At 40.9% G+C, this 552737-nt stretch overlaps 2 protein-coding genes and 2 pseudogenes across 3 annotated transcripts; 3 read left to right on the forward strand and 1 right to left on the reverse strand.

The window, feature by feature from the left end:
* Nucleotides 1–4880: 4880 nt before the first annotated feature.
* On the forward strand, nucleotides 4881–286792 carry LOC126175863 (E3 ubiquitin-protein ligase Ubr3). Of its 2 annotated transcripts, XM_049922876.1 has the most exons (31): nucleotides 4881–5485; nucleotides 7132–7345; nucleotides 23940–24068; nucleotides 49112–49244; nucleotides 53515–53644; nucleotides 65614–65747; nucleotides 72559–72787; nucleotides 86228–86407; nucleotides 86531–86757; nucleotides 93769–93924; nucleotides 154409–154590; nucleotides 155394–155533; nucleotides 162329–162471; nucleotides 162648–162814; nucleotides 166698–166947; nucleotides 174808–174964; nucleotides 175376–175519; nucleotides 210533–210703; nucleotides 223804–223997; nucleotides 230413–230627; nucleotides 231432–231619; nucleotides 248752–248894; nucleotides 251808–251960; nucleotides 254661–254806; nucleotides 255496–255661; nucleotides 257598–257880; nucleotides 260962–261171; nucleotides 264976–265262; nucleotides 266358–266702; nucleotides 266981–267112; nucleotides 284973–286792. In XM_049922876.1, the coding sequence occupies exons 1-31, from the start codon at nucleotides 5260–5262 to the stop codon at nucleotides 285228–285230; spliced, it is 5832 nt and encodes a 1943-aa protein (XP_049778833.1). In that variant the 5' UTR covers nucleotides 4881–5259; the 3' UTR covers nucleotides 285231–286792. The 2 variants fall into 2 exon arrangements, with proteins under 2 accessions (XP_049778833.1, XP_049778834.1); XM_049922877.1 differs by lacking the exon at nucleotides 210533–210703 and having other exon boundaries at nucleotides 4882–5485.
* On the reverse strand, nucleotides 107974–113342 carry LOC126175864 (uncharacterized). The gene is made up of 8 exons (XM_049922878.1): nucleotides 113196–113342; nucleotides 110665–111228; nucleotides 110256–110397; nucleotides 109737–110092; nucleotides 109382–109605; nucleotides 108980–109218; nucleotides 108750–108894; nucleotides 107974–108665 (listed from the first exon to the last, which is right to left on the reverse strand). The coding sequence occupies exons 2-8, from the start codon at nucleotides 111163–111165 to the stop codon at nucleotides 108374–108376; spliced, it is 1899 nt and encodes a 632-aa protein (XP_049778835.1). The 5' UTR covers nucleotides 111166–111228; nucleotides 113196–113342; the 3' UTR covers nucleotides 107974–108373.
* Nucleotides 137876–137993, forward strand: LOC126177704 (5S ribosomal RNA; annotated as a pseudogene).
* Nucleotides 286793–460337: 173545 nt separating the features above from the next.
* LOC126177660 (5S ribosomal RNA) lies at nucleotides 460338–460455 on the forward strand (annotated as a pseudogene).
* The last annotated feature ends 92282 nt before the right edge of the window (nucleotides 460456–552737 follow it).

Below are 552737 nucleotides of genomic sequence, written 5' to 3' on the forward strand. Positions count from 1 at the left end.
ACTGATGACCTCAGAAGCTAATACCCATAGTGCTCAGAGCCATTTTTTTCTTCAAACCTCCATCTCAGATACTGTGCAATGATCTCATGCGAAATCGAAATAATGGAAATTAGTCCCGGCTGACAGACTTCTTGCTATCCTACAGCAACGACGATACATAGGAGTGACAGATAACAATGACCACTGCCAGTGCATTCCTGGTGCTGCCCGCAGCCACAAACGGCCCAAGTCACCTGAGATTGCAAGGGTGACGTCACTAGCACTCCATGCGTGGGCAGTGACCTTCGACCAGCTGCGACAACCACACACACAGCTGACAACACAACACTCACACAGGCGAGCTGATGAAACCATGTGTTTTGATCTCGCACTTGGTTTGGCGACGGAGCGTACAACTACTCCACACTGTACAGTTGCCCAAATGCAAATACGCGATCTGCAATGGGTGCTTCAGTTTGCTGCAGTCACTTAAGTCGCCTATGGCTAAAAAACATGGGCCAAACTAGTTTGGACACAATTCTGAGTGACAGTGGTTGGCTGTATGTGATAGACAACTCAATAAATCAGTACTTCCTGATCGACTCCATCTCATAAGCGAGCCTGTCATACAACTATAATCCATAAGGAATACTCATATAAAACTTATCAGAACTGTCACACACACCGTGAACCTCAAAATACATGAGAAATTTTCATGGCAGTTTCAGGTCGCAGATGTTTGAGAATGGATCTTGGGCACAAATTTTCTCTGTCGATTTCTTTCTCCGTGGACCTGAGACATGGCATCCTCAAGCAAACCAACAGTGGAGAGTCAGTACCTGCTACCACCGGCTGTCCTCCACTACACCAACAGGCTGTTGCGAAGAAGACTATTCCAAGAATGTCTCCCAAACTCTCTACACATGACACCTGTCGATCAGGAAGTACTCGTTTATCGAGCCGAGCGAACAGGCATAAAAGTCTGCCGCAGTGTGCTTCCACCTGGTGGCACTGACGTAAATTTCTAGTTGAGTGGCAAAGGCTAGCTGACCATATCGTGAATTGTAACCGTTGTTTACCAAATCCGTTGGTACACTCCTGGAAATTGAAATAAGAACACCGTGAATTCATTGTCCCAGGAAGGGGAAACTTTATTGACACATTACTGGGGTCAGATACATCACATGATCACACTGACAGAACCACAGGCACATAGACACAGGCAACAGAGCATGCACAATGTCGGCACTAGTACAGTGTATATCCACCTTTCGCAGCAATGCAGGCTGCTATTCTCCCATGGAGACGATCGTACAGATGCTGGATGTAGTCCTGTGGAACGGCTTGCCATGCCATTTCCACCTGGCGCCTCAGTTGGACCAGCGTTCGTGCTGGACGTGCAGACCGCGTGAGACGACGCTTCATCCAGTCCCAAACATGCTCAATGGGGGACAGATCCGGAGATCTTGCTGGCCAGGGTAGTTGACTTACACCTTCTAGAGCACGTTGGGTGGCACGGGATACATGCGGACGTGCATTGTCCTGTTGGAACAGCAAGTTCCCTTGCCGGTCTAGGAATGGTAGAACGATGGGTTCGATGACGGTTTGGATGTACCGTGCACTATTCAGTGTCCCCCCGACGATCACCAGTGGTGTACGGCCAGTGTAGGAGATCGCTCCCCACACCATGATGCCGGGTGTTGGCCCTGTGTGCCTCGGTCGTATGCAGTCCTGATTGTGGCGCTCACCTGCACGGCGCCAAACACGCATACGACCATCATTGGCACCAAGGCAGAAGCGACTCTCATCGCTGAAGATGACACGTCTCCATTCATCCCTCCATTCACGCCTGTCGCGACACCACTGGAGGCGGGCTGCACGATGTTGGGGCGTGAGCGGAAGACGGCCTAACGGTGTGCGGGACCGTAGCCCAGCTTCATGGAGACGGTTGCGAATGGTCCTCGCCGATACCCCAGGAGCAACAGTGTCCCTAATTTGCTGGGAAGTGGCGGTGCGGTCCTCTACGGCACTGCTTAGGATCCTACGGTCTTGGCGTGCATCCGTGCGTCGCTGCGGTCCGGTCCCAGGTTGACGGGCACGTGCACCTTCCGCCGACCACTGGCGACAACATCGATGTACTGTGGAGACCTCACGCCCCACGTGTTGAGCAATTCGGCGGTACGTCCACCTGGCCTCCCGCATGCCCACTATACGCCCTCGCTCAAAGTCCGTCAACTGCACATACGGTTCACGTCCACGCTGTCGCGGCATGCTACCAGTGTTAAAGACTGCGATGGAGCTCCGTATGCCACGGGGTACTGGCTGACACTGACGGCGACGGTGCACAAATGCTGCGCAGCTAGCGCCATTCGACGGCCAACACCGCGGTTCCTGGTGTGTCCGCTGTGCCGTGCGTGTGATCATTGCTTGTACAGCCCTCTCGCAGTGTCCGGAGCAAGTATGGTGGGTCTGACACACCGGTGTCAATGTGTTCTTTTTTCCATTTCCAGGAGTGTATTTAGCCCGTAGGCCAATTATGTCACACGAACTGCGCATGCGCAAAAGCTCTTTAAAATGTGCACAACTTAGAGGCCTGTTGCCAAGTTTCTCGTAGTCAAAGGGGAGCAGTAGCACCGGAGATTCAAGTTCCCTATCTTTCAAATTGCAAGCATCTATGTTATGTTTAACAGCATTCAAAGGAAAAGAACCAATAAATCCGCAAGGCATCGAAAGCTTGGTTATTCACACGCTAATGTGTTCTTACAAAACAGCCGCCACTGATTGGGACGGCTACTGTTCAAGTTGTATATTAATACATGGCAGACAACATTAATAGTTACCTCAAACATTTTTGTTGTCGATGCAGTTATCTACAATGAGGTACTATCTGGAAAAAGCTGCAAAAATATTCAATCAGATTTCACTGGACTTCAAACTGTTGCAAAATTGGCAGCTTGCTTTAAATATTCAGAAAAATTGGTATCCTATGACGATAACGAACTCAAAACAATACGTGGGTGTAAAAATGTGTGGGAATATAAAATGGAATAATCACATAGGTTCCATCACAGGTAAAACAGGTGGCAAACCTCTGTTCATTGGAAAGATCCAGTCAATCTACAAAAGAGATTGTGTGCAAAACTCTCGTCCAACCCACTCTAGTATGTTTCTCAAGTATGTTGGACCCGTAAAAATAGGACTACGGGGGATATTGAAATATTTAAAGAAGGGCATCATGAATTATTGTCAGAGGTCTGCCTGACCCATGGGAATGTGTCACGGTAATTCTGGATCACGCGAACTAGCAGATACTTGAAGACAGGTATAGTTATCATCCAAAAGCCTATTTACTAAAGTTGCGAGAACCAGTATTACTCAAGAAAATTAAGAATTACTACAGCCACTAGCTATCTCTCTCGTAGGAAGCACGAAGTCAAGATTAGACCAACTACAACATGTGCACAAGAATTTCAGCTGTCGGTCTTGCAACGCTCCATATGTAAATGGAATAGGAAGAAATCCTAACGTGTGATACAACTGAAAACCTCTCCTATGCACTTTGCAGCGGTTTGCAGAGCATGGGTGCAGATGGCGTGAAGCTAACATTCATCTGAAAAAATCAGATGCAGTCTTTTTTAGAAACGTATTGGGAATAACAAAATGCAGTTTGAGTGAGTAGGCTGTAATAGTACACTATAACGCATCCGAATGTGAAATTTTATGTCAAAATATTAATAACTCTCATTTTTTTAGCCAACCATCTACCATATTGTTCAATGTAACAGGCTAACGGGGAATGTAATAAGACAAGACTTCAGTTCCACGTGACAGTTTTTGGCAACATGCGCGAGTAAATCAGTATTGTGTGTCACGTATAAAATGCGAGTAGTGACATGAGACTGTAATACAACCCTTTTATGTATCGTGAAATTCTTCTATATTGCGTGTATTTGTTTGCGGTTCCTGAATATTTGTATGATGACATGTTCTACAGCATCTAACTGATAGGCCTACAGTATATTATTTAAAAATAAAAAAATTCACGTCAAATTGAATGAGTCACAAGCCAGTCAAAGAATACACATTCATTGATGACAGTACAGATACGTCGTTTTGGAATTAATGAGAATGCATGCTACACTAAAGCGCCGATACCACTGACTATAGCCGGCCGCGGTGCGCTGCTGCTACGGTCGCAGGTTCGAATCCTGCCTCGGGCATGGGTGTGTGTGATGTCGTTAGGTTAGTTAGGTTTAAGTAGTTCTAAGTTCTAGGGGACTGATGACCACAGCAGTTGAGTCCCATAGTGCTCAGAGCCATTTGAACCACTGACTATAATTAGCTACAAAGGTAAATATGACAGGTAGGTCTGTGATATTTTCTAACAAAGTAGTCCAGAAGCAACTATATGCCCACAATATTTCCGAATTACTTAACGAGCGGTTGTTGATTTTCTAAAAATTCCTCTTCTACAGTGCAGTAAGTGCCTTATTCTTTACTTTAGGCTAATGTTCTTATGAACAGGCTGTGTGTACGTTAAAAGATACGTCATGATAATGTTCGAGCTCTAGTTAACTGTGGGTTCTCCAATAACTAACTTAATCAGATTGTTCTCATATCGATTCATGCCGGGTAGTTTAGCTGTGATAATCGACTTAACCAGTCGTGCTCGCAGAACAACAAGAAAGGCCGTACTTTTTCTACTGAACTGTTGTCTATACGCCAAAGATACTACTTTTGTTTTGTCTAACTAGGGAAACGTTTTGAGTTGATATCTTTGGGTTGCCACGAATCACAGACAGTATAGTCTGTGACTTGTTTCTGTTTTGATTGGAATTTAGAGGGCGCTTTCGCAGCTGTAGACAGTTGACTTTCATTTGTCTTGTCCGTATCGTACGTACTGCCATCTAGTATGATTGAAGTTCATTTGTCCTTGATAGTTAGGATTGTTGATGGGAAATGGTGCAATATTTTTAAGAATCTGTTTTTATCATCCATCCCATAATGCTCTATCGTTCACAACAAATATTTTTTTGACCTTATATCGAATTGATCGTCGCGGCTTAACCTTCAAAATTGCTTAGTCTACTGATGTCAAGGCTTAATTTGTTGCTGATGCCATCGACCGTTTAGTCTGTTTCTTTTATTCCCAATATATTTTCATGGTGTATCATTGCCTATACGTCGCTTTGACAGATCGTTCTACTACAATAAGTCGTATGGGTTGGGCGTTAATGGAATTACTTGTTTGGCGAAAGAAGTTTTACGATTAGTTCAAGAATGGCATCCAATAGTAATGCTGCCCATGTGTTAATGAAAAAGGGTAAACGAGGTGCAGCAGCGTACGTCCATGCAGATTGTTCGAATTCTTCATCTCCGCAGCATCTGAGTGAACTATTGGATATAATATTAAATCCTGGAAAACCCATAGAAGAATGGGAGACTATAGACTGGATCAAGTGGTTGATGGCTGGAGGAAAGACGCCTGATGAATTCGCAAGTATAGGTAAGTCCTGCCAGTGTACTAAATGACTATTAACCGTGCTTACATGCTTAATAAAGAAAACCCAGTTTTGTCGTAAAAATGCTGTCTCGTTCTGGATGATAATGTACTTGACATGACGTGTGTTTACATATCAGCTGTGAGACGTACTATGCATCACACACTTATTCACGAAGTATGCGCGTAAAACTAGCTTTTGTGTAATAGCTGATTAATAAAATTGTGAAAATAATTTCACTTTAGTGAAAGCTGCCAGGATAATTGCTTACATTTAATCATCTTTTGCGCAGACGTGTGTACCGAGATGAAAATAAAAAGAAATAAAACTTTATTTTCAATTTGATGTGTTCAAAGAAGTGTTAAGTTTAGAGTGTTATTAATCAGAAATGCCGAATGAAAAAAATTATACATATGTATCTGTTTGATGGAAGTTGTCGTCTGTTCGTTATGTAATATGATTTTGGCACATCATAACATTATTTCTTGTTGATTACAACTAATCACTTACCCTATGCACTATTTGTTACGTTAGAGATATTGCTTTAAACTCGCTGACGGATTCAAGTCACCAAAAGTTCAATCGGTATAATTCTTTTATATAACTATTTAATAACCACGATTTTTCCTTCTCGCATATATAAGTAGCAAATACAGTGTATTTCGTGAAATTGTTGCGTGTGGTACAGTGAGGCAAGTTTCCTTCTTTGTAAGAACTTGCAGCCTAGTTTGTGGTTGGCCAGAAATAGTGTAGTTGTTCATAAGATTGAGAAATTCAGAGAGTTGTGTCGTAGGGCCTCTGTAAAATGTGCGACTCTGTGGGTGATTAAATGACTTTTTCTTGAGTAGTGTTAATATCATATATTTAATATTAAGTCTATTTTACATACATCTGATTAATTTCCTATATTGATATAGAATGTGTCCAGATGATGTTTTGTTTATGAACTTGACTGGTAATATTTCTAAGTATAGGTATTCAGATTTTGTAATTTTAAAGCTCCACAGAAATGTATGTTTTTCAGTTGTCCAGTTAAATTGGTGACCCCATTGAGCCTTTAATAACCACCACATATAAGGTGTCAGCAGATAAATGATTGAAATGAATCACATGGTGGCCCCACTTTGCATTTTTCTTAATTTATGTACTTAGTAAGCAGCAAAATGCTCCTCAGACGTTTTTCTAATTGTAATACACTTTTTCTGTATTTACTTTGCAGTTTTCATCATTTATAATGAAAAGTGCATTAATTAATGAATTAAATAGGGCTTTGGACTACACTACAGAACAATCTATTACCACAAGCTTTAATTTATTCAGTTATTGGCGTTGACAACTTGGTACAAATTATCATCTTCCAATCAAGATTTTGATGAGATGTGGTCAGTTTCACACTGTTACCTGCCCTGTGTTAGCTGTGTTTTTAACTTCTACCTCACTTCTAGAAAGTTAGCAACAATTAGCAAATTATCTGGTTTCACACATTTATGGGTTCTTGCATGCCTATATGGAAGAGATGATTTTTGTCCCAAACCAGTGATAGGCTACCCCCTTTGTATGTAACTTTTTTTTTTTTTTTTTTTTTTTTGATAAGTAGTTAAACATGTAGTCATATTATTAAAATTAAAATTTATGTTGAAACATCTTCCAGTTCGTAGGTATGACAATGCAACAACATGCGGATTAGTGTGGACTGCCAACTTTGTGGCATATCGCTGTCGCACATGTGGCATTTCTCCATGTATGTCACTTTGTGCTGAGTGCTTCCAAAAGGGGAACCATGTGGGACATGACTTCAATATGTTTCGTAGTCAAGCAGGAGGTGCTTGTGATTGTGGGGACACATCTGTCATGAAGGAAATGGGGTAAGTGTAATAATTGTTGATTAAGTTTCTGTTCCCAGATTTTTAACTTAATTAAGTTGGGTTTATTATTTAGTAATAGGTGGTTATATCATTGCAAAAGACTAAAAAAAGACATGTGATGCGTATCTTCAATTACTGTATAAAGTTTGTTAGCAGTGGAAAAAGAAATATTGTTTTAGGCATTGTCAATGTAATGGAATATGAAGCATTACTTTCTTTAATTGGCAAAGGTTGCTAATGTGACCATATGAATCATTTACTGATTAAAGTTAAGACTGCATAAGATGGAGAGAACAACAAAAACTGAGGAAGAGCATCATATGCGAGCTGTTTAATTGGCAGCTGTAAATAAGTGTTAGAGTTAGATTTTAAAGAGTGGATGGAAAGCTACCAGCAATCAAAAGTAATGACACTGGCTGATGATGTAGTTGGCAGCCACTACTAACCCCCTCAGCAGCAAACTTTGTGGCGCAGATGTGCATCTGATACAATACTTTCTGTTATCAGAAGGCACACATGGAAGAAGATGTACTGTGAGATATTAATCATAGAATTGAGGGAAATGTTATGACTTTGCTGAAGGCCTATGTTACTATAAATGTAATGAAAACATGGCTAATATGAAAAGTAGCGAGCAGCTAGATCAGACTCTAGGGTTGATGACTATTGATGTTAAAGGTTGGCACCAAGCAAAACCCAGATTGCATCCCATAATTTTGTAGCTTTGTTTGGAATGTTCATGTGGACATCAGATGCCTAATCCATTGTAGAAGATGCAGTGGTAACTCTTATGCCCACACCTCTATCATCCAAAAGAAGGCACACTGATTCCCACTCAAAAACATTTAGGCCTACACCTATGGTGTCAATCTGAATCTTTCATAGCACAATGTTTTTGCAGCTAGAGATTGCAGCAACCACTGTCATTGGCATTTCAGCACCAATTCTAATGTAGATGTTTGCTTGTATCTCAGTTTAATAAGGATAATTAGCATGGAACTTCTTCACTATTATCAGTTAGATGTGCTTCTGCCATTATGCAGTAATGGGTGTTGTTTTTGGAATTGTATCACACATCACATTGGCTTAGATATTTCACAACCACAAGGTATATCTGCAAGTCCACATTGATTGTATATCTTATTGGGATAACGGAAGTATCCAATTCCATCCCTCTGCTTTGACCAATGGCGTCACCGATATGGCAGAAACGACCATTCACAACAACTCCCATACCACTCCTATGACGTCATCATGTAAACATGACAACAAACACCAAAATAGATTGAAAAACCACCAAACAGATATTCCTCCAAAAATATAATTAAACTAATGGGACCAGCAGGGAAAATTGGGGGTTATTGGGTGGGGACAAATTAAATATAAACACACGCCACTACCCCAAATGACAAAAAAACACTAAAATAACAAGACCCCACAACCTTCCCAAATTCCACCACACAAAATTCACTGGAATCAGTCACTTCCCTTGACCTATATAGGTCAACAGAAACAACCAATACCACACTATAAATTTAAAAACTTTCACCACCACCACCACCACCACCACCACACTTAATCCTACCACAAAAAAACAGCACCTTGAAAATCAAAATTGGAATTGAGCACTTCCCTTGACCTGTTATCCTTACGACATCTCCACATATATCCGTCCCTGGTCCAAGACGCCGGAACTTTAGTAATCCTCATTTCTTCACGACATACTGGACACTTCACGACTTCAGCCAACAGGCTGAATAGTTGAAGAAATTTTATTAGAGACAACGCGCTGTCCCCCATCATTGCTGACAACCTAAAACTTTTGAGCTTGTCAGTCATATCCATACCTACCAAAGACATAAACAAAGCAATTTACCAAAATTCATACACGACAAACAGAAAAAAAAACTACAATAATGTCTACATAACAAAACCAAAATCGTTAACTCACTGAATAATGTTCTGCTGAAAGCACCGTCTCCACCAGTACCACAGACATGCAATGCTACTACACAAATGAACCCCATACGCCACATAACGCGCTACCCATAAACACACCACCAGAGAGAACCACCGACCGCAACTATACGCCACCTATAAACACGCCACACATGCAGACTAAACCTAAAACGCGCGCGCGCGCGCGCGCACACACACACACACACACACACACACACACACACACACACACACACACACTACTAGAGGGCACCACCGATCACATCAAAACGACACCTACAAACACACCACTCTCACAAACTAAACTCCGCGCTGTCGTGATGTCACACACTACAACAGCCTTATGTCGTATGTCAAAGCTGGCGGGTGGAATTGGACTTGTCCGTTGACCCATATTATTTCAATTGCATTAGAAAAACTGTATTTGAGCATACCATTCTATAACTCCCATATGAACTGCAAATCTTTTTTGTATCCTCATACTGATTTTGTGCCCCTCTGCTTGTCATTTTCATTTGCTCTAAGTAAAAGTCATTAAACAGTACAGTGTGTTTCTTTATTATAACTAATTTTCATCTGTACTCTCCTTGTTCTATTGAGTTTCTGAAATTGTTTTTTTGGGAGAAGAAAATATACCTGTGCCCTAAGCAAATAAAAAAAATGTTTGGCTAAATAGTCACCTTATCTAGCTCATTTTTATATTTTAATTTTCCTGTCTACAGGTAATCTAATTAAGGAAGGGCTCTTACAGTATATCTGGTAAAATGGTGTAACCTTATTTAATTTATTAATCGTTCCTGGCCTTCCCACACCCGTATTGTTGTCTAATTGAAACAACTGTTACAGAATTTTTTTTTTACATAGATTTGATTGTTTATGAGCTTTTGGCAGATATTTGGTCAAAATCTTTCACAGAATCTGTAATTACTGTTGAAATGATAACTCGTGTATTTCATAACCTCCTTTCATGTTGGCACCAATTTCTAAAACCTGCACTGTTAATTTCTTAGGATGATTGCACATTGCAAAAGGTTTGCAAAATTTTTAATACAAATCATTGCAAGGCATCATAAAACACTGTGGGGTTTGTAGCTCTCTACAAATTCTCTGTCCTTCCTTATATATAAAACTGTTGCAGTTAATGTTTGTTAAACCAAATATTAGGCATCCGTTATCCATCTCTGTAATACATTTGTTAGTTTCACTTTCCCCCAACATTCCCATTTTCATTGATAGTATTGTAATCTTGTCTTTTCAGGACTTTTTACATATATCAGATGATTTTCATCTACTCTTTTGTAACAGTCTTCTAGGAATGCGTGTATCCTCCTAAGAAGATTCTTAATGTACTGTAGCTTTGCATTTTTCTTGTGATGATATCCAATACAGGGCTGCCACAAGCTCTGGAAATCAGGCAATTTCAAACGTGTTGGGGAAATCAGTGTAATATCAGAGAAATTTTAAAAGAACACTGGAAAACGCAGTAGATGCAATGGTTTGTTTACTGAGATATCATGCATTGTCGCTGGCTGGCCGCAGCCGAGTACATGCACTGCTTCCCTACTCTCTCATTCTTACTGCTTCTCCCCGTCCTACCATTGCCCTCACCTTGCAGCCAGTGCTGCCACCACTTCTTGCTGCTAGCCTAGCAGCTGCCAGCAAGAGGCAGGGAGGCGTGAGGAGTGGTTTGTTTGGATCTGATTCTCAGGGACTGTTGACACAGCAGACAGAGGCGGCGGCTGTGTGTGCATGAGTTGAGTCTGAGTAATTATGTGAAAGTGTTTGTGCTCTTGTTTTCTGACAGGTCTATGGCCTAAAATTTAGTTGGGAGAGTATGATTGTCTCTTCTATGTGCCTGTTTGGCTCAGCGAACATCTTCATGTTGAGTTGTTACCTATCCTCATTCGTATTAATTCTCAGGGTATTCACACAAGTTATCTGTTGCATGGATTGATCACTGCAATTTGCTTGCATCAATATGGTGTCCATGACACATAAATAGCTGCCCTCATGAGTGGAATTCCAAGACGGGTGAAAACTGCAGGCCATTTCTGCAGGTATCTCATAGAGATCGGGCCTGCCGACGAATTTCAGGAACTGCAACTGTCTCACTGCAAGCACATTGTACAGTGCAGCGTTTTACAGACATTTGATTTATTGTAGTACATTTTGGCTCTTAGAAAGTATGTTTGGCCACCGGGTTGCAACTCTTCATTCAGGTGATGCCACATTGGGCGACCTGTGAGTCTGTGATCATGAAATGATGACGAGGTAACACAATACCAGGTCCATGAGTGGAGAAAATCTCCACTCTGGCTGGGAATCGAACCCGGGCACGCTGCAAGGTAGGCAAACACGTTACCACTTAGCTAAGCAGGCGGACACACAATACCTCTAAAGTAATAGACATAACACAGTGGGTAATAACTGACAATAACGAATGTAATAGAACCAACATTTTATTGGCGGTTGTCTATAGTGTTGGTTTAGGCAACTCATCCCCACCTTATATGCTTCTTTCAAAAGGCCGAATTTTTTATGAGGTTATTTCTGAAATCAGTGAAGATATTTTAAATCTGTCTTGCAACTCCAAGGAAATGCGCATTTTTGTCACCAAATGTGTTTTGTTTTATTGATATAAAATAACATCAGTAGTCTTAATGAAACACACATACCACTTGGCTTGCTTTCTCCATCTGAAAACAGTTCATTACAATAGATGTTGATGTGAGTACTTAACATTTTTGCTCATGTCAATCTCAAAATTTGTCAGGCAAAAATGCTAAAACTTGTCAGGAAATCAGGGAAATATCAGGGAATTTTACTTGGGGAAACTTGTGGCAACCCTGCGACATCTTGGCTAAGGAGATACAATGCCTATTCCATTCCTTAGCATTCATGTTACCACAGTCTCTTTGTCTCCATTAACTTTATCATTATGATTGCACTGTCTCACTTGTTTACCAAGAAAGTGCTAGTTATATTGTTTGCTCTCATATTTAACTTTGATTGTCTTGTTTGCTAGAGTCATAAACGTGTATATTAATTTTGTTTGATGCCTCTTAAGTTTAATTTATCCTTAAAAGATAATTTTCTGTATATTTATTCTTTAAGTGTTACCTGTTGATTCGGTTGTTCACCAAGAATTCCAATAGTATATCACATCCTATCATTTCTGACATTGTCTCAAATTTCATATTTTACAGTCATCTATCAGTGTCGTTTTTACTCATTAGATAACAAAGAAAAGGTAATGTTTGGATGTTTCTGTTGGATAAAGAGAGACAATATGTTTAGAAAAACATTGATGATTTGCAGTTAAACAATAATTTATGCAAAGATTGACAATTGACATCCAATGTAAGAAAATATTTTGCATATGGACAGAAGGGAAAAAATCTATATTTTTTTCCAAACACTTATTTCTTAATTTAGCCATCACCAAAATATGTAGACATAAACGACTTACCATCAGTTCAAAGAGAAATATCAGTAAAAATGCAGTTACGGTATAGCACTGTTTTTCTGTTACATGCTGCTGTTGGTAACTGTTAGCTCAATGAATGATGATAAGTGAACACGAAAATTTATGAGTTTGTTTGTTGGTACCCAATCAGAATGTTCATTCATAATTTTCTATGCTTCTTATATAAAGATAGCTGTAATTTTTTTTTAGGGTAGTGTTTAAATACATCATCAGACTTTTTGGGGAAATTGGGAATAAAACATAAAAGCAGGTTACTGTAATGAAGAACATATATCTTGGGCTACACTACATCTTCATACACACTCTGCAAGGTACTGTACAGTGCGTGGTAGAGGGTATTCTGTACCACTGTTTGTCATTTCCTTTCCTGCTCCACTCACAAATAAAGCAAGGGATAGACTGCCAGTGTGTCTCCACATGAGCCCTCATTTCTCTTATCGTCGTGGTCCTTACGTGAAATATATGTTGGTGGCAGTAGGGTTGTTCAGAAAGTCAGCTTCAAATGTCGGTTCTCTTAAATTTTCTCAATATTGTTCCTCGAAAAGAACATCACCTTTCCTCTAGGGATTCCCATTTGAGTTCCCAAAGCATCTCTATAACACTTGCATGTTGTTTGAACTTATTGGTAACAAGTCTATCAGCCTGATTCTGAATTACTTTGATGGTTTTTGCCATCCAATCTGATGCAGATCTCAAACACCTGAGAGTACTCAAGAATAGGTAACACTAGCATTGTATATGCAATCTCCTTTGCAGGTGAACCAAACTTCCCAAAATTCTCCCAATTGCCTTTCCTACCACAGTCCTCATTTGCTCATTCCATTTCATTTCTCGTTGCAGTGTTACATTCAGATTTGTAAATAACCTGACTGTGTCAAGCAGCACATTACCAATGCTCTATTTCAACATTATGAATTTGTTTTTCCTAGACATTCACATTAATGTACATTTTTCTGCATGTTGAGCTAGCTGCCATTCACTTTTATATGTATAAAAACTATCTGTCGGACAGGGTGGGCAGCAATCTGTGATTGTTTATCGATGATACTTGTGTGTGTGTGTGTGTGTGTGTGTGTGTGTGTGTGTGTGTGTGTGTGTGTGTGTGTACGTTCTTCCCTGGGGCACTCCAAATGATACCCTTGTCTTTGATGAAACCTCACCTTCGAGGACAGTGTACTGGTATTTATTACTAAGAAGTCTTCAAGCCATTCATATCTGGGGACGTATACCATATGCTCACATCATCATTACCAGTCTGTAGTGCTTTTCAGAATCTAGAATTTTGCCCCACATCCATAGTTTGCAGTATATAATGTGAAAAAAGGACAAATTGGGTTTTGCATGAGTGTTGCACTCTAAAACATGGACAGAAGCTTTTCACTGTCTAACAAATCTCTTATTTTCGAAGTCAGAATGTGATAAAGAATTCTGCTGCAAACTAATGATATTGGTCTGTAATTTTGCGGGTCCATTCTTTTATCATTCTGGTATTCAGGAGTTACCTGCGCTTTTTTCCAGTTGCTTGGGACTTTCCACCGGGTGAGAGATTCACAATAAATGCAAGATGGATGAGAGATTAATAATAAATGCAAGCTATGTAAGGAACCAGTGCCATAGAATTCTTTGTAAAACTGAATTGGGATTCCATCTGGGCCTTGTGACATATTTGTTTCCACTCTTTCACTCGTTTCTCTATGCCAGGGATGACTATTATTATGTAGTCCACACGGAAGTCTTTGAGATGGTCAAACAATGGTATGTTTGTACGATTATCCTGGGTGAACGAATTCTTAAACACAAAGTTTAAACATTTCTGCTTTTCTTTTGCTAGCTTATACTACCACTACCACTACCATGAGACTGGTCAGTGAGTTACTGATTGGTAACCTTAGACCCCCTTAGTGGCTTTACATTGGACCAGAATTTTCTCGGATTCTCAGCCAGGTCTTTTGCTAAGGTATGACAATGAGAGTTGTATGCTTCATGGATAGTTTTTTTCGCAGATGCATGAATCTCCGCTCCTATGTCAGTCATTATTTGCTTGCTCTCTTTTGAGCTGAGAATGCAACAGTGTTTGCTTCCTCAGCATTTTCTGAATTTTGTTACTAAGCGCTTACTTCTCCAGGGCAAAATTTATAGTCTATTTAAACTTTGCCCATAATTCCTCTATGTCTGTCATACTGGAACTAAATAATATCAATTCATTGTCTAAGTGTGATACTAACAACTGCTTTTCTGCTCTTTCTAGCAGTCTTATTTCACTATCTGCATACTGTCTGACTGTCTGATGACTGTTCATCACGTTACCTCAAACTAGCCTTCTTGACTGATTTATTATCTTAAGTAACTGCTGTTGCTATATCATCATCATCATCATCAATAATATTGACGCCATCAATAATATCTGCTGTGTTTGTAGCTGCAGGGTCTAAAATATTTCCATTGCTTGTGAGCTGCCGAATTACAAGTACTCAACAAGACTGCCTGCCTGTCTGTCTGTCCCCCCCCCCTCCCCCCCCCCCCCCTTGCAGTGAATCCACAGATGTCGCAACATATACTCTGTATGTTGTTAAAGTCACCTCCAACTACTATTGCATGATATGGGTATTTATGCGCTACTGCCTGTAGACTTCCTTTGAGTGACTCGAAAACTGTCACAGCAAAATCAGGTGGCCAGTAAAAACATCCAACAATTATCTTGTTTTCACCTAGACCTGTTATAGGTGACTGGATAACTTCACTGGCACAGTCAATTTCAATCTCAGTAGAGACAATATTCTTGTCAACTGCAATGAGCAGCCCCCCTCCACCTCCTGTGGTGCTTAATCTATCTTTCTGATATTTGTTCTATGAGTTCCTAATCATTTCAGAGCTTTATACTTCAGGTTTCAGCCAGCTCTTGGTCCCAATAATAATTTGAGCACAAGAATTTTTGTGGGCAGCAGTAAAGTCTGGTACTTTGTTATGAATGCTTCAACAATTTGCTGATAAAATTTTAACAGTCAAAGAGTCTTTAATCTAAGTGCAGTCTTATTTCACTATCTGCATACTGTTTGATGACTGTTCATCACATTATCTCAAACTACCGCCTAGCCCAATAAAACCCTACATGCATTCCACAAGTATTCTGCTACCTGAGTACCTGCTTCATTGGTGTTTTGCACCCCTGACCTATCAAGGGAAGTCCTACAATTCCCCACCCAATAATACAGTTCAAGAAATCTGCAGCCAAGATCGTCACAGAGTTGATGAAGTTTTTGGTTGAGGTCCTTCACATGGCACCAAACCAGAGGACCCTAATCAACTCTGGAAACAATGCTGCAAATTGTTAGCTCCCATGCGGAAGGCATTGTTCGTGCCGATGTGATACACAACTTGCAAATGACTGCTTCCTGCACTCTGCAGGCAAGGCCTCCCCCACATTGTGAATGAGCTCCCCCCCCCCCCCCCCCCCCCCCTCCTGGCAGATGTACTTAGTGCACATTGGCTTTCTTTCCAGCCCTGAATGCTATCTCCATAAGGGGCTCCATAATGTGCCTAATGTTGGAGCTCCTGATAAATAGCATACCCCTGCCTGCGTGTCCCTGCTTGGACCTGTTCACTCAAAGGGCAATAGGCGAAGCCAGGCGGCCCTGCTGTGAGAACGGATTCATCACGTTGGATACACTAGGAGGTGCCTTGGCAGCAGAGCCCATGGATGAAACAAGTGACACCTGAGTTGACCCATGTGACATGCCAAATTCTACGCAATTACTAAACTTCGAGGCAACTGCCTGAAGGTGGCTGATCATAGCCAAAAGCAGCATTCAGCCGTTCCTGAACAGCTGCCAGCTCCTTCTGCATCTGCACACAGCATGTTCTCATCCTAACCACCACAGCAAGATTGACTAAGAGTTAAAGTATAAACGCAGACACACACCTAGATATGCAACTAGCTACCCTCCTGATGTCACAAACAGATGCTGATCCCTTAATGAATTGTATAGCTAGCTGTTCAGAAGAAATGAAAACTGTGCTGCAGACTTCCTAAATATACACTTGCAGTTCGAAAACATGAGATTAAACTTCTTAGACAGAAAAGCATGCAAAGAATTTAAGAAGTATACTACTAGAAAAATTGCAGGGAAAGCTAAATAGCAACTTGTAACTCTGTAGATGTGTAACAGGCATCAGCTGGGGCCTAACTGAGTGTCTTACTAGGCTGAACTGAACTTACACTACACATTTATCTACTACACCAATCATATTTTTGCGTTGAGAGTCATTAGTGTCACCATCTCACAACCAAACTCACATTCCAGTGTAATCTTAGGGCTCGTGATATGCTACAGGTCAGTCTTATCAGCACATCTAGTTTAGTTCTTGCTTTCCATATCAGAAATGAATAATTTGTCATATTCTGCTGAAGTAAATATTTAGATGTCGTGATTCTCACTGAGTTCCGTCGACAATCACCTGACTGACTGTGACTAAATGGAAACAAACTGCCAACAGCAGAAAGCAGCGGAAGAGCCTTGTACACCGTAAGAGCACTATTTTTGAGAAAAAATCTCTTATGAGTTGTTAGGAATAGAGCTCTTTCCACGTAGAGGACTTTGGTGTCGCCTTTTCATGACTGCTGTTGCTGTTTGATCTTTGCAGAACAGGCTTTGCAAAATAGAAAGGAAATGTTTATAAGAAATCTGCATAATCTGTTAGTGAGTGCATCACAGATATGTTTAATAGGTGGCACTGCAACAGCTGTGTATCACAAAAATTTGAAATGTCATCTTTTGGGAGCTGTTGACCACATTAGTAATAAGAAACAATAAGATTCCTGAAGTTAGTTAAATTAGTTTAATACAGTAAACATATGAACTGTGGACATAGCCTGGATGGGGTTGCTTGTGTGCTTCTACGTGGTCCAGTCACATTAGTACGATCATTTGTCAGAAGCCTGAGAATAACCATCTTTTGCAGCAGGGATGTGCAGGAAGGCAGTCCATAAGGTTCTGGAAGGTGCCAATAGGGATATGGAACTATTCCGACTTGAGTACCACAGCCAGCTGCACTAGGTTTTTCAGTTGAGGATACATGACATGAAAAGCCCGACCGAGGTGGTCCTACAAATTCTCCATTGGGTTTAAATCCAGGGGGAGTGTATGGTAAAGTGGTGCTGTTTGAACCACACATGTACACCTCAAGGTGTGTGCCACGTAGCATTGTCCTACTGGTAGATGACAGTAGATGCCATCATTCCAAGGACAAAACAAACTGCATACTTGTGTTGATCCACAGCACCTTTCAGAATGATGGGATCAACCAGGGAATGCCACTAAAACATTAGCTAGACCATAACTCTCCCTCCTCCAGCCAGGACCCTTCAGATGATTGTTGCAGTGCCATACATGCCAATGCCCATCTGTCCCATGGAGCGTAAAGCACGATTCATCTGAAGAGGGCATCTATCGTTACTAAGTGGCATCCAGTTGCAATATTGGCAAGCAGATTCCAGCCTCCATCGCCCATGAAGAGCAGTCAACATGGGTGCATGAACCAGTTGCCTTCTGTGAAAGCCTGCACGCAGCAACTTTCACTGTATGGTTGTTAAGAGGACACTGTTGTTAACCCCCTTGGTTCACCTGAATGATTAGTTGCTGAACAGTTGCACATCTGTTCGCCTGTACACATTTCCACAGCTGTCATTCACCCCAGTCACCTAGGGCGCATGATGCACCACAGTTGCTTCAGCACCAGTTTTGGATAGTGGCATTTTGCCATTCACAGTGTACCTTAATCATAGCGACATGCAAACTGTTTACAAACTTAGCCGTTTGGGAAATGCTTCCATCCTTGGGCTGAAAGCCAATGATCAGATAAATTACTCCATTTCTGTATTATGATGATGACTGCACTATTTTCGCATAAACCCCCCCCCCCCCCCACACACACACACACATTTCATAGAGCCTCCACGCTAGTTCTGCCACCTGCCTGCCACCTGCCTGCCATCTACGAGTCATTATTGGACATTGATGTTGAACATAGGCAGTGGTTACTTTAACGTGATGGTTACTTTCATGTGACTCAGTGGTCACATTAATGTAACTGGATCATGTACAATACAAATAGCTGTAGCATACTGAACAGGTATCTGTGGGGAGGCCATACAAACCTATGGTTGCTGAAGAGGCGCAGCAGCCATTTCAGTAGTAGCAAGGGGACGATAGTCTGGATAATGGACTGTACTGGACTTGTGACATTAGTCAATATAGTGTTGCTATGCTGGCTCTATGAACAGTTGAAAACAAGGAGAAATGACAGCCTTTATATATCGAGAGGATGTGCACCATTACTTTGTGGTTTAATGATGATGGCATCCTCTTGGGTAAAATTGTTCCTCATTCGGAGCTTTGGGTTGGGATTATTCAGAAAGATGTCATCAGGAAAAGCAAAACTGGAATTCTGCGAGTTTGAGTGTGTGCTGTTACATCCCTTAATTGGTTAAGTAGGCTATAGATTTAAAATGAGAGATGGGTAGGTTGAAGTTAGATACAGTGGGAATTAGTGAAGTGACATGGTAGGATGAACAGGACTCCCAGTCATCTGAGTGCAGCGTTATCAGAAAAATTCAAACAGGAGTCGGTCTAATAATGAAAAAGGACATAGCAATGTGGGTAATCTATTATGAATAACATAGTGACTATATTACCATGGCTGAGGTAGATACATAGGCAACACCTACAACAGTAGCAGTTTACATGCTGACTAGCTCTGTGTTTTACAGAGACTGAAAGAAAGTATAGTGAGATAAAAGAAATTATTCAGTAGTTCAGAAAAATGAAAATTTCATTTTGTTGGGAATCTGGATTTTGATAGTAAGAAAAAGACAAGATGGAGAAACAGTAGGAGAAGATTGATGGAAGGAGGGACTGAAAGGGGTAGCCGCCTGTTAGAGCTTTACACAAAACATAATTTAATCATTGCTAACACTTTGTTTAAGATTCAAATAAGAAGGTTTTATACATGGAAGAAACATAGAGAAGCTAGAATATTTCACGTAGATTACATGATGCTGAGGCAGAGATTTTGAAACTAAATGTGAATGTATGCTTTCCCGGCGTATACAGCTGGCGAAGAGTTCTCGGCCAGAAGATGATGATGTATGTCACTCGTCGAAACGTCGCAGTTTGAAGACACCGCCACCCGGCTGGAAGCCCGAGAACTCTTCGCCATTTTGAAACTAGATTACAAGCGGCAAAACTTTCCCATTGGCAGATGTGGATTCTGACCATAATGTTTTGGTTATGACCTATGGATTAAAGCTGAAGAAATTGCAGAAAGATCGAACATGGATAAATTGAATCAACCAGAGGTTGTTGAGAATTTCAAAGATACCGTTAAGCAACTATTCATAGAAATGGGGTAAAAGAATACAACAGAAGACAAATGGGTAATTTTGAGAGATGAAATAGTAAAGGCAACACAGCATCAAGAAACCAAAAAGACAAGATCCAGTAGAACTCCTTGAATAACTCACAAGGTATTGAACCTAACTAATGTAAGATGAAAATATAAAAACTTAGCAGATGAAGCAGGACAAAGGGAATACAAATGTCTAAAAACTATATTGACAGGAAGTGCAAAATGGTGAAGCACTGATCGCTGAATGAAAACTGCATGCATGTTTAGGAGAAAGACCAATGCTGATGATAGGGAAACTAAACAGACCTTTGGAAAAAATAGAACCAAATGTATGAATATTAAGAGCTCAAATGCCAAGCTTGTATTGAGCAAAGAAGGGAAGACAAAGTTGGAAGAAATAAGTAGCAAGTCTAAATAAGGGAAACCAACTTGAAGAAAATATTGTATTAGGGGAAGAAGTAGTAGGTGAAGATGAGATGGGAGATTTGATACTGCAAGAATAATTTGACAGAGTACTGAAGGACTTACGTTGAAACAAAACCCCAGGAGTATATGAAATTCCATCAGAATTACTGAGATCCTTCAGAGAGCCAGTCATGACAAAATTATTCCACCTAGTGTGCAAGATAAATGAGATCTGCAAATTATACTAATATATCAGAAAGAATATAATAATACCAATTCAAAAGAAGGCTGGTGCTGACAGATGTGAATGCTGGCAAATCGTCAATTTAATAAGTTGTAGCCTTAAAATATTGACACTTATTATTTACATAAGAATGGCGAAACTGGTAGAAGCCATTCGCAGGGATGGTCAGTTTGGGTTCTGGAGAAATGAAGGAACATGTAAGGCAGTACTAACCCTAAGAATGATCTTAGAAGATAGGTTGAAGAAAGGAAAATCTGCCTTTATACCATTTGTAGATTTAGAGAAAGCTTTTGGCAGTGTTGATTGGAATGCACTCTTGGGGATTCTGAGGATATTGAGGATAAAATGCAGGGAACAGTAAGTTATCACTAGTCTAGAAACCAGACTGTAGTTCTAAGACTTGAAGGGCATAGAAGGGAGGCAGTGGCTAACAAGGAAGTGAGACAGCATGGGGCTCTGTGTTGGGCAAGCTCAGGAAGAACAAATAATTCATTGAGATTTGCTGAGGACATTGCAGAGGTTGCAAGGGATTTTGCAGCGTAGTTGAACAAAATGAACAGTGTCTTGAAAAGAAGATACAAGCTTTTGATACTTGGTGTTACAGAAGAATGCAGAAGATTAGATGGGTTGATAGAGTTACCAATGAGAAGGTAGTGAATTGATTTGAGGGGAGAAGAGATTTATCGCAAAACTTGATTAAAAGTGGAGATTGGTTAATATGACACACCCTAAGGTGCCAAGGAATAGCTGATTTCGTAATAGAAAGAAGTATGGGGTGAAAATTGTAGAGGGAGACCAAGGCTCGGATGCAAGAAAATGGTTTCAGACAAATATAGGTTGGAATAATTGTTCACATTACATTAGCGTGTAGAGCTGCATCAAACCACACTTAGGGCTGAAGATCACAACAACATGGTAAACCAATTTTGTTTGTCACCAACCGGGAACATTAGTAGTTTCCCTGATAAGTGTATAACACTCATATCTTTTGTCAATATTTGATTGATCATCATTACATCTGAAGCTCATGGCTGGGGTATACCATAAACAATAGCATTTCCAATCTTGACAAATTTTATGTTTCTGTTTAACTTTCCAAAAATTTGATTGGGAAAGCATTTATTGTAACAAACTCAAAATAAGTTACTTTTTTATATATTTATAAATAGTACAGATAACAACTGTTTCAAAGTGGAGTCGGCTGTAGAAAGTGCTAACCCACAAGACCGGTTTTTGTGGTATACCTCCAGTGAAAAACAAAAACTTAATATAATAAGACAAAACAGTTTATGTAGTAAAGTGTTTTCTAACAGTGCATGTGGAGCTACATGTGACTTGGTGTGTGGTGTATTAAAAAAACAGCAGATAAAACAATCATTCTAACCATGCCTAATTTGAGAGTTAACACTTTCTTCTGCCAGCCCATTCAATGAATCCCAGTGCATTAATTTCAGCTTGTTCCCATTTATGTTTTTAGTTATATATATGTTTATATCAGTCAGTACACTTTGCATTCACAACAACTGAAAGATAAGCCTGAATAGCTTTTCCATTGGTACCCATTTAGCTTCATTTTCACCTACTTAATATAAAAGTGCAAAACTTCCCTTAGTTATTATCAATGTGTGCATACTGTTTCTTTACTATTCCCAACATAAAAGAAAGACAGTGGTAGAAATCTATATTCCGTGCAGCCTGTGCCTAGAAATTCAACATTACTATTTGTTGAAAACAGTAGACCAGTTGTCTAATTATTTGAATGGTGTTTCAAGTTGTGTGTAGTTAATCTCTCATTTTTTTGTGCTGTGGCACTGATAACAATGGACTAGAAAAACCCCCTCACCACCTCATCATAATTATGTAGAAGTTACAGTTTCATAGCTTGTTTGTTGATATGCGGAAAATGTCCTTTTGAGGTGTATACTGTTCAAAAAATCACCAGCGGAGTGTGTATTGTTAACACAGTCAAAAGTGTGCTGGAAAGGTGTGTTTGAGATACAAGAAACATGACTAGAAACCTATTTTCCTTCAATTCACTAAGAACCTTTTAAAAATTGAGAGCAGTTGACGTATTGATATCACAAGCCTTCTTTATGACATCTAAAATTTTATTTTGCAATGATAGACATGTCTTAAGACGACATAAGTGATCATGGAGCTAGTTTTCAGTTAAATAAATAAATCTAATTGATTTCCGCCTTGACTGATATCTCTGCCCAAACTCTTTGTCTTTACGTATGTCTGCTTGTGTCTGTATATGTGCGGATGGATATATGTGTGTGCGAGTGTATACCTGTCCCTTTTTCCCCCTAAGGTAAGTCTTTCTGCTCCCGGGATTGGAATGACTCCTTACCCTCTCCCTTAAAACTCACATCCTTTCGTCTTTCCCTCTCCTTCCCTCTTTCCTGATGAAGCAACCGTGGGTTGCGAAAGCTTGAATTTTGTGTTTGTGTTCGTTAGTGTCTCTATAAACACACCAATGCTTTCGTTTGGTAAGTTACATCATCTTTGTTTTTAGATATACTTTTCCCACGTGGAATGTTTCCCTCTATTATAATCTAATTGAAAGCATATATATATAACATTGTCATGTTTTTTTATTGGTTCCAGTAGCTTAGAGAATCCTGTAGAAAGCACACACATAAAATATGACTGTTTGTGGTAAAATTGTGTTGTTAATGTGCTTCCAAGTGATTGTAGAGTAGAATTATATGATATTAGTTGGTGTTTTGTTTGTTTGTTGAAACCTGCCGTCATGATCCAGGTTTTTGAAGATTTTAAATGCAGAAAACCAAAAACAAGATTGTACACTTGGTTTTGAGCCATTATTCCTAAGTAAAAAAGGTTTTCAAGTGATGGTTCAATTGCAGTGAATTTCGAGGTCAAACCACAAACAGGGCCGTAGCTGTTGTTCCTCTAAATCCATTTTTACCTAAGCAATTAGACAATGGTTAAAAAACATGTTAAACCCAAATAAAAGCGATAACTTTTTCCAATCAGTCACAGCTTAAGTATTGAAACTTGTTACACTTTTACAAATTAATATTAACTACATTCAAAACGTTTCATATTTAATATCTCATTCAATTGCACAGGTTTTGTGATCGACATGGACCAAAGGCACAAGTCAACAAACCATCTGCTCCTACTGATCTGATGTGTGTAGCAGAAGCTATAATGCCACGTATTATACTGAGACTGCTTCAACATCTCCGCGAACACAGGTACTGCAATCTGCAGTGTGTGTGTGTGTGTGTGTGTGTGTGTGTGTGTGTGTGTGTGTGTGTGTGTAAAAAGTAACTCTACATGGATTTGTACATTAGTATGGTTTTTTTACCTTATTAATCGAGCTACTACCTCCTCTTTGTTATTTGTGAATATAGCTGCCTTTGCAGTTAGTGTCTACTGTCATGATGATGTACTTATATTTGTTGTTGTGCACAGCACCACTTCATAAGGCTTGGTAATATTGAAATTTTGTTGCAACCTGCCACCATGTGTAAGCAAACTGCATCCTCTCCGTACTTACCGTATAACTCTTTCCCTGTGCAAAGGTGCCCTTTGATGTGACACTTACAATAATAGCTGTAACTGCTGCCACTATTTAATAGTATGTTCAGATTCATTAATGACAAAAGTAAAAATCAACTCATTCCTTGTTTGTACAGAGCTGTTCCTTGTCTAATCTGTCATTTAGTGTATGCTTTATGAAAATGACAGTACATTCGAGATTTAGTGTTTGTAATGATTCTGTAAATAAGACTATTTCGAACTTGATTACACGCAATATTTTAGCGAGTCTTAACTCTGTGTATGCTTTCTGCTTTCATAGATATACATGTACTAAACACTGTGTTTCTTAGCTAAAGTTGGCAACACAGTCAATACTAAACAATCCTGTTTGGTTGCTTCTTAGAATGCACACATAGTATATGCCATTACATATTTCTTTTCTTCGTATTGGCATAAGTTATTATTGGAAGTGCTTCATTAGCACTGTTCACTCTCCATGTAGATGTGAAGTTTGAGAATTTGCTAGCTATAGGCATAGTGAAATACTTGAGTCAATTTGCATTCTTTATGAATACTTCACTCTGTGAGGTTCCATTGATTTGTTATATTTGTGGCCAGATAAATGATTGACTATAACTTTCATACCTACAGGGTGTAACAAAATGTATGGCCAAACTTTCAGGCAAGTTTAGTCATATGTTATATGACCGTGGGTCCGCAAATGCTTCATTTCCATATTAAAAATAAGCACAGTCTCAACAATTGAAGACATGCGTGGAAAAATAGGCTAACCCTAAAATGTAAGTGTTGCCATCTGTTGCTGGGTACGAGAACTATCAAAACTTACGTTGGTCTCACCCCTAAATACCCTAATGTAATATTTATCGGTCAGACCAATATCAATTTTGATAGTTCCCGTATGCAGCAGCAGATGGCAACACTTACCAGTAAGCTTTTACATTTGAGGTTTAGCCCATTTTTCTGTGCACGTTTTCAGTTCTTCCACACATTAATTGTGGGAAACACATAGGAAATGAGCCTATCAGCACAGTATGAAACAATGAAACACTTCCCACGGTTGAGGGTTGACACAATGTTGAATGAACCATTCACAGATGTGTACCCATGCAGGAGAATCAGCTGCTGATAGTGCCTGCACGTACTGTATGTGGTACGGATACAGCAGTTTCTCATGTGGCTCACCCCAGACAACTCGCCCCAGACAATCAAGTGGTCAGCATTAACTGTTGCAGCTAATTGACTTATGCTGACCCTAGGGGTGTCACCAGCTGCACAAAGAAGTTCCTGTTCCAGCTCTAATATGGAAATAAAGCTTTTCAATGTGCGTGAGGAATATTTCCTGAAAGTTTGGCCATACCTTTTTGTTATATTGCTTATATCACTGAAGGTAGCAGGGTCTACAAACAAATTCTGAACAGCTGTTGCATTACACACTTCAGTCCTAATTGGGAACTGTTCTGTGGCTAATAATCCAAATCTGGACCTCAAAAACTCTATATGCCCTCAATCAGTACTGTCGGAAAGAAAAATAATGTTAATCTCCACAAACTATGGTTTGCCAGTTAAGTCTGCATAACCCTATGAAAACTGCAATTCTTCAGCTTCTCCTGATGTACTTCATGATGAAATAGTTCACAGATGAATGGCCGGATTTCTGTGTCCAATGTGCACAATATTTTGGCAAGTGATGACATTACCATCATCATGTGCGCTGACGAACAGACTGCTTGGAGGCTGGCGTGGCACTCCCTTCCCTAAGATATGCCATTCTATTTGCCGCCCCTGCCCAGCATCTCTTCCCTCACTCCTCCAGCTGACACATTGCTCCATCCAAGGTTTGTACCCAAGTATGCATGCTAGTGGCACGTCTATTGTTCTTCCATCTGCTCCCGAAGTTAGTTTGTTGTAGTATAGAACCTTGCTCTTTCAAGGAGAAAGCCTTGGAATCAGCCCAATGGAAAGCTGCCTGTTTCTTCCAGTATGTAAACAACAGCTTCGTCATATTGCCACTTTCTCATAAATCTCACTTCCATACAACAGACCATTTTATCACAAAAGTGTGTGGGTAGAGCATTCCTCTTCCTGGATGTCCTGTTAAAAATAAAAGTGGCAGCATGTTGGGCCACACCATGTACAGGAAGAAGATGATGCACACCACATGGCACAGACCACCACCCAGTGCGGAGGGATGGTGTGCTCAGAACATTGGTACATAGGTCTCACTCTGACAATGGAAGTCTCAACCAAAAACTTTAACATCTGAGGATGGTGTTCCGGAAGAATTGCTGCAAGAAGGGGCAAATTTGGAGAGTTCTACTTCCTACACACCCTGTACAACTATCTGGAAATACCAAGTGAAGACACTCTTTCACGTACCGGCGTAGACGTAGAATCTTCTTGATGGTGTTAAAGACAACTTCGATCTTTGGAAATCGAGAGTCTATTGGGTACCCTGCTAAAGTGGCAAGATATACTGCATACTATCAAAGATCATTGCTGGGAATACTAACGGCACATCAGATTGATACAGACTAACTAGTTGGCAGTCACAGAATGTTGTGTATAAGAATTACACACAATGGATTATGATCATGAGGCGACACCACAGTGGTGTCATCTGCAAAATAGTGGTCAACTGCCAGCGACACCATAGTGGTGTCGTGTGCATAGTATCACTCACTGGCTGGCGACACCACAGTGGAGTCATGAGCATAGCATTGCGCAGTGGCCGGCGACAGCATTCTAGTATATTTTGCATTCTGTTGGTGTTTTTTTTTTTTTTTTTAGGTAACAGTAAGTTACACATGTCAAGAAGTTTTTTGTTTTTATAAGTATTTGTGCCCCTTCATCATGGAAGACGAAAGAGACAATACTATTTAGTTACAGTGAATGCATGGACATCTTGTCTGATGTTCCGGACGACTTGGCCGATTGGGAAGAAGACATTGGACATCAAAATGAAAGCGAAGCAGAATCGTCAGAAGATAGTGAAATTTTCCCAAGAATAATTTGGTGAACGCTACGGTTGCAAACTGATTAGGATGAATCAGACGAAGAAGACAGTGCACAGTGATCAGATTTAGATTTACCAAGGACCAATAATAAATTTGAAGGATCTCTGGATCCAAATATATTTCCCAGAGATACACAGAGCATCAAGGATATCATAGAATTATATATTGGGAATGATCTATTTGAATATATTAGCAACAAAACCAACAAGTACTACAGTAAAAAATGCAGTAGAAGGAAACTGGATAAAAAAAATGCCAAATTTGTCGACGTTATGGGACTGGAACTTAGAAACTGGTTTGGGCTTGCTATCCTTATGGGGATCGTAAAAAGGATCAGTGATAACTGGTTAATGAATCCGTTGAAAGACACATCGATATTCCACAAAACAATGTCCCACAACTGATTCAGACAAATATTATCATTTTTACATTTTTTTGATAACAACAATAAATCGGATAATGATGACTGTCTTTTCAAATTGCAATTTGTAGTTGAACATTTTTCCAAAAAGTTTAAAGAAACTTTTGATCTAATTCAAAACATCTCAATTGATGAAGGAATGATCCCGTGGCTTGGATGGTTAAATTTTAAAGTTTACAATCTGTCCAAAATTACGAAATATGACATACTCATTTGGATTCTGTGTGATTAGAGTATGGGATACATTTCCTCATTCTAGATATATTCTGGCACTGGACAGCCTTTAGCAAAAACAGTGATGGAAATATTGACACCTTCTTATGGAAAGTGGAATCACCTCTACGTGGATAATTATTGTAACTGTGTAGAACATGCAGAGAAATTACGTGAAAAGAAAATTTGAGTTTGTAGAATGATATGCCAGAATAGAGGATTCTGGAGAAATTAAAACACGCAAAAGTCAATGTGTTCGAAGCTTGTCATCATTGGAAAGGTGAAGTACTCCTACAGGTATGGAGAGCATCAAAAACTAAAACAATACGAATGATCTCTCCAATATATAATTCCACTACGACGACACTCAAAGAAAATGTAGAAAAACCAATAACACGATTTTAAAAAACCTGAAAGTATTAGACAACAACAAACTCATGAAAGGAGTGGATCGGGCAGACCAACATTTGAGTTATTACCCTATATACAGAAAAAACTATAAAATGGTCAAAAAAAGTTTGCATGAGCCTCTTTAATTGTGTATTATTTAATGCATTCGATACATGTCAATATTTCAATACAGAACACAAGAGTCTCCGAATTCACAATTTTTTATTGAAAGTGTCGGATTCATGGATAAAAAACCATGTATCTGCTTCTGAGCAAAACTTGGAGGTTGCCACTACATCGCGTACATCTCATCATGATCTGGTTGACAGGCTTTCTGGTCATAAAGCAACACCAATTAATACTTATTTCCGAAATGAATAAACAAAAACAAAGAAACTGCCATGTATGTTCCAGAAACAACTTAATGTGCTCTTCCTGAAACACTCTACAACCTCTGGTTCTTTTAGTTTATCCAGGTCCCATCTCCTCAAATTCCCACCTTTTTTGCAGTTTCTTCAGTTTTAATCTATAGTTCATAACCAATAGATTGTGGTCAGAGTCCACATCTGCCCCTGGAAATGTCTTACAATTTAAAACCTGATTCCTAAATCTCTTGTTTTACCATTATATAATCTATCTTAAACCTGTCAGTATCTCCAGGCTTCTTCCATGTATACAACCTCCTTTTATGATTCTTGAACCAAGTGTTAGCTATGATTAAGTTGTGTTCTGTGCAAAATTCTACCAGGTGGCTTCCTCTTTCATTCCTGACCCCCATTCCATATTCACCTACTATGTTTCCTTCTCTTCCTTTTCGTAATATTGAATTCCAGTCACCCATGACTATTAAATTTTCGTCTCCCTTCACTACCTGAATAATTTCTTTTATCTCATTATACATTTCATCAATCTCTTCATCATCTGTGGAGCTAGTCGGCATATAAACATGTACTACTGTGGTAGGTGTGGGCTTCGTTTCTATCTTGGGCACAATAATGTGTTCACTATGCTGTTTGTAGTAGCTTACCCACATTCCTATTTTTTTTATTCATTATTAAACCTACTCCTGCATTACCCCTGTTTGATTTTGTATTTTTAACCCTGTATTCACCTGACCAAAAGTCTTGTTCCTCCTGCCACTGAACTTCACTAATTCCCACTATATGTAACTTTAACCTATCCATTTCCCTTTTTATATTTTCTAACCTACCATCCCGATTAAGTGATCTGACATTCCACGATCTGACTCATAGAACGCCAGTTTTCTTTCTCCTGATAACAGCGTCCTCCTGACCCCCCAGGGGGTTCAGAACTCTTTAGTGGACACGTGCGTAGCGAGCACGGGACCCCGAGCTAATGTGGCCCTCCTTCCTTTCCGGGCTGCATACCTTCCCTTTCCTCATCCTTCCCCCTCCCCCATCTTCGCCCCCCCCTCACCTCTGGCTCTTTCCTTCCCTTTCTCCCCCTCTGGGAGTATGGTTTGTGCCTACGTCCGGAGACGGACGCTCTAAACTGTTACAAATTCCTTGCTTTTTATACTTGCAAGTCTTCGTCCTTCCTCTGTCCTTCTCTTTTCCTTCCCGCTTCTCTCTGCACTTTTCTCCGCTGCGGCGTTTGAGACCCCTCTTCTTTCCTTTCCCTTTCTCTTTTTTTTTCCTCCCTGTGCGTGTCTGAAGGCTGACCCACGCACTTCCATGCGTAGCCGGGGACGGGGTAACGCGTAATTCCCCGCCCCGGGTAGACAGGTAGGACACGTACGTACCCCCTGGTAACGGCCAGGCCCAGGGAGGGGGTGATTACCTGAGCTGATACCTTCCGAAAGTGCCAATACCTTCCGAAAGTGCCGATTGGTCCCTCCGTCCGTTTGTCGGGAGGTGTGACCTGAGTTGTGAACAATCACCTAAGGCGGGAGTGCCCTCAGTGAGGGCCCCCACAAGGGAGGAGCGCGCCATCGGAGACGCTGGTAATCATGGGGGATTCTTCCGCAATGGTTTCCTCACTTTCCACTATGGCTGCTCACAAACGTTAGTTCACTGAGTCTCAGCCACAGACAGTTCTTCCATCGTTGCCACAGTTCCTTGTTGTTTCTCGGTCTGACGAAGGTCACGACTTCTCCACGGTCAACCCTTTCATTATTCAGAAAGGTGTCGACGCAATTGCAGGTCCTGTAAAGTCTTGTTCCAGATTACGGAATGGCACCCTGTTGTTAGAAACAGTCAGTGCCCTCCAGGCACAAAAATTGCTGCGTACTTCTCTGCTCCACACCTTCTTTGTCCGGGTGGAACCGCACCGTACCTTAAATTCCTCGCGTGGGGTCGTTTATACACGCTCCCTCGATGGATTGTCTGATGAAGAAATTCAGCACTACCTGTCTGACCAGGGCGTAACGGCTGTTCATAGAGTTATGACAAGGGTTGACACGAACATCATTCCAACCCGCACTGTCTTCTTGACATTTGACAAAGTTCAACTCCCATCGAAAATCAAAGCAGGCTATGAGATAATTTCCGTTCGCCCTTATGTCCCAAACCCTACGCGTTGCTATCGGTGTCAGCGGTTCAATCACACCGGCCAGTCCTTTTCCAATCCGGCCAAATGTGTTACGTGTGGCAAGGATGCCCATGAGGGTGCTTGTCCACCTCCATCCCCTCGCTGCATCAACTGTATGGGTGACCACGCTGCTTCCTCTCGAGATTGCCCCGTTTTTAAGGACGAAAAGCTCATCCAGGAAATAAGAGTGAAGGAAAAGGTGTCGACCTTTGCTGCTCGAAAATTATTCGCCAGTCGCCAGCCCACCGTGCCTCAGACAGGAAAATACAGCACTGTCCTTGCTTCTCCTCGGCCAACAAAGGAGGCGGCCACGCAGACTTGCGACCTCACCTTTAGTGCCACGGTCGTCAGATCGGCCAGCGCAAAGATCGCCCGTTCAACCTCACCACTTTCTCCTGCCCACTCTATGGCTCACCCTTCATCGGGTTCTGCTAAATCTTGAGCCCCAAAGTCCGACACCAAGCCTTCCAAAAAAGAGCATACTCGTGAAGAGTTTTTACGTACTGCAACTTCCCAACCATCGGTTCCTCCTTCATCTAAACATCATACTTCTAAGAAGGCTACAAAGAAACCCAGTTCCTCTCCTTCTCCACCAAGGCGTGTCCCATCCACAGCACCACCTGGCGGAAATTGCCCTCGGCCGTCTTCTGTGTCGCCGAGGCGCAATGCTGGTGGTCGATCAACCGGTCGATCGCTGGTGGCAGGAGCTGCTCCTGACCAACCTATGGATCAGGATCTTCTGCCTTTGGCTGACTGCCATTCCATGCTGTCGGTTGCTAGCTCCGAGCAGTCTTTGAGTTGACAGCAACTTTGGTCACATTCCTCCATTTTCTGTTCACCCCATGTCCATTATCCACTGGAATATCCGCGGCATTCGAGCCAATAGGGATGAATTGTCGATCCTCTTACGATCTTACTCGCCGGTCATCTTCTGTCTTCAGGAAACAAAGCTGCGTCCCCATGACCGCTTTGTTCTCCCTCATTTTCAGTCCGTCCGATATGATCTCCCCTCTGTTGAAGGCTCTCCAGCCCATGGAGGACTCATGATTCTTCTCCGTGATACTCTCCATTATCAACCAATCCCCTTAAACACTTCCTTCCAAGCTGTCGCCGTCCGTCTTTCCCTTTCTGGATACACATTCTCTCTTTGTGCTGTCTACATTCCATCGTCCACACCAATGGCACAAGCTGATCTCCTTCATCTTCTTGGTCAGCTTCCACCCCCCTATTTGCTGGTTGGGGACTTCAATGCCCACCACCCGCTTTGGGGATCTCCACATCCTTGTCCACGTGGCTCCATATTGCTAGACGTCTTCCACCAAGAGGATCTAGTTTGCCTCAACACTGGGGTCCCCACATTTTTGTCTGCCTCCACGACAAATTTATCTCATTTGGACCTTGCGGTCGGTACTGTTCCGCTAGCTCGGCGCTTCGAATGGTTCGCCCTAGATGATACACACTCGAGTGACCACTTTCCATGTGTCCTTAGACTGCAGCCTCAACTGCCATATATGCGCCCGCGACGCTGGAAGTTTGCCCAAGCCGATTGGACACTTTTTTCATCTCTAGCGACATTCGATGACCGTCGCTTTCCCAGCGTCGACGATGAGGTCACACATATTACCGACGTTATTCTTACAGCTGCGGAACGTTCAATACCACGCACCTCCGAATTGCCCCGGCGCCCCCCAGTTCATTGGTGGAACGAGGCATGCCGTGACGCACTACGTGAGCGGCGACGTGCTCTTCGCATTTTCCGTCACCATCCTACTTTGGCCAACTGTATCCGCTATAAGCAGCTCCGTGCGCGATGCCGTTGCGTCATCCGCGATAGCAAGAAGGCAAGCTGGAAATTCTTTATTAGCTCATTTAACACCTTCACTCCCTCGTCGGAAGTTTGGAGTCAGCTTCGACGGTTCTCAGGTGCGCCTAGTTTCTCCCCGGTCTCTGGGCTCACTGTTGCGCATGATACATTAGTGGACCCCATCGCAATTTCTAACTCATTGGGTCAGCACTTTGCTGAGATTTCGAGCTCTTCCAATTACCCGCCAGTGTTTCTCCCGAAGAAACGTGCAGCGGAAGCGCGACCTCTTGCTTTCTCCTCTCCAAATTGCGAAAGCTACAATACTGTTTTCTCCATGCGGGAACTCCAACATGCACTCTCTTCTTCTCGCTCCTCCGCCCCAGGACCGGATGGTATCCACGTCCAAATGTTGCTGCATTTATCAACCCATAGTCTGCGTTACCTCCTTCGCCTTTATAATCGAATTTGGACCGACAGTACTTTTCCCCGACGATGGCGGGAAGCTGTCGTCGTTCCTGTTCCGAAACCTGGAAAGGACAAACATCTCCCCTCTAGCTATCGCCCCATTTCTCTCACGAGTATTGTCTGTAAGGTTTTGGAGCGTATGGTGAATTACCGTTTAGCTTGGTGGCTGGAATCCCGCAGTCTTTTAACACCTGCCCAATGCGGATTCCGAAAGCATCGTTCTGCAGTTGACCATCTAGTTGCTCTCTCCACTTATATCATGAATAATTTTCTCCGGAAACGCCAAACAGTAGCAATATTTTTTGATCTGGAGAGAGCATACGATACCTGTTGGAGGACAGGTATCCTCCGCACACTGTTCTCTTGGGGCTTTCGAGGTCGGCTGCCCCTTTTTCTTCGCGAATTTATGGCAGAGCGCACATTTAGGGTGCGGGTGAACACTACTCTCTCCCGTACTTTCTCCCAAGAAAACGGGGTACCCCAGGGCTCCGTGCTGAGTGTTGTACTGTTTGCCATTGCCATCAATCCAATTATGGATTGTCTCCTTCCTGATGTCTCGGGCTCCCTCTTTGTGGACGATTTTGCGATCTACTACAGCTCTCAACGGACCAGCCTTCTTGAACGACGTCTTCAAGGACGTCTCGATTGCCTCCACTCTTGGAGCATCGAAACCGGCTTCCATTTTTCTCCCAGTAAGACCGTTTGTGTTAATTTTTGGCGACGTAAGGAGTTTCTTCCACCCTCCTTACATCTAGGACCTGTCAACCTTCCGTTTTCAGACGTCGCTAAATTCTTGGGTCTTATGTTTGACAGAAAACTATGCTGGTCCTCCCACATTTCGTATCGTTCGGCTCGCTGTCTGCGATCCCTCAACACCCTCCGTGTCCTGAATGGTACCTCCTGGGGAGCGGACCGAGTGGTCCTTCTCCGCCTCTATCGCGCCTTAGTGCGCTCGAAATTGGACTATGGAAGCATAGTCTACTCCTCTGCTCGGCCGTCTACTCTTCGGCGTCCCAACTCTATCCACCACCGTGGATTACGTTTAGTGTCTGGAGCTTTTTACACCAGCCCTGTGGAAAGCCTTTATGCTGAGACTGCTGAACCTCCGCTGTCCAATCGGTGAGCAGTCCTTCTGAGTCGTTATGCCAGCCATCTGTCTTCCATGCCTGCTAATCCAGCCCATGACATATTTTTCGATGCCTCCTTTGATGTAGGGTATGCAGGCCGTCCCTACTACCACCGGGAGTCCGCTTCCGTCAATTGCTCCATTCTCTTTCCTTCCGCTTTCCTAAAACCTTCTTGACAACTTGGGGTACAGCACCGCCTTGGCTCCGTCCCCGGATCTGCCTGCTCCGTGACCTTTGTCGATTTCCCAAGGATGGTAGCCCCTCACTTGTTTATCATCGGGCATTTGCTGCTCTATGTGCACAAATGACGGACGCCACATTTATTTACACCGACGGCTCGAAAACATCGTTAGGTGTAGGGAGTGCCTATATTGTTGGCGACACCCCAAATCGCTTTCGGCTTCCCGACCAGTGTTCGGTTTATACTGCGGAGCTTTACGCTGTTCTCCAGGCTGTCCACTACATCCGCCGCCATCAGCGGATACAGTACGTTATCTGCTCCGATTCTCTCAGCTCTCTCCTCAGTCTCCAAGCTCTTTACCCTGTGCACCCTCTGGTCCACCGGATTCAGGACTGTCTGCGCTTGCTCCACCTGGGGGGCGTCTCGGTGGCGTTCCTCTGGCTCCCGGGACACGTTGGTATCTGCGGAAATGAGGCGGCCGATATTGCAGCCAAGGCTGCAGTCTCTCTTCTTCGACCAGCTATTCCATCGATTCCCGTCGCTGATCTACGGAGCGTTTTATGTCGTCGTGTTGTTCATTTATGGCACGCGCACTGGTCGACACTTCCCCAAAATAAATTGCGGGACATAAAAACTCTTCCTTGTGCTTGGACCTCTTCCTCCTGAGCGCGTCGTCGGGAGGAGGTAATTTTAACTAGACTCCGGATAGGGCACTGTCTTTTTAGCCATCGACATCTTTTAAGTGGCGATCCTCCCCCACTCTGTCCCCACTGCTCTCAGCTGTGGACGGTAAGACACCTTTTAATTGAGTGCCCCTATTTTAATCCGTTACGCGCCTGTCTACAGCTGTCGCCTGATATATCGTCAATTTTAGCAGATGACACGCGATCGGCCGATCGCGTTCTAGAGTTCATTCGTGCCAGTGAAATGACGTCAGTCATTTGATTTTTTATTTTTTTTTGGGATACCCAACCCCTTTCTGTAGTGGATTTTTAAGCCTTCCTTCTGCTTTTAGTTTCTCCAATTTTATGACTTTCGTTCCCACTGCTGCTGGTTTCTATTTTAGATTTTTTACTGTTTCTTAAGTCCTGGACCGGTCGCTAATGACCAAAGCAGTTTTGCGCCCTAAAAAAAAAAAAAAAAAAAAAAAAAAAAAGGGGAACTATTTTACCTCTGGAATATTTTACCCAAGAGGAAGCCATCATCATTAAACCATACAGTAAAACTGCATGCCCTCGGGAAAAATTACGGCTGTAGTTTCCCCTTGTTTTCAGCCGTTCGCAGTACCAGCACAGCAAGGCCGTTTTGGTTAGTGTTACAAGGCCAGGTCAGTCAATCATCTAGACTGTTGCCCCTGCAACTACTGAAAAGGCTGCTGCCCCTCTTCAGGAACCACACGTTTGTCTGGCCTCTCAACAGATACCCCTCCGTTGTGGTTGCACCTACGGTACAGCTATCTGTATCGTTGAGGCACGCAAGCCTCCCCACCAACGGCAAGGTTCATGGGGGGATATATGAAACAAATAAATTTTATATTTATTTACATATGTATGTCTTCGAAATTCCCTGAAAGTAGGGGAACAGAGTTGAAAAGTTACGAGAACTAATGATGAGATTAGTAAAACTTAAGAATTTATAATCTCCCAATAATGTCAAGAATGGCCGGCGACAAGCCAAGTAATCAGAGTTTGTGCTGCCGGAGCCAAGCAAATAAATTTGTGTGAGACGTGCGGGCGGCAGGGAACTGCTAATCAATCATCATAATGACTACATCCTTCGTAAGGCCTAGGAACCCACAGTTAGTCTGATTATGAAGAGGAAGGAGATACCCACAAAGAACTGGCTTAGATGGGAGGCGGAGGAACAGCAGAGATGTTGCCAGCACACATACCTGGGTGTGAACGTAGGACAGAGCAGGTGGAGTAGTGCGGGAAGAGATGCTGGGCACTGTCGGGGAATAGGAGGGCAGATTAGAGGGAAGGCAGGAAGTGATAAAAGTGCTGTGCGGGCCCCTAAACAGTCAGGTCATCAGTTGCTCAATGATGGCAACTTGGTCACTTGCCAAAATGTTGAGCACAATGCTCGCTGACATCTGACTACTCACTCGTGAGCTATTTCACCTATGAAAATTGTCTCTTAACTGCTTTTATGAAGCATAAGTTATTTCCTACAAATTGTCTGTAAATTGTTAGTTATTAGCTTGTGTTTTTTGTAGTCTATTATTTAGCATAACTTTCAAGGAGCTGTTAGTAATCTGAATGCGTTGAGACTTCACTCCATTTTTGCACTCCATATTTCTTCGTACTGAATGTGCACTTGGGCAGTGACAGGCATCCAGGAACATGAATTTTGGTGGTTGCATTGTGCTGTAACCACTATGCTGAGGTCAGTGTTGCAGAATAGTCACTTCTGCCTCCAAAGTTGCATGTGCGGGTCACTATGGGATACAAACTCCATACCACGGTGAACACGGAGCCAAGAATGATCAGTCAACAGTACCCAATGGGTGGCCCAAGTGGTTGATCCAGATCAAAGCCTTGAACCATCAGGGCTATCCAACGGCTTGTGGACTACAGGCTTCACCTAGGTGATCTACATTTACATACATACTCCCGAGCCACCGTATGGTGCAAGCCAGAGGATACCGTGTCCCACTATTGGTAATTTCCATTCCTGTTCCACTTGTGAATAGAGCGAGGGAAAAATGACTGTATATATATCTCCACCACAAAATGTACATTGGCAGTAGTAGAATTGTTCTTCAGCCACCCTCAAATGCCAGTCCTCTAAATTTTCTCAGTGGTGCCCCTCGAAAAGAGTTCCAGAAGCATCTTTATAATACTTGCATGTTGTTGGAACCAACCAGTAATGAACCTAGCAGCCCACCTCTGACCTGGTGCGCATCCCACGCCACACACACTCAACAATGGGTTGCACCAGCATTCTATATGTGGTCTCCTTTACAGATGACTCACACTTTCCTCAAATTCTCCTGATAAACTGTATTCGACTTTTCACCTTCCCTACAACAACCCTTACAAGCTCATTCCATTTTATACTGCTTTGCAACATTATGCCTAGATAATCAATCAGTATGATCGTCAAGCAGCACAATACTAATGCTGTACTCTAACATTGTGGCTTTGTTTTTCCTACTCATCTGCATTAACTTACATTTTTCTACATTTAGAGCTAGCTGCCATTCATCACACGAACTAGAAATTTTGTCCAAGTCATCTTGTATCCTCCTACTGCCACTCAATGATGATACCTTCCCATATATCATGGCATTTTCAGCAAACCACTGCACACTGCTGGTAACACTGTCCAACAGATCGTTTATGTATTTACAAAATAACAGTGGCCGTGTCACACTTCTCCGGGGCACTCGTGATGATACTGTTGTCTCTGATCTTGAGAACAACATACTGGGTTATGTTACTTAAGAAGTTTTCAAGCCAACCACATACCTGGGAACCTGTTTTGTATGCTTGTGCTTTGGTTAATTGTCGGCAATGTGGTAGCATGTCAAATGCTTTGCCGATATCTAGGAATCTGCCTGTTGCTATTCATCCATTGTTCGCAGGATCTCATATGAGAAAAGGGCAAACTGAGTTTCACACAAGTGATGCTACCTAAAACCATGCTGATTTATACGAATCGGCTGGTTCTTTTTTGCTCCCCAGTCGCTTGAAGCTTTTTACTGGGAGAGAGATATGTTATTGCAAGCTAAGTAAGAGGCCAGTGTTGCAGAGAACTCATTGTAAAATTGGGATTCCATCAGGACTTGGTGACTTATTTGCTTTCAGTTGTTTCTCTACACCAGGGATGTTTATTACTATATCCTCCGTACAGGAATCTGTGGGTTAGTCAAGTGCCAGTATGTTTGTATTCTTCTCCTGCATGAACAATTTTTTAAATGTGAATTTAATGCTTTGGCTTTACTTTTGCTATCTGCTTCTGCCAAACCAGAGTTGTCAACTTAGTGGTCAACACTTGACTGGATAGAAGCCTTAGCCCCAAAGAGTGATTTTATGTAGACCCAGAATTTTCTCGGATTCTTGACTAAATCTGTTGCTTAAGTGTGAGGTGGAAGTTGTTGCATGCTTCCCACATCAATCGTGTTACAACTGCACAAATTTCTGTTAACCATTGCCTCTTGCCATTTGTACACTTTTTTGAACCAGAGAGCAACAGCCTTTGCTTCCTCAGTATTTTTCGAAATTTGTTACACCACTGTGAGTCTTTCCCATCCTTAATCCACTTACTTGGCACAGACTTCTCCATAGTATGAATTACAGTTCATTAAAACTGTTCCCAAGTTGTTCTATGCCCATTGTAGTGGAACTAAATCATGATATAAGTGGGATGTTAGCAACTGTCTATCTGCTATTTCTAGCAGAAAGACTCTCCTAGCTTTCTTGATTGTTCATTAACATTAGTAACCAAAGTCACGATGATGACATTGAAACTAATCCTTGTCTCTCTACTGATGCTGTTGATTAGGTCAGTCCTGTTTGTAGCTACAAAGTCTAAAATATTTCTTTTGTGTGTGGGTTGTTGAACTAGCTGCCAAAGACAGGTTTTGGAAAACATGTTCAAAAGAACTTTGCAAGACTGTCTGTCCGTATCTATGGCAGTGTATCAATAGATGTCCCTGTCTATATGTTACAGTCGTTTCCAACTAGTATTGCAGGATCTGGGTATTTTTGCGCTACTGACTGTAGACTTTCTGTCAGTGGCTTTAAAACCATCACAACGGAAACAGGTAGCTGGTAAAACATCCAAAAATGTACTTGATTTCACCTAGACCTGTTATACACAACTAGATAACTTCACTGTCACACACAAATTCAACCTCAGTAGAGATAATATTTTTGTCTACTGCAACAAACACACCCTGTCCTATGGCATCTAATCTGTCTTTTAGATATATGTTCCGCAAATTGCTAAATAACTCAGAGCTTTCTATTTCAAGTTTCAGCCAGTTATTGGTCCCATGAGTAATTTGAGTGTGACAAGTTTCCTAATGGGCACTAAGCTCAGGAACTTTGTTATGAATGCTTTGACAGTTTAGTGATAAAATTTTGACAGTCAACGTGCCTTTACTGTGAACACAGTCTGATTTCACTATCTGTGAGTTGTCTGCCAACCTTAGCCTAAAAAAGCCCATGTGCACTTCACAAGTATTCTGCAACCAGATTAGCTGCTCCCTTTGTGTAGTGCACCTGTGCCCTATCAAGGGCAGTCCCTCCACATGGCTCCAAACCAATGGACACCAACCGACTCAAATTGCGAATTGCGAGCTTTGCTTGCACAATGCATGTGAGGCCAGCAGCCTTTACAGGATGGCCTCAGAACCCAAGTGACAGGCATTGTTGTCACCAACATGAGCCACAGTTTGCAGAAAACTGTCTGCTCAGTTGCCTCAGGCAAGGCCTCCTCCACATCTCAAATGAGTGACCCTGCCAGACATACCAAATACACATTGGCTTTCTTTCCAGCCCTGAACGCTATCTGCCTAAGGGGCTCCATAACATGCCTAATGTTGGAGCTCCCGATAACTAGTAAACACCCCCCCCCCCCCCCCCCCAATGTGCCTTCTCGGACACTGCCACATAGAGCGTGAACTATGTTTCAACAAAGGAATTCAAGGGTCAAAACCTCCAAAACTTAACAAAGAGTCATAACATGTAGTACTTGTGTAGAACAAATAGAATATATGTACGTCTGGAGGTCCCTTCCTTACACCTCACTGTTGCAGATGGACATTACATCTTGAGCATGGACATTCACTATTTCTATTTTGGTTCTTTTTTCACACTTCAATACACCTTCTCCTGTTTTCATGCTTGATCTGTGTTCAGTTTTTGACGGGCTGTCCACTGGTCATTTTACCACTAAATCTGAGGGAAGAATGGTGCAGAGTTTCCCTTGTAAGTTACTTTATCAGCTCTGATATGAAGTTAGTACATTGGTCTGTAAAAATCATCTGACCTAGCGAGGTAGTGCAGTGGCTAACACACTGGACTCCCATTCGGGAGGATGGTAGTTCAAACCCGCATTCGGCCATCCTGATTTAGGTTTTCCGTGATTTCCCTAAATCGATTTAGGCCAATGCTAGGATGGTTCTTTGAAAGGGTACAGACAACTTCCTTCCCCATCCTTCCCTAATCTGATAGGACCGATGACCTCAGTGACCTCGCTGTTTGGTTCCCTCCCCCAAATCAACCGACCAACGAAAAAGCGTCTGTGGTGCACCAAACTTTAGTTCATAATTATTAACCATGGCTTTCGCCACTGTGTCACTGTGTTGATTTGAAATAGTATTTCTTTGTAACATAATAACTGATGTATTATTGGTAACATAGAATGTTTCCCTGCTAGTATCTGCCCTATAGGACCATGGTATGCTGGCCTCTGGTAATCTCTGAAGTTGAACATGTGTATGACTTAATTCAGCGTATTGTGTGTATGATACACAGTTCTTTACATACTGCTCTAAATGCTGCCTGCATGTTTGCTACCAATATTGTTTGGCTACATGTCTTTCGTACGGCATATGGTGGTACTCATAATCTCCTGATGACATCGTAAATGCTGTCTTTGGGCAATATTCTGGTGCTACCTCTGACTAGTGATGGTCATTACACAGATTATTATTAGAAAAATGTCTGTGTTGCCCAGATTAGCCAAAGTTTCCCTTATAATCATAACTGAATAAGCATCTGTTATGATATGCTTGTTTAGTTGCTATTTGTCAAAAGAAAAGCAATATGCGTTCTTCCCGTCTGCACTTCTCTTTGGGACAATTACCACTGGTGCTTTCCAGGGTCTGGTACTGTTCTCAATAATACCATCTCGTAACTATTGATTAATCATTTTTTCCATCACTGGTTGCAGGTGATGTGATGTACAATACAGTTTACAATACACAAGCAGTCCCTTCACAATCGGGATGTTATGTTGTTACCGGGGATGCATGCTATGACCCTTGAGGATTAAACATAACCTAATATTATAACAAAAACCGCTCCATTGCTATCTTCTGCTGCTTCCAGTTGTGGTATCTTCCTTCACAATACAGCTAAACTGGCAGCTTGCTTAAGCTTGGGTCTGAATTTGTTCTGTCTAGATCAGCTGAAGCAATATCTCCAAATCCGTTGAACAATTCCATGTGTGCACTCGTAAAATTATCTGACACTAAAAGCAAGTTTTTCACCATTGTAACACCTCTCCGTGTATAACACTCCTGAAAATGAAGCCCTTTGCATTATCAAATTTTTCATTGTAGTTTAATGGCTCTAAAACACACAGTACCTTTACCTGAAAACTAATTCCCACATCCAGCACAGTATTTTCCCTGTATCTTGTAGTATTTATCTCAGCGAGTTGATTCTAAAGAACTGTGAATGCAGTTATGTCATCTAAATTACATTGCCTAGATTTCAGTCCCTGCAAAGTTCCATGTAAGAGGCTTTGAAAAATGGCCACTGCGCCCCACATCTGAGGACTTGCGTTACAGCAGTTCAGTATTCTCAGCAGTAGTACCGTAACAGAATGCTGCCCTGTCCAAATCTACTGTGCGCCAATCTTAATTGACTTTTGCGTGATGTTTAAGCTATAACTCTAACATCAAGACTGTGCAGCAACCATCGCCTCTGAGACAAAACTTCCCTACAAATGCGGAAATCTTTTCCCCCAACACAGAAGCTCTACAATGCTGAACCCAGTGAATGCAGGTCATTTCCATCCACTTCTTAACCTACATCATGGTAGGCCAAACCTCCTATTCCCCACGGGTCCAAGCTTGGCAGGAACATTTGCACACCCATGCCCAAAAAAAACCTCACCTTCCATCCACTAAGCTGTCAAAGTAAAATTCTGCCACAGCATATGTTGGGACTGTGTTGATATTTACTGGGAACACCATACAGTAAATCTGGAGCCCCTGTTGCCATTTGACAGTGGTTTACTATTCCCACTTCATGTCCACCTATCATGGCCCTGTTAGGCTTTTACCTGCAATATCATTTTGGATGTCCTATTTGCCCACATTTCATACATTGTGGTTCATGGCACCTTGCCGTATGTGATCTGTTCATCCTCACTTGTAACATTTAATACTTGTGGTGAAAATTCATTTTGTATCCCAAACTCGGGTCACAGTGTCAATCTCTTCCAATGCCATTGCAGTTGCTACGGCTTTGGCTAAGTTCTTAAGGAACTCTGCCTGTACTTTCCTTGATACATCAGGTACTAACCTCTGCAAAAATGTGTGTAACACTGTTTTTCTGCCTCTTGTGGGAAGGACTGTGTAGTTATCACTTTGTGTAAACTCGTGTGTTGACATTGAGCTTTTTAATTCTGTCCACAAAGTTTTCTATTGACTACCCCAGTTTCTGAAACACATTGTTCAGTTTCTCTCTAGAATACCAACTGCTATTTTTCCTTCCATGTCACTGCACCATACGCATCCCCAGAATTTCAAATGTTGGTGTGTTCCATAACTCACCATTATACATTAAGTATGTTTTAGCAAATCACACCAAATGCAATTGAACCATATGTAAAGCATGTTCCTTTGATCAGCATCTCAGCTTAGTGGCTGCTAACAAGTTGTCTATGAATGGTAACACATCATCCGCTGCTATTCCCGAAATAGGATAAACTAGGGCAGCAGTACTAGCATGAGTATGGGCATAATGGCTGAAAGTCATTAAAATATTTTGATAAGAGTTCCAACAGTCATGAAGCGGCCATAAATGAACTGGGGAAGATCCACTTTGTCTCTGATTTTATTTTATTTGCACATTTTTGGCATCAAGCATTAACTGCCTTGTAGAACAGTGAAGAAGTTATTTTTGTTGTTTTGCTAAATAAATGAGGCTTTTACTAATCTTTTCCCCAGAGGCAGGTGCACATTTTCACCTTCTGGCACTTGTGGCATTATGCCATAATAAAGAACCAAACTTGAGATAATACAGTACTGGTACACCAAGAAAATTTGCTTCATGAAAATTGTACCGAAAAGCTTAATATGAGGTTGGGGCCTACTTCATTGTGAATCTGGACGAATGTGCACTTTAAGTCAAATTATGCATTTTAGTATGGTTTACGAAATTCCGGTGCTCTTAAGAGTATCCTCCAATGTCCTGTTTCCTTTATGATGTAATGTAAGATCTCTTAATACTATATGTATATATACAAGCATATGGGCTTCCTACATCATCGTAGCTGCCCATGCACAGTGACACCTTTTTACTGGCGCGCTCTGGCAACTGCTGAAAGTAAGTTTTTTCTAACAGGTCATGGGAAAATACTGTGAATAGGGCTTTGAAAAGCATTAGTTTCAAAGTAAATTTCCCTTTACATGAGATGAATTATGTTATGTGTACAAATGTGCAATGAATTTCTTAAATCACAGAGCGTTTGGCTCTTAAAACTTAACACATTGATGACTAGCCGCTTAGACGGCTTTACGGCACAGAAGACCAAACATTAATGTCGTTATTTAAAATTTTACTGGCACACTTATGTGATGTATCGTAAAGAGCAAAACTCTCAAAGACAATATTATATGTGAAATCTTAGTTTTTCTTGTAGCTACACTATGTACATTAAATTAAACCATTAACTTTTCCTATTTGTGTGTTCACACTACTTAACAGTGATGTTGCTATTGGCTGTCTACATCAAGTTTCCTATGCTCTGAATATCTGCTGTCATTGGCTGGTGAAATTACATGACATAATCTATGATTGGATTATGAAAGCATTTGTCATTCTAGCTTTCAGTGCTTCAGAAACTAACGTGCAATTTTTAGTGGAATTCGAATCTATATTTTCATAATACGAATACAAAAGTATGCAGCGTATTGTAATATGAAAATATGCCGCGTAAATGTTGCTGCACATCAAAGATCTTTCCAAATTTTTTTCAGAGTTTTTTTGTTCTCTGAAGTTCCTTACTGGTGTATAAAACCTTTACCATTCAAAGGATTGATATTTTTACAGCTCCGAGGGAAAGTATACTGCCACTTATTGTGAAAAAGTTTATTTTTCACCTTGGAAGAAATGAATTTTCCTGTTGGGGGGGAGGGGGGGGGGAGTGTGTGTTTTTAACTGGGAAATCCGTGAATTTTTTTTTCTTGACCATGTATACATCCTGAGGTAAGATGATCTTCATTGCCATTGAGAGTGTTACTTCTTGAAAAAATGTAACAATAATGTCTTCTTGCACTCTAGATCATGACTGTTTATCCACAGACATCCTTGTTTTATTGTAGGTATTTTAAAGCACGCTTTGCTGTGAATTCATGTCGAGTTCATCCATCATCATTCATTTGTTACATTCCTGTCTCATATACACTTTAAATGGTTTATTTATCAAGACATCAACAGGTTGCAATTGTGAAGTAAGAAACCACCTTTCCTTCTCTACCACACACTGTTAATCCATAATTTCATAGCATCATCATCCATCCAACCATTTTCATGTACGTAATCGACATCTGGCGACATTTCAGAAGATTTTGGCATTGTTTTGTGCTTGGTAATGATTATTGGATTAAGTTTAGTGCTTGGAGCACAACAAGAAAGGACAACAGTGTAGTGCATTTTTGCATGTCCACTTGTTTTTATAGTTACAGGTTAGCACTTTTCTTGGCGACAGTTCTGTTACTCGCCACATGAAATGTCAGAGGAGCTTCATCCATATTTGTTATTGGCTTAGTTCCACACTGGTTTTCTTTTTGTGTTGAATAATAAAACAAAGAAAAGATAATATTTTCTCTTCACACTATCGTGATATTTTCTGATGTATTTTGGCTTTGGTTTGCAACTAAGTCCTTGAACCGATTTCAGTATGTCATCTCTCTCTCTCTCTCTCTCTCTCTCTCTCTCTCTCTCTCTCTCTCTCTCTCCCTCTCGCTCACTCCCCCCCCCCCCCTCCCCCCCTCCCCCCAATCACTCACTCACTCGTTCGCTCGCTCGCTCGCTCGCTCACTCCCATTAGCCCACTGTTGGCAGAGGGCCATAACACCGTTCAGCTGCACTGTTTCCATGTTCTTTTGCATATGCTATTACTTTCAATTTATAGCCCACGCCATATGAACACCTTTTCTTTTTTTCCATTAGGAAACTAGCTACTAGCAAAAATATTGTACCATTACTGATAACACAAATCACTTTCTATTCAAGTTCACTGACACTGTAGACTGCAGTGAAGCATCATAGGCTAGACAGTGTTCTATGTTTGTGATGGCCTGGCAGGTGGGTGACACTGCTAGCAAGTTTGTGAATATCCACAACTCATGTTGCTTTGGTTCACCACTGTTGCCGGTTGCATCCATTGTTGTCAGATGGAGATAGATTTCCCACGGCATCGAACATAGGGACATTTTTAAGACTGGTGGGAATTTTAAATCAAACACTGGACATTTTTATATTAATTTCGAGTATGACACACACCTGAATGTTGGAGGCAAGTTTTCAAGGAAACAAGTGCTTCTCATTGTCTCTAAAATATGGTACATAGCTGTGATGTACATTTCTTCTTTAATAGTGATGGAGTCTCTGTTGCCAAGTCCAAGATGAACTTGTATAAATTTATTTTCTGATAGGTCACACTTTATTAGCATCCTGTTTTCATTTAGTGGTTTGAAAAAATGATTGACTCTTGTCCCTGGAATGGTAAAACCAGTTTCATTCTGTTTTTGTAATGTAATTGTGAATTTTGTTATCTACTCTGTCATAACATAAAATGTTTGTCTTGCTGGAACAAGGGTTGTGCCAAACGTCAATAGCTCTTTTCGAATTAAAATCACATAGTCACTGTAAATGTTTAATAGTACCATCAACTCCATCACATGCTTTTCCACCATGATTAGTGGAAATTCCATTCTGTAGTTATCCGTGGTCTTGCTTGTAATGGCACAAATTTACGAAATTATTAAATTTCTATATTGTCCAGAACTGCCATCATTGAAGTAAATGACATGTTGAATGTGTTGTATGTGTTCCAGGGTAAGATCAATTTTATGGAAAACATAGAATATTTTTGTACCATGTTGCAAACAACCTTTTATAAAACACAACATTCATTTAAAGCAGTCCTCTGTTTTATTGTACGCAACAAAAGGGTAAAGGTTAACATGAATGTTCTACCATCCCGAAGCAAACAAGGATAGTTTTCTGCAAAATCCACTGTAGTGGTGCATGAAGTATCAGGGAGTCTTTCGTTGCTTGTTTTTCAGTAGCAACCCTGAGATTTCAATATTTAGTTATGTTGTGCCAAGTTTTAAAGTTTTTGGAGTAAATACTGAACGAATTTGTTGACTTTCTTCATTAATGTGTCCAGTGTAGGTGGATCAATTAGGATCCAGTCCTTGAAAATGACTTTTTTTAGAATCTTGTAAGGATTACAGCTTGAGTTTTTCACATTCTTCAGGACAATGAGAAGACAATGCAGCATACACTCTTCACTTTCTAGAATCTAAATACATTTCCACAATAGTTCAGTGTATGGTTCTTTTACATGTGCAGTATGCATAATCAATTTTACATTTTGGTGATAAATGTAACACATTTTTTGGGTAAAGTTCACAAATATTTTATCGGAAAGAAGTACAGATCTTCCAGTTTATGCAAAAGTATTACACATTTTGCCATTTTCTGAAGGGACAGATAGTCACTCTTTTATTAGCAGGAATTCGAATTATATTGTCAGGCATAGTAACAAGAAAGGCCATAGAAACAACTGTCATTGTTGATTTGTAGATATTTGTATGCTTAATTCCAGCATTTTAATAATTTTATATCATAATTGTTCCTTATGTGTTTCCATTGGCACCAAATTGAATAAATTAGATTGATAAATAAAAAAGTTATAGTGGTTACAGACTTATGAACCATCCAGTCTCTGCACACCAATTTGTGAAAATGACCCACATTTCAAAATGCTCTCCTAAGTGTTGATAAAAAAATTGTGGAAAAATTATTTATTTTGTTTTCATTACGTGGTTTCTTACACCAATTTTTCACAAACATCTGTTATATGAGGTCAGTGATCACTGTGATTTGACATGAAATATGGCGGTTGTGTTGCACTGTGATCGGTATGCTGACACCAGTGTTGTAGGTTGGCCACTTCTGCTCTGCAAAGTGATACGTGCAGGGAGGTGTGGGTTGGGAGTTCCAGAACCGCTTCGTGTGCAGAGGCAGTAATGCTCACTCAACAGCAACGTTCTTTATTAATCGGTACTTCTGTACAGTTGGTAGACGACAGTGGCCTGGGAACTAGCCAGGGTGGTGGACAGTGAGAGTATACGCTGAGGCAGTAGGCTGCTATGGCAGCACGACAGTGGCTGGCGATGATGGTGGCCTTGCTGACGTGTCAGATGCCAGCTTCACACTACAGTGAGCTTAAGACTGTACTGGTGTACTGCTTGTGTAGTGGATAGCAGAGTTGCGCTGGTGGCCTGTCAAACCCTGGACTTTCAAAAGACTAGGTGGAGTGTTAGGTGATGGCACCCAATGGGTGGCCTTAACTCGGTGGTTCCAGATCAGAGCCTGGAACCATCAGGGCTAGCTGACAGCTTGTAGACCAGTGACTCCAGCGACTTCACCTCGTTGATGAGAATGTAGCGTCTTGGCCACACATTTAACCGATGACTGATGCAGAGACTGTACAGATTGAATGCACAGTGCTGACGTAATGACGTTAACAGCTGAGTTGGTAGGATATGTACTTGCTCCAGTTTGGCTCCCTTCATGTATCTAGTGACAGAAACACAGTATTGTGCTACAGCAAGTAGCAACACAGTCCGCTACTGATGTAGAACACTGTGTTGTTGGACATTACACAAAAATTTTTGCAGTGCACAGCTACAGAGTTATGTAGGTGCCTGCATATCTGTTTGCAATGGTCTGTGAGGATGATATTGCAACAGTATCTTTTGGATTTCAGTAATTTTTACATTATGTACAGATTAGGACAACATGTCTGTAGACATTCCCACTGCCCTTCCAGTATCCAGTATCAGTATTAAAATACGTCCTTTTTTTTATTAGTTAGGATTCTGATGTTTTGATGGAAATAAGTGTTCTTTACAACCCATAACTTTGTCCAAGTTCCAGTATTTTGTTTTGGTGGTAAGTGTTTCATTTGTAATTATATTTTTTCTGCAGCTCTCTGTTTCGGCTGAATGTACCCTAGAAATGTAATATAAATCAGAGAGATAGAATGAGTATTCCTTTGATTAGACAGTATGTTTCTGATAATGGGCAGTGCAAGTAGCTTCTTACAAGGAGCTTTCAGATACCACCATGCCATATATAACACAGTACAGTAATGGCCAATGCATTACGCACAATCATGTGAGAGTACCTCCATCTCCTTAATGATTACGTAATTTCAAGTGATTGTGTTGCTGATGCATACATTTTGGGGCTAGGTTTTTATTAATTTTAGCATTTATTATTCCAGTTCTCATTGTCATCCATTTTATAACACCCAGATAAACTTGTTTAAACTTAATTATTAACTTATTTTTCTTTTGAACTTCAGCAAATCGGGGATACAAGATGCGTACCTAGTTGCCATTCAAGATGCTGACTTATATCTTACAATGCTCCATGACTTCAGTGCAATGGGTGCTGCAATGAGAAGAGTCATGACAGGTGCTCTCACAAACCCACAGGTAAAATAATTTTTCTGTGATTCTTTTGTTTATGTTCTTTTAATATATTGTTTTTATACAATTAATTACATAAGAAAGAATTTATGATTTTTGCATCACACAAATTTTAAATTTTCTCACCCTTTTTTGGTAAACAGCGCATTTTTAATTCCATCTTTCTTAATGTGTAAACAGGTAGGCTATTTTTCATCTATTCTGTTGCAATAAAACTATCAGGTGTCTTGGTTTAGAACTCTCTTTGGGCATTCCTATATCCTGTAACATTGCGTGTGTGTGGAAAATGCTTCTCATGTCTGTGGCATTTTATAAGCCACATTTACGACTTGGGTCATACTAAATGGGTAGCACCTCAGAAAGCTCAGTTCTTGAGCTGTAGATGGCGAGTGCTGCCAATCCTCTGTAATCACAGACTCTGTAGATGCTTTGCTTCACAATCATTAAATGTTGTGCATCACAGAGAGTATGGATCTAGGCTTAAGCATTGAAAGTTTGAGGGTGGTATAAACCTCTAAAAAAAAGTCCCTCAGACTGATGGAATGGACGACTGTAAAGGCAAAACAGTTGTTGGTGAGTATCCTCTGTGACATCTGCCTTGTCCCAACTGTTGTAAGTCTTGTCCAGGTCAGTGGAGCTCTGTCTACATTGTCCTTTATGTCCCCTGTTTCTAATGAAAGATCATTGCATCCCATTTTGTACATAAAAATTCTTCCATCTGCATAGATGTACCATATGACAGTAACAATACCTGCTCAACAGAAAGTGCTTGAAATAGCTCACTTCATTAGTCAGCTTAGAAAAGAGTGCCAGTGAGTAGCAGCCCACTTAACATAACACACATAATTGCCAGGGAAGAGGGAAATTTCAGTAAGGAGTCATCTTACTATGATAGGAACGATGATTTGAAACAAAACTTCCTATGGACACATGCCATATTCTGAATGGTTTCGGAGATAGAATACATTTAATGAACTTTGCTATTTATTTCCTGTGTTGTTCAGTACATCGTCAACTCACAAGTTTAGCAGAGAGCGTTAATGCACTGCTTCCTGGACTCGGATAGGCGCACTGGCCCCAGATCAAATCTGCCTGGCGGATTACCGACTTTGGCTGGTGTGCTGGCCAGCCTGGATGTGGTTTTTAGGCAGTTTTCCACATCCTGCTAGGTGAATATCGGGCTGGTCCCCACTTTCTGCCTCAGTTACACAACTCGCAGACATCTGAAAATGTTCACACTGTTCCATGGATTACACTAGACGCAGACAGCTGGGATACACTCATTCCGTCCCAGGGGGTATGGGTGGCAGCTGGAAGGGCATCTGGTCACCCTTAAACATTAACCTTGCCATATTCGTCCTAATCATGCGAAACTGTGGGACAAAGCACCAGTAAAAGAAAGAAAGAATTCAGTACATTGTCAGGCGTACACAAGTAGAACAGTTGTTAAACATTGCAGTATGTGTTTCACAAAGATTCAGTTGAAAAAGGTGCATTTTTAACAACCCACTTCTAAGCAGGATCATACACATCACATTACAGCTGTTGTGCAGTTCATGATAAATGGCATAACTACGTAGGCTTCTGCAGTCAATGTCATGATGATTAAAATTCTTCTAGGTTTGTACCATGTTGTTGTATAAAATACAATAATTATAATAAAATACAATAATTATAAGCTGCAAAACGTATGTTTCGATTGTATTACAATGGCCTTCCTCAGGAAAGACTGATTTCGGCGGAGCCTGAGATGTTGTGTAATGCCATAGATTTACATCTGTAGAGGCAAGTGATGGAATTCAGCACTTTGGCCACTCACAATACTACTACTGTCCCCTTTCCAACCCAACGTGTTGCATGAACTCCCTATTGCTGCCTGTGTCTTGTGTGTATTTAAGATAATCTCATCTTATCCCCTTCCTTTCCTGATAAAACAGATATCCCAGATAGTCTTTCTTACTTCACACAAATGTTGTGACAATTCCTTAACAAACACTATAGCTGGTATTTTTTCACTATCTGTCTCCAGTGTGACCTATTATGATTCTGTTAAGTTCAGTATTGGTATGGCGTTAAAATCTAATTTTCCTGTTTCAGTTATTACACTGATATTTATCTCATCCAGAGTTGCTTGTGATTTAATGTTGCTCCTGATGGATCCCACAGCTGAATTCTTTTATTCCCTTTCCTTCTTCTTCTTCTTCTTCTTCTTCTTCTTGAAATAAAGAGGTCTATTATTCCACACTGGGTAAAAAATTATTACTAACTGTTACAGTCAGTTTTGGCATTTTGCCATGTAAAAGCTTTTGGAGTGCTTACCAGGGATTATCATTGTCGCATGTGAACCACATGGACAGGATTTAGCCTTTTCTTGAGTGGCCATTCTGATGTTCAACCAATCTCCATAAACACATGCTATAACAATATTATGAAAAGGAAAGTTGCTATTCACCATGTAGCAAAGATGCTGAGCTGACTGAGCATTTCCGCTATATAGTGAGTAGCAACTTTCCTTTCCATAATATTGTTACATTCCATCCCAGATTTTCCATTGTTTAAACACATGCTATTTTATGCAGTACCCCAGTACCCTTGTGGTCATAGTGGAAAGTTTGTTGGGTGTATCATATGGTCAGTGTTGTCAAAGATATTAGCATAGTGTGTAAAGTCCTTTTTACATTTCCTTGCTCTTTCACTGTTCGTGACATGGTGAAGACTGGTTAGATAGCCTCTTGTGCTCTCTTATGTACAGAACCGTAATTATTACCTTGACATTTCTGTGAATGTACATTTATTTATTTATTTATTTATTTATTTATTTATTTATTTATTTACTCCATAACAATAACAGTGAACAGGGTAATTACTTCTAGAAAACATCACAAATTTCCCCAGAAGTAATTATAGAACACTTTGTCTCAGTTCATACTTAATTCAAGGTCACTACGTGTCTTGTTACTCTAGTGTCAGCCATTGAAGCGTATTAATGAAAAACAGAGGAAGTGTTTTCTAAAATTTCCCTCTAAACTTACAATCTTATAGTGCTCTTAAAACCAGGTAGTGTGGACTTTTCTAAGAGTGAATTCCAAGAAGCCACAAATCAGGAAATGATTGCATTTAGTGCGGAACTTTATGCAGTTCTGGATTGCATTTAGTGCGAACTTTATGCAGTTCTGAAGATGATTGTGTAGATGAGATGTGGTAGGCTGTGAAAATTTCTTGACTTTAGATTCCTGGAGTATTGGGCAGGCTGTTCAGCTTCTGTACTGCAAGGAAAAATTAGTCCAAAGCATCCAGCATGCCTTACAAGATGAGATTGTCTTTTTCAGCAGTGTAATAGACCATGTGGGAATAAAAACAGGGAAAAATGAAATGTTAAATAAAGCAACTAAAAGGATCAAATTGTGTAATAAAGTGTGCTGTAGCCCTACACACTATGGTATTGCTGTTGAGAAGATATGATATGTATCATTGAGAATATATTTATTTGTAGGTCACAGGCAACAAGCTGCAATGTTTCCATAGCCATGGTGTACTTTTCAGCAAAGAGATATGTTGAAGAAACTCTTGCAGTGTGTTAACTGTAAGTTGACCACTAGACTCCCTAGACATGCATCTGTAGAAGTCAAAAGACTATGGCCAATAGTCATTTTGTTTTGATTGCAGCCAATTTTAAATGTGTCAGCAAGTAAGGTTATTTTTGTTTCAATTACAAACAACATTTAAATGATCTTTACTTCCATGTGTGACTTCTAGTTTTGCAGAAGCACAAAGTACATTGTAAGGTGCGTGCACTGTGGTAGGCAGTTGTTACCCCTGCATGGCTCCTCACTCTTTGGGTGTCTGTAAATGCCAGACTAGCTTCCTCCAACTATCCACAATCCCTTCTGGTAACTGGGTAACTTACAGTTAACACACTGTAGCAGACTTTGTGCAAGGGGCGCCTTGTGACAAGTGAGATATCTCTCTGGAGAGAGGCATTGTTTGTGACATACCTCTCTTATTTGACCATAAAAATATGGAAAAACAGTTAATTTTGTATATTTCGAGGAGTTATTTTAAATACTTGAAACTGAAAAATTTAGGATGTTGTAATTAGATGAAATGACTTTGAGACTTTTACTTCCATGACAGTCACTGTAATACGAAGAAATTTGGTTATGTTGTTACAGTGTGTGTGTGGGGGGGAGGGGGGGGGGGAATAACATACAATGTGTATGGCTGGCAGGACATTCAGTACAGTCATTTTAAGTCCTCTTCTTATATTTTTTTCCAGATATATAAGCACCTTACTGAATGCTTTTCAGAGGATTCTGAATACTATAGCTATATGTTAGAGAGCCAGCGTGTTTATCATGAAGCTTTGAAGTCTCTTCCTAATCCAGAACCACCCGAAGAGTACAAAGGTATGGAAACACTGTTTTGATTCTTGTTTGTTACCTATTGTTAGTCTTTAATATGACCATAAGTAATTGAACTATGTTATAAGACTTTGCAGGTGCTGTTTTGTGTTTTAATATTCTGTTGTCTGTGAAATGTTGTTCACTATATTCTTCCTTACTTCCGGGCGGGGACTACTCAGGAGGACGTCGTTATCAGGAGAAAGAAAACTGGCGTCCTTCGGATCGGAGCGTGGAATGTCAGATCTCTTAATCGGGCAGGTAGATCAGAAAATTTAAAAAGGGAAATGGATAGGTTAAAGTTAGATATAGTGGGAATTAGTGAAGTTCGGTGGCAGGAGGAACAAGACTTTTGGTCAGGTGAATACAGGGTTATAAATACAAAATCAAATAGGGGTAATGCAGGAGTGGGTTTAATAATGAATAAAAAAGTAGGAGTTTGGGTAAGCTACTACAAACAACATAGTGAACACATTATTGTGGCCAAGATGGACACGAGGCCCATGCCTACAACATTAGTACAAGTCTATATGCCAATTAGCTCTGCAGATGATGAAGAAATTGAAGAAATGTATGATGACATAAAAGAAATTATTCAGATAGTGAAGGGGGACGAAAATTTAATAGTCATGGGTGACTGGAATTTGGTAGAAGAAAAAGGAAGAGAAGGAAATGTAGTAGGTGAATATGGATTGGGGGTAAGAAATGAAAGAGGAAGCCGCCTGGTAGAATTTTGCACAGAGCACAACTTAATCATAGCTAACACTTCGTTCAAGAATCTTAAAAGGAGGTTGTATACATGGAAGAAGCCTGGAGATACTGGAAGGTGTCAGATAGATTATATAATGGTAAGACAGAGATTTAGGAACCAGGTTTTAAATTGTAAGACATTTCCAGGGGCAGATGTGGACTCTGACCACAATCTATTGGTTATGAACTGTAGATTAAAACTGAAGAAACTGCAAAAAGATGGGAATTTGAGGAGATGAGACCTGGATAAACTGAAAGAACCAGAGGTTGGAGAGAGTTTCAGGAAGAGCATAAAGGAACAATTGACAAGAATGGGGGAAAGAAATACAGTAGAAGAAGAATGGATAGCTTTGAGGGATGAAGTGGTGAAAGCAGCAGAGGATCAAGTAGGTAAAAAGACGAGGGCTAGTAGAAATCCTTGGGTGACAGAAGAAATACTGAATTTAATAGATGAAAGGAGAAAATACAAAAATGCAGTAAAGAAGCAGGCAAAAAGGAATACAAACATCTCAAAAATGAGATCAACAGGAAGTGCAAAATGGCTAAGCAGGCATGGCTAGAGGACAAATGTAAGGATGTAGAGGCTTACCTCACTAGGGGTAAGATAGATACTGCCTACAGGAAAATGAAAGCGACCTTTGGAGAAAAGAGAACCACTTGTATGAATATCAAGGGCTCAGATGGAAACCCAGTTCTAAGCAAAGAAGGGAAACCAGTAAGGTGGAAGGAGTATATAGAGGGTCTATACAAGGGCGATGTTCTTGAGGACAGTATTATGGAAATGGAAGAGGATGTAGATGAAGATGAAATGGGAGATATGATACTGCGTGAAGAGTTTTACAGAGCACTGAAAGACCTAAGTCGAAACAAGTCCCCGGGAGTAGACAACATTCCATTAGAACTACTGACAGCCTTGGTAGAGCCATTCCTGACAAAACTCTACCATTTGGTGAGCAAAATATATGAGACAGGCGAAATACCCTCAGACTTCAAAAAGAATATAATAATTGCAATCCCAAAGAATGCAGGCGTTGACGTGTGAAAATTACCGAACTACTAATTTAATAAGTCACGGTTGCAAAATACTAACGCGAATTCTGTGCAGACAAATGGAAAAACTGGTAGAAGCCGACCTCAGGGAAGATCAGTTTGGATTCCGTAGAAATATGGGAACACGTGAGGCAATACTGACCCTACGACTTATCTTAGAAGCTAGGTTAAGAAAAGGCAAACGTATGTTGCTAGCATTTGTAGACTTGGAGAAAACGCTTGACAATGTTGACTGGAATAATCTCTTTCAAATTCTGAAGGTGGCAGGGGTAAAATACAGGGAGTGAAAGACTATTTACAATTTGTACAGAAAGCAGATGGCAGTCGAGGGACGTGAAGGGGAAGCAGTGGTTGGGAAGGGAGTGAGACAGGGTTGTAGCCTCTCCCCGATGTTATTCAATCTGTATATTGAGCAAGCAGTAAAGGAAACAAAAGAAAAATTCAGAGTAGGTATTAAAATCCATGGAGAAGAAATAAAAACTTTGAGGTTCGCCGATGACATTGTAATTCTGTCAGAGACAGCAAAGGACTTGGAAGAGCAGTTGAACGGAATGGACAGTGCCTTGAAAGGAGGATATAAAATGAACATCAACAAAAGCAAAACGAGGATAATGGAATGTAGTCGAACTAAGTCGGGCGATGCTGAGGGAATTAGATTACGAAATGAGACACTTAAAGTAGTAAAGGAGTTTTGCTATTTGGGGAGCAAAATAACTGATGATAGTTGAAGTAGAGAGGATATAAAATGTAGACTGGCAATAGCAAGGAAAGCATTTCTGAAGAAGAGAAATTTGTTAACATCGAGTATAGATCTAAATGTCAGGAAATCGTTTTTGAAAGTATTTGTATGGAGTGTAGCCATGTATGGAAGTGAAACATGGATGATAAATAGTTTGGACAAGAAGAGAATAGAAGCCTTTGAAATGTGGTGCTACAGAAGAATGCTGAAGATTAGATGGGTAGATCACGTAACTAATGAGGAAGTATTGAATAGGATTGGAGAGAAGTGGAGTTTGTGGCACAACTTGACAAGAAGAAGGGATCAGTTGGTAGGACATGTTCTGAGGCATCAAGGGATCACCAATTTATTATTGGAGGGCAGCGTGGAGGGTAAAAATCGTAGAGGGAGACCAAGAGATGACTACACTAAGCAGATTCAGAAGGATGTAGGCTGCAGTACGTATTGGGAGATGAAGAAGCTTGCACAGGATAGAGTAGCATGGAGAGCTGCATCAAACCAGTTTCTGGACTGAAGACCACAACAACAACACTTAAAAAAAGGGAAAGTGTCATTCTTTACACAACTAAAGCTGACAAATACCACACATTCCACATCTAATCTATGAATTTTCTATATTTGATGACATATCCGCTTTCTTCTGATGCCATATATAAAGCTATGATTTTATTTCTATTTTTTATGCTGGTAAGCTATGGTCAGAATTTTCTTTTAATTGAAGAGGGAAGCTCAGAACAAAAATATTAAAGGTTTAATTATTGTAGAAAGTATTGATCCTGACAGAAACATAATAGAGTTATATGTATTGTACCAAGGGATTTGAAATTGCATCTTGTGTAAAACTCTGAAGGAACTGTTATATTGTTCTGTTTGAATCCGATCCTTGATAAAGCCAACAAAATTGTAATTGTTGGGGGGGGATTGCAAGTGCTATAGGTTTTCTCGCCATACGTGTTCCTTCAACAATATGGTATCCAATGACAAAAAGAAAAAAAAAAAATCTTGAAATCTTAACTCTTGAACAGCTCTGTTTTACAGTAAGAATACACTATTCCTATTAACAGAAAATACTGATCAGTTCCGGAATTGCCATTTTAAAAATATTTTATCTCATCTCCTTACACAACTTGCAGCCTATGATGATTACTATATCGATTCTGTCATTGGTGATGAATCTTGTATTGGCTGCAGGAACTCCCTGATTTAAATTAAATTCTGTCATTATTTGGTATGAAAATGATGTGACACCGAAGCCCATTATGCAACGTGTTTTGTATAAGTCTTCGTAAGTCTATCTTTATACGGGATGGTTGAGGGACTTAAGCTGTTCAATATAAAATGTCAAATCAAAAACACCTTCAGCCATCCATATTTCTAATTTTATTTTATTTTTGCAATGAGTTTTGGGGTTTCACTACACCACCTTCAGGCCTCCTCACTGTGTAGGAAAATAATCCCCACTCTCTTGCATCATTGAAATAGAGGCCAGCAATTCAGTAAATGGTATCTGTAGACTTCTTTTGTAGCAACGCAAGCCCTTTATTCATCAGTTACAGACTGACTCTTGTAAAAAAAATTAGTAACTTAATTATAATTTCATTTCATATGATTTGGTTTTTCTGAATGATAGTGATAGTGCAGGATCACCACCTTTCCATGGAAGCTTTCAAGTTCTTTCACTTAACGTTACACAGCTGACACTATTGTACAATGGATGAAGTCTGTGCCTGATGAATGAAGGAATCATGTTGTAAAAAACGAAGTCTACTGATAAGTTACTGAATGCTGGTGCCTATTTTGTTCACACACTCTTCCTACACATTGGTCGGGGGGCATGAAGAATGGTTAGTGAAATGCCGAAACTGGTCACAGAAATTGTAGGTATAGATGGCTGAAAGTGTTTTTGTTCTGATTTTTTTGTTTTTTATAAAGTCTGTCTTTCGAAGTGCCCAATGCAGATAGTACAAAGTAAGTTCAACTGTAGTCAAACATGGCTAGGGAACTAAAGGTCAGTCATGACCTTCAATTGAATCCCTGTGTTTCAGTTTCTGAAATGGAAGGATACTCACATTAGCAGGTCTACAGTTTTGTATTGATTGTTCTCATTTGTTATGATTTATGATTCAAAATACAGCTCCTACAGATTGTCTGAACTTTTGTCCCTTTGGCACAATCTGGTATTGCAGACTCTTTTAATTTACTTAAACTTTCTATGATTTCTCCCTTTGTAAGTAGTGTAGTTAATAATTGCAGTAAGTAATTTGAGTGAATTCCTTTTTTTTACTACATTTACGTATCACCTTAATCTAAAGAAGAAATGTCTTGTGGATGGAGGGGATACCACAGAAAACTTATATAAAGTTCCTGAATGATGTAAATTGAAATCAACAGCTGTATTGTAATTCAGACATCATTTATTTAAAACATGCTACCATTTTCACCATAACCAAGCATCATCTTCAGACCCAAAGTTTAATCTGCCATCAACGTACAAACCACAATGACAAAGCCCAAGAGTTTTCAAATGGAGATAGTACAACTTATTAAGCAAGTTACACCAGCATGTACAACCAAAAATGTCATGTGCAGCAGAGCCAAAATCAGTTGAATTCTGTAACTTCCAGTAACAAGCCTACCAATGGTCAGATGAAAACTGAGATGATGCTTTTTCACTTCAAAACTTGTAGCATGTTTTGAATAAATGGTGTCTGAATTACAATACATCCATTGGTTTCAATTTTCATTATTCAGGTACTTCATGCCTAGCTACTGTCCTTGATGGGTTACATGAGACTAATATCAGGTTGTGGTGATACGGCATTTGAGTGCTTCTTCTCCCAACTATGTATTGAACACGAGACACTCCACAGCCTTGTTAGTTACTTACATATCCCATGGTACTGAAAACAAACATAGTAATACTCATTGTGTTCATGCCAACTACCAGTTTGTGTCAGGTGTTTGTGCTTTAGCACTGAGCTGAAAAATTGCAGTAAACTGGTAAAAACTTATCAACTCAGTTGTAATTTTGTCATCATATGATTTGATTTTTCTGCGTGGTACGATAGTGCAGCGGGAGTAACATGTTTCCGTGCCAGTTTTCATGTTCTTGCTCTTAACATTACACAACTGACATTGGTGTATGATGGAGTATTCATTTTTGGTTATCTCTCTTCATTTTCAAATCTTTCATTGAATATGATGGATTCCATTTGCTTATAAGATCTAAATTATTTGTGAGGAGCTGCCTCTACCTTTTTGAACTCAATGTGTTGTTGACTATTTGTCATTTGGCACCTGTAATGAGGTTGTAACTAGTTTAAGTAATACACTACCACCTATTAATTTCAGCACATGCTGGTATTTCAGATTTACAACACAAATCAAACATTATTTCTCACAAAATAAAATTATATTAGCTTCCACGTATATAATACAATCACAATCATAATCATTATATTTTACTTTCATCAAAGTATCCTCCTTTGGATTTAATGACTGCCTCACAAACTCGAGGCATGCGGTCAGTTAGTTTTTTTAGGTATCGTGAATCTATATGATTCCACACATCCTTAACAATATTCCAGAGATGTTCTTTGCTGTATATATTAACTTCCATGATATTTCTGTCCACTTCATCCCAACCCATTTCAGTGGGATTACAATCGGAGCTTTGGGATGGCCGTTGCATATCATTCAGTACTGTCTGTTTTTCCTTTGGTGCAGTGCAGTTCGTTCAGTATGCCGACCAATGTTTTGGGTCATTATCCTGTTGTACGGTGAAGCCTTTTCGTACTAAGTGCAATCCACTTCGTATTGCATAATACTGAAGTATGCGATGGTACTGCTTCTGATCCATACATCCTTCTATTTTCACATTGTCGCCAGCTCTATCTCCAGCAAAACATCCCCAAACCGTAATAGAACCTTCACTGTTTTTAACTCTAGGTAGAACACACTGATGAGCTACCCTTTCCCCTACAAATGGCAAACAAATATTCTCCTTCTGGTTCCAAAAATCTCTAACTTCAATTCATCGGTGAATAACACCTTTGTCCACTCTTCCTATGTCCAATTATGATGTTTTCTAGCCCACTCAAGTCTCTTCTGTTTATTTACGGGCATTAGAAGACGTTTTCTTGCTGTGACACGTCCTTTCAAGCTGGCTACAGTCAGTCTCCTCCTTCCTGTTGTAATAGATATTGTTGTCGTATTCATTTCTACCAATTCTGCACGAATTTGGGACACTCTTTTGAATCTATTTCTCGTACTGGTAATTCTAATATATTTATCATCATTTTTAGTTGTTTTATGAGGTCATCCTGGTCGTGGTAAGTCCTTATTGCTACGTGTTGTCTTCTGGCGGTGAAGGTTGTAGATAAACCTGCTTGGCTAAGTGCTACAATTGCAGCACGTTTTTCTGTGGATATCTCCACTCGGGGAGCCATACTAGCGATGTGCACACTTCAGTGTCATGAAGGAACTGACGTGCAGGAACCACGTGTTATGTATCACAGCAATGCTTGCTGTTTGCTGTGGACGTCACGTAACTACAGGGAACAACACAGGTGCACCAAATCTGGCGTCCATTGGCAAATAGGTAAATAAACGTATCAGATAGGTACATAACGTTAATGCACACAACATTGTTTGTTGGATACTATTGTATCTCAGTGACCACAAACAAAAATCATGACGTGATACAACTGTTGTACTATTCCTTTGCTTCCTCAACTGTACCCAAGGTATTAGACCTTATCTACAGAGAACTAGATATCATTTATTGGGTGTACTGAAATTAATGAGCGGTAGTGTATGTGCACTGAAAAGAAAATGAAAATAAGGGGGAAAAGCTTCCTTCTTCATCCCGGCTGCTGCAGATTTACTGTATGTCCTATTGTGCACTACTTTCTTATTGCTTTACGTGAATACCTGCACCGAGTCCCTCGCCTTCTGGCTGCTACCTAGTGGTGAATTGTCCATGCTGTCTTCATTGCACTACACCGAGTTTTTGTAGCTCTAATGCTAATAACTTAGTCTCAGTCTGAATTTACTCACCATGACTAGAGAACAAATATTGTATGTGTACTTATTCTTATTACTACATGTAGTGCAGTATTTTTGTTGTGCCTGTCTGTGCTGCAACATCTGCTCTGTATGGTGAGCTGCAATCTGTCATTTTCATAATATTGTTGTTATTCCATCCTGGATTTTCCATAGTTTAAGAACTATTCTGTAACATAAAGTTTGATGCTTCAATGGACATGGATTTTTCCTCCTCAAAATATGAAATGTCCCCCTTTCCTGTTCATGCAAGATAGTACAAGAACGTGTGTGCAAACTACCCAAAAAGATAAAGTATGTATGTCGGAACACTCATTGAAAACTTACCAGTACTTACAGTGCACATAATATCTACACTTGTTTCCTAGGAAAACTTCAAAATGAAGTGACAAAAGTATCTGAATACCTTTTGTTAGTACCAGGTGAGATGGTGCAATAGCTGAAGACCTAGACTCACATTTGGAATGAGTGGGTCCTGATTCACCATCCAGCCATTTAGATTAAGGTTTTCCCTGGTTTTCCTAAATTAAGGAAAGTTCCCACACGGGCTAAGCACAGCCAGTTTCTTGCCCATCCTTTCCTTATCAATGATTGTGCTCTGTGTAATTCCCTTGTAGCCAGCAGGATGTTAAACCATAACCATCCTTCTTTCATTGTTTGTGTTGTGGGCATGTCCAAGTAATTTTAGCACATTGGAGAAAATAGAAGATTACATTTACATCTTTTATGTAGAATAGTGTAAACTTTCTTTATATAAATATATGTTACAGCAGTTGAAATCTGCAGCCTGTGTGTTTGGCAGCCCAGTATTTCATCTGGAGAGAACCCTCTAAGCCATGAAGTAAATGCGAAGAGTACAATTGACACCCCATTGCATTTCAGTTACCCAACATCTATAATGATCTATGCTTTTGACTGGCACTGACAAAGTAAATTTGTAATACGTATAATCGTAATTATCAGCTATGTGATGTCCATTGTCTGTTGATGATGACTGCCGATGGACTTTACCATGTGTTAATGATCTTCAGTGATACGCATTATGCTACACACGCATGTTTTCTGATGGCTTATATATATTAATACGTCAGAGATCCGCCTTAGTTGCGAAAAATTACTGGTCTTTACCCAGGTTTCAGCGAGAGTAATCTAGCCTTCTTCAGAAGTATAAAATAATCTAATACATGCCAGAATAAGGCATGCTCAAACATAAAAAGCTAAAGTACCATGGTACCATGTCAAGCTACGTTGCTTAGCTGAGGAACAGCCCTGACCCCACTTCATGGAAAGCAGATGGTTAGCTGTGGACACTGTGTTGGAACTAACTGAGGGGGGGGGGGGGGGGCTGACTTACAAGTTCAGTTCCTGACGATGGTTTGTAATGCCAAAGCAGGGCACAAGTTAAAATAGCACATTGCAAGTTCTGCTTTTCTTCTTATTTCTCAATGCGCAACTCAGAAAGTGGAAAAAGACCTCCTTACATCATTTCACTATCTTCTGTATTGATTCTACTAAATGCAACAGAGTGCCGTATCATGTTTACCCGATTAGAGGACGAGGTATTTCTCCCAAATGTCATTCAAGAAATACAGGGTCATCTTATATTCACAGATTAAACTATTGCTGCTGAGGTCAGCACTATTATGTTGTTTAGAAGATGAATACAGGGGTCATCTTACGTTTACAGATGAAGCATTGGCTATTGAGGTTGCATGCAGATTTATTTTGAAGAATTCAGAAGGGTAGGGCTGGACAAACAATACTCACATTCAAACAGGCTTGAGATTTCCTGACATGCCAGAACATTCAATACAGTATTGACCTTGCTCTAACAATCACGTGGCTTTTGACTCCTAATTGTCTGGAATAGAGTAGGAAATAACGTTACATTCTATCGTCTTACAAACTCTTTTTGTATTTGAACAGGTTTCTAATGAAAGTTTTCTTGCAGTATGAATAGTGTGTATGAACATTTATGAAGCTTTTTAAGTAAAGGTAACATTAAAAAGGCAAAAAATGTTGTCCTTTAAAAAAAAAAGTTACTTGATTCTGAACCCAAGTCAGTATTTAATTTGGTTGTGAGAGACTGTAAGGATTTACAAAAAGGGTTGTAAAGGAGAAATTCGGCCACTGTTCACATATTAGAATACCAGGCAAAAACAATACCAGCTGTTTAAAATAGCTTTAGAACAAGATGATGATGATGATGATGATGATGATGAAAATTAATTTAGAATTAGAAGTCCAACAAATGAAATAATCATATTAAACTGACTGTAATTGTTATCGTGAGAATAAATTACAGCAATAAGGCCCATCATGGAGATAGTTCTAACAGTTGTCACTAGATCACAGGACAAGTGAAAGTTCAAGAATTGGACGTAATCCGGATTGCGATAGTTAATAATATGATCCATGGCAATAAAAAATTTATAAATGGCGTAATCATTAGAGCACGGAAGCACTGCAATAAATATGCCTGAAAAGGCCGTGTGCAGAATCAAGTTTTGAAGGGCTTGGTGCTTAGTTCCTATGTGAGCTGGAAACATCAGGTAAAAGATTTTTGGCTTAGTCTGGACCAACTACCATTTTTGTAGCCATTCGGACATGTCTTAATGTAGCTATGTTGCAGTGCATTAAGCAAGGTTTGAACAATGAACTGGAGCTGGTGCCCAGGCAAATTGTGGAAATCAATTAATTCCTTTTGCAAAAGATTTTAATTGGGCTGAAATTTATGCTCAGCTAAGAGCACCATTTGTGTTGTATGTGCAAAGTCATGCAAAAAACATGTATTGTGGGAGGTTTTTTAAGTATGCTACTTCTATTCTTTAACCGTGTACTAATTGGCTCAAACTTTGCACGAAGGTAGATAAATGAAAAAAGTCGAATCAAATGTTTTTTTATTCCATTGTTAAATACAACGGTTTAAAGTTGAGCTAAATGTAGCACGTAAAATTCGTTCTTGCATGAATTGAATGCATGGAAAAGGTTCAGAGTGAATCACATAAATAAAAAAAATGCATTCTTACAATAAAATTGAAATTTTGCTTTCAAAAATCTAGCTTCACTCTGATTTTACCTGCAAAAACACATTTTTTGGTGATGTTTTTACGTATGCCACTTCTATGTTTCAAAGGTGTGCATAATGGTACAAATTTTGTAAGAAGGTAGGCAAACATATGTAATTAATGGTCATCCTGTTTTGTGAAAGCTTTATTCTTTGCCATGATATAACGGTCAATAGCTGAACATAAAAACATTTCCAAACTTCAGCTCTGTCTATGAGAGTTAATAACTGTTTCTTTCTGCATGTGTACCTTAATACTAAAGTGCATGAGAGAGTACAACTTTATGACGAGTATATTGTAGAAGTGCGTACTTAGGATATTTGACCGACAAATTTATATTTTGTGACATTTCTTTCCCTGCCAAGACGGTTGTTACTGTAGTCATCCCAGGAGTATAAGAAGTGTAAACAACAACCAGTGAAAGCTTGTGGGGTTTCAGCAGATGCCAGTGTAGCTTTGTGAAATAGTATGTGGATGGGGACTCTTTCATTAATGTAATGCTCTCTTTGAAACAGTGAGTTGAGTTTCATTCATTGTATTTATTTAGCCTCTTTTATATGGCCTACCAAATTGCTGTACATTGTTTCCATGTAGAACTCTCCATTCCAGTTAACAAGACAATGAGATAGTCCTTAAATTTGAATTTCTCAGTAATTACCTTGTTGTTGTGAAACATATGTGAAAACTTAAAATTACAAAACTTTGAAATAAAAAGACTAATTGTTGGAGATATTAAAGAATGGCTCCTTGTGAATTATCATAACAGGAACTATTTGAGTAGATATGATTGACTTACAAATAAAATGAAAGAGACTTGTGATCTGGATATTTCAGAATGTTATAAGAGAGAAAACATGAAAGGAGGAAGGAAAAGATAAATAAAACTGTTCTGATTATGATGAAGGAGAAGTTTATGTCTTATGACCAACTCTTTAGTTGGAGTAATACTTTTGTTCCTTTTCATCATCAGAGAATCAGCCATTCAACTTGCTAACTGTGTGTCTTAAATGGTAAATGAAGGAACTGCCTTCAAAGTTTTGGGTATTCGATATTGAACTCCTATTATAATTTATTTGTGTGTCTTATCCCTGCCACAGTTATGTTTTTTTATCCAGACAATTCCCCACTCTTGGAGATGTTAAATCTGTCAGTGATCTTTCTATTTTTTTAAAATTTTGAAATAATATGTTTAACTCCTCTACTTGTACCTGCAAGAACAAGTTATAACTGTCTATTGTAATCACAAAGTGCTGTTTCATAAATTGCTGATTCCATAATAGATATATTGCATTTATTTTTTTCAGACTGCCCATCGCTGCAAGAGCAACTAATACATCGTACCTTCCTTGAAGAACTTGTGTTTTGGACAGTTAAGTTCGAATTCCCCCAGAAAGTTGTTTGCCTCCTCCTCAACATGTTACCTGACCCAGATTACAAGGTACTTTATGGTGTACTTACTACTCTGCACTTTATACAAGCTTAAAATTTTTGTATAAATATGTAGTATATATGCCTTATGTGTCAGCAGCAACATTGAATTGAGTGGGGGATGACGGGAGGGGGGGGGGGGGGGGGAGGGAAGGAGGCAGGTGCAAGTCTTTCCGCTCCTGGGATTTGAATGACTCCTTACCCTCTCCCTTAAAACACACATCCTTTCGTCTTTCCCTCGTCTTCCCTCTTTCCTGATGAAGCAACTGTTGGTTGCGAAAGCTTGAATTTTGTGTGTATGTTTGTGTTTGTTTGTGTGTCTATCAACCTGCCAGCGCTTTCGTATGGTAAGTCATATCATCTTTGTTTTTAGATATATTTTTCCCACGTGGAATGTTTCCCTCTATTATATATATTTTTCACCCCTATGAAATCCCCAAACCACCTTCCCTACCCTCTGGCTCCTACCCTTGTAACCGCCCCCGATGTAAAACCTGTCCCATGCACCCTCCCACCGCCACCTAATCCGGTCCTGTAACCCGGAAGGTGTACACGATCAAAGGCAGAGCCACGTGTGAAAGCACCCACGTGATTTACCAACTGACCTGCCTACACTGTGATGCATTCTATGTGGGAATGGCCAGCAACAAACTGTCCACTGGCATGAGTGGACACAGGCAGACAGTGTTTCTTGGTAATGAGGATCACTCTGTGGCTAAACATTCCTTGGTGCACGGCCAACACATCTTGGCACAGTGTTACACTGTCCGGGTTATCTGGATACTTCCCACTAACACCAACCTATCGGAACTCCGGAGATGGGAACTTGCTCTTCAATATATCCTCTCTTCCCGTTATCCACCAGGCCTCAATCTCCGCTAATTTCAAATTGCCGCCACTCATACCTCACCTGTCATTCAACAACATCTTTTCCTCTGCACTTCCGCCTTGACTGACATCTCTGCCCAAACTCTTTGCCTCTGTATATGTCTGCTTGTGTCTGTGTATATGCGGATGGATATGTGTGTGTGTGTGTGCGCACGCGCGAGTGTATACCTGTCCTTTTTTCCCCCCTAAGGTAAGTCTTTCCGCTCCCGGGATTGGAATGACTCCTTACCCTCTCCCTTAAAACCCACATCCTTTCGTCTTTCCCTCTTCTTCCCTCTTTCCTGATGAAGCAACCGTTGGTTGCGAAAGCTTGAATTTTGTGTGTATGTTTGTGTTTGTTTGTGTGTCTATCGACATGCCAGTGCTTTCGTTTGGTAAGTCAGATCATCTTTGTTTTTAGATTTATTTTTCCCACGTGGAATGTTTCCCTCTATTATATTCATATCATTAATTTGAACCCAACAATTACGTTTGTTATTGTCACTGTTGCATTTCGAAATCTTTTCTGTCGTCTTATAAAATCCACCGTTTCTAGTTCACAAACAGTTCCTTTCACCTATTAAACAACCATTTCGGCTAGTTCTGATAACTTTCGCTTTATTTCCATTTCTGTTTTTCCCACATCACTGATAATTTTTAGCCGCTTCCCACAGGCTTTAACGTCATTATTTCTTTGCCAGACAATTGTTAGCCTCATTTTCATAATCTGCCACCACAAAACCACTCCTTTTAATACATTTACACGCAGTTTTTTCGAAATTTTCCCGAATTTCTCCATCCTTTGTGCACATCGTTGTCTACCAACCCAAGTTCACCACAGGATCAACATAGCCCAGCTTTAACCAACACTTTTTCGCCTTTTTTCACAACAGATCTCCAGTTACTTTCTAGTTCACCTTTATCTCTCCCCATATATTTTTATTTTCATTTTCATTTCAACCTCATGTTACACTTTCCACCTTCTAATAACATGTCACCCTCACAACACCCCCACAACGACCCCATTAAGTTTTATTTACATTCCCTACGTAAACATGCCTTCACCCTAGCCAGATTATGCTCGCATATTTTATTTTCTCAGGCTTGTCTGACATTTGGCATCACCCCCAAAGGCCTCACACTTAAAGTTCCCATCTCTGGCTGCAACCCTTCTTTCCATCAGTCCCTATACCAGTTCCAAACTGAACAATCCATTGCCCTCACCCACCTAATCCTTCACCTACACATCAACTCAGCCAATGAACACACCCGTCAACTCCTATCCTTAATAAAAGGCCTCAATCTTTCCTCTCCCACATCCACACCGGCTGTTCAGAGCATCCTCCTACAGGCCAACCGCAAATTAGAACAGCATGCCACCCTTCACCTAAAAAAACTATCCAATCTCCTGGTTTCCCACCTCCGGAAAGGCAACTCACTCACCCTTCACAACATTTCCAGCAAACCTCAACCTCCTCTCATTGCACACAAACCCAGTCTCTCCCATCTACTCAATCTCCCACTTCCAGCTCCACTCCCTCCAAAACCTCAAAATTCCAATCAACATAATCTGGAACCACAACACCCTAATTCAGTAGTTAACCTTTTCTCTAAACCTCTCTCCCAATCCGAAACCTCTGTCCTATCCAAAGGCCTCACCTTCATCCCCACTCCCAGATTCAACCATCAGCCCTTGTCAAAGATTTACTGTCCTACACTCGTACTCTCTGCTGGAAATATCACTTTGCCACGAAGAAAAATGATCCTAATCCTACTCCTAATGATCCAACTCCCCAAGACACTACCCAAATTGAATCCTGCCTGGAACAGTTCCGTCCTCCGTCACAGCGGGACCCACCTCCTCTTCCTCAAAATCACGCTCTCCAAACCTTCCAGGAATTTCTGACTTCCAGCCTTGCCTCCCAATCCTTCTTAAAAAACCTTAATCCTACTCCCAACATCACCACTGCTGAAGCCCAGGCTATCCGTGATCTGAAGGCTGACCGATCCATTGTCATCCTTCCGGCGGACAAGGGTTCCACGACCGTGGTACTTGATCGTCAGGAGTATGTGCCTGAGGGACTGCGTCAGCTTTCAGACAACACCACATACAAAGTTTGCCAAGGTAATCCCATTCCTGATGTCCAGGTGGAGCTTCAAGGAATCCTCAGAGCCTTAGGCCCCCTACAAAACCTTTCACCTGACTCCATCAACCTCCTGACCCCACCGACACCCCGCAACCCTACCTTCTACCTTCTTCCTAAAATTCACAAACCCAATCATCCCGGCCACCCCATTGTAGCTGGTTACCAAGCCCCCACAGAACGTATCTCTGCCTATGTAGATCAACACCTTCAACCCATTACATGCAATCTCCCATCCTTCATCAAAGACACCAACCACTTTCTCGAACGCCTGGAATCCTTACCCAGTCTGTTACCCCCAGAAACCATCCTTGTAACCATTGATGCCACTTCCTTATACACCAATACCCGCACGTCCAGGGCCTCGCTGCGATGGAGCACTTCCTTTCACGCCGGTCACCTGCCACCCTATCTAAAACCTATTTCTTCATTACCTTAGCCAGCTTCAGCCTGACCCACAACTTCTTCACTTTTGAAGGCCAGACATACCAACAATTAAAGGGAACAGCCATGGGTACTAGGATGGCCCCCTCGTACGCCAACCTATTCATGGGTCGCTTAGAGGAAGCCTTCTTGGTTACCCAGGCCTGCCAACCCAAAGTTTGGCACGGATTTATTGATGACATCTTCATGATCTGGACTCACAGTGAAGAAGAACTCCAGAATTTCCTCTCCAACCTCAACTCCTTTGGTTCCATCAGATTCACCTGGTCCTATTCCCAATCCCATGCCACTTTCCTTGATGTTGACCTCCACCTGTCCAATGGCCAGCTCCACATGTCCGTCCACATCAAACCCACCAACAAGCAACAGTACCTCCATTATGACAGATGCCACCCATTCCACATCAAACGGTCCCTTCCCTACAGCCTAGGTCTTCGTGGCAAACGAATCTGCTCCAGTCCGGAATCCCTGAACCATTACACCAACAACCTGACAACAGCTTTCGCATCCCGCAACTACCCTCCCGACCTGGTACAGAAGCAAATAACCAGAGCCACTTCCTCATCCTCTCAAACCCAGAACCTCCGACAGAAGAACCACAAAAGTGCCCCACTTGTAACAGGATACTTTCCGGGACTGGATCAGATTCTGAATGTGGCTCTCCAGCAGGGATACGACTTCCTCAAATCCTGCCCTGAAATGAGATCCATCCTTCATGAAATCCTCCCCACTCCACCTAGAGTGTCTTTCGCCGTCCACCTAACCTTCGTAACCTCTTAGTTCACCCCTATGAAATCCCCAAATCACCTTCCCTACCCTCTGGCTCCTACCCTTGTAACCGCCCCCGGTGTAAAACCTGTCCCATGCACCCTCCCACCACCACCTACTCCAGTCCTGTAACCCGGAAGGTGTACACGATCAAAGGCAGAGCCACGTGTGAAAGCACCCACGTGATTTACCAACTGACCTGCCTACACTGTGATGCATTCTATGTGGGAATGACCAGCAACAAACTGTCCATTCGCATGAATGGACACAGGCAGACAGTGTTTCTTGGTAATGAGGATCACCCTGTGGCTAAACATTCCTTGGTGCACGGCCAGCACATCTTGGCACAGTGTTACACCGTCCGGGTTATCTGGATACTTCCCACTAACACCAACCTATCGGAACTCCGGAGATGGGAACTTGCTCTTCAATATATCCTCTCTTCCCGTTATCCACCAGGCCTCAATCTCCGCTAATTCCAAGTTGCCGCCACTCATACCTCACCTGTCATTCAACAACATCTTTTCCTCTGCACTTCCGCCTTGACTGACATCTCTGCCCAAACTCTTTGCCTCTGTATATGTCTGCTTGTGTCTGTATACGTGTGGATGGATGTGTGTGTGTGTGTGTGTGTGTGTGTGTGTGTGTGTGTGTGTGTGTATACCCGTCCTTTTCCCCCCTAAGGTAAGTCTTTCCGCTCCCGGGATTGGAATGACTCCTTACCCTCTCCCTTAAAACCCACATCCTTTCGTCTTTCCCTCTCCTTCCCTCTTTCCTGATGAAGCAACCGTTGATTGCGAAAGCTAGAATTTTGTGTGTATGTTTGTGTTTGTTTGTGTGTCTAATGACCTGCCAGCACTTTTGTTTGGTATGTCTCATCATCTTTGTTTATATATATATAAAAACAAAAATGTCTGCTTGTGTCTTGTATGTGTGGATGGATATGTGTGTGTGTGCGAGTGTATACCTGTCCTTTTTTCCCCCTAAGGTAAGTCTTTCCGCTCTCGGGATTGGAATGACTCCTTACCCTCTCCCTTAAAACCCATATCCTTTTGTCTTTCCTTCTCCTTCCCTCTTTCCTGAAGAGGCAACCATTGGTTGCGAATGCTAGAATTTTGTGTGTATGTTTGTGTTTGTTTGTGTGTCTATCGACCTGCCAGCGCTTTTGTTTGGTAAGTCTCATCATCTTTCTTTTTAAATATATTTTTTCCCACGTGGAATGTTTCTATTATATATATATATATATATATATATATATATATATATATATATATATATATATATACGAACACAAGCAGACATATTTAAAGACCAATATGTCTGCTTGTGTCTGTATATGTGTGGATGGATATGTGTGTGTGTGTGCGAGTGTACACCCGTCCCTTTTTCCCCCTAAGGTAAGTCTTTCCGCTCCCGGGACTGGAATGACTCCTTACCCTCTCCCTTAAAACCCACATCCTTTCGTCTTTCCCTCTCCTTCCCTCTTTCCTGATGAGGCAACAGTTTGTTGCGAAAGCTTGAATTTTGTGTGTATGTTTGTGTTCGTTTGTGTGTCTGTCGACCTGTCAGCACTTTCATTTGGTAAGTCACATCATCTTTGTTTTTAGGTATATTTTTCCTGCGTGGAATGTTTCCTTCTATTATAACTATATTTTCCCAGACACAAGCACACTTCATGCATTCGAGACCCCTCTCTCCAGCCACAGTTCTGACTGCAGCAGCCAAAAGGAGTGATCATGTATGTGTGAGGTGTGCTTGGTTGTGTGAATATGTGTGTGTTCTCTTTTCTTCCTTGAAGAGGGCTTTGGCCGAATGCTCAGTGTAGCTGTCTCTTCATTGTGCTTGTCTGCAACTCAGTGTGTCATCTTTATGGTGTGTAACCATCTATCCTTTTTGTAGTATTATAAGCATTGTTTATTGTAACTTTTGCCATGAACTGCAACTGGTTGAACATTATTCTCTAAATGGGTGTGGAACACACTCTTTAATAATCTTTGCAGAAAAAATAATGAGAATGTATTTGTTAAACCATTGGTTGTTATGGTGAATCATAGGCTAAGCAAAAATGTAGTGGATAAGTGTAGTATAGATTTTATTGTCACCACTGATAATGATTTCACTGTAGTGTTATATTTACCATTGTGTTTGATTAATTGTTCAATGTATCTGTAAGTGCTTATAAGTATACCAACAATGGAAATTCCTGGATGGAATAATACACAAAATAAAGGAAAGGTAACCACTTACCTATAGCTGACTGAAGTATGATACACAGAAACACTCGAAAGAAAACTGTGTTTACTTTTGCTTTCTCTAGCAAAAGTACATACATTCACCTACAAATGATGTCACAGATCCCAAATGTATGCCATGGGTGCGAGTGTGTACATTGGGTGGCTGTGTGTGTACTTTTGCTAGAGAGCTCAAAAGCTAGCGTAAATACTGTTTTCTTTTGTGTATTTCTATGCGCATCACTCATCAGTCAGCTATAGGTAAGTGGCAACCAGTTCTTATAAGTAGCTAGATACTGCCATGTGAAGTCTTTTAGGAGAGTAAGGAACATTTACTTGTGAAAGTAATATTTCCTTTTGTTTGCAGGAAGCTCTGACTGAAGCCTTCGTCCTTCACTATAGTCGAATCTCTATGATGCTGGAACGTTCAGCAGATCCTGATACTTTATCAAACAGAGTTGTTCATGTTAGTGTGCAGTTGTTCTCTAATGAATGCCTAGCATTCCATATGGCAGAGAATCTGAATCTGTTGCATGTCATGGTTATTAGTTTGAAGTACATGATGGCAAAGATACTTATACCAAATACTTTGCATGGTAAGTTAATAAATTTGTTTAATGTTGTAAGATAACACTTTTGAATAGAAAATAAATAATAATCTACTTAGGACAGCATTTTATCAGAAATTTGGATTTGTTGATGTGTACTGTTTTATAAATAATGGTTAAGAGAGGGGGAGGGTGGAGGCGGAGGCAAGTAGACTAGCTACAGCTGGATGGAACAATGAAGGACTTTCTGAGCAAGATATAACTGAAAAATAAAAACCCATCTTAAAATATAACTCATGTGACTGAAAGAAGAGGACATAAGTACCTGTAAGAAAACTGATGAATTGAATTCTGTTGGTGCAGTAGAAGAAAATTAGGAGAAAGAATCTCATTAACTAATTTTAACTCTGAAATTTTCTCTTGGGTATCTATGTTATGCAGATGAGAATTAATGTTGCAGGCTGAATTTCCCTTTTCTTAACCTTAGTTTTCAGTAGTGTGCAGCAAATTAAATGCTTTTGAGCATACAAATCCCAGTCTGAGTAAGTGAAACTGTGTACACACAGGGAAGTGATTGTCTTGGTGATTCACGAAATTTTTTTCGTAGTATTACTAAATTGAATCACAATGCATTATGGTCATAAGTATAGGACATGAATTTTTGTGATGTTACTGACTTATTCTGCCTTGTCATTCTGGTAAATTATTGTGGAGAAAATGTTTCAAGCACATTTTGTAAAAAAAATATTCCCCTCCACATTCAAATTTTCTTCACCATTTGAAAAATATTTGCCTTCCTGAATGTGTTCGGAGGAAATGCATACAAAATTAACAAATATCTTACAAATATATTTTCTCTGAACACATTCAAGAAATCAGATTATGTTCTTCACAGTGCAGAGCATTTTGAATGCGTGAGGAAGTACGATTAGCCATAAAGATCCACTGCAATTTCTGCATAACTGATGCTGTGGTATTTGAACTTTGCATATGATTTCACAAATTACTTATCCTTTTTCTCTTTTGTACTGATTAAACAATACATTCCAGCTACTGAAAGAGTTAAAAGTTTAGTAGCACTCATTAACAGTGATTCCAAAACACAGTTGACTTACTAACTTTTGTGGTTGTCAAGATTTGCATCATCTGGATCAAGAAAGGAAACAGAGAATGAAAAAGGTAACTATATAGGTTCTTTAGGAAATCAAGAAAAGCAGGGAAGTCATAAATTTGTTAAGAAGTAACAATGGGTTGACAGTCAAGACTTAATTTCAGAATGATAATGAGTTGCTGGTATTTTATAGAGCAAAGGTGAACGCTTAACTGAGAGAAAGTTAATAGGAAATAAATGAGAAATTGCAATTGAAAGAAAAATTAATATAACAAAGATGAAAAGAAAAAAAAGAGGGGTTTCAAGGGTCGGAGGAGGAGAGGGAGCTGGAAAAATAAATGAAAGTTAGGAAAATTGTATAGAAATTAATATTTACAGCTATATCAATACTCCACAAACACTGTGAAGTGTTTACCAGAGAGTACTTCCCACTGTGTTCACGGTGTCACACATTAAGATTTCTTCCCATCAAAATTCATTAATAGACTACAGAGAGATTGACTGCTTAAATGCCACTGTGCTCGCTGTGATTAACCTAATTTTGTCTTCACTGTCTCTGTAGGAGCAATACGTATGATATCACTGTTGGTACAAAAGCTTCATTGTCACTGATACCAGTTTTAGTATGGATATCCTCAAAGAGATCAAGTCTACTTGTTGCTATTATATCTACCATTACCATCAATAGTGAGCTTCTAAACTATCTGTTCTAAGTAGCTTTCGGAGGAAGCATTTAGCATTGTTTTGTATGATGTCTTTTCTTACCCACTACTTACTAAATGGTAATTATCCCAGTCAATTCTCAGATGATGCCTGGATAGCCATGAGTGTTAAAGCGCTGCTTTCAGGCCGGAGAGATGCGCCAACCCCAGATTGAACCGGCCTGTCATTTTAATGACAACGGTCAGTGTGCTGGCCGGTCTGGAAGTGGTTTTTAGTCACTTTTCTCACATCCCACTTGTAATGTCCTGGGGTCGGTAGGAAAGACCTAACAGTCAATTTGAATACACTTTATTACAATTAAAGAAAAGATGCCTCCTTGGCATACACTAAGTGTTAAACGTGGAACAAATAGAAAGAAACCCACAACTCTGCGGTAGCAAAACAGATAAGGAAACAAGACAATGGACGAAAATACTAACCACAAACTACTCTACAAAATACAACGTGCTACTTAAATACTACGGTGAGTGAATACAAGGCGAGGGCCAGCATAAGTACTGGTCAGAGCTGTTCCTAGTGGTTGGTAAATACTGCTGATCTGTCGGTCTAGGCGTGCCTATAAAGCCAGGTTGGCAGAGTGCTGCATCAGTCATACGAGTTCAGATTGGTGGAACACTGTTACATATTGTCTGGCAAAGTAGTTCTGTGTTTATTTGGAAAGTCTGTTATTGTTTCTGTCCGCTGGTGATGTTTCTCTCCGTGCTGTTGAAAGGGGGTTAGCAACCCATCTTGCATTTATGTTCTGCGGGCCCTCTAACAATAAGGGGCCACTATGACATTTCTCGCTCTAGGGAAAAAAAAGGCACAGCACCATAAACATCCATAGGAGTAGGGGCATCCTGCTTGACGTCCATGGGTTCATGGCAGGCAGGGGTGGGAGGCGGTGACGCAGCACGGCAGCTGGCGGTGGAGGCAGAGGTTCCGCCACAGGGTGGTCAGCGATAGGCACTGGCAACTTCCCTTGGGTGCCGTGGTCCACCAGATGGGAGCGGAGCTGGTTGAAGTGCCAGCGGGCGGTGGAACTGTCGGCGCACCTGAGAGATGCCATCGCCTGGCTGCAGAGTTGGGTGATGACGGCAGGTGCCCAGCGCATCCGTAGTTGAGAGAAGGTCCGCACCCAGACCTGTCTGACGAGAAAGGAGTGCTTTGGCATACGGGCGGGAGGGTGAGAAGCCTCAGGAACTAGGACAGATAAGGAGGAGCAGAATGGTTGACTGTGAAGTATCTCTGCTGGACTTTACCAGCATTGGGGGTGCCGCAGTACGTAGCCAAGAAAAGAAGCATGGCCTCCTCCAGCGGGTGATGGCTCAGCAGCTCATCGAGCTGGGTCTTGAATGTCCACACAAAACGCACCACCCAGCCATTTGATGCAGAGTGAAATAGGGTTGTTTGGACAAGAGAAATTCCATTGACAGTACAGAATTGCTTAAATTCGGTCAAAGTAAACTGTGGACCGTTATCCATAATAATCGTTTTGGGGAGTCCCTCGATAGCAAAGGGGCACCATAGAACTTTGATAGTCTCAGCAGAAATGGTGTTCATCATGCGGGAGACGTAAGGGTATCCCAAGCTGGGGTCAATCAGTATGAGCCACTGGGAACCATGAAACGGCTCTGCAAAATCCAAATGGAGACATTCCCACAGAGCAACTGCATCTGGCCACGAAAAATACTGGTGCGGGGGTGCTGCCTGACATGTTTGGCACGTGGTGCAGGCTGACATGAGGGAGGCACCAATAAAGATGTCAGCACACCAGCTGTGTGGAAAGGACTATGCCCCAATGGCCAGCTTGGAGAAGGTAGAGGACACGGCCGCGCAACGCATGTGATATGACCATCCAGGAAACATCAGAATCACTATGCAAAAGAATAATGCCTCAGTGGAAAAATAGACTGTGCCAATGATCCCAAAAGTGCTGGACCTCTGCATTGTGGACGCTACGACAGTTGCTCGGCCACAGCGATTTGGCAGTGGAGAGCTTGCAGTGTCTGATCATGGGCGGTGGCCCGCCAGACCGCATCTGTTTGTTCTATGTTTCCACTTTGTGTATGCCAAGAAGGTGTCTTTTCTTTAATTGTAATAAAGAGTGTTCAAATTGACTGGTAATTCTTTCCTACCAACCGGAGGGGCTTCTTCAGTCCTTGGTGGATACTCTACAGCAGATTCAGGCAACACTCGCACATCCTCACTCTCACTCACCAGCGTTGCATGAAGTAGCCCATAGGGTTGTTTCCATCACAGATAAATTGAACACGTTGCACGTGGCTCCACCAACATTTCCGGCTTTTGATAGGTAAAATCGAAGTCTGTTCTCTTTTATTTTTATTTTTTTTATTTTAGCGGCAGTCAGTCCACAGGTGCATCATTTATTTCAACAATTGAACCCTGAGCAGTCCCCTTGAGATCTCTCGTTTACTCACATTAAGGGCTGCCTTTTTGAGTACTGTGATGCAAAAATACACATCACCTTTGCCTGTCAGACTTATTCTTATCGAAAGTTTCCAGGTCAGACTTATTGGTAATGGATTATGATGCTCCATGTCTCTCCCGCGATTGTAAATTCGGGTGCGCCAACATTGCGTGCAAGCAGTCTTATGCCTCTTCATTGATCCACGATATGGTGGTGTTCTACGCACCAGATGAGGGTCTTTGGGCAGATGTTTTGAAGTTACAGGACTTATCCCTCGACACCTGTCTGCTGATCATTTGTGCGTTTGAACAGTCTCACCGGCTACAACAACCGTGTCTTGATCCAGCTGTTTTAGCAGCTCGCCAGTTGCCTAGCAGTGAGCAGAAGCCTCATCAATCCATTGGCCCACTCCATGACAGGGAGTCTTTCAACATCCTGTCCGGACTGTTTCCAGACTCACCAAAACTAAGAGTGCCCCCACCAGCGAGCAAGATGCACAAACCCAGCCGAGCGAGCCATATCGCCTTGGTATGTCAGGCTTACAGAAACATCGTGTCGATGCCACGCTTCCTGCGGATGCATAGGCTGGTTACAAATCATCATCTCACGCCCTGGATGCCTCACATTCCATTGATGGCCAAGTATTCTCCATCATTCCCCAATTGGGTGCCAGTTTTCTCGTTACCTTGGAGTTTGTGCATATTCCGGTGGTCTTTCAAATTGACACAGCATCATGTGTCTCTTCTTGTGAATGGTGCCACATACCAACATTTGGGCTCGCCGCTTTATCCTTGTACACTCGCACCCTGTGCAGTTTCAGTAATCACTCGATATCTGGCGGTAGCGTTTTTTCCACACACATCTCTTACAACGGCTCTTCCTCAGTGCTGTTTTTGGTGGTCGCATCCCCTGGCGCTACTAATCTTCTGGGTGTGGACATTTTTGGTCGTCTGAGTTTATCAGTGCAGAACGCAGTACAGGTGGTGCTGATTCCCTCATCCTCCTTGCCCCATTACTCAGAAAATACGACACGTTGTTCTCATCCTCCACACCAGGGGTGAAGGGTTTCACTGCGCATGTTCAGCTTCTTCCCTCTGCTGTTCCTCGTTTTTCTAATGCCTACCCAGTCCGCTTTGCTCTCCAAGACAGGTTCCAGGGGGGAATTTTGATGCTTACAGGATGAAGGCACCCTTTCTCCCGATGCGCAGTCACCGGGAGACTCCTGTCATAATAGTCGAGAAGCCGTATGGTACTTTACACATCTGTGGCGATTTTAAGGTCACGGTCAATTCTCAGTCCGCCATCGATGCCTATCCTTTCCAATCAGTGGATGACATACTCACACATCTTGCGGGCTCAACCATTTTTGCCACAATTGATTTGTATGAAACTTATTTGCAGCTGCCATTGGGATGAGGAATTGCATCAGATTCTAGTCATCAATACCCCGTGTGGCATTTCCCGGTACAACCGCCTCCCGTTTGGCATTGCCAGCTTTCCCACCATTTTTCAACGTCAGGCACCTGAGGCGGCCAATTATTTGGACGGTGCCATCGTCGGTGGCTCTTCCACGGCGGACAAGGTGAATAGGCTGTTTCAGGTTTTTTCCGAGGCTAACCTGCGTTGCGGAAAAGAAAAGTGACTTTTTTTGCGTGAGAGGTCAGCTATCTTGGATTCACGATTGATGCCCACCTCCTACACGCCTCTAAGGAGTGTGTCGAGGTGATTAAAAACCTGCCTTCTCCCACCAACGTGAAGCAACTGCAGTCCGTTGTCGGTCAAATCGACTATTATCGGTGCTCCATACCCCACGCTGCTGAGATTTCGGCGGCTTGACTGGGTTATTGTGTAAGGGTGTGCGTTGGGTTTGGGTCACAGCGTGTGAGAAGTCTTTCACACGTCTCAAGTCAGCTCTCTCCCACCCTCCTTATCTGGCCACTTACAATCCTTCCCTACCCCTCATTGTCACCGCCAATGCCTCGGACTATGGCCTGGGTGCGGTCCTCTTGCAAGTTGTCGACATTGTTGAGAGGCCAGTGGTTTTTGCATCCAAAATATTAACCTATGCTGAAGCCAAATATAGTCAAATTGGGACGGAAGCTTTGGCACTGGTTTTTGGCCTGACGAAATTCTAAGATTTCGTGTATGGTTGTCCTTTCATGCTGCAGACCGATCACTAACCTTTAGTTTATTTGTTTCTCCTGGGTGCTACAGTGCCCACCCGGGTGACGTGCCGCTTCCAGCATTGGGTGCTCTTCCTGGCGACATTCGACTTCGATATTGTTTACCACACCTCTGAACGGCACGCAAACGCCGATTTTCTGTCCCGGCTGCCTGCCGGGGCAGATCGTGGGTTTGATGCTCCCCCCTTAGTTTATTTCCATGTTGACCCAGACATGGACGAAACAAGACAATGGAAGAAAATACTGACCGCAAACTACTCTACAAAATACAATGTGCTACTACAAGACTACGGTGAGTGAATCAAGGCTAGGGCCGGCGTAAGTACTGGCCAGTGCTGTTCCTAGTTGTTGGCAAACCCTGCCGGTCTGATGGGCTAAGCGTGCTTATAAAGCCAGGTCGGCAGAGTGCTACATCAGTCATATGAGTTCCGAGTGGTGGAACACTGTCACGTGTTGCCTGACAAAGTAATTACATGTTTATTTGGAAAGTCTGTTATTGTTTCTGTCCGCTGGCGATGTTTCTCTCCGCGCTGCTGATAGGGACTTAGCAACCCATATTAAGTGTCAGTTGTGCAGGCCCTCTATCAATAAGGGGCTTCCGGGCCTTCTAACAATAAGGGGCCGCTACAACACCACTAAGTGAATGCTGGGCTGGTACCCCAGTCTCACCTCAGTTACACAATTTGCAAACATTTAGAAAACTTTCACCCACTTTCACATGTATCACACTGCATGCATATTGCTGTGATAAACACATTACGTCCCAGAGGGTAATGGGGTGGTGACAGGAAGAGCATCTGGCCACCCCTTAAATTATGCTAAGTCCTTTAATTATTGTGCTGAACCTGCGCCAATGCGAGACAAAAGCACAAGAAGAAGAATTCTGGCATTATTAAGGTCTTCTCAAATGATGACATTATGATTAACTATCACATGTATGTGAACTGAAGTTTTCTCAAAGTTTTTGTGTTACATCAAGAGATGAGTCTGATATTCAAAAAAAGAGCCAATTGCAAGACTACGACCCCTCTTGATGCTGCACACAAACCTAAAAATGAAGTAAAGTAAAATGAAAGCGAATGAAAAATAAATATACTGACAATATGACAACACAGACAGTAAGTAGGAAGAGGATAGAGAGAAAAATGTGGAATAAAAACAAGGGATGGAGAAATCAGCATGTGTAAAGACCAGGAAGATGATGAGAACCTAAATTAGTTAGCAAATAACAGTGCTGTCGGTAGGATTAATCTCTGTGTACTGCATGTCACAGTATGCAATAATATCATTCTTGCCATTCCTATTTTGTGGAATTTTCTGTATGTTTTTATCATTTAGAATTGATTTCTGTGATTGTGCAGGCATGATGTATACTATTCAGGTATTGTAGTTTTATTACAGGTGGTGTAAAGGAAACAACGAATATTGCATGAACAAATGACACATTTATGAACTTCACAAGAGAGGATAGTAATCTGAGTCTTCAAATTGAGTATGCTTCAGCTGCCAGGAGAGCAAACAGCAGGAGCACAGAGAGTGGCACAGATAGAGGGCAAATTTTTGAGTCCACGATGTATTCTTTGCCTTTCCCTGCTCATAATTTACCAAATACCTGCTTTCGTAATTGCTCTCCAGTACGTTTTATGTTGGCTATTTCCCACAGTGGTTTTAGGATTATTGTATGTCCTAACGTGTAAAGTAAAGAATATGGGTATATGATAATCATTCTGTAGGATGAGGAGAGAATTTGTAGGAAGTATTGATCTCATTGGGTACACAACTGAAAGAAGTCATGTACTTCACTTAGAAACTGGTTAATAGATACTGTGAACAAAACATGACCTATATAACATTTTTTAATTGCAGTTACCAGTTTTGGCCAAATTAGACCACCTTTTGATAAGAAATAGAATAAGGAAAACCAAAAACATTATTACATATTGTCATCTAATTCATTTATAGTAATAGATGAAGAAATTATATTAGTAAATGTATCAGGCTATGTAAAATACAGGACAACTGTAGCCCCTGTAACTGTCAGCTAGTGTACGTTGGTACCACAGAAATCATCAAAAGTGCCACAGTTATACATGAAAGGTTTATTATAACGCTCACTTAGGGCCTGCAGCATTTATTGAACACAAGTAACTTTGGCAACAAAAAATTACAGTTGCTGTCTGTCCATGAGCCAAAGAGTGGTAGTTGTCATTGGCATATTCATTTGAGCCGCAAAAGAAAATAATGTGAGACAGTTTCTGATTAAGTTGAATAGTCCAGTTACTACTTAGCCAAAAAATGCTTGTTTTGTAATCAACTTTTCATATACCGTATTTACTCGAATCTAAGCTGCACTTTTTTTCCGGTTTTTGTAATCCAAAAAACCGCATGCGGCTTAGAACCGAGTGCAAAGTAAGTGGAAGCCTTTCAAATATTCATAGCAACAAAAATAAATTTCTTTACACAAAAATACCAACAATGCACAAGGCTTTAGGATTGTTGCATGAGTTGATACGCTGTGGCTCATTAAGATTTCACGTAGCGTCACCTATTGCTTCATGGAATTTTGTGAAGTCCTTGTTGGTGTTAGTGAACCATAATGAAGCACTTTCATTATAGTGCCAAATTCAAGAGGGGAGTTATTTCTTTTGAGGAACAGAGTTCTAATTGTGCTGCAGGTCTGCGATATTGGATTGATGAGAGCAAAGTCAGGCGATGGCAACTGCAGAGAGACAAATTATTTGAATTTTCAAGTAGCAGGAAAGCATTTAGTAGGCCAAAGTGTGGCTGGTATCATGCACTAGAAGTGATTTTAAATGAATTTGTTAAGGAACAGTATGGGAAATTTCTGCCTGTGAATGCTGAAATTTTAAAAATTAAGGCACATGAAATTGCTAGAGATCAAAAAGTCAAAAATTTTAAGGCTAGTTGCAGCTGAATTGATCTGTTTATGAAGCACTGGGGTTTTCACTTCAGAGGAGAATTTCAGTTGCACAGAAGCTGCTGAAAAATTATGAAGAAAAACTTGCAACTGTGGCGGCGGTGGTGGTCGTGGTCCCACTTTCTTCAAAATTTGCTGCTTAACTTTCATACCATGCATTCTGATTCTTCATTGGAGGACAGGTGTAATGATGAACTAAGAAGACGTTTTTGCCATTGAACGTGCAGAAGCAGTCGAAAGCTGTTGCCATGAATTGGAGCCCATTGTCTGATGCAACGATTCAGGGATGCAATGGTTCAGGGAAGCCCATTGATGCCTATAATCTGGATGAGTGCACTAATTTTCGCATCTGTTGTGGTTCACCGAACACATATAGGTAATTAGAGTAAGTGTTCATGACTGTTAACCACATAGAGCCCAGAAGCGTGCCAACACAGTTAAAATGAATGTGGTCCAGGCACAGTGGAGAGTGGACCAAGGGGTGAAAGATTGAGGTGGAGAGGCCTGTGCCAAGCACAAGCTAGGCAGCTGTACAGTCTCTTGCACACCCTCATTTGTACCAGGCCAGTAAGCATGTCACTGTGCTTGTGCTTTGATTCATGACATTTTCTAGTGCCCATGATGGAGTAGTAGTAAAACCTGAGGGCAGGTTGGGATGATAATACAGAGTGCATCTGCATCCTGCAGGAGACTATTGTTGGTGACTGACTGGCGGTAGTAATGACAGCACAGGCCCGGAACTCAGGATTGATATTCTTGGAAAAGAATGTGGGCCCCTGTAGAGCGCATGATGCATGACCTGCTGTAAGTTTGGCCCATGGCGCATGTGTTTAGAGGTTCATGCACCTGTATTGGGCAACTGAACCAGGATTTTCCCCCCAATCCGTGTGTATATGGAAACATGAGATTTCCTGCCGATCAAATCCTAGTTGTGGCCCTGTGGGTAAGTGACATAGAGCTTCCACATTTTTGTGTTGCACTGTGGACTGGTATTTAATGGTATAATAGTATAAATGTATCAGCTGAGAAAAAGCACCCAATGGCGGAGCCTTCATGCTGTCCATTTTGGAAGACTGTTGTGGTGCCCAAAAAGTGCTACCATCAGTTTTGGGTGTGTAATTAAAGTGAACTTGGTCCAGAATATGTACATATGGAATGTTCTAATAGCAAAAACAATTGCTAAAGCTTCATCTTCAATCTGTGAGTAGTTCTTTTGGGTGGGTGTCAGTATCTTTGGATGTGTAGGCAATTGATTGCTAAGGTCCATTGTCATTCCAGTGTGCCAACGCTGTACCAGTTGCATACAGTTAGACATTTACAGCCATAATGAGTGAACGCAATGGTGAAAAGGATATAAGATAGGGCGCCAAGCTCAGCATATGCATTAGCAGTATAAAAGCAAACTTGCAAGCAGTCATCCACCTGTACTGAACACCTTTCTTCCACAAATGATTTAGTGGATTCATGTTAAGGACCACCTATGGGAGGAACTTAAATTAATAATTCATCTTTCCCAAAAAGCTATGGGGGCGAGGTAGCATGTCGATAGCCGGGTGTTATGGTCATTGAGTTGGATCTCTTGTTTGTTTAGCAAGCGCCTGTTGTATTCGACTTGTTCCTGGATAAACTGGCATTTGTCTAAGCAGTTCTTTGTCTTATCATCACATAAGATTGTGAAGAGGGTGCAGAAGGCTCACAGGTGGTCCCAACACGTAGCACCAGTAACAGTAAAGTAGTTGACATAGTTAGTGCAAATGGGTAATGGACATGGTTAACTGTTCCAGATATCTGTGGAAGATTGCCTGACTGGAAGAGATCCCTAAAGACAAACATTTGTATTTGTATAAACCATATGTAGTGTTGGTAATCACAGTACTTTGTGACCCCCTCATCCAATTTGTGTCTGGGCATTGATTGTTGATTTAAAGTCTCTGCATGACCAGAGGGAGTCGTTGGGGTTTCTTCATCATTAACAGAGGTGTGGCCTAAGCACTCATTTTAAATTTTTCAATGACCTCAGCCTCATAGAGCCAGTGAGTCTTTGGTTAATGGCGATTTGTAAGGAGCCAGGAATGGGCCGTGCTTGGCAGAAACAAGGCACCACATCAGGATGCAAGGAGATATGAGCCTGGAAATTACAGGTGTATCGCAGGCCAGATTCAAAAATAAAGGCAAAAGTGGTACAAAGGTTGTAGAGTTTCTGGAAGGGAACCATTTCAGAGACAACCTGAACCTTGTCAGTGATGAAGAAGCCAAGCGGCAAGAAGGCATCCATACTGAAAATGTTTCCAGCTGAATGATTATCGACAATAACCAGCATTATCAGTCATATGACCTGCTTGTAGGCTGTGGCTATTGTGAATTGATCCCAGATGGGAACTGATCTGTTACCATATGATACCAGTTTGCAGGAGGCGGGGACTTATACTGGGGAACCCACAAGATCATACATTTGGAGGTTTACCAAGCAAAGTGTAGTTCTTGGGTCCACTGGAAAGGGGTGACTGTGTTCACAGTTTTGAAGTTTATAATAAACTTGTGAGAGAAATGATCACATTGGGAACTATTGTCTGAGATTCATGCACTATTCCTTGATGCATGCAAGGAGCTGTTTATGATTGTCATACCGGCTTCTGGCAGGCTGTTTGGAGGTGCTCATCTTTTCCAAAAATGGGTGAAATGCACACAGTAATCCAGACAATCCACCCACACGTGTGCTGTGAAGCAGTCTAGGCATGATGAAATACCCTATTGGCCATGGTGGCAGGGATTGACTGGCTGTTCAGAGGCCATTGATGCATCTGAAGTGATGAATCACGATTACACCATCTGGGAAGTAGTTTACAGGCATTTCACAATCCCGGGGCACAAGGCAGTGTTTGGACTGCATGCTACTCATAGTCAATCTTTTCAAAAGTGTATGCCATTATCAGAATAGTTTGCGATGACGGGTTGTCTAGCTTAAGGGCTGGCATGCGTATTTCTCGGTTGGGGGCCAGTTGGACCACTACATCTAGAATTAGAGCTTGTATTTGTAGTTTTGCATTCTGGCTTCACACAAATGAAACCACAGTGATGACTCATCCCCTGTAAATCAGTCACGCAAGAGCAATAAGACTAACCAGGTAGCTTGTGGTATTGATGAAATTTGAATTTTGATGTGAGCACATGGAATTGTTGCGAGTAATAGATCAAAACTAACATTCACAATTACTTGAAAGTAAGGGTGACTGGATTTGAGAGAGGAGCAGACTTCTTCTATAAGAAAAAAATCTCCGGCATTAGATAGGAAGAGCGATTGTTAGTCATTAGTGACCTGACAGATGCAAAGTCTGCTTCAGGTGCTGTAAATTAGTGTTCCAGAAAGTAAATTAGTGTCCAGAAAGTAATCAACAAGAGACATCAAGACATAGTAAAACGGAAACCAAGGAACAGTGGTGCTTTATGGCTAGAGACATGATTGCGAGACGAATACGCCAGTGAGAGCATAACCATGGTACAGCGAGCTTTTTAGTGCTGCATCAAGTGCTTATTGGCTGTTGAGATGGGTGTGGCATTGCAGTACAGAGCAGCCAGTGCTGCACCATGACAGTGCTAGTGTTCGTACCTGTAGAAGTTCCACCTATCGGCTGAGATCAATATTCATGCCGTCTGCTGAACTTTGAGTCACCGGGCCTGGATACCAGAAACAGAAGAGGAGCTGAGCTGTTTCATAAAATTAAGATGTTCATGGTCACTGTGAGACCTACATGTTATCTATGAAACTAAAAGACAATGGGGACTCCCCATTCTCTGTCTCAGAGAAAGACATTTTTAGACAACCAGTTAATAAAATTCTTAAGAAGTAACCAATGTTGCTCTGATTGAATGTATTTACAGCCTGGTTCAAAGTTGAACCCTCAAAAGTGAAATAATTTTTTTGAGAATTAAGTTTGATGGAGTGGTAAATATTTTTGAGTGAGGCACTTAGAGCAGTTATGGAAAAGAAAGTGTATAGTATCACACGTGCAGATGTGTTATATTGTATATATATTATTACTGCCATGTTATCTTCATTTCCAGGTACCTTCTCAGTAGCAAATTAAAAATGATTGTAATATGATTTAATGTTTTTATTTACCAGATCCAAGCAAGAATTCTCACTTTGTTGTGGACTGTGGTCGCCATGTAATGAAGGAACACTGCTATTGGCCACTTGTTTCGGATCTGAATAATGTTCTTTCACACCGCCCAGTCGCTATTAAGTTTATGAGTGATGACAACTTACTAGAAATGTGGTTTGGTTTTCTTTCCATGTTTCAAGGTAATTATTCATGCTCTGTGTTTACATTATGGGGTGGCATATACTAATGACTACTAATGATGTAAATTATTTGCTTCACCAGTTTCAAATTTTCTTTGTGCTATTGTACTATTATTTTTTCAGGCATGAATGTAAACCAGCGAGAACTTACACAACATGTTGAATTTGAGCCCAATACTTACTATGCAGCATTCTCAGCTGAACTAGAAGCTAGTGCATACCCCATGTGGGCTTTAGCATGTCATCTTGTTGACTGTTCTACCGTGGAACTGACAAGAAATGTACTATCAATATGCCGGAATGCTCTTCAGGAGTGGCTGGATGCTGTTGGCTTTACTAGTCCAAAATCGGTGGGTTTTTAAAACACTTAAAATTAGTTACATATACCACATTTTAAACTATAAAACATTTTCAGGATCAGATGTGGAATCTGGCCAAAAGGTATTGGCATGAATTGCAGATTAAAACTGAAGGAACTTCCGAAAGGTAGGAAATTAAGATGATAAGACTGGAATAAGTACTAAGAACGAGAGGTTTTTAAGAGTTTTATAGGGAACGTTAGGCAACAGTTGACTGAAATAGAGGTGAGGAACACAATAGAAGATGAATTGGATAGTCCTGAGAGATGAGGTAGTGAAGGCAGCAGAGGATCAAATGAGCTAAAAGATAAAGGCCAAAAAAACAAAGCCCAGTAGAAATACTTGGATGAAGAATGAGATACTGAATCAATTGAGGAAAGGCTGATATATCATAATGTGGCAAATGAAGCAGCCAAAAGGAAATAGTTGTTTGCAAAATAAAAAATGAGATTGACAGGAAGTGCAAACTGGCAAAAGCAGGAATGACTAGATGAGAATGGAATACTGTAGAAGCGTACAAGATTATGGGAAAGATAGAGGCAGGAAAGTTAGAGAGACCTTCTAGCAGGAAAAGAAACAAATGTATGAATGTCAAGAGCTCAAATGGCAAACCATTACAAAGCAAATAAGGGAAGGCTGAAAGGTGGAAGGACTATATAGTTAGCCTGTATAAGGGAAATAAACTTGCAGACATATTAGAGAAGGAGAGTAGGAAGTGAATAAAGATGAAATGAGAGGTATGATATTATGAGAATAATTTGACAGAACTTGGCACGACTGAAGTTGGAACAAGACTCCTGTAGTAGACAAAATACTGTCGGAATTATTGAGATCCTTGGGATAATCCACTGTGGCAAAACTATTCCATCAGTGTGCAAGATACATTAGACAGGACAAAAACCATCAGACTTAATGGAGAATTTAAAAATCCCAAAGAAGGCAGGTGATGACAGGTGTGAATATTACAGAGTCATCAGTTTAAGATGTTATGGTTGCAAAATATTGACACGAATTACTTAAAGAGGAATGGAGAAACTAGTAGAAGCCGATCTTTGGGAGGATCATTTTGTGTTCGGAGAAATGTAGCAACATGTGAAGAAATACTGACCCTTTGACGTATCTTATAAGATTGAACGAAGAAAGGAGAATCTACACTTATAACATTTTTAGATTTAGAGAAACCTATGACAGTGTTGACTAAAATACACTCTTTGAAATTCTGAAAGTGGCAGGGGTAGAATATGGGGAGAGAAAAGTCATCTGCATTTCGTACAGAAAACACACTGGAGTTGTAAGAGTCGAGGGAAAGGAAAAGGGGACAGTAGTTGAGAAAGGAGTGAGAAGGGCTGTGGGATCACCCCAATGCTATTCAACCAGTACATTACACAAGCAGTAAAGGAAACCAAGGAGAAATTTGAAAAGGTAATTAAAAGTTCAGGGGGAAGAAATAAAAACTTTGAGGTTTGCTGGTGACATTGCAATTCCATCAGAGATGGCTAGTGAGTTGCAGTTGAATGAAATGAATAGTGACTTGAAAAGAGATTGTAAAATAAATATCAACAATAGTAAAACACAGCTAATGGATTGTAGTCAATTTAAATCAGCAAGGGAATTTGATTAAGAAATAGGACACTAAAAGTAGTCAATGAGTTTTGCTGTTTGGGCAGCGACATAACTGATGATGCATTAATCATACGTGAGATATCTTTCTTACATCCATCTACGTTTCTGGTAGAGGGGACACTTTTCTATTTTACTTGTAAAGGCAAAACTGTTTTACACTAGTGAAGAAAGTGTTCTTGACATCATGGAATTCATACTTGATGCAATTTATTGCTTACATATCATATATTAGTGCTCAACATTATACGGACAGGCAGAAAGGATGGTTAATTACTTAATGGTCTGGTAATCTTTCTCTCTCTCTCTCTCTCTCTCTCTCTCTCTCTCTCTCTCTCTCTCTCATATGATAGAAATATATTAGTAAGGATTGTGATCAAGAGCTGACAAGTTAGTGTGCGCAATCAAGATAGGTAACTGTTAAGAATCAACCCTCACCACACCACACCACTTCCATTTTCTCCGAACCCACTTCATCAAAGATTGCTACCCACACCTATCAGGCAGCAGAGTCAGGAGGTAACCATGGATTTCTCTCTCATATCAGTTTTCTGTCCTTTTTCTGTGCCTGTTTATTGCTAAGTGCCCTTTCTATTTGCTGAGTAATGATGTGTCCTTATTTAAATATTACTTCCCATTCGTTGACACTGATGATGATACGAGAAACTTGACTGGCACTGCAGCATAAGTAGCGTATTGTGCAATTTCTGTCCATGGGCAACAAACCAAATACTTTCATGTTCAGTTTCAGAATTATTTTTGTTCCAGATTATCTCAATAATGGGAGCTAGATATCACTTTTGGCCAAAAAAAAGGGGGGGGGGGGCAGTTGAAATATGAGAGTGGATTGCATTTGCATTCGGATTTATGTATGTTGGACTACAAATTATCACATTGAAAGGCATGGTAGCATTCCAATAACTAATTGATCTAATTCAGCGGAGTTATGGTTTGAGTCTCACCCTGATATACATGGTCTGAATTTCTCACAGTTTTGCACACTGTCTATAACGCAAATGTGAGAATTGTCCAGAATCATGACCATTTCAATCTGTAGTATTCTTGCTATTAAACCCTAGCCAGAAAATGTTCCATGGTTTTTGTGTGTCAAATAAGCACATCTTCCACTGTGGAAAACATTTTTTATAGTTACATGGTGAGCATAAGTGAATTTATTTGCTTGCTGCCTTCTGAGTGAGTGCTCTCAACAAAATGTTTTAATGTTAATGACAGGTGGCATTATGACCAGGACAAGATATTCAAAACAGTGGGCCAACCATCCACCTTCTATTTACAGTATATCTGTAAGGTATTCAGATCTGTCTGTGATAGGTAATAGAGAGAGTCGGAAGATTGAGCAAGAAGCTGAAGTGCAGCATTTAAAGCTCCTAGACAGAATTTTTTGTGAAAATGTTGGCATAGAAAATGAATTTTCGAGACTGTAATGAGTGAACAATAACGATATAGGGGAAATCTTGTCTCTTGCACATGATTTTATTGCATTTTCTTGGGGTCTGCATCAGCTTTTCAAGTCCTGCTTGGTTTGCAGTGTATATTTGTGGGATACACGAAGAATAATTGGGATGCACTTGATTATGTTGTTCTCTGGGTTTAAGTACAGTAGACGTTAAGGTACAAAGTTACATAAACTTATTAAAGGACACATTTAACATAAACAATGGATAAGGTGAAAAATATGATACAGAATATACTGGACAGGCTCTCAAATAGCTTGGTATAAATTGAAAAATTTCTGTTTTTATGTTGTGCAGGTGCACTTACAAGGAAACATTGCCAACTTAACCTCATATTTTAAGGAGAGAAAAGGTATTAACCCCAATAATTGATACCACACAGAAATATGGCCCAGAATTCTGCTAGTACACACTTATGGTCTTCTGAAAGCACAGTTTTTAAACATTCGTGCTAGGCTATTGTCACTCGCTCCACTTCCCTGCAGCCACTTAATGAAGTACTGTAAAGTGAAATGAGGAAGAGGCTTGTGTTCACAATGTCTGTGAACAAACAAATGATAGTGCTGTGTTCATTGTGCCAAGGAGGTGGTACCAGGGATCTCTTGGCTTTAATCACCTTTATGTTGCAATTCACAAGTACATAGTGAACTAATGAAATGAATGAGTATGTCATTATAGTAGTAGTATAGCAGTGTTTAATTATCATCATCATTATAATCATCATCATCATCACTGTTATGCGTTATCTTCTTTGCATTGTAAAGTTGACACTGTTGAAGTGAACTAAATTTGTGCGAGTTGCACTATTCTTCTTTGTGGCTGGCATAATTAAATTGTAAATGAAAAATACTGAATTTCATAATAATTTTTCAGTTGCTTTGGTTTATTTATTTTGATTTTGAGGACTAGATATATATTTATAAACTCCTACAGAATATCACTAGGAGAATATTGTTAAAATAATATTGATCACATATGTGTGTGATATTGACATACTTCATACTCGTATTACTTATTGGGTTCTTGTGCAAAATAATGTGTTCTTGAACGAGATTTTGAAAAACCTTTGCCTATGTGAACCCATTCCCCGTCCTCTTCCCTTGTGAATAGGAGAGCTTCAGTTATCACTCTGCTGTACAGTACTTTGTGCTTTGGCATTAGATGGCTGCAGTGGGGCAGAGTCAGGTAATAAACAAATGATGAATGCAAACATTTGAAACCTGTGCTTTCAGGTCGTCTTATCTGTGTACTCTCAGAATTATGGCCTAAATTTTTGCATTGGTTTGATTTTCAAGGCTGATATCTTGCAATTGTGCTTTTTTCTCCTTGAAATATGAGGTCAAGTTAGTGATATTTCCTTCTTAGTCTACATTAATCGGAAAGTATGAGCTGACATAAAATAGCAGCAGGAATGGATATTTGGGTTCCGCTTCTAAAGCTGTTACAAATGTTGAAGGCATAGTACAAGTTGTCTTAGTTTAATAGTAGTTTCCTATAACAAGATGTTTGTGTTAGTTACAAACTTACAAAATAGTCTGAATGAATGTTGCTTTGTGATTAGTAGCTAAACAAGGTTTAGTAACTGATGGCAAAGTTCCCAAATATCACAGTTCAAATGGCTAAAACTGAATAAAAATTATTTTAATATTTGAGTATGTGTCTGTTTTAACACACATTGTCATTCCATCACTAAAACATTGCATTTTTGTTCATTGATATGTTGCAAAAGCTGTGGTTTTGAAATTTGAAGCTCATCCTAACTTCACTTTGCACATTTGGTTGTCTGTATGGCCTGTCATAGTTCATTATGGGTGGAGCTTTTCGTACTCTTTTTCATTAATTTCTGCATCTCTCTATATTCAGTTGCTACTGTTGCAAGGTGCTTATTTACCCAGTTCTTTCTTGTCATGCGGCCAATGTCATTGCCGCAGTGGTAACACCAGTTCCCGTTAGATCACCAAAGTTCAGTACTGTCGGGCTGAGCTAGCACTTGGATGGGTGACCATCTGTTCTGCCAAGCACTATTGGCAAGCGGAGTGTACTCAGCGCTTGTGAGGCAAACTGAAGAGCTACTTGATTGAGAAGTAGTGGCTCCAGTCTTGTAAACTGACATATGGCCGGGAGAGTGGTATGCTGACCACATGCCCCTCCATATCTGCATCCAGTGACGCCTGTGAGCTGAGGAAGACAAGGCGGCTGGTTGGTACCATTAGGTCTTCCAGGACCTGTTCGAATGGAGTTTAGTTTTTAGTTTCATTTCTAGTCATACAGCATTTTATTGTCTAAAGATATAAACACTATTTGATCAAAAGTATCAGGACAACTATTAGTGGACATTTATATAGGGTGTGTCCACCATTTGTCTTAAACAATAGAGGAACCAAGATGATCCCCGTGGAAATCCTGTGCTAGTTTCACCTGATCCCAATGTATTTCTGTTTTACATAAAGTGGTCAGGTGATTGGGTGTCACTTGTCATACATCTGTACGTGTTTTTCATGGAGGGGGCTTGCACCTCTTTTTATTTTGCGTGGCAATATCACAGTACAGGCCTACATTGATGCTTTAAGCACCTTCTTGCTTCACGCTGTTGAAGAGCAATTCGGGGATGGCGATTGCATCTTTCAGCACAATCGAGCACCTGTTCATAATGCACAGCCTGTGGTTGAGTGGTTACACAACTATAAGATCCCTGTAATGGACTGGCCTGCACAGTGCCCTGGCCTGAATCCTACAGAACACCTTTGGGATGTTTTGGAACACCGATTTTGTGCCAGGCCCCACCGACTGACATTGATACCTCTCCTCAGTTCAGCACTCCATGAAGAATGGGCTGCCATTCCCCAAGAAACCTTTCACCACCTGATTGAATGTATGCCTGTGAGAGTGGAAGCTATCATCGAGGCTAAGGGTAGACCAACACCATATTGAATTCCAGCATTACCGATGGAGGGCACCACGAACTTGTAAGTCATTTTCAGCCAGGTGTCTGGATACTTTTGATCACATAGTGTATCTAAGGAAAACTTCCCAACTTCAGACCACTACTTCTGATAAGATTTTTGTATGGTTTTTGCTTCCTAAGCATTCAATCATCAAAGTCCTGGTGCTTTACGTATTGGCTAGAGTTCTTGAGTCAGTAGCATGTGGTAGGTACCTACTTGCAAATATTATCACAGTTTGGCAAATTTTAGCTATTGGAATGTTTATTATTGCAAACATTATTTGGTTAATATTCTTGGCTGGTGGTAATATTGGCAGCTAGCATGATAATTTCATTACAGCATTGAGAGGGTGTAATATCCAAAATCACTGTGAGGATTTAACATCTGGAAAGGAAGCTATATTCTCATATTTCCTTGTCGGTCTCAGTACTATATATTTATTAAGTGCATTATGTAGATAAAAAATTCCAACTTCTGTGAACAGTCCATGTACAAATGTTTCTTGGATGTCTAATATCTCCAGCTGAAGAACGTGCTCTTATGTCATGTACCACTTCATGAATATCAAATGTAAAAGATGATAATTGTGCGAAGTTTATTGGTACCAACTTTAAAGAGAAAAAACTGTACAGAATTCACTAAGTTGTGAAGTCTTTGAAACAACCTTCACATTGCTAGAAAATATAATATTTTAATACCATTGTGCAACATATCTATACTGTAGCAGTCAAAATTTCAGTGTTTTCTGTACTGCCTTAAAATTAGCTAAATATGACCCACACCCTGTGGTTGCAAAGAAATATGTATATGATAGAAGAAGGTAGAAAACAGAATAAATGAGGGAAATAAAGTTTTGAGATTAGCAACCTTAAGGAAAAAAGAAGGTAGATGTCTCTTGTACGTTATGATGTAAGTGTGTATTTTTATTCATTTTGTAGCACAGATATTTTTTGTTTGAACAGCCTGATGGTCTTCAGGTGTCATTTCACCTTCCACTGCATCGGTACCTATCAGTATTTATGTGCCAAGCAATAAGGCTGCAGGGGCTTACATTGCGAGAGGTTCTGCCGCCACCAGACTTACTTTCACTCATCATGATGCATCCTCTAAGGGTTCAGGTAAGAGACTCCTAAAATTTAATAAGCTTAATTGTGTATGTGGGGTTTTTGCTGTTAGCTGTTCTATGTACTATTTTTGTCATCAGTTAAACAAAAGTAGGATGTGAATGAAAAAAGTGAAGGCCAACAATTACCGCTCATGTGTGTGTGTGTGTGTGTGTGTGTGTGTGTGTGTGTGTGTGTGTTTGTTTCCTTTCTGGAGAAGACTTTGGCTGAAAATTCACATGTGTAATACTCTTTTTTGCCGTGCCTGTATGCAGCTGAACGTGTCATCTTTTAAAATGAAAGTCTCTTCTTTTCAAGATGTAGATGAAATAGTTGAGCTCAACAGAACAATAGACTGTAACATGCAGCCAAAGTTTTCTCCTATTAATTAAAAGAAAAATGCCACAGACAGAGCACTTTTAATCTGGGAAAATATCATAGCACAAGGATTAAATAAGGAAGGAAGATTTGGATCTAACATACCATTAATGAAGGTGTCATGTTGGGTCCTGGCACAGGTCCTGTCACCATATTGGATAAAGCTGTGGCCTGCATAGCACAATCAGGATGCTGACAACAATATTTTTTATCATGTAGTCTACTCAGTTAAATGTAATGGAATGAGAGGACGAGAGACTCCTAGGTTGCTTAGCATGGGAGACTGTGGAACAGGGAAATGGTTGTGGTTTGTAAGAAGTGAATAGGCTTGCAGTCACTTAAGGATTCAATTCAGAATGAATGTATTTTCTCAACAGTTTAACCTTATTCAGAGAGATGTGTTGCAGTGGCTCCATGTCCTTGCGAACCAGTGAGTACATCGTAGTCCTTTGTATTGTAGGCCTTTGGCGCAATCTCTGGTTCCTGTGTCCTGCCTTTCACCATCAGAGAACAACATTCCACTTGCAGCCTGTTCTGAGAATACACAGTCGGTACTTTTTAACCACCACTGGATACAGGTGAATTCCACTCTATATGCTGATAGGCAGAAAATATCTACTACTACTTGTTGAGAGTAGAGACAAACACTACAGTGTTTGGTCTTCTTTAACAGGCAAAAAGAAACTCAGTTGCTCTTACTTGACTGTGTACAGACTTTTCAGTGCCACATTGCAGTTGCATGAATGTGTCACTCCATAGTAACTTTGAGTGATCAGCTGTGATACTGCTCGAGACAATTCGGTGACGGGGACTGTGTACTTGACTAGTACGGCAGTGACTGACTGGTACTGACTGACTTGGCTCTCTGTACTAGCCACTTATATTCCGTGTTTTTTTTATTTTTATTTTTTTATTTTTTTAGAGGCTCTTGGGTGGGTTCGTTGAGTGGCATCGCTTTCCCTGACTCTTCCACAAGTCTTTCCAAGGATTGAAAGTTTTCTAGACTCATTCTAGCTGATGTGAATGCATTTTCTTTTGCAGGTTACAGTCCACATCCTGATGCCCTCCCGAGATCACGTCTATGTGTTGTCTAACATTGTTACTTAATGAAGTTCCTTTCTTTTCTGAGCAGCCATTACATCTTCTTTTCGTAATTTGTGTCTTTAAGTAAACTTTGCCCTCTTCTTCATGAGGGTGCCTCTCATGGATGACTACATCATTTGTCTTTCTTAATCGAATAGATTTGGTTGTGTTATTTACAATAGCCTTACCATATATTGAGTCACAAAAAGTTCCACTACAAAACCCGTCTTTAAAGAACTTATGTATGTATCTACAACATGAGCATTTGTATGTGCCTGTTGAATATCATCGACCCATCTCTCGCAATCCATTTTCTTTTACTGTTTATCATCCAGTTACTCCATATTCTCCAATCTTTTTCCTGCCATCCTTAGTTTGTCAAGCCTAGTAATGTACGTGTTAATCGGACTTTCAGTATCACTAGTAAACATACAGGGTGGAGAAAAATTGTAACAAAAATTTTAACCCTGGATAGCTGATACTAGTAGGAACCAAAATTACAAATGTTGTGTAGGTTGACGACACACCATTTTTAAACTACGGAAATTTGGCACCATGCGCTCCAATTGCCCATTCCTCGGTTGACGGACAGCACTATGGTTGTCAGTTCACACATACAAACGTCCTCACTGCCCCGTGATACGCACACGTGTCAAATAGGTCTTGCTGTTTGTTTCCACCTGATGTCTGGAGCATTCGCACGTGAACATCACTTTGGAGCACACACACGTTATCTGCGATTTAATCATACAGTAAGCATGGCAGCACAGTATTTGTTTGGAGTACAACGAATGGTTTTGTTTATGGACTAGCAGATGATAATGCACATGAAGCTCGACGGATGTATGAGGAATGGTACCCAGCAAGATGATAACCACACCCCAAAATGTTTACAGCAATTCACTGGCGACTTGGCGAAACGGGCCCGTTAGTTGGATATCATAGTGATGCTGGAAGACCTTGAACATGACGGGATGCTGCATTTGAAGAGACTGTTCTCAAGTGCTTCGATGAAGCACCTAACAAAAGTACTCGAGTGGTTGGACATGACATGGGGGTCACTCATCAGTTAGTCTAGGAAGTTTTGAGGGATGACGGCCAGCATCCATTTAGTTTCCACTCTTTCCAAAACCTAAATCCTGTGGCGGACTATGAACACAGGCTAGGGTTTTGCCGGTGTTGCTCGAGATCCTGACTTCCCAGCCATTGTGTTGTTTACTGAAGATTGCACCTTCCATCGGGATGGCCTTTACAACACTCGAAACATTCATTACTGAGCAAGGGGAAATTCTCTCGTCACGTACATCCATGGACACCAGGAACGATTTTCGCTCAACATTTGGGTAGGTATTGTGGTTGATTATCTGATTGGGCTGGTCAGTCTACCTCCTCGACTGACAGGTGGGGGGGATTACCTTCACTTTTTGCAAGAAGCTACCTGGCATGCTGGAAGGTGTTCCTTCGGACATACGGTTACGGGTGTGATTGCAGCATGATGGGGCACCCGCACGTAACAGTCGTGCTGTGCGCTGATATTGAAATGAACTCTTTGACGGCCGGATAATTGGCAGAGGTGCTCGTAGGACGTGGCCCCTGCGATCACCAGGCATCATGCCACCAGACTATTTCCTGTGGTGATTCTTCAGTCGCGTACCACCTAGAAACTAATAACAATTAATGGATCGCATTCAACATGCTGCGAATCACATCAGGGCAATGCCAGGAATCTCTGAAAGAGTTTGACAAAACATCGTTCAACATTACCAAGCTTGTGTCGCATCAGAGTGTCGCCAGTTTGAGAACGTGTAAGTAACCAATGTCATAGCTACAAAAAAAGACCCTTTTCAGGACCGACAAAATTTGTAAATGACTTTCTGTACGGGAACTACCATTTGTTAATGGGTTTGTTCCCAGTACGTCTTGCCATGAAACTGTAATGGATGTGTCGGGACCCTGGTGGATTCGCCCCCAGAGTGGAATGCTGCCGAAAATATACAAGTAAATAAAAACACTTTCTGCACACTGAGCGATCTCCGGCAGGCAAAGCATTCATGGTCGTGCGTTGTCCAGAGCATCCGGCAACACACAATCCTGCAGCCAATTGGAGCACGTGGCGCCAAATTTCCGTAGTTAAAAAATTGTGTGTTGTTGACATTAGTAATTTTGGTTTCTGTTGGCATCGGCTATCCATGGTTAAAATTCTGTGGCACAATTTTCTCCACCCTGTATATACCACACTGGTCTTAAATGCTGTTAGTTACTTTATTTACTACAGTCAATTAAGTTTATTGCCATTAGTATAGCCTCTGTAGTTTCTGTGACTTAGTGCTATTTTTATATTTCTAAGTCAGTTATGATATGAATATTTAATGATGGCCTTTGAGGCACTTGTCCTCAGAGATGGCTTTGTGTTCAGCTAGCATTTGCCACCTATGAATTTATTCTTCTGAGATAGACAACAGTAAATTCAATTAATAGTGATATTTCCTACATTAAAATGTATAAAATCAATACAAGAGACATTTGTAAGCATATTTGCAACTGGTTGTCTTCCATCCTGTACCTAGGAACAAATAGACTATCATGAATTCAGTTCCTAGTTACATCAATTTTTACTGATTATCTGCTGTGAAATGCTGCTTCTAATGAAGAATGAACATTGCAGATAATATTGTTTCCCAGATTATCTGTAAAAGTCAGCTGACGAGGTAATATCAATTACTACTGCTGCCAGTACACATGTAGGTTGGCTACCGAAAATATACAAGTAAATAAAAACACTTTCTGCACACAGTTGTCTGTAATAAGCATATTATTTACTCATTTTGGTTGATTTTTAGTAGGATCATACTGACATCATCCCAGAATATTTCTTTTACATCTACAAGAATGATTTCAGGGAGGTTCTGTAGTTCCATGGGCAATGAAGTTGTGGCTGATCGTGTAATGAACAGCTGAGAAGAGATTGCAGAAGAGCATGCAGGCAATTCAGAATTTGGAGGAGATTCTAAGGCAGATGATGTAATTGCTATTTGTAGAATTTCAAACATTAACAGGGTACAGGGTCGACTATTTGCCTGTGCTTGAAGACACATTTCATGAAAATCATGAAGCTGACTCAGATACTAAAGTGGCTGCAAATGTGGATTTATATGCATGGTATGAAGTTGGCTGTGGGCCCAATCCTTTGAGAAATGCCTTCCTCCTGAGGGCATATGATTACTAATAGAAAATTGACATTGCTAAATTGCTGCAGATTTTTCCAGTCTTTACAGCAGATTTTTTGTGCTCACAATTTATTTGTATGAATAATTACTACCTCATAACTTATGTAGGACTTAGAAACATAATAAATTGAGCAGTTTTATTGGTTACTATTCACAAAGAGTACAAATTGGTATGAATTTCATTGTTATGCTGGAAAAACACTTTGACACTTATAGGATAAATGGTAATTTTAATGGCACCTCTGATAAATTCAAGGTTCCCCCCCCCCCCCCCCCCCCTCAAATGATGGAAAATCCAGGATGGAATGTAACAATATTATGAGAAGGAAAGTTGATACTCACCATATTGCAGAGATGCTGAGTCGCAGATAGGCACAACAAAAAGATTTTCACACTTAAAGCTTTTGACCAATGGCATTTGTCAACAATACACACACATGACTGCAGTCTCAGGCAACTGAGCAACTGAAACCACACTGCAGTGTGTGTGTGTGTGTGGGGGGGGGGGGGGGGGGGGGGGGCACTTGTACGCGCGCAGCCTAGAACGTCTTAGAACTAACTAATAGTAAATCAGTTTTTCTGGCTGTATGTAAATGTTTTTCCCTGTATCATCCATTATTAGTGTTGTTGTTGGGAATGACAACATTCTATATAAGTTGAACTCAGTGTTCTCGACTAGTGGAATGTTAATGACTTACTCTAATACATTATCTGACACAAATACATCTAATACTATCATTTTTAGAAGCACATATCCATATGTTTCTGATAGAGGTACAGGGAATTGTACATTTCTGAGGTCGTCTTAAATATTTTACTATCTAACAAAGAGATAGAGGGGCTGGCCAGTACTTACCTCAGCTCAGTACAGCCGATCGGCTTTGTTAGTATTTGTTTCACATCTTTATATGAGATTTTCCATTAATCATTCATATTTTACTATCTGTATCAGGTTCACGGTATGTGCAACTAGAATACGCTTTTGTGTGTGCAAGATGGTGCTTATTAACTGCTTGTACTTGGTATTTGGTACTTCGTGAAATATATTCTGCCGTGTTATAAAAATGACCATTTGTGCCAAAGCAGTCTCTTTTATTTGGTGTCTATTACAATTGCTGCAATACTAGGCAGGCCTATTTCATTTTATGTGCAAATCAGTGACAAAATACATGTAATCAGATCGAGAAACCACACTGGTCTTGGGTACTATTTATATTAACAGTTTCTTCAGTAGTGACAATGACATTTCATTTTTTCATATAGCAAAACATTTGACAAGCTTTGAGAAAGATTCTTTCCCCAGAAAGGAAAAGGTGCATGTAAAGCTGTGGCAAGATTAGAGAGGAAAAAATGCCAGGGCTTAACGGTTGAAGAAATGTGTACTGTCTCGCTTGTCTCTTGTCTTGACTGGTTTTATGTATCGTATGTTTAATTTTATGTGACACAAAACAGCTAGTTATTAGCTAATAGTCAATAAAGGGTAGCAACTTTCTGAAGAGTTCTTGTTCTCCCAGTTACAAATAATCACATCTAGTAGCAATTGCGAATTTTTTTAAAGAGGGCCAGGATGTGAAACCAGCCGACTGGGAGCAGGAGAGGCACAACAGGACATTTTAATTTTCACTGACCTGAATATAGATTGATGGCATCCACTACAAAATATTATACCTTTGAATTCCACAGAGTGAAATACAGTGACATGCAATAAAAGAATGCTGTATGAAGAGGTGTGGCACTGCTGGTTGGCACACTTACGACCAGATAACATGTCTTACAGTTTCTCGAACACGTTTTATGTATCGAACACTTCAGAAGGATGTACGCTACAAAATGAACATATTTTTGAAAATGCAATTTTTTTAAATTTTTTGCTTCATACCTGACACGCTCATGGGAGCGGGGGGTCCACTATCTAGTATTGCCCATTGCCCCGGTTCGGAAATATCATAGATCTGGGGCTGATCCACAGAGCAGTCTGAGTTGTAGTGGAGAGGTGGTAGTCTCCATGTGACCCGTGTTTACATTTAGTGATTTTGCTGTATCCTCATTGTTTATTGCTCTCACATCAAGGGAAAAAAAAGTGGATTTCTGTGACCGGGAACTGCCAGGTGAATTAAAACCCATTCACGTAATTACTGAAGGCTAAAATATGTTATTAGTTTCACATTTCATTTTATTTCCACCGTTCTGACAGTCAAGCATTAACTGCCTTGCAGAGCAATGAAGTAATTTTTGTCGGTTTGCCAAAGAAATTTTGGCTTTTACTAATCTTTTATGCTGAGGCAGTCAATTTAATTGAAACAGTGTTTAGTTCCACACTGTTGGCTAGTTTCAACAGTTCGCTGCATTTCGAGCATGCTTTCATCTTCTACCACATATGGCATTGTGCCATAATTAAGAACCAAACACGAGATCAAACAGTACTGGTTTTCCTCAAGAAAATTTACATCTGAATCTGGACATACGAATGTGCACTTTAAGCCGAATTATGTATTTTAGTATGGTTCACGAAATTCCGATATTCTTCGAATATCCTCTAGTGTCTTGTTCCCTTTCTGACATAATGAAAGATCTTTTAATGTTTTACCTGTACGAACGTACGGCTTCCTGTGCCATCATAGCTGCACAATCGCGGTGATGCCTGTGTTCGGCACTCTCTGGCAACTCCTGAAACAAACCTATTTCTACCAGATCGCAGGAAAATATTGTGAATGGTTGGCTGAAAAGTGTTACTTTCAAAGTAAATTTCCTTTTACACAAGATGAACTATGTGCGACACTGTACGATGAATTTCTTAAATCACTGAGCAGTTCACTCTCATTTAAAAATCAACTCTTTGAGGACGACCATTTAGAAGAATTTTGAGCCCCCAAGATCAGACATTTATGTCCTTGGTAAAAATTTTACTGGCACATTTGTGTGATGTGTTTTAAACTGTAACACGTGCAAAAAAGATCAACATTATATGTGAAAGCTTAGCTTCTTTTGCAACTTATTAATCTCAGAGACCAATATTATATGTGAAAGCCTTTTTTTCCCTTGTAGCAATACTATGTATATTAATTTAAAGTATTAACTTTTCCTATTTGTGTGTTCGGCTACTTAACAGTGATGTTGCTATTGGCTGACTACATCACGTGTCCTATGCTCTTAATATCCGCTGTCATCGGCTGGTGGGATTACGCGACATGAGCTATGGCTGGCTTACAAAAGTGCATCACAATCTTGATTTCAATGCTTCGGAAAGTAACATGTGGTGTCTGGTGGAATTTGAATTTATACTTTCGTAATATGGAAATATCCAATGTACATGTTGCTGCACATAGATGTGCAGCAAGTGCCGGGAAATTCTACACCTGTATATAAAACCATAACCATTCAAAGGATTGATAAGTTTTACAGTCCCGAGAAAAAATATACTGTCACTTAACACAGAAAAAGTGTATTTTCACCTAGGAGAAAATGTATTTTCAACTGGGAAATCCTGGAATTATGTTTCCTTGTCCATGTATACACCCTGCGGTACCATATTATTTTGTCTTAGATGTAACACGTCACCTCATGACTTGCCTTTCATTTGCATATCCTACTTCTGTGACATATACGAGTTTGTCTTATTTTTATCTCGTGCTGGACACGCTCTCCTATCTTAAGATTTTGTTGCCATCTACTATTCCCGTTCATTTCTTCTTTCTTTGCAGCCTGAGTCAGAGACTGTCTAAAAACATATCTTCTTTCATTACCTGTTGTTAACTGTGGTTGCTACCATGCCCATGAATTTTCTAGAAACTTGAGGTGTTACCCCTGTCTCTTAATAAAATGACAGTTGTTAGTGACACAGTACAGTAAAAGATAGTATGGGGAAATAAATCAACAATCTCTTCTTCACTAGATGGACAGACAAAAATTTGAATCCTGTTGCTCTTGAGTGGAGCTGAAAAGGAGACCCCACTGCAATCAGAGTTTTGTTTTTGTTCATATTTATAGTGCATGGAGCACAGAACTCAAATAGCAATCTCTCAAAAGTAGTTCAATGCAGGTCTCAAAAATTCTCGAAAAAGTTGTCTTTGAAATTGTTTGAGCATCTTTAATACCCTGAAGTAAGGTATATCTTTTGACAGGCAACATGTTTCTGTGGTAGAATGATCACCTGCCATGTTGAAGGCATAGTTTTGATTGCTGGCTGTGGTAAATTTTTAAACAAAGATACCTGTTCTACAAGCATAAAATACGTAAAAATGGAAAAAAAAATCAGTGGCACTTGAGACTGGTAATCGCTAGATGGATGGTTCGAGGCTCTTTTTGGACAGTATTTTTTCTCCATACTGCTCAAATACCTATGTCATTTAAATATAAAATTCCTCAGATGTATCCTAATTAACAAATACAACTCATTTTTATGAGAAGTGCCTGTCTTATTTTTAACTATGTGTCACACACAAAAATCCAGATTTTACTGCAAATATGAACTTGGAATTACTGATCTTTTATAAAAGTTTGACAATAAAGAGTGTTTGACTTTTAAAAAGTGCTAATTAATTTTTCTCCACTCTTTGTATTTTACACTTCATGGAAATGCTCACGGAATATGAACTTTTGTGAAAAAATTTCCCTCGGCCAGGAATCTAACCCCAACCATACACGTGACAGGTGAGCATTCTACAACAGAGGCACATGGTCCATAGTAAAAGATGACCTTACTTTTGCATATTAAAGGAACTCGAGAAACTTCAAAAGCCCATTTCCTCAAGAATTTTTTTGGTGTTGAGTATAACCACTTTGGCAGGTTGATATTTGAGTTCTGATCTTCATTGACTGTAGTCAAGTGCAATCATCACAGTTCAACTTAATATTAGGTCTCCAAGGTTAAGAGGAAGACAGTGGCGAAAAGACCATAATGAAAAATAACTAGAATAATATTTACATCACTAATAATATGTGTAATTTATTGCTAACAGATTCTTAAATAATTGAGCATTTAAAAAAGGTTTTAGTATTAGGAGATGAAAAGGGTGTCTTGACAACACTTTTCAAGTGCCAGAAAAAATTTAAAAAATTGAGTATAATAATAATAATAATAACTGGTTGTATGTAAATATTAGTAGACATCAAATGAAAAAGTTTACTGTTACCAGTCACTGTTTACTTACATGCACAATGCATTTTGAAGATTTAAACCTCCATCAGGTGAATTTATATGGGTTAGTACAATGTGTCTTTTGTGTTAAGACTTTGGGGTAACCTTTGGTCCAGTTTAGCGGAGGAACAAACCACATTTTCATAACATGATATGGAGGAGGTTTTTGTCTAAAACTAAATGTGTATCTAAATGTGAAATGTACATTTAATTTTTAGTTAAAAACCTCCCCAAAACCATGTTCCGAAATAGTGTTTTGCTCCTCCTCTAGACGGTGCCACAGGTTACCCAAAAGTCATAAAACAAAAAACACGTTGCACTAACACATATAAACCCATCTGATGATGGAGGTTTAAACTATCAAAATTTTTGTGGATGTAAACAAGCAGTGACTGGTAACAGTAAACTTGTTGTTTCATTCAATATCAATAAGTCATGGTAAAGCCTAACCTGAAATGCTCGCATGTAAAATTGGTAGACATGTGAAAGTGTAGAAATAGTGAGGCAAACAGTTGAATGAATAATGGACTGACTAAAATGTTATGCAAAGGATAGATTGCTACTCACTATATAGAGGAGACATTAGATAACAAACAGGCACAACAAAAAGACTGCTGCTATACATTCTTCACACACACACACAGAGAGAGAGAGAGAGAGAGAGAGAGAGAGGGTGGGGGGGCAGTGTGTGTGTGTGTGTGTGTGTGTGTGTGTGTGTGTGTGTGTGTGAAAGTTTAGGATGTTCCAGATAAAGTACTGAATGTGATAGAATGGTGGAGGAAGGATTAGTAATGGTAGTAGAGGATGAACAACAGTGAGAGTTCAGATAGGGAGATAAAGGCATTATGAAATAAAATTCCATGTGTAGTTGTCTGTAACAGTGATGGCAGGCAAGTCCCGGATCTGATCTAAGGAAGCTTGCAATGAGTAACAACACTGGCTCTTATGGTGTGAATTCATCATGTGTCTGTCTCAGCTGCTAATGTGAACTCACAAGGTTAAATGGACCCCTTTACAGACGTTCAGTTCGGAAAAAGTCATGTAGCAGTACTTGAAACGTATAGTCTGTGTGTGGAAGCTTAGACTTATCCGGTGCCAGATAAAAGAAAGCAGATGATCTAACAGGTGAAATAGGCATCAGTTACCACTTAGTGACTACTACAGTAATTTCTGTCACATGTATAAATTGCTGCCCTGATGTCATTAACAAATCATACACTGTAAGTACTTAACATTTTCCTATGGATTGCCATACATGTGATTTCGCAGGTGGGACTCAGATGGAGGGGTCACCAGTGGTGGAATCAACTATTTGAAATCTATCTAGTGATGTAGATTAAGGTCCCAAGGACCACACCCTGTAGCCATTGACGCTGGTGAGCCCTAATTTGTGAGTAATTGGAAGAGAGGGGAAAAAAGAAAATGAAATTTTGCATGATGATCTACAGCTGCGAAAGTGTAATAGTAAGCAGATTGGTTCCACAGCATAATGGTTATGATTTTGGCCTCCCATGCAAAAGGTTGTCGGTTTGAAACTCATCAGGTGCTATCTAAATTTTTATTTTAAGTATTTATCGAAAAGACTTTGGTCATTATCTTTATTCAGTTAATTGGCATAAATGTAATTCTTTTATATCGATAGCTTTGCCACACATTTTAATCACCATATTTACTTTTTAAATTGCTCTTATTTTTGTTTCTAATATTTTTTCCCACTTGGAATCTTTGTTCCTGTGTTCGAATTATTTTTTTTATTTATTTTGATTTAATTTCTACGGTTTTATCATCCTATATTTTTGTCAAAGTTACTTCATTCACTCTTTCCATTCCTCATTTTGCTTGAATTTAATTTTATTTTAATCTCTTCTCTCATTTAAGTCTTCATCTATGTTACTTTGTCCACAGTGCAACAGGAATTTGTTTTTGCTGTTTCTTTGATGATTACCATCCAAAAAGAGTACATATTGTAAGGAAAAATACAATTTTTGACACAATTGCGCAGTCAATAAAAATAGATTATTTAGTATTTTGTTTTTTAATCAATACACCAGTAGTTTCAAATGTTTAAATATTGTGATAGACAAATGAGAAAGAATTAAATTAACATTCAAAGTGGACAAAGAATGATAGGAAGAAAAAATGCAATTAATTGGAAAAAAAGGTAACACAGTGATGAAAATAATGTGATAGAGGAATAGAAATAAAAAAACTACATTCAACCTAATTAACTGGATAAAAATAATGACCAAAGTCATTTTGATAAAGACATAAAATAAAAATTTAAGTAGCACCGGATGAGTTTCGAACTGACAACCTTTTGCGCGGGAGGACAAAACCGTAACCATTATGCTGTGCAACTGATCAGCTGAATATAAGTTTCTCACAGCTGTAGTACATAATGCAAAACTCCAAAATATTTTTTCATAGATTACCCACAAATGAGGGCCCACCGTGTTGAATGGCTGCAGGGTGTGATACCTGAGACCTTAACCTATATCATTGTATAGAAGATTTAAAAAAGTTGATTCCACTGCTGGGTCCTCTTCTTGTCAGTAGACACTTGCAGATGATCCAAAAAGTTTATGTAGGCCTAATCTGAATTCTTTTCTATCTGCCATGGCCTCCAATTCATTGAAGCATATATATTAATCTTACCAACACTATCAGGATGTGTTACTTGTCGCTTTGTGATCCACCCTTCACTGATTCAGTAGTTTTTAAAAGATAGTTGTGACGGGCAAATGCCATAAAGCCACACTTTAACACATGCCAGTCACTCAACCTAAGCCTGTTGTGCTGAGAAACTAATTTTGTTAGAACCTGACAAGCCTGCACTCACCTAGAATAATAAAACTCTTCACCATTAATTTTTTCTCAGTAGTGTTATGTAACATACATATGATGGCAAATAATGTTTTGCGAGTGCAGCCGGTTATTTTCTACCACACATTTATATTATCTGGGCACCTGCAATACATCTTCAGGTGAGCTATTGAAGGCTTTTTTGGCACCCAGTGCATTTTTAATGAGAATGGGCTCCTCACTCCACCATCTCATGTGCCTTGGCATCAGCTATGTTCTCACCTTCCATCTGACAGTCAGTTGCAGGTTGGGTAGTGCCCAGCACAGCAAGTGTTATAATTACACATCCCCAGTTGTGTGATATAAGTGCTATTGGAGATTGTCTTATTATCCAGATTTAAAAATGGAAAATTTCGTTTATCAAAATGCCAAGTAACAAAATTTGTTGTAAAGAGGTTCTCTAAGCAGTTATATAGTACAACAGAAAATTTCCCCTCTCCAAAACAACATCTTTAGTGCTAATTTTAGCCTCCATGAGAGCACAAATTGTACATAGCAATTTTACAACTGTCAGTGCTCTACACTCCACAAGATTTATTTCTTAATATACAATTGGACTCATCCCACAGTCCATGATATTGTCCTTAACATGGATTTAATTAACATGCAGAATTTAATATTAAATCGGATCAATGTAATACCAACACCACTTCCCATAATTTTCTTTTTTAATGCCAGGTGGAATAAGTGTGCTTTAAATCTTTTGTAGACTGCATTATATTTAAACATCATTGAGTGTCAGTTCTTTTTAGGTATGTGATTTGTTGATTGCCCTTCTCATTATCCCAAATTTTGTGTTAATCTTTGGTTGTTAAATCATGAGAAGACTAGACTTAGATTCAGATAAGTAACCTGTAGTGCCTTTATTTTTAAGTTGCTTATGCAAATAAATTTGAAATGCCCTCATCCCCATTAAAAAGTTGTTTTCTCAAACTTTGAAGATTTCAAAATGAATACAGCACAATTCCTCCAAGAAGAAAAATAATGATAGGGCTGTTGGTAGTGTGGTATGAAGTACATAAGATAATGATGGAAATAATTGGTAAATGGAAAGGAGATCAATAATGTTTAAAGTGGACAGAAGTCTGTGTTGGTGGAAGTTATGAAAGTGTCACAGTTGCCCAATCTGTCACAATATAAATTTCCTTCAGGCAAGTAGTTTATAATTTGTATCTGGAGTTCCAAAGTAAAACAAGCTAACTTGTAGTAGCAGATTTTTTAAAACTATATGCATGTTATCGTAAACTAAGAATCTCCCACATTCCATCACCACCCAAAACCAGTATTACAAATTCATTGTACCAAATACTCAGCCTTAAAAGTGTCAGACATCTCCACTATATAAAGTAAGAGGAAATAAGCAAACAAAAACAGTGATTAAAATTTTTATGAAAACTGTATTTACTCTCTGAAAGACATACAAAAATCAGAATTGGTGACATTAAAAGATAATGCAAGAGATCAGATAGGAAGAATGTTCGTATATGCCCACCTGGAATCATTTGCATTGATTAATGTCTATCACTCACAGATTCCACGAATCTCATTTTAAAATCTTTACAGGTAACTTTTATTGCTAAATGTCTCAGTATATGACATTTCACCAGTGCTTAACCTATAAGGGGCCAGCAACTGAAGGGTCAGATTACACAAATATATTTCACTAAACACTTTCTGCACAAAGCACTTTTTGCACATTTCAGAGGACTGTCTTGTTGAGACTATTCACTTTGGAGAGTGAATCACTTCAGTCACGTCATTTGTATCAGTCTTTTCATTAATCTGGAAATTGAATCTTCATGTGTTTGCTGTAATCGTAAGTTATGAGTTTGGGTGCTACAAATCCACCATAACCAACTGTCCCTTTATGATAAATTCCTGCTCCAGCAAGAAGAGCAGGTGGTTGTGGCTCTGTTAGCTGAGCATCAAGAAATGGTATTGTTGTTTGAGCAGCATCGTTGCTTAAATCTGAGTGGTCAAACAAAAGAAACTGGTCCGTGTGGGAATCTGGAACAGATCCCGTAGGTGATTTTACTGGAACATCTGCATTGGGGAGCTCCAGCTGTGTCCTTTAGGGAAAAAAAGTGAGTCAGTGGAGGTTACACATACACAAATCATTCAGTAAAATTACATTTCTAATTCAGCATTGTTACCTTGGCTTATCTGATGCATCTGTATTGTCATTGCCAATCCACATTGCTTGTTCTTGTGGTTTAATGAGATTTCCAGATGTGAAGTTGAATGGGGAAACCATTATCTCCAGATTAAGATGTGTTCCAACTGGACGGAACCTGACACCTGAAACAGTGAGTGATTTTTTTTTTGTCCTGCAGTTTATTGGGATAAACCCACTCCAAAATAAGGATATTTCCTTTCAAATTACCTGTTAGCACATGACCTGGTGGTGCTTCAAGATCATCTAAGTCAATAGCTCTCTGTTCCCAGCTAAGTGTCTTATAGTCTTTTCCATTTTCCACTTTTGGATCTGTTATGCTGTAATTATCAACTGGTCGCCATCTTATGGATGAAGCATTTATCCCTCCAAATGGTTCAAGCTGCCCTTCTCTTATTTGCAGATGAATGACACGTTTTACTTTGGTGAAGCGCATTCCTGTAATTACCCTGAAACAAAAAGAAATTCTTAGACTGAATAACTTCACTGTCAAGTCAAAAGCTAGAAGAAGGAAAATTACTCCACACAATGAAATGTGTTAAAATAATTACAATATTCTTTCTCACATAAATAAATGTCACAAAATTAGGAAATAAAGGAAAAAGCCCTTACATGTTGTTATTTGTGTCTGCAACAATAGGTCGTAGGTTAAAAAAGCGATCAGAATTGGGTCCTTGTTCATCACACAGACAGAAACAATAAGAACAGTGCCAGAAAAGCCATCGCCACCAGCTGTCAACTTTGTATTCACGTTTATTCTGACAGCTGTGATATTGACCAAGTTTCTGCCCATTTTCATAACGAATTCCTTCATAACGCCTACTAGAATTTTTCTCCTGAAATCAAAAAGATAACCTGTTTACAGCTCAAAATCAAATGATGTTATGGCATAATGGAAGCATTTCTTTTGTCTGTTTTTTTCACTCTGTTAATTAAAATAACCCAATATTGTGACTGGTTTACTCACTGCCTCACAAATCCACATGTCAGAGTCAATGTAGCGGCAGTCATGTAATTTTCCCGCACATCGTGGCATACGATTGCACACTCTGCTATCAAAACATCCAGGATCCTTAGCATATGTGTAATATGCACAGTTCTCTCCACAAGAATTTTCAGAATTCAGATCAACTTCATTTTGGATGTGGCCTTGCAGCAAGCGAGTTAGTCGTTCATATGTTTTGCCTTCTTCATGCTCATGTGGGTCACACTGCCACATATGACGACTTGCAAACTTCATGGCAGCTCTTGCTGCTTCCAACTTCACGAGAGCTCGTTCTTTGTATGTCCTGTGCATCATTTCTGCTTCAAGAGTGAAGTTGCCTTAAATATGAAAACAGTTATTTAACAGATTTACTTAGTGTGTGCAGATTTTTTGATATATTCCTGACGATATTTTCTGTTCTATTTTAATTTTAAAGAGATAAGATAGGCAGATTCTGCTTTTCTACTTGATTGGTAGTACTGAGACGGCAAATATTCTTACCTTTTCCATAAAGTCGTAGCAGCATCCATGAAAATTGCATCATAGCATAACCCTTTAGTTCTGTGAGGGTTATAGAGCTGTATAAGTTGTAGATGACTAATTGTGGAGACTGCTGAAAGCTGCAGGTATTTGAATTTATTTCCTGAAATGTACAAATTGCATTTAGAAGAACTTGACAATTACATTGCAGAAATTGAACAGTCTTCCTTGCTATAACAAAGCACTGTTTTAAGAACTATACAAGAATGAGTTTTGTTCTGTCCACCTGACAGATTTCAGTTATTTGATTCTGGAACCATTATGCAATATTTTGTCAAAAGCTGCTGCATATATTTTGTAGAAAATATACAAACTTGACTGAATTGCTAAATGCCTTAAAAAGATTATCTGTTCTGTTGCTGCTACTTACCTCAAGAGCTTGCTGGAAGAGGTCACCATCTGTGGTATCAACAGTTATATTGTGTAGGCTAGTGAGAGCCCGTGGAACAGACCTTGTTGGATCATGCAGTACTGTTGTTGCCATATCTGTCCAAGTTATTTCAGACCTAGGAAGACCCTTCTGATAATGACGGAATGTCCGATACAGTCCCTCGATTGTAACTATGTCTGATTCAGCTCGTGCCCAGGCCCATAACGAGGAGAGAGCTGGGGCCACTTTGGGATGAGGTGATACACCTTCAAGCTTGTCTCCTAAAACTTGGAATGCCCTCAACAATTCCTTGGCTGCACCTCCTAGTCCTTCATCAGCCATAGCCACCCATCGTGGATCACTGACATCTTTCCACAAGTCAGTAACAAGAGAGGTAATGTCAGAACGCAGTTGGTCACTAGCAGATAATGCAGGAGAGAGGTCAGCATTGCACGTGCCCAGCAGCAAAGCGCATACCACCCATAGCCACAATACAGTCATTGTGTATGATATGCTAAGGAGATTCACATAACAGCAGTGTCCTCTACTGGAGAAACTTCAGGCCTGCAATATGAATTAATTTATATTCTGTGAAACTATTATTATTGATGTTGAAATCAAATGTTTTTAACTTGTGGGATTACACACTAAAAGTCGAAATTTTAATGTAAGTATGCTTCAGTCTTTATGTTAATGATGTCCTAACCATAAATAAGTATTTCACAAGTTTTTGTTGTTGGAGGCAACAATACAATTTGGCCTTCCATAAGAAAAAAAAATAGCTAAAGGCCATAACATTGTGTTCCAGACAACAGCTGTTTCATAATACTCTTACTAGATCATGTTGAACAGTATAAATTATTTAGTACCATGGCAACAGTAGCTTCCTAGATCTGCAACTAAAGAGAAGCTGAATAAGTTAGACTTTAATAGTGTTTCTTCCCACGAAATCTTTGTTGTTAAGACAGACTGATCTGCCGTGTTACCCTGAACTATTTTTGCTCCAATTGAATGCAATTTCTATTATAAGTAGCTAAAATTTCAAGGCAAATTCAGGCAAACTGTATTATGTATTAAGCAAATTGTTCAGTATGTATTTTGTCGTATAGTAAATACTATATTGTACATAAAACTAAGAAAAATGTTGTGTGTGTGTGTGGGGGGGGGGGGGGCATGCTGCTACATAACTTTTACCGGCTGAATATAGTGTTTCTGTACTTTGTGATAGAAAAAAAACTTAGGTGGTTGACTTTCATCGCTCTTATGAAATGCAAGACTTCACTAGTGAGCATGCATTTCTTAATAAAAAAAATTGCTTTGCAGAAATATATATTGAACATTAGACCCTGCGAGAAATGAGGCAAAAATCGTTCTTCTCTTTCCTCGCTGTATTGTAAATGCAGCGCATGTACCTACTTATTGTGTGTTTTCCGAGTTGGGTTTACTTAGTTTTTTTTCTAAGCTTTACTCTAAGTAGTTTTCTCAGTTGTTTCTTAAGTCTTTGTTGACTGAAGTATGTGTTGACACTGTAGTATCAGGCAACTTTATCTCCGAATTCAAGTCACATTTTCTAATGTTATACCTAGATTTGCGTCATGTTTATATCCAAATGAGTCCTTGATCAAATGATAACATCTTTTCAGTTATGAAACTGTTTCTCTGACAGACAAATTGTTGATTAAATTAATGCAAGATGAAGCAGCTCAACAGATGGAAGGTCATGATAGTACAGTGCAGGACACTTGTTCTTGATTGTGCCTTGGGTTTTCATTTGGACAAGTATACAGAAGGTATTGATGATGAATTCTTTTGTGCATATTATTATGAATATCACTTTCCATAGAGCAGGGGAAATAATCTGCATGAAAAACGGAGAAAATACAAAATGATTGGCACGTAATTGAAGTTGTTTCTCTACCTATTTGCCAGAATTATTTAGTGAGTTGTTATACATGCAACATACCTTCTTGTGTGTGTGTGTGGGGGGGGGGGGGGGGGAGAATTATGATAAATGCGGTTGATGGTGTACTATTAATATGCAGTTATTGCATTCAGAATGCTACTGCATACAGGCATAGTGGAACGTTTAATTATAAAAAGTTTTGTAACTTGAAAGACGCTCTTAGAGCGAGCGAGCGTTTAACCAAACGGGTGAGAAACAATACGGCGCGGGTGTTGGCAGATTTTCAATGTTTTCGCATTATGTAGCCCGTATTATCGATCTGCGAAACGAACGGATTGGCATAAGTACACTACATAATACGATCACTGTGTTGGAATATCACCAGTTCTTCGGTAGGATTAAATAGTCACGCGAATGCACACTCTACCCGTTGTTGCCGACCTAATAATTGACAATGTAAGCGAATGTTCGACTATTGCGCGTCAGATTGACGGGAAACTTCGTTATTTGGCGCTGCACCCGAAAAGAAACACTCGGCGACGTTATTGATCTAATCGTGTATTCCGGAGCGTGGCTTTGTTTCACTAGGCTTGCCATCTGAACAGCACCTGCCCCTGCACACACGTACCGCTGCACACCTCAGTAGAATTTGCACAAAGCTGACGTACGATGCACTGGCGTAGCCCACTGTACACCCACCACATCCACGGGTTCACGCGTACTCACTGTCTGCAGCAGCTGTTAGCTGGGACTGGTGAGCTCAGGGCTTTCTCCGTCTCCCCCACTCCGCAGCCACTGCGCGCACCGTGCACTGAATTCCGTACCGTATCAAGGCCGCCTGCCCTACGTCATCCTCGGTTAGTAAATTCCTTGACAGCTGAGACATGGGACATCTCAGAAAAATTTTCTGTAGTGAAGGAGGACAATTTATTAACTTAAAGCGGCGGTCATATAATTTGCATCCTGTACCCCCCCCCCCCCCCCCTCCTAAATGCTCTCTTCAAGCCGTCTCTGATTGCATAATTTAAACTTGCTGAAGAACTGCCTGTTAACGCCCAGGTGTTTATTGCCACGCTGGTTTTAGGTGTGCAGTCCTTCAGGAAGGTCACAGAAGATTTCTTTGTGTCTCGAGTAGCCTCGATATGTACAGAATTCGCAAGTACAATTCATAGCTGACAGTTACTGTTCTTTCTGTTATAACGCCAGAGTGTCACTGAAATCTGTTTAAAGCAATGGATTTGTTCGGAAGACTATAAATGATTGTGAAGAGTGGCTGATATTCAGCAGCGGGCGAATATGTTTTCTTGTCATTTTTCCTGCGTTTATATTGTTATGAAGAACATTCTCCTTTTTATTGTATGTATTCTCGAGGCTACTGTGTTTCTACCGCAGGTATGCTACTAGACGGGGATTTGCCGAAGCAAATGTAGAAAACTACCAAAAACTTTGCCTGGTTGAGTGTATCAGACCAAGGAAAGTTAATCAGGCTTGTGCATCCATCCCTGTCTTGAAAGATAGCTCGTTGCTCGTTACGCCAGCAGATCCCAAATTAATATGCTACACAAGCTTACGTTGCTTAGCACTGTCTTGTCTTGGAGTGTTTTAGTGCGAAACGGTTTTCGACGTTGAATTACGTCGTTTCCTCTTCAAAGTTTCTTCCAAATCGATCAACCCGAGTGACAGTGGAAGAGCAATTTATTCACGTCTGGACTGGTATTTCAAATTTGTGCACCTAATAAATACGTTATACTAATTGTGGTCGCCCTCAGACGTGTTTATTCATTCCTTCATCTTGAGAAGTGCAAGATCAAGGCATCTGACCGATTTTTGTGACACATGGAACAGCCTACGGACACAGTGAAAAGTAAACTGCGCGTCTGGCCGACCTTTTTTTTATGACACTTGGCACAGCTTAAGGAGACAGTGCAAGGTCGAAAAACAGTTATGCCCAAATATGCCGCAACAATTAGGTAGTAGTGCTATCTATCTCGTTCCTTTCGTATCAGGGCAGCAATACTAATATTATTACCAGCTTTATTTATACTGGCAGCAGTAAGAGGCGGGATGTGCGTAACGAGAACCGCTAAGTACACTCAGAGTTCTTTCTTCGAGAAGCATGTATCCCGTCCATCAATTAAAAACGACGAAATCATTTACCTGCAAGTAATCAAGATGTATTGAAAAGTTTGCATACGGACAGTAACGTCATTGAACGGTCACGCAGGGATAAAAGTCGGTCAATACGTTAGAAGTCCGTCACTTTCTTAACGGCTACCACCGGGTGGTGACGACGACCTTCACGTACACAGTATTGTGCTGTTATTTTGTGGCCATTATGTTCAAACTGTGAGTCATTCACGTCCATTATTAATGCGCCTCCGCCACTATTGCAGTGAGGTTGATTTCAGCAAAGATGTCACAAAAGTAGTCGTGGAACGCGACCTACCTACACAACGATGACATTTGAGCTACTTTAATTGCAGTTTTTTTTTAAGTATTGTTGCCCATATTTCTCATTCACTTAGGAGCACATCCCATGAAACAGCAGTTTTCTTGGTTTCGTTTCCGTCGGTTATAATAACCTCCACGTCCGTCCTATGTCCCCTCCCAACCTTCCCATTCTGGTAAAAACAAAGTATTTCCTGGAATTCTCGTTTAGAATTGATTGCAAGGGTGCTACGAAAGGCAATTCCGAAAGGAACAACTACTAACCTATTTATGTGCACCGTTTGCAAATGAACTTTTATGGTTTTGCTGGACGACGTTTTCGTCTCTTCCCAGATGAACAGCTGAGGTGATAAATGACGCGAGGGCAAACGGCTCGGACAACTCTGCCTGTTGTAGCCTGCCTTGCGTGCTTAACGGTGCGCCCCCATCCTACGTTCCTTGCCGCCTCCACTCTCTCTCTCTCTCTCTCTCTCTCTCTCTCTCCACTTCACCGTGTGCCTGTTCCACCCATCACCCGCGACGTTGACGTGTTTCAGCGCTCAGAGCTCCTTGTTTTGCAAGATGTTCGTCGCAGATCCCAGTCGCTTCGTTGCTGTATTATTTGTCCAGGTCGGGGAAATTGATGGTACCGCCAGCGACAAATACGTACTGGGATCTCAAACATTTGTAACGTCTGTAAACAGAGCTATTGTCAGTGGTAATTATTCTGAAAGTCTCCTGTCAATGTTTGTAACATAGTAACGCTACCGTTTGGCTGTTAACTTCGGTTGATATCTTCTGAGCCGTATGGCTTTTAAAGAGTTTAGAAGTATTACTGTTTCTTCAAGCGAATGTGGGCACCGAGATGTTTATGTGTAATGTACTATGATTTATGAACATAATACGAGAGTTAGTCAATAATATCTTTACCTCGAAAAAAATCAAGCGGAGAGTACGACACTTCGTGACTGTGTTAGTCTCTCGACACTTTTTGCCAACGATGGATAATCTGACGGAGACTTTGGTTGTAGATGTTGGGCTGTTCATTCTGGCTATGCTTGGCATCCATGGAAAGAGGAATAAGTCACAGGGTACCACGTCAGAAGAAAACGGCGTGCTTCAGAATTTGTAGCCCAAACTAGCAGCATATGTGATTTAGTTCTGTGCAGAATGAATTTAGGCGTTATCAGGATCATCTTGTCTGTTTAGAAGTATTACTGTTTCTTCAAGCGAATGTGGGCACCGAGATGTTTGTGTAATGTACTATGTTTGAGTCTTCGACTCTTTCCGTGGTTTTGAATCCACTAGTTTCCACTGTTTGCGTTCTCCTTTGACTATGGGTCCTAGGGACACACTCAGCTCTCTCCCACGGAGTTAGGGCAGCTTTTTTAAACTGCGCCCTGTAGGTGGTACTCGGCACTTCGTGTCTACAAATATTCAGAGCGGTTCCTCGTAAGAAGAATAATTTTGGAAGACAACTTCTACGGTATGCTTTTCTTGTAACTTTGAAAATAACCTGTTTGCTCCTGTTGAAGGTAACCGTACTTGTGCAGACTCCAGGAAGGACGCGACATAATTTCGATGTTTAGGAAACTTTCTTGAGAACTCTGTAAAAGGTTTTACGAGTCGTCTTCGTACCACACAATCCGTGTTCGCGGCGTAATGTCGTTTTTTTTACGATTCTGTAAACATTTAGGGTTCCCAGCTCTGGCACTGTTAGTACACGTCTCGCAGTTCGAACGACAAATTGCATCGGCCCGTGCAGCGAAAGCCGTTGCGTTTGGCAAGCTGGCCGGCTCGGCGCCTTCCCCTCCAACGCCCCCGCCCCTCCGAGGACGGTCTCATTGTGCGAGCAGGATGTGAGGGATGCTGTGGGAACTGCCGCGCACGCGTCGTCCAGTCGCCCCTGCGGCACAGTCTTCGAGCCCGTAGCACCGTCGTCTCCGCGCGTTCCTGAAGGCTTCGAATTTATTTCGTCTCCAATATCAGCAAACCGGCAACGAAAAGAGTTTACTGACATCTGTAAGCGAAACAATACTGACCGTAGGACTTTCCTCCGTAGGACTTTCCTGGAAGGTAGTTTGAAGAAAGACAAACCCAACTTTCAACAGTGTTGACTCTTAAGTTTGAAATTCCTAAGCTGTGAGAGGTAAAATTAAAGGAACAAAATTTTATTTACAGCTAGTACAGAAATCAGACTTTTAATGAGTCGAAGGCCATGATGGAGAAGTAAGCAGTCTATACGGATAACGGAAATGAAATCCACATCCACAAGCCCCTTGTCTGTATCCACGTATGTTAACATTTTGTAAACCGTTTTTATCCGTTCGATAGCTTGAGCCTTGGCACGTGATTGCCCCTGGGTTTAAGATACTGAACTCTGACTTGTTGTTGTTGTTGTCTTCAGTCCTGAGACTGGTTTGATGCAGCTCTTCATGCTACTCTATCCTGTGCAAGCTTCTTCATCTCCCAGTACCTACTGCAACCTACATTCTTCTGAATCTGTTTAGTGTAGTCATCTCTTGGTCTCCCTCTACGATTTTTAACCTCCACGCTGCCCTCCAATACTAAATTGGTGATCCCTTGATACCTCAGAATGTGTCCTACCAACCGGTCCCCTCTTATAGTTACGTTGTGCCACAAAATCCTCTTCTCCCCAATCCTATTCAATACCTCCTGATTAGTTACGTGATCTACCCATCTAATCTTTCAGCATTCTTCTGTAGCACCACATTTCGAAAGCTTCTATTCCCTCCTTGTCTAAACTATTTATCGTCCACGTTTCACTTCCATGCATGACTACACTCCATACAAATACTTTCAGAAACGACTTCCTGACACTTAAATCTATACTCGATGTTAACAAATTTCTCTTCTTCAGAAACGCTTTCCTTGCCGTTGCCAGTCTACATTTTATATCCTCTCTACTTCGACCATCATCAGTTATTTTGCTCCACAAATAGCAGAACTCCTTTACTACTTTAAGTGTCTCATTTCGTAATCTAATTCCCTCAACATCACCCGACTTAATTCGACTACATTCCATTATCCTCGTTTTGCTTTTGTTGATGTTCATCTTATATCCTCCTTTCAAGACACTGTCCATTCCGTTCAACTGGTCTTCCAAGTCCTTTGCTGTCTCTGACAGAATTACAATGTCATAGGCGAACCTCAAAGTTTTTATTTCTTCTCTATGGATTTTAATACCTACTCCGAATTTTTCTTTTGTTTCCTTCTCTGCTTGCTCAATATACAGATTGAATAACATCGGGGAGAGGCTACAATCTTGTCCCACTCCCTTCTCAACCACTGCTTCCCTTTCATGTCCTTCGACTCAACTGCAATCTGGTTTCTGTACAAATTATAAATAACCTTTCGCTCCCTGTATTTTATCCCTGCCATCCTCAGAATTTGAAAGAGAGTATTCCAGTCAACATTGTCAAAAGCTTTCTCTAAGTCTACAAATGCTAGAAACGTAGGTTTGCCTTTCCTTAATCTAGCTTCTAAGATAAGTCTGTCTTAGTAATTTACAATCTGTTGACCATGCTTAGATGCCGGTCACGACGACATTACAATACCCCATAACCAGATAATGTTCCGCAACGTACAGATTTCTGTCAAAAGTACCGAATCAAATTTTGTGACATTTTCATAGCAACAAATTTCGCAACATTACCAGGTCAAATAAAGCGGTAATGTGCGTATCGTAGACAATGCGCTATATCTATTCGCGGTTCATGTGATGTGACTACGGTCACAATATCCCTAGTCGTGATCGAAATGCAGGTCTTTAATTTTTGGATAAGAGTGGTTAAAGCGTGATGTGCCGTTGTGTCAGGCGTGTTCCTTAGTGCGAGACGCCAGAATTCGTAGTTGACCTTTGAACTGTGACCCTGGGATCATAGGCACGCGGCTTACGTAGCACCCAGACTGTGACGTTACCTCGGTATGTGGCTGGCTACACGGGCAAGAGGAGGACGTCAAGTATCGGGTTGCGGCGAGAAAAGGCATAGACAGTGATAGGGCGCGTCCGGACCGCATCCGCTGCTGATAAGAACAGGGCTTCCTTCTTCTTCGTTGTTGTTATTCTCCTTTTGTTTCAGGGCCCACGTTAAACGTACGAAACAACACACGATCCAAAGCAAAGTATTTTTTCCAGCGACTCTGCAATCTGTAGGCGGCAAGCTATGTAAAGAAATCGGTTGTAGCCGCATCCGTTTATTTCTATTGTGGTACGTCTGTTGCGACTGAAATGTTGTAACCAGTCATATGTATTATGTTTTACTTCTGTTTCGTTAATCAGCTGGTATGAACATCTCATCGGAAATAAAAATGCCCTACCGCATTCAGAATCCACTTGGTGATCATAATTGTATATATCAAGTATTTCCGGAAGTTCGTAACGAGTGGAGACAGGTTTCTCTTCACTGTTATCAGCCGTTTGACACCAACTGCTTGATAAGACTCGGTCTGCTTATACATTAAATTTCAGTCGTACGCATACATGTTCATCTTATAAGTTTTCTTATGCCATCTAATCAACTTAGTTATTTCTTTGTTTCGTGCTATTCGCTGATATGCCAGCGAAGAGTTTCCCATTCGCCGGGGTACATATCCCGCCCATCAAGGGCGTCCATACGATAGTTCGTGGGGGAGGGGGGGGGGAGGGGTTAGACCTGGAAATGTGTTTTTAATATTTTTGAAAGGCGAATGGCGATTCATAAGTAGCCATAAAAAATTTCCAGTTCTGACCTAATTAGAAACCTGTTTGATCATTTTCTTGAGAGGTAAACACCTGGCTACACTATTTTTTCCATCCCCTTAGAACTAGGAAGACTGGGGCGCCTCCCCCCCCCCCCCCCCAATTGCCCTCGGGTATGAGCACTCTTGCCGCCCGTACCCATTTGATGATTGTTACAAAATTAATTACATCTGTTATCCCAGTCTATTTCCTGTTAATTTTGTTTTCCTGTACCTCCTAGTAATTTTCAAATCGCTGCTCTCCGATCCCGAAAAACCTGCAGTTCTTGACGTTGTTCCTAATAAAAGCCTTCGTGTTACTAAATGTAATGACTAACATTGGGAAGAACATATTCTCTATAGTCGGTTGCATAAATATTTGCCGGCCGCGGTGGTCTCGCGGTTAAGGCGCTCAGTCCGGAACCGCGTGACTGCTACGGCCGCAGGTTCGAATCCTGCCTTGGGCTTGATGTGTGTGATGTCCTTAGGTTAGTTAGGTTTAAGTAGTTCTAAATTCTAGGGGACTGATGACCACAGAAGTTAAGTCCCATAGTGCTCAGAGCCATTTGAACCATAAATATTTATAAGTCCTTGATGTCAGTGAAGCCACAGACACAGTTTGATACATGCCATAACACAATCACGTGCACAGCAGATTTTATTGGAGCCTTATTACAATCCACCTCGAGCGATTTTTTAAATTTTTGACTGTGTGACACAGAATTCAACTCAAGCGCCTTAATTTTGGTACCCTTGAAGCTCTTAAGTTTCCAGCCTATGTATTCTCGAGTAAGATTTGAAATGAGTATAATGGTCCTATGAGTTGACTGCTATTTAATGTTTGTAACCTCCATTCAGATACTAGAAAAAATCGTATTACACTCGTCAGAAACTTTTTGAGGCCAGTTGGCAGAAAAAATATAATGTGAACCAGAACTCCATCAACAAACTTTCAGAAGTGGTAGTATGGTCCAAAGCAAGAAAAAAAGTCCAGTAGACAGGAGCTCTAAAGCCCTTGTTCAGTAAATGTTTCTCACAGTAGCGAAGATGAACAGTTGCTCATACTTCTTAAGGTATTCTCTTTCGAGGCAATGTTTAGGACTTTTTCTTCTTGTTTTATCGATACTACCGCCTTAGAAAGTTTGTCGGTGGAGTTGTAGTTCATAGTTCACCCCGTGTAACAGTGAACTATGAATGCAGGGAGATGATTTGGTTACTGAAGAACTGTGACGGAGGGCGATTAATGAATAGGCATAGTACAAAGATGGAACCAGTATAGTGTGTTGAGTGTCCGATTACAACTTCTAATCGCTAAAACTGTAAGAAGTTTAACATGTATGCCTAATACATGTGCCATACTAATTTTAGTGCGTCAAGCGTTCCAAAGCTTAAGTTTTTGTAACGATGCACCCCCCCCCCCTCCTTTTCCCCGCGGCACACACATACATCCGTGGGTCCATTAGCGTGCGGCGATGATACCCGAATACCTTTGTATCTAATGCAATAGGAGAAAAACAATGGGGGAATTTTTGACATTGTTCGCAGCACACATCTGACCATGAAACACATGTGGCCCACGATTACGTTATCAGCTTGACATTGTTTTCACTTGCTTCTTGTATTTAGTCTCTACATTGATTATCAGTGAAGTTCACTCCGTATGTTAACCGTTCTTTTTTTCTTCCTTCTCGAACAGGCTCAGTTTCTTACGTTTGTATTTTTGATATTTTCAGTTTTCACCTCTCCTTCACGTGACTGTTAACCTAACAAACACCTTCAATTGTCTTTTTTTATTTGATGTGTTGCGTTGGAGATAGTGACGAGAAAACAATAGCTGCCGCTAGCATCTGCTGCAGACCGTGTTCTCCATATAGAGGAAGAAAGCAATTTGATGACACCGCAGCCAGTCGCAATTTCGACAAATGACCGTTCAGTTTGGTACTAACTAGTTGTGTCCCTGCTCTCACATCGTACTTCCCATAATTAAACCGAGCAAAACGAGGGAAAACATTTAGTAGTACAAATACAAAGGTACTTCCGAAGATTTTCTCGGCAAACACACATTCCTTCACGAATTGACAACGCTTTCTCCATTGCCTTCCTCTTACTTCAGAGACAAAAATGAAACATCTAAAATTTTTAGTATGTCAGCTATTATCTGCTAATAAGAATTACTTCTTCAGTGTCTGTTGTTTTCCTTATGTTCCACAACAACTCTCAGTAGTTCTTAAATTGCTTCACAGCGCCTTGTTTCAGATTGGCAATTGTAATATACGTAAAAGAAAATTGTAAGAACTATCCAAGACATAATCCCACGAGGTTTACGAAGTCTCAGAATTGTCTAGAAGAGTATCAGGAAGTTTTTTTTGGGGGGGGGGGGGGGAAGAGGGAATTACACAACCGCCGGTAACGTCTTCCGGGCGGCCTTTGCTCACTTTGACTCACTTCCGCTGCTGTGCAGGAACTCGCTTCCTCGACTGATCTGTGTGTGACGCATTTAGCGATAAGGCAAGCACATAGACTGAATCTCACAAGGAATTGAGAAACCGCAAATTTCACAACTTGTGTGCTTTGGCGATCGCCACTGTCAAAACAAATGACGTCAAGTGACCATGAAACACACCAACGAATATTTAACTTACAATGCGCTTGGTTTCCCCTTTGCCGTTGTCAGTCTAATGAACTGTCTTATAAATTGTTTATAGCACACTATTAATCAGTCATGCCGAGAAAACCTGAGAGATCACATAACTTACGATTCATGTCCAACTAGTGCACTCTTATACAGAACAACTTGATTTTTTTCAGTTCCGCCTACGAGAATACTTTCGTGTCGCATGTATCCAGTATTAATCATTACCGTGATTCAGCCAAGACGACTGACTGTATTTGTTTCCTTTCAGCCTTTCTGTGATGTCATACATCGATGGTTGACGCACATTTCACCCTCAGCGTCACTCGCTATAATGACGTTTTTTGTTACAAAAGTGCGATGATGGAAAAAATACACCCATGAGCAGTTTTTCAGATTAAGCACATTTCCAGCCGATAGAATACATACCGCTTTATAAATGCTAACGTAACGTTATGAACTTTGTCCAACCTTCTCTCAAAGCAGGTTAGGCTTTCGGGTATCACTGTATACATCTCCCTAACTTTACTTTTAATTTTTTTAAGCAAAGCCTGAGATGGTATGGTAAGACTGTATATATAAGAATTAAATGCATATATTCACAGTCAGCTGAATACTAGAGAGTGTTAATCAGTCGGCGACTGCGCGTAGTGCATACGGGCCAGGTATCGAAGCTTGTACCTTGTTGCGGAGGCTAGAATCATGCATTCACCGTTTACAGCAGGCTCGATCGCGGCGTTCAAAGCTCCTTACCACTCCGTCCTGATGTACTGCAGTCTCTTATAGCAGATTTATGGAATATAAATACAGAGTGTTAAGGTTGCTTCACCGTCAGTTCCGTCAGCGTGTGTGGTTTTCATTATAATCTCAGTATTCCAAGTACTGCGTATTGCAGCACTTATTAAAGACAGATAATAATTCTTCTCGGCAGTTAACAAGTCATTGATCTTCAGTCGATAGCAGAGACTCGACAAGATCACGACTTTATCTAAAAACACAGTCTGGATGTCAGAGGATGAGCCTTGTTAAGATTCAGGCGATAAAATGCGACAAGTGATTGCTTCTGATAGCAGATTGTATTCAGATCAGAACTACCTCACGTATGACTTAACAACCATTGGAATGGTCCATAATGTGTTAATTTGATTTCAAATTAGTAAAAAAGAAAATAGATTTCGTATGCCACTGTTAGCTCAGAGACCACGGAGGGTTGCTTAAGCCAATTAATTAGAAAAGTTTCCTTTTTTACGATTTTTTTGAGGGTTTGGGTGGGGAGAGGGGGCGGGGCGAAATATCAGTTTCCTTTTTCCAAGAGTAGAAAATATGCAACGGTAATGTGATAGCACTACGAAAGCAAATTACAGCGTTCATAAAAAGTGGCATTTGGTTCTTCACCTCTCCCCAGTGTTTCTGGCAAAGGTCTGAAGGATTCGTGCAGAGCATAATCCACCGGCTAAGATCAAACTTAGGAATTACTCACACTGATCAGCCAGAACATTATGACCACGTATCTAATAGTCGGTATGTCACGTATAACATCGGCGACTCGTAGTAGCTTGGAAGCAGTGAGGCCGTGGTAGGGATTTGGCACCACATCTGCAAACAAAAGTCACGCGATTCCCGTAAATTCCACGTTCAATCACTTCCCAGATGTATTAGATTGGATTCAAATCTGGCGAGTTGGGGGGCCAGCACATCAATTGGAACTAGCCACTGTGTTCCTCGAACCACTCCATCACACACCTGACCTTGTGACACGACGCACCATTTTGTTGGAAAATACCACTGCCGTCGGGAAACATTATCGTCATCAAGGGTATACGGGTGTCAAGGAGCTGTTCCCCTGGAAGACGACGGATTCGCGTTCTCCCATCGGCATGATGAAGAAGGTATCGAGATTCATCAGACCATGCAAGGCTCTGCCACTGCACCAACGTCCAGTGCCGATGGTTACTTGCCCATTTCAGTCGTAGTTGCCGACGACGTGGTGTTAATATTGGCACATGCATGGCTCGTCGGCTGCGGAGTTCCATCGTTCGGGGTGTTAGGTGAAGTATGTGTTCACACACTCTGATGTTAGTTCCGCCACAGTTCGCCACCTGTCATGTTTTACCAGTCTGCCCAGCCTAAGACGTCCGACATCTGTAATAAGGGCTGGCCGCTCAAACCCGTTTCGCCACAAAGACAGGCACCACAGCACTCCTCGGATACCCGAAAAGTTGCGCAGTTTTCGAAATACTCGTGCTGAGCCCCCGGGACATCAGAATATGCTCTCGGTCAAACTCAGACAGATCGCGAGCCTTCCCCATTCTGCACAGTGGTTGGTATTGTATGCACAGTGCGTGTGTAAGACAAGCAGTCATTCCTCGCCAGGTGATGCTGATATTGCCTAGACGGGTTTATATCGATAGCAAGTCGTTGATCATAACGTTGTGGCTGATCAGTGTATATTTCAGCGGTCTAGCAGCGTTCTAATTCGTATTTTGGCGAACTGATATTTATACTGTAGCATTAGATACTGCTAGTTTCATCTGGTAGGTTATTAGAAAATTTTTATATAATATGAAACACATAATCAGTCTTGATTCCCGTACGTCGTAACACCCGGATATTGCTTCTCTAATTGAAACAGTGTGTGAAATATACCCTTTGTGTAATTGCTACCCGCGAATGTCATCGTGAGGGGAGAATCTTCTTCCGTTCCCGTTCCTCATTTTCTCCCTCAAAAGTAGCGCTAAGTAAGTTTGTAGACAGTACGTCCGAGCGAAAGCTCAAGTAGGGTGCACACCTACTAAAGCATTTATTTGCTGTGGTAGTTGACAGTTTCGCCATTAGAAGACGTAAAGAGGTAAGCGGAAGGAGAGAGGAGTGCAGCCGCTCTACTGCCGGTCCACCGCTTTGTTGGTCTTCCCTCAACCTGGGTTAGATAGCAGACCTGTTTCCGCGACGGAGCTTCCCTGCCTTCGGACCAATGGAGACGAGTTCCCTTCATTTTGTACACAACTTGAGCGAACATCCTCATTTTTTGCGCGGCCATAGCGAGTGGAATTCCCACCAAAGCATTATCACCATTGTAGAAAGAGTCTGCCCATACTTTTTCGTCATTGGACACTGGAGGGGAAGTGCAGGGAGTAAACATTGTAGTGGACACCAAGGCTTGAGAGGATGTAGGGTACTAAAGTTACGCAAGGATGAAGAGACTTGCGTAGGACACTCTGTCCATTGTAAGTTTAATACGGATGTAATCGTTGCAGTAAGGATTTCTCCTAGTTTGTTACCTCATTGGACTATACTTCCTGTAAGCCACATACGATTATTACGGTACGTTTGTGTTGGAGTGTCATAGCTAGCGTATTTTAACCTGCAGTTGCGATGCCCTCGCGGCCGCTTTATATATATTCTCGCAAACGTTAAGCACCATCTGTTTCTATATATTTTCTAAGTTTTCTGCACCTATGTCTTACTACAGGACTTGAAGGAACTCCACACATTTTCGCGTCGCACACGAACGACATGATCACACACGGGGCAGAGAAAGCAGGTTCCAATGAAAAATTCATGTGTTAAACATTGTTTACATTAGGGTTCGATCTACGGTGAATAATGTACATCGTAGAACGCTGTTTTAAACCTGTCTTCGCAATGAAGAACCGACCACGTTTAGTACTCGGACTTTTGGTTGAGAGCTTCATTGTGTCTACTGAAGAAGCACGGTATCCATACTTACACGCATAGAGAGGGCGAGTCTGATAAGAAGCGGGGAACCGTGGAAGGAGCCTTGGAGCAGATCGTCCAGGCGGTCGAGTGCGGCCCGCACGGAACCCTCGCGGTGCGACACGATGCTGAACGCCAAGTCCTCGATTGTGGCCCGCTCGATGATCCAGCCGTTGGTTTCGTTGTCCCAGCCGTTAATTACGTACTCCTGCAGCTGTTCGTCCACCACGCGCACCTTGGACAGCAGCCTGTCGAGCTCAGACAGTTGTAGTTCGAAGCGCAGCTGCTGCGGCAGTGTGCGTATCAGCATAGCAGCCTGGCGTGCCGCCTCCGCACTGTGCATCGCGACGCGGTCCAGCTGGTACTCCACCTGTAACAGTACCCGTCAAAAGGCTCCGTAAATTAAAAAAAAGTCAGTACACATGTTGTATTTGTTAGGGGCAATGTTATCGGCGTACAGCCAGCTACACTTGACAGAGCTTAGCATTTATCCTGGAACATATTCTCAGTTCGAGTATAATAAATTTCCTAGAGACCGAAAAGCGTATGTCTACGAAAAGATTGTTGTTGTTGTGGTCTTCAGTCCTGAGACTGGTTTGATGCAGCTCTCCATGCTACTCTATCCTGTGCAAGCTTCTTCATTTCCCAGTACTTACTGCAACCTACATCCTTTTGTGTCTGTTTAGTGTATTCATCTCTTGGTCTCCCTCTACGATTTTTACCCTCCACGCTGCCCTCCAATACCAAATTGGTGATCCCTTGATGCCTCAGAACATGTCCTACCAACCGATCCCTTCTTGTAGTGAAGTTGTGCCACAGACTTCTCTTCTCCCCAATCCTATTCAATACCTCCTCATTAGTTACGTGATCTACCCATCTAATCTTCAGCATTCTTCTGTAGCACCACATTTCGAAAGCTTCTATTCTCTTCTTGTCCAAACTAGTTATTGTCCATGTTTCACTTCCATACATGTCTACACACCATACAAATACTTTCAGAAACGACTTCCTGACACTTAAATCTATACTCGGTGTTAACAAATTTCTCTTCTTCAGAAACGCTTTCCTTGCCATTGCTAGTCTACATTTAATATCCTCTCTACTTCGACCATCATCAGTTATTTTGCTCCCCAAATAGCAAAACTCCTTTACTACTTTAAGTGTCTCATTTCCTAATCTAATACCGTCAACATCACCCGACTTAATTCGACTACATTCCATTATCCTCGTTTTGCTTTTGTTGATGTTCATCTTATATCCTCCTTTCAAAACACTGTCCATTCCGTTCAACTGCTCTTCCAAGTCCTTTGCTGTCTCTGACAGAATTACAATGTCATCGTCGAACTTCAAAGTTTTTATTTCTTCTCCATGGACTTTAATACCTACTCCGAATTTTTCTTTTGTTTCCTTTACTGCGTGCTCGATATACAGATTGAATAAATCGGGGAGAGGCTACAACCCTGTCTCACTCCCTTCCCAACCACTGCTTCCCTTTCATGTCCCTCGACTCTTATAACTGCCAGAATTTGAAAGAGAGTATTCCAGTCAACATTGTCAAAAGCTTTCTCTAAGTCTACAAATGCTAGAAATGTAGGTTTGCCTTTGCTTAATCTAGCTTCTAAGATAAGTCGTAGGGTCAGTATTGCCTCACGTGTTCCAATATTTCTATGAAATCCGAACTGATCTGCCGCGAGGTCGGCTTCTACCAGTTTTTCCACTCGTCTGTAAAGAATTCGCGTTAGTATTTTGTATCCGTGACTTATTAAACTGATTGTTCAGTAATTTTCACATCTGTCAGCGCCTGCTTTCTTTGGGATTGGAATTATTATATTCTTCTTGAAGTCTGAGGGTATTTCGCCTGTCCACGAATCGGTACAGTTTCAAAAAGCATCGCTCGGGCGAAACTGACCTGCCCTTTTCGTACATGGTTTCGGCAAACTATGGATGTAACAGTATATTTCACACGGTACTCCATTTGTTAACCAGCATACGGAGTATGTGAGCGGCTCAAAGACTAAGTAATAGAATCCACCATGTTGTCCACGACGGCGAGTTTTCAACGGCGACAACGGTATCGCCAGGAGTTTCTCAAGGATATGTGATACGACTGCTACAATTTTCTATACACATAAATGATCGGGTGGACAGGGTAGGCAGCGCTCTGCGGTTATTTGCTGACGATGCTCGAAGGTTTCAAAGATCACTGACTGTAGGATGATAACCAGATGCCTTTGACAAAATTTATAATTGGTGTAATGAACTGTAAGTTAATGTGCCGGAAAAACAAACCTGTGGATACAGCATTAGTGGTGCACAGCTTGACAAAGTGAGGTCGTTTAAAGTGATATGAAATGGAACGAGCATGTGAGAATTGTGGTAGGAAAGGCGAATGAATGATCGACTTCGGGTTATTGGGAGAATTGTAGGGAAGCGTAGATCATCTGTAGAGGAGACTGCATACTGGATGCTTCTACCTATTCTTGAGTACTGCTAGTGTGTTTGTGATCCGCACCAAGTCGGATTAAAGGAAGACACGGAAGCAATTCAGAGGTTGGCTGCTAGATTTGTTACCGGTGGGTTCGACCGACACGCAAGTGTTATGGAGATGCTTCGGGAACTCAAATGCGAATCCCTGGAGGAAAGGCGACGTTCTTTTCGAGGAACACTATTGAGAAAATTTGGAGAGCCAGGCATTTGAATCTGACTGCAGAACGATCCTATTTTTTCGCGTAAGAACCGCGATGATACGATAAATTAGGGTTCGTGCGGAGGCATGTAGACAATCGTTTTTCCCTCGCTCAGTCTGTAATTTCAACTGGCAAGGAAACGACTGATAGTGGTATAGAGTGCCGTCAACTGAGCACCTTGCGGTGGATTGCGGAATATGTTTGTAGATTCCTCTACCCAGCACGTGGCGCTCAAGAAAGAACTAAGATCCACTCACTGAAACGCCAGTCATAAAGTTATTTAAATCAACGTGTACAAACAATTTTTAACTTAAGTTTTACTTTTTTACAGTCTAAGCGTGGTAAAAATTACATATTTTTAATAAGGTGCATTTCGCTTTATTAATAAAGCTTCCTCAGCTGTGATTGGGGTTTCCTATATTCCACAAGTTGCCATCGGGGACGGTTTAAGGCCCAAGCGACACGAGGTGCCACTTGACGGCACCACGTTGGAAAGGTCGCCAGAGGCGCTCAAGTAAAAGATTTGTATACAGTACGTATCACAAGCAGTAGCGAAAACTGACTCTGGCCTTTCATGGAAATTACCCTATAAGGACTAAAATAATCATCAATAATATAACAACATAATAATAGGCGTCCCATTTCCAGTATCTAGGATGTGACAAAAATAAGAAAATCATTACCCATCAACATATGTGGCGTGATAAGAAAACTGAAGGGTAAAACTAGAAGAGAGACCCAGATGAAATTTGATAGTCGTGACACTTCCCACAGTACTAAACGGAGCAGGAAGTTCGACATTAATATTTGGAAGGCTTAACACAACTTGAAGCATCATAAATGGCGTTCCTTAGACCAGTGAAAAGCTGGCAGAATAAGAAATGAAGAAATAAGGAAATCCCTAGTGGTGAAGCCATCGACTGAAAAAGTAATCCAACGAAATATGGTTGGAAAGAGTATGTGTTCCCTATGTCAGCTCAGAGAATCCCCTGACAAGCAATGTAATAAATCTATAATTGTGGGAAGGCCGAGGAAGAGATGGTGATACCGAAAGAGGCCCTAAGGCTAATCCTGGACTGCCACAAGAAAAAGAAGGGCGGGAATTGTGAACGTGTACATGGGAAAACAGGGGAGAGTGGGCACCAAATGATAAGTCGCTTGTGTGGAAAAGCTGATGATGAATAAATGGAAAAACCAGTTGTCATTAAAATTTGTGGAGAAAAATAGTAAACGCTGATCAGGATGCTTTACGTTTAGTTTGGGAAACATAATCTAATACCTGTAACAGTTGCTGTGATGTTACGGGTAGTGATGTAAAATGCCTGGGCATTTATAAGTTGAGGCGAGTGCCCAGGATAAATGCCTGTGCAAATGCTCAAAATTCATAAGTGATGGGCATTTGTGTATTTTAAAGATTGATAAGTGGCGCTTATAAAAAATTTGGAATTGGTATTCTGTATTGGAAAAGGCGTTTTGCAACACAACTTGTATAGTGGTTGAGTAACCAAGTTGAAAAAGTTGCTTTAGAGTTAGGGAGATGTTATTAGGGGAAATAAATTGGACTGTAAACATACCTATACATTTTAATGATGTCAATTCTTGGGAGTACATAATAAAAAAACTCAAGTTTAAAAGTAATTCTTGAAATGATGTATGGTTTATATTAAGTAGGTAGCCTGTAGGTAGTAATTTTACTTATACTATACTACTACAAAAAAATAGTAAAAAAGTTTATCCATAATTATTTTAATTAGTGATGAGTCACGTGCAGATTCCAATTCCACAAGTCCAAAAATCGCAGATTTTCTGCAAACAGTTTAACATTTAACCATACATTTATTGTCAAAAAACACTTGCCGTCTGTTTAGGACAGTGTTATTCTCTTTATACCGACTTTTCACTGCACAGCTGCGTTCGCGGTGCGTTTGATTGGGGGGGGGGGGGGGGAGAAGAAGAAAAGAGTAGAACTGGTAAAAATGCAAAGGGCTTTGTAAAGGATAAGCAGCTGTCAAGAACATGCGCCTTTCCTTGGTACAGCCAGTTGGAATGTTAGTTGAAAAACTCTTCTCTCTTCTTTCTTTTCGTTCTTAGTAATAAAGGCAATCAATGACATTTATATTTAAATGTAAATATTTACTAACTTCTAACATTGTTAAATTATACATTCTAGCAGTAAAAACTTTAAAAAGTACTTTTTTTTAAATGCTTTGGACAAATGCCCATTTATAAATGTCCTGCCCACTGGGCATTTGCCCGGCCCATGTCACTAGTTATGGTCTCCTAAATATTATGTTCTTCATTGTAAGATTCCTGTTTCGTGCGTTATAGTGCGTTCATGAAGAGATGTGGATGACATCATAAAACGCACTACTGTCTGACACTATTTTGTTAAATTTCCATTAACATATACCGTAAAGGAACATTTTAGCAATGAATCTAATAATGTCTTTTGTTTAAAAAAATAAAGTACAGAATTTAATAGCGAAAAATGTAAATTTGTAGGAAGGAACAAACACGCAGAATTCTAGCTGTGTTTCTTCGTAGAAGCCTAGAGCTGTCACAAGCGTATAAAGAAAACCCAGTGAAGACCTAAGACATTTTATCGCCAGTTCACACTGGGAACCTGAGGTATATGGTTGCACGTGCCCAGCAACGCATTTGGCCGCGGTAGTGATTTGGCTTTCATTAAATCTTGAGCGGGTATGTGACCACGTCAAGTTGCCTTCATTGATCAACACTAGTTCGTTGCTGCAAGTGCCGTTCACCAAATGGCCTCATTATTTAAATTCGTGAAAATAACACCCAGATTTTTAATATTTCTTTGGCGTATTGCCCGTTGGCCGGGATCTTAGGCCGACGTTTCATTAACAGTTTTTCGGATGTTTCGTCAGCACGCGTGGTGAGCATTCTTAAAGAAAAAGCATTAAACAAACGACGACCGAGGAACTCGACAAGAGAGCAATGTCTTAATAAGTGGCAACGACAGCATGGACTTTATCAGGGAATTGCCCATCTTCCCTGGTGTTGTGGAGAATAAGCACGTTGTGCTGTTCCTTCTTAATCTTCATTTTCATGATTGTTGTAACGTACTCTGCTCCTTGCAGTCAACTTGGTTCCCTTCTCAGGTTTGGCGTCATCTCTTCGTCAGCAGCGCTTTCGGGTTGTGAGTTTTTGTCTTATTTTGCATGTCCGTTGAATGAATCTATAAAACCCCCCATCTGTCCAGAAAGTTTCGAGATTGGATTAATAAAAAATAGTCAGTGAAGATAGTGGTTTTAATGCTTCACATGTTGTACTGTCTTTCTCACACCCCACACTACACTTGAGTACAACGCACAGAACCATTTGGTACTGTCAGAATAGGCATCCGTTGAGATGTTTTTCCTGTCGCATATGCTATAATGTCGGTTATGTCGTCAAAGCGTTGACCCTTCAGGTTAATTTGTGCACTTTGTCGTTTTTTGGAAGGTTCGCATTTATAACACGGTGTTGCCACCAATGACGATTTTTTTCTAGGAAAGAACTGACCTCGTTTTGGATTTCAGTCAAGTCGAGGCAGACGTCCACGTGTCGCTGTTTTTGTTCGGGAGTCCAGATGTTCAGAACAATCATTGCATATTCTGGATAATGTCTTGAACAGTTGATTTAGGTACGATATTCTTCTGCGATTTGTGACACATCGTTGACGCGTTATGTCTGCACATCCACTACGTAACACTGCCTGCTCACAACTAACTAGCCGAATCCACATATGTTGTGTACAGTTATTGCGCTGATGTAGCTTATATACGCCAAGAATAAAATCTGCCTGAACTTTTGGACGGATGGTGCATTGGTTACATCCCATAAATGGAAAAGTTCTGTCACTATACTTTTGTTAAGATTTTGGGGTACTTCACCTGCTAGATGCATGTGGTAGACTACTGGAAGTCAGGAGATAAATTTACCGTGTTCGTTTGTTAATAACAGCCGAAGATTTTCCTAGCGCCACCTGATAAATCGCTTTACTTGTTAACCAGCTTCTGGTACCCCACAGGACCTTTTCGAAAAACGTAGAGCCAGCATCTTGGCCGGCAGCAGTGACCGAGCGCTTCTAGGCGCTTAAAAAAAAGGTTCAAATGGCTCTGAGCACTATAGGACATCTGAGGTCATCAGTCCCCTAGAACTTAGAACTACTTAAACCTAACTAACCTAAGGACATCACCCACATCCATGCCCGAGGCAGGATTCGAAACTGCCACCGTAGCGGTCGCGCGGTTCCAGACTGAAGTGCCTAGAACCGCTTGGCCACACACGCCGGCTAGGCGCTTCAGTCCGGAACCGCTCTGCTGATATAGTAGCAGGTTCGAATACTGCCTCGAGCATGGAAATGTGTGATGTCCTTAGGTTATTTTAGGTTTAAGTAGTTCTCAGTCGAGGGTACTGATGACTTTAGATGTTAAGTCCCATAGTGCTTAGAGCCATTTGAACCAGCATCTTGTGCTGGAAAGAGGAGTCCCAGAATCATTAAACGGAAGTTACGTACATGGAAGATTTACGCGGCACTGAAGTGAAGAGCTTATTTACGTGTGTGTCGTTTTAACAAGATATCACTGTAGTAGTAGTAGTAGTAGTAGTAGTATTAATGGTGGTGGTGGTGGTGGTGGGGGGGGGGGGGAGGAGGAGGAGGAGGAGGAGGAGGAGGAGGCGGAGAGCAACAGTAATAACAGCATATAGTTTAAAAGGAAGGATATCAGAATTTAATATCCCGTCGACATCGAGGTCATTAGACAAGGATAGAGCAGGAACTCAGGCTTGGCCTTGCCAAAGCAAGCGTTCCGAAATTCGCATTAACTGTTTATAGAATCATCATCATCATCATCATTTAAGACTGATTATGCCTTTCAGCGTTCAGTCTGGAGCATAGCCCCCCTTATACAGTTCCTCCATGATCCCCTATTCAGTGCTAACATTGGTGCCTCTTCTGATGTTAAACCTATTACTTCAAAATCATTCTTAACCGAATCCAGGTACCTTCTCCTCGGTCTGCCCCGACTCCTCCTACCCTCTACTGCTGAATCCATGAGTCTCTTGGGTAACCTTGCTTCTCCCATGCGTGTAACATGACCCCACCATCTAAGCCTGTTCGCCCTGTTTATAGAAAACACGAAAAAATCAAATTTGAGTGGCTGGGCGATGATTTGATCTGGCATTGGGTGTTTGAAGCAGGGAGACTAAATCTGTAAAGAGGACAGTATTTAGGTGCTCTCCAGGCTTACGTTTAGAAAGTAATCCGTTTGAACGCGGCTTCGTTATTGAAATGCTGTGTTTGTGAATTACATGTTTGGTGCTCGTTTGAGGGAGTGTAGGAAATACTGATGAGACCGACGCCAAACTGAAGGAACAATGTGTGCTTACTCCGGAACGACCAATTTTGTTGGAAGCGAACGAAAGCATTAATAGTGTTTTTATGGCGTATTGTACAGGTATTCTCCTGTGCTCTGTCTCACTCCTCTGTAGAGGCATTGCTGCTGGCATATGCTTAGAACATCTCAATGTTGAAGGATGGGCAGAAGCAACCACTGCAGGCTATTTCTGTAAAGTATACTTATTTATTTAATAGTATAGCTAGGACACCCCCCCCCCTACCCCGCCGTCGGGCAGACCGTTTGCCGGGTGCCGGTTTTTCAATTTGACGCCACTACGGTGACTTGCAGTCGATGAGGATGAGGACAGTACAACACCCAGTCCCTGGTCGGAGAAAATTCCCCGATCCAGCCGGGAATCGAACCCGGGCCCAGATGATTGACAATCCATCACGCTGACCATTCATCTACGGGGGGCGGACTAAGGTATACTAACAACAACTTATGACTAGAGCTAATGTACTCCTGTTAATAATGAGAGGTACTTTATGTATATTTTGGATAAACAGCTACTTCTTAAAGATCTTTTGTTTGCCTCACTTCAAACAGAGCATTTATCTAACTTTAAGCAGAACTGTTTATCAGCTGTCTACATACAGGCAATGTCAAGACCCGTTCCATATAAACATTTACATTCATGAGTACAAATATTCTTCTAAGTAAATGGCTTGCCCCAGCATGTTCAGCTCTTGTTGTATGGACGGACATTAACTGTTTATAATAATTACCACAACATTAAGTCGTCTTCATAGCACCTGCACATATCTGACCCCTGCGAATTGATTTCCTTGACATTTTCGGCAGCAAATGGGTCTTATAAAAATCAAGCCTCAGTCCAACTCTTTAAGTTATATTATGCTTTATACCAATTAATCAAGCCAAATTTTCATGAATACTTTTTATGGCCAGAATCATCTCTCAGCCACATGGAAACCATTGGTTCTGTAGACAAAACACTGATTTCACAACTGTCTCTGGAAACAAAAATCCTCATTGCATTATTATGGGAGTGATCGTGTCAAGAAGAGAGCACTCGGTTGAACACGTAGTTTAAATTGCTAATTACGTGCGTCATTTGCGAACCTCAATGAAAATCCCAGGACGCATTTCTTTTTGCTGTGGTAACGTTTTTATAAGAATTCTTCAAGGATTTTAAAGGAATAGACATGAAAAAACAGCAGTATCCTTTGTCTTCATTTAAAGTTGGTTTTGAGCCACTTCTGTTAACGGCGCAGTTTATTCTTATAGCAACCAACGTCTTTTATAGTGACACAGTCATGTATTTCTTAAACTGGGCATACATGAACCTCAAAGATCAAACCACAATTTCAATTTGGCAAATATGTTAATTTTGAAACAAGAACTATTACGTGCCACATGTTCTTATTGTGTATTTAAAATTTTTGATTTGTTATAAGATGGCATCAGGAAGATGGTAACTATCGTTAGCCAGATGAAAGCTTAGAGTGTTTTCCGGCTTTCTTTAACTTTCGTTGTCTCCTAACATCAGGAGAAGAGATTCAGAGTAAGGTACTGTGTCAAATCCTAACAATGTTTGTACATCACTCTACATTAATAAATGGCAAGTCGTTTGCTTCATCATTTAACTGTTCATATTTCGAGTCGACGTCTACATAAAGAATCCAACAAAAGCTTATCTTTCTTAAAACTGGTTTTAAAAAAGCTTTGATGAACCGATCTACTTAATTGAAATACACATTGTGACGTATTCGCTGAGGGCAATCATACACCATTTGTATTTTTGGCGCATGAGTGAGGACTTTCCAAAGTGAATTCGGAACTCTCCCAAATGGCCTAAAATATTCTGAACGGTTCGGGGTAGTCATTAGCATGTCAAATTGATTCGAGTAACATTTATGAAAAATAGACCAGATATCAATTTCTGCATAGAAAAAGATACGCGTACAGTAGTACTCATGGCGAAGTGTATGCCTGAAGCGGCAATGGTGCATTGTTCCAACTAAATATGGCAGATGAACGGATCTGCCGAACTAGGAGAAATGTGTGCAGACAATACAGTTTTATTGAAAAAAGAAGGAAGGAAGAGTGGGTCTAATGTTTCGTCTACATCAAGGTCATTGCAGGTGGAGAACAAGCTCGGATTGTGTCAGTGATGGGGAAGGAAGTTGGCCGTGCTCTTGAAATGAACCATTCCAGCATTTGCCGCAGAAGTTCAGGGAAATTGCGGAAAACCTAAATCTGGATGGCCAGACGCGGGTTTGAACCGTCGTCCGTTGCGCTATCCACTGCGCCACTCCACTCGATAGTTCTATTGAAAGCGATATACTTGACAGCCAAGTTGCCGAAGTGTCGGCAGGTCTAAAGGCTTGCGCCGACAATGAGCAACACTTAATGGTGACCAACTACGATATAGCTAGCATAAATCTCGAACCAGAAAGAAATATTACCTGTTTCAAGCGGCCCATGAGCTCCCTCTCTTCCTTATTGGCCGTCATTGGCATGCTAGGGCCATCTTCCTCGCTGTTGTTGGCTTCAGCCATGTGGATCGCGCCGGGCAGCGCTTTGGTGAGGAAGATCACCAACTCGTTGATGTCGTGGAAGTTGATGCTGCTTGTGGGCCGCAGCGCAGCCAGCAACACAGGCAGCCACAGCAGCTGACGCATATTGCGCGTCGCATACAGTAGAATGGGGCAGCCTGCAACAAAGCCGCTGTCTTTAGTGGGACGTCTTCCGCCCCACTGTTGCCATGTATCTGCTGCGATTTGGCATAAGAGCGTCGTGTTACTGCAGATTTTTCACGGTCGCGGGCTGGTAGAGCGCGAAGCCCAACCACGTAATCGGGTTATACTAATATCACCTATGGAAAGCGATGGCCACTAGACTAGAGGGCCATTAGCAATACACCATACAAAATAAGCACCATAGACCTTGTACAAATCTGCTTTAATGAGAAATAGTCAGGCTGAATTGTTCAAACCCTGGAGAACGAAAGATTCGCAGTGTGTGTGTGTGTGTGTGTGTGTGTGTGTGTGTGTGTGTGTGTGTGGTGGTTTTTTTTATTTTTTTTCTCTCCAAGCAACTAAATTTCTCTAGCATTAGTTTTTAGTAAGTATGCAAAATGAAGAAAGATATTGTGCGGGTTGAAAAATACTGTTTTTTTTTTTTTGGGGGGGGGGGGGGGGGCAACCCACACTGGACCTCCACACCGTATCATGCGGCAGTGCCTAGCACTGAATGGCGAAACTGAGGTTATGCAGGATCGCCGTTGTAGAACACATGAATATTCCCCAAAAGTGATAATATACCCTCAGCTATAAGGCGTCAGTAACAGTAATTGAATTTATGAATGGTTGTTCTTGACAAAGTTGTAGACAAAGTTTACGTACTGATGTGAACAGAATCGCCCTTATGCTTTATCCATATGTCCAAAGTTAATTTTTCGCCAGTAAAACTATTTTACTGTTAAAGCAGTTTAATTAAAAACTGAAAAACTTTATTAGATGTCGGTGCCCTTATTTGTGCACGTTGCAGGCATTTTCAGTTTAATATGTTTTCAAATAATTTTTACCTTTCAGATATTTGGTCTCTTTCGTGAGAGCGCACTACAAAATGTAGCATCAAGACGACATGCAACATCCGCGCTCGCAATGCATCATGAAAGCAAAGAAAACAGTCAATAAAAAGGGAGGCGACACAAAATTCACTACTGTAACAACACTATGTCAACGACCTTGCCGCAGTGGTAACACCGGTTCCCGTCAGATCACCGTAGTTAAGCGCTGTCGGACTGGGTTAGCACCTGGATGGATGACCATCCGGTCTACCGAGCGCTGTTTGCAACGAGGTGCACTCAGCCCATGTGAGGCAAACTGAGAAGCTACTAGATTGAGAAGTAGCGGCTCCGGTCTCAGAAACTGACATACGGTCGGGAGAGCGGTGTGCTGACCCCATGCCCCTCCATATCCGCATCCAGAGACGCCTGCGGGCTGAGGATGACACGGCGGCCGGTCGGTACCGTTAGGACTTCACGGCCTTTTCGGGCGCAGTTTAGTTTTAGTAACAAGACTATCCGCGACAATAGTAGGTTAACTCAAGATGATAGCAGACGACGCATAAGTTCCGTCGGCAGTTGGTGTGAATGCCGCTATTTGAAATACGAGAGCTGGAACTTTAATAGTGTGTTAGCAGACGACGCAAAAGTTCCGTCGGCAGTTGGTGAGTGCCGCTATTTGAAATACTAGAGCTGGAACTTTAATAGTGGCATCTATTTATTTACGATTTATACAAGACAGATACATGTTTGAAAGTTTTACTCTCCTTCGAAGTAGTCACCAGCTTTGTGTATAACCCTTAGCAACTCCAGTTGTGTTGGCAGTACCAGTGGAACGATCTACTACCCGACGAATCTCTGTAACAGTTTTGAAGCGAATACCATGAAGCGCTTCCTTCATCCTAGGAATCAAGTTGAAGCCACAAGGGCATAGTCCGAAGTGTGTGGTGGTTGGTACAGTACTTTCCAGCCCCGTCGATCGAGCAAATCAGACACAGTTTGTGCCATATGCGCCTGGCATTGTCCTGCAAAATGATGGCCGGGTCCTGCAGAAAAGTGTCGTCGCTTCTTTCTGTAAGCTGTTCATTTTTGGAAGAGGCCTGCAACTAGCTTAGAGAAATAAGTGGCGAAGTTTCCTTCAGACCATCATTTTGCAGGACAAAGTTCGGAGGCCCAGGGCGCAATTTCTGGCAGATTTGTTCAATCGAAGAGGCCGGGAAGTGCTGTACCACCTACCCCCCCCCCCCCCCCCCCGGACGTGAGCCCTTGTGAATTCAAGAAGATTCCTATGACGAAGGAAGCACGCTTCATGGCATTCGCTTCAGAACTGTTACATTCATCAGGCAATAGACCACTCCATTCGAACAGTCAAAACAACTGGCGCTGCCAAGGGTATCCCAAGACTTCCACATCGCTGAGTACTTCGAAGGACAGTAAAACTTTGAGACACACATCAATGTTGCGTAAGTTGTAAATAAATAGTCTCCATTATCATTTATCATTTTCTTGGGCCTTTGTCCCACTTCAACGCGGGGTCGGCCCTGTTACTATGGACTTGGCGTCGTTAGTTGCAGAGAGTGGCCGGATGCCCTTCCTGTTGCCACCCCGTCTGGCAGATGTGTCAGAGAAGTTCCACGTATCCCCCTTAAATCTTAAGCCGCCTTTACACCGAAGCAAATATAAGAGAATGAGCAACAGCGAACGAGAATTTTCATGTGTAAACGCTAGCCGCGCCTGAGTGACCTGCGTGCGATCGTGTTCGGTTCGCCTTTCACTTTGTGTTCCACTGGCTCTAGTTCTTTTGGCACTTTTTTTGTCTGCTTCTGTTATTGTCGACGTGGGGCGTGAACGATAAAGATATATAGCAAGCCGAAAGAAAAGATAAATTATTTTAATTCTTTTTATTAAAAAGAAAAAACGCAAATTTTCCTGAAAGTAAACAAATGGCGAATATGCAGGCGTTGTGGTGATTACAATTAAAAAAATATACGGAAAACCTTATCATTCTCGTTGCTTACGTTCTTGGTCTCTGTAATTATATTGCTCATGTATTACTGTTACGTTAAGAGATCATTTTTATGATATATAAAAATGATTATCCGGAATCACACTATCTGTCTTCTAATAAACTATAAGCAAATTTTATAGAGTACTCTATGTGGCAGGTCATTTATATAGACAGGTCGTATGTATGTACATTTCACGTTTCATGAGTAATATTTTTGGCATTACCTTCCTTATACTTACTTTAATAGAATCCTTGGAAGTGCTCCGCACATGTCATTGCAGACATCAAAAACTCTGGTAGATAGCAGCTCATGAAATGCGAAAGAATCACTAACATAAATTCCTCCGGTTGCTAATAATTAGCAAGTAAGTGATAGCCTTTCTTCGGGTAATGTTGGTGATTAGTGATCTTCTTTTATATTTGCTGCTCAGTTGTAATGAGAAGCTTGTGAAAAGCGTGAACCGACATACGTACAAAGTTTTGGACTAATGCTGAGGAAAGCTGAAGCTGCAGTTAAGTGTAAAAATACGTACGCCACACATTTCACGTTTACGTAGAAATTAATTCACCCGAATTCTTCCTTTCCCCCGTTATTGTGCTTACTTTGTCAAAAATTAGTGCGCTTGCCTTGCAAAATACGAGAAATACTCTCTGAATATCAAAGTTTTACTCATCGTGGCTCTAAGTACACAGTGTCTATCTCGTTCGTTCCGGTGTAAAGAGAGCTCTACAGTTCATAATTGCTTATCGGGGTACAAAGGCTCAAGAAGCTGACATTTAAGTCTTTGGAACTCGTGTTGCTTCCGTATGCCACAAGGCAGTGGAGTGAAAGAAACGAACATAAAATGGCGAACAAGTCATTGGGAAAAAAGGGAATGCAGAACTGCTGAGAAAAAAACGAAAGCAGTTTTCGCGTATTGAACGGGATGGCACGAGCCAGCCTTGGATCAGTAAACGAAGCAGAGCTCGCGCAGACTTCCACATATAAATAGCTTTGACCTTCAACCTGGTTGTCACTTATCGACAGGCCATTATTTTGACTTCGATATAGTATCTTATTCCACAGACAGAAAATCTTCAGCATGCTGGTCGAGGTCGTGTGTCATCACGAGACAGTGTTTACGCAGGGTCTCCGTCCTTAAAGGATCGAATGTTTCATGTGAATCAGATCGACGTAACGAAAACTCACTCGAGTTTTTAGTTAGTAAATTTGTATTGCCTTTCTTAGAGTTGTTTTTTTTACATTGGCTTTTGGTCTGTGATTTCGTAACTTCGTTTTCCATATTATCCAAACTATCAAATGCAGTTGTTGCAGTGTTTTGCTTAGAGCCTCCAACAAGAATTTTGTGTTTCAAATTGTTTATTATTGAGTTTCGCACCTTATCATCAGTTTCAGGAAATGGCATTGACCCACTATAACAACGAAGCTAACAGCGAAGCGAAATTACCGTGATTTCCTAATCCTCCTGCTCTTCTTGTGTGTTGTCACACGTTTCACGTTAGTACGCGTGTTCATTGCCTCCCCCCTCCAATTTATGCAATCCCGTACTTGTTTTCCTCATTCTCATCCAAATCTGCATTCCGTTGCTTCAAGCAAATCTTTTCGTTCACATAGTTTTCCAGCTACACATCCTGAGATTAACGCACTGTACGAGGTGTGGCTAGAAAAAAACCGGACTAGTACTGGTGAAACAATAAAACGAATGCAATAAGGCTGAAAGTCGCGTGGCCTGTCAAGTGACTCTCGCTCCGCCTACTGCTCGAGTTTCATCTGCCTCCTGCACTCAGTCTGCCCGTGGCGTCTGTTTTAAGTAGTTGACGTTTTGTCTGTGCGTCGGAAAATGTTGAGTGTACAGAAAGAACAGCGTGTTAACATCAAATTTTGTTTCAAACTAGGAAAATCTGCAGGTGAAACGTTTGTAATGTTACAAAAAGTGTACGGCGATGATTGTTTATCGCGAACACAAGTGTTTGAGCGGTTTAAACGATTTAAAGATGGCCGCGAAGACACCAGTGATGACACTCGCACTGGCAGACCATTGTCAGCAAAAACTGATGCAAACATTGAAAAAATCGGTAAACTTGTTCGACAAGATCGCCGTTTAACAATCAGAGCAGTGTCTCAGTTAACAGGAGTTGACAAGGAAAGTGTTAGGCAGATTCTTCATGAAAGTTTCAACATGAACAAAGTGTGCGAGTGTCATCACTGGTGTCTTCGCGGCCATCTTTAAATCGTTTAAACCACTCAAACACTTGTGTTCGCGATAAACAATCATCGCCGTACACTTGTTGTAACATTACAAACGTTTCACTTGCAGATTTTCCTAGTTTGAAACAAAATTTGATGTTAACACGCTGTTCTTTCTGTACACTCAACATTTTCCGACGCACAGACAAAACGTCAACTACTTAAAACAGACGCCACGGGCAGACTGAGTGCAGGAGGCAGATGAAACTCGAGCAGTAGGCGGAGCGAGAGTCACTTGACAGGCCACGCGACTTTCAGCCTTATTGCATTCGTTTTATTGTTTCATCAGTACTAGTCCGGTTTTTTTCTAGCCACACCTCGTATTCGGACATCACTCGTTAAGTTACCCATTCTTTTTACAGTCTCCAAACGCTTCATTGCTAACCAACTGTTTCATCATTCTTTTGATAGTATTTTATTTTATTGCGTGATTTCCATGGAATCTTGTATTCTGACTTCTGCAGATTTCTCGTGTAATTAGATACAGCGATTTTTCGATTGCAACGAAATTCTGGGAGGACACTGTTGATATATAGTCAGACATTGTCATTGTTGATATATTCTCAAGTCATTTATTTGTGGGAAATGGGCAAACGAAAATTCGTAATTGGGCTGTTTGTGTATCCGGACAAATGCCAAGACCCATTTCTTGAGGTTCTCCAACTGATTATCTCAGAATCGAAATCTGAAGATCCATATTTCAAAATTCAGTTGACCCTAGAGTTTTATGTCACTTTTCCCTCAATAAATACAAATTGTAAGTACTTTGTATTATTATTTTATTATGAACTTTCAGGAGCTTTAAGGAATTAAAAGATAGAAAGACTGACATGACCACAAAAGAAAATAATCACATTCAGTATCTAAGTTCTTTGTTGACTAATCAGTATACGCGAACTTTAGTAACTACAAAATTTGGCCACAATATTATCCCCTTGGCCCCTGAATCCCCATTGTCATTTATTGTATCAATTACTTCACAAAAACAGATTCGTATTTGTCCATCGAAAATGAAAAGTTACAGGACCGTCTTGAAGCCACTAACGTTAGCTACAACGCAACACGTGTACACTTGATGGGAGAGGTTGCCTTAAGCCTTTGAAACAAGTAACACAGAGAGTTTACCGTACTCATAAACAAATGCCACTGAGAAATCACAAGTGACGAACTACTGGCAATCTGTGAGCGCATACAGACGACTCCCCCCCTCACTCCCGACCCCCACCCTCAACAGTGACGATTGCATCCAACACTTTAATGACCGCCACATGAAACATTGATGATTAAAAAAAACTCCATGAAAAATCAAAGGTTAATTATTTTGTAGCAACGAATGACTGTAAGCAACTGCTGTCCTTAGCCTCCACATAAATGTAGCCAATATGACCACTGATCTTAACTCGGAGTAGTTGGCATCCACGAACTAGGATGAGTGGTATCATCCACTTCTTGACAGGGATTCGCCATGTTTTCATCCATCCATCCATCAAGAAAGTCCCACCATAAAAGCAGGTTCTGGGATTGATGTGCATATTTCTCAAATTGGATTATATTGCATTTGCAACTTAACACTTACCGGAACTGAAATCCCTCCCGTTTTCGATGTTGAAAAAGAAGTTACCAGTGTAGGTACATTCAAAGCTAGTTTAGTCTACCTTCAAGGCAATTTCGAATGACGTTTTAAAACATCTATTAAAGTTAATGTGGGTACAGAAAGACGTTAGGAATATTTTCTGCCCCACACTTTGAAACAACGCTATGTGATTCATATAAATGCGTCAGACTGTAATCCTGGTTAGCATAACGGATTAATTATGCCTGTCGGGACAAGACTTGATTTTGAATTACATGCTCGTTCCCCATTCACAACTGTTTCAGCAAGTATCGCAATATGCCCAAGACACCAAAAGATTACCTACTGCTACAATTTACAGTCAATATTCTAGAAGGTAATCAACCTCAGCCGTTTCTCTGTTGGAAGATGATAAATTTGAAAGAGCATTTAAGCAGTATGATGAACTTGAGCGAAATACTTTGTTGTGTGATTGTTTCTTTTTTGTTAATGATTGCAGAAACGTGACGAGTTTTCTGTCGAAATGTTTACAAACATTTCACTCGAAATAACGAAGCAGATGGAAGATTGATGGAAAAGTAAGATAAAAAAATGATAGCGGGAGAAACCAATGTGTTCCGGTGATTTTCTGTAAACATTCCAGCAGTCCATATATAGAAAGTGACATGAGTGTTGCAATTCTACAACTTCTCAGCGTGCGTATTTGAGCTTACATGTCTTACAGGAAGACCTATTTATAAAATCGGGGGTGTTGTGCTACAAGAGTCCCACGGACGATAAGAACAGTGGCTGCCTCTTTGGCCGTTCGTTACAATGGTTTCTTGGTACAAACTTTTTGAAAGCTGCAAACAGTTAGTAGTTCATGTACGAGTAAATTATGTGTGTGTAATAAACAATAGCACAAAACGTCCTGTGAAATAACAGATGAAATTCAACAGAATTTTAAGAAGCAGGCTGGTATTTTCGCCGGAGAATTGACGATGCGGAACAGTTCACACGGGATTGTTCTTTTGGTAATTAAGAGGCCTTTTGCTGTTCTGTTAGTAATTTTTCGCTAGAAAGGTTTGAAAGCTGCATCTAATTATTTTTATAGCGTAACGGCAAAGCAGCTTTTTTTTAGAGAGTAGATGATCGAATAATTCAGCAGTGTAGCATGATTCCCAGTGGGCGTAGGCAAAGCCGGCTGTCCTCGTTTCACGCACAAGTCAGCATTTGAACTCACCTGGACACGCTTCCGGTTGTGCGTCAGCCGGTCTAACTGTAGCTGCTGCGTTGCGGCGCGAACTGAAGAGAGCTGCCCGGCGGCCTGTTGAACTGGCAAGAGTTGACGTAAGTGCTCGTTGCGAGGCGAGGCTCTTGGCAGCAGCAGGATCACGTGCTCCAAGAGGGGGCCTGGAGGGGGGAAGCGAAGGCCTGATACAGCTTACACCAAGATCAGCGTACTGAATGTTGGCCACGGCGGCTAGCGGTGTTGGTGGACCTGGGAGGAAGAAGGGGGAGGGGAGGGGGGGGGGGGGAGAACGACACTTGAAAAGCGAGTGGATACCCGATGACGGGGGTCGGGGGTGGGAGGGGGGGGGGACAATTGCACCAGGGACAATTCTTTAATCGACAGCACAAAAGCGTGCATTGTGCCACAACGCCTGCCGTATCGAAGGGGCCGAAATAAACACACTGCCATAGCACTTCTGGATCCCATCAAAACAGAGGTCCTGGAATCATGAGAATTCGTCTTGAATATGAGGAACTGGGCTGTTTTTTAAACTAAATTTGACGAGCGGTTATTGCTCATTCGAGGAAACTAGCGGTGAACTGCTGAATTTTTTAAATTTGTTTTTATGCATGGTAAGCGAATTGCTGCTGAGGAGCTCAATTTAAATTCTTCCACAAGAATCTGAATTATGGTTTAGAGGTGCTAAGATTTCATGGAAATATTAGCGTTTGTCGTTGATAGAGATTGAAGACGCTTCTAACAAGGTGGTCTTTGCACACTGTGATGCCATGATTGCATGAACCTGTTCAAGAAATAGAGATTAAAAACGCTGGATACTCTTGAATCATTGGAGTGTGCCTGTTAGTTGCAGTGCTACTAACTGCTGTAATACACTGAAGCGCCAAAGAAACTGGTATAGGCATGCGTATTCACATACAGAGATATGTAAACAGGCAGAACACGGCTCTGCGGGCGGCAAAGCCTATGCATGAGAGAAAGTGTCTGGCGCAGTTATTAGATCAGTTACTGCTGCTACAATAGCAGGTTATCAAGATTTGAGTGAGTTTGAACGTGGAGTTGTAGTCGGTGCACGAGCGATGGGACATGGCATCTCCGAGGTAGCGATGAAGTGGGGATTTTCCCGTACGACCATTTCAGGAGTGTAACGTGAATATCAGGAACCCGAAAAAACATCAAATCACCGACAGCGCTGCGGCCGGAAAAAGATCCTGCAAGAACGGACCAACGACGACTGAAGAGAATCGTTCAACGTGACAGAAGTGCGACCCTTTCGCAAGTTGCTGCAGATTTCATTTCTGGGCCATCAAAAAGTATCAGCGTGCGAACCATTCAACGAAACATCATCGATATGGGCTTTCGGAGCCCAAGGTCCACTGGTGCACCATTGATGACCGCACGACACAAAGCTTTACGCCTCATCTGGGCCTGTCTACACCGACATTGGACTGTTGATGATTAGAAACATGTTGCCTGATCGGACGAGTCTCGTTTCAGATTGTATCGAGCGGATGAGCGTGTACAGGTATGGAGACAACCTGTTGAATCCATGGACCCTGCATTGGCAGCGGAGAGGGGACTGTTCAAGCTGGTGGGGGCTCTGTAATGGCGTTTGGCGTGTGCAGTTGGAGTGATATGGGACCCCTGATACAGTACGTCTAAATACGACTCTGACAGGTGACATGTACGTAAGCATCCTGTCTGTTCGCCTACATCCATTTATGTCCATTGTGCATTCCAGCAGGACAATGCGATACCCCACACGTCCATAACTGCTACATAGTGGTTCCAGGAACACTCTTCTGAGTTTAAATACTTCCGCTGTCCACCAAACTTCCCATGCATGAAGATTATTGAGCATATGTCGTATGCCTTGCAACGTGCTGTTCAGAAGTGATCTCCACCTTCTCATATAATAATGGATGTAAGGATAGCCTTGCACGATTCATAGTGTCAATTTCCTCCAGCACTACTTCAGACATTAGTCGAATCCATGCCACGTCGTGTTCTGGCAATTCTGAGTGCTCCCGGCGGCCCTACACGGCATTAGGCAGGTGTACCGGTTTCTTTAGCTCCTCAGTGTACAATTGCTTGGGACAAATCCAGAATGTAAGTAACTTGTTCGAACTTTGCTACTTCCAAAAACTTATTAAATCGGGTGTAGGGCGTACATGAATTGTACAGAGGAATACAAACACGTATCTATTACGATGGAAAAAAAAAAAAAAAATTCGATCAGCATCACGGATTGAATTTTGTATTAAACATTAGATCCCTAAGGAATAGAAGTTCTTCGTAAACTTCCATGTCAAATTTGGATAAAATGCCAATGTTAGTTGGTTCAAATGGCTCTGAGCACTATGGGACTTAACTTCTGAGGTCATCAGTCCCCTAGAACTTTGAACTATCTAAACCTAACTAACCTAAGTACATCACACACATCCATGCCCGAGGTAGGATTCGAACCTGCGACCGTAGCGGTCGCGCGGTTCCACACTGTAGCACCTAGAACCGCTCAGCACTCCGGCCGGCGCCAATGTTAGTCAGATGGAGGTAACCATCGAAAGTACGGCATTTTATCCAAGAACTTCCTCGTGAAAGACTTTGTAGTCATTAGATCCTCCATTAACTGTCTGTTACCGGCATTCTGATTGGAGAAAGGTAGCAGCATATTACCTTGACTAATCCCACTGCTACCTATATTTAAAAAATATCAACGAATATCGATATATCGGGTAAAAGTATTGATATGTCACGGAAAAAATATCGATAGACCTGCCCAGAAAAGTGTCGGCTTCACCTTGTAAATAAATATACTACTGGTTTTAGAGCTGTATACTCCATACATCAACAAGCCAGCAGCCTGCCTAGCTTCCTCTGAGCAAGAATTGAAAGGAAAACGTTGCACGTTCACGCTTGCCGATAACCTCTTTGCTAACAATGGTAATTGCAGGTAAGTGTCACAATAAAAGGTGTCTAATCGGTCCTTTGCTCGGTTTCGTCACATATCGGATTTGTCTGCAAGACTTCATGTCGACTTCCCTGTTTTTTCACATCTGCCAACGCCAGCGACCAAACAGTTGTAGCGTCAAAACTGCGTGGCGAAGCTAAACGTTGCAGTTTCTGTTGGTGGCTCCGAGCGCCGATTACATAAGCGTTTTTTCCGCTCACACGTATCCGCTCACCGCAAAGACTGCTTGTCATTTAGATTGTTGTTCATTTTCAGCAGATGTATTTGAAGAATGCCGACGTTAAGTAGTAGCGTTACAAATTGGCTTTTTAACACATTTGGTGTGCTATTTCTTCACATCGGAAATTTGTTCCATTCACACAGCCACAACTCAGTACAACTGGAATTCTTTCGTGCCACATTATACTTGCTTCACACAGTCAAAAGAAAAAGAGTGGCCCTGATGAAAGCTCAAATTATGTTCGACATTAGTTTCAAAAGAACAAATACGTATCGAAAATTGTGAAAAAATATAACACAAAATAAAAATATCGGCACTCGATATTGCCGTTTTGATATCGATATACCAGGGGGAGAAGTATTGCCAACATATTCGACATTTTTTTTTTTTTTTTTTTAATATTCGATATTATTTCGACAGCCCTATTATAGAACCTATGTAGCGCTCAATTTAATTTCATACAATACACAAAAATTGCGCAATTTATTTCTCGCTGTACAAATGACAGGGACTGAATATTCAGATTTGGTGGTTGTAGAGGCTGCCGAAGAATTGATGTTTCAACTTTACACTTGTCAAAGCAGTATGACACTTCCGACAATACACGTGGGGCATTACCATCTTAAAAGCTGCAAACTTTTAATACTACTGTCTTTCCCGTTGAATAAAATGTAGCTGCGCATAATCGTTTTCTAGATCTTACCATTTATTTTTCCCTCAGTGAAACAGATGAATTCATCCTAAACCCCAGTATCAATGTAATACGCATTACAGAATCTCCACTATGCGTCACAGTTGGCAAGAAAACTTTCTGGGTTGAATTCTTCTCCTGATGTTCTTAAAGGTAAACAAGCCACGTGGCAGAGAGTGCTGCAAATGTAGACCCATCAGGCACATTATATGTTTTCATCAGTCAGTAGTTCAGGTTCGGGTTCTCTGCATCACAGGATGCTCCTTACATTCTGTGGAGTCGGAAAATTATTTTCAGTAACAGCTCTGCCAAAAGTTTTTGTGTCTGATGTTTTCATTGTACATTTTTTTGCTACTGGCACTGGTAACTGTATGTATCTTAATCTGTCATGTTTTATTCTCGTATTAGGGATACCGTATTTTATGGACTATAAGATGCTGCGGACTATAAGATGCACCTTAATTTTTAAGCAGTTTTTTTAAAAAAATATTTTTATCATTTGACTGCAAAGTCAGACAGAAAATTCTTAGTTTCTAAAACGGAACTCACCTTTAAAATCTCTGAAAATCGTCGTTTGAACCTTCTTCTTCTTCTTCATCATCACTGCTTTCGATAGTGTTATTTTTATGTTGCACTTCTTGAAAGTTTTAACAATAATATCGTTTCTCACTCTAGGCCACTGCTGTTTTATCCACTGACACACTTGTCTGATTGTAGGTTGTTTTGAAGCACCCTTCGTCGTGAATTCATGCTGTGTTTCATCCATCATCCGTTTGTTACATTCGTCACACACTTTAAATGGTTTATTTATTGAGACATCAAGAGGTTGCAGTTGTGAAGTAAGTCCTCTCGGAGTAACAGCAAGCTCTGTACGTACTTCTTCCCTGTTTCAGTTTTTCTTTCACAGAATTTTTCAAATGACCACTAAACTGATCTAGCACAAGACGAGAACTCTTATTCGACGATAAAACTTCCCTTCTCTACCACACTCTGTTAATGTCCGCAGCTCGTGGTCTAGTGGCTAGCGTTGCTGCCTCTAGATCACGGGGTCCCGGGTTCGATTCCCGGCCGGGTGACATTGGTGACAGTGACTGGAATTGGATTGTGAATAAAAAACGGACGGTGTCATAATTGGGACTTTGTATGGGTGCTGATGACGACGCAGTTGAGCGCTCCACATACTGAACATAATCATCAACAATACACTGTTAACCCATAATTGCATATCAGCCTCGTCCATACTACCTTTTGTCATGTACGTGAACACCACCTGGTGGTATTTCAGAAGGTTTTGGCATTGTTTCGCGCTTGACAATGATCATTGGATTAAGTTTAGTACCGTCTGCACAATATCAAAGGCCAGCAGTGTAGTGCATTCCTTCGTGTCCACTTGTTTTTATATTTACAGTTTTAGAAGTTTTCGTGGCAACAGTCCTGTTGCTCGGCACGTCAAATGTCGGAAGTGTTTCATACGTATTCGCTGTTTGGCTTAGGTCAACAGTGGTTTTCTTTCGATGTTGAATAATAAAGCGAAGCAAAGATAATATTTTCTCTTCATACTCTTACGGCTTTTTAAGAGCTTTTGGTTTTGAATTGCATGCTAAGCCCATGACACTTCATAAACCTGTAGTACCAACTAAGTCCACCCTTAAAGTCCGTTATGTTATACTGTAGCGCAAGCTTACGAGTGGCGTAATTGAATCCTTTTTGTATTAATTCGACTGCCATTTTGATGCCGTCCTTGAAACCATTTCAGTACGTAATCTTCTAGTTTTGACCATTTTGCATTCAGTCGTCTATTTGCTCATTTAATCTTCCTCTTTTGTTACTAGCCCGCCAGTCGCGAAAGGTTTTTGTGTTTGTGATGGGCCGAAATGCCACTCACCTGTTCTATTACAATGTTCTTCATATGCTCTTACTTTCAATTTATAGCTCATATAGTACGAATACCTTTTATTTTTTTTCAATTACGAAACTAGCTGCTAAAAAAAAATATTGTACTACAACTGATAACACAAAAAACTTTCATTTCAAGTTCACTGGCGCCGTAGATTGCAATGAGGCATCATAAGCTAGATTCTAGGTTTGTGATGCCCCCAGCGACAGGTAGACAGTGTTAGCAAGCTTGTGAATCCCCGCAACTCAGTGTTCGTCGCATCTGTGCACTGCTGTTGCCAGTTGAATCCAGTGTTGCCAGATGGAGAAAGGTTTCTTGCGGCCATTTTTAAGACTGGCTGGAATTTTAAGTCAAACACTGGTTATTTTTATATTAATTTCGAGTATAAGACGCACCTGAATTTTGGAGGCAATTTTTCGAAGAAAAAACTGCGTCTTAAAGTCCCTAAAATATTGTAACAACTGTCTTTAATGTCCTCCAAGCTTTCTGTTTAACCGCTTACTGTCTGCTAGTTGCTTTAATATTTTTTGTACTGATGTGTTTAGCAATCAATATTTTGTGACAAACTGTCACGGCACTGATGCAGTAGGTACCTATACTAATTATAAATTTCTGACAGATGCAACAATTTAGTAAACACCAACAATAGTTCCTTGTCAGATGTATGTTAGGTCTCACATGATACTAAATGTACAAGACACTATACAGCTTATAGCCACAGTGGCAGCCCAGTACATTGCCAGAATTGCTGCTATAAAAGAGGAAAACAAAAGGACCCTAGCACATTGCCTGTATGTCAGAAAACCTCTGAAAATTAGGTTTCTCTTGCTCTCACACATTCTCGTCCCTGCTTCATCAGATTGCTTCCTACTCCCCATTGTATGCGGAGCTCTTAAGAGTACACAGCACCCCATTCACTCTTACCAAGTAATGACTGGAAAAAAATTAGGATATTCTAGTATTGACAGTTGCGACTAAATTGTACTCTGCCATTGATGTTTCCTTCTGTCTGGTCAGTTAGAACCTGTAGTTCTTTATATTCTCACTGAGGCAGCCACAAATTGATTCCGCTGTCTCGAAAGCCATTTCAAAAAGGAAGCAACCACAATGAATTCTTACTATACAACTGCCACTTCTCCCATGTGAGCCAGAACCAACTCTACCTGGAACACATGAACTCATTACAGATACAAGTACCACTTAGTTTGCCATCTCTTTGAAGATCACAAATCTATTTGGTGCTGTTTAAGGCCCTTTTTTACAAAATAGACTGTCTTGAAGCCACATAGATGGTGTTGCTTAATCAGTGTGCTGTTTCAGTGAAGCATCAGTGTATTCTCTTTGCGCTCTAGTGTCAAAATCGTTTTGTCAAGACAAGGGACAGACATTTGTTTCAGTATCGAACACTTTCTGATACAGTGACAAAGACTTTATCTTGTTTTTTGCAATAAAACATGGCATAAAGGAATTTATCCTGATACATAAATGAGACTATTGTGATCCACCTTTCCCTCCACTCTCTATTGAAGGAGGCAATATTTTGTTAATTTTGACAAGATGAAGAATTGGGTATATAGTCCAAAATGGACCTGTGCCATATTTGAATTTTAGTGATAACCCTTGATAACAGGATTCAGGTGAAATAGGGACAGAAAACTATTTCCTACAAAAAGATCTAAGACGCATTTTAAAATATTTAAAAAGCTTCTAATATAACATTTAATACAGCATAACCCCTCCAGAATAATAATACTAGGTCGAGGTTAGTATTTTAATTGGTGTCGTCTGCCTGGGAGTAATGATGGGATGGCACATCCAAACAAAGATACCCCTTTTAAATTATTCTTTGTTTTGTCAGTACCCATAATAAATTGTCAATTGCTGATTGTTATTTGGAGGCAATAGGAATAGGCAGAGAAAGTACTTTTTCCATCTGTAAAGTAAATATATTTTCATTTAACAAACGTTTAAATATCCTGTATTTACCTTTTAACTGACATGGCTGTCATTGTGGGGGCGGGATTCTCAAATTGGACGGTATGCTTCAGTGTTACAGTCCTGGAAAGTCTAGATTCGGTCTGCTTTGACCATTTTGGTACTTTTCAATGGAAAAATGTGCTCCATGTGTCTGAAGGAGTAGGTACAGTCTAGCATAAGGCTATTGGACTGACAGGAGAAGCTTTTGGAAAGAGTCTTTGATTTCTGCACAGAGGCAGGCATACAAACAATATGCTGATGAACAGTTTTTGATGTTGCTGACCAACAGTCATACAATAATTTTTAAATGAACACGGCACCATTTGATTATATTGTTGTTTATTATTAAACTGATGTGTTCCCCGTATTATTTACTGATAGTTTTACAAGATGATGATTTTACATCTCACATTTTGTGGGGAGTGTATATTTTTCTTAATTTATAGCCAATTTTGAGCCTGCTGTCCTGCAATATATGTTAATGACATAAACTCAATCACTTGAAAATTGCATGAAAGACCAAAACCTGGGCCATAGTTAAATAAACAATAATACAGTCAAATGGTGCTGTGTTCATTTAAAAATTTTAAAAATATGCTGCTGATCCCAGAATGCCAAGCTTCTAGGTAGTTGCACCACAAACTTCCAGTGCCTCTGGAAACATATGGTTTCCAAATGAACAGTAGTATCTTGATTTTAAGAGAGAATTTGTATTTATACTAAGTCAAAAGTTAACACCTTCTGTCTGACTTACGGGTGGTCACTTACAAAAAATTATATATTCCAAGTGGCTTCCATTCTCTAGAGTATGATTTTTAACTCCCTGACGTAAGTTAATCACAACTTTGGGCCAACAGACATTAATTAATCAAACCCACTTCTTCTGTAAGGGCAGCTTTCAGCTTCATTAACTTTGAGGTTTTTTTAACGTGGGCATGCTCTCTCAAGTATCCCCCCCCCCCCTCTCTCTCTCTCTCTCTCTCTCTCTCTCTCTCTCTCTCTCTCTCTCTCTCTCTCTCTCATATCCTGCACTCTTCACATGTATCCATTGTCTCTTCAGTTCTGGCAGAAACAATGTGTTCTGCATGTATATGTAAAATTATAAGTTCACGATCACTGTTTCAAAATTATTAGACCTGATTACATCAGTAGCAGCATTGACACACTATACAGTCACACTTGGGAATGAAGAGGTCTTTCATGACTTCACAACACTGTTCGGATGCCAGAAAACAGTAGTTCTCTTTGTTAAGACACATTCAAGGGAATTGCACATCACCACTCATGAATATTATTACTTTGAGGTCATCTTCATAGATCACTTGCATAAACACAGAGAAATCTTCTCATTGTGTTAAGACCTTATTTTTGATCTGCAGAGCCAACATCTTTTTATACAGATGGAATTCTGAATACAAATCTGTAACATGTGCCTCACTGACAGTTCATCTGTAGACAGTATGCGTGTTGACGGGTGCATTGCTGCGGGCTCATGATTGCCTCTCAGAATGGATGTGTTTTCATATGCACTCACTCTATCAGGACTTGGCAGTATCTTCTTTAGAATGCTTCTTGTTGTTCTGAAAGCTGTAAGTTTCATAGATTCTGAAGTGGGTGACAGTTCCTATCGAATGATATAAGCACCCTTTTCCTCTCACTACTGACAGTGGGGTACTTCAGAGTCCGAGATTATCCATTTCCCATAGCTCACTCCTGCAATCCTGAACTGCAGGAAAATGAAAAGGTCGGGGGAGGAGTAATAACTGCTGAGATTCTTGTATGATGTGCTATTTACTTAAAATGTAATTGTTTCAAATTAATGAGCACATTACTGGAATTGATATTTCTTTATGTCTGTTTGCCTAATGGACTTCATAATTTGTTGCAGGTTGCATTTTATGAGATTTTGAGTGGCATGTGGGTTCGTAATGGTCTCCAGATAAAAGGACAAGCAATGACTTACATCCAGTGCAACTTCTGTAATTCCATGGTTGATGCAGACTTGTACCTGTTGCAGATATGTGCAACACAGCTACCACCTGAAAACTTCCTTATGACAGTGTTGGAAAAGTATGTATCTGCCTTTGAATTACCTAGAGACTTTTCCTATTTAAATGCTGTACATTTAGATTATTCCAGAATGAGATTTCCACTTTGCAATGGAGTGTGCACTGATACGAAACTTTGACAGATTAAAACAGTGTGCCAGACTGAGGCTCGAACTAGGGACCTTAAAGCTGTGATGAAGGGTTGTAAGTCATGCCTGGTAGCTCAGACAGTAGAGCACTGCCCACAAAAGGCAAAGGTCCTGTGTTCAAATCTTGATCTGGCACACAGTTCTAATCAGCCAGGAAGTTTCATTTAGATTATGTTGTTGTGCTATATTGTCTGTAAGGGTTAATTTCCTAATTTTATGGAGAGACAAATCTGTTAGAATCTATTTTGCATTCCTGCTTGTAACAATTTCTTAGAAATGTCAGGTGGAGTGGAATCTTTATATTGAACTAGCGACCCCCTCTGCTTCGCATAGATGGCACTAAGTGTCCAGAGCTAGACAACTTCTCTGGCATAGTAGTAATAATTTATATACACAAACCTTCTTTGTTAATCAGTTATCTGTTAGTGAAAACAATATTGAGATACCTATAGTAATTCCTGATATTAGCATACATGTATAGACTGAAAAATGAAGCAGGGGATTTTATAATATATGTTGTTGTTTTGTGAATACCTAGTGTACTCAGTACTATTGACAGTTTTGTTTTATGTACAGAAAGCTGTATCTTTCCATATTGTCATTCAGCTTGGGTTTCGCATGTGAACATTTCATTCTTGTCAATTGCTAACCAGACACTGTTGTCCATCATTTTTAGGTTTCACATTATGGAATGGATGAGCCTAGGACCTTTCCAGGCATGTCATAACAGTTACATTGACGGTGAACATGATGCACCCATGCTAGAAAGTTGCATGACTTTTCTAGCTACTCTGACGAGCATTAGAACTAATTTAGGTAGGTGCTAATAGTTAAAACTCGTGTTGATACATGTAGTGGGAAGTGTAATTTTTTTTAATTAACTAACAGTTATTAAGTAGTTAGTTAATGAGAACAGTATGATAAACTAAACCACTGTATGTGGCAAAATTGGGCAAAATTGTACTGGCCACCAAATAGACAATTATTCAATTATCATGTTTCTGCAAAATAAAACAGTTGTAAGGGATGTGAAGATGTCGGCAGTTTGACTTTAGAGATTGTCAGAGGAGACTATCATATTCATAAATGCTACAGATTAATGTGGCGTCTGACATACAAGACAATTTGGGACAGACCTGGAGCATTGAATTCGTAACTGATGAACAAATTACACCCTGTAATATACATAGGCATTTTTTAAAAAAAATGTATGAAAATTGTAGAGTGTGTGAGTGCTCGATAGAGTGGCAGATTATACACTTAAATAGTAGTGGAAAGAATGTATCTGACAAACCACTTTAAAGGTGTTGCTCTTCAGTTATCACTGTGTGCAGTGTACTGTGTGTTAGCCAACTCATCTGTGGAGATTAGCAGATTACGGCCAAGGATGTGTGTTATCCAGCTCAACCAACTTTGTTTCAGTTTTTCTAACAAATGAATACTGCCAGACAGCCTTATTTATTTTTTATGGGATGTTAATGATACGTGTAATGGTGTGACAGTTTCAAAGAAGGAAGCAGAAAAGTTAATCCTGCCATAAGGCTTTAACATCAGTTGTTTATTACAATAATACTGTAATAACTGTGTTCTTGTGTATGAATATTTTTATATAGTCTTTGTTAAAACAATTTCAACAGACGAAGTCTTAGCTTCCAGCTGCTTGCCATGAGAGACAGAATACTTTTTGTCTTCAACTTTCTTATTTTAATTTTTATTTGTTTATTTAATTTATTGCAATCTGTCATTGACTGGTTTTTATTGAGGGTTATAAAATATACCTGTTCATTCAGACTTCCTAAGCTTGGGATGATGATGGTCTTCCCCTCTTCCTCGAGTTTTTGGTCCTAATGTTACTTGCAAGTTGAATTACAAGACTCCTTCTACAACAAAGATGTGTCCTTCCTTTTATCTTTATCTTATCCAAGGTGCAAAGGAAATAACTGTTCAAAATTTGAAACTTACATAAACTAGAGGAATATTTTTTCTACCATTCGCTGTTTGACATTCTTGTAAATGTAGATCCACAGTAATGACTAATTATGTGCACATTTCCCATGTTGTTGTTGTGGTCTTCAGTCCTGAGACTGGTTTGATGCAGCTCTCCATGCTACTCTATCCTGTACAAGCTGCTTCATCTCCCAGTACCTACTGCAACCTACATCCTTCTGAATCTGCTTAGTGTATTCATCTCTTGGTCAGCCCCTACGATTTTTACCCTCCACGCTGCCCTCCAATACTAAATTGGTGATCCCTTGATGCCTCAGAACATGTCCTACCAACCGATCCCTTTTTCTGGTCAAGTTGTGCCACAAACTTCTCTTCTCCCCAATCCTATTCAATACTTCCTCATTGGTTATTTGATCTACCCATCTAATCTTCAGCATTCTTCTGTAGCACCACATTTCGAAAGCTTCTATTCTCTTCTTGTCCAAACTATTTACCGTCCATGTTTCACTTCCATACAAGGCTACACTTCATACAAATACTTTCAGAAATGACTTCCTGACACTTAAATCTATACTCGATGTTAACAAATTTCTCTTCTTCAGAAACGCTTTCCTTGCCATTGCCAGTCTACATTTTATATCCTCTCTACTTCAACCATCATCAGTTATTTTGCTCCCCAAATAGCAAAACTCCTTTACTACTTTAAGTGTCTCATTTCCTAATCTAATACCCTCAACATCACCCGACTTAATTCGACTCCATTCCATTATCCTCGTTTTGCTTTTGTTGATGTTCATCTTATATCCTCCCTTCAAGACACCATCCATTCCATTCAACTGCTCTTCCAAGTCCTTTACTGTCTCTGACAGAATTACAATGTCATCGGCGAACCTCAAAGTTTTTATTTCTTCTCCATGGACTTTAATACCTACTCCGAATTTTTCTTTTGTTTCCTTTACTGCTTGCTCAATATACAGATTGAATAACATTGGGGAGAGGCTACAACCCTGTCTTACTCCCTTCCCAACCACTGCTTCCCTTTCATGTCCCTCAACTCTTATAACTGCCATCTGGTTTCTGTACAAATTGTAAATAGCCTTTCGCTCCCTATATTTTACCCCTGCCACCTTTAGAATTTGAAAGAGAATATTCTAGTCAACATTGTCAAAAGCTTTCTCTAAGTCTACAAATGCTAGAAACGTAGGTTTGCCTTTCCTTAATCTTTCTTCTAAGATAAGTCTTAAGGTCAGTATTGTCTCACGTGTTCCAGTGTTTCTACGGAATCCAAACTGATCTTCCCCGAGGTCAGCTTCTACTAGTTTTTCCATTCGTCTGTAAAGAATTCGTGTTAGTATTTTGCAGCTGTGGCTTATTAAACTGATTGTTCGGTAATTTTCACATCTGTCAACACCTGCTTTCTTTGGGATTGGAATTATTATATTCTTCTTGAAGTCTGAGGGTATTTTGCCTGTTTCATACATCTTTGCTCACCAGATGGTAGAGTTTTGTCAGGAATGGCTCTCCCAAAGCTGTCAGTAGTTCTGATGGAATGTTGTCTACTCCGGGTCTTGTTTCGACTCAGGTCTTTCAGTGCTCTGTCAAACTCTTCGCGCAGTATTGTATCTCCCATTTCATCTTCATCTACATCCTCTTCCATTTCCATAATATTGTCCTCAAGTACATCGCCCTTGTATAGACCCTCCATATACTCCTTCCACCTTTCTGATTTCCCTTCTTTGCTTAGAACTGGGTTTCCATCTGAGCTCTTGATGTTCATACAAGTGGTTCTCTTATCTCCAAAGGTCTCTTTAATTTTCCTGTAGGCAGTATCTATCTTACCCCTAGTGAGATAAGCCTCTACATCCTTACATTTGTCCTCTAGCCATCCCTGCTTAGCCATTTTGCACTTCCTGTCGATCTAATTTTTGAGACGTTTGTATTCCTTTTTGCCTGCTTCATTTACTGCATTTTTATATTTTCTCCTTTCATCAATTAAATTCAATGTTTCTTCTGTTACCCAAGGATTTCTACTAGCCCTCGTCTTTTTACCTACTTGATCCTCTGCTGCCTTCACTACTTCGTCCCTCAAAGCTACCCATTCTTCTTCTACTGTATTTCTTTCCCCCATTCCTGTCAATTGTTCCCTTATGCTCTCCCTGAAACTCTGTACAACCTCTGGTTCTTTCAGTTTATCCAGGTCCCATCTCCTTAAATTCCAACCTTTTTGCAGTTTCTTCAGTTTTAATCTACAGGTCATAACCAATAGATTGTGGTCAGAGTCCACGTCTGCCCCTGGAAATGTCTTACAATTTAAAACCTGGTTCCTAAATCTCTGTCTTACCATTATATAATCTATCTGATACCTTTTAGTATCTCCAGGGTTCTTCCATGTATACAACCTTCTACCATGATTCTTAAACCAAGTGTTAGCTATGATTAAGTTGTGCTCTGTGCAAAATTCTACCAGGTGGCTTCCTCTTTCATTTCTTAGCCCCAATCCATATTCACCTACTATGTTTCCTTCTTTCCCTTTTCCTACACTCGAATTCCAGTCACCCATCACTATTAAATTTTCATCTCCCTTCACTATCTGAATAATTTCTTTTATTTCATCATACATTTCTTCAATTTCTTCGTCATGTGCAGAGCTAGTTGGCATATAAACTTTTATTACTGTAGTAGGTGTGGGCTTCGTATCTATCTTGGCCACAATAATGCGTTCACTATGCTGTTTGTAGTAGCTAACCCGCATTCCTATTTTCCTATTCATTATTAAACCTACTCCTGCATTACCCCTATTTGATTTTGTATTTATAACCCTGTATTCACCTGCCACCGAACTTCACTAATTCCCACTATATCTAACTTTAACCTATCCATTTCCCTTAAACATTTCCCATAAACATTGTGTTTTCTAAGATAATTGTACGTTGCCCAAACTGGAATGAGAGTTTGTTCATAACCAGGGAGAAAATGTTTGGGGGGATAAAGAATGTATTCAACAGTGTCACTAAATCTCTTTTAAGGGGTGACCAGCATATAATATGCATATTGGATTGATAGATACACTTTTCATAGAGAAAAAGTATTCATCACATTGTAACAGTATCCTTTCTTAATGGTATAACTGTCTATCATATATGCCCTCTCAGTTTATGCAATTAGGGGCAAATTTTGGTCTTCTTTTGAAACCTGTTTGTGTTGATGTAATAGCCTGAATCACCTGTGTATGCCTGCAGAGCTTGTTCCAAATGAATAACTGTTTAATACACTAATGTCAAATCAGTATGAGTAGTACTTTCAAGTGTTGAATTGTTACAAAGGGGAATTAGAAAAATAGCTGCAGCCATTTTGATAATTAAAGAACAGATTTGAAAACCATAATTTTGGGCTACTTTGGATCATATCAGTTGAACAGAGTCCTGTCTTCAAAACCTGTTGTGCTGTCATAAATATTCACATATAAAGCTCTTTGCATTGATAATCAACATATTCACTATCAGTCTTGTTTCCCCTTGGGTAAATGAGTAAATGGATGCAGTATGAAATGTACGTATTAACATTGTTGGAGAATATGATATTCTCCAGCCAATTATTTGTAAAATAGTCAACTAATTGGACCTTCGTTTGTTCCGATAAACCATCATTCAACTTGCCATCTAGTGCTTCACTAGTGGAATCACATTCTGTCTTTTTTCTGTTGTAAATATATTTGCCATTATAACAATTTCTGTAATAAGTTCATTCGCTAACAGAAAGCAAAAAAAAAAAAAATTCCAGTTCCATTGCTAGCTGAGCACTTTGAGCAAGTGTAAATATCTCTTGTCCAATCGAGTTTAGGAACCTCATGAGAGTACAGTCACAATAAACTTTCCAGCAATATTCAAAAGATAGTCTATTAGTGTTACTTTCTTCCTCATCATCACTAACTTATGATTTATTGGGATATACATCACGTAAAATGTGAACAATGTTTTTTGCTCACTCTCGACACTTGACTAGCCTTTACCCTTACTATTCCTCTATAAAATACGCCATGATATCATTATAATTTGCATTTCTTCTCCATGTCATTTTCATACAAGTAAAACAACTCAAACATTTTATTAGTTGCGGGAATCAAAACATGTGGCGTACTGTGAAGTAGGGCATACTGTTTGAGCTACCTGTCTGAATACTTACGTACTACATAAGGAAACATGTTCAACTGGTGACTGCAAAAAACAGTTACAAAGAGAAAGTAAATTTGATGTTATCTGAGTTGAAGGTAAAACCGTTATGTGGGAATGATCTGACAGTGGATTGTAAAAGGGTTAATGAAATGAAATACGTATAGCATTCTGGCCCTGAGTCCATCCTGGGGAATTCAGCTGCCTAGTGCAAGGTTTTTTATTTGATGCCACTTTGGTGACTTGTGTGTTGTTGTTGATGATGATGATGTTGATGATGATGATGTTGATGATGATGATGATGATGATGTTGATGATGATGATGATGATGATAGCTACACATACACCCAGTCACGAGCATAGAAAATCCCCAAACTGGCTGAAACTAGAATCCTGGGCCTGGTGATTGAGTGTTAGCAAAGCTAACTGCAAGACTACAGGGTGCTAATGAAAGGGTTAAAATCAGTTGGAATGCTATGGAAAATATGTTTGAAAAGTGGGATTATTGCAAGGTGGATAATGTAAATACTTATCCAGCAGAAAAATATCCATATGCAGATCTGCCATGGCCTGCTAAACCAACATTAGACACTTAGAATGTTTATAACTATGTTTGCAACAGGAATGAGGAATGTTCCCACCATGAATGAGTCCTTATGAGGTGGCAACATAGGCAGCCCTATCCAAGAAAAACTTAGCCTGTCCATTCAGAAAACTGTATGATGGCACTGACTGGAGTGATAGCTTGAGTCTCAATAAAGAGAAGAAAATAATTTTTCACTTTCAGTGGTATTGTCATGTCACATTACAAATTTGCAAAATTTCTCTTCCCTCTATGTCCACCTTATAGTTCAGATTCAGCACCCTTGTACTTTCATTTCTTTGGAATTTTCAAATCTGTAGTATAGAGGGTAAATTTTTGATGCTTTCTGCTGTAAGGAATTTATTGACACCTGTTGTTTCAGGGAGGACACATTCTGCGTTTTCATTGCTGACAAAAGGGTATAATGACTGGATTCGACAAATGTATTTTTCTTTCTTGTTTAACTTTGTTAATTACACTGCGGCTAGTTGATAACCTTTGGGATCCTCATCAATCTGTTTCTATGGAACACAGTAATCTTCTTATTATTCACTTTGGCACCTTGTAATCCACCATCTTCTATATTTGTGCTAGGAAATAAATTCTTTGTTCTGATAAAATTAATCATCCACCAGAAATGATTTAGCTAGTTCTACTATTGCAGTGAATCTACTTTGTGTAGCTTTAATTAAAGATAGAGGAAGTATTACATTTGAAACTCTGTGAAGTGAGGCTCACAATGCACCTTTGAATTGAGTAATGTATGTATTTAGTATGCACACGGTAAATAAAAAAAGTGTTGCATGAGGATGTGGATGGTACACAACATAAGGGGGGAAGATGAGATATCTTTTTTATTTAATTGTTTTATTCATTTTGTGTAGAAGTTCATCATAAATTCTTTGTTCACAGGTTTGCCTGATGCCTCTCTTTCTCAACTGGAAATGGTAACATTATTGTGCATGGGTGACAAAACTCACAGTCAGTTAATAGAACTCATGCCAGAAAGATGTGGAACTGCTCAGAGCCGTGACTTTGAATCTGTCCTGGCTGAAGTGAGTTTTTATTTTCAGTACTTGAGATAGTGAAAGCCTGATTTGTAAGATTTGGTTTTAATTTAAAATAATTATGGAATGTTTCTGTTGTTTCTAATTTCTCTTTTAAACACATATTAGTAATTTAATCTTGATTAAAAACTTTATAATAAAATTTCAATGCAATGCTTCGATAGGTGGCAGAGTACAAAGCACCCAACTTGGAGGCTAGTGGTCACATGCAACAGGGGATGTACGTACCTAGACCAGTAGTGTGGGAACAATTATACGATCCAATACATGTGTTGCTGCGTGCGGTTCATCGTCGTGATTTTCAGACCTCTATGGATCGATTTGGCGATTAGTAAGTACAACCCTGAGTCTGATATGTTTTATGTGGTTATGTGAAACTATAGTCTTGTTATAACAGCTATTCACTTGACATGCACCATCTTCACATTGTATGTACTAAATAATGAGGTGTTTTAGACACCACTGTTATGATTGAATGCAATTGCATTTGTGCCTTGACACTGTGTTATAGAGAGATGTGGTTGTGGTAGCATCATGTGGCAAATGTTGTGATAATGGTTTGGAATCCAAGAATGTGGCTGCCTGATAAAGATAGAAGGCCTATGTCCATAAATTAAACATTCGTGTCTGTGTAAAAGTTTAAGCAGCTGTCTTAGCAAAATTCCGTGTTTGTACTACATGCATCACACTGTACATGCTGCAGCTCTTCACCGTTCCTCGCTTTGTGAAATGAAGAATTGGTCTGCATCAGAACGCTAAAGTATAACATTATTTTTATAAACACTGAGGAACAGGACTCTGGATTCTTCACTTTGATCAGTTCCGGCTCACTGCTTTGTGACTTTGCTATGTCTGTGTATGAAATGCTAGCTTGTAACATGATGTCCACTACCTCTGGAGCATGTATAAGCAGGAATGTTCTCTCCTCCAAGAAGATATTGAATATCTGTGGTGAAGTGACTGACAGAAATTCCAGGTGGCACAGTTGCCAGGGTGTTATTTTTTCTGGGCGCTGTTTAAAGGCGAATGTTGATGGCTTGTGGTCTCTGAATATTGTGAATTCTATGCCTTCCAAAAGATAACCAAAATGTATGACTTCCGAATATGCTGCCAAAAATTTGTAATCATAAATATTGTAGTTGTGTTGTGTGTTAGTGAAAGATGTGGAGAAAAATGAAAGTGGTTCAGTTGTTCCTTTTCTCAGTTGGTGTAAAGAAGTACCTATAGCATAGTCCAAGCAAGGGAAGATCTTTTGAGGGATGAGCAAGCTGAGTTGCAGTAGATAGTTCTTCTTTAAACTTCTTGAACAATTTGTCTGTTTCATCAGTAACAGGGCAATTATTCTTCCTCTTGGTGTTCTAGCAAAAGTTAAAGGTTGTTGGATTGCTACAGTATGTGGAAGCATGCGTCCGTAAAAATTCACCAGTACTAAAAAAACAACTTAATTCAGTTACTATCTTAGTATGAGAGAAGTCCTTGATTATTTTCACTTTTTCTTCTAATTGTGAAACTCTTTGATAACCCAAGAATGCTATCTTTTCCTCTCCAAAACTGCATTTACGTATGCCAGTGTGAAGGTGGTATTTATCCAGCCATTGAGCTATTGCAGATACATTATATGTTCTTCCTCTGATGCTGAAACAACAAGAATGTCATCTAAACAGGAATACAAAAAAGGCAAATCATTAAAAAAAAACTGTGAATAAAATGCTGGACAGTTTGTGCTGCATTGTGTAGCCCAAGTGGCATCTTCAAATAATTGAAAAATCCAAATGGTGTTATGACATCTATTTTAGGCACACCTTTTGTTGCAACAGAAATGGATAAGGTCAACTTTAGAGAATGTCTTTCTCTTGGAGAGGTGGCGGTTGAAGTGTTTAAATTGGCTAGTGGTCTGACACTGTGACAGCATTTAAAGTTGTATAGTCTCCACAGGGATGCCAAGTTCCATATTTCGTTGGAATGAGATGGAGGGGGCTAGATCAGCAGCTTTCAGACAAACAGCATGTGTCAAGGTTGATCATTGATCATCTCCTGAAAGTTTTTTTTTGCCGGCTGTTGCATACGCCTGGATGTCCCGTTGTGATTGTGTGTTGCACATTAACTTCAGGAGAATTGTAATTTGATTTCTCTGTGAGTGTGTTAGGATATCTCTCTAACAAGTCTTGATATTTATGCTGTGAGTCAATCAAAAACTCTAAACTGTATGTAGGTACATCTACGGAGCCTGTACTAGCAATAAAAATTTCTCAGTTGAGTAACTTTTTTGGCTTAAAACCAAGCAACAGACCATAACCATAATGACTGAAGAAATCAACACCAATAATTTGCTGACAAACATCTGCAAGAAGAAGTGGCCATGGAAACCTTCATGAGAGGCTTATATCGAGGTTCAGTAGTCTTTCACCATATGTGTATATTACAGAACAGTTTGCAATTTAGAGCTGCTGTTTCTGAACTGCTGCTGGAAGTACAGAAACACCTGCTCTGGAGTCTACCAACAATCAAAGATGTGTGTTATGATCTGTTACGAACAGGTGGTTAGATTATTCACCTTCCTCACTTCGTGCCACCGCAAGTGAGTAGCATACTAATTTTCTATCTGATTGTTCTGATTTTCTGTCTGAATGTTCGCAGACTGTTGAGATGTAAAGGAACATGGCAGTGTGCATTTCTTTACGCTGTTTAAATTTGTGATGATACCGGCAAGCTGTTTTAGTCCATGCCGTAGTGATTTCTACATACTCCTTGATCCGTGTTCCAGTTCATAGTTTCTGAATCTGGGTTGTTAGTTCCAGATGGGAAGGTCTCTCATCTTGAGATGGAGACGAAACAGTTACCGTACTATACGCAAACCGACTGGGCATTGTAATCTCTATGATTTTGACCATAGAAACCACTGCGTCAATATTTACATCTTGAGTAGCTGTTAGTATAGAATGTGCGTTGGTTGGTAATAGTTGAAGAAATATAGTTCTTAAAAAAATCGTCAGTTATTTGCGTTCTGGCAAGAGCTCATATCCCTTGGAGCAAAGTAGCAGGCTTTTTGTCTCATATTTCCATTGTGGTTAGCAATTTTTTAACTTTGTGTAACTCTGATTCTTCAAATTCTCTGGTAAGACTTGAAAGTCTGTGTTTGAGAAGCTGTTAAAATTTGGACATGTAATCTGAAATCAGCTCAGCATCTTAGCTATCAAACAATCCCAAAACATAATGATATTTTATCATCTCGTTGTTAATATTTTTGATTATAGAGTGGGACTTCGCTTGCAAAAACCGTATATGTGGTATTTTCATTGGTGCATGTCATATTTCCATAGTGGTGTCGTTCTATGAGTTTGCCATAAAAACAAAAAAAGTATTTAAATTGCTGCAGTAAAATTCAAATAATGATGGGAGTGAGTATTGTGTACTTGCTATCGCATCAATATCACCAGTTGTGGGTTCCAGTAAAAGTAATTATTTATTTTGCACCACACTAATGAAACTACCAAGAATGCATATACAGTATAACATTTTAATAGCAGTTGCAATTAAATTGATAGGCAAAAGTAAGCAAAAGACTAATTACTTCAACATGCATGTATAAATTTTACACAATTTACATTTCACTGTATACCTGACAGCCACACTATGAACCTAAATGTTTGAGTTTTGCAGTATGTATTTGCTGCCTTACTGTTCAGTCCATTTATAGAATGTTATGTGTAGTGTTGGCATTTACCTACTTAGGGACTCAGTATTTGACTTCTTATATGAGTCCCATGTTGTATAAAATGAGGTGATTTGTTTGGTATTTGGCTTAGAAGATTGATCTGATATTAATAGAGCATGTCTGTGATATACTTAGTCACACTGGTAGAAGACCCTCAGTAGTCTATTCTTTGCCATTGCTGTTGCTTATAAGCATCACAAATGAAGATGACAAACAAGTTTTTAGATATTATACCATCATTTAGAGCTTGTAGAGAACCATTTCCCACATGCTGTGTGAAAACCTGAATAATATTGGCAAGATTAAATATTGTGTACAGCTACTAATAGATTTTTTTGTGCATTGCCATTTTCCTTCTATGCAGTACATTTGTATATGCTGTTCTGTGTATTATTATTATTATTATTATTATTATTATTATTATTGAAATTGGAAGTTATGTTTCTACTTAACATAATTCTTGTTTCATTTCTTATTATGTATACACTTTACATTTCAGTGTTCACCAGGCAGGAAAACTGAAGTCTGCAAGTACTCCTTGGCCACCATTTAGAGAACCAGCACCTTGCCATGAAGCATATGAAGATCCCCGCAAAATTTTACGATCACGCGTATTTCATTCTGCAGCATTTGTAGTGTTGCATAAAGCAGTTGTTGGTCACACCGTATCTGAACATGTCATGTCAATTGTAATTTACTTGTTGGAAATGGCAGTTGTCACTGCTGAACATGAAGATCAACAGTCACAGGTATGCTTAAAATCACTTCATAAACCAAATTTGAAATGTGTTTTGCATTAAGCCATGGAGAGCATTGCATGTTGATGGGTGCATTCTAGCCATTAGAGAACAAGTCCTAGTATTCATTGCTAATAATGTTTTCTGTAGCCAACTAAAGGTAGAAAAATATTCTGTCTTGCTAGAAAGCAGAGAGAATACACATACAAAACCGGGCAGTTATCTGCTTATGAAATCTTGATGTTTGTCAGGTAACAACAGGGAGAGGAGAGGGGTTTTTACAGTTTTAAATGCTAAGTTATTATTTAGATACTAATTTTTATGTAGAAAATGTGACTATTAATTATTGTTACTTAAATATATTCAGTTAACTTGGTTAGGAACATAGAAAATAACTAAATTATTAATTTATACAGTTGATTTCAAAGTAAGTGATTTCATAAAATAATGAATTTGTTTCTTGTTGGTTCTTGAGAGGTTCATGTAAATCTGTGATCTTGTAACCATTTTCCTCATGCTCTGCTTGTTGTAATAGATACAGTTTAAGTGCTAAGAGAGAGACTGGAATGAATAGAATTAACCACTCAGCTCACTTAGATAGGCGATCGACTGGTCGTTGGCACACACGACGAGGAAAGTGATTGTTTAGGACCCTGGTAGTGGCAAGAGGAATTGTACATGGTACATATTTAGGTTAAGAAGTGGGTTTGTAAAAGGGGAGATAGATCAGAGGAAGAGGTACAATGTAGAGGGGAAAGTTTGAGAGTGTAGATTTGTGTGCGAGGTGGGAAGGAGGGAACAGGAAAGGGGGAACATGGTGTAAGGCGGGGGCAAGCAAACATTTAGACCCGGAGGATTACAGGATTGAAACCTGTCTTATTGACGTCTATTTAAATAAGAAAAGTTAGTTTTGCAGGGAAGGAAGAGTTAGATGGTTTAAGCAACTATTGAAGTTGAACATGTGCTCAGTGGGATGTTCTGCCTCTGAGTGGTCAGCTTTGCTCTTGATCATTCATTTGGATGGACAATGTGTTGGTAGTCCAGATAAAAGGCTATCCATAAGTTACAGCAGAACTGGCATATGACAATACTTTTCGCTGGAGACACTGCCGCTGATGGGATAGGATGTCTGGACTGGATTAGGAAGTGCCAGGTGGATACATAGTACAGCTGTTGCACCAGGCTCTTCCACTGGGATATGACCAAAGTGATGACGGTCTGAGTGTAGCTATGGCATATAGGTGGGCCAGAATATTTTGTTGAGCGAGTGGGTGGCAGACTACCACTATGGATGGAGTGGGAAGGATGTTTTTTGATGTTTCTTATTCCTGGTGATGATGACCTGGAGCAGAGAGAGTTATTTTGTGCTTAAATGTTTGGTGTACATATTCAGTTAAAAACGTCCTTTATTAGCTCTGTTAATAATAATAGTGATGGTAAACATATGATGTATGCGAAGTACGATGAGATTAAACATGTGCATTTCCAAGTGACTTATTCATGGAAGCAGAAGAAGAAAAGTGCTTTAACTTTGCTGCACTCATCACCTTACAAGGCAGAGACACAGACTTTGAACTGTGCAAAAACTATTTTGAAACATGCCTGCAGAGAAGCACATTGGCAAACTAATAGAGATAATAGGGATTCACTACCCTAACAAATCCAGTCCTTATATGTAGCACAATAAATTGAAAACATTGCTGATGGGAATGAATAAATACAGGAAATTTAGGGTTAAATATCATTACACTTTCTTCCTGATCAGGAAAGACCAGGAAATAGTTTTTGATAGTTTCACAATATTTTCAGGAAAGGAGAATTTGAAATATGTGACAGGTGTTGAATGAACATAGTTCTCTATATTACAATGAAGGGAATGTGTGGGGTAGAGTGTTAAGCTAGCACACACACACACTCACACTCACTCAGAGTACATCTTAAAAGGAAATGAAATCTAAATAGGACTTCGCATCTTCTCAGGTAACTGTGCTTCATCTCCTTGTGTTATGAACTAAAACATCTTGTGGGAGGAATATTGCTATTTATCTATCCATACCCATCGAGCTCTTACCATTAATACCATTCACAGTTAATACAGTTTCTTTTCCTCATCTGAAATCTGCTTACCTCAGTTATTTCCCCGCTTCTTTTATGAGTCAGTCTTGGTCAGTTACCTTCAGTGTCTACTGTTCTACTATAATTTTCTATTTTTAACTCGTAAAGAATTCTGAGTGGATTTGGAAAGTCTTTCAGTTTTTATCATAGTGATCCAGCGTACTCCTCTTGGTTGTATCATTGCAATTTTCCCTCTTAATCATTTGCACTGCATTTTCAAGGTTTATCGTAAATTAGATTTTTATATTTTCTGATTCCTCCACAATCATATCAAATATTGAGTGGTCTTTTGTGTGTGCACAGTGTTTCTTAGTCTCATATTCTGACAAGGGTTTTTGGTGGGCATCAGTATGTGTCTGTTCTACAGAAAGAACCTAATTGCAGAATGTAATAACTAATCACTTAATTTTTATTGAAGATACTTATTGAGGATTCAAATCCTAAGCCATCATTATTTACATTTTGTGGTTATCCACTTCAGGCAAATACTGTGAAGGTTCCTTCACTTGGGTTGTGGCCAATTCTGTTCCTCACCTCTATTAACCCCATAATTTAATAACTTTTTTTTTCAAGTTATGTTCCAAAAATAATATTTTTTATTAATGACAAATATCACATAATGAATGACATTGTATATAGACATTTAAAGGTAACTTTTAAATCTCCAGTAATAAAATCCCGAGTGCACTTGACTTTGACTAAGATATCGTGGAACTTGACGTCTTCTCTTTTTTTAGTGTCTGTGTTGCTATGAAGTATAACCACGTATTTCACAGTAGTTTTCTGTTAACATAAATCTTGGAGGAGTTGGCTGGGACACAGTGAATGTACTTATTTCATACAACTGGCGAGCATGTATCGCTCAACCAATGAACTATCATCACTTAGTCTCTAATGAAGCAACATCACATTCTTCTTCACTTTGAGCCGCTAAGTTCAGTGTCAAACACAGGATTGCTAAAGCAGTCCTGTTTTGGAAGCATTGCCTAAACAACAGTACAGGAGAGAATCTTAAAGCATTAATTTTGTTGTCAAGTACCAAAAGCTGTACACAGTTAATACAATATCCAGTGGCAACCACCTCAACCACAACACAGTGGCCAGGCTACAAATGTAGTACCTGATGCTCTCTAACAGCCAGATACGTAACTATCAGTGTTGGATGGAATTTAAAAAAGAAGTTTAGAACAGTATGCGCCGTCTTTTATTTAACTAATGCATCTGATTACGTTGATCAAAAAATTTTGCCTCAGGATTTGTACCATTATGGAATATGGTGATAGCTCACAATTGGTTCACCCCTTACTTTAAGAGCAGACAGCAAAAGGTCATTTTCCACAGTAATGGGAAATGCTATGATGTGGAGTCCAACTGGGGCACAGCTACATGGGGAGTGTTCTAGGGATCAGTGCTGGGGCTACTCCTGTTCCTTATTTATGTAAATCATATGCCTTCTAGTATTACAGTGGACAGTTCAGACAATAAGTGATGTAAGTTCACGAACCTCTTGTTGACCCTTGTTCATTAGTCAGGGTTTTCTGACATTGATGTTCCAATATAAACATATTCTTTAATGTCATTTCTTGTTAAAAATATCAGCTTACTCTCAAGAATTAGCAGCTTTCATTCAGTGTAAGAAAAACAAAATTTTCAGTTACCGTATTTACTCGAATCTAAGCCGCACTTTTTTTCCGGTTTTCGTAATCCAAAAAACCGCCTGCGGCTTAGAATCGAGTGCAAAGCAAGCGGAAGTTATGAAAAATGTTGGTACGTGCCGCCACAACTAACTTCTGCCGTTGAATATATGTAGCGCGACACAGGCATGCTTTGTAGGCACAAAGATAAATACTGGCGCCAAAACCTCTGCGTCAGTAAATAAATTAAAAAAAAAAAAAAGTGGAAGGCGAGTTTTTTTTCTCCACCGCGAGTTTCGACCACTGCATTTTCATACATTATCCAACGAAGAAAATACAAATTCCGTATTGTTCATCTTCGAATGTAGCACAATTTCAGTGTACTACGAAAATCTGACTGGCAAGACTGTTTGGGATGTTTGTCAATATGGCCAACTCCACGTTCTGAATTTTTTCCTATCTGTGAGAAGAGATGGTTGCTAATAGGAACCTGATGAAATTTGAATCACATACAGTATTCTCTTCACCATAAGAATAATACGAATATAAACATTTTACCATGTATTCTTTCGTGTTTGCTGCTATCTCATTTAAATCCTGTCTGCCTAATAAACTACGAAACTAGAGTAAGACAACAGCAAACGCGGAAGAATATACGTATCGTGTCATGTTTATATTCGTATTATTCTTATGCCTATTAATGATACAGTCTGAAATGAAGCACGGCAAGTGACTAGATTTTTAAATCTAAGATGACTAATTTCTGTGCAGAATTTGATGTAATAAAGAAGCGGCCGCAAAGATTTTCAAACGGAGAAAAATTTTCGCCTAACTCTCGTTCAGAACATGTTCTATCATACGCAGTCTATTATTTGATTCTTGTTGATCATTATCAAAGAAAGCAGAAGTGTAAATAACAACAAATAGCAGTCTCTTGCCATTGTTTCGCTAATGAGACGATTCCTCTCTTTTTTTGTTTTAATTGTACGCGGCGGTACCGCGCACAAAAGCAAGCCATGCCGCGAGCCGCGACAGGCCGTAAACACGCACTATCAGAATGCGACAAACAATGCATGACACAGTGCAGTAATGCATTTTCAGCTTAAGAGTGACGCAAACACCTATAACAAAGAAAACGGCACTTATCAGATCAAAGCAAAATAGGCAATCGATTCAAACCAGACGAAGCACGTGAAAAAGGAAGGGTACCCGTAAAATACGGACGGAGCGCCTGACGCATAGCAATGGCTACGTGGTAAAGCTTAACTGCTAAGCTTACGACTCGAACCAAACTACTGTAGCTGTATTGTCATTCATTCGACCTAAATTGTGTCTCATATTACAATGGACCAACTTTGTTTCGATTTGGAGGTGTGGCCTAAAACTTCTATCTCCCCTTGAATTTCGAGTCTCAAATTTCAGGTGCGGCTTAGATTCGGGAAATTTTTTTTTTCCTTGATTTCGAGTCTCATTTTTCAGGTGCGGCTTAGATTCGAGTGCGGCTTAGATTCGAGTAAATACGGTACTTTCTGATCACACCTCATACATTTCTGGTTTGATGAAGACTTCTCATACATTTCTGGTTTGATGAAGACTTCCTATCACACCATGGTTAGCCTGCTAAATCACCTGATCTTAATCTAGGACTATTTGGAAAAAAGATAAAATATAGCAATCAACATCACTGTGATTTGGTAGCTGTGTGGAATCTAATCATTAATGTGTGGGTTCAGCCAGTTACGGAATACTGAATAAACTCGCAGACTCACTCCCTCACCAAATTCTACAGCCAGTTATACATGCACATCTTACAAAATTACGAAATTGTTTTTAGTAATTGTAAGAAGAATAGAGTCCAAGCACAAACTTCCAAGTATGCAGCAATTAGACATGCAGCCCATGCATCATTAGTGGATGACCTCAGGTTCAGTCACAGACTAACAAAAGGAAATACACGAATGATAATAGAAAAACAGTTATTTTTCCAACTGTGGATGTTAAAGAACAAAAATATTATGCTGACTTGTTGAACTAACTCTTGAGTTCTCTACAGTGATTAGACCTAAGTGTGCCCCATTTTAGACGGGGATATGTGGTATTGTAAACAGTTACATAATTGAAGATGAGGAACATGACTTCTCAACGCATGTATATTTTCAAATCATCTTTCAGTTACTTTTAGAACTAGTAATAAACCCATTTAAGGGTGTACCTAGTTTATCATTCCTTCAGTTTTCTTCTTTAAGAACTACGATTTAGAGAAAATCGTGTTTCACCATGTCGTTCTTGTTCTCGTTGTGGTCTTCAGTCCTGAGACTGGTTTGATGCAGCTCTCCATGCTACTTTATCCTGTGCAAGCTTCTTCATCTCTCAGTACTTACTGCAGCCTACATCCTTCTGAATCTGCTTAGTGTATTCATCTCTTGGTCTCCCTCTACGATTTTTACCCTCTACGCTGCCCTCCAGTAATAAACTGGTGATCCCTCGATGTCTCAGAACATGTCCTACCAACTGATCCCTTCTTCTAGTCAAGTTGTGCCACAAGCTCCTCTTCTCCCCAATTCTATTCAATACCTCCTCATTAGTTACGTGATCTACCCATCTAATCTTCAGCATTCTTCTGTCGCACCACATTTTGAAAGCTTCTATTCTCTTCTTGTCCAAACTATTTATCTTCCACGTTTCACTTCCATACATGGCTACACTCCACAAAAATACTTTCAGAAATGGCTTCCTGACACTTAAATCTATATTCGATGTTAACAAATTACTCTTCTTCAGAAACGCTTTCCTTGCCATTGCCAGTCTACATTTTATATCCTCTCTATTTCGACCATCATCAGTTACTTTGCTCCCCAAATAGCAAAACTCCTTTACTACTTTAAGTGTATCATTTCCTAATCTAATTCCCTCATCACCACCAGACTTAATTTGACTACATTCCATTATCCTTGTTTTTGCTTTTGTTGATGTTCATCTTATATCGTCCTTTCAAGACACTGTCCACACATTCCAAGTCCTTACCTGTCCTTAGCTGTCTCTGACAGAATTACAATGTCATCGGCGAACCTCAATGTTTTTATTTCTTTTCCATGGATTTTAATACCTACTCCGAATTTTTCTTTTGTTTCCTTTACTGCTTTTGCTCAATATACAGACTGAATAACATCGGGGAGAGGCTACAGCCCTGTCTCACTCCCTTCCCAACCGCTGCTTCCCTTTCATGTCCCTCGACTCTTATAACTGCCATCTGGTTTCTGTACAAATTGTAAATAGCCTTTCGCTCCCTGTATTTTACCCCTGCCACCTTCAGAATTTGAAAGAGAGTATTCCAGTCAACATTGTCAAAAGCTTTCTCTAAGTCTACAAATGCTAGAAATGTAGGTTTGCCTTTCCTTAATCTTTCTTCTAAGATAAGTCGTAAGGTCAGTATTGCCTCACGTGTTCCAATATTTCTACGGAATCCAAACTGATCCTCCCCGAGGGCGGTTTCTACTAGTTTTTCCATTTGTCTGTAAAGAATTCGTGTTAGTATTTGGCAGCTGTGTCTTATTAAACTGATTGTTCGGTTATTTTCACATCTGTCAACACCTGCTTTCTTTGGGATTGGAATTATTATATTCCTCTTGAAGTCTGACGGTATTTCACCTGTCTCATACATCTTGCTCACCAGATGGTAGAGTTTTATCAGGACTGGCTCTCCCAAGGCCATCAGTAGTTCTAATGGAATGTTGTCTACTCCCGGGGCCTTGTTTCGACTCAGGTCTTTCAGTGCTCTGTCAGACTCTTCACGCAGTATCATATCTCCCATTTCGTCATCATCTACATTCTCTTCCATTTCCAGAATATTGTCCTCAAGTACGTCACCCTTGTACCATTATATAATCTATCTGATACCTTTTAGCATCTCCAGGGTTCACCATGTCAGAGAATAAAAAGCCATTTACTTTCTCTGTGATCTTGTCGAGACAATTTGTTACGTAGATCATGATGTATTGGTCTCCCTTTTGGTTATAACTGTAGCAGTTAACAAGTTGTAACTTTCATGGAATTTTATTTCAGATATTTGTTGTTAAAATCGGTTCTTACTTCTCAGATAATATTCTATATTTTTGCTGTTTAGGTATGCCAAGCATCGAGAACTTCTCGTAAGAAGACAGTAAAGGACAAAGAACTTGCATCATGGTACGATTCAGATTGGCTATCAGAAAATCTTCGAACTGTTATACACCAAGTCAGGTTTGAACCAGAACCTGCAGTTGTATTTGACAGCTCAGACAGTGAGTTTGTTTTCATTTTTTAAATAAGTGAATTACGTATCTTTAGAAATTTTGACTATACATTGTTTCAGGTTTCTGTGAACATAAGAAATTTTATTATGTTCGATTTTTTGGGAGTGGTTGTGCCCCATGACCATGATGTAATCCAGGACATAAGGAAGGTCAGCGTCAGTCATAATGCCATTTTTTAAAAATTACATTGCAGTTCTAAATTTCAACAGAGATTTCTGTTTACGTGACTATTTATAGGCACAGATGATAGCAACATTGTCTGTTGAACTCTAAATCTGCAATGCAATAAGAGAGACAGATGATGTTGTGACTGATGCTGACCACCTTTCTGTCCTAGAAATTTGATTGTTCTGTATACACTTGTGTGTTTTCAGTTGATGATTGAAAGGCTACTTTCAGGTGAAATAGAGTGGGAATCTTCAGAAATGGATGGAGATCCAGAAATGAATGGGGAGTCCTCTGGCGCTGTACCTGTCCTGGGGAGTGGAGAGGATCTGACAGTCTCTGTGGTCCAAGATCTCAGTGTTGTCACACATCCTATTAGTAAGTGAAGAAAATAATTTCTGTTAGTATTATTAGTATTGCTATTACATTCAAAGTCAACCTATAGGGGGAAAAAATTAATAAAAAACAGGCATTGAAGAATGGCAACAATATTTACATATGGGCTGTCAAAAAATGTGAAGAGATGTAGCTTTCTAAGATCGCAGAAAAGCTTTCACCTGTGACTAACCAATTAATTTTTTAATAGTTGTCTCATTTGCAAATTCTAATCAATTTTTTATGCAGTTTTATCAGTGTTACATGTTCTAGATTTATCTCCCTCCATTAAGTGTAATATCAGATACTCAAATTAATATTGTGTTCAGTAAAATATTGTCCAAATAGAAAAACAGATAAATAAATAAAATATTCGAATGAACTATATATCACAACTGTTCACCACAAGCTTCTTTTTGGGAACTTCAATATACAATTTCATAAAATTTCTGTAGATTGCAAGCAAAACTAAAAAGAGTAAGATAGCTTTAAATGTGTTGCTAATCATGGAAGGCTTTTTAAGTCAGAGAATTCTGCTAAAAGGAGGGGGGGGGGGGGTAATTGACATAATTTTAAAATTCTAGCTGTGCTGAACATGAGGCACATCCATGCCAAGGCGTTTTTTTCCATCCAATGAGTAATAACAATTATATTAAGTTGGTGTCCTTCTTATGTATGTATCACTCGTGTTTTATTAATTGTAGTCAGTAAATATTTGAGTTGGTCATTCTTAGCACTTTTTAGTGAATGGCACATTATTAAATTCCATTAAGAGCTCCATGGTGTTTGGAAGCAAATCGGTCTTTGAGATAATTTGCAAGATAGTGTAGGAATATCTTAGTTACTTTACACATTAAACCTTTGTAGGGATTCCTGTTCTGTGCAGAAAATTGAAAAATGGCATGCAATGGATCAAGAAGACATTGATTAGTCCATGTGGGACCTAAGCTGCATACAGCTGAGATATATAACATATGGAAAACTTAAGTTTCTAATGTTTGTATGATTTTTGTAAGTTGCAAAGGTTAGGTTCGTTTAAGCAGCTACCAGAGCTACTTTCAGGTGACAGAAAATGGGCGTTACTACGCATGCACAGCAATGAACATTTTTCTAGCTGCAGGAACTTTCATTCAGCTTGAATGAATGTCTTGTCTGTTTTGTTGCTTGGTCACCTGTAGTGCTACTTGTAAACCCTAAATTTATTTTTACGCCATGTTGAATTCTGATATTCCAATACAAAAATGCCATATTTGGCAGTTTTTGTATTACAGTTTGTGTGCTGGGAAAATGCCATGCTTGGATATGTCAGTGCTTTAAAGGACTATCAAAAGAATGTCATTTTTGTGCTGCTTGATTAAGTTAAAATTGGGAAATACGATATCAGTATAAACATGTTTACAGTTCCACATCAATTTCATACGTCATTAATCTTATGTTTGCACTTGTACACTAGCCATAAAATACATTTAGAAACTACTTAGCCCAAGTACACTTTTCTAGCAGAGTGGAGGAGTGTTGCTTGTATTTTATGTGTGTTTGCAAGTTTTAAATTTGAATGTTAAAAATGGTATTCCAACAGCCATTTTTATAGCTTTTTATTTAGACTATTAGTTTAGACTCTCAATACTGTCTTCAGGTTCTGTAACATGAATGACAAAAAAACATCTAGTCATATAATTTCTGACATCGAATCAATATCTGCGTCTGGTTTCCATGTAAGACTTCACGAGCAATGTTTACACTTACATGTTTTATATTTGAATCCCCTGATGAAAAGGGCTGTCTTTTATCTAAAAATAATTCTGTTGTATGAACACAGAGACTCATTTTATGTCCTGTATCATAAGTGTGGACATTTAATTTTTTTGCTGTTAATTCTAAGAGATTTTGCTACTCAACATACAGCAGAGATGCTGAGTCGTGATAGGCACAACAAAAGGATTCACACAATTATAGCTTTCGGCCATTAAGGCCTTTGTCAGCAGTAGACAGAGGCACACATGCACGCAAACGCAACTTACACACACATCTGCAGTCTCAGAGAACTGAAGCCACACTGCAAGCAGCAGCACCAGTGTGTGATGGGAGTGGAGACTGGGTGGGGGTAAGGAGGAGGCTGGGGCGGGGAGGGGGAGGGATAGTATGGTGGGACTGGCAGACAGTGAAGTGTTGCAGTTTAGATGGAGAGCAGGAGAGAAGCTGTGGAGGGGGGAGGGGGTAAGTAGTGGAAAGGAGGGAAATAAAAAGAAATTAAGAGACTGGGTGTGGTGATGAAATGGCGACTGTGTCGTGCTGGAATGGGAACAGGGAGGGGGATGGATGGGTGAGGACAGTGACTAACGAAGGTTGAGGCCAGGAGAGTTACAGGAACGTAGGATGTGTTGCATGGAAAGTTCCCACCTGTGCAATTCAAAAAAACTGGTGTTGGTGGAAAGGATCCATATGGCATAGGCTGTGAAGCAGTCATTGAGATGAGGGATATCATGTTTGGCAGCGTATTCAGCAACAGGGTGGTCCACTTGTTTTTTGGCCACAGTTTGTCGGTGGCCGTTCATGCGGACAGACAGCTTGTTGGTTGTCATGCCTACATAGAATGCAGCACAGTGGTTGCAGCTTAGCTTGTAGATCACATGACTGGTTTCACAGGTAGCCCTGCCTTTGATGTGAAAGGTAGTGATAATGACCGTACTGGAGTAGGTGGTGGTAGGAGGATGTATTGGACAGGTCTTGCATCTAGGTCTATTACAGAGGTATGAGCCATGAGGTAGGGGTTTGGAAGCAGGGGCTGTGTAACGAGGGACGTGTATATTGTGTAGGTTCGATGGACGGCAGAGCACCACAGTAGGAGGGGTGGGAAGGATAGTGGGTAGGACATTTCTCATTTCAGGGCACGACGAGAGATAATCGAAACCCTGGCGGCGAATGTAATTCAGTTGCTCCTGGAGGAGAGAACATCTTTAACTAGTCCTGCATGGCTGAATTTGGGAGTGGGGCAAAACGTGAGGCCTTTGGAAAGGACTGATATTTCTGTGGCACTAAGGCTTCTGGAGGAAAGGTTCATAACTGTGTTGCATGTCTGTTTAGGTTCTGGGTTCTGTGTGGTGGCGGGAGGGAGTTTTGGAGGGGGCGGGGGGGGGGGGGTGGTAAGTGTAGTAGGTCAGCGAGACAGGGTTTGTCAGCTATGAGGGGGTGTGGGGGAGGTTTGGAAGTAGTTGTAGGAGTAGTGGACAGTTGTACTCAGAGGCAGGAGTAGGAACTGAGCAGGATGGAGAGCTTTTTGAGGTGCCGTTGTGCATTTTGCTCAAATTCCTGCAGGACAAGAGTTTCAGTGTGTGTATGGGTTCCAGGAATTTGGGATTACATAACACGAGAATTTTGCGGATGGAGAGAAGGTACTGGAAGGAGGATTGGGCTTGGTTGATATGGTTTTGCAATACTATGTTGGTGAGGGCTAAGGATTGGCGGAATCTGAACAGGTGGAGGTCATTGTGGAAGGAGGGGTGGCAACCAGAGATGGGTAATTTGATGGTAAGGCCAGTAGGGGGTTTCATGAGCCAAGCAACAATGCAGGAACAGTATGTGGGACTGGGATCTGGCTGGGGATAAGGAAACTTTTCTGTATTGACACAGGTGGAAGGAGCAAGATCCATGGTGGTGAAAAAAAATATGTAAGAAAGTAGAATTATGTCAGAAAAATACACCCAAATACATGTGAAAATTACGAAAAGGACAAAAAGAATGCATAAGGGGAAAAAAAAGAGATGAAATCTGAGGAAGACGCCGATAGCGGAAGGCAAAAACTCACTAAAATTGGCGAAGAGTCACAAGGGTCAAAGTAGAGAATAAGTAATCACTAATAAGTATATGTATATTACTGTGGGTAGCAGGTTTGAGTCCTTAACCGACTCTCTATAGTTCTTCTCCCCTTTACCACACGGTGCCTTGATTGTCACTATTGATGCCACCTCCCTGTTCACTAACATACCTAATGCCCATGGTCTTACTGCTATTGAACACTACCTGTCCAGATGCCATATGGATTCCAAACTAACAACCTACTTCCTAGTCTCCATGACCAACTATATCCTCACCCACAATTACTTCTCCTTTGAAGGCATTACCTACAAACAAATCCGTGGTATGGCTATGGGCACCCACATGGCACCATCCTATGCTAACCTATTCATGGGCCATCTAGAGGAATCCTTCCTAAAAACCCAGAATCCTAAACCCCTCACCTGGTTCAGATTCATTGATGACATCTTTGGTATCTGGATTGAAGGTGAGGACACCTTATTCACATTCCTCCAGAACTTCAACAACCTCTCCCCCATTTGCTTCACCTGGTCCTACTCAACCCAACAAGCCATCTTCCAAGATGTTGACATCCACCTCAGAGATGGCTACATCAGTACCTCCGTCCATATCAAACCTACTAACCACCAGCAATACCTCCACTTTGACAGCTGCCTCCCATTCCATACCAAGAAGTCCGTTCCGTACAGCCTAGCCACCCATGGTCGTCTCATCTGCAGTGACGAGAATTCCCTCTCAAAATACGCCGAGGGTCTCACTGAAGCCTTCACTGAGCGTAATTATCCTCCCATCCTTGTACAAAGCAAATCTCCTGTGCCTTATCTTTCCAGTCTCCCACCACCTCCCAAAGTCCCACAGTCCGGCCACAGAGGAGTATTCCCCTCGTAACTCAGTACCATCCGGGACTGGAGCAACTGAATTACATTCTCCCCCAGGGTTTCGATTACCTCTCGTCGTGCCCTGTAATAAGAAATGTCCTTCCCACCCCTTGTACCGTGGTATTCTGCCGTCCATCGAACCTACACAATATACTCGTCCATCCTTACACAACCCCTATTCCCAATCCCTTACCTCATGGCTCATGCCCCTGTAATAGACCTAGATGCAAGACCTGTCCCATACACCCTCCTACCACCACCTACTCCAGTCCGCTCACTAACATCACCTATCCTATCAAAGGTAGGGCTACCCGTGAAACCAGTCATGTGATTTACAAGATAAGTTAAAACCACTGTGCTGCATTCTATGTAGGCATGACAGCTGTCTGTCTGCATGAATGGCCACCGGCAAACTGTGGCCAAAAAAGAAGTGGACCACCCTGTTGCTGAACACGCTGCCAAACGTGATATCCCTCATCTCAATGACTGCTTCACAGCGTGTGCCATGTGGATCCTTCCCACCAACACCAGTTTTTCTGAATTGCACAGGTGGGAGCTTTCCATGCATCACATCATACGTTCCTGTAACCCTCCTGGCCTCAACCTTCGTTAGTCACTGTCCTCACCCATCCATCCCCCTCCCTGTTCCCATTCCAGCACGACACAGTCGCCATTTCATCACCACACCCAGTCTCTTAATTTCTTTTTATTTCCCTCCTTTCCACTACTTACCCCCTCCCCCCCTCCACAGCTTCTCTCCTGCTCTCTGTCTAAACTGCAACACTTCACTGTCTGCCAGTCCCACCATACTATCCCTCCCCCTCCCTGTCCCAGCCTCCTCCTTACCCCATCCAGTCTCCACTCCCATCACGTACTAGTGCTGCTGCTCCCAGTGTGGTTTCAGTTCTCTGAGACTGCAGATCTGTGTGCAAGTTTTGTGTGTGTGTGTGTGTGTGTGTGTGTGTGTGTGTGTGTCTACCGCTGACAAAGGCCTTAATGGCCAAAAGTTATAATTGTGTGAATCTTTTTGTTGTGCCTATTGCAACTCAGCCTCTCGACTATATGGTGAGTAGCAACTTTCCTTCTCTGGTATTGTTACATTCCATCCTGGATTTTTCATTGTTTGATTCTAAGAGATTTTGATTTTCTCAGTATGGAGACGGTGTTAAGATGTGAAATAGATGAATACTGGAGAGAGAGGTCTTCTGCATATTTCTGTTGCCTTTGTTCTGTACAATTGTCCTTTTCTGAGTGAGCTAGATGTCTGAGCTAGATGCAGAGAGCAACCACAATAAGTATTATGCTATTAAACCAGGTGCAGTACAGCATCCGCAGTCTCTGTTCTCATGTTGTCTTAAGCACTGAACTGCCCTTAATTCTTGTTGTTGGATACTAAAGTTCAGGAAAGTTGTTGCTCCACTGCCTCATTAAATTTTTGGCATTCCTATGTGATATCAGTCAATTATACAGACCTGCAGTGGTACCGAAATAACTCTTAGAATGTGGTGTCTGAAGTTTACTGTTCTTTTATTGCTGTGCAGTAACAAAACTAAAATCAAAGTGGGCTGTATAAGGTTAAAAAAAAGATTGTTCACAAAATCTATCATACATAGAACCAAGGAAGAAGTATTACAGTGATAAAATATGGTATGCTGCCCGTCTATAATTTACCAAAGTATGGCATTCCCGAAATTTAAGATGGAAGCAACACGAATTAAGAAATAAAGTGAATCCTACAGAATAAAGCATTGTTTTTCATGGAAGGCAGATTTGTAAAAGAAATCATTTATTCTGGTGAAGCTGTAACCATATTTCAAACAAAGTATTTTATTCCGTACTACTGACAAAATTCACCTGCTTCCTCACCTTCTGGCAAATGTTTGTGTGTGTTTCAACATTAACAGTTCTTGCATTATGTTGTAAAAGAAACGAGTCATCAGAGAAACACTAAAGTGCCTTGTATTAAACTTTCCAGTTTGGTTTTCCAGATACTAGTCTTCTTGGAGTATTCTCTCATGTTTGGTTCTTTATTATGACAGAATATGTAATCTGTTACTGCTATATATATATATATGACGAAAGAAAATGTGCACTTAAAATTGTGTGCACAGTTGAAACTAGTGAATAGCTTGCAATGAAACACTTTGTGGCAAATACATTGTCTGCCTAAGTTGAAAAGAGTAGTTCATTTTAGTTGCTTAATAAAAGCCAACTTTCTGTCTGCAGGACACTTAGTGATCGATTGCTCTAATAATGTGGAAATAAAATGAAATTGGAAAACTAAAATTAGTAACATATTATTGTAGTCTTCCTGATTATGTGAACATATTTTAACTCACTTGATAACTTTGTCACAGAATTTTTTTTCATTTTCATTTGATGTGTGAGCTGTACGTGAAGTAAATACAAAAAACAGCAAAATCGTATACTAAACATGGATCATGTAGAGACTGCTACCACTACAAGTTAGACTGCTATGCACAAGTCAGGGAAATTTCAGACATCAGGGAAAGTAATAAAAAAAATAAAAAATAAAAAATAAACAACTTTGTTTTTGTCTCAGTAGATGAAATAGTTTGTTTACTGAGATGTCGTGCTCCGTTGCTGGCTGGGTACAGCTGATAACATGCACTGTTTCCCTACCTCCTCATTCTTAGCAGCTGCCAGCAATAGGCAGGGAGGTGTGAGGAGTGCTTTGTTTGGATCTGATTCTCAGAGACTGCTGATGCAGCAGTCGTACACAGTGGTGATGTGAGAACCAGTTGTGTCTGAGTGATTGTGTGAATGTGTGTGTGTGCGCGCGCTCCCGTGTGTTCTGACAAAGGGTATGGCCAAAAATTTGGTTGTGAATGTGCGATTGTCTTTTCTATGTGCCTGTCTGCAGCTTGGCAATCGTCTTTACAGTGAGTTGATACATATCCTCATTAGTACCGATTCTCAGATTATTCGTGCAAGTTATCTGTTGCAAGGATTGATCACTGTGATCTCATTTCATCAACATGGTGTCTGACATGTGAATAACTGGCCGCACAAGTAGACCTGCATGACCTGCAGGCCATTTTTGTTGGCACCTCCAACAGATAGCCCATCATTTCTCACTAATGCGCAGGCCCTGCCCATTAGATCTAGTCTCAACGATCTGCCTGCAGGCCGGGTCTGTTTGTGTGTGGTGTAATGTGGTGGATTTTCATGGTTTATCCATTGACCCAGGACTGCAGTGCCCCTCGGCAAGTCAAAGGGCACAGGCAATGGATTTCAGGAATTGCGACTGTCTCACTGCAAGTAAATTGTACAGCACAGCATTTCATAGACAGTTTATTTATTCTGGTACATTTTTGACAGTTTGAAAGTAGTTTATATATTAGAAAGTATGGAGGATAAGAAGGATGATATTGTGGCAGTCACTGGCAGTTTGTACACTATGTACTCCCGTATTTTGTGAAAGAAATATCACACAATACCTGTAAAATAATAGACATAACACAGTGGATAATAACGGACAGTAGCAAACATAATAGAACCAACATTTTATTGGCAGTCACTTACAGCGTTGCTTTACACAACTCTTCCCCACCTTATACACTTCTTTCAAGAGACCTACTTTTTCCTGAGTCCTGAGGTTATTTCTGAAATCAGTGAAGGTATTTTAATTTTAAATCTGTCTTGTGACTCCAAGTAAATGCATATTTTTGACACCAAACATGTTACGTTTTATTGAAATAAGATAACATCAGTGGTCTTAATGAAAGATATAGGCCATTTGGCTTGCTTTGTCCATCTGGAAACAGTTTATGCAATAGACGTTGATGTTGGCACTTAATATTTTTGCTCATGCGTTTAGAAATACAGAATTCCTTACATTTTTTTTGTCAACTTATGTCCTTACTTACCCTTGAGATCTCAAAATTTGTCAGGGAAAAATGGTAAAACTCATGTGGAAATTGGGGAATTTCGCATGGGGTAACTTGTGGTAACCCAGACAAGTGTGAATCTTACAGCTCACAATTGCCAGAAAAATGTATCTGGGCAGATTCTAGCTGCTTCTTGCTGTTTGCTGCATAAGCAACTGAAAGCAACACCCCAAATAACCATAAACTGGGAGAAGCCACTGCTTAAATATAACTTGAGCTTTGTGCATGCACCTGCTCGGCAGGTGCTTGAATGAACCTTTTGTCAGTCATTTATTTTCGTTTTTATTCATGGAATCCTTGACTACATATGAACTGATCTCAATTGAGAAATTTTGAAATGGCTATCACTAACTTCAAATAGCCCACACAACAATTTATTTGACCATTCTTTACGTACTTCCTCTTGGGGTACTTTCTTTACACACAGTATTTTTGTGTGGGTGCCCACACAATTAATCAAAAAATGTGTGGGTAATACATCAGTTTTTACATCTATATTGAACAGAGAAATGTAATGTCACTCAAATATAAACTTTCCAAAGGTTACCTAAAATGGTTTTTAAATATTCTGCCAAGTTGTGCTACAAAAGTGCTGGGAGAAGTTTAGATTTTTGCTAATAGATACATTGTTTCAATAATTTAATCTGGTGTGTAGAGACCAATTACACAAACAGTGATAGCCACGATCTAAATAAGATGCAGAACATTCACTTTTATTGTCAACAATAAACTTTTAACAATACAAACATTAGGCAGGTGCATTAAATGTAACATTTGGAGCAGTGTTGCTGATGAAACAGTATGGTCATTTACTCTAAAAACATAGTATTTTTCTGAAACTGGTGGTGAACATGTGGGTGGTCATATGCATTCCTAAAAGCAAGCAGGTCTCTTTAATTTTGAATGTTTCAGGCATTAAATAAAAAACTCAGTGTTTAATCCTTATTCAGTCCTACGATTTGTTTCTTTCACCTCTAGGCAGTAATTAGTATGTATGAAAAAGTTACACATTAAATTACACATTGCTCAGAGTTCACATTAAACTTTAGGTCTCCATACAACTGGTTAAGTAAATCATTTTGAAGGCTGGACGAAGACAAGTGCCTAACACTTCCAAAAGGACTGTGCCAAACAAAGTGATATGGTATTCAAACCAGAGAGAGGACACCTTTTTATGCACTGCTGGACAAAAAAAAGCAAAACATCCAGAAGGCATAGGCAGATGTAAATGTAACTTTGTATATGTACACATTATTAGTGGATAGTAAATGATTAGTGGTGCAATTATCTGTGACAACAAGAACGGCCACAAGAGTGCATTAGCGTTGTTTGTGTTTAATGTTGTTCTCATGCCTGAAAGGGTCTATAAGGGGCATCAACACCATCAGATGTGAAAGACATGGAGATGCAGCGTGCTTTTGTGAGGCAGTGTTATCAGAAACTGACAGAGTTTGATAGAGACATCATTGAAGGTCTCCATCTGGCTGGCTGATCAAATCATGCAATATCCAGATTTGGGGGTACTCGGGTATGAAAGTAGCTCAGTGTTGGACTGCATAGAAATGCGAGGGCAGGAATAATCTTCGTCAGGGTCACAGTTGACCACATCTGACCTCTGCAAGGGAGGATCGCCATATTGTGCACCGAGCACATCGTAGCAGCTTCACATCAGTGCCTGCCATTACCATCCCATGTGTAGGCTGCCATTAACACAACAACACAAATAGATGCTTTTGTGGTGTTAGCTGGTCAGAAAGAATAAATGGTTTTGTACTGGCCTGGATGACTATTGTCTTCCAATGATTTGGAGAGGCACAACAGTGTTACTCCTGGTGTCGTGGTGTGGGGAGCAGTCGGGTACAACTTCAGGTCATGGTTGGTAATGCTCAAGAGAACTCTGATGGCACAATGGTGTATGTTTTGGACTTGACACATCCTCCAATGTTACTTGTCATATGACAGTAAAGTGATGGCATTTCTCAACAAGACAACACTCATCTAGACACAGCACATGTCTGTGTGATGTTGAAGTACTCCTGTGACCATCAAGATTCCCAATCTCTGGTATATCAAAAATCAACTACAACAGTTGAGGCCAGTTTGCCTTAGGAATGGATACATTGGCTTCGACACTCTTCCCAATTGAATTAACTGCATGCATCCAAGCCAGAGAGGGTGCAGTGTCACCCTGATAAGTGGGCTCATACTTCGTAAATTTGTGTTATTGTGTAATCACTGAAACAGCATTACGTGACATGAAGTTTCATTTTGTGTCCCCCTCCTCTTACGCGAGCCTCACTTTTGTTGTCAAGCAGTTATATATCCTGTAGCTATTGGCTGCTGCCGGTATATCATTAAACGAAATGTAGAATTTACATTTACAAATGCAATGCCTATCCTGGCCTTTCATGAAAGCTAACATTTTTTGATTCAATTTAAATTTTGACTGCTTGTGTAACTATGTTCTGTACTACAGCACATTTCAATGGCTTTTTGGTGATGTTATGTGGGATGAATGATCAGTATAGGTGCAGAAACATTAACCTGTGAATTTTGTGCCAGATTCACACACTACAGTGGTGGAAACTGTTTAATTCCTGTGGGTCCGTATAGTTCTGTCTCTTGGTTTGTTAGGGTTCTCTTTGTCACCAAAATAGCGGTTTGAACCTATTACTAGCTAAGGTGCAGTTGTTTTTTTTATGGATATTGCCTCACAGTATAGAATCATCTTGATTAGTTTCTCATGTCACACTCTGTTTATATCTCTGGAATCAATGTTTCATTTTGAAGCTGAGTACATGCTCTTTCAAGGTCATTTAAAACTGTGTCGTACTGGGACTTCAACCAGAAACCTTGCCTAATAACTTGATTTATTAGCAAATGCCTTTATTGTACCTAATCTTTGAACATTTTTCTGCAATTCAGCTGTGTATTGCTCATAACAGTCTTAACCGAACATGTGAATGTGTTCCAATCTGTTCTCCTTTGGATGAGGTGATGGAAACCACACCTGTTGAGATATAGAACTGTGTGTGTTTGATATTGTTAAGTAGAATGCATATGTGTGATCAATAACTTTCACTTGATGAGCGTGTCCACAAATGGCATATATCCGTGTCCAAATCTATTTTGCAGAGTTTTAACTGTTTATTTGGCTGCAAAACTGTTGCTGTGCGTACTATAAGGATAAAGGTGAAGCTCATTTATATTCTGATAAAAATAGATAAGAACAAGATAATTTGAAAGTCACTTCTTTAAAGTTTTTATTGATGCAACCTAAAGTTGCCAACAATGAAAATCCACAAATGCGCCATCAGTCATGTTTTAGTACTTTAAGTGTGCAACACGCAGTTGATTATTAATATATTTTGAACTATTTAAAATCTCAAGTGGAAAGTTGTTGGCAATAAGATAAAGTCTCTTTTCAATTGATAACAGTGTCATTCATTATCTGTTGTGTTCATTGGTGCCCCATATGATAGGTTGTGGAGGGACCGGGGAGGGGTGCTAGACCTGGAGGTATGGGGGTATTTTCAATATTCTGGAAGATGAATGGTGACGTGTAAGGAACCATAAAAACAATTCCAGTTGTGACACAGTTTGAAACCTCTGTAATACTGACTTTAATCATTTTCTTGAAAGGAAACACCTGACTATACTACATTTTTTTTTTCCTTTGCGTGTGAGCTGGGGGAGGGGCAGCCCTTGCCCCCAAGTTTAGGCACACTTGGATGTGTTATACTTCACTAAAAGTGGGATGTAAGTAGAGGTGCAGTATGCTTTCTCACTGATAGCGTCCCTGTGTCAGAAAGTGATCATTAACTTTACAGTGTCTTTTGAGGTCTAAGTCTTAATTTATGTTTATTATATGAGCTTTATTAGTCAGTTAAGTTCTAGTAAATCATATACCTTTATTGAACGTGAAATGTAAATGTGACTGCTTCAGTTGTCTGAACAAAAATTAACTGTGGTGAATGTAGTTTAAATAAGCCACGAGATACTGCTGCACCAGTGCAGTTTTTGTATTCTATGGAGGACAACATCCTTAGATGTCTTGGATACTTAGAGAATTCTGTTCATAAATAAAACAATGAGAGGTAAACTACAACTCCTCAGGTTTCTGTAACTCGTCCGTGATTTCTCTTAAACAAGCTAGTTTTCTCTTGCAGCGTTTTTTGTCATTTCATTAATGGGCTTACAGCATCAGCGTTTTAATCTTTCCACAGTATTGGGTCATTAACCCTAGACAGTTCAATGTGTAAATAAAATATTTTCTTTATGCAGTTTGACACCTCAAGCACGCCTCATGAGTTGATTCATAGTTGAAATATACTGTTGCCACTCTCCTCTCATACATTTTAATTAATTGTAAATGTTGAACCAGTACAGTGCTAGATATAAAATGCCTTAAATCATTAACAACCTTGAGGCTCTGGAAAAGTTCCTACCCTTGCAATATCCGTATTCAAGTGCGAGTTTCTCATGAGCGAATGTATAGACGTGGGATTAAAAATTGGAAAGGTACTGTCTGTGAAAGGAAAATCACCTGGTTCAAATCTGATTCGGGCCCATGTTTTAACCTGGGGGGGGGGGGGGGGGGTCTATGAAAAAACTTGTGTGTGGTGAGTGTAGGAATGTTTCCTTGAGCTTTTCTGCAGCTCCAGTTTTCTCCATTTTGCAAAAAATTTGTTATCATTTCTCTTCACCACATTCTTCGACAGGAACAGATGGCACATTGTGTTTCATTGTTCAAAGAAATGCTCCAGAAATTTCAGATGATACATTTTTCTATGTATGTAGCTTCCTTGTGGCCATAAAGTGGTTTTTTATTACATTGTTCATGTTGAGTTAGAAAACAGGAAGTGGTTGGTTGGAATTGAAAGGGTGTTTTTCACAAAATAAAAATTGAGCTGTCCAGAAGAGAATTGTGTGTCCCCCCTCCCCCCTCTACATACGAGCTTTGTTGAGCGACACGGTGCTCGACTTTCAGAAATAAATCCCAGAAGAATAACTGGCACTAGTAGCAGCTACATGTAAAACCATTCATCAAAGATGAGACCTTTGATCATGACATAGTTCCACTATGTTGGTCAAAAATTGTATCCACTGTTCAACCCCATAGTTCTTGAAGACACTCATGTAACTAACCGTTCCTGGTGTGCCTCCCTTTTTTCCATAGATGAAGACCCAACTAAGCAATTTACACACCAACTGATGTTTTTCCACATTGCATTTGTAGTGTACAGTCCTGTGTTCTGCGTAGAGCCGCATAATTCACTTGTACCTTATCAGTATGGTTGAGAAGCTGCTAATGTTAACAATGTTTCAATGTCTTGCACCTGATTTGCTGCATTATTAAACAATAAAACTTCAGTAAAGAAATTTTCTTTTAAGAGGTAGAAAGGCTGCCCCAGAATATCAGTCTCACAAAGTAAGTTACCAAAATAAAAAGTTGTGAGAACCAGAGTTACTAAGTAAAAAGAGGTAGGGGTTGGGGATAAAATCAATTTTCAAAAAGAATTTATAACACATCATCTGGGGAAAGAATGACACTGCAAGACAGAATGTGAATTAAGATAATGAAGGCAATTGACAATATATGAAGAGCTGTGAGAAGTTGGAAGTGGCTGAGTGACCACACAAGAAGTAACTACACTGCCTGACAAAAAATAAATCACCTGGAAGGCTGAGAGGGTATGTAATGCTATTGCAGAGATTACAAAATCTTGCCATATTTACAGAGACCTTTGCATTATGAGACCACTTACTAGTATGGCATTGAACCCCCTCTGGCCAGGATACATGCACTGATTCAGTTGAGAAGGGTTTCATAAAGACGTTGTCTCCTCTCCTGTGGGAAACTCGCCCACGCGTGTTGTAACTGGGCCTCGATATCTTGGATACTGGAACTGAAATGGAGCTGACGTCTGAGCTGATCTGACAGGTGTTCTATCAGGAAATATCTGATGACCTTGCTGGCCACAGGAGTACCTCAACCTCACGCAGACAGTTCTTAGAGACATGTCATATGTGGATGAATGTTGCCGTGTTAAAAAATGCCATGAAGATACAGTCGCATAAAAGGTAACACAGTAGGGTGTGGCATGTCCGTGGCATATTGCTGTGTTGTCGGTGTTCTCTCTGTCACTACGAGCCATGACCTGAAGTCACGTCCAAGGGCTCTCCACAACATGATACCAGGAGTAACACTACTATGCCCCTCCAGAATACTGGAAGAATGGGACCTATTCACAGATAATGGCCATCCAGTTAATGCAGAACCTCAATTCATTGCTGAACACAGTGCAGTCCCTTTCATTAGTAGTCTGTACTTCTGGGTCACAGCAACACCAGATGCAGCCATTTGTTTTGTGGTGTTAATGGCAGCTTACACATGGGATGCTAATTCCCTAGTTGAGCTGCTGCTAGTCTCCGACCAGTTGTATGAGATGACATAAAAATCTATTACTTGTTCTCGGATGGCAGCTGCAGATGTGAAGGGGTTATCATATGGTTGGTGCATAATATGGCAGTCCTTCCCTGAGGTTGTCAGACGTGGCCGACCAGAACCTTGATGACAAGTATGTCTGCCCTTACACAAATCTGGATATTGCACGATGCGACCAGCTGGCCATGTGAGGACTCGCAATGTGACCCCTTCCAAGCTCTGTAAGGCGCAGATAATGCTGTCTCTCAGAGTACACGGTGTCTCCATATCCTTCACAGTGATCACTCACACTGGAAGCTATTCATGGCCCCCTTATATACTGTACCAGGACTGGTATGGACTCTAATGAATTATGGTAGCTGATCTTCCTGTTACAGAGAATTGAAAACCCTAATCATCTAATATCCACTAATCTTGAGGGTGTGTGTGAAGTCACATTGATGTCTGACTGTGTCTTCTTGTTGCATCACTTGTCAGCAATGTATAAGGGAAAGGAGAGGTATAAATAATATTAACAAACAGGTAGGTGAAGAAACAAAACAAAGGAAACAATTAGTGGCTGTACTGACCTGTAATAAAGACACACAATCTGTAACATGTGGGACAAGGGAATGCAACAGAAAATTAATGTGCAATGAAATTCGTAAGTTGGTGGGGAAGCAATTGAAGGTTAGTAGATGTCAAAAGCAAAGGGAAATAAGGTAACATGAGAAATATGTGGAAATTATGAGAGTGTTTCAGCATTGATATCTTCATTTAACTGTTAATTTATCTCAAAAGGTTTTTGACTGTGTCTTCATTAATGAAGAATCCTGTGTAGATTTCCCAGTATTAAGGGCATTGCCCGTCACCACCTCAAACTCATTCCTCTCTCCTTCAGAAAGCTTGAGCCCCTGGTTCTGAGATTTTTTGCATTTGCTTGTGCGACTGTTATTCTGTTGCCGCCATCCTATGAATAAGATGAAATCAGTGAGATTACTTGTTTCATCCACATACACAAACATCTGAAATTTCTGATATTTTGCTGTGTGTGAACTGTCATTTCCGTTCAACGTAAGCATAGCCATACACCACCATTATCCCTTTGATTACTGAACTCTCTAATGTTCTTTGATATAATTTCTCTCCATACAGGTTTACTAGTACAAGAAACACACAGCAATATTGGGTTACAGCTCTTCCAGTAAGTACTTCTCTAGGTGTCACTGTTTGTGTGTCCTGCTTTACGTGGTCATCTGTGAAAATATTAAATAGGGTTCTTTATTTCATATCCATTTCACCTTATACAGTATTCTGTTATTGTCTGCTCAGTATATTATCAAAGTCGACACAAATATAGGAAAACTTTTCAGTGCCTTGCTTTAAATTGACATTGGTCAAACATTTGTCTTATGTTGATGGAAAGTCCTAAACAGAATGTAAACAATTAACTGTCCTTTCAATCACTGACATTTTCTCATAATGCGAGAACATTTTGGGTAAATGAAAAATAATTAAGGTGTCGGCTAATGAAGACACACAAAGTACATATTTTCAGTGTTCTAATACTTTTCAGCCAACACTTATGGATGCATGGCTATGATTTAGGAACTTTAAAATTGCTTTTTTTCCAGCTCTTATGCTAGCATAAATGATGAACTATTCATTTTAATTCAAACAGATCTTCCATAAATTAAATGTTACAAATCAATAGTATCTATGCAGGAATGAATAACCCAAAAAGAAAACTTAAGTCACTCATAAAATTAGAGCACAGGTATTCTTCATTTACAGTAGCAAAAATAACTTCATGTTATTACATAGAATGTAGGAAAAATTTAAAAGACTTTAAAACCAATTTTCATTTTCTTATTTTTCTTGCCCTTTCTGTGCTTTCTCTGGGTGGAAGCTCCATTGATTTCTGATGTTTCAAATTCTTTTACCTTTCACTGTGTTTATATCTGATTGCTTTTATCTTTCATTATGTGCTGGTGCAGAGTGATGACTGGGAGGACTACCAGGGTAGGGGGCACCCAAAGGGAGTTGTAAATAAGATAGAAAGTCTAAAAGTCAAAAGTGAATACCCAAAATCTGTTGTAGTGAAGGGGGTACAATCAGGTGGACCCTGGGGTTATAGAACCAACCACCTACCAGTCAGAATGGTCATGGCAGGTTTAATTTGGTAGTGGAAATAAGTCCAAAGACAATCAAGAAAGAAAGGAAAGAAAGAGATGTTAAGCTTCACTGAAAACCGGACCTCCACCCGTGTTTTGCAACCAATGTGCGGTTTCCCTCGTATGCTCCTCGTTGGTCACTCTGGTGGTGCACATAGACTTTTGAGTCCGCATATTTATGTGAACAAACATTGCGTGCTGATGCAATGCTTCTGTTTGGCAGATAGGCCACAACAGTCAGTACATGAGTACTGAGAGTGAAAATTTAAGAAGGAATAAATATTTAAAATAACAATAAACATTCCCGATACCCTTGGACCAGTGAGGTGTCTTGTACCTTCCTCCTCCTGTAGAAGAGAGGTGATTCATTTTGGGGACTTCACACTATGAGTGATGTGAATCAAGTTGATCAAAATTTGCCTAATGGGCCTAAAAAAGTAGTTCAGTAATTTTTGTAAGTTTGTAACGACTAGCCTGAACTGCAGCCGCTGAGCTCAAGTGATGATGAAGCTGTATGTTGATGGTGTACATGAGCCAAGGAGCTCTGGGGACAACAAAGCCAAAGGGTGATGGCATTGCTCCCCACAGCAGTTAGGTAACTTGGACAGCAAGTACAGGCATTGGTGTGTAACACTCATACAACTAACATTAACCTAAGTGTTGAGCAGATGTTACACAGTAATGGATGATAATAGATGCCAAGAGGAAAGTGTGCAAAATTCTCGTATGCATGTAATATTCTATAAAGTAATGAACGGTTTTTAAAAATGGAAGAAGAAATCCCATGAGTAGCTTTCAAACTTTCTACATATTTAATTCCATTATTCTGAACAGAAGCTTTGTCACAAACACAATTCTATAAACATGATACCGAAATCATGGTGACATAAAATGAACCTCTTTGTTACAATAATAATAATAATAATAATAATAATAATAATATAGCAAAAGTATAAAGTGTAATATATATTGGGCATCTGTTAATGTCTTTCATGCTGAGGACTGTGTTTGTCCACTGTTTGTGGTGCATATTACACTTAACACAAAGCTCAACCTTACTAACTAGAAAGAATTCACATTAGAGCTGATTAGAAAATATTCCCGTTGTTTTTAAAAATATGTCCATACAAGCCACTCTCCATGCTAGAGTTCCTTTTAGAGGCACAACTTTCAGGTGGTGATAATGGATGTGGTTTTTTTACAGACATTGCAAAAGCTCAAGATTCAGACAACGACGATTTAATTTATGATCTGTATGACACTAGCTTGATTTAACAATACATAAAAATAGAGAAAATTAAGATGTTTTTCAGTTCAGTTAAATATTTTCCAAAAGTTACATACCTACTTTACTCATAAGAACCAGATAAATCTTTCAATAATTGAGTGCACATGCATATTTGGAGAAGTGATGGTATTTGATAATATGTACATGTTTTTATGCCGTATTTACAGAAATAGTCCTAAAATGTCCAAGGCTACTATCTTAAAAGGTCTGGAGCCTCAGTATTCAGTGGAATTCGGTTTTTAGCCTGTTGTGCTTGGTGTGTGCAAGGACTGCAAGTGGGAATGTAATTTTCAAATTGTGTTCTTCCACCAGTATCTTGCTGCTACTGAAGCATTTGTTACCTGCTTTTCACCATGACAAGCTTAAATGCTGTCATGACGTGAGATAATAAAGCATTGGAGTGCTTCCAGTATTACTATCCAACTTCCTTGAGGGGTTTTAAGATAACCTAACATCCTCTTAACACAAATTCTGGAAGAATGTCAAAAATTGCCATTCTGCATCTTGTTCCTGCACCCCCTCAATTCAGCGATAAGTACCTTGTCTGCTTGTAACATGTAAAATTTTCGGCTCAGCACATCAGTGTTTTTTGATGCATTTTCTTGAGTTTGTGGCTGATCTTGTAATCACATTCACTCAGTGTCAATCGACTGCTTGGGTCTTTTAAATTTAAAAGCCACATTAAGGCTGCACCGTGAATGATGACTGAGAAACATTTGTTATAGAACAGTAGTTTCCATAAACTTAATTTCACCCATCTTGGACTGTTCAGTATCAGCTGTTTCTTGTCCACTGCCATTGCTGTCCCATGTGGAACTGTAATGTCTCATATTTTGAAATTATCTAAACAAATGGGAACTTCTCTTTATTCAGTGTTTTTGACCTTATAACGGCACATTTTGTGTGATCCTGGAGATGGTCTAAATCTTCATTCCAGTTGAGTGGATTACCCAGAAAGATAGTTTTGTTAATCTCTCAAGAAGCTTCCTCATTTCACCGCATATCATTTCAGGTGCACTGGCCTTGAACACTAAGATACACAGTTTAGCATAGTGTCATGGAACAGACTTTTGTGCAGTATAACATTTTTTGCAGTAGTGTCTCTGCCAAATTGGTATATTGCCCCACCAAATTGAATAGGTTGGGAGTCATTCTGCATTCACCTTATTGGCCTACTCTTGCAGCCTTAGATTTTCGCCTTATCGAACAGTCTTCAAGAAACTACCTTTCCAGATGTGCTCCAAACACGGCTCGACATGTTTTTCACCTCAAAACCATGTTGTTTCTACAGTTACGGAATAAAAAAGTTACCCAAACATTTGCAGACTGTTGTAAATAGTGGAGAATGTATTATTGATGACTTAAGTATCTGTTATGTTTATCTCTTGTGTTTATTAAACATATGGAAAAACAGTATGAATTTGTGTACCAATCTGATAGTAAGCTCTCCTGAGAGCCTGGGTTAACCAAAATCTTAGCAGGTATGCTCCCAGATTTACCTCTCACAGTCACACTTGCCACCTTGGTTAACCCACAAAAACAGAAGTGACTGATCTTAATGGGACCGTGACACAGTGATGACACCTGCCTTTCAGCTGTTTTCTAGTCTATATCTCCTGTTGCTTCTGGAACTTCAAAGTCCACCTCGGGCTTGCCTGTGTAATGACAGCGTGGCTGTCTCAGTGTGTGTACAGGAGGTAGCAGCAAGGGTTGGCTGACTTGGACTCCGTGGCTTTGTGGATGACTGTACTTGGCTCTGTCGCTCGTAGTGGCAGGTGCCAAAACAGCAATAGGCTGGCCGGCAAGGTAGGGTGCCAGGAGCCACAGCTAGCTTTGACATCTGCTTCATGGCAAAGCTTGCTATGAAAAAATGGCTGCCTCCCATAAGGACTGAATTATAAGGTATCCCCCCCACTTCTGAAACCATTTTTTATGGGTGCAGAGCAATGGAGTATCAGGAGAATGGGCATCCACAGGGAGATGTAAAGACAGAAGGTTTAAAAGTCAGTTCTCGAAATCTATTCCAGTATTTGAAGTACATTCAGGTGAACCTTGGGGTTGGAGCCAGTCAGTACAGTCATGGCAGGTGTCGTTTGATAGCAGAACAAAGTACAAAGACCGTCAAGAGAGAGAGGAGAGGAGGAAAAGACTTAAAGCTTCACTGAAATTGGGGGCCAAAGAGACGTCTACCTTTTGTCTGGTGCTCTAACAACGCATTATTTCCCTGCTACACTCATCATTGGTCACTCTGGCGGAATGTGTAGGGTTGTCAGTAAGTGTATTTAACAGAGCAAACATCCTCCATAAATGAGATGTATCTGTTCATTTTGTAGGGCACAGTGGCCAGTACTTGAGTACAGAGATCAAAAATTTAATTAGGAAAAAATTTAAAATTAACAATAAAAATCCCAGTTTTCACTGTACTAGCAAGGTGACCACCACAGTAGAATGTTTTCTGCCCTATTTGGTAAAAATAACCTTGTGTTTCATTGTATGTAATGTTGGTGCAGTACACTCAAGTGAATAATATGACAGTTTGTGTTTGTTTGTTCTTCTTCATCCTGGAAAATTGCTTATTGAAGTATCATCACAATATATTTACAGCAATATATCTGTGTTTCATCAAAGCATTTATCATTCTGCAGAAAATACATTCTAGTTTGTCACTGCCAACAGCTCAGCATTACAGAATGTTTAGAAGATAGGAGAGGAGGTACTGGTGGAAGTAGGGCTGTAAGGTTGGATCATGAGTCATGCTTGAATAGCTCAGTCAGTAGAGCACTCACTTGTAAAAGACAAAGGTCCCAGTCCAGTGCACAGTTTTAATCTGACAAGAAGTTTCACTTCTCAGTATTCATTGACATAAATATGTGAACATTGAGTTGAACACAACATAATGAATATAATTATGAGAGATTGTTAGTGCAATATTTAAACAGAATTCCTACCTACGAAATACCAGCAGACATTCAGATAATTAAAAAGTAACAAAAATAGCAGCTTTCCAGACCAAGAATTCTGTGACCAAGAAAAATGAAAAGGTTTTAGGAAATGAGATTGTCCAAGTATTAAGCAGAGAAGTTACTTAAGGACTATCATCCTGTACTGTCCTTTTCCTGTGTTAAAGAACATATCCTTCCAAAAGACATCATATTTTTCATCACCTTCAATTATATATGTTCTCTATTGATTAAAAAAAGTGGTACATAGTACAGGGTGTGTAAATAAAGTTTCAAAACTGATTTTTTCATGAGTTGCGGTGCAAGCGCAGACCGTTCTCACCACCTGCACCAGGTGGTGGGGGATATTGGCTAAGCGAGCCAAGCATCGGCATTCGCTGGAAAAATGCTGGAGTGGAAACATCGCAAGTGCATGGAGTGTCTGTTTCAAATGTCATCGAGAAACCGGAGGTCCAAAATGCAACACCTCTTGGAACAGCGGAGTTTGATCAAATTTTGTATAAAACTGAACAAGACCACTATGGAAATATTTGAAATGATTTAAGAGGCCTATGAAGAATACTATGCCGTGTCACGTGCCGCGGTTTTCATGTGTCACAAGAGGTTCAAAGATGGCCGCAAAGACTTGGAGGACGATGAATGCTCTGGAAGACCTTCATCGAGCAGAACTGATGAAAATCTGGCCAAAGTGTGCGAAGCTTTAAACAGTGACCGATGTCTCAGCAGCAGAATGATTGCAGATGAAGTGGGCTTGAATCACCAAGCTGTGTTTCATGTAGTGACAGAAGATCAATGATGAGAAAAGTGTGTGCAAAACTTGTCCCTAAAGTGCTCTCGGATGAACAGAAGGAGCGGTGCCTGGCTGTTTCACAGGAAATACTTGAACATTTACAAACCAAACCTGATTTTTTGGACAAAGTGGTCACTGGTGATGAGACCTGGGTCTTCGTATACGATCCAGAGTCGAAGAGGCAAAGCTTGGAGTGGCACACCTCCGCATCACCAAAGCTGAAGAAAGCCCGCATGAGCAAGTCACATATGAAAAGCATGCTCATTGCTTTCTTTGACTCAGAAGGATTGATCCACAAAGAGTTTGTTCCTGCCGGACAGACTGTCAATGTCAGTATTATACTGGAGTGGTGCATAGTTTGAGGGATTGAGTCCACTTGGAGAAGAAAGACGACTGGGTGCTCCACCATGACAATGCAACCGTTCACACCTGCTTTGCTGTCACTGAAGTTTTGACCCAGTTCAACGTGACAATGCTGCCGCAGCCACCCTATAGCCCTGACCTCACCCCCAGTGACTTCTTTTTGTTCCCCTGGATGAAGAGAGACCTAAAAGGGAAGCGGTTGGACAGTGTCACAGCAGTCCAAAAGGCTTCAACGAGGGTTTTGAACAGCATTCCAGCTAAGGAGTTCCAGGGAGCTTACCAGCAGTGGAAGTCTTGTTGGCAGTGGTGTGCGGATTCTCAAGGCACCTATTTTGAAGAATTTTGGTCCGATGTATGAAAGTATTCAATAAATTTTGTGTTCTGAGACCAGTCTTGAAACTTTATTTACACACCCTGTATTTAATACAACAAAAAAGTCCCTTGCAGTAAAAATTTGAATTTAATCAAGTATGAAGATCAAATTAATGGCCTGAATGCCCATGAGTAAGTAATATATTACAGAAGTTATGACAAACGAAAATGGATGTATGTTATTGATTGTAGTAATTTCAATGGACTCTTGATCACTAATGCAGTGAACATCATCACACGAGGTTGAAGTATCTACATGCAACAACTAAGATGATAGTGAGAATGACTGCAGTGGCTCATGTTGCAGAATGTAGTACCCAAAAGCTGCTGGTTTGATGTAATGTGCTTATATGTGAAAATTTTGCAAGACATTTATTTGAAGCCAGATCCATATCTTTTGGGAACAATTTGGACCAGTAATTCTATCCAGGCATACCTTCCAGACCATCTTGAAGCTTAATTGATTGTATGCTGTCCACAAAAGAGCTTGAATCCCAGTGTAGTAGACAGTGATAACTTGTTACGTATAATCACTGCAGATTCTGATTGCACAAGACAGTGTGTGTTGAGAACAAAAGATTTGAGGAGGGCTCCAATCCTAATTCACAAGTTCACTTTAGTAGAGAAATTTGATTTAGTTTCCAAGTGTGGACTGCTTGCTTTGCTCATTAGCAAGGTTGAGTCTGTTTACATGCTGTTAAATGATTAATGGAAAATCTCATATAAAGATGTGAAACAAATACTAACAAAGAGATAGAGGGGCTGGTCAGTACTTACCTCAGCTCAGTACAGCCGATAGATACACATAAAACAGAACCGAAAGTTTACATTCCTAGCTTTCGGAACAAATGTTACTTCATCAGGGAGGAGAGAGGCGAAAGAAAGGGAAGAAGGGAAAGGAGATTCAGTTACTTACAACCCCGGCTATGAAGCAACAGGGAAAGGAAAATAGGGAGGCTAGCAAGGATGGAGGCATGGTTGTCAGAGGGAAGCCAAAGATATTCTACTATAAGTACTGTGCCAGCTTCAAACCAAAGAGGATGCATACAGAAGTAAAGAGGTGTATAGTATAAAGATAAACACAACTATGTAGGATGAAAAGATGCGTGAATGGCTAAAGAGGAAAGGGAAAGAGGAGAAGACTGAAGAGTAAATGGGAGTGAGGTTGTTTAACGTAGGTTCAGTCCAGGGGGATGGCGGGATGAAAGGATGTGTTGGAGTGCAAGTTCCCATCTCCGCAGTTCAGAGGGACTGCTGTTGGGTGGGAGAAGCCAAATGGCACATACGGTGTAGCAGGTTCCTAGGTCCCTAGAATTATGCTGGAGGGCATGCTCCGCTACTGGGTATTGGGCATCTCCTAGGCGGACAGTTCGTCTGTGTCCGTTCATGCGCTCAGTCAGTTTAGTTGTTGTCATGCCGCTGTAAAAGGCTGTGCAGTGCAGTCATGTCAGTTGATAAATGACATGTGTAGTTTCACACGTGGCCCTGCCTTGAATTGTGTATGTTTTACCAGTAGCGGGGCTGGAGTAGGTGGTTGTGGGGGGATGCATGGGGCAGGTTTTGCAGGGGGGTCGGTTACAGGGGTAGGAACCGCTGGGTAGAGAAGGTAGTCTGGGAATATTGTAGGGTTTAACAAGGATGTTACGGAGGTTAGGGGGGCGACGAAAGGCAACTCTGGGTGGTGTGGGGAGAATTTTGTCAAGGGATGATCTCATTTCAGGGGTTGACTTGAGAAAGTCATATCCCTGGCGGAGTAATTTGTTGATGTTTTCGAGGCCAGGATAATATTGGGTGACAAGGGGGATGCTTCTGTGTGGTCTGGGGGTAGGAACATTGTTGTTGGACGGGGAGGAATGTATTGCTCGGGAGATCTGTTTGTGGACAAGGTCTGCAGGATAGTTGCGGGAGAGGAAAGCACTGGTCAGGTTATTGGTGTAATTGTTGAGGGATTCATCACTGGAGCAGATGCGTTTGCCACGAATACCTAGGCTGTAGGGAAGGGAGCGTTTGATGTGGAATGGATGGCAGCTATCAAAGTGAAGGTACTGTTGTTTGTTTGTGGGTTTGATATGGACAGAGGTGTGGATGTGAGCTTCAACAAGATGAAGGTCAACATCCAGGAAGGTGGCTTGGGTTTTGGAGAAGGACCAGGTGAAATTCAGATTCGAAAAGGAGTTGAGGTTATGGAGGAAATTAAGGAGCGTTTCTTCACCATGAGTCCAGACCACAAAGATGTCATCTATAAACCTATACCAGGCCAGGGGAAGCAGCTGTTGGGTCTTCAGGAAAGCGTCCTCCATGCGGCCCATGAAGAGGTTGGCATAGGACGGAGCCATCCTGGTTCCCATGGCCGTTCCCCTGATTTGTTTGTAGGTCTGGCCTTCAAAAGTGAAGTAGTTATGGGTGAGGATGAAGTTGGTAAGTGTGATAAGGAACGAGGTTTTTGGAAGATCTTCAGGTGGGCGTTGGGAGAGGTAGTGCTCAAGGGCAGAGAGACCATGGGTATGTGGGATGTTTGTGTAAAGGGATGTAGCATCTATGGTGACAAGAAAGGTTTCAGGTGGGAGAGGAGTGGGAATGGATTTGAGGCATTCTAGGAAGTGGTTTGTGTCTTTGATGTAGGATGGGAGTCTGCAGGTGATAGGTTGGAGGTGCTGGTCTACCAGAGCTGAGATACGTTCGGTTGGGGCTTTGAAGCCTGCTACAATGGGACGGCCAGGATGGTTCTCTTTGTGGATTTTGGGTAATAGGTAGAAGGTAGGGGTCCGTGGCTCAGTTGAGGAGTCAGTGTGGAGTATGTGGCAAAAGGACTGCGTCAACTCTCCGACACCTCAACCTACAAAGCTGTTACCCAGGATCCCATTCACTACCCAAACACAGCCCCCAAATACTAGACCCAGTGTTGAACCCTGTCTAGAACAGTTCCGACTGCCTTCCCAAAGGGATCCTCCTCCCCTTCCCCAAAACCATTCCTTGCAGACATTTCAGGAATTCCTCACATCCAGTGTTGCCTCCCAGTCCTTCTTGAAGAACATCCCGACAACCCCCAACATCACCCCAGCTGAATCCCGTGCCATTAAGGAGCTGAAAATAGACCGCTCTATTGTCATCCTCCCGGCGGATAAAGGCTCCACAACTGTCGTACTTGACCGTGTGGAGTATGTGGCAGAAGGACTGCGTCAACTCTCCGACACCTCAACCTACAAAGCTGTTACCCAGGATCCCATTCCCTCCATCCAGACTGAGCTGCAAAAAATCCTAAAAATCCAAGGTCCCTCACAAGGCCTCACAATGGCTTCCATAGACTTACTCATTCCACCTGAGCCACGGACCCCTACCTTCTACCTATTACCCAAAATCCACAAAGAGAACCATCCTGGCCGTCCCATTGTAGCAGGCTTCAAAGCCCCAACCGAACGTATCTCAGCTCTGGTAGACCAGCACCTCCAACCTATCACCTGCAGACTCTCATCCTACATCAAAGACACAAACCACTTCCTAGAACGCCTCAAATCCATTCCCACTCCTCTCCCACCTGAAACCTTTCTTGTCACCATAGATGCTACATCCCTTTACACAAACATCCCACATACCCATGGTCTCTCTGCCCTTGAGCACTACCTCTCCCAACGCCCACCTGAAGATCTTCCAAAAACCTCGTTCCTTATCACACTTACCAACTTCATCCTCACCCATAACTACTTCACTTTTGAAGGCCAGACCTACAAACAAATCAGGGGAACGGCCATGGGAACCAGGATGGCTCCGTCCTATGCCAACCTCTTCATGGGCCGCATGGAGGACGCTTTCCTGAAGACCCAACAGCTGCTTCCCCTGGCCTGGTATAGGTTTATAGATGACATCTTTGTGGTCTGGACTCATGGTGAAGAAACACTCCTTAATTTCCTCCATAACCTCAACTCCTTTTCGAATCTGAATTTCACCTGGTCCTTCTCCAAAACCCAAGCCACCTTCCTGGATGTTGACCTTCATCTTGCTGAAGCTCACATCCACACCTCTGTCCATATCAAACCCACAAACAAACAACAGTACCTTCACTTTGATAGCTGCCATCCATTCCACATCAAACGCTCCCTTCCCTACAGCCTAGGTATTCGTGGCAAACGCATCTGCTCCAGTGATGAATCCCTCAACAATTACACCAATAACCTGACCAGTGCTTTCCTCTCCCGCAACTATCCTGCAGACCTTGTCCACAAACAGATCTCCCGAGCAATACATTCCTCCCCGTCCAACAACAATGTTCCTACCCCCAGACCGCACAGAAGCATCCCCCTTGTCACCCAATATTATCCTGGCCTCGAAAACATCAACAAATTACTCCGCCAGGGATATGACTTTCTCAAGTCAACCCCTGAAATGAGATCATCCCTTGACAAAATTCTCCCCACACCACCCAGAGTTGCCTTTCGTCGCCCCCCAAACCTCCGTAACATCCTTGTTAAACCCTACAATATTCCCAGACTACCTTCTCTACCCAGCGGTTCCTACCCCTGTAACCGACCCCGCTGCAAAACCTGCCCCATGCATCCCCCCACAACCACCTACTCCAGCCCCGCTACTGGTAAAACATGCACAATTCAAGGCAGGGCCACGTGTGAAACTATACATGTCATTTATCAACTGACATGCCTGCACTGCACAGCCTTTTACAGCGGCATGATAACAACTAAACTGGCTGAGCGCATGAACGGACACAGACGAACTGTCCGCCTAGGAGATGCCCAATACCCAGTAGCGGAGCATGCCCTCCAGCATAATTCTAGGGACCTAGGAACCTGCTACACCGTATGTGCCATTTGGCTTCTCCCACCCAACACCAGTCCCTCTGAACTGCGGAGATGGGAACTTGCACTCCAACACATCCTTTCATCCCGCCATCCCCCTGGACTGAACCTACGTTAAACAACCTCACTCCCATTTACTCTTCAGTCTTCTCCTCTTTCCCTTTCCTCTTTAGCCATTCACGCATCTTTTCATCCTACATAGTTGTGTTTATCTTTATACTATATACCTCTTTACTTCTGTATGCATCCTCTTTGGTTTGAAGCTGGCACAGTACTTATAGTAGAATATCTTTGGCTTCCCTCTGACAACCATGCCTCCATCCTTGCTAGCCTCCCTATTTTCCTTTCCCTGTTGCTTCATAGCCGGGGTTGTGAGTAACTGAATCTCCTTTCCCTTCTTCTCTTTCTTTCCCCTCTCTCCTCCCTGATGAAGGAACATTTGTTCCGAAAGCTAGGAATGTAAACTTTCGGTTCTGTTTTATGTGTATCTATCGGCTGTACTGAGCTGAGGTAAGTACATGCTGTTAAAGTCAGATGTGACATCATTATGACATGTACACACAGTCCTGAAGATGACAGAGGCCATGTATTGACTTCTGTTATCATTTGACACACTAAATTGTGGTAGCCAGTCTTGCAGTCGAATCAAAGGAGCAGCTCCTTATCAGTTAGTATATTAGTATGTTCATGGCGATTCTGGAAGCTCTTCGTGTCTTTTTCTTTCTTTGAAAGAGTGGCCTGCCAATTTTTCAAAAAATTACCCCACAAAATGCAACCACGGCTGCCCAATAGCAGCCTTGTACATTGTCCACATTAAACTCTATGCAAGCCGGGAATTACCTTCAGAAATGATTTTTGCTAAAACTGAAGACTGAAATGTCTAATGCCAAAACATAATTTGACAGATATCTTCCATATTGTCTGAAAGTTACACATATCATTGAAGAATTGCATCAGTGTGTCCAAAGATGTCCTATAGGTTATTAGTAACAATTATTGAATCTGATCAATTAGTTTATGTGTACTTGAGTGGTATACCATTTTGCTGAAAATAGGTACCCAAAGAACATTTTTCTCAAATATTAGTTTCAACTGACTACTTGAGCAGACAGTATTTGCTTTAGGAAAAGGGTTAGAATCCGGAAAAGTCGCCCAGAACACCGGGTCGGGGGAGACTTACCGGATGGGGTGGTCTTTCTTTCTCATCCCGCCCGGTAAGTCTCCCATGACCTGGGGTTCTGGGTGACTTTTCCGGATTCTACCCCTTTTCCTAAAGCTCTCCAATTTCTTTTCCTTCACCCCTCTTCCCTATCCTCCAAGTGGCCACAGGCTCTGAAAGCATGCACAAGTAAAACCTTTTTTATAGGTGTATGCTTTTGCCACTGCTTGGTGAGTAGATTTTTATATCTGCCCAATTACATTGTACTGTTAAAAATTGATTATTTTTGCTGAAAAATAATCTGTGACATGCTATGCTCTTGTATGTCTAAGAGCAGTACGATATATTTCATGCATCAGGGCGGACTACTTTGCTGACATGCACTGTTGTTAGTCAAGCTCTAAATTTGGAGGATTGTATTGAATTTTCATACTACCTTTATTATGCAGAAATGAATAATACATATGGTATAAAAATGACAAAAGTGCTCAGTTCACTGCACTGCTTAAAGTGACAGAAAATTTGATTCCCTTTTGAATGTAATATAAAGAAAAATATTGATAACTACTTATATGTTAAAAGTAACACATTTTCAATTAAAATAACTTGCAATTTGCAGTAACTTAACCATGCTGATAAATAAGTAGACATTATTAGCAAATGTATGTTCCATTGTGCTTACAAGCTCACTGTGACATTTGTATTAAGATCCAGCTCATTTTATTTTTAGTTTTGGTAAAAACAGGCCTACTACGATACTGTTGTTTGCGGGTGTCAGATTTGTCGGAATACACTACTCCGCATATTCACTCCATAGTGTGGTACCTATAGTTTGCCCTCGTTGAGTTTAATGTGCACTCCTTACCATGCTGCTACTTGGTGGCATTCTCATAGAAAGGGAAAGGAAAGCAATCAGATTTTCAGTACGTTTGAACCAGCTCGTGTATCACTATACAACTGCATTCAACTGTCGGAACCAAGATGTCATTGCTTTCTAAATTCCTAATTTACCATTCACAATCTTATTGTGAGGTCATTTTTGAAATGTTGGCAAGTTCATACTTTCAAAGGAAGAAAAGACATCAGTAACTTTCAAAATTGCAATGCTGTACTAACTGAAGATACAATGAGCTGCTCCTTTAATTTGTCTGGAAGACTGCCTACCACAGTTCAGCTTCTTGAATGATCACAAATGTTGATACACAGCCTCTGTCATCTTTGGTACAGCTTGTACAAACCATAATGGTGTCACGCCTGACTTTACCGGTGTGCAGACTGACTAACCTCATAAGCACATGACATGTATCTTTTTTCTTCCCCCACTTCTCTTTCACATTTCGCAACATTATTAGCAAATAATTAACAACGACAAAACATGAAAAACTGGAGTGTGGGTGATACAAATTTTTGAAGCAGATGCACCAGATGCTGGGAATTAAGCAAAGAGGACAACATCTCGTGTGTTATACCAGGTGTACCGATATGAAATGAGCGATTTTTGTGAAAATGAAACACTAATTTTGAATTGAAAAGTAAAAACATTTTATTCAAAGTACTGACCATTGCTTTCTATTCATTTTGACCACCTTTCTGGCAATTTGTGGACACCATGCCAATAGAAATATTAGTCTTTTGAAGCAAACCAATCAGACACCCAATTTTTGACTTCTTCGTAGGAATTGAAGTGTTCCTCAGCCAATGCATGTCCCATTGATGAAAACACATGGTAGTCGGAAGGGGCCAAGTCTGGTGAATATGGCAGGTGGGGTAGCAGCTCCCAGCCAAGTGTTTTGATTGTATCCTGAACCAGTTTTGCTTTGTGTGTAGGTGCATTGTCATGTAAAAAAAAATTACTTTGCCATGTCTTCTGGCCCAGTCTGGTCTTTTATTGATCAATGCATAGTTCAAATTGATCATTTGTTGTCTGTAGCGATTATTATTCACAGTTCCATCGGATTTTAGAAGCTCATGATACACCACACCTTTCTGATCCCACCAAGCACAGAGCATTGTCTTCTTGCCGAATCGATCTGGTTTTGCAGTCGATGTTGATGATTGTCCCGGATTAACCCATGATTTTTCCCATTTAGGATTCTTAAAATAAATCCATTTTTCATCACCAGTAACAATTTGATGCAAAATTAATTTTCTTTCATGTCTTTGAAGCAAAATTGTTCAAATGGTTTTTCGGTTTTCCATCTGTCTTTCATTCAGTTCATGTGGCACCGGTTTTCCACACTTTTGGATCGTTCCCATAGCTTTCAAACGGTCAGAAATTGTTTGTTGTGCAACATTTAGCATTGCTGCCATTTGCTTCTGACTCAAAGTATCATCTTCATCCAATATTGCTTGCAATTCGGCATCTTCGAACGTTTTTGGTGGTCTTCCATATCCTTCATTTCTTACATCAAAATCATTATTTCTGAACCGTTGAAACCATCTTTTGCATGTTGCTTCTGATAGAGCATGATCACCATATGCCTTGACCAGCATTTGATGTGACTCTGCAGCACTTTTTTTTCAAATGAAAACAAAAAATTAATGCTTTCCGCAAATCATCACTTTCTGGTACAAAATTCGACATTGTTAACACGATGAAAACATATGATGATGATTGTTCTGTGACTTGATGTATACTAAATATCTTTGACAGATGTCATACCAACCAAACAAAAAAAATTAAGGCTCGTTCACAACAAATGTTCCCTATAGACACATTTGTATCTTAACGCTTATTTCGTACTGGTGCACCTGGTATATTTAGTACTTATGTTTGATTTTGAACAGGTGGTCTTTTTAAAATAATTCATGTTTCATAAACAAATACCAGTGGAACTCTCCCCCCCTCCCAACCCCCACAGGGAAAGCACAGTTTCATTTATTTGCTTATAATCATGAAGATTATCAGCTCTAAGTGCACAAAGGTTAATTAGATGCACTTTTCATTCCGTAAACCAGTTGTGAGAAGATGTAAGAGGGTGTAGATCACATCAGAAAAACAAAAATAAATAATACATACTTACAGAATAACCGGTATGCCAGTGTTACTTCCACAGGTTCTAAATGATACTAGCTTCAAGGATGTGGCGAAAATACCACCCCCCCACCCCCCCCACCCATATCAATTGAAGAGCTTACCACAAACATTTAAAAGTAAATATACTAAAACTCAAGGTAATACCTGTCCTGTTGTAGCCTAACATCAACTGCATTGAAGAAGTGACGAAGTCAGATATTACATAGCATTCATGTGTTATGTGATATAGTTAATAATAAATACATCAGTATCGTTTGCTAAGAAATTCATGAATGGAGTAATTCTTTACACTCATCACAAACTGTACACTACCTGTTAAACTTTTCATAATTTCTGGTGAACTATTGAAAATGGGTAGATATGGATACCTTTCTTCACCAAAGTGACTGCCTTTGTCTTTTCAATGTTCCTTATATTGATTCCATGAAATGAGCTGTTGGTTGTAAGGAGAAAGATCGTAAAATAATTTAAAATCTCTTTTAACATTATGTAGTGTGGTAAGTGATAGATGAGCATCACATAATTGAAATCTCAGGAGAAGAGCCGACAGAGAAATATGCATAAAATGTCAGGAAATAAGTGTATTATGGCCTGATAGATAATTTAAATTCGTGTATCATAAACCTTGTTTTACAAAACCCTGCAACTGTGTCTGTAATGATTCAAATAATCAAGTACTACACCAGTTAGGGTTTTTAATGGATAGTGTGACATGTTTCAGGAAATATTCATGTTCGCAAATGCTGTTGAATATTGGATGTGATACCTGCAACGCACACATGCAGACATCACATACAATCTATATTACTAAACAACTACTAAGCGATCTGGAACGTGGAACCTAGAACCAGTTGCAGGTTGCCTATCTAATGGCTTTCAAAAATTTGATTTTCAGTATTCCATGTAATTCTTGACCAAATTTAAAATTTCCACTCATTAAGAAGTGTAATCTTCATTAAAAATTTTAACACAATAAGACAAGCATTAAAGTTAGAAACTATGTGCTTGTTTTGAAGCAGCGAAAGTGATGGTGTGCAAATACCTGGACTTATTCATTCTCTGTTTGAGAATGAGAGCACTTGGCGACTTCCAGCAAGCTTTGCACATAATTACAAATTATTCGAAACTTTCCTTGCTGACATATCCCACAATGTGATGAAAGGAAAAATGTTTGTCACTTACTACATTTTCACTGTTCTTGCAGTAAAACTGTTACATCAGGCATGACATTTTAATTTCTTACTTCTTTACTACTAAACTATTTGCAAAATTGTGTCATTATATGGCACATAATTCAGGAGACATGACATCATAAACATTGATATATGTGAGAAACTAGTTTTTGCTTATAGTGGAGCACAAATTACCCAGACTACATTCATCCATTGTTTCATAATGAAAGTGTTTAGAGGCTTCCAAAAAACTTTAAGCTTTAATCTTTTCTAAATTTTTTCTCACTTATGTGCTTAACGTCAAAGGAGTTTGTTTAAAGAATCGGGGTTTGCTGGTACTAATATAAACTTCCATACCCCTTGAAAATGGAAATAAATTCCTGAAATGTGTTGTGCCATGCACAAAAAATGTAACTCTGCATTACTTTATTATGAGGGACATTCAATAATTAGAGAGACAAAATGAGATTTTTTACTACTTTTCAACTTAACGTCACCAATATGAATACCCTTGTCGCAATGATGAATTAGATTTGTTTTATACATGATGGAAAAGTCTTTGTTGCTGTTTGAGCCACTTTCCCACAAATTCTTCCATTCCATGCTTTGTCTTTTAGATTCAGGTTCAAAATGATGAACTCGCACATTAAAATCTTGTTCATAAAAGTGTCACATTCCCTTTCATATCCATCTTTCAAGTCTGTAAACACTTTTGAGTCTTGTTTCCTCATGTTGTTACATTAATTCCTTCATAACCCACCCTGAATATGTTTTTGCTATATGTTCAGCTGTAATACATTGGTCTTCATGAATAATGTCAGCAATGCAGGGATCAAGAGCAGGGGCTGACACATCCATGGACTGGCCAGGACATACTCGTCACTGAGTCCCTGAAAGGTTCAACTGTTTTTTTTTTTTAACTATTCTACTCACTTAGAAAAAATTTGCAGTTTATACAACTTTCATCACAATGTAAAAGCATTCGAGAAAAGGTTTTAGCCAGCTTTTACCTTTCAGAAAGCAAATGATGGACCACTCAACATTGTTAAAGTAATGTGGAAACTTCAAGCAGATGTTTCATCATTAAATGCAGTATTGAGGTTATAAACAAAACAGTTTTCATATGCCAGCTGTTCTCAGATCCTCCCATTGGTGCCAGCTTAGTCATGAAACTCCTCTTACAAGCAGTTTCATTTCTGAAACATCCTGGCAGATTAAAACTGTGTGCTGGGCTCCATCGGGGCGTGAGTCGTGCTTGGGTAGCTCTGTAGGTAGAGCACTTGCCCGCGAAAGGCAAAGGTCCCGAGTTCGAGTCTCGGCCTGTCACACAGTTTTAATCTGCCAGGAAGTTTCATGTAAGTGCACACTCCGCTGCAGAGTGAAAATTTCATTCTAGTTTCATTTCTGCTTCACTTTGTCTCTTCAGTTATGGAAAGGCCCTTATATTTAAATTGTACTGATGAATAATTTTGAGAAGAAAAACATTCCGATATATATACCTCGTTTTCAATGGGAGTGAATTTTATAACAAAATGTTTATGAAATTTTCGTTAGTTGTATCTTCACTCACAAGTCTCTCTCTCTCTCTCTCTCTCTCTCTCTCTCTCTCTCTCTCTCACACACACACACACACACACACACACACACACACACACACACACACACAACCTTTATTTATTCTCGTGTTACTCTTTTCTGGCTGGCTGTTTATGTTTGTGAGTGTGCCCAGAAAATAATGATAATATGATGCTAACAATGTCATGGCATAATACTTTAGGGTCCCAGACAGCAGGCCACTTAATAGCTGAACAAAGAAAATGTTACAGTGTTTTTAGTGAATAGTGGTACCAATTGTTTGCAGACATTGCCTTAAGGCATGCTACCCGTACTCCTCGCCCTGCTCGTCCTTCATCATCATCACAGCATGCAGCAGTGCTGTCAGGCACAGAGATAGTTCCATCAGCAGCTGGAACTTCGAGTCAAGCTGTTGTTCCTGCAGGTTCCGTTCATACTCCTGAGTTTGGTCCACATGGTAAGACTACTGATCATCACTAATTGTTGATATGTGAGTAGCAAGATTTGAGATGTTTAGATGAGAGATAAATGATGTAGTCACAAGCTTATTAAAAGTAGGTAAACATGTTCCTGTCATAGAAAGGCCTTATCATGGCAGTACCAACAAGAACATAAAGTTAACAGTAGTGAACTTCAAGCTCTTATTTATCTCTAAAATTAGGAAAAGTAACCAGTCATTTGTAGATGAATGATGGGTGGAGCATCAACACATGAAACAGACCAGAAAATCACACTAGCTTCCTGCACAAGTCTTTTTCCGATATTAGTAATCTCCCCCCCCCCCCTCCCACCCCCCCCCCTCTCTCTCTCTCTCTCTCTCTCTCTCTCTCTCTCTCTCTCTGTCTCGTGTGTGTGTGTGTGTGTGTGTGTGTGTGTGTGTGTGTGTGTGTGTGTGTGTGTCTTTATATTAGAAAAAGAGTGAAATTGTTGGCCAGAGGCTAGTGTGATTTTTTTGGATCGGTTTCATGTGTCTATATGCCATCCATCCATCCATCAATCAATCATTGGTTGCCTTTTCTAATTTTGCTTCACTGTTTCCATCTTGCTTCCGATGCTAGAATATTGCCCTTTCTGACGACTAGACAGCGAGTAGGAGAAAGGGAAATATATGCTCTATTCCAGAAATAACAGGACAGTGGGGAAGAAAAATTGTTGATGTTGCTAGTTCTTAGAATTTAATAGTGAATTGCAGAACTCCATAGCTTTTAAGAGATCATTGGTCATTAGAGAAAATGAACTGAAATTAAATAAATGTGTGGATCCAGAGTACTGAGTATAGAAGAATGTTAAAATTTGTAAAACAAAGTGATACAACATTCAGGTAATGGCTCACTCTTATTTGGGTTAATTCCTTTATTCCTTTTCTCCATTCATTATTTGGTTTTTACGCAGTTGCATCATGAACAGTTAAAATTAAATAATAGGAGCATAAACAGTTGTCAGATGTTCAGGTTCTCTGCCTTCAATGGGTTTTCTATGATTGCCAGGGTAAGGAGGAGTTTTAATGTTTCGACTCCAAAAAAATTTTGAACAAGAGTGAATTCTCATTTTGTGGTGGTGGTGGTACAGATGTTTCTTGAAAGTGACATTAGAAAACATGCTTGTGGAATATGGATGTGTATAGCCAACAGTTAATACATGGGAAAATCGGGATAGGTCTTTCCTCTGGCAGCATATGTCAGAAGGCTGACATATGCATGCTGACAATATTGCATGCCATTGACAGTTTCTGCTAATAAGTAGCGACGTAGGATAATTTTGTGTGTGTGTGTGTGTGTGTGTGTGTGTGTGTGTGTATGTGTGTGTGTGTGTTCCTGTAGTTATTGTTGTATTGTAGCTTCTGTAGTGCCCCAACCGTAGACAGATCTCTCTTGAAATTTTATTTCTTCACACTTGAAAGTATAATATGTAATTACAAATTGCTTGATAGAGATTTTGTTATGCTATTAGTTACTTTTAAGTTTTTCTTCAAGTACAGCTGTTGGTTTGTCTGAGGACATGCTGTCACTTTTATGCATCAGTTGCATGGATGATTTAAAAATTGTATGTCTATGAAGAGAATCCCTAGAATTGCGCAAGCTGAAAATTTAATGTAGAGGCTGCAGTTGTCGAATTAAAAAAAGTTTTTGAACCAGATGTACATAATATCAACAGTTAATATTGTTTGATAAGATACTTACTGATACTTACTCAAAACACACTACTCCACAGTTCAAGATGGTGTACTATTGATCAGGCACAGATGGAATAATTGCTCAATGCTTATGAAATATATTTGGTAAAAAAGTTTCATCACAACTGACTTTTTAGGTTAAGTACACTGCTTGCACCAAATGCTTGTGCTATATGATGACACACTGCAATAAAATTTTATATTGATACTGGTTGAAGTTTAGCTCTAATTTTGCAGAGAACCTACATCTGTGTACGTAAAATATATCAAGAGTATCAGAAAAATATATTACATTTAAATAGCTTTACATGAACTGTGATGATTATTACATTATGATGATGCAGAAATACTTGTCAATCTCAGCCTGAATCACATATCTGGAGTAGAAAATTGAGTTTCAGCTTCATCATGGACAGTGTGCTGTGTTATGCTTATGTAAATACCATGAGTAACTCAATGTGTAGTGCAATGGCTGGTGGTCATATGGTCTTTAGAATTGTAGAAACAATTCTCAAGAAATATTTTTACAAACAAAGATAAAGGAACAAATATAGCAGTGTCTGTGTTATTCTGAAGTACGATGCAATAGATGTACTTGCAGTTGCAAATATGGACAACCATCAGTTGTATAATGTTATGACAGCAATGAAAATTTGTGCAGACTGGGACTCGAACCTGATTTCCCATTTATCACGAGCAGTTGTCTTACCATTTGGCTATCCAAGCATGACTCACTGCCAGATACATGGTTGACAACACATGGAAGTTTGGATCTGGCCATGAGTAATTCTTGGATAGACAAATGGTAAGGCGACTGCTCGCGATAAGTAGGAAATCTGGGTTTGAGTCCTGGTCCAGTACAGGTTTTCATTGTTGTCATTCCACTATACAGCTAATGGTTGTCAATATTTGCAACTGCAAATACATTCCATGGAAAGAAGTTGATGAAATGGGAGGGGGGGGGGATGTGTGTTGGAAAAACAACTCGTATCTACGTAATTCAGAGAAATTGCTGTTGGGGATAAGGAACCAGATGACATGAGTTGTGAACTAGCCATTGAAATTAATAATGTTTTGCTCAAGAGCATGTTGTGCGTCTGTGTAGCCAACTCTGCTCTTTGCCACACTTTGGCGGTGACCATTCGTTTGGGTATATAGTTGGCGGTCATACGCACATAAAACTCTGTGTAGAAATTGCAGCAGAGGTGGTATATGAGATGAGTGTTTTCACAGGTTGCCCTACCTATGATGGGGTACGGTAGACCTATGACGGGACTGGAGTACGATGTGCTGGAAGAACGTATCAACATAGGTCTTGCACCTTGCACTTTCTTAGGGATGTGACACTTGCAGAAGATTGCGATTAAGTGTGACAGAAGGATGGAGTAGGATACTGTGTAGGTTGTGTGGGTGGCTGAGTGCCACTTGGTGTTCCAAAAACTAGCAAAGTTCTAAGCCTTGTTTATGTGCCGTTGAATGAATCAATGTATATACTGTTTGGTGAGTTGTTACTTTTACTCCTTAAATTACTTACGTTCCCCCAGGACTTTCCATTACTTATAGCAGTGTTTTTCCACCTGTGGGTCGTGACCCCGTGGGGGGGTCGCAAAGCCTTGCTCAGGAGGTTGCGGTCACAGGAGAAAGCAGTTGCAGGCTGGCTGAACATATGTTTCATGACGATCATCTGCTATAGTACAAATATCACACAGAAGCGACAAGATTTTGTGAAAGTATCTTGCAAATTCGCTCACGTTCAGATCTAGTACTTACTTATAATAATGAATTTAATTTAAACCTGTTGAAGAGTTCAAATACGCAAACACTTGCAGCAGTGAGAAGCAACATGATGTCTATTGGATCTCTTCCCACTTCTGTGGATTGAAACTAGGGCAGCGAGAGTCACTAAGTCTTGTACAGATAGTATTTACCTCTGAGAGGTTTGCAGGGAGAGGGAATGGACCACATCAACTTCCGGGCTGGGATGGTGGTACAGTGGCTGCATCTTGTGTATTACTGACAACTTAGTTTACATGCCAATCATCTGCTGTGATAAAAATATCAGATGGAACGAGAACAATGTATGAAAACACATTTAAAAGATGCTCACGTTCAAGTGTGATACAAAATGGCTGCAACAATACACACACAGCTCACGTGAAAGATTTGGCGCCATGGTTACTAGAATGCATTTCAGTAACAAGCTTCGAATCAAACAATAGATCTCTAGGATTGGCAGCAGTAAGACAAGGTATGAAGTACAGAAATTTCTATCGAGCGGTTCTAGGATGCCTGAGCTCAACTCAGACTTTAATTCACAAACTGCATGTTGTTGTTATTTGTATTTTTTTAGTTCTGTGTCTTCATCGGGATTCCCACAAAATCGTCGTTGCTGGTCACCTGGTTAATTTGTCATTTCTTTCGTGTAGTTAATGTTGGTGATTGCTGTGAAGAGTTGTAAAATATCTTACAAAAAACTAGTACCATCATTTGTAAAAATATGTACTACATATTCTCGCAATTAATTAAAAAGAAACGTTGTCTTCTTTTGAAACTGAATGAAAGTAAACGAAATAACTATCCTGCTACATGTCTCAAAACTAGGGGCCCTGTAATACAAAAACATAGGCCTATGGAAAATGGTATTTATTTTTTATTAAAGTTACGTAATTCCTTGTTTAACATTAATTCTGAATTGAGCATAATGTAGATCGTTTTGTAATAAATACACCATGTTAACGACAAATAAACGCAACACTGGAAAAGTGTGTTCAGGAACCGATTCATAACTAAATGAAGAAGATCCAGTAAGTAACTGTGAGAAATTCGAATAAAAGATCTTCTTGTTTACAAATTGACTATACAGTGGTACCTCGTTTAGTGATGATAATTCACTTCTGGGTCTTACCTGCACTGCAAAGCATTCGTTATGGTAAACATATTTTTCTGTTGGAATTCACTTAAAAAAAAGGATAATGTATTCCATTCTGATAAAATACTAAAACAGTTTATAAAATGTACATCCTTTTTTACAAGAAGTCGTCAAAAGACATTTGTTTTACCTTCTCTTCAAAATGAGTCATTAACACAGAAGACTGCTAGCTGAATGAAACATCGGCCTACGTATCGGTTAATGCGCAACTTTATTGAATTCGTGTTGGTTAACGATGACATATCTAAAATGGAATTCTTACAGAGGTATTTCAGGGCCATGAAGGAACATGAGTCTATAACAACAACACCGATGTAAAACATTATGCTCGTTTTTCCTCCACATTTTCTGTTATTTCATTGTCATTTCTTTCCCGCGTTGCAGAAACCATACTGTGAAGAATATAGTCAATAACAATAATGATGCGATCCAGCTATTATATGCAAATGCACAGCACTTTATCTGCACAACTGCAATTTGATGCATGATGGCTAATGTCTCTCATTTGTATTATTAAAAAGCATACTTGACACTTATTAAGATTTTATTGTTTTGAACAGTTTTTATTCATAGAGCGACATCAGCGATATTTGCCTCGTGTGCCACTTAGCCAGATGAAATAAAGTACAACCGTATCAATGAGAAGGCTGTGCCTTTATTAATAATTTGTCAAATTGTGGTTCTGCTTTTGAGACACATATCGCCAAATCATTTTCTAGTTGAAGTCTATTTCTCTTCTTAGTTTTTAAGTTCATCATTGAAGAGAACACTAATTCACAAAGGTAGGAAGTGGCAAATGGCACTAACAATTTCAAAGCGTCCTCTGCCAGCTGTGGTTAATCTTCTTTTCTCTTCATCCAGAAGACGTCAGTCTTTTGCGAATTAAATTCCATTTTAAGCATCCCATCAGCTGCTAAATCTGTAAGTGTTTCTTTCGTTCTCGTGCTGAGATCAGTCAGTTTTACTGACATATCTAAAAAAGGATTTAGTGTCCATCTATGACTGTTCTCAGCGTCAGAGTTCAGCTCTGGAAGGTAACTTAACAGTTTCTCTTACAAATTATGCAAGCTCTGTATAAAGCAAGGAATGTGAGAACTCAGTACCACCGACTGGTCCACTGCAATTTCTTCGACAATCATCTGAATACAAGGGAAAGACTCAAACATCATCTTTTGTAAAAATGTTGATCACGAACTAAGTTTGCGTGGAATTCTTTGATTTTATCCTTAGCTGTTATAGTGTTTTCTTCTTGCCCTTGGAGATTTTGATAGAGCGAACTCATGTCTTCACAAATGATCCTAAACAGTCGAGTTTGCAGCACTTTACCTTTAATAGAGTTTACAACTTTGATCACATCTTTAAGCACGTAATTTAAATCAGAAGTTAAAATTGTGGCTGCCAGAGTGTTCGATGAAGAAAGCAGTGTGTCCACGAAAAATTCGGCATTATTGATTTTAATTTCATGACGAGCCCACTTTTACTACCAGTCATAGCTTTAGCACCGTCACTACAAATGGAGATACATTTCCCCAATCAATCTCGTAGTTGTGAGTGCTTTCTAAAAATATGTCATACAAACACTGACCATTAGTGTTCGCAGGGAGTGCTTTGCGAAATAAAATGTCTTCCATAATACTGCAAAGCAAAATGTGGGTTCTTCTTTACTTTTTTGCCTATCTGTTCTCGAATGTCACTGACCATATTGTTTATTCCACGTTCAGTGGTATTATCAGAAAGTGGTACGCTTTGTAGCATGTTTGCCTCTTGCTTACCTAACATAATTTCAACCATATCCAGGGGTGCTGACAAAATAAGATTCTCTGCATTTGTATGTGGCTTCCCTGCTGTAGCAACTTGGTAGCTAGCTAGTAATGTGCTCTCGTTGACACTGGATACCTAAAATAGGATTAAAAAATTGTTAAATCAGAAAAAGAATAAAAATTAGAAACATTAATACTATTTGAAACCAACAACTAACATTACGGTTGTATTACCTGAATCATAGTAGTTTGCTACCAGTTAAGTGTTTTCAGTTTCCTTTAGAAGAAATCCAACGGTTTATCAGCTTCCTTGGAATGTTTAGTTGAGGGGTGATGCAGAAGCTTTGATGGTTTCATACTCTCACGTCGCAATACTTTGCTGCAAACTATAAATTGAGGTTTATTGTTCATGGTTCACAACAGTAAAACCATACTTCAGATAACTGTTGTCATAAAGTCCTCCTCCTCCCCCCCCCCCCCCCTCCAAGTTTTGATTCACTTCCGCCACTGCCACTTGTACCAGACATAGAGGGTTGCACAGATCTTTTAAGAAACTTGTCCATTTTATGCTCACTCAGAGCGAAGCGTGAAGACAATAATCACCCCCATACTTGCTGGCGTACTCGCACAACTGATTGTACTCACCAAAAATGTGTGACTATCCCCCCACTGACCTCTTCTCACCACTACGCCTCTACTGCAGCAAAGAATATTAATTAAATCTCTGCCCGTAGAGCACTGTGACTGCTTTTCACATTGGACTTGATTTCTCGATCAGTATAGTATCAGTAGAAAGAAAATTAAATATGTTGCCTTTGAAATCACTGGCATACTTTTATTATGGTTCTGGAGGTCAACAGAATATTTTTACTTGGAAAGGGGTTGCATATTCAAAAAGGTTGAAAAACACTGCTATATTGTAAAGGTACTTGCTTGAAATAGAGCTATTATCCACAGTGCAACTTTATCATACATTTTTTTCTCCCACAGAGTTGAAATGTCTTGAGTACATTGGGGTAATTGGTAATTATTATTAAAGTGTTGCCATTTGCTGTGCTGGTGGATGTATGATTTATTTTGTTTAGTAATTGGTAGTTATGTATGCACAATATATTTAAGAATATACTCAACTTCTTAAGAGAATAATTCTCAGTTGTTTTGCATTGCTTTAATCTGCCACTATTTATTGTTCTACAGATAATTTTGTTTTGAGGTCTGGGCATGTCTTCAGGTTTGAATTTTGGCCAGTCTGTATTTAGTGGTGATACTAGTATTTTGGATTATCGCCTTGAGTTTCATAAATTATTCTTGGAAAAAGTCACAAGATCCTAGTTGATATCTTTCTTATGCTTCTCACAGCATGTTAGCCATATCGTAACTGCAGCTATTATTATTATTATTATTATTATTATTATTATTGTTGTTGTTGTTATTATTATTATTATTATCATTATTATTATTGTTATTGTTGTTATTATTATTATTATTATTATCATTATTATCATTATTTACTAAGAGGACCAGCTAAGGACCATAATAAACTGATAATCAGTTGGTGTCAGCTTTCCCCCCTTCCATTTCAACCCCACGTTTTTTCATTAATATATTGTGTTAGTCATCATTTATCGGCTTGGCAATAGTTCTTTATTTCTCGTCTCAGTAAGTCCCAAACATCACGTCTTGGCATTTTTATATAAATCCTCTTTTTATTTTTTGAATCCAGTATACTTTGTAAGATTTTTGTCACATTTTCCTTCTGATTTCCCTAACAAACATATCTGAGAAAGGATAAAACATTCAGATGTATATAGGCACATTGGTTTTATGACACAGTTGTAATGATGAATTTTGGTATTTATAGAAAGTTCTTTGTTGTAAATGTAGCATTTGGTTTCAAAACGTATTTCAGTTTTTCTGGTTCTTGTTAAGGATTCTTTATCCAGTCTATTACTGTATTCCATTCACCCAAATATTTGAAGCTATTCACATGTTTCACATTTCTATAGTGGTGTTTAGCTGGCTTGTATTGTTCTTGATATTTGACATGAAGATGGAACCTTGTATTAGTGGAGTCATGTCACCCGGTTGAATGAATTGCATTTTTTTTACAAAAAGTTGATGATTGTGTACGGATATGCCGCCGTGCAGGTGAAAGGCAGTTCCAAACATGCAGTGCGTTATGGACATAGACTAGTGTGGATGGGGACATAATACAGAGATGACAGTCATACACACATTGACAACTGGTGTTGGTATTTGCACTCTGGTGATTTATGAGAAAAAGTTTCTGATGTGGTTATGGGCGGGTGATTCATGTGAAAAGGTTTCTAACGTGATTATGGCTGCTCAACGTTAATTAACAGACTTTGAACGCCGAATGGTAGTTGAAGCTAGACAGATGGCTCATTTCATTTTGGAAATCATTTTGAATTCAATATCCTGAGGTCTACAGTGTCAAGAGTATGCCAAGAATACCAAATTTTCAGGCATTACACAGTGGCTGACGACCCTCACTTAATGACTGAGAGCAGTGGTGTTTGCTTAGAGTTGTCAGTCCAAACAGACAAGCAGCACTGCATTAAATAACCACAGAAATCATTGTGGGACATACGACAAATGTATCCATAAGAACAATGCGAGAAAATTTGGTGTTAATGAGCAATGGCAGCAGACAATGGATGTGAGTACCTTTGCTAACAGCATGACATCTCCTGCACCACCTCTCTGGGCTCATGACCATATCAGTTGGACCCTAGACAACAGGAAAATGGTGAGTTGATCAGGTGAGGCCATCTTTTGCTAGGTAAGAGCTGATGGTAGGGTTCAGAGTGTGCCACAGTCCCATGAAGCCTTGGACCCAAGTTGTTGACAAGTACTGTCCAAGCTGGTGGTGGTTCCAGAATGCTTGTGGGCTGTGTTTACAGGAACTGATGAGTCTTCTGGTCCAAATGAACCGATCATTGACTGGAAATGGTTATGTTGACTAATTGGAGACCATTCACAGCTATTCACGGTCGTCCTGTTCCCAAACAGCGAAGAAATTTTATGGATGACTATGCACCACATCACTGGGCCGCAATTGCTTGTGATTGGTTTGAAGAACACTGTGAACAATTTGAGCAAATGATTTGGCAACCCAGATCGCCCAGTATTAATCCCATCGAACATTTATGGGACATAATCGAGAGGTCAGTTCATGCACAGAATCCTGCACTGGCAGTTCTTTCACAATTATGGAGGGCTATAGAGGCAGCATGGCTTGCAGCATGGCTCAGTGTTTCTGCAGGGGACTTCTAACAACTTGTGGAGTTCATGCTATGTAAAGTTGACCCATTATGCCACGCAAAAGGATGTTCAACATGACAATAAGAGGTATCCCATGAATCTTGTCATCTCAGTGTAGACAACCAGGGACTGCGTGAATCTTATGTTTTACCACTTGTATACCATCTTGATTGACATCCTCTCTGACACCAGTGGCATTTTCCAACAGGATAACTGTCTGCATCACAAAGCCAGCATCATGCACCGTGGTTGGAAGAGCATGGTAGTGAACTCACATTGTTCTGATCCGCACACGAGGGTAATATATGGGGCACAATTGGGTGCCAGCTTCACATCCACAAACCACCAGGCCATAATTTACAAGAATTGAGAGACTGATGCCTAAACATGTGGTGCCATGTACCTCCAGAAACCCACCAAGGACTCGTTGAAGCAATGACATTCAAAATCACTGTCATGTTGCGTTCCAAAAATCAAAGAGGATGTCAGTGTCACATATTGGGGTTAGTTCATCATTTAGGGACAAATCAACAGGGGAAGTAATGAATTTTGTTTTGGTCCAAAATATTTTATTAGGTCCTCTCCCATTTCATCTAAATCCATTACCTTAAGAGTTTTGATTTTATAAGGCCTTTTCAAGGGTAAAAAAAAAAAGTGTTAAGAAACAGTTTAGATGTTCATTGCACTGTACACTGAGGGAATTAGATGAGAAAATGACATTAAAAGCAGTAGACGAATTTTATTTTCTGGGCAACAAGACAACTGATGATGACTGATATAGAGAGTATATAAAATGAAAATTCAAGGTTGCCACAGGTTCTGGAAATCAGGGAATATCAGGGAATTTTCAGATACATCAGGGGAATTTGGGGAAAAAAATTGGAAAAATCTCACTTTTGTCTCGGGAGATGAAATGTTTTGTTTGCAGAGGTGTGGTGCATCGTTGCTGGTGGGTGCAGCTGAGTATATGCACTGCTTCCCTACTCCCTCATTCTTACTGCTTCTCCCCTTCCTACCACTTCCCTCAGCTTGCAGTAAGTGCTGCTACAACTTCTTGCCACCAGCCTAACAGCTGCCAATGAGTGGCAGCGAGGTGTGAGGAGTGGTTTGTTTGGATCTGATTCTCAGAGACAGTAGCTGGAGACACCAGTTGTGTACAAGTAGTGTCTGAGTGATTTGTGAATGTGTGTGTGCTCTCATTTTGTGACAAAAGCTATGGCTGAAAATTTGGCTGTGAGAGCGTGATTGTCTTTTCCGCATGTCTGTCCGTGGCTCAGCAATCATATTTACGGTGAGTTGCTGCCTATCCTCATTACTATTGATTCTCGAAGTGTTTGAACAAGTTATCTGTTGCATGGATTGATGACTGTGGTCTCTCTTCATCAACACGCTGTTTGTGGCTCGTGAATAGCTGGCTGCAAGGGTGGATTTCTGCGATGGGTCAAAATCGCAGGCCGTTTCTGTGGGTATCTGTAATGGATCGGGCCTGCCGATCTGAAGCAATTAGGATCCCACTAATGCGCAGGCCGTGCCCGTTGGATGTAGTCTCACCTATCTGCTCGTTGGCTGGGTCTGTTTGTGTGTGGCATAATGCAGTAGATTTTCATGGTTTAACCATGGGCCCAGGACTGCGGTGCTTCTCAGCAGGCCAGAGGCCATGACTGATGGACTGTCTCACCACAAGTACATTGTACAGTGTGGCGTTTTATAGAAATTTCATTTATATATGTTAGAAAGTGTGGATGATAAAAAGAAGAAGAAAACTGTCAGTCGCTCGTGGTTTGTTTGATATGTACTCATGTATTTCTCAAAAGAAAAATCACACAATACCTGTAAGATAATAGAGATAACACAGTGGGCAATAACCAACAGTAATGAACTTAGTAGAACCAACATTTTATAGGTGGTAACCTACAGTGTTGGTTTACACAATTCTTCTCCGCCTTATTCACTTCTTTCAAGAGGCCTTCTTTTTTCTGAGGCTATTTTTGAAACCAGTGAAGATAGTTTAAATCTGTCTTGTGACTCCAAGGAAATGTGTGTTTTTGCCACACAATGTGTGTGGTTTTATTGAAATAAAATAACATCAGTGGTCTTACTGAAACACACACATCATTTGGCTTGCTTTCTCCATCAAAAAACAGTTCATTACAAAAGATGTTGATGTTAGTACTTAAGATTTCTGCGCACATCAAGAAACGCCATCTGCTTCTAAGTTAAGGAAACATTCCACGTAGGAAAAATATATCTAAAAACAGAGATGATGAGACTTACCAAACAAAAGCGCTGGCAGGTCGATAGACACACAAACGTACACACAAAATTCAAGCTTTCGCAACAAACGGTTACTTCATCAGGAAAGAGGGAATGAGAGGGAAAGACGAAAGGATGTGGGTTTTAAGGGAGAGGGTAAGGAGTCATTCCAATCCTGGGAGCGGAAAGACTTACCTTAGGGGGAAAAAAAGGACAGGTATGCACGCGCGCGTGCGCGCACACACACACACACACACACACACACACACACACACACATATCCATCCACACATATACGGACACAAGCAGACATATTTAAAGGCCGCTTATCTGCTTGTGTCTGTGTATGTGCGGTTGGATATGGGTGTGTGTGCGAATGTATACCTGCCCCTTTTTCCCCCTAAGGTAAGTCTTTCCGCTCCCGGGATTGGAATGACTCCTTACCCTCTCCCTTAAAGCCCACATCCTTTCGTCTTTCCCTCTTTCCTGATGAAGCAACCGTTGGTTGTGAAAGCTTGAATTTTGTGTGTATGTTTGTGTTTGTTTGTGTGTCTATCAACCTGCCAGCGCTTTCGTTTGGTTAAGTCACATCATAATAGAAGGAAACATTCCACGAAGGAAAAATATACCTAAAAACAAAGATGATGTGACTTACCAAATGTTTGTTGCGAAAGCTTGGATTTTGTGTGTATGTTTGTGTTCGTTTGTGTGTCTGTCGACCTGCCAGCACTTTCATTTGGTAAGTCACATCATCTTTGTTTTTAGGTATATATATATATATATATATATATATATATATATATATATATATATATATATATATATATATAAACATTGTTTGCGCTATTGTTTCTTGTACCATAGCTTCAAAGACAGATTGTCAACTTATGTCTTAACCCCTGAGATCTGAAAATTTGTCAGGGAAAGTTTAAAAAAATTGTATGGAAATATCAGGGAATTTCACTTTGGGAAAGTTGTGGCAACCCTGAAATTATCAGCAACAAGAAAAGCATTTCTGCAAAGGACCAAAAATTTTAACATCTAATACAATTCAGACTGAATTTTGTAGTAACAACAATAATGACATCAATAGTAACAAGTAGATTAAACAGTATTTCTTATGCAGCTGTACTTATTTTTAATGTTTTAAATTGCAGGCCCAGTTGAAAGTCAGCCAAGTTTGGAATGGAACCCCAGTATTTCTGGAAATGAAGTTGTACCTGCAGGTACTTCGTTTAATTCTGAAGTTGTTCCTTCAACATCAGGTACACGTAAAGTTCACATGAAGAAAAGGAAACAGGGAAAAGCTGGTGGGAAGTCTTGTGGTGACTGCTTGGACAGGTGCTTGAAAGTAAGTGTCACTTATGTCCTTAACATTTTTTCTATTTCACTTAGCAGTCACAACACAATCTGTAATGAATGGACTTATCTCCACTAGTGAGGTAACCCTTGTTAGATATGATCCAACTTCAGTGTATGCCAGCTACGAAGAATGATGTATATCTGGCATAACCAGGCACATGATAATAAGGTGTCACTCTCAAACTAGTTGTGGGTAAATAAGTAAAGGCATAAAGTGTAACTGTGGAAGAGCTAGTTCCTGAAATAAAGTAATAGTAAATTATTTTCTTGTAATATGGGCCCACAGCTTCTATAAATTTTTTGAAGGGTTTCATCGTGATCAGCTGTTATAATTTTATTTTATGATTGTAGTTCCGGTATTAACCCAATTTCAAGCATCTACAAAACATAATACAATATAATGAGAACAATTTACAGTGGGATTAATGGTGGGTACAACCAGGTTTGTAGTTTTTTAATATTCATTTATTGTTCTTACAAGATTTTGACATAAAGGTTAAGGTAGCAATAACAACGCAATATGCACAAATAGGCTTCAGAGAACAACTGTCGTCCAAATAAAATTCCTTGATAGTTGACGTCTGTTACTTGCCCTATAGTGTTGCCACTTCCGCTGCCGGCTACCGCTTGATTACAAATGACACACAAACACGGCAAGTCACTTCACAAATGCTGTTAATGTGTAATGTGGATCAATGTTGGGATAGGCCACCATATGGTATGACTGTGTGCACACAGTTTTAATCTGCCAGGAAGTTTCATATCAGTGCACACTCCGCTGCAGAGTGAAAACCTCATTCTGGAAACATCGCCCAGGCTGTGGCTAAGTCATGTCTCCACAATATCTTTTCTTCCAGGAGTGCTAGTTCTGCAAGGTTTGCAGGAGAGCTTCTGTGAAGTTTGGAAGGAAGGAGGTGAGGTACTGGTGGAATTGAAGCTGTGATGATGGATCGTGAGTCGTGCTCGGGTAGCTCAGCTGGTAGAACACTTGCTCACGAAAGGCAAAGGTCCCGAGATCGAGTCTTGGTCTGGCACACAGTTTTAATCTGCCAGGAAGTTTCAACTTAATTATTCATATTTGGTTTCAACTGACTATGGTCATAATTTTTTTAAGTAAAACTCAATAATCACTGTTATCATTTGAACTGTTGAGTATCAGAGAGAGCATTTGCAGTCTGTAACAGCCTTAAATTACAATAGAGATGCATATCCTTCAAGAAAGGTAATTATTAGGAGGCATTATATTCACATATGAGACTACAGATATTCTGTTATTTGTAGTTATGTGTATTATTATAGAGAGAAATTCAAAATGAAGCAGTTACAAACTGCTATTTGATGCATAACGATACATAATAAGAATAAATCATTAGAACAACAGAGACTGAAAATCCTTCCAGGGGTCCAGAATTCTTTTGTGTATACATGCGTGGTGAGCATGGGACCCCGAGCTAGTGCAGCTCTCTTTCCTGTCCGGTCTGCATACCTTCCCTTTCCACACCTTCCCTGTCTCCATTCCCTCCCCCCTTCCCTTCCCCTTTTCCCTCTCTTTGGGAGTATGTTTTGTGCCTATGTCCAGAGACAGATGCTTGTGACTGTAAGACATGGTTTCTGTTTTTATCTCTCTACTGGAAAGTCTCTGTCCTTCCTTTGTCCTTCTCTTTTCCTTGATTCTTCTCTTTACCTTCTCCTTCGCTGCAGTGTTTGAGAATTCTTCTCTTCTTTCCTTTTCTTTGTTCCTCCCTTTCTCTTTCTTTCCTTCCTGTGTGTGTCTGAAGGCCGACCCACACGTAGCCATTAATGGGGTAACGTGTAATTCCCTGCACTGGGTAGACAAGTAGGACATGTACATATCCCCTGATAAAAGACAGGCCACGCCCAGGGAAGGGTGATTACCTGAGCTGGTACCTTCCGAACATAGCGATTGGTCCTTCTGTCCTTTTCTCGGGAAGTGTGACCTGAGGTGTGGACAATCACCTAATGCTGGAGTGCGCTTAGAGAGGGCCCCCACTAGGAAGGAGCGCGCCATCGGAGATGCCAGTAATCATGGGGGGGTACTTTCGCATTGGTTTCTTCTACTTCTACAACTTCTGCCCACAAGAGAAAGCTAGATGAGTCTCGGCCAAGGACAATTCTTCCATCAGTGCCGAAGTTCCTAGTTGTTTCTTGGTCTGACAAAGGTCAACACTTCTTCACAGTTAACCCTTTAATTATTTAGAAAGATGTCAACACAATTGCAGGTCCTGTAAAGTCTTGTTCCCGGTTACGAAATGGCACCTTGTTGTTAGAAACAGACAGTGCCCTCCAGGCACATAAATTGCTTCGAACTACACTGCTACACACCTTCCCTGTCTGGATGGAAGCGCACCGTACTTCAAATTCACCGTGCAGGGTGGTTTATACAAGATCACTCGACAGATTATCCAATGAGGATATTCAAAATTACCTGTCTGATCAGAGGATAACGACCATACATAGAGTCATGAAAAGGGTTAAAAAGGAATTGGTACTGATCTGCACTCTCTTCTTTACATTTGACAGAGTTCAACTTCCATCAAACATTAAAGTAGGAGACGAGGTACTGGCAGAAGTAAAGCTGTGAGGACGGGGCGTGAGTTGTGCTTGGGTAGCTCAGTTGGTAGAGCACTTGCCCGCGAAAGGCGAAGGTCCTGAGTTCGAGTCTCGGTCCGGCACGCAGTTTTAATCTGCCAGGAAGTTTCAAGTTTCATTAAAGTGGGATATGAGATAATTTCAGTTCACCCTTATATCCCCAACCATACACGTTTGCTTCAACGGTTTAATCATACCAGCCAGTCGTGTTCCAATACGGCCAAATGCGTTGCCTGTATCAGGGATGCCCATGAGGGTGGTTGTCCACCTCCATCCTCTCATTGCAACAACTGTATGGGAGACCACATTGCTTCCTCTAGAGATTGCCTTATTTTTAAAGATGAGCGAATTACTCAGGAAATATGAGTAAAGGAAAAGGTGTCTACATTTGCTGCTCATAAGTTATTCGCCAGTAGAAAGCTCACTGTGCTCCCAGCGGGTAAATATAGCACTATCGTCGTCTCTCCTCGACCTACTAAGGAGGTAGCCACGCAGACTTGCGAACTCACCTTTAGTGCCATGGTCGTCAGATCGGCCAGCCCAAAGATCACCCGTTCAACCTCCCCACTATCCCCGCTCACTCTAAGGCTCAACCTTCATCGGCTCCTGCTAAATCATGGACCCCAAAATAGACGCCTGGACTTCATAAAGAAAAGAGCCTACTTGTGAAGATTTTTTTCATACTCAGACCTCACAACCATCAAATCCTCCCTCATCTCAATGTCCTGCTTCCAAGAAAGCGAAACAAAGTCCCTCTCCTTCTCCATCATGGCGTGCCTCTCCTACAGCGTCACCCAGAGGTAGCCACCCTCAGCAGTCTTCCGTGTCACCAAGACGCACCTCTGGCAGCCGATCAACCAGCCGATCACTGGTGGCAGGAGCTGCCCCCGAACAACCTACAGATCTGTATTTGGATGGATGCCATTCCACACCCTCGACTGCCGGCTCTCAGCAGTCGTTGAGTTGACTGCAACCATGGTGAGAATTTTCTCTTTTCTGTCCACCTTATGTCAGTTATCCATTGGGATATCTGCAGAATTCGCTCCAATTGTCCCTGGTATTCTTCTGTCTTCAGGCAACAAAGCTCATTTCCAATCAGTCCAGTTTGATCTCCCCTCTGTTGATGGCACTCTGGAACACAGGAGACGTATAATTCTTCTCCATGATACTATCCCTTATCATCCAATCCCCTTAAACAGTTCCTTCCAAGCTGTCGCTTTACATCTTTCCCTTTCTGGTTACACCTTCTCTCTTTGCATCAAGTACATTCCGTCGTCTACACCAGTGGCATGATCAGATCATCTTCATCTGCTTGGTCAGCTCCCACCTCCCTATTTGCTGGTTGGGGACTTCAGTGCCCACCAGCCGCTTTAGGGATCTCCGTTTCCTTGCCCAAGAGGCTCCCTATTGATTGACCTCTTCCACCTAGAGGATCTTGTTTGCTTCAACGCTGGGGAATCTACTTTTCTGTCTGCCTCCACGTCAATCTACTCTCATTTTTACATTCACCTAGCTTGCCGCTTTGAATGGTTTGCTCTTGCTGATATACACTCCAGTGACACATTTTCCATGTGCCCTTAGATTACATCCACAACTGCCATCTATGCGCCCAAGTCGCTTGCAGTTTTCCCAAGCCAATTGGACACTTTTCTCCTCTCTAGTAACATTTGATGGCAGTCAGTTTCCTAGCATCGTCGATCAGGTCACTCATGTTACAAAAATTATTCTTAGAGCTGCAGAATGTTCAATACCTCGTGCCTCCCTTTTTTCCCAGGTGCCCCCCCAGTTCCTTGGTGGAACGAGGCGTGCCGTTTCCCCCCGTCATCCTACGCTGGCCATTTGTATCCGCTATAGCAGTTATATGTGTGATGCTGTCGCATCATCCGCGATAGCACGCAGGCAAGCTGGGACTTCTTTATCAGCTCCTTTAACACCTTCACTCCCTCATCTAGAGTTTGGAGTTGAATTCGACAATTATCCGGCACGTCCAATTTCTCTGCGATCTCTGGGCTAAGTGTCGTGTAAGATACCTCAGTGGACGCTGTCGCAATTTCTATCTCATTGTGCCAACACTTTGCTGAGATTTCGAGCACTTTAAATTATCCGCCAGCGTTTCCCCTGAAGAAACGAGCAGCAGAAGTGTGACGTCTTGCTTTCTCCTCTCAAATTCGTGAAAGCTATAATAACGTTTTTTTTTTTTTTTTTTTTATGGGGGAACTATAACACTCTCGGTCTTCCTCTCGCTCTTCCATCCCAGGAGCAGATGGCTGTTGTTGCATTTATCATACAATAGTCTGTGCTACCTCCTTTGCCTTTATAATCGAATTTAGACTGACAGTACCTTTCCCAGAAGATGCAGGAAGCTATTGTCATTCCTGTCCCAAACCCTGGAAAAGACAAACATCTCCCCTCCAGCTGTCGCCTGATCTAACTTCCCTTTTAGCAGATGACACACGCTCAACCAATTGCGTCCTTGAGTTATCAGTGTCAGTTAGATAACATCGTTCATTTTAAGCACTTTTCGGGGTAAACAACCCCCCTTCAATTGCAGTTTTCTGAGATTTCCTTCCATTTTTTAGTTTCCCTCCTCCTCGAGTTTCGATCCCATTGCTGCTGATTTAAATTTCGGTTTTTTACCCTTTACTAAGCCACAGAATGGGTACTTAAGACCGTAGCAGTTTTGCGCCCAAAATTTCTAAAATTTTTATACGCATTACAGGTGTTCTATGCGAATCACTTTGTCACACAGACAACATCCAAGCAATAATTACTTACAAGCAATACATTCTGAAGCATATGTGAAGTTGCTGATGTGAGCACATTTTGATTTCTGGAATTGTTTTCAGTGAAGAAGGCACATACGCATACACATTGTCTTTCACATAACCCTACAAAAAGAAATCCATGGGTATTTGGTCCACAGATCTAAGTGACCAAAATCAGAACACAGTGTCGTCATGTCTCGTACAAGTGATCCAACAATTTGGAAGAGTTGACTTAAAAGTGTGCACACCTCCATACCACAACATAGTAGTGCTTCATCGTGCTGAAAGGTGTAATCCGTGGAATTCATATCAAGCTGTGACACCAGCCATTGGTAAAGCATGTTCAGGTAAATGTTGAAACACTTAGCTTCAACTATTGCTGAAGCATGTTCACACAACTGAATGTTGAAACACTTGGCTAAAGGAAGAAAAATGTACCACATAATTTTTGTGGTGTGATCCCATAGAACCAACTTTAGGTTAGTAATGCTGTTGTTCAGTTAAACATGAAGGACTTTGCTGTACCCCCTACTTAAATGTTGTGCCCCTCAATCTTGCCAGTCAAGTGGAAGGATGCCCCACTGCTACAAGTGAGATCTACAGCAAATGTTTCTTGTTCCAGAAGCATCCAGTATATGTTGGCTTCCTATTTACTGTGCTTGTGTAACAATTGAAATTTTAAAGTTTCTTTTACATTGTCTATCATTCCTATCTATGTACTGCCTTGCATTAAAACAGCTATAGCTGTTTGTAAGGACTGTATCCATATTGAATTGCCCTGTACTGGATTCAAACATTTCTCATCAAATGTGATTTGTTTGAATTTTTGTGTACCATAGCTAGTTGAAAATAATTGCAGCTGTTTCTGGTTTGTATTTATTTATTTGTGTGCTCTAGTTGTTAGTGTTGTTGAGAGGAACAAAATAATGTATGTTTATTGACCTTTGGTACCCACTGTTTGTTCTAATATTAAGCTGTCTTCTAACATATGCCTCAGAAAATATATTTTTCACTCTCCAATATTCACAGGAGGAGGATGACGGTTATTATCCATCCTATGTTTCTGTCAATGAAAGTATTATCTCATTGCTTCTCAAGCTGCATTCGCAGTTGTCAGGTACTCCTGATAGTTTTAATCCAGATGAAGTGGAAACACCAGAAATGGCAAAGAGCCGTATTGGCGATGGCCCAGTCTTTATTGGGAAACTTTTACGCAGAATAGCAGCATTGGATACTCTATGCAGGTAAGTTCTTGTTACTCTTAACTGCCTTCTGCGATAGTAAAGTTAACACTAGTCAGGGTTGTTCAGTTTGAGAACTCTGAAAAATGAGGTGATGCCTTCACATTCTTATAATTCAGTCATATGATAATCATTGAGAAAACAAATTATGTGGGCGCATGAACCTAGACACTATTTGTCTCACATTAAAACATATTTACGTGAATAGTTAGATACTTTGGGTAGCAGAATAAATTTTACTGTAGTATGTATGAAATGAGGAGAGAAGCTAATTGCCATTTTGAATGATGATGCTGTTCTTATTATTGTTAATTCCAATGAAAATGTTTTCCCTGTCTTGTAATTTGTAATTATTTACCCATATTGTTCATAAATAGGATTTCCACTCTTTGTTATTGAAGCCTAATAGTGTGCATAAGTTGTATTAATGAAGTAATACAATGTATAATGGGGTTAATTTCTTTTCAAACAATCTTCACACTTTAATTTTTATATATTCAAATTTTATATAGCTTCAAGAGCAATTCTGATTACTTCAACAGTTCACATCTCATTTTAATTCCAAAAGATGCTGTGACTGAAAAGGGTCACAACTTTTGAATACACACAATATTTTAATCAGTTTTCTTCAAACAAAGTATTTCTTTCAATTGTTGCTACTTGTGCCTTACAGATGTTGTGTACTACAAATGCAACAAATTTGCAAAAAAATTAGATGCTTCATTTGTCTGTTGATGCTGATTGTGTGTTTGAAATTTGACAAATAGACATCAAGATAAAAATTATAGCTTTATTTTTCCAATGCAGAGAAAATATTAGAGAGACACGTAATCAGATTTGGCCTCAAAAGGAAGAAGAGCGAGAAGCAGCAATAAAAGCACAAGAAGCAAAAGAAAGAGAGGAGAGGAGACGAAGGGCAAAGGAAAGACAGCAGAAGCTGATGGCAGAATTTGCAACAAAACAGAAGCAGTTCATGGAACGTGCAATGGAAACAGGTATGAATTGAAACCAAAATCAGGAAAACATTGTTTATCTTCATACATCTGTACGTGGGTCTCACAACAAATTTTTTTGTTCTTGAAGGTGTCTTCTGAACATTTACCTCAGAAAAGCCAAGACAACTTTTTATTTAATTATGTAGTATAAATAGAATAAAATGTAATCTGGCAATTTTTTTTTTGAGTTTCGTTAGGTGCACGTGATTCAAAATGAGCTAGAAAAACTTTAATTGCCTGTGCTGCATTTCAATTTTTTATTTTTTTATTATTATTCATCTGATGTACAAAATATGGCAGTAATTGAAACATGTTGCGTGAAACGTTCTAAGCAAGTTGGTCAATATAAGAATATCTACAAAATTGTTAAGGCTTATGTGGCCACTTGTTGACAAATTGCCTGTCAGCTTCTGTCTCAGGTTCATTGGCTGATGTTTATTTCATGATTTTTCTGACTTTTCCCATCACAAGTGGACGGCATTGTCAAAATTTCACCCTCCATTGCTGGCCATGGGAGGGAGTTGGGCTCATGTATGGAAATTATATGTATTGGCACACCAATATCCAGCTCTTCATAGTCATTATTACTGTGGTTGTAGCCTCGATGCTTGCAACGGTCATTCACTGCAGTGCAGAATCCAGGATCCATGTACCACGAGGCTTTCTTCTTTCTTTTTGGAGCTACTGTCATGTTTGAATTTTATATAGCTTTCCTGAGCAAGCGTGTGTGACAGCTCTTCTCTTGAGCAAGAACTTCTGTGTCAGCGAATTTTTCTATGTGGTTTGTCTTGCACAGTGCATGCTCTGCCACATTCAATTTCTCCATCTGTCCCAGCGTGCAATGCCCCTTATATTCGGTGATGCTGGTGTTGATTGACCATCCAGTCATTCCAACAAATACTTTTCCACATGTAAATGGTATGCAATATATTCCTAACATTGTAAATAGGTTCCTTTTCTCCTTTGCCGATCTGAGAAGCTCTTTGGCCTTCTTTGTTGGTTTATAAATACCATGACAGAAAAAAAACAACACCAAGGAGTATTTATGCATTGTAAAACTTGGTAGGCATGTTTCTACATCTGAAAGATGTCTACTCAAATTTTGGACCAATCACATAAGAGTGGCGCTAGTAGTGCCACTATGAAGATGAAGATGCAAATCAGGTTTGCTTTAAATACATGCTGTAAAGGTCATGAGTGGTAGTTACCTTTCAGATTGGAAGTGGTGAGTCAAGAATGCCAGTAAGGTGACAGACGCCTTTATCAACACTTCACCGAGTTTGAACCAGATAGTGTAATAGGGCTTCGAGAATCTAGATGTTCCTTCTGGAATAGTGCAGAAAGACTTTACAGCGGTGGTCACAAGAATGTACGGTCACAAGAAAACCGGTCTCTGGACAGCCACATGGCACTATTGAGAGAGAGGACCAACATGTTCAGTGTTTGACTTTGGTGCATTACACCGCATCTGAGGCAGCAATTTTAGCAGCAGTTGGCACCACAGTGTCACTACGAACTGTTACAAATCAGTTACTTCAAGGATCGGCTCTGAGCCAGTAGCCCGGTAGCGTGCATTCCACTAACCCCAAACCACTGCCGTTGCAATTTCAGTGGTGTCAAGCGAGACCTCACTGAGAGCAGAGTGGAGGTCTGTTGTGTTTTCTGATGAAAGCCTCAGTGCCAGTGAGGGCTTTGTGTTGGTTAGGAGAAGGCCAGTTGAGGGCCTGTAATCAACCTGGCCGCATGCTAGACACACTGTATCTACAACTTGCGTTATAGTCAGGGGTGCTATTTCGAATGACAGCAGGAGTGCTCTCATGATTATCCCACACACCCTGACTGCAAATTCGTACATCAGTCTGCTGCGCAGAGTGGCCGCGCGGTTTGAGGCACTGTGTCATGGATTATGTGGCCCCTCCTGCCAGAGTTTGAGTCCTCCCTCAGGCATGGATGTGTGTGTTGTTCTTAGCATAAGTTGGTTCAAGTAGTGTGTAAGTCTTGCAACCTATGACCTCAGCAGTTTGGTCCTTTAGGAATTCACACACATTTGAACATTCGTACATCGGTCTGGTGGTTAGTCACTAGGTCTATCTCCAATTGAGCACATATGGGACATCATCAAACAACTACTCCAAGTATCATCCACAAAGAGCATTAACAGTCCCTGTATTGACTAACCAAGAATGACAGGTATTGCACTCCATCGCACAAACTGACATCTGGAAACTACAAAACAGACTGTGTGCATGTCTGCATACTTGCATTCAAGATTACCAGCTATTAATGTTCCAGCAGTTCACATTTGCAATGACTTATCTGGTACTTCCATTAACCTGTGATACCTTGCAATGTTAATCATTTAAATATGTTACCTAGACAGATGTATTACCAAAATTTCCTTACTCTAAATGAATTATTTTTAGGTCTTACAGTTTTTTTCTGTCAGTGTAATCTTTATGTGGTGTTTGCACAATATGTGGTCAATTTTGTCCATCACTCTGGGAATGTATGGAAGAAAGTCTGTACGTGACATTTATTTTTCCAATGTTTCACTTTGCAGAGTGTTTGATTCTGTGATACTTATTATATAGTAGTGGGAATCCGTTGCTACTTGGATCCCTTTCTAGGTGTTGCATCTCATGTCTGAGGTGCTGCAGCTCACATATACATCTCACTCACTTTATGGGCTTATTAATAATTCCTTTTTTGGCTCAAGTGGTGATTTGACAGTTTGTGCTGGTATAGGTCCGTATGTGTCAGTTTTCAATATACCTTGTGTCTCAGGTTTTCCCCATCCTTTATGACCAGAACTTTTAGAAAGGATAGTTGTTGCTCCTTCTCTACCTCTATTGTAAATTTTATGTTGGCATGGAGGTTGTTCAGGTGTTCTTGGAAGTCTCGGAGCTGTTCTTCACCGTGGTTCCATACAACAAAGGTATCATTAATATATCTGTACCACTCCTTAGGTTTGCAAGGTGCCCAAGTTCAGCACCTGTGCTTTGAAGTGTCCCATGAAGAAGCAGGTAACCACGGGACTGAGTGGACTACTCATGGCGACTCCTTCCCAGTGTTCGTAGAAGTTTCCATTCCACCTGTAGTAGCTCATGGTGAGACATGCATGAAAGAGCTAGGTGATGTTTTGTGGGGCAGATGAAACTGATATACTTCAGTAAATCATTGAGTGGCACTTAAGTAAACAAAGAAACAACATCAAAGCTGACTGGGATGTTGTTTGGTCCAAATTTCAGTTTCTTTGGCTTCTCAATGGAGTGTCCCGAATCCTTTACATATGAGTCAGTCTTTCCCAGGTGGAGCAGAGAGGCCAAGTGTTTGCCAGTTTATATGTTGGTGAAGAGCACTAACAGTCTTAGTGGATCATTAATGAGTCTTTGATAATTCATACAACCAAAATTATAGGTAATCTGTGTTGTGCAGGTGCCTCTGTATGCCGGCCGTGGTGGCTGAGCAGTTCTAGGCGCTACAGTCTGGAACCACGCGACCACTACGGTTGCAGGTTCGAATCCTGCCTTGGGCATGGATGTCCTTAGGTTAGTTAGGTTTAAGTAGTTCTAAGTTCTAGGGGACTGATGACCTCAGAAGTTAAGTCCCATAGTGCTCAGAGCCATTTGAACCTCTGTATGTCCGCCAAGAGAGAAGATACCTTATTTAAACAAATCATCTTCCATGTTATATTCTGCATTAAATTTGCACTTAATTTTCAGTATGTCATCAGATCTAATAGGTCAAGGTCTTCTACCCCTAATTTTCATTCTTCATTATGGTCATATTTCCCGTATCGCCAGGTAGTTCTAATATACTTTTGTCGGCATTGAGACTCGTGATAGCTTGTAACTCTTCTTTCTTCTTGTTGCAAGCAGGTGGTTTTGCTTGGCACAGTATCCGGACAGGTCACGTATGTATTTCCCCAGCCCTTTCGCAAATAAGGGTCAGATAAACACCTTGGTATTAGCAGTGATATCCTCCAGAGATATATTTCTCAGGATGTCAATGAAATTACCTCCTTTTTGAAGAATGTAGACTGCTCCTCTTTGGGCAGTTGGCATTCACTCAGGTTGACCACTGTGTGTGACATGTTGGATATGGCCTTGTCAGCAGTTGAGTTCATTGTGCATGCTGATGTTGTTGATTTATTCCAGTTGTCTCAATGGATGCTGCTACTTAGTAGATTGAAAATGTCCAAAAGTTCCTCATCTTTTATTGCCAAGTATCTCTGTGTTACACGAGTTCGCACAAATAAAAGCTCATTCCAGTCTGCCAGAGATACGATGTGCTAGACCGGTGATGATTAGATGCTTATATTTCAGAAACTTTGATGTGGCCCCTTCATCCCAGCATGTGACCGAAAGCCGAGAGGGCATCAATTATGCTTTCTTCTTCTGTTGTTGGTCAAGGTGTTGGTACAGTCTGCAAATCTTCTCCCTGTAGATTGAGGCTTTCTTGGCCATTTGTTTACAAATTGCCTGTTGGCATTGTTTTCTGGTCAGAAAACTCGTCAAGCAGAGTTAAGCTGAAAAGCCAAAGGCAATTTATCAGAAAATCTGCCTGAAATTGTTTGGTAATTTGAAAATTTGGAGGTGGTGACAGGATGGGGGAAGGGAAAACTGTTTGGTTAAGAGTTTGGGGCCAGTGGGTTACCACAGATTGAGGGTAGGATGATTACAGGAGCGACAGATGTGTTGCAAGGATAACTCCCATCTGAGTAGTTCTGAGAAGCTAGTGGTGGAGGAAAGGATCGAGATAGCCCAGGTTGCGAAGCAGGCATTGAAATTGAGAATGTTATGTTCGGTTGCATGTTGTGCCATTGGATGGTAAATTTTGTTCTTGGTAACAGTTTGATGGTGATCATTCATCCTGGTGGACAGCTTGGTGGGTATTCAATCCAACATAAAGAGCTGTGCAGTGTTTGCAGCAGAGTTGGTAAATGACATGGTTGTTTTCACAGGTAGCCACACCCATGATGAGATAGGATAATCCTGTACAGGACTGGAGTAGGAGGTGCTTGGTGGGTAGATTGGCCAGTTATTGCATCGTGATACAGGATTTGGGGTGGACATAATTAAAATAGAGGCATTTCTCATTGTGCCGGGGTCTTCTCACGAAATTTCAATCACCAGCTTTCTCCTCTGAATATGAAAATATTTTGTTGATGCCAATATACACAGGGAGAAATGGATAATTATAATAAAATAAGGAAAATCAGAGCTCGCACAGAAGAAATTGGTGTTCATTTTTTCTGTGCGTTATTAGAGTGTGGAGTAACAGACGGTTATTGTGAGGGTAGTTCGATGAAATCTCTACCAGACACTCACGTGTGATTTGCAGAGTGGCTATATAGATGTAGATGGGCCTTCCACAGGTATATGATCCTAGCAAGGGGATGATAGTGGAAGTGGTACAGGAATGGCCAAAGATGTGTAGGTTGGGTGGGTGATAGAACACTACCGCTTTAGGAGGGGGCATTCTATTGTGGAGCTATAAGAGCACTTCACGCAAATTGTTCTACAGCATTAACTCGTCATTATTCCTCTCCATGCACAGCATGACAGTTGCCAGCATAAACATTGACCATATCAGGGAGTATATAAGACCTAACATCATATTCAGAATCAGAGATAAGATGTCCGCCGCAACGGTTTCCCTGTGAAACGGCTCCTGACTTAGGTGTCGTTTTCTTCGAGAATAAATTGTTAGTGACTGACAGCATTTGAAGTCCCATAAACTTAAAGCATTTAGTAGTACAATACCTTATGAGTTAGATTCTTAGACTTCGTGAACTACATAAAGAACATCAATAAAATTTTGAGGTGATTTCGCTCACCATATAAGTGAAGCAGCAGCTGATGGTTGAGCATTTGTCACATTCCACAACTTCAACAGCCACTTTGCATCAAATGCTATGCACAGCGGCAGCAGCAGCTAGGACACGTTGGCACTGTGTCAGGATCTGCTGGCCGCCAGCTATCTTTTCTGCCAGTCACGTGCATTGCTGAGGATATCAGCCGGCAGCATCTTATTGAGAAAATTCTAGAGGCAGGCACCAAAAACAGTGTGTTTCCTTGTGGCAAACACTGAAGCCAGAAGACAATGCCATGTCACAGCAAGTGAATGCTAGAGTCTCCACAACTGTGCCAATGTACGATGTAACACGGGATATTCACCTACCATTGGTTATGGTTGTGGAATCACCTGAGGAATTCTACCATGACATCAACAATTTCCTCCAAGAGACAAAGAAAGTTTCTGCTGCCGTAACAAATGAACTGACCCAGAAAGTGTCCAAATTGGCCACATTTTGGTCCAGGTTGCTTGGTCATTTACGAGAACTGTGAGAGAAGACTGAAAGATTACCTCAAGAAACCTCTAAATCAGATTTGTGAGCACTGAAATCCGCTGGTTGAGCTTCTAGAGCAGAAGAACTTCAAGGTGACAGAAAAAGTGAGTAGTCTATTTCTTCGTATGCTGCTGTCGCAGCCTCGCAAAAACCCAAGCTAAGTACAACAGCTAAGATAAAAATTAAAAAAAAAACTCTTTCTTAGGTCCAACAAGAACAAGGATGCCAAAGATATAAAGAAGAAACTTTCTGATGTAGTAAATCCAAAGACAGACAAGATTAGGATCAAATCAATCCAGACAGCCAGTAGTGTTGTCATAGTCTAAACAGAGAATGATGATTAGTGCAAAAACTTCAGGGAAAACTAAATCAGATACACAGTGTTAAATGTGAACCACCAAACAGGAAGAGGTCTCTGCTAATTGTGTGCAGTGTGCCCAAGGAAGTGAACAAGAATGAACTTCTTAAAGAAATTTGAGCTTAACTTGTCTGAGCACATGCAAAAGAAGGAAATTGAAGAAGAGATACAACTGACATTCTGAATCCGACCACAAAAGAGAGCCTATGTCAGTCACATAATGGAAATTACTCCTCTTTTCAAAAGTTTCTGCAGCAAAAAGAAAAGGTGTATATCAGTTTCCATGCTCTAGGAATGAATGATTACGTGGACATGCCAGAATGTTATAAATGCTGTAACTGAGGTCACACAAAGAAATCTGTAAGTGTATGGAGCAAGTATGCTCTCGCTGTAGAGCAGAGGGCCACCAGAAAAGTGCATGCACAACAATCGGTGAGACACGTGTCTGCATCCCTTGTTGCAACAGGAACTGAAAATATGACTCACCTGCAACTCAAACACCTGTTAAAGCTCGGAATAACTAGAACAGACTATGGATACATCTAAAATACAAACAAACATATGATCAACTCATTATTAAATATGTGTAAATCAAGTAACAGAAGACACATTGCACAGGAGATGGAAGCACAAGACCCCATTGATAGTAGCCAAGAACAGGCGTTGTGACGTAGCCTGACGTCTTCAACGTGGGATTATATTGCCTGGAAGAGGAGTGTCACATTGTGACAACAATCCAACAACAGTCACTAAAGACTTTATTGAGAAGCAGCATTTTAACTTCATGAATTCCATAGACATGATACCACAGGAGATATTAGAGACAGCAACAGTAAAGAACTTATTAGACTGTTTCTTAAATGGGTAAAAATCCAGACAAAGTTGTGTTGCATAATAAATGAATTTGAGCTACAGAAATTTTGTGCAAATGAAGCAGAATATTCAGGAAGCTTAAACATAGGCAGTGTAACTCACAATGACCTGTGCTCAAGTCTAGGAGACCCTTCATCACCAGATGAATTTCATAAAATTTGTTTGGGGAGAGACTATGTGGGGAACACCTGTATCAATTCAAGTTGTGGGGGCTGCTGGCAGAAGTGATGTTTCTGATGCCACAATGCGTGCAGTGGGAAACTTTCCATCTAGTCAGCTGATAGACCTGATGCCAAATCTACATGGAGATCCTGCCAAATAGTACGAGATGGAATCCAAACTTTTTGGGACTGGTGCTGCCATCTGGAAAGTAGGAGTAGTAGATCTTTGCACTGTTAGGTGGTGAGAGCTGCATATCTGATGAGTCAGTGTACGGAGTGGCATTCAGCTGGGAGGAAGTATTGCATGTCCACAGTGATTTCTGTAATACTCCGTGTTTGGTGTGTGGCAGTTTTACGATGGATCCACTAACAGAACAGTGCATGTGTATCAAATTCTGTGTGAATCTTGGGAAAAGTGCTACGGAGACCCTTGCAATGATTCAACAAGTGTTTGGGAGACAGAGCATGAGCCGTACGCGTGTGTTTGAGTGACATACTTGGTTCAGGGCCGGCCGTACAGACGTCAAAGATGATGCTCACATTGAAGAGCATGATCATTGTTTCCTTTGATACCAAGGGAATTGTGCACAAAGATTTCATCCTACCCAACCAAACAGTGAATTCCGTATACTACTGTGACGTTTTGCGACGGCTCCATGAAAACGTGCGGTGACGACAGCCCGAACTTGGCGTCAAGGGAACTGGCTGTTGCATCACAACAATGTGCCCTGTCACACGTCCTTGCTCACCAGGACCTTTTTGGCAAAAAACAACATGGCAGTTGTACCCCACTCACTGTACTTGCCAGATTTGGCACCTTACAACTTCGCGCTATTTCAAAAACTAAAATTCAAGTTGAAAGGCCATCGGTTCGACACTCTAGAGAGGATTCAAGAAGCATCGCTGGTGGTGCTGAACACCCTCAAAGAACAGGACTTCCAGAAAACATTTGACCAGTGGCAGAAGTGCTGGGACCTGTGTGTACGTGCAGATGGGAACTAATTCGAGGGTGATGGTGACCATTAGTCCAGAGGTAAGTTTTTCAACAGATGGCAGCACCCATCCTGAAAACGTTGGATAGCACCTCGTATGATAAATATGGTAGTGATGGTGACACTGCACCTGCAGTAGCAGCAGACACCCCTGCAGCTTTGACATCTTCTGCAGATCCTATCCTACCTCTGCGTGAAGTGGACTGTGGTGATTGTGGCAATACCGATGAGTATAAGAATCACAAAACAGTGAATTTCAGTAACAGTCAGGTCTTTCTATCAAATACAAAAAAAATTTTATATCATTTCGAGCCCCACTAAATATTCAGTTACACACAGACAAAGTTTGTAATAATTTAGAAGTTAATGTCCAGTTAAGTCGTTTGGAGGATCCTGTTTTTCTACCGGTTATTCTTAGACATGTTATCAGAGTAGGTCATCCTATAGAGACATCTGTTACATATTCTGCACCTGGGGCATAAAACAGGATTCTTCTGAGAGTAAATAATTATAATTTGTGAACAGAGTTGAAACCATTATATGATCTCCTTCGGCAGACGTTCACGAGAAGAAATGAATCATTCAGTACTGAGCTTTTATATGTTTATTTTGTAAAAGCATATGGATGTGTTGTCTTCCACCCAGCCCTCCCCTGTGCAAAGTGCTTTGTTCACACTCAAAACACATTTAAGGATAAAAATATTATAGATAAATGCTGTGTGAAATAAACTGGCTATGACTGATATATGAAAATTAATCAAGCTTATCCATTACGGATATTTTAGAACCTGTGGCTGTTAATTGAATGTAAATAAGTTACCTAAAACAGCAACCAGTCACTTTTTTGAATAATTATGTTTTATTCCATGAACCAGTTTTCGAACCTTCTCAGGTTCATCTTCAGATGGTTTCTTTAGGTTACATCATTATTTTTAGCATAATACTGGATGCTCACTCTGTGACAAGGAGGAGGAACACACTATAATATATTGCCATGACTATTGTTTATCTGACGATACAGGTGTAAATTTAGTTTTTTACTTACTACGACAATATGGGTGGCTTTGTTAGTGTCCATCTGTCTGCTTCCATTTTGATGGTTAGTTGGTATATCACTTCACGCACTTTGACAGAAAATTTGCCAGCAGGCAGCATGTGTTGTCCAATTGTTGCTTGTAATAAAGATCTTCACAAAAAGATATGGCATAGGCCTACTTTGAACAGAGATGTAATTTGTTCTTTTTTTCATATATTAAAGGCAATATAAGGGCAAATATTTTAATCAGGCTGGTGATAACATAAAAGTACAGAATAAAATAAATAAATAAATGAGTTCAACAAGAACAAACTTCAAGTGATATGATGTCTTATTCCTGTTCATATATTAACGTGTAATATAGTCAGATCCCTTAATTGGACAGGTAGGTTAGTAAATTTAAAGAGGGAAATGGATAGGTTAAAGTTATATATAGTGGGAATTAGTGAAGTTCGGTGGCAGGAGGAACAAGACTTGGTCAGGCGAATACAGGGTTATAAATACAAAATCAAATAGGGGTAATGCAGGAGTAGGTTTAATAATGAATAACAAAATAGGAGTGCGGGTAAGCTACTACAAACAGCATAGTGAACGCATTATTGTGGCCAAAATAGACACGAAGCCCACGCCTACTACAGTAGTACAAGTTTATATGCCAACTAGCTCTGCAGACGATGAAGAAATTGAAGAAATGTATGATGAAATAAAAGAAATTATTCAGATAGTGTAGGGAGACAAAAATTTAATAGTCATGGGTGACTGGAATTCGGTAGTAGGAAAAGGGAGAGAAGGAAACGTAGTAGGTGAATATGGATTGGGGGGAAGAAGAGAAAGAGGAAGCCGCCTGGTAGAATTTTGCACAGAGCACAACTTAATCATAGCTAACACTTGGTTCAAGAATCATAAAAGGAGGTTGTATACATGGAAGAAGCCTGGAGATACTGACAGGCTTCAGATAGATTATATAATGGTAAAACAGAGATTTAGGAACCAGGTTTTAAATTGTAAGACATTTCCAGGGACAGATGTGGACTCTGACCACAATCTATTGGTTATGACCTGTAGATTAAAACTGAAGAAACTGCAAAAAGGTGGGAATTTAAGGAGATGGGACCTGGATAAACTGAAAGAACCAGAGGTTGTACAGAGTTTCAGGGAGAGCGTAAGGGAACAATTGACAGGAATGGGGGAAAGAAATACAGTAGAAGAAGAATGGATAGCTTTGAGGGATGAAGTAGTGAAGGCAGCAGAGGATAAAGTAGGTAAAATGATGAGGGCTGGTAGAAATCCTTGGGTAACAGAAGAAATATTGAACTTAATTGATGAAAGGAGAAAATATAAAAATGCAGTAAATGAAGAAGGCAAAAAGGAATACAAACGTCTAAAAATGAGATCAACAGGAAGTGCAAAATGGCTAAGCAGGGATGGCTAGAGGACAAATGTAAGGATGTAGAGGCTTATCTCACCAGGGGTAAGATAGATACTGCCTACAGGAAAATTAAAGAGACCTTTGGAGAAAAGAGAACCACTTGTATGAATATTAAGAGCTAAGATGGAAACCCAGTTCTAAGCAAAGAAGGGAAAGCAGAAAGGTGGAAGGAGTATATAGAGGGTCTATACAAGGGCGATGTACGTGACGACAATATTATGGAAATGGTAAAGGATGTAGATGAAGATGAAGATGAAGATGAAATGAGAGATACGATACTGCGTGAAGAGTTTGACAGAGCACTGAAAGACCTGAGTCGAAACAAGGCCCCGGGAGTGAAGAACATTCCATTAGAACTACTGACAGCCTTGGGAGAGGCATTCCTGACTAAACTCTACCATCTGGTGAGCAAGATGTATGAGACGGGCGAAATACCCTCAGACTTCAAGAAGAATATAATAATCCCAAAGAAAGCAGGTGTTGACAGATGTGAAAATTACCGAACTATCAGTTTAATAAGTCACAGCTGCAAAATACTAACGCGAATTCTTTACAGACGAATGGAAAAATTAGTAGAAACCGTAGAAATATTGGAACACGTGAGGCAATACTGACCATACGACTTATCTTACAAGCTAGATTAAGGAAAGGCAAACCTACGTTTCTAGCATTTGTAGACTTAGAGAAAGCTTTTGACAATGTTGACTGGAATACTCTCTTTCAAATTCTGAAGGTGGCAGGGGTAAAATACAGGGAGCGAAAGGCTATTTACAATGTGCACAGAAACCAGATGGCAGTTATGAGAGTCGAGGGACATGAAAGGGAAGCAGTGGTTGGGAAGGGAGTGAGACAGAGTTGTAGCCTCTCTCCGATGTTATTCAATCTGTATATTGAGCAAACAGTAAAGGTAACAAAAGAAAAATTTGGAGTAGGTATTAAAATCCATGGAGAAGAAATAAAAACTATGAGGTTCGCCGATGACATTGTAGTTCTGTCAGAGACAGCAAAGGACTTGGAAGAGCAGTTGAACAGAATGGATAGTGTCTTGAAAGGAGGATATAAGATGGACATCAACAAAAGCAAAACAAGGATAATGGAATGTAGTCGAATTAAGTCAGGTGATGCTGAGGGAATTAGATTAGGAAATGAGACACTTAAAGGAGTAAAGGAGTTTTGCTATTTAGGGAGCACAATAACTGATGATGGTCGAAGTAGAGAGGATATAAAATGTAGACTGGCAATAGCAAGGAAAGTGTTTCTGAAGAAGAGAAATTTGTTAACATCGAGTATAGATTTAAGCGCCAGGAAGTCGTTTCTGAAAGTATTTGTATGGAGTGTAGCCATGCATGGAAGTGAAACATGGATGATAAATAGTTTGGACAAGAAGAGAATAGAAGCTTTTGAAATGTGGTGCTACAGAAGAATGCTGAAGATTAGATGGGTAGATCACATAACTAATGAGGAGGTATTGAGTAGGGTTGGGGAGAAGAGAAGTCTGTGGCACAACTCGACTAGAAGAAGGGATCCGTTGGTAGGACATGTTCTGAGGCATCAAGGGATCACCAATTTAGTATTGGAGAGCAGCGTGGAGGGTAAAAATCGTAGAGGGAGACCAAGAGATGAATACACTAAGCAGATTCAGAAGGATATAGGTTGCAGTAGTTACTGGGAGATGAAGAAGCTTGCACAGGATAGAGTAGCATGGAGAGCTGTATCAAACCAGTCTCAGGACTGAAGACCACAACAACATAGTCAATTTATAGCATATATTTTAATCAAGACTGACATTAACATGTATGCCCAAGAGTCAATAATACAGAGTTATCATATTTACAATGAGAGACAGCCATTTGTATGACCATGATCTTATATTTAAGTTTAAAATTTAAATAATAACAAATCAAAAAACTTATTTCTGTTCTTAGGTTAATATAATCTGTAATATTGGTAAGAATGGATTATATTTATTTTAGATAAGGTAATACGTATAAAAGTTACAGTGTTTGTAATGGACTAAAGCTGTTTGTATGACCATACAGTTTATATCTAAAACCAAGAACAAACGTTAAAGTGAACTGTTGACTTATTTTTGTTCTTGCATAATGTGATGTGAAATATTGGTAAAGGCAGATTCTGTTTGTTCCAGCTAGAAGTAACATGTATAAGAGTACTGATTTATTTTGACAGTAGAGGGCATTACCATTTAGAAACATAGCACAGGTTTTATTCTGTGGTAGCATATTTACATTGACACCAGTGTAGTTAGGATGTAAGGTGAGGGATTGGGGGTGGTGGTGGTGGGGGTGGCAAGGTGCTGTAGGGTTGGTTGACTGGATACTTGTTTTGAACTAGTAAATCTTCAAAGTTCTGAAGGAAAATTTTGTTTCTCAGTTCAGTTTGGTCGTTGAGTAAGTAGTCAGGTGCTATATTTGTGTAAATAAATATTTCAATTTCTGCAAGAAGGCCAAGTATAGTGCCTTTGTTGGCAAAATGTAGTATTTGGAGATTTTGTTCTGTGTTGTTTGCAGAATGATTGTGTTGGGCACGATGAGAGGCAAAGCTGGATTTATTCAGGTTGTTAAGATGGATTGCTTCTGTGTGTTCTTTAAATTTTGTTGTGAAGCTTCTACTGGTTTGTCCAAAGTAGAAGCTTGGACATAAGTTGCAAGTGAGCTTGTATACCTGACTTCTGATACTGCTGTATAGTAGTAGTTTGTAATAAGTAGGGACACGAAGATTTGGTGAAAATGATAATGTGAAAAATAATGCAAAATTATCTTTTAGTGAAGTAATGCAAACTCACTGATTTTTAAGAGATATTGCAAAATTTGTAATTTTGCCATATAAAAACGTTATAATTCTGAGGATGGCAGTTTACTAACAGTCATGACTAACAGCTACTGAATATTACAACTGCATTTTGTCTTCAACTCTCCTTAAAGCTGAGGATGTGTATAATTTTGAAATAACAAACTTGATGTGGCGACGAAAATACCATCAAATTTGGTAAAAAAAATCATCACGAAAAAATCAGATCTGTTGCAAAAGCACAAAATTTTGAAAAAAACATCAAATTTTACAAAAAAAAAAAGACACTGAATTTGGCAGTAAATGACAACGAAGAACACCACAGAATTTGGCAAAAATAAATAACACCAAAGTGGGCAAAAAAGTACCAAATTGGCAAAAAATCACAGCAAATTCATAAAAAAGGGTAATAAATATGCAAAACAAAAAATATCAACAAATTTGGCAAAAAATTACTCTGATTTTCCAAAAAAAACACACTTTGTCAAAAACACTGAATTTGACAAAAAATTACACTGAATGTAACAAAAAGTAACACCAAATTTGGCAAAAGTTTCAAATAATTTGGCAAAAATAACAAGTAACATTACAAAAATAACACCAAATTTTACTAAAAATAAAATCGAATTTGGCAAGAAATAACACTGACTTTGGCCACAAAATAAAATGATTTTTTCCTGTCCCTAGTAATAAGCACATACGTAGATAAACTGAGGGTAGTGGATGTATACAGACGAGGTGCATGTCACCTTGGTGCAACAGATTTAAATGCAAAATCCTCTCTGTGGCACAGTAGGCAAACGAACAAATGAAGTGAGATACTAGAGGACATAATACAGGAACTGGACCTCAATGTTTTAAATCTAGAAGGCCAGCCGAATACATTCAAAGGACGAGCAGCTGAAGCCACCAACATACGATGTCACTTTAGCAAACTGCATGGCAGCTCCTGAGATAAACAGTTGGCAAGTGCTCAAGTACGTAACATCCATGACCATAATGCAGTTGTCATTGAAGGGGAAAGTGGCCACAATAGAGGGTCACAAACGGAGGAAAACATTTTTGGGTTAGAAATCAGGGCCGTGCGGGATTAGCTGAGCGGTCTAAGGCGGTGCAGTCATGGACTGTGTGGCTGGTCCCGGCGGAGGTTAGAGTCCTCCCTCGGGCATGGGTGTGTGTGTTTGTCCTTAGGATAATTTAGTCTAAGTAGTGTGTAAGCTTAGGGACTGATGACCTTAGCAGTTAAGTCTCATAAGATTTCACACACAATTGAAGATTTAGAAATCGGGAAAATACACTGGAATGGCTTTGTTACCTATATTTCAGCATTTCTAATGGAATTGCTTCTAGAACATATAGAATTCAGTGCACAGTTACTAACTGAACTGTTGCAAAGAGTACAGGGCATTTAAATTCCTAAGAAAAAGGTAAACAGTCTGGCTACAATCTCTTGGAGCCCAGAATTTTCTATGCTGAGCAGAAAAGTAAGGTCAAGAATAGCAGCGTGTTAATGTACTTCAGGGCAAATGGAGCGCACTGCAAGGCTTCATTAATACAGGACAGTTAAGATGCACTACAAAACATTGCTTCAGGAAATTAAAAGAATACACTGGGAGAAGTTTCTATGAAGGCAACTGCAATTTGGCAAATGGGGCAGGCCATTGTGGGCTCCACTGCCAGTATGTGGGTGCATCACCCAAATATTTGCATCAAGTGGGATGTAGCATCACACCATTCTGTGAATATGGAGAAGACAACTAGACTGCGATCTGCAAGCAGTTGTAAGTGACCAAAACTAGTGGACTGCAGTTAATATCATTTCACATCGAGTATCTAAAAGGCAACTGCTTAACTTTATCTGTAAGATCAAGTGGACACTCTGAATATCAAAATAACATCAACAGGTCACAAGAATTGTTTCCTCCATTATAGATAATGATAGGTACATATGAATGACATTTTAAAAAAGAAAGAATGAATGAATGCTATGGCTAGCCACACAGATATGCATAGACTTAAGGATTGCTGAGGTATGCATGTACCAGTGTGGGCAATACAGAATAGTGTAGCAACTAAAGGTGTAGAAGTAGATACTTGTAGTTAGTCTACAAACTTTAAGTTATTCTGAGACTGCCAGTAGCATATCAAGTAATATGAGCTGGAAATTACTCACTTGGAACTTGGATTAATTTATTTTATTTTATGTTATTTTTAATTGATTATTGTTTTCAGTATTCTGTTTTATTTCTACATTAATGTTACCAGTGGTTACTATTAACATAACTTATTATTATATACATAATACAAAACATTGTAGATCACCAGGCTTGTTGAAAATATAAGACCTGTTTAGAGCTTTCAGATAACAGGTCTAAAATTTGAAGCCATGAATTGAAACTGAATTCAGATCCCACATGAGATAGAGAAGAAGTTGGTGAAAAAACAGTTTTTCTAGATGTCAGGACTCATTCTATGTGATAAAAACTAGTTGTTGCAGGATTAATCTGAGGGCTAATTTATGTAGTTGGCAGTATTAGTCAGGTTCAAATTTATAGATCTGTATGGTCTTTGGGTCCAAAGAAAGTAGGTTATTGAGTTAATAATCACATCAATCATATTCATATTTGTGGGATGGCCACCGATCAGAGATGCTTGAACAGAGTGAAGCACTAGTTAAATAAGTGCATTTTAACCATCGGAACAAAGTAAATGTTCTCTGAGTAAGTGGACTGAAGTTGAGATAGGATGAGAATAATTATACAGCATCTTTTAGAAATATTTACATTGTGCTGAATATTGTTTCTGAAGAAATATATGGACAAAAAATTTGAGTACTGTTAACTGAACCTTAGTAATAATAGGTATGGGTAGTAAAATAGAAAGTTTCTATATGAATAAAATTGAGCATAAGGTTGCTGTTATTCATAGGTAACTCAGTTGTGTATGAGAAGTACAATTGTTTTCAGCACTTGGGACAATATTTTGTATTTTTCAATATTTTCTGTTGTTATAGACGCTGAATAAAATTGTTTCACGTTGAATTCTTCTAGTTTTTATTAACTAAACTTTTGTAGGACCTCTCTAAATTTTGCTGCATCAATTGTTTTGTTTTGTTCCATTCAGATGAGGGAGCTTCGGGAATGGATTGGAATGAGGAAGAATCTACAACGCTTACAACAAGCAAAAAAGAATATGACTGTGTTATTTGCAACCAAACATCACCCAGCACTGAAGAAAAACCAATGGGCCAGGTTGTGCTAGTGCAGGTATGTAAGATGGTGGCAATGGATGTGCATGGCTATCTACGTATCTTGGTGTGATTCACTTCAAAGGAAGTTTGTAAGGAATGAAATGTGCTTCAGAGTTTTGAATAAAATTAGTTGGATGAAAATGTTACATGTAGTGCTAGTGACCCTAAATATGTATACTGGGTGTTACAAAAAGGTACGGCCAAACTTTCAGAAAACATTCCTCACAGACAAAGAAAGAAAATATGTTATGTGGACATGTGTCCGGAAACGCTTACTTTCCATGTTAGGCCTTGGGAGAGCCAGTCCTGACAAAACTCTACCATCTGGTGAGCAAGATGTATGAGACAGGTGAAATGCCATCAGACTTCAAGAAGAATATAATAATTCCAATCCCAAAGAAAGCAGGTCTTGGCAGATGTGAAAATTACCGAACTATCAGTTTAATAAGTCACGGCTGCAAAATACTAACGCGAATTCTTTACAGACGAATGGAAAAACTACTAGAAGCCGACGAAGGGGAAGATCAATTTGGATTCCGTAGAAATATTGGAACACGTGAAGCAATACTGACCCTACGACTTATCTTACAAGCTAGATTAAGGAAAGGCCAACCTACGTTTCTAGCATTTGTAGACTTAGAGAAAGCTTTTGAATGCTCTCTTTCAAATTCTAAAAGTGACAGGGGTAAAATACAGGGAGCGAAAGGCTATTTACAATTTGTATAGAAACCAAATGGCAGTTACAAGAGTTGAGGGGCATGAAAGGGAAGCAGTGGTTGGGAAGGGAGTGAGACAGGGTTGTAGCCTCTCCCCGATGCTATTCAATCTGTATATTGAGCAAGCAGTGAAGGAAACAAAAGAAAAATTCGAAGTAGGTATTAAAATCCATGGAGAAGAAATAAAAACTTTGAAGTTCGCCAGTGACATTGTAATTCTGTCAGAGACAGCAAAGGACTTGGAAGAGCAGTTGAACGGAATGGATAGTGTCTTGGAAGGAGGATATAAGATGGACATCAACAAAAGCAAAACGAGGATAATGGAATGTGTCCGGAAACGTGGACGATAAATAGTTTAGACAAGTCAGGTGATGCTGAGGGGATTAGATTAGGAAATGAGACACTTAAAGTAGTAAAGGAGTTTTGCTATTTGGGGAGCAAAATAACTGATGATGGTCGAAGTAGAGAGGATATAAAATGTAGACTGGCAATGGGAAGGAAAGTGTTTCTGAAGAAGAGAAATTTGTTAACATTGAGTATTGATTTAAGTGTCAGGAAGTCGTTTCTGAAAGTATTTGTATTGAGTGTAGCCATGTATGGAAGTGAAATGTGGACGATAAATAGTTTAGACAAGAAGAGAATAGAAGCTTTCGAAATGTGGTGCTACAGAAGAATACTGAAGATTAGATGGGTAGATCACATAACTAATGAGGAGGTATTGAATAGAACTGGGGAGAAGAGGAGTTCGTGGCACAACTTGACTAGAAGAAGGGATCGGTTGGTAGGACATGTTCTGAGGCATCAAGGGATCACCAATTTAGTATTGGAGGGCAGCGTAGAGGGTAAAAATCATAGAGGGAGACCAAGAGATGAATACACCAAGCAGATTCAGAAGGATGTAGGCTGCAGTAGGTACTGGGAGATGAAGAAGCTTGCACAGGATAGAGTAGCATGGAGAGCTGCATCAAACCAGCCTCAGGACTGAAGACAACAACAACAACAACAACAACAACAACAACAACAACAACAACTTTAAGAGTTCATTACTCTTCATGTATAACACTCATGACGATATTGCTTAACACCAACACTGTTTGACATTACGCTAAGTGTTAGTATACATTATATTTGACAATATTATAGAAAGGATAGATTGCTACTCACCATAATCAAAGATGTTTCGTTGCGGATTGCGGATAGGCCCAACAAAAAGACTGTTAAGCAAGTTAGCTTTCAGCCAAAAGGCCTTCTTCCACAACACACACAAACACACACACACACACACACACACACACACACACACACACACGGCCACTGTCTCTGGCTGCTGAGAACAGCAATTTTTTTACGATCTCAGTTTTGAAGACACATTTATTTTTCAGTACTATTATCTGAGACATTGTGTGTCTAATATCACTCAAACTGTGTCGGGCTCCTCTCAACATTCATAGAATTATTTTATGTCTCATTTTTTATAATTTGAGATATGAGTGAGGAGTTTTTAAAAAATTCTTATGCATAATCATTATTTTTAATGGCCATTAATAATGATTTGTAGTATACTCCGCACTATATAATGTGAGGCACATCATCATTCTACAGAGAGAAATCTGACTTAGTTTGAGTGATAGTAGATGCATGATGTCCCAGATAGTGGTATTGAAAACTAAATGTGAAGCAAAAATCCATCATGTAAACAAATTGTTTTAGAAATTAAACCATTACAGATAAGTAATACAGTTTATACCACTGCAAATGTGATGCAATGTGGCATAAAATAGCAACATCCTAAGTGTTGTAGATTAAGAGTAATGCACTCTGAAGGTATGGGATGTAAATGCTATCTGCTCGTGAGGAGGTCCACTTTAATGTGTAATCACGCACTTTTGTAGCATAGACTACATTAATTTCATGAGACAGGAATAAATGATTAAAAAAAAAGTGTACATGACAAGCTAAAGTTTTTGAGTGTGAATAGTGCTAAACATAAAGATGAATACGTTAAATGAGAGGCCGGCAAACAAAAGGAGAACCAAGAATACAGATGATAAAATAGCACTGGTCAAATGCAGTGTCAAAAATTTTAATATCTACTCTAATTATAATTTTCAGTAATTACATATTCTGTAGCATTTCATTCATTGTTACCTGAGCTCAAGTGTTAATATGTAGTGTAATCCATTATTTTTTAATAATAAGCCAAAATGTTTTAGGCAAGCAGTGTCCTGGCACATAAACGACGAAGTGCGGAACCAGCTTTCTTCCCCACATGTGATGAGGAAAGGCAGAGCTTGCGAAGGGATGACAACTTCCTTGGCAGTGAATTTGATCGTCGTGTTGAAGATCTGAATGCACAATTTGACTGTGTAAGCATCCCAACTATTTTTAGATAGGCAAAAATGTAATATTTCAAATCACTAATTTCTGAGTAGTACACTCTGGCTTTGTGTAGTTATTTCAAAACAGAGAGAGACAATGTGCTGTTATTTGATGTGATCTGTGTTTAGGAATGGCAGAGTTATACATTTGAATGAAACTTGGTTACACATAGTTGTGTTTGAATACTTGTATCTGACCATAATTTATTGGTTATAAACTCGTGGCTGCCAGCTATTACAGTTTGTCTGTAATTGTTATAGCTTTATTGTCTTCATAAAGAGTTAAGGGAAGTTACTAAAAAATAATGAAAATAGACATTTCACAACCTGATGTTTTACAAAAAATCAAAAAAGGTGCTGTTCATAATTTGCTAATCATAGGCTACTAAAATGTTTTATAGATTTTAATGATTTCCTTCCTGAGTACACGGTAAAGCTGTCTACAAATGACTTCCAAAGTAATGTTTGCACTGAGTTTGAAACATGTTCTGCAACATTTTTCACAGCTGGTACAGGACCTACTGATATTTGCAAGATGTTGGCATCATAAAAACAGTGTCCCATGACTGTGTTGGTACAAATTAAAGAAACATTGTCCCTGGCCTGCTGCCACCAATTGCCGCTACGCATCTCTTGTGTTAACTTTTGCTCTGTCTGTAGTGTTACATGTTGTCTTTACATGTGTTCCTTTACAAAATGGAATCGCTCTCGCTCGCCTCTGGAGTTTTCAAGAGTCACAGTTACCAAATATTAAACAGAAGCGTGACTCCATATCAAAAAATGCCGCATTGCTTCGCACCAATGGCAGTGTTGAAGGGGGGGGGGGATTAGTCTCTCATTTTCCGATCCCACAGTGATAACAGGATTTGTTATCTATTTTAGAAAAATTGGTCATCAGCAAGTTGTGTGAGCTGCCATCACATGGAAGGGCGGAGGATTATGATGCTTTTCATTTTTTATGAAGCGGAAATAGAAGTATGCAGAAGATGGCAGTCAGTAGTAGAGGTGGATGTGGCAGGGGGATCATCAACTGCAGATTCCTCAGTCACATTCATTGGAAGTGTGGGTGACATTGAGACTGAAGTAGTTTCCTTCATTGAAAATCATAGTTCGGATTAATTTTAGTATGAAAATTAAAATAAATATAGGGTCAGTTAATATATCTTCTTTATTTGGGGTCAGAAAACGTCTGAAATATAGCATTTAAAGACCTAAATCAGGCTTCTAATTTTTAAATGTTTGTAGCACTGCCGTGGTAAGAGTTGAAGGATAAGAAATGGAAGCCACAATTGAGATGGGAATGAGGCAGGATTGTCACTTATCACCAATGTTAATCAGTCTGTAAATTGAGCAAGCTGTGAAGGAAACCCAAGAGAAATTTTGGAAGGGAAACAAATCTCAGGGATAAGAAATAACCTGTTAGTTTGCAAGTGACATTGTGATCCTGTCAGAGATAACTAAGGAAGAACAGTATAAAGTATGTACTTACTTGTTACTTATTAGGTTGGCTGTACAAACTTGAGTCTGTCTTTGGCCTCCCCAGCCTCCTCCATCTGCCCCAAGATATGTGAACTCTTTTGCCCATTTAAAGATTTGCCATCTACATATAAAGGTCTGTTATCATTCTCTCTGCTCACTGTGATGTATTTGGTCATATCCATATTCACATTCAAGCCTGCTCTCATTGCCACTTCCATTAACACTCTTCATATCTGAAACAGAGCCTGTGCATTCTGTGCTATTAAAACTGCATCTTCTGCTTAGACCTGGGTATTGATCCTTCTACCCAGCTGAGTTCTTGTCTCCAGGCTTATTACCTTTCTCGCTGCTCTATCCAGAACCAGATTAAACAGAAGCAGGGAGAGACACTCTCTCTGTCACACTCTAGGATTTAAAATACAGATGGAAAGTATCACGAAAAGCATTTCTGAAGAAAAGGGATATTTGTTAACATTAAATATGAATTTAAATGTTTAGAAGTCTTTTTTGAAGGTATTTCTGAAGAGTGTAGCCTTGTTTGGAAGTGAAACATGAATGGTAAACTATTCAGACAAGAAGAGAATAGAATCTGTTGAAATATGGTGCTACATAAGACTGCTGAAGATTATATGGGTATATTGAATAATAAATGAGGGAGTATTAAATCAGATTAGGGGAAAAAAGAAAGCTTGAGTAAAGGAAGGTATCAGTTCATAATACGCATCATGAGGCATCAAGGAATTGTCAAATTTGTTAATGGAAGGAAATATGGGAGATAAAAATTGTAAAGGGAGACCAAGACTTGAATGCGGTAAGCAAGTTCAAATTGATGCAGGTTGCAGGAGTTGTGCTTAAATGAAAAGGCCTGCACATGATAGACTAGCATGGAGAGTTGCATCAAACTAATCTTCAGACTGAAGACCATGACAACAACTTATATATTAAAGTACCTTAAAGCTGAAGTTACTTGTATTCAGTAGTTGCATACATTCTACACCCCCCCCCCCCTCTCTCTCTCTCTCTCTCTCTCTCTCTCTCTCTCTCTCTCTCTCTCTCTCTCTCTCTCCTGCTCACTGCTTCCTCACCTATTGTTTCCCTTTTTCCACCTCCAAGTGGAAGGGAAAGTTAAAGTAAGTGATATTGTATGTATGAAATTTGAAGCAAATGTGTATTTTATGTACAAAGTCTGATTCAGTACCTCTTTTACAGAGTTCGTGGCAGTTATCTGTAAATATAGGCTGGGATGGTGGTGTCCATATCCAGACTTGCGGCCACCATCTACATCTCGACTGCCTGAAATCATATCTACAATCTTTACGCAACCAGCAGCGGCAACAAAGTCTTGCAGTAGACAGGTAAACTGGTGTTCATTCTACCATCTAAAATTTGTTGTGGGAAATGGAAAAAAAATTGTTTGAGCATTTTTAATGTGTTTTGTCATTCAAGCATTGAGTAAAAATTATGTGCCAGAGAGATTTGTTTCAGTCTGTATAGTCAACTTTATATTTCCTAAACAAGAGACTCATGCTGCCCTCATATGGCACCCTCATCTGCCAACTTGTTTATGGGCCACTTAAAGGAAACCTTACCTGCAACCAAAACTTCTAAACCAATCATTGGTGATACATTAGTGTTCCAGACATAGGACAAAGACTTCACTCTTCCAGATCTGTAATACTTTCTCTTTTATCTGTTTCACCTGAGCTCCTTTGGCCCAGTGAGCTATTTTCTTGCAGATGTTGAGCTCTACATCTATACCTCCCATCCCTTCCACAACAAAAGTCTCCACTGTTGTCTTCTTGGCTATGGATGGCTGATTTACCATGATGAGCATAACCTCTGCCAGTGTACTTGAAACCTTCCTAAGCAGGCACTAGCCTGTAGACTTGATCATTAACCAGGCACGTACGTGTGTGTGTGTGTGTGTGTGTGTGTGTGTGTGTGTGTGTGTGTGTTTTCAGATAATTATACATAACTTCTTCTTTTTTTCTTTATAACTTGCTTATGTTCATTTTAAAAATACAGAATTTATTATTTTTTGCAGAGGTGAATATTGGTGTCCACTGTGTCGACAGTTAGCTAATTCAGTGCTGCCTCTTTCACCGCAGTTGGGAGAATGTTCAGCAATTGTGCGGTCACGACCTTCTAGTCTTTTGGTGTCAGTGGCAGAACTTACTGTCTTTTTGAAGGATATTCAGCCAATCAATTTAGTATGTATTATTAATAATATATTTTGATATTTGAAGTAGATTTGAAAATCATTTTTGATAACATGTTTTCAAATGTTACATAACTTAACTTGTTTTGATTAGATGTCTCTGGGTTTCCAGCTGAGTTAATGATGCCACTTTTGTTCACAATATTTTGATTACTGACCTACTTGTGTTCTTCACTTGAAGATGACACTTATGCAGGTCACAAAAATATTATACACAAAAGTGAAATCTTCAATTCTGCTGGAAATCTAAAAATATAATGCAGTAAACCATGCTGAGACTACCTCATAACTAGTATTCCTAAAAACAAAGATGATGTGACTTACCAAATGAAAGTGCTGGCAGGTTGACAGACACACAAACGAACACAAACATACACACAAAATTCAAGCTTTCGCAACAAACTGTTGCCTCATCAGGAAAGAGGGAAGGAGAGGGAAAGACGAAAGGTTGTGGGTTTTAAGGGAGAGGGTAAGGAGTCATTCCAGTCCCGGGAGCGGAAAGACTTACCTTAGGGGGAAAAAAGGACGGGTATACACTCGCGCACACACACATATCCATCCACACGTATACAGACACAAGCAGACATATTTAAAGACAAAGAGTTTGGGCAGAGATGTCAGTCGAGGCAGAAGTGCAGAGGCAAAGATGTTGATGAATGACAGGTGAGATATGAGTGGCGGAAATTTGAAATTAGCGGAGATTGAGGCCTGGTGGATAACGGGAAGAGATGATATATTGAAGAGCAAGTTCCCATCTCCGGAGTTCGGATAGGTTGGTGTTAGTAGGAAGTATCCAGATAACCCGGACGGTGTAACACTGCGCCAAGATGTGCTGGTCGTGCACCAAGGCATGTTTAGCCACAGGGTGATCCTCATTACCAACAAACACTGTCTGCCTGTGTCCATTCATGCGAATGGACAGTTTGTTGCTGGTCATTCCCACATAGAATGCATCACAGTGTAGGCAGGTCAGTTGGTAGATCACGTGGGTGCTTTCACACGTGGCTCTGCCTTTGATTGTGTACACCTTCCGGGTTACAGGACTGGAGTAGGTGGTGGTGGGAGGGTGCATGGGACAGGTTTTACACCGGGGGCGGTTACAAGAGTAGGAGCCAGAGGGTAGGGAAGGTGGTTTGGGGATTTCATAGGGATGAACTAAGAGGTTACGAAGGTTAGGTGGACGGCGGAAAGACACTCTTGGTGGAGTGGGGAGGATTTCATGAAGGATGGATCTCATTTCAGGGCAGGATTTGAGGAAGTCGTATCCCTGCTGGAGAGCCACATTCAGAATCTGATCCAGTCCCGGAAAGTATCCTGTCACAAGTGGGGCACTTTTGTGGTTCTTCTGTGAGAGGTTCTGGGTTTGAGAGGATGAGGAAGTGGCTCTTTCGAAATCTTTCATAACTAGTATTGTTTGACATGTGTAGAAATGTCATCTTTGTACTAGAGTCTGTCATCTATAATGAAGATAATACCGTGAAGCAAATTTCGGTTAATAATGATGCATAATTGTAGAGACAGCCATATAACTGTGAAAGGAGTTGGATATTGATAAGCAAACAATTTGTTAGTTTTGAACTGGTACTGACCTTTGACATGGAAAATGTTTCCTTGTGCGGTGTTGCAGATTTCCGCGTGAAATGCTTACCCAAGTCCAGAAAAAAGAGAGAGAGATTCACCATGTATTTTTGTCTAAGATTTCTTTATTTAATTTCCTTGTATTTATAAAGTTGACATAAATGAAAAATTATGCCCCCCTTCCAATAATGTGTGTTATTTGTTGAGAGTTAATGATATTGTTGTGAAATTTATCTGATAGTGCTAAACATAAGCTGTCCCTAATTTTCAAATGTGTACTGTAATGATAATTTGTTTCTTCTATTTTCTTTAAGATGAAATTTTAATAAGCACACTCCTTCTTTCTTTAGAAATCTTCAAATATTATGGAAGCTATGGGAAAGTCTATGGAAGACATGACAAATAGCACACATCACAAATTTAAACAAAAGAGTCATTCTACTACACCAGAAAGTCTGTTTCTTTTTGTTAATTCTGTAGCAAGGACAAATTTAGAAATTGAGCTTGTTCAAAGAGGAGGTTCGTTGGTTTTAAATCCTAACATGCTACCAGGAGCCTCTAACGCAAGTCCGGCAGGTGGTGCACAGTTTCAAGATGTTCTGACAACTCTTATACCAAAGAGATCGTGCGTTGGTGAGTCCTCCTTATATGCTATATTTCACTATTGTATGTAATAGTATGGTTGGTGAACCTCATAGCATGCTGGAGAAAGCAGAAACTGTTGTCACATGATCAAATTTGAAAATTAGTAAGAACTGTGAATTTATGAAATTGGATTCTGTGTTGCTTTTCACTGTTAATGAATTAAGGAACTAATATAGACTCAAGCTAATAATATTTGCCATTAAAAGATTATGAGAGTTTTTACAGTTAGTACATAGAACAATAATGGATAGTGTTCATATCAGTTTATCATTATTTATAGACTCTGATGAACACTTCTTTAAATATTACATTTGTTTAATGTTACTGTTGTTTTGTTGAAATATTTTCATCGTTATCATGTTGAAAACAATCTGCATTAAAGATTGTTGAGTGTCCTACATCTCACTCATTGGTAACAAATGGAAAGTACTTAATTTACGCTGATGCAGTAGTAGTAGCAGCATTAGTAGTAGTAGCAGCATTAGTAGTAGTAGTAGTAGTAGTAGTAGTAGTAGTAGTAGTATTCAGTCCGAAGAACAGTGTGATGTTCTTCACACTAATCCTCTTGAGCAAGATCTGTCTGCATAAGTACTGAATAACTACTGAACCTTATATCCATTTGAACCTGCTAATTGTATTACCATATTTTATCACATAAGCTCCTCTCTCATATATTCCCTTTCCCAACGATTTTTCATCATTAAAAAATTAGTATTGTCACACATAATCCTCTCTCTTGGTTCATTCTTACTGGAGTGGCCTTCAAATGACTTAACAGTGGACGCAGTGATACTTGACATAAAAAATATTTCCATAAATTTGAAAAGAAAAGTTGCAGACATATTTCTAGGTCAGTTTATTGCAAGTCATCATAGTGTTGAAATATTCAAACTACATGGCAAGATTTAAATTACATGTGTTATCTTACGCTGATACAGGTGGAATAAAAGCTGCATGAAGACGTTTCTCCATTGATCCTAATTCAATACGGTATTGGCAGAGACAAAAAATAAACGCATGGCTTCAAAGCCAAGCTCCAAATCTTTCCATGGGCCTAAAACAGGGAAATATCCCAAAACTGATAATGATATAATTGCACATGTCAGTGAACTTCGGAATGATGGTTGGGCTGTCTCTTACGAAATGATTCAGAACAAAGCTGACAGCATAGCTGCCATGCTCAACATTGACAGAAAGGATTTTAAAGCAAGCATTGGTTGGGTGATTTGTTTTATGAGATGACAAAATCTCAGTCTACAAAGGAGAACATCTTTGTGCCAGCGTTTACCCCAAAACTACACAGATAAGGTAATCAAGTTCCATCATTACATAATACAAGTGTGACAGCAATATGACTATTTGCTCTCCCAGGTTGGTAACACTGACCAAATGCCAGTGTTTTTTTATATGCTGTTTAACACCGCTGTTGCTCCAACTGGTTCAAAAAGTGTCCTTGTGAAGACAATTGGAGTGGAGAAACTAAGATGCACAATGATGATGTGCATTACAGCAGATGGTAATAAACTTCCACCATATGCCATCTTTAAAAGGAAGACATTACCAAAGGAGATTACCCCACATGTAATTCACTTATGAGTGCAAGAAAAGGGCTGGATGACAGCAGATTTGATGGTGAATTGGTTGGAGAGTGTCTAGGGGAGACGACCAGGGGCATTATTACAAAAGAAGTCCATTCCTGTCCTAAACTGTTTCTGGGATCACCTTGTGTAAGCTGTAAAGGAGAAAATGAAACAGATGAAGTCACATCTTGTCATCATCCCTGGAGGTTTAATGTCCATTCTTCAACCTTTAGATGTCATTGTCAACAAACCTTTCAAAGAACATCTTAAGACGCCAGTATTGAGAATGGATGGCAGTGGGATCTCATCAGCTAACTCCAGGAGGCACAGGCAAGATAAGGAAGCCATAAATGCTGACAATGTGCAAGTGGATAATCTGATCATGGCAGAAAATTAGTGTCGATATTGTTACAAAAAAGTGGAAAACTGGAATTTCTTGTGCCGTTGACAGTTCTAAGGGCATGTTGTGGACTAGTGAGAATGAAGATGATGATGATGATGATGATGATGATGTGTTATCTGACCCAGAAAATATTGATAATAGTGATGAAAGTGAGGCAGCAGCATAGTGAGAGAAAAGAAACAATGCATTGTTGCTCTTCATTGTAGGCATAATGAAAGCATGCTATGAATCCATTTATTTTGTGTTAATTGAAAATAAATACCTATAGGTACCACTTTTTTCACAAATTACCATAAATATAACTTTCACGCACCTAATACATCATTTCCCTTCCCTTCTGAATTCCTAGAAGTACCACTGTACTACTCACATAATTCTCTCCCTAGTGTTTTAAAGAAAATTTAAGTTTTTTGTAATATCTGACTTGTTCCCTAAAATTTCAAGGCAACAATTTTAATGGGTTTTCAGGATGGCTGGCACATCCATGTATCGTTGGATTTTTCCTCTACCCTCCTCTCTCTTCCCCCATCCGCTCACGTACTCTTGTCAATTTAGTTTAGTTTTTTCTTCTATTTCCTGTGTTTTAATTCACAGTTTTATAACATTTCACCATTTTTCAAGTTATCTTGCTTGGTGTGAACAAATTTGATTGTGCGGGTGATCGTAGGTAAGATTGGGAGAGAGTGAATGCTATTTTATCACAGATTACTTTTCATATATTTGATCGCATTTACATTTTAACCGCATTTGTTTCTACTAATCTTAGTACAGGTGCTGATAACAACATTATTGAGTGCCCTTAACCCACCCCACAAATACTTATTCAATTTGATCCTTGGTCTCCCTCTAGATTACTCCCCCCACCCCCACATGTTCCCTCAGTTACCAGATTAATTTTTGATGCTTCTGGATGTATCGTATCAACCTAACCCTTCCTTTAGCTGAATAGTTTTGTTATATCCCTGGTGCAAGATATATATTTTGTCAGTGAAGTTACTGGTTTGAATTTGGTGAATTACAATACAAGACAAGTGCTATTTAAAATGCAAACAATTTGCTGTTAGTAATACCCTTCTGTATTTTCAGTACCACTCCTACATGTCTTGGCAGTACATTCTAGAGTGTTGGTCTCCTGGCCAACATGGAAAATATGGCAGCAAGTAGCCGGAGTTCCAGATTCAAACAGTGATCCTTTAGCTCTGCTACCAGCTGAAAGGACAGTTCCTTTACTGCTACATGATCCTTCTGCTCTGCTTACTCAGTTTGTCCTCCTCCTTCCACTGCATCTGGATCAAGGTTAGTAGTTTGTCTTTTGTATAACTGAAACTGCATTTTTCATGCTTGTTAGCCAAGTGATGTAGTGCACTTATTTGTATATCAGTTGATAGTATATAAGAGAGGAAGCTCAAGTGAAACATGGAGACCAAAAGCAGCTAATATTGTTGGGATGCTTCATGAAAGTACTAAATGACAGATAATTTTAATTAAGTTTTAAACACAGAATAGAGTAGAATTGCTTAGCTGTGAATGAATATGGGTGTGTGACTCAGAGGGTTTGGGGTTATGGGTGGTGGGAATAGCCAGTGAAATGATTTGCTTTGAACTAAACACCTAATATCAAAGGACTGGATAGGCAAGTGTGGCAACATTTGTTCCTGTAATGCTGCTATTCAAAGTTCCAAATGCTCAAGATGTGCAGTAGTTACCTAGCAGCTACCTCAGTGTGTAAGCCTAGTACGATGTGTGACATAGAAGGTATATGAAAATTGAATTTTGTGCTGTAATTAAATATTTTAATTTGAAATGTTCTACAAGTTGACAGATTGAAACAATGGGTTTAAACAGGGTCCTTGATTCAGAAATATTGGAGGTTAGAGTTCGCATAGAAAATATTTAAGAATAATCATGATGGAATAATGAAAGATCACAAAATTAATGTATCCAAGATAGTAACAGACAACACCTGTTGTGAATACAGCCTTTGTCAGTGTTGAGAGAGGGATGAGTTGTGAACATCGGAAGGGAGGCTGGTTTGAAATGAATAGAGAAGATTAAAAGAAACTCATATATTCTGAAACTTACGGAATACATGAAGGCCTCTCCAGGCTGGACTGCAGGGCCGTCTGGCAGTCTGGGTGTTTGCAAAACGTGAAAGTAGGTAGGAGAAAGGTGGTTCACATTGGAACTAGTTGGGGGCAGTCGGAGAGAGCCGAGATAGATGGAGACAAATGGCACAAGGCCATGTGCTCCAACGAACAGCTGGAAAACAAGAGTGTCTGCTCTTCGTGAAAGCTCATTCGAGAGAGAGGAGAGAGAGACACTTCGCTGTCCTCTCCCTCGCAGGATGCAGCCAATAGCAACCACATATCCCCTTTCTCATGCCTCCCTATCGGCTAGCTGGTGGTGTGTGGACTTTTAGTGCATCCAGCAGAGGTCTGAAAGTTCAATCTGCCAGTGGCTTTGACCAGAATCATTTCTGTCATGAAGGGTAAGGCCAGTTGGTCACATAGACACTGCAAGATTCACGCTATGATCCAGGCCTGTAGAATACATGCAGCTACATGTATGACAGAAAATTTTAAAATGTCAATAAATTATCAACAAATTAGACCTGATAAACCAAACTGGCTATGCACCCTGTGCAGTAGTTCGTACCATTGGCATTTCAGTTTAAGAAGTACCTTATGCATAACAAATATGACATTTACGTCATAATTGCCAAATTTTGACAGCAAAAGTTACAGCGAAGCACATTTCAGTACAGAGTTTAATAGTGTTACATGCAACTGTTTCACTCGGACTCATTATCACAGATGGAAGATTGATCCACCATCACACTAAAGAAACAAATTACTATTCAAAACGTATGAGAGTTCACTAATACAGGTCAAGACTGATTGGTCTGGTTGGAAAGTGACTGACATATTACTTGGGGAAAGGCAGAATCATATCCGGTTCTTATTCTACTTCACTATTATGTCATTTGGAAGAGTTGACCATGGTAGGGAGATTGCTCCCTTTAATTTGATTTGGTTCCTGTTTGAATTGTGTACTGTGAAGTAATATTAGTGAAACAAGAAAGTGACTCTGCCAGTGAAATAACTGGCAAGTTTTGCCACAATATACAGTGCGTACAGTACAAATTGGAATTTTGCTGGTCAAGTATATAGCTATCTGAAGTGAATGCTGGGAAATAATTTTTTCAGCAGTTATTGTGACATTTTTTCCAGGTTTTTCAGTCTACCCTCATATTGGACTTAGAGGACATCCTAAGCTGTTCAAAAATAGTAAGCAAACTCTGTATGAAGTAGCTAAATTCATCTGAGGAGATTACTCCCTTTCAAGCGCAGATAAAAAGTAAAATGCACAATCCTACTCGTTGTGATGCCTGTGAGTTATTTATGCTCATAGTGTGCAAGTACTACTAGCCATTGAAACATAATTTTTGAATGTAGGGAAGCTGCTGCAGAACAATGCACAGTGCCTGTTCTTTTGTGTGTTGCTGCTTGGTGAAAGCCTTGGAAAACACTAGGATAGAATGGATACTAATTTGGTCCAGCTAGATGCTGCTGGTACTTTTTTGAACAAGTAACCTCTTCTCAGAACCATTCAAATACAAGCCATGCCACATATTATGGGATGCATCAATCACGTCCTTGTGTGGACACATCTCTCTCCCAAGAGGCTGTGTTAAGGTCTGCCTTAATTTGTTCTACAGAATGCTCAACGAAGATTTGTCATGCTGCTCGATGAGTGACATATTCTTCTGTTTAGTGCTAGGAGTATTCTTAACAGTGTGCTTGATATCATCCTCTTCTCTGTAACTGCAATTACAGTCAAAAGTGTTGCCTGCACCACTGCCTCCCCCACCTCCACCCCCCTCAAATGTTTATCATATCCTCAAGTTTTTATCACATAATCAGTCTTGCCAACATTTTTCCCCAAAGAGCCTCAATCAATTGTGACGCCACTTGGTTTAAAATTACCACTAGCTAGTAATCATCAGCCAAGGAGTTGTGTAATGATTCTGTCATTTTTCTCCCATGAGTGTTACTTAGAAAGAGATTTTTACACTGGCATATCTCTTGCACCATCCACTTGATCTTTTCACTAATATGATACACTCAGACATAACCTAGTATTCAGATCTGCTAGCCCTAACATTACTGCTGTAAACTGCAGCTCAGCTTTCAGATGTGGTAAATCTGTAATTTAAACATTTGTAAGAAAAGTTGCTTCGAAGTATGAAGACAAAACAGAAGATTAACTCTAAAAAAAAGGGACACTTTGATCATTTTTATTTCTTTGTGTGAAACTGACAAATGCCATGTAAAATTATTTTCAGCATATTGTGCCTTTTCATTTTTGTATGCTTAAGCCATGCTCTAATTGTTCTCATTTTAGTTCTTAGTGACTAGATTTTTCTCCCTTTTATCAAATAGTTGTAACATTTACTTTTTACTTTTTGTTTTGAGTTGAAGGGGTTGATGAAAGTAATTGTTAACCAACAAGAGTGTAATTTTTAGTTATGGCATCTAATGAGTTGTTTACGTTCAAAGACTAGAACATAAATACAAAACACAAGACAGTTTATATAAAATTTTATTTATTAGGAGATCCACAGCCTCAGCCTGTTTTGCAAATGAAACCATCTGATCTTTTTATAATTTGCGCAGTTCGCCATTTTCAACCACGGGTCATTGCCAACCAAGTGTTTTAAGCATGAAGCTTAAAGCATGTGCTTGAAAATGACCAGTTGTTGAAGTTTGTCAAATGCACTGAGAATGAAAAGAGTACTGCCTGCTTGGGTCCTGCTTTCATTCTCAATACAATTTATGTACTAGACACTTCTGTCTAGCACGACAAAGGGATCTGCTTGTTACAAGCATGTGGTGCATTCAAAAACACAGCAGATACTGCGATCAAAGTGGTCCTGCAATATTGAGGGTTAGTAATGTCTTCTGCATACCCCCTTCAACTGTCAGAATGCTTTTAAGCATATAGTTGAAGACATTTAGATTTTGCCAGTTTACTACTCCAAGTTTTAGAGAAGTTAGCTACATTGCCAGAGTTTAATTTTATACAAGTTTACTTTTCCAGCATCGTTTGCATGTGTGGTCAAGATATTTTACAACTTGCTGTACATGCAAGTTGTAGCGCAACTGACATGCAGCATGAAAGAAGCAGAGAGAGCAAGGTGGCGGCGTATTCCAGAACCAACAGATAGGTTAGACTCCCTCGATGCCGCATTTGCCCTCACGGTGCAGCAGTTGGACAGAGGTCGACTGTACCTTGAAGACAGTGTAGAACTTAATCCAGATGAGGGTGATGAAAATAATGCATCAGGACTGATATCAAGTGCACATCGTCAACATCTGGAGTCTCAGGTAATGTCATATATTAAGAGACAAGAAAATCAACTAGGGTAATTCTGTAACATGAAGTTTCAATCGAGAGTAATGCTTAGATGCATGACTCATTTAACAAAGGATGAATTTATTTCCTGTTAAGTCATTACATATGCATTATAGATTAACTGTCAGGCTTTTGGTGACTGTATCTCTTACACTGATCAGTGAGCAGAGCACATCTGATACAAAAATGGGTACTCATTAGTGAAGAATCAGAAACGTTTTGGTAGGAAATTGAGAAGTTACAGTGTAGAAATAATTGAATGTTGAACAGTATTATTTATTGTTGCTTAAGTATTCCACATAACTGAAGACAAAATTGCTGATAAATTTGTGAATCGGGCAATGTATATATGTCATAAGTAACTGAAAGTACACAATGGATGATACTTAATACCATTGTTAGTAGCTCACTGTCCTGTTCCATTACCTAAGGAACAAGGGAAAAATGAATGCTTCCATGGCTTAATACACACCTCAATTTCTCTTATATTATCATTATCCATAGGTGAATAGGCAGTCAGTAGAATTGGCACAGTCACCACCAGATATTCAGAGATGGCGTAAAAATGCAGCAAGAATCCTACGAGCCATTCCGTTATCACTTTATGTGTGAATTGAAAGGTTAAATTGCTAAGTTAAGTAGGTTTGTTTACGACATGTCTAAAAACAAAGTAAAAGCTGAAGCCTTAAAATATGCAATTTTGATTTCTTAGTAATAACATCAAATGCTTTTCTAAAAGGTGGGAATAATTGTACTGAAGCATGGGTATGCATGTGTCGCTTATGCAGTAGATCACCTTGACAACAGTTATGTGCCACACAACGTTGTTTCTCATACACCACGGACAACTTTTTAACTATACACCATTCTTATCGTTCCCATAATCTTGAACTGTCCTGAAAGTGCAGAATTTGAATCTTTTGTCACTTTAATTACAGAGATTGATTTAGTTTTAAGTGTTGCTCTTACAGAATTTATCATATTGCTCATTTCAAAATTGGGCATATTTGTCGATTTAACTCACTTGTGCACCAAGTTTCTTAACTTGAATGTTAATTATGTTTCAGTTGCAAACACTTTGTTTGCCATTTCTGCGCCTAGCAGCTCTTCTGCGACATCATTTATACGAGCAGCCTCTACCTGAGATTACCTCACCACAAGAAGAATTTGTCAGACTTGTCTATTACCTTGAACTTGTCGCTGAGGGTATGGAATGGGGTCGTTTTAGTGCAGCTGTTGCTCTCAATTGGCCCACAAATGGGGCAGCAACAGCACGTGCTTGGTGTGAACAGATGGCTGCCTTTGCAGCACGTTCACAGGTTTCAGCGCGGAACTTCTTAGCTGAACAACATTTGTCATGGCACCAGCCTCGTCTCCTACGGTTGCCACAACTGTATGATAAAATATTCCAGGTAAAAATAACCCTTCAGTTTATTCTTTTTAATGGATGTTTATAAATGTAATGACATTAGTACATAAATATGAAATTTGGATATATATGACTGATACTATTAGCTTCACTTGTATTCTGTGGTGATTGTGTGACCTTTGTGAAGATTTTGACTTACCCTGTTCTTAAAGTGATGGTGTATGTAAACTTCAGCCAACACTTCTATTTTATTTTATTATTATTATTTTTTTTTTTAACTTTAGTCATGAAGTTTGTAGCACTGTATCTCCTTTTTTTCAGTATTATCACAGAAGACAATGTTCTCAGTGCCATTCAGTACCCCGAGAAACAAGCATATGTTTACTCTGTGGTACACTGGTCTGTCTGAAGGAATCTTGCTGCAAGCAGCTTAGCACTTGTGAAGCTGTCCAGGTGGGTCTGTTGTGTGTTGTTTACGAAATAAGAATGTTAATTTCGATTTTTCTTACTGATTATCATTCTGTATGTGGCTAAGAGAGATGGATATGCATTGAAAATTTAATTTTCTGAATATCTTGATATTCAGAGGAAACTGAGTTGTTCCCAGTTAATCAGGTTCCTTATAAATTGATACATAATCACTAGCTAAAATATTTGTATCTTTACTGGGCATTACATAAATTGTTGTGAGGAGATAAGAAAGAATATTTCAAGCGAGTTATAAATAAGTCTTCAGAGGAAGATTGGTAAAAAATGTAGTATCTTCGAGGAGAATTAAAACTGTCGTACATGTTACTTAGCGCACTACTGCAGAACGACTTATAGCATATACAGAACAGAGTTCAGGTTGTTGTGATATGATAAGAAATGGACTTGTGCACAAATATAGAGCTGTGCTGGAAATATACATCCAACAATAATATATTTGCCATCTTAATCCTTTCAACCTGAATTTTTGTGGAGGAAGGAAAAGTTTTCTTTATGTGCTAATGCTCTTAGGTAATTTTTTTAATGATTTCAGATGCAAGATTTATACAAAAATATGTACCAATTTTCAAAACATACTTTTTATGCTTGGCTTCATTTTATAGACTAAAGTAACTAATTACAAAATATTCTCTATTGCAATAAATAGTAAAATCATCATTCAATAATTACCATGCATAATTACGATAATAGTATTCAGTTATACAGTGGAATATAGTGAACCAACCACATCCATATTTTCTGTTGATCAAGAGCTGCTGTGTACTGCTACATTGACTTACTGATATTTTCATAGTGATGCCCAACAGTTGGCAGCACTTGCACATGATGAAAAGGTAGAACGTTCACTAATGTGCACCTCATGTTTCCATTAGAAAAATATACTTCTGTTGTAGCTAAGGCACTGTAAATCTTAATGTGCACAATTGTAGCTGGAGGGTCTGAAACGGTTAATTGTATCGAGAGTCATTGTGAAGTTTTAACAGTATGTGTAACAAAAGTGATATAATGTTCAGCCAAAGTGAAATAGTGCCAGCAGTTTGAGTAAAGTTACGGAAACGTGGGTGATGATCATCAAGGGGAACTAGATATGATGAGCACTGTATGTTGTTGATTAACTTAACAATAAAAGACTGTGTTGAGTTTATAACATTACTTTATTTTCTAAATTATTCACAGTCACAACCAAAGAAGGAAAAGCGTCAAGTATTACATTTCATTTGTTACCGGTGAAATTCAGTAGTGTGTCTTCATATGAAACCAAGAAGTGTTATCATAGCCACTAGTATTTAAGGTTAAAATGAACATGATGTCCAGCCTTACGAACTGCACTGCACGCACTACTTACGAGCCACACACTATCAACGGACCCGGCCGTGCGCAACAGACGGCGTCAAGAAAACACTGATTGTTGGTGCAGCATCTTATGTCCCACATTACTCCCGCCAATATAATTAAGCCTAGACCTTCAAACTGATCACGCTTCCTGTGTCAGTTCCCGTATTTTTGCATGTTATCCCGCACTTTTCCGGTGCCACACGATCTTACATCTCTAACTACAAACCCCTCCCCACCCCACACACTTTCTCTGTTCTATGCCTGTTCGCACCGACTAAATCCACCTCACCCAGTCACATCTGTTGTCTCCCTTATCCGCCCCCAAACCTGCTACTCACAGTAATTTACTTATATTTATTAATGATTAGTTATTCTCTACTTTGACCTTTGTGACTTCTCACCAATTTTAGTGCGTTTTCACCTTCCACTATCCTCGTCTTCATCAGATTTCATCTCTCTTTTTCCCCTTGTGCATCCATTTTGTACTTTTCACACGTATTTGGGTGTATTTTGCACAATTTTTCAGATGCAGGAACTTCAGCAACATGCACAATGCCACCTCTTAAAAGCTCTCCATCCTGCTCACCTCCTACTCCCACCTCGGAGTGCCACTGTTGACCACTTCAACAACCGCCTCCAAACCTCCCCCATGCCCCCTCATAGCTGACAAACCTTGTCTCGCAGGCCTACTACACTTACCCCATCCTCCGAAACTCACTCCCACCACCACACAGAACTCAAATCCTAAACAGACCCACAACACAGTCATGAACCTTTCCTCCAGAAGCCTTAGTCCCACAGAAATATCAGTCCTTTCCAAAGGCCTCACCTTTTGCCCCACTCCGAAATTCAGCCATGCAGGACTAGTTAAAGACCTTCTCTCCTCCCGGTCCCTACAGTGGGAACACTTTTTTGCCACCAACCTGATCAATCAGTCTCAACCAAAGACCAACATTGAACCTTGCCTAACTCAGTTCAGTCCTCCATCCAACCATGATCCACCCCCACTACCTCCAAAACACCCCCTGTTAACTTTCCAGAATTTCTTATCCTCGAACCTTGCCTCTCCATCATTCCCCAAATCCTTCAACATGCATACTAACCTTACATTCGCAGAAAGAACCGCAGTCCACCATCTAAAAACTGATCCTGATCTTATAATTTTACCTGCAGACAAAGGCTCCACCATCGTAGTTTTGAACCGCAAGGATTACGTGGCAGAAGGACTCCGTCAGCTGTCAGATACTTCCACCTACAAACTATGCCACAGTGATCCCATTCCATCAATCCAGCAGGATCTCCAGTCACTACTCAAATCCTTAGGCCCATCCCAGAACCTCTCCCCAGAGTCTGTCTCTCTACTTACCCTTACCACTGCCCGCACTCCCACCTTCTACATGCTTCCTAAAGTCCATAAACCCAACCACCCAGGACGCCCCATTGTGGCCGGGTACTGTGCCCCCACTGAGAGAATCTCTGAACTCGTAGACCAACACCTTCAACCTATTACCCAGAACCTATCCTCCTATATAAAAATACCAACCATTTCCTCAACTGACTCTCCACAGTTCCTCTCCCTTTACCACACGGTGCCCTGCTCATCACTATTGATGCCACCTCCCTGTTCACTAACATACCTAATGCCCATGGTCTTACTGCTATCGAACACTACCTTTCCATACGCCCTATGGATTCCAAACCTACAACCTAATTCCAGTCTCCGTGACCAACTATATCCTCACCCACAATTACTTCTCCTTTGAAGGAATTACCTACAAACAAATCTGCAGTATGGCTATGGGCGTTTGCATGGCACCATCCTATGCTAGCCTATTCATGGGCCTTCTAGAGGAATCCTTCCTAAAAACCCAGAATCCTAAACCCCTCACCTGGTTCAGATTCACCGATGACATCTTTGGTATCTGGATTGAAGGTGAGGACACCTTATTCACATTCCTCCAGAACCTCAACAACTTCTCCCTCCATTTGCTTCACCTGGTCCTACTCAACCCAACAAGCCACCTTCCAAGATGTTGACCTCCACCTCAGAGATGGCTACATCAGTACCTCCGTCCATATCAAACCTACTAACCACCAGCAATACCTCCACTTCGACAGCTGCCACCTGTTTCATAGCAAGAAGTCCCTTCCGTACAGCCTAGCCACCTGTGGTCATCGCATCTGCAATGACGAGCAGTCCCTCTCTAAATATACCGAGGGTCTCACTAAAGCCTTCACTGACTGTAGTTATCCTCCCATACTTGTACAAAAACAAATCTCCCATGCCTCCCACCATCTCCCAAAGTCCCACAGTCCGGCTACAGAGAAGCATTCCCCTCGTAACTCAGTACCATCTGGGACTGGAGCAACTGTATTACATTCTCCGCCAGGGTTTCGATTACCTCTCGTCGTGCCCTGAAATGAGAAATGTCCTACCCACTATCCTTCCCACCTCTCCTACTGTGGTATTCTGCCGTCCACCGAACCCACACAATATACTCGTCCATCCTTACACAACCCCTGCTCCCAATCCTTTACCTCGTGGCTCATACCCCTGTAATAGACCTAGATGCAAGACCTGTCCATACATCCTCTTACCACCACCTACTCCAGTCCGGTCACTAACATTACCTATCGCATCAAAGGCAGGGCTGCCTGTGAAACCAGTCATGTGATCTACAAGCTAAGCTGGAACCACTGTGCTGCATTCTATGTAGGCATGACAACCAACAAGCTGTCTGTCCGCATGAACCGCCACCGACAAACTGTGGCCAAAAAACAAGTTGACCACCCTGTAGCTGAACACACTGCCAAACATGATACCCCTCATCTCAATGACTGCTTCACAGCCTGTGCCATATGGATCCTTCCCACCAACACCATATTTTCTGAATTCTGCATGTGGGAACTTTCCCTGCAATACATCCTATGTTCCAATAACCCTCCTGGCCTCAACCTCTGTTAGTCACTGTCCTCGCTCATCCAGCCCCCTCCCTGTTCCCATTCCAGCACTACACAGCTGTCATTTCACCACCACTCCGTATTTTAATTTCTTTTATTTTTATTTCTCTCCTTTCCGCTACTTACACCCTCCGCACCTTGTCTCCACCCTCCGTCTAAACTGCAACACTTCACTGTCCGCCACTCCTACCATACTACCTGTCCCCCTCCCCGCCCCAGCCTCCTCCTTACCACCATCCAGTCGCCACTCCCATCATGCACTGGTGCTGCAGCTCGCAGTGTAGTTTCAGCTCTCTGAGACTGCAGATGCGTGTGCAAGTTGTGCTTGCACTTGTGTGTGTGTGTGTGTGTGTGTGTGTGTGTGTGTGTGTGTGTACTGCTGACAAAGGCCTTAATGGCCAAAAGCTATGATTGTGTAACTCTTTTTATTGTGCCTATCGCGGCTCAGCCTCTCCGCTATATGGTGAGCAACAACTTCCCTTCTCTCGCATTGTTACATTCCATCCTGGATTTTCCATTGTTTGAAAGTCTACAGATTTGTGTACATAACTATTGTACAATGTCCGATATTCAATTTTTTATATTACAGAGTGTGGTATTAATGAATGTTCCTGGTAGACACAACATTTGTCCATAAACCAGCTTAGCAGTTGCATTCAGGACAGCTTTGAAGGCAGTTCATATGCCAAGCGGGACAGTCAGAAGAGTGTCTGTGCTGCGTTCGAAGGCACAGCATCTTAGACAGGCTTTGAGCAGACAGTGTAAGTGTTTACTGGCCTGTTTGCTGAAGGATGTTAGGCAGCTGTCCAAATTCCCTGAATTCCCAGGAGGACTTATATCACCGTGAATAGACCTTAAGAATATTTTGGCTACAGTCAGGGGTGCGGCATCTTTGGGAGACCTGGTCAGTGTGAAAAGTGGTTGGCTGTCATCAGGCAGAAACTACAGCCTTCTGGTAGCAGGAGGGGTCCATCAATATATACATGTATGCGCTTGAATTGCTGGTTTAGTGGATCGAAAGTGTGAGGTGTAAGACGAGATGATTACTGATTTTATTTTCCTGGCATGCACGCTGTGCATGATATATTTGCGGTTCTTTTCTACCTAATGCCAAACAAATGCTGTATTGACATAACATACCATCGCTTTAACTCCTGGATGGCACAGAGTGTGGAGTGAACAGATGGTCTGATGTTGGACCTCAGCTGTACCAAACAGGCGTGCACACTATGTTGAGATATCGCAGTATTTACTTCGCATTTGTATTTGGTATGTTGATGTGCTGAAGTTGGAAACCAGATAAAGAACCATGTAGCAGCCTCAGTTTATCATCCCCCTGCTGTGAAATGACATCATCATCCTACTGTGCAATGCCAAGAGCTTTGAAATCTAATTGTTGTACAATTATCTTGATTTGTGAAAGACCATGTGGCTAGTATGTTCTGCATGCAACTAACATCTGTGATATCAGTAGTGAAGTGTTGTAGCTGGTGTGATAATGCTTTCTCCATTTTCTTGTGAGTCATTGAAGACTGGAAATGAAAAATGTTCTAAGTGACATTTCTTTCAAAAATGCATTTTCAGCACTAATGTGTTTTTGGTACTCTGTTGCATGCACTCCTAGATTTGCACCAAATGTCAAATTATGGAGAAAATGTTTGAAACATTCATTATTAGAAGATGCATGGTCTTTGTGCCAAGCATTATTTCTTTCAGGAGTTTTGTCAGCTATAGCTTTGAACCCAGTCCATATAATTGTAATGCATTAACTGACTTCTTTGGTTTTAAAGATGCTGCTGAAAGACTATTATCAATTCAGGCATGTAAGATCTCCAAATGTAGTCTGATAAAACTGTCCCATACTCATCCATCTCAAATAGCTATTAAAAATTCTTACTCTGAAACATAAGAATAGAAGAATGTAAATGTATTCAAAAGATAAAAGAAAATGGCAGATGTATGCCATGCTATGCCATACTTCATCTGAAAGACCAGCCATGTTTATCAATTGCAAAACAGAAAGACCTGTTGATGATGCCATCTCTTCAATAGTGCAGATAGTTTTAAAGTAAGCTTTGCAGCATCTCATCCTAAGAATGGAGTTGTACAGGGTTGAGCGAACAAAAGTGGGCCAGAGACAGAGTTCCAGGGTACAAAGATACACAGCAGAGCAAAGGAAATACAGTACTAATGGCCCTGATCAGCAAGTTGCTGAAGGCTGATCGAAGCTGGACTTCTGGAATTGCTGCAGTGTCATCTGAAATGATCTGCTGCAGTTCTTGAAGACTATGATGGTTGTTGTGATACCCCTTAGACCTGAGAGCTCCCCCACACAAAGTAGTCACACATTGACAGATCAGGTGACCTGGGTGGCCAGCAAGGGCTGTGACCAGACTGACCTCAGCTAACAACTCTGTCACGTGTGAAGATGGTGTACATGTGATCCAAGGTTTGGCTGGCTGTATGGGCAGTTGTTTCATCCTGTTGGAAGTAACTGTAGGTCATCTTCTCCTCCATTAATGCTGCGACAAATGGTTTCAAAATGTTGACAATGTAATGCTCTGAAATCTGTGCCTGATGAAAGAAGATGGGACTAATAATGTGGTGCGCACACACTGCGCACCAAATCCCAACCTTCTGATAATGCAGTTGCGTTTCGTAGAAGTTACGCAGAATGTCTGCTGCCCAGAACCTGTGATTCTGTGAGTTGACATAACTCGGGTGAAGCCAGGTTTCATCAGACATAAAGAACAGAGCAGTGTCCAAGCCATTCATTGTTATCCCAGCGAATAGCCACTCACAAAATTGGAGGTGCTGAGGAGCACTTGCTGGTTTTAATTCACAAACAACAGACACTCGGTAGCGATGCATGTGCAGTTCCAGGTGGAGTATTTGTCTGCATGATCGACGTGATATGCCAGTCTTTTGCAACAGGCATTGGGTTGATTTGGTAGGACTCTGAAGCATTTTCTGGTGAACTGCAACCACATTTTCTGGTGTCTGGGCACATTTCAGAATTTTGTTTGACTTATTCAAAACAGATCCTGTCACGCAGTTTTGAGACTAAGCATTGTGTGGCATTCTTTGCTGGTACTTTGATACCATTAAACTTCTTGGCAAACAACTGACCACACCATTTCCTTGACTTTGTTTTCATGTAACTTTCCCCAATGAACACCCACTGCCACTGCCACTGCCACTGTGAGAACCATTGTCCCCTTTGCACTGCTCCACTCACATTTACACAGCCCATACTATGCTGTGAGCCAGTGTGGATCATGTGGCGGGTGAGTGGCGGGCGTACATATGGCGTGCACATAAGCAGGTGTAGTTGTATGCATACATTCACATCCTATTGTATCCCTCATCTGGGTTACTTTTATTTGTCCCCACACTATACAAGAAACAGATGTCAATACTGAGAGATGTTTTATCATGAATTTAGTGTCATTCTCCTATTGCAAAATGATGTAAAAAAATGAGAAATGGTTTTTGTTGAGTACATTTCTTCCAGTTAAAATATTACTGCTGTATTTCTGTACTTTTATGATCCTGAATAAAGCATAAGACATCTTTATTAATGGCACTTGGAACATAAACTTTCTTATTGTCTCTGAGAACCGATCAGTTTCCTGGTGCAGCATTTAGAACAGTCTTAATAAAGTATTTATTTCGTAATTTGTTTCATTATTTTTTGCAGTGATGAGGTGGGGAGCATAATATTTGGAATAGAAATACACTATCTACAATATGAGATACATTGTGTTTTGATTATTCTGACAAATGTAAGGTTTGGCACTTAGAAAGGTTTCCACTTCCATCAATCATATGTTACAGTAAAATTCATGAACAATGGCTGTCTGCACAGATAGAGACACAGAATGGTGACTGGAGCATTGCCAGTCCTAAATGACAGGTGCAGTAAACACATAGAAGTGCTGTTTGTAAGCTAGTGTTTATCGAATTGCAATCAGTAGAGAAAGTTTAGCCACCACCACCACCACCAACAACAACAACAACAACAACGGCACATGATTACCACAGTGAGATGACTTGTGTGAGGGAACAAGCTATGCAATGTGGACTGGCACTGCATGTGTGTTTGGTGCTTTGTCCTAAGCATCTATGTACAAAGTAGTACAAATGCTCGTGCCAAAGGCCTAACTTAAAGTTTTGCAGATAATGATTTTCACACAGTATAAAAAGTTCAGTAACCTGTAACACTCTGATAATGCCACACATGGCTACCCCACTGTAATACATGTTTCATTGTCACTTTGGTTCTTGTGCACTGTCTCATAAGTTACGTGCTTTACATGTATCGTGCTTGTCTACGTGCAATGTATAACTACTGCCAGCTTAGACATAGTGTACCTCACATTACATAACATTCTGAAAGGAACAATTTAAATGCCCCAAAAACATTATATTTAATTTGGTGGGATGTGCCGTCTTTTGGGATTGTAATAAGTGTTATTTAGGCCATTTAAATTCTCCCACTTATGGCCACAGTGCAGCAACCTTAGTTCTGTTTTTCTTACTGAAAATATATCACTGTTTGTTGCAGTGTAGACTGTTTCAGTAGTTATTTAGACCAGAGGCATTTTACTTTACTTTGTTACTTACAAATCCGCAATTCACTTTCAAGTACTTTGTTAACTTTGTTTTGATCAGAGTACACAAAAAAATTTGAATTTATAAAAGCGTGAAAACTAAAATATATTGTGTGTCATTGAAGTGCAGTGTGCTAAAAAATCTAACATCTGTGTAGAAGAAAGCATGTACGAGATGAAACAGTGACCACTGAAAATACTCTAAAATAAAATGAAACGCATCTGGTCTAAATAAGACCTTTATTACAGTCGCAATAAATGAAACATAACCCTATATTACTTGTAAATTGTGACTGTGGAAGAGAGACCACAAAAACGAAGTAGACAACATTACTGTTGTGTGTGTCCCTTACCTTTCATCGTTTTCAGTTGCTGCTATTGTCATCATCTACTTTACTGCAGTCTATGTCAGTGTCTGATTCACTTGGTGATGACGATGGGCTCAAGCAAATTATCAATTAAAATTTCTCTGTTCCTGTTCTCATCCTGTGGCCATTCTGTGTGTCAAAAACAATCAGCTCATGCCGAAGGAGTTATGCAGTCAAGCAATTTGTGCAGAATTCTACTGTGATCATTCAAAGCACTGATAAGTTATACAGTTCCGGGAGAAAGTGTATTTTTAAGAAAGTGTATTTTTAACCGGGAAATCTGACAGAAAATCTAGCAATCTGAACATATTTTACTTGGATGAAACATGGGTAAGCCTGAATCAAACTAGGCAAGAGCGTTGGAAAATGAATGATGGTTCAGATGGCTTGCAAGTACCACATGATAAAGGTCGAAGAATAATTGCTGTTTTAAATGTCTTGTTTCATTTTGTGACATAGCCTTTTACTTGTGCCCATATGAGTTCAATTGTATCACAGTGGCAATGGTACAGTGACAAATTCAAAACTACATGTTTGTATTCCTTTGCAATATTATTGATGTTCTAAATTTTTACATGAGGCTTATGAAGTGCTGTAAAATTCAACAATTCAGTACAAATTTGGTTGCAGTATGCAGTATCTTTTTACTTCCAACGTACAGCATGATATCAGCTTTTTAGTACTTGATGTGGGTGCCTTGCCAACAACAACTTGCATTGTCAAAACAATCACTATTTGCATAACAATCACTATTTGCAGGCGTGTAAGGGAGAAATTGTTTCCTAAACCATAATTTAAATGTCTCCAATTTCATTTCAGAAAGATAACCCCTTGAATTGCTCCTTTTTGCCCAAAACACACATTTGCTTTCTAGAATAAATCTGGAAACAAAACCAGTGCAAAGTGCAATTATTCTTCCACATTTATCACGTGGTACTTGCAAGCCACCCGAACCATCATTCATTTTCCAACGCTCTTGCCAAGTTTGATTCAGGCTTACCCATGTTTCATCCAAGTAAAATATGTTCTGATTGCTAGATTTTCTTATTTCAAGAATACTTCTTAAAAACTATGCCCTTTAAGCAGCAATATAACTATGTTCCATTAACAGGGTGTATACATGGACAAGGAAAAAAATTCTCGGATTTCTCCCAGATTTCCCGGTTAAAAATACACTTTCTCCCGGGTGGAAACATACTTTTTCCCCAGTTAACTGTCAGTTTATTTCCTCTCAGAACTGTATAACTTATCAGTCCTTTGAATGATTAGTTTTATTCACGGGCTTAGAATTTCCCAGTGCTTTAGAAAACTAAACACTGGGGGGGAAAAAAACACATTTTGGAAAGATCTTTGATGAGCAACAACATGTATGCTGCATGTTTTCATGTTACAAAAGTATAAATTCGAATTCCACCAAACACCGCATGTTACTTTCCAAAGCATTGAAATCGAGATTGTGATGCGCTTTTATAAGCCAGTCATAGCTCATGTCATGTGATCTCACCAGCCAAGGACAATAGGTATTCAGAGCTTAGGACACGTGATGTAGTCGGCCAATAGCAACATCACTGTTAAGTAGCGCGAAACCCAAACAGAAAAAGTTAATGGTTTAAATTAATATACATAGTGTTGCTGCATGAAATGCAGCATTGGTCTATAAAATTAATAGGCTGCAAGAGAAGCTAAGCTTTCACATATAATGTTGGTCATCACACAAAAGTGCCAGTAAAATTTTTAATAACGACATAAATGCCTGATCTTCTGGGCTCAAAATTCATCTAAATGGCTCGTCATCAGAGAGTTTATTTTTAAATGAGAGTCAAACACTCTGTGATTTAAGAAATTCATCGTACATTCACACACATAATTCAACTTCCGTAACAGGAAATTTACCTTGATGGTAATGCTTTTCAAACCACCATTCGGAATTTTCCCGCGTTCTGTTAGAAATAGGTTCGTTTCTGCAGTTGCCAGGGAGCGTCAGATGACAGGCGTCACCGCGCTTGCGCAGCTACGATGTCGTAGGATGCCCGTGTGTTTGTACGTGTAAAACATTAAAAGATCTTACATTATGTCATAAGAAAAACAAGACATCAGAGGATACTCCAAGAGCATCGGAATTTTGTGACCCATACTAAAATGTGCACATTTAAAGTGCTCATTAAGAATATGTCCAGATTCCCAGTGAAGTAGGCCACAGCCTGATATTATGCTTTTCAATGTGGTTTTTGGGATGTAAATTTTCTTGGAGTAGCAGTACTGTGTTATCTCATGTTTGGTTCTTTATTATGGCATAATGCCATAGTGCTAGAAGTTGAAAATGTGCACTTAAAATGCAGTGAACAGTGTGTGGAATTAAACACTTCATTTCAAACATATTGTTTGCCTCAGCGGAAAAGATTAATAAAAGAAAATTTTTTTTAGCAAACCGACAAAAATAATTTCATTGTTCTGCAAGGCAATTAATGCTTGACTGTCAGAAAGGTGGAAATAAAATAAAATCTGCAACTAATAACACATTTTAGCCTTCTGTAATTATGTGACAGTATTTTAATTCACTTGATAGCTCCCGGCCACAGAAATCTGTTTTGTTTCCATTTGACGTGAGAGCAGTAAACGAGGAGGAAACAGCAAAATCACTAAATGTATACATGGGTCACGTGGAGACTACCCACTTCCCCACTCTAACTCGGACTGTTCTGCGCACCAACCCCGGATCTATGATATTTCCGAACCAGCCAATACACCGCTAATCTCTTGAGCATTTGAGATAGGATATCAATAATTAGGAAAAAATCGAATTTTCAAAAATATGTTCATTTTGTAGTGCACATCTTTCTGAAGAATCTGATGCATAAAACATATCTGTTCGAGGAAATGTAAGACATGTTATTTGGTGGTAAGTGTGCCAAACTGCAGTGCCTCACCTCATCACACAGCATTCTTCTGTCGCATGTCACTGTATTTTGTTCTGTGGAATTGAAACGTGTATATTTTATAAGGGATGCCATCAAACCATATTCTGGACAGTGGAAATTAAAACATCCTGTGGTGCCTCTCCTGCTTACAGTTGGCCAGTTTGACATCCTGTCCCTCTTTTTTTAAAAAAAAAAAAAAAAAAAAAAAAAAAAAAAAAAAAAAAAAAAAAAATGTTCAGAAAATTTGCACTCTTCACTCCCTATCAGTTAACAACTTGCTGCTTTGTGTGACAAAATTAAATATAGGATACATAAACCCAGTAAAGACATGAGACAAGAAAGACAATACACATTTCTTCAATCCTTAGCTCCTAGAATTTTTTCTCTCTCATCTTGCTACAGCTTTACATGGCATGCTTTCCTTTTTACAAAAGACTCTATTACCTCATCAAAGTTCATCAAACGTTTTGCTACATGAAAAATCGAAATGTTGCTGTCTAATGCTGAAAAAGCTGTTAATACAGTACCCAAGATTGGTGTGGTTTCCCGATCTGATTACGTCTGTTTTGTCACTGTCTGTCAGATAAAACAAAATAGGCCTTTCTAATACTGCAACAATTGCAACACACACCAAATAAACGAGACTGTTTTGCCACAAACAGTCTTTTTTGTAATGACAGAATATAATTCACGAAGTACCAATATCAAATGCCTATTAGGCCTACTACAAGCAAAAAGCTTTACGTTAGGAAATAGTTTCACACGTCATTCATATACTCCAGTTTCTCAAGCATGAGATCGAAAAGTAGTTGTACGAAATTTTTATACAAACTTGGAATCGTCATATTGTTTCATAATTTGTGTGATTTCCCTGTTTCTTCTCCTTCCTCGTTCTAACAAACAGTCTTGTTATCACTAATTCTGTAACTATTCCTGCCAATGTCACAGCTTATTTGCCGGTTAACTTCACTAACTCTGCCAGGATCACCGGTTTAGTTATCCCGCGATTATTCTCCAGTTAGGCATTGTTACATGTTCTTGCAGAATAAAATTTAAAGCGGCTGCTAGCTGGGGACTGTATAACTGACCTTTACTAGTATATCGATCTGGCCAAAAATTTTCTGTCAAAATTTCATTTTCTTGAATACACCGAGAAGGTAATACGTAATCTCTCTTACCTGTTATTCGTTTATTTCCACTCTGGTAGTCTGAATCTATGGATTTCGCTAGTAATTATAACAACGCTGATCATTCGCAAACCCAATCAACCACACAATCAGAAAGCGGTTGGCATTCATTCGTTCGGCCACTCCGCTCAGCTCGTATAGCCCCTTTTGTCTGAAGGAAAGTTTGTTTCTACGTGCGACGAGGATTCCCCTGACTGAGACATCATGTACACTATGCATGCATTCACAAATCAACTTAAGATTCATTCAGAAATCATCTTAGAATGTGTTCAAAAACCGACAGGGATGCGTTTCAAAGTCATATGAATAATCGACTGACTAACGTGCGCTGGATGCTAGTTGCTTTGTGAATATGAATTTGCCCCTTCCCCACATTCTGGGCCTGCTGCGCATGCATGAATCTAGCAGCTTTGGACGCTCCAGTAACATTTTTCCCGGTAGCATCTAGCTGCTTGCTGCGACTGCTTACACAGCCAACAGCCGCATTCCTGTAGCCAGAAGCGGGAGAAGGTACTACGCAACTGTGCATGCGCAAGATCCCGCTCGTAACTGCTAAAACAAATCTAATGTAAACAGTTGTGACATCACGCTCATTGGAGGCAATTTGTTGTTACGAAGCATTTGCATAGTCTTCGTAAATCCTTTAACACATTTTGCTGTTGGCAGATGCTTGTATGAGCACTGTGTTTTGTTGCTGTATATGGTGTGTTTCCTGTTCAATTTAAGTTTTATTTTCGTTTTTTCTCTCGTTCATGTTTTATTGCTGCAGTATTATTCTGCAGTAGTGGGATACTGTAATATCCTCTGTCAGGGTATCGGTTCTTACCAGTCAAAATTACAAAAATTTAACTGAAAACAAAAACAATGAAAAATTCCCGGGTTTTTCCTGGTTATCTCCCAGATGAAAAAAATTCCCAGGTTTTTCCTGCATCTCCTGATTGTCCCGGGTCGTATACACCCTGATTAAAAATTTTCTTCCATCATTTGTATGTACGTATTTGAATCCAGTGTTTTAAAGCAATCTTTGCATTGAAAAATAGTGCCTTTAAAATTTATAGTTTCACAAATTAGCTATGTATTTTTTATTTTATTTTATATTTTTTTTTAACGGTAGGAAATTAGTTTTCATTATGCATACTGAAATTAAAATGTCATACAACATCTTGTAAAAATTGTCTAAATTCATGACAAGCTTCTCACAGCTGTGATGTTTTCCTAGTGATCTGAAAAGTGGGCTTCTTCAGGTCTGAAGAGATAAATTACATTCACTGGCAATCTGTTGAACAGTTCTCAAGCTGACACCACTCGCTTGTGCAGTCTGTTCCTGAGATCTGACAACATCTGTGATATGTCCACCATTTTCTGATTGGCATTTGATTAAAGCGTGTCTGGCAAATTATGTTTCTTGCCTGCCACCACCATCAATCATGACAGCTCGCAACAAATGGAACAGAAATGCCTTAAATAACTCACTACGATCACATTTCAACACATGCATTGCTACAACATTCACAGTGGAGCTTCCTGAAAACTACTGAATGCTCATTGGCTATCAGAGGATGCATGACATCAGGTGTGCAGAACGAGATTAAACTTGGCCACCTTCCTTTGTGACTCGGGACTATAACAGTTCATGGCCTGTGTAAAAGTGAACTGTCAGACTTAAAGTATATGTCAAAATTATTATTTATGGCTGCATTAAGTTTTTTGTCATATGCTGACCAGTTAGCTTGTAAAGGGCTTCGAGCTGAGAAATGTGTGAAGTTGGAATTGCTTGTCAGTTGATTTTTGCAAAGCAGCTTCTATTGCAGTCGATGCTGCATCTACTATGAGTGCTAGATGTACTTGCAATGGTAATAGTATAAGTGTGTTGCATCTGCAGTGGCAGCCATGAGATCAGTAAAGGCAATGTTCACTGCAGTTGCCTATTGTAATGTGTCTCCTGGTTTTAGAGAACCCTTGAGAAATTCATTGAGTGTTGTTGTGATCAGCACATGTATATATGCAGACTGAAGTGATGAAAAAAATCGTACCAAGGTCAGGATTTGAACCCAGGTCACCTGCAGGAGACCTGGTTTCAAAACCCAGCCTTGGTACAAATTTTCATTAATTGCTTCAGTCAGCATATATACATGACAGATGTTTTGAGACTTGAAAATGTTTCTGGAACCAAATAATTTCATTTGAGCTGTACACAGTTTTGAATGACAGCAATGAGTATATCAAGTGGGTATGATCTTCTGACGGTCCAAGGGCATCAGCATGTTTATATTTTGTATTTGTATGTCACTAAAGGAAGAATTTATTCTGAACAAAATGGACAGAGATAAAGTTTAAATTTCCTTGATATAAAAGTATTTCTGAAGCTGCATAATTATAAACCAGGGCCCATGCATGTATTAAATCATTTCACCTCATAATCAGAGAGGAGATCCATGCACAAAGGGCACATACCATTTGTAGGTGCAGTTAAGTTTCATAATGGATTAAAATAAATAAAGTTGGTGCAACTTTAAGTTCCACAGATTGCATAGTATGAAAGAGAACTGTTAGTATTTAAACATTCAACTGTTGTGCGGTTGGTCTAGATAGAAGATCTTTTTAAAAAGAATTTTTTTTATCTGCTGTAATGATTCTCATGGTAATTCTATTATTAAAGAATTTGTAAGCTCTACAGAAATATTTGAATGCATTGAGTTTCATAGTCTGGCGTTATAAATGGTGGCGGCAGAAAAAATAAAACATAAAACACAATACATAGTAAACAGTAATTGAAATCGTAGTGGAATGTAAAAAGTGTGAGAGTGTAAATCACTACTTGTCAGATAGACACAGAAACCAAGGTCTAATTGCCCATAAAACAAAAATCAACATGGACACATGTACTGGCCACGAAAACCTCTGTTCCATTATCAAATAGAGGAACTGTGAACAGCAAACAAACATGTTAAACGACATGTAAAATTCACACACACACACACACACACACACACACACACACACCTATTGTTGCCGCATAACCCTGCAACCTGATGGCCTGATGGGCGAGTAGTGAATCGTAAATAGGGTGGATGCTGCAGAAACTGTGGGTATCTGCAGCAGACAGGGGAAGGCACAGGCCAGAAGCGGATTAGAAAAGATAATGGAACAAGTAATTGAGCCCAGAGGCAGGTTTGGGGATAACTGCTGTGGAGAAATAATACGTAGCAGAGAAAGAGAGATTGAATAGGGAACATGGAAGGGGGGGGGGGGGATAGAGAGAGTCATATGTGGGACCAGGAGGAAGGGAGTGAAAACAGGAAATAAGAGTAAGCTAGGAACAGGTACAAAGGATGTGCCTAGAGGGAGTTCTCTCTTGCGCAGTTCAATTAGAAACCAGTTTCTGTGGAATGCTGAAAACACATGCAGCCAACATTTGTTTGCAGAATCAAAGGTTCTTCTTCATCTGACAAAAAGAAACAAAAAGATTTGGAGGGCAGGAGAGGAAGGGCTGCAAGAGAGAAGACTAGTCAAGAACTGCATTAGGTATAGGACAACGAGGAAAGGCTACGAGGAACAGGTGCAGATAATTATTAAATTCACTAAAAATAATATAATTCAACATCTGTGGTCTCTCAGTTATTCTAAAAAAAATTAGGGAGTACTAATAACATTAAATAATTTAGATGTAAAGAGGACCACTCACTGGATAACAGAAGTGTTGAATTGTCGACAGACATGTGCAAAAGAGAGTGTAAACTTGATAGCTTTCAGAAGAAGTCCTTTGACTTTTTTTTTAAAAAAAAAAAAAAAGAAAGAAAAGCTTAAAATGGATGAATCTATGTGTCTACAATGTTTGCAAGGGACATTTGTGGTATTTCATTTAACATCGATTTTCATTTATATTTTCTTTGCTACATGCTCAGAGCCTGAGGGTTGCACCCTTTACCGATTACCTGGGCTCTGTTTTTCTATGAAGAACACCTAGTTGTGTAACATGTGTTTTATGAAAGTTTTGATTGCTTTATACTTATGCCACAGGACATTGTAATTTAAGATTTGAAGAATCCACTTCTGTGACACTATTTGACAGAAATTTGTACTGAAAATCTAGTGTATCAACCATCCAGTCACTATCATCATTTATTGACACAATATATGTCATAATGAAAACAATACAGGCATTTAAAAAAAGGAAATTAATGATTGTAGGGCACATTTGTCCCTACAATCACAAGCTTCGTGCAGAATGAAATACCGTTTATTTGATATAATAATTTCAAATCAGTTGCCATAAATAATGTCAAATGGAATTTTAACAAAGAATGCTTGTTAAAATAAAATGTAGCATTAGAAATTGAGGATCATAAGGAAATAGAGCAGTCTCATTTGAATGTATATTTAGAAACAATGTATTACATTTACTATTCTCATTTACTAATAGACATTATTCTTCAATACAGCATTCGATAGACTGCGGTGGAGGAACAGCAATGTACTTGGTTGTTACATCATCCTATATCATTGTGATTCGTGGAAAACGTGCCTGTCTATGGGGCTCTGTGTATCTGGACAGCTTTGGTGAAGAAGACAGAGAACTAAAGAGAGGAAAACCACTGTATTTGAGTGATAGTAGATACCAGTTGCTAGAACAGCAGTGGCTGGCTCACCGTTTTGACCACACCAATAAGAAGTGGGTTTGGCATCGTGATGCACTTTAGTTACATCAAAATCTGAAAACAGACGTCTGGCTGGTCGACTGAAAGCATCAGTTATATGCTAAAAATTATTGTGTAATTTATTTCTTATGGACATTCAGAATTCATTAATTGTAAAGAGTAAGACAATAACAATATATGTCGTCGTTTCTTTTAAATGCCTTATTGGTTTGTCAGTTGTAATTGGGCTGTCAAAGTTTATATGGCTCATTAAAATTGGAAATTCAGTAATACTCAGGTGCTTGTTTGGTGTGGCCATGTTCTGTCTTTGACATTTCTACATTATCACATTTTGAATTTGAAAAAATACTTTTCCTTCAGTAGTTGTTTTATAAATTCAAAAAGCTATTTTGTGTGATTATTTTTCCCCACAGCATCTTGAATTGAATGGCTTATAGCTATCAGGAACTTCCAAAACATAGCCACTTTTTTTTACCTCATTTTATGTGACATGGCTGTGTGCACTTGTGTAGTGATGATGAAGTAAGATGAGTTGGAGGGACAATGATATGAGTGTGTGTGTGTAAATCACAACTTGTGGAGTGATAATGAATTGGATACTAATAATGGTGCTGCCTGCACAATCATGTGACCTATTGTTCTGGAAATTGCATCTTTTTATGACTTTTGTTGTTTTTTTTTTTTTTTAATTGGAAATATTGCTGCAACAATTATTTGAGCAGAATGCGAGTTTTAATTGTTTATTAAAGCAATGTCGCGTGTTTTATATTTATTTATAAACAAAATACCTCAAGATCCTTTTTTGTTAGCATCTTTTAAAAACTACAAAAAAGTCAATTTGGATTAAAAATTTAGAACAGATAGCAAATAGCTTCATATCTTTGTGTGTGTGTGGTAACTGATTTGTGCACAGCTGCATCCATCAGGGCCAGAAAAAAATCATATATGAACACACAGGAAAGTGACTCAACTACTATTTTGGTAACCTCATACTCCTGTTTTTTATGACTCTGTACTTTGTGTTCTAAATGTGAATTAGTGCTGAGATATTCCTTCAACTTCTAATGATTAACTTTTGTGTACAGTCACTCACTAATATCTGTTTCAGATAATTTGCCATTCAAATAGAAACTGTAATTGTTGTGTAAATATGTAATTCTGTGTTGTCTGACGTAAAATTATCTTACGACATATACTGACTGTTGAAACAAGAATTTTGAAACACACTTATGCTCCTCAATTATTTCTCTCTCTGTGTCATCCCCAGTTGCTTCATAAATCATAAGTGCAAGTATATTGGTTACCTTATGACAATTTGTTCTGTTAAATGTGACTTTTCTTGTAAAAATAATTGTTATGTAGTTATAGGAATGTTCCAGTCACAGATGATGTAAAGTGATTTATGTAGCACATTTTAGGCAGATACTTTAAATGAGATGTGGTAATTTCTCATGCAGGAGGGCAGAGCTGGGATTTAAAGAGCCTATTTTCATCAGAATCAAGAAAAATTAAAATTACACAATTCTGCTTTGCTCAAATGTATTGTAAAATTGTCTGTAAATATTAAAGTGTAAAATTTATTACTAAAGAACTATGTGAAAATATGTAGTTTATTTTCCTTTATTCCTTAATGTATTTCCTCATAAATAGGCAGACAACACTATTTTGTTTACCAGTTTAATTTTTTGTGCACTACAAATGAGTAAAAACTCAATATTGCAGTAGCAAAATTGCTTGTTTGTGAGGTGAGCGGGCACTGCGAAAACTACTGCTGTTTTCCTACTTTATAAAGGATTTCACTAAACTATGTCAGTGTCATTTTTTGTTGCATTGATCTCCTTGCACCCCTTTCTCTGTATGGGGTAGGAGACCCCTTTCATACCATGTTTGCTGTTGTAATCATCTGTTGGTTACCTTGAATTCTCTCGGATGAATGTCGGGGTGATTACTTTCGAAGACTGAAAGATGAGAATTAAATCTTTTGTAGCAACATTCTTGAATAAATGGAGGCACAGTTTATGCCAGCTGCCAGACACATCTATTTATAATCACTTGGGCTCAAATTGACGTAATCTCTTCTTAAAAGCTCGGGTTCTTTCAAAAAATTCATATCTATTCCATGGAGCATTTTCAGCCAAACAAATAATGACATTCCACCTTTTACTTTCTTCCAGTGATCCACAAATCCAATCATCCTGGCACTGTTTAGTTGTTGGCCTCGAACCATCCACTGAATACATCTCTGCTTTGGGGGATCAAAATCTGCAGCTTATTGTACGAGAACTTTCTAGTACTAAAGACAACAACCATTTCCCTTTATCATCTGATATGTGTGTCTTTCCCACTCCGATCACACGCTTTTCTAATCTACCTCACTTGATTCCATCATTCCTCACACATGGGGTCAGTCTGCCGTTGAACACTATTTGAACTAGTGCCCACTAGATATCAGACTGATGACATGCTTCCTGTTAACATTATTTTCATATTTACCTATATTGATTCCAGCATTGAAGTGACACACAAATAACAGGTGCGATCATAAAAACCAGGATAGTTCCTTCTTATGCCACTGTTTTCTTGGGTCATTCAGATATTACTTTCTTCATGGTCCTTTAGCCCCGGTTTTATAGTTTTCAGATGATATATTTTACCAAGTAGACCCCCGTGCAGAGAGAAACTGCTGTAATTATTAGAATGTTTTAATTCATTTTCAAGGTTTCAAACAGCCTTATGCTAAATCACATTCCAACTTCCTTGAGGAAGACCTCAGCCCCAGTGAAGATCAAATTCACATCTAGTGAACCTCAACAAACACCAATGCTTATATTTTTACAGTTGCCATCCTTTACATAAGAAATGTTTCACCTATAGCATTGGCATATGGGGGCAAACATAAAAGCTCAATTGCTGACTGCTTACAGAATACATTACCAGTCTCACCTCTCCCTTCACTGTCAAAATTACCTCAAAACCTACTCAATAAAATAATTTCCTGCATATGCCTAGCCATCTATAGTACTCCACATTCCTCTCCAAACAGCTAAGAAGTGCACCTCATTATCCAAACTTCTTTGGTAGGTTTTGATTTTCTGAAGTGACATGCAGTCTATTATTCTCTCCACACCACAAAGCTAAGATAATAGGAAACCTAATTCTGGACAGCTGGAGGGGACTTTGAACCCCCACTCCTCAAAAAAGGAAGCTTAGTGTCTTTAATCATTATCCTATATTGCTGGGTTATTTATGAAGCCATGTTGAAAAGTAATTTCTCTGATTTTTTTTATGTGAAAACTCCTAAAGCTTTTTAAATAAAATGAATGTTATTAACATTCTACATTTTTATTAGTCATATCTACATATTTATTACTCAACATAGTCACACTGGCCACAAACACACATCTCCCCATGCGAGATCAGTTTGTGATACTGTCACTGTAGAATTTTTAGTTTTGTTGATGGAGCGACAACCCCACCCCTGCTTACACCACTTTATCAGTGTTGAAGTTAAGTCCTCAAAGGTGTTCTTTAAGTTTTGGAAACAGATGAAAACTGGATGGGGCCAAGTTGGGACTATATGGAGGAGGATGGATAACAGTGAACCCAAAGCATCTGATTATACTGAATTCGAAACTCGATTATAGCACACTGTTTCTCACACACCAGCATAGTGGGGTTACACACCCAACTGCTAATATGTAGATATGAAGAATAAAGATTTAAACTGCCAATAATATTTGTTTTGATGTAAAAAGCTTTGAGTTTTCACATAAAAAATTCAGATGCATTACTTTTCAGCACACCCTCGTAAAATGTTGTAAATTAACATTAGGAAGACTCCTATAAAAGAAATATTATGCACTCTGTTCATTCTCCAGCGCACAGTGTATGTGGCATATTACATCTCTATTAAGAGTTTTTACATAATTTTTCTAGGAGCAATGCTTCAGGAAATTTTGTTGTTCAACAATTACTGCTACGGACCCAAAATGACATAATACAAGATAATGAAAACCACAGTTTCAGACATAGGTATGCTGCTAAACCTGCTGGGCAGAACAGGTAATAGGATTGTGGAAAGGGCCAAAGATTGAGGTCAGTTTCTCCTTCTAATTTACCATTTATTGTAATTCAATAACCTTTACAACCAAACCGGCACACAGCTGGACCTTTACCAAAGCAACTCTTTCATAGCTCAAGGCCTCCAAACAATAAATCTTAAAAAATCAATAAGATAAAAATCCAATTAAGATAGCAATAAAATGATTTAAAAAATGACCAGCAAACATATGCAAAGTGCAATACAAATGGCTGAGGGCCACAATTAAATTTCAAAATTTTAGACTATATTACCATAGACTTTTAAAGGCAGAAGGCCAGAATGTTTAGCAACAAGAAATCTTAAAAAATCAACAAGATTAAAATGCAATTAAAGAGGCAAATCAAATAAATAAAAAAATGTATCACGGCTACGTAGAAAGCCTTAAGGCTAAGCAGATAGAATATACATATGCAAGGTGCAATAACAATGACTGAAGGTCACAATTAAGTTTCAAAATTTTAAAATATATTACCATAATATTTTATAGGCAGAAGGCCGAAATGTTTAAGCTTGAAAGATAAATTTAAAAATTAATTTTGCAAAAAATTTTAAGAAGAAAAAATAAATAACCATAAGCCTAGAATTTAAAGCAGCTGACAACAGATAATTATACACTGGTGGCACTCAGAAGCCTCCAGAGAGGTCGGTCTGCCCTCGTTCACTTAGGCAAGACAGGTGGTGAGCCCAATCGGAACCCAACCAGGGGACAGTCACGGATCGACCAACACGACTTTCTTCCCGTCAATCAGTACATGAGAACTCGGACCAGAAAGGTAAGAAACGTGATAATCCACATTGGAGTACGTATTATCTGTCAAAATTACACACCATGTTGGACAGTGACAATAGGTGAGGAAAGGACACTGCCTGAAATTACGTTAGTGGCCAGGGCAGGTAACTGGAACACTAACGGCCACTAGGCAGAAAATTCCGCTGGTACACTTTAATTTGAAACCCGATAATACAGTTAACTTTACTCACAAGAAAATTGCCTGAATTTTATGTCGGTGCCCAGGCCATGTAACCAGAACACAAACAGCCACAAGACAGAAAATTCCACTGGTGCACTCAAATTGTAGTCGACCAAAATAGTTAATTGCACTGCATGGCGGCTAAATTTCAGCAGTAGAAACGCGGTGTTGCTCACAGGAAAACCTCCCCAACAGCAAACCACCGAAAAGAACCACCACAACATGAATGGACGTGGCTTGGGTAGTTGAAACCACTACTCAACTTTGATGTCCTGGGTCAGTGAACCACGAAGCTCGTAGCGATCGGACAGCTGCACCGCGCGGAGATAACTTCCCTCGTCCGCAACAACCGACCGACTCAGCTGGTCCATCCGCGACTACTGCTCCGTCGCAACTGCACTGCTGGTGCGTCTCCTACTCACTTCCAGACACACGACAGCAGAAATACTGGCTCGGACCCAACCATGCAGAGGAAACACGCTCACTGGCTAAACGACATCCCTGCACCAGGAACGGTGGTGGTGGTGATTGGATTCTGGGGTGCCCAACTGCGCGGTTATCAGCGCCTGTACAAATTCCCAACCTTTCCTCAGTCCAATCTTGTCACTTGCATGAATGATGATGAAATGACGAGGACAACACAAACATCCAGTCATCTCAAGGCAGGTGAAAATCCCTGACCCACCGGGAATCAAACCCAGGACTCCGTGCTCAGGAAGCGAGAACGCGACCGGAAGACCACGAGCTGTGGACTGCACCAAGAAAGGACCGACCCAAGTTCCGCAAGATGGTAATTGAAAGGGCCCAGAAGTGCTCAGAGAACCAGTTACATGTCACCCGATGAGACGACCGACTTCTCAGAGGCAGTACGCCGACAACATTTAAAACGACTTGTCAAAAGAAATAATGTCAACTGCACACACAACCTGACAACACTTGCACTAATCCCTGAATGATACCCAACAGTAACTAAGCACACACAAACACAGAGCCGACTCATGCATGATCAGCGAGCCAAAACGCGTCGTCCGTTAGGACAACCGACCGATGATCGACCAAGACCGCGGCTCGGCTCAAGTGATGCGTGGCAGCAATGGTCGGGTGAGCCATGTCGACGCAGACCACACTGCTCCAAACCGACTGCGCTAGTGCCACATTGCCACTCCCCAGCTGGCAGGTCCGGTCTGTGCTCCAGACACGTTCCAACTCACTGGCCGACCCGAACCCATGACCTGAACTGCGACCAACTAACTTCCAACAGACAATGAGCGGGAAGTAATAGCAGTCGAGCAAAGATACTCCGAGAGGGGATATATTGATATACGCCGCTCACGGTCAGGCAAAGCAGCAACTCACTGACAGTAGTAATTTAATTTAACGTAGTGAGATGGAAGTACGTTAAAAATGGCCGACCCGAACCCATGACCTGAACTGCGACCAACTAACTTCCAACAGACAATGAGCGGGAAGTAATAGCAGTCGAGCAAAGATACTCCGAGAGGGGATATATTGATATACGCCGCTCACGGTCAGGCAAAGCAGCAACTCACTGACAGTAGTAATTTAATTTAACGTAGTGAGATGGAAGTACGTTAAAAATGGGGTGTAAAATATATGATGGTGGGAACAAGAGCCACGCATGGCTCAGTATGCCACAACTGAAAGCACTCCTAGGGATACTAGTCCTTAAAGCCATTCCAGAATACTACCATTACTGATAGTGACTTTCTATGAATGAACACTATACCAGAAAAGAGTTGATGTTTGTAATTTAACAAATTTGAAATCTGAGATACCTTCATTGGAACAGGTGCAGCAATGTACATACCAGAACACACCAAATAAACCAGCTACATGTGGTGAAAAATTGTCATTCTTCGTGACAGACAAAAAAATGCAATTTGAATGAATACTACTGCTTATTCATGGAAAGCATCACAGAATGGAGACAATCCAATGGCTGATTATTTTGTGCTGAAACTGGCAAGCATTACTTCCACTTCAAACAGTAAACCAGCTGTGCTTTTTTTCCACCATTCCACTTCACAATAAAACTCTTGCCTTTTATGAGTAGATAGTGATTGAATATTTTGGAAAAAATGGAGAAGAGCATTCATAATTAAACTTTGAAAATAAGTTTTTTGTGCCAAATTCATCTATCTTTGTATACTACAGGAACACTGGACCCTTTCAAAGTAAGTACAGACAAAAAAAGTCATATTATGCTTCCAATAATGCACATTTCAAGAACAGAAAATTGTGTGTCACAGATATATTGTGTGTCACAGTCAGAAAAGTTTCAGGATAGTTTTTCTTTATTCCTGATTTTGCAATAGTAAAAAGGAACAAATGTTTTCGTGTTACCTGGTATTTCTGTATCATAGATTTGACGTTGGCCATGTCTCCAGCACAAACTCACTAGGTGACTGGGCTGTGCTAAGAAGTACACTGTTTTGGCTCTTGCTGCAAGACCCGATACTGCTTCATCCGTTACCAAGTATCTGGCCAGAAATTCTGTTATTGTCATGCCACATCCACCATACCTGTCCGACCTCTCGCCTTATGAATTTTTTCTTGTTTCTGTGAGTGAAAAGGGATTGAAGGGAAAGTTTCATCAAGATATCACAGACATCCAATGGGCAGTGACAAATGAGCTTACGAGCATCATAGCTGAAAATTTCCCTGCTTACTTCCAAGACATCCAGAAACATTGGCAACTGTGTATAGATAACCAAGGGCTACTTGAATAGGAGATAGGATCATTACTTGTTAAGTGAAATTTTCTATTTTTCAAAAAGGATTGTCCTGGAACTTTTAAGACAAATGGAGTATTTCCAGTTACAGATTGAAGCAGTGGAAAACGTGAGCTGATGATGGTATTCATTCATTTATTCTTTATTGTACTGACATGAAGCTCATACATTACAGTTACTCATGATAAAATAAAGGTTATACACTGAAGTGCCAAAGAAACTGGTATAGGCATGCATATTCAAATACAGAGAGATGTAAAAAATGCAGAATATGGCACTGTGGTCAGCAGTGCCTACAAAGGACAACAAGTGTCTGGCACAGTTGTTGGATTTGTTGGATTGGATACTGCTGTACAACGGCTAGTTACCAAGATTTAATTTTCCCACGCGACCATTTCACGAGTGTACTGTGAATATCAGGAATCCAGAAAACATCAAATCTCTGACATCACTGTGGCCGGAAAAAGATCCTGCAAGAACGGGACCAACAACAACTGGAGAGAATCGTTCAATGTTACAGAAGTGCAACCCTCCTGCAAACTGCTGCAGATTTCAATGCTGGGCCATCAACAAGTGTTAGTATGCGAAAAAATTCAATGAAACAACATTGATATGGACTTCCGGAGCCGAAGGCCCACTCGTGTGCCCTTGATGACTGCACGACACAAAGCTTTACACCTAGCCTGGGCCTGTTAACACCGACATTCAACTGTTTATGACTGGAAACATGTTGCCTGGTCAGATGAATCTCATTTCAAATTGAATCAAGCGGATGGACGTGTATCGGTAAGGAGACAGCCTCATGAATCCATGGATCCTTCATGTCAGCAGGGGACTGTTCAAGCTGATAGAGGCTCTTTAATGGTGTGGAACGTGTGTGCAGTTGGAGTGGTATGAGACCCCTGTCTAGATATGACTCTGATAGGTGACATGTATGTAAGCATCCTGTCTGATCACCTGCATCCACTCACTCACGTTCATTGTGCATTTCGACAGACTTGGGAAATTCCAACAGGACAAAGCAACACCCCACTCGTCCAGAAATGCTACAGAGTGGTTCCAGGAACACTCTTCTGAGTTTAAACATTTCCGCTGGCCACCAAACTCAAGAGTTTCTTTGATTCTTCAGTGTAAGTTGAATCTTATTATAAGATAAATAAGAGGTCAATCAAGGATCAAGTAAAAACTAATAACATTACTTATAATTAGAAGTCATCGAGGCAACAGCGACATTTTAATTTAAGCCAGTTCTGGAACTTGGTTTTAAATTTTGAACCTTCAATATCTTTCAGGTATCTTGGTAATTTATAATAAAATATTGATTCTTTTACATATGAACTGTCTGCAGTACGGGTAACATTTCTTTACATGAGCTTCTTGTATTCACCTTGGCAACCAGACTTATTGCTCGTTTTTGCAACAAGAAAACTCTTATTTGTGTGATTGTGAAAAGTGCCTCTCCAGAATACCAAACCATTACTTTTCACAAAAAATTTTGATGTTGGCTTGGTCAAAGGCCTTTGACAAATCAAGGTACAGACCCGTTACCTTGCAACCAACGTCAAGCTTGTCAAGTACTACTTGCACAAACTCCAAGGCAGTTTGTACCCCAACTCACACAAAAGCTATGTTTAGATCACCCATGAATCCTCTAGATACAAAATGACCATCTATTTTGAGGACTAAAAATTTTTCAATTAATTTACTGAAGACAGATGTGTCATCGACCCATAGATTTGAACATCTATTTTAGGTCCCTTTTATAAATATGTTTCACTATAGTAAACTTGTACATCTGGGAATATATCACTTACAAAGACCAAGTGAATAAGGTGAGGTAAAACAGGAAGCAATCCAATTTTATATTTTTTCCATCAGATTTGGGAAAAATTGTCCCTCCCTGATGGGGATTTATTCTTAAGTATGTCAATGACCTCAAAAACATTTTCAGTAGTAATACCAAGTGGCATACCTATATCGATCATACTGAGGTCTATGTCAATATTTATAGTAGGCCTAAATGCTGTGGGATCATTTTTTACCACATCAATAAAGAAGTCATTAAATTTGTCACAAATAATATTGGGGTCATAAATGATCTCATCGATTATAATTAAAGAAATATTATTTTCCCTTAGGCTGGTTTACACTATCACGGCCTCTAATGTTATTTACAAACGCCCATGAAGGCTTAGGCATATTGTCAGATGAAGCAATCTTAGACTGTATACACTTAGTTTTTGCTCTTTTTACCTATTTGCAAAATAATGATTTATATCTTTTTGCAGCTAATTTCCAGTGTTAAAGAGGTCATACAAGTTACACATGTCAGATCGCAAACTAAGCGCGTAACCATCCGAAAGAATCTTACCACTTTTACTGTTATTTATTTTACTACTTCTACAAATCCCTGTAACAGGACTATTCGTATCTAAATGCCACGTGAGAATATTAAAATAAAGCCTTACAGTGACTGCCCCCCCCCCCCCCACACACACACACACCTTGATTAGATAAAACAGTGCCCCAATTTTCTGTGGGTACGCTACATTTAATAAGTGCAACTTTTGTGTCTGAAAATTTTCCCTTACCTTCCAACTGACTTAAAATAATATTGAGTTGTTAAATTATTGGATTCTGTCAACTGAGCCAAGTGGTCAGCTACAAAACCATGTAGTACTGTAGCTGTAAAACAATCTATACTGGTATTGGTAATTACATGATCAATAGAAGAGGTACTATTATGGGTAATTCTAACTGGCAGATGACCAAGACAGTCAGCCCGAAGTCGTACCATTGTCGTCCCTAAGAGAACATTTAAATCTCCTAATATACATACATAAGCATTTTCATTTAAGACAACTTCTGGGTTATCATTAAAGGCAGAAAAAGTTCCATTTGGGGTGATGCAAACCCCCGAAATGTAGAATAAAAATTTGTAAACCGTTAATTTAATCACAGCTATTTCAAAGTCAGAAATGTGGTACAGAAGACTGGCAGGAATCAATATAAAAGGCCAGGGCTGGTGTTTGTACAAGATGATAAATACCGTTAACCCAAATGCGTTCGTAGTTAACGGCCGTAACGTAATAATCATGGATGCTGCGTGCCAAGGATTGGTGAGCAACTAACGAAACTGACAAATCATTTACTCCATAAATCTGCAAAGCATCAAAAAGGAAATCACGACAGAAACTGCCGAGAAAAGTAAATCTGGGCAAATCAACTAATACAAAAGAACCCTATGCATTGGCCAGTACCGGTAGGCAAGGAAGAGGAAGAAACGTTTTGCGAATCTTGCCATTAAGTAGCCTACATAATATGTGATTAAAGCAGGTAAAAACCGGAAGGATTGTTAACAACTTCAGTACCGAAAATGTGTAACATTATCAAAGATTCTTTTACAATGTTATTTGTAGCAAGTACTACTCAGTGTACAAAAAGTATTTAGGTTATGCGTGTATAATTCTATTCAACACAAAGATCGCCATTTGTCTATTGTGAGTTAAAATTATCTTTTATCTGTTCTAAACAACATTTATAAATACGAACAACAGATTTTAGAAAATAAATCGTATTGCTTTTTTATCTAGTGCTTCGTCTCATCTGTTTTTAATTTTAAAATAATCCCAAAACACTAAACTCTTATTCGTTCCCCCACCCATTGGCAGTAACACTGTTGCTACTAGACATGAGCAAACTGAAACACATAACTGTTTCAAAATAAATGAGACACTACAATATAATGTTTCGAAACAGTGAAACAATTTGTTTCGTGATTGTATAGGCCTACACATTATATCATATTGAGTGTCTACTGTATAAATATTGTCATATAAACACAAATTAGGTGCGAGAGCGCCAATCGCATCGCAGAAAGTATGAAAATTTCACTTAGGTGTCTTGGCAGTTTCGTATTTCCTGCAGTAAATGCGCTGCTTTCATGTCATGTGACATTCATAGTTTCCAATTGGCTGAGGTCAGAGTTTGTATGTTTGACATAGCAGATTTTGCCTAATTTTAATAGGTTTTATGAATGATGATCTGTATGTGCTCTTGAAAGGCATATCATGGGATATAACTTATTGACATAGCATTCTGGGAAGCGAGGCTCTGGATTAACATTTATGAATGTGCCACTCACACTTTTCTAACTCACAGTTAAATTTTCCATTGTTTTCGGTATGTTTCCCGGAAGTATAAAATCCATACTAAAATTTAAAGCAATTCATACAGTGTAATGCCTTTGTGATACCTATATCATGGCAGATCTGGCTCTACACCACTTACAATTCTTGTTAAGGAAGTTTGATGTACAGGTGTGTGGAGTTTCCTCAAGTAGGCACAGCAAGTAGATATATTATCATTTTATTACAAACTTCCCCAGGAAATCAGAGATAAAGTTAAATTGCTATTGAAATGCAATTTTTATCATAGTATTTGGAATCCAAAAACAAAAGTGTCAAAGTACCGTTATTAATTTGCCTGAGAATTATCTATGATACACAAGTGTGTAATAACCAAACATAGCACATTTACAACACACACACATATACATACATAAATCAGATAATTACTCTCGAACACAAATAAATAAACATACTCAAAAAAATTAAACTCACTGAATGGTGGGCTAAAACGTAAGTGTCTTCTGCATGCAACAAATTTGAGAAAAATGTTCTTGTAAGGTAGCTACATGCAAGATTTAGTGGACCAAACAAAATACAGTCAAATACAAATTCAGTGCACATTGGCCAGAGAAGAACAAAACCATCTGAAATTTTACTGTTTCATTTCTGAATAGATCTACTGTATCCATTCTAAGTTGTAGTTAAGAAATATCATTTTTGATACTTTTTAGCATGAAAGACTGGATCGTCTGTTATAGTTTGCCCCTACTTTGAAAATATGCGATCACATGGAACAGAGGTGGCCATAACACAAAGAAGACGTTTCATTATTTCAAACAGCGTAGGAAACAACACAAGATTTTCTTTCCACCATAGCAATGGATCTTGTGATATGTGTATCAGTGGTATCTTCATATACTTATCAAGCTCGACTATAGTTGCAGCACGTGTATGTTATATGAGATGATTTATTTGACTGAATGTTTTTCGCACTTTTATTATTTTGAATGCGAATAGTGTGCGTTATTTTATTGTTTGTTGGTGTTTATAAAGCGTATATTACGCTATTAGGGCAGTCAATTAGAAACGAAGCTTTATTTTCAGAAACCTTAAGCTTCGTGCTGTTGTGCGACAAAAAGATTTCGACACACTTGAAAGTGTTTCATGAAGCGAAATGTTAAAATGTGTTTCAGTATCTCTGTACTGTGCTCGGACCTCGTCCGAAACAGAGCGGAATGAAAAGTCACTGTTTAGATACAATTAGTCCGTTCCAAGCATAAGTGGACTGAAACAGCGTTATTTTGAAACAGCGATACAGTTTCTGTGTCTGGCAAGAGATCGCATCTGGTCCCGGTATCCGAGACACCACTGTTTGGAAACAGTGAAACATAGCCGTTTTGAGGCACTGAAACAGTTCCACGTATCGATACACCGTATCGATACACAGAACAGTGGCCAAGTCCAGTTGCTACAATATTTATGAAGAAATATTTCGAGTTTCAGGGCGTGTTATACATCAATTATAAAATTTAAATATCTTCTTGATAATATTTATCTAAAGGTATGTCCACATGATATCTCTTTCCTAACGCTCAATCGCAAACGCGCTGAAATAAACCTCATGAAGGAAAATTGTGGAAAGAACGCACTTATTCGTGCGTGTTGTGTTCACACGTTGCCTATTGCGTAAGCGGTCTGCTATGCGGTTCCGTTGATCGGCTGTTTGTGCTGCGTTTATTGTGATGAAAAGTCACTGTGGTTACAAAAGTATCGAAGTAACAGAGATACAAGAAATACAAAGTGACGGCGACGTTTCGTTTGCAAATTGCGGGAGGTCGCAGTGAGTTGCTTGAGAAATCGCAGCATTAAGAGTCGCGATAACTTTTCGTTTGCTTATAACAGGCGACTTATAGACCAGTTTGAACTATTTATTTAACATTTCAAAACAAAGAAATGTCAGCGATTATTCGTGAAGCTGAGAAGTACTTAACGGAGATTCTTAGTCGATATGTGAATGTCAATTGATTTTCAATACGCCATTTGTATTTTAATGTACAAAAAAACTCATTTACAATACTTTAGTCATTAAAGAGTGTGTACAGATTAACATACTCGGACTCGACAAATTCGAGAATGTGACATATCTTACAATCCACTAGGGCGGAGGATGCTTTTTCTAATTCTGTATTTTTTGCATCAATGCCCTTCGTTTACATTTCTAGCAGTTTGTTGAACAGCTATACATATCACATCGATTCTTTTTTTTTTTTTTCAAATGTCAGGACCTTCAATTATTCTTTGCTGCTAAGTAGTCACAGCATGAATATTCGTCCATAGTTTTCATGTAAGCTACCCTTTCCATATAGGCTACCCTTTTCATAAATCAGTAGGATGCTGCTTCTCTGTTTTCCTATGCTGAAACTTATCTTTTTCTTTACATTAGTATGAGAGGAGACTAGTACTTGACACTAAGGGAATCACATCAAAATTTTCTATTCAGATACAGTCATGGAAAGAAGTATTCATACAGTAGGTGATGACAAACTACGATGGTGTGTTGGGATAGTAAATCACCCACAGCGCCGATACGAATAAGTACGATGATGTAGCGTCAGATAACCATGTTCTTGGTAATGAAGTTTCCCGTATGCCATGAATCTATTCTGGGAAAATAAAATATGTTACACTCCGCACGGTCTACGACAGGGCAAAATGTATTCATACAGCGGACTACTTTCAACCAAACAAACGGCTGACGTAGACCCGGAGTGCATGCCACACTTGTGTAGTCGTGTGGCGGCCGTGAAGCAACAGCACGTCGGACGTGGGTACTGTGGAACAGCAGAATGGGCCGCAAGGGGAAGAAGTTTCGACCATTGAGGAACGAAACATCGTTGTCGCCCAACATCTTCAACACAAGTCGTATGCCGAAATTGCGAACATCATAGGACGAAGCCAAGCGACTGTGCAATCTGTCATTAAGCGATATAAGGACAGACATGTAGTAATAAACAGTGAACGACACGGTCGTCCGCAGACGCTTACAACAAGGGAGACCAGAATGCTACTAAGAATCATCAAGAAAAACCCGAAAACGACAACGTCGGCACTATCCGCATATGTACATGACCACTTCCGAAAGGACATCACTCCAAGGGCAGCTCGTACTATTCTCAATCGTTCGGACTACAGAGCTATGGTCCCGAGACGAAAGCCCTACATCGGCAAAAAGAACAGGAAGTGGCGGATGGAATTCACGAAACAGCCTGTATCCAAGACAGCAGACTTCTGGGATACTGTATTGTTTAGTGATGAAAGCAAATTTAATATCGTGCCCAATGATGGTAGGACCTTGGTTTGGAGAAGACCGAATACAGACCTCAGTCGAAACAACATTCAACCCACAGTGAAGCACGGAGGTGGTGGTGTGATGATATGGGGCTGTATGTCAGCCTCCGGTGTCGGAAAATTAGTGTTTGTGGAAGGTTCCATGGACAGATTTGTGTATATGAACATTCTCAAACAGAACTTACAACAGAGTGTTGACGGCATGGGTCTTCCTAGAAATTATTACTTCCAACAGCACAATGATCCCAAACAAACGGCGTGGTTGCTCTACAACACTCCATACACTCTTAAAACACCAGCTCAGAGTATGGACCTGAATCCCATCGAACACTTGTGGACTGAGCTGGAAACACGAGTGAGGAAACACGACATCCGTAGTATGGCCTCTTTGAAAGAGGCTCTCCTTCGAGAATGGGAAGGTATCACGTCGGAAACTACAAGAAAATCGGTCCATTCCATGTCACGGAGGTTGCGAGAAGTAATACATCGGACGGGTATGCATACGAAGTATTGAACAGGCTTTGTTAGAAGTGTCATTTCCTGTTGGTGTATGAATATTTAATTCCCAGCGCAGTAGAGAAATTGGCAGACGTTTTTGTAGTTTGTTTTGTAAAGGCTTGTTCATTCTCGTTCTATATACTAGCATAGCTGCATTGGCGACTGGCCAATGTGTATACTGCATATCCAATTAGTGTTTTTGGTTTCGTATTATCAATAAAGGCAGTTTACTTTTCCACGCTCTAGTCTATGAATACTTATTTCCATTACTGTATCTTCAGAGGTGGCGTTCCAGATGAATTCTCTTTAACTGTAATCATCTGCAAATCTCTGCGTGCTTTATTTCGAATCAATAGACATTGTTGCGCATAAATCACCTAAAACATAACCCTGACATACTATTCAATTAAACATACATGTACACCCAGCTAAGTTGTCGTCGTCTGCTAAACAGCGCAAGAGATACCCCATCTGGGCCGAGAAGCAATGCGCAATTACGCACGGCCTCATTTCGAGAAAAATTACGCATGTATGCGCCGCTAGAAATGTAAACGCGTGCGCAAAGTTGAACAGAAAAAGGAATCGCGTGTATGTACCTTAACAGGTATTGAAGGTTTTTCGAAGGAAAGATAATACTGTTTTGCACATCAGTCTCACAAGACTCACAATTAAAAAAAAAAAAAAGTACATGCTGCAAGAACAAATTGTATCAGAGAAAAGTGTATCAACGCAAAGGATAGGTCACGTTCGCTATCCGTATTCAGTAGATCTTACGTGTGTGGACAGGTCGCAGCGATCAATCGCTGATCGCTCGGAATTCTCATGCAGTCCGATCAATCGCATGCAACCATAGGCAACCGCAACAGGGAGCGCTTGCCCGCTCCTGAAATATGAATACAATCTTCTTATCCATTAAAGCATTGTCGTCAAACTACGATCCGAACGGTGCGGGCCGCGGTTCTCATCAGACGTTGTCCTAACATCGCTATCTGTAAACGACATGATGTATTAATTTAGGCCAGAGGCTGATTTTTGCTTGGCAGCCACAGGACACACAGAGCATAACCAAAAGGTAAAGTACATATGTAATTTAAACAACAACAAAATCTAATGAAATATATTTCCTAATGTGAATGAAATCTGTAAGTACGTATTTCAAGGAATCCCACTGAGGACGCCACGTTTGAGTATTAAAAACAGAACAATAATTGTGTAGTTGCTAAACGGAGGACTGTCTGTAATTCATTTTTGTAGTTACAATTACCGTTACTAATCACTTAAATCATCCAGTCGCCCAGACAACACAAAAACACTTAAGAAGGCAATTACAATGTCACAACTTTGAGGTCGCTGAGGGGGCAGAAATATGAAACAGAAAAATTGACACCAAGATCTCCGAATGTTGCCGACTTTCAACGTGGTACTTGGAGGCCGGCGGTCAGCTTATGTGCCCTTACTACAACTTGTCTATTAGGGTTCATAACATATTAATTTATGTATGTTACCAATTAAGAACAAGGTCGGTGCATATACGGCCTGAAGTGCCGCCACACAATGGCAATATTGGCTCTTGAGCAAAAAGTTGCACGACCACTGCATTACAGAATTCTCTCAAATTTCTAGCAATCATTGTATGCGACTCCACTAAACTGCAGATTAAATATCGCCGACGAAAAATGAAACTGATCCTGCTAGATAATTTGAGGATGGTATTGGGTGGTTTTCCACATTCATATACAGTGGCCATGGGCTACACTTCATCTAACCAACCTAAAACAAAGTGGCATCCACTATATATTTTGGATTTTCTTAGTTGTCACTCTGTTCATGGGAAATTATGTCAATTCCTTGGTGTGATTGCAGTGCTGATGTGCTCTCAAGATGGATATGAAACTTAACGTAACCCGTTCTACCACCCTGGGGCACGGATTTCGCCCTAACACAATAAATATGACCAGAGGATATAAGATGAACATCAATAAAACCAAAACGAGGATAATGGAATGTAGTCGAATTAAGTCGGGTGATGCTGAGGGAATTAGATTAGGAAATGAGACACTTAAAGTAGTAACGGAGTTTTGCTATTTGGGGAGCAAAATAACTGATGATGGTCGAAGTAGAGAGGATATAAAATGTAGACTGGCAATGGCAAGGAAAGCGTTTCTGAAGAAGAGAAATTTGTTAACATCGAGTATAGATTTAAGTGTCAGGAAGTCGTTTCTTTAAGTATTTGTGTGGAGTGTTGCCATGTATGGAAGTGAAACATGGACGATAACTAGTTTGGACAAGAAGAGAATAGAAGCTTTCGAAATGTGGTGCTACAGAAGAATGCTGAAGATTAGATGGGTAGATCACATAATTAATGAGGAAGTATTGAATAGGATTGGGGAGAAGAGACGTTTCTGGCACAACTTGACTAGAAGAAGGACTCGGTTGGTAGGACATGTTCTGAGGCATCAAGAGATCACCAGTTTTCACCGGCCGGGGTGGCCGTGCGGTTCTAGGCGCTACAGTCTGGAACCGCGCGACCGCTACGGTCGCAGGTTCGAATCCTGCCTCTGGCATGGATGTGTGTGGTGTCCTTAGGTTAGTTAGGTTTAAGTAGTTCTACGTTCTAGGGGACTGATGACCTCAGCAGTTAAGTCCCATAGTGCTCAGAGCTATTTTTGATCACCAGTTTAGTATTGGAGGGCAGCGTGGAGGGTAAAAATCGTAGAGGGAGACCAAGAGATGAATACAGTAAGCAGATTCAGAAGGATGTAGGTTGCAGTAAGTACTGGGAGATGAAAAAGCTTGCACTGGATAGAGTAGCTTGGAGAGCTGCATCAAACCAGTCTCAGGACTGAAGACCACAACAACAGTATATGTTCCAGTCATTTGCCTCCAATTCCCACAAGAACGCCTTCGCCCCTTGATTCAGAACGAAATCACAACCATAGTTTATCAGTTATCTATGGAAAAGCAACGCCCTGATGTCTTGCTGATTCTGCATTCAGTTTTACACGCCGGTGTCATTATTTTACAATTGGAAGAACACAGCAGTTCTGCATTTTGGGTAATTATACATTTTTATACCTTTAAGCCTTTTTTAAATAACACTTCGGTCGGAAAAGGAAAATATTGTTTTCTGCGCTAGAGGAGATAGGGAAAATAGTTTTAAATTTCAAGGGCAAAAAAAAAAAAAAAAACTGCTCTTCAGATCTGGGACTTTCTCAAAGTCTATGGGAGCAACGCAGTGCCACGTACAATCACAGAGCTACGAATTCTGCATGCTGCACAATGATGTGATGAACGGTAGAGACGAAAATTAATTTTGTACGCCCCCCAGGTTGTTTCATCTTCGAGAATTTGAGGATTGTTTTGGAAGGTTTCCCACATTAATCTGGTCATATGTTGCCCCTGGGCTACACTTTTTCTAACCAACGTAAAACAACATAGCTTTCAAAATACTTTTTTTTTTCAGCTTTAAGCCTAGTTTACACGACGACATTGGGTTGCGCCACTCGTTGCGTGGAATGAGCTGCACGCGAGTGGTTTCATATATGACTGTAGACATGGCGACACCAGCATACACTTCAGTTCGTCGTTTTGTGGGTTGCCTGAATCGTGTCTGAAATGAAAGTTTTGGCAGGTGCACGTCGCAAGGATTGTGATGGAGTTAAAAATTGTTGAGTGGAATCGCTGCATAAGAGAAAAACAAGAAACGTGTTTCGATTCGTGACTGGATGTACAAAAGACGCCACCTCGGTTGCTGAACATTCTCGCTGAAATAATTTGTAATGGAAGACCCAAGAAGTTCTTTTAATTATCTTAGAATGTCACCAGAACTGTTAATGTTTCTTCTAAATAGAGTTAATTTTTTAACACTCGGCATGCTATAAGATGCGGATTTAGTTGGCGATGACACTTTTTTACTAACATTAACAGAAATAATTATTAACATTAACAGCAGTAATTATTCGAACAGGCTGCATTAAGAAGAGAATGATTTGCAAACTACTGTCTTGAAGAAAGATCTGTACAGTGGCAGCATTTCAAAATTCAAACATATGTGAATGGGGAGCACTGATGCGACGTTTTAAATAGATGGATATTGAATAAAGAATGCAGCTTCTTGATTTGTGTAGCCTTCCCTCCTGTCAACAACATTCCTTAAAAAAAAAAAAGGTCGGCCATCTCGAACGATGGGATTTTAGTCTTGTAGACGAGAGAATTTCCACAGCTAGACTTATATTTGCTTGTATATTTCTTAATTCAGGTGTGTATGTGCTTCTAATTCAATAAATTTTGTCCTGTAGCTCTGATATGTTCAAACTTTGTGTTCTGATCGCATGTGAAGGTCTCATGAGCAGCAATATATTATTTATTTTTGTAATCAGCATCATTGAACTCGCACAAACACCTACGTTAAGCATAGATGTCCAAAAAGCGAATATTCTCCGTTCCTCACTGCATATTTCAATATGTCTACACTCTACGAACGCACATAACCTCAAAACTCATTCAACTAGTGTCGCCAAAGTTGGAACACGCCGACAGTGTTTAGTTTCACCGACGAGTTGTGCAAACGCGCGGCGCGCATGCGCAGTGGCCGGTAGCGCAGTTGCCTGCAACCTACCGTCGTCGTGGAAACTAGGCTTTAGTTATGCCAATCGATACTAAAAAATATAAATCTTGAAAATAATTTTAAAAAACCATTAAAGTGAACACATGTGAAGTTCTAATGTGCTATGGATGGCATCAAAGTTGAATAAGCCGTTTTGAAAGTTTATTTCCTGTTTCTCCACTTTGAGCGGTAATAATGTGACACCAGAGGGCCCATGCAAAACTTTCGCACTTTTATGGTTCTAAATAATAACAGTACTTGAAATAAGTGTAGTCTTGGGTGAAGAGTATTTGTGGGAAAGAAGAGAAAACATCTTTAACAGCGAACCAAACAAAATGAAAGAATAATCATGAATTTATTATCCATTCTTGTATATACATTTACATGTGTCCAAAAATGTGCCATTCATTCAGAATGTTTGTCCCAGCTTGTACGATGGCAGAGATCTGGAACTGTCAGTAGGGCCATACAACCTATAACCTTAACTCAATTATCATTTTCATGTACAGTATGCATGTTAGGCTGTAGTAGCCAGAGGTAAATCGCAATTCAAGGCGACAATTACAAATATGTATGTCATTTTACTAAAAGTATATTTCTTTAGAAAAGTCAACTAGTACAACAGGTAGAGTTAATGAACTACCACAGTGGTCACAGTTATAATCTGTGACAGTGCTGTATACTAATTATCCAGTTAATAAGCAATTGAAATAAATAAAATGGAATTTATAAATAAGATAATATGGAAAGACAGTCTCTTATCCATGATTAATAAGTAAGCTTCGTAAAATATAGGTATGGAGGTTTGCATCCATGACACCCTTTTGCTGTGATAGTTAAAAATCTCTTTTATGTTTAAATTTCGCACAATTAGCAAGTTTTAGCGCAAAAATGGTATGCAGTGTCAGAAGCTGGTTAAAAAACTTTTCTAACAATACCGCATTCAGCCCGGTTCGATTAGTATGTGTTGAGAAAAAGGAAAATTGACTTGAGAAATGATATGTATGATTGTTGATATTGAGCAGGATTTTCCCAATCATTCTGACTTCATTCCCTATTTCAGATTTTTAACTTTCAGTTCTGAATAAATTACTTTTGTGAATATTTTCTTGCTTTATTTTGTAACTCATTGGGTACCTTCAATTAAGTCATCCAAAGATGTCATTTCAGATCACTGAAAAGAACAGCTGGCATCTATATTCATGCTGCTAACTGAAAAAGATGTACTTTTCATAAAAGACTGAAATATGCTTTCAGTATAAGAACCAAAATAAACTACTTTAAAACTAGTAAGTAGATAACTATCACTCATTTGACAAGCAATTGGTTTTGTGTACTTCTTGTCAAATTTAGTCCTTGACGCACGACATGTTTCCAAACTCACTGAATCAGGTATATAAAAAATTGTAAGTTTTGAATCATGCCCCTCCTGGGAAAATTTCTGCAGACGCCCATGCATGGGATGTGTGACCATATGGCTGATTGGCTGTGAGTCATGTGTGTAGATATTAAGTGTGGTTGTGTGGTTTTGTTTCATTTCGCTATGCCCATATGGAGCAAGGACTCTATGCTAGAATTTGTAATTATTGACGGAACATGAACAACTGTAAGAACTGACGTTGAAGTCAGGATTGCCACTTATATTAAGAAGGCATACAAATATAAAGACATTGACACTTCCAGATTTTGCAGTGACACCCATTTTGAGACTTACAGGGTCGCCACATCCTTTCATGTCAGTAGATGCAAAACATTTTCCCCATAAATGTAGCTTAAAAAATTCTCCTCATCATTTTCTCTTGTTGGTTTCTATGGCGCACTTTTAGTACCTCATCAATGTTACAAACATGAACAAGCTAACAGTATAGTCATATTAAAACCTGTATTTACATTCCCAGATTTTACGATTTCGCGCTATTTGCGTTATTTTCTGTCGGTCCCATCATAAGCTCTATACTTTCCATTAATTATTTTCTTGCCATTAAAAATTACATATTACCCTTTTGAACAATACCAGAAGCTTCAATATAGATTTTCAAATTGATTTATGTGAAAACTACATCGTGATTCCACTCACACAGGACCTGCATGACAAAGGCGCCTATACCCATCGGCAAGAGGTGACTGGACCCCCTCCCCTAGCTATCGGGGTAAAGGAAGAAAATACTCCATATCTCCAGGTCTAGTCCCCCCCCCCCCCCGTCTGCCTCCCCCCCTCCACACCCTCAGGCGCCGATGTGTAGAGTCTGCACAGGGTACGGTGATCGACGCACAGCGACCAATTTTCGTCCAAAGCACTGCGCGAGTTCCTTCGTTTGTTCAGAAGGAGAGGCCGACAGTGTTTGCCATCTTTCGGCCAGTCCGAGATGACAGAATCGAGGCGCACGCCCTACAGTCTTTCTCAAACGAATTTACAGAAACTATTCGGTAAAAAAAATCATATTTGCATTACTTATACCTTTATATCCCCCCCTCCCATGAACCATGGACCTTGCCGTTGGTGGGCAGGATTGCGTGCCTCAGCGATACAGATATCCGTACCGTAGGTGCAACCACAACGGAGGGGTATCTGTTGACATGCCAGACAAATGTGTGGTTCCTGAAGAAGGGCAGTCGCCTTTTCAGTAGTTGCAGGGGCAACAGTCTGGATGATTGATTGATCTGGCCTTGTAACACTAACCAAAACGGCCTTGCTGTGCTGGTACTGTGAACGGCTGAACGCAAGGGGAAACTACAGCCGTAACTTTTCCCGAGAGCATGCAGCTTTACTGTATGGCATGGAGAGATGCATCAAACCAGTCTCTGGACTGAAGACCACCCACCCACCCACACACACACACACACACACACACACACACACACACACACACGCCTTTATATGTCAGACTCATGATGATGTGCTCATCATTTCGTTAATGGCCATAATTACTGTGGTAGTTACATGGAAGTAAGACACTGTGTGAAATTCTAAAAAGTTTGCAATGTAATATAGGGATCGCTATGATTTTGCGTTTGGTGCATATTAAGCCTACATAATACGTTCTGCCTATGAAAATTAGCTACCACACTGAATTTTTCTTTAGATTTGGGCGGAGGTCTGTATCTGTCACCAGTCCCAGACAAAAGACCTGACGTAGCACACTCATATTACATCGCGCCATGCCAGCGATAAGGCCAGAGTGAAACATTCATAATTGTTCTCGTATTTCATAAATAGTTTGAGATCTCGAAATGACTTTGTGGCAAATGATAGCACACAAAGAGGGGAGTGTTTTGCCATATGATTATTATGCAGAACTCCATTATTTATAGTGGTATTCCAGTAACTACAGACTTTGTCGATGAAAGAATGTAATTTTTAAGGTCATCGATATCTGGTGAAACGAGATATGCTATGGGTTTTTGAACAACCTAAGTGAAGACACTACACGTTTAGTTTGTACTGGGGATGTGCTTTTTCATAAACTACTAACCTTCCTTTCCCTCAGTTCCTCACTTTGTAAAATTGATAAATATTTTTTCAGAATTCTCTCGCAAATGCGTCTGCGCAACATGTTAATGAGGTGACACTATGTAAAGTTCGCCTTGTTCTGGCGGAAGGAGCGAATTTTAAATCGCAACCAGAGAAATGTGTAGCTTTTACTCAAAATTCGGCGCTCATAATGTTACAAATGATTAACAAGCCCAGCGAAAATAAATCGCTGCATTTCAGTGGAATCTTTGTAGAAACTAACCAAAGCAAAGGTGACAGATGTTTTTAACTAATCAGCACGCAATTGTGGGTGTGGAAGGGCTCCATTTAGTATTTATAGAAAGCTTCAGTTTAAAACAACACTTTTCCCCCAATACTCGTCCTTCCCCCAACAGCCCCAGCTGGTAACCCTCACCACTATCACTCTCCCCATACGTGCCGTGCCGACTGCACATCTGCTGGCCACGTTATTCTGTGCGGACTCTAGGATAATGCATAACATAAAACTGTTCAGTTTGTTTCAGAATCTACACCAATTTTTACTGTATGAGAAATGTAGGTGTTATTTTTTAGGGCGCTTTCCAAATGTTCCTACAATGATTCGTCACCTGGCTGCTCTCTTCACTGCAATAAGCCATGAAAAACAGCCTTTGAATTTGAAACTACCTGGCAGATTAAAACTGGGTGCCGGACCGAGACTCAAACTCCCGAGTTCGAGTCTCGGTCTGGCACACAGTTTTAATCTGCCAGTAAGTTTCATATCAGCGCAAACTCCGCTGCATAGTGAAAATCTCATTCTGGAGCCGTTGAATTTGTTTTTCCTCTTGAAGGCAAGTCATATAATCCACAAAACAATATGGAAGAATCAACTAATTTCTGCTGAGTGCAATTAACTAATTTCACAATATTCCCATTGATGAGCCCTTCTACACTCTTTGTTATGTTTATCATCACATTAACAAAATTACTTGACTTTTTAACTGCGTCTTTATGACAGTCGTAATTCATTTACTTTTTTGCAATTTTGAAACTTTTTGAAATTGGTTGACAGCTTATGAATGATCCTTGATGACTGCCTTGTGTCATACGTGGCCTGAAAAGCACACACAACTCACAAAGTGCTCCTTTAACTGCTACCGAGTAAACCACCCATGGATATGATGACAGGCAGTCCAGCTGAAATGGGATCCATGTCAATCGTGAAATAATAATTTTTCAGGTTACCGTGGATTCAGTAACATCTTAAACTTTAGGAAAACGGAAGTGTCCTGTTTTTCAATGTAAATTCCGAAATGGGAAATGTTGTCCAGGAGCCTACTATTCTTTTTATCAAAGCACATGAAGCCAACTGAGGTACTCACCACGCCTATATTTTCTCCACTGGTACAGTTACTGGGATTTTTAATAAAGGTATTTGAGTTTGATTTATTCTTTTCTTGTGATATTCCCTCACTTCTGTTTTCGATTTTTATTCATTTAGGAGCTACAAAAAACTTACAAATATCGGCATTTTCCCATTCTGTACACTATGCTTTTATACCTCACAATGCACAAAATTCCAAAGAAATCGCATTCATCCACCGCTACTCACTTACAACTCATTGTTGATTGTGGAAAGATTGAGAGAGAACATCATTCATTCCCAACAGCACTAACACCGTACCGGTCAGTTGTGCGTTGTAGAGATATTCATGCTCAAACGGGGTGCTTATTTCGAGTAATGATTATGAATTCATTGAATAAAGGCTGTTGTATAATAATTACTCAACAAGTACCATCCACTGTTATACTGTATAGGGTGGCAGTAGTCTCACTGATGACGAATCCCTGCTTCTAATGACAAGTACCAATATGCGGTTATGCAGTGCAGACAAACCCTCTTTCACCAAATGAAAGAAATATAATACAATACGCTTCTTTAAGTTAGCACCTGACCGTTGTTAACCATCATTTGAATTTTGAAGTACCTCATCCCGTGAACCATGGACCTTGCCGTTGGTGGGGAGGCTTGCGTGCCTCAGCGATACAGATAGCCGTAACATAGGTGCAACCACAACGGAGGGGTATCTGTTGAGAGGCCAGACACACACATGGTTGCTTAAGACGGGCAGCAGCCTTACCAGTAGTTGCAGGGGCAACAGTCTGGATGATTGACTGATCTGGCCTTGTAACACTAACCAAAACGGCCTTGCTGTGCTGGTACTGCGAACAGCTGAAAGCAAGGGGAAACTACAGCCGTAATATTTCCCGAGGTCATGCAGCTTTACTGTATGGTTAAATGATGATGGCGTCCTCTTGGGTAAAATATTCCGGAGGTAAAATAGTCCCCCATTCGGATCTCCGGGCGGGGACTACTCAAGAGGACGTCGTTATCAGGAGAAAGAAAACTGGCGTTCTACGGATCGGAGCGTCGAATGTCAGATCCCCTAATCTGGCAGGTACGTTAGAAAATTTAAAAAGGAAATGGATAGGTTAAAGTTAGATATAGTGGGAATTAGTGAAGTTCGGTGGCAGGAGGAACAAGACTTTTGGTCAGGTGATTACAGGGTTATAAATACAAAATCAAATAGGGGTAATGCAGGAGTAGGTTTAATAATGAATAAAAAAATAGGAGTGCGGGTTAGCTACTACAAACAGCATAGTGAACGCATTATTGTGGCCAAGATAGACACAAAGCCCATGCCTACTACAGTAGTACAAGTTTATATGCCAACTAGCTCTGCAGATGATGAAGAAATAGATGAAATGTATGACGAGATAAAAGAAATTATTCAGGTAGTGAAGGGAGACGAAAATTTAATAGTCATGGGTGACTGGAATTCGTCAGTAGGAAAAGGGAGAGAAGGAAACATAGTAGGTGAATATGGATTGGGGGGAAGGAATGAAAGAGGGAGCCGCCTGGTAGAATTTTGCGCAGAGCACAACTTAATCATAGCTAACACTTGGTTCAAGAATCATAAAAGAAGGCTGCATACATGGAAGAAGCCAGGAGATACTGACAGGTTTCAGATAGATTATGTAATGGTAAGACAGAGATTTAGGAAGCAGGTTTTAAATTGTAAGACATTTCCAGGGGCAGATGTGGACTCTGACCACAATCTATTGATTATAAACTGTAGATTAAAACTGAAGATACTGCAAAAAGGTAGGAATTTCAGGAGATGGGACCTCGATAAACTGAAAGGACCAGAGGTTATACAGAGTTTCAGGGAGGGCATAAGGGAACAATTGACAGGGATGGGGGAAAGAAATACAGTAGAAGAAGAATGGGTAGCTTTGAGGGATAAAGTAGTGAAGGTAGCAGAGGATCAAGTAGGTAAAAAGACAAGGGCTAGTAGAACTCCTTGGGTAACAGAGGAAATATTGAATTTAATTGATGAAAGGAGAAAATATAAAAATGCAGTAAATGAAGCAGGCAAAAAGGAATACAAACGTCTCAAAAATTAGATTGACACGGCAATGGCAAAGCAGGGATGGCTAGAGGACAAATGTAAGGATGTAGAGGCTTATCTCACTAGGGGTAAGATACATACTGCCTACAGGAAAATTAAAGAGACCTTTGGAGAAAAGAGAACCACTTGTATGAATATCAAGAGCTCAGATGGAAACCCAGTTCTAAGCAAAGAAGGGAAAGCAGAAAGGTGGAAGGAGTATATAGAGGGTTTAAACAAGGGCGATGTACTTGAGGACAATATTATGGAAATAGAAGAGGATGTAGATGAAGATGAAATGGGAGATACGATACTGCGTGAAGAGTTTGACAGAGCACTGGAAGACCTGAGTCGAAACAAGGCCCCGGGAGTAGACAACATTCCATTAGAACTACTGACGGCCTTGGGAGAGCCAGTCCTGACAAAACTCTACCATCTGGTGAGCTAGATGTATGAGACAGGTGAAATACCATCAGACTTCAAGAAGAATATAATAATTCCAATCCCAAAGAAAGCAGGTGTTGACAGATGCGAAAATTACTGAACAATCAGTGTAATAAGCCACAGCTGCAAAATACTAACGCGAATTCTTTACAGACGAATGGAAAAACTAGTAGAAGGCGACCTCGGGGAAGATCAGTTTGGAACACGTGAGGCAATACTGACCCTGCGACTTATCTTAGAAGCTAGATTAAGGAAAGGCAAACCTACGTTTCTAGCATTTGTAGACTTAGAGAAAGCTTTTGACAATGTCAACTGGAATACTCTCTTTCAAATTCTGAAGGTGGCAGGGGTAAAATACAGGGAGCGAAAGACTATTTACAGTTTGTACAGAAACCAGTTGTCAGTTATAAGAGTCGAGGGACATGAAAGGGAAGCAGTGGTTGGGAAGGGAGTGAGACAGGGTTGTAGCCTATCCCCGATGTTATTCAATCTTTATGTTGAGCAAGCAGTGAAGGAAACAAAAGAAAAATTCGGAGTAGGTATTAAAATCCATGGAGAAGAAATAAAAACTTTGAGGTTTGCCGATGACATTGTAGTTCTGTCAGAGACAGCAAAGGACTTGGAAGAGCAGTTGAACGGAATGGATAGTGTCTTGAAAGGAGGATATAAGATGAACATCAACAGAAGGAAAACGAGGATAATGGAATGTAGTCGAATTAAGTCGGGTGATGGTGAGGGAATTAGATTAGGAAATGAGACACTTAAAGTAGTAAAGGAGTTTTGCTATTTGGGGAGCAAAATAACTGATGATGGTCGAAGTAGAGAGAATATAAAATGTAGATTGGCAATGGCAAGGAAAGTGTTTCTGAAGAAGAGAAATTTGTTAACATCGAATATAGATATAAGTGTCAGGAAGTCATTTCTGAAAGTATTTGTATGAAGTGTGGCCATGTATGGAAGTGAAACATGGACGATAAATAGTTTGGACAAGAAAAGAATAGAAGCTTTCTCAATGTGGCGCTACAGAAGAATGCTGAAGATTAGATGGGTAGATCACATAATTAATGAGGAGGTATTGAATAGGACTGGGGAGAAGAGAAGTTTGTGGCACAACTTGACTAGAAGAGGGGATCGGTTGGTAGGACATGTTCAGAGGCATCAAGGGATCACCAATTGAGTATTGGAGGGCAGCGTGGAGGGTAAAAATCGTAGAGGGAGACCAAGAAATGAATACACTAAGCAGATTCAAAAGGATGTAGGTTGCAGTAGGTTCTGGGAGATGAAGAAGCTTGCACAGGATAGAGTAGCATGGATTGCTGCATCAAACCAGTCTCAGGACTGAAGATCACAACAACAACAACAACAACAACGCTTCTTTAAGTTAGCACCTGACTGTTGTTAACCATCATTTGAATATTGAAGTACATCATCTGATAAAAAGTACCTGGACACTATTATCCAATCTGGAATTGATCACTAGATGACACGAGTGGTGAACCCCCATCATAAAAGGAGACAAGGTTGCCAGGAGGAAAGCAGGACCTGCAGAATGGGTTGGTCAGGCTAAGTGACTTCAAATGTGAACTCATTGGATGTCACCTAATAATAAATCCATGAGGATCATTTCCAACCTTCTAAAGTCGACTGTTGGTGATGTGAGTGTGAAGTGGAAATGAAAAGGGACATCCACAGATAAACCAAGACCAGCAAACCTCATGCACTGATGGACAGGGAAGGTTCGCAGGAGAGCTTCTGTAAAGTTTGGAAGGTAGGAGACGAGGTACTGGCAGAAGTACAGCTGTGAGTACCGGGCGTAAGTCGTGCTTCGGTAGCTCAGATGGAATGCCGGCACGGTAGCTCAGCGTGTTCGGTCAGAGGGTTAGCAGCCCTCTGTAATAAAAAAACTGAACTAATCGATCAACAACGAACTTAAACGGATGTCTTACGACGTCCGCCCCGAGCATATTCAACGAACGAAAACGAACAAAATGAGATAAAAAAAAAGATGGTAGAGCACTTGCCCGCGAAAGGCGAAGGTCCCGAGTTCGAGTCTCGGTCGGGCACACAGTTTTAATCTGCCAGGAAGTTTCATATCAGCGCACACTCCGCTGCAGAGTGAAAATCTCATTTTGTGGAAAGTGTTTGTAAACAATAGCATGAAATCGGCATAAAGAATCACTCTTGAGTTCCAAAATCCTACCAGCAGTCCAGCTAGCAATACGATTGTGCATAGTAAGTTAAAAAGAATGGAGTGCAGAGTGCAATGGTTGAGCACTTCCTCATGAGCCACACATTTCTGTAGTATCTGCACAGGGCATGATGGTCGGTGCAAAGTAACCTGTTTACATCTGCAGCACTGAGCGAGTTCATTCGTTTGCTCGGAAGAGGAGGCTGACATAATATGCACGCTTTTGGCCGGCTGCGATGACAGAACTGAGGCACATGCTCTGCAATCTTTCTCAGACAATTTCACACAAACTATTCAGTAAAAAAAATAATGTTTGCATTACTCTTAGCTTTATTGTCAGCTCCATGATGAAGTGCCCATCATTTCGTTAATGGTCATAATTACTGAGATATTTGCATATGCATAAGGCACTGTGCGAAATCAGAAAAATTCGAAGAAAAACAGGGATCGCTATGATTTTGCGTTTGGAGTATGATATATACACTACTGGCCATTAAAACTGTTACATCAAGAAGAAATGCAGATGATAAACGGGTATTCATTGGACAAATATATTATACTAGAACTGACATGTGATTACATTTTCACGCAATTTGGGTGCATAGATCGTGACAATCAGTATCCAGAACAACCACCTCTGCCCGTAATAACGGCCTTGATACGCCTGGGCATTGAGCTAAACAGAGCTAGGATGGCGTGTACAGGTACAGCTGCCCATGCAGCTTCAACACGATACCACAGTTCATCAAGAGTAGTGACTGGCGTATTGTGACGAGCCAGTTGCTCGGCCACCATCGACCAGACGTTTTCAGTTGGTGAGAGACCTGGAGAATGTGCTGGCCAGGGCAGCAGTCGAACATTTTCTGTATCCAGAAAGGCCCATACAGGACCTGCAACATGCGGTCGTGCATTATCCTGCTGAAATGTAGGGTTTCGCAGGGATCGAATGAAGGGTAGAGCCACGGGTCGTAACACATCTGAAATGTAATGTCCACTGTTCAAAGTGCCGTCAGTACGAACAAGAGGTGACCGAGACTGTAACCAATGGCACCCCATACCATCACGCCGGGTGTTACGCCAGTATGGCGATGACGAATACACGCTTCCAATGTGCGTTCGCCGCAATGTCACCAAACACGGATGCGACCATCATGATGCTGTAAACAGAACCTGGATTCATCCGAAAAAATGACGTATTGCCATTCGTGCACCCAGGTTCGTCGTCGAGTACACCATCGCAGGCGCTCCGGTCTGTGATGTAGCGTCAAGGGTAACCGCAGCCACGGCTTCCGAGCTGCAAACGTCATCGAACTGTTCGTGTAGATGGTTGTTGTCTTGCAAACGTCCCTATCTGTTGACTTAGGGATCGAGACGTGTCTGCACGATCCGCTACAGCCATGCGGATAAGATGCCTGTCATCTCGACTGCTAGTGATACGAGGCCGTTGGGATCCAGAACGGCGCTCCGTGTTACCCTCCTGAACCCACAGATTCCATATTCTGCTAACAGTCATTGGATCTCGACCAACGCGAGCAGCAATGTCGTGATACGATAAACCGCAATCGCGAAAGGCTACAATCCGACCTTCATCAAAGTTGGGAACGTGGTGGTACGCATTTCTACTCCTTACACGAGGCATCACAACAACGTTTCACCAGGCAACGCCGGTCAACTGCTGTTTATGTATGAGAAATCGGTTGGAAACTTTCCTCGTATCAGCACGTTGTAGGTGTCGCCACCAGCGCCAACCTTGTGTGAATGCTCTGAAAAGCTTAACATTTGCGTATCACAGCATCTTCTTCCTGTCGGTTAAATTTGACGTCTGTAGCGCGTCATCTTCGTGGTGTAGCAATTTTAATGGCCAGTACCGTAATATGTTGCTGCATATGAAATTTAGCTAACATATTGAACTTTTCTTAAGACTTGGGTCGAGGTGTCATCTGCTACCAATCTCGAGAAAATTGACCTTACGTAGTGCACTCATTTGCCATCGTTATAAAGGCAGGTTGAAGTATACATAACATTCCTCATATGTCAGAAACGGTTTGAGATATAGAAACGAGACTTTGGCGCAAGATAGCATGCAAATATTTTACCATATGGTTATTAGCCAAATTTCATTATCTACTGTGTTATTCCACTAACTACAGACTTTTTCGATGACAGAATGTAATTTTTATAGGCCATCGATAGCTGGTCAAGGAAGAAATGCTGTGAGTTTTGGTACAACATTAGTGAAGACCTTAAACGTTTATTTTTGTTCCTAGGATGTGAATTTTAGCCGACCGTCTTGGCCGAGCGGTCCTAGGTGCTTCAGTCACCAACCGCGCTGCTGCTGCGGTCGCAGGTTCGAATCCTGCCTCGAGCATGGATGTGTGTGATGTCCTTAGGTTAGTTACGTTTAAGTAGTTCTAAGTCTAGGGGACTGATGACCTCATATGTTAAGTCCCATAGTGCTTAGAGCCATTTGCACCATTTGTGATTTTTATTCTCCTCAGCTCCTCACTTCCTAAACCGCTGTTTCAGAATTCTCTAGCAACTGCGACTGCACAACGTGTTAGTGAGGTGATATTATGTAAACTCCGCTGTGTTTTGGCAAAAGAAGCAACTTTTATCATGGTAATAGGAGAAACGTAGGTTTTACTGAAAATTCTCAACTCATGACGCTTTTCTGAAAGTTAAAAATGGTTAACAAGTCAGGCGAAAGTAAATCGAGGCTTTTGTTGCAGTTTTAGCACAATTCTCTTTAGATGCTCAGCATAGCAGAGGTGACTAGATCCTTTTGGATGGTCACCATGGAAATTTGAGCGCGGATTTTCTCCGCTTAAAATTAAAAAAAAAGAAAAAGTTGAGAGTAGCCGTCAGCTTTAACGGCACTACCCTTCCAGTACTCCGCATTTTTCCCCACAGCGCGCCGGGCGTCTGCCTGTAACCCCCACCACTACCAGTCACCTGATTCTACCTCTACCAACTGCGCCTCAATTGGTCATGTCATTCTACGTGCACTATAGTCAATGCTATGTAACACTTGCAAGAGGATGAGTGGAGACGACTGATTTGAAATGATGAATCCCACTATACCCTGTGACAATCCATTGGACGGGTTTAGGTTTCGCAAATGTATGGAGAACATTACCTGTCACCATGTGTGGTGCAAACAATGAAGCAGTGAGGTGGTGGTATTAGAGTATGGAGGTATTTTTGGTGGTTAGGGTCAGGTCCCCCTACTGCTCTTAAGAAAACGGCTAAACATTGAACGATATGAATACATTTTACAACATTGCGTTCTGCATGCAGTAGAGACACGTTTCGGAGACGATGGTTGTTTGAATGAGCATGACAATGCATCCTGTCATAATGCAGCATCAGTGAGGCAGTGGTTGGTGGAGAATAACATTCCTGAAATTGAAATCGACAGATCGATAGCCGCCCCAAGCGGATATGCGTCTGTTGTGCTCTGACATCTCGTTTTTTTTTTTTTTCTTTATTGTAATTTGAACAACCCATACAAGGTGGGCTGGCAGCGGAAAAGTTTACTCCGCTCTTCAGCCATAAGCAGTACAATAAAAGAGAAAGGGAGACAGAAAAGTAACAGACTGGCGGTTGAAAAAACAGTAGATACAATAATTAAAAAACATGAAGCCGTTCACACTCGACGAAACAAACAAGAAAACTGTCGGCACTGTGCACAAACACTGACGAGTTAGACGACACATGTGAACGAAGGAGCGTGGACGGCGAAAAACACTGATGCACAAACACGACGGCACAGACACTAAACCGAGGGCGATGATCTCCGGCGCGCGAATGTTCACTATGCGTGTGCGAGTCCGGGGACCTGCCAAGAGAGGAGGAGGAGGAGGAGGAGGAGGAGGAGGAGGGGGAGTGGGAGAGCGAGAGGGGAGAGCAGAGACACCACGGGCAGGGGAGAGAGGGGGGAGAGAGGAAGGGGGAGGGGAAGCCCGGGGGAAGAGGGGTGGAGGGAGGGGACGGGGGAAAAGGAAAGAGAAGGGAAGGGAAGAGAAGGGAGGGAGGGTGCCTAAGGGAAAGGACACCGGAAGTGGGGGGGCAGGGTCAAAGTTGATAGGAGGGGTAGATGGAGGGGAGGAGGACATCATCAGGGAGGGGGAGCTGGCGGAAGCCACCTTGGGAGAGAGTAAGGAGGGTGGAGAGATGGAGACCGGGTGGGACGTGGGAATACAGGCGCGGCAGCGGGCGGGGGCGGGAGAGGATCGGGGATACGAGCGGGTGAGGAGGATCAAGTTTATGGGAGGTGTACAGGATCCATATCCTTTCAAGGAAAAGGAGGAGGTGGGGGAAGGGGATGAGATCATACAGGATCCGCGTGGGGGAGGGGAGATGGATGCGATAGGCAAGGCGGAGAGCATGGCGTTCAAGGAATTGGAGGGATTTATAAAAGGTAGGGGGGGCGGAGATCCAGGCTGGATGGGCATAACAAAGGATAGGGCGGATGAGGGATTTATAGGTGTGGAGGATTGTGGAAGGGTCCAGACCCCACATATGGCCGGAAAGGAGCTTGAGGAGACGGAGTCGGGAACGTGCCTTGGCTTGGATTGTATGGAGATGGGGAGTCCAGGAGAGGCGACGGTCGAGGGTGACGCCAAGGTACTTAAGGGTGGGAGTGAGGGTGATGGGATGGCCATAGACGGTGAGATAGAAATCAAGGAGGCGGAAGGAAGGGGTGGTTTTGCCTACAATGATCGCCTGGGTCTTGGAGGGATTGACCTTGAGCAACCATTGGTTGCACCAAGCGGTGAACCGGTCAAGATGGGATTGGAGAAGGTGTTGAGAGCGCTGTAGGGTGGGGGCAAGGGCAAGGAAGGCGGTGTCATCGGCAAACTGGAGAAGGTGGACGGGGGCTGACGGCGGCGGCATGTCCACCGTGTACAAAAGGTACAAAAGGGGGGAGAGGACGGAGCCTTGGGGCACACCGGCAGAGGGGAAAAAGGTGTAGGAAGCCGTGTTATGGATGGTGACATAGGGAGGACGGCGGGAGAGAAAGGAGCCGATCAGACGGACGTAGTTAATTGGAAGGGCAAAGGTTTGGAGCTTGAAGAGGAGACCGGAATGACATACGCGGTCATATGCACGTTCGAGGTCCAGGGAGAGGAAGATTGCGGAGCGACGGGAATTAAGCTGTTCAGAAAGGAGATGAGTGAGGTGAAGGAGAAGGTCGTCAGAAGAGAAGGACGGCCGAAAGCCACACTGGGTAACGGGAAGGAGGCGGTGCTGGCGGAGATGCTGGTGGATGCGTCGGGTGAGGATAGATTCAAGGACCTTGCTGAAGACCGAGGTAAGGCTGATGGGACGGTAGGAGGAGACGGCGGACGGCGGTTTGCCAGGTTTAAGGAACATGAGGATACCGGAGGTTTTCCACAGGTCGGGGTAGTAACCGGTGGACAGTACTACATTGTAGAGCCTGGCCAGGGTGGATTGGAAAGAGACAGGAGCTTCACGAAGGTGACGGTAGGTGACACGATTTTGACCAGGAGTGGTGTTGCGTTTTGTGCGGAGTGTATCAATGAGATCCTGTGTAGTGATAGGGGCATTGAGTTCCGTGTGTGCAATGGTGTCCAAGTACTGGAAACCAGGAGCGAGGGGAGGGACAGAGGTGTCAGTTCGATCACGGATATCCAGGAAGAGTGTGTAGTCGAACTGGGGATCATCGGGGATGGAAAATACATCGGAGAGGTAGGAGGCAAAGTGATTGGCCGTACTAAGGGTGTCAGGGAAAGGGTGATCATCATGGAGAAGAGGATAATAGGGGGAGGGTTTCTGACATCTCGTGTAGTTTCTGTGAGATATACTGATACTGCAGCGTTTTTCTTTGCGCGCTAGTGTAAAATGAGACGCAAAAACCGCCAAGTGGCAAATCCGTGCACTTCGCACGTTTAGTTACTTATACTTACATATACAGGGTAGTCCATTGATAGTAACCGGGCCAAATATCTCACGAAATAAGCATCAAACGAAAAAACTACAGAGAACGAAACTCGTCTAGCTTGAGGGGGGAAACCAAATGGCGTTATGGTTGGCCCACTAGATGGCGCTGTCATAGGTCAAACGGATATCAACTGCGTTTTTTAAAAATAGGAACCCCCATTTTTTATTACATATTCGTGTAGTACGTAAACAAATATGAATGTTTTAGTTGGACCACTTGTTTCGCTTTGTGATAGATGGCGCTGTAATAGTCACAAACGTATAAGTACGTGGTATCATGTAACATTCCGCCAGTGCGGACGGTATTTGCTTCGTGATACATTACCCGTCTTAAAATGGACCGTTTACCAATTGCGGAAAAGGTCGATATCGTGTTGATGTATGGCTATTGTGATCAAAATGCCCAACGGGCGTGTGCTATGTACGCTGCTCGGTATCCTGGACCGTTTGCCGGATAGTTACGTTATTTAAGGAAACAGGAATTGTTCAGCCACATGTGAAGCGTCAACCACGACCTGCAACACGACCTGAAACAAATGATGATGCCCATGTAGGTGTTTTAGCTGCTGTCGCGGCTAATCCACACATCAGTAGTAGACAAACTGCGCGAGAATCGGGAATCTCAAAAACGTCGGTGTTGAGAATGCTACATCAACATCGATTGCACCCGTACCATATTTCTATGCACCAGGAATTGCATGGCGACGACTTTGAACGTCGTGTACAGTTCTGCCACTGGACACAAGAGAAATTACGGTACGATGACAGATTTTTTGCACGCGTTCTATTTAGCGACGAAGCGTCATTCACCAACAGCGGTGACGTAAAGCGGAATAATATGCGCTATTGGGCAACGGAAAATCCACGATGGCTGCGACAAGTGGAACATCAGCGGGTTAATGTATGATGCGGCATTATGAGAGGAAGGATAATTGGCCCCCATTTTATCGATGGCAATCTAAATGGTGCAATGTATGTTGATTTCCTACGTAATGTTCTTCCGATGTTACCACAAGATGTTTCACTGCATTACAGAATGGCGATGTACATGATGGATGTCCGGCACATAGATCGCGTGCGGTTGAAGCGGTATTGAACAGCATATTTCATGACAGGTGGATTGGTCGTCGAACACCATACTATGGCCCGCACGTTCACCGGATCTGACGTCCCCGGATATCTTTCTGTGGGGAAAGTTGCAGGATATTTGCTATAGTGACCCACCGACAACGCCTGACAACCTGCGTCAGCGCATTGTCAATGCATGTGCGAACATTACGGAAGGCGAACTACTCGCTGTTGAGAGCAATGTCGTTACACGTATTGCCTAATGCATTGAGGTTGACGGACATCATTTTGAGCATTTATTGCATTAATGTGGTATTTACAGGTAATCACGCTGTAACAGAATGCGTTCTCAGAAATGATAAGTTCACATAGGTACATGTATCTCATTGGAAAAACCGAAATAAAATGTTCAAACGTCCCTACGTTCTGTATTTTAATTTAAAAAACCTACCTGTTACCAACTGTTCGTCTAAAATAGGGAGCCATATGTTTGTGACTGTTACAGCGCCGTCTATCACAAAGCCAAAAAAGTGGTCCAACTAAAACATTCATATTTCTTTACGTACTACTCGAACATATAATAAAAAAAATGGGGGTTCCTATTTTTAAAAAAGCAGTTGATATCCGTTTGACCTTTGGTAGCGCCATCTAGCGGGCCAACCAAGGCGCCATCTGGTTTACCCCTTCAAGCTAGACAAGTTTCGTTCTTTGTAGTTTTTTCGTTTGACGCTTATTTCGTGAGATATTTGGCCCGGTCACGATCAATGGACCACCCTGTATAAGCCGACTGCTGGCATTACTTAGAGTAAAAATCACGTACGTTACATAAATTCATTTCGAAAACTTAGGTACAAAAACATGACTTGACATTTAAGCGTGTGTTCATGCTGATTTTATCAAAACTCGTGCGGATGTCGACATTTATTGTGTAGTATTAAATCGCAAGTTGTAAACATAACTCGTGGTTTTTAGGGACGTGTTATAATGTGTAGTGTTGTATCGTCAGCTGTAAGGTTATCTGCGCTTTTCAGAAATCTTGTCCATAGTATCCTTGTTCACAACTAAAAGATCCCTAATTTCGTTTTATATTTACGTTAAAAAAGGTAAAGTTTGAGAAATTTCGAAAGCTTGCAAAGATTTTCACAATTTACGAATGTTTTATGGAACCTATTTCGTAATAAATCCGTGTTTGTGATTTGCAGTTACAATGAATAAGTAACATATCGTGTCATATTAGTTCTCTGTTTTTAATGTTGTTGTTGTGGTCTTCAGTCCAGAGACTGGTTTGATGCAGCTCTCCATGCTACTCTATCCTGTGCAAGCTTCTTCATCACCCAGTACCTACCGCAACCTACATCGTTCTGAATCTGTTTAGTGTATTCATCTCTTGGTCTCCCTCTACGATTTTTACTCTCCACGCTGCCCTACAATACTAAATTGGTGATCCCTTGATGCCTCAGCATATATCCTACCAACCGATCCCTTCTTCGGCCGGCCGTGGTGGCCGTGCGGTTCTAGGCGCTTCAGTCCAGAACCGCGAGACTGCTACGGTCGCAGGTTCGAATCCTGCCTCGGGCATGGATGTGTGTGATGTCCTTAGATTAGTTAGTTTTAAGTAGTTCTAAGTTCTAGGGGAGTGATGACCTCAGATGTTAAGTCCCATAGTGCTCAGAGCCATTTTCAGCCATTTTGATCGCTTCTTCTAGTACAAATTGTAAATAGCATTTCGCTCCCTGTATTTTACCCCTGCCACCTTCAGAATATGAAAGAGAGTATTCCAATCAACATTGTCCAAAGCTTTCTCTAAGTCTACAAATGCTAGAAACGTAGGTTTGCCTTTCCTTAATCTATTCTCTAAAATAAGTCGTAGGGTCAGTATTGCCTCACGTGTTCCAACATTTCTAAGGAATCCAAACTGATCTTCCCCGAGGTCGGGTTCTACCAGTTTTACCATTCGTCTGTAAAGAATTCGTGTTAGTATTTTGCAGCCGTGGCTTATTAAACTGATAGTTCGGTAATTTTCACATCTATCAGCAACTGCTTCCTTTGGGATTGGAATTATTATATTTTTCTTGAAGTCTGACGGTATTTCGCCTGTCTCATACATCTTGCTCACCAGGTGGTAGAGTTTTGTCAGGGCTGGCTCTCCCAAGGCTATCAGTAGTTCTAATGGAATGTTGTCTACTCCCGGGGCCTTGTTTCGACTTAGGTCTTTCAGTGCTCTGTCAGACTCTTCACGCAGTATCTTACCTCCCATTTCATCTTCTTCTACCTCCTCTTCCATTTCCATAATATTGTCCTCAAGAACATCGCCCTTGTACAGACCATCTATATACTCCTTCCACCTTTCTGCTTTCCCTTCTTTGCTTAGAACTGGGTTTCCATCTGAGCTCTTGATATTCATACAAGTGGTTCTTTTTTCTCCAAAGGTCTCTTTAATTTTCCTGTAGGCAGTATCTATCTTACCTCTAGTGATACATGCTTCTACATCCTTACATTTGTCCTCGAGTCAACCCTGCTTAGCCATTTTGCACTTCCTGTCAATCTCATTTTTGAGACGTTTGTATTCCTTTTTGCCTGCTTCATTTACTGCATTTTTATATTTCCTCCTTTCATCAATTAAATTCAATCTCTCTTCTGTTACCCAAGGATTTCTATTAGCCCTCGTCTTTTTACCTACTTGATCCTCTGCTGCCTTCACTACTTCATCCCTCAGAGCTATCCATTCGTTTTCCACTGTATTTCTTTCCCTCATTCCTGTCAATTGTTCCCTTATGATGTCGCTGAAACTCTGTACAACCTCTGGTTTAGTCAGTTTATCCACGTCCCATCTCCTTAAATTCCCACCTTTTTGCAATTTCTTCAGTTTTAATCTACAGTTCATAACCAATAGATTGTGGTCAGAGTCGACATCTGCCCCTGGAAATGTCTTACAATTTAAAATCTGGTTCCTAAATCTCTGTCTTACCATTATATAATTTACACTCCTGGAAATTGAAATAAGAACACCGTGAATTCATTGTCCCAGGAAGGGGAAACTTTATTGACACATTCCTGGGGTCAGATACATCACATGATCACACTGACAGAACCACAGGCACATAGACACAGGCAACAGAGCATGCACAATGTCGACACCAGTACAGTGTATATCCACCTTTCGCAGCAATGCAGGCTGCTATTCTCCCATGGAGACGATCGTAGAGATGCTGGATGTAGTCCTGTGGAACGGCTTGCCATGCCATTTCCACCTGGCGCCTCAGTTGGACCAGCGTTCGTGCTGGACGTGCAGACCGCGTGAGACGACGCTTCATCCAGTCCCAAACATGCTCAATGGGGGACAGATCCGGAGATCTTGCTGGCCAGGGTAGTTGACTTACACCTTCTAGAGCACGTTGGGTGGCACGGGATACATGCGGACGTGCATTGTCCTGTTGGAACAGCAAGTTCCCTTGCCGGTCTAGGAATGGTAGAACGATGGGTTCGATGACGGTTTGGATGTACCGTGCACTATTCAGTGTCCCCTCGACGATCACCAGTGGTGTACGGCCAGTGTAGGGGATCGCTCCCCACACCATGATGCCGGGTGTTGGCCCTGTGTGCCTCGGTCGTATGCAGTCCTGATTGTGGCGCTCACCTGCACGGCGCTAAACACGCATACGACCATCATTGGCACCAAGGCAGAAGCGACTCTCATCGCTGAAGACGACACGTCTCCATTCGTCCCTCCATTCACGCCTGTCGCGACACCACTGGAGGCGGGCTGCACGATGTTGGGGCGTGAGCGGAAGACGGCCTAACGGTGTGCGGGACCATAGCCCAGCTTCATGGAGACGGTTGCGAATGGTCCTCGCCGATACCCCAGGAGCAACAGTGTCCCTAATTTGCTGGGAAGTGGCGGTGCGGTCCCCTACGGCACTGCGTAGGATCCTACAGTCTTGGCGTGCATCCGTGCGTCGCTGCGGTCCGGTCCCAGGTCGACGGGCACCTTCCGCCGACCACTGGCGACAACATCGATGTACTGTGGAGACCTCACGCCCCACGTGTTGAGCAATTCAGCGGTACGTCCACCCGGCCTCCCGCATGCCCACTATACGCCCTCGCTCAAAGTCCGTCAACTGCACATACGGTTCACGTCCACGCTGTCGCGGCATGCTACCAGTGTTAAAGACTGCGATGGAGCTCCGTATGCCACGGCAAACTGGCTGACACTGACGGCGGCGGTGCACAAATGCTGCGCAGCTAGCGCCATTCGACGGCCAACACCGCGGTTCCTGGTGTGTCCGCTGTGCCGTGCGTGTGATCATTGCTTGTACAGCCCTCTCGCAGTGTCCGGAGCAAGTATGGTGGGTCTGACACACCGGTGTCAATGTGTTCTTTTTTCCATTTCCAGGAGTGATGATGATGTTTGGTTTGTGGGGCGCTCAACAGCGTGGTTATCAGCGCCCGTACAATTACCCACTGTTTGCTCAGTCCAATTGCGCCACTTTCCTGGATGATGATGAAATGATGACGACAACACAAACACCCAGTCATCTCGAGGCAGGTGAAAATCCCTGACCCCGCCGGGAATCGAACCCGGGACGCCGTGCTCGGGAAGCGAGAACGCTACCGCGAGACCACGAGCGGCGGACCCATTTCCAGGAGTGTATATAATAGAAATAATACTTTTCTCTGCATGGTGCCACAACAAACTGCATTCTATCATTAAATTAAGCAGTGATCTTGATTTTTCACAATATTAAAAATAAAATCCTTGGAAATAACATCTTGTATCTACAGGGAGAAACACATATACAGACTTCCGATGACACGACCTAGATTCGCTGCCAGTCTACCTGGAGCATTTACAAGTTTACCAATCCTATAGGCTCTCTAATCAACCCTTCATCATTTCGTTTTATTGTTGGGTGATTTAAGGTCTTCGATACTCGTTTTCTTTTCGTAGTAAACAGAAAGTGGTTTCATTGCGTTCTGTTCTTCATGACGAATTCTTGTGTGCACTGTGCTCTTTGAGTTTCATTCTAAATATGTTGCTCATATCGTAAATGATTCCATATTTGTTTTTGTTTCGTATAAAACGAAACTGTTTTCATTGCATGGTATTCTGTGGAATCACATATCTTTGTTTCTACTAATGAACCCGTGTGTCAACTGCTTGATTTAACTGCATTGTAAGTATATTTCTTCTATTTTACTTTCTTTTTGTTTTTATCCTTTTTCATACTTTCTCGAATTTAATGGAGAACTCCAAGTTAGCAACTTATGACAGAATTAGTATTCAACTTTATTACATCTCGTCACAGAATGCATACGAGTGCGTAATTCTGCTTTGAATGCTATTGCTTCTTACCACTGAGCATGCTATGTTGTCTTAGCACTCTTCCTTGCAAATGCAAAGATTGCAACACCAGTAATGCAAATGTGTCCACAAGTTACTAGCAGATACTACAAGCAATACATTTTACCAGAAACCAATGTAGAAGAATCATCCTCACAATCCGATGAAAATTTCAAAGCAAATAACACACATGTCCATGCTTTCATCATTGGATGTGGAAGAAGCTTTTGTGTAACTAGAGTTTACTACACAGTTCAGTCATACTAATGTGATCACCGCCTATGTTTGGAGTCAACATGCTATAACCACTCACACATGGCAGATGGTAGCATTAGCAGTGGATGGTACATAGAGCATGTAAAGAGGATGTGGAAAACAGTGCAATCGTATTCATAATTCAGAAACACAGTGATTTATCTGACGTTCATAAGGACATGATCATTGGTTTCCGGTCTGAGGGTGGAAGCATTATTGAAATGGCTAAGTTTATAAACTGTTTGCATGCCACCTGGTTAAAGTATACAGTAAATGGCAAAACCATGCTTCCCAAAACCTGGCGCCAATGCAGTTGTAGTCTACCACAGATCATAGATGACAGAGGTGAACAACAGCTGCGAAGTTGTGTATGAGAGAACAGACGTTCACCTGTTGAGCTTCTGACCGCCCAGATGAACCAAGAAGCTACCAACAGCGTCAGCGAATGTTGCTACATATGGGCCTCCTCAGCAGATGCCCGATTCAAGCACTCTTGTTGACTGTGACTCATTGGAGATGAAGGCTGGAATTTGCAGGCCAATACAGCAACTGGACGTTCATTGAATGACAGCAGGTGGCCTTTTGAGATTAATCACGTTTTTTGCTCCATCTGACAATTGTCAATGGGCGTATACGGCCTGAAACATATGAAATCAAAGGATCCAGGCTGGAAGAGGGAGAGTTATGGTCTGGGGTATGTTTTCATGGCATTTCCTTGTGTCATCTCGTCATTGTGGAAGGTACAATCGAACGACACAATTATGCATCTATCCTTGTAGACCATGTCCACTCCTGTGTGCAGTTTGTTGTTCCTCGGCACAATGGTATATACCAGTAGGACAATGCAACACATCAGACAGCTCGAAGTGTAAGTGCATGGCGCAGAGAGCATGAGGATGGGTTTACCATACCCCCAGGCCACCCGACAGATTTAAACCCAGTCGACAATCTGTAGGACCACCTTGGTCAGGCTGTTTGCACAATGGATCTTTAATCGAGAAACCTAGTGCAGTTGTCCACAACACAGGAGTCAGTATGACTCCACATCCCTGTCGGCGGCTTCCAGAAACTCATGGAGTCTCGCCCTGCATGTCCACACTCCGAGATGTGGTTATTCAAGCTTTTGACAAGTGATCACGTTAATGTGACTGGACTGTGTAAATGCAGTAGCATTCAGCATGGTGGAAATATGTTCACATCGCACCGTACAATCCCATTTACAAATATGCACTTTGACAAAGAATATTTTTGCTGTGAAACGGTAGCTGACACAATCACTACGTATTTTGTCACTAAGTAAGGCTACAAAACATACCCAGTGGCACGAAAAACACCATACAAAGCAGAATTACATACTGATTCCGTGAGAAGATGTACAAAATTTGAATAGCAATTCTGTCAAAAACTGCTAACATGAAGTTCTCCATTAAATGCGAGAAAATACGAAAAACAGATGAAAACAAAATTAAAGTACAATACAAGTAGTATACTTACAACATAAATGCCACTCAGAATGCATTGTAGTATTGTGTCAATGATAATTCAAAATTTGTTATATTAATCTGGGTCTTATGGAATATGAAGGAGTAATAAGCAACATTATCCTTTCTCTTATATCACTCAATAAGTCCGACACACTAAAAATACTGTTACTACAATGAACTGCTCGCACTGCTGGACAACAGGTGTGGCAAGTCATCTACGACGAGAAGCTCACCGAGGGAACCCCTTCATAATTATGGCGTCGTCTGGGTTTGCTAGTGAACCTAACCCTTTGTCTCAGCTACAGTTTGCAATGATTGTACACGAGGAGGAACTGGTAGACAGGAAGTTGGCCCTAGCAGAGAGATTATTTTCAGTGGTTCAACACAGGCAGAATACCAATTTGGGCACCCCTGCCTCCTCTGCACAGTCGGCCGACATGCATTCCGAACGATCTCGGCGTCACGCTACTTCACGCAAAGCTGATGTCACAAGGTCCCCTCCAAACACAATACTGCCGATTGAACACGGCACCACTACGACTGCCATGAACATACGCCAGTTGACTGTGCCCCCTCTCACCCACAGCAATGCTGATATCAACTGCAGTATGCAGCATCCACAAGCAATTGTTGCCAGCGTTGCTTATACTCAAACAACAAAAGTGGTGACCATAGGTCCACTGGCTCACACGACAACGCCAAGTCGCCTCTGTTCTACTACAGTGACTTTGTACGAGGGATGCATATACATTCACGACCATACCATAAGTCTCTACTTCCACAATGACTCAGGGTCGGATGTGTGTGCAGTGTTTCACCTACTATCTGACCAACACACCGCAAACCTAAGAGTGCAACTGCATGCAGCACCGATGCAGGCATCCATGTACATGACACGAAGAATCTAGCAGTATGTCTTTGTGATGAGTTATGCGGCATTTGAACCTCCTACATCGCTGAACCGATGACAGCAGTGATCTCTACCATGGTGCCTTATACTATAAAGTCTCACAGCAGCTCGTTCCAGGTATGTTTGCCCTGACATTACATAGGTCAAAAAATGGTTCAAATGGCTCTGACCACTATGGGACTTATCTTCTGAGGTCATCAGTCCCCTAGAACTTAGAACTACTTAAACCTAACTAACCTAAGGACATCACACACATCCATGCCCAAGGCAGGATTCGAACCTGCGACCGTATCGGTTGCGTGGTTCCAGACTGTAGCGTCTAGAACCGCTCAGCCACACCGGCCGGCCACATAGGTCACAAATCTTAGTTTGTCCCCACCAATGACCCACACCATGGCCTTTGCCAAAAGTGGCCCTGTACATGTGCATTACCACATTACAAGCAACAAACACAGTTCAGCTGTATGAGACTCACATCAACTTGCAATGATTACACTCTGCCAAAGATGACCTGTGCCAATGCATGCATATGAAATGTCCCTCACACTCTCACATACATTTGACCAAATACAATATCTCTCACACAAGAAAGCAGCAGCAGCATATACGGCAGCAGTGCACGCATCCACATCCCCACCGAAAGGCAACACCTCGCTGCCATAGTCCGCCAACACCACAACACACAATGCGGCTCACAGCCTAACAATACAGGTTAGTACAGCGGTATCTTCCTCGCTTACTACTCTGCAATATATCCATTCCAGTCCCTTGCACAACACACTAAAGGAAAGAGTCTATCAGTGCACAATTAGAAATGGTACTATGTAGCATATCAACATAACCACTGATCCACCTGTTCACCACAAGGCACACTGCTTCGCACCAGCTCTTCTTCAGGTAGCCAAGACAGCGATAGAAGATATGTTGCAAGTGGGTTTCGTCTGTCCTTCAGATAGCGCCTGACTTCGCCCATCATACAGGTACTTAAGAAAGACGATTCTGTGAGACTCTGTGGGGACTACAAGTCACTTAGTTTTCACACGATTCACAATAACTGCCTTGTGCTAAACATTTAAGATTTCACAAATCCACTCATGGGAGCCACAAGCTTCAGTGTAATTGACTGTTCAAAATCCTGTATCAGATTCCCATGCACCCAGATGTACCAGTAAAACACCCATCATCTGCATTCTTGGTGATACTATACTGACTGAAAAAGTGGTAAAGACGTTGAAACGTTTCATTGATCGAGTATTATTCAAGACTGATTGCTGATGATCTTAATTTCTTCTACCGACGTCCACAGTCACGAGCAGCACCTTGCTGCCCTCAGTGGTGCAGATGTCATCATCAATGACAACTAATTGCAGTTGTCAAAACACAAAGTTACTTTTTCTTGGCCATATCCTCGAGGCAGATGAATCAAACCGATTCCAGACCGAGCTGAAATCGTCCACCTTCTGCCTCCACTGCAAACTTACTATGATCTTCGTTTTTCTTAGTATCTTGTAATTTTATTTAATCCATTTACTTCCTGCAGCAGGAGTGCAGGCCCCCTTGACCAATGCCCTCGTGGGGCCTCATGCATGGGGAAATGAAAAGTAGTGTGGGCCAAAGAAATGAAAAACGCATTCGACCACTGTAAAGAATCTCTGGTGACAGCAATGTCCATTGCACACCAAATATCAGACTTCCAGATTGCACTTACAAATGATGCCAGTGACTCATTTATTGGCGCTGTATTCCAGCAAGAGTGGGTATTATACAGCCTCTCAGGTTTTTCTCTAAGAAATGAACGATATATCAATCAAAATGTCAGCATTCAACTGGGAGTGACTTGCAATGTATGAAGTCAAATGGCACTTTCGCAAAGATATAGAGGGGCACCATCCATCATTTACGCCGACTACAAGCCGCTAGCAGGAGCCATATGACACCTATAACCCAAGGCAATACCGTCATCTGGATTTAAGAGTTCAATCCTCAACCACCGTCTGGCACTTGCACAGGGCAGACAATATTGTTGCTGACTATCTTTCTTGATTGCATACCATCTACCTCGCCTTAGATTATATCGGGTTCGCAGAAGAACAAGAAGAGTACATATCAGTTCCAGCCTAGCTTAAGAATACGTCATCCAATGTCACAATTAGATGATGGCTGATCCGTGGATCAGAGGTCATTGTCTCTTGTATCACAACATAGGATCCATCTGATCCTGCCCAGCGGCGTATGATGAACAATCTTCGATCGCCTACACAACCTTGTGCACCCAGGTGTCCAAACCATGACATGGCTGGTCATCAAGTGATTTGTTTGGCCATATGTTAGATGTGATTGCCATGGCTGGATGTGCATATGCCTGACTGTCAATGAAGCAATGTGGACTGACACATCCAGCCATCACTGAGCAGTTTGAAAATACCACATGGGTTGTTATGCCATGTACATCTAGACCTCATTGGACCTCTACCAGAGTCAGAGGGCTACAGATATCTACTATCAATGATTAACTGGGTTTCAAGGTCAGTAGAAGCTGTTCCTGTAACGTACATCACTGTGGAATACATGGCCAAGACTCTTATCACAGCTTGGATATTGTATTTTGATTGCCTGGATAATGTCACTATGTACCGAGGACGCCATTTCTAATCGGCACTCTTCATAGGTATTTATGGCTTCCTTGGGATCTCTTGATATTGCAGCATCACGTATCACCCCCAAAGCAATTGTCTAGTAGAGAGATGGCACAGCAGGATGAACTCAGCTCTTATTTACCACTGGAGTGCATGGACCAAAGCTCTTCCATGGATGTGTGAAAAGACAATTCTCAAACCTCACTTGCAAAGATACTCTGTGAGACGTTAGTGGTGGCAGCTGAATCTGCATTGCCAACACTCGCTCCCAATCCATTGGAACTTCCCTCGATGGTGAAACATACCAGGAACCACATTCACAATTCTCTGCTGCCTCATCCACCCTCACACATGGCCCCAAAACTGTTCGTACATAAGAAACTCGCAAACTGCCCACATGTCATACTCAATGACAATACTGTACGAAATACATTTAAACTGCCCTGCAATCGCCCATTCTAAGTGGGCAAATGGGGAACTCACGTTTTTGACTTTGATGTCAGCAGAAACATCCCAATGGTCTTAGTCAACAAAGTGAAACCAGCGCAGACACTTATCACTGAAGATGTTACACATAACCTACAGAATTATGACGACATGGACATGTGGCCATCCACAGGAAATCACAGTCAAGTTAGTCGAAAATCACTTATGCATAAAAGCAAAACATACAGCTCTGCAAATCATGATCAAGGTGATGACTACCAGGCTTCTTCGGAAATTCTACCTGCAGACGACGGTGTATTTCACAGCGGTGTCGTCATTACTCTCAATTCTGAGTGAACTAACGACCACTCCTCCCTTTAACACCATAACCAGCTCATCTACCTCGAATATGCACCCCATTCACACCACAACAACTGAAAATTCACCTCGCATGCCTCACAGACGATGGTGTTCCACCACACCCTCCAGTGCCCCATCCCCACACTCTATGGGTGGGGATGGAGGGGCGTCCCTGTGGGGGCATGGACTTGAGAAAAGAGAACCTCTCACCAGCACTGCAGAATGGGAATATGGAGCCCCTGTGCCCTGAATACCAGTTCGCACTGAGCTGTGTTAGATGGTGGATGCCTCTAGTATTATCCAAAGTTTAATAAATGTTTATTTAGACGTATTGGTGTTTGCACATAAATACACTAGTGTCCAAAATTAAACAAATGGAAATGTTGCAAGATTCTGTTTATTTTGAGACAAACCAGTATAAAGAGGTGATAGTAAACTAGAAACCATGTAAAGAATACAGAACGTAAACGACTGTAATACACATAACTGTAGACAAAAATGTTCTTCGTTTTTTCCAACTTAACGGATTTGCACACACATTCCTATAATTGGTTAATGTGCTCAGTAAGGGGTGCGACCACCTCTGGCAGCAATACAGACCTGACAACGTTGGGGTATGTTGTGAATGATATTGCCAATCTCATATTGAGGCAATAGCGCCCACTGCTTTCGCAAGCTTTGGAGAGTGGTTGGTGGATTCTGACATGATGTAACCTGTCTCTCTACTGCACCCCAGACATCCTCTATGCAATTCAAATCGGGAGAGCGAGTAAGCCACGCCAGGCGTGCAGTACCTTCCATTTCCAAGAAAACATCAACTGCTCTTGCTCTATGAGGTCGATCATTATCATCCACCAATATGAAGTCTGGGCCTGCACCACCTCGCAACAACTGCACATGAGGTCCCAAGATCTCGTCACGTTACGTGACAGCAGTTAAACCTTGCCGATTCATCCACACAACTTCAAGAGAAAATGTTCATGTGGTCAACATAGTCCTTGTCCACAACGTTAGGGATCCTCCGCGGTATTGGTCTCTTTCCATAATTTTTGGGTTCCGAAATCGTGTTCTGCGTTCCCTCCAGATCCTACTGCATGGAGAATCACTCTCCAGACCAAACTGGGATTCATCTGTGGAAAAAACATTGGCCCACTGTTCGACTGCCCAGGCGGCATGTTGATGACTCCACTCTAGATGTTCCCTTCTGTGAAGACGACTCAAAGGTACACATGCAGAAGGTCTGTAACAATAAAGGCCACTCTGCCTAAGCCTTCAGTACATCGTTTGTCTCAATACAACACGTCCAATGGATGTCAAATGCCAGGTGCTATGCAGTACTAAGGGGGTACTGTCGTCACCTTAGATCCAAATAACGGTTCTCTCTTTCTGAGATCACCTGTGGCCGGCCCTGCGCTGGTCTTTGGGGTACTGTTTCGGTCTCTATAAATTGTTGCCACATCCAAGAAACAACAGAACGATTCACATTAAGCCATTGGGCCTCATCAGTTTGTAACTGTCCTGCGTCCATTCTTCTTTTGGCCCTCCAGTGCAGTGAGTCTGGTAGGCGTCTTCTTTGTGCCGTACTGGACCGTCAGTGACTGTATACACAGCGATTGTGGATGTGGGACTATCTGGCAAACACAACCGCATTTGGTAGGTGTCCTGACGTCATCTGTTCATGTGGTTATCCGTTGAGCAGAATGCCATTTTCCGTGCAGAACATGATTGTACGGACATCTGTTGACAGTTTGCGTGATTATACAGTTAAGTAGACACAATACGGGGAAATAGCTATTCGTTGCTTTAATTTTGGACATCAGTGTACTACTTACATGTCACCTACAATACTATTAAGCAGTAAAACTTTTGTACAAGGGATTGGGTGCTATAGTGTGAAAGTATTTCCACCGTACTGAATGCTACTGCATTTAGTAAACTCTAGTTATACAGAATTCACTAGCAGATGCAATGATGAAAGCATGAGAGTTTGGATTGTACTACTTGCTTTTAAATTTCATTGGAGCGAATGGATGATTGTAGTACCTTGATTTCTGCTGTAATGTATTTCTTGTAGCACATGTGAACAGATTTGCATAACTACTGTTACCTTTTTGGCGTTTGTAAGGGAGAATACCTTAGTAACGAAGACAATGAAGTGTACTCAGTGGCAAGAAGCAACACCATTCAAAGCAAAAATACACACTCATTGCGTGACAACCTGTATCAAAGTTGAATATCAAGTATGTCGAAAGCTGCTAACATGGAGTACTCCATTAAATGTGAGTAAATTCGAAAAATGGATGAGAAGAAATATGCTGGTAAAGTAGAATAGGAGCAAATATATTGGGTTGGTGCATAAGTTCGTAGCGTTTTCCCATACGTTTATTAAGGGGAGAGGGAAGGTAAGTAGGCTTCAAAAATTCGATTTTTAGATTTTAGCATATTTGAAATGCCTGGTCTCTCCTGCGCGAAACAGTTTTTGTTTTATATAAATACGACAATTTTTTCGTGAGATATGATGGTTTTCCTGATGCTCAGTGCAATCTGGCATTTAAATGCCACACCTTCCTTTTTGCGCCATGCAGAGATAATGTACAGCATTTAATTAAATGAAATGACATTAAACCCATATTTAGATACCTTTGTAAAGATACCTTGTTGAAGAAATGTCTTCACGGGAAAACTGAAAATTTAAATGAATGTGTGAATTGTCATTTGGAACCGATTACCGAAAACTGTACTTCTTCAGCTTACAAGCCTCAAATTTGCTGTTTATGATGCTATTTCATGATTCAGTGTTGGTGTAATTAGAAAACTGGATGTTTTGGAATTATTGGGAATAAAATCTAATGGAAATACTGCAAAATCCTTGGTGCAAATAGATAAAAAAGAGAATCCGCAAAGCAGATACTGCTAATTTAAAATGCACAAAAGAAGCCAGACTGAAAAGAAGATCAGTATGATTCAGATGATGCTCAGTATGCTGCAGGAAAATATTAGTGGTAAGTAATTTTCATCAATAACTATTCTAGGATTGCAATATTAAACTTTAAATGGATTTTTCTCAAAACTACAATGTTTTTACTTTCAGGTACCATTATTTGATAAACTAATGGGGTTTGAAACATAAAATTTGGACAATTTGTACTGCAGATGGTAATAAGTTATAAGTAAATTGAGAACCACCAAACAATCAGAAACTGTTTTATAATAATTAATGTACAAAGAAAGTTAAATTTGACTAGTGAAATTATAAAATTTTTCTTCAAAACCATAAGAGGTATTATGTTCATTTTACTTGTAAATTGAGGCATATATGTTATATATATGCAGTAAAAATTTCATTGTTTTATCACATAGTTCTTTTGAAAAGTGCACCTATTCAAGGGGTAAAATAGCATTGGCAGAATAGGGATAAAAATTGCCTTCCGTCTCCCCTTAAACACAACAGATAACATAGCAAAGACTTCAGTCATCAACAAAATATTCTCCTTCACTATTAACAACAGTATGCCAACGCGACTGTAGAAATCGTGTGATTTTCAGGCAAAGAACTCGTCGAGTCATATTCGGAGCGCATTTTCATTCAGAAAGAAATCCGTTGAAGATTGTTCGATAGAGAGCGGAGAAGGTGAAAATCTGAGGGCGTAAGATTGGGTAACTAAGGTGGGTGCGGAATGACTTCCCTAACTAACTCCTGGAAACTGTTTTTTTGTCAGTCTAGGAGAATACAGGCGGGCGTTATCGTGGAGTACCATCACTTAATACAATCTTCCTGGTCGTTGTTCCTGGACTGCGTCTACAAGACGTCTCAGTTGTTGACAATAAATGTCGGCAGTACTGGGTAAACCTCAGGGAAGCAGTTCGTAGTACATCCACCATCACTGTTCCACTAAATGCTTAACGTTGTCGTTTGTGGATGTACGCAAGTCTTTATATAGAGAGTTGTTGCTTTGTTTGGGCTCAACCATTCCTTTCTTCTCCTTATAATTAGCATAAAGACACCACTTCTCTTCACCAGTAACGATACAGAATAGGTATGGTCGGTGTTGTTCGTCATCCAGTTGATGAGGGGCAAGCAGAGATACACATATGGCCACCTACTGATTTTTTAGATTTTTGCTTAGAGCATGTGATACCCATATACCCGATTTTTGTACCTTCCCCACTGCATGCAAATGTCGAACGATGGTGGAACGATCAAAGCTCATCACATTTGCCAGTTCTCGAGTACACAGACTTGTATCATCACGGATTAATGCGTTTAAACGATCTTCGTCAAACTCTGAATGCTTCTTAAACGTAGAGAGTCACTAATATCAAAACGATCTTTCTTAAAACGAGAGAACCATTTCCTTGCCGTGCTCTGTCCAATGGCGTTGTCCCTATACACGTAGCAAAGGTCACCCCTCCATCGAAAACAGAAGAGTGCGCCGGAAATTTTCCGATTTCTCTACTTGGCAGTCCATTTTCTAGCGTTCACTTACTATCCCAAAATGACAATATGTAGATTCAAATAGCAACAGTGAACTACAAATAAAAAATGACAATCGATAAATAAACACATAGCAACCGGAATACCAACATGCAAAACAAAATCGTTACGAACTAACGTACCGACCTAATGCAATGCATTTAAATCGAACAGCTCACACACGAAATCGTAAGCAGCGAATATCGTGGGTCCACAGAATACCATCCTGTTAAGCCAACTTCCGTGTTATGTGAAATAAGAAGAAATATGGAATAATTTTCTCCACTCAATATTATGGATACGAGCAGAAATAAAGTAGAATACGGGTAACACACTTTCAACGCAACTCAAAGAGTGTAATGCACGCAAAAAATCGTAACCAAGAACACAAAATGAAAGCAGCCTGAGTTTTATCTGATGTCAGATGATTTTTTTAAGTTCTGACATGTGCTGAAGCACAAATATATCCACTTAATAATGCCACACAGTCAATATTGGGATTTACACAGAAATATTTTTATAGCCATTAGGCAACCAAAGTGTCATTTACAAAATTGTAGATGACTGTGAACTCTAGCTACGAGAAGATAATCTTAGTTTTTGATTGAGATTTCTCGAATATATCAATTTTCAAGGCCACATAAAGGTTTTGCAGTCACGCACTTTACCACTAGACAACAAAAAAGGTATAAATTAAAAGTACTGTCATCCAGTATTCCTCTGACCTAAAGGAAGATTAAAGATTTTCTCGCCATATTTTTTGATGTGTTCAAAGTTCATCGCCAGGCTATGAGGAGTGCTGTTGTACCCTGTTTCCATACTGTGACATAGGAAGTACAATGCTTATATTGTGGTGTTCTGTGCTTGTATCTTCCATATCTGTGTTGAGTGAACATTGTGGGGAGGCTTCAAGCGATTGAAAATGCTGCACCCTTCATTCCTCAGCAAATTCAAATGCTTTGTAGTAAGTAACAGTAAATCCAGATCAAAATAGTCATATGACAGAGTGACCACATTTTCTCCATGAAAAAACGCAATTTGCAAAAAAAACTAGAATTGAAAAACGGGACATTAGACAAAAAGAAAATATTCTGCATATATGACTGCATCGCTTTATGCATACTAAAACAAATAAAAACTAACTTTATACACATAAATAGGTCTATATTTTAACAAGACACTTCAAAACATGCTTGTAATGGCACTGCATAATATGATAATTCATTGTTTCTCCAAGAACTGATTATAATTCAGTATACTCAGAAATTAATAGAATGATTTCTGACAAATGAACACTAATGTATACATCATAAATCTGTAGACGATTTAGCTACTGGATCAGTAACACTGCTACTAACTTTGTACTTATCAGAAAACCTCATTCAGAAGCTTTGAATTGGGAAATAGTAGTGTGTAGAACTCCTTGACGTAAGGTCTTGATAATGAGATTTAGCTATTACAATTGCTTCAATAGTTTCAGTGGTAGAATGAGTTTTCTCATCAATCCAAAGAGAAATCACAATTGAAAATACCCTTTCCACTAGAGCATGCTTGTGCTTGGTACAGCATGAGCAAACCTTCACAGGCATCTCTAATTTTTACATTAGTTACCTGTACTTTTAAGTGTATGGAATACATTATGCCATCTCTTACCTGTTTCCAAATTAGCTTTTTCCATTCCTCAAGCTTCTTGCATGCAATGTTGTTCACACACTCTGTCTCATCAAACAATACATCTTCAATTATATGAAATGGCGCACCCAATCTGCTGTCTTAAGGATTTTCAGACAGTTTAAAAATTCAGCCCAAGAAACAGAATTTTTCAGTGTTATCCAATGAAATGATTTCAGAGGTTGAAACGGAGAAGTTCACTTTTCTAAATCAGCCACAAAAGTGTCATAAAATAAATTGGTTATCGTCTCGTATTTTAACTGAAAACATCTTCCCTTTCCAAGTTGATTGGAATTGGAGACATTACTGAAGTTTACTAAACTTACTGTTACTGATTCTTTTCCTTTAAGCAGCTCTAACTCCTCTGCCGATTCTGTACCTGAAATCGTGGTTCTTTCCAACTTCTGGATTAAATGTGAAAACATTTTCAATTGGCTTTATCATCTGAAGGCTTATTTCAATAGTGGTACAAGTCCATTTTTGTTCATTCTGAGATACAGAGTCCTAAAGTTAAATGAGCGCTGAAAAATCTGCAGTTGAGATACCAGAAATATTCAAGTATATATACTTGAATATTTATTATATATATAATAGAGGGAAACTTTCCACGTGGGAAAAATATATATAAAAACAAAGATGCTGTAACTTGCCAAACGAGGAAGCGTTGGTATGTTGATAGCGACAATAAAAAACACACAATTTGTGTGTGTGTGTTTGTGTGTTTTTTTATTGTCTCTGTCAACATACCAACGCTTTCTCGTTTGGTAAGTTACAGCAGTTGGATCAAAGGACCCAGCGCAGCCTACTTAATTATGGAGTCGCCACCAGCTTGTCCAATGCCTTTTTGACAACTTGGGTCCATGGTTTCGTGGGGTCTGCGTCACATTCGAACCTTGCCATCGGTTCTTACCAGCTGAAATCGGGACTCATATGACCAGGCCATGGTTTTCCAGTCGTCTAGGGTCAACCAATATGGATACGAGCCCAGGAGAAGCGCTGCAGGCGACGTCGTTGAGTTAGCAAAGGCACTCGCGTCGGCCATCTGCTGACATAGCCCATTAACGTCAGATTTCGCCGCACTGAGCTAACGGAAACGTTCGTCGTACGCCCCGCGTTGTTTTCTACCGTTATTTCACACAATATTGCTTTTCTGTTAGTACTGACATCTCTACGCAAATGCAGGTGCTCTTGGTCGCTAAATGAACGCCACTGCATTGTCCATGGTGAGGGGTAATGTCCGAAATTGGGGATTCTCGGTACACTGTTGGCACTGCGGATTTCGGAATATTGAATACCCTAACGATTTCCGAAATGGAATGTCCCAAGTTTTTAGCTCCAACTACTATTCTGCGTTCAAAGTCTGTTAATTCCCGCAGTGCGGCCGTAATCATATCGGAAACCTTTTCACATGAATCACCTGTGTACAAATGATACCCCCACCAGTGCGCTGCCATTTTATACTTCGTCTACGCGGTACTACCGCCATCTGTATACGTGCAAAACGCCATTCCTTGACTTCTGTTACCTCAGTGTCTTTAACACAATGAACAACACTCCAGAAGGTACCGGGTGATCAAAAAGTCAGTATAAATTTGAAAACTTAATAAATCACGGAATAATGTATATAGAGAGGTACAAATTGACACACATGCTTGGAATGACATGGGGTTTTATTAGAACCAAAAAAATGTCCGACAGATGGCGCTTCATCTGATCAGAATAGCAATTATTAGCTTAACAAAGTGAGACAAAGCAAATATGATGTTCTTTACAGGAAATGCTCAATATGTCCACCGTCATTCCTCAACAATAGCTGTAGTCGAGGAATAATGTTGTGAACAGCACTGTAAAGCATGTCCTGAGTTATGGTAAGGCATTGGCGTCAGATGTTGACTTTCAGCATCCCTAGAGATGTCGGCCGATCACGATACACTTGCGACTTCAGGTAACCCCAAAGCTAATAATCGAACGGACTGAGGTCTGGGGACCTGGGAGGCCAAGCATGACGAAAGTGGCGGCTGAGCACACGATCGTCACCAAACGACGCGCGCAAGAGATCTTTCACGCGTCTAGCAATATGGGATGGAGCGCCATCCTGCATAAACATCGTACGTTCCAGCAGGTGTTTATCAGCCAGGCTGGGGATGATGCGCTTCTGTAACATATCGGCGTACCTCTCACCCGTCACAGTGGCAGTTACGTTTTGCTGTCCAGCGCCATCTGTAGGACATTTTGCGAACTTTGTTTTTTTTTTTTTTTGTTCTAATAAAACCCCTGTGTCAATTTTTACCTCTCTATCTGCATTATTCCGTGGTTTATTAAGTTTTCAAATTTATACTTACTTTTTGATCACCCGGTATTTCACAGTGTATTAAGTTTTTAATCAATCCTTTCATTTGGTAATACCCCTGAAATTTTTTACAGCTGAGTTGTCCACCTCTTTGTTGACTTGTCAGTCACCTATCGTGTACCGTAGTAGAAACGTCCTGCTCATAGTGTAAGCTGCTGATTGACATCTAGGTCAGGAAATTAAAAGTCGTTTAACTTTTTTGTGTGAAGAAGCTTCCTCCATCTCTCTTCCATGATTTCCGTCTTGTGGTTGCAGTTAAAAACATAGCCAACGCATTTCAACTTTCGAACGTTTCATTGGATTAATCTATTCTCCCAGAAACGTATTTATTAAACCAATACATATATTTTATAGCCCCTTTTACGCCCAAGCGAACACAAGCCAGGGTAACTTTCATTTCACACTACTTCCTGCGAACGTGACGTGGTGTCACATATCGACGACCGCATTGATACGGTATCGACTTTGTGACAAGAAAGAGTATGAATATTGTTCCTCGATTCACTCGCTTTGTCGAACGCTAACGAATGTCGGCAGCAGTTCCTACGGTCGTACATTTTGCGTTTGGAGGACGTAGTGTTAAATGAGTGTTAAAACGCAGGTCAGCGTGCCATGGAGGTATTACATCTCCATGGAACGTGAAACAGCGGACGAGAGTTCTCTCCGGAGCAAGCGGGAAGCGCGCATGCGCGGTTTGCATTCTCAGTTGTTCGGTTGGGTTCCGCTAGTAATCGATTTTTCAGCAAACCTCAAAGGAAGGCCGCGCCCTCTGCGCTTTGGAGCCAGCAGTAAGAAAGCTACCGTCCGGTTTCTTGTCTACTGTTGTTGTTGTTGACACGAGTTACGTGAGCAGTGCAGTGGTCCGAAGAGGATGTAATGTTTCTGACAGAAGAAATATATTTTATGTGCTTCTGGAATCCAAGAGATGCACAATGCAAATGCCGAAGGGGATGACATATGACTGGTAGAAAATAGCTGAGGCATTGAAAGGTCCTATTGGGGACGTGAGGACGATATACCGGCTGGTTGCAATTAAACTTTCCTTATTTAAACGTTTAATCATACAGTAAAGTATGATTAAACGTTTAAATAGGGAAAGTTTAATTGCAACCAGCCAGTACAAGGCCCCCGGAGTAGACAACATTCCATTGGAACTACTGACGGCCTTGGAAGAGCCAGTCCTGACAAAACTCCACTATCTGATGAGCAAGATGTATGAAACAGGCGAAATACCCTCAGACTTCAAGAAGAATATAATAATTCCAATCCCAAAGAAAGCAGGTGTGGACAGATGTGAAAATTACCGAACAATCAGTTTAATAAGCCACAGCTGCAAAATACTAACACGAATTCTTTACAGACGAATGGAAAAACTAGTAGAAGCCGACCTCGGGGAAGATCAGTTTGGATTCCGTAGAAATACTGGAACACGTGAGGCAATACTGACCCTAAGACTTATCTTAGAAGAAAGATTAAGGAAAGGCAAACCTACATTCCTAGCATTTGTAGACTTAGAGAAAGCTTTTGACAATGTTGACTGGAATACTCTCTTTCAAATTCTAAAGGTGGCAGGGGTAAAATACAGGGAGCGAAAGGCTATTTACAATTTGTATAGAAACCAGATGGCAGTTATAAGAGTCGAGGGGCATGAAAGAGAAGCAGTGGTTGGGAAGGGAGTAAGACCGGGTTGTAGCCTCTCCCCGATGCTATTCAATCTTTATATTGAGCAAGCAGTAAAGGAAACAAAAGAAAAATTCGGAGTAGGTATTAAAATCCATGGAGAAGAAATAAAAACGTTGAGGTTCGCCGATGACATTGTAATTCTGTCAGAGACAGCAAAGGACTTGGAAGAGCAGTTGAACGGAATGGATAGTGTCTTGAAGGGAGGATATAAGATGAACATCAACAAAAGGAAAACGAGGATAATGGAATGTAGTCGAATTAAGTCGGGTGATGTTGAGGGTATTAGATTAGGAAATGAGACACTTAAAGTAGTAAAGGAGTTTTGCTATTTGGGGAGCAAAATAACTGATGATGGTCGAAGTAGAAAGGATATAAAATGTAGACTGGCAATGACAAGGAAAGCGTTTCTGAAGAAGAGAAATTTGTTAACATCGAGTATAGATTTAAGTGTCAGGAAGTCATTTCTGAAAGTATTTGTATGGAGTGTAGCCATGTATGGAAGTGAAACATGGGCGGTAACTAGTTTGGACAAGAAGAGAATAGAAGCTTTTGAAATGTGGTGCTACAGAAGAATGCTGAAGATAAGGTGGGTAGATCACGTAACTAATGAGGAGGTATTGAATAGGATTGGGGAGAAGAGAAGTTTGTGGCACAACTTGACCAGAAGAAGGGATCGGTTGGTAGGACATGTTCTGAGGCATCAAGGGATCACCAATTTAGTATTGGAGGGCAGCGTGGAGGGTAAAAATTGTAGGGGGAGACCAAGAGATGAATACACTAAGCAGATTCAGAAAGATGTAGGTTGCAGTAGGTACTGGGAGATGAAGAAGCTTGCACAGGATAGAGTAGCATGGAGAGCTGCATCAAACCAGTCTCAGGACTGAAAACCACAACAACAACAACATTTAAACGTTATAGCACAGAAACTAATTACCGCACGAATACCAAACTTGGTAGCATTAATGTCCATGATTTCCACGCGTCACAGCGCCACTGTCCAGTTCCGAGTATGGCCACCATGTGCCGTGATCAGTCATCGTGATTCATAGTCTCACACACTTGACCAGTCGCAGTGCAGTTGTTGACGTGTCAACATGAGATTGGACAAAAGGAACACGGCATTATTCGTGAAGCTGTATTATCAAAACAACAGTAATGCTGCAGCTACACTTCGAGAACATCGCCGATTGAAAATATTTCGGGACGGTCTTCTTTCTCCACCTGCTGTGAGGAGCATGATCAAGAAGTTCGAATCTACTGGAGAACTGGGTGTCGCTCTAGGAAGAGCTGAAGTAGTTGATGAAATGGCTGTTGCTATGGCAGACAACGCAGCGCGCAATCCCCGATCGTCAGGCAGTGCGCGTGCTGTGCGACAACAGTTGAACATCCTGTGGTCCACTGTACGGAAGGTGCTTCGAGCCATTCTCAAATTGTATCCGTACAAGATCCACATCGTACAGCAGCTTGCATCACAGGACGTACAACGACACGTTGACTTCGCTCTCCACTTTCTCGCAAGGACGGAAATTGATGAGGCTTGCCCTGGACCATCCTGTGGACAGACGAAGATCATTTTTCTCTGACGGGTGAGGTGAGCACACAGAATTGCCGAGTGTGGGGATCTTCACCTCCAGTCACTGTGCATGAAGTTCCTCTGCATGGTGAACATGTCACCGCATGGTGTGGCTTCACGGCTACGTTCTTCATTGGTCCATTATTTTTTTGAAGAGGTTGGCGCTCAAGGACCAAAAATGTACATTATGACTGCCCAGCGTTGCGCTATGCTTGGCCAGAATGCCACACCCACCCTGTAAGTAGGCTGTTTATGTTTTCATATTGGCAACGTTACGTAGCGCTCTGTATGAAAATCACTGGCTGTGCTGTGTGCAGTCTGTGGCTAGTTTGCATTGTTTTCTGCCATTGTAGTGTTGGGCAGCGGCAGCTGGATGTGAACAGCCCGTAGCGTTGCGCAGTTAGAGGTGAGCCGCCAGCAGTGGTGGATGTGGGGAGAGAGATGGCGGAGTTTTGAAATTTGTCATGAACTGCTATATATATTATAATTATTAAGGTAAATACATTGTTTGTTCTCTATTAAAATCTTTCATTTGCTAACTATGCCTATCAGTAGTTAGTGCCTTCAGTAGTTTGAATCTTTTATTTAGCTGGCAGTAGTGGCGCTCTCTGTATTGCAGTAGTTCCAGTAACGAAGATTTTTGTGAGGTAAGTGATTTGTGAAAGGTATAGGTTAATGTTAGTCAGGGCCATTCTTTTGTAGGGATTTTTGTAAGTCAGATTGCGTTGCGCTAAATAATATTGTGTGTCAGGTTAAGCACAGTCGTGTATAAATTGTTCTAAGGGGACGTTTCATATGTCGACCCTTAGCCTAGGATACCTCACTGGATTCTTCTGATTTTTTCTTGTAGTTTGTGTATTTAGTGTAGCTTTTGTTTATTGCTAGCGCGTAATTATAGAGAGAATTTCCTTGGTAGTTGTGGTTTTTCATTGTTGCACAGTAAAACAGTTGTGGCATGCATGTAGATTTGCACCAAGTATTTCGCTTGCAATTACCTAGATATTATTTTCAGTTCTATGTTAATGTGTTCTCTTGTTTTTGCTCTTCAAATTGTGTTTTTTTTTGTGTTGTCGTGTAAAATATTGTGACAATAATGGCGTGTGAAAAACGTAATACTAGGCTCCAAAGTAAACTGAGAAATGACAGTGAAGACGAAAGCAGTGTGATAGCGCCACCGAGTAATGAATTAACTAATGTTGAAAGTAGTAATTTGGTAATTGTACATAGGGAAATGGAGCGGGCTGCAAACAATGGTGTAGACAGTGAAACAATTAGAGAACAGGGAAGCATTATCGATCGATCGGTCGGCAACAGCTCCCCTCAGGAATCCGAAATGACAGAACACAATATTGCAAATACTGTAGACTTAGGTTTTGGGTCCTCACTGTTTTCACAAATGAGTCAAGACACATTTTCTGCTTGTCAAAATGTGAATGTTGCTGGTGCAAATGCACTGCCGAAAAGCGTAGAGGAACAGATTCCAGACACTAATGCATTGTTATTACAATTAATGCAACAAATGGGACAAAATCTTCAAACGTTAGACACAATGGAACAAAATCAGAGACAAACACAGCAAAAGCTTCAAAAGTTAGACACAATGGAACAATACCAGAGACAAACACAGCAACAGTTAGACACAGTGGAACAAAATCTTAAAAAGTTAGACACAGTGGAACAAAATCTTAAAAAGTTAGACACAATGGAACAAAATCTTCAAAAGTTAGACACCACACTTGAACAAACACGTGAAGATTTAACTACTGAGTTACATAACATCGAATCGAAATGTCAAAAAGTCTGTAATGACGTAAAAACACAAATTTGTGAGCATTTCCAACCTATTTTTTCGCGTCATGAAAATGCATTACAGAATCACGAAGCAGCCATAAAAGAACTGCAAACTATTGTTCATGAAAATCATGAGACCTTGCAAGCTAAAATTGACTCAGTTGCATCTACCGATTTGGTTACGCAACTTGCAAAAACTCAGGAAAATTTAAAGGACACAGTAGATACCCTGAAAATTGGTTCAGAAAGACACATGGAGGAAATAAGTACACTATCGGAGAAAGTAGCCGAACTTTCGGATCAGGTCACTAACTTATCTACAAAGGTAGATGATGATCTGAATGACACAAGACCCGTAGCCTTCACTGACACAGAAGAGTATGAACAAATAAGAACATTCAAACAAAATCAAAATCAAATCAATACACAGTACAAAAGAGAAATCCGGGAAGTACAAGATCAGTTGACGCAGGTAATACAAGAATTACATATTTCAGAGGACACTCGCACTCCAACACGGGAAGAGGAACTTAGAAATACGGAAAAGCCACAAAATAATAACACAGGGCATTTCGGTAATTATGAAAGGAATTGGCAAGGTACACCGAATTTTGAGATGGAATCGCCGACACGACGTAACAATGACCGATATGCTACTCGCCGACACGATGATTTTGACTATAAGCTGTTCATTACTACACGTAAATTCAAAACGTTTAAGAATTCTGCCAACGACATTCATCCACAAGCGTGGCTCCATCAATTCTCTCATTGTTTCCCTCCCAACTGGTCATTGGAGCACAGGTTAGAATTTATGTGTGGCTACTTAGAGAATGAACCAGCTGTAAGAATGTGATCGGTCATTCACGATTGCCACAGTGAAGGAGAATTTTACCATGCCTTCCTCTCAGCATATTGGTCTCAAGCCACACAAGACCGAGTAAAACACAGCATCATGATGAATAAAAACTTTGAACAATCTGAATTTTACAGTCTTGTCAAATATTTTGAAGACATGTTGCATAAGAATCAATATCTTTCAAACCCATACAGCCCTTCAGAACTCATCCGCATTTGCTTAATCAAACTGCCTGAACATTTACGACACATTATTTTAGCAGGACGTTGCAAAGACGACATTGAAGCTTTTCAGGGACTCTTACAACAATTAGAAATTGACACAGACAATCGCGAAACGCGAAAACAGGAGCACAACAATTACAGGTCACATCCGTCGCAATTCCGCGATGACAGAAATAATAAATGGACACGACAAGGCTATTCTCACAACGTAAATCGTGACCAAAAGAGACACCACCCGTATGACAACCACTGGCAGAGTAATAGTTACAGAGAGAGATCGCATTTCCGTAGTAACGAATATGACAGAGACACTCATAGAAACGGACAATTTGGCAACCAGAACAATTATTATCACGGGAGACAGAATAACTTTAGACGCAACGGTCCAGCACGCAGTTACGATTCCGGGAGAAATTCTCCACCACATGACCGACAAACAAGAAACTATGTGAACTACCGACATGACGACAGACGATGTGATCGTAACGACAGACGTGAATTTCATCAGAACTGGCGGGATTCAAACAGAGCAGAGCCCTCTCGGCAAGGCGAATTTGTAGAAGTTAGGTCTCCTAATCCTAATAACGACGCGCGCCAACATAGAAACAGACAATGACTCGCGCCGCAGGCTGCCGCGTGCGCCGGCTGGCTCAGAGAAAAATAACATAGACGCTAACCTTGAGAAATATTCCAGTATTCTTTACCGACGTATACCACATGATAATTGCGTTAAAGTTGAAACTCTGCATACTAGGAAGAGCAAAGGGCTACACCACATTTCACATGTAAAACCGTTTATTGAGAGATAAACTGTTTTTTAATTTATTCTTTGCTATAAAATTTTTCACTTCATGTTACTAGTACTCTTTGTCACACAAACTGGTAACATGCAACTATGTTTTAAAGCTAACTAACTATCCAGTCAAGAACCAAGAGAACTTATTCAAACAGAAATTACGAATGCATTGTTATTGCAAACAGACGACACAGTGTTATTGTGTGTGTACATTCTTGCTTGTTAGTTGCACGATTACGTAACGACTATAAGGCTCACATACTTAGAACATTTACCAGTACTGCTAATGAGATTTTAATGCAACATTTTGGTTTACTTGAAAATACATTCTGAATTAAAGTACTTTCTGGGAGATACCAGATGACACAGTGGTTAGTTAATGTGACAGCTACACGATTTTATCACGACGCTACTAATGAGTGACAATTTACAATGTTGCTTTTGCGGTGTATCTGTTTTATATCTGCACAGTTTTTCTGTATTATTCTGGAAAGTAAAACATGTTTTAGTAGTAACTTTTGTGGTATAGCTACAATGAGACAGCCTTTTCCATAGCACAACAATACGTTACAGCACAGTAATTTCTTCATCACGGTAATAAGCGTAATAAGTAAGATATCTATACGCAAAGCATTTCACTTTTGTTTATCATGAGGTCAGTACATTGACTTCTGCAGAACTTAGCTTTTGGAGGACGATAACTACGACACTTCCACAGAGATTATCTTACAGCAAGACGCACATTTAGCGCTGCAGGACACGTATTTGAGTGATTAATTTTGTACTTAAAACATTTATTTTTAAAGATTTTTGAATTACAAAGTAAGTTTTCCGTGATACATTTCATTCCATTGCTGTAATCTGTAACACCTGAGGGTATAATTACATTAATCCTCAGGGGGGTACACGCCTACTTTGTGTACCATGTGTTTGGCAAACACAAGGAGCCCTAGCTAATATGGTATTTGCTTATACAACTTTACACATCGGTACCATATTCCTCTAACACATAAATTACACAGCTATCTTATCATTTAATTGAGAGATAAACTTTTTTTTTTACATCAGTGACACATGAAACTGTATTTTGTCTGTGCTTTGTGAACTGTTCATATTTTTTCGGAACCATTGTGATAGTACAAGAGCTTTGAATGATATATTTGGTATGAGATCATGATTTTAAAGTACGTTTGAGGTAGATGACACTTTTGAAATGAGCAGAGAATTTTTTTTAATTATTGCAGAAAGCTACGACGTTTTTGAGAGTTGACTGAGGTGTTATGATGTTATTATTACGATGACTATGTGTATTATGCTGCTGAGGTATGTTTATGATCAATAAGCTGATGCTATATGAGTTATTTGATTATGCTACATATCTGTTGTGATGAAATATTGAAGAAGTGTCGACGAATATGTATATATGTAATAAGGTAAGGAATAATGAGTAGTGGTTAGGGACTCTGGTTTGTGAATAAGGTTGTTAGAAACCGAGAATCGTACTTTAAGAGTTATGAAATGTGTGTATATGCGTAAATGCATCACAATGCCGACGAAAACGTTTTGAACACTGTTATATTCATAGGATTTTGTTTCTACACATTTGTAACGCTAATTCTTGACCTGTGAAATTTTTTATATGAGACTGCCACTGTAGCAGAAACTGCTGTCGTAAATATTTCAGTAAGAAAGGTAAGTGACCACCTGCACGTAATGCGTTTCGGGCGCCCAGCTGAGAGGTAGTCGTCGGACAAAGAAAGCCATTAGTGTGTGCACCTTTCAGAGACAGAGGTGGAGGAAAAAAAAAGGAGACCATTAACCTCGCTATTGACATTCCTTGGTAGAAAGCATCGCAAATATTACACACTCATTACTTGAAAACATATGATTACTTGTACTTTGTGCTAATTACTGAAATGCTTATGAATTGATGGGAAATATTCGTACATCTGCACACCTGATTATGACAAGTGTCTTTCGGAGTTGAGAGCTACTGACTTACGAAATGCCACGTAGCTATTGAATGATGTTTTTATGCTTTGGTTTGCATAATTGCTTATTTCATTTGATACCTGTTTTCCAGCTGTGTTGCAGCATTGGTTTTATAAAATAAAATAAAATGCATTTGCTAATGTGAACACTTTCTGTCAACAGATCTATTAAATAATTATTTTATGATCCACATTCTTCAAAAAAGGAGCACTTGGAAATGGAAAGAATAATAAGAAGGGACTAATAACAGTAACTGCATATATATTTTCGAGTACTTGGTAATTTTTTGTAGAATTAGTTTTTATGGTGCACCACTTTAATTACATAGACATTAAGATGTGAATATACATTTCCCTTGTCTGCATTATTGTCTTAAGTGTAATGTTTTTTTCTGCTTGAGCTATGTCATGTTTAGATATTAGTTATTGCATTTGCTGCTGCTGTTTGCCAGGCATAGTGTTACTGAATTTCACTTTGTATTACTCTGTTAAGCTAGTTTTACTACTGTTTTATTTTCCTTGTTTGCTGCACAGTGCCTTATATTAGTTGTAATGTTGCAATTGCTTTGCCTATTTAAATTTTTTTCTCATTGCTGTTTTTGTTAATTATTTTGTGCTGCTGCATTGCCTCATCCCTTAGTTTAGCATTTGAGCTCAGTAGATTTAAGTTAGCTTAAGAGGGGGTAGGCTATATAAGAAACTAACTATGATGAATTGGAAGAAATGCATTGAGAAGCTATAAGAAAATGGTGTGGCCAAAAAAAAAAGAATTTTGAAAGAGGATATGAAGAAAAAAAGTAGGGTTTAGGGACAAGAGGTTTAGGTAGGATTTTCTTGGAAATAAATGATGAGGTAAGATAATGGAAAATAAATAATGAGGTAAGAAATATGTGAACATATAAATACAGAAAGCATGCTTGGATAGGATTTTTTTGGTGGAAACAAATGTTGAAATAAGACGAAAGATCTATGGAATGAAGTTTTGGGTTGGACTGCAGTACCAAATGTTACACTGAAAACGAACCCTGTCCTTTCCTTTTGTGTTATCCCACTATGTGTTTGTGTACCCTTGTGTATTTGTTTTCTTCCTGTCTCTGTGTAGTTTCATAGAATTTTTTCTTCTTCTAATACTAAGCTATATTCACTATGATGAGGAATACTGTTATCCTCAAATATAATTTGCATTAATAATATGTTATTTACCTTGTAAATATGCTTAGACATTATTTATTCTGTTTTGTTTTAATGCTCATGTGTAAAGTTGATGTTTCAAAAGTTATTCTGATCGTTTATGTATCTACTTATCTCATAATTCCTGTAACATTGATGTATATGTTTATTTCTATTCTGTTGTAAAGCCTGTACTACAAATGTTATCTGTATTGTTATGTTCTTTAATGGTATATTTTGTACCTTTGTAATTGTATTCTAATGTTATAATATTGTAGTTGACACCAGTTCATCAATTTAAGTAACTTGTAAGTTACATTTCACTGCACACGTTTCTGTTGGTCACAGTAATGCACAATATGTGAGAAGTTGGGACTGTTGTGTTTGCATGTGTGTTAATAATTCAGCAAGGGACTGGATAACAGCATTGCTGGTTCTAAGGACAATTCCAAAAACTTTGTGAGTGCACAAGTGGTGATTATGGACTTGCTATATTAACTGCAAGACTCTTCAATGGTGATTGTGCACCCGCACAGTCACAACAGATGGCTGCTGGCAATCTCTACAAGGACTGCAGTGGGTCTGCATCTTTGATGACTCACCAATACCATTATTTCTACAAGGACTACAGTGGGTCTACACCTTTGCTGACTCACCAATACCATTATTTCTACAAGGACTGCAGTGGGTCTGCACCTCTGGTGGCCCACCAATACCACAATCTCTACCAGGACTACAGTGGGTCTGCTCTGTGATGACCTACCTACCAATCTTCTTCAAAACGTCGAATGACTCTGCTGTGGGTTTGCTCTGTTGTGGCCCATTACCTGTCTGCATGTCAAGAGTCAGCACTGTCTTTCCGTTGGAAGGACAACACTACTTCGTCAAGATTGCATGGAAATCCACTACTTCTGTGTGCAATTTCTTTTACTAATGAGACTTTGTGAAAAAAACTGTAATTACTATTATGATGAATGATCAGGACTATCTTTATGGACTGTGAGAAAAATTTAGCTTTTGACCAACATTGTATCAATAAGTGTGTGCATTTGATATCTTTGTTATTGTAATTATGAAAAAATTTTTCAAATCATTATTGGCCACTGCCCAAAACGATTTGTAAAATTTTTTGTGGGGGGCATGGGGGCTATGTAAGTAGGCTGTTTATGTTTTCTTATTGGCAACGTTACGTAGCGCTCTGTATGAAAATCACTGGCTGTGCTGTGTGCAGTCTGTGGCTAGTTTGCATTGTTTTCTGCCATTGTAGTGTTGGGCAGCGGATGAAACGTCCCCTTTGAACAATTTATACAAGACTGTGCTTAAACTAACACACAATATTTTTAGCGCAACGCAATCTGACTTTCAAAAATCCCTACAAAAGAATGGCCCTGACTAACATTAACCTATACGTTTCACAAATCACTTACCTCACCAAAAATCTTCGTTACTCGAACTACTGCAATACTGCGAGCCTACTGCAATACAGCGAGCGCCACTACTGCCAGCTAAATAAAAGATTCAAACTACTGAAGGCACTAACTACTGATAGGGATAGTTAGCAAATAAAAGATTTTAATAGAGAACAAACACTGTATTTACCTTAATAATCATAATATATATAGCAGTTCAATTTCAAAACTCCGCCATCTCTCTCCCCACATCCACCACCGCTGGCGGCTCACCTCCAACTGCGCAACGCTACGCGCTGTTCACATCCAGCTGCCGCTGCCCAACACTACAATGGCAGAAAACAATGCAAACTAGCCACAGACTGCACACAGCACAGCCAGTGATTTTCATACAGAGCGCTACGTAACGTTGCCAATATGAAAACATAAACAGACTACTTACAACCCTACTGGGAGGAGATGCCTTGAACTCAACAGTTTTCGTGTAAGATGGGCCCCCCTGCACATCGGTCGTGAAGTTTCACCTGCTTCTTCAAACAAATTTGGAAACGATCGAATTATCAGCTGATCGTTTCCAGATGTTGGCCGTAACGATCACCTGATCTCACTCCCCGGGATTTTCGGTTGTGGGGTTACCTGAAGGATAGGGTTTATTAGGGGAACATTCACACATGTGCTAATCTGAAGCGCAGCATATCAAGAGAGGTAACCAGCATATCTACGGACATGCTTTGTTTTGCTGTGCAGAATGCAATCCTGCGCTTTCAGACTCTTCTGGACACTGATGGGCGCCATATTGAGCCCCTTTTGTAGGAATAATGGTACCGGTATGAAATGGTATGATGTACCGTAGCAGCGCATTATAAAGTGTTTCAATTGAACTGATTCTGCATTATTTCTCTTCCCCATGTCCTTGACATTAATGCTACCAAGTTTGGCACTCTTCCGTAATTAGTTTTCCCGTTATAACGTCTTAAATAGAGAGAGTTTAATAATTATAACCACCCGGTATTCGTTAGACGCTTGCGTCTGGCGGGAACTGAGAGAATAAGCGCAAACTTCGTAATTCTTTTTGTTAAAAGGAAAAAGCACAATAAATTTTCTTGAAAATGAATGACTAGGAATACATTTCTATTGTTGTTGTTGTGGTCTTCACTCCAAAGACTGGTTTGATGCAGCTCTCCATGTTGCTCTATCCTGAACAAGCCTTCTCATCTCCGAGAAACTATGCAACCTACATGCTTCTGAATCATCTCTAGGTCTCTCTCTTCGATTTTTACCCCCCGCCCTCACGCTTCCATCCAATACTAAACTGGTGATCCCTTGACACCTCAGAATGTGTCCCATATCATTCACATTAAAATTAAAAACATCTGGTGTAGCACTGTTATGTAAAAGATTTTTAATGATAAACAAAAATGCTTTGACCAATATCACACTACATGCTTTCTAACAAACAATATAACAGCTTCTGTCAAGTAGTCCATGTAACAGGTTGTATGAATGTTTCACGTTTCTGTGATCATTTATTATCGATATTATCTTCCTTAAACGTCCCGTGATAAAATCCTTGAATACTTCGCAAAGATCACTGCAGACATCGGAAACTATCTGATACAAAGCAGCAATTGAAGAGCTAAAAAAGCACTAATGTAAATATCTTCGATTGATAATTGCCAGAGTGTAAATATCTTTATTCAGGTTAACTTTGTCATCGGTAATTAGTATTCTGCTTTTAAATTTCCTTCTCAGTTTTAATGAGAAATCCGTGAAAAGCGTCACCTGATATACGCTCCTGGAAATTGAAATAAGAACACCGTGAATTCATTGTCCCAGGAAGGGGAAACTTAATTGACACATTCCTGGGATCAGATACATCACATGATCACACTGACAGAACCACAGGCACATAGACACAGGCAACAGAGCATGCACAATGTCGGCACTAGTACAGTGTATATCCACCTTTCGCAGCAATGCAGGCTGCTATTCTCCCATGGAGACGATCGTAGAGATGCTGGATGTAGTCCTGTGGAACGGCTTGCCATGCCATTTCCATCTGGCGCCTCAGTTGGACCAGCGTTCGTGCTGGACGTGCAGACCGCGTGAGACGACGCTTCATCCAGTCCCAAACATGCTCAATGGGGGACAGATCCGGAGATCTTGCTGGCCAGGGTAGTTGACTTACACCTTCTAGAGCACGTTGGGTGGCACGGGATACATGCGGACGTGCATTGTCCTGTTGGAACAGCAAGTTCCCTTGCCGGTCTAGGAATGGTAGAACGATGGGTTCGATGACGGTTTGGATGTGCCGTGCACTATTCAGTGTCCCCTCGACGATCACCAGTGGTGTACGGCCAGTGTAGGAGATCGCTCCCCACACCATGATGCCGGGTGTTGGCCCTGTGTGCCTCGGTCGTATGCAGTCCTGATTGTGGCGCTCACCTGCACGACGCCAAACACGCATACGACCATCATTGGCACCAAGGCAGAAGCGACTCTCATCGCTGAAGACGACACGTCTCCATTCGTCCCTCCATTCACGCCTGTCGCGACACCACTGGAGGCGGGCTGCACGATGTTGGGGCGTGAGCGGAAGACGGCCTAACGGTGTGCGGGACCGTAGCCCAGCTTCATGGAGACGGTTGCGAATGGTCCTCGCCGATACCCCAGGAGCAACAGTGTCCCTAATTTGCTTGGAAGTGGCGGTGCGGTCCCCTACGGCACTGCGTAGGATCCTACGGTCTTGGCGTGCATCCGTGCGTCGCTGCGGTCCTGTCCCAGGTCGACGGGCACGTGCACCTTCCGCCGACCACTGGCGACAACATCGATGTACTGTGGAGACCTCACGCCCCACGTGTTGAGCAACTCGGCGGTACGTCCACCCGGCCTCCCGCATGCCCACTATACGCCCTCGCTCAAAGTCCGTCAACTGCACATACGGTTCACGTCCACACTGTCGCGGCATGCTACCAGTGTTAAAGACTGCGATGGAGCTCCGTATGCCACGGCAAACTGGCTGACACTGACGGCGGCGGTGCACAAATGCTGCGCAGCTAGCGCCATTCGATGGCCAACACCGCGGTTCCTGGTGTGTCCGCTGTGCCGTGCGTGTGATCATTGCTTGTACAGCCCTCTCGCAGTGTCCGGAGCAAGTATGGTGGGTCTGACACACCGGTGTCAATGTGTTCTTTTTTCCATTTCCAGGAGTGTATGTGCAAAATTTTGGACTAATGTAAACAAGGCTAGCTGAAGCTGCAGTTTATTGTTAACTATACCTTTTCCAGACACTTCACGTTTGCGTGCAAATTGAGACACCGTAATTCATTCTTTCCTACGGCAAACTGTACGTTTCTGTTCTGCTTAGTGACTACAATGCACTGTACAGAATATAAGTTAACCCTTTCATGGTTAAAATTTATTTAGTATATATTTTAAAAACAAATAGGCCAAAACCTCTCTTCCTTTGTGATAAATGATACACTTTCATTACCAAATAAATTATAAGCCGACCGATTTTGAAAATTGACGAAATGGGACACATGTGACCACTGAGCCTAACTAGACCCATGGTATCATGTGCACGTAGGATTTTGAGAGTTTCATATTTAATTTCAGAATGATTTTATCAGGATGACGGTTACGGAAAAAAGTATAACAAATCTGTACCAAAACATATATTTCTCCTGCCAATGAAAATATGAAAAATCACACAAGTTTTAAACACAATATTTGAAGATGGCTTTGACATATCACACGCCTGTGTTTTCTACATTCGATGAAGGTTTCTGGGGCATACATATCCCACTATATACAAATTATCTACAGATCAACAGAATTACTAAGGTGGGTAGTCATATTTCAAAACAATGTCTATGGCGTATAAGAAAACACAATTAGTTACTTCAGACATACTTGGAATGTAGAAGATGGTGATGTGAACTAAGTTTCGTGAAACAGACACACTATAAACACACACCACACCATTTGATCGCTACACCCTTCTACGAATATATATCACTCCCATAGCCTGTGGTTCTTTTCTCCAAGTTCCGGAAGCATCTCGCTACATGCTAATACTAGACAGATATGATATATAAATGTCCCAACGCTCGAAACTTCATATTACTTTAGAGGGAGACATGTGCCCCAACAATCACGAAAGGGTTAGGCAACGGTAAACTAACGTATATCCCGCTGCGTTCTTCTTTCCCTCGCGTTCTCTCCCATGTGCTCCAGTGTGATGCTTATTCCCGGGTACAAGTCAATAATGGTGTGCAAAAGTGAACCTCTGTCTGTAGTTTTCTAATGCGCATTTGAACATGTTCGCTTCATTTTAAAGTAGGATTTATGAGATACAAGAACGGTTTATTCTAAAGAAGAGAAAGTTTCATCGTTGCTTGAAAATGACGGACAAATTTATCTTCAAATGTACTGTGGTCGATTTAAGGAATCGAAGGGAATGTTCTTTCCCGATTCACATGCTGTTATTCGCTCTTCTTCCTTGTGTTGCCAGTCACGTTGTGCAATGTCCAGAAATCTCAGTGAGATGTACATCACGAGAACAAATATTCTGCAGTTACCCGAATCACTGTGTTAGCTTGTTCTGACCACGTTTACAGAAATATTGAGGGGTTTTGTGAGTTGAGCTCTTGCTCGCGAAAGGGATGCAATAGAAGAGTCATTGAATATTACACTGAAGCGCCAAAGAAACTGGAATAGGCATGTGTATTCAAATACAGAGATATGTAAACAGGCAGAAAATGGGTCTGAGGTTGGCAACGCCTATGTAAGACAACAGATGTCTGGAGCAGTTGTTAGATCGGTTACTACTGCTGCAATGGTAGGTTATCAAGAGTTAAGTGAGTTTGAAAGTGGTGTTATAGTCGGTGCACGAGCGATGGGACACAGCATCTCCGAAGTAGCGAAGAAGTGGGGATTTTCCTTTCCCGACGACCATTTCACGAGCGTACCGAGAGTATCAGGAATCCCGTAAAACATCAAATCTCCGACATCACTGCGGCCGGAAAAAGATCCTGCAAGAACGGGACCTACGACGACTGAAGAGAATCGTTCGACGTGACATAAGTGCAACCCTTCCGCAAATTATTGCAGATTTCAATGTTGGGCCATCAACAAATGTCAGCGTACGACCGATTCAACGAAACATCATCGATATGGGCTTTCGGAGTCCATGCCAAGTTGTGTTGCTGTATTTCTGCTTGCTCGCGGAGGCCCTACACGATATTAGGCAGGTGTACCAATTTCTTTGCCTCTTCAATGTATTTAGGTTTTCACAATATGGACGACGAAAACGTCTCCACTGCATGTACAAGGTGTTTATAAATTATTGGTGTTGTTTTAAAAATTAATAATAAATCGATTTATTACTTTATATGGACAAACCTTACAGCTCAACAACAGCAACTACCCAAGTTTTTGAAACATTAATCACAATTCTTCAATATGTGAACCCTTTATCACAAGACAGACATCTACTCAGTAATCGAGTACTTCACATACTGAGTTTAGCATGTCCTCCTGCAGTGCATGCTTTATCCAATCACAAGCTCCTCAAGTGACAAAGGCATTGACGGTACATATGAGGTGGAATCCAAAATTTTCGGGACTGGTGCTGCTGTCTGAAAAGTAAGAGTAGTAGATCTTTGCACCGCTAGGTGGCGAGAGCTGCACATCTGATGAGTCAGTGTGCGGAGTGGCATTCAGCTGGGAAGGCGTGTTGCGTGCCTCTGGTGTGTGGCTATTTTACAATGGATCCGTGAACAGAACAGCGCGTATGTATCAAATTCTGAGCGAATCTCGGGAAAAGTGTCACGGGTTATCACCGGCGACGAGAGCTGGATTTTCGGTTATAACCCAAAGACAAAGCAACCATTGGAAGAGCCCGAGCTCTCCTAGACCCAAAAAAGCGAGACAGGTGAAGAGCAAAGTGAAGAGGATGATCATCGTTTTCTTTGATATCAAGCGAATTGTGCACAGAGAATTCGTCCCACCCAACCAAACAGTGAAGTCCGCGTACTATTGTGACATTTTGCGACGGATCTGTGAAAACGTGCGGCGACAACCGCCCGAACTTTGGCGTCAAGGGAACTGGCTGCTGCATCACGACAACGCGCTCTGTCGCACGTCCTTGCTCCCCAGGACCTTTTTGGCAAAAAACAACATGGCGGTTGCACCCACCCACCGTACTCGCCAGATTTGGCACCTTGCGACTTCGCGCTACTCCCAAAACTGAAACTCAAATTGAAAGGCCGTCGGTTCGACACTCTAGAGAGGATTCAAGAAGCATCGCTGTTGGTGATAAACACCCTCAAAGACCATGGCTACCAGAAAACGTTTGACCAGTCGCAGAAGCGCTGGGAGTGGTGTGTAAGTGCAGACGGGAACTACGTCGAGGCTGATGGTGACTATTAGTCCAAAGGTAAGGTTTTCAACAGATGGCAGCACCAGTACCGAAAATTCTGGATAGCACCTTTTAAACTCAGTCTTTTACAAGCCCAGGAAAACGAAATCGCAGGATGTTAAATCCGGCAAATGGGCAACGTGTGGAGAAAGTTATCGTCCGCTATTGCGGTACAGCCATCCAGCGTTTGTGAAGAACATGATGACAAAGCTCTCGTACATTCCTGTGAAAATGGGGTAGAGCACCATCCAATTGCAAAATATGATCATCATAACTGGTGTTCAGCTGGGGTAACATCCAGGTTTCCAAGACGTCTAGAAATGCGTTACCCATCACCGTTTGTTGTTCAAAGAAAAATGGGCCATGCTCTTTATCGTGCAATATCACATGGAAAATGATCACTTTGATGCTCTGCCAATGTATGTGGTTTCTCGCTTCCCCAGACACAGACGTAGTGTGTGTTCATTTTGCCATTTATATCTAAAGTAGCTTCATCGCAGAACATGAGTCTTTCTTCAAAATCTGCGTCCTCCATTTTTAACAGCTGCTCGTCACTTTGTCTGCTGGCGTAAGGGCTTGCACTAATCCCACTTTGTATGGTTTGAAACATAGCTCTTGAGCAACATCTTCCACATCACAATCTGTGGCATGAATATTCCCTGCTTGCTTCACTAAGTGACTTGCGAAAACTTTGGTGAAATACCGCGCGCCCTCTTTCAGTGTTTGCATCATACGCACAAGGTCGACTAGAACTCTCCCCATTATAAAAGCATCCGGTATCTACAAATTGTCAGTACCGCCTACCTATGTTATTCTGGTGTGGTGGATCTTCCCAAAACCGTGGACGAAACTCAGCTGCACTGTAACCACATATCTGAACACCTCAAAATGGAACACATGGAAAGCCTTTCCCTGTTGTGATGCCATCTTGAAAACACGCTACACCTGCTCAGTAAGCTAGGCGCGCAGTCCGGAACCGCGCGACTGCTACGGTCGCAGGTTCGAATACTGCCTCGGGCATGGATGTGTGTGATGTCCTTAGGTTAGTTATGTTTAAGTAGTTCTAAGTTCTAGGGGACTGATGACCACAGCTGTTAAGTCCCATAGTGCTCAGAGCCATTTGAACCATCTGCTCAGTAAGCATGACAGGCGAACAGCGAGTAGCACTTCAAAAATTTGGACAGTGGCCACTGCTTTTGCTGTAAGATTTGCGCATATAAAGCTATAAATCAATTTATTATTAATTTTAAATATGCACCATTCATTTATAAATACCCTAATATTACCAGAAAGGCAAAACAGGTAAGGCCCCCATGGGATGGGGCTATAAATTGCAGATTTTTGCAAGCCATAAGAAAATGAGATACAAACGACGAGATAAATGGGCGATGTGATTGCTAAATTTTATTTTATAATCCTATATATTGACCTTTTGATGTTGTGAAATCTATGAATGGGCTTTTCCTCTTTCATTTCTATGCAGTGTTTGTAATTTATTATGAAGACTTTGTCAGTATATCCATTGTACGTTTTGGTATGAGTGCATTACTGCAGAAACTAGCCATTCAGCCACAGTAGGTAAGTCATATGCAACCAGCGGGTGATACGGTGTCAGCATGCCGCCTGCAGCAACAGGGCTGCTTATGCATTGCGAAGCCAGCCAGGCTAACACGGCAAGCCTGCCAAAGTAGCAGTGACCTGGGGCTTTTGCAGGACAGGCCAAGCAGTTTCTAAATTGCCAGACAATGTACACTGCCAGGAAAACGAATTAGTGTAGCCTTTTAGAGGTTTCCAGTTCACTCAAGATTTATTGTTGCAAGGATGCATAAGGAATACATGAAATGATTAAATTTACAGATCAACAACTCAAGTGGTTCTGAGGTACCAGATATCAACCCATCATGAAACACCCATAACGTGGTGTAGTCTACGAGCAGCAGTGCAGTCGCTCTGCATGCTGAGTTTAATAGGCAGTGTGTGGGCGAGCATTATCCAGTTGGATAACCTTCTTCTTGCAAGAACAGCAGGAGAATGGGCCTAACAACTTTCTGTGTGTACCAGGCACTGGTTAGCGTCCTACCAAGAAACACCAAAGTTGAACGAGAGTTGTAGCTTATCGCAACCCAGACCGTAAGGCCTGGGATGGGGCCAGTATATCTTGGACGAATGCAATCTACGAGACAGTACTCACCAGGTCTATGTTGTACGCACAGACGACCATCGTTTGTGTGCAGTCAGAATATGCTTTCATCGCTAAGACTATGGCACACCATTCCATCTGCCTGTCAAGGCGTGCGTGTCGATTGTGTGGTGTAGTCCCACTGCTAATAATTGGTTTGCAACAGTTCATGTTGACACATCTGGACTCACAAGCTCCCTTATCTGTGCTGAGGTAGCTGTACGATCCGCCACTGCTAGCCTTACAATACGACGAGCCCGGTGGGCGTCTGTGCTGCATAGACCTCATCTACAAGTGTGAGAACGTTCACATGACTGCTGGTACCAGCATTGTTGCACAACTGATGCAGCACATCCAACTTGTGTGACAATTCTCCGAAAGGACCATCCCGCCACTCGGAAGGCCACAATTTGATACCTTTCAAACTTGCTCAGTGGGCTGTAGAAAGCACAACTGCATCTCCATGGCGTGGTTGCTTGCTTCATACTTTTGCTCCTCACTGAGCCATCTGGCTGTGAGCATTCGTTTTTAAAGGGTGCACACAGCTCTCAAAATCGATGTTGTCTTTCCAGGTATACTAATTTTTTCTGGCAATTTGTTTTATATTCTGAACATGGCTGGGAGCATCCTGTTGGCACAAGAAGTGAGTTCTTAACCTGTACATCAACCATCAGTATTGTAACAGAGGTATCATCAGTCTGATCACGTCTGCTATGACGAGAGGGCTACGCCAGGTGCCTGACTGATATGGGACAACAAGCAGTCGCCACGAGTTTGGGCCTCCACCACTGCAGCATCTTCTAGCACCAAGTCCTCCTTCCTGGACTTCGTGCCTCTCAACTGGTGGACAGCCTCCAGGCTTATTCCAGTGAGAACCAGACTCCTACCCTGGATGCCAACGGATTGAGATCAGAGCAGCAGAGTCGCTCACCCTTCTGCACTGGTACAGCCACCCTGGCGCCAAGTGCCATCACTCGCAGGAGACAGATCCACCACTGTGGGCTGTCCCCCTGCAGTTTTTCTGGGAGTCTTCTGCACTACTGACACCTCTCACAAGCAACTGTGCAGCGTCCAGTGCTGTCGAATAAGTTCCTGCCATCAGCATTACAAGGTGCAAACGTCACTACCTATTGGCCGACAGCTGGCCATGCACCATGCGTTGTCCTCGTCGTGCTGAGAGGAGGCTTGACCACAACAGGGCAACGCTTAAATGTAGCCGCATCAGTCTTAGTGAAATATTTGACTTTGATGTTTTCTGAGCTGTCAGTGGCTTTGCCACATTCGTAATGCCAGTTCCTATCATATCACCAAAGTAAAGTGCTGTCGTTCTTGGCTGGCACTTTGACGTGTCACCATTCGAACCTGCCGAGTGCTGTTGGCAACGAGTGCACTCAGCCCTTTTGAGGTCAATTGGCGAGTTACTTGATTGAGAAGTAGTGGCTCCAGTCTCGAAAACTGACGACAGCCAGGAGGGCAATGTGCTGACCTCATGCCCCTTAATATCCACATCCAATGATACCTAACAGATGAGGACGACACGACAGTCACTCAGTACTACTGGGCCTTCCGAGGCCTGTCAGGACTGAGAGGTTCATCTGAGCTGGGCTGTGAACTCTACTTGGTAATTTTACTCTTTCCTTTCATAACAGTTCATAAGCTTTTGATGTCCGCCCTGATAGCTGAGTGGTCAGTGTGACGGATTGCCATTCTACGGGCCCAGGTTAGACTCTCTGCTGGGTCAGGGATTTTCTCCACTGGGTGTTGTGTTATCTTCATCATCATTTCATCCCAATCCGGTGCGCAGGTCGCCCAATGTGGCGTCAAATGTATTACGTCCTGCACCAAGGCAGCCAGACCTGCCCTGTAAGGCGCCTCCCAGCCACTGACGCCAAACGCTGATTTCCATTTCCATAAACTTTTGATACAACACATGACAAGACTATTTGACAAAACGGGATGACAAGGGTGGGGAGAGTGTTAAACCTGGAGGATAGTTTAACTAGAAACACATGATGTTTCCTGGTTATTGTTTCAATCTAGTGACTGTTTTAAGAATCACATGAAGTAATACACTCTAGAAACCACCATAAGCAGTGTCTGAAATTTTCTGTTTCAATTGTTGTGAGACATGTGGCTGTGTTTTGTACAGCATTAATAAGTATTACGACTTCTACATAGTTACGTGCTGTATAAAACAGAGTGTAACGTGTATAAGTGCAGATATCTCTTTTGGTAACGGAGTACATTGCGCTGAACAACATTACATCAGTTTTTACGTCATTTGCAGAATAATAACTAAAGCTATTACAAGTCGGACGTTTTTAGATTGGGTAGTACCTCCAAGCACATGTGACAAGAGCAAGTCATTAATGCTTACACTGCGCTAGGCAACAGGTCAGGTGTCGAAATTTTGATACGTGGACATAAAATTGTCAGTCTACACTGACAGGTGTTGGTCACTTAATGGTATATTATGGCCATGCTAAAACCATCTGATCGTAAAGCTTGTGACTTGTTTGTAGGAAAACTGTTCAACACAGAGAAAAAACAACTAACATAGTGATGTATAGACACATTATGGTATCACATGTAAAAATATCTGCACTTATGCCTGTTACACCCGGTATGTGAAAGCTATTACCAAGGTATTATTAATTCTTCAGTTACAGATTTTTATGATGAGCAAAATTCTGAATATTTTTAAAAACAGTTACGTAATGTGAGGACAGTAAGGCCATACTTCCTTTCTCTTGTTCCCTCTTGTACCTTGAAACAGAAGGTCTTCTAGCATGGAACACGAGATATTTGAAATGGACTGACATTTTTTAATGTCTAAACAATTTTCCTTGCTTTGAAAATGGAAATTTCTGTTGGTTGCTAATAGCATCTACTTCAAATTATTTTTAAATTGTAAAATGGTTTTTGGTAATATTTCTTCTTATTTTGATTTTACTTACTGATTGTTGTTGTGTAGTAGAGTAATAATGTAACACATAGTCTATTAAATACGGTACTGGCAAGATTTATCAGATCCACTACTTTTAAATTTGAATAGCTTAGTTGTTTTTAGCTGCATGACCACTTTGTACTAATGGTCAATTTTTCACTTTTGGAAAACCTTACTCTTATGGAGTAGTTTTTGCAATTTCAGAAAAGACTGCAGTACGCATGAAGTAAATGCTCTCATTTCAAAGTGGAATAAGAAAATATATTGAACTTGTAGTACATGCTGGCTGTGTCGTTTAGTCAGTGACACAACTACTGGTTTTTGGAAGCAAGCCAACACTTCATCTGACAATCATGAACGAAAACTGTATACATGCGAGAGACCAGAATGTTTCAGATAAATTATATGAAACTGTGTTTTAAACTGTCACAAATTTCTAGGGGCAGATGCTGACTCGGACCATAATTTAGTGGTTATGAATTACAGATTAAAACGGAAGAAATTGAAGAAAGGTAAGAAATTAAGGAGATGGGTCCTATATATACTGAAAGTACCATGGATTATAAAGAGTTTTATAAGGAGCATTAGGCAAATATTGACTGAAACAGGCGAAAGAAATATAACACAAGGTGAATGGGTAGGTTTGATAGATGAAATAGTGAAGACAGAAAATCAAATAGGTAAAAAGACAAGACCTAGCAAAAATCCTTTGATATCACAGGAGTTACTGGATTTAATTGATGAAAGGAGAAAATATAAAAATGCAGCAAATAATGTAGGCAAAACAGAACACAGACGCCCAAAACAATGAGACTGACAGGAAATGAAAAATGGTCAAGCAGAAATGGCTAGGGTACAAATGTAAGGGTATAGGAGCATATAGAACCAAGGGAAATATGGATATGGCTTATAATAAACTTAAAGATGCCTTTGGAGAAAAGAGAAGCAGCTGTATGAATATCAAGAGCTCAGTTGGTAAGCTAATATTCACCAAAGATCACCAGCCACGACAATACTATTCAACCAAGTGTGGTAGATACCAGAGATAGGCGAAGTACCATCAGACTTCAAGAAGAACGTAATAATTCAAATTCCAAAGAAGTAAGGTGCTGAAGATGTGGATGTTACCGAAGCATCACTTTAAAAAATCATAGTTGCAAAATACCAACACTAACTCTGTACAGAACAATGGAAAAACTGATAGAAGGTGGCCTCAGGATAGATAAGTTTTGATTACAGGGAAATGTTAGAACAAGTGAGGCAATACTGACCCTGCGACTTCTCTTACAAGGTAGATTAAGGAAAGGCAAACATACATTTGGAGCATTTTCTATATTTGAAGAAGGCTTTTGACATTGTTGACTGGAATACATTTGAAATTCTGAAGTTAGAAGGGGTAAAATACAGGGAGTAAAATGTTATTTACAGTTTGTACAGGAGTTAGGTGGAAGTTATAAGAGCTGAAGAGCATGTAAGGGAAGCAATGGTTGAGAAGAGAGTGAGAGAGGTTCTAGCCTACCCTCAATGTTATTCAATCTCTGTGATGAGCAAACTGTGTAGGAAAGCAAAGACAAACTTGGAAAGGGAATTAAAAGAGAAGTTCATGGAGAAGAAATGACATTGTAATTCTGTTAGACACACCAAAGGTCCTGAAAATGCAGTTGGACTGAATGGACAGTGTGTTGAAAGGAGGATACAGATTGAACATTAACAAAAGCAAAACACAGGTAAAAGAACGCAATCGAATTAAACTGGGCAATACCGAGGGCATTAGATTAGAAAATGAAACACTAAAAAGTAAGAAATGAGTTCTGCTATTTGGGAAATAAAGCATGGTGGTTGAAGTAGAGACAATACAAAATGTCAAAAAGCAAGAAAAGCGTTTCTGAAGAAAAGAAATTTGTTAACACTGAATATAAATTGAAGTGTTAGGTAGTCTTCTCTGAAGAGATTTGCCCAGTGTTTCACAGAAATGAAACGTGGATGGTAAGCAGTTCAGACAAGAAGGAAATAGAAACTTTTTGGAATGTGACGCTACAGAAGAATTCTGAAGATTAGTGGGTAGATTGCCTAACTAATGTGGAAGTAGTGAACAGAATTGGGGGAAAAAGAAATCTGTGGCATAAACTGACTAAAAGAAGGATACATTCTGGGACATCAAGTAATCATCAATTTAGTAGAAAATTAGGGTGTAATAATTGCATAAGGAGAACAAGAGATGTGTGCAGAAAGCAGGTTCAGTTGTATGTGGGTTGGATTAGTTACCGGGCCGTGACGGGACTTGTACAGGGTAGAGTAACATCGTGACCTGAATCAGACCAGTCTTTGGACTGAAGACCACCATAACAACAACAGTCACATGACACACTAATTTCACTGGCAGACTACAATTCAGATCTCATCGGAAAACCAAGACGAAAAGCAAAGTGGAGCCATAAGATTAGTCTCTTGTGTGAATACAAGAGTGAGTCCGTGAAACAGTGTGGCTAAATGAAGATTTATTATTTTGTTATGCAATGAAGTGATAGATAAACGAGGTGACATTAGTATCCTATTTATGTACTTCGTGTCTCATTTCTATCATTAACTGTAATACTCTTCAGCCACTACAGTTGTCACTGTCTCTGAATGACATGACAGGAGTGAAAGTAACAGTGTTCCCTTAACAGTGTTAAAAAAAGAATAAAGATAATCAGTGGCAGCTGAACCTGCAGTGAAACTAAATGAGGCCACCGTCTGCTTAGAAACTGATGTATTCAAATTGTACATTTTGTAATAAATAAATCATATAGATGTAATGTCTCACCAAAAAATCCTGTTTTTATGATGTGTGTACTCTATGCTCTAGTAATTGTAATATATGAGGTGCAAAACAGAATAGGAAGTAGCATTAGCTGCCATTAGGCAGACAGCAAAGAAATAATGTTGGACAGATAAAAAAATTATGATTTGTTTTATATCTTTGGAAACAAAGTTTGTGCAGTCATAATGTCAGAATACAGGATAGTAGTTATTATTGATACTATTATAGTACATGTTTTTGAGCCTTTGTTTTACTGAAATTCTCAATTACGTGGTTGGAATCTACTTCATTTGGAACTTTTCTTTATATTGATAAAATGGACAGTTTGTCTGGTCGTTCTTGTTTCATTGTAGACTAAAGATAATTTTTTATTAGTTTCAGTTAAAAAAACTTCTCTCACATCATGTGACTAACACACAAATGATAAAGAAGTATTGTATTATAAGTGATGTACAGAGCAATGATTCAGTGAAGTTCCATTTAATTATAAATGGTAGGATTTCTTGGGTTGTCCATGTAGTAGAAAAGTTCATACTTGCATCAGTTGGACGTAGATGCCCACGACGTCTTTTTATTTCTTGCAGCACGTGCTTCTTATCAAACTCATCTTAAATTTCTACCAGATTATCCAGCGCTACAGCCAGGGTGTCATCATAAGCTTCAAGCATAAATTTTGTTCCAACAATTTGTAGAATTTCGGTGATTTCCTTCATGGCCATCTATTGCTGTGGCATTTCATGTGTAAATCGGTCTATGCATTCAAACACTTAACAACGTACTTCTTGTTGAGTCGATAATCCATTCTCATGAGCAGTTCACCTGGCATTGTTTTATTTAGCCTCCTCCTTCTTCGTCGATCTATGTTAATGTCCACATCATTGCATTTTAGTGCAAAAAATAACAGCATCTTCTATAACTGTAGTTCTTCCGTCACTAAAAACTCATTCAGGGCTTTTAATTTGATGAGTCCTTTATCCCAAGTAATTTTGGAGACCGTAGACACTGTCAGAATAAATTCACTATCTCAGTATTGTGTGCCAAAAGGTGATATAGGTCAAAAAGGTAAAATCATGTTTAGCTGGAGACCTGGTATCAAATTTGCATTGGATGGATCTTGCATGTCTTCCAAACTGCTAGTAATTATCTCCATGTTTTCTTTTATAAATTTAACTTAATCGTAATGAACACTCCAGCGAGTATCAGACAATCATTTCAAACAGTTTTCAGGTTTTCCTACAAGTAATTCCCATCTATAAGTCAAAATGAGAAGAATGAATATAACTTTTCCACAGTTCCAAAACAGGTCACACTTGAGGGAACATATTAGAATGCATGAACTCCACAAAGATTTAAGGAATGATTAGCACAGGGAATGAACAGGGCTATTGGATTGACTTTTCGAATTTTTCGTTGTATGCCTCCATGTACACCTGACATTCATGCGGCATTGTCATAACTTTGATCCTTGTACAACTATATATCCAGTCCATCTGTTTCCAACTGCTGTTGAATATCTATTGACATATCCTCTGCAGTCTTTCCTCACATAAAAAGACCTAAGAAGGATTCTCGAACTTGCGTAATGTTGTCTTCTGTATCGATGTATCTAATTATTTGACTCATTTGGTGAGTTCTACTTTCATTGGAATTGCTGTCAAAAATTATTCCGTAATATTTAGCCTTTTTTTATATCTGCACTAATTTTTTCTCAGCATGTTAATGCAAAATAAAAATAATTAAATTTTGTATGCCTTTTGACAAATTTGAAGGTTATTCTCTTTGACCTACCAGCGGTCTCTTCAAGTTTAAACAATGCTCTTTCAATACTGTCTCATATTTCGCCATCAGATCACCAGTTCTAAGAAACTTGCTCTGTTTTTCGATGAAAAGTGTTCACGATGACCACGAAAAACAAGATTTTTCTGTGGTATAAATGTTGTGACATTTAAAAAGCGATGTAAAATATTTCTCCATGTCTTGGTCTCAGCATTAACAATCTTCTGATTATCTGTGTCAATGGTTTTATTAAGATTCATGCCAATAGAGAATTTCTTTTAATTTTTCTGAATTTGATAGATGTTCAGGCAAGGATTCAAGTTTTTATATCTTTGGATTCAGTTTCAATCACTGATAGACTCTATAAGTAAATTTATTTATTTTTTTTTGGCGTCGCCCTCAGAGACAGATAATTGGAAGCAAAAACGGTACACTTTTCTTGTTAGTGGTGAGTGTAGCGTCATATTTCCTTAAATATTTTGTCTCATTCAAATGTGAGTAAAGCTATGACGAAGTTAACAACATTGGGTTGCTTTAGTGCATTATCTGGTCTTTCTAAAGATTAAAAAGGTCCATTCTTGTTTTGATGTTCTGTACTACCCTCTTCAATAGTAACAGTTCTGATATGCTGGGACAGGTATTGGCCAATGTGCAGTATCATTGGATGAAGAGAAGTTGAAGTTAGATGCATCAGAAATAGATTCAGTTTCAGTGATTTTTTATCATTGTTATTTTTATCATCCTTTTTTTCATTGTCACTTATGTCAGTAAAATCACACACAGTAGGCTTTTCACCTCTGATTGTAATCTGAACATCAATAATTATCTATAAGCTGGCGCTAGATTGAACAGTTTGATTATTCTTTCCTTCGCCATCTTTATTTTCTCCATGAGTGGAAAGGTGTTTGGATAAAGATCCAGCGAGTGATTTGACTTCTTCAGTCTTTCCTTTCCTTGGCTGTCCTTTATGAGAGTCAGATGGCTGCATGCTTTTTTATAAAAAATGATTCGCAGGATTATTTCAGTGACAGATCACAACTAAAAGTCCATTTACCAGTAATTTTTTCTCTCTTCATAGCACGCACACTCATAGTAGAGAGTAGACAGGTACCATCATGATTATAAATGCATGTTCATTTGCAAAGTAATGTTGTGTCTAGCGTCTATATTGTGGCAGGGAATAAAGCCAATTTCTTAAGCGAATGAAGAGATTACTTTACCATATGATAAACCATTATTTTTTGCTAAAGGCCACGATTCTGTTATTTGTACCACATTCCTAAATTACAACAAAGTATTATTTGGTGTAAAACAGTGCAAAGAAAGACCCAAATGTTTGGAAATGATTAGTGAACCTTACGTGTCCATACGTTTCTGACACTGGTAGTGTGCACTAGAAAATTTCGAGATAATAATAAACTAATTAGAAATGTTGGTACTCACTGACATCTTGCTCCATCCACCCACCGACTAACAATTTGATCAAACTTAGGATCGTTAAAACTGACACGTACCTGTGAACACATTTTGTACTCTGCTGAAGAAAACAGCGCAATCTAGGAGACCTCAACACATGTAAGTAACATGTGCAAGTAACGAACAAAGAAGGCGATGATGCAAACAACAACAAAACACAAAACTTGTAGGGTAGGTAATTTAAGTAGGCTAGGGGGAATATAGTAGTATTCCGCCAGAACTGGCCTTGGAGAACGAGTTCGAAAATATTCGCGCGGTCTGAGCGACCACACCTCGTGAGTTAAGTGTTAACACGCCACAACAAAGGTCAAATAACAAATTATGTTAATTACGTAGGATTTCTAATCGAGTTTTTTGAAGAATGAAATGAAATGAAGTTATGACGAAACTGAAGTTATTCTAGAACGCTTGCGTAAGCAGACTGTGTGGGTTTTCCTTGTTGTGAGTATTTCCTGAGAATTTCAAATGGAAGTCAAAGGGAAGTCCCACAGCGGCTAGTATCTGCATTTGGCCTCCTAACAAGTTACAATACAGTTGTTGCAACAATAAAACAATTTGATCCTTATTGTGGTAAAATTATGTTTTCGCCTGTAACTTGTTAGGAGGCCAAATGCAGATACTAGCCGCTGCGGGACTTCCCTTTGACTTCCATTTGAAACTCTCAGGAAATACTCACAACAAGGAAAACCCACACAGTCTGCTCACGCAAGTGTTCTAGAATAACTTAACAATAAAACATCTGATTTGGAACAATGAAGTTTCAGAAAGAGCAAAACTCCTTATGTATAAGAATTATTACATCCCTATTGTCACCTATGGTGGAGAAACATGGACAATGACAGAAAGGGACTGGAGCAGACTGCAAGCAGGGGAAATGAAATTTCTCAGAGCAGTTAAAGGAAAAACAAGAATGGACAGAGTAAGGAATGTAAAGATTAGAAAGGACCTCAAACAAAAAAGTATGAGAGAAGAAATTGATAGAAAGAGATTAAGATGGTATGGGCATGTTAAGAGGATGCATGGGCAGAGACTCCCCAAAATTATGGAAGAACTAAAGATGGATGGGAAAAGACCTAGAGGGCGCCCAAGAACGTGGTGGAAAATGGGAGTGAGAATATCTGTCGAAAGGAGAGGTGTGACCTGGCAGCAAGTGGAGGAAGAAAAGTGGTGGGAGGACCGAGCCAAATGGAGTGGACTCGTCAGAACCCAGACCCGGCAGTAGCTGCAGCGGGATTCAGATATAGATAGAAGGTTCCAATTGAGTGCCCTCGTTGTCATTCTCTAATGGGTACAGAGGAATGGACACAAATACGAAAACACAGAAAATGCAAAACATTACAATGCCAAATGCGGTGTAGGAAACCCGTTAGCATTCAAAACAGCTTCCAGACCTCTTAGAATGGCTAAATACAGTTGATGTGTGGCTTTCACGGGAATCTTATACCGTTCTTCCTGCAAAATAGTGACAAATTCAGGCAGGGGGTCAATCTTCTTCCAGATATTCATGGGGATTTGACTATTCAAGCTTATGAATTGGTTCTGGAGAATTAAGAAGCTGATTAAAATATTCAGTGTTACATAAGCCAAGTCAGAGAGCTTTGTCCCACATCCCTCCGTTGTTAGATTTACGTTTGAATCAAATTTAACCCCTTAGATCTCACTTTCTCCTCCAACGAAGTTTTGAAAAACGGGCTTTTTTAGCACATAATCCACAGAAAACATTATAATACTAAATTTCCTTGTATACTCGCTTGTTTTACTATTATCTAGCCTATAGGCCTCTGAATGACAAGGGTAGTAACCGTAACCAAATTGAATATATTATTTTTCGTGTACAGACTGAACTGTTATTTTTAAATTTCATAATCGATAGTTTAACATTGCGAAGAATAAAATAAAATGAAAAGAAATTCTGATACCAGCGGGAATCGAAATCAGGTCGACAAATTAACAATGATATTCAAATCGAAATGGCATAATAACAGTATTAGTGCAGTATTTACAGTGTGTTGTAGCAGATTAACGCATGATAACCACTTTCTCACAGTGCTACGACAACAATGGTTCTTTAAAAATGTCCTCATATTCTACAGGTACACAGTACACTAAACTCTGTTTCAAAGAAAAATACTGACCTGGTGCTGTGAACAACGCAGCACTTTTAGTGTCAGAGAGGGATGAGTTCACATCAGTGCACGGACAGAAGAAAACAGACAGCTGCATCACTACTCTGAGTCGATCTTAGCACGGCTAACTGTCATTTCAGCACTTGACACCGGTTTCTAGTTATCACAGAGAGCGTGCTACAAAACACGCTTTTGTCCATGTCAGCATGCATTCAAACAAAATAACGTAATTTTAATGTGATTTCTGGCTTGCATTCGAAAAGAAACGATACAATTTTAGTGCTGTTGTCGGCCCACATTCAAAGCGAAATGACATAATTTTAGTTCAATATTTACAGTCTCTTGTAGCAGATTAGCACACGATAACCGGTCGCCACAGAGTTACGGTAACATTGATGGAGGTGGATAGCAGTCATGCACAATTCTCTCGAAAGTCGACCACAAAGGCTCAATAATGTTGAGATCTGTTGAATGTGGTAGCCAGGGGAGATTTGACATTCAAATGCGAGCAGCGTGAGCAGGGGCCCTGTCGTCTTGGAACAAAGCATCTCTATTGGGGAACAAAAATTGACCCATGGGATGGACCTGATCAGCCAAAATTATCACATAATCCTTGGCAGTAATACTATCTTGCGGAGGGACTGTGGTACCCTTGTAGTACCACGATATAGCTGCCCAAATCATCACAGAACCCTCACCATGTTTAACTCTAGGGACGTAAACTTGGCAACAGGTTGGAGACAATGTGAAACAAGACTCATCCGATCAAGTGACTTTCTTCCATTGCTCCATAGCTCGGGTTTTATAACTTCGGCACCACGGTTTCCTGTTACGGACAATGACATCACTGATGGGTGGTTTTGGAATTTCAGCTTTCTTTGACTTATTTTTCCCACAATCCTCTTCACTGGATGTCTGTCACGATCACTCAACACACACATTCGTCCGCATTGTCACTTAACAGACAATGATTTTCCTCCTTCCCTGTGTGCAGTATATGTCTTCAGTTGGTGCCTCTTGAAACACCAAACACTTCAGCTAGAATGCTTACGAGCCATCCACATTACGAGCTCCAATAATTTGCCCACGTTCAACGCACTGAGCTCCGACATAATACAGGGTGTTTTTGAAAATTCATATAAATTAATTCATAGTACCTACAGAGGTGATTGTAGGGTCAATCTGTAGGCAAATACATCAAGTTTTGTCTCGCTTAGTTCGCTAGTGCCGAATCGCACCGTAAGGAGCGCTAGCGGCAGTTGCGTTAAAGGTGGATGCCTTCACTGGAGCTTGCTAGCTGCGTGTTTCAGTTTGAAGAATCGAAGTCGGTGACAACAGTTCAGCGTAATTTCAGTACCAAAAAGCTAAAGATCCTCCTAGTAGGCTACAATTTATGAGCGGCATAAATGCTTTGTAGAAACAGGGTGCTCGGGTAAGACTTCGGATGTCTGACGACGTCATTGAGCGAGTGAGACAACGTTTTATCAAGAGCCCTACGAAATCGACCCAGCGTGACGACGTCATTGACCGAGTGAGACAACGTTTTGTCAAGAGCCCTACGAAATCGACCCAATGTGCATCTGATGAACTTCATGCAACACGGTGCACCACCCCACTACCTGGCTGACGTCTGGGATTTCGGTATTTTTTCAGTGGCCGCTTTCCAGGTCCATGGGTTGGCTATGTTGCGCCAATTGCATGGTCCTCACATTCCCCAGACCTGACACCACTCGATTTTTTTGGGGGGGATTCATTCAAGAATATCGTGTTTATACCTCCTGTACTCGCGTCTCTAACTGAACTTCGAGCAAGAATTTGCGCCGCCACTGAGTAACTTACAGCTGCAATGCTATAGCGAGTTTGGGAAGAAACTGACTTCCAACGGGGTGTGTGCAGGATAACCAATGGAAGCCACATACAACATCTTTAGTTTAAGGCAAAAAAAACTTTATTTGTTTCCCTACAAAAAACCCAGCTCTATATCTTCTTTCAATAAATTTATATGAATTTTTAAAATTGTAAAGTCCTTTTTGAAACACCCTGTGCACACACAGCGTCACAGAACACTGTTATGACTGCGGTTGACATATAGAAAACATACTGAGGACAGTGCACAGATGTCGTTCGTGGTCAAATATAACAGTGAAACCTGCATGCTTGGCGAGCATCTACATTTACGTTCAGGCATGCATCTCTTGTGGTGTTACAATTCATTTGTCCAACCCCTGTATGTCGTTCTTCTTACGAAGGAAATTATCACAAAATGTCTGTTGTTCAGATGTATTATTTATGTTTCGCGCTGAAGACGCCTTAGAGCAAGTGAGGTGCACCCCTTTAGTGTGCTGACTGTAACTAGATAAAGATATACGCAATATTCGATATGTTCAGCTGAAAAAAAGGTGACAAAACGTTATTCTGTGATTAGTTCTGGTGTATAAAGTCTAGATGATTCTACTGTTGATCTTCGCATCTACAGCAAAAGTGAGATCGACAGGAAGTGCAAAATGGCTCAGCAGGGATGGCTAGAGGACAAATGTAAGGATGTAGAGGTTTATCTCACGAGGGGCAAGATAGATAATGCATACAGGAAAATTAAAGAGACCTTTGGAGAAAAGAGAACCACTTGCATGAATATCAAGAGCTCAGATGGAAACCCAGTTCTAAGCAAAGAAGGGAAACCAGAAAGGTGGAAGGAGTATATAGAGGGTCTATAAAGGGCGATGTACTTGAGGACAATATTATGGAAATAGACGAGGATGTATATGAAAATGAAATGGGAGATACGATACTGCGCGAAGAGTTTGATAGAACACTGAAAGACCTGAGTCGAAACAAGGCCCTGGGAGTAGACAACATTCCATTACAACTACTGACGGCTTTGGGAGAGCCAGTCCTGACAAAACTCTACCATCTGGTGATTAAGTTGTATGAGACAGGCGAAATACCCTCAGACTTCAAGAAGAATATAATAATTCCAATCCCAAAGAAAGCGGGTGCTGACAGATGTGAAAATTGCCGAACAATCAGTTTAGTAAGTCACGGATGCAAAATACTAACGCGAATTCCTTACAGACGAATGGAAAAACTGATAGAAGCCGACCTCGGGGAAGATCAGTTTGGATTCCGTAGAAATGTTGGAACACGTGAGGCAATACTGACCCTACGACTTAGAAAATAATACTTCAGTTAAAAGATTAATAAATCACTGGCAAGCTCTTTGCTGCAGTTATGCACATATTTTCAAATAGTACTGGGTTTGTACACGAGTTTCTTTTTGATAAGTTTAATAAACACAACAGATACACATAACAGAGACTGTAGTCATCAATAATACACACATCAAAAATGTTTTGCATCACCCCGGTTCCCAGAACTGAAGACAGGCACTGACTGTGGATATTATATCACAGACCAGTGCCTTTGATGTTCAGAGATGTCATGCACATATTTTCAAATAGTACTGGGTTGGTACACGAGTTTCTTTTTGATAAGTTTAATAAACATAACAGATACACATAACAGAGACTGTAGTCATCAATAATACACACATCAAAAATGTTTTGCATCACCCCGGTTCCCAGAACTGAAGACAGGCACTGACTGTGGATATTGTATCACAGACCTGTGCCTTTGATGTTCAGAGATGTCATTAAACCCACCCAAAGATGTAAACAACAATGCATGAGCAGTGACCATTAGATGGATTGGGTCCGACAGCTGATCAGTTCCAGTCAGTCCACCAGGAAGGAGATACACGGGTCGTGTTGTCTGTAGTTCAACCATGTCTGGAGGGTCAATAACGCGGTTCGATCGTGGCCGCATTGTTACTTTGTGCCAGGAAGGGTTCTCAACAAGGGAAGTGTCCAGGTGTCTCGGAGTGAACCAAAGCAATGTTGTTCGGATATGGAGGAGATACAGAGAGACAGGAACTGTCGATGACATGCCTAGCTCAGGCCGTCCAAGGGCTACTACTGCAGTGGATGACCGCTACCTACGGATTATGGCTCGGAGGAACCCTGACGGCAACACCGCCTTGAGGAATAATGCTTTTCGTGCAGCCACAGGACGTCGTGTTACGACTCAAACTGTGCGCAATAGGCTGCATTATACGCCACTTCACTCCCGACGTCCATTGCGAGGTCCATCTTTGCAAACATGACACCATGCAGCGCGGTACAGATGGGCCCAGCAACATGCCGAATGGACCGCTCAGGACTGGCATCACGTTCTCTTCACCGATGAGTGTCGCATATGCGTTCAACCAGACAATCGTCGGAGACGTGCTTGGAGGCAACCCGATCAGTCTGAACGCCTTAGACACACTGTCCAGCAAGTGCAGCAAGGTGGAGGTTCCCCTGCTGTTTCGGGGTGGCATTATGTGGGGCCGACATACGCCGCTGGTGGTCATGGAATGCGCCGTAACGGCTGTATGATACGTGAATGCCATATTCCGACCGACAGTGCAACCATATCGGCAGCATATTGGCGAGGCATTCGTCTTCATGGACGACAATAATAAGTAAAGTGCACCTAAGATTTTATTGGTACGTTGTATGTTCCTACCAAGCACTCAAAATCTAAGTTAACCATTTTTTCTAACAAAATACTTCGCTATCAGTTATTGCAACCACAATAAACTCATTTTGAATTATTCAGTTGATTAAAATACCACTTTGTTCGCTTTCTTAATAATGTTAGTCTGTTATAAACGTCAAATTTTTTAAAAATATTCTTCATTATTGTAAAACAAGTGATATAGTTTCAAACTTTAAAAATAAAAAAGTATAACAAAATTTTTCTGTTTACCTGTATAAAAATTTTCCCACTTTTTCCAACTAAGTTATCATGTTGCGAGAATGCATTATGACGGTTCATTAGACAGGATGTTGCTGTCACACCTTACTAGACATTTGATTAACTTACAAATGCTATTCGACGTGTATTTACTGCTATCACGCCAAAAATGTTGCGGAGAATTTCACATCTTTCGCGTCTTTGTGTGAATACATTCATTTGTTAATTTGGAGGTGGCGCGAATCAGCGTCACGTCCCTACCAGACGACCGCGCTACGCCATTCCTGTGTGAATTTGGGCTTTATGAGTACCAGCAGCCGCCAATGGTAAGGAGCGAGTAACTATTTCAGACGAATTTAATAATTGTTGACTGCGCGTTTAAATGCATGCAAGCTCTCGGTAGCGCGCAACAAAGGTGAAGACCGTTAGCGGGTACCTTTCCAATTACGTATTGATTTTCCGTCGCCCTGGACGGAGCCGAATGTTCACGAAGTGTGGCGGACAAGCCGCCTAGTGTGACGATACAAGTTCGTTGCGGAGGCTGGGCCAACACAGAAGGTTGGGCCACTCCACCCCGTAGAAAACGTGAGGCCTGCAAAAAGCAGGATGCCATTTTGTACTTGTCTTGTTCAGTAGAAGCCCATATTCGGTGGATTTTATGTTATACCTCACTCCCCACGAATAAACAGTCACTTCCACAAGAAAGTTTACGCCGTTATCTTTATGAAATAAAAGACACTATTATAAATATATGTTTACATGAAGATACGTGTTATTACTAATTGCGCAACTGCCTAATACTTAATCCAATCGCCGCCATTATCGTTTGTAGCTTGGCACCATATTGGCATGTTTTCACGAGATTTTCTGTATATTCTCTCCATATCGTCCTGATTTTACATGACACCTGCTTCAAAGTATATACTGGTTTTCCTTTAAGCTTCATCTTAGTATACGACCAAACATTGCGATCGGATTTGCATCCGGAGACATCGGAAGCCAATCCATCGTGAACACCCCATCGTCTTCTTAGAGACGTCTGCGATATTTCGGATCATTATCCTCTTGAAGTACTCAGTTTGCCTCGTTCGAATCAAACAGCCTAAGAGGGCATTTTTGATAAATACCGCACATTTTTTCATCGTTTAAATTGTCTATAAATAAGTGCAAATAGCCAACACTGCAACCGACAAAAGAAAACATTCATCTCTAACACTGCTTATGTGCAAAAGTGCATTGAGTACAGATTCGAGACCGCTACCACAGATGTCGCTGCGGACGGTAAATTTAAAGTTATGCCGTACACTTTAGTTATTGGTACGCTTTGTTGCAAAAAAACGACGGGAAACGTCATTTTGGATGTTAAAGGGTTTTCGTAGTTAGTTATTATCAATCCATGGACCTTGCATGTCAGCAAGGGACTGTTCAAGCTGGTGGAGACTCTGTAATGGTGTGGGGCGTGTGCAGTTGGAGTGATATGGGCCCCTGATACGTCTAGATACGACTCTGACAGGTGACATGTACGTAAGTATGCTGTCTGATGAGCTGCATTTGTTCATGTCCGTTGTGCACTCCGACGGACTTGGCCAATTACGGCAGGACGATGCGACACCGCACAAGTCTAGAATTGCTACATAGTGGCTCCAGGAACACTCTTCTGATTTTAAACACTTCCGCTGGCCACCAAACTCCCCAGACACGAAAATAATTGAGGGTATCTGGGATGCCATGCAACATGCTGTTCAGAAGAGATCTCCACCCCCTCGTACTCTTATTGATTCATAGTGTCTGTTTCCCCCAGCACTACTTCAGACAGGCACTGACTGTGGATATTGTATCACAGACCAGTGCCTTTGATGTTCAGAGATGTCATGCACATATTTGCTTCTTATGAGAGTAAGCCATTTTAAGGCAGTGCTACATTGAAAATTCATGAAAACCGTGTCGATCTTGTTAGGGTTTAAATTAATAACATTTGGCGATTACCAAGCCTATAAAGACGAGAAGACAAAACACAAAATCAGTTGTAACAAACCTACAGCCTTGAATCGATGACTTTGTTAAATTTGTTTCCATGCGCTACTGTTAAATATTGAATATCATTCCTCGTTCTATGAACACTGTAATTTATGACTGTAATTAGCTGTCCCTCATTTATGTCATTTCGTTGTAAACTAGTCATTTTTGTTTCTGTCTTTTTGGAGTAAAGAAAGAAGTAAAAAAAGAGTGGTAAGTAAAAGCACTGTGTTACAGAACCGATATTAGCACTGAAAATGATTGGAGTCCTGTTGTTTTTTTTTTTTTTTTTTCGCCTTTGGATTTTGAAAAAGGTTGTGGGAATTTCTTACGAAATTGATGCAAACAATTTCTGTAATACTTGATATTATGTTAATATACTGAAGAGCCAAAGAAACTGAGAAACTGGTACACCTGCCTAATAACGTGTAGGCCCCTCGCGAGCACGTACAAGTGCCGCAACACGACGTGGCATGGACTCGACTGATGTCTGAAGTAGTGCTGGGGGAAACAGACACTATGAATCAGTAAGAGTACGAGGGGGTGGAGATCTCTTCTGAACAGCATGTTGCATGGCATCCCAGATACCCTCAATTATTTTCGTGTCTGGGGAGTTTGGTGGCCAGCGGAAGTGTTTAAAATCAGAAGAGTGTTCCTGGAGCCACTACGTAGCAATTCTAGACTTGTGCGGTGTCGCATCGTCCTGCCGTAATTGGCCAAGTCCGTCGGAGTGCACAACGGACATGAACAAATGCAGCTCATCAGACAGCATACTTACGTACATGTCACCTGTCAGAGTCGTATCTAGACGTGTCAGGGGCCCATATCACTCCAACTGCACACGCCCCACACCATTACAGAGTCTCCACCAGCTTGAACAGTCCCTTGCTGACATGCAAGGTCCATGGATTGATGATGTCTCCATACCCGGACACGTCCAACCGCTCGATACAGTTTGAGACAAGACTCGTCCGATCAGGCAACATGTTTCCAGTCAGCAACAGTCCATGTCAGTGTTGACAGGCCCAGGCTGGGCGTAAGGCTTTGTGACGTGAATGGATGCAGTTGATCAGACAGGATGCTTACATACGTGTCACCAGTCATATTCGTTTCTAGACGTAGTGTATCAGCGGTCCCATATCACTCCAACTGCACACGGCCAACACCATTACAGAGCCTGCAACAGCTTGAACAGTTCCCTGCTGACATGCAGGGTCCATGGATTCACCCACTCGATACAATATGAAACGAGACTCGTCCGATCAGGCAACGTATTGCCAGTCATCAACAGTCCAATGTCGGTGTTGACGGGTCCAGGCGAAGAGTAAGTCATTGTATTGCGCAGTCATCAAGGGTACACGAGCGGGCCTTCGGCTCCGAAAGCCAATATCAATGATGCTTCGTTGAATGGTTCGTACGCTGACACTTGTTGATGGCCCAGCATTGAAGTCTGCAGCAATTTGCGGAAGGATTGGACTTCTGTCACATTGAACTATGCTCTTAAGTCGTCGTTAGTCCCCTGCTTTCCGACCGCAGCAGCAATGTCGGATTCCAGATATTCACGGTACACTCGTGAAATGGTCGTATGGGAAAATCCCCACTTCATCGCTACCTCGGAGATGCTGTATTCCATCGCTCGTGCACCGACTATAACACGCGTTCAAACTCACTCAAATGGTATTAACTAGACATTGTAGCAGTTGGCCGGCCGGAGTGGCCGAGCGGTTCTAGGCGCTACAGTCTGGAACCGCTACAGTCGCAGGTTTTAATCCTGCCTCGGGCATGGATGTGTGTGATGTCCTTAGGTTAGTTAGGTTTAAGTACTAAGTTCTAGGAGACTGATGACCACAGTAGTTAAGTGTCATAGTGCTCAGAGCCATTTTTTTATACCAGCAGTAATCCTCTGACAACTGCACGAGACACTTGCTGACTCATACAGGCGTTGCTGATAGCATTACCGTATTCTGCCTGTTTACATATCTCTGTATTTGAATATGCATGCCTATACCAGTTTCTTTGGCGTTTCAGTTTATGCACAGTACTGTTTGGACTACAGCTATCATTTTCGCTGGTTATGTGTAAAATGATGGTGACTGGTGGTTTATGGATTGCTTAGTCTATTGGCAAACTTATTGGCTAACTTAGGTATTAAGATGGACGTGAGTGCCCTTTTACTCGTAACAGTGTTTGGATCACAGCGATCGTTTTTGCTGGGTGAAATGTTGGTGACTAATATGATTAAGATGTTTGATTGTTTAGTCTGTTGACGGTCTTATAAAGTAACTTTAAGTGCTACAGTCAGTTTGAGAGGTGGTTCAAGTATCGATCAATGTGCGTCGGTTTCCTATACACTGAATGATCAAGCCGGTCTCCTGCCTTTCTGCTCAACAAAAACATTCAAAGGACGGTAGCTTGCCATCCTTCTCGATCTCGATGGCAAATTTAATGTTGGCACAGTGACCGCTCATGTGATCGACGAACTGTTGCAGTGTGTTTGATGAGGCCATAGCAGGAAGGTGTCATCGACGTCCCTTACGAAGCAAGATGGACACAAGTAGTGGGACGGAGTATGTTTTACTACAGTTTGTTAGTGCAGGTTGCCTGCATCAGGAGCAGATATGCACTCAGGGGCAAACCTACTCTACTCCTTTGATCGGCAGGTACTTAACCTATTGTTCCATGTCACCCCCATTTCCTTTTGATTGTCAGGCACTTATCCTATTGTCCCCCCACTACCTCCCCTCAACTAACCCCCCCTCCCCCCTTTGCTACTACAGGTACACTTTGAGGTCTGATTTATTGAAATAGCTCCTCTCACTCTTATCAATTTCATTGACTACTTAATTAAACTGATCAATTGATTAGCCTCTCACCCACTGTTAAACCCCCTCCCTTAGAAAATGGTGGTAAGTTCAAATTTCATCAGGACAAGGCAACACACCATGTGTACCTCTACTAAGCAAAGAAAATGGCGGGAAAGAAAGGGCAGTTGGGCTACCTTCACAAACCTAAGTAATCCGACTGCCACCTCATCCTAGGAAATGGCGGGAAGAGGACTCGACCTGTGCTAAATGTAAGTCTTTATTTTCAGTCTTTATTTAAACAATTAGAGGCAGTACCACCATGAAGTGTGTTCACCCCAATGTCCAGAGTCCAACTGACCTAACACACAGTACTGCCACCAGAGGGTATAGTCGTTCCTTCCGTGATGTAATCCAAGACGGCGGTCTGGTGGTGGTGGAGAGGAAGTATCTCATAACAGGACATTCAAGGGTACATTGTTTATTTATAAAAAATTCAGTATGTGGGGTTTGATTTCTCATAATCATCATTCTCTGCTGTTTGGAAACATTTAGTTCTTGTAAGAAGCAAGTGTTCATCATTCTCTGCTGTTTGGAAACATGTAGTTCTTGTAAGAATCAATTACGTGTGGCAAACATGTTGCATTACCTAATGTTCAACACTGTACTCTGGGTGTCTTAACCTTATGTCTGGGCCTTTGTCAGCACTTAACCTGTTGTTCTGTTAAGTGGTTTTCCATGTCACCCTCATTTCCTTAAACCATTGTACTTCCTTTGATATGAAATTAAGTAATTAGTTATGTCCTCCCACCATTTTCTGGTACATTTTTCGATTTCACATGCTTTTGAACGCCATTTCTGGCGCTTTCTTCTTTGTCAACCATCCCCTTAAAGTATTGTATTGCATTTTAAATAAAAATTATGCAAATTAACCTATTGTTCTGCACTTAACCTGCTGTCCTGCTCCAAGTCAGTCACTCACACACACACACACTCTCCCCTTAACTATTGTGCCACTAGCACCAAGTTAATAAAAAAAATGTATGCAGATTAATTAAATTTGTATTCTTCACATGTATGGGGTAGTTTTTCTTAATTCACAGCATCCTATTGGTCGGTGAAATCGATGGAATATAATTTAAACAAAAGAGTGATAATAAAAAACACATGCGGCCACCCGATACCTGACGCCAACGCCGGAGTCAAGGTGCATTGGCGAGCCCTGCAAAGTGGCGATGTGGCCATCAGCTGCGTAATGTGTGTTGGGGACCCGCAAGCATGAGGCAGTAGCATCCCTTTCATACTTGACACCTGAGGAGTTCCTCTCGAAATACATAATCACCTAGGCACGATTGTTGATGCGACTGGACATGAGCGAAGAAATATTCGAAGAGCGCAGACACTCCAAGGGCACATGTGTGTCGATGCTGCCGTGAGCCACTGTCAGACGCAGGCCAGCAAGAGCCATTGCTCTCACGCCGCAGTTGCCTACAGCAAGCAGGTAAATTTGGGTATATTTTTGGGTTCTTTGAGTGTTATACTGATGTCGAAGAACTCCAAGGCAGATACTGAAGTCACAGAATAGCACAGGCTGGATTGTTCCTAGGAACCTAACAGGACAAGCGAGCTGCATCTAGCCATGCACACGTACCCAGTGTGGCTGATGTATCGTGCGAAATGTTCGTCCTGCTATCAGTATATGTCTTAGACACGTTAAACGTTCTCACTGCTAAAAGCCTGTGCACGCTTGTGAAAACACAGTTAATCGTGAAAGCATTCTTGGTGTTTGCAAAGACAGCACTCTCTAAGCACAGGCAGGGGGAGGGGGATGGGAATTAGAACAATTACCCAAACAGAAATCGAAACACTGTCTTACAGAAGAGAAAAAAATGTCCAGAACATTTACTTTTTTCAGAACTTTCCATACATTTCTTGCCTCCATCTTGTTCGAATCAGTTTGTAGACGCTCCTACATCCTGGTACAAAGGATGTCTTGTGAATGAATAGAGTATTATGATTGTATTTCGTACAGATCACCATATTGCACCGACAATTAAACCCTGCAAAATGGCTTGCAGATAAAGACTCTTACTCAGTTACACTGCTGTCCCACTGAGGACAGGAGCTTGAATAACAGAGAGCGAAACTGATCTCTAACCTACCAATATATCATCACGTACTGTGTCGATGTAGTAAACATACAATTCGTATCCTGTGCCATACATCATTTGTACATATACTGCGAAGACAGACAGCACCATATACACTCTTCGCAGCACTAGGTATTTCCCTGCGAGGTCGGCCATCATCCACCCACGACGGATGACCAGAGCACGCTCAGTGGACCGAAGTCACTCTCAGAACTGTTCTGCAATTTCAGGCCAGTTCCCCCACGCCACAATTACGTTACTGTTTCTGGTCTGGACCTGCTTGCTTGCTTGATTTTTCTACACCCATTTCTAGACTCTACAATTACAAGAACACATGTATTTTCACATGGTTTGCCATAATATTATACCATTTTCGCGGTACTTCTCGATATCAAGCACACAGCAGTATCCTACCTATCGCTCGCACAACATAATTCCGAAGATATGGACCGGAAATTATTTTTCTACAAACCGAAAATGGTAGCTAGGTGGACCGTGCTGTAAACCACTGACTAACTAGAAACTTGTCACGTCTGCGAAGGCATTTACGCGGAAACTGATATTTCCACTCGCGAATACCGATGTTGGTATTCTGTTGAGGTACCAGTGATACGCACGACTTGGACTTGACTACTGTATTTGACACTTTTCAAGAAGACAGAGAACCATCCGTCTCTAGACTGACATGCATCTGCATTAAATGATGACAGAGAGTGGACGGGGTGATCGATTCAAAATGGCTCTGAGCACTATGGGACTTAACATCTGTGGTCATCAGTCCCCTAGAACTTAGAACTACTTAAACCTAACTAACCTAAGGACATGACACACATCCATGCCCGAGGCAGGATTCGAACCTGCGACCGTAGCAGTCGCGCGGTTCCGGACTGCGCGCCTAGAACCGCGAGACCACCGCGGCCGGCGTGATCGATTCAGATAGAGCTGTAACTATGTACGATTTAATGGTACACTGATGATGCATTCTAGAGAGGGAGAAGTTGCTGTAGGTCCCTTAAAGCGTGACACATTCCTCTATACGAACTATGACTTATGCAATGTACTCCATGCCCTTGTCGCATGTTGGGTGTAAAATCAAGACTTCAGCTTCATAACTACATTGGCGATAGATGCTTGTGAGGCACTGCTGCAATCCCCGTTTATCCATATTCATGACAAATGTGCTGTTAGTGACGAAATGACTTGTAATTTTCACATGTCAGACGCTGCTGCTATGCGTTTATCTGTTTCCCTGTAAGAGGTATTCCCTGTTACTAACCATAATTTTGTATATGGCTGATGCATGCATAGTATAATTTCTGAAGTGTGGTCGCATGTGAACAGTGGACGCTATACATCTCTGGAAAGCTACGAGGGCTATCCACAAAGTACATTACGTTTTGGAATTAAAAATAAATAAAGTCTTGGAATTTTTTTTATTATATGCAGATGAAAGCCACACTTCAATACTATTTTTCTACATAGTTGCCATTTAAGTTAAGGCACTTATCGTAGCGATGGACGAGCTTGGAAATTCCTTCGTCGTAAAATTCGACCGCCTGCACCTTCAACCACGTGGTTACCTCTTCTTGAAGCTGTGCGTCGTCATCAAAACGCTGCATAGCCAACCACTTCTTCATTGCTGGGAATAAGTGGAAGTCGCTTGGTGCCAGGTCGGGACTGTACGGCGGATGAGGAAACAATTCCCACTTAAAAGATTCGAGAACTTCATCAGTGGCATTTGCCGTGTGGGCTCGGGCGTTGTCGTGAATCAGCAAGATCTTTGAGCCCAACTTTCCCCTGCGCTTGTTTTGTATTGCTCTTCTGAGATTGTGCAGAGTTTGGCAATACCTTTGAGAGTTTATTGTAGTGCCTCTTTCCAGGAAATCAACAAAAATCGTATTTCTACCTGGTTACTGATTAACCACGTGGTTGAAAGCGCAGGCGGCCGAATTTTACGACGAAGGAATTTCCAAGCTCGTCAATCGCTACGATAAGTGCCTTAATTTAAAAGGCAACTATGTAGAAAAGTAGTATTTAAGCGTGGTTTTCATCTGTATATAATAAAAAAAATTTCCAATACTTTATTTATTTTTAATTCCAAAACGTAATGTACTTTGTGGATAGCCCTCGTATATTGTGCTCTTATCACACAGAGCCAATGTTTTAAGGAAGTAGTTTTCTTTTTTTATGGTTCGATAACATAGTTTATCGTAGAGAAACCGGGAAGAAGGATGTATGTCACATGCCTGAAATGTATTTCTTACATTGGGATATTAACAGCACTACATTTCAAGCGATCTAACATTATAGCCCGTTTTAAGTGCGGAATGTTGTAGCCTTAGAAGTGCATGTGTTTATGTTGTCTCTTACCAATACCTTCCAGGTACTGATCCTAGACTCTGGAATAATACTTTAAAATTGATAGTTTGGTTGATTTACGTAATAATGCTTTGAACTCCATCCATCTGGAGCTCCATCACACACAAAAATCAACTGTTCCTTGTTGTTCTTCACCGTCTGCTTTTACATCACAACACTTTCAAATCTGTTAAGATGTGGAATGTAGCAGTCTACTTCTAGTCGATTGCAGATTAAATCGGTAACAGTGCTGCAGGGCGGGTTGGTCAATGACAGTGTGAGGGTGGGGGGGGGGGGGGGAGGGGTTCAGTCTCTAATTTTACCCTAAGGCTGCAAGAATGCTCTGTGCCTCCCATCAGCATAGAGATAGATCGTAAATTAAGCACTATGCTCGAAGTGTTAGAAATATGTAGTGTGCTGTCTGATATACTTTGATGATGGATGTGTTCGAGAATTAACAATGCATGAACGTACTGCAGAGTCATCTATCCACATTTGCAATGATACTTGCCAAGTGGGGAGAGGGTGCTTTAGCTATGATAATGAAACTGGGAAACATGCTGTCACATCATTGATCGGTGTTGAAATTACTGTAAAATTGGTAAAACTGTTCACACAATCAACTGTAATGCTTATTATATCAGTACATTGGGGGTGTCTTTTCCATCCCATCCGTCCACTGGTATGATGTTGGTTACCACATAATGACTGACGGACATTGCTTGTTTGAGTTGGAGAAAGAGGTTTGGTGGAGGGACAGCACCTTCTGGGGATGAATGGCACTGAAACAGTGATCGTGTACACGACTCCAATATGAGGAATCAGTCGAAATGGAATGTGGAGTCATCAGCTATTTCGTCACTGTGACAGATGAGTTTAAATGTAGAGGTCGTCAATCACTTTCGGACAGCAGTTTGGAAACTCTCCACAACGCCAACAAACTCTTACAGTTTCCTTATGTTGCAACTGTCTTTTATTCAAAATCATCCACTATGTGCGGCGTGTTATGATAGCCGGAATAACAAGATGATTTACACCGTGCGACATCTAGTTTTCTGTGAGAGGCAGGGGATCAGAAGGTGTTAATGTCAGTTTAGAACCTGACACAGTCCTCGAAGTCGTGCCAGAAAAACAAAATGTATGGAAGTGTACAAAGCGTGTAACAGCAGAAAAAACGATGTTTCAAACAACGATGCAGGGTCACAGTGAGCGTCTCTTGCGACTTACAGTATGGTCTGCACGATACAGTCATCCTCCTCCAGTACAGGTGCTGAAACTTAAAACTGGTCTGTGCAGTGGATCAATACCTGTATATTTAACATAATCGTCACATGAGCTCGATGCCGGCATGCATGCGGTATTTGTTTTCGATATATGGGAGAACAGAGATGCAGTAAAAATCTTATCGAGTTCTCTAGCACATGAAGTTAGAGGAGCTTGTATAGTTCGTAATTTTTTCTGGTGGATGGAATAGAAGAACGGTGATAGAATATTGGGGTGATAGATGTGAATGGGCCCTGAGGGACGTGGATCTATAGTACCTGCTTGTAGTTTGAAGGAGCATCACAATGCAGTAGCAAAATCTACGTCCTTTCCCCAGTTCCTGTACTGTCTTTTATACTACCTCGCAGGAGCAGGCTTCATTTCCGTCAAATTGTCAAAACACAGTTCTGTCGCAGTAACTCAGCTTCGCCTGTTTCTGCACGGGTTGCAGAATGTGGTAGTTTTCCTCCGACCCCTACTCAGTTCCGACTTACATTGGAATGATTACGTGCGCAAAGCTGCAGGGATGGTAGCGCTGAGTCTGAGGCGGCAGTTGCAGGATGCATAGGGGCTACCTAAAACGAGGCGGGATTTTTACCGTAGCAGATAGGTTCGAGAAAGGTGATTCGTTTTGAGATATGAGAGTGCCAGAAATATGATTCACTTGTGGTTGTAATCATTAAAAGACTTCTTCATAGGATCCAACGTATGATTGTGGTTCAATGGAAAAGCTTGATTCCAAATCATAGACATCATTTCTAGCGGATAGCGTAGCACTAGAGATCTGAAAAGCTAGTATACATTTCTCATGATCTCAATCAGGACACCATCTACCACTGTTTGTGATCCTTCTCAATCAGTCATCGCCTATAACTCTGTGGATATATCGCAGAACCTGTGGCATAGTATCGAGACAGAATACGTTCCAAATACTGGAGAAATATCTAGTGGCGGCGGCGTGAGGGGGTTGCAGATAGCGGTTTCATACCACATTCCTTAGCTGAATCACTTTCAAAATCCAGCGATTTTATGATGTGGTTACATCGTGTGTTACGTGTAACTGGACTACTAGGCTGATAATATACACTCCAGCGATCACCGTGTCGGTATTTGTCAGGAAAAACCATGTGATTCGTAGGTAATGCCACACGTGGATTTATATAGCCGATAGAGCGTTTAATATGGATACTTGTGTGCACATGTAGAACCAAGACCGCTTGTGACAGTAACACACGGTAGTTGTTAGGATCAGGTTTTTTTAACATCCGGCGGATGGTAAGACGATTAAACCTATATTTCTAAGACACGGTGGTAGCACTCGCAAGAAAAACTTATGAGACATGTCCACCCATCGTTGATTTTCGGTCAGTATTATTTCGTATCGCCAGCGATCTATAATTGACGAAGTATTATGCATAGTAGTAGGGGGTGCGTGATAGGTTCGCCTTGAGCAACAGGCTTATAAAGTATGTGTTTGTGTTCTGACATGTTCAAAGGAAATGGCAATGTCCATTCGTAAGGAAGGTACGGATTTGACGTCGAGTACTGTGATAGCAAAGGGAAGATTATGTCATGTTACAAGAATGGTACTGACATTTCTATTTCCAGAGCCATAGCCATCAACTGGGTGTATTTCCTATACTTTGCTCATTGTCGAATGTTGTTCAACTGAGACCGCCAGGCTGGCCTGAATGGCCGAGCGGTTCTAGGCGCTACAGTCTGGGACCGCGCGACCGCTACGGTCGCAGGTTCGAATCCTGCCTCGGGCATGGATGTGTGTGATGTCCTTAGGTTAGTTAGGTTTACGTAGTTCTAAGTTCTAGGGGATAGATGACCTTAGAAGTTAAGTCCCATAGTGCTCAGAGCCATTTGAACCATTGTTTTTTAGACCGCCATCGTAAAGTACAGGGATAAAATATATATATGATCGATTTCATAGGATGATGATTCTACCTGTGTGTGCTTGGCGTGCAGCGCTGATGACCTGTGCAGGGATGATTCACGTTAACGGTAGGAGCTGTCCGAATGGTGAGGGCGGTTGGAGTGTAGGAATGTACCATAGATGACATAAACCGTGTTGTCCTCTAGACGACCGAATAGCGAATTAATACTTAGTATGTGTTGGATAGCTTTCGTGATCGTATGGAAATTTGAGAAGATTGAATATGGAGATGTGTTTGCACTGGACCGTTATTCCCTCCCATGTAAATTGTTTGGTTGACTGCTTCTGCACATTTCGCGCCTTTATTTAGTTGAGAGAAGATCGATTGTGGTGTGTGAATCTAGCATGTGGAAGAAACGTTAGTCGGTTCTCTAGACACCTTAATTGACCTTGTAAATTATAGGGATGATTTGGAATCTGCTACATCACCGACATTGGTATTTGCGAGTGGAAATGTCAGTTTTCTCTATTTTTTCGAGTTTCCACGTAAATGTCTTCGTAGACGTGACAAGTTTCTAGTTAGTCAGTGGTTTACAGCACTCCCCACTTAGCTAAAGTTTCCGGTTTGTGGAGGAATAATTCCCAGTCTATATCTTCGGAATTATGTTGCGCAAGCGATAGGTAGGATACTGCTATGTGCTTGATATCGGGGAGTACCGCGAAAATGGTATAATATTAGGGAAAACCATGTGAAAATACATGCGTTTTGTATTCCTAGAGTCTGGAGATGGGCGTAGAAAAAGCAATTAAAGTTTTAATAAAATGTCAGGTTGGTTTCAAGAAAGGCCTTACAACGGAAAATGCTATATATACTTTCACTAATGAAATATTAAAGGCTCTGAGTAACTGGAAGTCACCTGTTCGGATTTTTCGTCATCTCTCGAAGGCTTTTGATTGAGTAAATCATGGAATACTCCTAGATAAGGTCAAGTACTGTGGTATGAATGGGACTGCACTCAGATGGTTTAAATCATACCTAACTGGAAGAGTGCAGAAAGTTGAAATAAGCAGTTCACATAACATGCAAAAAACTGATGATTTCTCAAACTGGGGAACAATCAAGAATGGGGTGCCGCAAGGTTAGGTCTTGGGTCCTCTTCTGTTCTTAATATATATTAATGACTTGCCATTCCATATTCATGAAGATGCAAAGCTGGTACTTTTTGCCGATGATACAAGTATAGCTGTCACACCCAACAGACAAGAATTAACTGGTGAAATTGTAAATGATGTTTTTCAGAAAGTCATTAAGTGGTTCTCTGCAAATGGGCTCTTATTAGACTTTGACAAATCACAGTACATACAGTTCCACACAGTAAATGGAATGGCACCATTAATAAATACAGACATCGATCAGAAATTGGTAGCTAGGTGGAATATTCCAAATTTCTAGGTGTATGCATTGATGAGGGGTTGAACTGGAAAAAAACACACTGAAGATCTGCTGAAACATTTGAGTTAAGTTACTTATGCTATTAGGGTAACTGCAAATTTTGGCGATATACATCTGAGTAAATTAGCTTACCATGCCTATTTCCATTCTCTGCTTTCGTATGGCATCATATTCTGGGGTAACTCATGATTGAGTAAAAGAGTGTTCATTTCACAAAAGCGTGTAATCAGAATAATTGTTGGAGCTCATCCTAGATCATCCTGCAGACAATTATTTAAAGAGCTAGAGATCTTCACTGTAGCCTCACAATATATATATATTCAATTGTGAAATTTGTTATTAACAGTCCAAACGAATTCAAAAGCAATAGCAGTGTACATGGCTACAACACAAGGAGAAAGGATGATCTTCACTACTCAAGATTAAATCTAGCTTTGGCTCAGAAGGGGGTAAATTATGCTGCCACAAAAGTCTTTGGTCACTTACCTAATAGCCTCAGAAGTCTGACAGATAGCCATGTAGCACTCAAAAGGAAATTAAAAGAATTTCTTACTGGCAACTCCTTTTACTCATTAGATGCATTTTTGGATATAGTAAGAGGATAATTTCCCCACACCCACAAAAAAAGAAAAATTAAAAATATTAAGTGTCATGTAATATTTTGTTTAATGTAACATCTTGTATAGACTCCTTTTATTAACCTGACACATTCCGCATCATTACTTAGTGTCGTATTGATGATCTATGGAACAAGTACTAATCTAATCTAGTCTAATCTAATCAAGCAAGTAAGTAGGTCTAGATCAGAAACAGTAACGCAATTGTGGTGTGGGGAAACTGGCCTGAAGTTATAGAACAGTTCTGAGAGTGACTTTAGTCCACTGAGGGTGCTCTGGTCACCCGTTGTGGATGGATGACGGCCGACATCGCAGGGAAATACCTAGCGCTGCGAGGAGTGTATACGGTGCTGTCTGTCTTCGCAGTATATGTACAACTGATGTATGGTGCAAGATACGAATTGTATGTTTACTACATTGACATGGTATGTGGTGCTATATTACTGGATTGGAGATCAGTTTCGCTCTCTAATATTCAAGCCCCTGTCCTCAGTGGGAGAGCAGCGTAACTGAGAAAGAGTCTTCCTGTATTTGACGATCTGCAGGCTACTTTGCAGGGTTTAATTGTCAGTGCAATTTGGTGATCTGTACAAAACACAATCATAATGCTCTAGTCATCCACAAGACATCCTTTGTGCCAGGACGTAGGAGTATCTACAAACTGATTCGATCAACATAGAGGCAAGGTATGTATGGAAAGTTCTGAGAAAGCAAATGTTCAAAGACAAGTTCAAGCAAACCATCCATCGCTGGCGGGGATGCCATCACTCATCCACCACTGTGGCATTAGGATATCTCCACATCTGTAGCTGTAGGATACCGAAAATTCCGGCCTTTTTTTCTATTCTGTAAGACAGTGCTTCGAATTCTGGTCACCCGTCGTGAGAGCGGCGTGAGAGTGATGGCTCATGCTGGCAGTGGCTCCTAGTGGCGCGTGCGCCCTTGGAGCATCTGCGCTCTGCAAATAGGTCTACGCTTCCATCCGGTCACGTCAGCAACGGTGCCTAGTTGATCATGTATTTCAAGAGGAATTTCTCAGATGTCAAGTATGAAAGGGGTGCCGCCGCCTCATGCTTGCAGATCCCGAATGGACACCTGTGCGTCATCGGGCAGCTGATGGCTGCATCGCCATTTCACATGTCCTGTGCCAGTTGGAGTGGCCGTGCGGTTCTAGGCGCTACAGTCTGGAACCGAGCGACCGCTACAGTTGCAGGTTCGAATCCTGCCTTGGGCATGGATGTGTGTGATGTCCTTAGGTTAGTTAGGTTTAATTAGTTCTAAGTTCTAGGCGACTGATGACCTGAGAAGTTAAGTTGCATAGTGCTCGGAGCCATTAGAGCCACATGTCCTGTTGATGCACCCGGACTCCAGCGTCAGTGCTGGGAGTCAGGTGGCTGCAAGTGTTTTTTATTAGCAATCTTTTGTTTAAGCTATATTCCATCGATTTCACCGACCAATACGATGCAGCAAATTTAGAAAAACTACCCCATACATCTGAAGAATACTGATTTAATTGATTTGCATAAATTTTTTATACCAACATGGTGTTAGCGATACAGTCGTTCAGGGGAGAGTATGTGTGAAGGGGTGACATAGAGCAGAACAGCAGGTTAAGTGCAGAACAATAGGTTAATTTGCATAATTTTTATGTAAAATGCAGTACAATACTTTAAGGGGGTAGGTGACAAAGAAGAATGCGCCAGAAATGCCGTTCAAAAGCATGTGACATTCGAAAAGTGTACCAGAAAATAGTGGGAGGACATAACTAATTATTTAATTTGGTATTAAAGGTTGTACAAAAGTTTAAGAAAATGTGGATGACATGGAAAACAACTTAACACAACAATAGGTTAAGTGCCAAAAGAGGCCCAAACATTAGGTTAAGACACCCAGAGTACAGTGCCGAACATTAGGTTATGCAACATGTTTGCCACATACAATTGCTTCTTACAACAGCTACATGTTTTCAAACAGCAGAGAAGGATGAGCAAGAGAAATCAAACCCCACAAACTGAATTTTTTATAAATAAAAATATACCCTTGAATTTCCTGTTATGAGGTCTTTCCTCTCCACCATCACCAGACCGCCATTATGGATTATGTCACAGTAGGGATGACAGCACCCTCTGGTGGCAGTACTGTGTGCTAGGTTAGTTGGACCCTGGACCTTGGGATGAAGACACCTGATGGTGGTACTGACTCTAATTGTTTAAATAAAGACTGAAAATAAAGACTTACGTTAAGCACAGATCGAATCATCCTCCGCCATTTCCTAGGATGAGGTGGCAGTCGGATTACTTAGGTTAGTGGAGGTAGCCCAACTGCTCTTTCTTTCCCGCCATTTTCTTAGGTTAGTGGAGGTAGACGTGGTGTGTTGCATTGTCCTGATGGAATTTGAACTTAGCATCATTTTCTGGGGGGGGGGGAGAGGGGGTTTTTCAGTGGGTGAAAGGGTAATCAATCGATCAATTTAATTCAGTAGTGAGGTAAAAGAAATTATTCAGGTACTGAAGGAAGACGAAAATTTAATAGTCATGGGTGACTGGAATTCGATAGTAGGAAAAGGGAGAGAAGGAAACATAGTAGGTGAATATGGATTGGGGGTAAGAAATCAAAGAGGAAGCCGTCTGGTAGAATTTTGCACAGAGCATAACTTAATCATAGCTAACACTTGTTCCAAGAATCATAAAAGAAGGTTGTATACATGGAAGAATCCTGGAGATACTAGAAGGTATCAGATAGATTATATAATGGTAAGACAGGGATTTAGGAACCAGGTTTTAAATTGTAAGATATTTCCAGGGGCCGATGTGTACTCTGACCACAATCTATTAGTTATGAACTGTCGAATGAAACAGAAGAAACTGCAAGAAGGTGGGATTTTAAGGAGATGGGACCTGGATAAACTGACTAAACCAGAGGTCGTACAGAGTTTCATGGAGAGCATAATGGAACAACTGACAGGAATGGGGGAAACACATACAGTAGAAGAAGAATGAATAGCTCTGAGGGATGAAGTAGTGAAAGCAGCAGAGGATCAAATAGGTAAAAAGACGAGGGCTAGTAGAAATCCTTGGGTAACAGAAGAAATATTAAATTTAATTGATGAAAGGAGAAAATATAAAAATGCAGTAAATGAAGCAGACAAAAAGGAATACAAACATCTCAAAAATGAGATCGACAGGAAGTGCAAAATGGCTAAGCAGGCATGGCTAGAGGACAAATGTAAGGATGTAGAGGCATATCTCACTAGGGGTAAGATAGATACTGCCTACAGGAAACTTAAAGAGACCTTTGGAGAAAAGAGAACCACTTGTATGAATATCAAGAGCTCAGATGGAAACCCAGTTCTAAGCAAAGAAGGGAAAGCAGAAAGATGGAAAGAGTATATAGAGGGTCTATGCAAGGGCGATGTACTTGAGGACAATATTATGGAAATGGAAGAGGATGTAGATGAAGATGAAATGGGAGATACGATACTGAGCGAAGAGTTTGACAGAGCACTGAAAGACCTAAGTCGAAACAAGGCTCCGGGACTAGACAACATTCCATTAGAACTACTGGCGGCCTTGGGAGAGCCAGCCGACAAAACTCTACTATCTGGTGAGCAAGATGTATGAGACAGGTGAAATACCCTCAGACTTCAAGAAGAATATAATAATTCCAATCCCAAATAAAGCAGGTGTTGACAGATGTGAAAATTACCGAACTATCAGTTTAATAAGTCACAGCTGCAAAATACTAACGCGAATTCTTTACAGACGAATGGAAAAACTGGTAGAAGTCGACCTCGGGGAAGACCAGTTTGGATTCCGTAGAAATATTGGAACACATGAGGCATTACTGACCTTACGACTTATCTTTGAAGAAAGATTAAGGGAAGGCAAACCTACGTTTCTAGCATTTGTAGACTTAGAAAAAGCTTTTGAAAATGTTGATTGGCATACTCTCTTTCAAATTCTGAAGGTGGCAGGGGTAAAATACAGGGAGAGGAAGGCTATTTACAATTTGTACAGAAAACAGATGGCAGTTATAAGAATCGAGGGACATGAAAGGGAAGCAGTGGTTGGGAAGGGAGTGAGACAGGGTTGTAGCCTCTCCCTGATGTTATTCAATCCGTATATTGAGCAAGCAGTAAAGGAAAAAAAAAAGAAAAATTCGGAGTAGGTATTAAAATCCATGGAGAAGAAATAAAAACTTTGAGGTTCGCCGATGACATTGTAATTCTGTCAAAGACAGCAAAGGACTTGGAAGAGCAATTGAATGGAATGGACAGTGTCTTGAAAGGAGGATATAAGATGAACATCAACAAAAGCAAAACGAGGATAATGGAATGTAGACAGGTGATGCTGAGGGAATTAGATTAGGAAATGAGACCCTTAAAGTAGTAAAGGTGTTTTGCTATTTGGGGAGCAAAATAACTGATGATGGTCGAAGTAGACAGGATATAAAATGTAGACTGGCAATTGCAAGGAAAGCGTTTCCGATGAAGAGAAATTTGTTAACATCTAGTATAGATTTAAGTGTCAGGAAGTCGTGTCTGAAAGTATTTGTATGGAGTGTAACCATGTATGGAAGTGAAACATGGACGATAAATAGTTTGGACAAGAAGAGAATAGAAGCTTTCGAAATGGGGTGCTACAGAAGACTGCTGAAGATTAGGCGGATAGATCACATAACTAATGAGATGGTATTGAATAGAATTGGGGAGAAGAGGAGTTTGTGGCACAACTTGAAAATAAGAAGGGACCGGTTGGTAAGACATGTTCTGAGCCATCAAGGGATCACAAATTTAGCATTGGAGGGCAGTGTGGACGGTAAAAATCGTAGAGAGAGACCGAGAGATGTATACACTATGCAGATTCAGAAGGATGTAGGTTGCAGTAAGTACTGGGAGATGAAGAAACTTGCACAGTAGCATGGAGAGCTGCATCAAACCAGTCCTTGGACTGAAGTCCACAACAACAGTCAATAAAATTGATAAGAGTGAGAGGAGCTATTCCAATAACTCAGACCTGAAAGTGTACCTGTAGCAGCGAGGGGCAGAGGGGTTGGCTTGGGTGGAGGGAGAGGGGGGGGGGACAGTAGGATAAGTGCCTGTCAATCAAAAGGAAATGGGATGGCATGGAAAACCACTTAACAGAACAACAGGTTAAGTACCTGTCAATCAAAGGAGAACAATAGGTTTGCCCCTGAGTGCACACCTGCCCCTGATGCAGGCAACCGGCACCAACAAAATGCACTGAATCCTACTCTGTCCCACTACAAATGCAAAGCTGCCGAGTTCAGAGTCTGCTTCTTAATGTACGCCGTGAAAAAATTCACAACTGAACGACAATAGTTTTCACCACCCTCTATACAAGAAAGCGATTCTGAATGCATTAATACGTAGAGCAAAAGTTATTTCTGTTGATGACCACCTACAGTCTGACTTGGAGCACCTGAGACAAGTGTTCAGGGAGAATGGACACAGAGAGAAAGACATTGTAAACTCTTTCAGGTGCCAGTGAAGAAAGACGCCTTGTGAATCAGCTGAAGAGGACAAGCCAACTGCTTTCCTGCCATACTGTGGGACAACGAGCAGCACGTTAGGACGTGTGTTATAGAAACATGGACTGAGCCCAGTTTTCCGGCCCACCCCCAGGACACAAGATATGTTGCACCCTGTTAAAGACAAAATAGCTCTTTGTGTGCCCGGTGTATACAGTGTTCTTTGCAAATGTGGCAGCAGCTATATAGATCAGACAATTCACACAGTTGCGGCGTTATACCGAGCACAAGCGACATATTAAACAGACGGAGCTTGACAAGTCGGCCATAGCTGAGCATTGCCTGGAAAACGGACTCGAAATACAGTTTGAAAATACGAGAGTCTTAGCTCATGCATCAACATACTGGGGTTCCATTATAAAAGAGGTGACTAAGATTGGAGTGAACAGTAACAATTTTAACAGAGAGCAGGGGTGTACACTTCACAGGGTGTGGGGGCGGGCTTTGAATGTCAAAAGGAAGCAACGACGAATGATTTGTGGGGATTAAAAAACTAAGAAGATGAGCTTCTTGTCTGTTTAGAAGATCTAGAAACTGAGGGTGGAATAAATGTACTGTGCCTGTCCAAATATCATGTAGTACAGACATGGAAAAGGTGAATGTAAGCTTTCAGCACATGTAAGTAGAGACACTATGGAGAGAGGAGGAGTTGCAATGTATGTTAATATTGAGCGAAGTGTGAACGATTTAGAAACTATAAAAATTTAGTGTAGAACAACATATAGAAACATGTGTGTGTGAGCTTAAACAAAATACTGGTACTTTTATAATTGTAGCTGTGTATAGGTCCCTATTGGGAAATTTTCAGCTGTTTCTGAAAAGCCTGGATTCTTTGTTTTGCTATCTGTCAGACTGTGGGAAGCAAATTATAGTTTGTCAGGATTTCAATGTAAATTTTCGGAAATAGTCTGATAGAAAGCATGACCCTGAAGTATTATTTGATTCCTTCAATTTGACATCAGTCATTGATTTTCCTACTCATGTAGTACAGGAACACAGCACACTGATAGATAATGTTTTCATAGACCAAGATAAATTTAATCAAATAAAAACTTTTCTTGTTAAGAATGGTCTTTCTGATCATGATGCACAACTAGTTCCAGTATATGACATAGCTCTATACAGTAATGCAAAGCAGTCCTTCAAAATAGTGCATTCAATTAACTATTTAACAATTGCAAATTTTAGGGAAAGTTTTCATCACTTTGACTGGAGGAGATGTACAGGGAACCTGATGCTAATTTAAAATTTAACCTATTTCATGACATATTTCTGAGTATATTTGAAAACAGCTTCCCTAAGAAAATAGTTAAACACAATTGTAAGAAACCATCTAAAAAGCCATGGCTTACTATAGGAATAAAAGTATCTAGTAAATTTAAAAGGGAAATGTATCTTATAGCTACAAGGAGTAATGATCCAGAAACAGTCAAACATTATAAAAACCTCTGCACTGTATGAAGAAAAGTTATTAAAAAGTCCAGAATTATGTGCATTATGTCCTCAATTAGCACTTCTCATAATAAAATTAGAACAATTTGGAATATTGTTGAAAGGGAAACAGGGCAACCGAGAACACAGGAAGATTGCATTTTTCTATCAGACTCAATGAAAAGTTTGTTAACAGATGTCAGAAGTAGAAAATATTTTTAATAATCATTTTTAAGTTTTGTAGAGAAAACAGGGTCCAGTTGTTCATTAGAAAATGCAAGGCTGTGTATGGAAGAGGCAATACCTATGCAGTTTGATGAAATTAAAATTAAACCCACATCTCCTACTGAAATCAAGAAAATAATAAATTCATTCGAACATAAAAGCTCACATGGAACTGATGGCATTTCCAACAGAGTACTAAAAGCTTGTTCCCAACAGATAAGTAGGATTCTCACCCTTATATGTAGTAACTCACTGAGACAGGGCATTTTTCCGGATAGACTGAAGTACTGCATAAAAAAGGGGATAGATCTGATGCCAACAACTACAACTCAATCTCACTTCTGACAGCGGTATCCAAAATTCCTGAAGAAATAATGTATTTAAAAGTAGCTTCACATATTTGTAAAAATAAAATACTACCAAAATGCCTGTTTGGTTTTCAGAAAAGCTTTTCAACAGAAAATGTTATATAAGCTTACACTGCTCTGAATAAGGAAAGATCATCCACTGGGATATTTGGAGATCTCTCAAAGGTCTTTGACTGTGTAAATCATGAAATTCTTCCAGAAAAAACATAAGTATTGTGGTATATGTGGGATAGTGCACAAAAATGGTTTAATTCATATTTAGATGGAAGAGTGTAGAGGGCTGAATTAACGTCACAGATAGCCTGCAAAAATCAGATAGTTTATAAAATCAAACATATTAAAACTACCAATTAGATTAATTAAAGACAATAAAATGAAAGCTAAGTCCTCTAACTCAGGAGGTATCAAGAATGATGTCTTGGGTCCCTTATTGTTCTTAACATATATTAATGACTTGCCACACTATATTCATGAAGAAGCAAAGCTAGTTCCTTTTGGTAATGATACAAGTACAGTAATCATACCCAACAAACAAGAATTAGCTGATGAAATTGTAAATAATGTCTTTCAGAAAATTGTTAAGTGGTTCTCTGCAAGTGGACTCTCACTAAATTTTGAGAAAACACAGTATGTACAATTCTGTACATGGCATAACACCATCGATAAATATATACTTTGAACAAGAGTCTGTTGCTAAGGTAGAATATGCAAAATTTCTGGTGAGTGTACTGATGAGAAATTGAATTGGAAGAAATACATTGATGATCTGCTGAAACGTTTGGCTACTTATACTAGTATGGTTATTGCAAATTTTGGTGATAAACATATCAGTAAATTAGTCTACTATATCTATTTTCATTCACTGCTTTCATGTGAATTTTTGGAGTATTTCATAATTAAGAGAAAAAATATTCATTGCACAAAAGCGTGTAATCGGAATAACAGCTGTAGCCCATCCAAGATCACCTTGCAGATATTTATGTACGGAACACGATATTTTCACAGTACCTTCGCCATACATACAAGGGTCACTCCAAAAGAAATCCACACTATTTTTGTTAAAATCCATCTTTTATTCTACATGTTTGAAAGTTTTACAGTGTGTAGATACATCCTTTAGGAACAATATTTTCATTTCTCCACATAATTTCCATCCCTCTCAACTGCCTTACGCCCTCTTGGAACCAGTGCCTGTATACCCGCACGGTAAAATTCTGGACCAACCTGTTGGAGCCACTGTTTGGCAGCGTGCACAAGGGAGTCATCATCTTCAAACCTTGTTCCACGAAGAAAGTCTATCAGTTTCCCAAAGAGATGATAGTCACTTGAAGACAGGTCAGGACTGTAAGGTGGGTGTTTCAGTGTTGTCCATCCCAGTTTTGTGATCGCTTCCATGGTTTTTTGACTGACATGTGGCTGTGCATTGTCGTGCAACAGCAAAACATCCTGCTTTTGCCGATGTGGTCGAACACGACTCAATCGAGCTTGAAAAATTTATGGTGGTTCCACTTGGTATGATGTCCACAAGCAAGAGTCCTTCGGAATCTAAAAACACTGTAGACATAACTTTTCCAGCAGAGGGTGTGGTTTTGAATTTTTTTTTCCTTGGGTGAATTTGCATGATGCCACTCCACTGATTGCCTCTTCGTCTCTGGTGAAAAATGATGGAGCCATGTTTCATCACCTGTCACAATTCTTCCAAGAAATTCGTCTCCACCATTCTCGTACTGTTCCAAAAGTTCGCTACATACCGTTTTTCTTGTTTCTTTGTGAGCCACTGTCAATGTGGTGTGTGTACTGTAAGACCTTCAGTACACACACCATCAGATTACTTGACTTGCCGCTCTAACGAAGTAGGCGAGTGTCAGCAATGTGTCTCGTGGTCTTATCGTGGCGTGTTTATCTTCGGCCGTTAGGTCAGACGATAGAAATGCCACTTGCACCCTTAGAGTAGAAGATTGACGGTGACCAACTTTAAACAGAACTTGATTAATTTTCACACACATTTATTAAAATAATAACAAGCATAAAAATTACTTAACTTGGTTCTGGATGCTATTTACAATTGACAATCTGAAGTTCCCTTGGTATTGGTACGTTAATCTTATTCTCACATATCTCTGATACTTGACAAAAGTGTCTATACATTTATCTTCATGGCTATGTACAGGAATATGGTAATTTTATTAGGTGCAGACTGAAACTTGACTATAGACTGGTACACTAATGCAGATTGGTACAGACTGATGCAGACAAATGCAGACTTACTAATCGGAGGTATGTACATTCGTTATAATACCTCACGCGTTCATGTATCACTGCGCGAGTGTGATCCGCGAGGAGAAAAGGTTCTACGTTAGCAGCAATCTCATTGGCTGCGTTACATATTAATACGCGGATCGGCGGAAGCAGAATTTGGTCCGTCTCTATGGCAACATCATCTCGTAGTGCGGAGACGGACGAGGGCTGCGCCTGCGCTGTTGTGCTTAGCGGGGAGTGCTCTAGTGGGAAAGTTGTGTACGCGCTGACTACGCGGGACTATGTACACAACAGTCAACATCCTGGGAACCCACCTGGCACAAACCTTTTTTAACGCCAACACTTTCAGTATTCTGCAAACACTTCCTTCCCCTATCCCAACGTAGCGTGACAATTCTTTCACTGTGATGCGTCTGTCAGCAGTCACCACAATTCGTTAACTCTCTGCACATTGTCTGGAGTGTGTGCAGTACGAGGCCTGCCGCTGCGAGGACAGTCCTCAATATTGCCGTGCCCGCTGCACGTAACCTGCTTGCCCACCGACTAACTATACTGCGATCGACTACAGCATCTCCATACACCTTTTTCAGCCTCTTGTGGATGTTTCCCACTGTTTCGTTTTCACAGCACAGGAATTCTATGACAGCACGTTGCTTCTGATGAACGTCAAGTGTAGCACCCATCTTGAAGACATGCTGTGACGGCGCCACTAAGTTTGAAAACAAGCGGGAAGGATGTATCTACACATTGTAAGACTTTCACACGTGCAGAATGAAAACTGTATTTTTACAAAAATAGTGTGCATTTCTTTTGAAGTGACCCTCGTATATTCACTTATTAATTTTTTTAATGACCCATCCCAGTTCAGAAATAATAGCAAAGTGCGTAGCTACAACGTAGAAGAAAGCCTGATCCTCACTATTCTGGCTTAAATCTGACTTTGACAAAGAATGAGGTGAATTATACCGCCATTTCCGAAATTGCATTAAAAGTCTGACAGATAGGTAACCAACATTTAACCTCAAATTAAAAGAATTTCTGAATGACAACTCTTTCTACTCAATAGCTGAATTTTTAGACATGAAGTACCAATTGTAATTTTTTTAAAATTATATCGTGTAAAGAAAACTTATAATAAACTCACACGTTCTACATCATTACGAAATGCCGTATTCATGATCTATGAAACAAGTATTAATGTAACGTAATGTAAGGTAATGTTGTAGGAAGGCGGGAGTGGCAGTTTCAAACGTGGCGCTGGCAACTCGCACCACCTGACGTCACTTGGACTCCCGCCGAGCCGTAGCTGCTATGAGCTGCCCAACTCACCTTCCATGCACGTTTCGTTTCGGCCCTCTCTGCTTGGTGTCAGAGGCTGTAATCGTGGCTATAAAAGCGGAGAACCGTGCCAGCCCTGGCAGTTAGTGGCTTTACTCTTGACGACGATGGCGAAGACAACCATCGAAAGCACCAGAATTTTATTCGAATTTACACGCGGCTTGAAAATCGAGAAGATTTTATTCAGTGCAACATATTCTTCTTCTCGGTCAATTTCCGCTGAGAAAATGAGGAATATTCCTGCATCAGCGCCTATTGGTGGCGGCGCTATACGTAGCCTTCAAAATGGCGTTTGCAGAATCTATGGAGACATGCCACTGGACAAAAGCACGGTGAGTCGTTGGCCAAGGCGTTTGTCATCATCGCAACAAGGCCGCGCAAATCTGTCTGGCGTCCTGAGTGCTGACCGGCCGCACATAGCCGTGATAGTGTCGGAAGTTCCATGCGGCTTTTCGTGGATGATGCTGTAGTATACAGGGAAGTAGCAGCACTGGAAAATTGCAGCGAAATGCAGGCAGATCTGCAGCGTATAGGCACTTGGTGCAGGCAGTGGCAACTGACCCTTAACATAGACAAATGTAATGTATTGCGAACACATAGAAAGAAGGATCCTTTACTGTTTGATTATATGATAGCAGAACAAACACTGGTAGCAGTTACTTCTGTAAAATATCTGAGAGTTTGCGGACGGAACGATTTGAAATGGAATGATCATATAAAATTAATTGCTGGTAAGGCGGGTGCCAGGTTAAGATTCATTGGGAGAGTCCTTAGAAAATGTAGTTCATCAACAAAGGAGGTGGCTTACAAAACACTCGTTCGACGTATACCTGAGTATTGCTCATCAGTGTGGGATCCATACCAGGTCGGGTTGACAGAGAAGATAGAGGAGATCCAAAGAAGAGAGGCGCGTTTCGTCACAGGGTTATTTGGTAACCGTGATAGCGTTACGGAGATTGGTTCAAATGGCTCTGAGCACTATGGGCCTTAACATCTGTGGTCATCAGTCCCCTAGAACTTAGAACTAATTAAACCTAACTAACCTAAGGACATCACACACATCCATGCCCGAGGCAGGATTCGAACCTGCGACCGTAGCGGTCACGCGGTTCCAAACTGAAGCGCCTAGAACCGCACGGCCACGTTACGGAGATGTTTAGCAAACTCAAGTGGCAGACTCTGCAAGAGAGGCGCTCTGCATCGCGGTGTAGCTTGCTCGCCAGGTTTCGAGAGGGTGCGTTTCTGGATGGGATATCGAATATATTGCTTCCCCCTACTTATACCTCCCGAGGAGATCACGAATGCAAAATTAGAGAGATTCGAGCGCGCACGGAGGCTTTCCGGCAGTCGTTCTTCCCGCGAAGCATGCGCGACTGGAACAGGAAAGAGAGGTAATGACAGTGGAACGTAAAGTGCCCTCCGCCACACACCGTTGGGTAGCTTGCGGAGTGCAAATGTAGATGCAGATGTAGATGTAGACACCTGCAATGTTGGAACGTGCGGACACTCTCATTCTAGGTGATGCAAACGAATTTCTCCTTCTCCATGACAACGCCAGACTTCACACAATTCTATGCAGCCAAAAGGAGCTCACAAATTTCAATGGATTGTTGTTCCTCATCCACTCTACAGGCCCGATCTCGCTTCCTCCGACTGCCAACTGTTTGGTCAAATGAAGAACCAGTACGTGGATGATGGGGAGGTTTTTGATGCAGCAAGACGTTGGCTCCTACGACGACCACTAGAGTGGTACCATGCTGGCAAACAGGCCCTTCCAGTAAGGTGGCATAAGGACATCGAATTGGCTCGAGATTATGTTTAAAAATAGAATTTTGTAGCCAAAATTAGTGTATTGGAATCGTTAATAAAGCCATACTGCTTTTACAGAAAATGTGTTGCATTCCTTATTGAATGCCCTGCGTTTTATGGCGACCATGATCTGTCACGTTGCATTTCTGAGTGGGATAGTACAGTATACGACGAAGTATAATGGTTCGGAGAACCATTTGATACAAAATTCAGACTCTTCGCCGACATATTGAGGACAGTCTGGGCAGCAATCGAAGAGTCAGGGACGTTTTAAGACGTGAGGTACAACACCTTTCGACATTGTCACATGTCGTAATTAATATTGATAACGCCTGGTCAATGCCGCAGGAAGTATTTCAGATTCAGACGGTAACGAATCCTCAGAGTCTTGAATCCGAACAGTTCTGAGATTATAATCATTTGGGTATTGTCATATACCTAACCTGTGGACTAAAGTATATATACGTATATCTTTCTAAATTTTCACAATTACATGTGTACATTAGTGTGTCTCATATTTAATACTAAAGTTACATTTTGTTAGGGATGTTACTGTAAAATACAAGCCGATGAAGAACAACAGCAACAATACATGTCTCTTTTCAATGCAGTTTCCCAAAAAATCAGTCCCTCACTAAAAATTCAGAGAGATTTTCACTGGTAAACAGGATGTCCCAGAATAAAGTATATACTTTTTGAAATTGAACTTGTCATTAATTAAAGCTGATGTAAATAATGTTCTTGTGGATAATGGCTCAGAAGACAATGAAAATCTAGGCATCAGTTTTGTTGCAGAATTGGAAATAAACATAATGATGTTTGAAACACGGAAATGGACCCTAAAAGTTTACTGGAAAATAGAAAATGCGAGTGCCGTTCGACAACGTTGGACCTTAAAGGTTAAATATCACATGAATACGGGACAAGCCTGAATTCCATGAAACGTGCATGGTATGAATGAGGAACGTAGTGGAAGAAAGAGACGTTCAAATGGTTCAAATGGCTCTGAGCACTATGGGACTTAACATCTGAGGTCATCAGTCCCTTAGACTTAGAACTGCTTAAACCTAACTAACCTAAGGACATCACACACACCATGCCCGAGGCAGGATTCGAACCTGCGAACGCAGTAGCAGCGCGGTTCCGGACTGAAGCGCCTAGAACCGCTCGGCCACAGTGGTCAGCTGACCCTGTCAGATTGCAACAGTATCGAGAATCTTCTTCTTAACGCTAATGCCGTCTGTACGGAGTCTGCTATACTTAAGATTTGGCAAATTAATTTTTATTTAGCTTTGCAGCCGGATGCTCTTCCTGTCGCCGCATCCCTCAGTTGTCTGAGGGAAGGAAGTCGTGTGTGCCACCTGTCTGTGAACTGTGTAAAGTTCCTCGTGTGTGTGATAGTAATTTAACTGTTTGTGTACCGCATATTCTGAGGCGGAAATTGAGGACAGGCCAGCATCTGCTTTAAACAAGCGTGGGAATCCACATGAAAACAATACTCGGCTGTTCGGTGAACTAGCCACGCCATTAATCCGCCTCGCGTATTTGATCGAAATCTGAATCACCTTCACATCAAACTCTGCGCGTTACGTTATACGAGGACGTCACAAGAATTTCGAGAATACATTTTCCTGTAATACATGAGAGCTCGTTCGATGAACGTGAAAAGCGCAGGACAGCGCGTGTACCTGTTCATTCATTCATTCAATCAATCATTCACACACGCCGTGTACATTAAATCCTAACACAAAAACTCCGGTATGTGGAACATTAATAAGCAGAAACAGGCAATGCAGACAATCTCTATAAAGTACATTAACAACAAACTCACGACGGTTTATTTATTATCATTGACAGTTGTGGAAATTAGTTCTAGATTACCTTATCTACATGTATGAGGTGTGTCAGAAAAGTAATGAGATTGACAACAATACGAGCGATCTGGCAACGCTGTGTTGTTCTGCTTCTGTAGACCGGTGTGTTCATCCCTTCCAGATGCTTTCTCGCAAGTTTCAGCTCCGTACAGTCATCACGTGAGTTTTGAGAGCGCCACCAGTGAAGTTGTATTTTCATTGTGCGTTACATAATTGGAACAGCAGAATTGTAGGGCAGAGTTATGCAATCAAGTTTTGTCTTAATCTTGGGGAATCCGCGAGTGTTACCTTCGAAAATTTGAAACTGGCCCATGTGGAACATTCCTCATCAAGAGCACAGGTTTTTCGCTGGCACAGATCGGGACGGAGAACACAGTGATGAACCTCTCTCAGGCAGACTTTCATCTTAAAAAATCGACGAGAACGTCAAATGTGTGCATGATCTTGTGAGACTGGGCCGACGTTTAACAGTAAGGACGATGGGTGACTTGTTAAGTATTTTCACCGTACATCAAATTTTGACCGAAGGTTTGCATGTGCGAAAGGTTTGTGCCAAAATGGTGCTGAAAAACCACACAGCTGTGCGAAAGGACAATCCAAGAAACGATTGCGTTGATCTTTTTGAGAGGATTGCCAATGAGCACGAATGGTCCAATCGTGTGATCAGTCCTGGATTTCTGAGTGCAATCCTAAGACATAGCTGCAAAGTGAGGTATACTGAGACATCCTCTCGACCGAAAAAAACTCACATGAGCAAATCAAGGATCAAAACAATGATTATTTGCCTTTTTGGCAGTAAGTATATCGCGCTCAAAGAATTTGTTCCTCCTGGACAAACTATCATCCAAGTGTTTTACGAAGATGCCCTTGAAAGGCTCGGGAAAAAGGTGTATCGAATGAGACCAGGCATTGCAGAGAATGCCCCATGTCACACGGCCACTTTCATCGTGGAATTTTTGACCTCAAAAGGCATTTCTGTTCTTCCACAGCCCCCTTATTGACCTAATGCTTAGTCCTTATGACTTTTTTTCTTTTCTCGAAACAGAGAAATGTCTCATAAGACGTCATTTTGGGACTCTAGAGAAAATTCAAAAGAATGTGACCGACATGTTAAAGGGCTTACCAGCTGAGGCCTTTCAGCGCTGCTCCCAAGAGTAGAAACATCGATTCTGCCGGTGCCGAAGGGAAATACTGTGAAGGGGACAATATTGTTGTTTGACAAAAATAAAAACTTTGGTAGATACAAAATCTGATTCTTTACTTCTCTCACACGCCTCGTGTGCTTGTCAGGAGAAAACCACCTGCAATGAAAAAAAAAGCCACTGTCCCTCCTTGAACGCTTTTCAACTGCTGTTTTTATCGTACATGGAATGCATTTTTTTTGTATCCCGCCTGGTAGGCGGCGAGTGGGTCTGCTCCTGTAAACTGAAGGGTAGGCCGAATGTAGGAAGTGAGTAGGAGCATGAAAAGGTGAAATGCTTCGGTACTGCTGGTAGATTTTACTACTGGTGTATGAGCATATACAACTGATAATACTTAACTTTGGCTGAGATGACTACGTAGGTGCGAAGCTGTACATTAATCAAATCCAACAACGGCTAGAAGTTACAAAGGCAAAATCTGTAGTGGCTCGCCCACTAGGAAATAGAAACAATGTTGCTTGGTTGTCTACTCTGAATCAAATGGGGGAGAATCTGGAGCGGCACTCGTAGAGCTGCAAAGCGCCAGCTAGAGGGCGCTGTCGTCGGTGTCATAGTGCCAACCTAAGAACTTGTACCTACGCCGTGGCATCGTAGCTATCGATACCACTCATTTACAGGGTCACTGAAAGTACGTTAACATCTGAAAATTCAGTACTTCAAGGAATAATGTAGGTAGAGAGGTAAAAATTGACACTCATGCTTAAAATGGCATTGGTTTTTATTGATAAAAAAGATACAAAAAATAGCCAACAGAGGCGCTTCATACGATACAAAAGCAAATATTAGTATAACAATTGATTTTTAGCAAAGACAGGCCCCCCACAACCGCATGAGTGGTCGACTGTGAAGAGCGGACAAATTGAATAGCTGGGCGGCGGCCATTAGAGTGGTAAACTGACGCGCGGAGTTCGAAGGTATACACATCGCTTTTGGTTATAAAATGCCTTCCCTTGAGTTAGGTCACAAAGACAATGCCTCATTTAAATACGTTACTACAATATACTTTTTAATTTATGAACAAACAGCAACTAGTCACTGTTTATGAATTTATCTTACGTACTACATGGAATCTGCCGTAGCTAAAAGTTATGTACCCGACCCCTAGCATTTTTCGTAGTTCATTTACAATAGATGTACGCAAAATGCATCAAAATACTCGAAGATTTGCCCACTATATTAATAGATATTTTCTGACTCTACTACCTTGCTTTAGATTTTGCGACGAGAAGTGCGTTATATATGGCATAGTGCTTTGGCAACTCACAACCAAATTATCAAGTTTCAACCTAACCTAGACCATGAAAACACAACCGATCAGCCAACTTTCTTCAAAATGATAAGAACATATAAAATGGTATTCTATCGGTCGGAAATCTTGCCTCCTGACAGCGTGTAACCATTTTTGTAACAGCTGTGGTTTTGAGAAAGGAAACCTGCAAATAGATGCACAGACATTATGATAATACCGTGTTACAAAGACATTTATTAAGCAAGTGCACTGTACAAAACAACTTAAAATATCCACATACCTGTGAAATGTAATATTCGTTCCTTTCTCGAATTTATTTGTACAATTAATCGCTGCACAACTCTTCACCATTGTACTTCTTTTGATTTGAACGTACAGACAGTAGAATTACGAGTAACAAATATACAACGTTGAATCAGGGTCTTCATAAACAACAATACTACACAACACATCAGACTACAACCACTATAATGACGTCCAGGCGAACGTTCAAATTATCCCGCGACTGCAGCGCCATCAGTGAGACTAGTTATTTTTTTACAAGGTCTTTGAGCTAAGACGATGTTCTTTATAACAAATGCTCAACATGTCGGCCGTCGTTAATCAACAATATCTGTAGTCGAGGGATAATGTTGTGAACAACAATGTACAGCTTATCAGTAGATATGGTGGGAAATTGCCGTGAATGTTATTTTTTAGCGTCCATAATGAGGTCAGATCAGCGCAGAAGATTTGCAATTTCAGGAAACCCCACTACCAACACTGAAAGGGATTGGGACCTGGGAAGTCAAGCATGATGGACGTGGCAGCACAGTACGCGATCCTCACCAATGTGCGCAAGAGATCTTTCACACGTGTAGCTGTATGGGGTGGAGCGCCATCTTGTATAAAAGTCGTACCTTGCACCAGGTATCTATCATCCAGGCAAGGGATGATGCTGTTCTGTAAAATATCGGCGCACCTCGCATCCATCACGCTGACAATCTGAAAAGCAAAACCCCGCATTTCTTCCAAGAAAACGCCACTTGGTGGCCGGTTTTTGTACTCGTTTTTGGCTTCAATAAAACCCCATGTCGTTTTATTCACGTATATCAAATTTTATCTCTCTACCTACATTATCACACGAATTAGTGTATTTTCAAATGTTAACAGGCTTCTGCGTCACCCTGTGTATAGTTTTATATATAACACTGTCAACTGCATGTGTACTGTCAAAGTCAAGACCTGTTTATACGAACATCAGGATTCAGGTCATTCTGGACTTGCAGACCCTTTTGATGTACAACGCTGAAACAGCGTACTGCGGCAAGCAATCAAAAACTTCCGGTACGTGAAAGACGAGATTGCAATAAGTTGTTCAACTTCATGTCGAAGTAGCAATGGTGAAACTGCAATCACGTTCCATACTACACTGAAGCGCCAGAGAAACTAGTATAGGCCTGCGTATTCAAATACAGGGATATATGAACAGGCAGAATACGGCACTTCGGTCGGCAGCGCCTACATAATACCAGTGTGTGGCGCAGTTGTTAGATGGGTTATTGCTGCTACAATGGCAGGTTATCAAGGTTTTGTTCAAATGGTTCAGATGGCTCTGAGCACTATGGGACTTAACTTCTGAGGTCATCAGTCCCCCAGCACTTAGAACTACTTAAACCTAACTAACCTAAGGACATCACACACATCCATGCCCGAGGCAGGATTCGAACCTGCGACCGTAGCGGTCGCGCAGTTCCAGACTGTAGCGCCTAGAACCACTCGGCCACCACGGCCGGCTATCAAGGTTTACGTCAGTTTCAACGTGGTGTTATAGACGGCGCACGAGCGATGGAACCTAGCATCGCTGAGGTAGCGATGAAGTGGGGGACTTTCCCATACGACCATTTCACGAGTGTGCCGTGAATATCAGGAATCCGCTAGAACATCAAATCTTCGACATCGCTGCGGCCGGAAAAAGATCCTGCAAGAACGGGACTAACGACGACGGAAGATAATCGTTCAACGTGACAGAAATGCAACCCTTCCGCAAATTGCTGCAGATTTCAGTGCTGGGGCATCAACAAGTGTCAGCGTACGAACCATTTAACGAAACCTCATCGATATGAGCTTTAGGAGCCGAAGGCCCACTCGTGTACCCTTGATGACTGTACGAAACAAAGCTTTACGCCTCGCCTGGGCCAGTCAACACCGACATTGGACTGTTGCTGACTGGAAACATGTTGCCTGGTCGGACGAGTCTCGTCTCAAATTGTATCGAGTGGTTGGACGTGTACGGGTATGGAGACAACCTCATGAATCCATGGACCTTGCATGTCAGCAGGGGACTGTTCAAGCTGGTGGAGGCTCTGTAAAGGTGTGGGGCTTGTGCAGTTGCAGTTTAATGGGACCCCTGATAGGTCTAGATACGACTCTGAGAAATGACACGTACATAAGTATCCTGTCTGACCACTTGCATCCGTTCATGTCCGTTGTGCACTCCTACGGACTTTGGCAATTCCAGCAGGACAATGCGACACCACACACATCCAGAATTGCTGCAGAGTGCCTCCGGGAACACTCCTCTGAGGTTAAACACTTCCGCCGACCACCAGACTCTCCAGAAATATCTGGGATGCCTTGCAATGTGCTGTTCAGAAGAGATCTCCACCCCTTGTACTCTTACGGATCTATGGACAGCCCAGTAGAATTCATGGTGTCGGTTCCCTCCACCACTACTTTTGACATTGATCGAGTCCATGCTATCGCATGTTGCGGCACTTCTCCGTGCTCGTGGGGGTCCTATACGATATTAGGCAGGTGTACCAGTTTCTTTGGCTCTTCAGTGTAGTAATGAATGTGTAAGTGAAACGTCTACATCTACAACTACATTCTGCAAACCGCTGCAAAGTGTTCATCAGAGCGTCCTTCCCTGTGTACCATTCAATACTTTTTATTCCCATTTCCTGCGGATGTAGAGCAGGAGATGAATGACACTCCAGTCAGTATCTTCATTGTGCCATGTTCGTGCGCAGTGTGCTTCAGAATGCAAGAATTTTGAGCTGAGCAGTACATCATGTGCTCGGCAAAGCGCGTTATCCTCTCAACAGTGACGGAATAGTGAAGGTGTTCTCCGACAGAGGGGAATGCGTAGTACGCCAGCGCTTTAGGTCAGGCGTGACAGACCAACATCGAGTATAGATTTAAGTGTCAGGAAGTCGTTTCTGAAAGTATTTGTACGGAGTGTAGCCATGTATGGAAGTGAAACGTGGACGATAAATAGTTTAGACAAGAAGAGAATAGAAGCGTTCGAAATGTGGTGCTACAGAAGAATGCTGAAGATTAGATGGGTAGATCACATAACTAATGAGGAGGTATTGAATAGAATTGGGGAGAAGAGGAGCATGTGGCACAACTTGACAAGAAGAAGGGACCGGTTGGTAGGACATGTTCTGAGGCATCAAGGGATCACCAATTTAGTATTGGAGGGCAGCGTGGAGGGTAAAAATCGTAGAGGGAGACCAAGAGATGAATACCCTAAGCGGATCAGAAGGATGTAGGTTGCAGTAGGTACTCGGAAATCAAGAGGCTTGCACAGGATAGAGTGGCATGGAGACCTGCATCAAACAAGTCTTTAGACTGAAGACCACAACAACAATAACATTTTAATTTCACATTCCTTGCCACAAATTTGTACCACATTTGAATATGAGCGTTCTGCGAGGTATATTGTGAATTCGCGAATCCGTGTTACTTCCGTCTGAAATTTATGCCACAGCAGTTGATCAGTGCAAACAAGAAAACATCCTCCTTACCCCACAATGAGAAATCTGGCCGTCAACGCACCCAGTTTCGCCGCTGAACCGTCTAGTCAATTTTTTGCGCCCCTACTGCGCTGCTCAGTAAAATTTTGGAATAAAATCGTAAAATGTTGTCTACGGTGCTAGAGGTCTCACTGACCTACGCACTTCATGCATTATCCAGTTAGAGACTATATACTGAACGGTATTTACGACTGGCACGCCGGCCGGTTTGGCCGAGCGGTTCTAGGCGCTTCAGTCTGGAACCGCGCGACAGCTACGGTCGCAGGTTCGAATCCTGACTCGGGCATGGATGTGTGTGATGTCTTTAGGTTAATTAGGTTTAAGTAGTTCTAAGTTTTAGGGGACTGATGACCGCAGATGTTAAGTCCCGTAGTGCTCAGAGTCATTTGAACCATTTTGAACGACTGACATGTTTTGTGGTCGTTTCCCAGTCATGTAAATATACCGCTGCCACAGCGGCACATCGCGAGCAGTCCAATATCAACAATAGCTTCTTTCAGTTTATGTTCAGCACTACAGTAACATGCCACGTAGATGCAAACAACAGGTTAGTGGCTTTAATTTCAGCAGGTCATACACAGCAAGATGTTGACCACTGGTTACATGCCACTCAAAATGGTGTGTCTAAGACGTGGAGAAAGTACAGAGAGACGGGAAATGTGAACCATAGACATCGCAGTGGTCGTCCTTGTGTGACAACACTAAAGCAGGATCGTTTCCTCCAGCTGTGGGCTCGCAGGCGGCCAACATCAACTAATGGAAATGACTTGTTCCGGGCAATAGGAATTCGTATCTCAGACCAAACAGTGGGTAGAAGACTGCATTCAGGGTGGTCTTCATTCCAGAATACCAATGGGAAGCTCTGCACTAAACCTACGGAACAGGGGCAAGCGAAGGACTTGGGCTGTTGCACATCATCATGGACCATTGAAGAAGGGAGTGCCGACCGCTGTGGCCGAGCGTTTTCGGCGCTTCAGTCCGGAACCGTGCTACTGCTACAGTCGCAGGTTCGAATCCTGCCTCGGGCATGGATGTGTGTGATTTCCTTAGGTTAGTTAGGTTTATGTAGTTATATGCCTAGGTTACTGATGAACTCAGATGTAAGTCCCATAGTGGTTAGAGCCATTTTTGAAGAAGGGAGTAATGTCATGTTTGCTGACGAGACCAGGATTGGTTTTCGACCGGACACTTAAAGTGTTAGGGTTTGTAGGCTAGACGACACCAGCATCTACATCTACATCTACATTTATACTCCGCAAGCCACCCAACGGTGTGTGGCGGAGGGCACTTTACGTGCCACTGTCATTATCTCCCTTTCCTGTTCCAGTCGCGTATGGTATGAAGAACGACTGCCGGAAAGCCTCCGTGCGCGCCTGAATCTCTCTAATGTTACATTCGTGATCTCCTCGTAAGGTATAAGTAGGGGGAAGCAATACATTCGATACCTCATCCAGAAACGCACCCTCTCGAAACCTGGCGAGCAACCTACACCACGATGCACAGCGCCTTTCTTGCAGAGTCTGCCACTTGAGTTTGCTAAACATCTCCGTAACGCTATCACGCTTACCAAATAACCCTGTGACGAAAACGCGCCGCTCTTCTTTGGATCTTCTCTATCTCCTCCGTCAATCCGACCTGGTACGGATCCCACACTGATGAGCAATACTCAAATATAGGCCGAACAAGTGTTTTGTAAGCCACCTCCTTTGTTGATGGACTACATTTTCTAAGGATTCTCCCATTGAATCTCAACCTGGTACCCGCCTTACCAACAATTAATTTTATATGATCATTCCACTTCAAATCGTTCCGCACGCATACTCCCAGATATTTTAGAGAAGTAACTGCTACCAGTGTTTGTTCCGCTATCATATAATCATACAATAAAGGATCCTTCTTTCTATGTATTCGCAATACATTACATTTGCTATGTTAAGGGTCAGTTCAGGAAGTCCATCAGTTTGCTGGCAGAATTGTAATGTTCTGAGCGGCAATGAAGACGGAACGACAGACCTCTCCGATTGCCATCTACGGCAGTTTGACTGGTCCCCAATACCTCTAGGAGGCCCTACAAACGATTGCACCGCTCTACAGACATGGTCGATGACCACTTCATCCTAGTCGATGACAAGACCACACCGTACTCTAGCAGTGTCTCTGTATCCTCGAAGGTGCAATATCAACGGAACGCATTGGGCAGCACAGTCCCCAGACGTGAATGCAAATGATTATGCATGGGACCTGTCGAAGTTGGCCATTGCACATTGCCCGAATCCACCTGATAATCTTCAGGACCTCACTAAAGCTGCCATTTAGGAGTTGAACCTCATACCGTAAGATAAAGTTGATGGTCTCACCCAGAGCACGCCTCACAGAGTGGAAGAACTCATCTGTGCGTGGGGAGGACATGCTCACTACTAAATACTAATAATCATCATCATGAGATAAAGATTTTCACTTTATTTGTTTTCAAAGAGTACTCCTAGGAGACAGCCAGCTTTGTTTTGTAATGATTTTTTTTTACGAACCTAAATCGTTTTTATTTTCAGAAGGAATTGTGTTTGTTTTCTTAATAAGGTATTGTGCAAACCTCAGTGGATGTTCTATAAGAAGTCATTGTAGTAAATATCCTGTGATATCACAAATTTTTGTTGAGGTGTGTATAATTCCTCCAGTATATATCTGATTCGACGAAGAAGTCAGGTACAACCAACAGTGGTGCACGTCGTTAAACGTCAATTAAAATCAAGTACATCTTAAAAATACTACTCTCTTTGTTAGTTTTTGTTTGTTACTGACCGGTTCTCTTCAGAAGCTCTTAACGTTAGTTTACGTCTTCTAATTCCGCTGTTAGTTGCTAGATACATGTTATTATAAAATACAGCTGAGAACCTCGAGCCGCACGAATACTTGATTCGGGCCGCAAGCGGGCCACAGTTTGACCACCGTGGTCTAACGCGTTGTAATAGGGGGACCCTAGAGAAATGTTTCTGCGCATTTTGATATTCATTTGTCGTTTATCAGCTCACTGTGTACTTTAAAGTCGTGCCATAGTTATAGTGACCTCTTTGCTCGTAAATAATGAAATACAGATTTTTTTTTTTTTTTTTTTTTTTTTGCAGCTTATGGTGAAATGGCCAGCGAAATAACGGTATATATCCGGCGTGGTGTGTTTTTGAGTTTCACGTGTGTAGCAACTTAACAGCTGCTATGAAAAACATTTGCGATGTTTGTCAAAGTGCATTAGACGTTCGTAAATGCCAAAGGTGATTTTCTAAGTTCAAATCCTGTACTTTTGATCTTTCTGGCTCGTAGGAACTTATGGGTTATTCCACCTTTCCGACTCTTATCGATCAGGAAGACCAACTAGTTTAGACAATGACATATTAAGGGCGGAATCCGTGCCAGACAATCGAGGAACTGTCGAACACGCTTAACCAATCTTGGTCGACCGCCCAAGAAAATTTGCAGCAGATTGGTAAAGACAAACAAAGCTAACCGAACCACCCTATGCAACTTAATGCTTCAACAGCAGAATACTGGGGCGTTTTCAGATCACTTGATTACTGGAGATAAAAATAGGTCCTCTATAATAATCGAAAACGCATAAGGGAGTGGCTCTCTCCGAATGAATCGCCACGATACAGCTAAGCCAGGTTTACACTCCAAAAAGGCGCTTTTGTGTGTTTGGTAGAGTATTCACGGAGCCGTTCATTTTCAAATGGTGAAACCAGGGCAAACTGTGAATTCAGACCTTTAGTGTGAATAATTGAATCGAATGAATCAATCTACAATTGAAAAATGTCCAGCGATCGTCAACAGAAAAGGCGTCATTCTGTAACACGACAGAGTAAGGCCGCACTGTGCAAGCTGACCTCTGGTAAAAAATAACGAACTGGAATGGGAAGTATTGCCTGGGGTTGGAACGTTTGCAGGGAGTTGTTACCGAGCTAACCGGCTTTTCACAGATACAGGCAAACTACGAGGGTGAGTCAAATGAAAACATTAAATAAATTTTTAAATATTATTTATTGTGCAGAGTGGTACAAAGCTGTATCACTTTTCAACATAATCTCCCCCACGCTCAATGTCCTCCAGCGCCTACAAAGTGCATACATTCCTTATGACAAAAATTCTTTTGATAGTGCGTGCAACCACTCATGCACCTCGTGGCGTACCTCTTCATCAAAACGGAACTTCTCTCCTCCCATTGCGTCGTTGAGTGGTCCAGACATATTGAAATCACTTGGGGCAAGGTCTGGTGAGTATGATGAATGAGGAAGACACTCACAATGCAGGTCTGTGATTGTTGCAACTGTTGTACGAGCAGTGTGGGGCCTTGCATTGTCATGTTGTAAAAGGACACCTGCTGACAGCAATCCACATCGCTTTGATTTGATTGCAGGCCGCAGATGATTTTATAGGAGATCTGTGTGTGATGCACTGGTAACAGGCATGCAATGCTCCAAAATGACGCCTTTTTCGTCCCAAAAGAGAGTCAGCATAACCTTCCCTGCTGATAGTTCTGTTCGAAACTTCTTTGGTTTTGGTGATGAGGAATGGCGCCATTCCTTGCTCGCTCTCTTCGTTTCCGGTTGGTGTAAGTGAACCCAGGTTTCGTCCCCATTAACGATTCTTGCAAAGAAGCCATCACCTTCTCGTTCAAAGCGCCGAAGAGGTTCTTCACAAGCATCAACACGTCTTTGTCTCATTTCAGAAGTCAGCTGCCGTGGCACCCATCTTGCAGACACTTTGTGGAACTCTAGCACATCCTGCACAATGTGGTGTGCTGACCCATGACTAATCTGTAAACATGCTCCAAAGTCATTCAGTGTCACTCAGCGATTTTCCTTCACTATGGCTTCAACTGCTGCAATGTTCTGTGGAGTCACAACTCGTTGTGCCTGACCTGGACGAGGAGCATCTTCCACTGAAGTCACACCATTTGCGAACTTCCTACTCCATTCGTAGACTTGCTGCTGTGACAAACATGCATCACCGTACTGAACCTTCATTCGTCGATGTGGTTAGCACACTGGACTCTTATTCGGGAGGACGACGGTTCAATACCACGTCTAGCCATCATGATTTAGGTTTTCCGTAATTTCCCTAGATCACTTCAGGCAGATGCCAGATTGGTTCCTTTGAAAGGTCACGGCCGCTTTCCTTCCCCATCCTTTCCTAATCCGTGCTTGTGCTCCGTCTTTAATGACCTCGTTCTCGACGGGACGTTAAACACTAATCTCTTCCTCCTCCTCCTCACTCGTCGATGAATTTCAATAGGTTTCTCATCTTCACTGCGCAAAAACCGAATAACAGAACGCGGTTCTTCCCTGGTGCAAGTCTCAAGTGGGGCTGCCGTCTTTATACGGATACTGCGACGGTGTGTGTGCATCTGCACTATGCTGCCACCTACAGCCATTCTGCACGTTGTTTGTAGCACGCTTACCAACTTACAGGATAACGGCGCGAAATTTCGATTTGTTATTACAGATTTAAGGTTTTCATTTGACTCACCCTCGTAGCAAATCTGGCGCAGTTAAGTGCAGCTACTCTTCCGAGGTGGCTCCCGCTCACACGACAGCAGTGAGCAACCATGTATCGCTCCGGGGTGGCTTGTTAACACGTCTCGTGTCAAATTTATTTTCAAGACTGTTGTATTAATGAGAACTTGCAATGAAATTCAACATAATGAGAAATGGCAATGATTTAACGTATTTTTTAATATTTTGATGATGCACAGTACGGGGTGAGAAACAAGATAATTCTTACGATTACGGCAGCCTTATGATGACTGCCATGTTAGGACGATATTTAAATTAACAAACTTATATTTCATGACCATTTTATTTAAACGCTAAACGTAAAAACACAGTGTCAATGAATATTACTTTACTTTTCACCAAAGGATCTATGTCTTATACCTCGTTTTGAGTAATGCTAATTCGAAGCCAGGCTCTTAGTCTGCCAGTGAGCTTCTGAGGCCGGTTTTCTTTCTCTTCATTACATAAAAAAGCATCATGTCCATGTAAGTCTAAATGTAGACATTATCTTAGCTGCAGACTTTTACAGTCGTGGAAATTAACACTGAAGAAACAGAAGTCGACGAGACTAATTTTGCTATAAACCTATATTCACGCAGTCGCCATATTGTATGTGTACAAAGTTTAACTGCAGCCGAGCTTCCACATTGTCAGCATAACCCGAAAATCAGTGAAAGTGCACGACCCTCTGCAATATGAAAAGCAGTTTATGGTGACTTGATCTTGAAAGGAGTCTGCTGGGCCACGTTTGTACGTGGCACCAAAATATGATAAGAATATTAATATAAAATCAACTAGTATACCATAAACGATGTATGTCTCAGATAGGTTCGATGATGCAGATCGTTAACTGTGCACGACTGCAGAGCCAAAATTACTGTTTTTGGTCTGAGATTGTAGTGTTGGAGTAAGAGCTGTCTGTGAGGGAAAGACGATGGAGTAGGCAGTTTCTGTGGTGTGCTGTGTGAAGCCACCAAGTGTTAGGTTAATCTAGGTATGTCAGTATTGTTGAACTTGGAAGCAGAAGTCTTCATGCAAGCAAGGTAAAGATGTTCAATAATTATGATTTTTGTTTTTGTCATCACGTTAGTATAGATGAGTTGGCTGATAATTAGTAACTGTTGAGTACCCCAGAATGTACGTAACCCGTTTCGACAAAAAGACTAGTTACATATTTCACTTTTGTAATGTTTTTAAGATTTGTTAACAGAGCTACGTGTAATCTGATGATTTGCATTTATGTTGGGTTAGTGAAGTTAGATAATACTTGCTGTTTAAATCTCATTATTTATGAATCAATTGTGAGTAATGTAATTCGGTTGTCAGATTTTTTGAAAAGACAACCTTAACGTGCAATATAATTGTGCAAAAAAAAAAAAAACTGAGCGTTAGTAATTCACCATCATCAGTACCGCCTTCCTGGCCAGGTCATATACTTTTTTAAAGAAGTTGGATTCTTCTCAAATGTTCTCGTTTATCAGCCAAAAGAATTTCATGTGCATAAGTATTATGGCCTGTATTGCACACTGCTGAGCCTGTAGCTAGCATATTTATAATCTCTTTCATGAGAGACTAGAATATATCGCGTTACTCCGTTGCTGCTTTAGAGGCAAGACAATTTAATTTATTTGTTATGTGCACAGGGACCAAAGTTATAAGTTGTGAACAGGGCCAGAAGATTCAGTGCCTAAGGGGCTGAATGTATTTTGCAGTGACTGTATTTCTTTATTGGTATTGAGAGTTGCATTGCCCCATCAATTAGTGTAAAGTTTTGCCAACAATAACACAGAGTAAGTACACCACTTGCAGTTACAACACGCTACACGATAATTCGAGTTCAGTATCTATTCCGCATTCAACGTAATCGTAAAGTTTTCTCATTATTTGTTAAAAGAACGTTACAATCTAACTGCAGATTCATTCGTTGAGTGTTTCTCCACAAAAAAACTGTATTTTCGTAGTGAAATTGTTGAGAAGGTTACTGAGATCTTTATTTCTCTGCTCCTGTATGATGAATACTTTCTTAAGTCACATCGCTTAAAAGCTTTTTCTTTCCTTCTTTTTTCCCCAGCTTCTTGCTGTTCGCATTCCAAGTGTCCATAATATTTTGCATAGAAGCTATTGTAATGTTGCTTTAAACTGAATTTTTTTGATGTGTTCAAAGTTTTGAAACACTTTTATAGTAGCAAGTTACCATTAAATAAAATAAACATATAAATTAGGCATCCTGCACTGATACACTGATTTTGATGTGTCTGACTGCTCTGAAGTTGCTAACTCGACCATTTTGCTACTTTTCATTCCTTTAAAAACAACTACATTCTATTTTATGGGGAGTCTCCACCCTAAAACTTCAATTTCTTTGAAAAGAAATTTAATGACAATTTCACTTCTTTGGAGTGTTTGGTCTTGGATTCCGAAACGATTTTGCTGTAGTCGAATTACAAGTACGTCTAAGAAATGTTTGAAATACGGTCTGTATAAGGGGGTATGGCACTCTGAAAGATGCCAAAGATAATTTTTGATTCTACCACCATCAAACAGAACCAAACTTGGCATTAACTCAAACTGAGAAAAACAAGTCGCAAGATTTACAAGAAAACCGAAGAGAAACAGTTGGTAGTCAGTCGTTAGAAATCAGACAACTCAACACATTCTTGAAAAACCTAAACGGTCAACACAAAAATATCCAGTTCACTATGGTAATTGGCAACAAATCCATAAACTTCTTAGATCTCACCATTGACATCAGTACACACACACATTGTTTCAAAATTTACAGAAAAACAACAACTACAGACACAGTAATACCTTCTTGCTCACAACACCCCATAGCTCACAAACATGCAGCTTTCCACTCAATGGTACACCGTCTCATATCCATCCCCGTGTCCAGAGATGATTTTAAAGCAGAGTTAGACACAATAAAATTTATTGCCTCAGCCAATGGCTACAATCCAGTTCTTATTGACCACATCTTGCACAGGAAACAAAAACGGAAAATTATACCCCTCCTCTATGCCCCACCTGCTTCCCCATCCACTGTCTGCAAGAAATGGTGTACTCTACCATTTCTAGGTCAGGTATCACAGACTATAGCCAAAACACTGAAATCCTGCAAGTATAGGGTTTCCTACTATGCCAGGAACACTACAGCCCAGTGTGTTTTTAATAGCAAAGATAAGATCCAGTTACTAGCCAACAGTGGGGTATATAAAATCACCTGTTCTGATTGTGACAAATTTTACATTGGTCAGTCAGGCAGAGATATATCAACTAGGCTGGCTGAACATGAACGCAGCTGGAGGTTGCAGAATTCAGACTCTGTATTTGCTGAGCATGTACTAAGTGAGGGTCACAACTACCAGCCAGTGTCCCATGTACTTCACTTAGCAAACAAAGGCCATAAACTCAACTTACTGGATGCCCTGGAAATTAACAAACATCTTGCTCACAGTCCAGATCTCATCCTAAATGACCAGACACAACTCAACACTTCCCCTCTCCTAAACTTCATATAATCATCTTTGTTGTTCATTACTTCCCACACTCTCTCTTCCTACATATTCCCATTTTCCTGTAGTCATTAAGTTGTTTTATTTGTTGCAGTTGTCTTTGTATTCCACATATGATGTAGTATCAATAGTTAAGAGTTTGCTTTTAACTTGTACTTGTATTACTGTCCATGTTTAACTCCCCTTGTAGTTGTCTCATCAAGTACTGTTCATATTTTACTTTGCTCATTTATTTAATGTAAGCTGGTATACAGCCACTGCTTTGATTATAATGTTAATGTTAAAATGCAGTACCACCACACTCTCAAACTGTAGGTTCACTCAAACACCTCAATTTTCCTGCATTTATTAATTTCTGTTTATCGTACTGATATGGCTTAAGTTCCTCATGTATTCTGTATTTACATTGACAACTGCCACTTCTTTTTTAATTGGTTGTGTATCACTCTCCATGTTTCATACCTCTTGATGCAGCCTTGCCTAGTACTAATTTTATCTTATTTCAATAGTTTTGTTTATCAATAGAAACTGTTATGTAGGCATGCTATTCTTATTTTGTGCTAAAGGTTTTCCTGTCAACTCCATTGTTATTTATGTACTGTTCAGTTTTTACTATTTCATTGCAAAGATGTTACTCACTGTATGTTTCTACTTCACTCTAGATGTGTTACTTCTCTTCCAATGTTGTTTGCTAACATTTAACTTCTTTGGTGATAATACTCAGTAAATGCCTGAAGATGGCCTTGTAAGCCGAAAACCGGATAGCAATAAAAATAATATTGTAGAACAAAAGCAAACTGGTGCTTTTCATTTATTATTAGAAATCAGTTCTCTTGCCTGTTGACTGTATAACTCAGAGAATACACTCCTGGAAATGGAAAAAAGAACACATTGACACCATTGTGTCAGACCCACCATACTTGCTCCGGACACTGCGAGAGGGCTGTACAAGCAATGATCACACGCACGGCACAGCGGACACACCAGGAACTGCGGTGTTGGCCGTCGAATGGCGCTAGCTGCGCAGCATTTGTGCACCGCCGCCGTCAGTGTCAGCCAGTTTGCCGTGGCATACGGAGCTCCATCGCAGTCTTTAACACTGGTAGCATGCCGCGACAGCGTGGACGTGAACCGTATGTGCAGTTGACGGACTTTGAGCGAGGGCGTATAGCGGGCATGCGGGAGGCCGGGTGGACGTACCGCCGAATTGCTCAACACCTGGGGCGTGAGGTCTCCACAGTACATCGATGTTGTCGCCAGTGGTCGGCGGAAGGTGCACGTGCCCGTCGACCTGGGACCGAACCGCAGCGACGCACGGATGCATGCCAAGACCGTAGGATCCTACGCAGTGCCGTAGGGGACCGCACCGCCACTTCCCAGCAAATTAGGGACACTGTTGCTCCTGGGGTATCGGCGAGGACCATTCGCAACCGTCTCCATGAAGCTGGGCTACGGTCCCGCACACCGTTAGGCCATCTTCCGCTCACGCCCCAACATCGTGCAGCCCGCCTCCAGTGGTGTCGCGACAGGCGTGAATGGAGGGATGAATGGAGACGTGTCATCTTCAGCGATGAGAGTCGCTTCTGCCTTGGTGCCAATGATGGTCGTATGCGTGTTTGGCGCCGTGCAGGTGAGCGCCACAATCAGGACTGCATACGACCGAGGCACACAGGGCCAACACCCGGCATCATGGTGTGGGGAGCGATCTCCTACACTGGCCGTACACCACTGGTGATCATCGAGGGGACACTGAATAGTGCACGGTGCATCCAAACCGTCATCGAACCCATCGTTCTACCATTCCTAGACCGGCAAGGGAACTTGCTGTTCCAACAGGACAATGCACGTCCGCATGTATCCCGTGCCACCCAACATGCTCTAGGAGGTGTAAGTCAACTACCCTGGCCAGCAAGATCTCCGGATCTGTCCCCCATTGAGCATGTTTGGGACTGGATGAAGCGTCGTCTCACGCGGTCTGCACGTCCAGCACGAACGCTGGTCCAACTGAGGCGCCAGGTGGAAATGGCATGGCAAGCCGTTCCACAGGACTACATCCAGCATCTCTACGATTGTCTCCATGGGAGAATAGCAGCCTGCATTGCTGCGAAAGGTGGATATACACTGTACTAGTGCCGACATTGTGCATGATCTGTTGCCTGTGTCTATGTGCCTGTGGTTCTGTCAGTGTGATCATGTGATGTATCTGACCCCAGGAATGTGTCAATAAAGTTTCCCCTTCATGGGACATTGAATTCACGGTGTTCTTATTTCAATTTCCAGGAGTGTACAATGAAATCCTTTGCAGTAAAATCAATAAGCTCCAAGGAAACAGCCATTGGCTTACGATCAGATATCCCTACCACTCTATCTCCTCAAGAAGGCTGTGAGTGGCTTTTTATTCAGAATATTCAAGAAAAATGCTACCTTGATCTTGAAATTAAAAGAAGACGCTTCGCATATGCAAGAAGGAAAAACATTATTGTGCCGGTGAATTTTAATGTGTGTGTGTCTTGTAGCAAATTTTTTAAAAATAAAATGTTAAAACCTGTTTTACGGTAAGTTTGTTCTCCTAAGCTCAGGGCTAACTTTTTTATTATAAATATTAACCAATCTGAATGAAATTTTTGGAGGAAGTAGTCTTGATGTGTTTGCTTACTTCTATGCGTTAATATTATTGACAATGTAATTTGTTTATTATATCATCACAATTATGTACCGACAATTAAAGAAAATTTAAGGCTGAAATTTGAAATAAATACTGAAACAAAATTATTAATATTTCCCATAAAATGAATGCACGGAACCGTTGAACTAAGTCTTGAGAATGTACATACAGAATCTGCCACGTGAAGATTGTTCTGTGAGTACCAAAAGTTGGATTTCAAGTGTACCATTAAAATCACATTAAAAATTCAAAACTCGTAAACCAGTGAAGTTATGTACTTCTAAACTTTGATATTGTTACATCTTTACATCGCAGACACGATTATAAAATTTGGTTGTTACCAGCAAAGTAGAACAAAATGTAAATTTTCGGGTTGTTAAGCACTACGCCATATGTACTGTGTGTTAGTATCTAAGGCTACGTCGAACCTTAACTGTGGTCATACCTCTGACGCCATTGTTTGCATTTCTCCTGCGCCACTAGTGGTGGGCAGGAAATCGCGTATCTGTTAGAAATCACAGTGACTGAGAAGTCACAGATATCACAGTAGCAACTTTACAGAATCTAACTGCGATTTCAGTCACAGTTAGCAGTCGCAAGTAGTATTTCATATTCAAAGACGTGAGCCATCTATTGGTCGAATTTAGCACTGCTTTCTGCGATTTCAGTGACAAGTCGCAACTAAGAGTCGCAACTAGCAACTAAAAGCGCGGTTAACAGTGGCATCTGTTGGCCAAAGTTCGTACTACGTCCATCTCTGCGGTACGCTATGGAGTCCAACTGCGATTTCCGTGACAAGTCGCAACTAAGAGTCGCAAGTAGCAACTAAAAAGCGCAGTTAGCACTGCCATCTGTTGAGCAAAGTTCATACTACGCTATTCGCTACCAAGTCAAACTGCGATTTCTGTGACAAATCGCAACTAAGAGTCGCAAGTAGCAACTAAAAAGCGCAGTTAAGATACTTTTCCTAGTGTCATCTGTTGACCGACGTACGTACTTCGTTATGAGAGCCTTGTGCCTCACGAGATCGATGTGCTGTGTGTGCATATGAAGGGCTTATTTCAATAGTGGTACAAGTCCATTTTTGTTCATTTTGAGATACAGAGTCGTAAAGTTAAATGGGCGCTGACAAATCTGCATTTGAGATACCAGAAATATTCAAGCATATGGCTTCTTGCTAGAGATGAACCTTTATTTATGTTTGTTTGGATCACTAATTTCAGAAGCATTATAGAAAGAAAAGTGGAGGTAATGGACTTGTACCACTATTGAAATAAGCCCTTCATATTATATGACGACATGCACATTCAGCATCAGTTATGGTTGGTCAAATACTGCTGTGACTCTGAATGTATTATATTAATAAGAAGCAAAATTGCCTTTTTCTCCTGAAAATATCAAGTAACGTAACAAATGTGTTTGATTCTGCTTCCAATATGACAGTTTTGGTTAATACTCCACATGCCTACAGGACTTTGCAATGTTAACACAGCAGAACTCAGACATCTGTATAAGTGTAGAGAAATGAAAACAGTCATATGAATGCCTCACTTTTGTTCCGACACAGTTCAAGACTCGGGAGAAAAGTTTTACACCTGGTGTTCTACATGGCAACTTCACACACAAGAACTTTTTGCCGACACTACTACCACCTACATAAGTAAGCTTTTCCTGTGTAACTTTCAAGTAATGCACTTAAGCTATTCCTGATTTAACTGGAAGATCTGTACTTCCCACTTTCATATCAACAGCCTCAAAATGCATATTGTAGACTTCGGGATAAGTTACAGGTCAGTGTCACACCAAGATTGTGGAGAAAGGGGGGGGGGGGGGGGGCGGCATGTCACCCTCCAACAAGTGTTTACCAATAAGTAAGTGGCGGAAAATTATGGGTATAGGACGGCTTAAACATGTGGAAAATGAGATTTTTATTATTCACTCACTGTATTTGACATTTATTATTCCTTTAAAATCGCACAACAACTTCAATAAAACACAGTTTAATCATTCACACACTTATTTCACAATTATTTCACTTTTAAACTGCAAATCCTCTAAGAGCTGTCTTGAATCTTCACGAGTCTCTCTCAAAAACAGCCTTGATGTGGATAGATACGTACAGCAACCAGTAATCAGAGTCAGAACTGTGTCTGCAAAAACACAAGGATTATTAAACAATTTTTGCTGTCATTAATTACTAGCAATATAATTGACAGAGTAGATTGCTAATATTTGCTATAACGAATATCACATTTGCAAGAACGATCTCACTGAAGTAATTAAGTCCATCGAAACGCTTAGAAACTAACCTCTCGTCTGACGAAAACGGTCTAAAGACGCAGTGGCAATTTCTTCAGATCTGTTGACAATGATATTTTGAATTATCACTTTACTGAGTGACTGAAATGTAGTTCAGGTACTTGTGAACATAACAATATGTTAGAATTCATTTTCTAAATACGAACTATTACGGTACTGTACGGCTACTTACATATTATTTACACTATTGATATTTTCACAGTTGTTTCTTTAATACAAAATTAAAGCCAACGGAAGAAAAAACGTAAAACATACTTGCCAATGACAGGTTTGTTGAGATGCAATTTTCTGTGTTGAACAAAATATTTTCGCATTCAGTCTCAAGACTGAAGACCACAACAACAACAACAACAACAACAACAATATGATGTAACATTTGTTTCGCACTTCTGTAACGATGTTACTAAGTCGTAGACTCGACTGAAGAGCTGCCCTACTTCTTTAACGTAAACTGATAAAATTGTAGCGTCTGTTTCTTTCGTCCGCTTCTTTGCGCTGACAAAATGTTTTCGCATTTCGCTTGCTGCTTCATCTGGAATACGAACATGGCTGCCTTCTCCTCATACTGTGTTACTTTTTTGGATAGTTTTCCTTTGCGTTTATTCTTTTTTAAAGCTTACGCAACGCCGGTAAATCACTTCTTGTTTGTTTGTATATACTGATGCCCGTTGTAAATCAGTAAAGGCTTCCCTTTCGTATCTCGGTGAACACCTTTGTCTCAGCGCTAAAACACGGAACACTATTTGCCAGTCATAGGTCAAATGCAGTACTGAATTCGGGAAGAAAGCCACGCACAATACGAACTGGTGCTGGGACAGGGAACTTTGGGCAGGAAATGGGCTTTCGGCTTTCCGAGAGAACGTCGCAGGTAGCGGCCGACAGGCCGTTGCAACCTATTTCTGGAACACCCTGTCCACTACATGCAGTGTACTAGTCAATTGCAATGTCAACACATTTCCTCTCCTTACACGTGTGTCTCAGTGAAAGTGTCACAAACACGCATTGCCTCCCCCTCCACACTAGTCCAGTATTGCGCCATCGGATTTCTATTTATTCCGATCGCTAGAATATTTTCTAAGCTGCAAAATATTTGAAAATGTTACAGATGTACGAAATACCGCCGCCGTATATTTTATTCAATAACCAACTGATCTTTATCGATTCGGTAGTGAAAATTTACTCAGTACATTACAAAAGGGGGTGATAACGAGGTTGATTAAGGTACATAATCGAAAAAAACAGAAAAGTTAAATGAGGAGATTAATTTACTTAAAACCATAGCAGTCAATAATGAATATACGCCTAACAAAGTGGACGATATACTCAAATAGAAAACTGCAAGAACTACTACGCTCAACACCTCATGCGCTGAAATTAACCCAAAAACGCTTTTCTATTCCTTTCGTAGGACCCATTTCCTATCAGATTCAGCGCATGCTTGGCAACAAATACAACTGCAATGTTGCCTTCTCTACTAATAATAATCTGAAGAGAAACTTCATTCGTAATTTGAAATCCATTCGCGCCCCTACAGAAAGTTCTGGCGTTTATAAGATCATCTGTGATACCTACTCCTCCTATTATATAGGGCAAACTGGACGTGCTTTCACCATCAGGTATAAAGAACATCTTTTGAGAAAGAACGGCACCAGTCCCCTAAACTCATCCTTTGCCGATCATCTCTTAATTACTGGACACGTGCCTAAAGCCATTGGCGATAGCAATATTCTGCATACCGAAAAGAAGGGGTGTAGGTTAGATGTTTCAGAGGAATTGAGATTTTCAAACATTTATCTCGTCATGGTGGCCTCATTCTCAACGAACAGCTGCAGTTGGGAAATAAAAACTTTTTCGACTGTATAAAGCCATTGCTTGATCTTTGATTCATATTTCCTCATGCAGTTTCCCGAAATGTTGGTTTCCTGTTACGTCTTTGCTGTTTTCTTGTATGTCATAACTGACTTTTCTTTTACATTACAAAATGTATCTCTGTTTAAAGCAGATAAATATAACTTCATCTTATTATTATTAGTGCTTACGTTATGCCTGAAGCAGTTTCATTACAATTTCGTGTGTCTAATTTTGAATGTACAGTAAGTAGCCCAGTTGTTTCTGCGGCTACTAGATGGCGCTCGTAGCAACACCATGTTTACTTGCCCACACTTTCTAACGTGGGCACGTCAATTTTGTTGCAACCCTTGTTCACTCAGGTACGAGCAGTCCTTAGCGGCTCGCCATCTTAACTTATTTACAACTATTCATGACGTCGCCTTTCCGGCTTAGATTTTTTAAAATGTGACTTGTAAGTACTGCATCTCTTTCTAGCCAGTACACACTTTAATTTATTAATGTCTTATATACCTATTAAGTTTTAGAACAGTTAGTTTAATTCTGAAGAAGACGCTCATAGTAGCGTCGAAACCTGGTCAATTTTGACTTTATATTTGTGATCGAGGGCTTATTTGTTCTAATATAGTACGTGACTGATTAAAAATAAAAACCTTGTTAACAAATTACGTTACTTCCCAATCCCTCTAATACGTTGCATTTTAGCGAAGTAGTTGCTGCAAGTCAGGTAAACGTCTGTGCACAAAAAGGCAACAAAGCATGCTAAAATGCTGCAGTGGCCTCTGCAGAAATGGTGACGATAACTGTTCCTGTTTTCCATGCTTGATGTGTGTTCAGTTTTTGACGGATTATCCACGGGGCCATCTTACCATTATATCTGAGGGGGTTACGATCGGGAGTTTCCCTTGTTAATAATATTACTCAAACTTCTGATCTAAAATCATCTTCAACATAATTCAAAATCGTCGCAAACTGATGGAGAGTGAATCTGAGATACATCTCGAACCTCTATTCGACGTCGACTAAGTCGTTGTTAACCAAAGTGTTCAACACACCCTCGTTCTCTCGGTACAAAAACATATTGATAACTGTTTTTCTGCGCTTCACTTAGGTATGGAGTAAAAAATTCTCTTCTCCATCGTTCATGTGTTGTTGTTGTGGTCTTCAGTCCTGAGACTGGTTTGATGCAGCTCTCCATGCCACTGTATCCCGTGCAAGCTTCTTCATCTCCCAGTGCCTACTGCAGCCTACATCCTTCTGAATCTGCTTAGTGTATTCATCTCTTAGTCTCCCTCTACGATTTTTACCCTCCATGCTGCCCTCCAATACTAAGTTGGTTATCCCTTGATGCCTCAGAACATGTCCTACCAACCGATCCCTTCTTCTAGTCAAGTTGTGCGACATGCTCCTCTTCTCCCCAATTCTATTCAATACCTCCTCATTAGTTATGTGATCTACCCATCTAATCTTCAGCATTCTTCTGTAGCACCACATTTCGCACGCTTCTATTCTCTTCTTGTCTAAACTATTTATCGTCCACGTTTCACGTTAACTTAAATCTATTCTCTTCTTCAGAAACGCTTACCTTGCCATTGCCAGTCTACATTTTATATCCTCTCCACTTCGACCATCATCAGTTATTTTGTTCCCCAAATAGCAAAACTCCTTTCCTACTTTAAGTGTCTCATTTCCTGATCTAATTCCCTCAGCATCACCCGACTTAATTCGACTACATTCCATTATCCTCGTTTTGCTTTTGTTGATGTCCATCTTATACCCACCTTTCAAGACACTGTCCATTCTGTTCAACTGCTCTTCCAAGTCCTTTGCTGTCTCTTATAGAATTACAATTTCATCGGCGAACCTCAAAGTTTTTATTTCTTCTCCATGGATTTTAATACCTACTCCGAACTTTTCTTTTGTTTCCTTTATTGCTTGCTCAACATACCGATTGAATAACATCGGGGAGAGGCTACAACCCTGTCTCACTTCCTTCCCAACCACTGCTTCCCTTTCATATCCCTCGACTCGTATGACTGCCATCTGCTTTCTGTACAAATTGTATACAGCCTTTCGCTCCCTGTATTTTACCCCTGCCACCTTCAGAATTTGAAAGAGAGTATTCAACATTGTCAAGCGCTTTCTCTAAGTCTACAAATGCTAGAAACGCAGGTTTGCCTTCCCTTAATCTATTTTCTAAGATAAGTCGTAGGGTCAGTATTGCCTCACATGTTCCAACATTTCTACGGAATCCAAACGTATCTTCCCCGAGGTCGGCTTCTATCAGTTTTTCCATTTGTCTGTAAAGAATTCGCGTTAGTATTTTGCAGCTGCCATTGTTCATACTTATTAGGAAACCGAGGAGTTTACTGTTTTTCTTCCACGCGATCCATCAATACCGTAGAGTATTTCAGAAGTTAGGTTGAAGTAAAAACACTGTGAACTCTGTTCCCAGACAGCACTCGTGGACTGAATAGTTAACACACTTGCGCTTTGCTTTACTGGGAAAACCCAGAATCCCTGACGACGCAAAACGCAATGTCCTGTCGTGCGACGCAAAATTCCTCCCCCTAGGAAAACCCGGCTTTAAGGCTTAAAGTGGCGATGCTGTCGCGACATGTACTGCTTGTCAGTGGTCACCACAGCATTTCGCTCTTCACCGCGACAGAAAATCACTTTCAAACCTTTGTCTCCCTACAAAAGTAACGCAAACAATCTGATATTTTCATATGTTTAGATCTCTATTGCGTCTTTAAGCACGTCAAAAATCTACTATTAATTATGATTAGAGCCAGAGTTACATTTTTTTTTTTTTTTTTTTTTTTAACAGGTGAAATTCTCATGTCCGAGAAACAACTTCAAAATTAACATGTCATATTGTGAAAATTATTGTAATTTTGTCAAAATATAACTTCTAGCTAGTATTAAGCCTCCATCACCTAGAGACTTCACGTATAAATTCTGGAATTCACGCGTGGTATGGATCTTCACAATACACTGAACCGCCAAAGGAACTTCACTACTGGCCATTAAAATTGTTACACCAAGAAGAAAAGCAGATGATAAACGAGTATTCATTGGACAAATATATTATACTAGAACTGACATGTGATTACATTTTCACCCAATTTGGGTGCACTGATCCTGAGAAATCAGTACCCAGAACAACCACTTCTGGCCGTAATAACGGCCTTCATACGCCTGGGCATTGAGTCAAACAGAGCTTGGATGGCGTGTACAGGTACAGCTGCCCATGCAGCTTCAACACGATACCACAGTTCATCAAGAGTAGTGACTGGCGTATTGTGACGAACCAGTTGCTACGCCACCATTGACCAGACGTTTTCAGTTTGTGAGAGATCTGTGCTGGCCAGGGCAGCAGTCGAACATTTTCTGTATCCAGAAAGGCCCGTGCAGGACCTGCAACATGCGGTCGTGCATTATCCTGCTGAAATGTAGGGTTTCGCAGGGGTCGAATGAAGGGTAGAGCCACGGGACGTAACACATCTGAAATGTAACGTCTACTGTTCAAAGTGCCGTCAATGCGAACAAGAGGTGACCGAGACGTGTAACCAATGGCACCCCATACCATCACGCCGGGTGTACGCCAGTATGGCGATGACGAATACATGCTTCCAATGTGCGTTCACCGCGATGTCGCCAAACACGGATGCGACCATCATGGTGTTGTAAACAGAACCTGGATTCATCCCAAAACATGACGTTTTGCCATTCGTGCACCCAGGTTCGTCGTTGAGTACACCATCGCAGGCGCTCCTGTCTGTGATGCAGCGTCAAGGGTAACCGCAGCCATGGTCTCCGAGCTGATAGTCCATGCTGCTGCAAACGTCGTCGAACTGTTCGTGCAGATGGTTGTTGTTTTGCAAACGTCCCCATCTGTCGACTCAGGGATCGAGACGTGGCTGCACGATCCGTTACAGCTATGCGGATAAGATGCCTGTCATCTCGACTGCTAGTGATACGAAGACGCTGGGATCCAGCACGGCGTTGCGTATTACTCTCCTGAACCCACCAATTCCATATTTTGCCAACAGTCATTGGATCTCGATCAACGTGAGCAGCAATGTCGCGATACGACAAACCGCAATCGCGATAGGCTACAATCCGACCTTTATCAAAGTCGGAAACGTGATGGCACGCATTTCTCCTCCTTACACGAAGCAACGCCGGTCAGATCATGAGAAATCGGTCGGAAACTTTCCTCATGTCAGCACTTTTTAGGTGTCGTCACCGGAGCCCACCTTGTGTGAATGCTCTGAAAAGCTAATCTAAAATGGTTCAAATGGCTCTGAGCACTATGGGACTTAACATCTGAGGTCATCAGTCCCCTAGAACTTAGAACTACTTAAACCTAACGAACCTAAGGACATCACACACATCCATGCCCGAAGCAGGATTCGAACCTGAGACCGTAGCGGTCGCGCGGGTCCAGACTGAAGCGCCTAGAACCGCTCGGCTACACCGCCCGGCCAAAAGCTAATCATTTGCATATCACAGCATCTACTTCCTGTCGGATAAATTTCGCGTCTGTAACACGTCATCTTCGTGGTGTAGCAATTTTAATGGGCAGTAGTGTAGTATAGGCATGCGTATTCAAATACAGAGTGGCGCGGGGTAGCCGCGCGGTCTCAGGCGCCTTGCCACGGTTCGTGCAGCTCATCCCGTCGGAGGTTCGAGTCCTCCCTCGGGCATGGTTGTGTGTGTTGTCCTTAGCGTAAGTTAGATTAAGTAGTGTCTAAGCCAAGGAACCGATGACATCAACAATTCGGTCTCATAGGAACTTACCACCACCAACAAATACAGAGATACGTAAACAGGCAGAATGCGGCACTGCGGTTGACAACGCTTATGTACGACAAGTGTCTGGCGCAGTTGTTAGATAGGTTACTGCTGCTTCAACGGCAGGTTACCAAGATTTAAGTGAGTTTGAACGTGGCGTTATAGTCGGTGCTCGAGCGATGGGACACAACATCTCCAAGGTGGCGATGAAGTGGGGATTTTCCCGTACGACCATTTCACGAATGTACCGTGAATATCAGGAGTCCGGTAAAACATCAAACCTCCTACATCGCTCCGGCCGGAAGAAGATTTTTACTTGTGTCGCCTACTCACAGAAATTTCAATGATGAAGCATCCTGTTTGATCACCTGCATCCATTCATGCCAATTGTGCATTACGACGAATTTGGGTAATTACAGCAGGACAATGCGACACCCCACACGTCCAGAATTGGTAGAGAGTGGCTCCAGGAACACTCTTCTGAGTTTAAACACCTCCCCTGGCCATCGAACTCCCCAGACATGAATATTATTGAGCATATCTGGGATTCCTTGCAACGTGCTCTTCAGATGAGATCTCCACCCCTCGTACTCTTACGGATTTATGGACAGCCCTGCAGGATTCGTGGTGTCAAATTCCCTACAGCAGTACTTCAGACATTAGTCGAGTCCATGCCACGTCGTGTTGCGGCACTTTTGCATGCTCGCGGGGGCCCTACGCGATATTAGGCAGGTGTACCAGACTCTTTGGCTCTTCATTGTTAATTGCTGTGTATGAAATGTAGCTAACATTCTGAATTTTTCTATTGACCTTCACATATATCTGGATTTTATATAGTGCACTCACTTCCAGCGCTACAGTACAATGGTCATTAATAGCTCATAAAATCCATCACATTTCATAAACAGTTCAAGATATCAAAACGAGTATTTGGCAAATAAAAGCAAGTAAATAGGAGAGAACTGGGCCATTTGGTTGGAATGCTAATCTTTCGTCCATATAGAGAGAAATAGCTACTGATTTTTCTGTGGAATAATTTGTTTCAGGGCAATTTACAGCTGATGAAAGGACGAATTGTGTGAACTTAGATTTTTTGTACTGGCAATGAGCCTTTTACAATCTGTTGACCAGTCTTGCACTCATTTTTTGTTTAATAAGAGTTTATGATCACGGTTACATACAGACTGCAACAGTGTTGATATCTTAATGAAGTTAATTTGTGTAAAGTCAACTATGTTTTGCCGGCCGTGGTGGCCGTGCGGTTCTAGGCGCTTCAGTCCGGAACCGCGGGACTGCTACGGTCCCAGGTTCGAATCCTGCCTCGGGCATTGATGTGTGTGATGTCCTTAGGTTAGTTAGGTTTAAGTACAGGGCTATTACAAATGATTGAAGCGATTTCATAAATTCACTGTAGCTCCGTTCATTGACATATGGTCACGACACACTACAGATACGTAGAAAAACTCATAAAGTTTTGTTCGGTTGAAGCCGCACTTCAGGTTTCTGCTGTCAGAGCGCTCGAGAGCGCAGTGAGACAAAATGGCGACAGGAGCCGAGAAAGCGTATGTCGTGCTTGAAATGCACTCACATCAGTCAGTCATAACAGTGCAACGACACTTCAGGACGAAGTACAACAAAGATCCACCAACTGCTAACTCCATTCGGCGATGGTATGCGCAGTTTAAAGCTTCTGGATGCCTCTGTAAGGGGAAATCAACGGGTCGGCCTGCAGTGAGCGAAGAAACGGTTGAACGCGTGCGGGCAAGTTTCACGCGTAGCCCGCGGAAAATTGGCTCATGCCAGAACTGGCGACCGACAGCGCCGACTTCATCTTTCAACAGGATGGTGCTCCACCCCACTTACATCATGATGTTCGGCATTTCTTAAACAGGAGATTGGAAAACCGATGGATCGGTCGTGGTGGAGATCACGATCAGCGATTCATGTCATGGCCTCCACGCTCTCCCGACTTAACCCCATGCGATTTCTTTCTGTGGGGTTATGTGAAAGATTCAGTGTTTAAACATTCTCTACCAAGAAACGTGCCAGAACTGCGAGCTCGCATCAACGATGCTTTCGAACTCATTGATGGGGACACGCTGCGCCGAGTGTGGGAGGAACTTGATTATCGGCTTGATGTCTGCCGAATCACTAAAGGGGCACATATCGAACATTTGTGAATGCCTAAAAAAACTTTTTGAGTTTTTGTATGTGTGTGCAAAGCATTGTGAAAATATCTCAAATAACAAAGTTATTGTAGAGCTGTGAAATCGCTTCAATCATTTGTAATAACCCTGTAGTTCTAAGTTCTAGGGGACTGATGACCTAAGATGTTAAGTCCCATAGTGCTCAGAGCCATTTCAACCATTTTTTTCAACTACGTTTTGATAAAAGAAGTCAGATTTTACACAGCAACAAGAGAAATGTAAACATTACTCGAAATTTACCACTGATGATGTTCAAATGTCTGTGAATTCGTACGGACCAAACTGCCGAGGTCATCGTCTTCGGTCCCTAGTCTTACACCCCACTTAAACTAACTTATGCTAAGAACAACACACACACCCATGCCCGAGGGGGGACTCGAACCTCCGGCGGGAGGGGCCTCGCAATCCGTGACATGGCACCTGAAACCGCACGGCCACTCCGCGCAGCCCACCACTGATGATACTCCTCTGAAAGAAAGATAATAAGCAGCATGTTTCCGTAATTTTATTATCAACAGAGATATAGGCATCAATTTCAATTTTTTTTTAATAAATCTATGTTGTTTTTTAGCTACAGAACAATAATTATCATTGAGGCAGTACAGTTGTTTCATAGATTTTAAACTGTGAACACACTGATAACTTGTAGAACCCAGCTGAGTACTCGTGAAAGTGAAAATAGATTAGAAAAGTTATTGACGAACTATAAGGTTCTCTAAGTGAAAAAGTCCAGTCCTGCATTCTGCGTAGGGATAGGAACAAAAAGTTCGTATGTTATTTGCTGTAAACGTTTTCTCATATTTCACAGGTCTCTGAGGTATAGAAAGAAAATTCTTTAGTAAGTTTCAGTACCAGCAATTCCTTAGTAAAAAAACTCTGGTTTACAGGATTCCCCTGAAATTACAACAGAAGTGACTACTTATTTTCGCCTAACTTACAAACCTTTTTCTTTGCTTCAGAGTCGTATCATAAGTGGCGCGCTCTGAGTAACACATTTCTCTAGTTACCATTTTAAATTTTTCACATGTTGCGAAAACATAGCGGAGTCTGAACAATTTGATTTCAGTAACATGATAATGCAATTGCTGTTATGACAGAATCCTAATTCATAGTTGGACAGCATATTACTTACTCCCACATACATCTCACAAAATAACCGTAAGAAGAATTCGATAAATTAGTACTAATACAGAGGCTTACCACTAATCATTCTTCCCATGCGCCATTCGCGAATGTAACAGGGAAGTGGAGGATCAGTTAGTGTTTCCGGAACTACCCTCCGCCACACACCATCAAGTGGGTTGCAGAGTACTGATAAGGATATAGAAGCAATTAAGGACAAGACAGGTCATTAGCATACGAAATATCTCATTGTCCGTGTAAAAATAAACATGTAATCTCTTCATTCGGCTGGTCCCAGCGGCATGGGTGTGTGTGTTTGTCCTTAGGATAATTTAGGTTAAGTAGTGTGTAAGCTTAGGGACTGATGACCTTAGTAGTTAAGTCCCATAAGATTTCACACACATAAACAAACATCTCTTCACTTATGTTGTTACCGGCCGAGGTGGCCGAGCGGTTCTAGGCGCTACAGTCTGGAACCGCGCGACCGCTACGGTTGCAGGTTCGAATCCTGCCTCGGGCATGGATGTGTGTGATGTCCTTAGGTTAGTTAGGTTTAAGTAGTTCTAAGTTCTAGGGACTGATAACCTTAGAAGTTAAGTCCCATAGTGCTCAGAGCCATTTGAATCATTTGAACTTATGTTGTTACGCACACACACACACACACACACACACACACACACACAATTTCTTCTTTCACCAGCTATTAACAGTTCTTAATTATTGCTACTTCTGTAGCGATGTATATGAAAGCTTTGCGCATGAGCACAAGAGAGTATGCTACATAAAATCCATTTTCTCAGGATTGGAGATAGATATAGAACTCCTCCCAAGTTTAAAGAAAAATTCAACATGGTAGCTGCATTTCATGCACAGCATTGTATGACTTAACATGCACCAATCTAAAACACATATTGACTCCTTCTTCTCATTACGTTTCGTGTAGTGAGGTACATTTCCGAAATTTCACACCAACTATGCTCATTAACGAAAAGATAGGCAGTTTATTATGATATATGAGGCTAAAGTAACAAAAAAATCAAAATAACTCACAGAATATTTTCTGTAAAATCCTTTGAGAAAGACTGCAGAGTAACAGATGTGTGTGGGCCGTCGTTTGGTCAGTGTGGCGTGTCTGCCATCTGACGCGACAAAGCAGACAAAGAATGTTCCGTTCATTCCGGCTACGTACCGTGGTGCGTGTCCGCTGTGGCAGTATTTTATGACAAAATAAGGAAAGCATTTGATAAATATCTATGACAACTATCATTATGAAACCGTTTAACATAAACACAGTATGACTGTAGAGTGATCTTTTTGATGTTAGATTTGTCTGAACGATCATAGTGTATTGTGTTGCAGGTAATGCCATGTCACGCATCACAGAAGCAGGTAAAAAGTGGAATTCCCATACCACGCATAGAAAGTTAAGACCGCCAGTCGAACATTTACGTTTTTGCACAGTCAATTCTGTAGAGAACCTGATAAAAGTTGCAGAGGAGTTTTGTTTCTTGACTTCTGGCACAAGTTTCAATGCAAACCATGCATATCTCATCATACCTATGAAATGTCAGTGCTGTTAACTGATAATGAGATACTGTAATTTTATAACGTCCTTGCAGTCTATTACTCCCCTGTTTTGGGCAACTAACTCGAACCGCTAGTGGGAAACGACTACAATTTTGTAGACACACTGAGTTCACAGGATCCTCCCTACATGTGGTGTGGTTGCGCACATTAAAAGCCAACGTCCTAGTTGGAGACTGTCCACGGTAGTTAGTAGCAACTTTTTGGCTCTAGTTAGGGGTCAAATCTGTTCGCTTCCGCAGCAGAATGCCACACGTGCTCCCTGAGTAATGCTGAATGAACAGCAACAACGAACCGCTAGAACTGTCTAAGGGTCTCTTAGCGAACACATTGCAATGCTAAATCCAAAACAAAGAGGTTATTAGCTTTTAAACGACGCCATTCCTCAGATCCATTTGACGACTGGTGCAGCCGGCCGCTGTGACCGAGAGGTTGGAGGCGCTTCAGCCCGGAACCGCACTGCTGCTACGGTCGCAGGTTCGAATCCTGCCTTGGACATGGATGTATGTGATGTCCTTAGGTTAGTTAGGTTTAAGTAGTTCGAAGTCTTGGGGACTGATGATCTCAGATGTTAAGCTCCATGGTGCTTACAGCGATTTGAACCATCTGACAATCGGTGCTAATATTGGAGTATGCCAAATACGAGGTGCATTCAAGTTCTAAGGCCTCCGATTTTTTTTGTAAGTAACTACTCACCCGAAATCGATGAAACTGGCGTTACTTCTCGACGTAATCGCCCTGCAGACGTACACATTTTTCACAACGCTGACACCATGATTCCATGGCAGGGGCGAAGGCTTCTTTAGGAGTCTCTTTTGACCACTGGAAAATCGCTGAGGCAATAGCAGCACGGCTGGTGAATGTGCGGCCACGGAGAGTGTCTTTCACTGTTGGAAAAAGCCAAAAGTCACTAGGAGCCAGATCAGGTGAGTAGGGAGCATGAGGAATCACTTCAAAGTTGTTATCACGAAGAAACTGTTGCGTAACGTTAGCTCGATGTGCGGGTGCGTTGTCTTAGTGAAACAGCACACGCACAGCCCTTCGCGGACGTTTTTGTTGCAGTGCAGGAAGGAATTTGTTCTTCAAAACATTTTCGTATGATGCACCTGTTACCGTAGTGCCCTTTGAAATGCAATGGGTAAGGATTACGCCCTCGCTGTCCCAGAACATGGACACCATCACTTTTTCAGCACTGGCGGCTACCCGAAATTTTTTTGGTGGCGGTGAATCTGTGTGCTTCCATTGAGCTGACTGGCACTTTGTTTCTGGATTGAAAAATGGCATCCACGTCTCATCCATTGTCACAACCGACGAAAAGAAAGTCCCATTCGTGCTATCGTTGCGCGTCAACATTGCTTGGCAACATGCCACATGGGCAGCCATGTGGTTGTCCGTCAGCAATCGTGGCACCCACCTGGTTGACACTTTTCGCATTTTCAGGTCGTCATGCAGGATTGTGTGCACAGAACCCACAGAAATGCCAACTCTGGAGGCGATCTATTCAACAGTCATTCGGCGATCCCCCAAAACAATTCTCTCCACTTTCTCGATCATGTCGTCAGACCGGCTTGTGTGAGCCCGAGGTTGTTTTGGCTTGTTGTCACACAATGTTCTGCCTTCATTAAACTGTCGCACCCACGAACGAACTTTCGACACATCCATAACTCCATCACCACATGCCTCCTTCAACTGTCGATGAATTTCAATTGGTTTCACACCACGCAAATTCAGAAAACGAATGATTGCACGCTGTTCAAGTAAGGAAAACGTCGCCATTTTAAGTATTTAAAACAGTTCTCATTCTCGCCACTGGCGGTAAAATTCCATCTGCCGTACGGTGCTGCCATCTCTGGGACATATTGACAATGAACGCAGCCTCATTTCAAAACAATGCGCATGTTTCTATCTCTTTCCAGTCCGGAGAAAAAAAATCGGAGGCCTTAGAACTTGAATGCACCTCGTAAATATAGAAGACGTAAGCCGTAGTGAAAATAAACACTTGGCGAGCTTCTAGAAGATCACGAAATTGACGTTGTCACAATTTGGGGTACCCACACCTGACCAGCAGCTCTTGTTCAGAGGCAAAATATCAGGGTATAAAATTTTAGCGTCAGTCTACCACACACAGTATGGAATCGCTACAAATTCTAGAGCCGAGGCCGTAAATGCTTCTCTTACTCATTTCCTCTCAGCCCAAGGAATTTTTCTTTTGTCTGTGAAGAAGTAACTATTGCCTCCGAACACCAGATGCTAAAGACATGCTTCCCACTTTCCCTCACCCATGTATTCGTACTGGAGACGTCGACTCCCGTCATATGCTTTGGGGCTGCAAAGAAAACGATGAAGACTGAGAGAGATTAGTAGACTGGGCAGAAAGCAATACCCTAAGCCTCCTCTACGATGCCAAACGAAAGGCCACCTTCAACTTTGCGAGTTGAAATACGGGATACAATCCTAATCTTTTCATATCTACAAACCCCAGCAGATACGACGCTCATATTCCTTTACGATGTACTTAAAGCAAAGCATAGACCATTGATCAGCATGATAGGTACAACTGTTCCTATAACCCACACATTACTTTTCCCCAGATGGAATTTTAGGAAAGCCAGATGGCAACAATTTATAACACAGTTAGGATATGATATAAATCATATACAACCTAAAGTCAAAAACTATTTCAGGGTCGCTGCAATAGTTATTAGCAGAGCAAAAAGCACTTACCCGGTGGTGTTAGAAAATCTTACACATAATAGAATTTTAGAACATGTTTTTTGCTCGAGTATCATGTCGTTTTTGGAAATCCAGAATCTACTATGTAGGAATCAACATGGATTCCGGAAACAGCGATCGTGTGAGACCCAACTCGCTTTATTTGTTTATGAGACCCAGAGAATATTAGATACACGCTCCCAGGTAGATGCTATTTTCCTTGACTTCCGGAAGGCGTTCGATACAGTTCCACACTGTCGCCTGATAAACAAAGTAAGAGCCTACGGAATATCAGACCAGCTGTGTGGCTGGATTGAAGAGTTTTTAGCAAACAGAACACAGCATGTTGTTATCAATGGAGAGACGTCTACAGACGTTAAAGTAACCTCTGGCGTGCCACAGGGGAGTGTTATGGGACCATTGCTTTTCACAATATATATAAATTACCTAGTAGATAGTGTCGGAAGTTCCATGTGGCTTTTCGCGGATGATGCTGTAATATACAGAGCAGTTTCAGCATTAGAAAATTGTAGCGAAATGCAGGATGATCTGCAGCGGATAGGCACTTGGTGCAGGGAGTGGCAACTGACCCTTAACATAGACAAATGTAATGTATTGCGAATACATAGAAAGAAGGATCCTTTATTGTATGATTATATGATAGCAGAACAAACACTGGTAGCAGTTACTTCTGTAAAATATCTGGGAGTATGCGTGCGGAACGATTTGAAGTGGAATGATCATATAAAATTAATTGTTGGTAAGGCGGGTACCAGGTTGAGATTCATTGGGAGAGTCATTAGAAAATGTAGTTCATCAACAAAGGAGGTCGCTTACAAAACACTCGTTCGACCTATACTTGAGTATTGCGCATCAGTGTGGGATCCGTACCAGATCGGGTTGACGGAGGAGATAGAGATCCAAACAACAGCGGTGCGTTTCGTTACAGGGTTATTTGGTAACCGTGATAGCGTTACGGAGATGTTTAACAAACTCAGGTGGCAGACTCTGCAAGAGAGGCGCTCTGCATCGCGGTGTAGCTTGCTGTCCAGGTTTCGAGAGGGTGCGTTTCTGTATGAGGTATCGAATATATTGCTTCCCCCTACTTATACCTCCCGAGGAGACCACGAATGTAAAATTAGAGAGATTAGAGCGCGCACGGAGGCTTACAGACAGTCGTTCTTCCCGCGAACCATACGCGACTGGAACAGGAAAGGGAGGTAATGACAGTGGCACGTAAAGTGCCCTCCGCCACACACCGTTGGGTGGCTTGCGGAGTATAAATGTAGATGTAGAATGTTGGAGCGAGGAATGTAAGGAGCTGTACGCCGAACATAAAAGAACGGGAGACCTGGATGACGGTGAAGAAGTCATAGAGATACTAAGCAACAACATAACACTCAGATGGAAGGAAACACTTGTGAATCTGAACTTCACATAGCAGCCGAACAGCTTGGATCTTACTGAGAAAATTAGATTCGGGATGTGCAACCGGGACAAAGCAGTGCTGCATTCCCAAACCGGAAGCCATAGCCAAACGAATAATACGGGTCTTAAAGCCGACGATCGATAAGAAGCACAAAAGGCACGTCACTTACGAACTCAACAAAATACGACGAAGCCGCCAACGAGCCGTACCAATTAAGCGCCCTATCGAAGCCAAAGAACTGGACGATGCCCTGCAACAGATGAAGTGTCGGAAAGCAGCTGATATGGACAACATATTCCCAGAACTGGTAAAGAATACTAATCTAACAACTCGGCAGTGGCTTGTTAATTTCGACATTACAGCGACACAAAAACTTCTATCTCTGTTTTAAAAAAAGCAAAGTTGCAGCTATTGCCAAACCAAGAACAGATGTTACACTCCTTGAAGGCTACAGATCAGTCACTTTCTTGAGCTCATGTTACAAGATATTGAAAAGAATAATCTACACGAGACTCCTCCCATTATTGAAAAGTGCATATCCATCATCTGTCCTCTAGGAGGATGATCGCATCCCGCGGACTATACTGTAAGTCGCAAGAGACGCCCCCTGTGGCTCTGTCTTGTTGTTTGAAACATTATTTTGTTCTGCTCTAACACGCTTTGTACAGTGCCAAACACGTTGTTTTTGTGCCACGGCTTCGACGTCTGTCAGGTTCTAAACTGATCCACTGTCGTTCTGATCCACTGCCTCTCGCAGACATCACCACCCCAAAGTACCGTTATCCAACGTCGCACTGCGACGCGATTGACGTCATTCAAGATGGCTGCCGTGACGTCAGCTGCTGACGCGAGTACCATTACCCAAGGTGTCTGGGAAGTGCCACACTCCCCTGCCTAGCCCCCTGGCGGGAAGTTTGAATCTTGGAGGGAAGATAGGTCAACTGGGATACCTCTAGACGTCGCACTGTGTAAATCATATTGTTACAGCTGTTACCATAACACATCACACACACTGGATGATTTTAAATAAAAGTCATTTACAACATAAGGAAATTGGAAGAATTTTATGGCGTTGGCGTGGGTTTCCAAACTACATTTAAAGTCATCTGACACATTGATCGAATAGCTGATGGCTCTGTGGCAGTTTCGAGTGATTCCTCATATTGCAGTCATGTACACGATCACTGTTTCGGTGTTAGCCATCCCCAGAATGTGTCACCCCTCCACAAAACTCCTTCTCCAACTCAAACAAGCGCTGTCAGTCAATCATTATGTCGTAAACACCAGGCTGCCAGTGGACAGATGGGATGGCAAAGACACTGCCGATGTACTGAAATAATAAGCATCACAGTTGATACTGTGAACAATTTTAGCAATTTTACACTAATTTCAACACCGACCAATGATGTGACACCTTGTTTCCCAATTTCGGTATCATAGCTAAACCAGCCCTTCTCCACTTCACAAGTTCAAATCAAATGGCTCTGAGCACTATGGGACTTAACATCTGAGGTCATCAGTCCCCTAGAACTCAGAACTACTTAAACCTAACTAACCTAAGGACATCACGCACATCCATGCCCGAGGCAGGATTCGAACCTGCGACCGTGGCGGTCGCGCAGTTCCAGACTGTAGCGCCTAGAACCGCTCGGCCACACCAGCCGGCCCACTTCACAAGTATCATTACGAATGTGGATAGATGACTATGCAGTACGTCCGTTCGTTTTTAATTCTCAAAAACATACATCTCAAAGTTTATCAGATAGCGCTCTACGTATTTCTGACACCTCGAGCATCGTGCTTAATTTACGATCTATCTCTATGCTGATGGGTGCCACAGAGCATTCTCGCAGTCTTAGGGTAAAATTAGAGACTGAAGGGTCCCCCTCACACTGTCACTGACCAACCCGCCCCGCAGTACTGTTACCAATTTAATCTGCAACCGACCAGAAGTAGACCGCTACATTCCTCATCTCGTGAATGAATGGAGTTAGCCGAGTCCTCACCCATCCAAGTGCACAAGATTTCTCGAGATACACCCATGTCGAGGAGCTTAGAACTCCTTATCGATGTATAGTAACAGATCTGAAAGTGTTGTGATGTAATAGCAGACAGTTAAGAAGAACAAGAAGCGGATGATTTTTATGTGCGATGGAGGTCCAGGCGGATGGAGTTCGACGCAATTTTTCGTAAAGCAACCAAGCTATCAATTTTAAAGTATTATTCCAGAGTCTAGGATCAGTACCTGGACGGTATTGGTAAGAGAGAACATTAATACATGCATTCCTAAGGCAACAGCGTTCTGCACTTAAAACGGGGTATAATATTAGATCGCTTGCGTTTCTCAACTATCAGTCGTATGGAATGTAGTGCTGTTAATATTCCAATGTAAAAAAAATATATATTTCAAGAGCAGTACATACATCCTTCTTCCCGGTTTCTCTACGATAAACTATGTTACCGAACAGTAAAACGAAAAAACTACTGCCTTAGAACATTGGCTCTGTGTGATACGAGCACAATATAGCTTTCCGGAAATGTAGAGCGTCAACTGCTCACATCCGATCACGGTTCAGAAATTATACTATGCCTGCATCAGTCCTATATAAAACGATCGTTACTAACGGGGAATACCACTTACAAGGAAACAGATAAACGCATAACAGCAGCGTCTGACATGTAAAATTACAAGTCATTCCGCTCTGTAAACAGCACATCTGTCAGGTAAATGTATACACAGGGATTGCAGTGCCTTACAAGCACCTATCGCTAACTTAGTTCTGAAGCTGAAGTCTCGATTTTACACCCAAGATGCTACAGGGGGATGGAGTACATCGCATAAATCATAGTTCGTTTAGACGAATGTGTTACATTTCATCACACATGAGACGGAAGTCCTCTGATGATCAACAGGTTTACCGTTAACGATCGCAGGTAGACCGTGCTTTAAACCACATACAGAACAGGTGGCTGTATACGAGCAGAAAACAGGTTATGTCACGCGACTGATGCATCCTGGCAGAACAGTGGAAAAACTGACCTGCAGCAACTTCTCCCTCTGTAGAATGCTTCATCAGTCTACCATTAAATCGTACCTCATTACAGTTCCATCTCAATCGATCACCCCGTCCACTTTCTGTTATCCTTTAATGCAGATGCATGTAAGTTTAGAGGCGGATGGTTCTGTCTTACTGAAAAGCGTCAAATGCAGTAGTCATCTCGGGTGTATCACTGGTACCTCAATAGACATACAGTATAATGCTGCCCCGATGCAGAAAAATTAACTACTTCCCTGATTCCCTTCGCTTCCATGTCGACGATTTCTCAGATTCCTCCTGCTGCCGCATACTTGTTCCCATGTACAAATTGTTGTGCACGAACCAGAAGATACGAAAGTACTTCCACAATTTCCCCATCATTTTGGTGTATATTCCGTCAATTTATACATATTCCCCTATCATTTTTCGCAATTCTATCGATTTTATGTCAGATCTATCCATGCGATCATGACATAACCTCTCGTTTTGTGTTCTAAAATTGCTTGTAAATGTAGCACAGCTGCCAACACCTAGCCCAAATGCACTTGTCGGGAGGTGTAGTACAGCACTGTACTCGATTATGTCCAGTCACTTTCACATTTGGAGAGCGTTTGCTCTGTTTTCCATATAATGTTTCAAACAACGAGACAGAGCCACAGGGGGCGCCTCTTGAGACTTACAGGTAGTCTGTGGGATATGATCATCATCCATGGAACTTTAAACTGGTCTGTGTAGTTGATCAATACCTGTATATTTAATAGGATCGTCACATGGGCTCGATGCCTGCACACATGCAGTATTTGTTTTCGATATATGAGAGGAGGGAGATGCGGTAAAATTCTTATCTAATTCCCCATCGAATGAAGTTCGTTGAGCTTTTATAGTTCGTAATTTTTCTCTAATTGATGGTACAGAATAGCGAAGATAGCGTGTTGGGGAGATAGATATGAATGGACTTGGATCTGTAGTACTTGTATGTAGTTTGAGGGTGCACCACAGTGCAGTAGCAAAAATTCTCGTCCTTCTCTCAGTTCCCATTTCCATCGAATGGTCAAAACACAGTCGTGTCGCAGCTTAGCCTGTTTCTGCACGGTATGCAGAAGGTGGTAGATACGGTAGTTTCCTCCTACTTCTACTCATTTCCGACTCACATTGGAACGATCATATGCGCAAAGCTGCAGGGATGGTAGTGCAGAGTCTAAGAGGGCTCTGGCAGGATGCATAGGCAGGAATTTTACTATAGCAGAGGGGTTCGAGAAATGATTCAGCAGTGGATGTAATCATTAAAAGACTTCTCCATAGGATCTATCACAGGTATGTGCTTGAATGGTGGGACTTGATTCCAAATCCCAGACAGCATTTCTAGCAGATAGCGTGGCATCAGAGATCTGAAAAGCTAGTGTACATTTCTTACGACCTCAACATCACACCATCTGCTGTTTGCAATCCTTCTCAATCAACTATTGCCTATAGCTCAGTGGATATATCACCGTCCCTCTGACATTGCATCGAGACAGAATGCGTTACAAATACTGGAGAAATATCTAGCGACGGTGGCGTGAGGGGGTTGCAAATATCTGTTTCATACGACGCTCCTTAGCCGAATCACTTTCAAAATTTAGCTATTTTATGACGAGGTTGCATCGTTGGATACGTGTAACCGGACTGCTGGTCTGATAATATACACTTCTACGATCACCGTCTCGGCATTTATCTGGAAAAACCTCGTGATTCGTAGAAGAAAAAGAAGTATGTCAGACAAAAGATAGAGATTGTCTCGCAAAGGTAATGTAGTTGCGACTTATTGTTCGAAATTTAAAAAAAAATGGATTCATGTTTTCATATGACACTCTTTTCTTTATCACCAATGGCACAGATAACAATTAGTTTTACATTTGTTCTTAGAAACAAGTAATTTTGTAGGTATGACAGGTTTCTTCCGTATGATCTTGATGTTAATATCTACTGATTACGAACACAGTACCGAGAAGGAGTAGGAAATGGAAAAAAAAAACTTATAAGTTACAGACAAAGCATGTTTTCATATGACACTCTTTTCTTTATCACCAATGGCACAGATCACAATTAGTTTTACATTTGTTCTTAGAAACAAGTAATTTTGTAGGTATGGCAGGTTTCTTCCGTATGATCTTGATGTTAATATCTACTGATTACGAACACAGTACCGAGAAAGAGTAGGAAATGGAAAAAAACTTATAAGTTACAGACAAAGCAATAATAATAATAATAATAATAATAATTTAGAGGAGTGAGGCAAGAAGAACAGTAATGTAAATGGTATAAATGGTAGGTCCAAAGGAGAGGGAATGGTTGGGGAAGAATAACATGCATCTTTCCACGTCTACCAGTAGACGCCAGTAAATCACAGTGTCTTAATTGAAAAGAGTGTGTCATATTACACCGCTGTAGGTGTTTAACGTTGCTGTACTTGTACTGTTAGGCCATCGTATGCTGCCATTTATCTTTGTTTCTTAATTTTAAAGGTTTTCGCTTCTAAAGCGGCTTTCAAGCTGACTCAGGTACATTTTAAGTATTGTGTTATGCAAAACTTTCATGTCTTATTTGATTAATCCTTTTGGAACATTTTAAAATCTGAGACAGTGCATGGGGGCTTATTTAAATAACTATTTTGCAAATATTTTTACTGTCTGTCCGGTTACGCAGTTCTCGTAAACGGCTGGCCCTGACTAGTTTTAGTACGCAATCTGACTGCATAGAATAACAACAAACAATGAAAGAAAATTTTCGTTAACACAGTTAATTAATTAAGTCCCCAGCAACTATAAAATCTACGAAGCCAACAAAGCACAAGTGTAGCTGTTCTGAATGTGGTAGTATGACTCAACGCACATCTGGCATGGTTCTTCTTTAACAAGACAAGAATTTTTAAATACCAATTATACTGACGTGATAAAAGAAAATTAGAAATACTATAATTCCGCAAGAAAACCAAAATTACACTCTAATACAAGAACACAAGCCAGATGCTTTGTTGACTGAACCTGTAATGATACATTATTTGAGACACAGAAATAATAAAAGAACATAGTGTTTTGTTACCTTCATATATATTGACGAAATGCACTCTGATCATTACAATATCTCCATTAGAATAACATCTGCCATCTCTCCCATCAAATAACTGCATGAAACATGGAACAAACACTCACACCGCTTCTCGACAAGAACTGCCTGCCGCTACTTCTCAATAATCACTGCCAGTGGAGGCGGCGGAACAATACTCTCTGGCGCGATCTCTGGCGCTGTGGCTCAGTGTAGCCACCTTTCATATGCCCTTCCTCCACGGGCTAGAATTTGATGGTATTTTTGCCAGCATTGGTGGTGAAAATACCACCAAATTCGTCAAAAAAATACAGACAAAAATAAAAGATAATATTAATACGTAAATATCATATAACTAGATAAAATTTTGGTTTTGCACTGACCTTACAATAGCCTAATATATAAAATACAGTAAGGAATACAAATTCTTTCATACATATGACTTTACATAATAGTTTACACAAATATCATGTGGTTAAACAATTCAATCAATAGCATCAGCAATGACGAATATGTGCAGGTAAGAGTCTCATAACTTTTCACAAACAGTAATACACAAAAAATCAGTTTATACAAATATTAACATAAAATGCTTTCACAACAAGTAGTTGACAGTTCCAGCAGTAGCACCCAGCAATGTTGAATAGGTGCTACAGCAACAAGTGACATCATCTCAGTAGAAGCAGTCCATCAGTGGCACCCAGCATTGTGGAACAGGTGCAGACTCCAACAGGTGACATCATTTCAGTAGAAGCAGTCCATGAGTGGCACCCAGCAATGTTGAATAGGTGCAGACACCATCAGGTGACATCATTTCAGTAGAAGCAGTCCATCAGTGGCACCCAGCAATGTTGAGCAGGTGCAGACACCATCAGGTGACATCATTTCAGTAGAAGCAGTCCATCAGTGGCACCCAGCAATGTTGAGTAGGTGCAGACACCATCAGGTGACATCATTTCAGTAGAAGCAGTCCGTCAGTGGCACCCAGCAATGTTGAGTAGGTGCAGACACCATCAGGTGACATCATTTCAGTAGAAGCAGTCCATCAGTGGCACCCAGCAATGTTGAGTAGGTGCAGACACCATCAGGTGACATCATTTCAGTAGAAGCAGTCCATCAGTGGCACCCAGCAATGTTGAGTAGGTGCAGACACCATCAGGTGACATCATTTCAGTAGAAGCAGTCCATCAGTGGCACCCAGCAATGTTGAGTAGGTGCAAACAGCAGTCCATAATATTCACTATCACTAATCACACTGTTCATCAGAGTTTATAAGCAGAAAGTAAACATGTCCTATTGGCACCAATCATGTAGAAAAAGTACAAGTAACAGCCCATAATATTTACTATCACTGATCAGACAGTTCAAGCATGAACAATAGTTTGGATACACATACAAATGCTTTTACAATGCTCTTACACTAAACATACAAATTCTAATAAACACACAAATGATATCAGATAATTGTCATATTAACTATTACAAATACTCAAATATCAGTAAACCTATAATATTTATGGGTGTCAGTGCAAGCCACAACAAACAAATAAAATAATATTTAGGAGATAGGTCGGTACCAATTTGGGATTTGGAAAGGAAAACACACAAAACGCACTCACTCATCTTTCATCCACATTAAGTACTACTGTGTAATTGAATAGTGTTAACTATGTAAATGCAATTCTGTCAAAATTTGATGTTCATCATGTGTATCAAGTGGTAGTGGCAGCAATGTATAACAGTCAATAATAGTTAAGTCAACGTCATAGTCATCATGTCAAGACCAATGTTTGCCAAGCCAGATCAAAATGTACGGTTGCTGAACAACTGTCAGTGAGCCAAGATATGCAAATACTTCCTCTCTCCCAAAAAAAAGTACATACTGCTTAGTGATTTAACAAAGTGTGTGTAGACAATCTTCCTTCCACTTTAGTGTTCTAGTCTGCTATCTTCATCTTACTTGTTCCATATAGACCAACAAAAAAAAAAAATATGCACCTCACTTACTTTACCTCTTATCCACCAAAACTCCAATAATCATCAGCATCACATAATCTCAATACTTCAATAATACCTCTTACGTCGATACATATAAATCTTATCATCAATATCATTTACCTTACCTCTTGTCCACAAAAACTCCAATAATCATCAACTTCATATAATCTCAATACCTCAATAATATCTCTTCAATATGTCGACACATATAAACCTTATCGCCAATATCATTTCACTTCCATAACAACTCTTTCGTCTAGTCAGTCTCCTCGAACAAGTACAGATAAAATCCTAATGCAAACCTCATCATCCCATACAATCCGAAGACACAATGTCAACACACAACCTCTGTGTAATCCATCTGACCAAAATCTTCTACTCATTATGAATTATAAACAAAAGAAATGCATACATGACCTCTAACAGACTTAGTTCGAATAACTCTCAGTAATTAAGTACGATTACGAAGTGTGAATGATCCTAATATTTCACAGTGTGTACACCACTTCAAGAATTATGGCAAACGGAAGCAAACATGTGGAGTATTTCTTGTGTCAAGTGTCACTTCCTATTTCAATTGCTCACGAAAAATGCAGTGTAATAACTGTGTTGGTATGTCATGTCGTTAGCTTCCTTCCTATTGGCATACATTTATACAGCTTCCATAAAACCTCAGCTCATGTGACTTCTATGACGTTTCTTGTACTAATGTCGTTCGTCAGATTATAGCAGTTCATTTTCCTATCTTAAAAATTATAAGGCACTGAGCGTAAGCAAAACAAGCAATAGCGAGTAAATATACCAGTAGAGAACAGAATGTCAACAAGTGGATGCAGCACAATTCCTACAACGAGGCTCTGCCAAGCGAACAATCTGTAACTAATACCACAGTGTAACCTAAACTCTATGTTCGTACACTGTACATCAGCATTGCTATATACAAAATTAAAGAGTAGTTGTGACGACAAACAGAAATGTATAAATATGCAATCCATACGCATAGCAGTAAACATATACCTTACGTAATAAACAGGTCATTAGCGTCATATCAGCATAAGCAAATAAATGTTCATATGTAATCTTAATAAGTAAACATGAAGGCGCAAGCAGATAAATCACAAAGTATATCTTACATACATAACCATATGAGCACGACTAATCAGGTGACAATTATAATTTAAATAAATAAGCGCAGCAGGCACATAATAGAAAAATATGACATCAGTGAAAAAGCAGTGCAGCCAAGCGATGCATAATATACACAAGTTACAACCCAGTTCATTAATAATCATTGTCAAAATCAGTTAATGTACGCAAGCACGTCACTTCAAAAGTAAATTCATAGAACATGAAATTAGCACAAAGTATGAATCACGTAATCACGAACAGCAAATTACGTCTAAAGTACGTACCTAAGTGGAAATATGTTACCTGAAAAATGAACTCAATTAACAGTTACCTTTTTTTAGTTTATTAGTCTCTTCTTGGAAATTACATTCTTCCTGAAAATTTCTCGATAGCAAGTCGTCTTAACGTCGGACACGCACAGAATTTACCTGAAGTTCTTAAATATTTTATAGAACCGTATCCTGAAAAATACTGAATGTTAATAACATAATTCATCAAGTCACTATAGCTTTATACTGAATTTAATCGGAGAAATTAGACTGTGTATTTGTTTACGGCTGTCAGTGCATTCGCACTGAGCGCTCGATCAGCTGTAGGCGCGTGACATAGAAAGCAATTGTTTGCGGTCAACGACTGCCTTGTGCGGCGCGCAGACTTGACTGTTGCTTTGAGTATGTGCCGCCACCAAAACACAGCGCGGTATCCTTGTACTCTCCGCATGTTTACATCTAGCTGTTAGTTTCTCACAAGTATGTCATTCCACAAAAATTTTAACGTTTGATATATGATGTATTCCTTTAGAGCGTCGAGATTTAAGAGTTTCTACTTTGACTGTGTTATCATGAATAATTTTGCGAATTCTATATGGACCGTTATAAAGCAGAAAAATTTTGCGACACAAGCCTTTTCCTTTGTGAGACAAACGATGGGACTTAATTAACACCTTCTGACCAACTGACAAGATTTTTGAACGACCAGGACGCTTAGCTGATTTCTCTCTTCTAGCAGCCGCAGATGCAATATTTTGCAAAGCCAGGTTCACAACTTCAGAATGCCGCAGTTTCTGTGTAGGCGGAAAAGGAACGATTTCAGAAATGCGATTTGTCGGTGCTTTGTTTTTTAATGTCAGTAAAGGCGGTAAAGAAGTTGAATCATTAGGGAGTTCATTCAGAACGTTTTGAAAAATATGAAGATACTGATCCCACGTTCTGTGATTCTGATGACAATAAAGACGACACAGTTTATTGATTTCCTTCATCCATCTCTCTGAAGCGTTAGATTGAGGGTGATAAAGTGAAATGAAAATTGGTTTAATTTTACGACGCTGTAGAGTACGAAGCCAAATTTTAGAACGAAACTGTGATCCATTATCTGATATAACCTTATCAACATGACCAACTTCTTTAAGAAAATGTTTGATGAAAGCGTTAGATACTGAACGAGCTGTTGCTTTGCGTAAAGGTGTAAAACACACATATTTTGATGTCAACTCCACTGCTACGAAAATGTACGCAAAACCATTAGTAGAACGAACCACTGGACCGAACAAATCAACTGCAGCCATGTCCTTTAATTTCGCTGGAATGATAGGAAACAACGGTGCTCTGTGAGAAATTGTTGGCGGCTTAGCCTTTTGACATAATTTGCATTTGGCCAGAACAGATCGAATACGTTTTTCCATATTACTGAAGTAGCACTTTTCTCGTAATTTATGAAAGCATTTTCTGGGACCAAAGTGTGCATAACTGAAATGCGTATACCAAATCAGTTTATTAACCCATTAATCAGGAATACAAACTAACCAAACAGAGTTGTCGACCGATTTTCGTTTGAAAAGAATGTCATTGTGAACTAAATAATGCTGTCTAATCGCTACGCTTTCCTTTCTCCTCCACTTCTCCTTAATGTCCTTCCAGATTGGATCCTTATTTTGCTCCTTAGCGATGTCCTGGAGCGAAGACGAAATAAAGTTCCCAAACGCAACACCTTGAATATACATCAAACAATAATTGTTTTCTATGCAGTCCTCTTCAGCACTTTGTTTCAATCCCATAGGTGCACGTGATAAAGCATCGGCAACAATATTTGAAGATCCCTGTATGTAAACAATACTAAAATCAAATTCCTGTAGGTACAGCGCCCATTGTGACAATCTTCCATGTGTTAATTTTGTTGACATAAGAAATTCCAGAGCTCGATGATCGGTATAAACCTTAGTATGTCTGCCAAACAAAAATGTGCGAAATTTTGTAAAAGCCCAAACAACAGCCAAAGCTTCAAGTTCCGTAATCGAATATTATTTTTCTGATTTAGAGAGAACACGACTTCCAAATGCAATAGTTTTCTGGACTACAACGCCGTCTTCTTCTATCTCTTGAAATAAATGTGCACCTAGGCCTGTGTATGGTGAGTCCGTCGCCAAACAAAAATCTTTAGATAAATCCGGATGTGAAAGAAGTGGAGCAGCAACTAAAGCATCACGAAGTTGTTCAAATTCTGATTGAGCTTCCTCATCCCAACACCAATTAGAATTCTTTCCAGATAGTTCACATAAACGAGGTGTGGCCAAATCGTCCAATTTAACAAAGCGTCTAAGAAAATTACAAACACCAAGGAAACTACGAACATCACGTTTTGTGGTAGGAACAGCATAATTACGAATAGCGTCAAGTTTTTCTGGATCAGGAAGAATACCTTCTGTAGAAATAATGTGACCGAGAAATCTCACCTGAGAACGACCAAATTCAGATTTTTCTAAGTTCACTGTAATGCCAACTCTTGCAAAAATACGTAATAATGAATCTAAAATTTTGTTGTCCTCACTCCAAGAACGTTTAGCAATAAGAATGTCGTCAACATATGAAGTAATATTGTCACGAAGATAAACAGGTAAAATTTCATTTAAACTACAAATGAATGCTGCTGAAGATACAGTAAGTCCAAACGGTAATTTCCGAAACTGGTAACAGTTACCAAAGGCTAAAAAGGCAGTATATTTTCTACAATCAGGGTGGAGTTCTATTTGCCAAAAACTTGCGCGCATGTCAATCGTGGATAAAACTTTAATTCCATGAAAATGTTGAAGAAGTTCATCTAAATTTTGTGGGCGGTCAGTTTCAGGAATGATGATATTATTTATCTGTCTGGAATCCAGAACCAAACGAATTGACCCATCCTTTTTAAGAACAACGTGTAATGGGCTAGTATAAGGACTGACTCCAGACTCAATAATGCCCTGATCTAACATGTATTGAAGTTCATTCTTAACCTTGTCTCTGTAAGCCAAAGGAATTGCGTACGTTTTCCCCCGAAATGGTGTGTGTTCTTTTACCTTAAATAAATATTGTAAGCCTTGTATAGTTCCTGTGTGATGACTAAATACTGTAGCATGTTAAGTCAAAATGTGGTGCAGCTCTTCTCTTGCAACGTCATCTGGCACTTCAGCTTTCTTAACCTTTTCATTAATTAATTCTTCGCTATTAATTATATCATCCATCGCGTCCCTGTATCTATTGTCATTGTCATGAATAAACACACTGTCGTCATAATGCTCAACGAAAACATCAGAAGTACGAAACCTTAAACATTCTGTATCTGACTCAGATCTTGTTAAACACTCGAAAAATTTCAAACATTTCGGCATTCCGGCAACAGTCAAATTCACACTTCCTTCTTTAAAGTTCAAAATTGCCTTATGTGTGTTAAGAAACTCCATACCTAATATAATTTGTGTACTGAGTAATGGAACAATAATAAAATTAGCAGAAAATTCGTATCCTTGACAAATAAAATTTAAATTGGTCTGTTGTTTGACTTCCACACTTTTTCCAGAAATCGCTCCTCGAATTGTAGTTTTAGAAATAGGTAACACAGGACAAGCAATAGTTCTTACACATATACGAAAAACTGATTCACTAATGACGTTCAATGGGCTCCCAGAATCTAAAACTGCAGTGAACTTATTCTTACCCACACATACTTCAATAACAGGATGTAAAAATGCGTCTACATTATTTTCCTTTTCGTCTAGCAAAATGTCTCTCATGTCTTCCAGGCGTACGTAGTGTAAAGTCGTAGTGTCATTACTTTCTGAACCGTCTATATTGCTGCCAGAAGCCGAAGCTGCAAGTCATTGTCGATTGTTTGCGTCACGTCTTTGATTATTCCCGTCATTTCGCGGATCAATTTCTACTATTTGCACTTGTCTCTCTGAAGTTCTGTCACGTGGAGGATGCCAATTAGGTCCCTCCTGTCTGTTAGATGCAAATTCTTGGTTGTGTCTGTTATTAAAATTTCTATTTTCCTGTCTGTCTGCATGACTACTTCTTGTGTAATTTCGACTGTCACTTCTGAAATTATTGTTGTATCTACTACCCTGGTTATTTCTGTAGTAAGAATTTCTATTACTGTATGAATAATTTCTGTCTTGATGATACCGATTACTGTTTCCATATGATTGATCATTCCGGTACGAATTACCGTTATTATAATTGTCTGTGTAATTTCTGTTAGAACGTCTGTTATTGTCATAAGGCTGGTATCTATTGTCCTGTCTGTTACGTCTGTCATTCTCAAAGTTACCCATATAACGCCCGTTCCGATCACTATCTCTTTTGTCTGAAAATCTATTGTAAATACTGTTACTGAAAAAGTTACAAGAAGTCCCGTCGTCGTTGTCATACTCAAGTTCTTGCAACAAAGTCTTAAAAGTCTCAATGTCGTCTTTACATCTTCCGGCTAAAGCAATTTGTCTTATGGATTGTGGCAGCTTAGTTAAACAAATGCGAATTAATTCAGTCGGGCTATAAGGGTTGGAAAGGAACTGGTTCTTTCGAATCATGTCTTCAAAATATTCCGCTGGCGTGCGGAACTCAGACTGTTTAAAATTACGCTGCATAATCAGACTATGTTTTACTCTGTCTTGAGTGTTTTCGGACCAATATGCCGATAGAAATGCATGATAAAAATCATTCAGATTATTACAATCTCTAATGAGTGCGCGCATCCGCGTCGCCGGTTCGTTTTCTAAATATCCACACATAAATTCCAGTTTGTGACTTAGTGGCCAATTTGGTGGAAGTGCGTACATAAATTGATCTAACCATGCACATGGATGTATGTCATTCTTAGAATTGCGGAAGATCTTAAATTTCCGAACAGTCAAAAAGTGTTTATAGTCAAAGTTTTCGCCTCGTGGCGACAAAGACCTACCGCGTCTGTCCCAGTCACAATGACGATTATTGTTAAATTCACGCGCCTGGCGCTCTCTTGTTGCATCCCGTACACGAAACAAATTACTTTCTTCAAACCCCTCTGCTACCTGTGATTCTAAATTTCTTCTGCTATCTTTTCCTACGATTTCGCCTTCAATTTGCTTGACTTGCTTTCGTAATGCCTCAACTTCCCTTTTAACGCGTTCATTAAATTTTCCCTGATTTTCAACATGCTTATTTATGTTCTGGTGCTCTTCGGTTTCTGCAAATGGCAATGGTGCTGTATCATCTGAATCTCTGTCCCCAATTAAACTAAGATTTGTCAATTTGTCTGAAATCTCCTCAACTCTTTCCGATAAATCACCTATTCGTTCTTTCTGTTTATTTACGTCTTCCGTAAGTGTCGCGACTCGGGTTTCAGTATTAACACATTTAGTAGTTAACTGTTCATACTGTTGTGTTAGGTTATTTAATCTGTCATCTGGTACGGATTCCTCGATTCTCTCAAATATTTCTTCCTTATCTTTTGCACGTTGTAAATTTAACTCTGAAAATTTCTGTACTATCACGCGATCTTTTTCTTCCTGTTCCCTTTGTCTAATCTCTACTGCAACTAATCTATTATTGCGAGCATTCAAAATCGGTTGTACTTCTTCTCTGATTTCTTTCTTTAATTCATCTTTCATATTTTTGAAACATGTCCCTATTCGTGAATCTATCCGTGTTTCCAAAGTTCCCATCTCTGTTTTAATTGTTCCTATCTCTGTTTTTAATTCAGATCCTAACTGTGATCCAAGTGAGTCTAACCGTTTTTCCATTGTTCCCCTATCTGTTTTTAATTCAGATCGTAACTGTAATCCCAAATTTAATATTGCACTCATCAACTGCTCCATATCAGCCGATTCGAAATTCTTTTCGCCCCTAACATTTCCCACGAAACTAACTTCCTTCTGCATAGCCATAAAGCTATCTGTGTTCGATACTATTTCAGAATCTTCTATCGTTAATCTCGTATTCTGTGAATTTTCTGATTGAGAAAAATTTTGAAATGGTTCCGGACTATTTTCCCGACTTATTACATTGTTTTCCACTTCATTATTCATCACACTGTTTTCCTCTGTTGGCGAGTTCGCCATGTTAACAATTTCGTCATTCTCACTATCCATCATTTTTGCCTTCTTCATCGATCGCGTAATCATTTACAAAACATACAAAACTCGTCACTGTACGAAAATTACACACATTGACTCTTTATCTCCAACAATACCATTTACATAAAAAGTTTCCCTCAAACACGATTAATCGAACAATTGAAATAATTGCACTAAATTGTCAAACGCGTATACAAGGCAACAAATCAAATTCTGAGAAAAAAATACTATTAGAAGAATGACAATTACCAAATCTACACATGCAACATAGACTACAATTACTAAACTACAGATTACTACAACAATACTACTGTCTACTATTTTTACAATCAGAAGAATTCCAAGGGACGATCCGAAGCAGCGGTCGCCACGTGCATGGGGGCTTATTTAAATAACTATTATGCAAATATTTTTACTATCTGTCCGGTTACGCAGTTCTCGTAAACGGCTGGCCCTGACTAGTTTTAGTACGCAATCTGACTGCATAGAATAACAACAAACAATGAAAGAAAATTTTCGTTAACACAGTTAATTAATTAAGTCCCCAGCAACTATAAAATCTACGAAGCCAACAAAGCACAAGTGTAGCTGTTCTGAATGTGGTAGTATGACTCAACGCACATCTGGCACGGTTCTTCTTTAACAAGACAAGAATTTTTAAATACCAATTATACTGACGTGATTAAAAAAAATTAGAAATACTATAATTCAACAAGAAAACCAAAATTACACTCTAATACAAGAACACAAGCCAGATGCTTTGTTGACTGAACCTGTAATGATACATTATTTGAGACACAGAAATAATAAAAGAACATAGTGTTTTGTTACTTTCATATATATTGACGAAATGCACTCTGATCATTACAATATCTCCATTAGAATAACATCTGCCATCTCTCCCATCAAATAACTGCATGAAACATGGAACAAACACTCACACCGCTTCTCGACAAGAACTGCCTGCCGCTACTTCTCAATAATCACTGCCAGTGGAGGCGGCGGAACAATACTCTCTGGCGCAATCTCTGGCGCTGTGGCTCAGTGTAGCCACCTTTCAACAGTCGCGCCCGCAAATACTTGCCGCCCTGGGCAATGACACGGGTCGTCCTCCGCTAGTGCCGGTCCTAGTGTTGTATGAGATCTAGCGACGTAGGCCAACTTCTTGACGCGTCTCATGCATGGAGGGAACTCCGGAAATATTTTAATAATGCGGAACAAAAAATACTTTGCCACATACTACTCGGCAACGGCCTTGCCATAGTGGATACATCGGTTCCCGTCAGATCACCGAAGTTAAGCGCTGTCGGGCGTGGTCGGCACTTGGATGGGTGCCCATCCAGGTCGCCATGCGCTGTTGCCATTTTTTGGAGTGCACTCAGCGTCGTGATGCCAATTGAGGAGCTACTCGACCGAATAGTAGCGGCTTTGGTCAAGGATACCATCAAGAGCAGTGTGCTGACCCCACGCCTCTCGTAACCGCATCCTCCCCTGAGGATGACACGGCGGTCGGATGGTCCCAGTAGGCCACTCGTGGCCTGAAGACAGAGTGCTTTTCACATACTACTCAGTAGATGTAGATTATCCATCACGCAGCTAAACGAAGTAACACGCTAGTTTTTTCACCATCTAATTCACTTACAAAATAACTCACTGGACAAACCCTTTTATACAAGTAGAACTATAATTTGTATATTTTAGTATGAATACTACACATTTTTCTTTAATAATAGGTAGGTAACATATAGGCAGATAGAAACACTACAAACATGGTAAAATATGGATAGAAAGAGAAATTTAAAATTGAAGAAAATTAGTACAAAAATATCGCAACCAAAGATTGTAGTTTTTCAACCAATCCAGTGATGCGGGTGTAAGATCATAGATCCCTTTCAGTGAATCTGCAAAGCAGAGTATTAGAGCATTAGAAGGCTATGTGGAAAACTGTTTCTTATTTGACTTCACACCTTCCACATGAAGGATTTTCGGTCATTCTCTATTGAAACAGTAATTTACTGCATATTCCCTGTCCAGTGCGGTCTGCGGAAGTTGGACCATACCCTTCTACTTTGTTCGAAATCGGTGACTGATTGTCGGGTCTTTTATGAGGTTACAGTTTCCGACTTCTTCTCTCTATTGTGATCGCCAGTGCTTCTCTGTACTATAAAGTTCTGTTGCTGTACCCACTTCGGTGTTTCTTGATTTCAGTCTTAATTACATATATTCGTTGGTAAGTTGGACAGAATCAGCGTGAATATATAATGCTGGCTAATTAAACCATCTCTGAAGCTGAGATTTTTAGAGCAGCAAGACATCTAGTCTGGGGTGATGCTATGTTGCTCAGAACGGGTAGCGACTGAGTTGTCCAGATCGTCCCCGTAGCGAATTTCATTGTTTAGTAGAGTTGTACGTCAACAAGACTTGTATGGTGGCTATTGATCCAAAAAGGATCGCAGTACTCAGTAGCAGAATAAACCAAAGAGATGCTGCTGCTTCTCAGAGTGTTGGTATCAGCTCCCCAAGATGTATTTGCTAATTTCTGGATTGTGTTTGCTCTTGTTTTTATTAGCTGAGACATTTTCGAGAAGTTGTTTGTAGGGCAAAGTCTTTGGCTTGTTGAAAGTGGGCCTGATGGTTATTTACATGGTGACATGGTGACATGGTGACATGGTGACATGGTGCACACTCTTTATTCAACATGTAAACGTCACTGTAGATATTCGGATTTAGGTTATGACATGTTAGATATGACTGCCATTATTGGCGATGATGTAGCGCAGACGAATAGCGAGTACTCCGTGACCCGCTGAAGTGTCGGAACATCGACGCTGTCGATGACCTCCTGAATGGCTGTTTTCAGCTCAACAATGGTTTTGGGGTTATTGCTGTACACCTTGTCTTTAATACTGCCCCACAAAAAGGAGTCACATGTGTTCAGATCCGGAGAAAATGGCGGCCAATCGAGGCCAATGCCAGTGACCTCTGGGTATCCAGAGCCAGAATGCGGTTCCCAGAGTGCTCCTCCATGACATAAAACACTCTCCTGCTTGGAGCTCGTGTCGAAATCAGGATAATGGGAGTGAAATCATCTTCCAAAACCGTCATGTACCGTTCGGTAGTCACCGTGCCATGAAGGAATATCGTACCGATTATTCCGTGACTGGACATTGCACATCCCACAGTCACCCATCGAGGGTCAAGAAACTTCTCGATCGCGCAGTGCTGATCCGGAGTCCTCCAAATACGCCAGTTTTGCTTATTGAAGAACCCATCAGAACGAAAGTAAGCTTCGTCGCTGAACCAAACGTTGCATGCGCGTACTGTTTCCCATCATGTCTTGTAGCCAACCGTGCAGTTTGAACGTCCTAACGCAAACTGTTCAGAAGTTATGACGAATTTATTTCATATAGTTTAATAATTGTCACCCTGTAGATGGAAGCCTGAAAGTCCTGTTTCATTCGCATTTGGCCTAAGTCCTCATTTTTAAAAATATTCAGTTATTGTTTTGTCTCGAGTGAGTGTGTACTTTGTTTGGGCTAAGTTCGCGCTTTGTGTCGCTATGGCTATATCATCTGTATATATGATCTTTCGAGACGTTGTGGATGAGACATCCGACGTGTGGATGTTGAACAAAGAGGGGCCAGATCATAACCGTGAGGAAGACCGTTCTGCAAGCTTCGCAATTTGCATTACCTTCCGTATAACATTGCTTGAAAGGTTCTGCTGCTAAGTTTTTTAATCATAAGCCGGAAAAAAGCTTTGGAGAGTGGGGTGGTGAACGCCTTGTTCCACTACTCACGTTTGCCGTAAATGTATTTATTCTGCACAAATAAGTAAATAAACAAGTGACAAAAACGAAATCCTATTACAGTGCCTATTAGCCGGCGATCGCAATAATGGCGTTTGCATATCTGTTCCACTCGAACACCGGTCACGGACGTAGTACACTCCTCGGAAACGAGCGCATAGTCTGACCACGTGAGCGAGGATGAACGTGTGTCCGAAGCGAGAGAAATTTCTTCGCAATCGCGAGGTACCGTGTATTTCGCGTACGCAATAGAAACGAACGGAGAGCGCCAAACAAACTTCCGTACGCATCGGTAGGGTATCGCGTTAAGCTCGACCCATGTGGTCCGCTGCTTGCAGAAACGGAATCCAGATAATGCGTCTGCGCTGTACGGTGGCACAGCTCGCACTGGTGTCGCTTTTTGCTGACCCGCGACCGCGGGAGCCACACGTTGCCAGAGTTTTGCCTGTCGCTAGTAAGCGCGCTGACTGATACCTGTCGCAACGAAGTTGAGCCGGCCGTCAGCGGCTCTGGTGCTGTCTCGCATATGCGCGGCACGGCTGCCACAATACCACCAATCTCATTAACTTGTTAGTGACGGGTTTCCAAGTGGGTGAATCTTGTTGTGTGAACGGAAATAACCGGCTAGGGCGATCTCTGTCTAGCCGATATTGCCGAGATAACTACGAATTGTAGTAATTACTTGAGCCCACTTGTCATTAAATTGTCGAAGTCCGATTGCTCACTGCGAATAAAACTGCCGCTCTTACAATATTCCAAACTTCTGCGGTTGCGAAAATACGAAGCCAATTTCGAGATTGAGAGAGCAATATTTTGGATTTTGTAAAACTTCAACCTGTAGGCTTGTCAGTTTAAGAATCTTATTTTGGAACTGAAGCAACTACATTGCACTGCACGCGCTGTTTACTCAGTTTCGTCGTATTTCATACTGTTGGAGTTCCAACATTTTAATTCAGGGTTTAATTTTCAGTTTTCGCTACAGTAAGTGATAGTCACTAGAATACTCTAATTCTGAAGGTGACAGGGGTAAAATACAGGGAGCGAAAGGCTATTTACAATTTGTACAGTAACCAGATGGCAGTTACAAGAGTCGAGAGGCATGAAAGGGAAAGCAGTTGTTGAGAAGGGAGGGGGACAGGTTTGTAGCCTCTCCCCGATGTAGTAGATGCGTTTTGCTATTTGGGGAGCAAAATAACTGATGATGGTCGAAGTAGAGAGGATATAAAATGTAGACGGGCTATCGCAAGAAAAGCGTTTGTGACAAAGAGAAATTTGTTAACATCGAGTATAGATTTAAGTGTCAGGAACTCTTTTCTGAAAGTATTTGTTTGGAGTGTCTCCATGTATGGAAGTGAAACATGGCCGATAAATGGTTTAGACAAAAAGAGAGTGCTACAGAAGAATGCTGAAGACTAGGTGGGGAGATCATGTAATTATCAGTAGAAGAAGGCATCGGTTGGTCGGGCATAATCTGAGGCATCAAGGGAACACCAATTTAGTATTGGAGGGAAGCGTGGAGGGTAAAAATCGTGGAGACCAAGTGATGAATACACTTAGCAGATTCAGAAGGATTTAGGTTGCAGTAATTACTCAGAGATGAAGAGGTTTGCACGGGATAGAATGGCGTGGAGATCCGTATCATACCAGTCTCTGGACTGAAGACCACAACAACAACAAGTGGTAGTGCTTTCAGAACTGCCTGTTTTGAGACGTAAATTATGGTCGTCGCAGATCGAAAAGAACGAATTCTCGATATCGGACCACAGCAATTTTTCCTTTATATACACTCCTGGAAATGGAAAAAAGAACACATTGACACCGGTGTGTCAGACCCACCATACTTGCTCCGGACACTGCGAGAGGGCTGTACAAGCAATGATCACACGCACGGCTCAGCGGACACACCAGGAACCGCGGTGTTGGCCGTCGAATGGCGCTAGCCGCGCAGCATTTGTGCACCGCCGCCGTCAGTGTCAGCCAGTTTGCCGTGGCATACGGAGCTCCATCGCAGTCTTTAACACTGGTAGCATGCCGCGACAGCGTGGACGTGAACCGTATGTGCAGTTGACGGACTTTGAGCGAGGGCGTATAGTGGGCATGCGGGAGGCCGGGTGGACGTACCGCCGAATTGCTCAACACGTGGGGCGTGAGGTCTCCACAGTACATCGATGTTGTCGCCAGTGGTCGGCGGAAGGTGCACGCGCCCGTCGACCTGGGACCGGACCGCAGCGACGCACGGATGCACGCCAAGACCGTAGGATCCTACGCAGTGCCGTAGGGGACCGCACCGCCACTTCCCAGCAAATTAAGGACACTGTTGCTCCTGGGGTATAGGCGAGGACCATTCGCAACCGTCTCCATGAAGCTGGGCTACGGTCCCGCACACCGTTAGGCCGTCTTCCGCTCACGCCCCAACAACGTGCAGCTCGCCTCCAGTGGTGTCGCGACAGGCGTGAATGGAGGGACGAATGGAGACGTGTCGTCTTCAGCGATGAGAGTCGCTTCTACCTTGGTGCCAATGATGGTCGTATGTGTGTTTGGCGCCGTGCAGGTGAGCGCCACAATCAGGACTGCATACGACCGAGGCACACAGGGCCAACACCCGGCATCATGGTGTGGGGAGCGATCTCCTACACTGGCCGTACACCACTGGTGATCGTCGAGGGGACACTGAATAGTGCACGGTACATCCAAACCGTCATCGAACCCATCGTTCTACCATTCCTAGGCCGGCAAGGGAACTTGCTGTTCCAACAGGACAATGCACGTCCGCATGTATCCCGTGCCACCCAACGTGCTCTAGAAGGTGTAAGTCAACTACCCTGGCCAGCAAGATCTCCGGATCTGTCCCCCATTGAGCATGTTTGAGACTGGATGAAGCGTCGTCTCACGCGGTCTGCACGTCCAGCACGAACGCTGGTCCAACTGAGGCGCCAGGTGGAAATGGCATGGCAAGCCGTTCCACAGGACTACATCCAGCATCTCTACGATCGTCTCCATGGGAGAATAGCAGCCTGCATTGCTGCGAAAGGTGGATATACACTGTACTAGTGCCGACATTGTGCATGCTCTGTTGCCTGTGTCTATGTGCCTGTGGTTCTGTCAGTGTGATCATGTGATGTATCTGACCCCAGGAATGTGTCAATAAAGTTTCCCCTTCCTGGGACAATGAATTCACGGTGTTCTTATTTCAATTTCCAGGAGTATAGTATGGACGCATGAAGTACACTGGCGATTTATACATTTTTTTCAACAAATAAAGCATTTATATGTAAAGTCACTCGCTGTTCTACACTGAGGGAAAAAATCGCAACATCAAGAAATAAATTAATGTAATGTAATGAAATTTTGGGAACACATTCGTCTAGGTAGCACATTTAAATGGCTCTGAGCACTATGGTACTTAACATCTAAGGCCATCAGTCCCCTAGAACTTAGAACTACTTAAACCTAACTAACCTAAGGACATCACACAACACCCAGTCATCACGAGGCAGAGAAAATCCCTGACCCCGCCGGGAATCGAACCCGGGAGCACATTTAAAGTGAGCAACGTTGTAAAATCGCAGGTTACTGTAAATGCAAGAAAAGCCATTGCAAATGTAAAATATTGGTACACTAATAACCGGTGAAACTGCCGGAATGTTGCTTGCAAGCATGCAAAGGTGCATGCATGCTATGGTACAGGTGCCGGATGTCAGTTTGTGGGATGGAGTTCCAGTGCTGCTGTAGTTGGTCGGTGGTTAATGCTGCTGTGTGGATGACGCTGGAGTTGTTCAAAGATGTCCCATACGTGCTCGATTGGAGACAGAACTGGTGATCGAGCAGGCTAAGGCAACATAGCAACACGTTGGGTTACAACAGCGGTTCCTAGCCGAGCGTTATTCTTTTGGAAAACAGCCCACGGAATACTGTTGATAAATGGCAGCACAACAGGTGGAATCACAGTCACGTTGCGTAGGATAACCACGAGAGTGTTCCTATTCTCATACGAAACCTCACTCCAGACCATAACTCAGGGAGCAGGTCCAGTGTGTCAAGCAGGCAGACAGGTTGGTTGCAGGCGTTCAACTGGTCTCCTTCGAACCAAAACACGGCCATCACCGGCATCGACGGAGATCCGGCTTCGCCGGCCCCTGGTGGCCGAGCGGTTCTAGGCGCTTCAGTCTGGAACCGCGCGACCGCTGCAGTTGCAGGTTCGAATCCTGCCTCGGGCATGGATGTGTATGATGTCCTTAGGTTAGTTAGGTTTAAGTAGTTCTAAGTTCTAGAGGACTGATGACCTCAGAAGTTAAGTCCCATAGTGCTCAGAGCCATTTGAACCATTTTTTGAGAACCGGCTTCTATCAGAATACGCAACAGATCTCCATTCCGCCCTCCAATGAACCCTTGCTGGCTGTCACTGAAGCCGCCAGGGTGTGGTTTGGGTTCAATGGAATGCACGCTACAGCTGGCCGCTGTGGCCGAGCAGCTCTAGGCGTTTCAGCCCGGAACCGCGCTGCTGCTACTGTCGCAGGTTCGAATCCTGCCTCGGGCATGGATGTGTGTGATGTCCTTAGGTTAGTTAGGTTTAAGTAGTTCTAAGTTGTAGGGGACTGATGACCTCAGATGTTAAGTCCCATAGTGCTCAGAGCCATTTGAAACATTTTTTACAAATCGGTTACTTCAAGGACACCTCGGAGCCACGCCCTGTAGTGTGCATTCAAAAGAATGTTCAAATGGCTCTAAGCACTATGGAACTTAGCATCTGAGGTAATCAGTCCCCTTGACTTAGAACTAGCACTAAGGAACTTAACATCTGAGATCATCAGTCCCCTAGACTTAGAACTACGTAAACCTAACTAACGTAAGGACATCACACACATCCATGCCCGAGGCAGGATTCGAACCTGCGACCGTAGCGGTCGCGCGGTTCCAGACTTAAGCGCCTAGAACCGCTCGTCCACCACGGCCGGCCACCGATTTGTAACAGTACGTTGTGTCACTGTGGTGCCAACTGCTACTCAGAGGGCTGTTGCAGATGGAGTACGATGCGTCACAGCCATACGCCGAACACGATTGTCTTCCCTCTCGGTAGTGCCGCGCTGGCCATCAGGAGCGCAGTCTTCTCGTTACCGTACACTCCTGTGACCACAGTGTACAGCGGCTACATTCCTGCCAAGTCTTTCTACAAGGAACATCCAGCTTCTTGTAGCCCTATTACACTACCTCGTTGAAACTCAGTGAGCTGTTGATAATGGCGTCTTCACCATCTTAAAGGCATTCTTGACTAACATCAGCATACTACGTCCAATTTCAATGGTAACTAACGCTCACTACCGTTACAGCACATATTTAAAGTAAACCTGATATGCATCCATCCTCATAATGGCGCTACTAGCGCCGCTCTTATGTGACTGGCGCGAAACTGGAATAGACATCATCTTCTAGATGATAGCTTGCATTTATCGCGAATCTCTTGCTCAACGTAAAGCCCCGAGCGACTGGAAAAAAGCGCAGATAACGCCTGTATATAAGAAGGGTAGAAGGACGGATCCTCAAAATTACAGACCAATATCCTTAACATCGGTTTGTTGCAGGATTCTCGAACATATTCTCAGTTCGAATATAATGAATTTCCTTGAGACAGAGAAGTTGCTGTCCATTCATAAGCACGGCTTTAGAAAGCATCGCTCCTGCGAAACGCAACTCGCCCTTTTTTCACATGATATCTTGCGAACCATGGATGAAGGGTATCAGACGGATGCCATATTCCTAGACTTCCGGAAAGCGTTTGACTCGGTGCCCCACTGCAGACTCCTAGCTAAGGTACGAGCATATGGTATTGGTTCCCAAATATGTGAGTGGCTCGAAGACTTCTTAAGTAATAGAACCCAGTACGTTGTCCTCGATGGTGAGTGTTCATCGGAGGTGACGGTATCATCTGGAGTGCCCCAGGGAAGTGTGGTAGGTCCGCTGTTGTTTTCTATCTGCAAAAAAATGGTTCAAATGGCTCTGAGCACTATGGGACTCAACATCTTAGGTCATAAGTCCCCTAGAACTTAGAACTACTTAAACCTAACTAACCTAAGGACATCACACACACCCATGCCCGAGGCAGGATTCGAACGTGCGACCGTAGCAGTCCCGCGGTTCCGGACTGCAGCGCCAGATTCTATCTGCATAAATGATCTTTTGGATAGGGTCGATGGCAATGTGCGGCTGTCTGCTGATGATGCCGTGGTGTACGGAAAGGTGTCGTCGTTGAGTGACTCTAGGAGGATACAAGATGACTTGGACAGGATTTGTGATTGGTGTAAAGAATGGCAGCTAATGTAAATTAATGCAGATGAATAGGAAAAAGAATCCCGTAATGTCTGAATACTCCATTAGTAGTGTAGCGCTTGACACAGTCACGTCGATTAAATATTTGGGAATAACATTGCAGAGCGATATGAAGTGGGACAATCATGTAATGACAGTTGTGGGGAAGGCGGATAGTCGTCTTCGGTTCATTGGTAGAATTTTGGGAATATGTGGTTCATCTGTAAAAGAGACCGCTTATAAAACACTAATACGACCCATTCTTGGATACTGCTCGAGGGTTTGGGATCCCTATCAGGTCTGATTGAGGGAGGACATGGAAGCAATTCAGAGGCGGGCTGCTAGATTTGTTACTGGTAGGTTTGATCATCGCGCGAATGTTACGGAAATGCTTCAGGAACTCGGGTGGGAGTCTCTAGAGGAAAGGAGGCGTTCTTTTCGTGAGTCGCTACTGAGGAAATTTAGAGAACCAGCATTTGAGGCTGACTGCAGTACAATTTTACTGCCACCAACTTATATTTCGCGGAAAGACCACAAAGATAAGAGAGATTATGGCTCGTACAGAGGCATATAGGCAGTCATTTTTCTCTCGTTCTGTTTGGGAGTGGAACAGGGAGAGAAGATGCTAGCTGTGGTACGAGGTACACTCGGCCACGCACCGTATGGTGGATTGCGGAGTATGTATGTAGATGTAGATGTAGTAACAAACCTGCACACTTCAGTGCAACTCCCACAACTCCTTCTTGGTGTTCGGATTTCTTTTACGTCAGTTCATTAATTCCCATACCGGAGGCCTCGTACCACGCGGAAACGCGGGGCGCAGAACAGCGTAAATCGGCTCGGAGCGACTCAGAATGGAGCCCAAAGTTCGCAGGTGTGCAGCAGAGTGTGTGAGTGTATCTACATCTACATCTACATCTACATGGATACTCTGCAAATCACATTTAAGTGCCTGGCAGAGGGTTCACCGAACCACATTCACAATTCTCTATTATTCCAATCTCGTATAGCGCACGTGTAAGTAGGCTGTTTATGTTTTCTTTATGTAAGTTTGCTGTTTATGTTTTTTATTGGCAACGTTACATAGCACTCTCTATATGAAAAGTTTGAATTGTTGTCTGCCATTGTTGTCATGAACTGCTATAGCTGGATGCGAAGAGGGTGTCGCATTAGCGATGAAAGGCACACCCTAATGGCTTGTTCTCCAGGTGTTTGACACAGCTGTGTCCCGACGACACACGTGCAGGTGGTCAATTAACTTTCTTACGGAAATATTTACGACAGCAGTTTCCGCTACAGTGACAGTCTCATAGGTCAAGAATTTGCGTTACAAATCTGTAGAAACAAAATCTTATGAATATAACATTCTCCAAAAAAGTTTCGCCGCCATTGTGATACATTCACGCATTTACACGCACATTTCATAGCTCTTAAAGTACGATTCTCGGTTTCCAACATCCTTTTTCACAAGTCAAGAGTCCTTAACTTCTTTCATTATTCATATACATATAAACACGTAATCACATTCCTCATATATGGTAGCATCATCTTATTGACATAAACATACCTCAACAGCATAATACACATCGTCGTCGTAAAAATAACATCATAACACCTCAGTCAAATCTCAAAAAAGTCGTAGCTTTCTGCAATAATTTCAGAATCTAAAAAAATTCTCTGCTCATGTCAAAAGTGTCATCTACCTCAAACGTTCTTTAAAAATCATGATCCCATACCAAATACATCATTCAAAGCTCTCATAGTATCACAATGGTACCAAAAAAATATGAACGTTCACACAGTACAGACAAAAATACAATTTCGTAAACGTGAAGTTATCCAACGGTGTAATCACGTAAACATCTGTCACTGACGTAATAAAAAAGTTTGTCTATCTCAGTTAAATGATCAGATAGCTGTGTAATTTATGTGTTAGAGAAATATGGTACCGATGTGTAAAGTTGTATAAGCAAATACCATATTAGCTAGGGCTCCTTGTGCTTGCCAAACACATGGTACACAAAGTAGGCGTGTACCCCCCTGAGGTTTATTGTAATTGTACCCTCAGGTATTATAGCTTACAGCAATGGAATGAAATGTATCACGAAAAACTTTCTTTGTAATTCAAAAATCTCTAAAAATAAATGTTTTAAGTACAAAATTAATCACTCAAATACATGTCCTGTAGCGCTAAATGTGCGTCTTGCTGTAAGATAATCTCTGGGAAGTGTCGTAGTTATTGTCCTCCGAAAGCTAAGTTCTGCAGAAGTCAATGTACTTACCTCATGATAAACAAAAGTGAAATGCTTTGCGTATAGATAACTTAGTTATTATGCTTATTGTTGCGATGAAGAAATTACTGTGCTGTAAAGTATTGTTGTGCTACGGAAAAGGCTGTCTCCTTGTAGCAATAGCACAAAAGTCACCACTAAAACATGTCTCACTTTATAGAAGAATTCAGAAAAAACTGTGCAGATATAAAACAGATACACCGCAAAAGCAACATTGTAAATTGTCACGCATTAGCAGCGTCGTGATAAAATCGTGTAGCTGTCACATAAACTAACCACTGTGTCATCTGGCATTTCACAGAAAGCACCTCAAATCCAGAATCCACTCTCAAGCAAACCAAAATGTTGCATGAAAATTTCATTAGCAGTGCTGGTATGTTCTAAGTATGTGAGCCGTATATTCGTTACGTAATCGTGCAACTAACAAGGAGGAATGTATAAATAACAACAGTGTGTCGTCTGTTGCAATAACAATGCATTCGCAATAACTTGTCTAAGTTACCTATGTTCTTGACTGGATGGTTAGTTAGCTTTAAAACATAGTTGCATGTTAACAGTTTCTCAGTGTGACAAATTGTACAAGTAGCGTGAAGTGAAAATTGCAAAGACTAAGTTAAAAAGCAGATTATCTGTCAATAAATGGTTTTACATGAGAAATGTGGTGTAAACCTTTACTCTTCCTAATACGCAGAGTTTCAACTTGAATGCAATTATCATGCGGTATTCGTCCGTAAAGAATACGGGAATTTTGCTCAAGGTTAGCGTCAATGTTATTTTTCTCGGAGCCAGCCGGCGCACGCGGCTGCCTGCGGTGTGAGTCATTGTCTGTTTCTTTGTTGGCGCGCGCCGTTACTGGGATTAGGAGACCTAACTTCTACAAATTCGCCTTGCCGAGAGGGCCCAGCTCTAGCTTAAGACGGGGTAGACTATATAAGAAACTGACTATGGAGAATAGGTAAAGAATGCATTGCGAAGAAAGATTTGGGCCCAAATGAGTATGGTACAATCAGAAATAATTATTTTGAAAGAAATATGAATAGAATACAGGAACGAGGTATAGGTAGGATTTTCTTGTAAATAAATGATGAGGTAAGCAATATGTGAACATATAAATACAGAAAGCATGCTTGGATAGGATTTTTTTGGTGGAAACAAATGTTGAAATAAGACGAAAGATCTATCGAATGAAGTTGTGGGGTGGACTGCAGTACCAAATGTTACACTGAAAACAAACCCTGTACTTTCCTTTTGGTGTTATCCCACTATGTGTTTGTGTACCCTTGTGTATTAGTGTTTTCCTGTCTCTAGGTGTTTAGCTAATGAGAGCTATGTTGTAGAATTTTTCTAATACTCTGTTATTTTCTTTGTAAAGATGCTTAGACATTATTTATTCTGTTTTAATGCTCATGTGTGAAGTTGATGTTTCAAAAGTGATTCTGACCTTTTATTTTTGTACTCATGTCATAATTCCTGTAACACTGATGTATATGTTTATTTCTATTCTTTTGTAAAGCCCCTATTACTACAAATGTTATCTGTATTGTTATGTTTTTAATGATGTATTTTGTACCTTTGTAATTGTATTCTTACGTCATAAAATTGTAATTGACACCAGTTCATCATATTATTAACTTGTAAGCATTCATTTCACTGCACACTTTTCTGTTGGTCATACTATATGGACACTATGTGAGAAGTTGGGACTGTTAGTGTTTGCACGTGTGTTACTAATTCAGCAAGGGACTGGATAACAGCATTGCTGGTTCTAAGGACAATTCCAAAAACTTTGTGAGTGCACAAGTGGTGGTTATGGACTTGCTCTATTATCCGCAAGACTCTTCAATGGTGATTGTGCACCTGCACAGTCGCAACAGATGGCTGCTGGCCATCTCTACAAGGACTACAGAGGGTCTGCACCTTCGATGGCCCACCAATATAATTATTTCTACAAGGACTACAGTGGGTCTGCACCTCTGGTGGCCCACCAATACTCTCTACCAGGACTGCAGTGGGTCTGCTCTGTGATGACCTACCTACCAATCTTCATCAACTTCGACTGACTCTGCTGTGGGTTTGCTCCATTGTGGCGCATTACCTCTCAGCATGTCAAGAGTCAGCACTGTCTTTCTGTTAGAAGGACAACACTACTTCTTCAAGACTGCATGGACATCCACTACTTCCGTGTGCATTGTCTTTTATTGCTCAGACTTTGATAAAAGAAACGGCAGTTTTACTGTGGTGAATGATCTTTATTGACTGTGAGAAAATTTTAGCTTTTGACCAACATTGTATTAATCAGTGTGTGCATTTGATATCTTTGTTATTGTAATTATGAAAAATTTTTCAAATCTGTATTGGCCAGTGCCCAACACCATTTGTAAAATTTTTTGTGGGGAGCATGGGGGCTATGTAAGTAGGCTGTTTATGTTTTCTTTATGTAAGTTTGCTGTTTATGTTTTTTATTGGCAACATTACGTAGCACTTTGTATGAAAATCACTGGCTGTGCTGTGTGCAGTATGTGGCTAGTTTGCATTGTTGTCTGCCATTGTTGTCATGAACTGCTATAGCTGGATGCGAACAGCGCAAAGCGCTGGGCAGTTGGAGGGGAGCCGCCAGCAGTGGTGGATGTGAGGACAGAGATGGCGGAGTTTGAAATTTGTAAAAATTGATGTCATGAGCTGCTGTATATATTATGACTATTGATGACTATTAAGGTAAATACAGTGTTTGTTCTCTATTAATATCTTTCATTTGCTAACTATCCCTATCAGTAGTTAGTGCCTTCAGTAGTTTGTATCTTTTATTTAGCTGGCAGTAGTGGCACTCGCTGTATTGCAGTAGTTCGAGCAACGAAGATTTTTGTGAGGTAAGTGATTTGTGAAAGGTATAGTTTAATGTTTGTCAGGGCCATTCTTTTGCAGGGATTTTTGATAGTCAGATTGCGTTGCGCTAAAAACATTGTGTGTGTCAGGTTAAGCACAGGCTTGTATAATTGTTCTAAGTGGACGTTTCACATGGAAAATTGATCAAAGGGGACGTTTCATATTTTTCGTGATACATTTCATTCCATAGCTGTAATCTGTAACACCTGAGGGTGTAATTACAATAAACCTCAGGGGGGTACACGCCTACTTTGTGTACCATGTGTTTGGCAAGCACAAGGAGCCCTAGCTAATATGGTATTTGCTTATACAACTTTACACATCGGTACCATATTTCTCTAACACATAAATTACACACCTATCTGATCATTTAACAGAGAAACAAACATCCTTTTACTACGTCAGTGACACATGTTTACGCAATTACAGAGTTGGATTACTTCACACTTAAGAAATTGTACTTTGTCTGTACCTTTTGCACTGTTCATATTTTTTTGGTACCATTGTGATACTATGAGAGCTTTGAATGATGTATTTTGGTATGAGATCATAATTTTTAAAGTACGTTTGAGGTAGATGACACTACTGAAATGAGCAGAGAATTTTCTTTAGGTTTTGAAATTATTGCAGGAAGCTACGACGTTTTTGACATTTGACTGAGGTGTTATGATGTTATTTTTACGACGACGATGTGTATTATGCTGTTGAGGTATGTTTATGTCAATAAAATTCTTGACCTGTGAAATGTTTTTATAAGAGACTGTCACTGTAGCAGAAACTACAGTCGTAAATATTTCCGTAAGAAAGTTAAGTGACCACCTGCACATAATGTGACGTGGGCACCCAGGTGTGTCAGACACCTGGAGAACAAGCCTTTTCAGACGCTCAGGTAGAAAAGAAAGCCATTAGGGTGTGCCAGAGGCACAGGTGGAAGAGAAGGACAAAGAGAGGCCTACACCCCTGTTAATGACATTTCCTTGTAGAGGGCATCGCTAATGCGACACGCTCGCTACTTGAAAACATATGATTTTTGTAATGCGTTGTGGGCACACAGCTGTGTCAAACACCTGGAGAACAAGCCATTAGGGCGTGCCTTTCATCGCTAATGCGACACCCTCGTTACGTAAAAACATATGATTACTCGCACTTTGTGCTAATTATTGAAATGCTTATGAATTGACAAGAAATATTTTTACATCTGCACACCTGATTATGACAAGAGTCTTTGTACGAGAGTTGAGAGCAATTAACTTATGAAATGAAATGTCACATGACTACTGAATGATATTTTTATGCTTTGGTTTGTGTAATTGCTTATTTCATTTGATATCTGGTTTCCAGCTGTGTTGCAGCATTGCTTTTATAAAATAAAATGCATTTGCTAATGTGAACTTTTTCTGTCAACAGATCTATTAAATGATAATTTTGTAATCCACATTCTTTAAAAAAAAAAAAGGAGCACTTGGAAAGGAAACAACAATAAGAAGTAACTCGTAACAGTAACACTTAATTTTCTTTTCAGGTACATGGTAATATTTTTTTACAATAAGTTTTTGTGATGCATCACTCTAATGTTAAGATGTGACATAGGTATTAGACATGGCCATTTTAGTGTAATATTTTTTCTGCTTGCGCTATGTCAGGTTTAGGTATAAGTTGCTGCTGTTTGTCAGGCATAGTGTTACTGAATTTGACTTTGTGTTACTCTTCTAAGCTAGTTTTTCTTGTTTCCTGCATTGCCTTATATTAGTTGTAATATTGCACTTGCTTTGCTAATTTATGCTGCTAGCTTTGCCAATTTGCATTTTTTGTCATTTCTGTTTGTGTTGATTTGTTGTGATGCTGCATTGCCTCGTCCCTTGGTATATATATCTGAGCTCAGTAGATTTAAGTTAGCTTAAGAGGGGGTAGACTATATAAGAAACTGACTATGGAGAATAGGTAAAGTATGCATTGCAAGGTTACATGAAAAAAGATTTGGGCCCAAATGAGTGTTGTACAATCAGAAATAATCATTTTGAAAGAAATATGAATAGAATACAGGAAGGAGGTATAGGTAGGATTTTCTTGGAAATAAATGATGAGGTAAGCAATGTGTGAACATATAAATACAAAAAGCATGCTTAGATAGGATTTTTTTTTTGGTGGAAGCAAAGGTTGAAATAAGACGAACGATCTATGGAATGAAGGGAGATCTCCAAGCAAAATACTGCAGTGAAAGAAACCCTGTCCTTTCCTCTTTGCTGCTTTTTCCCAATAGGTAATTGTGTGTTGTCCTTTCCTTTTTGTGTTATTCCGCTATATGTTTGTGTACCCTTCTGTATTTGTGTTTTCCTGTCTTTATGTGTTTAGCTGATGACAGCTATGTTGTAGAATTTTTCTAATACTCTGTTATTTACCTTGTAAAGATGTTTAGACATTATTTATTCTGTTTTAATGCTCATGTGTGAAGTTGACGTTTTAAAAGTGATTCTGATCTTTTATTTTTGTACTCATGTCATCATTCTTGTAACACTGATGTATATGTTTATTTCTATTCTGTTGTAAAGCCTGTACTACAAATGTTATCTGTATTGTTATGTTTTTAATGATGTATTTTGTACCTTTGTAATCGTATTCTTATGTTATAAAATTGTAATTGACAGCAGTTCATCAAGTAACTTGTAAGTTCCATTTCACTGCACACGTTTCTGTTGGTTATAGTATATGGACAATATGTGAGAAGTAGGGACTGTTAGTGTTTGCACGTGTGTTAATAATTCAGCAAGGGACTGGATAACAGCATTGCTGGTTCTAAGGACAATTCCAAAAACTTTGTGAGTGCACAAGTGGTGGTTATGGACTTGCTCTGTTATCCGCAAGACTCTTCAATGGTGATTGTGCACCTGCACAGTCGCAACAGATGGCTGCTGGCCATCTCTACAAGGACAACAGTGGGTCTGCTCCTCTGGTGGCCCACCAATACCATACTCTCTACCAGGACTACAGTGGGTCTGCTCTGTGATGACCTACCTACCAATCTTCTTCAAAACGTCGAATGACTCTGCTGTGGGTTTGCTCTGTTGTGGCCCATTACCTGTCAGCATGTCAAGAGTCAGCACTGTCTTTCCGTTGGAAGGACAACACTACTTCTTCAAGACTGCATGGAAATCCACTACTTCTATGTGCAATTTCTTTTACTAATGAGACTTTGTGAAAAACAAAAACTGTAATTACTATTATGATGAACAATCTGGACTGTCTTTATGGACTGTGAGAAAATTTTAGCTTTTGACCAACATTGTATCAATAAGTGTGTGCATTGGATATCTTTGTTAGTGTAATTATGAAAAATTTTATCAAATCATTATTGGCCACCGGCCAAAAACATTTTGTAAAATTTTTTGTGGGGAGCATGGGGGCTATGTAAGTAGGCTGTTTATGTTTTCTTTATGTAAGTTTGCTGTTTATGTTTTTTATTGGCAACGTTACATAGCACTCTCTATATGAAAAGTTTGAATTGTTGTCTGCCATTGTTGTCATGAACTGCTATAGCTGGATGCGAACAGCAGATAGCGTTGGGCAGTTGGAGGTGAGCCGCCAGCAGTGGTGGACGTGTGGAGAGAGATGGCGGAGTTTTGATAATCTGTAAGACTGAATGTCAATTATGAATATTAAGGTAAATACATTGTTTGTTCTCTATTAATATCTTTCATTTGCTAACTATCCCTATCAGTAGTTAGTACCTTCAGTAGTTTGAATCTTTTATTTAGCTGGCAGTAGTGGCGCTCGCTGTTTTGCAGTAGCTTGAGTAGCGAAGATTTTTGTGAGGTAAGTGATTTGTAAAAGGTATAGGTTAAAGTTAGTCAGGGCCATTGTTTTGTAGGGGTTATTGAAAGTCAGATTGCGTTGCGCTAAATAATATTGTGTGTCAGGTTAAGCACAGGCTTGTATAATTGTTCTAAGTGGACGTTTCACATGTAAAATTGTTTTAAGGGGACGTTTCACACGGAAAGAATGAACAGCGATATCTTGCCGTACGAGCTCTGATTTCCCTTATTTTATCGTGGTGATCCCTATGTAGGTCGGTGTCAACAAAATATTTTCTCATTCGGAGGAGAAAGTTGGTGATTGGAATTTCGTGAGAACATTCCGTCACAACGAAAAACGCCTTTCTTTTAATGATGTCCAGCCCAAATCCTGTATCATTTCTGTGACACTCTCTCCCATATTTCGCGATAATACAAAATGGGCTGCCCTTCTTTGAACTTTTTTGATGTACTCCGTCAGTCCTATCTGGTTAAGGATCCCATACCACGCAGCAGTATTCTAAAAAGAGGACGGACAAGCGTAGTAAGGCAGTCTCCTTAGTAGGTCTGTTACATTTTCTGCCAATAAAACGCAGTCTTTGGATAGCCTTCCCCACAACATTTCCTATGTGTTCCTTCCAACTTAAGTTGTTCGTAATTGTAGTACCTAGGTATTTAGTTGAATTTGCGGCTTTTAGATTAGACTGATTTATCGTGTCACCGAAGTTTAACGAGTTCCTTTAAACACTCATGCTGATGACCTCACACTTTTCGTCATTTAGGGTCAAGTGCCACTTTTCGCACCATTCAGATATCTTTTCTAAATCGTTTTGCAGTTTGTTTTGATCTTCTGATGACTTTATTAGTCGATAAACGACAGCGTCATCTGCAAACAACCGAAGACGGGTTCTCAGATTGTCTCCCAAATCGTTTATATAGATAAGGAACAGCAGAAGTCCTACAACACAACCTTGGGGAACGCCAGAAATCACTTCCATTTTACTCGATGACTTTCCGTCAATTACTACGAACTGTGACCTCTCTGACAGGAAATCACAAGTCCAGTCACATAACTGGGACGATATTCCATAAGCACGCAATTTCACTACGAGCCGCTTGTGTGGTACAGTGTCAATAGTGTGTGTGTGTGTGTGTGTGTGTGTGTGTGTGTGTGTGTGTTCACGCGCCTAAAAAAATGAAAAACGAGAAACGCCACGCCATCCAAACAGAGCAGCGCTTGAACGAACCATTTCCTTTGATGTACCGACACTGTGGAGCTCGTTCGTATTAGTGCAGGACGGCGCAATTTGACTTCCGCACGGACCGACCCGCGCTACGCTCCAACCTCTAACCTTGGTTTTGCTCTGCTGCTCGGTGTGACGCAGGGCGGCGCGGCCGGTGTGGACACGGCTTGTGGATTTCAACGATGTCCTGATGCCAAGCCGGTCCGGCTAGCCGTGCGGTCTAACGCACTGCTTCCCGGGCGGGAAGGCGTGCCCGTCCCCGGCACCAATCTGCCCGGCAGATTAGTGTCGAGGTACGGCGTGCCGGCCACTCTGTGGATGGTTTTTAAGGCGGTATTCCATCTGCCTCGGCAAATGCGGGCTGGTTCCCCTTATTCCGCCTCAGTTACACTATGTCGGTGATTGCTGCACAAACACTGTCTCAGCGTACAGGTACACCATAATTACTCTACCACGCAAACACTGGGATTACACCCGTCTGGAATGAGATGTTCCCGGGGGGAGGAGGGGGGGGGGGGGTCCACGGGCAGCCGAACCGCCAATAACCCTGGGTTCGGTGTGGGGCTGCGGTGGGATGAGTAATGCACTGCTATAATCTGTTGTGGGGTTGTGTACCACTGAGGGCTACGGCGGGGACGAAGCCTCTCCGTCGTTTCTAGATCCACAGTTCAATACATACATACATGCTGATGGCAAAGCAAAGAAAATAACTGTATTACACTACTGGCCATTAAAATTACTACACCAAGAAGAAATACAGATAATAAACGGGTATTCATTGGACAATTATATTACACTAGAGGTGATATCTGATTACATTTTCACGCAATTTGGGTGCATAGATCCTGAGAAATCAGTACCCAGAACAACCACCTCTGGCCGTAATAACAGCCTTGATACGCCTGGGCATTGAGTCAAACAGAGCTTGGATGGAGTCTACAGGTACAGCTGCCCATGCAGTTTCAACACGATACCACAGTTCACCAAGAGTAGTGACTGGCGTATTGTGACGAGCCAGTTGCTCGGCCACCATTGACCAAACGTTTTCAGTTGGTGAGAGGTCTGGAGAATGTGCTGGCCAGGGCAGCAGTCGAACATTTTCTGTATCCAGAAAGGTCCTTACAGGACCTGCAACATGCGGTCGTGTATTATCCTGCTGAAATGTAGGGTTTCGCAGGGATCGAATGAAGGGTAGAGCCACGGGTCGTAACACATCTAAAATGTAACGTCCACTGTTCAAAGTGCCGTCAGTGCGAACAAGATGTTACTGAGGCGTGTAACCAATGGCACCCCATACCATCACGCCGGGTGATACGCCAGTATGGCGATGACGAATACACGATTCCAATGTGCGTTCACTGCGATGTCGCCAAACACGGATGCGACCATCATGATGCTGTAAACAGAACCTGGATTCATCCGTAAAAATGACGTTTTGCCATTCGTACACGGAGGTTCGTCGTTGAGTACACCATCGCAGCGCTCCTGTCTGTGATGCAGCATCAAGGGTAACCGCAACCATGATCTCCGAGCTCATAATACATGCTGCTGCAAATGTCGTCGAACTGTTCGTGCAGATGGTTGTTGTCTTGCAAAAGTCCCCATCTGTTGACTCAGGGGTCTAGGCGTGGCTGCACGATCCGTTACAGCCATGCGGATAAGATGCCTGTCATCTCGACTGCTAGTGATACGAGGCCGTTGGGAGCCAGCACGGCGTTCCGTATTACCCTCCTGAATCCACCGATTCCATATTCTGCTAACAGTCATTGGATCTCGACCAACGCGAGCATCAATGTCGCGATACGATAAACCGCAATCGCGATAGGCTACAATCCGACCTTTATGAAAGTTGGAAACGTGATGGTACGCATTTCTCCTCCTTACACGAGGCTTCACAACAACGTTTCACCAGGCAACACCGGTCAACTGCTGTTTGTGTATGAGAAATCGTAGGAAACTTTCCTTATGTCAGCACGTTGTAGGTGTCGCCACCGGCGCCAACCTTGTGTGAATGCTCTGAAAAGCTGATCATTTGCATATACAGCATTTTCTTTCTGTCGGTTAAATTTCGCGTCCGTAGCACGACATCTTCGTGGTGTAGCAATTTTAATGGCCAGCAGTGTATAAAGTAAGTGTGTATGCATGTTTATGATTCTACGTCTGCATCTACGTAATTACTCTGCTATTCACAATAAAGTTCCTGGCAGAGGGTTCAATGAACCACCTTCATGCTGTCTCTCTACCGTTCCACTCTCGAATGGCACGCGGGAAAAACGAGCACTTAAAATTTTTCTCTGCGAGCCCTGATTTCTCTTATTTTATCGTGATGATCATTTCTCCCTATGTAGGTGGGTGCCAACAGAATGTTTTCGCAATCGGAGGAGAAAACTGGTGATTGAAATTTCATGAGAAGATCCCGTCGTAACGGAAAACGCCTTTGTTTTAATGATTGCCACTCCAATTCACGTTTCATGTCTGTAACACTATCTCCCCTATTTCGCGGTAATACAAAACGAGCTGTCCTTCTTTTTACTTTTCCGATGTCATCCGTCAGTCCCACCTGATGCGGATCCCACACCGCACAGCAATATCCAGAATAGGCCGGACAAGCGTAGTGTAAGCAGTCTCTTTAGTAGACCTGTTACACCTTCTAAGTGTTCTGCCAATAAATCGCTGTTTTTGGTTTGCTCTACCCACAATATTATCTATGTGACCGTTCCAAGTTAGGTTATTTGTAATTGTAACCCTAAGTATTTAGTTGAATTTACAGCCCTCAGATCTGTGTGACTTATCGCGTAATCGAAATTTAGCTGATCTCTTTTAGTACTCATGTGAATAAATACACACTTTTCTTTATTCAGGGTCAATTACCACTTTTCGCACGATACAGATGATTAAGTTTAGTTTTAATTTATTTGTGTTATGCTTTTTCTTTCATTTACGTCATAAAGATTTGTTGTAGCGTAGGCTTGTATTTGTTTTTTCTAACGGCGAAATAAATGGTTCAAATGGCTCTGAGCACTATGGGACTCAACTGCTGTGGTCATAAGTCCCCTAGAACTTAGAACTACTTAAACCTAACTAACCTAAGGACATCACACACATCCATGCCCGAGGCAGGATTCGAGCCTGCGACCGTAGCAGCAGCGCGGTTCCAGACTGTAGCGCCTTTAACCGCTCGGCCATTCCGGCCGGCTAACGGCGAAATAGGTCAACAAAAGTCACCCGCCTGTGCAACTCATTGTTGGAGGTGCTATTTCACATTCTATAGCGTACCTGTGCTTGTTGCCTGAGACCCATAGTTCTAGTCCCGATCGGAACTCATTGATATAATTCTGAACGTTTCGTGCGTTATCTAACTTCTGCCAGTGTATGCGATCTACCACGCAGTGAACAGTCGTTCAGAGCATACAGGTGTGAGTTTGTTTCTGTGTCTTGGAGGTGTGCTACGAATATGTACTGCATGTGAAGATAAACGTGTATGTAAGTACGCGCTTCCATGAAAATTGTCGCTCCGGCTCGTCATTTACATCAAAGCAAGCAATCGATACGACGCGCAGACCGGGAACGCAGGATAAGGTGGGCGGTGCGCAGTGACCAATTTTCGGCCAGAGCGCAGGGCGAGTTCATCCGTTAAGGCAGGAAGGGGAGGCCAATAACGTTTGCCGCCTTTCGGCCGGTCAGTCATGACAGAATCGAAGCGCACGTCCGGCAGTCTTTCTAAAACGATTTTACATAAGCTATTCTGTAAAAAAAAAACTTCATTTTTGCGCTACTTATAGCTTTATATGTCAGCTTCATAATGATATGCTCATCATTTCGTTAATGAACATAGTGATATTTCATGGAAACAAGTCGCTGCGCGAGATTCGAAAAAGTTTGCAGCGAAAAATAGGAGTCGCCCTGATTTTGAGTTTGGCGCATATTGCTTCGTATGAAATTTAGTTAACACACTGAATTTTTCCTTAGACTTGGGTGGAGGTCTTTAGTTGTCATCAGTCTCGAGAAAACTGATATGATGTAGCATGCTCATTTGCGATCGCGATCGCAAGCAACAAAACCAGAGCGAAATATCCGCAACATTGCTCATATTTCATAAACGGTTTCTACATCTACATCCATACTCCGCAAGCCACCTGATGGTGTGTGGCGGAGGGTACCTTGAGTACCTCTATCGGTTCTCCCTTCTATTTCGGTCTCGTCTTGTTCATGGAAAGAAAGATTGTCGGTATGCCTCTGTGTGGGCTCTAATCTCTCTGATTTTATCCTCATGGTCTCTTCGCGAGATATACGTAGGAGGGAGCAAATTACTGCTTGACTCCTCGGTGAAGGTATGTTCTCGAAACTTCAACAAAAGCCCGTACCGGGCTGCCGAGCGTCTCTGTTGCAGAGTCTTCCACGGGAGTTTGTCTATCATCTTCGTAACGCTTTCACGATTACTAAATGATCCTGTAACGAAGCGCGTTGCTCTCCGTTGGATCTTCTCTATCTCTTCTATTAACCCTATCTGGTACGGACCCCACACCGATGAGCAGTATTCAAGCAGTGGGCGAACAAGTGTACTGTAACCTACTTCCTTTGTTTTCGGACTGCATTTCCTTAGGATTCTTCCAACGAATCTCAGTCTGGCATCTGCTTTACCGACGATTAATTTTAAATGGTCATTCCATTTTAAATCACTCCTAATGCTTACTCCCAGATAATTTATGGAATTAACTGCTTCCAGTTGCTGACCTGCTATATTGTACCTAAATGATAAAGGATCTTTCTTTCTATGTATTCGCAGCACATTACACTTGTCTACATTGAGATTCAGTTGCCATTCCCTGCACCATGCGCCAATTCGTTGCACATCCTCCTGCATTTCAGTACAGTTTTCCATTGTTACATCCTCTCGATATACTACAGCATCATCCGCAAGAAGCCTCAGTGAACTTCCGATGTTATCCACAAGGTAATTTATATATATTCTGAATAGCAACGGTCCTGCGACATTCCCCTGAGGCACACCTGAAATCACTCTTATTTCGGAAGACTTCTCTCCATTGAGAATAACATGCTGCGTTCTGTTATCTAGTAGCTCTTCAATCCAGTCACACGATTGATCTGATTGTCCATTCTCTCTTAATTTGTTCATTAAACGACTGTGGGGAACTGTATCAAACGCTTTGCGGAAGTCAAGAAACACGGCATCTACCTGGGAACCCGTGTCTATGGCTCTCTGAGTCTCGTGGACGAATAGCGCGAGCTTGGCTTCACACGATCTTTTTCGAAACCCATGCTGATTCCTACAGAGTAGATTTCTAGTCTCCAGTAAAGTCATTATACTCGAACATAATATGTGTTCCATAATTCTACAACTGATCGACGTTAGAGATAATAGATCTATAGTTCTCCACACCTGTTTGACGTTGAGACACTGAAATAAGATTTTGGAAAATGGTAGCACACAAAGAGGAGAGTATTTTGCAATATGTTTAATATGCAAAACTTCATTATCTACTGTGTTATTCTACTAATTACAGACTTTTTTGATAAATAATGTAATTTTTAAGGACCGTAGCCAGCTGGTGAGACGAGAAATGCTATGGGCTTAGGAACAACGTAAGTTAAGACATTACACGTTTATTTTTGTACTGACGACGTACTTTTTCATAAGTTACTGACTTTACTTTTGCTCAGTTCCTCACTTAAGGAACTTAATAAACCGCTGTTTCAAAACTGTCTCGCAACTGCTTCTGCACAGCATGTTATTGAGATGACATTGTGTAAACACCACTATGTTTTGGCAAAAGAAGCAAATTTTAATATGGCAACAAGAGAAAAGTGTAGGATTTACTCAAAATTCGCCGCTTATGAAGCTTCTCTGAAATTTACAAATGGTAACAAACCAGGCAAAAAATAAATTGTTGCTTTTGTTGCATTTTCAGTTTTCATTCTTTTTAGAAAATAACCAAAGCAGAGGTGACAGATATTTTTGAATGCTCACCTTCTAAGTGTTGGCACTTGATATTTACATAAAATGTGAGCGCAGGCTTCAGTTCAGAATGCCACTTCCCCTCTAGCGATCGACATTTCCCCTACGGCGTCTGACCATAGCTCCCACCACTACCGCTCTACCCATTCGTGCGCTGTCGATTAGGCGTGTACCGGCTACGTTATTCTACGTGGACTGTACTGGGAGACCTCTACCAACACCGACTCAAAGGTGTTGCCTCTACCCGGGCCGGCCGTTGCTGGCCGAGCGGTTCTAGGCGCTTCAGTCTGGAACCGCGTGACCGCTACGGTCGCAGGTTCGAATCCTGCCTCGGGCGTGGATGTGTGTGATGTCCTTAGGTTAGTTCGGTGTAAGTAGTTCTAGGGGACTGATGACCTGAGATGTTAAGTCCCATAGTGCTCAGAGCCATTTGAGCCACCTCTACACGGATCCCTACTTTCCGCTTGTTACACTCCGCGCGGCGGCCACGATATTCCTCCCTTCCACCGCGCACCCCAGTTTGGTCAGAGAACGATAGAAACTGAACAGATTTTAGTTATACATTCTGCGAATGACATAACGTAATTCTGATTGACGTAGTTTATCTTGGAGCTAACTGAAAATGTAAGTGTTTCACTTCTGTTTCCCTGACTGGCGGCCCATACCTGACTGTGGTCTTACAGACATATTCATGTCAAAAGGATGTACGAGTAAATGTGATATGTGAAAATAAAATGCCATGTATGAGAGACACAGTGAAAAAGGTCGACTTTGTCTGATAATGCAACAAGGGACACGGGGGCGAGGAAAGGGGGCGTTTGAAATTTTCGCATGGAACAGCAAAATCCCTGGAGCTGACCCTGTGCAATACCATTTCCAGAAGACGAAAAATGATTGTCGGGATCTGATATTCGATGATGACTTTTCATGTAAAGTCTTGAATCTATTTTGGCAGCTCATTTACGTGTAGGTTTGCCAGTCGTCAGTTTTTTACGCTAATGGCTTCTGGAAATGGGTTGCCCTGATTTCCTGTTACATCAGCATGATGCCTGTTTCTCTTCAGTTAAATGTAAGAGGTGGGTAACCAAACGCAAACATGCAGTCCCATAACGACTAGACAGGATAATCAGAAAAAGATGAAAGAAAGCACTGGATGGTACACGGTGACATACAAACACAAACTCACCCATAAAATCACCAACATTTACAAAAGACAGGGAATAAACATAGCATACTCAACAGATACAAAAATACACCCCAAAACTGACAATAAACAGAGACATATATCAGAAAGCAGGTATATATCAACTACAGTGTAACGCTTGTGAGGGCACATATATAGGACAAACATGTAGAACATTTGATGTCAGATACAAAGAACACATGAGAGCCTGGAAATATGGGACAAACCAATCTAAATTTGCAGAACACCTAAGAGAAAACCACAAACCAACCACTAGACAAGATGACATGAAAATAATTGCAATCAACAATAAAAAACACCTTCTAACCATGCAAGAAAATGCCACATACAGAAAACCAATGCAGAAGGTAAAAATCCATGCAATTCATTATTTACACTAATAGATAAAATAACAGAATAACGCTCCCAAAAAGGATTAATATTATAATACTGTCCAATATAATAATAATAGCACCCAACATCTTTACACTCACTCATCCATGAACCCCTCCACAGAATATTGAAACGAAAAATCAAATCAGCTGTCACCAAAGTTAAAAAAAAAAAAACCTCGTCGGCTCTCTCTCTCTCTCGCCCATACACACACACGGTATAAACAATATGAATAGAAGTTAGTCTCGAACATATACTTCGTTAATCTTCATTGATCCATTATGGATCGTGGGACGACGGCTGACATGAACTTCTTGATGCAATAATTTACCAACAGCCGTATGTATTGTAGAAATTTATTTCATTTTATGAACTTCTATGTGTTACCAGTTTCGGCATTACATTGATGCCATCTGTTACATGGCTCCTTCCGCGTATAGCGATTTACGACTATGACGAGTGGGGCCTGAAGATGGCATCAATGTAATGCCGAAACTGGTGACACATAGAAGTTCATGAAATAAAATAAATTTCTACAATATACGGCTGTTGGTAAATTATTGCATCAAGAAGATATAGATTGCCTACAAATAGGTAAACATACCAAAGAGAAGGAAACACGTAATGGAGTCGCAATATTTACGTTGTGAAAAGCAGTGTTCGGCAAAATTGTTGTATCGAGTGACAAAAGAACAATATTACTCCACAAAAAAGACTGACAAACATGGTGAACAGTGTGAGGAAGGCCAGAACACAAAGTTGTGATTATATGGCTGTAATAAAAGTGATAGTGCGACCTCCAGACCAGATGTGAGGAAACGCAGATCAGCAAATCGTAAGTAATCACTTTTTTTACAAAAAAATCACGACTTGAACTTTTTAATAATCTAAAACTAACAAAACTGTATCGTTGTAGATCCCACTGATGATGCCTTAGAAAAGGAAAAGGCGAAACGCGTATGGTATATATAAAGTAACTAGCAGCAGGAAAAGGCATTTTTATTTACAAAACAAGTATGGGTAACTTTTTGTTCGTCTAGTATTTCTGCTCTTCCTTCACTGCACAAACAAACAATTATTTTATCCAGATTAGTCGGCAGTTTTAAGAGAAAGTACAAACTTGACAATCCAAGCACGTTTCAAAAACGGTAGTCTGTTTACATGGGAAGAAGCTAGAGCTGCATTTCCAGAAGCGATACTGGAGTCTTTAAACGCCGAAATCATTAGCTGTACTAAGAAATCTATTTATAAAATGCGGGTTTTGGAACCAATGCTAAGTATAGTTTGTTCGACCTGCTGTTGTCAATAGTATCCGGAAACCCTGAGGTAATGCGCAATTGCGCACTAGATGTCACGAGGGACGGACCCACCAGAACAAAATAAGGTGGGGAGTATTGTGTTGTCAGTAGAGAAGCAGTAAAAGCAGAATGGAGGATGGATCGGTCAGGAGCGCTCAGTGACTCGAACATGGGCCAGTCATTGGATGTCACCTGAGTGACAGTTCCTTTGTGGACATTTCAACACTTCTAAAGCTGCCAAACTCGACTGTCGGTGATGTGGCTGTGAAGTGGAAATGCGAAGAAACAACCACAGTTGAAGAAATGAGTCGCACATCATGTACCGATGGACAGGAACCGTCGACATTGCAAAGGGTGATTCTAAAAAATCCCAAGATATCAGCGGAATGAATCACTCGTTTCTTACTAAGTGCTACCACCAGTCCAGCTAGCACAATGATTGTACAGAGGAAGTTAACAAGAATGGGTACAATGGCCGCGTAGCTCCTTATAAGCCACACATTTCTGCTGTCATTGCTAAGTGACAGTTAAGGGGGTGTAAAGGACGACGCTACTAGACCGTGGATGACTGGAAAGAAGTGATCTGGAGTGTCAAATCACACTATATCCTGTGGCAATCCGATGGAAGCTTTGGATTTGGCGAATGCCTATAGTACCTTGCCCACTGTCATGTATAGTGCCATCAGTAAAATATGGAACAAGTGATGTTATGGTGGTTGTGCTTTCATGATTAGAGTGTCATCCCCTTTTTGCGTTTAAGAAAACACTGAATGCAAAAGTGTATTAACGCATTTTAAGGCATTGGGTACCACTTAAGTAGAGGTACAGCTCGGAGACGATGACTGTAGCAGCATGACACTGCACCCCTTTATAAAAACAGTGTCTGTGAGGCAAAGTGGCCGAGCGCTTCTAGGCGCTACAGTCTGCAACCGCTCGACCGCTACGGTCGCAGGTTCGAATCCTGCCTCGGGCATGGAAGTGTGTGACGTCCTTAGGTTAGTTAGATTTAAGTGGTTCTAAGTTCTAGGGAACTGATACCCTTAGAAGTTAAGTCCCACTACTGTTCAGAGCCATTTGAACCATTTTTGTGAGGCAAAGTTTTATGGACAGCAACATTCTTTAAATGGACTGCTCTGTCCAGACTCCCAACCTGAACCCAATGGAGGACCTTTGGGTTGAGCGAGAACGTCGACTTCACTCTAGATCCCAGCGTCCATCACTACCATCCTTACTTTCGGCTCTTAAGAAAGAAAGGGGTCTCGGGTCTGTCACACATATTCAGGGACCTCACTGACAGTGTCCCCAGCTGAGTTCGAGGGGCCATACAGGGGACGGGTAGACACACCCAAGATTAATGTCTTAATGTCCACTAATTGGTGTCCAGACGACCTGTCCAACAGCATGCTAATTCGCTTTTGGAACACAGCAGCGGTTGTGTGTGACATGGTCTCGACACATCATTGGCAGATTTCTAGAGGTATGTGCCCCCAGATGCCCATGCAGAAGTCACACAATTCCCTTACATAATGGAAAATTGACTCATGGCCACTGCCGGATGTTTTCCATCAGCTTCAGATCAGCTGAATTAGGTGGCCAAGTCACCAAAGTGACCCCTCCCGCGAGAGGTTCGAGTCCTCCCTCGGGCATGGGTGTGTGTGTTGTTCTTAGCATAGGTTAGTTTAAGTTGTGTGTAAGTCTAGGGACCGATGACCTAAGCAGTTTGGCCCCTTAGAAATTCATACACATTTGAACATTTTTTCACCAATGTGAATACATTTCCCCAAACCAAGGACTGTTATCCTTCTGGAAGGTGTTATCACCATCGGAGAAGACATCAAACATGCAGGGATGGTCCGCAAGTAGCATAATGCTGCCGCCTCTCCCCCCACGATCTTGGGTCAACGCATGGTTCAAGCAGCCATTCGTCTGGATGACGGCATATCTGGATGTGACTATTGGCCTGTTGAGTGAGCAATATATGCGATCAGGTGACACGATTCTACTGATCCACGGTCCTATATCGATAATCCTGTGCCCACTGTAGTCGTAACTGACGATGTCGTTGGGTCAACAGGAGTCGTCTGCTGCAGAATCCTACATTCAACAACGTGCGCTGAACGGTGTGCGCCGAAATACGAGGGCTGTTCAGAAAGCAAGCTCCGATTGATCGCGAAATGGAAACGACTATGATAATCCGATAAAGCTTTGCACAGATGTGTTGGGCAGTGTCTCTAGTATGACCCTAGATAGCATCACGTCACTCCTCTCATTTCTGAGCTCACAGTGATCGCGTAAAGTTGTCTAGAGAATAGTGTCTCCCGCCAAGTACGAGGACCTGGTGAGAAATTTCGCCTGAAGCTATACAGCCAACATTACATAACTGTCGTGCAGTTTCTTCTACAAGGCAATATTCTCAGCCGCATTCTGAAGGGGCAATGAAGATGCTCCTGCATCGTTTTCAATTGGAAATGTTTGACTACCCACAATACAGCCCGTAATTGACTCCCCCTGCGTTTCATTTCTGCTCACATGAACCGCTGGCTATGAATACAACATTTTGGCACAGAAAACGAGCTGTAGGCCAGCGTAGAGAATTGGCGGAAAGCACTGGCGGCTGTCTTTTATGATGAGGGTATTGGAAAGTTGGTACAACGCTACGACAAATGTCTTAGTCAGAACGGCAACTACGTAGAGAAGTAGCTGGATGGTGTAGCTAACTGTTAAAAATAAAACATTTCTAATTTTCACTGTGTTTCCCATTTCGCGATCAGTCGGAGCTCACTTTCTAAACAGCCCTCGTACTTGCACCAGCACGAGCATGTTGTCTGTAGCCAGATCTTCCACAGATCACCGAGTATCCTGCTTTAAAGAGTACACAAGTCTCCAGTCTCCACGTTCTGTGATGTGGTGTGGATGTCCAACACTTTTCACGTACTGTAGTTGAGTCGGCGTTAGTTGATCCCTGACAGTTGCAATATGTTGGGCGTGGCAGCTTCGTGCGCCTATCTCAGTCCATAACATAACACAATTTTGCAAACATCTCTATGCCAACGCCCCAGTGTTGTCGCGGCTCTGTGGAAGATGGCAACAGTGCTACAAGCTGTCATGGGGCTTCGTACACTGTTTTGACTATAGTCGTTTCACCACACTTCAGCTATTTTCCATAGATGTTAATGACATTATTAGGCATCACCCCTTATATTCACTACATTATGAACTAAATGTCGCTCTTCACAGCGGGCTCGTATTTTGTCAAAAAATTACTGCGTTTTTTATCAGGTAGAATTTCTTCGTAGATAATTGCATCGTCTTCAAAAAAATCCTGAGATCTCACTTAATACTATTTGCTAAATCATTAATGTGTAACATGGTGATGGTCCTATTACTCTCCTATGGGACACATCAGAAGTTACTTCATTGTCTGTAGAAATCCCTCTGTCCACGATAACATGGTACATCCTGCTTGCAGTGACGTTGTGGTACAGAATCAAAAGTATTTAGAAAGCATAGAAACATAGTAGTTAGTTTCCTGTTTCTATGACACTTAGGATATCGTGTGAGAAAAAGGAGAGTTGAGTTCAACATGATCAATGTTTTTGGAACCCATTCTGATTTCCGTGGAGAAGATTATTTGCGTTCATGTTTAAATTCAGATTATGTTGTATGAGTTTTATTGATAGTTAATAAATGGTTCAAATGGCTCTGAGCACTATAGGACTTAACTTCTAAGGTCATCAGTCCCCTAGAACTTAGAACTACGTAAAACCTAACTAACCTAAGGACATCACACACATCCATGCCTGAGGCAGGATTCGAACCTGCGACCGTAGCGGCCACGCGGTTCCAGACTGTAGGGCCTAGAACCGCACGGCCACCCCGGCCGGTAGTTAATAAATCTGTACAATATTTGTAGCAAATGATACACATATTTATGCCATATACTCTGATCAACCAGCACACTGTGACTGCCGACCTACTGTCGATATAAACGCGTCCAGACGATAGCAGCGTCACCTGGCGAGGTTCAAAAATGGTTCAAATGGCTCTGAGCAGTATGGGACTTAACATCTGAGGTCATCAGTCCACTAGACTTAGAACTACCTAAACCTAACTAACCTAAGGACATCACACACATCCAAGCCCGAGGCAGGATTCAGACCTGCGACCGTAGCAGCAGCGCGGTTCCTGACTGAAGCGCCTAGAACCGCTCAGCCACAATGGCCGGCACCTGGCAAGAAATGACTGCTAGTCGGCGAATGGGAAAGGTGCGCGTTTTATCTCAGTTTGGCCGAGGGCAGATTCTGATGGCCCGGAGGCTCGGCAGGAACATTTCGGAAATTGCACGATTTGTCAGGTGTTTGGTGGATGCTGGTCTTTTGGTTTGTGTGGCGCTCAACTGCGCTGTTATCAGTGGATGAGTGCTGCGGTGAGTGTTTTCAACAGGTAGCGAAACCAAGGTGAAACTACATCCAATCGTCGTTGGGCCTATCGGACGTCGTAGGCTGGGCAGACTGGTAAAACACGACAGGAGGCAAACTGTGGCGGAACTTACATCAGACTTTAATGTTGGGCATAATGGAGCCGCCGCCAGCTTGCTCTGATTTCCGCGGAGAAGATTATTTGCTTTCATGTTTAAATTCAGGTTATGTTGTATGAGTTTTATTGATAGTTAATAAACTATCGCCAGCAGCTCCGTCCCGCAGTACAAGAAAGTCTGAATACACAGTGCACCGAACGCTCGTAACGATGGGCCTGCGCAGCCGACGACCCATGTATGTGCCAATATTAACACCAAGACATGGGCAACTACGACTGAAACGGGCACGTGACCAAAGACACGGGACATTGGCGCAGTGGCAGAGCGTTGCACGGTCTGATGAAACCTGACACTTTCATCATGCCGATGGAAGGGCGCGAATCCGTCGTCTTCCAGGGGTACAGTTCCTTGACACCTTTGCTGTGGGACAGAGACAAGCTGGCGGTGGCTCCATTATGCTTTGGGGAACGTTCACGTGGGCATACATGCGTCCAGTGAAGCTCGAGCAAGGCACCATGATGCCCAAGGATTATCGTACGCTCGTTGCAGACAACATACATCCCCGCACGACGATCATATTTTCTGACAGCAGTGGCATTTTTCAACAAGATAATGCGCCATATCACAAAGCCGGGAATGTGTTTGAGCAGTTCGAGGAATTCAGTGGCGATTTCCAATAGATCTGCTGGCACCCAACTCGCCAGATCTGAACCCGATCGAACACATGTGGGATATAATTGAATATGACGTCAAAGCTCATCGCCCCCTCGCCGGCCGGGGTGGCCGAGCGGTTCTAGTCGCTACAGTCTGGAACCGCGAGACCACTACGGTCGCAGGTTCGAATCCTGCCTCGGGCATGGATGTATGTGCTGTCCTTAGGTTATTTATGTTTAAGTAGTTCTAAGTTCTAGGGGACTGATGACCTCAGAAGTTGTCCCATAGTACTCAGAGCCATTTCATCGCCCCCTCCACGGAATTTACGGGAATTAGGTGCCTTGTGTGTGCAGAAGTGGTGCCAACTATCTCCAGTGGTCTACCTCGGCCAAATTGCTTCCATGCCTCGACACGTCGCCGCTGTTATCCGTGCCAAAGTTGGACATACTGGCTTTTAGGGAGGTGGTCATAAGGTTCTGGCTGATCAGTGTATATCACTGTCTATCAGCTGTTTTCATTGTTTTGAAAGTGTTTGTGAAGGAAATCCGTCTCATACATTGTTTGATACAATCTAGGATGGTAAACAGAAGATAAGGCACCCTAATTTTTCTCCTAAGGAAGAAGAACTTCTACTTAAAATCAAAGAGGAGAAATGTCAAGTCATTGTAAATAAAAAAAATCGATTCTGTAACGTGGGAGCCGAAAATCAAAACGTGGCTTGAAGTAGATGACTTGTTTGAAGCTCTGAGTGGCACCAAAAGACCTGTAAAATAATTTAACCGATAAGTATCATAACGTGAACAAAAATGTTGGAAAGGAAGTAGCGAATGAAATGAAGTAAATTTTCTTAACAGAGATAAGGAGGGGGTTAATAAACCAGCCATCAAACATGACAAGAATACAGAAACGCAGCTGAGCTTAATGGGTACTTGCGCTGTTTACACACGCTGTTGGACTGGATAAGCCATATGATGGAGATGAAGTAGGTGAAAGTATTGTCACAATTTAATTTACTATGGTCAGTAATTTATGTTTTTGTCGTCTTCTGTCACTTTAAAGAACTGATGCCTCATTTCACTTTTGTCTTTTAAATATTCGTCTAAATTGTTAGCTAATTTTGTATCTTAATTTCAGCTACTGAGAAAAAAAAATCTGCAGCCTCGCTGAGATCAATAATGAGCCTATAACTGAAGCTGTTGTTGTTGAAATGATAGAGGAGCAGAATGAAGAACATATGTAAGTCACCCTTGTCACCTGTGCACTTCAAGTCTGTTACGAGTCCCCAACTAATGCTTCAGGGCAGCTCTAAAATAAATAAATAAAGATAATAATGACACTTGTAACAGCAAAAATGTGTTTTATACAGAAGAAGAAAAGCGCGCTACAGAGAGGCATGAATAGGAAAAGGGAAGACATGAGTGCTGGCGGTTAGACAGCGAACGGAAAATAGAATACTGAATAAGAAAATAAATTTGAAAATAAGACAAAGATTTGTAAATGAATAATATATTTTATATTGTAACAGTATATTATTGCGTTTAATATTTTGAATAAAATGTGTAAGCACAGATGTCAAGCAATTTTTTCTGTTGTAGCAAGGTATCATTTCACAGTTGCGTGAAATAGTCTTTTGTCAGCACAGATCTCGCTGTAGCTTGCTGGATGTCCTCTGTAGTGGCTGAAGCGTGATCTGTGTAAGTTTCTGAGGTAGTATTTGGCTGTAGATGAGGCTCATCCTCTCTTTGTTTTTGAACAATATTGTGTAAGGCAGCATAAACAACAATAATAGTCGTGGTTGTTTGTAATTTATCTCTCAAACCTGGCGATGACACTGGAAATCTACGCTTCCAACCGCCGAATCTCTCTGCTTTTTTTGCTGGGTGCATCAAGTGGTGACGATTAATAGGTTCTGAAGGGATATGCACTGTCGCCTAATATGCATGAGCCCTCCATAGTTAAACTACCATGCATAAAAATGTTACTGTCACGAGTCGAAAAGAGCCACCTTGCAACAGCGTTAGTGATAAGTAGCTGTGGATTGACCAGTGGTTTTATATTTATAGAAAAATAACCTTTTCTTTTCCTATACATTTCCCCACGTTTTCCTCTAGGTGACTGAACTCTTACATGGGTGCTATCTAATGCACCCAAAACTTTAGGAAATTTTGCAATACGAAAGAAATTTAATTTTGTATTTTTAATTTCTTTTTCAGTTTCTGGAAGTTTTATAGAGTTGTTTGCCAATCTTGCAATAGCATACATACGTACATACATTAATTAATTAATCCTTGTTCCACAGATCATGAATACGACATTTCGTACGGATGTGGAACGTCTCAATTTAACATAAGTTTTCTTTACACAAAATAATTAATTAACTACGTAATTAATTTTTTATTATTTTACAGTTACTACTTCATATCCAAGAATTCATCTATTAAGTAGAAGGAGTTCAACCACGCACCACATGTGGATGAATAGCTAGACTATGTATATAGACAGTCTACATACCTGGTCTCATGTACACACTTGAATGACTTGTTCCTCGATATTTGCTAAGTATGGCTGACCTTGTTGGGATCGCAGCTTGTGCAGTGACAATAATGGGCAGTGAGACAAATCGAAAAAGCAGATGTTAGTGGAATTGTGAACTGTTTGATACGTTGATTGATTTGGGGGAGGGGGATCAAACAGCGAGGTCATCGGCCCCATCGGATTAGGGAAGGATTGGGAAAGGAAGTCGGCCGTACCCTTCAAAGGAACCATCCCGGCATTTGCCTGGAGCGGTTTAGGGAAATCACGGAAAACCTAAATCAGGATGGCCGGACGCGCGTTCAAACCGTCGTCCATTCGAATGCGAGTCCAGTGAGCTAACCACTGAACTGTTTGAGTAGGGGCCTCGTTTCGGCAGTAAATCACTTTCGACTTTCGTTGAGTAGGGGCCTCCTTTCAGCAGTAAATTACTTCCGATTTTCAGAGTTGAAGACAGCATTTTTTTCACAGCATCTCTTACTGATACTTCATATTTTTTGGCTAGCTCTTTCATAGCTATCTTCTTGTTGTTGCGATTTTTGTATTCGGAACTACTAACTTCCCGTCACAAATTTGATGGCGTAAAAATCTTCAATTTGGTGCAACGCCTTTTCCGTTCGCCACATCTTGATAAGTGACGTTTAACAACAAGAAAAACAAAAACAATAAAAAGCGATGAAGTGTTTTCCACGTTGCGAGCACCGAAACGACATTGGGTTTTGCACTATCCCCACCACGTCGGTCCCCGCTCTAACCAAGCGACCAGTGAAAAATCAGAAACGGAAGGCCAATGTGGAAGCACTATGTTTCAACAGCGTGCACGCAAACTAAGTTTCTAGATTGGAAACAGATGATTTTTGTTGACCATCTAAAGCACTACTGCTTCTTTGAAAATTTGCCTGCTTATGTGTGAAACAAGGAAACAAAAGAAAAATTGGGAGTAGGTATTAAAATCCATGGAGAAGAAATAAAAACTTTGAAGTTCGCCGATGACATTGTAATTCTGTCAGAGACAGCAAAGGACTTGGAAGAGCCGTTGAACGGAATGGTTCAAATGGCTCTGAGCACTATGGGACTCAACATCTTAGGTCATAAGTCCCCTAGAACTTAGAACTACTTAAACCTAACTAACCTAAGGACATCACACACACACCCATGCCCGAGGCAGGATTCGAACCTGCGACCGTAGCAGTCCCGCGGTTCCGGACTGCAGCGCCAGAACCGCTAGATCACCGCGGTCGGCTGAACGGAATGAATAGTGTCTTGAAAGGAGGATATAAGATGAACATCAATAAAAGCAAAACGAGGATAATGAAATGTAGTCGAATTAAGTCGGGTGATGCTGAAGGAATTAGATTAGGAAATGAGACACTTAAAGTAGTAAAGGAGTTTTGCTATCTGGGGAGCAAAATAACTGATAATGGTCGAAGTAGAGAAGATATAAAATGTAGACTGGCAATGGTAAGGAAAGCGTTCCTGAAGAAGAGAAATTTGTTAACATCGAGTATAGATTTAAGTGTCAGGAAGTCGTTTCTGAAAGTATTTGTATGGAGTGTAGCCATGTATGGAAGTGAAAACGTGGACGATAAATAGTTTGGGCAAGAAGAGAATAGAAGCTTTCGAAATGTGGTCTACAGAAGAATGCTGAAGATTGAGATGGGTAAATCACATAACTAATGAATAGGATTGGGGAGAAGAGAAGTTTGTGGCACAACTTGACTAGAAGAAGGGATCGGTTGGTAGGACATGTTCTGAGGCATCAAGGGATCACCTATTTAGTACTGGAAGGCAGTGTGAAGGGTAAAAATTGTAGAGGGAGACCAAGAGGTGAATACAATGATCAGATTCAGAAGGATGTAGGTTGCATTAGGTACTGGGAGAGGAAGAAGCTTGCACAGGATAGAGTAGCATAGAGAGCTACATCAAACCAGTCTCAGGACTGAAGACCACAACAACAACACGTGTGAAAAATGATTCCTCTGAGAATTATGTTTATTTGCGGTAATTGTACTTGTTTATGAAAATTATGTGTAGTGTCTTTTTCATACTGCTGTTCTACACAGTAAAATCAGATAACCTATGCATGGATGAAGTGAAATCTGAAGCTTCTAGAATAGTTTCTGGCAGAAATGTTTGGTGTACTTTGCAGTGCAATGGTAGAAATAAGCCCTATATCGTGATTACTAATGGACGCCAAATATATGAAGTGCAGTTATTCTAGTCAGAGTGTAATCGCATAGTAATATATGGAAAATTCGTATTTTTCGTCGTAATGCTTGATACAGGAGCCACATACGCCATATCTATAGTTCATTGGCGAATTTGTTGTATAAAAAGGTTTTAATGTTTTGATGTAGATGTTTGGTTAAAAATTATTCTGTTACCAAATGCAGGATGTAGTCACGTAAACTGGACCTCTAAAAGTTGCCTAAACTGAATGAACCCTTTACTTTTTTACGTTAAAGTCTTCCTGTATTAGAACACACTCTAATTCTCTTGCTGATACCACTTGGATAATAGGAAGGGTTGATCGAAGAAAGTTGAGTCTGGCTAAAATGACCAACAAGGGAATGGTCAGACTTGTCATGCCGAAACATGTATTGCTTTTTTTAGCACTGTTATTTAACTGTGCAAAAGGTCCGTATGCAAAATTGCAGCTGCTGACATGAACTGGAAGTCACCTAAAAAAAAAATCACGAACATGGCTGTGTTTCCTGGTTGGCGCTTGCAATGACGGCTGGCCACCCCTGGAAATGGCGAGTCGCGAGCGTTGTGCGCATGGTCGGCAAGTGCGGCCGTCTTATCGCGGCGTTCACTAAAGAGGAATATCGCTGCACGGTTTTGGTGGAAAGGGGAGCGAATATTCGTTTCTGTGGCATGCACGTCCTTTTAATTTCTGGTACGTATTTCGAAACATACCGTCCTGAAACTGGTTAGAGATGTGAAAGATGTTCTGTACATGTTCATCTATACTCCGCAAGCCACTTTACGGTGAACATTCAACCTCCCCTCACAGGTGATGGCGAACCCTGTAAATGTTTTGCTGCTTGCCATGGAGATATACCACAGACACCAAATGAAGCAATCAACAGAAAACACGCGTGAAGACTATGTGTTGTACGACATGGTTGTTAAACTTCTAGACGAGCATGTAAATGGCGCGGACATGTGTCTAGAAACAACTGAAACACTCGATATTGCAGACTGTGAATCTACAGACGGCGAAGACACCGACGAAAGTTGCACTCATGAAGACTCTTCGAGTGATAGTGCCACGTACCATCATCAATTATCTCCGAAAGTAACGCCAGCAACTACAATTACCTTATCAGACAAAGAAAAAGCGGTGGCGAAAGCGGTAAGAAGAAAGTGGTAAGAAACGCCTACGTGTCAGTACTGTTCAAAATAAGTATCGCTTTGTCCGTTCTGAAAGTGAATTGTATAGATGGAAAAAGGAAGTCACTGGACGACGTAAGAGTCGACTGGAAATTGCGACGGAGATAAATGCGTGACTTTTTGAGCTATTTACCGATGCCAGACAACAGTCATTTAGTGTCAGCAATACAACTTTGCGTGATTGGGCGTTAGAGATTGCTAACGCGATAGGCGCTAAAGAATTTACAGCTTCTCAAAGTTGGATTAGTCATTGAAAAGATGACATAAAATTGTGGCAAGAAAAATAACAAAATTTGTATCGAGAACTGGTCGGAAAATGAAGTTATACAAATCGAAATGATAGAAGCTTTTCTTACGAATGCAAAGAATAAGATCGGTAGTTTTAGTGAATCGTTAGTGTTCAATGCAGATTAGTCAGGTTTTCAAAAAGAAATGTGTGCGAAAATAACACTGTCATTCGAAGGGGAAAAACATATTGAGGCGATTGCGCAGTCCACGACTGCACTCACCCTTTCATACACTATAATACCCATAATTAGTCTGGATGGTTCATTGCTGCCTAAACTATATGTGTGTCTTCAAGAATCAACTGGACGTTTTGGACCACGTGGCAAAAGAACAATGTTCTACGCAAACAATCTTGTGGTAGACGCATCGAAGTCTGGAAAAATGGGAAATGAAAACGTTACACTTTTCATGCGTCATGCTTTTCTTCCGTTCTGCGGGAACAAATCTCTTCTTCTTCTAGATTCGTGGTCAGGTCATAAAAGGTCTGATTCATTAAAAGCTGTATTTCGAGCCCACCCTGAGAAAGAAGTAGAGATACTTCAGATTCCACCCGGCACGACGAACGTAATTCAACCCTTAGACAGAGAATTTTTCCATAAGTGGAAGGCATTTTACAGAATAACAGAGAAAAGTATTGTGTGCAGATCACTGCAATTTCCTATCACCGTGACAATATTCTCAAGCTGCAATCAGTAGTACATCATCAATTTTACTCCCCACGGTTTCAGAAGTTGATTAAATATGCGTGGCACTCCTTGAAATATACTGATACTACGACTGATTCATTCCTAACACCAGCCCAGTTTTGTCTACGGACATCTAACAACGTCTGTGACTGGCAGGGCTGTCATATGTCGTCTTTGTTTGTATGTTCTTGGTGCACAAAAAACCTATTTTTTGAACATTGTATCAATATTACCCATTTTTGCGGTAATTACAAGAAATAAAATTTGGACGTGTTCTAAACCGTATATTTATTTGTGTTTATTTCTTAGCTATTTGGAAAGAATGTTGTAGATAACATATCAGCCATATTCATATTTGTCAATTAATGTTTAATTGTCATATGATCGCTTTAATTGGGGGAATCAGCTCTCTCACTGCTGTGGCAAGAGAGCGGCGCGTAGCTAATGCCACCTTGTCCCTAGATGGCGTTGGTATAACGTAGCTAGAGAGGTCAGGGTTGTACAAGAGGCAGTTATAAGTGCGGAAACCATGCGACAATAATGCCTTACTTCATAAAATTATTTACAGACTTCCAGGTCATGTCAGCAGCCAAAATTCTGCATACAGACTTCTTGCAATGTTAACTCACAGTGGTAAAAAAAGCAACACAGGTTTCGACATGACAAGTCTGACCATTCCCTTGTAAGGCTTTTTACGTCATTCAATAACATGCGAGTTGAAAGAAAGTCCAGTGCGCAGTTTCATGTTCCAGAAAAAACTTTTATGAGATGTACAAAAGAATTACAGTACACCAGAGGAAGCAGAAACTATAAAAAGAGTCAGACCTACACTTTTGGCTGAAGATCTTGAAGAAGAACTGGTTTCGGATAGTAATGTCTTGCTACAGAAGCCTCTTTCTTCGCGCTTACTCGCAATGACTTGTGGAGGATGGTTATGGAACTGACAGAGAGAAATAACACTGAACTCAGTTTCAAAGACAAAATTTCTGGGAAGATGTGGGTAGTTCTTAAATGACGTGAAACTAAACTCTTATAAATAAATTCTATAGGAATAGGGCTCTTTGGTTCAGCAAAGAAAACACCCAGCAATTCTATAACTTTCTGGTAGATGTTATATTACACCTACTTTGCAACTAGATTATATTTTCTCCGATTGACGTCTTCTAATTTTGTTTAGCGCTATTTGATTATTTGTACTTGGGATTCGAGTTTGGCAGCTATTTTTGGAACTAGCTAATTGCAAAGTTTTAAAAAATCTTTTTCTTAATAACTGTTCGTTTATTTCCTACTACTAAAATGTAAATGGTGCATAACATTGTAAAGTAAATATTATATGCATTTAAAAAACAATTTTTCTTCTTTTCTGTTTGTTAAATAGAAAGGAAACAACGGTCCGCTTTTAGACACTTTCCTTTTTGAATGTCATTGCTGCTTGTTCACTCACAGCAAGTAAAAATGAAATCTTGGGTTTCTGGCTAACCGCACCCGAGAAAATGGCGACATAATCGAAAAAGATCGTCAAATATTTGTGACAGGTTAGAATACAAATATCACTGCTGGTCTCAGAATCCGTTACAAACGCAGAGACGGAAAAAAAATTGTTTACGCCGAGTGGCGAACCTGTGATCATTCACACGCTACCTTGATGTCTTCAACAACGTGGTCAAACAATATGCTGACTTTGAAAACAAAGTTATTGATAATGTCGGAATCTCAGGATGTCTTTCTGTTGATGCGTCGTTATGTTGGAATCGTCTTTTGAGTTTTTCCGTTGATGTGTCGTTAGTGATAGTTAATTACAAGAAATATTACCAAAGACTATACGTTTGTGATGAATCTTCGATGAGCCAGAAACAACTTTAGTGAGAAACTGAATATAATCATACACGCAGGTGAAACATAACGCTTTCCGATTGGCCTTGCAGTTCTGACTTTTCATTGGTCGCTTGGTTAGAGCTGGGACGACGTGGTGGGGATAGCAGAAAGCGCTGTGTCATATCCGTTCTCGCTTTCCACGTTGCGGCGCAAAGGGAATAACTGGAAGCTTTGCCTACCAGCACGCCCACACTACGAAATATTGCACAACATTGTCTAAGAATTGTCGCATGTCTCCCATTTCGAACGAGTCAAAAGTTTTATAATTTGTTGATAAAGCGTTTCTGTAGACAAGAAATGTCTCTCAATTGTCTACTTGCAGAATCGCTCGATTGTGTGTAGACGCGGTCCAGATACAAAAATCGCTCGACTTTGTATACTAGTGTATACAATGGCTTAGACAATGCTACGGTAAAGAAAACTGACTGTTATCGAATACTTTATGGGCAGATGTCTCTTAACTAGACATTGTAAAATCAAACTCTCGATAAAGTTCCCGCAAAAGTTCCTGTAAACGGTTGTACTGGGCAATTAGCCTTAGGCTAGTACTGATTACCATGTTACTCGTTTTAGTAGGGGTGCACCTACTGAGTGGCGACAGCATGTGAAGAAGCAACTGTGTTGTAGAGCTAGCGACAGGTGCAAGTTAGCATCATCTGCTCTGCTGGGCCAGGCATGATTATTGCTTGTCCATGCGTAGCGCCTATTGCGCAACAGCATATTAAAGTTTTGATGATTTAAAACATTTAAGTCTTTACTAAAGTGATTCAGAGTAATGTAAAAGTATTTAAACTAGAGTTTGAACTTCGTCGTATCAATAATTTCCACAAAAACCGATGTTTTACAAAAATTTGATATCCGCCGAAATTTTGAAATTACGAAGTTGACATTGTATAGTAAATATGTTTTAGTGTAAAAAACGTAATATAGAAGTTTCTGCAGCGTTATGTGCAATGTTTTTCAGTTTTCCAATGAACTGTAAATTTTAGCCTAGAATGAAGTAAAATAACGCTATCTACCCATTAGATACAATTTTGGATCTAGGCAGTTCAGTAACACATTATGGGTATAAAATAATGAAGATGAACCAAATATCAAGGATTTGATACATCATTAAATGGTACAGTGATGACAGAGGACAATGACTGATCGAAGTTCTATTTAGAAACTGTACTAGCCGTTTTCATAAGAAAATCAACATTTAAATAATAGTGTTCTTTCAACATTTTTCTACTGTAGAAAAAAGAGGAAGTGGGAATAATCCCAATGTAATGTGGGAAGGTGGTGTTTTTCAAGCGGAGCTGGGTGCGCTAACGGTCTAAGAATCGAACGTCCCATCTGCTGTCGGCACTGAGGGCTTATAAGCCACCTTGTTTACAGCAGTCATAGTCAGTGTCAGTTAGTCTGCAGTTGGATTTAGGTGGTCCGGTAGACCTCCGCAGTGTATTAGCTTGTAACAGTAGCGACAACCTTGAGCGAGAGGCTCGGATGCCTGTATGCGGGGAAACTGAGTTATTACGTGAGAAGCTGTGATTTCAAAATGAATATCGGCGTTTTAAGGCTATGTAGCATTGACTAGATTCAACTCACAATTGTAAATAAAACATCAAATGAAAGAGCAACTCCAACAGTTTTGTTAACTTTGCAAAGGGAAGAGTACGGAATGCTCTAAAGGCCCTCGTAAACGATCAAACGTGATTCACAAAATCGCTGTTATCTAGCCACGGATTTGCCAAGCAAGCCCATACACGTCCAAACAATGTTTGCCAGTTTAACCTCACTTTGAATCAGTCGCTATTCTGTTCGTGTGTACTTTGAGTTTAGTGTGTACGGCCGCAAATGTAGACAAAGCAGTCCTGATATTGATTGTGGCATTGTGTTTAAAGAAGAAGAAGAAAACAAAACTGTAGTCGAGGGAATGGCTTAAAATGAGAGATTTACCCATGAGAATATGCTAAAGGAAACATTACACTCAGAACTCGATGATTACATCAACTTTATTCGAATGGACAATGAAACTTTTTAAAACTTATTAAATCCCTCCTAAAAGAGCAAACTTGGCTTTCAAGTCCGCTCTTGTCTAGCCACGGATGTGTCAAACAAGCCCATAAACGTATTAAGAAAGCTTGTCAATTTAATTTTGATTTTGATGCAAACACTTTTCGTGTATGCTGTATTTTGGCACTAATGGGAATGGCTACAAATGCAGATAAGGCATTTCTAACATTGCCTCTGGTACTGTATTTAAAAAAGAAGAAAACAAAACACTGGTCCAGGGAATGGTTTAAAATGAGAAATACGCAACTGGAATCATGTTAATGGAAATGTTGCACTCAGAACCTGGTGATTACAGCAACTTTCCGTGGATGGATATTGAAGCGTTTAATAACTTGTTTAACATTACTTCATCCTCACATTGAAAAAAAAGACACAAGTATGCGAAAATTTATTTTCTTCTGCTTGGTCCTCTAATGACACCTAATTAAAATAGAGCAACCTGGGAACATATAGACTACATCGTCCGGAGAACCGGAGAACTTCGATTTTTTTTTATTTTATTGAACTCCACTTTACGCCACCGTATGCGTAAAACATTGATTTTGTTCATAACCTGTTCATGCGCAATATGTGGCTGTGGAAGATAATTATAAGTGCTATTTTGTTTCTATACTTGGTTGTAGCTTTCATAGTATAGATATAGTAAGATAAATCGTAATAAAACAATTTTTCACTATACATATGCGGCAAAACATTAACACAAACAACGTCCGCCATCTTGTCATTCTTTCCATCAATCAAAATTTCTCTCAAATACGATCTATGCGTCACAAACACGTCAAACTGCACTGTACACAGTACAGGAAATCAGTACGGATGACTAGTTATAATTAGCAATTCCTGTGATGTCTGTGTGGACACTTTTAGGGAGACGCTTACAACTACGTCCTTATCGGCTGCCGTTAGAAACGAAACGTTGCTGCTTGAGAATGAAGATTTTCTGGGTTGTGTCGTCGTCGTCGTCAGTTATGAGTCGACACTTCGCTTCTGTGGAAATGTGTCCGAAAATCCCCACGAGATGGTAGAGCTGCAACGAGACTCAGCTTTTTTGTGCCAAATCCCAGCGGAAAGTATAGGAGACTTTCGTTTTCAGTGAACCAGCTGTAACTGGTGTTTCTTATCTTGATGAGCTAGAACTTCGTCGATTTCCTCAATTGTAAGACGCAGAACCACAAACGTGTGGCAGCAAGACGGTGAATCACCTCACAAGGGAACCTCCCCATCGCACCCTCCTCAGATTTAGTTATAAGTTGGCACAGTGGATAGGCCTTGAAAAACTGAACTCAGATCAATCGAGAAAACAGGAAGAAGTTGTATGGAACTATGAAAAAAATAAGCAAAATATACAACTAAGTAGTCCATGACTAAGATAGGCAACATCAAGGATAATGTAAGCTCAGCAGCGCCGTGGTCCCGTGGTTAGCGTGAGCAGCTGCGGAATGAAAGGTCCTTGGTTCGTGTCTTCCCTCGAGTGAAAACTTTTATTTTCAGACAATTATTATCTGTCCGTCCGTCCGTCCGTCCGATGCGGTCACTTTTTTGGGAGTGATTATCACATCGACAAGAAAACCTAAATCGGGCAACGTAGAAGATCTTTTTACCCATTTGCCAAGTGTACAAGTTAGGTGGGTCGACAACATATTCCTGTCATGTGACGCACATGCCGTCACCAGTGTCGTATAGAATATATCAGACGTGTTTTCCTGTGGAGGAATAGGTTGACCTATGACATTGCGATCAAATGTTTTCGGTTCCCATTGAAGAGGCACGTCCTTTCGTCTACTAATCACACGGTTTTGCGGTGCGGTCGCAAAACACAGACACTAAACTTATTACAGTGAACAGAGACGCAAATGAACGAACGGACAGATCATAACTTTGCGAAAATAAAGAAAGTAAACTTTTCACTCGAGGACATCTTGTTCCGCAGCTGCTCCCGCTAACCACGGCGCTCCTGAGGTCACACTATCTTTAATGTTGCGTATCTTGCGCGTGGACTACTCAGTTTGTATATTTTGCTTTTTTTCATAGTTCCACACAACTTCTTCCAGTTTTCTCGATTGATCTGTGTTCAGTTTTTCAAGGCCTATCCACTGTGCCAACTTATAACTGAATCTGAGGGGGGTGCGATGGAGATGTTCCTTTGTCAGTGTTGTAACTCAGCGATTAGTGAAGCGAAGTTGTACCCAACCGCTGGATTGGTCACAAGGGACTGCATGACACTGCTGGTTTCGCATGGCCTCCACGTTGTCTCGTTCTGACACCATGTGATTTTTACCTTTGAGGCATCATAAAGGTTAACTGCATGTGTCTCTTCTGCCAGCTGATCTACCCGACTTAAGAAACAGGATTGAATCTATTAATGCAACAATTACTCCAGACACATACTGATCAAGGTTTGGGAAAAAACCTCCTATCGACTTGATGTGTGCCATGTGACAAACAGTGCTCACAATAATTACCTGTAAGAATAACATGCTCTTTCGTTTGACGCTTTATTTATTATTGTAAGTTGAATGTAATAAATGCTGCAAAGCCTTAAAATCCCGATATTCATTTTGAAGCTCCTGGTACATCATTCGCATTGTACAGAATTGAATTTTCGTCCGAACATCAGACACTTATTTGCATCATCCATTTCTTTTCACGAGTTTTTGTGTACCGCCCTTATTCAGAGTCCGCGTGGCGAATGGCTCCTTCGTTTATCCGTTTTTAGGCAAGCAGAGTTATTTCTAAATAAAATATGGCGTTCCAGTCTTCGATCGCTATTCTTTATTTCCAATTACCGGTTTCGGGCTAGCTGCCCATCTTCAGATCATATGTTGTAGTTACAGAGTAACTTGTCCACGGACAAGTTACTCTGTAACTACAACTTGTCCACGGACAAGTTACTCTGTAACTACAACATATGATCTGAAGATGGGAAGCTAGCCCGAAACCGGTAATTGGAAATAAAGAATAGCGATCGCAGACTGAAAAGCCATATTTTACTTAATGAACGATCGCGGAATTCCCAGTGAGACAACCATGGCTAGTTTTGATAGAGTTATTTCTGACTAGCCGCCGACTTGTAACGTAGACAAAAACAGATGTTAATGGAGATTTGAATAGAATTTTTTATCTGACCTGTGCCTGGTGCTGGGCAATGAACACAGTTCATGAAGAGTATTAATATTTTGTGTAATGTAGACAGTTGTTATTGGAGCTTTGAATAGGATTTCGAATCTAAACTATCTCTGACTCGGCCGGTCGACATGCATTGTAGAGAAAAGCAGTAGTTAATAGAGGTTTGAGTACAATTTTGAATCTGAACTTGCCAGGTGCTCGGGGAAGAACACAACTTTGTGGAATGTTAATATTTTGTTTGTGTCAAGCAAAGGAAATTTGAATACACGTATTTTCTCTCAAAACAGTGGTTAGATAATTTCAGGAACTATTTCCTTATTACTTCACGTTATCGAGTAAAAGCACTTTCTCAGCTATGGGCAGCTGGAAAAGTCAGCAGACTACAGGTAATGCGTCTACAACTACACTCCTGGAAATTGAAATAAGAACACCGTGAATTCATTGTCCCCGGAAGGGGAAACTTTATTGACACATTCCTGGGGTCAGATACATCACATGATCACACTGACAGAACCACAGGCACATAGACACAGGCAACAGAGCATGCACAATGTCGGCACTAGTACAGTGTATATCCACCTTTCGCAGCAATGCAGGCTGCTATTCTCCCATGGAGACGATCGTAGAGATGCTGGATGTAGTCCTGTGGAACGGCTTGCCATGCCATTTCCACCTGGCGCCTCGGTTGGACCAGCGTTCGTGCTGGACGTGCAGACCGCGTGAGACGACGCTTCATCCAGTCCCAAACATGCTCAATGGGGGACAGATCCGGAGATCTTGCTGGCCAGGGTAGTTGACTTACACCTTCTAGAGCACGTTGGGTGGCACGGGATACATGCGGACGTGCATTGTCCTGTTGGAACAGCAAGTTCCCTTGCCGGTCTAGAAATGGTAGAACGATGGGTTCGATGACGGTTTGGATGTACCGTGCACTATTCAGTGTCCCCTCGACGATCACCAGTGGTGTACGGCCAGTGTAGGAGATCGCTCCCCACACCATGATGCCGGGTGTTGGCCCTGTGTGCCTCGGTCGTATGCAGTCCTGATTGTGGCGCTCACCTGCACGGCGCCAAACACGCATACGACCATCATTGGCACCAAGGCAGAAGCGACTCTCATCGCTGAAGACGACACGTCTCCATTCGTCCCTCCATTCACGCCTGTCGCGACACCACTGGAGGCGGGCTGCACGATGTTGGGGCGTGAGCGGAAGACGGCCTAGCGGTGTGCGGGACCGTAGCCCAGCTTCATGGAGACGGTTGCGAATGGTCCTCGCCGATACCCCAGGAGCAACAGTGTGCCTAATTTGCTGGGAAGTGGCGGTGCGGTCCCCTACGGCACTGCGTAGGATCCTACGGTCTTGGCGTGCATCCGTGCGTCGCTGCGGTCCGGTCCCAGGTCGACGGGCACGTGCACCTTCCGCCGACCACTGGCGACAACATCGATGTACTGTGGAGACCTCACGCCCCACGTGTTGAGCAATTCGGCGGTACGTCCACCCGGCCTCCCGCATGCCCACTATACGCCCTCGCTCAAAGTCCGTCAACTGCACATATGGTTCACGTCCACGCTGTCGCGGCATGCTACCAGTGTTAAAGACTGCGATGGAGCTCCGTATGCCACGGCAAACTGGCTGACACTGACGGCGGCGGTGCACAAATGCTGCGCAGCTAGCGCCATTCGACGGCCAACACCGCGGTTCCTGGTGTGTCCGCTGTGCTGTGCGTGTGATCATTGCTTGTACAGCCCTCTCGCAGTGTCCGGAGCAAGTATGGTGGGTCTGACACACCGGTGTCAATGTGTTCTTTTTTCCATTTCCAGGAGTGTATTTCTACCTTAGTAGTTCACAGACCCTTGTTCCATGGATTGACAATATACATTGTCTGTCAAACAAATTGAAATACTCATGATTAGAATTGAAGTTGACTGTAATGGTCAGAACAGCCGCTAGAGTGCGTTAGTGTTATTAGGTTATTAGTGTTTAGAGTTGTTACCAGGCCTGATAGGGTATACAAAGGCCGTGAACAATGTCAGATGTTGAGAAACCGCTGTGAAGGACACAAGGATGCCGTCACTCGTGTGAGACACCCTAATCAGCTCCAATCTGAGTTTGAAAGGGGCTGCATTAAAGGTCTCCATTTGGACAGCTGGAAGAATTTTGAAATATACAGATTTTTGCGGCATTCAGATTTGACAGTGGCCTGGGAACATAAAGGCAGGCATACTTCTTGTCAAGATTCTGGTAGACCAGGTCTGACCATCACAAGAAAGGATCACCATATTGTGTACCGAGCACATCGTAAGTCCACATCTGCGTCTGCCATCTGAGAAAAAGTAATGGACAGCCCAAAACATTGTGTCATCATGCAGCATTGGTCAGAGACTAGCAGCAGGTTACGTAATTGCTGTACTGATGAATGATGTTGCATAGTGTGCAATGATGAATTGTAACATTACCCCTGATTAACATCATCGGCGAGTATGGCAGTGACCTAGTGTGAGGTACCATTCTTTCAATGTTTGGGAGATTCACAGTAGTATTTTCCTGGCCTCATGGTGTGGGGAGGGATCGAGTGCAACTTCAGGTTCTGGATTGTATTGACTAATGGAACTCCATTGGCACAGCAGTACATCTCAGGCATCCTGCAGCCTCATGTTTTACCTCTCATGTGATGGTATTGTGATGTCATTTTTCAACAGGACAATGATCATCCCGTCATTGCACGTGTCTCTATGAACTGTCTTCTTGATGTTGAAGTATTTTTCAACAGGACAATGCTCATTCACTCATGCACGTGTCACTATGAACTGCCTGCCTGATGTTGAAGTACTCCATTAGCCAGCAAGATCCCTTGATCCACCCTCGATAGATCATGTGTGGGACCAGCTCAGATGTCAGCTCCTTCCCATTACAATGTCAAGGATATCAGAGATTAGTTACAACCGTTGTGGGCCAGCTTGCCTTACGAGAGGATACAATGGCTTTATGACGCCTTTCTTAACCGAATCAGTGCATGCATACAGGCCAAGTTCTTTATAAATTTGACTCGATATTGTAATCACCGAAATAACATCATGTACCATCTCAAAAGGTGAAGTTGGTAGTAGGGCTAAGACAGTTCTTGCACAGTATGCATTATTGTCTGATCTCCATCTCCCTGTCACTGCTTTGACATCATGCACAATTGCCATAGGAACCCTTCTCCTCCCCCTACTCCCCTGATGTCGGCAAATTACCCCATGTATAAAAAAATGAGTCATTAAAAAATTAGTGTGTAATTCAAAACTAAGCAATATTGCTACAGGGTTTCCTCCAGCCTTCTGCTGTCACTGTGGAAGTAAGGTGCTTGTCTGATGTGTAATTGGTGGAAAATTAAAAAAAAATGAAGATGAGGTGCATTGTCCTATTGACTGAAAATCTAAATGGCAGGTTACAAATACTAGCACAGCCCTATAACGTCAGAATCCGAGATGGCGAATCTGAGGATACCAACACAGTCATACAGCATCAGAATTCAAGTGCCAGAGGTAATTTGATGCTCACAAGAGTGAGTGTCAAGTGATGTGATATGAAATGACCACACATGTTGACTTGGAAAAATTCTACAAGTCTGTTAGGTTGTAGGACATTGAAATATGTTTGACTGTACTGAAATATTTCCAAGAATAACCGAATAAGAGTTATTAAAGGTTGTGGTGTATTTTATTTTATGAAAGCTACTCTGAAATTTTTTTGGACGATAGTTGGATTTTGAATATTTTATACGAAGTGGGGATATGGCAGGAAACAGAATAACTGTATGTTGATCAGTGGAGACTATCTAACACTTCAGCCCATACATCTACATGTTACAGTGAAATTGTAATAAAATGTTCCTCCTACAGCAAAAATGATAACAAACTACCTTGTGTTATAAAAAATTGCAACAAATTGCACCATGTTCCAGCAAAAGTTATAACAAATTGCCCCATGTTACAGTGAAATTGTAACAAATTACCTTATGTTCCGGCAAAAATAATAACTAATTGTCCCATATTACAGTGAAAATTTAACAAAGTGCTCCTCATTACAGTAAGCTGTAATAAATTAACCAATACATCACTGTATTACAGCAAAATACCCTGAACACCTGCAAGTAGTAAATTCCATGGGAGCTTTAGGGTAGACCAAAGACTCGACATGACAGCTTGGTAAGAGGTCTGCGTCATCCACATACCAATCTTGCTATTATGGAGGCTATTTATAAATGTAATAATATAGCTTTCATTAGTGTTCAGTGCTGTTACTAAAGATCTCTTAACACCAACACAGTTGTATCCTACTGGATTTTTGAATGATTAGTGGAAGTAGGTCGTCTGTGCTAAGTATAGAATCCAACTTAGCCATTAAGATTAAATACCAAAATGATAGACCTATGAGATCACAATCCTAAATGTTTCCAGGACATCTTTGATAATGTCAGAATCCTAGATGAGGATACAGGATCCTGGGTATATGAGTGCAGCCTACGATATTAATGGTCTAAAATTGCCCCTCCAGTCTCAGTGGTGCTATATTCACCTACCCCACTACTCATCCTCAGCATCCAGGCTTACTAGCCATCAACATGTAGTGCCCAATATAGTGGACAGGACACAGTAATCTTTCCAGACTTTTAGCTTCGACTACATCCAGTGCCTGCACCACCAGTTGATCTTCAGCTAAGTCATTTCAGAATTCTGCGGTTCAACTCTATTTATCAACTGACCACCAATGGATCAAAGTGTATGTCAGTTTAACACCTGACATAGACATCTAAGTTATAGTAAAAATTGAGAATACAGACTCGGTTCCTGTAAATGTGGCCTATGTTCCACAATATCCCTTGGACAACGTCGACCACCTGCTCCGTCCATGAATATCTGCATTTTGCATGTGTTCACACTCATCTGAATCACATGATCTGGACATACTGTAACTTCCTCTGTCTGGCATTGTTGCAGCTCTTCCTCTGCCTCTGTCTCCATCTTCAGACATCAGCAACACACCACCTATTCTTACCTGCACAAATTTTTCTATGGTCCTCAATTTCACTGGATAGGAATGTATGATGTAGCACTTAAAACATGCATGTCTGCCCAATACTGAGATCTTACCTAGCCTCTACAGTCGTTACTGGCCATCCTGTCTTCTACCAATGTCATATGATAATACACAGAACAACAAAAAAAAAAGACTGGTAGTTCTTTGCTCGTCTTTAAAACTGGAAAATTCTCCACTGCCTATACTGATCTTGGATCTGCTCTCATCCCACTTTTGCCAATCACGTGCTCTAAGTAACTTACTTCCTACAATGAAAATGACATTCCTCCATACTCAACGTCAGATGTGGAGCCCACAACTTCTTAAACACCTCTCTCAAATGTTATCTACGTTTCGCTATGTCCCCTGAGAACACAGTTATATTGTCCAGGTAAACTAGACACTGGCAAGGCTTCATACCCTTCAGCTCTGACCAACAAATATTGAAACGTCGCAGGATCATTCTTGGCCCTAGCATAATGAAAATTTTGTCTTCGGTTAGCTGCCCAAAAGCATGTCCAGCTGATGAGATTCACTTCTTAAATCCATGGTAGAGAAAGACGAGCGTTGTCCCAAGATATCAAGTTTTCAGCAGTCTCTGAGACATTGAGTATGCGTCTGTTACAGTCTTACAATTAAGAAGGCGTTAATCACAGCAAAATCTGTGTTCCTTGGAACTGCCTAATTTCAATTCCTGCTCCCCATGAACTATTACTCCCTTCTACCGTCCCATCAGCCAACTGCTAGTTAACAAGTTCGCCATGAATCGGTTGCAAACACCGAGGTATTCTATATGGTTAGTAGCACAATGGTGCTTCATTCACTGTCAGAATGCTGTGTTGTGTAGTGGGACCCATAGGCGACAGATTCCAAGGAAAAAGCAAATCCTAAAATTCCAACAATAGTCCCTCCATCCATGTTCTCTCCACTCCTTTTAGATACTCCACCTTCTTAGATAATGTAATGTAAGTTGCGTTCTGTGGCTGTTTATGCCTAACACCAGCCATGCAGCAATCCTCCTCTGCCGGAATGTCTAATCTTGCTGCCAACATCGCCTTTTCCCACTTTACTTCTTCAGCGTCAAAACTGTCAAGAGTGATGAGTACTACTTTCCTGCCATCCATGTCCCATATGTGTATGATACTCCTATTAACTAGGCAACTCACTAAATCTAATATATCGTTTCCTTCAAACCGTTCTATTATGCATGTCACATTGACAGGTAAACCTGACTCCAGACTTGACCAAAGAGACTTCCTAGTGCCACTTGGTACACAGTCACGTGAATCAAGCCTTAATGCATATTATGCTGCTTAATCATATTGCCCACTATGATGGTTGCATCTCGTGACAGATCTGCATTGGCAACAGCTTCCTCTAGCTGGAATGCTCCACCACACTTCGCTGAAAGTCAACTGTGACAATACATTAATGCAAAAATTATAGCTCCATAATCATGCTGAGCCCTCGCTCACATGAGGTACTATGAAACTTCTTTATTTAAATGATTGTGTCTGTAGTTAAATTTCCGAATGACAGAGATGAAACTTCTACGTTATTTGATTCTGAAACAGCTGAGTAAAACTGAATGTACTGAGCCTACTTTCTCTTTACTTTTTCTTATCATGTCAACACTGACCCACAATATTCTAGCGCAACACAATTTGACTGCTCAAAAAAATTACAACCTGACTTCAAATAATTAATTCAAAAGAATGGCCCTGACTAAAAAGAAATCTTAACAATAACCTATACATTCCATTTAAGCACTCACCTCACAAAAATATTCATTACGCAAACTACTGCAATACAGCGAGCATCAATACTGCCAGCTAAATAAAAGATTCTAACTACTAAAGCCACTAACTACTTATAGGCATGTGTTTAACAAAGGAAAGATTTTGTTACAAACCAAATCATGTATTTTTTTACATTAATAATGTGAAGTAGTAAAGGAGTTTTGCTATTTGGGGAGCAAAATAACTGATGATGGTCGAAGTAGAGAGGATATAAAATGTAGACTGGCAATGGCAAGGAAAGCGTTTCTGAAAAAGAGAAATTTGTTAACATCGAGTATAGATTTAAGTGTCAGGAAGTCGTTTCTGAAAGTATTTGTATGGAGTGTGGCCATGTATGGAAGTGAAACAGGGACGGTAAATACACTCCTGGAAATTGAAATAAGAACACCGTGAATTCATTGTCCCAGGAAGGGGAAACTTTATTGACACATTCCTGGGGTCAGATAAATCACATGATCACACTGACAGAAACACAGGCACATAGACACAGGCAACAGAGCATGCACAATGTCGGCACTAGTACAGTGTATATCCACCTTTCGCAGCAATGCAGGCTGCTATTCTCCCATGGAGACGATCGTAGAGATGCTGGATGTAGTCCTGTGGAACGGCTTGCCATGCCATTTCCACCTGGCGCCTCGGTTGGACCAGCGTTCGTGCTGGACGTGCAGACCGCGTGAGACGACGCTTCATCCAGTCCCAAACATGCTCAATGGGGGACAGATCCGGAGATCTTGCTGGCCAGGGTAGTTGACTTACACCTTCTAGAGCACGTTGGGTGGCACGGGATACATGCGGACGTGCATTGTCCTGTTGGAACAGCAAGTTCCCTTGCCGGTCTAGAAATGGTAGAACGATGGGTTCGATGACGGTTTGGATGTACCGTGCACTATTCAGTGTCCCCTCGACGATCACCAGTGGTGTACGGCCAGTGTAGGAGATCGCTCCCCACACCATGATGCCGGGTGTTGGCCCTGTGTGCCTCGGTCGTATGCAGTCCTGATTGTGGCGCTCACCTGCACGGCGCCAAACACGCATACGACCATCATTGGCACCAAGGCAGAAGCGACTCTCATCGCTGAAGACGACACGTCTCCATTCGTCCCTCCATTCACGCCTGTCGCGACACCACTGGAGGCGGGCTGCACGATGTTGGGGCGTGAGCGGAAGACGGCCTAACGGTGTGCGGGACCGTAGCCCAGCTTCATGGAGACGGTTGCGAATGGTCCTCGCCGATACCCCAGGAGCAACAGTGTCCCTAATTTTCTGGGAAGTGGCGGTGCGGTCCCCTACGGCACTGCGTAGGATCCTACGGTCTTGGCGTGCATCCGTGCGTCGCTGCGGTCCGGTCCCAGGTCGACGGGCACGTGCACCTTCCGCCGACCACTGGCGACAACATCGATGTACTGTGGAGACCTCACGCCCCACGTGTTGAGCAATTCGGCGGTACGTCCACCCGGCCTCCCGCATGCCCACTATACGCCCTCGCTCAAAGTCCGTCAACTGCACATATGGTTCACGTCCACGCTGTCGCGGCATGCTACCAGTGTTAAAGACTGCGATGGAGCTCCGTATGCCACGGCAAACTGGCTGACACTGACGGCGGCGGTGCACAAATGCTGCGCAGCTAGCGCCATTCGACGGCCAACACCGCGGTTCCTGGTGTGTCCGCTGTGCTGTGCGTGTGATCATTGCTTGTACAGCCCTCTCGCAGTGTCCGGAGCAAGTATGGTGGGTCTGACACACCGGTGTCAATGTGTTCTTTTTTCCATTTCCAGGAGTGTAGTTTGGACAATAACGAGTCCAACCAGCCACAGAGTCTCTTACAAAGAAAGTACAGTCAGAGAGCCAATGAAAAGCGCTGCCAACACAGAAGCAGCCCACTTACAACTGCTTCCACACGTTGCTTAAATCTGACTGCCTGCAGCCGAAAAATCTGTTTTCACTGGCCCCAATGGCCTTACGTCATTATTCGTCATCCAATGCATTCTATAACGTGGTGGCTTCCATCTCCTCTGACTGACTAGATCCCTAATGGCTGCCGTCACATGCACTCTTGTATGTATTAAAAATTTATACTTACTTCCCTTCACAGCAACCACTTTTTAGTCCGCCGCTCGTGGTCTCGCGGTAGCGTTCTCGCTTCCCGAGCACGGGGTCCCGGGTTCGATTCCCGGCGGGGTCAGGGATTTTCACCTGCCTCGAGATGACTGGGTGTTTGTGTTGTCCTCATCATTTCATCATCATCCAGGAAAGTGGCGAAATTGGACTGAGCAAAGATTGGGTAATTGTACGGGCGCTGATAACCACGCAGTTGAGCGCCCCACAAACCAAACATCATCATCACACACAGCAACCACTTTAACAGATTTCAACTCGGCGTACATACTGTTGCATTTCATTTTCACAGGAACGCCTTTCGCAGGGCTTCAGGTTCCCTCTTGCATTTAACGGCTGCTTGTTTCCTCCTTCTCCACCACTACTACCATTACCATAATCTGTTGATGACTCACACCACCCCTATTCCACTGAGGCTGGCGTCGTTGCTTTTGTACAGGACTTGTACACCCACTATTGTAACACTTCATATTTTCAGAGAATACACCACACCTATTCCTCACCCCCATCGACACATCAATCTCCTCACAATCCATCACTAATCTCACACACGAATGGAGATCCCTAGGTACCCCTGTGCACACCCTCCCCAACATATCCAGAAGCGAGCCCTTAGGAAAGCATCGAGGACCCTTTGCTCGGCCTCCTGCAGCAAAATTTTATTTGTTTCGTCATTCTGAGTCAGTTCGTATGTTACATACATTCACTTTCCTTATACTGTAAGCGAAATCTTCCAGTTTCCTCTTGCCTCTTCATAATAATGCTCAACTGCTCCCAAAAGACTGTTGTGCTGCTCCTTATACCTCTGTGAAAGCCACTGTTTCAACTGCTCAAATGTCTCCACCTTATTCACCATGTTCGTGCATCTCATAAAATTCTTCACCTCTCGGACCAACCCCCAATACTCGGTGACGTTTGAAGGTCATCCGCGAACGACATCGTATCCTCAGACGACCTTCCAGAAAAGAGACTGGATAGGTTAGCGAAAAAAGAAAAAAACAAAGAAACCCCATGATCAGGCCCTGGAGACCACACAATAGTCGAACGACCGTCATGTTAGCAGCAGCTGGATCTCTTTTAAGGGTGGGTACCCCTAGCAACACTAACTCCTCATCTCCAGCAGCTAGCTTGTTGACTCTTCCATTGCTACACATTCCTTCATTCATATACAAAACAAATGCGCAATAATTAGCAACAGATAAAAAGGAAACAATTAGACCTTGCGCCATATCATCAACCATCTAAACTCCTTACGTTGCTCCGGAATATGACCAAAACAGTGGCACATAAAACAAATTACAGATACGTATTCAGCACACAGTGTGGAACACTCAAGCAAATTCCACTGCAAACACCTCAACGGCTCTAAACAGTGCTTTTTATTGCTGGCATGAATATCAGGCACGTCACCCAGCTCTACTAGTCTAACTGTCAAGTTATGGTAACACACTGTCTTAGATCCCATGTCTGTCACACACATAAAAAATAGCAAACAGTTTCTCCACGAACCCCTCCATGTTGATACCACAGATCGCTGTCCAGACGTCACACTGTGTAGGCAATGCACCTTCTGCTGCTCACTGATAACCACGTCAGTACTTCTGACACCACTTTGTAACCAAAACTGAGGTCAGCTATGGTGTCAGGTGGTGGAGTTGCCGAGGGTTGAGACTGGATGGCAGGCCGATGAGGCCCAGGAAAAAGTGGATTAGCACTTTGTTTCCAATTTATACATCGATTCAGAGGAATGTTGGGGATGCCTTCATGACTCTGATACACGAGAGTGGGCATGTAGTCGCTCAGCCAGCATCTAGTGTTCATCGAGCTGGCTGCAAGACGTGCTGGCGCCCTGCTTTTCTGGCGTCTGCTCTCTGCGCCTGGCTGGCGGCTATCTCGCATGACCCACACAGCCGACGTCAGTGCCGAGTACTTGACTCTTGCAGAGGTAGCCCCTCTTCAATGAATGACCACACCCAGGTGGCCAAGGCGAGTGGCAAGGAATGTAGCCTGCTGCCTCCTGGTGGGAGTCTTGGTGCTGCTGGATTGGTCTGGCAGGCTCGCTGCTCCGTGGCACCAAGTCTAGTTGACGGGCTTAGTGCAGGAAGCAGACAGGAACTCAAAACTCCGACTGCAGCTGGTGGCTCCTAGTCATCTCCTCATCTGGCATAGCACCTACGTCCTGGTGGTACTGCTGGACAGCGAAATAATTTGTTACAAAATCAATGGTTATTTGCACTGGATAACAGAGCACTTGTGCTCATACACCACTCCTGGGCATGTACTACGCAACACCACCAAAACTCTGATGATGGAGACCTTGTCTCTGCTGTGCATTACCACTGAACTGGCAAGTTACATTGAGAGAGGCTACCCCATCTTGCTGTAATTTCATATGCTTGCTGTCTTAATCCAAACTGTGACACACCACTCACGCTGGTCATTGATGGCTAATACAGTGTCCTACCACAGCTTCCCACAAATTTTACTCTTAACCTGGTAGTGGTGCTGTACCTGGATGTGACAGTGAGATTATGTGGCTTGATTTAGGGCAGTCTCACATCCTCCTACAGGCATCTTTATGCTTCACCTATACACACTTTAATTCTAGTTTGTTTGATACAAATAATTCCAGTTATGCATGACTGTGATTCGTCTTATCACAAGGTACAGGACCATGTCAGGTGAGCATACATAGGATAAACCTTTTGCCACATGAGATCTTAACATCTTGGATTTTTGAGTATGTGTAAAAAAACCTTATCTCATGAATATAAATTTTGCTTTGTCTACTAATGAGAAGAAGAAGAAAGTGCAACTTGCAGGGAAAAGTTAGTCAATTTACAAAATAAATGCATGAGGTTTGGCCTCTTGTGCCACATATATTACTCCATGGAAACAGGCAGTCCATGATTATTATCCCCTCCATAGACATATAGGAACACTGTGCAAAATTTTATAACATGTGCTGGATGAATGCCATATAGTACACAGGTGGAGAAAATTTCAAAAAAAATATTTTGCAGGTATTATATGTCAAAACAAAGATGTGTTAATTACAGGAAATTTTAGGAACCTGTAATGGTTGTTGGTCCTAATGCATCATGCACATTGTCATCTGAATGGAATGTGAATATGACAGTTATCGACAATGTTCACCTGTGTTAAATCTGTTTCCTTGAAGAGATGGTAGTATTATTCCTTCCATGCCCATACACATAGGTTTGCATTAAATGTGTAGCTTCTATTTCGTCATGTTCTGTGTGCCAGATCCTATTTTAGTTAGGGTAAGATCATTTTTGTCGAAATAAATCCGGTATAACGAACAGTTTTCACATATAAAATTTTTAATTGCATTACTGTCAGGTTGAAAAAAAATTGAAAAATGTCCTAATGGCTATGTCTCAGTCTCTGAAATTGCTAAAGCTGAATTGTTGAGTTTAATCTCATTTAAAAGTATGCAAAGTCGCCTGAAAATGGCAACAAACGGGCTGTACACGAGACTCTTTATGCAACACACACACATATATATAGGGTGGTCCATTGATAGTGACCGGGCCAAATATCTCATGAAATAAGCATCAAACAAAAAAACTACAAAGAACGAAACTTGTCTAGCTTGAAGGGGGAAACCAGATGGCGCTATGGTTGGCCCGCTAGATGGCGCTGCCATAGGTCAAACGGATATCAATTGCGGTTTTTTTTAATAGGAACCCACATTTTTTATTACATATTCGTATAGTACGTAGAGAAATATGAATGTTTTAGTTGGACCACTTTTTGCGCTTTGTGATAGATAGCGCTGTAATAGTCACAAACGTATAAGTACGTGGTATCACGCAACATTCCGCCAGTGCGGACGTTATTTGCTTCGTGATACATTACCCGTTTTAAAATGGAGCGTTTACCAATTGCGGAAAAGCTCGATATCATGTTGATGTATGGCCATTGTGATCAAAATGCCCAATGGGTGTGTGCTATGTATGCTGCTCGGTATCCTGGACGACATCATCCAAGTGTCCGGACCGTTCGCCGGATGGTTACGTTATTAAAGAAAACAGGAAGTGTTCAGCCACATGTGAAACGTCATCCACGATCTGCAACGAATGATGATGTCCAAGTAGGTGCTTCAACTGCTGTCGCGGCTAATCCGCACATCAGTAGCAGACAAACTGCGCGAGAATCGGGAATCTCAAAAACGTCGGTGTTGAGAATCGATTGCACCCGTACCATATTTATATGCACCAGGAATTGCATGCCGACGACTTTGAACGTCGTGTACAGTTCTGGCACTGGGTACAAGAGAAATTACGGGACGATGCCAGATTTTTTGTACGCGTTCTATTTAGCGACGAAGTGTCACTCCAACAGCGGTAACGTAAACCGGCATAATATACACTACTGGGTAACGGAAAATCCACGATGGCTGCGACAAGTGGAACATCAGCGGGTAAATGTATGGTGCGGCATTATGAGAGGAAGGATAATTGGCCCCCATGTCCTAGTGTCGCGACCGATGGAAGAAGCCATGCGCTGGGCCGTTCCACACCACCCACCGTCCACTGACAACTGCAGCCGCACGCTAAGCACTTTCTGTCACGCGCGGAAATACCGCAGCCTTCCTCCTCCATCCTGGCACATTTTCTTCGTGGCACGAACTGCTTCAGGAGTTATAAATCTGGTGTTTCAGCAATACTGCGAAATATTTTCACATACATATCTTCAAGATGTGTCAGGAACTAAATGAACCACTGCACAAAGACAGAGAAAGCATTGCAGATGGCGAAAATATATTTAAACAATTTGTATACTGGCACGCTTGAACACAGGCTCTACAAAGATCGCGGCAGATTCTGGCACACTTGTGTAACCTCTCAGTCCTCATCCAGCCTTCCTCCCTGAAGCATTTCGGTCACTTTTTTTGGAAATACCACAGCCTACCTTTGTTTTTGAGCATGAACTGCTTCAGGAGTTATTAAATCCAATTGAAAATGTCTCTAAATGCACTTTCAAAGAAACCACTGCACAGTAGTTTGCTTCAGTTTTGCGATGTAATTACACTTCTTATTCCGAGGTGTACGTCGACACTTGAACACTGACTATAAAAAGATCGCTGTGGGTTCAGGCACACTTGTGAAATCTCCCACTCTTCATCCAGTCTTCCCCCCTGAGACACTTCACGTGCTTTTGTGGGAAATAATCTCGAAATCAGTATCAGCTGCAATATCCGATTTTACACGCCAAAACAATGATTTTCGGAAATCGAAATAAATATCTCTGTATCCCTAAACAGGACGCTCACCACTTTCCGAGCTTTAGCTGCTTGTTTGAAGGCACTGCCAGAGAGAGAAAAATTTCTGAGTGCTAGAAATGCTGTGATGTTTATCAATGTCTTGAAACGCTGAGTGGGTTTACTTTATGTTTACTGCTGGAATCAGGGATGTTAAGGGTATTATTTTTTATTTTCCTCACTTTTAGGAGCACACTAGTGTCTAAGCATAAACAGGAAAATTAGAACAATTACATATCTATACGTTCATGACATATTCCGAATCCCACAACAGATCGTGAAAAAAAAAGAAACACAAACAGAATTCGAAGCACTGTACTACAGACGAGAAAAATGGCTGGAATTTTCGGTGAATTTTCTATGTCCTTCAGCTCCTGGTCTGGATATGCTCTAAGCAAACAATGGCTGGTGGGGACAGCAGATAAGGATGGTCTCCTTGGATATGAGGTTCAAAAATGGTTCAAATGGCTCTGAGCACTATGGGATTAACAGCTGTGGTCATCAGTCCCCTAGAACTTAGAACTACTTAAACCTAACTAACTTAAGGACATCACACACATCCATGCCCGAGGCAGGATTCGAACCTGCGACCGTAGCAGTCACACGGTTCCGGACTGCGCGCCTAGAACCGCGAGACCACCGCGGCCGGCGGATATGAGGTCACAGAGCTTTCTGTACATACCTTGTCCCTGTCTTGTTCGAACCAGTCTGCATGAGATCCTATGCCCCACAAAAAGGATGGCTTGTAACTCTCTGACGTCATGGAATTTCCTGTGAATAGAGCATTCTGATTTCTTCTTACTGAATCTACCCAGCAATTTGTTGCTGCCAGTGTGGGAGCACTGTCATCCACTTTCTGCAAGATGGACATATTGCGAGACTTTCAGTGGCAATCTATTTTGTACAGATCGAAAAACATACAACTGTCATTTTGCACTGACAGCTAAACCCTGCAAAAGTGGTCTGCAGATCATGAAATACGGAAACTATCGCAAAAGACACTTCCTCAATAACACTGCTCTTTTATTATAGAGGAAAGCTTGAATTTTTCTGCGTGAAACCAATCTCCAACCAGGCTATATCACCACAAACGTTTGTACCGCCATACTATATCGATTTAGTAAGCAAAATTCATATCCTGCACCATACGAAACCATCACTTCTGCATCCTGCATTTAGCTATCGACCACCAGGCACCCATACATATACTGCGAAGGCGGATTTCAAAAAATATAAGCACCCACACTGTATACAGGGTGGTCCATTGATCGTGACCGGGCCAAATATCTCACAAAATATACGTCAAACGAAAAAACTACAAAGCACGAAACTTGTATAGCTTGAAGGGGGAAACCAGATGGCGCTATGGTTGGCCCGCTACATGGCGCTGCCATAGGTCAAACGGATATCAACTGCGTTTTTTAAAATAGGAACCCACATTTTTTATTACATATTCGTGTAGTACGTAAAGAAATATGAATGTTTTAGTTGGACCACTTTTTTCACTTTGTGATAGATGGCGCTGTAATAGTCACAAACATATGGCTCACAATTTTAGATGAACATTTGGTATCAGGTAGGTTTTTTAAATTAAAATACGGAACGTAGGTACGTTTGAACATTTTATTTCGGTTGTTCCAATGTGATACATGTACCTTTGTGAACTCATCATCTCTGAGAACGCATGCTGTTACAGCGTGATTACCTGTAAATATACCACATCAATGCACTAAATGCTCAAAATGATGTCCGTCAACCTCAATGCATTTGGCAATACGTGTAACGACACCCCTCTCAACAGCGAGTAGTTCGCCTTCCGTAATGTTCGCACATGCATTGACAATGCGCTGACGCGTGTTGTCAGGCGTTGCCGGTGGATCACGATAGCAAATATCCTTCAACTTTCCCCACAGAAAGAAATCCGGGGACGTCAGATCCAGTGAACGTGCGGGCCATGGTATAGTGCTTCGACGACCAATCCACCTGTCATGAAATATGCTGTTAATTACCGCTTCAACCGCACGCGAGCTATGTGCCAGATATCCATCATGTTGGAAGTACATCGCCATTCTGTCATGCAGTGAAACATCTTGTAGTAACATCGGAAGAACATTACGTAGGAAATCAGCATACATTGCACCATTTAGATTGCCATCCATAAAATGGGGACCAATTATCCTTCCTCTCATAATGCCGCACCATACATTAAACCGCTGATGTTCCACTTGTCGCAGCCATCGTGGATTTTCCGTTGCCCAGTAGTGCAAATTATGCCGGTTTACGTTACCGCTGTTGGTGAATGACGCTTCGTCGCTAAATAGAACGCGTGCAAACAATCTGTCATCGTCCCGTAATTTCTCTTGTGCTCAGTGGCAGAACTGTACACGACGTTCAAAGTCGTCGCCATGCAATTCCTGGTCCATAGAGATTTGGTACGGGTGCAATCGGTGTTGATGCAGCATTCTCAACACCGACGGTTTTGAGACTCCCGATTCTCGTGCAATTTGTCTGCTACTGATTTGCGGATTAGCTGCGACAGCAGCTAAAACACTTACTTGGGCATCATCATTTGTTGCAGGTCGTGGCTGACGTTTCACATGTGGCTGAACACTCTGTTTTCTTCAATAACGTAGCTATCCGGCGAACGGTCCGGACACTTGGATGATGTCGTCCAGGATACCGAGCAGCATACATAGCACACACCCGTTGGGCATTTTGATCACAATAGCCATACATCAACACAATATTGACCTTTTCCGCAATTGGTAAACGGACCATTTTAACACAGGTAATGTATCACGAAGCAAATACCGTCCGCACTGGCAGAATGTTATGTTATACCACTTATACGTTTGTGACTATTACAGCGCCATCTATCAAAAAGCGAAAAAAGTGGTCCAACTAAAACATTCGTATTTCTTTACAGACTACACGAATATGTAATAAAAAATGTGGGTTCCTATTTAAAAAAAAACGCAGTTGATATCCATTTGACCTATGGCAGCGCCATCTAGTGGGCCAACCATAGCGCCATCTGGTTTCTCCCTTCAAGCTAGACGAGTAGTTTTTTCGTTTGATGTTTATTTCGTGAGTTATTTGGCCTGGTCACTATCAATGGTGTTGTGTACATAGTTCCGCGTAGTCAGCGCGTACACAACTTTTCCACTAGAGCGCGTACCGCTAAGCACAACAGCGCAAGCGCAGCACTCGTCCGTCTCCGCACTGTGAGATGGTGCTGCCTTAGAGACGGACCAAATTCTGCTTCCGCCGATCCGCGTATTAATATGTAACGCAGCCAATGAGATTGCTGCTAACATAGAACCTTTTCTCGTTACGGATCACACTCGCGCAGTGCTACCTGAACGTGCGAGGTATTATGACGAGTGTACAGACCTCCGATCAGTCAGTCTGCATTTGTCTGCAGCAGTCTGTACCAGTCTGCATTAGTCTGTACCAGTCTATAGTCAAGTTTCAGTCTGCACCTAATAAGGTTATCATATTCCTGTACATAGCCATGAAGATAAATGTATAGACACTTTGTCAAGTATCAGAGATATGTGACAATAAGATTAACGTACCAAGACCAAAGGAACTTCAGATTGTCAATTGTAAATAGCATCCAGAATCAAGTTAAGTAATTTTATGCTTGTTATTATTTTAATAAATGTGTGTGAAAATTAATAAAGTTGTGTTTAAAGTTGGTCACCGTCAATCTGCTACTCTAAGAGTGCAAGTGGCATTTCTATCGTCTTACCTAACAACAGAAGATAAACACGCCACGATAAGACCATGAGACATATTTCTGACACCCGGCTACTTCGTTAGAGCGACAAGTCAAATAATCTGATGGTGTGTGTACTGAAGGTCTTACAGTATGCACACCACAAATGGAACACCCTGTATAATAGCAGCACTAGATACATCGCGTGAGATCGGTCGATCATCCACTGTGGCCAGTGGTCACAAGGTATCTGCTACCGATCGCTTGCATAGTATAATTCCGAAGATAAAGAGGAAATTATATCCCTAGAAACCGGAAACCTTAGGGAGGTCATTACATGGGCTATACTGCAAACCATTATGTAACTAGAAACTTATCTCGTCTGCGAAGATCTTTATGTGATAACACGAAAATAAAGGAAACTGGCAGATCCACTTGAATTTTTTAACGAATACCGATGTCAGTGATATAACATATTCCAAAAATTCCTTGCACTTTTTAAATTCAACTGAGGGTTTAATACTTATAATCGTGTGTGTTTATCATGTCTAGAAAACCAGCAAACGCCTCTTCCACCAGTTTTACAGCATCTAGATACACACAATATACACCACAATCGGTGTTCTCTAAACCAGATAAAGACGGGAAATATGTAGAACGTCAGTACAAGCAGTGAACCGATCTATTCACATGGGAGGGAATAATTTTCTAGCGCAAAACACTCGTCTTTATTGAATCTTCTCAAATTTCCACGGAGGATACTCACAACACAGGCGATCACGAAGGCTGCCCAATACATATTATTATTCACTGTCCGCAGCTCGTGGTCTTGCGGTAGCGTTCTCGCTTCCTGCGCACGGGGTCCCGGGTTCGATTCCCGGCGGGGTCGTGGATTTTCTCTGCCTCGTGATGACTCGGTGCTGTGTCATTTCATCGTCATTGACTAGCAAGTCGCCGAAGTGGCGTCAACTAAAAAGAACTTGCAATACGGTAGCCGAACTTCCCCACATGGAGCCTCCCGGCCAACAATGCCATACGATCATCATCATGTTATTCACTCACCTAGAAGGCAATATGGTTAGGTCAGCTACATAATTGTGCCCCACCTGCCCAGTCTGGGCGGCTTAGCAACGGCTCCCGCAAATGTCATTCGTTCTGTCCACAGTCTACCTCTGCCACGTAACCGTACATCAGGCATAATCGTCCTAGGAAACCAGCCGTACAATTATCACTGTAATTGCAATTAAATATTACTGTTGCAGCCGGAATAGGATGGCATTTGACAATGAGTGAAGTATCGGAAATATCTTCTCCTGACACCTGTTGCTCCAGAAATATCAATATGTGTACCATTCTTATGACTGGACACAATTTTCCACGTAAAATCTTTCATCCCGCTTATGGCTATCGATGTCCTGAAATCGCAGTTCACCATGTCAATTCTATACTTCCCTTAAGATCAGACATAGTCATTTTCTTTGTACGTGTCAGAACACTGACCACAGTAACTTTTCACCCCAACATTGATCACAGCGAATCTATCACGCATCCCCTATTTAGCATAATTCTTCGCCAGTAACTGAATGCTGGTGACACCAAACAATTTTGAGCGAAAATCCGCGATGGATGGACAAATATCATTTGTTTTTCTTGAGAGTGGCGCCAGTGTGTGTTAGAAAGAGAGATGTAGTCGTTTTATAAGCGACCCGTAATCAAAAACACGATCTCAACGGCTATGTTAATGTCACCCTGCATAAAAAGCGGTCTTGGTTAAACAGGCACACAAAAGTATTGCTAACGATATTCAGTTAAAAACTATACAAGTTTTATAAATCAAGGTACGTTATTGCTTCCCAATGAAGTGGTCTTTCACACAAATACATTGACATTGAATACAGATGGTGATCGCTCGGGTGGGTATTAACAGACCGAAAACGCGGGTGCACGTCGCCGGCGGTGTAAGTTCCTAATAAATTCACCATTCTCACCGCATGTTGTTGTTGTTGTGGTCTTCAGTCCTGAGACTGGTTTGATGCAGCTCTCCATGCTACTCTATCCTGTGCAAGCTTCTTCATCTCCCAGTACCTACTGCAACCTACATCCTTCTGAATCTGCTTAGTGTATTGATCTCTTGGTCTCCCTCTACGATTTTTACCCTCCACGCTGCCCTCCAATGCTAAATTTGTGATCCCTCGATGCCTCAGAACATGTCCTACCAACCGATCCCTTCTTCTAGTCAAGTTGTGCCACAAACTTCTCTTCTCCCCAATCCTATTCAATACCTCCTCATTAGTTACGTGGTCTACCCACCTTATCTTCAGCATTCTTCTGTAGCACCACATTTCGAAAGCTTCTATTCTCTTCTTGTCCAAACTAGTTATCGTCCATGTCTCACTTCCATACATGGCTACACTCCATACAAATACTTTCAGAAACAACTTCCGGACACCTAAATCTATATTCGATGTTAACAAATTTCTCTTCTTGAGAAACGCTTTCCTTGCCATTGCCAGTCTACATTTTATATCCTCTCTACTTCGACCATCATCGGTTATTTTACTCCCTAAGTAGCAAAACTCCTTTACTACTTTAAGTGTCTCATTTCCTAATCTAATTCCCTCAGCATCACCCGACTTAATTTGACTACATTCCATTATCCTCGTTTTGCTTTTGTTGATGTTCATCTTATATCCTCCTTTCAAGACACTGTCCATTCCGTTCAACTGCTCTTCCAAGTCCTTTGCTGTCTCTGACAGAATTACAATGTCATCGGCGAACCTCAAAGTTTTTACTTCTTCTCCATGAATTTTAATACCTACTCCGAATTTTTCTTTTGTTTCCTTTACTGCTTGCTCAATATACAGATTGAATAACATCGGGGAGAGGCTACAACCCTGTCTCACTCCTTTCCCAACCACTGCTTCCCTTTCATGCCCCTCGACTCTTATAACTGCCATCTGGTTTCTGTACAAATTGTAAATAGCCTTTCGCTCCCTCACCGCATACAGAAAGTGATTCGGCTAATGAACGTGGTATGAAGCCGCTTTTTGCAACTTCCTCTTGCCGCCGCTAGATATTTCTCAGGCTAACAAACAGTATCTGTAATGCATTCTATCTTGATGCTTTGTAGGGTTCTGCAATATATCCACTGGGCTGCAGGCGAGGGAGCATTGAGAATGATCATGTACAGTAGAGAGTGTGCTATGTCACGAATCACTTAAAAAATGCAGCGCTAGATTGAAGTTATAAGAAATGAACAAAATCCTATGACCAGTACACCAACTTTTCAGATCTATAGTGTTACGCTTTCTCTTACATATGTTTTCTGTGATTTGGAATCAGTTCTATCCATTGAACCCCATACTTGCGTTTGATCCTGTGAAGATGTCTTTTAATGGCTACAGCCACTAGTGAATCACATCTGTGGCACTCTCATATCTCGAAACGAGCCACCTTTTTTGCACGTATCTGATAAGGACCCTGTACAGCAAAACTTCGTTGTGGCATTAGACAATCCCTCTGCATCTTGTAAGGTTCTTCAGTCTCTGCACTCCCTGCAGCTTTGTCCATGTGATCATCCCCACTTAGTCGGAACTGGGCAGAAGTCGGAGAACGCTATATCTACCATTTTCTGCAGCCCATGGAGAAACAAGGTTAGCTGGTATAGTGTGGCAAGGCCCATGTTCTGACCATTCAGTGGAAATGGGAACACGTCGTAGCTCCACCAACCGTGCACAGTGTATAAGGCCAGAGCCAAACGAAGCTTTCTGCTGCAACACTAGGTAGTAGAAAAGGCAATACGAGCAAGTATAGTGGTGTTTCTTATTGGGAAAATTAGGAAGAATCCAAATGATATGGGAACTGGAAGAAGGACGAGGATTTTGCTACTGCAGTGTAGTGTGTTTCCAAACTACATACAGATACTACAGTCTAATGAAGATGTGCGTCCCTCAAGGTGCATTCATGTCTGTCACTCAAACATTCTCTCTGTCATCATTATTTTTTACCATCAAACAGAGAAGAACTATGAACTATAAAAACTCTGCTAACATCATCCAGTAGACCACTTGATAAGATTTTACCACATTCTCACTTTCGATATATCAGGAAACAAATACCGTCTGTGTGTTGACATTGACCATACGTGGTGATCCCATTAAATATACACGCACTGGTCCGCTGGAGCAGGTGCCCAGTAATCGATGTCGCTTGTGCAACCAGTGCAAAGTTTCATTGCCTGTACTGCAGGAGGACCATATCCAACAGATTATCAGTTACACGATAGGGTCCCTATGTTGTTGTTTGGTACATTATTTTTCTGCTGTAACATATTCATGCAGTTTGTAACCTCCCAAGAGAAATGCAAATGACAAAAAATTGAATGTTAACCAGAATATAACCTAGTGTAACCTCCCAGCAAATAAAATAATTTATTGACAATGACAAATAAATGAGAACTACCAATCTGACCTATGTGTAACCTCCCACAAAAAAAAATGAAAGTCAATTCAATAAAAAATGAAATCTCAGTGACAATGAAATCGCAAATAGACCGAAATGTCGATCTTTAGGCCCTGATTAAACTCAAATTCTTACCTCAGTAATACTGCATCTGCTCTTATTTTTCGCCATAGCTTGGAGGAAATGCATCGCAAATATATTCCTTTCTTTTTTTTTAATTTATGGGAAACTTTTCTTTAAGGAAATGCGAGGAAAATATTATTTCAAAAAAGGGATTCTTTGTTAAACATGGTTGGTTTCAAAACGAAATTATTATTGGGGCGATTCTTGAACAAATTAGTTACAATTAATTTACATTACATTATCAGATGTGCGCAAAGCTGCTTCATTACCTTATTTAACAATATACCTCGTCCTGAATCTTGACCAGAATGCCATGTTGACGCCCGCCGACTCGTCACACACAACTGCTAACTCGCAACTGCACCTACCGACTCCCTACATGCAACTACCCTCTCGCAGCAGAACTGAACTCTCGCGCGCTATTATAGTCTGATTTAAAGTAGTTGTCACTTGACAGGCAACGGGCTGCAGGGCTCCCGCCACCAATAAACCAATGGCAGCCGGCGCTGTCGGCTGCCACTGCGATGCCACTTCGCTCTGCTGAGCATTGTGCCAGCCAGTCCTTAGCGAGCCGTTGTAGACGTGCGGGTGAGATATTTGAGTGACTTGTAGCTTCACGTGTTTACGATGTCTCATGAAAGCAGTTGCAAGAGAGGGAGGCCGAGGCTGCACACTCCTCGGAAACCTCCAAAAAGTGGCGGACATGGCGTCGTTATACGCAGTCAGGCGTGTGAATACGTGTGTTCTTAAGGGAGTATTTTGAGACAGAGAGGGATGCAGGAGGGCCTCTCGTTCCTTTGGCTAAAGTGGTGGAGGGAACTGCAGCTGCTCTGCAAGTTAGCGAACGATCAGTAATAAGAATCTGCAAGGAGAAATTCACGAAAGAAGGCTCAAGTGAATCATCTAAATTGGAGACACCTGGGAAAAAGAGGCGACTAGAGAAGAGGGTCACAAAACTTGACTCTTTTCAGGAAGATGCCATTCGTCGTAAAATATATGCATTTTATTCGAGCAAGGAGTATCAAACACTCAAAAAACTACATGATACCCTCACAGCGGCTGACCTGTTTCAGGTTACGAGTCGTGAAAATGTTAGGATTCCGCTATAAATCCATCTCTGGCAGAAAGTTACTAATGGAACGCCAAGATATTGCAGCCTGGCGATGCCGCTTTCTTAGAGAATTAGTGGGGACAAATTTTGGTGATATCGTTTGGCTTGATGAAACGTGGGTGAATGCAGGACACAGTTTAAAAAAAGGCTGGACAGACGGTACCATCAGCGGTACTATGGCAGCTGCGATAGGTAGAGGAAAAAGGATAATTGTAGCACATGCTGGAAATTCAAAAGGTTTCATTCCAAATTGTCTGCTACTATTCAGTTCAAGTAAGACCTCCGACTACCACGAAGAAATGAACCACAATACTTTTGTGAAGTGGTTTGAAGACGGTGTGTTCCAGAACTTAACAAAAACCCTCTATCATTGTTATGGATAACGCTCCTTATCACTCGCCGAGCGAGGTGGCGCAGTGGTTAGACACTGGACTCGCATTCGGGAGGACGACGGTTCAATCCCGCGTCCGGCCATCCTAATTTAGGTTTTACATCTACATCTACATTTATACTCCGCAAGCCACCCAACGGTGTGTGGCGGAGGGCACTTTACGTGCCACTGTCATTACCTCCCTTTCCTGTTCCAGTCGCGTATGGTTCGCGGGAAGAACGACTGTCTGAAAGCCTCTGTGCGCGCTCTAATCTCTCTAATTTTACATTCGTGATCTCCTCGGGAGGTACAAGTAGGGGGAAGCAATATATTCGATACCTCATCCAGAAACGCACCCTCTCGAAACCTGGCGAGCAAGCTACACCGCGATGCAGAGCGCCTCTCTTGCAGAGTCTGCCACTTGAGTTTGTTAAACATCTCCGTAACGCTATCATGGTTACCAAATAACCCTGTGACGAAACGCGCCGCTCTTCTTTGGATCTTCTCTATCTCCTCCATCAACCCGATCTGGTGCGGATCCCACACTGATGAGCAATACTCAAGTATAGGTCGAACGAGTGTTTTGTAAGCCACCTCCTTTGTTGATGGACTACATTTTCTAAGGACTCTCCCAATGAATCTCAACCTGGTACCCGCCTTACCAACAATTAATTTTATATGATCATTCCACTTCAAATCGTTCCGCACGCATACTCCCAGATATTTTACAGAAGTAACTGCTACCAGTGTTTGTTCCGCTATCATATAATCATACAATAAAGGATCCTTCTTTCTATGTATTCTCAATACATTACATTTGTCTATGTTAAGGGTCAGTTGCCACTCCCTGCACCAAGTGCCTATCCGCTGCAGATCTTCCTGCATTTCGCTACTATTTTCTAATGCTGCTACTTCACTGTATACTACAGCATCATCCGCGAAAAGCCGCATGGAACTTCCGACACTATCTACTAAGTCATTTATATATATTGTGGAAAGCAATGGTCCCATAACACTCCCCTGTGGCACGCCAGAGGTTACTTTAACGTCTGTAGACGTCTCTCCGTTGATAACAACATGCTGTGTTCTGTTTGCTAAAAACTCTTCAATCCAGCCACACAGCTGGTCTGATATTCCGTAGGCTCTTACTTTGTTTATCAGGCGACAGTGCGGAACTGTATCGAACGCCTTCCGGAAGTCAAGAAAAATAGCATCTACCTGGGAGCCTGTATCTAATATTTTCTGGGTCTCATGAACAAATAGAGCGAGTTGGGTCTCACACGATCGCTGTTTCCGGAATCCATGTTGATTCCTACATAGTAGATTCTGAGTTTCCAAAAACGACATGATACTCGAGCAAAAAACATGTTCTAAAATTCTACAAGAGATCGACGTCAGAGATATAGGTCTATAGTTTTGCGCATCTGCTCGACGACCCTTCTTGAAGACTGGGACTACCTGTGCTCTTTTCCAATCATTTGGAACCTTCCGTTCCTCTAGAGACTTGCGGTACACGGCTGTTAGAAGGGGGGCAAGTTCTTTCGCGTACTCTGTGTAGAATCGAATTGGTATCCCGTCAGGTCCAGTGGACTTTCCTCTGTTGAGTGATTCCAGTTGCTTTTCTATTCCTTGGACACTTATTTCGATGTGAGCCATTTTTTCGTTTGTGCGAGGATTTAGAGAAGGAACTGCAGTGCGGTCTTCCTCTGTGAAACAGCTTTGGAAAAAGGTGTTTAGTATTTCAGCTTTACGCTTGTCATCCTCTGTTTCAATGCCATCATCATCCCGGAGTGTCTGGACATGCTGTTTCGAGCCACTTACTGATTTAACGTAAGACCAGAACTTCCTAGGATTTTCTGTCAAGTCGGTACCTATTATTTTACTTTCGAATTCACTAAACGCTTCACGCATAGCCCTCCTTACGCTAACTTTGACAACGTTTAGCTTCTGTTTGTCTGAGAGGTTTTGGCTGCGTTTAAATTTGGAGTGAAGCTCTCTTTGCTTTCGCAGTAGTTTCCTAACTTTGTTGTTGTACCACGGTGGGTTTTTCCCGTCCCTCACAGTTTTTCCGTGATTTCTCTAAAGCGCTCCAGGCAAATGCCGGGATGGTTCCTTTCAAAGGGCACGGCCGACTTCCTTCCCCGTCCTTCCCTAATCCGATGATACCGATGACCTCGCTGTCTGGTCTCCTTCCCCGAACCAACCAACCAACCTTATCACTCAGTAATACAAGATAAAGCACCCACAAAGGCAACGAGGGAAAACGACATTGTTAGCTGGTTACAGAAACATAAGGCACAGTTCGACAGTAATTTGACAAGGGCAGAATTATTAGAACTTGTATCGCAACACAAGCCAAAGAACCCGACTTACATTATGGATGAAGTAGCAAAAAAATACGGGATTGCCTCCTTACCATTGCCATTTCAACGCAATAGAGCTGATTTGGGCTCAGGTTAAACGGCATATTGCTGCAGAAAATAAGAAATTCACATTAACCGAGGTGGAACGCCTTTTGAAAGAGGCAGTTGAAATTGTGACATCGGAAGACTGGCAGAAGGTAATGCATCACGTGAAAGGAGTGATACAGGACGCATGGAACAATGAAGGTATCTTACAACAAAGTGTCGAAGACTTGATTATATCTGTCAATACGAGCAGCGACACGGATAGTTCCACTGACTCTGACTCTGAATTAAGCGGTGTTTTCGCATTGTCTGATTAGTGTGTAGTGTACTTACTGCCATTAAATATTGTGTTTGTGAATTTATTTCGATTAATTCTTATTCTTCTTGTGAGACTAAGAAATACTGTTTGGCCGGCTCTCGTCATCTCCTTACGGTAAGTTAGACTGAATTTGAATTCTATTTCATCTTGTTTATATACCAAGATGTTATTCAATCTGTGTAATAGTTTTCGAGATTTGCAAAAACTTTTCCGGACGCGAAAATTTCTCACACTACAATAGTTAACGTGACAACGGCCCTAATTAAATTTAAGAAAAGATATTTGATATGCTTATAGATACCACCGAGACCGATACTGTACGAAAATTTCAAAATATTTACATAATATTTATAGGAGATAGAGATTTTAAACGTCATACTTGTTTCGAGTTCAGTACTGATAGGGTTGCTTAAAAACGCTGTTTTCAGAAATTTGTATGCAGGAAACGTAATGCACTACCAAAACTTTTAAGGATTCATTGCCGAGTGCATTATTTTGGTAATGAATGGAAAAAATATTTTGCTGTGACACTAATACTTTTTCAGTAATAACGTGATAAGTTAGAAGCTGTTTGCGAAATCGAGAATTTAAATGGTTTCAAACAAATTAACGTAACTCTTGTCCTAATTAAAATTAAGAATAGATATTTGACAGATTGAGAGACATTGTAGAGATATACATCATATGTGGGTTTGAAATTTTTTACTTACTTTTTGTAGGAGATACAGGCTTTAAAACGATTTTCTATCGCCGGGGGTAGCGATGCGCTGAGGCGGCTGCCTCCAGCCAGTACTTGACGTGACAACGCCGCAACTTCGCAGCGCAAACGTCAAGTGACAACTAGTTTAAATCAGACTATACTCTCTCGCAACTGAGCTGACTACTTGCTCTCTGGTCAGAGATTCTGTGGCTCGCCATCGCTGCCTATGAAACGTACGCATTTCATAACCCTCCACTGGGGGGGCAAAAATTTGGCAGCGATGGTGAGTCATTTGGACTTGCCAAGCGCGGCAAAATTTTTCCTTAACTAATTAACTTTACAATTACAAAGAATATACAGATGTAGAACATGAAATAAATGCAGTGCACATGCACCAAGTACAAAACATATTAGACAATGTATATACAATGAGTACAGAACGTATCAGCAAATCATAAAAATGTATATACACACCATATTAATAAATGATAAAAGTGCACAGGCACTGAAAAATTCTTTAGTATTTTCAGAACAAATAAACAGAATGGCAAAAAAATCATGTTGACAAGTGACATGAGTGCACATGCACTGCAGTTCAGAACATATCAACAAATGAGGAAATATATATACAATGAGTAACAAATGCCATAAGTGCACACGCACTGAAGTGTTGAACATACTAGGAAATCACAAAATGTATACAGAATGAGTACAAATCATATTGAAAAATGAGAAAAGTGCACAGGCACTGAAGTAGTGAACATATCAGGAAATCACAAAAAAAGGTATATACAATAAGTACATATCATGTTTACAAATGACAAGAGTGCACATGCACTGAAAAATTCTTCAAAGTTTTCACAACAAATCTCATTGCCAAATGACATAGGTGCACATGTACTGTAGAGTAGAACATATTAGCAAATCAACAAAAAATATATAGGTCATGGATACAAATAAAAAAAAGGATTTTTACTATGTTACAAGAACTAGGATAGGAAGGGAAGGATTGTATCATGGTTGTAGCACTTTAGATTGCACCCAGCTGCACTGAAAGTCCATATCTTTCTACTGTAGCACAGCACCAAGTGAAACAATCTGCAGTTCTTTTCCCAGAAGTGTTTATCAGCGTAGCCAAGACACTGAACTGTCGTAGTAATATTCCATGTTATCATTTTTGCAGTACATCAGGTACACCAAACAGTGGGACCATAATAACATCTCCATCGCTCACGGTGGTGGACAGCATGTCGTGTCAACACCACGCTTTTACAAAGCACACCAACGTAGAATTAGTGCAAAACCCAAATATAGTGCTCCATGATCATGAGGATAGACAGGACAAATGGATATTACAGTAATTCAGGGTAGTTCGCTCAGAAGGTGAAGGACATTAAGTCACATACAAGTCGTCATTAGTAATTACATTAGAAGTCTGCGGCATTCATAGCCCAATTATTGAACATTTCTGTACCATGAATGTAGTATTACAGAAAAATGTTCATTAAATTATTGGCATCATGGGTAATCGTATTACAATAAACAGTGGCAGTCCTTGGCCAGTTACAAAGCATATTTAGTATGACAGAATAATGTTCATCAGAAGTCATCATTAAAAAGGAGAGTCATTAGCATTAACATAATTCATTGAGTTATACTAATTATTGGCACTCAGTGGCCAGCAAGTATTGAATAGTACAAAACATTACACTAATTATTGGCACTCAGTGTCCAGCAAGTATTAAATAGTACAAAACATTTATCGTCATTCAGTATTATCATGAGAAGTCATAATTGAAAACAGGAGCTAATCAATAGCATAATTATTAACAATTCATTTAGTTACATTAATTAGTGGCAGTCAGTGTCCAGCAAGTATTAAATAGTACAAAACATTTTTCATCATTCAGTATTATACAGAATTCTCTTAAATCAGTAGCATTATTTGAAACTGGTGTTACACACTAAGAAGTCATTATTAAAAATCATTAATTACAGTCATAGCATTAATAATCAAGAGCATTATAACTAGTCTCATTACAATAAACAGTGGAGTTATTAGCCAGTTACAAAGCATTAAGAAGTCATTACTGGAGTGACATACTATTCAGAGCTGATCAGTATTATTCAGAATTCTCTTAAACTAGTAGCATTATTCGGGACTGGTAATACATTTTTTGTTTTGTTTTTGTGCTAGCAATGCATTGCGTTGGGATCGATAATTAATTGCTGAGGCATAACAATATTTGCTTTTGACCTATTGCTGCAAATGAGGATAGTTAACGTCATTCGTCATGAGTCAGCTGTAGCAAGGTTATGAAACAAGGCAGTATATGTGATCACATTTATAAATGATAGACACAACTGGGTAAAAAATAAAAATGTAAGTGCTAGTACAGGTATAATAAGTAACAGGTTTAGTAAGTATCATGAAAAGCTTCTGCTGAAAAAAAAAATACAAAATGGATTATTGAGCTGAAAGAAGAAACGTATACTATGCTGAAAAGTAGTGAACTTCGAATTAACAGGTAGTGAAATTTGTATAAAAAATATGTTCCATAGCTGTCCTTTCCAAAACCTTCCGTCATCCTACTATGCAATATAACACCTGCTGTCAAAGCAAACTGCAACAAATACTTAAATAACTACATAGCATGAATACATAAACTTCAACATCATCCTCATCTGTAAAGAAAAAACTTCATTATCCATCACTTCATTATTCATAACTCCATCATTATCATCACCTGTAAAGAAAAACTTCATTATTAGTAGTAGCATATTCTTCATCATTATTCATCATCACTCATTATCATCTGCAAAAAAATATCACTTCATTATTCATTATACAATTATTCCTTATCTCTATCATATTTCATCACTAAAACTAAAATGTGTAGTTCTGTCTGACAGCCTGCATCAATCGCCTCGTATTCTGAAAGAAAAAAAATTAGTTAAGACTGCTATATTGCGATGTGTATTGTATATTCTTGTTAATGCTTGTTAATTCTGATCCATTTACTCTTCTTCATAAGGTTTTTGTATCCTCTTTCGTCTATTCCGTAGTTGAAATCCCCATTTACGTTTAATTTATTTCATTTACGCATCATTTCTTTCTGAAATTGATGAACAAAGATTAATGCCTTGCATTTACATCATATACCCACTAAATAATTACTGATTAACGGTAACATAATTAAGCATACAGCATAACATGACAAAAAAACGTAATATGTCAAAAGCATAGACAATGTTCAAAGGCAAAAATGTACACAGAATATTACAATGCAGCAGCAAAAAAAAAAAAAAAAAAAATGTAAAATAGTCACGATGTTGAGATATCATAGGGCAAAATATGTCAAAGTCAACTGGTGTGTTATACCTTAACTATTTCACAGTGCATACAAACAAAACAGGTAAATAATCATACATACATTAAAAAAATGAAAAATGTGCACGGTCTGATGTGTAACGACAAAAAAAGCGACCTGCTAGCCTTATCTTGCCGAGCACTTGCCAAGAAAAAATACGACAGTCATCAGTAAGTAGTCACATAAATATAATTGCATAAGTGGTCATAAAATGTGTAAATTCATTCGGAAAAATATGCACGGTCAGATGTGTAATCGACAAGAAGAGCGACCTGCTAACCTTACCTTGCTGGGCACTTGCCAAAAAAAATACGATAATCATCAGTAGGTGTTCATGTGAATATAATTGCATAAGCGGTCATAAAAAAAATTAGGAAATGGCATTACAGTGTGATAAATCAAAGTATGTTCACTCAATAAAAGGTTTAATATTTGAGACATGGTGATTGCCTTTACTTTTTCTCGTTCTCAAAGTTTCGACGTGTACAACATTGGGGTGAGGAATGCTGCGAATCCGATATGGACCTGCGTATAAAAGTTCAAATTTACTGCACTTACCTTTTATTTTGTTGGATAAATAGTGTGTACGTACTAATATCTTCTGTCCAATGTGAAAGTCTCGACGTGTACAAACCTGTTTTTGCTGTCTTCTCCGGCGCTCTGCGGCCCGTTTGATGTTATTCAGTGCAATGTCAATTATTTCACGGTGTCGTAGCCGACGAGATGTAGGAAATGTTACTAATTCTTTAATTTTGTTTGGTGGTTCAACGTTTTTCAGTATAACAGACGGAGATAGCATAGTGGATTCATTTGGAATGGAATTAATTACATCCTGGAATGAGTGTGTCTGTCCCAATCAATGTCTTTTATGGCAGTAAATTCTACACAGTTTACCAATTTCTTTCATTAATCGTTCACAAGGGTTCGATGAAGCATGGTACTTGGATATATAGATCGGAGAAATGTTTCTAGCTCGTAACATACGTGTCCATATAGCAGAACGAAATTGTGATCCATTGTCAGAAATTACTTTCATCACATGCCCTACATGAAATAAGAAATGCTTTACAAATGCTTTTGAAACAGTTTTAGCAGTAGCTTTGCGTAACGGAGTGAAAGTAACAAATTTTGAAGTGAGTTCAACAGCGACAAAGATGTAGCAAAAACCTCTATCAGTTCTCGGAATCGGACCAAAAATGTCTACAGCGGCCATATGTCTTAATTTAACAGGTATAATGGGATATAACGGAGGAATGTGTGAACTGGTGTCTGACTTAGCTTTCTGGCAAATTTTACATGACGCTAAAACTCGTCGTATACGTTTCTCCATGTTGTTAAAATAACAGTTCTGTCTCAGTATAAGAAAAAATTTTCTTGCTCCGTAATGTGCGTAGCTTAAATGAGTGTACCAGATTAATTTGTTAACCAGTTCGTCAGGAATACATAATAACCAATTGTTGCTGTCAGGATGAGAGCGTCGAAACAGAATGTTATTGCGTACAGTGTAATGGTGTCTAATCGTAACATTATTCTTATCTTGCCAGAGGTGTTTAATTTCTTTCCATACGTTGTCATTATTCTGCTCTCGTGCTATGTCCTGTAATGACGATGAAATAAAATATTCAAATGACACTTGTTGGATGTACATCACGCTGAAATGTGTTTTGCAGAAGTTGGTTGCGACGTCTTGCTGATTGTTGCGGAGAGAACGAGATAGTGCGTCTGCTACAACATTTTGTGTGCCGGGAATGTGAACTATTGTAAAATTAAATTCCTGTAAATAAAGCTTCCATCTGCTTAATCTGTCCTGAGTGAATTTAGCCGAAAGTAAAAATTGTATCGCTCTGTGGTCTGTATAGACGGTGGTATGTCTTCCGTAAAGAAAGTGCTGAAATCTCGTAAAAGCCCATACAACACATAATGTCTCTAGTTCAGTAACGGAGTAATTTCGTTCAGCAGGTGACAAAATGCGGCTTGCAAATGCGATGTTTTTAATTACTGTAGAACCATCTTCTTCAATTTCCTGAAAAATATGTACGCCTAAAGCTGTGTTAGAACTGTCGGTGGCAATGGAAAAATTTCTGGTAAGATCTGGGTGCGATAAAAGTGGAGCATTCATTCAACAAGGCTTCTCTCAGGTTCACAAATTCAGAATGTGCTTGCTTATCCCAAGACCAAATAGTGTTTTTACCTGTTAATTGGCATAATCTAGGTGTGTCTAAAGCAGAATGATGAATAAATTTACGAAAAAAGTTAATTAAACCCAAAAAGCTGCGTAATTGTTTCGTTGTCGTAGGAACAGTAATGTCACGTAAAGCTTGAAGTTTTTCCGGATCAGGCGCAATGCCTTCTGCTGAAATTACGTGTCCAAGAAATTTTATAGAAGTTTTGCCAAAATGCGATTTACTAAGATTAACTGTAAGTCCTTGTGCATGAAAAGTTTGTAACAGTCGTTCTAAAATCAGATTGTGTTCAGACCAGTTAGCTTCTGCAATAAGAATGTCATCTACGTACGTCGTAATTCTGTCTTTAAGTTATGTCGGAAGTATTGTGTTCAAACCGCGAATAAAAGCTGCAGAAGAAATAGTTAAGCCGAATGGTAATTTGCAAAATTGATAACAGTCACCAAAACAGAGAAAAGCTGTATACTTCCTGCAATTCGGATGAAGCTGAATTTGCCAAAATCCCGATTTCAAATCTAATGTAGAATAAATAGCAGTACCGTGAAATTTCTGTAAAAGTTCCTCTAGTGTCTGTGGTCGATCTGTTTCGTTAATAATTATGTCATTGATGTGACGTGAATCAAGTACGAGGCGAAGTGAGCCATCTTTTTTCTTAACAATATGTAGCGGGTTTATGTACGGACTAACTGCTGGTTCAATAATTCCTTGGTCAAGCATATCCTGCAATTCTTTTTTAACTTGTTCTCTGTGGATATATGGAATAGGATAATGCTTTGCTTTAAATGTGTCGTGCTGTTTGACTTGGAATTCATACATGAAACCGGACATAGTACCAGGAATGTTGTCAAAAACTGTAGCTTGCTGTAAAAGAATTTTGTGTAGTTGCCTGCGTTCGTCGTCTGTATTTGCACTACTCTGTTTAACCTTATCAGAAATCATCTGCATTACATCATAGTCAGCTTCGTCTGGAGTATTATAGTTATGCACATACGTATCTGTGAACAATGTGGAATTATTGTTTATGTTTCGTGATACGGAAATGACCTCTGTGCGATTAATTGTCTGTTGTTCCGCAGATAAAGAGTGCTGAAATTCTAAAGCCAATTGTACATCTTCATCCTTTAGCATTAAATAGGAATTCTGAAAATCAACCACTGCGTCGTGTTGTACGAGAAAATTAGTACCTAAAATAACGTCTGTTGTCAATAAAGGAACAATCCAAAAATTTGAGTGAAATGTGTGACCTGCAATACAAAATGATAAATGTGTCTGTAATTTAACGTCTACTCCTTTACTCGATACTGCTCCTTTTACTTTCGTTTTACCTAATGGTAATGTAGGATACGTATTCTCTTTATTACACTTGTTGAAAATTTCCTCATTTATTACTGACATAGGTGATCCGGAATCGATTACTGCTGAAAATTTCGATGAACCAATTTTAATTTCAATGACAGGGTGTGAAATAGTTTTCTGAACAACTGGTCTTTCCTGTAAAAGTGTTGTGGCGTAGCCAGAGCCACGCCACTCTGAGGTAGCCGAAAGGCACGCGATGTAATGCAGACGGGCGTGAATTCTGGAACAGGATAACTATTGAATGGTAGCAAGAAAAGTACGTAGTTGCTTTATACTTAACTTTTATTCTCTGATGAATACAGCGTTCTTCTTGAGACATTTATACTATAACTCTCAAAGTAGGTAAGGCTAATGGCGCCTTGCTAGGTCGTAGTCATGTGCTTAGCTGAAGGCTATTCTAACTGTCTCTCGGCAAATGAGAGGAAGGCCTCGTACGTCTAGTCGCTAGCAATGTCGTCCGTACAACTGGGGCGAGTGCTAGTCCGTCTTTCTAGACCTGCCATGTGGTGGCGCTAGGTCTGCAAGTACTGATGGCGGCGACACGCGGGTCCGACATGTACTAATGGACCGCGGCCGATTTAAGCTACCACCTAGCAAGTGTGGTGTCTGGCGGTGACACCACAAAAAGAGTGTCTCTGATGTCGTCAAAAGTAATAACATTTTCGTGAACAACATTTTGCGTGTCAAAGGTAGTGCTTGTGTTACTGGAAGATGCGACCTGTACTGTATCTAGTCAGATTCTATCTGACGTGTTATTATTGTCAGGACGATTCTGTGGCATTTCGACTATTTGAACTGTACTATTATTTCTTCCAGACGTATTACGCTCTGGATGAAATCTGCTGTCGGGTTCATTCATGAGAATATGTTCTTGTGGATAATTTTGCTGCTGATATGACCGACTGTTAGATGTACGCTGAAAATTGCCCTCATCGTTTTTACGTCTGTCGTGATAGTCATTCCTATACGGTGCATTGCGATAGCAATTGAAGTACTGTGTTTTCTGTACGTAGTTGTTTCTTTGCTGCCGTGTGTTACTATTTGTTGTACCAGGGACTATACGTGCACGCGCCAAAACTTTAAAGCCCGGTTGACCTTGTGCATTCCATTGTTGGTTAGGTATGCTAACCGGCTGATTTTCATGCTGTTGTGGTGGAAAACGTCTATTGTTACTAAGATGTGGTTCCTGTTGCTGAAAATTTTGACGATATTGATAATCAAAATTTTGTCTGCTATTAAAGTTCTGGTGGTTGACGTTCCTAAAGCGTCTGTTATCTTTGCTATTGAAATTACTTGGTTGACCGTAATTACTGTAAGTTTGTTGGCCTTGGTTGTTATATGAAAAATTTTTGTTTACGAAGGAATAATCTGATTGCTGCACTTCTAAAAGCTGCAGCAGATCTCTGAATGCCGAAATATTTTCTTTTTGCTGACCCGTTAAAAGTGACACTCTTAATGATCGTGGCAATTTAGAAATACATAATTGAATAAGTGCAGATTCACTATAAGGTTCACTTAGGTACTGGTTTTATTGCACCATGTGCTCAAAAAATTGCGTGACAGTAGAAAAATTTGAGTTCTCATAATTTGGTATATAAGGTTCACTTAGGTACTGGTTTTGTTGCACCATGTGCTCAAAAAATTGCGTGACAGTAGAAAAATTTGAGTTCTCATAATTTGGTAAACTAATTAATTGATCTTTAATTCCGCGCTGTGTCGTCTTCGACCAATACGCTGACAGAAAAGCATTCTGAAACTCTTCTACCGAATAACATTGTCTCGCGATCGGTCTCATACGAGTTGCCGGTTCGCCTTCCAAAAAACTACAAATGAATTCAAGTTTGTGTGTTACAGGCCAAGTCGGTGGAAAAGCAAAGCTAAATTGTTGTATCTAATCTAGCGGGTGAATCTGTGTTCTGTCATTTTTAAACACTTTAAATTTTCTCACTAACAGAAAATGTTTGTAATCAAAATTATCGTCTCTGTGTGATGGAACAGGTTCAGGATTGTATGGGAATCTGTTTGACTGTGGCTGTTCTGATCCTAAGTCCCGTACTCTCTGTAGATTACCCAAATTATACGCGCTGCGTGGGTCTGAAAAATGTTCGTGAAGTGGCGTCTGCTGTGATGTGTTATTAACTGAAATACTTTTCATCTCTGTTACTTCTTGCTGTAAACTTGACAATTTTCTACGCAACGTGTTATTAGACGAATCAATCTCATTAATTGTCTGCTGTAAATTTTGGAATTCAGGTGTTTGGTTAAATGAAACTGGTGAAGTATCGTCTGATTTGCAGTCATTATTACTTTCAATAGCGTCAATACGACTGGCCAATTCATCACATTCAGGGCCGGCCTTAGCCATCCAGGTGCCCCGGGCGAGTCGTCCAGTTGGCGCCCTTTATTGTATAAATAGCGAACCTGGCAGTGCTTTGCAACACGGTATTTGACTGTTTTCTAGAAATCGTCTTAAGTGGTTAATGGCGTCATCTTATGATCATAACATGGTTTTTTCCATCGTAAATTTGAGTATTTTATTTTTTTAAATGGAAATGAAATCCAAATAATCTGAAAGCCCGCTAAGACGCTCCATGTGAGTCTTGCGTAGCCTGTGACGTCAGTCCAGCATGCTGCTGTCGCTGCCGTAACAGTCAGTATAGCAGTGATATATTGTTTGGGCATTCACGTTTTGGGAAATTGTCTAAAAATATTGCGTAGTACTGCACTGTACATATACAAAAACTCCAGAAAATTGTTTTTGCGTGTTCCAAACAAAGAAAAGATGCGTAAAATGTGGTTGAAACAGGCTCGTATATCCCAAATATTTCTTTTCTTTTCTGAAGCGCCTCTGTACTAAAGCGAACAAAACAAAACAAAAATTATTCAAATTGGTCAAGCCATTTCTTTGTTTTGGTGAGACTAACACACAACAATTGATTTTTATATATAGGATGTAATATGTATAACGAAAAAACACTAATTTTGAATTGGTTACCATATTTTTATTGAATTTAATATAACTGTAAGCCATAAACCTATATTTTCTGTCAGTCATCTGAACACAAAACATATTACGCCTAATGAAAAACAATTATAAGCAACTAAAATTTTACTTTTCTCGCTTTTCTGTCGGCAAAGTCTCTGATCAGATTAGCAAAGTCCAGGTTTTCTGCAACCTCATTTTCAATGGACAGTGAGGCCAAACTGGTTAGTCTTGTTTGAGACATTGTAGACCGCAAGTACGTTTTTATCAACTTCAGTTTGGAAAAACTGTGTTCGCCGCTTGCGACAGTCACTGGTATTGTTAGCAAAATACGTAACATTATCCAGATGTTGGGATATAACTCTTGAAGATTATGCTTTTTTATGAAGTTTAAGGCTTCAATAGGCGTTGCCTGGCTGTCTTCGAGATAGTGTTGCAGGCCTAAAATTTCGTCGCACAGCAAATTTCCATCAATATCTGACTTCATGTTGACAGTTAACTTTTCTTGTAATTTAGAACAGCACTGTATTAGTTCTTCTTTATTTTGATTTTTTTTTAATGTCAAACAAGAAACTCCACGTCGCAGAAAATTCTTGCATCTGTTCAAATCTTGCTTTCATGGATATGTGCACGGTGTCCAACAGTGCATTGAAAAACTCTACTTTAAACTTCTTTTTTGGGTCAGTTATTTGATCATCCTTTATTTGATCATTCTCCTCAGGGAGTCACACCTAGTGATACGTGGCTGGCGACCACAGGGTCCCGAGCTGAGTCCTGGCATTGCTTCCACTTACTTATGCCGGGCTCCTCACTTTTATCTTTCCTATCTGGCCACCCTCGGCCAGCTCCTTTCTCTTTTCCGACCCTGACGCTATTAGGTTTCGAGGGCTGGGGGTCTTTCATTTTCCAGCCTATACTTCTCATGCAGCGTCTGACCCGGAGCGGGCGGCTGCAAAAGGCGTCTGTATCCCATGTTAGGGGCGGCCTCCAGAACTGCGGAAGGCAACGGAATACCACCGCAGATTGTCTTCCCTGCATAATGCAGTCTCCATTTTATGCACAAAAAATGGCTTCCTCTCATGTTAAATCAGTGTCCGGAGGTAAAATAGTCCCCCATTCGGATCTCCGGGGGGGACAACTTGAAAGGAGGCAAAAAACCAAAACGAGAATTGGTACTTGGAATGTCAGAACTCTGCTACAAGCAGGAAAACTAGAAAACCTTAAAAGAGAGATGGAAAAGAATCATATGGACCTCGTAGGAGTTGCTGAGGTAAGATGGAATGGACATGGAGAGTTGCAGTCAGATGAATATGTATTCTACTACTCAGGAGGAGAAATAAAAGGAATTAATGGAGTAGGAATGATTATGACAAAGGAATTGGCTAAATGTGTGGAATATGTAGACTATGCAAATGACCGGGTTATTGGTGTAAGGCTGAAAGGAGCACAAACTTCTGATTGTCCAGGTGTATATGCCAACTTCAGATCATGATGACCAAATTGTAGAGGAAACGTACAATGTAATAGAGAGAATAATGGACGAAAATAAAAAATGCTGCAAAATAGTAGTGGGGGACTGGAACGCTATTGTGGGAGAAGGGAAAGAGGGAAAGTCATGGTCTTGGAAAGAGAAATGACAGAGGTGAATGGTTAATTGACTTCTGCAAGGAAAGGCAGCTGATAGCGGCAAACACATGGTTCAAGAACCATAAGAGGAGGCTCTACACTTGGAAATCACCAGGGGATAAATACAGAAACCAAATAGATTTTATACTGGTAGAAGAAAGATACAGGAACGGAATCAAGAAGGTGCACACATTACCAGGTGCAGATATTAATAGTGACCACAACTTACTTATGGCAGAAATAGAAATAAGAATGAAAAAAACTGAAAAAGGCGACAATGGTGAAGAAGTGGGATCTAGAGAAGATAAGGTCCAACAAAGAACAAATTACAGAAATGCTGTCTTGGGACTTTCTAAACACATTACGAGACAAAGAAGCACCTGATAATGCCAACGAGTACTGGAATATGCTGAAAGAAGGAATCATTAAAGCAGGACAGAAAAATATAGGATATGTAAAAGGGAAAAGGTCAAAAAAACCATGGGTCACACAAGAAATGATTTCCAAGATGGAGGAGAGAAGAAAATTGAAAAACAAGAACACTGAAGATGCAAGAAAGATATACCGAAGGTTAAATAATGAACTGCGAAGAGAAACAGAGCAGGCTAGGAGAAAATGGCTAAAAGAGGAATGTGATGAAATTGAAGAACTGGACAGGAAGGGAAGATACGACTTACTATACAACAGAGTAAAGAGTATGACAGGGGAACAAAACAGAGCAGGAAGTGCTACTATGGAAATTTTTAGTAAAGACGAAGAGGTAGTGTACAAAGATCGTGACGATGTCCTCCAGAGATGGGAAGAATATATAAAAGAGCTATACGACACAAATAGCAAACCAGAAACTCTGGAACTTGAATCACACAACAGTGTAAGTGATGAAGAGAAAGGACCGACCATCATAATGGAAGAAGTAAAGTCTGCCATTGCTGCAATGAAAAATGGCAAAGCAGTAGGTACAGATACAATACCGGGAGAAATACTAAAATGCTTGAACCACAATGGAATAAGAGAAATATTGAGGTTATGTAATAAAATATATGACAGTGGTGAATGGCCTGAGGACTTTTTGACAACAGTAATGATTCCATTACCGAAAAAACAAGGAACCAAGAAATGCAGCGAGCACAGGACTATCAGCCTCATTTCACATGCAGCCAAAGTGATGTTAAGAATAATTAATAAAAGACTTGAAAATGTAATGGAGGAGAATCTCGGAGAGGAGCAGTTTGGCTTTAGACGGAATACAGGCACCAGAGATGCAATAGGGCTCCTACAAATCTTGGGAGAAAGGTTTATTGAAAAAGGAAGAGACCTATATATGTGCTTCATCGATTTAGAAAAGGCATTTGACAATGTGGTTTGGGACAAGCTGGCGACTATTATGAGGGAAAAGAGAGTGGACTGGAAAACCAGAAGACTTATAAACTCATTATACCTTAATCAAAAAGTTTCAGTTAAAGTGAGAGGAGAAAGTACAAACTGGATCAGACTAGGGAAAGGAGTAAGACAAGGATGCTGTTTATCACCTACTCTTTTCAACCTGTACTTGGAAAATATGATTGACCAATGCTCATTAGTTGACAAAGGAGTAGAAATTGGAGGAAGAAGAGTAAGATGCTTGAGATTTGCTGATGACATGGTCCTTCTAGCCACAGGGGAAAAAGAATTACAGGATTTGGTGGACACCATTGCAACTAACGGAAAAAAATATGGAATGAAAATTAACACAAATAAAACAAAAGTATTGGCAATAGGAGGAAATAAGGAAATAAAAATTGTGCTGAATGGAGAAACACTAGAACAAGTGCTAAATTTTAAGTATCTTGGAAGCAGGATAGACACCAACTGGAAGTGCACCACAGAAATTAAAACAAGGATAGCAATGGCAAAAGAGGCGTTTTATAAGAAAAGGAGAATCTTCTGCAGCGGTCTGGACAGAGAACTCAGAAAGAGACTCATAAAATGTCTTGTATGGAGTGTTCTTCTATATGGCGCTGAAACATGGACTATGAGGAAAAAAGACAGAGAAAGGCTGGAGGCTTTTGAGATCTGGACATGGCGGAAGATGGAAAGAATAAGTTGGATGGACAGAGTAAAAAATGAAGAGGTACTGAGAAGAGTGGGAGAGAAAAGACAGTTACTAGATGTAATAAAGAAAAGAAAAAGAAATTGGATTGGGCATATATTAAGAAAGAATGACGGACTGATAAAAACAGTTTTAGAAGGTTATGTAGAAGGGAAAAGGAAGCGAGGAAGGAAGAGATTCCAGATACTGGATGACATGATGGACGGTACAACATACAGCAGCCTTAAGAAGGAAGCAATGGATCGCAGAAAATGGAGAGGCAAAGGACCTGCTAATATAGCAGATAACTGATGATGATGATTTGATCATCAACAGCCTCTTCACCCGGCCTGCGTTTAATACGTCTTAATCGCATTTGTGGTTTAAATGATGGCTGCGTATCAAGATCCGAAGCCAGTTCAGTTGCTGTTACAATAGCTTGTTCGAAACCTGTTTGTCTATATGTTTCCAAATAAGAGCAACATTTGTCAAGGATTCCCATAAACTCGACAAAGTTGATTGTGGGTGACTGACTTGCTTTACTCACAACGTTAATTTGAAACAGAACATCATACCATGTCACGAGAGAAACAATGAAGCTGAAGTCTTTTAATTGTCCTCCTAGTGTTGTCACTTCATGTGACACCGCAGCATCGCTTTGTTCAGTAGCATCGGGCAAGGAAACCAGAGCGTCATGCATTTTGCATAATTGATAACGGACTGCTTTGATGCTATCAATTCGAGCTTCCCAGCGTGTGTCACTTACATTTTTCAGGGTGTATATCTTCAAATGGTCGGTCAAAATTTTCCTTCTATTTACCGATCCAGCAAATAGATTAAACATTTTTTGTAACATTCCGAACAGTGTCACGGATTTTACTGATGATTTTGCCGCATCACACAATACCAAATTATAACTATGGCATCCACATGGCACAAAAAAGCTAGTGGATTTAACTTCTTAATTCTGTTCTGGACGCCTTTATTTTTCCCCTTCATGTTCGCGCCGTTATCGTAGCCCTGTCCTCTGCAGTCATTAATGTTAAGGTCAAGATCACTCAATGTTTTTAAAATGCTTTCTGTGAGACCTTCACCGGTTGTATCATCTATTTGCAGAAATGAGATGAAATGTTCTTTTACACTTGCGCCATCCTCTGTTATGTCGGCGCATCTTAAAGTTATCGAAAGTTGTTCTTTGTGGCTTATATCTGGAGTACAGTCAGCTATGATTGCATAATACTTTGAACCCTTTATGCGGGATACGATTGTAGACATAACGTGTGATGCCATGAGTTCTATTAATTCATTTTGTATATTTTTACCGCAATAATGGTCAGCCAAATCACCACACAATGCCAGTCTGACGTGCTCTTCCATGATTGGATCAAACTTTGCCAATAACTGTACAAGACCTAAGAATTTTCCATTATTTGGGGTAAATAATTTATCTGATAACCCTCTGAATGCCGTATTATTTTCAGCCAAATACAAAGTAATGTGCATCAATCTTGGAAGCACATTGCTCCATCGTAAACTTTCTTTAGAAATTAGCTTTTGTTCTTCCTTGTCAATAGTTAATCCAGCTTTAAACCTGATTTCAGCATCAGTCCACTGAGTAAATGCTTTTTTGTGGTTAGGACTATTTTCATGCAGTTTCAGAGCTTCACTTAAATGTTTTCAATTTCTGAAACCCACAGTGGTAGTCAAATTAGTAGTTGATTTTAAATCAAACAGTCGACAACAAAAGCAAATGGCACTGTCGTTTAATACAGAATAAACTAGCCACCGTCGTCTGATAGTTTCTTTGTTTGATAGTTTTCTTGTGTAATGAGTTGAAGAGAAATGACGCCCATTTTCATCTTTTGGAAAGTTATTTAGACCTACTTGTGTGGGTCCACATATTATAATGCGATCTATATCTCTAGCATTAAGTACTTTTGGCAACGTACCTACATCAGAAACATTGTATTATTTTATTGAAAGAACGTTGATACTTTCATCGACCACAGATGTCATGTGTTGATTTTGACTTGGAAATATCAGAGGATTCATGCAAAGATGTACTGCACTGGTCAATTTGATCACCTTCAATAGGTGATTGTATATTTTTTGTGTATAATTGTTCACAGTCTGAAGAAATATTTGCTGATACATGGACTTTTGATTCAATATCTGAAGTATTTGCCTTAGAATTTCCTTTAAGGTACTTATAAATATTCATGTGCTTTTTAGTTTCTTCAAGAACTTTTTCTTTTTCAGCTTTTCTTTTCCGATTTTCTGAACCAGAAAGCTTTTTTTTAATCATTTCGTTCTCTTCTGGCATGATTTAATAATTTGACAAATTATTGCTTGGACACTGCTCTATTTCGTGACCATAATATTCGATCTATAACAAATAAAGAAATTCACCTATCAGTAGACGTAACTAGAAAAAAACCTGAATTGAAAGATAAAAATGTTTTTCGCACTTACCAAAAAATTAAAATGTTGATGCAGTCACGACACTCGTTTCACTCACAATTATTCAGCCACGAAAACATGACCGCTGCCTCCGACTCTTACTGACAATTACTGACATGTGGGTGCAAATCGTAGCGCTGCCAACATATGCAGTCTAACAAACATTGTGTGGCGCTGTATTATTTCAGTAAGTTAGGGGAGAATTCTCTATGAATGAAGTGCACGCATTGCATGATCTATTAATTAATGTACATGAGTCATTAAGTCACAAATATTCAATATAAATACATTTGTATTAATTAAATCATAATGTAATGTATATTTCACAGTCTGTATTTTCTTTTATTTGGAGCGACCGGTAGTTTCTGTTGTGAACGAGAGATGGTGCGGCTGCATGGGCTCTTCCTTGTTGCAGTTCTTGAAACAAATAAGAGAGGCGCTTTGGTAGAGCCCGTGCTAGCCCGCGTCAAACATGGATGGTTGCAGACAATACAAAGATTGCATTCAGCATGATTTCTCTTCTGCTACCCCGAATTCATCGCGCATTCGTGAGATTAGTGACGTATGTTGAATGAGACTGAATAATATTTTAGTTTCGCGAAATGGGTGATTGTAAATTGTATTTTTTTTTACATGCGTTTAGTACGTGGCGCCCCTTGGGCCCCGGCGCCCTGGGGGACCGCCCGGGTCGCCCCACCCTAAAGCCGGCGCTGATCACATTTTTCAGTCAGTATTTTTACCTGATCATCGCTTTTAATGTCAGAAGTATTATTCTGTTTTTGTAATTTACGTGTGGTTTCGTTTAATTTTTTAACGTCAGCTTTGATGACATCGTAATCCTGTGTTACTTCTAATTGTTCAAATCTGTCTGTCACTGTCTGAATATCTACTGTGTGTGTACCTGTTTTTGATTTAAGATCAGAAATTTCGTCACGTAATTCCGCGTTCAACTGTTCGATGGTATTAATTTTGTCGGACACTGTAGCAATATTGTTGTCTACATATGTTTTTGCCTTTCAAAACATTTTATGTTTATCATCTAGTGTCTGTGCAGTGATTGTTTCCATTACCTGACGTTTTACTTTATTTTGATCCTGAATAAATTTGCGGAAACGCGTATTACTGTTTTCTATGTGATTAAAACGTTCGTCAATCTGAGTGTTCTGTTGGTCGAATTTCGCGTCAATCTTTTCATCCATTGTGCGCGAAAGTTCTGCTGTCATTGCTTTAAACTCATCGCGTAATTGTGTTGCTTTTTCATAGCATTGTTTACCGACTGCGCTAATTTCCTCTCTAAGTGTTTCTGTTGTAGCTGTATGCATATCCCGTAATTCTTGAGCAACAGATCTAATTCCTTCGCTACTTTTTCTTGAACAAGCCTCAATTTCCTCGCGTAACTGTTCTTTAGTATCATGACACTGCGCGGCAACGTCTCTAATTTGTTCACTAAGCTGTCTGGAATTGTTGTCTAATTTTTCATTTAAATGTCTGGAATTGTTGTCTAATTTTTCATTAAAGTGTTGTTTGAGTTTTTGGTTATCTTGTTTGACCTGTTCACTAAGTTGTTTGAGATTTTCCTCATTGTTGTCTAATTTTTCACTCTGTTTTTCATCCATTTGTCGTAAAAATGACATAACTTGATCCAAGCCAAAATTACCGGCTCTATTCTCCGTGCTGTTTAATGGTGGATCTAGAATTGCCTCACTTTCTGTAACCATTTGGTTATTCTGCGATTTAGAAAAAGGTTTATCAGTTGGATGTACACTGTCAGACACTATTTCGGAATTAAATAAATCCGT

The sequence above is a fragment of the Schistocerca cancellata genome, chromosome 3 (assembly GCF_023864275.1).
Source record: "Schistocerca cancellata isolate TAMUIC-IGC-003103 chromosome 3, iqSchCanc2.1, whole genome shotgun sequence".
Lineage (NCBI taxonomy): Eukaryota > Metazoa > Arthropoda > Insecta > Orthoptera > Acrididae > Schistocerca > Schistocerca cancellata.

Coding starts and splice junctions, on each gene's coding strand:
- LOC126175864 (XM_049922878.1), bottom strand. CDS start 111,165: ATGACTGTATTGTGGCTATGGGTGGTATGCGCTTTGCTGCTGGGCACG. Junction 109,606..109,736: donor ACATGTGGATTTGTGAGGCA/GTGAGTAAACCA, acceptor TTTTGATTTCAG/GAGAAAAATTCTAGTAGGCG. Junction 109,219..109,381: donor GCAGACACAAATAACAACAT/GTAAGGGCTTTT, acceptor TTTTTGTTTCAG/GGTAATTACAGGAATGCGCT.
- LOC126175863 (XM_049922876.1), top strand. CDS start 5,260: ATGGCATCCAATAGTAATGCTGCCCATGTGTTAATGAAAAAGGGTAAA. Junction 24,069..49,111: donor CAACATCTCCGCGAACACAG/GTACTGCAATCT, acceptor TTTGAACTTCAG/CAAATCGGGGATACAAGATG. Junction 174,965..175,375: donor TGTATTTGACAGCTCAGACA/GTGAGTTTGTTT, acceptor GGCTACTTTCAG/GTGAAATAGAGTGGGAATCT.